Raw genomic sequence first — 486,768 nt, 5'->3', positions numbered from 1 at the left:
CTGTAAGATAATTATCATTTTCTATCCATATTTTATGGATTAATATGTATAGCAATAAAATATGGATTTTTTGAAAAATTGAAATGAATTTCTCATATTTCTGCAGATAAATGAAGTTGTTTTGGGACACGTTAAACTTCTACCATTCTTTTTCTCAACCAAAAACAATGATAAAATGATAGAAGTAGGCATTTCTGCTCCACTGATGATTATCTTGGACCTATTCATCAATAAATGTGTGAAATCTTTTACTTTCTTGTTTTTCAGGCTAAAAGAGAGACAAAAGCAAAGATCAGAATAAAGTTTAATGAAGAGTTTATTAGTTCTAGAAATTTGTAACTTATCTACATCTCTCATCACTAATTTGCACAAAATTCAGTAGAGTGATTTCATATATAAAATGAATAAATGAATGATCTCTGTATGTATTTTTTGCTTTGAAATATTTAAAATCACAGTTTTGTAGACCTGGAAGAAGAATGAAACTGCATTATCTTCCATAAGTGACCAAGATTAAAAAAAAAAAAAAGAAAAGGAAAAAGATGTAGGTTGTCAATTAAATGCTTGATCCAATGACCTTTAAAATAGAATCCTATTTTAATAAATGAAGGTCTATTAATAAATTGATTAAATTTATTAATTGAAAAGTTAATTAAAATGATTGGGGGGAATGAAATAGAAAACATTTCTTCAGACCATCTAAGGACCTGAAAAATGACAAGATGGAATGTCCCTCACTGTTCCCAAGAAATTAACCAATATACATCAAGGTTGTATCATGTGCCATTCAAGATCTTAAAGGGTTCTCTAAATAGAAGACAAAGTCCATCCACATTTAACTCATGATCTTATTAGAGCTGAGGAATACTGCACACATGATAAAAACTCAAGGAAATTTATGCCATTTTATAACTGAATCTTAAATCATAGGTTTCAATTCTAGTGTTATAATTCAGGGAAGAGAGTGGTCAGTGTAGCCCAAAGGAACCTAATCTGGAGCTGAGTCTGTTGGTTTTGGAAAAGCTGACAAAAAAGGAAATTGCAAGTCAAAGTGGTAGCATGAAATGCTTCATAGTTGCAAACTTTTGACAAAGTCCTTGGAGAACAAGGGCAATGAAAAAGCCAATGAACACAGAAGTGCTTGAGTATCTGAGAACTTCATATTATGAAAACAGCAGTTCAGTGAAAGAAGAGGTCTAAGACAAGTATCTTAAGTAAGAAAACTACCATGGTTTGACAGTGTCATTAAAAAGATGTTAAATAAATAAGAAAAACAGGAAAGATTATTGAAAGAGAAAACTTAGGACTTGAAAAAAGAATTAAACTGTATTATCACATGAAAAATGTCACAGTAAATAAATCTTGTCCCCACAGTCATCTGCAAGGGCCTTTCATTTTAGGAATTATTTAATAGCTAATTTTTCCTCAAAGTTCTGTTGCTGCTATTTATGACTTACTTTTGTGTTTCTTTTCCAAATAAAAATTTCAACATCTGAGAAACACAAACCCAACTATGTCAACAGAGCAGCCACTCACTTTACAAGCTACCCAAAGAGAGACAGAAAAAGAGCCTGAATATGTGCTGGAGTTGGGAGGGAGGGTGGGTGAGTTGGTCCCACAGCAGACTGTGGTCCCTTATGGCATCAGAGTCCTTTCATTGCCAGGAGAGGCAATTGAAAGAAAAGGTAACAAATCAGCTTCTCAATTACATTAACAAAGGTCTCAGCTTCCTATGTACAGTACTTTTGACACTTCTCTTGTTCTAGCTGTGAAGGTCAATGACCATTCCCATGAATCTTTGTGTGTTTATATCAAAAGGACAATGTGAACTTTGGCAAAGGAAGTGCCTCTGGGTTAGCTGGGCTTTTTAGGTAGTTACTGTAAATACAATTGAAAGCTAGCTAATTTTACACTATTGCTAAAGAATGAACACGTTTATTAATGGCATCCAAAGGCTCAGAAGTGATCCCAGAGAGAGCTCTGTGAAAGCAGAGCTTTGTCTTTTGCACCCACACTGCTACTGTGTCTGCCATTTCCCTTATGGCGCCTTCCACGTGTCTGCAGGGGCTTCGGAAACTCAGTCAACCCCGGGCACACGAGCCTGCCCCAGCCCAGGTATTTGCCGCACACTATACCTGTCCACACTCACTCCCTGCAAACCCACTCAGAGAACTACTTCATAGGAAGCAACTGATCAATTAGTAGTCTAAGAAGTAAATAAATTAAAAAATATATACCTTCCTATCACATCTATTTCATAAAGGAAAACATGTCCTATCCATAGGAAATAGTGTGATTTCTGTATTAGGCATAGGCCTCTTGGGGAGAGGTTTCCTGGATAGTGAGGTCTTGGAATTTAGTTTAATAAAAAGGTATTTTTGAAAGGATTACATTTTTTGGTGATGAGGGCTCCTATGGCTAGAAATAGTCCAGAGTAATGAAGGTCTAACATCTCTCCAGTTACTGCTATGAGAGAAGATGCAGATACTTTCCAATGAGATTAAAACTGTTACACAAGTGGGCCCTGATAACACTTCCGCATAAATGTGTATTTATTTCTTAGGGTCTGTTGGAGATCTTGAGAAGCAAATAAGACAATAAATGTGTTAGGGTCCACAAGTCATGTTTATCGTTGTAAGTGTCCAAACATCTTACAAATAATAGACTTTAGGGCAGGAAAGGACTGGGAAACGAAAGTGAAACCCTTTTTTTTTTTTTAATTTTGTGGGTGTTATGAGTTGGGTTTTGAAGGGAACAGTATGGTTTAGAGTGAATCAGTACCCAGCTGAGTTCCATGGGTCCAGCCAGCACCTATCATTTACTTCATCCCTTGAACTGTCAATGTGCTCTGTTTTTTGTTGTTTTGTTTTTTTCCTTCTTAAAAGGTCAAAAAGAGGTGCTTCAACTAGAAATGTGCTTTTTAAGAGTACATTAATTCAGGTAACACTTGCATTCTACAACATAAAGTTTTAGCATATATCAATTGTGCATGTAAGTAGGCAAGTTGTACCACTAAGACATAATAAATTAGATATAATTCTTAACTTTAAAACAGGTGAAGAGAAATAAGAACAATGAAATTAATGGTAACAATTTCCCATGAGTGTCCTCCTCTGCTTTGCTATTTGTCTTTTAAGTCTTTTATATCCTTTGAAGATTGAATCGAAATCTCCTTTCCTAGGATGATTTCCCTAATCTTTTCAGTAAGGAACAATGTCACCTTCCTAGGAAGACCTTTCTTAGTGTGGTGGCCACAGAAGGCCAAGAAACTGGAGAGGCTTTGCTGCGAGACAGGGGGCAAACACCGCCAGTCGGTTTTGCTTCTCAGCATCACTGGCTCTTTTGTTACAATATCCCAGGAAATACCTATTGTGCTCTATGGAAAGGTTTTAATAAACAAGAGTCTTAGTTTGTTTAAAAATTTGATAAAGAAATTTTAAAAAATTAAAATCCAAATATTTTAAGCTGTTGCCTCTTACCTCATACTATTTATTCTACTTATCTATTAATAGTATATTTCCTATAGGACTATCTTTCATTTTAAATAAGACTTGGGTATCTTTGAGATTTAAAGCACCAGGAATAAAAACAAAATAGGTATTAAATCTTTTATTGGAACATGAAAAAGAATATATATATATATATATATATATATATATATATATATATGTATCACTGAATCACTTTGCTGTAGAGTAGAAATTATAAATCAACTTTGCTTCAATAAAATTTTTAAAAAAATAAAAAACAGAACACATAATGACATAGAAGTAGTAATTCAACTTCTCCCCTTAAATAATGCCTATGGATTCTTACACAGTTCGAATTTAATTTAGCATGCCTTCTTCACTTCTTCAAGCAGCAGCTGACATATTAATAATTGCTCATATTTGGATTGACTTCTACCATTTGAAAAGCTTACATAATCACTGTCTCATATGTCGTCTGGAAAAGCATCCCTGATGGAAAGCAAGAATTTATTATCACAACATTTTTGAAGTACAGAAAATGAAACTCAGAAAGCTGTTCTGCCTCATCAAATGGTAATGAGCCGAGCATGAGAAGGAAAAGCTTTAGTCCCTCTCCCAGTCCATTCCTCTCCCCTCTTTCAGCTCCAGGTTTGCTTATGGTTAGACTAACCTCTTCTTTGTTGGAACAGGTCAGTCTGGAGAACAATCATTATTCTATTCTTAACATTCATAGAGACACTGGCTGCCAGTCAGGCTGACCGTGTGATTTAATTTTTAAATTTAAAGCATTTTCTAGAATTTTTTGAAAACCGTGTGAAAAGCTTTGAACAAGCATACCTAGTAGTGTTGTTTTCCTCCACCATTAAATGAAGGTTTTGAAAGTCTGGTATTTAAAACTATATTTATCCTATTCATCTATGTTATCCCACCCAGCAGTGGGATAGCTAGCAGTGCTAGCAACATGGGAGATTTTTATTTAGTATTTTTGATTCTCATCTGAGAATGCCTACCTCTTAAATTTGCATCTTGTAATGCATTTCTAAGACAAATCACTTGATACAACCAAGAAACCCAGCACACATTAGGCCAGTTCTGGTATCATGATTACGAGGAAAATTATCATCGGTATTGGTGGAAATTATGCTTTAACTAGGGCTAAAAGAAGCAACGCGAATGTATCTTCCCATGAGAGGCACTAGTTATGAAGAAAAAATAAAGACTTCTAGACTTATACTTTCTTGTTATTTGTTGTTATTTAGTCTCTAAGTTGTGTCTGACTCTTCTGTGACCCTTCGGATTGTAGCCCACCAGGCTCTTCTGTCCATGGAATTCTCCAGGCAAGAATAATGGAGTGAGCTGTCATTTCCCTCTCCGGGGGATCTTCCAGACACAGGGATCAAACCCAGACCTCCTGCATTGCAGGCAGATTCTTTAAGGTCTGAGCAACCAGGGAAATAACCCTAGCTTGTTATTGCAGTTTCTTAAATTCATTCCACATCTGTAAAATTTAGATAATACTTTTCTTTCTAGGATTGATATAAGAACTGATAATAATAGAAACTGTTTATTAAGGGGGTTTCCCTGGTGGCTCAGATGGTAAAGAACCCACCTGCAGTGCAGGAACCTGGGTTTGATCCCTGGATAGGGAAGATCCCCTGGAGGAGGGGCTAGCTGTCCACTCCAGTATTCTTGCCTTGAGAATTCCATGGACAGGGAAGCCTAAGGACCACTTCTTGTAGTATTAATAATCTACGGGATATTTTATTAGGGTTTCTGTGTTATAAGTTAGAATATTAGGGTTTAGAAAATCAAGATTCAAATCCAGAAAGTTGGAGTTTAACCACAAATCTCTCTGCCCTCTGTGAGGTGACTGACATAGAATAAAACCTGATTATACTGACATAGAATAAAACCATCAATACAGGTGATGCTCACAAGAGGGAAAAAAGTCAAGCAGAAGAATTCTATGAAAATGTAAAGTTCTTAACCAGAGAACAGAAAGTTCTTTTTCTTCCTTTTTTATTACTGAGCCCTTTGACTATCATTACATGAAAAAGGAAACAAGCAGCTTACAGGATTTCTTGCATGAGCCTGAAGGGTCCCAGGTCTACACGCCTGAAATGAAATGACTAAAGCAGACAGGCTAGCCTGGAGCCTGGGACAGTCAGCACGCGAGAGGTGAGGCCCTCCCTTCTCTTTTGCAGTGACCGTGCCCCACCCCATAACCGCTCCACTCTTACTCAGAAACAAGCAATTCCACGCCGTGAGGACTTTTTTTTTATTTTGAAGCGTTAATTCTAATAGAGTTAATCTATGTTTTAAGAAGAATTTGCCAAATCTCACCTCAGCATAGGTCTGTGGCGTCCCTTGCCAGAACAAAGAAGCAGCAGAGAAAACTTTCCCCCACCGTCTCTGAGCAGATGTTCCTAATGAGAAAACAGAAGACAGCGGTATGGGTTAAAATGTGGAGGCAGTGATAATTCAGTAAAGTGTGCTTCACAGTCACAAAGACTTGATGATATTGATTACAACTGGTCCTGAACCTGAGGATCTCAGACTGAAAGATGCTGGACGCTGGGTAAAAAATTCAAGTTTTGTTTTTTTTCTTCTGAGACCCCAGTAAGCCTCTTTTAGATGACCATTTAAAATGTTCATGTTCTTGACCACCTCCTGGTCACATGCAATCATCTTTATTTCACACAGAAGCCAATTTTTCCTCTGCCCATTCACTGTGCCAATGAGACAATGCAGCTTTTCCTTAGCACCTTTAGTGCTCTCCTGTTTGTCCACAGCTATCTGCATCCAACTCTGCCAACTAGACATTTTTTTTTTCCTCATGGAGCCTGTCTGTTTACTTGTAAGGCAAATGAGGAAGCTGTGTTGGCGGCAAGAGCTTCAGACATTGGTAAGAGTTTCCTCATTCAAGAAGACCTATTCTTCAACCAGAAGAAAGGAACAGAAAGGCTGAAGCCTTCCCCTAAATTTACTGAACTCAAAGACCATGAACGGTAGCCCACTAGCTGCGTTTAAGATTGTGTTGCTTGGTCCAATAAATCTTTTAACATTCTGAAATATCTGCCAACACTCTGAAAGCAAGGGATTACAGACAAATACCCAGATTTCAGCATCTCTCAAAAAATCAGAAAAGCCTACATTTTTGCATGGCTACATCCACTTATTTAATCCTCCAACACTAAGAGAGGGAAATTGAGGCACAGAAAGACCACGTAGTTTTCCCCAAGTTACAGACAGTAAACCAGAAGGCCGGGGCCTGAGTGCAGACAGCCTGGCTCTTGACCCCTGAGTTCCACATCTCTCCTGTCTCCTGCACTGACACCAGTGGGGAAACCCTGCTTCTCTCCAGCCCTACCTGTTAGGGAGGGAGGTAAAACTTCAGGGCTTTCCCAAGTGGCTCAGTGGGAAGGAATCTGCCTGCCCACTGTTTATAATTGCCAGGACATGGAAGCAACCTAGATGCCCATCAGCAGACAAATGGATAAGAAAGCTGTGGTACATATACACCATGAAATATTACTCAGACATTAAAAAGAATTCATTTGAATCAGTTCTAATGAGATGGATGAAACTGGAGCCCATTATACAGAGTGAAGTAAGCCAGAAAGATAAAGAACATTACAGGATACTGACACATATATATGGAATTTAGAAAGATGGTAATGATAACCCTATATGCAAAACAGAAAAAGAGTCACAGATGTACAGAACAGACTTTTGGACTCTGTCGGAGAAGGTGAGGGTGGGATGATCTGAGAGAATAGCATTGAAACATGTATATTATCAATTGTGAAACAGATCACCAGCCCAGGTTGGATGCATGAGATAAGTGCTCAGAGCTGGTGCACTAGGATGACCCAGAAGGATGGGATGGGGAGGGAGGTGAGGGGGGGATCGGGATGGGGAACACATGTAAATCCATGGCTGATTCATGTCAATGTATGGCAAAAACCACTACAATATTGTAAAGTAATTAGCCTGCAACTAATATTAAAAAAAAAAAAAAAAAAGGAATCTGCCTGCCAGTGCAGGAGACATAGGAGAGATGGGTCCAATCCTTGAGGCGAGAAGATCCCCTGGAGGAGGAAATGAAGCCCACTTCAGTACTCTTGCCTGAAAAATCCCATGGACAGAGGAACCTGGAGGGCTACAGTCCATGGGGTCCCAGAGAGTCAGACACGACTGAGCAGCTAAGCACGTGGAAATCAGTTAGTGGTTAATAGTTCTGTGCCTTTTAGGTACAGCATTCTCTAAGTCATGACAGCCTTACTTGGCTCACTTTGCACTTTTGTATTACCTGCCTGAAGTCTAAGTTTGGCTGTAAGATCCCTGCTAGCCCATGCTTTCTTGGCCATATCCCTGTCAGTAGATTCTGTCTTTCACCTTTTAAATTTTGCTGAGGAGTACTCTGGGAGGAGAAGTACACCAGTTTATAAAAGTTTCATAACAAACTATATGATAGATATTATCTCTATTTTTTCTGATGGAGAAACTGAAGCTAACAGAGAAGGGCTACACAGAATTAGACAACTAAGTCCATGGCTAAATGAGGATTCCAACCTGGTTTTCTGACCCCAAGCCCAGCCTCATCTCCATTTAATTGCTATTGACCATTGAAGCTTGTGTCAAGACATTTGGTGACAAGAACCAAATGACTGGAAGAATCAACACATATACTTAAATACAATTTATACTTAGAAATTAACAAGCAAACATGTTATGTGAAGCTAAGGAGGACTTCAGTCTTCCTTGACAGTGAGAGGGCTGAGGCTTTGCATAACTGCAGAGAGAAACACTGGGTTGGGAGCTGGGAAGCAGGGAAGCAGACCCCTCCAAGGCACCCACTCACCGGGTCACTTTGAGATGGGCCTGGGGTCTGGGGCCCTTTGCTGCCATGCTACGATGCTTGCACCTGAGCACACCTCTCCTTGAGCGACAACATACAAAGAAACTGTGTGGAACTATAACTGCGTGCATGCCCAGCTGGGCCAAATTTTGGAACCAAATGATACAAGGAGACCAAAACACCAAACTGCCACTTCTGAGGAACCTGGGGTCAAAAACAGGGTGTTGGGAGCAGAAGCAGGATACTGACACGCCCCCTGCACAGAACACCATCTAAGGGGTGGGCAAAAACAGGCCACCCCTCTGGCCCAACCCCTGGGCAATCCTACCTTCACTCTACTTTCACCTGCAGGAAGGGAGCACCTAGGGAACCTGGTGTTTGTTCTGGCTCCTCCCCAGAGGAGCCTCCCCTCTGGCCCCTGCCCCAACCAGCCCAGCATGAGTTTCTTGTCTGGCCTCCAACCAATTTCTGCTGGGGGAGGCCAAGAACTCTAATTGGTAACAGCATGAAAGTGAAGTGAGGTGAAGTGAAGTGAAAGTAGCTCAGTCGTGTCCGACTCCTTGTGACCGCATGAACTATCCAGACTGTGGAATTCTCCAGGCCAGAATACTGGACTGGGTAGCCTTTCCCTTCTCCAGGGGATCTTCCCAGCCCAAGGATTGAACCCAGGTCTCCACACTGCAGGCAGATTCTTTACCAGCTGTAAAGGTCTCCTGTTTGTCCCACGCCTCCGTATATACTCAGCATTTTGTAAGTCTTCAGACATAAGTGGCAGCATCCTCCGTTCAGAGACAGTCAGCTCTGTCTGTCTGCAACCCCTAAATTTTCTCTTCCTTCTCCCTTCTCCCTCTTTTCCCCCAAGTCTACCTTTTCTGACTTGAGTATTTTCCCTGGTCTTTCTGTCATAAGTCTATTTTGTCCATCTGAAATAGAGCATCTCTCTGGAAAGTACTTAGAGATGAATACAGAGAAAAGATTTATAATAGACAATGAACTGTATCTAGGTGAGAAGTGTTCCTATGGGCCCTTTGCTGTAATACATACCTTTTAAAGCAGATTTATCATACTCTTATGGAATCACAAATAAAACTCATTATTATTAACAAAATACTCATTTTAAAGATTAGTTTACAAATCTATATTATATAATTGCATTGGTGATTTCAGCATTTGAACATATAAATGGGGAGAAGCATAACACAGTGAAGGTCTGAAATGGGTACATTCATCAATCATACATATTAAGTCATATCTCACAAACATTGAGCCTTTCCTTCAAAGAAGCAGGTGAAACTAGCAATACTCAGCCACCATGTATGTTAAGTACAGCATTTTTTCATGATTGATATTCTTCAGTTCTGCAAATGGTTTAGTAGAATCACTGACCGTAGCTGAAACTCAACTGTACAGCTTAACCAAATATGAGTTTTTCCTCACAAAACAGCACAATTTGTAGTTATATTCCACAATAACATAAATAACCCAGGCTCTTTCTTGCTTTCACCTTTAGGGCCACAAAATAGGTGCTTCACCTCCAGGCTCTCATCCAATTTCCAGGCAGGAAGAATAAGAAGAGAAATCACAATGAAAAAGGGTGTAGTACTTAATAAAAAAACAAAAACTGAAACCTGCACGGAAACTTCCCATTTATAACTTTTACTTACATACTAGTGGCAGAAACTTCATCAGATAGTCTTCACATTACAAAGGAGTCCAGGGAATACAGTTCTCCAACCAGGCATATAGTCTCCTTGCTGTGCTGTGTTTAGTCACTCAGTACTGTCTGACTCTCTTGAGACCCATGGACCAGGCACCTCCGTCCATGGGATTCTCTAGGCAAGAATACTGGAGTGGGTTGCCATTCCCTCCTCCAGGGGATCTTCCCAACCCAGGGATCAAACCAAGGTTTCCCGCATTGCTGACGGATTCTTTACCCTCTTAAGCCCAAGATTACTGGAGTGGGTAGTCTATCCCTTCTCAGGGGATCTTCTCAAGCCATGAATTGAACCAGGGTCTCCTGCATTGCAGGCAGATTCTTTACCAGCTGAGCTAGCAGGGAAGCCCACTGTCTCCTTAAAGGAAATCTAAGTTCCATAAAGCATGAGGAAGATCAGATTTGGGTAGGCCACTTACACAGTGCTCCTTCCCTGGGCTCAGAGAATGCGGTTTCCTGGGACTCACAGTCTAGTGACTCACAAATAGCTACCAGAGAGATACAGCCCAGATGATGCACTCTGTGATGAAGATGTGATTCAGGTCGCTGCGTACACTTCTGAATGTGCTAAGATCCAGAGTCCATTTCCTGAATTTAGACCACATGGAAGCCACATACGGGCTTCCCAGGGGGCGTTAATGATAAAGAACCCACCTGCCAATGCAGGAGACCCAAGAGACAAGGGTTCAATCCCTGGGTCGGAAAGATCCCCAGGCGAGGGCATAGAAACACACTCCAGTATTTCTGCCTGGAGAATCCCTTGCACAGAGGACCACGGCGGGCTACAGTCTAATGGGTTGCAAAGAGTTGGACACGACTGAAGTGACTTAGCATGCATGCATGGAAGCTATATATACTCAGCTGGAGGACACGGTTTTGTTCACCTGTGAGGATTACAGGTGCTGGTGACTAACTCCCCAAGCTAAATAGCCAATCATGCCTACTTCCAGTTATTCCCTTGGCTGCCCTTTGACCTTCTGGAAAGCTACTAGGGAAGCCCCTAGGTTTATGGCCCTGTGTCCCTCTTCCTGGCATCACTGCTTCCAAGGTCTGTAGGTAAGCAGAAAATGAATGTATTTGTTTAGCATACAGATGCAGACACATGCAACAGAGGCTTCGAACGAAAGAGAAGCTTCTCTTTTGTGTAACAGGCAGGTGGTCTAGGAGGATGGCAGTTCTGCTCCATGAAGTCATGAGAGGACTCAGACTTTTATCTTGTTGCTCCAGCCACACTTCCTGGGCGGCACAAAAGCACTCATCTTTCAAGAAGCTGATGTAGGAACAGAGTGAAGAAGAGATTGTCTCCTATCTTTAAGATCCAAGAAGGAAGTGGTAATTATTTATTCTCTTATTGCTTTGTTGGAACGTAATCGCACAGCCACACATCATACCAAAGAAGGCTAGAAAATGCAATTTTCTTTTGAGGTACCATGTCACAAGCTCAAAAAAATGGGGTTCCTATTACCGTAAGAGAAAGGACGTTGAGAGTGCTGGGAACTGACAGTGTTCACCACACTCAGCTACAAAGCCGAGGAAGTCAGGATTCCCAGGGCTTTGGGCCCATAGGTATTGTTTCAATGATCTGCATGGTCCCATAATTATTGTTTCAGTGATCTATGAAAGTGAAAGTGAAGTCGCTCAGTTGTGTCCAACTCTTTGCGACCCCATGGACTGCAGCCTACGAGACTCCTCCGTCCATGGGATTTTCCAGGCAATTTTCCAAGAGTACTGGAGTGGGGTGCCATTGCCTTCTCCATATGGCCCCGTAATTATTGTTTCCAGGATCTATTGGCTACACAGACTGTGCCAAAATTTGGTGGCTTAAAAGAATTCATTACTTGTCTTGCTTTTATGTGTCAGGACTTGAACAAGCATGTTGTATTCACAGGAGTTGTCTGGGGCCACACAGAGCTGGCTCCCGGACTGGAGAACGCGACACTGCTCCTCCTCACGCCCTATTCCTGTGGCTCCAAAGAATTGCTCTTATTAGTCTCAGCTTCCTCACAGCCCAGTGAGGGGCTAGCTTCCCCGAGCTGGCCCAGAACTGGCACAGCACTTGTACCACGTTCTGCTCGCCACGGCCGCCCTACATTCAGGAGGAGCGTGGCCGGCTCCAACTCTGGAAGGGCGGAGAGGAACGCGTGTGCAGTGAAGACTGTCTGCCACTTCTGGAAGACTACTTATCGCACTCACCAAGCACAGGTTGGAATTTTGATTCTTCCTGCCTCTCCTTTCCCTCACCCCTTGCGATTTTAACAGGCAGAAGGTGGAGGCTAGTTGGTCCTTAAGCAATTACCCACTATTTCCATGAATCAAGTTTTATTATCACTAAGAAAGGCAACTCTTAAAGCATCCATTATAAGTATTGGTTTATTTAAGGTGATGTTTCTCACCTAAAAAGACCTGATAACTATATAGTTCTTTTTAACATATATTGGGGGAAAATGGTTAACATATCAAAACCAGACGTCATAAACATTGCTATGACGAAACAAAAAATAAAATGCTCTGCCACCTTTGGCAGTTTCACTCACTCTACCACCCCTGCACTTCGTGCTTCATACCACTCATGACTTCCTGGGGAGAGGGAAGACTGGTCTGCCCCAGGAGTCCCCAGACGCCCACCATCAGGGAGAGGGTGTGAAGGCCCTCTGCTCTGCCAGGACCAGAAAATTCCTTTTGGCATAAGGACCTCATGAGTTCCCAAAGCAGAAGAAAGGCCACCTCCTCCGCTTCTAGGTCGTAACTTGGCCCCAGGCAACAGGCTGGCACTGGGGTCTAAACCCCTGCAGCCGCCTCTGGCCCCCGTTAGGACCATCCCCTCCATGTGTGCTGTGGTCTCAGCATTTCCTCACCAAGCAGCTGCAGCATTTGGCTGGCATTAGCTTTCGAGCTTAGTCAACAGAGCCTCATCCCTTGGGTCAAGGTGTCCCCACTCAAACTCCACTCCCACCTTCAGGGTCAACCCTTGGTTCTGACAGACACGCTGGTCACAAATGATAGCGTCTATGTATGCAGCAGCATTTGGTATTCTTGATATTGGAGAAGGTATATCAACTGAGTGCTGAAATTTGAGAGTTTGATCATATCTGTGGACCCTCTTGCTGAGAGGAAAAACGTGCATATATTGACAATCTAGGAGCCCCCTACCCAGGAATCCTACCCTTTAAATGCCGGTTAAAGCCCCTGATTTTGTGGGCTGCACTAATCAGTCAATCTCTTAAGCATTGCCGCTAGGCAATGCCTGGAGTCAGCCCCTCAGACGGGCTCAGGCAGGTGTATCCCGTCTCTGAGCCTGTTACGCACGTCCACCACTCACGATGCCCAGGGTTTCTGGCTGTTTCTTTCTGCATTGATAGCTTTGCCCATTGCCCATCGCCGGTATTGCTGTTCCTTCCCCAATGCCCTGCAGGCATCTGAGCCACATTTGAATCCCCTAAATTACTCATTCAAACAATGGCCATGTCATGTCACTTCGACCTCTGGAATGAATCATTTCCTTGGTCTGGCCCTGTTTGTCTTTCAGGGTTGAGGTAACATTGCCTCCTCAGCTTGCAGGGCCTGAGACACACACTCGACACTCAAACACAAGCTCACCCTGCTTTCTGGTCTCGGTAAAGCTCATATGATCACATCTTTCTCCCTAAAGCCTTCCTGCTGCTCCAGATTGGCCCTTGTGAAATCAGCTCTGCTTGTTTGTACATCATCCTGTCCTCCCACCATCCCCCTTTAATCTTGAGTGGAGAAACCCCATTCCACTCTTCGTGGTGGTGGTGTTTAGTTGTTTTACAATGTTATGCTGGTTTCTGTTGTACAGCAAAGTGAACCAGCTGCACACAAACATCTCCCCCCTCTTCCTTGGATTTCCTTCCACAGAGCACCAAGCAGGATTCCCTGTGCTATAGACTCAGTGCTCATTAGTCATTTATTTTATACATTGTAGTGAACATCTGGGGCTCCCAGCTGGCTCAGGGGTATAGAATTTGCCTGCTATTGCAGAAGATGGAGGTTTGATCCCTGGGTCAAGAAGGTCTCCTGGAGAAGGAAATGGCAACCCACTCCACTGTTCTTACCTTGAAAATCCCATGGACGGAGGAGCCTGGCGGGCTGCAGTCCATGGGGTCAGAGTCGGACACGACTCGGTGACTAAGCAGCAAGACCAGTGGACATGCGCCAATCCCGATCGCCCAGCTCACCCCACCCCCCACTCACCGTGAAGTCTCTGGGTCTTTCCTCCTTTTATTCCTTGCCTGTGTTCCATTCTTGAAGGTCTACTGAGGACATTTCCTTTCATGTGTAAAAGCTTTCACAAGTGTTTCTCTATCACACTCACTTCATTTGTACCATTGTTTTTAATTCATGTCTGTCTCCCTCATTGAGCTTTGAACTTGAGAACAAAGACCTTATCTCTTTTATTTTTTCAAATGGTGAGCAAGTAGAACACCGATTGGCGCTATGCTTTGTTATTTGAAAGGATGAAGACACGGAAAAAGAGGAAGTGCAGCTCATCGCAGCCCTTCCCCACTCCCCATTCTCGTCCCTCCCTCTCCCCACCCCTCACTCTGAGCCCTTGCTCTGAGTGAGGGGAACTCCCACCTGCCTGCAGAGCCCTGCCCGCTTCCGCTTCTCGGCTGGATGACATCCAGGCACGGTCGCCCACACGTCTCTCTCTGCATACAATCTACTAGTGTATTCCTTGTCATCACCTCTCCATCTCCTGGATTCAGAAGAGCGCCCCTCCTCTGGGCTCTCACAGCACACAGTACTCCATCTTTTCAACATTTCGACATTTCATTGATTTTTATTTATCTGTTGTCCCAATAAACCACGGTCCTCTTGAAAGGAAGAATAATGTCTGATTTGCTCGGGCTCTCCAATGATTTGCATAGGTCCTGGGGCTCAGTGATTGTCTTTTGAGACTTTGTCTAAATTCTCTTTTTTCTGTTTTTCTTTATGAAGCCCTGACAAATGGTGAGTCATCCAGATGCACTTACACACCATGTGGAAAGCTGTGGTTTTAGTTCTCTCCTTGAAGTGTTAGTGATAAAACTACTTTTGAAAAAGCTTTGCATCAATTTTTGTGACTTCTTCCAAGGGGTCCTATCTTTGGCCTTTAGAATAATAAGACATAAGCTCTGTCTCTTCTCGCCCTTAGATCTCCCTGAAAGCCTCATCAAAATTTCAATAAATCAGTGCTTTTCAAGTGTGGTGTTTATACAAATGCACTTGAAATCTTATTACAATCAGATGCTGCTTCAGAAAGCCTGAGAGTCTACATCTCTAAACAGCTCTTGTATGGTTTCAAGGTTATACATGGAGTAGCAATACTTTGGTCTAAAACAATTTTCACAGAACAGGGCTTGCATCCTCTCACCATCTTCAGCTTTCTTCTGGGTAAGGTTGAGTTTGCCAAAGGCCTCTTTCAAATGCAGTGGTCTATGAGTTTTTACCATACCCACTTGGTGTAGCTCTTGGTGGTTCAGCTGTATAGAATCTCCCTGCAATGCAGGAGATACAGAGGAGACCGGATTGGACCCCTGGGTCAAGACGATCTCCTGGAAGAGGAAATGGCAACCCACTCCCAGTATTCTTGCCTGGGAAATCAAATGGACAGAGGAACCTGGCGGGCTACAGTCCATGGGGTTGTGAAAGAGTCAAACATACTTAGTGACTAAACCACACACTGATTGTAAAGACTACTGGGTTTCAAAGCAGACACATGGGCTTGAGTCCATGCTACCACCATCAACTATCTGACCTTTGGGAAGTTGGAGAAAATAGCCTTTTAGCCTCAGTTTTCTTAAAAAAAAAAAAAAAAAAAAAGACGTCCAATGTCTGTGTCTAGTAGTTGGAAGGATCAGTGGTTATGTACCATGTTTTTGGTGCCATTGTTTAATGTTTATTATTACAATTTAAGGTTCCACTGGGTCTTTTGCCATTTACATCGAAAGTTGCAAAACCGTCATACACCTAATAATAATTATTATCCAGTAGTATCTACTAGGTACAAGGCATTGGGCTAGATATTTTATATCTACTTTTCAGAAATTCTTGCACACCAGAAATAATTTTTTTCTTCCTTTTATAATAGCCAATGCTGGTGAATATTATCTTTTGCCTTCCCGTTCCATGTGTACCCATCAGGGAAGACACCCTTAATCAGAGGATATCCTTTCCAGATAAAGTTAAGACTTTTCAAAGGTCAAAGCATATAAGAAATTGTCCTCCCCACACATCTAAAAATTAGTGGATAGATCACAGCAGAGGATTCCAGGATTCCACTGAAAACACACTGAGATGGTCATCAGTTTTCTAATTAGTGATATGAGAGACTTTGACTCATTTCTAAATCTCGCTCTCAAAAGCCTCAAGGATTCTAGATGCCAGAGGCTGTGGGCCTGGATGGGGGGACACATGATGTATCCACTAGCAGCTGGGCTCACGTGTTTACATACTGGGTTCCAAGCATGAATTATTGAAGAAATATTTCTGCTTTTGTTGCTCCAAAAATGTTTGAGAGACATTTGAACGGTAGTTGCTAAGGCAACATACGACACACTCAATCTGTGAAAAATAAGCTTGTCTATAGATACGTGACTTAGTGATATCAAAATCCATGATGAGTATTGGGAAATATGTTATTATTTTCCTTTCTCTAGCCCAGGCTGACCCAGGGAATCTTCTTTAGTAGACTGGCTCCTGGTAATTTGGAAAGGTAGAAAGTTTCAGGTAACTTATTTCTATCAACCAGCAGAGCCCTGCTGAATACCATGCTTGGCTCATTGACATCAAACATTTGTAAACATTTGTAAGTATTCAATCATTATTTTGGGAACTTGTTCCCAAGGGTGTCCCATATGAAGAGGTTTCAAATGTTCTCATCTGCATTGTCTTTTTTTTTTTCTTAAATAGGAAGAACTGCTGTGTTTTGCAATTTTAAGAACTCAACTTCTCTGGCCCAAGAAATTCAATTTTAAGTTTAGCACAGCTTAATTTTCAAATTTTGGGTGTTATTTTGTATGGAATGGTTTAGAAAATTGAGCACTTCCACATCACCGCCAAATCATCCAGCTTAATTCAAATATTTACAGGTTTATCAGAAGATCAGAGACATTACTTTGCCAACAAAGATCTGTCTAGTCAAAGCTATGGTTTTTCCAGTAGTCATGTATGGATGTGAAAGTGAAAGTTGCTCAGTCATGTCCGACTCTTTGCGACCCCATGGACTGTCTAGTTCAGGGAATTCTCCAGGCCAGAATCCTGGAATGGGTAGCATGTTCCTTCTTATAAGATCAAGTCTTGTATAATCTCTATACGTAAGAACATTATAAAATGATCATGAGGAAGGGTATGTTTTCTCCATCAATATATAACTCACCCCAGTGTAGAACCATGCATTTAGGGGATGTCAAAGAATGAATCCCATTATTCCTGGGCAAGGAGACATAGACACAAAAGCAACACAAGTGGATTCTCCAAACTCTAGAAATGTTTATTAGTAGATTCATTCATTTAATGAAAGGGGCTGACCCTACTGTAGACCAAGCTGTGATCTAGTGCCTGGATTCAGTGATGAATAGGCAACATGTCCCACACACAGATCCCAATTTAGAAGGGGGATACAATTAAAAGTATTCGTCTTGAACAAAAGCAACTTAAATTCCACAAAGGAAATAAGGTACCCCCAGTTCATGTCACTATCTTGTGGCTACTTTCTGTTACTGTTTTAAATTTTTACATTATTAACTAAACTTTAGATTTTCTTTGGACATCATCAGTTTTTTCATTTATATCTTCTTTCCTTTCTAGAATGCAGTCCACGGATCTAGTCTTCCAAGTCTCCTCTGATCTGTGACTCTTTCTCTGTATTATCTTATTTTTCAAGACTTTGACAATCTTGAGACGTACTGACCTAGTATCTATCCTGTAAAATGTTCTGCATCTGGATGTGTCTGACATTTTTCTGATGATTAGACTGGAGTTACGGGTTTCAGGAAAGAAAACCACAGAGGTAATATGATCGTCTCATCACATCGTCTTACAGGTTACCAGACAACCACACAATATCCATGATGATAATTTGTATCACTTGGTTAAGATCTTGTCTGCCAGCCTTCTCCTCTGTAAAGGTACAATACTTTTTCTGAACTCTATTTTTAGAAGCCAGTCATTAAACCTAGCCCATCCTTAAGTGGGGAAGGGTTTAATTCAAATCCCTAGAGGAAAAAAATAATAAAATATCAATTGTTATTTGAAATTCTTCTGTACAGAATATTTGTCTCTTCTCTATTTTAGATTTATTTATATAAATGAAATTTATTGCCATTTCCTTGCATCAGTGTGGTTATGGACATTTTACACTTCGGGTTATAATCCAATTAGCCAATACTTATTGATTGTGACTTATTTTGATGTTTAAATCATTCCAGATTTGCCTGTTAGGATCTATATAATACCTTTTTAAAAAATTATTTCTAAAATATCAGTTATAAGGGATTCCATCTAGGCCAGTTCCTTCTAACCTAACACTCTCAAACAGTAGCTGATCCACAATGATCTCTAATACCTATCCTACAGTCCTTTCCTTCTTAATCATATGGGAATTCATTCACTTTACTATCTTTTTATTCCAACAGATCTTTGTCATGAATTTATTGCTTCTCCTCTTGACATGGAAGAAAGCTACAGTTCATTTGAATAAATCAGGTTGTATGCCCAATGACTCCGTTACTAACCCATCAGGCTTAGTTTTTGCAATGTGATTTGTTACAATCTAATCCACTTAGCACCAAAAAATAAACACATGATTCTCTTTTTTGAGGGAGAAAAGTAAAGTTTCTAGCTAGAAGTCAGAGTGACCACGTGCTCAGTAGTGTCTGGCTCTTTGCAGCCCCAAGGACTGCAGCCTGCCAGGCTTCTCGGTCCCAGGCAGGAATACCTCCTACTCCAGGGGATCGACCCAGGGATCAAACTCCTGTCTCTTGCCTCCACTGCATTAGCAGGCAGATTCTTTCCCACTAGCACTGTCTGGGAAGCTAAACAATGACCAAAAGAGTCACAAAAGTAATAAACATCTAAGAGGATTATGTGCATGCTGATATGTCTTCCTGGTGGCTCAGTGGTAAAGAATCTGCCTGCAATTCAGGAGCTGCAGGAGACACAAGTTCCATCCCTGGGTCAGATGATCCCCTGGAGAAGGGCATGACAACCCACTCCAGTACTCTTGCCTGGACAGAGGACATGGACAGAGGAGCCGGGAGGGCTGCAGTCCAGTGGGTCACAGAGAGTCAGACACGACTGAGCACGCATGCTCTTCTTTCACAGTGCACTTGTGAACTTTCATGTATTTATTTTATTTCAGGTAAGCCTACATACCTGTTTTTTGGATAATTTATGATTTATTTGCTTCTTTTTCCTGTAGACATCCGCATTATTATTCCTTTTAAAATTTTATTTGTTTTTATTTATGGTTGCATTGCATCTTTGTTGCTCTCCATGGGCTTGCTTTATCTGCAGCAAGCAGGGCTACTCTTGCTGCGGTCTGTGGGCTTCTCATGGACGTGGCTTCTCTTGTTGAAAAACACAAGCTCTCGAGCCCAGGCTGCAGCAGCTGCAGCGAGTGGGCTCCAGAGCACACAGGCTTAGCTGCTCAGTCAGCTGGAATCTTCCGGGACCAGGGACTGAACCTATGTCCTCTCTACTGGCAGACAGATTCTTATCCACTGTGTCACCAGGGAAGTCCAACACCCGCATTACTAGGAAGCACCAACATTACAGTTGCTCAGGAAAGATCCAATTATCAGGAAAAAGTTATCAGTTCTGGTATGATTTTTCCATTCAGCCATACCCAAAATGACCATTCACAGTACCTGAAACTTTGATTTTTCTCTATATGGATCCAAGACAGCTGCCCTCTAACACAGTGGGTTTTCAAATACAAAGACTAAATTAAAATGTGCTAAACATAGTTTATTTTTAAAGTAATTTAAAATACAGTGTAAACATACATTAAAGAAATTGTGGCAATTCAGATAAGGAATAACATGAAGTTATTTACATGTTTGTATATGTATGTGTGTGTGTATATATATATATACACACAAAGTGCAGATAAATACAAGACACTACAAAATAAACAAAAAATTCAATATGATAATTTACTGACAATCATCTTCATACTTATTAATTTGTTATGTTAATTAATGGCTTCAGACAAATTCCTAACACTGAAATATATCATCTAAATATTCAACTTTTATATAAACTATAGTACCTCAAATTTAACAGTATATAAATAGGATTTGAATTTAAAAAAAAAAATCATCTTCCCTGCCACACTCCCAATGTATTGTAAAGGCTTCAGCTTAGAGTTCAAAAAGGCTCTTGAAATCACAGCCCTCGATATGTGATGACTTCTCAGCTGTTAAGCATAAATCATGACCGAAGATACAGAGGCAGACATAAAATCTCCAACATTCTGCATATAAAAAACAACGCACAGCATTAATCTAAGAGACAATGGATTCAAGGCAGAGGTGGGCTCTGGAAGGGTAAAGACCATGGGAACCTTGTCGAGAGATGGTGCAAGGGCAGAAAGTGGTCATCTACCTACGGTGGGGCAGGCACCGCCTCCAGCATCGGCGGTCCTCCCGTGGCCCTGGCCGTGACTACAGAGGATGGTGAGGGTCTGCAGCACACACAGAGACCCCGTTCCTCCCTACGGCACTGAGGAAAGGACGCCCAACCTCTGAACGTGGTGTCACTCCTGTGAGTGCCACAGAGAGAGGCTGATCCGTTAGACTCCCTAAGTCACGCAATGACTTCTAAACTTTGGACCAGAACATGTAATCAGTTTTCTGCCTATGGCTTGCTGTGAGTGCTGTCAATGTACTTGAGATTTCTTGTTTAAAACAGTGAACACAACAGTTCAAATAAAGGTGAAAAATCCTATTTATTGATCTGATCCTCTAAAAGTACATGCCATCCGTAAATGTGAATTTGTCCAAGGTTACTACCACATAGATCTGAGGCAGCGAGATACTGGTGACAACAAATGGATACAGTGAATGTGGTGAAGAGATGTGAGAGTCATTGACAAGTACCTGAATTATGTCTGAGGATCAACAGGAGACAGGTAGGATACAGATTACTCAGAAGTCTACTCAACAGGCTAATAATTCTCTGGGAAAAGTGTTTTGATTTTGGAAGGTAAGCAAACAGGGTAAGAGGCAAAAGTTAACAGCAATATCTACTCAAAGTGGGAAACTTATACTAATGAAGAAAATAACTTCTGGACAGTAATTAGGTCTCTACTTTTTTCCTTTAGCAAATGACATGACTTTGGGGTCTAACTCAGTGATGTTAGGTCATAGTAACAGCTGCGAATTACAAATGCACTGTAAAACTAAAGAACAAAACCCGTTCTGAAATGAGTCCACCTCTAACTTCAGTCAACAAAGTACAAATCAAGATGGAGTTCTAACTGCTGATTAAGGCACCCCAAATATCTAACTGGGGGAGGCATACTAAAAATGGAAGGGGTTTGAAGAAAGGCTCTGAGGGACCCTTGTAAACCAGCATCCTTGTGAATGAGACCCTGCACATCAGACACGCACAGACCTGAAGAAGGCCGGGAGTGAGGAGCTAGCAGGTTTTATTTCCCAAGACTGCAGAGCAGATTCAGTTTCCTGACATCATGGTGGATTTTTAGGAGGCATGCCACAATAAGTAAAAGCTATTACCACAGAACAGAAAATCATCCCCAAATCATTAAGTCTCTTTGCCTTCTTTTCCTATTTGAGAACTTGGAAAGTTTGGAAGGAGCATTTGAAAAAACAAACCTCTACCCTTCCTGGAAGAGCCAGCACTGTTGGGATGCTGGTTATACCCATTCACGGTGCGAGGCAGAGAGCGAATACAAGGGTAAAAGCACCCCCGCCAAACAAGGAGAAATGGTACTTCCTCATGCCTCACAGACTCCAGAGCGATACAGAGATCATCTCACTGCTCAGGCATTCACACAAAACAAAAGCCTTCACTTAACCGACTGCTGCTTATGAGCCGGCAGATGTGGTACAAGAGTCACCTGTGAGGCACAGCGAGGTCTTGTACTCACGGCTATCTTCCTCTAACAGATGAGATGACTGCCTTGGACTCGTCATTCTCCCGCAGCCTTATTCTACTGCCAGCAGTGATGAGGGTGCCCACCTGGCCTGAAGTCTCCAAGGTGTGGATGTGGCAATTCTAAGGGATCCTCACTGAGCCTCTGAAAGGCTACAGTTTCATTACTGAAACACTGTTGTCATTTCAAATGTGATCTTCTTGTAGTGACTGACATGTACTTTCTGGTGTAATGAGTATTCCATGTGAACACAGCACATGCCCTAGTTTTCTCAATGTTCATAAATACTTTTATCTGTTGGAAACATTTCTAGGGAAAAGCAGCTTCATTTGAGTGGTAGCATAAGGCCATGACTTGCTTCCATGAACAATCAATGTGAAGGAAAAAGAACCATTCTCACAAATCTGTGAGATTAAAACTTCAAACAAAAGCATAACTGGGACAAGCATTTCGCAGCTTGTTTCAAAAAAGGGACCATATCAAGTACTGTCACAGTATATGACTCACCATGAAGAAGGAGAGGGGCTTCATGCCCATGACTTTTAGAGCAAAAGGTTTAATTCCTCACTGACCATCTGTAGAATTAGCTCACAGACAACTCAGAGGCAGGAACACGCTGGCCATGTTAAAGGAAAATGAAGGTTGAGATTTCTCTCTGCAGCAGCAAGTGAAGAAGGACTCTGAATCTCTTTTCAGAGTCAAGTTGGTCTTTGAAAGAAAATCAATTTGCCTTAAGAGGCTTTAATTTAGCAGGATGCCAGATGCTAGCAAGGGTGCTTAAACTGAGGGTGCTGTGGATGAAGAACCAGGTCCCCTAGAGAGACCACCTCTGTTCCAGCAGAGGGCAGTCAGGATGCCAGCGATGCAATTTCTAAGGACCACCAAGGATCTAGAGGTCAAGAAGCTCTAGCAACACATAATCATAGTATACAAAAATCAACAGTAGCAGGTAAAAAAAAAAAAAAAAAAAAAAGAAAGAGACAAATGTATCTGATTTTTTCATTATATTACTGATTTTTACAACATTAAATATTTTCCATTCCTTTATTTCCATGCTGATATTTATTTCTGGTTGTAATTCTGCCTACTGTTATTCTCTTTACCTCTAAATCCTAATCCATTATTCCATTTTTAATTTTAAAAGCATAAATGCTCCAAGGCAAAGTTGTGTATGTATATAATTTAACCTATTAACTCTAGAAACATTAACTTAAAGTAGAAGAGATGGAGATTACAAAGCAGTATCATGTAAAAAGAACTGTCTACAGTCAATACCTGAGTGTCTATACAGTGAGGACCTTTGAAGTAGCATGTACAATACCGTGGCCAAGCGGGCCAGTGCTGTGGCAATCCATGGCAGAGAACCAGCTTTTGGGAATCTTGAGAAGAAAGGCTCTTTGCCACATGCAGATATGTTAGAAATAGTACGAGGGTTATTAAATAGAAATAATAGAAGAAGTGGTCAACATATGACCAGATAATTATGGTATATATAAATGTATAGTAAATACCTATTTCTATGCTCTATAAATACAGTGAAATTTCTATCAAAGGCTGTAAATCGAAAGGCATAATGGAAAATTATATATGACTTTATTCCTGCTAAAGATGATGAAATAATTTCAAAATAATTTAAGAATCCTGTACCTTTATGTTAAGATTATGCCTCAACTAATTATAGACTTTAGAAGGCATAGTGTTCCAACCACTGTCTTAATACATCATCTTTATCATCTGGAGCCAAAAGGGTATCAATAAAATCCTTGGACACTTTACAGAATAACAAGTAGAATTTAAGCTGTATGCTTGTATACTGCACTTTTCCATCATTTTCCTATCATTGTAATTACACATTTGTGATACCACTCACTATACTGATTCTAGCAGAGGGTATGTGCATATCACTTATCAGTATTTATATGTTAATGGAGTAAAATTTCATAAAATCTCAAAGTAATACAGACAGTTTTACACATCCTCCAAACCAGGGATCAGCAAACCATGACCCATAAGTCAAATCTGGCTTGCCACCTGCTTTTGTATGGCACATCAGATATAATTTCTATTTTTAAATAGATTTTTTTAAAAGTCAAATAAGCTTAATATCTTATGGCATGACAGACTCACAATTTCAGATTTCAGCGTCATGAAAGAAAGCTGTACTGGTACACAGGCACACCCATTCACGTGGTGTCTGTGACTGCTCTCCACTACAACGGCAGTCTGAACAGGGTGACGGAGACAACAGGTCCTGCCCAAGCCCAAAGTATTTCCTATTAAGCTTCTGCAGAAGTAGTTTGCTGATCCCTGCTCTAAGCACATAGACGGCAGCTGGAATGCTGGACAGAGTGTTTACAGCAGAATCAGTGTATGACTTAACTTGGTTTCATTTACAGACACCATATACATTATTGCTTTTGAATATTATCATCTACTTGTTAAACAAATAAAAATAAACTTATGTCAAAAAAAAACACCTTATTTCCTTGAAATGTTTAGGACCAGCAAAACAATCATATATAAAAGCAGTATATTTTTAAGAAAAAATAATAAATGAACAGCTTAAATTACATTTTTTTAGCAATGATTTCAAGGTTTCTCAGAGAATACCAGACAGTAAAGGGCAGGTCTTAAAAGTCTTATAGCAGATTTCTGGTTTCCAAATTTCTGGGATGTAGTACTTAACACAGTATTTGAGATTTTTATAAATGTTATGAAAGAGACATTGTGGAGAGTTACTTATTTTAAAAAAAAAAGCAGGGGATGGGGATAAGCTATTTCAAAATAAGAAATCAGCCCAAGATAAAAAAGAATGGCAAACAACTTAAACATTTTTTCCCCTTTCCGTTAATGGAGCTACATATTCTGCTGTGGAAAACTCGCTAGAAATGGATTATTTTTCATTTTAATGGGCTGATCCTTATATCTGTGTCAGATAAAATCATAGCACTTATTACTTGTTACCATGGATACCATGTAGATACTGCCGTCCACTAAATAGCATTAGAGGAAGACAACATAATTTTCTGGGACGAGTCCTGTTTTGCCTTCATAAGTTGCCTTCAACCATCCTGGTTCCACTGATGGGTACACTGGCAAAGATAAAAATACATTAATAAATATCACTCAGTCAACATTAGCTTCAAATAATTACACACACAAATGGCTAAAAATCCACATTAGATTGTATGCATATACTCAAGCTGTGAAAACAACGTCACAGGACCTGTAGAGCTGGAAATGCCTTTTGCATTCATATAACCAATCACTCCGGTAAGGAAGATCCCCTGGAGAAGGGAATGCCTACCCACTCCAGTATTCTTGCCTGGAGAATGCCATGGATGGAGGAGCCTGGTGGGCTCCACAGTCCAAGGGGTTGAAAAGAGTCGGACACGCTGGGTAACTAACACTTTCACTTGCTCTCTCTCTGACACAGGAGAGGAAATCTGTTCCAGGGGAATCTGATGTGTTTACTGGTACGGCTACAAAAGGCAGGGCCTGGGCTGGATCCTGAGTCTCCTGGTTGTTACTTTAGACTGCTCCTGCGTCCCTCATGACGGTAACCTCAGCGCAGGGAACGGGTGGACTTACCGTTGGAGAATAGCGCCCCCTGTGGGAAGGAAAGCTCATGGCTGTGCTCTGCTTTACAGGAGTACATGGCTTTGGCTTGGCTGAAAGAGCAAGAGGCAATCTGTGAAAACCGCAACACTCAAGGATGTTTGCACTGGACACTATTCTTAAAAAATGACCCTAGCTTTCAGTTATGATTGGAGCATGATATACACAGTGTGCATACAGAAGCGTGCATGAGTGCATTTCACAAAGTGGACACGCCCGTGTAACCAGAGCACACGGACAGCACAACCAAAGCCTTTCTCGTGTTTCCAGGCACTGCTCCCAAGAGCAACCACCTGGCTTAGAGCAAGTGAAATAAGCTAGTTTTAAAGAATGCCAGGATTTGTTAGTATTCTGCTAAAGAGGCTACTTTCCAGCTCCACAGGGGTTCACAGGTACCTTAAAGCATGATGCATTTACTTGCCACTTTAATTTCAGAGTATCAGAGGTGAGCTCCACATATTAAAAGGCCTAGACGGTATGGAAAATTAAGTGGGTGTGATATAAGAAAAACAATAGGATAAGCTGATGATGAAGGGGATCCAACGACAGCCTCACTGTCAGGGGGACATGGAGACGGGTCTTTGTAAACCACAGTATACGCAGCTCTCTAAAAGGGAAGCCAGTACTCCTCTCCGACATCTGTTCCCATATGGGAGTTCAGTCTTCATGTAGGCAGATACTCTGGCTTAATTTCCAAGTTTTGTATGAGACCTCCTTAAAATGATCTGAGCTAACACTAAAAAGCCATCATCTGAGGCTGCTAACCAAGTCACCTAATCAGTGAAGTCGCCTTTACTCTGCAACATCGAATGACCTGACTACACTCCTCACCATCTCTACTTCAGCCAGAGTCCAAATCAAGATCACCTCTACCATAGCTCATGGAATGGCCCCCTAATTTCCTAAATCCTCTGGGTTTCTTTCCTCTGCTGTCCCCTTGCCATCCATTCTACACAGAGCAACCCAGAGGGCAGTTTGAAAGGTTTTGATGATCACGTGGATTTCCCTGAAAACCAGCCACCAGCTGGTTCCCAACTCTGGCCTCCACGCTGTACCCAACCAGGCGCCTGCTGGGGTCTCCTGCTTCTTCTGAACCTGCCTCTATGCACCTGCTCTACTTGCGTCACACTGGCCTGCCTTCTTCCCTTCAAACACGCCGAGCCCATTCCCTCCTCTGGGCCAGCTGAGATTCCTCCTGGTCTTCACTCAGCTCTGGCCTTCTAGTTTACCTTAAACCTCCTGAGCTTCACTGAAGGCCAGGTCTTCCCTGCAACACACTCTAAAACAGTCCCAGGCAACTTCACATTCCCCTGTTTTAAGTCTGAATTCTGTTGTCATTGTTGGACAGAAAGTTAGCTTCTCTTCCAATCAGAATGCAACTTCTGTGAACAATGCCTGATGCTAAACAGTAACTCAGTAAATACCTGCTGAATGAATGTGTATTTCAAAAAAAAAAAAACAAAGGGAAGATGCTGTGGTCCCAACCTTTTTGGCACCAGGGACTGGCTTCATGGAAGACAATTTTTCCATGGACTGGGGGTGGGGGGTGAGGAATGGTTTCAGGATGATTTAAGCACGTTCCATTTACTAGGCTGCCACTGATCTGTTGGGAGTGGTAATGAGAGCAAGGGAGAGCAGATGTAAACACAGATGGAGCTTCTCTCGGCTGTCCACGCTCACCTCCTGCTCTGCAGCCCTTCCTGACAGGCTGCCGCCTGGGACCAGTCTGTGGCCTGGAGGTTGGGGACCCCTGCTATGGACTCTTTCTACACGAGTCCTTTAAAATTTTCAAGGTACCCTGTCTTTCCTGCCTGAGGTCCCAATACTTTATCTGCAAAGAAGCATCAGCAGTATTTGCATTTGCATCCTCTCAAAGCAACAGTGTAACATGATGATTACATTTCTCTGTTGGAACAAAACTCTGGATCTTATCTCCATACTTTCAGGATGAGGCTCGGTTACCTAAACTAGTTTCCAAGTGGCTACTGAAGATCAGAAAGGTTGGAGAGGAGAACTATGGCCCTGCCCCCAGAGTCTTTTTCTTATGAGGTGGGTCTCAGGCTGTACTTTCAAGAACTTGGCTAGGAAGGTCTGCAGCAAGCACGTTTAAGAAGGACCTACCACTAGCTCACACAACCCACTTCCCAGTTAAACGTGGTTTAAAGGAAGAGCTGATGAAGTGGACACACCCCGAGAAGGACAGAGCTTCACAGTAAAGAGGAGCCACGCGCATGCGTGCTGCACGTGGGTATGCTGGCTGACATGGGCTGGGGGCAAAGGAGAGGGTGCCGCCAAGCTATGAAGACTTCTGAGGATGAGACTCGGGACCTGACGCAGAAAGAACGTTGATTGTTCATATAAATCTTCCAGTCAAGTATACTCATTTGATCTGATATAATCTGGTGTATCTTGATCTGATATTCATAAAAAGAAAACCACTCTTCACTATCACTTATATATGGAATCTTAGGGAAAAAAACAACAAATGAATATAACAAAACAGAAACAGACTCACAGATACAGAGAACAAATAGTTGTTACCAGTGGGAAGAGGAACTGGGAGACGGGTCAAACAGGGGTGGGGACTGACGGATAAAAATCACTTGTATAAAATAAATCAGCAGCAGGGATATACTTTACAGCACAGGGGCAGTCACTATTTCATAATAACTTGAAATGGAGTACAATGTACAAAACTATTATATCACTATGCTATAAACCTGAAACTTATATAATGTTGAATTTTTAAAAATGCATTTTCCAGGGACCATTCTCAGACTTATTACACTAGAATCTCAGGTGTGGAGGTGGGGGTTGGGAGCTGTTATTTAAAAAATATAACCTTAGGTGATTGTTCTTTTTTCTGAGCTTCATTGAGATATGATTGACAAATAAAACTGGATATGTTTATTAAAAAATAATTTGATCTGATATCTGATACAATTGAAGGTTGCAGAGCCATTTCTCTAAAAATACATAAAGACTTTTTTAAATGTCAAATTTTCTAGCAGCAATGATTTCCACCAATAAATACTATCTTATTACCTTGAATCATTAAAATAAATTAAGAGATACATAAGGAAACAAATTCTAGAGTTATAGAAATGATTAAGATATAGTAATTCTTGCAATGATATATCTCGTACTTCAAATGCAACCTAATTATTATAATAATATTTCAGAGTGTACTTAGAGTATTGTATGAGACTGGATGGTGAGGGAACACATGCAGAACAATATCACTAAATGAATGGATACTGTTAAATGTGTCAAAATACACCACACAAAGTAATATCTGTTACAACTTTCCAATTATCAGTGCATGTGACTTAAACAACTATAATTTTCTTCCACTGAGATCTGTAACTACAGGTCACAGCTCAGTTCAGAGCTCTGATGATTTAATGTAGAATTCTGTGACAGTGAAGTTTTCTTTCCAGGTGCTAATGCTTTTTCTTTTACTGTCTTGGTGTATTGAAGAAGATGTGAAAATAACACTGTCACCTATTGAGTCTGTTCACAAGATTGTAATATCCTTTGAAAAGGATTTTGAGGATCCTACTTTCTGTTGCATTGGAGAGTAAGGTAATGATGCTTGCTATCCTGAAAGCCCATTTCTTCCCTTATAGTTTTGAAGATGATCTGTTCACAAGCCCCATTCCTAATGCTAAACACTGTCTAATGCGAACGAGTGGACTTACACAGGTTTGATAAGGTCAGTGTGAGAAATTCACAATGCTCATCTTAATCATAAGCAAAATAAAAAATTCACCAAATCAAAACTGATACAATGTTTTCTGAATGGCCACTTACCACACACACACACACACACACACACACACATGCTGTCTCTCATATACACTTTTTGTATGCTAAGAATTTCACTTCTGAAGAGAGCGGGAATGCACTTCTGAGGGGAGAAGATATACTCAGAAGGGCAGCAAAGAAGTAACATACACAACGGCAAAGTTAAAAACAAACAGATTGCAACAATCTAAGTGTTCATCAGTACAGAATTTAATAAAATACACCAAGTTCAATGAATTAGTACGTAGTTATTATGAATAAACCTACAGAGGAACACATACAGGAGAAGTATTAGGAGGTAAAGCAAATACTTTACAGAAAAATTAGTCACCAGCAAGACCTCTCAACTGCCCAAGATAATCTGCAATAAACATTTATAAATAATGCAATAAACACACATTTGCTTCTTGGTCATTGGTTGGAGATTTTTTAAAATTAGTTGCACATCCTTTTCTTAGGTTTTTGTCAACAAAAATGAGCTGTTTCTGGCTTGGATATCTGAGTGTTGGATGCCTCAAAGCTACAAGTCTCTCATGGGAGCTTGTAGAGTTAAAGCTGCTATGTCAAAGAAAGAATATTGCAACTCTAATAAAAATGAACTGAACACACGAACAAAGTCTTTTAAGGTTAAAATGTGTATTTTATCTATTTACCCAGCAATTCTGTTGAGCGTCTACTTTGTTGGGCACCATGGTAAGTGGAACACCATGAGCACCACCTTCCTGGGTCTTTTTCTGTGCTCTCTACAGAGGAGTGGGTCTCTAAGTGCTCTCAAGGGAATCTGGAAGGAGGGGCAGGTGGGACCTGAGAGGCACTGCTCTGACAGCTAATGGAACGTGTATGAGGATCCATTTATTTCCCACTATGTCAGATATTAGGGCTTCCCTGGTGGCTCAGTTGGTAAAGAATCTGACTGCCATGCAGGAGACCCAGGTTCGATCCCTGGAGAAGGGAATGGCAACACACTCCAGTGTTCTTGCCTAAAGAATCCCATGAACAGAAGAGCCTGGAAGGCTACAGCCATGGGGTCGTGAGTCAGACACGACTGAGTGACTGACACTCTCATGGCAGATATTTAGGAGATCTGCAGAAATGTAAAATAATGCCAGTTTAGGGGATGAAATGCAAGTTTAGGGGATGAAATACAAGTTCCAGGTGATGAGCATTGTTAAGGGACAGAGGCTGATTGCAGCACGGGGGGTGCATGGGGACAGCAGAGGAGCAGACTTCTGTGTGGCTTAGCTCAGGGGAAGAGGGAAAACAACTGTTGTCTTAGAAATATGACCTTTGGAAGAGGGAAGAAATAGGAAGGTGAGACCCTATTATGACCTTAACTAGGTTTTACAGAAAACAGTGATCCCCATATACTGGGGGTCTTGTGATCATCCAGATGACTTCGGTCATATAATGAGTTTGGATTTTGAAAGGAAACTTACATATTTCTTTGGTCTAACCTCTATAATGTGGAAATGAAGGTCAAGAGAAATTAACATTATGGCAGTCAGGCTAAAACCTGCATCTCCTGATTGCTGACCTAGTGCATACCTGGTGAATCCATTTAAATGTCATCTGTAAAATCCCAAGATAACGTCACTGAGAAAATCACTTCTATTAATAACAGTTGACTGTTAATGAAGAGTGAATAATCACATCTACACAGTGCTATTGTTATATTTTAGTTATAAGAACTTATTTTTATTTTAAATAAATTCATAAACATTTAAAATTTTCTCAGTTTAAATTTCTAATACCACAAGTATTAATATATATAACTCACACAAACAAAAGCTCTTTGGAGATCTTCAGTAAGCTTTTTAATTGTGTAAATTGTTTTGAGACCCAAAACTTTTGAGAACCACTGTCAACTGATAAGACTAGATTCCTGTGCATCAAAATGCAGTTCTCTTTAGGGGATGAAATGAGTGGTGGTTTTCATTCACTGTTATTAGTGTTTTAGTATTCTCCATATTCTCTTAAAAAAAAAGAAAAACTAAGCTACTCTTAATAGCCGTGGCTTCCTTTGTCTTCCTTATGAGTGTTGAAGTGTTCTATCTCATGTGTGTCTTACATGCATCACTGTGCTCTGAACCAGTGACCTACAGCCTTTTATTTATTTATTTTAAATTGTGTATTTATTTATTCAGCTGTGCTAGGACTTAGCTGTGGCAAGTGGGTCTTCAATTTTAGTTGCGGCATCAACTTATCTAGCCAGGAATTAAACTGGGCCCCCTACGCTGGGAGCACAATCAAAGCCACTGGACCACCAGGGAAGTTCCCTCACAGCCTTTTAAACAGTCAAATTCACTAGACGACAAGACTGCGCTGAGGTTTGCTTTGTAATCATAAAAAAAAGATATTGTTTTTAGATTATTGTAACAGAAAATCTGACTGCTTATAATGAGTCAAGCACTCAATTCTTAATTAATTCTCTTATTTCTCAAGCATGTAATTCTCAATTAAATCTTCAGAAGATATTGGTATACCTTGCCTAAATTATACTACTTTAAAGTGTATTTCCCCACTGCCCAACTGTACCTGATTGAGACGGAGGTGAAAGCTTTCAGGGTCCTGTTTTCCACAGGCTTTTGTAATGCTGAGACAGAGCCTAGTTCCATTTGCCCCTTGAAAGCATTTTATAGGTTAAGAGAAACATTTAGTACTATGGCATTTTTCTCTATTCCAATGGCTCTCAAAGGTTTTGATATACATAAGGATCACTTGGGGAAGTTGTCAAAAATACATATTCTTTAGGCCTCAGTCTCAGATACTACTGTGTATAGAGTCTCAGCAAATTCAAGAATCTTCATTTTAACAAGTCTGGCATGACAAGTTCCTTTGACAGAGAAAGCGGCCCCGCCCACCCCCTGAACCCAAATTCTGAAAGGTTTCCAGTGAGGTCTTAGAGGTAAAAACCAATGCCCTCCTCTAACAATCTCCTTGACCTTCGGTTAGCATCCATCTCACTGACCTGGCTTCCTCCTCATGATCATTCCTTCACCTTTTTTGCCTGACCCTCAAATGAAACCAGTGCTCAAAGGCCATTTCCCCCACGCAGGAAGCCCCAACACTGGGTAACCCCACCTTCATCTACGCAGTGTGGCTGCTCTGCACAAGTTTCTCAAACGGCACCAAGCTTCATGCTCTCCTGGCTCCAGCTGCAGGTCTCTAACTGCCTCTCAGTGCTCCTCAGACTTCTCAGACAACGGGGCTAAAACTCTCCCTGCCCTTCTATGTACGCACACAAGCTGAACTCAGAAGCTAAATCACCATTCTTTCTTGCAGTCAGTCTTAAAAACCTAGAATCTTCTTTACCTGTCTCTCATTCCCAATATCAAAGCAATTGCTCAACTCTAGTTCTATCCATAAAATTCTCCTTACAGTTTATCATGCTTTTGTTAATGCCCTAATTAAGGTCTTTTAAGTATCACCTGTTCCATCCTAAATGGTTTCCTCCCCATCAACAACCTCCTAGAGAAGCCAGTTCAATTTATCTGATCAAGTGCATAACTGATTAGATCAGCTCTTTGCTCAATGACTCCCAGAGCCGCAGTCAATCCAGAATTGTTACTTTTCTGTTGCTCAAGACCATCCACTATAATCTCCCAACAGTGGGCTCTTTCCCATAATAGCTGGTCTCCCTACGACCCACTACTGGTTCATCCTTCTTTGAGGTCCAATTCAAGAGTACCCTAAGTTCCCTAGAAGGAAATCAAAATAGGTATTGTGGGAGGTCAGTAAGGGAAATATCCTCAACTTTTGTTGTTCAGTTGTATTTAATGGTACAAAAGGGTTTCAAGTGACTGATAAATGTCCAAATACCCAATATATATTAATTAAAGGCTTGAATACCTTAAGTAGTTTCAATGATAATAGTTATAACAATATTAGCTATTATTGCAGAGGCAGTATATGGAGAGCTGACTGTGTACTTCAAATACATTGCTTCCTCCACTGATAGTCTGTCAAAAAGGAAATAATGACCTTCACTTTATAGATTAAAAAAGTTCGACCAAGGTGACAGAGTAAGAGAATGTGGAGCTCATCTCCCTCTGTGAACACATCAAAAATACATCTACATGTGGAACAGTTCTCACTGAAAACTAACCAGAAACTGGCAGAACAACTCCTGTACAACCCAGGCTGAAACATACATACGTAATGAAGGGAAGAAAAGCATCTGAATTGGGACTCATGCCCCTGAGTGGGGACTCGTCCTAGACTCGTCCAGGAAGTGAGCCACAGCCTGGGGGCCCCAGTCCTGAGGTCTTGAGTGGGAGAGAAACCCTGGCTGGTTGGAGGGCTGGGGGAAGCCTGACTCCTCTTGGGAGGGGCAGGAAGGAGAGAGGTCAACCCTCGCCGTTGCAGGGTTTCCTGTGATCTCCTTGCTCAAGCCAAGCTAACGCTCCATCGCCACTGACTCCACATTCCAGCACAGTGCTGGATTTCTCCCGTGACTCGCGAAGAGACTCAACTGTGGGGTGCACAGGTGAGCCAGGGCCCGGCAGAGCCTGGGGGGCAGAGCGCCTACTCCAGCAGTGGTTCAGAAGCTACCCAGACCGCTGACAGGCTGTCCTACCACGGCTCCTTCCTACCCCAGCCCATGCACACAGGGTCCACGTGGGCCCTGCCGACCCTGTGAAGTCAGCTGGTGAGCAGCCGTGAGGAACAAACGGTGCTTGCGCCAGAGGTTGTGTCTGAGCAGACACACGGGCATCTGCACAAACAGCGCGTCGGGCCTCGGTCTGTAGCTGACATGGGCTGGGAGTCAGCCTGGGCCCCATCTGCGTTAGCATCTCAGGGGCAAGGGTCCTGATGCAGGGAGACAGAAAAACACACACCTCAAGGGTACAGGGCTTCCCTGGCGGCTCAAACGGTAAAGAGTCTGCCCGCGATGCTGGAGACCTGGGTTCGAGCCCTGGATCAGGAAGATCCCCTGGTGAAGGACATGGCAACCCACTCCAGTATTCTGCTTTGGGAAATCCCAGGGATGGAGGAGCCTGGCAGGCTACAGTCCCCAGGTTTGTATGGGCCCAAACAGTTGGGCATGACTGAGTGACTTCACTTTAAAGGGGAAAGAGCCAGGTCAGGCCAGACCATCAGGGCTTCTGCTCCATGAACGTGAGATCAGCCCCGGTCCCTGGCAGGGCAGTGATGGTCCCTGAGCAAAGGAGCAGCCTCACTCACACTCTGCGGAGGCTCTGGTTCCTCCAGCACCAGCCACAACCCCGAGCAAGCTGAGAGCGGCTAGCACATCCTGAGAAAAGAGGTGACTCGGGTCCACGTCAAACCCACCTCTTCCAACAAAGGCACTGGGCACACACAGTCTGTACAGAGATGCGCCACTTAAACTTCCCCCAAAGGGGGAAGGTCTAAAGAGGCAGCTATTTTACCTAAATGCATAAAGGCATACAAGGTTAAGCAAAATAAAAGGACAGGTGAAAAGTTATGACACTGTCCACAAGTACTGCGGACTAAGACTTAATCTTCAATGTATCACTGAGTGAGCTCTAAATTTATGCTGACAGCTTATTAGAAGTGGATTTAGAGTATTTGGAGTGTAAAAGTATGTTTTAAATGCATAGGATGAGTGTCGAACATGTGAGTAAACTTATTGTATAACAGCTTCATTAATTTACTATCATACTAAATTATTTCATTAATACCTTGCTGTCTTCAAGCTCTTAAAAGATTATCTCTTTGATTCCAGTACTTAATAGATTGTTTAGCATTTCCTAATAAAAGGGCTCCATCTAGTGGAGCAATTCAATCATTTTTGCAAGACAGAAGGTAGCAAGGTTAAATCCCTTATATTAAGGCCTGACAGTGATGATAGTTTCAGGGAAATGCTTGTTCTGACGTGCACAGTGCCTAGTCTTCACCTTGCCTTGATAAAAAGGCAGAAGATGGAGGTAAGGTACATGCAAGTATGCTGGGATTTACTATATAAATTCAAGGCATTAACCATCAGTAAGACACCAAAGTGGCTCTCCTCTAAAAACACTAATTTACGGGTGCGCTCGCTAAGCTTTCGAAAACAGAGTTTGAAGTTTATTGTTGTCTCTAGTAAGTAGGACAAGCCTTATATTGTGTAGGTGCTTAAGAACTGCTGGAAAGGTCCATATACTTTTACAAGGTCAATAAAAATGCTATGGCTGAATAACTTCTAAAAGAACTATATAGTAATACTTTAATCATATCTGACTCCTTTCCTTCACAGCCTCAAGTAGCTGGTTGTGGCCAGCTCAAAATTTCCTGGGTACATCCCCCCCCAAAAAAAATCTAGGTTGGTCCTTCAAATGTTCTCATTTATATTCCCTTTCAAAAAGCATTTATTAAATACTTGTGACATGCACTAGTTTCTGATGGTAAAAAAGAAATCCATTAGTTTAGACATATTCAAAATTAAAACCAAAGTCTAACAAAGATGAGAGAATCAATTTGTAGGAAGAGGAGAGGAAGCAGGAACCTTAGAAGCAAGCAAATGAATAGCAGCAAGACATAATAATTCATATCCTGCTAACAATGTAGCAGAAGGTAAAATCTGAAAACCCTGAATGGAGCGGAGCACTCAAACACCAGCGCTGCCTGGGGTAGTCAGCTCTGCAGAGCCACAGGGGCCACTAAGACTGAGCACAGTCTGGACCTAGAGACTGTCACACCGAGTGAAGTAAGTCCGCCAGAGAAGGGAAGACATGGTATGACATCCCTCAGATGTGGAATCAAAAAAGAAATCACACAAACAAACTTACCTACAAAACAGACTTAGAGAGTGAACCTATCATTGCTGGGGGCGGGGGGAGAAGGAGGGCGAAGGGACAATGAGGGAGTCTGGGATGGACATGCACACACTCATATTTAAAATGGGTCCAGCACAGGGAGCTCTGCTCAGTGTCACATGGCAGCCTGGATAGGAGGGGGTTTGGGGGAGAGCGGACACATGTATATATGGCTGAAACTATCACAGCATCGTTTGTTAACTGGCTACACTCCAGTATCATACAAAATTAAAAGTTAAAAAAAAAGAAAATGTATGCAGTCTTTGGTGCATGTTCATGAAGCTTCTTCCAGAAAAAAAAAAATGCATTAAATTTTACAAGACCAAAATATATATTTGAAAAATTTCTACAAGCTGTCATCAAAAAAGTCTTTGGTGTACAAAGAGTTATTGCAACTTGTCTATTAGAAAACCTGTTTGTTTAGAACTCTTCCTTTGTGAAGGCTTTAACAAACAAGGTACTGCAGTAACACTCTGAGATGCTAAATGCTGTGTATGTATATGGTCATGACCATTTATTCCCCTGCCAAGAGATAGCAGACGTGAATTTGACCATTTGCAGAAGTGAGGGGCAGAGCAGTCAAAGATGACCTGCCACATCAACACAAAACCATGTCACCACTATTTCTTTTTTATTTTTTTACTGGAAAGTTGAGAACGTACCGTCCAGAAGAAACTGGCTTAACTGAACCAACGTTTTCAAACAGCTGGGCCTTTGCTGCCACACTGAAAAACAATTTCAAAATGAAAGTTTCATTAAAATGCATTTCACAGCTCAAAGTGAAAATCAGAGCTAGCAGTTAACCAAACAAAAAAAATGAGTTAAAATTTGTCCCCAAAATATGAACTGAATTTTAATTGTTTTAAGTTCTAATGAAGAAGTAAGTTTTAGATCTAGTGTTTAGTTCACTGAGTACCAGATGGGAATAAACCTTCATCTACTTCCTCTGGGGATCATACTGTCTGCATTTTTTGCACCTCAGAAAACTGTGGAAGCAAAAGAAAAGGAACCTTTTATCTCCCACTCCACTCCTGGAAGTCCTGCTGTTGAGCCATGAGGGAAGAGTCACATCAACAAGATAAAACAAGAGCAGCTTTATATTCTCGTAGTCAAGACAAAACAAATTCAAAAATTGTTTCATGTATTTTTAAAATACTTGAACATACTTCCTATAAAGTGAAAAGAGAGAACTCTGAAAATATAACCAACAAGTAAATTTGTGGATTCAAGTCTTGTTTCAATGCATGACACGGGAAAGGCAACATATGAAAAGTGAGACTATAGGATAGAATGAAAAGAATTAAAACCAATGTAACCCAGCTAACTAGATAAGTTCCTATATTTACTAGAAGAGAATATAAATTTATTTGAATGATGTTTTAATGAACTGAATATTTAAAATCTACCTTATTTCTTAAATTGACAAACTTTTCTCTCAGAACTGAGTCATTTGATAATCTGCAGGATCATTTTACATCTAAAGCAGAACAAACACTCTACAATTTAAGTTCTATTTTATCAGTAAATCACAAAATAGAAGCTCTTCTCTTTCCCTCACAAAGAATAAAGTTTATATTTTCTCATCTTCCTTTACACATTTGGCTTAAAATTCATTTCCCTTAAGGGCTAGAACTATACACACCAGGGAATAGAAAACTGACACAAAATCAGCCTATATTGTGGGAGCTGGATTTCTGACCATGAGAGAGAACGTATGTGAGACTCACTCTGAAACCAAAGGTTCTTGTTAATGGGATGAATGAATGAATGTAAGATGCTGTTCCTATGGAAATAGGCTTAGTGAAATGTCTTACTGGACTTTCAGTGGATAATTAAGAGGCCAGCACCACCGCCACATTACAACTGGGCGTGGCGTAAGAGGAACAGCACAGACTCAACTGGAGAACCCCGGGTTAGAAGCCTAGCTCTGCCACTTACTAGCCGAGTGAGTGTGGACTGACTCCCTGACTTCCCATCATCTGTAAAACAAAGTTGACACTGCCTCCTGCAGGAGGACACTGTGGTCCTTAAAATAAGTAACATGTACAAGGATGCTCAGTAACAGCTCATGCCGCATCTGGAAAAGCGCAGCGAAAGTCGAAACATTAAGATGAAAAGGAGGAAGAACCCTCCTCTTTGGATTCTGATTCCGTATTTACCCCACTCCCCACTTTCTCCCATCTGCACCCTCACTGTTCTTGTCTACACACCCCACCCTCCTGGCCTTTACACTTCAGGGTCGTATCCTTCTCTTAGAAGCACACTCTCTTGCCTTTCCCACTCCCTGTTCTCCAGGAGTTGTTTAAATCAGTGAGTATTCAGGTTGGGGAGATGAATGGAGAGAAGAAGAGACCACCCGGGCTAGAGAACAGCTGTATTTCTAACGAAGAGCTAGGACTGAGGATACAGGCAGTCCCAATAGCAGAGTGGTGGGTGTTTAGTTTCCAGACTCCAAACCACTATATTATACGTGGCTTTCATGTCCTTAAGGAAAGCCTGCTTCCAAGGAAAGCGCCTGAAGTGTGTGCTAACATTCACACCACTTGCAGAAGAGGACAGGGTCCTGCAGAAGTTGGTGGTACCCACTCTACGGGTGAGCGTTTGGCTGTGGGAATCCCGAGAGTTCTTTTGCACACGTTCAAGCCCTGTGTCCCCACGGACGACACAAAAAATGCCCAGCAAGCGCCCTGTCACTTACACGGAGCCGGGGCGCTGGTAGCCGTTGCTGGAGGCGGTGTCCAGCCTTAACCTCCTGCACATTTTTGGAGGCAGATCTGGGTTTGGCGTGGCTTTGGGTGTCTCTTTGGAACCTATGGAAGTTAAACTTTGAATGGATCCGCTGTAGCTCTTGTTTCCTGAAAAGAAAGCCCAAGAAAACAGGCGAGGTGCTATTAGACAAAATAATAGCAATAACACAGTCCACGCACGTAACACAAGGAAGTCATTTTCTCTGCGTCCAAATGAGAAGGCACAGAATGTTCTCTGGGCCCAACAGCCTGTCACTCAGGGAAGGTCACAATCGGAAGTAATTGCAAAGCATCACCGCTCAGAGAGGGAAAGTCACAGCACACAGGAGGTTTCAAGCTCCCAGCCCAGGGACAAAGCAGGGAAGCACCATTTGCACTCGCTGTTCACGCCTCCCTCCTGAGTCATCACGCTCAACAAGCCGGGAGGCGACGCAGAGACTTGGCATTAGCCAAGGCTCCATCCTGGCTTACCTTCAGCCGCAGAGACGGATCTGAGGGAGGAAGCCGAGGCTCTTTTCAGTCCCGAGAGCCCATAGGGCCCCTTCTTGGCCAGGTCGACGGGTGGGGACGCGTCCCCGGGACTGGTGACGGAGGTGACGCTCTGGCAGTCTGATTCCGCGTCCGTTTTGGTTGCGTCTTCTCGAGAACTTGACTCGGGACTCGTGGTCCAGAGACCAAGGCTCTTCTGTCCGTTGCTGGGCGATGGGGCCGCAATCCATGGGATCCCGGCAGACCTCTCCCTGGGCGGGCAGGAGGCAGGCTTCGTGGCGCTGTTCTGCTCGGAGGAGTGAGAGGAGAGGGACTCGACGCTCCCCATGGGCGTGCTGTCGGGGCTGCTGCTATAGGAGTCGCCTGGGGGTCGGGCAGAGACGGGAGCGTCAAGGACAGGGGTTCGCAGTCAGACCTGCACCACCAGGCCCTTCTGTCCACAGCCTCCCCAGTGCTCTGCGGCCGCCTCGCTCCACTGCAGTGTACCGCCAGGCTCTTCTGTCCACAGCCTCCCCAGAGACGGGAGCGTCAAGAACAGGGGCTCACAGTCAGACCTGCACTGTCAGGCCCTTCTGTCCACAGCCTCCCCAGAGACAGGGGCATCAGGGACAGGGGCTCACAGTCAGACCTGCACTGTCAGGCCCTTCTGTCCACAGCCTCCCCAGAGACAGGGGCATCAGGGACAGGGGCTCGCAGTCAGACCTGCACTGTCAGGCCCTTCTGTCCACAGCCTCCCCAGAGACAGGGGCATCAGGGACAGGGGCTCGCAGTCAGACCTGCACCGCCAGGCCCTTCTGTCCACAGCCTCCCCAGCGCGCCGCGGCCACCGCGCCCCACTGCAGGGCTAGACCTGACTGACAGAACAGTCTCAGTCGTGCAGAGAGGCTTTAAAGCATTCATCTGAACTCGGTGAACCCATTTTTTCTACACCATTCAAGGGAGGCTGTCTATGTGCCCCTATGAAATCATGTTGCTTCTTGAAGCATCTGCAGGCTGACTTGAAATCAGACAAAATGTGCTGCTGAAACAGGATTCACCAGTAGGAGAAGCAAGATGCCTTGATGACATAGTAAGAAATCAATGGAAAGGGGGAATATTGAGGTATATTTCTGCCTTCTGCTCTTCTGATCCTAGGTGATTCTGAGTTACCATTTATATGAGTCCTCCTGGTACTAAAGGTGCTATTAAATGTCAGCAGCTCCACAACTCTTATTTTTATAAATTTGTTTTACAATTTTTAAAAGGAAAGCTTATGGAAGAAAATAGGAAAAGATTTCTTTCCTTTCCTTGCTAAGAGTATAGCAACATAAGAAAACTTGCTATTTAACTGGGTGCATTTTTTAATGTTTCTAAAAGTTAAGGTATAAGAAAAAACATCAGAGAAGCAGTAAGGGAGTATTCAAATACTACATCTAAACCCCGATTGTGGGGAAAACTGAGGGTGGAGGGAGAGGGCTGGGTGTACAAAATAAAACGAAAATGGCCAGTTGAACTCATGCTTTGCGCTGAAGCTACCACACACCTTATGGTAGGGCTTGGCTCAGAACAGTAAGTTAGGGATAATGTGTGGTGCAGAATCTCTTTTTATTTCCTTTCTCTTTCAGACACTTTGATACCCTAGAGATGATGCTTTAGGAACATAAGGTGAAAGACAGAAAGAGTGAAAATGACTGCCTGGGCCAGACTCTCTGGCTTTCTTCCAGACCACTTTGACAACAGGACAAAAGCTGCTACAAAGTAGCACCTGATATATTTTACTTAATCACAGCTACAGGAAAGAAGGGCACTGGGCAAAAACTATTTTTTTCCCTTTGCAGCAGGAATGAATTGGCTTGTCCAAGATCTATCCTGACGTTGAATATTTAAATGTGGTGGAGGGGGCTGGTGTTGGGAGACAGCGTCAGTAAGGACATTTTCTTTTTCTACCTAATTGCCCATAAGGTGGGATAAAGCTGAGTTAACGAAGACGGCATCTCCCTGAGGGTGGGGCACTTACTGTCAGGTTCTGCCAAACACGGAGTATACCTCCCTCTGGGCTTCCGGGAGCCTGAGGAGAGGCAGATTGCACGTGTCCTCCGGGATCCGGATCGAGACTGAGGCTGAGGAAGAGGGATGCTGGGGTCTGGGGCAGTGTGAAAAATCTACATGGAAGAAAAATGGACCGAGGTCAACAGAAGGGTGACACTGACATTTTCATCATAAAATAAACTTTGAGTGTTATTAAATGATCTTAGAACTCTATACTCCTGAATCAGTTGCCTGGCAAGAGACACTTGATACAAGAAATAAAACTTCTAGAGCAATTACAATTTTCTTTTCCATTTACACTGAATAATGTTTCTCCTCTGGGTTTTTTATTCCTCCCTATTCCCCAGCAGTGAAATTCAGATTTTCCAATATTTTTAAGAAATGTGTCAAATGGCAACGAACATCTATGTCAAGACATACTGATTCTTTTCACTGTTACAGTCACTCTTCCCCTTCATCCTGAACATAACCTGAGGGGAAGAGGACCCTGCTGTTATCATTCCCCAGCTAGCAGCCCCTTGCTTCTCAGAAGGTGTTGGCATGCTACTGGCCCTGAGCTGCGGAGAATGTGACGAGCTGCAGGCAGGCGTCTGAACACAGCTATAAGAGGCAGCTGTGGACTCCAGGGTTGTGAAAGCACTTCCAGTCTGAGCAAGGCTCCAAGACTATCCTCCTATAGGTACTAGAAAGCAACTGGGAAGGAAAGAGGCACCCCCATCCTCCCACAGGGACGGTGTCAGACATAAATAAATCACAATGTTTAGCCCCTCGATGGCTGAGTTTGCTTAACAATCAGATCATTTTGGTCTTCCCATTTTCTCACTTTCATAATTATTCTAAGATCTCACTCCTAAAGAAAGCCTGCTTAGTGACTGGATATAGAGAGGATTTCAAGACTGTTCTCTGATTTTTATCTAAAATATTAGTTCTTCTGTATAATGAGAATCTAATTCAAAAGAGATAAAAAAGTTACAATAGACTTAATCATAAAGTGATTCTAAAGTATTTTCTGAATACTGAGTAAAAACCTCATTATGTAAATACTAAAGAAGAAAATATTGACAGGCTAATGATGTAGAAAGAAGGGAAACCATCTACCTGGAGGATTTTGAGAAGTATTTAAAAACTGAATAAGAAAAAAAGAAAAGCAAAGTCCACATGAATAATTTATACAAAATTTATAAGACTGACCCCATATAGGAGCCTGAGAGCACAATGAGATCACAGATAATACAAGTGCAAAATTCCTTCTTGGAAACAAGGTAACAAACTTTATACTTCCACGTGAAAATCCAGCCTACCTTTTCATAGTGCTCTATCAGAATTTCAACCACAATATTCTGAAACTTAATATTCATCATGGCAGCCACAGTTTCTTCCTGTGCTCTCATTAGCGTTGGACCAAATATGACACCAAGGTTTGAGACTGTCATGAGATTTTGTTGACTGTGTAGGGACACTCTGCAAATAAAAGCAACAAAAATATTTTAAGTTATATGTTTAATAATTATGGAATGTTCTCATCTACCAAATAATGGTAAGATGTAAATATGATATATTTTATGTATGTATGATACATAAAGATGTAACTATGATACATAAGATGTAAATATGCCACTACAGACTAAATTTCTCAAATAGATTCAGCCACTACCAGCTGGCATTAGGGGGGTATAGTCTAAATAGATGTAAAAAGTTAACAAACATTAGCATAATAAAACATAATTACTAAGGTTAATCTCTTAAAGGAAAAAAAAAGTCTTATTTTCTTAAATCAAGTATAATTGCCCTCGGGAAACTACCAGCTATCTGGCAAATCCTACGGTAGTATATTCTTTTAGAACAAATGGTTACGAGTAGACTGGCTGTGATTATTTTTGGACTTACCAAACACATTATTAAGAAACTACTGCTAAACATTTTCACAGATAACACTGTACTTAATTCTCCAAGAAGTCAGTTTTTCCTAGTGTACAGATTTTAAAAAGAAAAGCTCCTAAAGTAAGCATGATGTACCTGAGGTCATAGCAAATTAGGGACACAGAGTTTTGTTTCAAGTTAGATCTCCTGACTACAAGGCAAGAGTCTCCCTGAGCTCCCCTTGTCAGATGACTGGTCAGGGCATGTTCCCATCCTGTCTTCCATCCACCCGTCTCCCACTTCCCCGAGGGCCTCCCAAGTGCTGAGCACTGGGTTAGGCAAACAGCAGGACAAGGAGATCTGGAAGCATTAGTCCTGGCTTGAAAATAAAGAGTCTCTGATATTACTGACCTTAGCAAAGTAACCCCAGTGAACTCTCAAAAACGACTTTGACTAGTTAACTAATTTAATTTGGAGACGGGATACATTCTTAAGAGGTAACCTTATTTTATTTAACCAATATACTAGGGTAACCACTGCCTTTTCTATCTTACTCCCACCGGGGCTGTGAGGATGAAAAATTCTAGTTAGGAGCACAACACAAGATAATGTTTATATGTGACTGAATATGCACACTAACTCCATTCTAGAAGCAAAAGTAAAATTTTATGAGGAATTCAGGATTCTGGATTATCCACCCAACATTTGATATAGGGCAGGAAGAGCTGACTGTCACATTGACCGAATTTACCCCTTGTGCCCTAGACAGCATTAGCTAAGATTCTTGGTTAGCATAAGAAGAATTTCATTCTAAGTTTCCTTTTTATACAACCAAATATTATAAATTAATTGTTTAATAAGAATTAGAGAGCCTAATAAGCCATCTGTAAAGGCAGTGAGCCTGTCTGGGTTTAAAGCTTGGGTCCTTCCAACGTGGAAGCTGGGTGCAATCAGTCTTGTTATTTAATCTCTCTCAAGGCTTCAGTTCCCTCATCTGTAAAGTATAAGAATAATAACCCTGATCACAGTGTGTTTAGAAAATTAAATAAAATAAGTCAAATTAAATAAAATATGATCTTAAAATAATATTCTTCCTTGTAATTAAATTGGCTCCAGGTATTTTTGCTGAAAAGTAAGAGTGCCTGGTAGTATAAGTAACCTAGAATAAGATTAATATGAAGCTCACTGGGAATAAATTTAGAAATCATTAAAAAAAACTGCTCTATTCTGAAAATGAAGTTGATAACCACATTCTTTGGAAGATGATATAATTTGATCACCATATTCCTCTTCACTGAATTTCCCTTATGCTGGGCTAGTCAGCTGATATAGAGTCTTATCCCACGTTTCAGCCAGTTCTGCACCCCACTCCCTCAACTTGTATATGAAACACATTCTGAACTGCACTTTTAAATACTTAAAGTTTAAGTCATAGAGGAGACCACATAAGGCCTTGTCTTAAAGACAATGAATTCTCAGAAAGAAATCAATGATTTATACCATGTCTCAGAGCTAGTTACTGGGGATTTGTAATCAGTCACTGGTCCTTTAGGCCAGGGACTAAAGGCCAGCAATCTAGGTCACTGATCTTGAATTTCCCTAAGTCAATAAGGTGGCCAGGGACCAAGATTGTTATTAGTTGCTACTAGTTTACTTAAGTTAAATACTAATGCCCGCCTGGAGGAAACACAAGTTGCAATCATGATTGCTGGGAGAAATATCAACGATCCCAGATATGCACATGACATCACTCTAACAGCAGAAAGTAAAGAGGAACTAAATGGCCTCTTGATGACGGTGAAAGAGAAAAGTGAAAAAGCTGACTTGAAACTCAATATTCAAAAAACTAAGATCATGGCATCTAGCCCCATCACTTAAATGGCAAATAGAATGGGAAAAAGTGGAAGGGATGACATATTTTCTTTTCCTGGGCTCCAAAATCCCTGTGGACAGTGACTGCAGCCACGAAATTAAAGGACACTTGCTCCTTGGAAGGTAAGTTATGACAAACCTAGACAGCATATTAAAAAGCAGAGATACTACTTTGCCCACAAAGGTCCATATAGTGAAAGCTATGGTTTTTCTAGTAGTCATGTATAGATGTGAGTTGGACCATAAAGAAGTCTGAGCACTGAAGAATTCAAACTGTGCTGTTGGAAAAGACTCGAGAGTCCTTTGGACTGCAAGGAGATCAAACCAGTCAATCCTAAAAATCAACCCTGAATATTCACTGGAAGGACTGATGCTGAAGCTGAAGCTCCAATACTCTGGCCACCTGATATGAAGAGCCAACTCACTGGAAAAGACCCTGATGCTTGGAAAAATTAAAGGCACAAGGAGAAGGAGGTAACAGAGGATGAGATGGCTAGATAACATCACTGACTCAATGGACAAGAATTTGAGCGAACTCTGAGAGACAGTGGAACACAGAGCAAAGAGTTGGACCTGACTTAGCGAATGAACAAGAAGGAGAATTAAGTAAGTCATTGGTGATATGAGCACACATTCTACTGCTGCTGCTCAGTCAGAGGAGACTGAGATTTTTAGGTTCAGCTAGGAACGGTGGTGAAGGTTGGGCAGAAGAATTTTCAGTACTCTTTAGTGGCTAGATATACTCCATTTCCTGTGTTACAGTCACAATTCAAAGTGAAGCTTGTGTTCATCTAACATTCTGGATAATTAAGGAAAAATATTTTATGTGACACTCATGAAGCTTTTAAAGTATATTTTAAAAGGCTTTGCTAAAAAATTAACTTGAATGTAGCAAGAGAATGCCCACTAAATGTTGTATGGTTGTTTCAAGAAAAGGACACACAACTCAAAAACATAATTCAAGACTATGTAATTCAGACCAAGGTAGTGAGTCCCTTTTCATTAGCTAAATGCCAACAAGGGCAATCATTAACAATGAACTTGAAATGAAATCATTCCTAGTGGATTTCCTCTTATTTCAAGGAGGGCCAACTAATATTATCTTAAACCCTGCAAGTTAATATAGAGCACAGTTTCAAATGTGCATGGCTCAAATTAGCATAAATCGGGTTACTACTTGTAGCAAACAAGGAAGGATTAATCATTTGACTATGAATTGCAGTACTCATTAAGACAAAAACTGTTCCCATTTGTAGATGAGACTATAAGAGAATTCTTAAGTAAGTTTAAAACCTGAATTTGGACTTTTGTTTCCAGCAGCATGGTAACTGAAGTGAAATCTCTGAATTAAATGTGTATGTGTGTGTGTGTGTGAATGAAGATAGATCTGTTACGGCTAGTGTTACATGCCAAGTTTGCTAGGCTGCAGTACCCCAATATTTGGTCAAACATAATTCTAGATGTTTCTGTGAAGGCATTTTTAGATGACATTAACATTTAAGTCAGTAGGCTTTGAGTAAAGCAGACTACCATCCATTACCTGGGTGGGCCTCATCTAAACACTAGTTTAGGGTCTTAAGAGAAAAAGACTGAGGTCCCCGAGGAAGAAGGTATTCTGCCTCCAGACTACCTGGCTTTGGGCCACAACATCAACTTTTCTGGGTCTCCACCCTGCCTTGAAATCAGCCTCCACAACTGTGCAGCCAATTCCTTGCAACCAATCAGTCTCTCTTACATATATATGTATGTACACATAGACACACATACAACAACATATTAGTTCTGTTCTCTGAAGAAACCTGATTAATACAATATTTATCAAAAGTTTTAAATAATAAGAGTCAAAAGATCTTCAGAAACCAACAGACACTAGGACTCTGGGGAGGGAAGCTAATATTCCAGTGGCATGTTGACCTGGTAGAACCTGGTGACCCTAGTAAAACAGAGACCCAGTCTTCAAACTTCAGGCTTACAATGCATCTAAAAGAACTGAGAAAAAACTATATACTCCTTCATACATTTTTAAGTTGACATTCCATCATAAGTATAACAGTTGCAGGGATAAAATTATTTGCATGTCATAAACACAGATACACATACACATAGATTATATCTTAAAAACAAACTGCTGCATCATTTTTCAAGCAATTCAATGGACTCTGATTATAGTAGCAAAGTTACAGCTCTATCACCCCCTTTGAAAGACATGAACATCCTTAGGCTTATCAGATGAACAAGTGAGTGAGCAGTCTGAGTCAGAGCATTACTTGACCAGGTGCTTTATTAAGATGTCCAGCATCTCTCTGTTTCTCTCCGGCAACTTGTGCACCAATGCATGTACAGCCTCCACCCGGTAGTTTTGGTCATCAGATTCTGTAACATAAAAAAAGGTTGCAAATATTCAAATTCTAATTCTATCAACATTAATAATTTAAACATCATAACCACTTCCATCCATCATGCCTTATAAGCATTGCTTCACAGGGTGAGTATTATCACTATTATTTCCTAAGGCTTAGAGTCACTGGGTAACTTGTCCATAATCTGCAATCACTAAGTAGAGAAGAACTCAGTTCTATCTAATCCTGACCTATGCTCTTAGCCTCTGAACTATATACTTCTATACAACTATAACTCATTTCCTCCTTTGGTTTTGTTACAAAAGGAGAGAATAAAACTTTTAGTAATATGAGTGATGGCAGCAGTTGTTACTAATGGTCGAATGTGCCATACACCACAGTACACTTTATCACATTGAAACCTCTGAGTGACTCTATCAGACCAGAGGAAGGAGGCATTCTTTTCTAAATTTAATAGTTTAAAAGACGGCAGAGAGTTATTTTTCTCAGGTGTCAGGATAATTATGCAACCAAAGGCCTAGTAGATTTTAAGCCCATGCTGACCATGGTACATCTGAGAAGAAAAAAAAAGAAAAATCATCTCAAGCAGATTCAGTCTGCAAGGAAAAAGCCAAGAGGCTGACGAGTTGGCTAGAGAAACTTGTAATGCTTCAGAAAAAGGAATCTATTTAACACTCTCTTACTACAACAAACAAATTCTAGGGTGACTGCCCACCCTGCCAAGCCCTTTCTCCAGAAAGTGCCCAGTGCACAGGGTTTATAAATGGGACCTTCATCTCTTCCGGGCACAGCTATCTGCACACGAGGTGAGGAAAGGGCCTGGTTTTCAATGGGCTAAACATGAAGTCTCTCCCAGGAGTTGGAATGGAGACACCAAAACTCTGATCTGTATGCTGGATTCGTGCAAAGGCAGATTATGTAAAACAAGGCAGACCATCACCAAATGTGCTCCCAAGTGAAGAAAAATCTGTCTGCAAATGAGGTAGATATGCCACAGAGAACAAAAATGAGAGACATCCAAAAAGAGCTGGGAGGGTGGATAAGAAACATCTCTTCCCAACTTTGCAGTTCCTGGATGCAGGCCACTGTAGGCAGGACCCATTCTCTGCCAAGGAGTTCTGATAGACTCCCCTTAAGTCTCTGAGTAACTTCCCCTTTCTTCCTGAGCTAAATTTCTCTTGCTCGAAGCCAAATGGTACCAATTTCTATTATCCTTGACCCAGACAGAAGATGGATTCTTATACATGAGAAATGCTTTAATTATCATGATAGTGAATAATATGATCACTATTTGCCACAAAAGTGAAGAAAAAAAATCTTGTCACCAAATGTTTGCATCGAAACAACCAGCTCATTGAGCCATTCTAGCTAACTGGATCAAACACCGTTTGTTATAAGACGAATTTCTTGTAACAAAATGTTCTAGGTTAAGAGTCAAAAATCCTGGCTTGTAGTCTTGATATTGCTATGAATTTACTAGGGTCCTTGGACAAAGTCACTTGTCCCCCTCTGGGTCCTGATTTCCTCGTTAATAAAATGAGGCTGGATTATATACTTTTAAAGGTCTTTTTCTTCTTACAAGGATGGATTTCTATAAAGAAGAAGTAGAGTGCAGAGCTGTCGGGAGAAAGCTAAGTAGTACAGATGTCATGAGATCATGCGGTCAGTCATGTATGCAGGGCTTCAAGCCAAGGTCATTCAGCTTCAATTGACAATTTTAGCAATAGATAACACCTCCTGTGAGATTACAATGTGTGGTAATAAACTAATGCAGTTGATTTCTTTCTTGGATTGTGAAAAATACTCTTATTACAGTCATATCTTATATGTCTTAACAATGAAATGCCAACTCTTAACTGTTACAACTTGAGACTGGCTCAGATGGCTACCTGACCCTTTAGCCCAAAGTTTTACACAACTCTAACTGTTCAGGTTACATGACTGCCACTGGCCCCCTCCCCTGCTCCCCATAATTTTGAATTAAACCTGCTTATTCATATAACATTAAGGCAGTCACAGATCTAAAGAAACAATATAGATATCTGATGAGTTTGTGAGATTGTATGTGCTCAGTTGTGTCTGACTCTTTGCGACCCCATGGACTGGAGCCCGCCAGGCTCCTCTGTCCATGGAATTTTCCAGGTAAGAACACAAGAGAAGGTAGCCATTCCCTACTCTAAGGGATCTTCCTGACCCAGGGATTCAAACTGCATCTCCTGCACTGGCAGGCAGGCTCATTACCACTGCACCATCTGATCATCATCAATAAATATAATAAGAGAGAAAAGGTGTTGCTGCCTTCTAAAAATAGCTGACTCTTTCTCCAGACTTAGGAACAAATCATGTGAGTACAGCGGAGGCGGGGGTATAACTGATTGTACCTCTTTGTGGTCTTGTTTATTTAACCATGAAGTCGCTCTTGTAAGAAACTGACATTCATTAATCAAGTAAAATGTAATTCGAGTAATTTCTCACAGTTCTTTCTAATCACACCATACGTGCCACCCCAATGAGCCTTACTAAGTAACAAAGTATTTTAGTTCATTCTATGACTTCTCACAACCATATTGTAATCTGTTAAGTATGAGGATGACAATTTCTTAAGCCATAGGTAGGAAAATGTTAAAACTAGCAGGTTTAAACTTACAACCTCTGATACAGCATAAAACCACATCAATTACAATGCGTCCAATGGAAATGTACTTACTAACAGCAACAATAAAATCTTTGTGTAATTTGTAAGTCATCAGTGGTTCTGCAAGGCACCTACAAGAGAGAATACAGCAGATTTCAGAACAGTTACCTTCTGATTTCCCCTGAACTTTCAGTGCTTCTGTGAGAAGTACAACAAAGTCCTACCAGAGAGTTGACAAGTAGCTCTAAAACGCAGACCTCAAAGATACCAGTGTCCTGAGCACTTCTTGCTGCCACTGTATTAAAATGGGAGAGTCTGGGAGAATTATTTTTAATACTTTGTGAGAACTATTGGACTACAGGAACAAAATCCCTCTCAGATATGGGGGCAACAGTTTCTTTCTTTTCTTTTTTTTTTTAATTTCCAATTCAACCTGTGATGTTTTATAAAAAAATATACGAAGACCTGAATTTGAATCTAATATGAAACAGAAATTATTATTTAGCGCTCATAAACTATCGCAGCCTTTTAAGTTTACTGTTTGAAACAAGCACATATAAACCCCAGAACACTGAACGTAACTGTGACCAGTCTGAGCTAATCTACCTCCAGTGAACGAGTTGTGCCAAGAAGGGAAGAGGACCCCACGGGGCTCCCTGGAGTCCACGCTGCCTGCCCACAGGGGTGACCGTGAGACCACAGCAGAGCGGCAGGAGGCAGGCCCCCCTCACCTGAGGTAGTTTTTCAGTCCACTTGTTATTGTCTTATTATCCCACAGTTCAATATCAATGTCCATGTCAGGAGGGGACTTGGGAGCTGAAAAGAATTAAAGTAAGATGTCTAAACTTTGCAATGCAATATATCACGGGCACTATTAAGAAGACGGATGCAGACAAAAGTAGGTCAAACAGAGAGGCATGCATTTCTTGGAAGGCCAGTGGAGCTAACTTTTGGACTCCTGTTTGCCTGAGTTGGTGCAAAGCACATTCTGACTCTGAACCTCAAACATTTCTTACGAAACACAGTTTCTCAAGTCAGATGTTTGCCCATTGCTAACGTCACAGCATACTTACCATGTGCTAGGCGTGCTTCTCAGTGCTTTACATGGACTAACGCATCAAATTCTTATAATCCCAATGAGCCTCCTTCTATAAACGAGGAGGTGAAGGCACAGAGGGGTGAAGCAAATCACCCAAGGTCACAGAACTTTAAACTGGCTGAGCCAAGATTCCAGTTCAGGCCATCTGAATCCCAGCACCCATAAATCTTACTGTACCTCTAGCTAATCAAAGAACACTTGAGGAAAAATTCAATATTCTAAAAAGGGCCCCTTTACAAGTTCTGATTGGTCATCTATAATAATGGACATTAAAAATGAATACAAATATTAATTTTAGATATGACCTGAAAATACTCAAAGACAAGCAATAATCTATATCTCAAAAAATCCTATGGTTTGAATTTTCTATAAGAAAGTAAGTAAGTAACGGGCTTCAGCCAAAACTTACAAAATGTGGTATTCATGAGTTTCTGCACTTTGGAATTCACTCCTCCTATTCGGTAGAGACCTAAAATGGTGATGCCTAGTGAGAAGGAAAAAAATCACAAGAAAACGGCATAAGACACAAGTTCCAAGGACAGAATGTTAAAAACTCAGATATATGCCTACAGAAAATCTGGAAGGTATGCATCCAATTTTGCAGTCTAACTTTAGCAAACCTACCCTGGAAACACTCATCAGACATATATTTCTTAGAGCAAAAATGAACAGTGATTTGAAAGTCTATGAAAGAGCTTCAAAATGGCAAAGTACAGCTGTCTATTCACCACTACCTGAATATAAAAAACCATTCAAGATGAGAAAGAATGATCAGTATTTCTCATATTCTGTTTCCTTAATCACGGAGTCCTATGTGTTGAACAGTTGGATGGAATTGCTAGCTTCACTTTAAAGCTGAGGATGGGACTGACATATATACACTTCTATATAAAAAAGAGATAACTAATAAGGACTTACTGTATAGAATAGGCAATTCTACTAAATACTCCATAATTGTCTATTTGGGTAAAGAATCTAAAATGGGGTCTATATATATGCATGTGTAAAACTGATTCACTCTGCTATATACCTGAAACTAACACAACATTGTAAATCAACTATTCCCCCCAAAAAATTAAACAGAAATAAAGGTGAGAAGACAGATTCAGAGATTTTTAAGGAAACGACTTGACTTCTCAAAACTTAAATGGCAGCACCAAACTTTGATTATAAATTTAAAGAATTCCAAAGCCCAACAGGAGGTTTTGCTTTAGACAAATTTTCCTGGAAGTAAAAGGCAACTAGAGTGGACTTCAGGACAGAGGTCATGACTAGCCTGAAGACAGGTGCTGAATTTGTGACGGTGACACAAATCACTGTGAGATAATAATGCAGGGAAGGAGGAGAGTTGAATTCAAACTCCTCAGGAATCTTACTTCCTACAGCTTGGAAAAAAATAGTAATACTGGTCCATCAAAAAGAAGTAAAGTGAGGCTATATCATGAAACTTCATGAAAAAGAAGTATGTCTGTAGTATGACTTTGGCAAACTGAAGCTCAAAGTACAGCTGTTTACATGTTTGTATAATTTATAAATCATGTGTTTCTTAAAATTAAGCTCCTGTTGATAACAAAGTACATCCTGATTTCTGAGCAGCTTCTTTGTAAGAAGGGACCATGCATCAGTAATGGTGTACCCATCAGGCAGCACTGACCTCTGGTTTCCACAGCTTGGATGCATTTTCTCACAAAGTTGAACCCTGCTTCATTTAAGTACACTGGAAATAAAAGAAAACCATATTAAGTGTTTATGATGAACTAACATTACTGCTTCAGTCGGCTCTGTTGTTCCATGGCTTGATGGCACACAGGCTGTTACTGAATTTATCAAATATTTTGATTAGCATCTGATTTTTTACTTGGGGCTAGAAGTGAAAGAGTGAGATTCATATTCACCAATGTTTTTATATCAACTTGCTTCATTAAAAACACAGCTCTTTCACAGAAAGTAATATGTAAAATTGAACCCATCCGTTTTCCCTAAAATTAGCATTATCCTTTACTACATATTTTTCTGGATGATAGAAGCAAATACAATAAAAATAAACTTTTACTGTGTGTTAACAATTATATTACAAAGCTATTCATATATTTTTCCCATGAGATTCTCCAAAGAATATTATGAGGTATAGATAAAGCACTGCAATCTTAAGGTGATTTACCAAGTTGCTGAAAACTGCTTTTTTTTGTTCTAAGGTCTAGAGCCACATTTTAACTCAGGTCTCCTGAATTCTATGTTCTATTCTATTTCATTTCATATCATATTCAAAATAGTTCAAAATATGCATAGTAAGTTCACTAAAAATCCTCTCAAAGATTCTCCATTATGAAACTGCACTTTATTTTCATTGCTTTTTAACAGATTTTCTTAAGGTTTAGAGGTTGAATCAAATTAGACTACTTGTTTAAAGAGAAAGGATTTAAAAATACCAAATAATAACCCACAGGGAAAATTCAAAAAGTTTTGATACTGTAATGCAAACACTATAATGCAAGTTTTTGATACTATATTTACCAAATGTAGTGAATATATGATATTCCTAAATAACAATTTATGACGACAAAGACAAACCATTAAAAAATTAAAACTGGTTTCCATTTAAAGATGGTGGATTAAATACATACATGCAACAACACAGATCCACAGAAAACATATATCAAAAAATTAGGCTAAAAAAAGGTACCAGGAAAGATGAAAAACTTTGAAGAAATCCTAGGCATAGAAAATCACCAAAACTGAATTGACTGAAAAGTTTGAGAAATCTAAGATGAGAAATGAGAAACTGAAAAGCTAGAGGTACCACACTGAGCTATCACACCTATCAGAATGGACACCATACACACACAAACAAAACAAATAACACATGTTGGCAAAGATGTGGGAAAAAACAGAACCCTTGTACACTGTTGGTGGGAATATAAATTGGTGCAGCCACAGTGAAAAACCATATAGAGGTTCCTCAGAAAAGTAAAAATAGAACTACCATACAACCCAGCAATTCCACCCCCAGGTATATTTAAAAAAAAAACAAACCACAAAACATTAATTCTAAAAGATATATGCTGATGTATGGCAAAACTCATCATAATATTGTAAAGTAATTGTTAAGATGTGAAAGAGTAAACTGTGTTGGCCAAAATAACCATGCATTTTTGCTTTATTGCCTTTGAACATCCTTTGCTATTGCCTGAAAGAGTAGACAGAGGTTCCGTAATAGAGGTAACACTCAGCTTTGCTTAGAGCCAGGTGAACCTGGGGTTGGATCTCAACTCAAGGCTTTGTGATGGAAGCATGCCTATGAACCTTTATTAATGCTATTCTTTCATCTAAAAATGAGGGAAATGGCACTACATGTCTTAAAGGGTTGCAGTAAGATGAAGACAAAACCACGTGAACCAATGAAGAGCACCAAACATGGAATAAATGTAATTAGATGCTGGATCCCTTCTTCATGTGCTCCTATCCACACACCACCAAGAAACAGAAGAAATGATAAAAACAAAGAAAACAGTCAGCCACTAGTGCTAAGCAGAAGAAAGAGACATAGTTACTCTCCCATTTAGTAACTGTATTACTGGGGATAGTTTTAATTCTTTATCTTATTTTCCTCTTTCATAAAATAAGGATAATAGTAATACTGTCTACATAGGGCTATTCCTAGATGAAATATGTTAACATTTGCAAGTATCCTAGAATAATATTTAGAATATAGTGCTACAGAGTGTTGGTTCTTATCATCATCATCATCATTGTTACTGACTAGAGGGGAATGTAAAATCTACATATGCAAATCACACGAACAAGGTATTCTTTGGGCAGGGTTGAAGTCCCTGGGGATTGAGGTACTATCGGCCTGGAGCATTATTCTTCAAAGAGCCATCAGTTCAGTTCACTCACTCAGTCGTGTCTGATTCTTTGCGACCCCACGGATGGCAGCACAACAGGCCTCCCTGTCCATCACCAACTCCAGGAGTTTGCTGAAACTAAAGTCCATTGAGTCGGTGATGCCATCCAACCATCTCATCCTCTGTAGTCCCTTTATCCTCCTGCCTTCAATCTTTTCCAGCATCAGGGTCTTTTCCAATGAGTCAGGTCTTTGCATCAGGTGGCCGAAGTATTGGGAGTTTCAGCTTCAGCATCAGTGCTTCCAATGAATATTCAGGACTGATCTCCTTTAGGATTGACTGGTTTGATCTCCTTGCAGTCCAAGGGACTCTCAAGTGTGTTCTTCAACACCACAGTCCAAAAGCATTAATTCTTTGGCGCTCAGCTTGCTTTATATTCCAACTCTCACATCCATACATGACTACTGGAAAAACCATAGCTTTGACTAGATGGACCTTTGTCAGTAAAGTTCCGTCTCTGCTTTTTAACATGCTGTCTAGGTTGGTCAGAGCTTTTCTTCCAAGGAGCGCGTGTCTTTTAGCTTCATGGCTGCAGTCACCATCTGCAGTGATTTTGGAGCCAAGAAAAGAAAGTCTCTCACTTGGTTCCATTGTTTTCCCATGTATTTGCCATGAAATAAGGGGATTGGATGCCATGATTTTAGCTTTTTGGAATCTTGAGTTTTAAGCCAGTTTTTTCATTCTTCTCTTTTACTTTCATCAACAGGTTCTTTAGAACCTGAAGAAAGTGGCTCTTCACTTTCTGCCATAAGAGTGGTGACATCTGGTATCTGAGGTTATTGATATTTCTCCTAGCAATCTTGATTTGGCTTGTGCTTCATCCAGCCCGGCATTTCACATGATGTACTCTGCATAGAAGTTAAATAAGCAGGATGACGATATACAGCCTTGACGTACTCCTTTCCCGATTTGGAACCAGTCTGTTTTTCCATGTTCAGTTCTAACTGTTGCTTTTTGATCTGCATACAGATGTGTTAGGAGGCAGGTAAGGTGGCCTGATATTTCCATTTCTATGAATTTTCCAGTTTGTTATGATCTACACAGTCAAAGGCTTTGGCATAATCAATAAAGCAGAGATAGATGTTTTTCTGGATTCTCTTGCTTTTTTGATGATCCAACGGATGTTGGCAATTTGATCTCTGGTTTCTCTGCCTTTTCTAAATCCAGCTTGAACATCTGGAATTTCATGGTTCATGTACTATTGAAGCCTGATTTGGAGAATTTTGAGCATTACTTTGCTAGTGTGTGAGTTGAGTGCAATTGTGTGGTAGTTTGAGCATTTTTTGAGATTGCCTTTCTTTGGGATTGGAATGAAAACTGACCTTTTCCAGACTTGTGGCCACTGTTGAGTTTTCCGAATTTGCTGGCATGTTGAGTATAGCACTTTCACAGCATCATCTTTTAGGATTTGAAATAGCTCAACTGTAATTCCATCACCTCCACTATTTTCATGGTGATGATTCCTAAGGCCCACTTTCACATTCCAGGATGTCTGGCTCTAGGTGAGCGATCACACCATCATGGTTATCTGAGTCATGAAGATCTTTCTTATATAGTTCTCCTGTGTATTCTTATCACCTCCTCTTAATATCTTCTGCTTCTCTTAGATCCACTGTTTCTGTCCTTTATTGAGCCCATCTTTGTATGAAATGTGCCCTTGGTATCTCTAGTTTTCTTGAAGAGGTCTCTAGTCTTTCCCATTTTATTGTTTTCCTCTATTTCTTTGCAGTGTTCACTGAGGAAAGCTTTCTTATCTTTCTTTCCTATTATTTGGAACTCTGCATTGAAATGGGGATATCTTTCCTTTTCTCCTTTGTCTTTAGCTTCTCTTCTTTTCTCAGCTATTTGTAAGGCCTCCTCAGACAATCATTTTGCCTTTTTGCTTTTCTTCTTCTTGGAGATGGTCTTGATCACCACCTCTTGTACAATGTCACAAACCTCTGTCCTTGGATCTTTAGGCACTCTGTTTATCAAATCTAATCCCTTGAATCTATTTGTCACTTCCACTGTATAATCGTAAGGGCTTTGATTTTTGTCATACCTGCATTGTCTAGTGGTTTTCCCAATTGTCTTCAATTTAAGTCTGAATTTGGTGATAAGGAGTTCATGATCTGAGCCACAGTCAGCTTCCGATCTTGTTTCTGCTGATTGTACAGACCTTCTCTAACTTTGGCTGCGAGGAATGTAATCAATCTGATTTCAGTATTGACCCTCTGATGATGTCCATGTGTAGAGTTGTCTAGTGTTGTTGAAGAGGTGGTTACTATAAATAACAATGAGCAGACCCATCCTCTCATTGGAACTAAACAGATCACAGCAGTTTGGGACTATCGATCACCTGCATTTGTTGCCCCTTCCTGTAGGATGGTTGTGTGTCTCAGCTCTCACTAAGACAGTTTGGTCCCATGATATGCACTAGCCAATGAAACATGAAGAGAAGTGACAGACATTGTCATCCATCAGTCAGGGAGAACTGGTATGTAGGAGCTTGACATTTTCTAGTCCCCTCTGGCACAAGATCATCAATGTTAGAGTGACAAGGTACTCCATGAGCTTGGATTTTAGAGTAAAAACTATAAATAAGAGAATCACAGCTGACCTGAATGGACCTAGAGCATAATCAAGATATGAACCTTCACTGTGGTAAGTCTCTCAACCACAGCATAACCTGGTGTTTCTGATTTAATTATATATATAACTTCAACAGTTTTCTACTCAGAAAGGACTAAATGAAAGAAAGGCAATCCCACACTCTTAGCTTTTACTTGCTTAACTGGAATGCAGCAGAGGTTTTTTGGCTACTGACTTGCCAATTCCTATAAAAAGACATCAAAAGGCAATAATGGCAGTACCCATTCATGGGTGCCTTACAAACTACTACTCTTGCCTTCACACAAGAATTCAGCAGTTTCTGCTGAGTCTGAGGGGAAAGAGATATGGCTTAAACATGCTCCAGAACCCTCTGTCTCCCGGTGACTGATGTAGGAGGAAGTCCCAAGGAGCAGTGCTTCTGAGGGAAGTAAGGGAGGAACACATTCTGTAAAGGAAACCTTTCAGTCTTCCAAAGCCATGAGGGCTATATTCCACTTAGTATGCTAGTGCTAAAGAGAATTCAACAAAAATAGGCCTCTATAGCTTATAAAAGAAAGACTGGGAACTCTTTAGTGTTCAAATGAAAAATCAGTGTAAGGGACCTCTAAAGGCTGGGAATTTATCCTAATTTCTCTTTAGTGGAGGGCAAGTATTCCTGTTGCAACAGTAGAGAGGGGAATATACCTGTCCGTATGAAACATGGACTGCTCAAAGCCTCCCAGAGCAGGCACCCAAGGAATGCTTGCTGATCAATGGCTGGCAGTTACTGGTTTGCAGCTGACTTGCTCAAGTACCTTCTCTGGCTTCTACAAGGGTTAGAGCTTATCGGCTAATAGAAGCTGCTTTGGTCAACTCTGCAGGACTCCTACCCAAGCACTGTATCTCTCTGTGAAGACCAGGGTTAGGCAGAGTACAACTACCACAAATTTCCAGGAATTGAAATCCTATAGTATTAATGATATTTGGCCTTTAGGGTTAAAGCAGAAGATAGGCTAACTTAAAGAACTTAATGTATTCAATCAAAACTTAAAGAGAAACATTATTATTTCTCCCCCGACAACTAATGAGGGCTAAAGTTTTTACTGAAATCCAAGTAAAGTTTCCAAAAGGCAGTTTAGCAACACAAAAAGCTATTAATCTCAACAGAATTCAAAAAGCCATGAGAAAAAGAATAGTCTTCCATGCAGCTAACAAAGTGAAAATCTTTGTATCTTCAATTTCCTAGTAATTAAAAGCCCAGCATGTCCTTACAGATGTAATCTACTTGGCCTTACAACACATTCTCAGGATTGACAAAACAAAGCAACACTTGACTTTAATTTTGAATTCACATTTCTAATCTACCATTTCAGATTAAAAGGCTCCTATCACATACAACTAATAGTACATGTGGCTAGAAAGAAACAGAAGAAAATGAGTGCATTTATGGGCATTCATGGTTCCCACAGGACCTTTTCTCTTCTCCCTAAAGGTGACTGCAGCCATGAAATTAAAAGACGCTTGCTTCTTGGAAGAAAAGCTATGACCAACCTAGACAGCATATTAAAGAGCAGAGACATTACTTTGCCAACAAAGGTCTGTCTAATCAAGGCTATGGTTCTTCCAGTAGTCATGTGTGGATGTGAGAGTTGGACTATAAAGAAAGCTGAATGCGAAAGAATTGATGCTTTTGAACTGTGGTGTTGGAGAAGACTCTTGAGAGTCCCTTGGACTGCAAAGAGATCAAACCAGTCAGTCCTAAATATTCATTGGAAGGACTGATGCCGAAGGTGAAACTCCAATACTTTGGCCACCTGATGTGAAGAACCGACCTCATTGGAAAAGACCCTGATGCTGGGAAAGATTGAAGGCAGGAGAAGGGGACAACAGAGGATGAGATGGTTGGATAGCATCACTGACGTGATGGACATGAGTTTGAGTAGGCTCCGGGAATTGGTGATGGACAGGGAGGCCTGGCGTGCTGCAGTTCATGCAGTCGCAGAGTCGGACACAATTGAGGGACTGAACTGAACTGCAAGGAAGAGCAGGTAACTCTTCACAGCCTTGACCCAAACTGTTTCTTTCTGTTCTGTCCATGAAGAGGACTTGACTTCTGACTCTCTTCTTTGGTCTTGGTGATGAGAACAGAACTGTACTTGATTAGGGGCCTTGGGGAGAAGGTAGTGAAGGAAAAAATGATTAAGCCAGGAATGTCTGGGAACTTCCATAACAGAACTACCTAAAGGGTAGTAGGAACTGCCCAAATGTTCATGACATTACAGCACTTGTCATGGATAAGAATGAGTTCACTTTTTCTGTTTGATTCCTGGGAGAATAAATTCCTTGAGTACACATGGGGAAAGCCACTGAAACATACAGTGGCAGAAATTTGGAGTTGTCGGGAAATTTTGAAACTGTCTTCTGGTCCAATACCTTTGTTTTTGTATAAGGAATGAGACTGTTCAAACACTTTACCACTATACAGCTAGTAGTACTTTAATTAGAAAAGTATAATTTGAAAGAACTTCCTTTTTCTTAATCACAATGATTAGAATAAACTAGTTCCACAATGGAGTATCGCTGAACTGAATTGCATGAGAGAATGAGAACTAAAAAACTTGCCTTTCACAATTTCAGTTTCTGCAGACCTGGGATAGAAGGATCAGCTGAAAAGTCATCACACGAAACATATGCATGAGTGGAAACAAGGCTCAGAGCACCAAGAAAGAATGCCAGAAAAAGCAAGCCTCCACTCCTGTTAACAACTAGGGCCAGAAAAGATGCGTCAAGACAAATATTTTGTTTCTTTGAACAATGGGCTCAAATGGCATAATTACATTTTCAATGGTACGGTCTGAAGGATAGTTGGGTTCTAATGTTAATTGAGTGATATCTGTTTAGTTACTACTCTTAAAATAAATCCACTCTCAAAGTTAAGTTCAAGAAAAGGATGCTGTGGAATATTTTACAGCCAGCAAAGAATCTGTGGATTTAATATCCTATGATGAACTGGTGCTCTAGCTTTTTAACTTGATAGTTTTTTTATAAAGATGAGTCAAGTTTTCCTTCGCTACTGAATTATGCTAGTCTGATTTATGGCATCTATACTCTTCCCTGGTGGCTCAGATGGTAAAGAATCCACCTGCAATGTGGGAGACCCAGTTCTATCCCTGGGTTGGGAAGATCTCCTGCAGGAAGGCATGGAAACACACTCCAGTATTCCTGCCTGGAGAATCCCATGGACAGAGGAGCCTGGTAGGCTACAGTCCATGGGGTCACAAGGAGTTGGACACGACTGCGCTACTAAGCACACACAGTGGCACATACTCTGAAAAATGGGAAATTAAGAGTAACCACAAAGAAGGGAGACTTTCAGGTTAGGCCTGTACAGAGTCTCATTACTGTGCATTCACAGCAGAGCTTCATTCTCCACCTCATGGCATATGTTCCCTGTATACACACAGCATGGCCCTATTTTAGAACACTAGATAGTTCTTCATTGCTTATGAGAGATAGATCATATGTCTGTCCATGAAAGCACAGACACATGATGGCTCCCAACAGCTGACATTCAAAACAAATTTTTATCTGAGTTTTGTACTTTACCATCTTTAGCTTCACTATTATCTTTCACAGTTCAAAAACACAAACACATTCCTAGCAAAAGTGAGTTTCTAAAGGATAATAGGAATAATTTAACACAAAAGGAATCCATCTGAATTGCCAAGGCTATAAAGAAGTACTTCTCGAGGTGGCAAATGAATAAGGGCTGGTACTGGTTTCAGATGCCAATTGTGAGAGATATTAGAAGACTAAAATGGACACAGTGCCATGTTGAGAGAGAGTCAAGTGTCAAAAGGGGACACAGATCTCGGAGAAACAAGATGATATATAGAAAAATGGTCAAAGGTACAAACGTAAAGAAAACATAGCTGCTGAACTCAAAACAGGATGAGCCTGCAGGATTTATTCAAGACTTAAGAAAGAGGACTGAGACTTCACAATCACTAGAATATAATTTTGAACTGAAACAAATAAAATTCTGGATGTATCACTAGGAAGGAAATATGATGCTACTCAATAGGATCAAGTGCTTGAATCTGGAATACTGTTTAGCATAAAGATGTATCTTATGAGTTGTTAAATCACTAGCAAGATAGTGATACGATACATGAGAAGGGGGTAAAATTACAGCCTAAGCAAGAGATTCAAAAGCCCATTAATAAATATTAGGCCTTGATGTAGTAGATTATTCAAAATTACATGCAAAATGATTAAATTCTGAGGAACCGGCAAAGTCCTTCATTGCAAGTTGGATTGAAAAAATGTTTAGAAAGCCTCACCCATGCAAACTGGCAATACCAAAATGTCTACCAAGAGCAAGGGGAGTTTACTTCCTCTAGAAAGTGCATTCAATCATGTGCCTCTACTACTGAGCTACTTTTACTGGTGGCATATGCCATAGTCCTGACTTTTAAACAGAGCACTGATTCTGTAAACAAATTTGAATCCCCAAGAATGTGTGAAAACAACCAAAACCAAGTGCAATTTTGGGTCACTTGGTTTTAAACCAATGTGTAGCAAGACGTTCTGAAACAGCTACACAATTTCACATGTAATTCTAGAAAGTTTAGAATACTTTAAAAGATATTAATTTATGCATTTATAAGCAAATTTACTAGACTACAAAAGTTGTCTGGTTGTTTAGCAAGATTATATTTACCAGAATCATTAATCTGTCTTATTAGGGTGTTAATCTCATCTTATTAGAGGATGAAGTTTACTGGCTTTGCAATTATAACTTGATATGTTTCTTGGTATCACACATATGACAAATATATAGATACATATGTTAGATATAGTTATATATAGATACAACATCAATAACCTTAGTATGCAGATTGGTACCACTCTAACAGCAGAAATCAAAGAGAAACTAAAGAACCTCTTGATGAGGGTGAAGTAGGAGAGTGAAAAAGCTGGTTTAAAACTAAATATTAAGAAAACTAAGATCATGGCATCCGGCCCCATTACTTCATGGCAAATAGAAGAGGTAAAGATGGAAGTAATGACAGATTTCATTTTCTTGGGCTCTAAAATCACTGTGGATGGTGACTGAAGCCATGAAATAAGACAACTGCTTCTTGGCAGGAAAGCTATGGCAAAAGTAGACAGCGTGTTGAAAAGCAGAGCCATCACTCTGCTGACAAAGGTCCTTATAGTAGAGGCTCTGGTCTTCCCAACTGACACATAAGGTTGTGAGACCTGGACCGTAAAGAAGGTAGAGTGCCAAAGAATCGATGCCTTTGAACTGTGGTGCTGGAGAACACCCCTGACAGTCCCTTCGACAGCAAGGAGATCAAACCAGTCAATCTTAAAGGAAATCAACCATGAATACTCATTGGAAGGACTGATGATGAAGCTCAAGCTCTAGTATTTTGGTTATCTGATGTGAATAGCTGACTCATTAAAAAAGCCCCTGATGCTGGGAAAGATTGAGGGGAGAAGAAGAGGGTGTCAGAGGATGAGATGGCTGGATGGCATCACTGATGCAACAGACATGAACTTGGGCAGACTTTGAGAGAAGGTGAGGGACAGGGAGGCCTGGTGTGCTGCTCTTCATGGGGTCAAGTCGGACACCCTTTGCACCTGAACAACAATGTTTATAGAAGCTTGCTTGATTAAATGTATAAGTGGGAGAGTTCTATCAGATTTATGAAAATATGAAGAGGTGAAAATGACTTACTTTTAAAATTAGTACATGTATAAATAAGAGCTGTATGATGATTAAAAATGCATTTAAAGAAAAATTATGGCTTAAGACAAAATAATAAAAATAAAATTCAAAACAGATTTAAGATTTATAATTTCAAGTACTACCTATCAATAAAGCAAAGGTAATTTAAATACCCCCTTTCATGATCAAAATCTTCCCTTGGCAATAAAAGCCTAGTGGAACTAAGTAAGAATGAAACCAAGCAGGACCCTCTGGGGCCCCTGGGCAGGAAGCTCTTCTGTGTCTTCTGTTCCTGCTTTGTAGGGAACAGACTCCAGCCTCCATGACCTCCCCTGAGTTCCCAAGGGCAGACTGAAGCAGTTGCTAATCAGGGAAGGGAGGAGGTGCAGAGACAAGGAAGGAACAGCTAGGAAACAATAGTGCAGCCTTGGGGAAGTGTCCTGGCTCTTTCTCAGGAGATACAGTATCTTTACAGTTCTTCATAGAACTAAAACCTAACAAAGGGAAGATGTCAGCATTCTCCAGGCCAGAGAAGACCACCTGAGGCTAGGTTAAGGGAACCAGAGTAGCTCACTGTGAGATTATCTTTAAAGACTTGCCGGCCCTGCACGCACTCTGAACTTCTGAGAAACCTGACCCTTGAGCTATTGCTAAAAAATGCCTCGCCAAGTCCTCCTGGGTTGGGATACACAGTTTTTCAGTTTTTTTTTTTTTTTTGGGGGGGGGGTGGGGGGCACAATTTTCAAGGTCAGTAGCTCTCTGTATCCCTCTTTGTCTGGCAAAGCAATAAAGCAATTCTTTTCTATTTCATCCAAAACACTGTCACCAAGATTCCATTCAGCACTGGGGCAAAGAGGCCAAGTTTTCAGAATCAAGAACAAGAACAAATACGCACTGAGCACACATCTCAGGGGAAGTTTGCATGGAGAACTATGGAGGAGAAATGCGATCTGTCACTAGGAGCTGAGGGAACTGGTAGAAAACTAATATACCATATCAAGAGTCAGAATGGGATAAATCATGCAAACACATGGACCCTTGGACTGCCATTTTTCTGAAAGACATATCAATTTATAATTACACCTTGTGGCAAAGAGATGCTTCAAGTGCCTAAGACTACAGGAAAGCTGATTTCCAAAAGAATAAGTCTTTACTACAAGAAGTATAATCTCCCTCATCACAGCATAAGTATATGTGATAACTTCCTCATTCAAATTACCTAAGTATGATTAAAAAAAAAAAACAAATCTAGTTCCGAGGTGCATTAAGTATCACATATATTCTGATTGACTTGATCACTTCCTATTCAAAAGCTCTATTCAGTATCATACAGATGTTCATTTGTTTTTCAGGGAGGATTGTCCTTGAGAAGGTTCATTTGAATTTGAAAGGACTATCTTTATACTGGATTTGAACAATGAAACAAGTGTTAGAAAACACATTTCAAACTCTAGTCAAATGCAAAGTACACAATAGATTACTTTTTAGGTAATTGTTTAGAATGAACATTCAGTACTTATAAACCTCTTAATGGCTGGTTAATGTTTTTGTGATTAGATATAAGTGGGCAATGAGAGATATACTAATCACTCTGATGGGCAATACACAAAGAAACACAAGAATAAAAACTGGGAATATTTTTAAAATCTTTAATATTAAAAGTATTTTAAATTATGCGTTTCTTTTGATAATTTTTGAAATTAATCACTAGGAAGCACTTCGTTCAGATAAAACGATAGGCTTTGCATATACTCAATATTTATGACTTTCAAATAAGTGCTTTCCAAGCTTTTAATCTATACTCCATGCTAACAGTTTAATAGCAATATAAAAGTCAGGGTTATTAAGGCTGTTTTAAAAATAAATTTAGACATCAAGAGAGAAAGTCAATTAAGTCAAATAAAATTTAAAAGTGCTTTAAAGGATATACAAATAACGTTAGAAATATATAAAGCTTGATTTTAAATGTCAAATAACTTGACTATTATAAATTACATATGAAAATACTCTAACGTAACCAAGGATTAAAGGTGGCAGATGATTAAAAAGGATTCAGAGTATGACGGAAAATACATAAAATGTGTTCATTCAGAATGCTTTGACACTAAGTATTCTATGATTGTATTCATGTACTAAGTATTCATTGATACTAATGAAACAGTGACAACATGTTTTCCTATATATCCCAGGTGTTTTGACCATGTCCTTAAACTTCACAATCTTGTAAACAATTTCCTAAAATTAGCAGTGTTCATGCCTTCAATCTTGTAAACTGGAGCGGAGAAAATAAAAGAAGCCTTCTATTATCATTTAAAGAAAATAAAACTAAATATTAATGGCCTCAAATCTCTTTCTGGGATAAAGTAGGGTATATACTTCTAAGTAATAAACACTAAATAAATAGGTTACTACAAAGTCCAGTAGTTAGTGGTTTTAACGTGAGAAAGTTCTTTGAGTGAAAATTTCAAATTTGCTGAATATCATCAGATCAAAGGTGTATTACTATGACTTTCCAAAGTTAACTCCTAATATTACATAATACCTCTGTGATAAAAATAACTGTGATGGAGGTTGAATCAAGATGTTGACCTGGGAAGACGCTGATTCTACCTCCTCCCACAGGCACACGAAATCTACAACTATACAATGGATTGATTTCCATTGAAAAAGACCCGAAAATGAGCTAAAAGGTTCCTCAACAAAGGATTAAAGGACACCACCAAGATGGGTAGGAGAATCAGAGGTGCAGCCTCACTCAAAATCTCACCTCTGGCCCAGCAACCTGGAGGCACAAGGGACCTCACAAACGTGGAGCTTCTCCCGGGGAGCTGGGGTTTGTGCCCTGTATCAGGCACCCCAAACCTTACAACCTGTACTGCAGAGATGAGCTCCCAATACTTTCGGCTTTGAAAACCAAGAGGGCAGGGGTTCAGAAGATGCAAAAGGCTGAAGGGGCTGAAAAGTTCCCTCATTCAGAGAAACGCACACCAGGACTCAGCACAAACCCAACAGTGTGGAAAGCTCCTAGACCATATAAGAAGGAGATACATTAGTTAAGATTGAAGGCTCTGCCCGGAGTGCAGAGGTCTGTGACAATCTCCTGAGATGGAGGAGCTGATATTTTTGGGCTCTCCTATCACACTGCTAGAGCCATAGCACTTGCCTTGCCTCCACACTCTCCCCAGTCCCCCTGAAGCCAGGGGGCTGGCCCACATGTCCCTGTGGTCCTGTGCAGCCTGTGGTCCCACCCGGCCCCGCCGTGTTCCTGGGGCCTCACTGTGGCTAGGGGCTACCATGCCCTCCTGTAGCCCAGTGCAGCCAACAATCCCACGCTAGGCTCTTCTGTGGCCCACGGAGCTGTCAGGAATGTTCATTCCAGACAGGAGACAGACCTTGACCACCTGGCCATGGTCCAGGGATGACTGGATTTCTGGGCATTACGGGTCTGAAACAATTGAAGAGACAGTTCATGGTAGTGAACCATCACCACAACATAGACAGTAGACTGAAACACAACCCCGGACTTCCTGTGAAAAGAGCTCTATTTACTTGTCCCAGAGCTCAACTGAGGGGAAGGCTTCAAGTTCACCACATATCTAGAAGCTACAGAGGAGCTCTCAGAGAATACACGCTGGGGGATGCCATCCTTACACCGTTCCCTGGCCTTGTAACAGCTCACTAGTACCTGCCAGAAAAAAGCTTATACATTCATTTGGGGCTCTGATTTTGGCAACTGTCACCAAGAGGACACCCCAGAACCAGTTGGTATTGAAGCTAGCAGGGGTTATAACAGTGGTCACATAAAACTGTGTATACACACACACACACACACACACACACACACACACACACACATATTTTTTAAAAGCTGATTCCCAAAGGTCTACATTCCAAACAGCCTAAAGCTAAGTGTTGAATTAGATCCCTCTCTTTGGAACACTGATATGTCTTGGCAGAAACTCTAGAACTATCAAGAATAAAATTAAACTACTTAGATAATTACAAATGCTCCAGAGACAATGAAGAGCTAGGGCAGGGCTGAAAAAAAAGATTCATTTCCTATAAAAAGTCACTGCAACAAAGACTAGGAGAAGTAACTGCTTTGCCTAATTCATAGAAACAGAGAGAGAAGCAAAATGAGAAAACAGAGGAATGCGTCGCAAACAAAAGAAAAGACAAAAATACAGGGAAAAAAAAACCCCAAAAACCTCACTGAAATGAAGGTAACTTACCTGATAAATAGTTTAATGAACATAAAGACACTCACTGATCTCTTGGAAGAATAGATGAATACAATGAGAACGTGCACAGAAAAAAAGAAAATACAAGTAAATACCAAAAATAGATCATGTTCCTCAAGAATACTATAACTGAAAAGAAAAACATACTAGAGGGTTTCAGAAGCAGACTAAATGAAGCAGCAGAAAGGATCTGCTGGATTTCCTGGAAGGATTTCCTGGAAGACAGGAAAGTGGAATTCATCGTAACAGATCAGAAGGAAAAAAGAACAGACACCAAGGTCGAGGAGCATGGAGCCTTCCAAATAAGATGAACCCAAAGAGATCTACATGAAGGCACTTTATAACTAAAATGTCAAACATTAAGACAAGCAGAGAATCATAAAAGCAAGAAGAGAAAAACTTGTTATATACAAAGGAAACATCATAAGATTATCAGCTGATCTCTTAGCAAAAAATTTACAAGCCACAGGGAATGGCATAATATATTTAAGTACTGAAAAGAAAAACCATTCAACCAAAAATACTCCACAGGCATGGTTATTGTCCAGAACTGAAGGAGAAATAAATAGTTATCTACAGAAGTAAAGGCTAAACATCAACACTAAATCTCCCTTACAAGAAATGTTAAGGGAACTTCAAGATGACAAAGAAGCCATTAAATAGTAACAAGAAAACATAAGAAAGTCAAAATGTCATGAGTAGAGGCAAACCTACAGTAGAGTTAGTGAATTAACCATTTATAAACCCAGAATGAAGGTTAAAAGACAAAAGCAGGCAAAATTAACAATAACTACAAATAGTTAAGGGAAAGAGAAACAAGATATAACATCAAAAATATACAATGAAGGTGGGAGTACCTAAAATGTTTTCAGTTTTCAGAATGTATCAAACCTAAGTCGCTATCGGCTTAAAATAGATTACTATACAGACATACATACATATATGTCTTTTACATATGAATTCCATAGAAATCACAAACCAAAAACCTATTGTACATACAGTAAAGATAATGAGAAGAAATACACATGTAATGTGAAAGAAAGTCATCAAATCACAAGGAAGAGAGCCAGAGAAGAAAGAAAGGAATAGAGAGAAACTATAAAAACAACCAGAAAATAAGTCACAAAATGACAGAAGTATTAATACATACTTGTTAATAACTACTTTAAATTTAAATGGATAAAACTTTCTGATTAAAAGCCAGAGCAGCTAAACATATTTTAAAAAAGACACAGTCATTTAGTGCCTACAAGAGACTCAATTTAGATCTGAAGACACAGATAGAAAGTGAAGGGGTGAAAAAAGATATTTCTTTCAAACAGAAACAGAAGAAAAGCTGGCGTAGCTATATTTACATTAGACAAAATAGATGTGAGAACACAGATTGTAATAAGAGACAAAGGGCATTACGTAAGGACAAAGGAGTCAATCCAACAAGAGGTCATAATATTTTTAACTATATATTAACTAATACAAAAGCACCTTAATATAGGAAGCAGATATTAACCGACCTAGGGGAGAAAATAACAGGTATACAATAACAGCATGGAACACTAACACCTTAATTTCATGAATGGACACAGATCATTCACACAGAAAATTAATAAGAAAACAATGGCCTTAACATATTAGATCAGTTATACTTTATAGATATGTATAGAACATTCTATCCAAAAGCAGCAGAATATACAATTTTCTCAAGTACACATGGAACATTCTCTAGGATGTATTACATTTTAAGCCACAAAACAAATTTCAATAAATTTAAGCAGAATGAAATCAATCTCAAACACTTTTTACGACCACAATGATATGAAACTAGATCTAAGAGAAAACTGAAAAAAATCACAAATATGTGGAAATTAGGTAACACACTACCGAGCAACCAATGTCAATGAAGAAATCTGAGGTGAAATCAAAAACAATTTTAACAATGAAAACAGAAATACAACATTTCAAAATTTATGAGACAAAGCAAAAGCATTTTTCTTTTAACTGTTACTTTTGGCTGCCCTGGGTCTTCACTGTGGCGAGTGGTCATCTTCAGTTGTGGCTCACAGGTCCTAGACTACAGAGGCTCCACAGTCACGGGGAGCGGGCTTAGCTGCCCTGCAGCATATGGGATCTTTGTACCCCGACGAGGGATCAAATCTGGATACCCTGCATTAGAAGGTGGATTCCTAACTACTGGACCACCAACTAAGTCCTGGTGGACTTTTACGCCTTTTAAGAGGGAAGTCAGGCCTACCTAAAGAAAAAAGACAAATCTCAAACAATCTAACTAGGGAAAAAAAAAAATGAAGTCCAAAGGTAATAGAAGGAAGAAAATCATAAAAATTAATGTGGAAATCAATAAACCAGAGGTTAAAATAATAAAAAGATCAATGAAATCAAGAGCTAGTTCATTGAAAAGATAAAAAAAGATGACAAACTTTTAGTGAGACTAACCAATAAAAGAGTGAAGGCTCAAACAAAGTGAGAAATGAAAGAGGAGAAATTGCAGTGATAAAAGAAACACAAAGAATCATGGGGGACTTCTAAGAACAATTATATGACAACAAATTGGATCAGCTCCGTTCAGTTACTCAGTTGTGTCCGACTCTTTGCGATCCCATACTGCAGCACGCCAGGGTTCTCTGTCCATCACCAACTCCTGGAGTTTACCCAAACTCATGTCCATCGAGTCAGTGATGCCATCCAACCATCTCATCTTCTGTCATTCCCTTTTCCTCCTGCCTTCAATCTTTCCCAAGGTCAGGGTCTTTTCCAAGGAGTCAACTCTTTGCATCAGGTGGCCAAAGTACTGGAGATCCAGCTTCAGCATCAGTCCTTCCAATGAACACTCAGGAATGATTTCCTTAGGATGGACAGGTTTGCGCTCCTTGGACCAAGGGACTCTCAAGAGTCTTCTCCAACACCACAGCTCAAAAGCATCATTCTTCAGCACTCAGCTGTCTTTATAATCCAATTCTCACATCCATACATAACCACTGGAAAAACCATAGCCTTGACTAGATGGACCTTTGTTGGCAAAGTAATGTCTCTGCTTTTTAATATGCTGTCTAGGTTAGTCATAGCTTTTATTCCAAGGAGCAAGTGTGTTTTAATTTCATGGCTGCAGTCACCATCTGCAGTGATTCTGGAGCTGAAAAAAATGAAGTCTCTCACTGTTTCCATTGTTTCCTCATCTATTTGCCATGAAGTGATGGGACTGGATGCCATGATCTTAGTTTTCTGACTGTTGAGTCTAAGGCAAATTTTTCACTTTCCTCTTTCACTTTCATCAAGGGACTCTTTAGTTCCTCTTTTATGCCATAAGGGTGGTGTCATCTGTGTATCTGAGATTATTGATATTTCTCCCAGCAATCTTGATTCCAGCTTGTGCTTCATCCAGCCTTGCATTTGGCATGATGTACTCTGCATATAAGTTAAATAAGCAGGGTGACAATATACAGCCTTGACGTACTCTTTTCTCGATTTGGAACCAGTTTGTTTTCCATGTCCAGTTCTAACTGTTGCTTCTTGACCTGCATACAGATTTCAGGAGGCAGGTCAGGTGGTCTGGTATTTTCATCTCTTTCAGAATTTTCCAGAGTTTATTGTGATCCACAGTCTGGCTCTGGCATAGTCAATAAAGGCTCTGGCATAGTCAATAAAGCAGAAGTAGATGTCTTTCTGGAACTCTCTTGCTTGTTCAATGATCCAGTGGATGTTGGAAATTTGCTCTCTGGTTCCTCTGCCCTTTCTAAATCCAGCTTGAACATTAGGAAGTTCATGGTTCACATACTGTTGAAGCCTGACTGGGAGGATTTTGAGCATTACTTTGCTAGCATATTAGATGAGTGTAATTGTGCAGTAGTCTGAACCTTCTTTGGCATTGCCTTTCTTTGGGACTGGAATGAAAATTGACTTTTCCAGTCCTGTGGCCACTGCTGAGTTTTCCAAATTTCCTGGCATACTGAGCGCAGCTCTTTCACAACATCCTCTTTTAGGATTTGAAATAGTTCAATGGGAATTTCATCACCTCCACTAGCCTTATTCATAGTGATGCTTCCTAAGGCCCACTTGATTTCACATTCCAGGATGTCTGGCTCTAGGTGAGTGATCACACCATCATGATTATCTGGGTCATGAAGATCTTTTTTGTATAGTTCTTCTATGTATTCTTGCCACCTCTCCTTAATATCTTCTGCTTCTGTTAGGCCCATACTGTTTCTGTCAGGTCCATACTGTTTCTGCCCTTTATTGTGCCCATCTTTGCATGAAATGTTCCCTTGGGGGGAGGAGCCAAGATGGCGGAGGAATAGGACGGGGAGACCACTTTCTCCCCTACAAATTCATCAAAAGAACAATTGAACGCTGAGCAAACTTCACAAAACAACTTCTGATCGTTAGCAGAGGACATCAGGCGCCCAGAAAAGCAGCCCATTGTCTTCGAAAGGAGGTAGGAGAAAATACAAAAGAAATGTTCCCTTGGTATCTCTACTTTTCTTGAAGAGATCTCTAATTTTTCTCATTCTGTTGTTTTCTTCTATTTCTTTGCATTGATCACTGAGGAAGGCTTTCTTATCTCTCCTTGCTATTCTTCAGAATTCTGCATTCAAATGCATATATCTTTCCTTTTCTCCTTTGCCTTTAGTTTCTCTTCTTTTCTCAGCTATTTGTAAGGCCTCCTCAGACAACCATCTCGTCTTTTTGCATTTCTTTATCTTAGGGATGGTCTTGATCCCTGCATCTTGTACAATGTTATGAACCTCCATCCATAGTTCTTCAAGCACTCTATCAGATTAATCCCTTGAATCTATTTGGCACTGTATAATGTACGGTATTTGCTTTAGGTCATGCCTGGATGGTCTAGTGGTTTTCCATACTTTCTTTAATTTAAATCTGAATTTTCAATGAGTTCACGATCTGAGCCACAGTCAGCTCCCAGTCTTGTTTCTGCTAACTGTGTAGAACTTCTCCATCTTTGGCTGCAAAGAATATAATCAATCTGATTTCGATGTTGACCATCTGGTGATGTCCATGTTTAGAGCCATCTCTTGTGTTGTTGGACGAGGGTGTTTTCTATGACCAGTGTGTTCTCCTAGCAAAACTCTTTAGCCTTTGTCCTGCTTCATTCTGTTCTCCAAGGCTGAACTGTTACTTCAGGTATCTCTTTTCTTCCTACTTTTGCATTCCAATCCCCTATAATGGAAAGGACATCTTTTCTGGGTGTTAGTTTTAGAAGGTCTTATAGATCTTCATAGAACAGTTCAACTTCAGTTTCTTCAGCATTACTTGTTGGGGCATAGGAATTGGATAACATATAAACTTCTAAGACTGAAATATAAAGAAATAGAATATCTGAATAGGCTGATTATTAGTAAAGAGATTGCCCCCCCCCAAAAAAAAATCCCAACAAACAAGAAGTACAGCATCAGATGGCTTCACCTGTGAATTTTATCAAACATAAAGACTGAATATCTATCCTCAAACTAATCCAAAAAGTGAAGAAGATGGAACACTTCCAAAGTCATTTTATGAAGGCAGCATTATCCTGATAACAAAAACAGACAAGGACACATAAAAAAGAAAATTACAGGCCAATATCTCCAATGGAATATAAAAGTCTTCAACAAAATATTTGCAAACTGAATTTGTGTATGCTGCATGCTTGGTTGCTTCATGACTGTGTGCTAGTTATGCCCAACTCTTTGCAACCCTATGGACTGCAGCCCACAAGGCTCCTCTGTCCACAGGATTCTCCAGGTAAAAATAATGGAGTGGGTTGCCATGCCCTCCTCCAGGGGATCTTCTTGACCCAGGGATCGAACCCTCCTCTCTAGTGGCTCCTGCATTGGCAGGCAGGTTCTTTATCACTAGCGTCACCTGCGAAGCCAAACTGAATTCAACCATATATGAAAAGGATGATCATGATCATCAAGTAAGACTTGTTCCAAGGATGCAAAGCTTGTTCAGCCTCCACAAATCAATAAATATGACACTCATACTTACAAAATGAAGCATAAAAAAGGTATGACTGTCTCCACAAATGCAGAGAAAGCATTTCACAAACTTCAGCATCTAATTATGATAAACACTGTCAACAAAGTGGGCAGAGAGGGTACATATTTTGACATAATAAAGGCTATATATGACAAGCCCACAGATAATATAATACTCACTGGTGAAAAGCTGACAGGTATTCCTTTAAGATTAGCAACTGTACATAAGAATACTCACTCTAAAATACTTTAATTCAACATAATATTGGAAGTCCTAGCCACAGCAGTTGGGGAAAAAAAGAAATAATAAAAATCCCAATTGGAAAAGATAAAGGAAAAATGTCACTATTTGCAGATGACATGATACTATATTAAAAAAAAAAACAAACTATAGATTCCACCAAAAAACCACAAACTCTTAGAACTAACAAATAAATTCAGTAAAGTTTCATCATACAAAAATCAATATACAGAAAACTGCTGTATTCCTATAACTAAATACAAAATATCAGAAAAAGAAATTAAGAAAACAATCACATTTACAACTGCATAAAGAAACACTCTGGAAAAAACTTAAACAAGGGGATGAAAGACACACACTGAAAAGTTTAAGACGTTGATGAAAGAAATTAAAGACGACACGAATGGAAAGGTATACCACACTTATAAATTGGAAGAAGTAATATCATTAAAATGATCATATGAACCAAGGCAATTTACAGATTCAGTGCAATCCCTATCAAACTACCAAAGGCATTTACCACAGAATTAGAACTAATAATTCAATAATTTTATGGAACCATAAAAAAAACTGATAAGGCAGATTTCAGACAAAAGAATCATCAGAAAAACAAAAGAATCATCAGAAAAACAACTCCTCGAATGAATAAATAAATAAATAAAGCTGGAGGTATCAAACTCCTTGATTTCAAGGTAAACTATAAAGTTACAGTAGTCAAAAGAGTGTGGTACTGGCATAGATACAGACAAATAAATCAATGGAAAAGAGCAGAGGGTCTAGAAATAAACCCACATTTTCATGGATAAATAATTTATGACAAAGGAGTCAAGAATATAAAATGAGAAAAGGCAGCCACTTCAATAAATGGTGCTTGGAAAATTGGACAGATACTTGCAAAGAAATGAATATAGTACTACACACAAAATCAAACTGAAATGGATTACAACTTAAACATAAGACCTAAATCCATAAAAATTCTAGAAGAAAACATAGGCAATAAGCTCCTTAGGATCAGTGTTGACATGGAATTTTTTGGATCTGACCTCAAAAGCAAAAATAAACAAGTGGGACTATATGAAACTGAACAGCTTCTGTACAGCAAAGGAAATCATCAACAAAATGCATTGGTGACCCACTGAATGAAAGGAAAATATCTGCAAATCATATATGATAAGGGGTAAATATCAATAAATACATAAAGAACTCAAACAATTGAATAGTAAAAAACAATTTATTTAAAAATGGGAAGAGGATTTATATATTTTATTCAAAACACATACAGATGGTCAACAGGCACACGAAAAGAACACCACTAATCATCAGAGAAATGCAATCAAAATGAGATATCACTCACACTTGCTAGAATGGCTATTATCCAAAGGACAAAAAAAGAAGTTTTACAGAGCATGTGGAGAGAAGAGAAACTTTGTACACTATTGGTGGGAATGTACACTGGAGCAGCAACTATGGAAAATAGTACAAAGGCATCCCAAGGTTTAAGAACAAACTACCATACCACTTCTGGGTATTCATCCAAAGAAAATGAAAAATACTAATTTGAAAAGATATATCCGTTTCTGTATTCATTGTGGCATTATTTACAATAGCTAAGATATGGACACAATCTAAATTAACACTGACAGGAGAATTGGATAAAGAAGATAAGGTATATATACAAAATGGACTACTGCTCGGCTATAAAAAAGGAATTTTTTTGTTTGCCATTTGCAATAATATGGAGAGAACTCAAAGGCATTTTGTTAAGTGAAGTAAGTCAGAGAAGGACAAATACCACATGATTTCATGTATATGTTGAATATAAAAAATAAAACAAAGAAATAGAAACCAAACTCAGATTCATGGTTATCAGAGGGAAGGGGGTTGGAGGGTGGGTGAAATGGATGAAAGGGGACAACTTTATGGTGACAGGAGGTACTAGACTTATTGCAGTAATCACTTTACAGTTTATATAGAAATTAAATTATTTTGTTGTACAGCTGAAACTAATTTGTTGTTTTTGTTGTTGTGGTTTAGTCACTAAGTCGTGTCTGACTCTTTGTGACCCCATGGACTATATCCTGCCAGGCTCCTCTATTCATGGGATCCCCCAGGCAAGAATACTGGAGTGGATTGCCATTTACATCAACTAAAAAAAAAAAAATCTACATGATAACATTTCAAATAATTATTAAAACAACTTACTTTCTTCTTTCTTGCTGATAATCGCAGGCAGGGTATAAATCTGAAAAACAAAAGAAGTCAGCCAGTCATCTGCAGTTAATGAGCCACAGCAGACAATTACCAGGGTGATACTGGTTCAATGATATACAAAGGGAGTGTCTTGATTTCAAGGTCCTACAACTATTGTGTGCACAATGCCCTCCTCCAGTCTTGCCTTCCACTCCTTTTCCTCCCTTGCTGTCCTGCCCTGGGCAAAGTTTTACCCCTTTCCCTCTGATCTAAGCATCTCATTCTATTCTCCAACATGATGCACAATCTCCCTTCTTCAGGAAGTACCTCATGATTTGCACCTGACTGTTTCTTCCTCAAATTATCTGCTTAGTGTTTAGGGTAGCATGTACCCTAACTTGTGCTTGTTAAGCTATCACACTGTCTTCTAAATTTCCTCTAGGTCAGGGCTTGCCTCTGAACTATTAGCAGTAAAGAGAAAAGTTGCTTTGGTTTTAATTTTTAATCTGTCATTGACTGGTAATTTTGTAAATTACAATAAAATGTAAATTTTAATAAACATAATCAAGAATAGACAGTCTAAAATTTTTTTATTATTAAATTTAACAGATGTAAAATGACTTCTAATTGCTACAAAATCTTCCAGATCCTTAATCATAATCTCTGTACTCACTGTAGCCTGGTAATAGTTTGTAGGATAGACTCAAAGTCTAGGGTCCACACTTTGTGTAGCTCTGTTGTTGCACAGGTACTTTTACAAGGATGTTCACAAGTTGTTTGCCATTTAAAAGATGGATTTCAAGGGACAGGCTGCGGTCTTCTACCGGCTCTAAGCACTCAGCGCCTTGTGCTTCAAAGAAGTCATCGGTGGCATATTCCCTTTTTACATAAGCCTCCCTGATCATTTTAAGTGAATTTATGTCAACAACAAATTACCTGTTAGAAAAATGGGGCTCTCAACTGAGGGAAATGTCAAGCTACAAACAGTTTTATCAAAGGACACTTCTAACACACGGTCTAGGTTACCCTGAAATTTGTTCATCATGCTGATCATAAAACCTCACACTGGCCTTGCAAAGAGAAGACACTCAAGAACTATTAACTAAAAAAAGCAATCCAACCAATGTAGCCAAATTAATGATTATAAGTAATTTTTAAAAGTAATTTTAGGGTTTTAAATTAGTCCTAGAAGTCTCCCTGAAAAGCAAATTCAAAAGTTGGTATTATGTGCCAGTGACACAACATGAGAAAACAGTAAGTCTCTACTCCTCGGATTTGCTATTTTAATATTTTCAAATATACTATATATAGGCATATAACTTTTTTTAGACATACTGTGCAATTATTAGAACAATAAAATCGAGATTATAGAATGTGTCACATTCCTACCGGTTCCTTCCCATCCATGGCTTCAAGCCAGAGTTTTCTATTAGCTTCCGAAAAGGCTTGCAATGTGATGATCCCATGCCTATTAAAAACAAGTATTTTATATATTCAATTCACTTTTTTATGCCTTTAAACATATGCTATTTATTTAAACTCTTAGTTAACTATAAAAGTAAAGTTTGAAGAAAAAGCAGGAAAGAGAAAAAAATGAAAAGAGATAAAAGAATATAGATAGAGAAAACAAATAAGAAATTAAAAAACTGAAAAGAAAATCCTAAGTGTTTTAGGTGTAAGACTATCCAAAGGAGGCTAGTCTCAAACTACTTCCCCTAAAATGACTGAAAAGGATGAAAGAGCTACATTCATCAAAGTTCAAAACCACATAAACAATCTACAATATGCGAATGATTAAGAATATGACCCAGTGTATTATCATCTAGTCACTAAAAATAATTACAATGAGTATATAGCAATATGGACTTCACTGGTGGCTCAGACGGTAAAGCGTCTGCCTACAACGTGGGAGACCTGAGTTCAATCCCTGGGTCAGGAAGATGCTCTGGAGAAGGAAATGGCAACCCACTCCAGTACTCTTGCCTGGAAAATCCCATGGATGGAAAAGCATGGTAGGCTACAGTCCCTGGGGTTGCTAAGAGTCAGACATGACTGAGCCACTTCACTTTCATATAGCAATATGAGGAGCCTTATACCATAACTAGTTAATTAGACAGAAGACAGTAAGATCAAAGTGTTTATACAATGATCACAGTATTACCATTAACACTTTAAAAAAACAACTCTCTCCCATGCACCCATTCTGAAATAGCTACTTGAGGATGTGCTTCAAGAAATAGCAAGCAAAGGGAGAGATGAAATCAATATTGAGAGAGAAAGACAGAAAATCCAGAAAAAAAAGGGAAATTAACCTAATGAATTGTGCAAGCTGTTCATAGGATAAACAGAATCTTAGAGGACTCTGGGACAAGGTACAACAAGAAGGAAATTTCATTTAAATATTGTGTAATTACAAGCCTAGAATGAGTTAAAACTGACAAAGGGATATATCTTCATGGATACAGGAAAATGGATCATTATAGTGATAAGAAATGGAGAAACTGATTATAAAGATCAAAGTAATTTTATCTTGGATAATTTAAGCCAGTTTAAAGCAGCAGTAATAACAACACTACTTGTAGGCTGTTTACTGTGTGCCAGGCACTGTTATGTCTCCTTCACTAACCTATTTACTCCTCACAACAACTCTTTGACGTGCGTAGTGATTAGCCTCGCCTTACAGATCAAACAACTGAAGCACAGGGCTTAACAGTGTGCTCCAAGGCTACATATCTAGAGAGTACTGAAAAAAAAAAAAAAAAAGAAAAATCACTAACATGTTAGTATCCATCTACACAGAAAACCAAGAAGTTCCTATCACAAAATTAATAAAACCAATGGATGTAGATTGATATATAAAAAAGTTAATAATCTTTCCACATCAGTTTCAACTATAAAACAAAAATGAGTTTTCTACTAATGACAGAATCCTATTTAAAATTTCAATGAAAAGAAGACACCCAAAAACAAAATGGGGGGAAAAAAAAGATATATAAAATCTTAGGGAGAGTTCAATTTACCATTGATTAACTAATAACAGAATTCCAGTCAAAAATCCCAAAGGAATTTTTGGAAAGAAAAGGAAACTTACTCAGCAGATCTACAAAGTATAAGAACACAGAGCCAAAACAGCTAGCACTGTTTTAAAGAAGCGTAAGGATGGGACCAAGTCCTACTAAATAATTGTCATCTATGGTATATGTAAGCTATGGTATATAACAGGGTATACAGTATGTTAGAGTGTATAGTATATATTCACGCGCAAAGCTAGAGTATTCAGAAGCATGGTGGCAGTACAGGGGAAGAATAGCTTATGGAATACAACAGAGATCAAGAAACATACTTTTCCTTACTTTGTTTCTATTCTACTTGAAACGATAAATGAGTGCAGGTAAACAATTCCACTAGATGATGAGCCTGGCTGCCCAACCTTTATGTCTCTCCCAACACCCTGTGACCAAGATTGCCCAGAACAGTGCTGTGTGCACGGAAGGCGCTGAACTTCACTGGCCAGAGGAGGCTCACGCCGAAAGCAGCAGTGTCTTTTTTATCCTTCGGCACAAGGCCACCAGGTTTCAAAACCATACAGGAAGGATGACCCAGGAGCCGTGAACAAGGCCGTCAGGCTCCTTCACTGGGATGGGGACCTTAGTCCACAATGTCTTCTTTTGACTAAAGCACTCATTTACACTGGTTTTTCAGATTCTTCGCTGCATGACATTACCCTTTGGTAGCACTCTGTGTCTAATTTATTTTTTTGAAAGCATCATGTAATCCATATTTATTGAATAAACAAGTGAAAGAATGAATTAAACATATTGTTTTTTAAAAAAGAGACTGAAAAACAAGCACTTTATGCTGTTTCATATTTAGAGCTATACACAGAAAGAAAAAAATAATTAACCTAAACAAATAATTTAGATTATTAAAAAATACAAAGTGAGAAGTTCAAACCTTTCGACCACTTCTATGTCAAAGCAGAATCGTTTATCAATTGAATCTGTCTTTCGTCGGATACAAGATTTTAATTTAAACATTTCTGGTGAGCTAGTAACAAGGCCATTCTGAAACAAGAGGTGGGACATATTTTTGACATGATGACAGAGTGAACTGAAATATATTAAATACACCATCTAAAGTTTCCATATTAAAATAACTTAGAGTACAGTTTATGTATAAAGATCATAATCATGCCCTATTTCTATAAATATTAATACAAAGATGTCTGGCTAATGTTAACTTCCCAACTGTAATACACCAAACCATTTATTAATAAATTAATCACATATATGTTTTATTCAAAGAACTCTGGGAATTCTGTGCCTATTACCCTTCAAAATAGTTACTTATGCTAAATTATACTATAATGTGTATATATTTGAATCCGAGCTGTGGAGTATTAAATGACAGCTGACAGTTGACTCCAAATCTCAAGAGAGTTACCAAAATAACAAAGCTCTAGTAGATACTTGTTATAACGCTATTACTATCATGCATACCATGTGATTCTTCTGCTGGTAACCAATTGCTAGTCTGCTTCTGAAACTAAACCTCTTTGGACAGAATCCAACATAAGCTCAATTCACAATTTTCTTCTATACCTGAAAAACCATTCAATTTTAAGGAGAATATTTACCCAATGCCTGGTTAATTATATTGTCTCTGGTTGCAAATCTTACAGATTTATTAATAGAACTCTGGCTTGGTCTCTTTATTATCTCACTACTGTCACATGAACTCACTTCTGGGCAACAGCTTTTCTTACAAAAACTTGAGTAGAAACTAAGGTGTGATTACAGCATTAAACAACTTCTCGTGATGGTAGCAATCTAAGATTTCTTTTTCTCTGGTATGTTCTCCTTTACTTTATATCTATCACTTTGAATTATTAGACTCTATTGAATGCCCAAGCACAATAAGTTTCAGTTGATATATTTGAATATGTGCCTAAATTAGGTCAACATTTACCTACAGATACCACAAATTAGCTCGGGGAGTCACTTACTTTCTACCACCTTTATCTTCTAGTCAGTTAAAAGGAGGCGAGCCTCAGTGATCTTTAGGATAACTTCCAGCTCTAGGATTCTCAGATGACGGCTCAGTCATATTTGTAGGTCTCATCGTTTGCCATATTCATATCTTAACTCACAAAAAGATTGCAAACTACATGCAATAAAGGTGTTGCACCCTTCAGCACTTCCGCATACAAAGTACACTTAGTTTGTACTGTTCACCACCCATGTGAGACTTTCAGGGACTGACTGACCTCAGGGGTAAAGCAGCACTCACTGATTTCTTCTGAGAACCTTTGTTGGCCAGCATTTCAGTAAGGAGGACTCAGTGCTTGCGGGGACTGTGGCATGCAGGAGCAAACGCGGGCTCCCACAGGAAACACCGGGAAGAAAGAGGCGGACTCCGTGAGCCTCAACCCGCCCCTGACAACCTCTGTGGGCTGCTGGCAAGCCAACACCTCAAATGACCCTGCTGCCAGGAATGTAAGATGCCATCCACCAAGGGGTCCGTGCATGTAATGTAACTGCTTATCAAGAATCACGGCCCAAGTGAAGGAGAAGTACTGGCTGTTCTTTTTAAGTCATCAAGGTCATTTAAAGTGAGAGAAAACTTTTGTGACTTTTCAATTTTTTAAAAATTGTGAACACGTTTATTAGAAAAATAAGCTCATATGATTTTTTATTTCCATTATTTAAATAACAAGTTCAGTTAAAAAACAATAGAAAAAAAAGATGACTCACCATTTTCCCACTGGATTTCATTTCTGAAACACTCATTGTAAAAGTTTTACTTCCTTTATCATATGTACAATAATGTTTAATCCATGTAAAACCAAGAGGTCCTAATGAAAGGAAACAAACAATACAGACTGTTAATATAGGAGTTGCATCTAAGTTTGTGCAGTTTTCGATGCTAAGAAGTACAACTGAGGATTTCCATAGACCACGCAAGTCACGAATGCTTACTATGAGTGAGAAAGGCCAGTCTGGAGCTAGAGTGGTATAGGGTAGAGTGTCTTGCAACCAGACAACTTGGCTTAATTTGCAGCTCTGACACAGACTTGGTAAACTCAAGAGTTACTTTAGCTCTCAGCTTTAGTTATCTCCATGGTTTACCCATGGATATGGGAAGGATGAGAAGGAACAGTCTGAGGTGCTATAACAGGTCTCCTTACATCTCCCTTTGTCGCCTATTTTCAAAACTGCCAGAAATGCCCTGCTCAAAATTTAGCCAGGTCATTTCATCCTTTTGTTCAAAACTTTCCAGTCATTTCTCACATCTCCCCAGATATAAACTGAAGGCTCCAAATGATCTGGATAGAAGGATATTATTGGTCTTACTGCCTTTTGCCTCCTACACTCGACGCTAGTTACACTGGACCCTGCTGGTCTCTGAACACGGAGAATGCATTTCTACCCCAGGGCATTTCCACTCACAGGACAACTCTTCCTGCAGATGCCTGCATGACTTGAACTGTCACTTCCTTCAGGTTTTTTCCTAAATGGCACCTTTATAATATGGCCCTTTCTGTAGAGATAGCTAATATCACAACACCTTCACCATGACATTTCACTTCTTATCTTTTTTTTTTTTTGCTTTACTTTCTTCTCAGCAGTTAACACGTATATATTAATACTTTACTAATTCATCCTATTTACTGTCTGCATCCTTCACTAGAATCTATAGCTCTATGAGAGAAGGAACAAGTGATGTTCTGTGGAATAGCATATTCTTAATCCATAGAACAGGGCCAGACACATAGTTGCTCCTCAATAAAGATTTGATGAATGAAGGAACGAATTATTCATCTTTCTCTAAGACTTTATTGACCACAGAGCTGTTCCCTTTTAACGCTAATCTGAAAAAATTAAATTCAAATCTCTCTTTAAAATGAAGTGTTTACTTGGTGTCTCAGATGGTAAAGAATCTGCCTGCAGTGCAGGAGACCCGGGTTCGATCCCTGGGTCAGGAAGATCCCCTGGAGAATGGAAAGGCAACCCACTCCAGTATTCTTGCCTGGAGAATCCCATGGACAGAAAAGCGTAGAGGGCTTACAGACCATGGGGTCAATGGTGCTAATGGTAAAGAACCCACCAGACAATGCAGGAGCCGTAAGAGATGTGCATTTGACCCCTGGGTTGGGAAGATCCCCTGGAGGAGGGCATGGCAACCCACTCCAGTATTCTTGCCTGAAGAATCCCATGGACAGAGGAGCCTGGTGGGCTACAGTCCATGGAGTCAAACACAACTGAAGCAACTTAGCATTCATGCATGTATAATGTTCACTTTCTTTTTCTCCATAAATATAACCTCACTGGGGTATGCAACCCTTTCCCACTGCATACCACTCTGTCATCCAGTGTTCTCCTTAGAAACTGGTCAATGCTGCTTCCCCAGGGCAAACGGATGCATCACCAGTTCAATGATTTCATGACCTCGGCAGAAGACTGCACCTTTCCCACAGGGAAGCCAATTATCTTGCACCCAAGTGCCCCAGTGGGCTGCTTGGGTTGGAAGTGGAGCTTGTTTCCTAAAGCTTCTCCACACAGGATCTCTCTAGCAACAATTGCACACAATGTTTTTGCTGGCTGGGTTTTATAGCAATGTATTCAAAACCAAGAAACCAAATTGTAAAAATGCACCTCTTGAGAAAAGTGTTTCATGAGCCATTTGAATTTTTTTTTGTAATAATAGTTCCCTTGGTGTCATATGTAGCTTTAATACTTAAACCACTCCAGACTTTAAAATTATGGGGTGCAGCTATATACTTGGTAATCACAAAGGATTACTGCAATTAACTTCAATTCTGTTTTGGGTCTATTTCATACTGTAATACTTAATAATACTTGTTGATAACTCTGTTACATGTGGTGTAAAATACTTAGAGGCTTACAATTGATTAGTGGAAAGTGGCTGGATAGAAATCCTTATAGTGACTTTACTACTTAGGAAGCAATTTATGAAGCAATATTAGCTATAATTTTTAAATAAAACTGCTGCAACACTCTGATGACCTATTAGACCCAAGATGTTTCATTCTGCCTCTGTTTTAACTTCAGAACCCCATGTATTTGGTCTTCAAATGTGCTGCACACACAGGCTGCTTTCTTTAAAGTTGCTTGGCACCAGGCCAAGGGCAGATGTTCTTAGGCAAGTGATTCTGAAGTCCCTAAAAAAATGTCTGGGAAAATAAAATTTATTACAGCTCTGAAGCTGCAAACCAAAACAAGTTTAATTATCTTATCCAGTGTTCACCTGAGGTTGCTGAGACGATGTCTGTGGATTGGGAGGGAATTAACATTCACTGGATACCTAGTGTCAGCGTTTTATCTAGGAACTTCCAGAGTCAGACATTATAAACAGCGTTTTACATAAAAGAAAATAAAGCTTAAGAGTGGCAGATGGTGCAGCTTTCTTCATTAACAGGGCGTGTGGTTGGAGCTGTTCTTTTTAGACGAACGCTACTTCTCAGGAGTTGTTTGAAGAATGAAATGACACAAATACAAATTGCACAGAATAGTAAGGGCTCCTGGAAGGACAGTGGTCTTACTGTGTGCTACTACGGATAACAGAGACATTCTGTATACATTATCTCTAATTCTTACAATGTTATTATGAGTAGATATAAATATCCCTCTTTTATAAATGAGGAGATGGAGCTCAGAAAGTTGCCTACCCAGAATCACCCAGATAACAGGTGGCATAACATTCCAATATAGTTCCATCTGACTCTGGACCCCATGCTCTTCCTGCTTAACTGGAATCTACCAGAAAGCAGTTTACTATATACCTGGAGGTGGGTGACATACAAACCACACACCCAGATGAAGTGGAGTGCTGTGTCTAAATAGCAGTCATCTGCCACCATCCCACTACATCCATCTCCATTTATCAACCAGTTTACAGCTCTGATATTTACTATTGATCACTGGTTGCTAATTGTGTAAGTCTATCCGTCTTGTACCTCCTACAACTGAATGAACATCTTGGAGCCATATTCTTCATCTCCTTATCTCCTTTTCTGTTCTCCACAAGACTTACTCAGGGATAGCAAGAGCACAATCAATGTGTCTTAGTGAAATGGCCAGATTTTCTTAATATAAATGCTCTCAAAGATTCCAAGAAGAAAGGGGTTTTGAGTACTTTTTCCTCATAGAAAACTAATTCCAAAGCATATAATCCCATTCATTTTCCTTTTAAAATCCCTAGGCAAAAGGAAGAAGTGAGGATGGTAAGTGGGAATGAAAGGAGTGAGGGATTACAGTGAGGCAAAATAACACTTTTGAGAGTGATGAATACATGGGTTATGTTGGCTGTGGTGATAGCTTCATAGGTGGATACATGTGGCAAAATTGATCAAACTGTACATTTAAAATATGTGCAATTTATTGCATGCCAAGTGTGCCTCACTAAAGCTATAAAAACAGCAGAGGCAGATATAGAGTAAAATGGAGATGGGTGCTGTCCTGGGAACAGGAAGAATGTCATAAGAGAGGATGCTACAAGTAGAGGGGAGCCTTGAATGCCATGCGTGACCACGGCCATCACAGGAGAGGCACAACCAAGCAAGCACTGCAGAGGAAGCTGCTGGAAGCGCTCTGAGAACGGACTGAGGTTGACAAGCCTGGAGGCGAAAAAGAACAGTGAGGAGACCAGTGCAAGACTATGGAGATAGAGAGAAGGTATGGGTTCACAGGTTATTAAGGAGACAGACAGATTTGGTCCCAGGCTACAGAGACACTGGAATTGAAGATTTACCTGAGTTCTGTAGCCTAAAAGCAGATGTTAGTGGGATAGGAACTCTCAGAGAAAAGGTCAGTGCCACAAAGGGCTTTATGATCATTTCAGAGTGACCCAGAGAAGAAGTCAGGTATCTGAGAATAAAAGATATCAACATCAGACAGGTGGACAGGATGCATTCTGTCCATGCATCCAGACCCCAATTATTAAAGGGCTTATGCTTTCAGTATGATCCAAATGTCCAACAACTGGGGAATAGGTAAGAAAACCTTGGCACCATCCAGTGGATGGGCTACCAAGTAGTGACTGAACAGAACATATGTCAAGCCTATGTATATAGGAATTTTGCGAGGTAATCCAAAGCTTTTTTGATTAGAACATGATTACCCACAATGATTTTAGCAACTGTGTTAACAACAGGGGTGAGGGGGGACCTCAAGAAATAAAGTATTGCTGAGCTGCAATGAATAAAAAATCTTTGGGCAACAGGACCACACCTCCTCTACCAGATGCAGATTTGACAAGCCTCACTATCCACATATTCCCCCAATAGGCACAGCGTAAGCTCCTCTCCATGTACCCTCACACTGAGGCTCTCAAATATGGAAAAACCATTCAGTATGCAGAATCTTTCTTAGGGACCTGAGTAGATCCATGTACTCTGCATATATGATCAATGAACTGGTCTTTTCTCATGAAATTTTGGAAAAACCTATTTATTATATTTTAATTATAGATTATAAAGGCAGGACATTAGATTTATCATTTTAACATCTGAAAACAGTAGACTGGTCAAGGTAGATAGCTATGAGAGGGAAAATCCTGAAACCAGATCCCCTGAGCTAGCAGCCCACTATAACCAATGTAGTAATAAATGTTTGCTGAGACTACTGGACCAAACTGCTATCTGCTTGTGTACTGTTAAGGAACAAACGACAATCATCTGATCATGTCAAATATAAACTACCTTGGCACATTAATGATCATTTTGCATTATGCCCCCAAAACTTTCACAGTCAACATCTACAGCTTCCACATCTCAAACCCTTTAACTATAATGTCTTCAAGACAACTACCCTGATCTATTGTCTAGAGATGGGGAGACTTAGGGCAATGCTACTCCATGTCGTCTTCAAGTCCACACATGTGAGAAGAACTACAGAAAGTGAGAATAGGCATTTCACAACTTTTAGAGCAATCTGAGATTACTGCACAATCCAGGCACGTGATTCTGTGTTTTATGAAGACCCTGACCCGTGATGCACTGGAGATGCAAACAACTGCTGTTCCTTCAACACAAAGAGTAAGAGAGTGTTTTAGGGCACTCTGGTTTGAAACAGAGTTAATTTAATCACTGGTTCCACTTAATGACAAAAAAGGACCCTAGTTATGCAAGTTTGAATGGCTTTTATTAACTACTGTGAGAAAAACTTCTCAGTATGAGACAATTATAATAGCGCTCTATTGGATCTGAAGCTTATTTCCGAACACCAGGAAGTAAACAGTCCCAGTTTGATATTACATAATTGCCAGTTTTACTCCTAAAAATTGTCAGAGCACAGAATTAAACGAAATAATGCTGCCGAAGGGGAAAACCACTACCAAAGTCACCAAGATGATCTATCTGATAAAGGCTTTGGGTTTTAATTCTCCATGAAACTTTGCATTGAGATCAGACACCATAATTAAATTCTAAAACTGAACTCATGTTACGGTATCATCATGAAGATTCTAAGTTCCAAGTTCAACAACATACCAGCTTAGAGAATCCAATGGTGAAAAGTGGAAAAACTTCCACATTCAGTGATAGTCACTGGCCAAGCAGATCACATAGGATAAAGCTGTAAGGAATTTCAGTCTTCCTTCTTAAAGGAAAAGTAAGTAACCAACTCACATCTCATGGAAAACAGAATGCTAATCTTAAGAGACATTAATCTACGTCTTTGCAACTCACGTTTCTCCTGGACATACAAGTAGCCTTCCATTGTCCACTGGCTGGGTGGCCGGTAATCTTGATTGGCAGATTTCATCCTCTGCATCAATCGCTCTACCTCTTGTCGAGTACTTTCAAAATTATTCCTCGTCTTTAGTAAATAGAAACAACAATTTCATTCAGTGTTTTCTACCAGTTTTGAGGAACACCCAGCCTAAGGTTTCAAGACTACAAATGGTGCTAAGGATAACTTTGACTCTTTAAGGACCATTCACCATATCCACCACCATCTACATTGAATCCTATGCTCTAATTTTGAATTGCTTTAGTGAAACTTTTCTGAATGACCTTCTGCATGTTTCTCTTTGAATCTGTGTATGTGTGTGTATTATCCACTTTTGCACTGAACATTATCTAGGGAACAACTTATAGCTTTACAAAAACAAGATATTAATTAAAATAGCATTTTGTATCCCATAATACCTAAGATTAAAAAAAAGCAGATACACAGTAACTTAATTTGTTTTGAAGGTTAAAATAAATTCACATAGTTTTGATATATGAGGCACTTACCAAGAAAAAGCTTCATCATTTTTATTCCAAGCACCTCTTTGAAGACATATCATTTACCTTGTTTCTCCAAAATCCTAACATAGTTATCAGGAGGTCAATGCATAAATTAACACATAAAAATGAATAGGTCTCCAAGTTCTAACATCTTCTATTGTAGGAGATAATTTACTTACACCATAGCAAGTTTACTTAAGGGAAGAAATAGAAAGTATATGGCTTTTCTCTATGAAAATCAATTTTGCATTCAGGTCACATTATTTCAACAATATGCACTTGGAAACATAAGAATAATTACTAACCTGTGAGGCAGTGATGATTACCACTTTGTTATGGCCCCTAATAAAAGATCTGAATCTCAAAGTAAAGTTAGGAAAGTTTTCTTAATTGCCACTTTTGCTGCTTTTCCCATTAAAACATAAGGATCTGAATTTTTTCCAATATTTTACCTGTCTCTTGTTCTCATATCCCAGGAATCTTACTGCAATTGCATTTAATATGGAAATAATAAAAATACTTCAGGTTTATAATTTTCCCTTTTAATATTTATTGAGAAAGCCCAAATGCATTCCATATTGAAAAACAATGGAATGAATTGCATGTGAAATTGATTCTGTGAGAAAATCTAGGTTAAATGAAAAGCTAAATGCAAAACACAAGTAGAATAAATGCAACTACTTATTTCTCATGGTACGCTCCAACTCCATATTTCTATTTGCTGAACATCTTTACAACGGCAAAAATCAGGTAAGGAGTGAAAGGCATGCTTTTTATAGGAAATTAAGTGAAACCTTCACAAATTATTTTAGCTACAGAGTACCAGACACGGTTTCAGAAATAACTCTTGATTTACACAAAATCCTCAGCAATTAAGATTTTGTTATTGGCATCATCGACTCAATGGACATGAGTGTGAGCAAACCCCGGGAGATGGTGATGGACAGGGAGGCCTGGTGTGCTGCAGTCCAGGAGGCTGCAGAGTCCAGAGGTGACTTAGCAACGGAATGACATATTTGATAATACAGAATGGACTGGCTAGCTTTTCAAAGTGTAACTGGTATCCAGTACATGTAAATCAGAATTCATACAACTGCAATCATATATTAAAAGGATTTACTGGACAACTTTACAAAACAAACTCTCCCAGAAATAGATAGTATCTTTTAAAATAATTCTTCCCGAAGCTTTAAAGCAGCTTTTATGGATGCTTGAAAGCCACATTTAAATTTATTTTTAGAAAACAGTAAATATCAGCTATAAAATAAACAGCTTCAGGGAGGAAAGGGAAAGAGCATGTCCATTGTGAAAATTCCTTTCACAAATATAGAAATACTGCCCTCTCAGGAAATACGACATGCCTAGGGTCACTCAGTGAAATAATGAAAACACTAGATAAAGGCAACAGTTTCCAAGGTTTCTGCACTCAGATATTTTCATTTTCATGAAATTTGCCAGTTATATTTTTCTAACATAAGATTAGCTATTATTTTAAAAAATTAATAAATTTATTAAGTGGTTTTTCTAAATGAGTGAGGCTTTACTGTACTCAGATAAGTTTTTGAAAGCCTCCGAAGTTCAGCTTGGCTATAACTCAGTTGCCCTGGGATCATCTGATTAACTAAGGAGAGGCGGTGAGAACAGGTATAGTCTTACATTCTGCAAGTTGAACTGCAGCTGTTGTTTATATGGTGCAAATTCCTGGGCGAGTTCATATCCCTCGTGGTAGAAAGTAAATAAACCCTGAAGGAACGATAAAAGCTGCAAAAAAAAAAAAAAGAGAGAGAGATAAAAAGTAAACCATAAAAATGTGTTTTCTTAAAAGGATGATCATCAAATAAAATAAATGAGAGAAACTATGTTTCATTCTAATTCCTCAAGCTAGTAAGTTTTGAATATCCTTAGCAAAGTAGGCACTAGAATTACAGATATGAAACAGAAGCCATGGAAGCTAATTTTTACTTCCTTTTTGGCAGATGTGATTTAACTTTTAGGTCTTATCATGGACAGTTGTCATGTTAACTACTCTTCAAGTGCACTTACAAAATATCCAGGAGAGAATTAATGGGGATAAAGATGAAAATAACACAGTTCAGTTCACTACAGTCACTCAGTCATGTCCAACTCATTGCGACCCTACGATCAAGAGTCTTCTCCAACACCACAGTTCCAAAGCATCAATTTTTCAGTGCTCAGCTTTCTTTATAGTCCAACTCTCACATCCATACATGACTACTGGAAAAACCCTAGCTTTCACTAGACAGACCTTTGTTGGCAAAGTAATATCTCTGCTTTTTAATATGCTGTCTAAGTTGGTCATAACTTTTCTTTGAAGGAGCAGGTGTCATTTAATTTCATGGCAGCAGTCACCATCTGCAGTGATTTTGGAGCTCCCCAAAATAAAGTTTCTTACTGTTTCCATTGTTTCCCCATCTTTTTTCTATGAAGTGATGGGACCAGATGTCATGGTCTTTTCCCGAATGGTGAGTTTTAAGCCAACTTTTTCACTCTCCTCTTTTACTTTCATCAAGAGGCTCTTTAACTCTTCTTCACTTTCTGCCATAAGGGTGGTGTCATCTGTATATCTGAGGTGACTGATATTGCTTCTGGCAATCTTGATTCCAGCTTGTGCTTCCTCCAGGCCAGCATTTCTCATGACGTACTCTGCATAGAAGTTTAATAAGCAGGGTGACAATATACTCCTTTCCCAATTTGGAATCAGTCTGTTGTTCCATGTCCAGTTCTAACTATTGCTTCTTCACCTGCATATAGACTTCTCGGGAGGCAGGTCAGGTGGTCTGGTATTCCCATCTCTTTAAAAATTTTCCACAGTTTGTTGTGAGTCACACAGTCAAAGGCTTTGGTGTAGTCAATAAAGCAGAAGTAGATGTTTTTCTGGAATTCTGTCACTTTTTTGATGATCCAACAGATGTTGGAAATTGATCTCTGATTCCTCTGCCTTTTCTAAATCCAGCTTGAACATCTGGAAGTTCACAGTTCACATACTGTGGAAGCCTGGCTTGGAGAAATTTTAGCATTACTTTGATAGCGTGTGAGATCAGTGCAATTGTGTGGTAGTTTGAGCATTCTTTGGCATTGCCTTTCTTTGGGATTGGAATGAAAACTGACCTTTTCCAGTCCTGTGGCCATTGCTGAGTTTTCCAAATCTACTGGCATATTGAGTGCAGCACTTTCACAGCATCAGGAATTAGGATTTGAAATAGCTCAACTGGAATTCCATCACCTCCACTAGCTTTGTTCATGGTGATGCTTCCTAATACCCACTTGACATTGCATTCCAGGATGTCTGGCTCTAGGTGAGTGATCACACCATCATGGTTATCTGGGTCATGAAGATCTTTCTTGTATAGTTCTTCTGTGTATTCTTGCCAGTTCTTTTTAATATCTCCTGCTTCTGTTAGGTCCAAAGGGTAACAGGCTTCCCTGGTGACTCCAACTGTAAAGAATCTCCCTGAAATGTAGGAGACCCTGGTTTGATTCTTGGATCAGGAAGATTCCCTGGAGAAGGGAATGGCTACCCACTCCAGGATTCCTGCCTGGAGAATCCCATGGACAGAAGAGTCTGTGGGGCTATACAGTCCGTGGGGTCAGATAGAGTCAGACAGGACAGAGCGACTAACAGCAACAAACTAACCCTAGAAGAGATTCTAACCAGAAGTCAGAGATCAAAAGCATGCAGATGTGAGGAATACTAAACCAGCAAGCCAGAAATAAGAAGTGCCCAAAGACAAGGAGGAAGGATGGGCAGGTGAAATTCAGGAAAGGAGCACACGGTGGCAGTACTGGCTCATGTAACACTGAGAACAGTTTAGCAAGCGGCAGGAAGAACTCAAAAAAGAAGTCAGAGCTGAGCAAAAACATGGAGCCAGATACAGATCTTTTCAGGTAAGAGTTAGAATAAAATTTTCTTTGCAAAAGCACAATTTCCATGACCCCAGCTTTCTAATCCCACATTCATATGCACTTATTTATGATGTTTTTTATCTGTAAAGTAAGAGCAGCTATCCATGGAGTTATAGGACACGGTCATTTATATGAAATATTATAACTGAAAAATAATTTATTTAAATTTTTCATTTAATTTCCTGGGATTTTATTCCATATACATGTCTACCAGTTCAATCTCTTCCACAACTTCTTCCTACAATAAAGTTAGAAAACACATTTGAGAAGATGCTAAAGTTTTTCTAATTCAAACAGCATAGCATGTCTGTAAACTATTATTTTATATGAGGAAAGAAACACAATTTGAAGCCATCTTCGTATGTGAATAACATCCTGTCATTTCCTCTGTCTGGGGAAGAAGGAGGATTCAGTCAAGCATCAGTTGGTATGTGTGTTATGATTTCCAACAGTTAAATACTGGTTTTGCAATGACCTAATGCTTCTCTTCCTAAACAAGTTAACTTCTTACAAAATCATACACATTTTGGAAAGCATATACTTTCAAATTGGTGTTAAGTTGTTACATTTTAAGGAATTTCCTTTATTTGTTCAACAGTTCCTGATGATGTGTCAAAATATATTGTCTGTAATTTTAGAATTATTTTATGCTGTCAATTTTATATCAACAAATAATTATTAGGGAAACTAAACATTTAATAAATTACTCTTTATTAAAAGGATGCTACATACATTTGTTAAATTATTCAATAATTTAAGATATATAGTCTGCACATATTATGACCCTATTTAAAAGAACTGTATCTTAAAATAGGATTAAAAAACCTTTAATTAACCATGGCATAGATATGTAAATTTAGAGATTTTCAGAGACAAAATAAGAAAATACTTTTGAAGTATATACTTAGGCAACAGTAGCCTTCTAAATACTTGCATAGTAGTTATGAATTTGTTGCAAGTAATATTGTTTCATTTCTTAATGTCTATACTGTCTTACTAAGAACTGGATATCATAAAAGAAAGATACTATTGTAATATTATGCAAAGTATAGAGAATTCAACTTACAAAGGAGATACTTTAAGAACATCTGCAATGAATATTCCTATAAAACACCCAATTCCCTGAGATCCATTTCCTACTGGCAACTTCTAATAAAATTCAGATTTGCTTAGCAGTAAACAACTATGTTTTAATCTCACAGTGCATGCTGAGCACCCACTAGGAAAAGGACAATTCTTTAGGAGGTAGAGAAAAATTATATACAAAGACTTATCTACCTTTTACTTTTGTTCCACATCTACTCTGGAAGTAGCATTTGAGAAAGTTTAATAAAGGCAGTATGTATGACATAGTTGCCTCTAGGTGGTGGCAAAGTTAAATGTTTAGTTAATTTCATCCTGAACAAATTCCATGATGCTAAATCACAGGAACTTAACAGGACAGCCTGACAGTCTTTAGGAACTGCATTTCCCCGTGTCACTTTCTTTCTGTGTGCCTGGGTGGGTGCAGTGGCAGGGAAAAGACTATTGCCTCAGCTTACCTTAAAGTAAATCTGACTTTTAAAATGACAATATAAACATTATTATACAGTAAGCCAGTAGGTAGACTAGGTTTTAATATTAAGAAAGGCACTTTTACCATCAGGAAAAACTCATATAGCACTTTATCATTCCTAAGGGTTTTAGGATCAATTTATCTCGCCACCAGAACAAACTGACCAAATGTAAAAACTGATACTGCAGTTATAGATGAATAATCATTTAGCAAAACCCATAGCAAGTCAACAAAGGAATAGCTTAATCACAATTTCTCAGCTGATTAATCACCAGGTCACAGCTCAGTTGGTAAAGAATTCACCTGCAATGCAGGAGACCCCAGTTCGATTCCTGGGTTGGGAAGATGCACTGGAGAAGGGATAGGCTACTGACTCCAGTGTTCTTGAGCTTCCCTTGTGGCTCAGGTGGCAAAGAATTTGCCTGCAATGCGGGAGACCTGGGTTCAATCCCTGGGTAGGGAAGATCTCCTGGAGAAGGGAAAGGCTACCCACTCCAGTATTGTGGCCTGGAGAATTCCATGGACTCTATAGTCCATGGTGTCACAGAGTTGGACATGACTGAGCAACTTTCACTTCAAGCCTTAAGGGCCCACAGTTACCAGTAAAACTGGGAATAGCAGAGAAAAGTGAGAAAAGGGGTTGGGACTAGCATGGGTGTGAGGGGCACACCTCTGAAGCAATTCGGAGTGATTCCTATAGTTTCCGATGACCGATGACCAAACTGGGCAAAACTGGAATAATGAACACAGTGTGACACTGGAACAAGGACAGACACACGCATCAACAGAAGAGAACTGAGAGTCTAGAAATAAACCCAGATAGCTACAAACAACTTATTTTCAACAAGGGTGCCGAGATCATACAATGTGTGCTAAGTCACTTCAGTCGTGTCCGACTCTGTGCCACCCCATAGACGACAGCCCATCAGGCTCCCCTGTCCCTGGGATTCTCCAGGCAAGAACACTGGAGTGGGTTGCCATTTCCTTCTCCAATGCATGAAAGTGAAAAGTGAAAGTGAAGTCGCTCAGTCATGTCCGACTCTTAGCGACTCCATGGACTGGAGCCTATCAGGCTCCTCCGTCCATGGGATTTTCCAGGCAAGAGTACTGGAGTGGGTTGCCATTGCCTTCTCCAATACAATGTGTAAAGAATAGTCTTTACAACAAAGAACTCTTAGACCACTGACGAGCCACATGGAAAAGAATGGAGTTGGACACCTACCTCAGGGCACAGACAAAAACTAATTAAAATTGGGTGAACTGAAGAGCATGTGTATTACATCCCAATAATGTTTTTAAAAAATACAAACACTTCTCATAAACAGAGCATCATAATGTAATAAAGGAGATCAAAGCCTTATACAGACGTCTACATCTGGCCACTGAAATCTCCAAGAAGACTGGAAAACTAGAGTACAGGCAAGGCATTTTCATTCTGTACTTGTGTCTGGCCTATGAGATAATCCTGCGGTCTCTGCTCTTCTTTACTTGGAGGAGGACAGAGAGAAAAATCACAAGGGATAGCTTCTGAATGACCACAGAGTGCTTTAAGTCTAATGTATGGATTGAGTGGGAATGAAAAAGTATCACCCTCTAATGCAATGAATGAGAAAATGAAAGAAAAAAGAGTCATGGATGGAAAGTGGTCAGTCAGTGTGGCATAGGGGGACAACTTGTCAAAGAGGGTAATAATCAGAGAAGCTATGTTGTTGCAAAGTTGCTAAGTCCTATCTGACTCTGCAACCTAAGAAGAGCAGCACACCAGGCTTCCCTGTCCTTCACCATCTGCTGGAGTTTCCACAAATTCATGTCCACTGAGTCAGTGATGCCATATAACCATCTCATCCTCTGCTGCCCCCTTCTCTTGCCCTCAATCTTTCCCAGCCTGCAGTCTTTTCCAATGAGTCGGCTCTTCACATCAGGTGGCCAAAGTATTGGAGCTTCAGCTTCAGTCCTTTCAATACATATTCAGAGTTGATTTCCTTTAGGAATGACTGGTTTGATCTCTCTGCTGTCCAAGGGACTCTCAGGAGTCTTCTCCAACGCCATAATTCAATAGCATCAATTCTTTGGTGCTCAGCCTTCTTTATGGTCCAAATCTCACATCCATTCATGACTACTGGAAAAACCATAGCTTTGACTATAAGGACCTTAGTCAGCAAAGTTACATCTCTGCTTTTTAATACGCTGTCTAGGTTTGTCATAGCCTTTCTTCCAAGGAGCAAGTGTTTTTTAATTTCATGACTGCAGTCAACTGCCCATAGTGATTCTGAAATCCAAAAAAAATAAAAAATAAAAAAAAGAAAGAAAGAGAGTCAAGTTGCTCAGTCGTGTCCAACTCTTTGAGACCCCATGGACTGTAGCCCACCAAGCTCCTCGGTCCATGGGATTTTCCAGGCATGAATACTGAAGTGGGTTGCCATTTCCTTCTCCAGGAGATCTTCCCGATCCAGGGATTGAACCCGGGTCTTCCACATTGTAGGCAGACACTTTATCATCTGAGCTACTAGGAAAGCCATTAAAAAAAAAAAAAAAATCTGTCACTGTTTCCACGTTCTCCCCATCCATTTGTCATGAAGTGTCATGGGACTGGGTGGCATGATCTACATTTTTTGAATGTTGGGTTTTAATCCAGCTTTTTCACTCTCTTCTTTCACCTTCATCAATAGGCTATTTAGTTTCTCTTCACTTTATGCCACTGGAGTGTTAGCAACTGCACATCTGAAGTTGATACTTTCCCCAGCAGTCTTGATTCCAGCTTATGCTTCATCTAGCCCAGCATTTCTCATGATGTACTCTGCATAGAAGTTAAATAGGCAGGGTGACAATATACAGCCTTGACATACTCCTTTCCCAATTTGGAACCAGTGTGTGGTTCCATTTCAGTTCCAACTGTTGCTTCTTGACCTGCATACAGATTTCTCAGGAGGCAGGTCAGGTGGTCTGGTATTCCCATCTCTTGAAGAATTTTCCACAGTTTATTGTGATCCACACAGTCAAAGGTTTTAGCATAGTCAATGAAGCAAAAGTAGGTGTTTCTCTGGAATTCTCTTGCTTTTTCTATGATCCAGTGGATGTAGGCAATTTGATCTCTGGTTCCTCTGCCTCTTCTAAATCCAGCTTCAACATCTGGAAGTTCTTGGTTCACCTACTGCTGAAGCCTGGCGTGGATAATTTTGAGCATTTTTTGCTAGCGTGTGAGATGAGTGCAATTGTGCAGTAGTTTGAACATTCTTTGGCACTGCCTTTCTTTGGGATTGGAATGAAAACTGACCTTTTCCAGTCTTGTGGCCACTGCTGAGTTTTCCAAATTTGCTGGCATATTGAGTGTAGCAATTTCACAGCACTGTCTTTTCGGATTTGAAATAGCTCAGCTGGAATTCCATCACCTCCACTAGCTTTGCTTGTAGTAATGCTTCCTGAGGCCCACTTGACTTCACACTCCATGACGTCTGGCTCTAGGTGAGTGATCATACCATTGTGGTTATCTGGTCATTACATCCTTTTATGTATAGTTCTTCTGACACTTATATTCTTGCCATCTCTTCTTAATCTGCTTCTGTTAGATCCTTGCCTTTTCTGTCCTTTGTTGTGCTCATTTTTACACAAAATGTTCCCTTGGTATCTCCAATTTTCTTGAAGAGATCTCTAGTCTTTCCCACTCTAGTACTGTTTCAGTGTGCAGGATTCTCACTGTGGAGGCTGTGCAGGGCACCAGCTCTAGACTCACGGGCTCAGTAGTTCTGGTGCACGGGCTTAGTTGCCCCATGGCCCATGGAATCTCCCAGAGCAGAGACTGAACCCATGTCCCATACATTGGCAGGTGTGTTCTTAGCCACTGCACCACCAGGGAGGTCAATGAAAAAAATATGGAAAAACAAATGAATGAATGAATGAATGAAGAGATATGAACACAGATTCAATTTATTTAAAAAGTCAAAACTTTCTGAAGTCATGGCTCTATACTGCCTCAGCAGTGAAGACTCACTGGAGTTCCTAAGGATGAATTTCCAATATTTCAAGGGGATGGAATTCAGATGAAATAGACAGAACTTAAACTTCTTTGGTAAAGAAACAAGGCAATAAAGACTAGTCAGCTTATCTTTTCAACTAAATGGGAATGAAGAAGGTAACGTGGCCATCCATGTGATAAAATCCCGCAGAAGCTATGTTTAGACCAGGCCTTTACATGATGGATTTCTAAAATGAAGTATAAGAGATAAGTCAGTTAAATAGATAGAATGCATTTTTCTGACTTCTCCAAAATTCTTCACAGTCTAACAGTCACTGCAAACTTCAAACTTTCAGTAACAGTACCTAGAACTAAATCCAAAGACCAACAAGCTTTTATTTAAATGTATACAATCTGAGGAGAACTTTATTTAGTTTCATTTTTATAGAATGACGGCACTTAGATTTTTCAGCAGAATAGAAATCTAACTTTTAGTCCTACAATGTCTTTTTTTAAAAATGATACTGTCTTATTTTCTCACTTTAATCTACTCTAAATTTTCTATACTAAGGTTAACCAATTATATTAAAAATGAACACAAACTCTTTTGCTTTCAGGACCTGAAGGTCTACATACTATCTGATAGACCTTTTTAACTTAGCAAGCAGTTGTTCAGTTTCAAAATTATTCACGTCTATTAGAAAACCTAAAAAGCATTTTATAAGCATACTTCATGATATAATAAGCTATAGAGCTAAAGCATGTTAATCAAATTACCTTGGATTTTCTTCAGAAAATGATTTAAAATTAAATTTAGCAGTCTAAGGGATGAGTATTAAAAGCAGCATGCTTTAGTTTATATTAAATTGCTTATTTTCACTTTTTCACATGACGTTTAAATATAATACAAAAAGTCTGAAGTCTAAAAAAATAAAGTGAAAATGTTCTTATAGAATTTAGATGCATATTTTAAAGCATGTTAAAATTTAAAATGTGGTTTTGAAAAAGCTTTATCTGGCTTTGAAGCACACTGACAAATGACTCATCAATACTGTTTTCATATATAGTGATAACAGTTTATGTGCAAGCTCATACTAGCTTACTGACGCTTATGACAAACCAGGTACTTTCTGCATTACCTGCATCAGATGAGACAATTCTGGGAACTACACACAAAGCTTATCCCCGACTGACAGATAAAAACCTGAGGATCATAGAATTGGAAAAGCATTCCAAATTCACAGAGCTGTAAGATTGAAGCCAAATTTCAACTTATGGTCACTCAGCCATTATACTTTGTCTCTACATGAAAAGTGGCCAGTCACCTGTGGCCTCGGGAGACAACTTAAAACAGAATAATGAAAGAAGGATGGAAGAACAAGTGAATGAATGAACAGATATGTGCATGGACTCAATCATCTTTACCAAAGTGAAGATAAATCTCTTATTTTCTTCTTCTAATTTTTAAGGAATTAAAATAGTTTTACAGTCCAGTTTTCTAGGGTCATCCATTTTATTTGGTCAGAGCAATAAAAGAACTAATTTTTGTAATGAAATAGTCCTTAAGGCTGTTGGTGGTATGAAATAGTTAACTTTGGACTTGGAATCTGGCTTCCTGGTTCTCCCTCTCTTTAGGTTTGTGACCTCAGGCAACTAATAGTCTTTCTGTGACTTAAGTTCCTCATCTTGAAGGATAAAAACTACCAATAATAAAGCCATGGTGGGGTTCATATGGGAGAAGGCAGAAAACAGGACACAGAGTAGATGCTCACAGAACACTAGTCCCAACTAAGTACACTTGCAGGATACAATCAAAAGGTAAACCAACTGCAGCTGAATGAATAAGGGAGTTAAGTTACAAAAAGATTACTTTGGTTTTCTGAGTCACAGACTTCATGTTTCACAACAGACTTTCAAGACACTGCGTTCAACTCTCTTTTGTAGGCTGTTCATGTTCAGCTACTTTTCAAGGTTTTTCTCCTAATCCCTCAAAATTCTCACAAAATCTGGGCAACTCTGAGAATCAGGAGGATCTTACAATCAGGAATCAGGAAATCATATTTCTCCCTCTCTGATCTCTTTTCCCCCATTACAGACTTGAACTGACATATCTTGTTGGGAAATCTGAAAGGATACAGTCTAGCACTGCTAGACAGAAATATAACACAAACCACAAATGCAAACTAATGTGAAAATTTTGATTTTCTAGTAGTCACAAGAAACTTAAGCAAGTGAAATTTAATATTTTATATGGTGTATTCAAAAGATTATCATTTCATCAACATGTAATCAATATAAAAGAGGATTCAATGATATTTCTTTAAAAAGAAAGGCTTTCTTTTTTGTACTAAGCCTTTGCAATCTAGTACGTGTTTCAGGTTTGGAGCATATCTTAATCTACACTAGTCTCATTTCATGGGTTTGACAGTCATACATAAGTAGTTGCTACCACACTGAGTAGTGTGAGTCTAGAGATTATGAATTAGCTACCATCACATTCCAAATAAAACATGACAAACAGGGGGGAAAGGTCATTAAAATCATATAGCTAATGGAGAACTGAGTTTAAAAAGCTGGCTTTCTGTATACTTCAAAAACAGTGATTTATAAAAAATATATAAATGCCCCTCTTTTTCCATATTTTAGACTCAGATTCTCCTAAGAATAATGAAGCTGTAGGAACATCTTTTCCTGGTACCACCTGAGCATTCTATAGACATTTTATCATAAGTACAAGTTGACTCTTAAACAATGTGGGAATTAAGGATGCTATATGCTCATGTGCGTGTGTGTGCACACAACACACACACATCCTTTGGAACTCTGTGTATAACTTTACAGACCAGTCGTGGCATCTGATGCTCTGCATCTGCAGACCCAACCAATCCGCAGATTGTGTAGTACTGTGGTATTTATAGAAAAACATCCGCATATAAGTGAGATCCAAATGGTTCAAAGTCGTATTGTTCAAAGGTCAACTATAGGAGGATCTTGACATTAACTGAAATCAAGGAAAATTAGTCTCAAATGATCATCATAAAGTAAGAATATTATTTAATGGGAATCAACAGGACTATTTATGTCTTCTACTTGCTATCACAGAATCTGTTTAAGTCACATCCCTAAAGTATTTTGCTTTACTCTAATGCTTATTTGTTAAACAAATCTCAGCTAAACTAGCATAGATTGCTTCATTTCTTCAATATAAAGCTTTATACAACAGGAATTGGATTTCTGCAGGAAATAACCTTCAAAGATATTAAAGTATCCTCATGTGTTTTTATCTTTATAGCTCCTGGGGGCTTTGTTTTTGAAATCTTAAAAGCTTTTTTCCTCTAAATTAATTTGTAAATGTAGAATGGAGCATGCCCATGTTCTAGTGCTCCTGTTTCTATTCTTCTCAGTACGGGGGTGGAAATTAAGTAAAATCCCATGGATGAGACTTTGTGGCTGGAAATAAAGGAGACTAAACTGACAGTACTATTTGGTTTGGCCAGACATTCTAACAAGAAAAATCCAGCAGCCAGGAAAATGTTTTGGAAGAAGGACAAATTTAACATCGACCTTGACTGTGGTGTCACCAGAAAGGCATGCATTTCAGAAGACTTATCAGACCATCCCAGTATGGGATACCACAGAGGGAAGGAAGAAAACACATCTCAGTTGAAGGACAGTTTCCACTTCTCTACCTGTACTGTCATACGAATTCACAAATTCTTAGCATTCCTTCTGTGACCTGTGAGCAAACGATTTTACAGCCTTTTCCTATATACCTGATGTCATCTTACAGAATGGTCTGGTTCACTGTTCCCAGACAGGATGGGCTATAAAAGAGTCTTGGATGGGGAAACAGGTTACACGCATGCCTCTTCAGAGGAGAGAGTTACTGCAGCTGTGAAAGGATCATTCCAGGTGCGAGGAAGACCCCCGCACAGCAGAGGAGCACAGTATCTGCAGGGAATGGGAATGCCTACAGGAGGGGGAAGGGAAAGCATCGGAACTAATGAGGGCACTCTAACAAAGAGCTGAAATTCAGAAATCCCAAGAGGCAGGCCGGGGCGGGGGAAGCGTGCCAACAAAAACCATGATATGACTCAGAGGCAGGACCTACTCCATCAGAAGAGGAGGAGGAATTTTAAGAATCAGTCATCTTCCTTGATGAGGGCTTGTCAGGCTGACCATATGTCCATGAACCCCAGATGAGTTTCAGAGAGCCCCGTAGATGTTTATCAGACCCCAAAGCAACTGCTAAAAGAGGCTATCAATTCAAACAAGGGGGTTTAGAGGACTTACTATTTGGCAAACAGGACTTGCAGTCAAGGCTGTCATCACAGTGAAAGTGCTCAGTCGTGCCCGATTCTTTGTGACCCCATGGACTATAGAGCCTATGGAATTCTCCAGGCCAGAATACTGCAGTGGGTAGCCTGTCCCTTCTCCAGGGAATCTTCCCAACCCAGGGATCAAACCCAGGTCTCCTGCATTGTAGGCAGATTCTTTACCAACTGAGCTATATAAAGTTAAATTCTTGAGCCTGTGGTGTGGTCTCCAGTCCCTTAAAGCCTTCGAGGTGAAAGGATGGTCTTGGAAACGTGCGAAGCGGCCAGCAGAAAGGCAGCTGGCTCTAGCTGAAGGGACAGGAGTGAAGCAGGGATACAGAGCCAGGCAGGGGCTAAGACCCTTCCTGGACTCTGCTCTGTCCCAGCTTCCCATCACCTTTAGGTAATCACTGATGGGTTTCATCAGGAAATAAAATTTCCAAATATATTTAGAAATGTACCTTCCCTTCTCCCTATCATCCACTAAATTAGGAATAGGGTATTTTATTGCTCATAATAAGTAGTTTTTTTTTTTTAAATAAACTGACATATAGGAAGAAAGGAGGGGTTAAATTATATTTGATTTCCTATATATTTTATGATCAATACTCTATCATCTTGACTATAGAACTTACCTCTATTCATCACAGATGATACCTCATGAAAATGCCTATTCAGGCAATATTGTAATATATTAAGGCATTACTAGGGGAAAAATGCCAAGAAAACGAAGTAACTTTATAAAGACCAGCCACCTGTTCTTTTCTGCAATGCAGTTTACATTAGGGAATCCATTACTTTTTATACCGACTTAGGAAAATAAATGACTTCACTGGAAAGTCAGGCAGGTCTCCGCCTTGTAAGGAAGCAGAGTGGAACAAAGGAAGAAATACAGCCTTACCTTCTCTCCCTTCAACTAAAGGTTTGGTAAATGGGTCACTTTAGTGTTGAGGTGTTTTCCCTTAGGTATAAGTAATATACATGTTTTAATGTTAAATTTTAGGCTTTTTAAATCAACAGGCTATTTCAGAGCAGTGTTAGATTTACAGAAAAACTGAACAGAAATTAGAGTTCACACACACCCCCTTGGCCCTTATTCACACAGGTTCCCATTATTAACACCTTGCATCAGTGTGGTACATCAGTTACAAAATGATTGATACATTATTATGAAAGTTTACAGTTTACATTACAGTTCACTCTTGGTATTGGATCTGCTGTGGGTTTTGACAAATGTATAATGAATAACACGTATGCACCATTACAGCGTCCTATAGATTAGGACATTTCAGTGCCCTAAAGTGCTCCATGCTCCACCTACATACCCTCCCACGCTCTCTCCTTTTATTTTTAAAAACCATAATTGTCAACAGAAAAAAACTGCAAATTTTGCTTAGAAGATGTATTAACAGCTACTATTTTATACAAAAAATAGATCTTACCGGTTCGACAAATTCAAACTTCTTTTTTTCCTGAACCTCTTGAATTTTAAAGACATATTCTAGTGATGCCTCATAGAAGTTCTGATGTTCTCGGTCAATCTGTGTATCTGCCTAAAAAGCATAAAAAGGCAAATCATGACATAGGGAGTGATTATTGAAGGTTTGTGTTAGAGAGGAAATCAAATATTATTCTATTCTGAAACCTTTTTCAAAAATTGTCCTACAAAAAGTTTGAATATAGCAATTGTATCTTGGGAATACAAAGAATATGAAAACACAGTCCTTGTCCAAGAGAGCTTATAGTGTATGGAATGGGACGAAAACATACACACACAAACAGAGCAAACATCCAACACTCATTAAATTAAAAATGATTATAAAAGGGTATGTAAATCCATATGAAAATCTAAGCAATCACAAAAGAGAGTCTAAATTCTGGGGGAAAAAATGGTGGTGTTCTGAGTTGAATCTTAACATGAATAACTGGCCATGAGTAGTCAAAGATAAAAAAAGGGGTCACTCCCATGAAAACGTAAAGAGGGATGAAGAAGTCTGACAGAGTCTGCCTTCAGAGTAAGTGGAGGGAAGGAGGCAGAGGCAAGGCTGGAATAACACTACAAAAGATCCTGAAAACTGCATGTGCTGGTTTAGTCACTAAGTCGTGTCCGACTCTTGCAACCCCATGGACTGTAGCCTGCCAGGCTCCTCTGTCCATGGGATTCTCCAGGCAAGAGTACTGGAGTGGGTTGCCATTTCCTTCTCCAGGGGATCTTCCCGACCCAGGGATTGAACCCGGGTTTCTTGCATTGCAGGCAGATTCTTAGGTACCTGATCAACAAGGGAAGCCCTGAAAACTGCATAATGTCTCGATTTAATTGAGGAAGAATCATCTGAGAATATTCAAGAGCAGGCTTTCCTGATGGTTTGGAAAGTAAAGAATCCGCCTGCAATGTAGCAGACCTGGGTTCAACCTCTGGGTTGGGAACATTCCCTGGAGGAGGACCTGGCAACCCACTCCAGTATTCTTGCCTGGAAAATCCCCATGGGCAAAGAAGCCTGGCAGGATGCAGTCTACGGGGCTGCAAAGAGTCGGACACGACCGAGCGACTAAGCACACACATTATCGAGATAATATTGGTAACAGGGTTCCCAAAGCAGAGGTTCTGAGCAATGACTCACGCTGCAACAACGCTGTGCACATTCTCTCCCCTCTTCTATGCTCATCATTGTCCTCGAATGCTATCTTTAGAACTGACTGGTTCAGTAAAAAGGCATGCTTTTACCTTACTTTCACTGCCCAGCTACACTACTCCTCACCGCCAGCTGAGATTACTAAAGGCAGATGAGTAAAATGGCCTCTCCAGAATACTAAGTATCTGCCAGCAACAATTTGGGAATAGGACATTGCTTTGGAGCCTTTACATTGATAATTTAACAACAACAAAAAAAGCTTAAAGAAAGATAAAACTAGGTTTTCTGGCTTTGACAGCATAGCATCTTAAAACTTCATTTGAAAGGACTTTTAAAAATACTTACATAATTAAAAATAACCCAATAAGTAGTTCACTAGCGATGGTTAACCTTGAGAATTCCAAGTTTATAGTCTAATATATCAGAAAGTGAAAGTATCAGTCATGCAGTTGTGTCCAACTCTTTTCAGACCCCATGGACTGTAGCCCACCAGGCTCCTCTGTCCATGGGATTTCACAGGCAAGAGTACTAGAGTGGGCTGCCATTGCCTTCTCCAGGGGATCCTCCTGACCCAGGGATCCAACCCGGGTCGTCCTCATTGCAGGCAGATTCTTACCATCTGAGCCACAGAAGAAAGCCACAATACATCAGAAGAATATATAAATCAAGTGGGAAATTTGGACCAGTAGCTTTTCAGGACCCTAAGTCAGTATTTCACACAAATTATATACATTTTCATATTACCACTTAGAGGAACACACTATTTATAGAATAAATGGTAAGGGGATATAGGTGGTGGTATGCTAATAAAGTTTAACAATTGGTTCCCGTCGGGGTGGGGGGAGATCTCTATTGACACCATTTGCTGGTCTTTGTGGTATAAATATTTCCAAAATAACCAGTTCCAAAGCTCAAATACAACATCACTGAACCAACAACGAGAAAGAGATGAGAAAACTGGCCCTCCAAGAGAAAGCTCCAGTACACCACGGGGTGTAAAAGATGCAAAAATATTTTCGGTCTCAGAGATAACAGTCTATCCGACAAGTTATTTCTGAAGCTTCTGTTTAAAAGATGAACTTTGCAGTCAGCTCGCACACAGGAACAAACCTGAATGCCTGAAACGCTGTTAGAGCCTAAAATGCTTATTTCTGGTTAACAAAGCTGTGCCTAAGAGTTCGCAGAGCAGGCATGCTAGCCATTGAAAGGCCTACTTCGATTAAAGAGCTAACACTGGTAGCAGAGTTCCCCAAGGCAAAGGCTCTAAGCAATGAGTCGTGCTCCGACACTAGGGGAACGTGGATTTTAGGAGGGTTCCCAGCTGAAAGGAAGGCGTGAATGAGCAAGGGGGCGTGGTCAGCTCTCCCCCAGGTCCTCTCACTTCACCCCAGGCTTTGTAAATCACGACTGTGTAACAGCTGAGAGTCTTAGAGCACAAGCGCGTGCCCGTCACAAGGAACTCTTGTGGCCACGGGCTACCTGTGTTCCGGAACCATCTGTGAGCTCCACCTGAAAAAGCCCCTGGGGCCACCTTGCGGTGGGGAGGCTGAGTCACGCTGCCGCCGGGGTCAACACCGAGGCGGGAAGACGGCGTGTCTGCTGCTCGGGCGGCTGCGCCAGTGGGGAGAGAAGAAACGTGTTCGCGGCTCCTGCGTCTCCCCCAGTCTTCCCGTTCCCCTGCTCGCGCCTTGCCTACCATGGGTTCCACGAACAGTGTGCAACAGTGAACAGCGAGACACCACCCGCCTAACGGATGAAACTAGTTCACTAACGCTAAAACCGTGCAGGCGATACGGGCTGTTTTGAACCCCTGCTTTGTATCTGGGAGCCTGGAATTTGCGTACATGACAAGCAGAAGGTGTCTACATGACCAGCCTCCAGTAAAAACCATTGGCTCTCAGTCTACGAGATTCTATGTGAAGTCACTCAGTCGTGTCCGACTCTTTGCGACCCCATGGACTGTAGCCCACCAGGCTCCTCGGTCCGTGGGATTCTCCAGGCAAGAGTACTGGAGTGGGTTGCCATTTCCTTCTCCAGGGGATCTTCCCTACCCAGGGATTGAACCCGGGTCTCCCACATTGTAGACAGACTTTTTACCGTCTGAGCCACCAGGGAAGTCCCTTAGGAGATTTTAGTAGATACCATTTCACGAGTGTTGTCATGATTCCTTGCTGAGGGAATTAGGTCCTGTGTGAATTAAATCCTCTGGGAGAGGATTCTTAGAAGCTTGTGCCTGGTTTCCCTTAGAGGTCAACAACTAAATTTACTATACAAATCTTCTGTGAAAGGTCATCTAGAATGCACGGTACTAAAAGAATACAATAACTTAATTCTCTTTTTTTTTCAGTAGCAGATTTAGAAAGACATTCTTTTACCTCAGATGAATTCCTTTAGTCCTTGAGCTCATAGCGTGTATCAGTTGCTATATACTCATTAACAACTGTGGTCAAGTATTTTGTACAGGAGAAATAAGATAACTATGTAATTCATAGTCCAAACTTTTAAAACTGAAAGGGAATAATAATTACTCCAGAAGAACAGATTGCTTAAGTAGCTGTTGTTTCCGTAGCAAAGTCATCCCAATAAGAAACCAAGTTAGGTACATAAGAAAACCACACAGTTCAGCAGACCGCAGACACCTAAACCTCCTCACACACTCTAAGCTGTCTCAATTCAAACTAGAGGAAAAAGGGATAGTGAAAAAAACTATCACTCAGGTGACAGCTGTTGATTTATTCCCAGAGGAAAAAGGATTTAAGCTGGATGCTGAGGAATGGAGAGGTTCAGAGAAGGTGGAGATAAAAGAAGTGTTTTAGTGAGGGACTAAAGTCAAGAGAGGTTATGCTCTGGTAGATGGTGCAAAGGGGTTTATCTGAAACCGTCAGAGGCGAGAGCTGAGCCAGCATAGAGAGAATGAGTACACACCGCATCTGGTAAACCAGGCAAGGACTGGAGGAAGGTGTGGTCAGGATCAGAGCTGGACTTCAGGAAGGTCAGAAGATTAGCGTGAGCGCAGTGTAGAATGCACTGATTCAACGGAGAAGCTGGGTGCACCTGAACAGAAGGGGACCTCTTACTTGATACGGGTAAAGGTGTTTGGTATATCCTAATAAGACAAGCTTGAGGACGTGGGTGTGAGAAGCAAAGGGGGAAAGTCGAAGATAATTTTGACACAAGAAATAACACCAAGCATTAACAGAATTAAAGACGTGAGAAGCAGGGTCAAATTGGAGAAAACGGGTGAGATTTCACACATGTCACTATGGGGTCGTAGTAACACGTCAGTGGATAGTGCAGAGGTGGTCAGGATGGGAAGCACGGTGGTAAACACTCACTGAGATGTCACAGACAATATGAAAGGAGCAGAGCCTCTGGGGATGCAGAGAAGGATAAAAACAGCGGTAAGTAGGACCTGAGGGGTTACCTTCACTCAGGAGGTGGGCAAGGGGGACCTGCTGAAAGCATCTTTACTTATAGATACTAATAGAAACCCAAACTCTTGGCTCCTAAAAGGAACCCCTATACTCTTCTAACTATAAAACTGATACATACTTATTACTATATTCATTGTTCATTACTATAACAGGGAAATGTAAAGATAATAAATTAGCTGCAGCCTCACTATAAATAGTTTGATGTACAACATGCACACAAAAAATTACTTTAAAAGACATGAATAATAGTATATATTCTGGTTTAAATCCTGTTATTCCACACTTAGGCTAACAAATATTCCCAAATGTCTTTAAATGTTTTTTCAAATAAAAGTTTCACAGTCATATCAATTCTGTTTTTGGCCACGCTCTATTTGTGTATTTATCCCAATCATTCTTTTGTGCTATCTTGGATGTTTCTAAAATTTTTATTGTGAATAACTCTTGGATCAACATATTCACACAATTTATTTTTATACTCATTTCTAATCATTTCTTCCAATCAAATTCCTATGAACAGAAATCATTTCAACTCTCTTGCACATATAAGGTTGATTGAAATATGGTCAAATATACCTCAAAAGTTTTTGAATGATTTCATATTCCCACCAGAAAAGCCAAAGTCTGCTCAGTTTCCCATACCTTCACTAACAATGGATATTATCTTTTAATAAATTAACATGCTGCTACTATTATTAAATTATACTTTTAAAATGTATGATATAAAAACATAATATTTATTATGGTTTATATTTCTTCTTTGATGAAATGCCCTTTCATATTCTTATTCCATTTTTTTCCACTAAAACCTTTATCTCTTCCACACTGATTTCCAAAAACATCTTGTATGTAGGAGATGGTTTTCCTGTGTCATATAAGTCCCCTAATACTTCATCTTTTAATTTGATTTAAGGTCTTTTGAAAGAGACAGATTACTTTTATGCATTTTGGTCTTCCTACATTTCCTTCATGATCTCTTCCTCTTGGTTTATGCTTAGAAAGAAATTATCTATTCACATTTCAAATATTACTTCTTTTAGTCTACTGTAAAGTCCCATAATTTTGACAAGTCTGTTTCCAATTCTGTGTACTCCAATGGTGCATCTAATAGATGGCCTTGGAGCTTCACCAACACAAGTTGACCCCTAATTCAGTCCTGGTAATGGGTAGTCACTTGGGTTTCCACGAGCTAAACGAGCAAAGACTCAGCTGTGTCCTTGAGAAGGCACAGAAGGGTCTTTCTGAGAACAACTTCATAGGCTTGGTGCCGACAGAAGGACCAGAGCTGCTCTGCAAGGGAACAAATGAATCTAATGCCATGTTACTGAGTTAAACATGTGTGTAGCAGCATCTCCCTGTAACAGGTTTGACTCCTGGAAAGACCGAGGAAAAAACAGAAAACAACCTACATTTTTCCTTTTCTATACTATATGCTCAGAAGAGTTGCTTTACACAGTATTTGTGTTGTATTTGTATTTGTATTGTATTCTATCATGGGCTGTGCCTCCTGGAAAAAAAATTGTGTGTGTGTATGTGTGTATGTGTTTGTGTGGTGGGGCAAATGGAGGATGCTACTAACCATGTTACAGGTTTTTCTCCTAGCATCCAACTAAATATCAAGCCAGAATGAATATTCTATTCCATCATATCCCAACGGATTAGGAGTCACTAACAAGTATTAAAGATTGAGCTACACTGTCAGGGAAAATTAAAGCATAACCTCTAGAGGACTTTAAAATTATGACAGAGTTAGGAAGTCAAACCAAGCAATCCTAAAGGAAATCAGTCCTGAATACTCACTGAAGGACTGATGCTGAGGCTGAAGCTCCAATATTTTGGTCACCTGGTGACGAGGGCCGACTCACTAGAAAAGTTTCTGATGCTGGGGAAGATTGAGAGGAAAAGGAGAAGGGAGTGGCAGAGGATGAGATGTTTAGACAGCACCGCTGACTCAATGGACATGAATCTGAGCAAACTCTGGGAGATGGTGAAGGACAGGGGAGACTGGTGTGCTGCAGTCCACAGGGGTGCAAAGAGTCAGCCAGCTAAGGGCAGCGTCTCATAGTCACCAAGAATCTGGTAACTCTTCAGAGACTCTATGAATTACCCTTGATCTGGAGGCAGTCAATTTTTAGAATGTGCCTGGGCCTTGTCTTTGGTACATGATGGTGACAACCGGGGGAGCCTTTTCTACAGATGACTTTGTCTACATATTGCATTCTCTCTCAGGTTTATTCTAAGGGAATGTTTAAAAGTTTAAACAGACATGCATTTAAGAAGTTTAGAATATGTGAACACAATATTAAAGAACAACATAGTACACTATAAGATTAAAAATGTTCATGAAAATTAAAAATATAATTTCTCTTAATAATCTTAATAACAGATTTTTCTCCACTTCACATTAGCCCCAAAATCTTTCCAGAGGCACCCATCTATTAAATTATCCTATTTTAATAGCAGGTATTAATAACAAGTTATTCATTACAGTGAAATACAAATCTTTCCAACGTTCAACATTTTAAGTGAGGAAATTCAATTCCCTCTAGGGGAACATAAAAATACAGTAAAAAGGAATCAGAAGTAACTCTTCCATGCCTTTTGACTGCAGTTCCACTGCACTTGAACTCATTAAGCATGCCTCATGGCTGAACACGAAGGTCAGAGAAGTAAGGATAGGAGTAAGTAGGGCAGAGGACCAAGCTGAACTTGAACAACAGTTCAGGAAGGAAGGTGACTTTGCTAGGGAATCCGAATGAGACATTTAAAAGAGTTCAGTGATGCAATCCCTAGAAATACAGAGACGAGATGGAGATGAGACTGAAGGAGGCTCAGGACCCTGCACCATTCCCTGGGGCGGGCTGGGGGCAGTGACAGCTGCAGGGGACCCAGCTCAACTCCCGGTTCAGCTTTGAGACTCACCACTGTGCGCTGGGGGGAGTGTGGATGGTGAAAGACCATAGAGCCATTTAGAAAAACAAATAAAACATATGCTATCACTAGAGTGAAACTGCATCACTCCTCAGTAAAAGAATTTTCTAGCTGGCTAACTATAGTTAAAACACTACCAGTGAGAAGAGCAAATATTCAGGAAAAAAGGAAGAAATGCATCCCTTGTATGAGAACACTGTGTACATTAGTAAAATATTTCTGTTGACTTGTTTAAATTGACAAAAAATAATGAAGATATCAAAACATGTAACTGTATATCTTTTCTCCCTTAATGCTGATGTAGCGATTGAAGAACAGATACTTTTAACTTAATATAAATGTTACACCATGAATTTGGTAGGTCTTGCTATTTAGAATGGCTTCCTAGGTGGCTCAGTGATAAAGGATCTCCCTGGCAAGCAGGAGACGCAGGTTCAATCCCTGGGTTGGGAAGACCCCCCAGAGAAGGAAATGACAACCCACAGCAAGATTCTTGCCTGGGAAATCCATGGACAGAGGAGCCTGGCGGGCTACAGTCCATGGGGTCACACAGGAGTAGGGCATTAAAATATGCCCAACAGGAAGAAAAAGAAATAGCCTTGTTTTACTCTTTTTCATTATTGAAGGAAAGAGTAATCTTTCTCTTGGGACTGTTAATTTTAAATGTCACAAAGCATGTAAAATGCTCAGCACCCTGCTTGTCTATCTATAGTAAATGCTCAATTAGCTTAATTTTTTTTACTTTTTTATTTTTTAATTTATTTTTATTAGTTGGAGGCTAACTACTTTACAATTAGCTTAAATATTCTTATTATCATTAATTTATTAAACAGGAGCAGATTCTGAGATAATGTCTACTTTTGGAAATCTGGACTTCACATGACAATGCTAATGCTCTTTTCACATTTCAACTGGAAAAACTTACCTCTTGCAAATGAGATTCCTTTTTCTTTGCAGACAAATTTAAATGTTTGTCAAGAATGGAATAGTATTTTTCACTCTCTTTGTCAAATTTCTTCTTTCCATCCTAGGAGATCACAAAACAACAAAACATTCACATCAGAGAATCAAGATAACCTTGATTTCCATCATTCCCATCAAGGGTCCAATAAAATTATTTAATAAAGATTCAGTGAGCCTCAACTATGTGGAAAACTTGATGAAGTGGGAAGAAGGATATGAGGCAAAATCATCTGAGTATGTATTCTGCTCTCAAAGAAGTTCATAGAACTACAGTATGGAGGGGGCAGGCTGCTTATAGTAGCATTCCGTTGAGCACTCTATAACTGATTCTCAGGAAATTCTGACCTAGAAGTCTGGGACATAGCCAAGAGAAAAATGTCTCTTTTAGGCTTTTTTGGTGAGTCAGATGAGTTAACATACAGTTTATAGAGACCACTCACAAACTCTTTGCAAGGAATCATAATATTTCCCAAGTCACAAAAAAAGATGCCTGATTATTCAAACAAGTCATTGTCTTTTTTTTTTTTTTAAGTAGAAGAAATTTTTATGGGCTTTCCAGGTGGCTCAGTGGTGAAGAATCCACCTGTCAATGCAGGAGACACAGGTCTGACAATCCCTGGGTTGGGAAGATCCCCCGGAGAAGGAGATGGCAACCCACTCTAATATTCTTGCCTGGGGAATTGCATGGACAGAGGAGCCTGGTGGGCTACAGTCCATGTGTTTGCAAAAGAGGCGCACACAACTTAGTGACTAAACAACAACACGAGAAGGGGAGATAGGGAGGGGCTATTTTAAACAAAAAGTCCACTGGAGGAAATCGGGAGTTTGAAGTATAGTGGCTTTTCACTGGCTTAGTTTGACAGTTTCACATTGGCTGAGCTGTTCAAACAGCACATTCTTGATAAAAAGGAAAATACATCTTCACCAACTGGTGGTGTGAAATAATTAGATCAGTTCAAAGTCAAATCAAAAGGATTAGAATCATCTGCATCATCCACTCGACATAACTTAATAGCTGACCTTTGCACTGCTAAAATGACATTGTTTTATGGGTTCAACTGTAACCAGGCTAGCCCTTTGTTGGAAGAGAATACTTCACCTTTCCCCTAAGGCTTACTTCTATAGAAATGCAAACAGAATACAGTTCTAAAGAGAACAGGGCATGCCTAGACATATGATCTTCCTCAACTATAAATATGTTATCCACCAGGTATGTTTTTTCCATTTATGAGTCCATATGAAATAAATACTACATGACCACACTCATAAATTTCACTGGCCAAAGAAGTACTACTCCTTCCTTTTATCTCAATGTTTCTTGATGTGCAATGTCTGGACCACATTAATCAGAGTTAAGTATTTTAAAGGCTACTCAAAACATAGATTCCTATTACCCTTAAACAGAGATTCAGACAGCTCTTTTTAAAAAGCTCTGTGATTATTATGGATAAAACTTTTCATTTATTTGAATCAGTAAATATTTGGAGGAAATTAATTAAAAATAACAGTGAATGGATGGATGAGGAGAGGAGAGGAGACTCTGGGGGGAAGTGGGGAAGAGAGGAGAAGACAAGCAGGCCTCTGGTCGGTCCGTCTCACAACTCAGGTTGTCAGCTCCAGACTAACAGATGAAGGTATTCTATTCTGATCCAGTAGCACTCTAAACTTTTATCCACTCAATTATATTTCCAGAAACCCATCATGATCCAGTTGCATGGATGGAATGTTAGAAACTTAACTGGTAAAGTTGCATTGAATGAAAAAAGCAAGTAGGGTTCTGCTGTAAATGTTCTAGACCTTTGAAGAAGTGCAGGGATGTGTGTGCATTGCTGTATTATGCCTGGAAATAAGGCAGGGAGTCACATCTTCAAAGGATTTTTATCATTTAAGGAGAAAATGTCTACCAGGCGAGACACCATTGGAAAACACCAAGTGGCATCCCCACCCAGAAAAGGCCCCTGGGGGGACGCGCACAGCAAAGTGTGGAGGAGACGCCGGAAGGAGGCAGGCAGGTCCAGGCTCAGCACGGGAGGCGCGCGTCCCTCCACTGTGAAACACACCGGAGTGAGCATTCCATTGTCCGCTCCTGAACCTTGCATCTTGTGCCCACAGCTGACCTGCTCAAGCAATCTTCCCAAAAGCCTCTCTCGTTAGCCATCCTGAGCGCCTGTTCTTTGCACCTACAGACTATATATATAAATGCTTATTTCTTCTAACACAGCTTCAAGTTAGAGCTACTCTTAGCATCCAGCTTAAACAGACCTCATTCACAAGTCCACTTCACCAGTTTCCTCTGCTTGTAACTGTTCATCTAATTTTATATATGGGTCTCTTACGGTGTTCAAGCCCTACACTGCAGCAGGGAAATGCATATCCTAAATTTACATCCTGTATATATATAAATATGTAATATACAATTAATATAACAATATATTAATATTGATATATATTAATTAATATAAATATTTATATTTAAATAAACAAATAAATTATATATATATATATCCTATACTTCTTAAAATTAAAATTTTGAGAGAGTGCTCAATAAATATTTAATGAACATGCAAAATTATTCCTCTCGTAACAGTGGGCATTACAGTCCCTCACAAACATTCCATTTGATCAAAAACCGACATCCATGACACAGGGGGCGATTCTGCGCAAATGGCCTCAATTCGATCCCTGTGATGCATGAGCACGGTAGGGGTGGGGGCCACCAGCTGCCTGAGAGACTAGGACAGGAAGCTGACTCACGTTCATCTTCCAACAGGGGGCTTAAAATGTCTCAGTGTGCGCAGAAGGGACCAGGTGGGGGAGAGGGGAGCGCAGCTGTGGTAACTACACTTGCATCTTTGTTTTTCAGTGTTTGCTGGCATTATCAGGAATGTTAACTCAGTGCCAGCATACCAGCATTCCTGGCAATACAAAAATCATTCCCAGAAGAACTTCCTGGACTCCTAATCAAACCCTGGCACTTCATACCACCAGGCCAACAAGAGATCTACTCAAAGGTTCCAGTGATGCAGATAACACAGACACACTCAGTTCCAGTATAAAATTAAAGAGCTGAACCGAAAGAGGAGGGCATATGAAGGACAACTATAATCTAGGGAACCATATTCTTGAAAACAGAGAGCACTTCTTGTGACTCACATTTCCCCCCAAAAGCCATGATTTTGTCTCATGGAAGTCAGGTCCTATTTGGTTTTAGTAACTTAATACCACACAGCTATCGATTGTCTATTGTGTTACTTGTGGATATCAAGCTAAGAATTTTCTCCGAAACCAGTGCTGCAGAAGGAAGGGAAAATAATGCACAAATCTTTACGCTAAATGCTGTATGTGATTACTGACTTCTCATCGTCATAACATGATTCAAATAAATGGAAACTATGTTATAATGGTATGACGTTTTCTACAGATCCACAAAAAGTGCATCTGAACCATGTAATCATGTACAATGAAGTCATATATATGTGTGATATGTTTATATGTGTATATTATAAAATCTTTGGCAAGTTAATCCCCAAACCCAATTATAATGGCAAATGTGTAAGATAAGTTCAAGGTCTGTAATTAATGTGTGTTCCAAGCTATCCTGCATTTACTCTGAGCACATGATCACATTATTATTTAGCATCTAAGATTAGCAACTGAGGTTGTGCTGCACTTTCATCATATCCCCTGAGCTAAGGAATGGCAAGAAAACTCCCAGTCTTAAAGTTGTGATATATAACAAACAAATAGGCAAAAAATAAGTCAAATACTCATATAGGTCAATCACAAGTTATATACAAATGTTAAATACAAGGTCAAATCAACACCTCCTATTGACCACAAGAGGATACCAAAGGTGAACAGACTCTACCACAACACCTAGAAAGTCACAAACAGAAATATTTCAAACTTTATCCAATTGTTTTTTCTCTATAACAGACAACTGCAAAGCTTTGTTTAAACAACTATTTTAGCAACCTTAATCTTAACAATATCATGATCAATTGTTTTTAAGTAGAGGCAGTGAAAAAAATATTTTCTCTTTTTCTTTTAAAGAAGCACACATTTAGAATTCATACATCAAATTTTTAAGACAATTTCAAGGTTATAATTGCCACACAGGATATTGCAAAATTTTCCATGCAACTATTTATGTTACCATGTTAGTACAGCCATTAGCTAAATAAGCACTAAACATGTATTTTTAAAATCCTTTTAAGTGAGTGCACAGTAGCAGAAATAGTCATGTAAAGAGTAATAATAAATACCAATAGATAAATTTCTATTTCACAAATGCATAATTCTTATTTACTGGCACTGTGCTAGGCATTGAGAGGACAAGATAGAACCCTGACTACCAATCTTGGCTAGACTTCCTCCTTCTCTGATAGTGGGATTTCCTCACTACTCAGAAGAGTGACCTAGGGTGACATCATTTCTAAGTCTTGAATGAACAGCTGCTTGGATATTCCTTAGACCCAAGGGATTCCTGGTATCCAGAAACTCAGGTTGTTGAGACCCTTAATACAGCTTTCACAACCATGTTCCAACTGCGGTGACTGTACCCAGCCATTCCCCACCATGTCCCTCCTCCTCAATCTGCTGAAATACAGACATTTCAAAAAGGGCTTCTTTCTGCATAGCTGCACCAGTATAATTCACCATATCTTCCCCATTCCTATTATCTTACACTACCACCACTAGGTGGTCAGATTCATAAGAGCCAAAGGTTTCATATTTGCCTATATGAGCAACTCCTACAAAATGAAAAGACAGAAAAACAAATAGATAAAAATATAGATGAAGGATGTCAAGGGATAACAGAAGAGGGAAGTCAAAAGGGTAATAAGCATATAAAGAGTTTTTCAAAGTCATCAATAGTTAAGAAAAACACAAATTAAAATATTGAGATGTCCCATTATATGTATCAGATATTGTTTGGCAAGAGTTATAAAGGTGAATAACACTACATGTTGAATGCATGTAGAAACACAGGAACTCATAAAGGCGTACAGCCTTTCTGAAGAGAAATGTTGCATTCAACATTTCTAATTGGTATAAATGTGTGACCTAAAAACTAGCTTCTGGATGGTGCGCATCCCAGAAATATCCTCACAGAAAAGTCCATAAGGAAACATGAAAGAGGATCCGTCTGGGACAGGAAGATAGCCGGCTATTTACTGGTGAATATAAATGCATTAGAAGCACACCACAAAGTCGCAGGCATGAAGTAAATACTACAAATAGATGGATCTTAAAACATAATTCTGAGTGAAAACCACAAAACACAAAATAGGGAAATAACACAAAATCATTTATGTAAATTGAAGACATGAATAGAAAAATAATATTAATTTTTAAGACAAATATATACACATTAAACTTATGAGAATGGCTGCTGCATAAGAAAGAAAATGTGAATGAGATATGAGTGAAAGAATAAAACAAAAGAGCTGTGAACTGAAAAAGAAAAGAGATGAGAACAGAGAAGAGAATTAGGAGATGAATCAGGAAACCCAACATCTGACTAACAGAAGTACTGAAAGAAAAATGAAGGGAGCAATTACCAAAAAAAAAAAAAAAAAAATTCATGAAAATTTCCAGAACTAAAAAAAAAAAAAAGTATCCATATTAAAATGACACAATATATACAAAGCACAATCAATGAGAAAATATCTGCAAGATACATCATACACTATTACAAAACCATGATTAAAAATGAAAAATCTAAAAACAGAGTTCTATTAAACATCATCAGAAACCAATGAGTTCACAACACAGGAAGTTATAAAACAAAGTGCAGCGCCTTTAAAATTCTGAGGAATAATGAATTCCAATTCTGATTTCTATATCCAAATTGTCAATCTAGCTTCATGGTAGTACAAAAATATTTACAAACATACAGGGTCTCATAATTGCTGCTGCTGCTGCTAAGTCACTTCAGTCGTGTCCAACTCTGTGCGACCCCATAGATGGCAGCCCACCAGGCTCTGCCGTCACTGGGATTCTCCAAGCAAGAACACTGGAGTGGGTTGCCATTTCCTACTCCAAAGCATGAAAATGAAAATTGAAAGAGAAGTTGCTCAGTTGTGTCCGACTCTTAGTGACCCCATGGACTGCAGCCTACCAGGCTCCTCTGTCCATGGGATTTTCCAGGCAAGAGTACTGGAGTGGGGTGCCATTGCCTTCTCTGGGTCTCAAAATTATTAATATTTAAAATTTTGTACCATTTTCCATAAAGATACTAAAGGATGTGCTCAACTAAAATGAAGGAACAAACCAAAAAAAAAAAAAAAAAAAAATCAAGACATAAGATCTAGGAAAACAACAGTTCAAAGAGGCAAAGAAAATTCCCAAGAAAATGGTAATATGACCTTCCATGAAAACAGATGGACAAATAAGCCTATGAACTTTAAAGCAGCAGTTAAGATTAGAGTCCCAGGAGGGATGTGTCTTTAAAAAATCTGGAGAAGATATACAATGTATACAAATGTACCAAGATGCATTTTGCAATTACATAAATGCATTTGGGAGCAGACTTTTATACAAAATTTAAAGGTAACTATTAACTCTTTTATGTATATATGTGCGCATATATAAGTGAAATAAATGACAGCAATGGTACAAGGACAAGAGAAATTTTGTTATTCTCAAGTATTTGCACTACCCGTGAAACAGTGCAACATTATCTAAAGAGAATTTGGATTAGTTGTAAATGTACAATTCAAATGTACAAATTTGTAAATATACAAATGGATGAAATAGGGGAAAAGAGAAAAAAAAAAGATGAGAAACAAAAAGAGTGGGAAGCAGAGGAACTTATAATGCCACTTTACGGCAACCATTAATGTTTTCAAATGTTTTTAAAAACTATAGTTGATATGGTAAGCAAGCAGAGAAAATGAAATCATATAAAGTACACAATTAAGATCACAAAAGGCAGAAAAACAGTGGAAGAAAAAAATAGAAACAAAGAACAAGGGCAAAAAGTAGAAAACAACAGAAAATACGGTAGACATTAATCCAACTATATCAATCATCACTTTGAGGGTGAATGGTCAAAACCCACTGATGAAAACGCAGACATGGTCGTAGTGAATCCAAAAAACCAAGACTCAACTATATGTTTTCTATAAGAAACCAACTTGAAATGTAAAGGCACATATATGTTAAGAGCAAAGACATAGAGAAAGATAAACTTTGTTAACACTAAAGAAGAGATAGCAGGAGTAGCTATATTAATGTCAGATCAGATTTCAAAACAACAAAAGTTATAAAAGAGAGAGGATTACATAATGCTTAACAGGTCAGTTCTTCAAAGACAATGCTGCTACTGCAGCTAAGTCACTTCAGTCGTGTCCGACTCTGTGCAACCCCACAGACGGCAGCCCACCAGGCTCCCCCGTCCCTGGGATTCTCCAGGCAAGGACACTGGAGTGGGCTGCCATTTCCTCCTCCAATGCATGAAAGTGAGAAGTGAAAGGGAAGTTGCTCAGTCATGTCCAACTCTTAGTGACCCCATGGACTGTGGCCTACCAGGCTCCTCTGTCCATGGGACTTTCCAGGCAAGAGTACTGGAGTGGGTTGCCATTGCCTTCTCCATCAAAGACAATAATAATTCTTATTATGTATGTAGAGCATACACATACATTAATGTGTATGCAGAGCATAAGAGCAGAGCATCAAAATATGGGAGGCAAAGACTGATAGAACTTCAAGGAGAAAGAGATAAATCCACTGTCATAGATGAAGACTTTAACACTCACGTGCTAGAAATGAACAGATCCAACAGGTAGAAAATCAGTAAGACCACAGCTGAACTCAACAGCACCATCAACCAACTGGATATAATGGTGTTCATTCAAGAACAGCCCATTATATACTCTTCTCAAGCTCACATCAAACATTTACCAACACAGACTATACACTGTGGGCCATAAAATACATCTTGGCAAATTTGAAAGAATAGAAATCATTCTCAGAGCACAATGAAATAAAATGGAAATCAATGATAGAAAGATAACTGGAAAATCACAGAATACTTGGAGATTAAACAAGCTTGTAAATGACACATGGGTTAAAGGAGAAATCTGAAAAGATTTTTAAAAAGCAGTTTGAATTTATTGAAAATTAAACATTAAAATGTGTAGGGTGTAGCAAAATCAATGCTTATAAGGAAAATTACTGCACTGAAAAACATTAAAGAGAACAAATGGATCAAACAGGAAAAAACAGAAAACAAGATGACAAACAGAAAGAGTGGGAAGCAGAGGAGGAACTTATGATGCCACTTTAGACCGTGGGAGAGACAGAGAATGCTACTCAAAGTTTCTGATGACGTTTGATTGTTAACTGTCTCTTGGGCAGTGTGAGGACAGAGAGGACTGGGATTGGGTGGGTGGAGAATACTTGGAGTCGCTATAATCTTATGGGCTCTAGAATGACAGCATGGATAAAACTAATTTACACAACTGAGCAAACTCCAAGCAGGGTGTGTGGAACACACTCCAGACAAAATGTTTGGAAAATTACCCTGAGTGAATATAGTGATTTCCTAATTAAAAGTAACACAAAGCTTTGCTTTATACCCACATTCAAATTTCTGTTATTCTTGCTTGACAGAGACCTTGGAAAATGAAACTAAATACTCAGTTAAAAAATCAAAAAGCACTGATAACATGTGAGGAACTAACCTGAGGACAAAAGGCTGACACCGTGAAAGAGCGTGCTCACGAGAAGTCTGCCTCTGATCGACACACAGACAGGTGTCTTTCCTTAACTCCCAGGGCGAAAGTCACAGCAAGTGGAATTTAATTTTACATATTATGCTAATATTATACTTTTAGTGCAAAATTCCTAGAAAACAGAGCCAGAGGCAAAGCTTGCCTGCTACAGCTGGCACGCAATCCATGGGGAGCAGGAGTAGAGAAAAAGGGAATAGAGACGGGAAAGGAGGAAGGAAAACAAGCATTTATTACTGAACTAACGGCAGAAACAGGAGGAGAAACAGCCAGCTGCTCATGCAATAAGGCACACCTCCATTCAGGTTTCACAAAACCAACACACCTCTGGACATTTCAGTTGGGTGAGCAAGGAGGAAGCAAGGATTTACCTGCCACTTTCTAATTGGTCAACATCTGCCCCATGGACAAGAACTCTCCTGAGTTTTTTGGACTCTCATCTGCTTGCTCAACAGCTGTAGGAGAGGCCAGAGCCTAGGGCCCCCCGGCACTCCATAAAGGGTCCAGACATGATGGGGAAGAGCCAGCAGGATCATGAGTCTGTGTATCACTTGTGAGAATACGAAGTGACAATCCTCGGCCAGAGTTACCTTCTGAGCAAACCCTAAAGGTCTGGGAAGAGGATAAACTGTGCCCAACACCAATAGACACATTCCTAAGATGCAGATATAAGATTTTATTGAGGGTACTATATTTGCAGTTTTAGATAATGAAAGTATAACATTTTCAAGGGATTTGCAGACTCATTCACAACCTTGTTCTTTTGAGCCTGTTTTGTATATTTAGCTATCAGAGGATTTTCAAGGAGATCATGTTTATAAATAGGAAAGAAAGAGTGTGCTATCATGACTCCTATGTTATACATTGGAAAAAAGGGATTCATGGAAATTAACCATAGGCTACTCAAACAGCAGATGGGTGGAGTTCAGACTAAACTACAAGATCTTTCTCAACATGAGCATAACTAACACAACTGCTCAGTTTTAACATTTTAAAGGAAAATGACCCCCATCCTCCATGGGATTGAAGTGCGCTGGTCAAGGTCAAAGAATTAGTCACATGAGTCCAAGCTTGGAACAGCCCTCCCCTGTGTGCAGAATTCATGGAATTCTAAATTTCTACTGCTTTTATGAAAAGCCCTTTTTGGCTGCGTGCCATCCTTTTTCACAGTAACAGAACCCCTGAACTGTAGCAGGGCACACAGCTGCCACAAATAAAGAATACACTTCCCAATCTCCTAGCAAAGAGATGTGTCCATGTGAGTAAGTTTTGTTTGAAGAATAGGAGCAGAAGCATTGCAGTGGGGGTGACCTCCAGAAGCCTCCCAGAAATGCCTGGTGCTCCTCGCTCAACCTTTGCTTGCACAAGGGAAGAAAAGGCTTTGATCGGCACTGCAGAAAATGTCCTTTCTGCTCACTGCCTCTTCTCTGCCTTCCTCGACTTCCAACATTAGGTTCATCTCTTAAAAAGAATTGTACTTTCATGAGAACAATTCCACGAAAAAGTTATTACTGCAGGTATTTCTGTCTAAAGTTCTAATTTCAACTGCCAGACTGAAGGACTTCCCTAGGATACAGATGAGTGGAAAGACAAGGAGACAGAATCAAAGAGAGAGAGAGAAAGAGAGAGAGAGAGACTGATTGATTCACCCAAACATGTTAATAGCGTGGAGGCTGAGAAATCCTTCACTAGTCTATAAGCTAATACGGTATTTCCCAATAAAGAAGCCTCAAAGTGTAACTGCTGAGTGAATGAATTATAACCAGCCCATTCTGTAACCACTGTCACATAGTCATGGCCATCCTCTAGAACTGTTCACCAATCGTATTACCTGGAACACTGAATAACTCTAGGGCCTTGGCCATCTTATCTGTCGCCTAACAGTTGACTCAACGACTTCAGCTTAAACATTCTGGAGGCAAGTAGCATATAAAGAAGTGCTCGATTACTGAAAACACAAACATGATTATTTTTCCGGCACTGCTCTACATAAAGCTTTTTCTAGGTATACCCACCAAAAGAACCACCTTGGAGGGATGGCCATTGATGGCGTGGGCCTGCCAGCTGGCAAACAATCCCCGGTACAAAAAAGACCAATATCAGCAGTCGGTAAGGTAGGGATTAGTAAAAAATAGCTACCCATTCACTTTCAGCTAGTATAATCTTACTTGCTCCTTAGTCTTATTGAGCTTGGGGTTTTATACTCCAAAGATAAAATCCAATCCTCAAAATGTCACACTAATTGTCAAGAACATGAAGAGCTTAAAGGAAGGGGAGAAAGCACCACAGGTTGCCAGCGTTGGAAACCGTCCACTCGGCAGTTAAATGTGGAGGCCGGGAGGTATTGCTGCCACTTGGCTACTTTCAAGCCATGTGACTTAAGCCACAAACTTCAGAATAAATCCCAGTATTCATTCACAAAAATATACTCTTCACTGTGTGGGTTGAGCATTCAGTGCTGTTTGTGCCTGAAGTTTAAACAGCTACAAATCACTTCTGCTTTATAAATAAGAAGTCTCTCTGTTTCATCCTATAAACACGATGAGAACATTTGTGAGATGTAGTCTTGTGTAATCTAGAGTCATCATTGCCTCTTACAACATTACCAAAGTTACCATTCCTACAGCTCCCTGAAGTTTAGACCATGTTTCTAACGATGCCAACTAGGGGAGGGCTGGTCAAACCTGGTGCTATTTAACCAAAACACCCTGAAGGACTATTTGGCAGAATACATTAGACACTTCTTCAGATCATAGAAGTAGAAGAGTGGATAACTGAGAAATCTCTTTTATTTTTAATGGAATACAATTGTGCTAAAATTTAAAAACATCACTCACAAACAATGTTTAACTCTTTCTTGTTTATCAAATAACATAGAATAACTAAAAGACTTTGGTTAGCAAAATGTGAGGTTAATTCCCAGGTGTGGAGCAATGCACTATTTCTCAAGAAATAATTAACAAATATTTTAAATGACAATCTCAGTCTAGATTTGAGCCTTAAAACAACCAAGATGTTAAAGTGAACAATGAAGAAAGCTAAATTAATTTTTTCCACCAAGTGTACATAGAGAGTGACTTATGAAATAGAATTATTCTTTATCAGGGAGCTTACCAAATAGAATTAGGAAAAGTAATTCCTAGAAGTTTAGTTTTGCAGCTGCAAAAACTCCAAAATTGATTAATATGATTTTATATTATTATTTCTTCCAACTATTAACATGCCAATCAACAGAAATATTTAGGTATTATAATTTTCATAGATTTAATATCCAAAAATACTTACTTCTCAAAGCAAGTTTAAATTTTATACCAAAGGATATAATTTTCTTTCAGTAAGTTAAATGAAAAGAGTAGCCATCTGTGCTCTCTGTCAATTACTTTTGATTCTAAGTTTTCTCTTCCCTTAAGTCTTATTTGATGGTCTTTGGGTCATTCACTGTGGTCATTTCAAATAAGTGAAAAGGAATGTTTTAGCCCAACCAAATCTACTCTGTATATTATTCACAATACACTTAGAGTTTATTAAAAAGTTCATTTTAGTGCAAAGGCTAAGAATAGGAGTTATCTATTTGTTCCCTCTCAGAGTCCAAGTAGGACGAGGGAACAACAGAGAAAAAGATGGTTGGATGGCATCACCAACTCGATGGACATAAGTTTGAGCAAACTCCGGGAGATGGTGACGGACAGGGAGGCCTGGCGTGCTGCAGTCCATGGGGTCACAAAGAGTCAGGCACGACTGAGCGATTGGACAACAACAAGATTCCAAATATCCTCTCTCTTTACCAGAAGTCTAACCTTAAGTTCGATAAATTTAAGTTGAATAAAATAAATCTAGAACAGCTTAAAGGTACAATTTAAAAACCTGAGACTGAAAAAGCTCTAATTTAATCCCATAGAGAAACACATACACACACACTATGCTACATGTTCTCTAAAGAGTGGCATTGGCTGAAAAGGGATTCTATCATTTCTTATAAAACGATCCCTCAACCTGAAACCACGTTATTCAAGCGCTTCTGGCATCCTGGAGGGATGAGCACAGGAGGGAAACCCAAGGTGAAGGAAATAATTCACAAGTTCTTCCAGCTGCTTGTAAAATCTGAGTATTTCACATGGTGACCACCTGCTCTCCAACTCCAGTTGAGGAAACAGAAGGAGGAAATGGACTAAACCAGACTTATTTAGGTTAGTCATAGGGAAGAATTTTTAAAGTACTTAGGATATCTGACGATGCTGGTAGACATGAAGTAGTAACAACAATAAATATGACCGAGTGAGCCAGGAATTTTCTTTCTGAGAGCTCAGTTACGGGGTTTACACAGAAAGCCAGAAATAAAAAAGTGCTTCTGTTTTACGGGCAGAGAAAATCAATAGCTAACTTGACAGTACAAGGGAATTATGGTGACTGACTAGAACCCTGGCATTTTAAGACTTGTCTAGAAGCAATTACAAGTCCTTTTTTGTGAATATTATTTTCTTCTTCATTTGGTTCTAGACAGATGTCATACATAATCAGTTCCACTTACATTTATAAAAATGACTTCTTTTTATCATACTTTCTAAACAAAGGACTCAGACACCAGATTTGACAGTGTCAATCAGGGATAAGCCTACAGCATCACTTTTTTTTTTAATTTAATTTTTTTTCATTTATTTTTATTAGTTGGAGGCTAATCACTTTACAATACCACAGTGGGTCTTGTCATACATTGACATGAATCAGCCATGGATTTACATGTATTCCCCATCCCGATCCCCCCTCCCACCTCCCGCTCTACCCGATCCCTCTGGGTCTTCCCAGTGCACCAGGCCTGAGCACTTGTCTCATGCATCCAACCTGGGCTGGTGATCTGTTTCACTATAGATAATATACATGTTTTGATTCTGTTCTCTGGAAACATCCCACCCTCGCCTTCACCCAGAGTCCAAAAGTCTGTTCTGTACATCTGTGTTTCTTTTTCTGTTTTGCATATAGGGTTATCATTACCATCTTTCTAAATTCCATATATATGTGTTAGTATGCTGTAATGTTCTTTATCTTTCTGACTTACTTCACTCTGTATAATGGGCTCCAGTTTCATCCATCTCATTAGAACTGATTCAAATGTATTCTTTTTAATGGCTGAGTAATATTCCATTGTGTATATGTACCACAGCTTCCCTATCCATTCATCTGCTGATGGGCATCTAGGTTGCTTCCATGTCCTGGCTATTATAAACAGTGCTGCGATGAACATTGGGGTGCACGTGGCTCTTTCAGATCTGGTTTCCTCGGTGTGTATGCCCAGAAGTGGTATTGCTGGGTCATATGGCAGCTCTATTTCCAGTTTTTTAAGAAATCTCCACACTATTCTCCATAGTGGCTGTACTAGTTTGCATTTCCACCAATAGTGTAAGAGGGTTCTCTTTTCTCCACACCCTCCCCAGCATTTATTGCTTATAGACTTTTGGATAGCAGCCATCCTGACTGGCATGTAATGGTACCTCATTGTGGTTTTAATTTGCATTTCTCTGATGATGAGTGATGTTGAGCATCTTTTCATGTGTTTGTTAGCCATCTGTATGTCTTCTTTGGAGAAATGTCTGTTTAGTTCTTTGGCCCATTTTTTGATTGGGTCATTTATTTTTCTGGAATTGAGCTGCAGGAGTTGCTTGTATATTTTTTGAGATTAATCCTTTGTCTGCTTTTTTAAATAGCTTGAATCAATCAATACAAAACAACTTACCAACTAGTAAGCAGAATATTCAAGAAACTGACTGCTGTTGGTTATAATCTGATGCAGATCAGGAGTCACAAAGTATCTGTTTTCAGATCAACAGATTACTCCCTGGATACAGCTAGCTTGTCCCACCATGCTAGTTCAAAAATACAAACAATAAAAAGCGTATCTTTCAGGTACTTCCATTGCTGCCACTTGTTCAGCCTCTGCTGACATTACACAGGGCTTTTGATTCAGGGCATTTTATTATATACATTTTTTTTCTTTAGTGCTTTTCTCTAGGAATGATCTAGGGAAGGCTACTCTTCTTCCCTTCCAAACACTCTGATTTATTCATTCAATGAATACTGAGTAATCAGGTCTCTAGGGGACAAACATGAGCAAGACATACTGTGTATGTTTAAGGCCCAGATAGTTTAGTGGGGTAAAGGGACAAAGCAAAGCAAAAATAAAATGCACTAGTCAGACAAAAGGGACCAGCGCACAATCAATGTAAATCAAGACATGGGTCAGGACCAAAAATTATTTGACTACTTCAAACTGCAAAGAGGCTATTTGGGAGTTAAATCATGGTTGCCAAAGAATAAGATTTTTGCACATGCTGAAAAGTTTTAGACCCTAAAAACTATGCTTTATATCATTTGTAGATATTTATTTGGAGGGAGGTTTCTTGGGCTCCAAAATCACTGCTGATGGTGACTGCAGCCCTGAAATTAAAAGATGCTTGTTCCTAGGAAGGAAAGCTATGACAAACCTAGACAGCATATTAAAAAGCAGAGACATTACTTTGCCAAAAAAGGCTCATCTAGTCAAAGCTATGATTTTTCCAGTAGTCATGTATGGATATGACAGTTGGACCATAAAGAAAGCTGAGTGCTGAAGAATTGATGCTTTTGAACTGTGGTGATGGAGAAGACACTTGAGAGTCCCTTGGACTGCAAGGAGATCCAACAAGTTCATCCTAAAGGCAATGAGTCCTGAATTTTCATTGGAAGGACTCATGCTGATGCTGAAACTCCAATATTTTGGCCACCTTATGCAAAGAACTGACTCTTTAGAAAAGACCCTGATGCTGGAAAAGATTGAAGTAAAGAGAAGGGGACAACAGAGGATGAGATGGCATCACCAACTCGATGGACATGAGTTTGAAGAAGCTACGGGAGCTGGTGATGGACAGGGAGGCCTGGCGTGCTGCAGTCCATGGGGTCGCAAAGAGTTGGATATGACTGAGTGGCTGAACTGAACTTAGGGACAGAGAAAGATCAGGTTTATTTTAAGTGACATTTCTCTGGCAGCAAAATGAAGGAACCATTTGAGAGTGGAAGTAGAGCCAAGAGATAACTGGGGCCTGAATTAAAAAAAAAAAAAAATACAGGAATAAGCACAAAGGTACCAATTCAGGAAATCACTCATGACTTGGTGACTGTATGGATATGAGGGGGTGTCAGCATGTGTGAACGAACACAAAGCTGGGGGCGGGGTGGGGGGAACAGCTTTGTCTAAGAACTAAGACAGGAAAACTGCCATTCTTTCAGATTGCTCCCTTTCCCTAAACATCCACATCCATGCATCCTACCTATGATTTTTGCCTTCAAAGTATATTTCAAAACTTCCCCTTCTAGATTTCAAATTCATTGTAATAATTTAGGGCCTTCAGGTCTCCCAGCTAAATTTCCAACTAATTAGCACGGACCTGGTCTTCCTGCAGATGGTATTTGTGTCTCTACTGGTTATCCATATTTCAGTTAGAATAATTAATCTAAAACACAATTCTTACTATCACATTTCCCTAGGTAAATTTTCCAAAAACTACAGAAAAAAAGTCCACTCTTAGCACAGCAAATAAGATCTTTGGTAAAGCAGCACTGACACAGTGCTCTGATTTCATCTCCGATACTTCCCACTTTGTATTTTATGTTCTGGTGACACCAGCAAACCTCAAGTTCTGCCCACAAATTATCCCCATCTCTTATCTGCTTTGCTACGCTCTGTTCCGCCCAAAAGGCCCTTCTTCCCCAGCAAACTTGCACTCATCTTTCGACTCACCTCAGGCATTGCCTTTTCAGAGACTAGACTTCCAAGTCAGATCACGTGCCTTTTGTGTCCACAAAGCATCATGTACCTACATACACCTCTGTTGTTGTTCAGTCACGCAGCCACGTCCAGCTTTTTGTGACCCCATGGACTGCAGCACACCAGGCCATCCTGTCCCTCACCATCTCCTGGAGTTTGTCCAAGTTCACGCTCATTGCATGATGCCGCCCAGCCATCTCATTCTCTGATGCCCTCTTCTCCTTCTGCCCTTGATCTTTCCCAGCATCAGGGACGTTTCCAATGAGTTGTCTGTGTACATCAGATAACCAAAATACTGCAGCTTCAGCTTCAGCATCAGTCCTTCCATACACATATACCTCTAACCCAGCATTTCTCATGACATGGTGCATTTAGAACCCACCTGGAATGCAGGAGAGTCCGATGATGCTGTTTCAACCCCTGGGTCAGGAAGATCCCCTGGAGGAGGGCATGGCAACCCACTCAGTATCCTGGCCTGCAGAATTCCATGGACAGAGGAGCCTGGTGGGCTACAGTCCCTGGGGTCACAAAGAGTCGGACACGGCTGAAGCGACTGGGCATGCATGCATGTACACATATGTACAGTCTCTATTTCACCCATCAGTAGTCACTGACTTTGAGTTATTTCCTACAATATACTCATCTTTGTACTTTCAAGTCTAAGAAAAATATCTACCTGCCATGTAGAAGGTCAGTAAATGTTTTTAGACCAAAGTGTCTGAGAAATATATATAAATTCAGTCAATTGGGGGATTGGGTTCGGAAGAGATAAGGACAGGCAAAGAAAAGGAATTTGCTACAGGCTATAAAGATTTTTGGTCCTAATTCTTCTGTTGGTAACAGTCTCATGAAATATCTGCTTGGAACTAAAATAAAGTCATATTTTAGTAAATACTTTCCTTTTGGGGGGAGGGGCTAAGAGTTAAGATATGATGATTTATAATAAGAAATATATAGTCTTCATTCCCATTTCTGGCACAGGCCATCCAAAAATGCTTGGCATTTCCCAAGTGATAAAAATGAATAAATATATCTTGATATTCATAATACATCTCTTTCATTAACACTTGAGTTTAAGTTAATAAGGTGACTTCTGAAAAGCCCCAAAGGATGGAAGTTGGTTGTTCAATGGAACCAATTATGTGATTAGAGGGTTGGAACTTTCAATTCCACCACCTTTCCCCCACCCTGCACCTCCGGGAAAGGGAAAGGGCCTGGAGATTCAGTTCAATCATCAGTAGCCAATGATGCAATTGATTATGCCTAAGTAATGAAGTCTCCATAAACCTCATAATGACAGGGTTTGGAAAGCTTCAGGGTTGGTGAACTTGTAGAGGTTCTAGAAGAGAATGGAAGCTCTGCATCCATTCCCATGTGACTTGTCCTACCCCTCTTTCATCTGGTTGTTCCCGAATTGTTTCTTTTATAATAAATGAGTCATATAGTAAGTACAATGCTTCTTTGAGTTCTGTAAACTGTTCTAGACAACTATTCAATTTCAAGGAGAAGACTGTGGGAACCTCCCACCTACAGTGAGTCAGTCAGAAGCAGAGGTGACAATTTGAACCTGCCATTGGTGTCTGGGGATCAGGGTGGGGGTGGACACTACACATTTGTAGAACTGAACCCTTAACCTGTGGGATCTGACACTATTCTGCAGGTAGTGTAAGAATGAGTTGCTTGGTGTTATAGGAAAACTATACACATCAGAAGAGTACTATTCCTTCTCATCGGTCTCATATGTCTCAGAAGAATCAGATTCATCCAGAAAATAATCTCAAAGCCAGGAAGTGGTTGTGGATAAGGGAGAGATGCCACCATTCATTTACCTTGTCTTCTCTGAGATGCTAAGAGCCCTCTCATTATCAACCACAACATCTGTCTTGGAGAGAACCACGGTGATGTGATGACACAGCTGTGAAGCAGGTGCAACCCTCAAAGACTTGGAGCTCTTTCTTGAAAAACACACTGCCATATACCCACCCCCCCTCCCCAGAAGACTTCTAGATACTAGATCATTTTATTTAGTATCCTTGATAATATGGTATCCCATTGCTCAGCAATGGAGTTTATGAAAGAGTAAAATTGATCTAAAATTAATAAAAATGCACAGAGGCACAGAACACATGGATAGTTCAGGTAGCATTTAATCAAAATTTTTACTTCAAAACCATTAAAATCTGTCTTATTGATTAAAAAATAATATTATGTAAAAATAATATATTATATCTATACCATATAATATAATATGTTATGAGCACAGTCTTTAGTGATAAGTCATACAGTCTGCTTCCAAATCCTGATTCTACTACTTAATATCTATGGAAGCCTTAATAGGTGATTTTACTTCTAAATTTTCCTCATCTGTATAATAGAAATAAAAATAGTGCTACCTATGAAGTCCTTCAGCTTCCCAGTGGCTCAGATGGTAAAGAATCTACTTGTAAGGCAGGAGATGTGGGTTCGGTTTCTGGGTTGTGAATATTACCCAGAGATGGGAATGGCAACCTACTCCAGTATTCTTGCCTGGAGAATTCCATGGACAGAGGAGCCTGGTGGGCTGGTTGCAAACAGTTGACCATGACTGAGAGACTAACAATTTCTCTTTTACTTTCAAGAAGTCCTTAAAAGAAGTAACTGAAGCAATCTCTTGTAAATTATTTAGTAATGGGTTGGCCAAAAAGTTCTTTTGGGTTTTTCTGTGACATCATAGGGAAAAACCAGAATGAACTTTTTGGACAAACCAATATAGTTCATAGCATATAATGAATACTTATGGAACTTATAGGATAATATACAGAGTCATCAAAAACCAATTAGACCTTTAAACCATGAAAAGACATAAATATAAAAGAAGTTTCAAAAGATCACTGGCCTGAAACTTGGGGGAAATGAAACACTAAGGATCAGGTGCTGGCTGTAGAGCTGCTTTAGATCATGAAGGGCCATCAGTGGAGGCAAAAACACAGACCTTCAGAAGAAACAGCGGCAAGTGGCGGGGTCAGAATGGCAGAGTGAGAGCAGCCCTGACCTACTTTCTACCACTGTCTGTGAGAATGACTTGAAGACCAGCAGAAGAGGTGTTCCCCAACCAAAGATGCAGCAGACGAAGTCACAATGAGACAGGCAGGAGGGAGACAGATGTGGTCTGGTCAGGAAACACATTTCCAGATCAGTGAACCACAAATGGCAGAGCGAGAGCAGCCCTGACCTACCATCTACCACTCTCTGTGAGAATGACCTGAAGACCAGCGGAAGAGGTGCTCCCCAACCAAAGATGCAGCAGACAAAGTCACAGTGAGACAGGCAGGAGGGAGACAGATGTGGTCTAGTCAGGACACACATTCCCAGATCAGTGAACCACAAATGACATAGCAAGAGCAGCCCTGACCTGCCTTCTACCACCGTCTGTGAGAATGACCTGAAGACCAGCAGAAGAGGTGCTCCCCAACCAAAGACACAGCAGACGAAGTCAAAGTGAGACAGACAGGAGGGAGACAGATGTGGTCTAGTCAGGACACACATTTCCAGATCAGTGAACCACAAATGGCAGAGTGAGAGCAGCCCTGACCTACCGTCTACCACTCTCTGTGAGAATGACCTGAAGACCAGCAGAAGAGGTGCTCCCCAACCAAAGATGGAGCAGACGAAGTCACAGTGAGACAGGCAGGAGGGAGACAGATGTGGTCTAGTCAGGAAACACATTTCCAGATCAGTGAACCACAAATGGCAGAGCGAGAGCAGCCCTGACCTACTGTCTACCACTCTCTGTGAGAATGACCTGAAGACCAGCAGAAGAGGTGCTCCCCAACCAAAGACGCAGCAGACGAAGTCACAGTGAGACAGACAGGAGGGAGACAGATGTGGTCTAGTCAGGACACACATTTCCAGATCAGTGAACCACAAATGGCAGAGTGAGAGCAGCCCTGACCTACCGTCTACCACTCTCTGTGAGAATGACCTGAAGACCAGCAGAAGAGGTGCTCCCCAACCAAAGACGCAGCAGACGAAGTCACAGTGAGACAGACAGGAGGGAGACAGATGTGGTCTAGTCAGGACACACATTTCCAGATCAGTGAACCACAAATGGCAGACCGAGAGCAGCCCTGACCTACCGTCTACCACTGTCTGTGAGAATGACCTGAAGACCAGCAGAAGACGTGCTCCCCAACCAAAGATGCAGCAGACGAAGTCACAGTGAGACAGACAGGAGGGAGACAGATGTCGTTTAGTCAGGACACACATTCCCAGGTCAGTGACCCACAAATGGGTGAGCACAACAGCAGAGATCCTACCCAATGGGTGAGGGACCTTAAATGACACGTTAGACTAGATCAACTTAATAGATATCTATAGAACATTCTGTTCAATAGCCTCCAACTAATAAAAATAAATGGGGGGAAAAAAATAAATAAATAATAACAGCACAAAAGCAAATTACGTAAAGTAAAATTTTATTAATAAAAATAAACTGATAAGTTAAAAAATAATAATAATAATACTTCATCCAGAGTGACATTCAAGTGCCCATGGGACATTCTCCAGGATGAATCACATGCTAGGCCACAAAACAAGTCTAAGTAAATTTAAGAGTGCATTCATGATAAGCATTCTTTTTTACCACGATGGTATGAGACATGAAATGAACTACAGGGGAAAAAGCACAAACACGTGGAGTCTAAAGGATATGCTACTAAACTAAATGGGTTACTGAAGAAATCAAGAGAAAATTTTAAATTATCTCGAAAGGAAAAAAAAAAAAAACTTGAGATAAATGAAAATTAAACAGAAACACAATGTTCCAAAATCTATAGGATACAGAAAATGCAGTTCTAAGAAGGATGTTTATAGTGACACAGGTCTAGCTCAGGAAACAAACAAAAAAAACTAAAATAAAGTAACCTTACACCTAAAAGAACTAAGAAAAGAAGAACATGAAAGACCAAATACGACAAGCCCACAATGAGCATCATACTTTACCACAAAATGCTTTAAAAGCATTAAAGCATTAAAGATCAGAAACAAGATAAGAGTGACCAGTCTCACCACTTTTATTCAGTATAGCATGCAATTCCTAACCATAGCAACCAGAGAACCCTGGGAAAGCTAGTCAGACACATATAAAAGAGTTACACATAAAAGAATGATTTTAAATAAATTCAAATGGATTAAAGACTTAAACATAAGGCCTGAAATCATGAAACTTCTAGAAGAAAACAGGCAGCACCCTCTTTCACATTGGTCGTAGCAATATAGTTTTTAATCTGCCTCCAAACGGGACTAGATAAAACTATTAAATAGCTTTTTCACAGTGAAGGAAACTATCAATAAAACAAAAAGGCAGCCAACTGAAAGGGACAACATATTTGCAAATAATATACATGATTGGGGTCAATATTCAAAATATATAAAGAATTCACACAACTAAATATTAAAAAGAAATCTGACTTTTAAAAGGGCAGATCTAAATAGACATTTCCCCAAGGGAGACACAGAAATGGCCAACAGACACACAAAAAGATGCTCAACATCACTAATTATCAGAGAAATGCATATCAAAGACTCAATGACATATTATCTCAAACCTCTTAGGATGACTTATCATCAAAGAGACAACAAATAACAAGTATTGGTGAGAATGTGGAGAAAAGGAAACCCTGGGGCATTGTTGTTGGTAATAACAAATAGATGCAGCCCCCAATATAAAATAGTATGAGGTTTCCTCAAAAAATTCAAAATAGAACTACCATATGATCAAGCAATTTCACATCTGGGTATTCACCTGAAGAAAACAAAAATACTAATTTAAAAAGATATATGCACAATGTTTACTGCTGCATTACTTATAATAGCCAAGGTGTGGAAGAACGCTTAGTGTCCATTGAAACACGAATAAAGAAGATTAGTGTGGGTGTATGTAGGTATGTATGTGTATCTGTGTGTGTATATGCATGTGTGCTCGGTTGTGTCTGGCTCTTTGCAATTCCATGGACTGTAGCCCACTAGACTCCTCTGTCCATGGAATTTTCCAGACAAGAATACTGGAGTGGGTTGCCATTTCCTACTCCAGGGGATCTTCCTGATCCAGGGATTGAACCCAGATCTCCTGCCTCTGCTGCACTGGCAGGTAGATTCTTTACCACTGTACCACCTGGGAAGTATATATATGTATGTGTGTATGTATGTATGTATATGTATATATATATGTCATATAAATATATAATAGAATATTACTTAGCCATACAAAATGAAATCTTGCCATTTGCAAGAACATGGGAAGATATAGAGGGTTCCATACTAAAATGTGAAATCTATAAAACAAAACAAACAAAATTTAAAAAGACTCACAGATACAAAGAACAAAATGGGAGGTGTCATAGGGAAGGTGGTAGGGGGTTGGGCAAACAATTGAAGAGGACTAAGAGGTACAAACTTCCAGTCATGAAATAATTAAGTCACAGAAATATAATGTAACAGCATAAGGAATAAGTCCAATAATACTGTAGTAACTTTATACAGAAACAGATGATTAGTAGACTTCTCTTGATCATTTCATAATGTATTTAGATGTTGGAATCACTGTGTTATGCATCTAAAGCTAATATAATACAGTACATCTACTATATTTCAAGCAAAAAATTAAAGATGTGACCGCATGAGGAAAATCTGTCTCTGGATTCCTCAGAACTGCCTTCATCAGGGTGCTGCCTTTATTGCTTAGTTCTCCAAGTCTCCCCATCCTTTGGATTTTGTGTCTTATTTCTTCAAATTTGTTTCTTACCCATCCTATTCCTTTCCTGACTTGACTTCAGCCAGAAAACGTCAAGTTTTTAAGCCCTCTGACTATGGTTAAGTCCTAAAAGCTGGCCTTGACTATCTGTCACTAGACACAGATCTGAGAAATTGAACTCTGAAGAATGGCCAGAACATGGAAAGACGGACAAGGAAGGATAACAATTAAGTCAAGGAAAAGGGGAAAGTGTGTGCATACATGAACTAATAAAATGTACTCCTAGAGGTGAGAAAAGACAGACGAGAACATACAGACTTTGTCAGGACTAGTCTGATTTTCACCTTCCAGAAAAAACAAAAAACTTTAATTATCTATAGGGTAATAATAAAAGAGAACTGGATTAAATCCGAAAACTAGAGTGTAGACCAGATCACTTATTGAATGTACTAACAAAGGGAAAGTTTCTTAACCTCTCTGACCTTTACTTTTCCTATACTGCCTCAGTGATTCATTAAATATTCACTAAACACTTATGGCCTCTAACTATATTATTTAAGACACAGCTTTATTTCAAAGATCTTATTTTCAAGTAGAGGAGAGAATTAAGTATGTATATTTTCACAAAGCACAACAGAAATTCCTATAGCAAATACCATAATAGAAATTTTGATAAAGTGCCTTGGAACCCAGAGGATAAAAGACTGGCTTCTAAAGTGAAAATACCACACCCAATAGATTTTCACACATTATAAAAATACGATGATAGCAGAACTATACTACCACCACCAGTGTGACCATCACCACTGAATAGACCATCTGCTGCTGCTGCTGCTAAGTCACTTCCGTCGTGTCCGACTCTGTGAGACCCCATAGACGGCAGCCCACCAGGCTTCGTGTCCTTGGGATGCTCCAGGCAAGAACACTGGAGTGGGCTGTCGTTTCCTTCTCCAATGCATAAAAGTGAAAAGTGAAAGTCAAGCCGCTCAGTCGTGTCCGACTCTTAGTGATCCCATGGACTGCAGCCTACGAGGCTCCTCTGTCCATGGGATTTTCCAGGCAAGAGTACTGGAGTGGGGTGCCATTGCCTTCTCCGGAATATACCAACCAGCACCCTTCTTCATATCAGGAAGAACATACTCTTGCTTCTTCTACAATGTTACATATTTTTCTTTCTTTCTTTCTTTCTTTGATTTATTTATTTTTTTAATTTATTTTTATTAGTTGGAGGCTAATTACTTTGCAATATTGTAGTGGTTTTTGCCATACATTGACATGAATCAGCCATGGATTTACATGTGTTCCCCATCCTGATCCCCCCTCCCACCTCCCTCCATATTTTTCAAGAAGCCTACTAAATCCTTTTTACTCTGTTAAGAATTAGAGTCAACTATTTTTATAATTCTAAAAGGTAAACTATTTGGAATGTTACTTTAAGCCTTTTTATGATAAAACAAAAAATTGGTTCCATTTAGTCAACAGAATCCTTTTAAAAGCATGAAACTAGTGGTAATTTGCATTTTCCACAGGCACTTACAATATACTTTAATAAGTGACCAAAAAATGCCAGCGTTAGACGGAAAAGTAATACGTACAATTACAACAAAACCTGCACACATTCCCACACACATTCACAGCACCCTCCATTTTGTTTTAGGTTAACTATTCTATTCTTCTCTATGCAATGCTTCATAAAATCCCAGTATTCGCTATAATATGTCTAAATTGTCATTTTGAGGGCACTTTTACAAAGATTGAAATAATCATTATGGACAAAAAGTTTGGTGCAGCCTGCGGACATATGTCAAGCTAAATTATGGAAAAGCATTGAAAAGGGAAAGGCTGTTTTTCATGGTGGTCAAAGACAGTGAAGCCCTAAATGATGGGTGTGGCATTAAACTTAATAGTGAAGCATTCCTTCTTATTTAAAATGCTTCCATGTCTCTCTGTCTTAATCCTTTTCACCCTGAGGAAGGTTCTATAAGTCTTAAAACAGCTTTCAAAGAAAAAACAAAAAGAAAGAAAGAAATGAAAAGGCATTGTTAAATAAAACATGGGACTTGAGAGGGTAACAGAGAGCATTTTTATAAAGCACACTGCGTCAGATGGGTTCCATCCAAGACTGGATAGAGATGGGAACTGTGATGCGAGACACAGGCCAAGGCTCACAAGGTGTGAGCCTCTGGAGCTAGACTCATCGGTTCCAGCTGTCCTGGAGCGGGCTCTCCACACCTTTTCAGCCCTGCTTCTATCATCCACTGCATGTGGGCTGCCTGAATGTGTCCTTAACCAAGAGAGACCTGCGAGCTGGGAAGAATCTGACAGCCGTGGGTGTCTGCTCGCCATGGAACTCCAACAGCAGGAAGAGCAAGTCCCCCCGAAGGGGGATCTGGGTGGTGCGTCTCCGCATCTATCACTTGACTTCACTCAGTTATATTGTACCACAGCCCACCCCTTAGACAAAGGCTTGAAATGAAAATGCTAAAATTACCATGTAAGAAAGGCAGGGCTTTTTGAGCTAAAAAAGGCCCAGGGAAATCATCTAACCTCATTTCAAAAGGTGGAAAACAGACAGAAGGGTTCAAGGGGTTTGAATGAAGGTGAGGAGAGAGGTCTCATCTCTGATGGGATAAATATCCGGTGGGATATTGTGGAGAACAGGATTAGATTCCATCAGCTCTACATGAGCCTGGAGAAGGGAAGCTATGGAGATCCAAAGGTGAACTTTCTAAGAACCTGGACTTCACAGTTGAAGTCAATGTGTGGCCAGTATTCAGAACGAGACTAGGTCCATAACAACTGAAATTTTCAATAAAGAACTTCCACACGAAGCTGTGGACAGCCGAAATGAATGCCTCCGAGGAGTTTCTCCCCCTCTGGCCTGAGTAGAAGACAGGGTGAGTACTAACGGAGGGGACTGGAAAGGGTGTGACAGACAAGTAGTTGGACTACATGGTAAGACCCCATTTGGGAGCTGCCATGAGGCCAAGTCTCCTAATTCCTAATTAGTGCTTTTCTTTTAAACTACCCAATTTAACGAGATGCTGAAAGAAATCTTCATTTTAAATCAAGGACAATCTACATAAAGTATAAACCTGAGTGTTCTGCCCACTATAATTTATTTCTTCTCAAAAAAGTTAAATCATTACTGCAATCTTGCAAATACCTACAATCTTATTGTTAATCGGACTTTAGGTGGATCAGCTAGTAAAAAATATACTCTGATTAATTTCTTATGATTTCTAATGATTAACTTCTTATAATTTATAATATAATTTCTTATAATTTATAACTTTCAATACAATGCATAATGTGTCAATCATTGAAATAATATGTAACCCCCAAACAGGGATATGGGCTTCATTTTGCTTTGTAAAATTAGCCCAGATACAAAAGCAAATTCTTTGTGACCATCATTAAAAAATTAGAAGGAATAAAGAGTTACTCCCAAAAGTCATGGGATAATTTCTAAACCAAGGAACAGCAAAAGGGAGTATCTTTCTAAAAATTTACAAAATTAAGCAATCAGAGAACCCTAGAGTTTGAAGAAACTAAGAGGTCATTTAGTTCACTCTATAAAGAAAAGTATTATTCCATATTCCCTACAGATGATTAGTCAGCCTCTGCAGGAACTTCTTGCCTCACTATTTTTCAAGAAAGTCAGTTCCCTGTAGGATAGCTATGCTTTTTAGATTAAAATAAATCACAAGAAAAAAAATGCTTGTTTTGAAAAAGGACAAGCTGGAAATAGGTTCATTATAATGGAAAAGAATAATAGCTAACAGTTGAATAATACTTCAGATTTCACAAAACATTTCACATTAGAAAATTCATCTGGTTCTTTCAAAACACAAAGAGATGGCTATGAGAGGTATTTTTTGATACTAACTTTCCCAAAGTTATCCAACTTTAAAGCCTTAAAACAAAAAAGAATGCAGCCATCAGAACTTTTAATGACCTGGGTACATGCAAAAGATGTTACCCATTGAAAGAGGTTAAGTAAAAGCTCAACTTGTCCTCTTGGCTTTAAACTTACTCCGTTGAGGACTGTTTAAATCACAGTGCTGTTCGAGAGAAACAATGCACTTATTTTCCCAAAGTACTTAATTAGTCTTTTTTGTAGAAGTTTGAAAAGGATTTATATTCAGTAATTTGAACTATGTCTGCATAAATTTATACATACATTTGATTCTAGTCATCTTATCTGATTTAAAATATGCTATTAATTCTTGCAGTTGCATTTATTCCTGGGCAAAAAAAAAAATTATAAAAATCCAATCTGAAGTTTTAGACAATGCACTTTTTGTTCTATTTATTATAATTAAGCCCAAGTACTTACATGTGATAAGTCAACAACAAAATGTGTTAAAGAAGTTAACTGAAATGTAGTTTTGCAAAGAAACTCATTATGAATTGGATTTCATAAAGCCAATTTTGAATAAATATACTCGAGCTCAGACACAAAGGTTTTTGCTTTTTTTGTTCTTTAACTGGAAGTTAGGATAAAAGCATTTGATATTCCAGTGAAAATAACGGGAATAATTTATTCTGATTCAATGAGAAATGGAATTTGATGCTTGCTCTGCATAAGCTTTAAGGCAGAAGGGCAAGTGATATATAAATAATCAAAGCCAATGGTTGACATGAAACGTTCTGTAAGATTCTATAGGGAATCAACTTGGGATAACATAACAAACATACTTAGCTCCCTACACTTTCTGGCACCAATACAGATGGTGAAATCATAGGACCCAATCACTGAATTAACTTAACTTGCCCCAATGCCCTGTCTGACATAAGGAAAACAGCTGCTGCTAAATTTTCTTAGGCTTATATGACAGGGCACAGCAGAAGAACCAGAGTTTTCAAGTCTATCGGAATCTACATCCCAACTCCACTATCTAGTAAGTTCTGCCTCATCTTTCTATGACCAAACCAGGCCATCTTTGGGTGCCGCTGGATCTAAGCTGGCAACTGTTGAATGTGCCACATACTCAATGAGGAAGGAAAAATACTCTGCAGTGAGAAAGTAACTCCTACACTGACGCTCAGGCTCACTGCCAGGGAGAAGCAGGCAGGGGGAACTGGCTCCATTTGAATCTGCGATGACACCCAAATGACACACAACCCCAAAATTTTGTATTGTCTCCTTTATATGACCACCCAGGCTCTGTCTTCTTGGGCATTTTTAAGATTCGCTGCTTTTAGCATTCTTTCTGGGGCGGGGCCTTGCAGCAGAATTCAGATCACTTTGTACCATAATAAAACTGTTTTTCTCAAATCCAGAAATTGCTCTATCTGATTGTTAGTTCTTGAGAGGTAAGTGCCCAGAAAGGATTTGGAGATCCTCTGAAATATGAACAATAAATGTCACTAAAACCATAATGCAAAAGAAACTTGAGAGAGGTAGGAGCGGGGGACAGAACTCATGTGAGACGGCAAATGAAGTGCTATAAATCTATTTTGTTTCATCAATGACATTTTCATTTTTGTGACTTTGTCATCTAATGATTCCATTTTGGCTTCTATTTAACATTTCTGTATCAATTTGCTAGCTAGCATTAAATGATTACTTTCAACATCCTTTGAGTTTATTAGGTATATAGAATTGTTTATGAAGTTGAATTTCTAACTTTGAAATGTTAGCCCCCTAAAAATAAATACAACAGAGTGAGAGAAAGAAGTCTGCATCAAAGATTTGGGTTGGATTTGGGAACATTCACAGTCCAAGGATGTATGCGGCATATTGTTTTTTAACATGGACCAGTTTTAAAGTCTTTACTGAAATTGTTACAACATTGCTTCTATTCTATGTTTTGGTTTCTCAGCTGTGAGGAATGTGGGATCTTAGCGCCCTGACCAGGGATCAAACCCACGCCCCCAGCATTGGAAGACAAAGTCTTCGCCACTGGATGGTGGGGAGGTCCCTGTGTGGCAAATTTTAAACCACTACCACCACCAACAGAAAGCTTACTGCTCTTAAGACAAGTTTTAACTTTTAATTACTACGGTGGTTATAAATTTTGCTGAAACAATAACTTGAGCAATTTATAGTAACCAGAGAAAACCAACTGGTACCAATCCCAGGTTGGTAGGTTTTATGCTACAATCAAGGAACTAAGCAACTACACATTATATCCTATAATGAGGACACAGTGGTAAGACCACACATAAAGGCACGACTAAACGGTACAAAGTGAATAAAATGAAAGGGTCGGTGCAAGAGTGGAAACAGCCACAGAGTTCTCATTCTAATTATGCCTAAAGTAGTATTAAGGATGAGTTTTAAGGGTGACAACTGTGCACAAACTGTTGTCATAAATGTAAAATTACTAGCGTCAAAATGTTCAGTATTGTACAGACAGGATAAACTGCCCTGGATATTATCTTCTAAAAACATTCTGCACTCAGAGAGCCACACTCACCTCCAAGGCTATGCAGTTACCTCACAAAGAATCACAGAGAGTCCTACCTTCCCTCCTGCTGACCCCAAGGATTAAGCCTATCCCTTGTTCTTATCTAAGTATTTTTTATCAGCAATCATCATCTCCCAAATCAAACATCCAGCTCCTCAGTCTTCAGAATTTTGCTATTAGTGAGCCAACAGACATGCTATATCAACACTAACACTTATACTGTCTTGCTCTGTGTCAAGCTCTGGAGCTATCAAACTGAATAAATAATCTGTCTTCCAGGAGCTCAGTCGAGAGACGAAGGTGGGCATGTAGGAAGATAAACTACAGCCTGGCTAAGAGGCTGCGTGCTGAGCAGGAGAGTTCAGTGACTACTAAAGCCCACTGACTCCAGACTAAGAGGCGATCTTAAAATTTGAGCCCAAAAGATTTTAGTTTTAGATTTTAACCCTTTTGCCAGATGATTTTCTCACCTGAAAATCATACTGAAGACGGGGGGGGGGGGGGATGGCAAAGAAGAGGAAGGAGACCCAAAACAAGCTAGAAGAGAAGAGAAGAGAAAGGGGGTGATTATCAACAGTTAAGAGAAGCAGTACCTTGGGAGAGCAAGAAGATCAAACCAGTCCATCCTAAAGGAAGTCAACACTGAATATTCATTGGAAGGACTGATGCTGAAGCTCCAATACTTTGGCCACCTGATGTGAAGAGCCAACTCATTAGAAAAGATCCTGATGCTGGGAAAGATTGAGGGCAGGAGAAGGGGACGACAGAGGATGAGATGGTTTGATGGCATCACCGACTCAATGCACATGAGTTTGAGCAATGTCCCGGGACTGGTGATAGACAGGGAAGCCTGGTGTGCTGCGGTTCATGGGGTCGCAGAGTCGGCCACGACTGAGTGACTGAACAACAAGAAAGGCAGGGAGAAAAAAACTCCAGTAACACAGCCAGGGGAGGAGGAGAGAAATCAAAACTCACCAAACATCATGAGCTCAGAGTATGCATGAAAGTAAGTGACAAAGCAGAGGATGTAAATTGGGGGACTGAGGGTGGAAGATGAGAATCAGACCAAAAGGAATGGTGATACCACAGTCTGCAATCTTCTGCCCCAAGAAGAAACCCCCAGCAACACTGGTGAGCACTTATTATCTTCACACACGCATGGACACACACACACTCACACACAGCCCTTCTCTGAAGGAGCTGACAACTACAACCCAGCCAGAGATGACTGTGGTACAAGCAGACAAGTTCACATACATGCGGAATTAATTAAGCACACAAGCTGGGAAAAATAATTTTCACTTATCTCCTAAGTCATCTCTCTGAAGCCAATTAATTACTGCAAAACCCGGCGATAATCCCTAACATAGAGAGGACCTCATCAGAGCTGGAGATCCCCAGGAAGTGATGCAGAGCAGTGATTTTTAAACTCTATCATGCATTTGAATTAACTAGAGGTCTTGTTACAATGAAGATACTAATTCAACAAGTGTGGAGTGGGGCCAAAGATTCTAGATTTCTAGTAAGCTCTGAGCTGATGCTGCTGGGCAGTAGTTTTAATGAGAAGAATATGGAGAACCCTTTCTCTCCTGCTACAAAATAGAAAATTGATGACAGGAGCAGAGAGGATCAGCCAGATTATATGAATACAATCTAAAAGGAGGCAGTTTAAAGTGAGGCCAAGGAAAAGCTGGAATTAGTCCACTACTGGAACAGAATGAATGGGAATTGACATTTATTAAGCATCACTTTTGTACCTGGCACGTTCACACACATTCAGTCTCACAAATCCTGGGAAGAAAGGGATTCCTCTTTTATTGTCATGAATGTTTAAGAACTGTCCTAAAGCTAATAAGTTCATATCAAACCAAGGTCTATCTGACTCGAAAGCCTGTGCTTTTTCGACTAAAACAACTGACTCTGAAAAGTCAAACTCAGGATACAGCCAATCCTGAGGCAGGAATTTTAAGGAGAAACCATGTAAAGCTGCAGTCTCTCTTTCCTAAACATGAAAACCTAAAGGGTAACTAAAGGGAATGCAATTAAAGATTCCATCACAAAATTCTAACATACAGAGTAAACTTACATGAGCATATACAGTAAATACTGTAGAACCAAAAAGTAAACACAAATTTGCTTCCCAAAGGAGACTTGTTCTTCAAGGTAAACATTAAAAGCAAAGTTGCCCAAAGCCTAAATAAGGTAAGCAGCACAGTAGACCAGAAAATACATAAAGAAAATTTACAAAGTGTCAATGTATCTGAGTTTTAATTTTCAAAATAGAATACTATCCTTTCAGATTTGATGTAGTTCACAGCACATCAAGAAACACTACCAAAATACCATTTTACACTCTAATTCTAATGGATTAAAAAAAAAAACACAAGAATTTAGCTTAAAGAGACAGTACATCTCACAATGAGCTCACCAGCATTACCAGTTGGGGCCAGTTAACCACATTTACCAAATAAGGCAAGTTTTTTCAGTGCTTAAAATCTTTCTACAGTGAGCTCACTTCACTTCTCACTGGGTTTCTAAAGTAATTGTAGAGGTCATCTCTCCACCTCAGAGCCAGTAAATCACCAGGCTCTCCATGCAAATGAAGGCACATAGTCCCTGGAGAGTATTCCGTTTGGCTTTATTACTGACTGTATACAGAAGAAAAAGACACAAAATCTACTCTAAAGGCAGAACAGCAGGAAGCTGTATGAAGCAAAATCTATTCATAAAATCAGTAAGAGCTGCTTACTACTGTGAATAAAAATGGCAGACCTTACTTTATTTTAATATATTTGTCCAGTTGCTGAACATGCTTCTTGTTATCTGGGACTGAGTCTATACAAACATATCCACAAATTTTAATAATTTTGGTTAACAAATGAATCATCTTATCTGCAGGATCCCCCCTCCACTTTTCCCACTTAATTGACTGTTTTTGTATAGTGAACTGTGCACAAGGACGACAGAAAGATAAATCTCTGATGAGGTTTATCACATTCTTACTTAAAATGACACTCTCAGGTTCGGGAAGGGGTGTCCACCCTCTTCAGCAGTTCATAGTTAGATTTGAAACCTAAACAAAAGCCTGCAATTTTAAGTGGTTTTGACTTGGCCTTGTCTAAGTATTTAAATACATTCTCCTTCAGATATAATAAGGATTTTTCACCTTCTTCTTATAAATGGCCTGTGTGCCAGACCATAAACTGAGCATATGTACTTGGCTTCAGAGGTAAAATACTCACAAAAAGATAAATATAGTTCATATAAAAACTCTGCTGTTTGCGTTACAAACATGACTTTCAGTCACTTGTCCATAGGGTCACGAAGAGTCAGACTCGACGGAAGTGACTGGGCACAAGCACACACCTGCTGAAGGTCACACCCAATTTGATCTTTTTAAAAATTCTGTAGTTTTCCAACATAGGAAGCTTAATTATGATACTCATGCTAACTCTGTGATATCAGAGAAGGTCCTGCTTTTTTGGGTTTTGTCTGTTTTTATTGAAGTATACTTGATTTACAATGTCAGGCTAGTTTCAGAGGTACAGCACAGTTACTCAGCTATACACAAATGTTTATTCTTTCTCAGGTCCTTTTCCCTTATAGGTTATCACAAAATATTGAGTATAGTTCCCTGAGCTATACAGTAGGTCCTGGTTGTTATCTATTGGGTATCTATATTTTATATATGTATATATATATAAATGTTATCTATTTTATATATAGTAGTATATATATGTTCGGAGAAGGCAATGGCACCCTACTCCAGTACTCTTGTCTGGAAAATCCTGTGGACGGAGGAGCCTGGTAGGCTGCAGTCCATGGGGTCGCGAAGAGTCAGACTCGACTGAGCGACTTCACTTTCACTTTTCATCTTTATGCATTGGAGAAGGAAATGGCAACCCACTCCAGTGTTCTTGCCTGGAGAATCCCAGGGATCGGGTCGCAGAGTTAAACACGACTGAAGTGACTTAGCAGTAGCAGCAGTAGCAGTGTATACATGTTAACGTTAATCCCAAACTCCTAATCCCTCCCCACGCTCTCACTTTTAGTAACCATAAATTTGTTTTTTATGTCTGTGGGTCTATTTCTGTTTTGTATGTAAGTCCATTTGTATAATTTTTTTTAGATTCCACATATAAGTGATATGGTATTTGTCTTTCTCTATCTGCTTTACTTCACTTAGTATGATAATCTCTAGGTCCATCCATGTTGCTACAAATGGCATCATTTCTTTTCTTTTTATGGCTGAGTAATATTCCATTGTGTGTATATTATACATATTGTCTTATATGTCATACCTTCTCTCATCATTCATCTGTTGGTGGACATTTAGGGTGTTTACATGCCTTGGTTATTGTAAATGGTGCTGCTATGAATATTGGAATACGTGTATCTTTTCGAATTATGGTTTCCTCCAGAAGGTTCCATTTGAATGAAGACTTAAGAGACTGCAGAGGTAAGAAATGAAATTTGTCTCAGGCTGTAGACCAAGGATTACAAACTGCTTTCTGCAATGGAACACTGTATGCTTCGTGGGCCATGTGGTCTCTGCCATGACTACCCAACTGTGCAGCTGTAAGGTGAGAGCACGTAAAAAACCACAAATGGGCAATGCGGTGTTCTAATAAAATTTTCTTTATAGGCACTGAAATCTGAATGCCACATAATTTTCACTTATCACAAAATATTATCCTTAATTTTTCAAAAGCCATTTAAAAATATAAAATCACTTGCAGTTTGCAGGCCATACAAAAAAGACAGGGCCAGATTTGACTCAGTTTGCAAATCCTTAAACATAAAGAATAAAAAGTATATTCTCAGCTCAAGAAAGGAAACAAAGAACACCCTTAAACTCTTCAGGGTGGAAAGCATGGTAAGGTAGAATGGAAGCACCTGGGTCTCCATTGCGACACTTGCTCTGAGCTGGCGCTGGTGCAGAAAAGTTGGCAAAACCCCTCACAGGTGGGTAGGCTCACGTCTTCCTGTGCCTCCCTTCCTTGGGGAACTTGGTAACAGCAGAATTCACAGACAGAGAGATAAGTTTCTCATGCCCAAAGGGAAGGACAGAAGTAAATTTAAAAAGGAAACATGTTGCAGACTGGAGAACTACACTGACTGAAAAGCATTACAATGGCAAGAGCTATTGAATCAAAGCAAAATGAGAAAAGCAGTGCCAGAAAGAAACTGGAGGGTTAACAAAGAGGCTCCTCTGTGAACCCCATGGAAAAGATCAGGACTTCAGCAGTTTGTAATGTGCTGAAGGGTAATCAGTGGGGGCTTACAGTCAAAGACCTTTGCGATCGGACACAGGCTTGAGGTTGTCTTCTCTGGTACCCTCCTGCTGGGGAGATTCTCTATTCCAAGCCTTGTATGGCTGGCGGTACACAGGCATGATTCGATGCCCTGATGATTTAACAAAATTTATTCTGAATATTCTACTGAAGATGTTGATGAATTATTGACTGGGAGTCTGGCCTCTCTGACTCCGCCTCTCACAATGCTCATAAACTATCTTCTCAAAATACAGATTCAAGGTCCAACTGGCCTCATGAGTACAGGGTCACGATCAGGGACATGTGCCTTATAGCCCAACTGCCTGGGTTCAAACCCTGCTTTGTTGCACACTAGATACCAAATCGGGAAAGGAGTACATCAAGGCTGTGTATTGACACCTGGCTTATTTAACTTACATGCAAAGTACATCACGAGAAACGCCAGGCTGGATGAAGCACAAGCTGGAATCAGGGCTGCTGGGAGAAATATCAAAAACCTCAGATACACAGATGACACCACCCTTATGGCAGAAAGTGAAGAATTAAAGAGCCTCTTGATGAAAGTGAAAGAGGAGAGTCAAAAAGTTGGCTTAAAACTCAACATTCAGAAAACTAAGTTCATGGTGTCTCGTTCCCATCACTTCATGGCAAATAGATGGGGAAACAGTGGAAACAGTGGCTGACTTTATTTTTCTGGGCTCTCAAATCACTGCAGATGATGATTGCAGCCATGAAATTAAAAGATGCTTACTCCTTGGAAGAAAAGTAATGACTAGCCTAGACAGCATATTAAAAAGCAGAGATATTTGCTTTTTGCCAACAAAGGTCCATCTAGTCAAAGCTATGGTTTTTCCAGTAGTCATGTGCGGATGTGAGAGTTGGACTATAAAGAAAACTGAGTGCCAAAGAATCAATGTTTTTGAACTGTGGTGTTGGAGAAGACTCTTGAGAGTCCCTTGGACTGCAAGGAGATCCAACCAGTCCATCCTAAAGGAGATCAGTCCTGGGTGTTCATTGGAAGGACTGATGTTGAAGCTGAAACTCCAATACTTTGGCCACCTGATGTGAACTGACTCCTTAGAAAAGACCCTGATGCTGGGAAAGATTGAAGGCAGGAGGAGAAGGGGATGACAGAGGATGAAATGGTTGGATAGCATCACTGACTTGATGGACATGAGTTTGAGTAAACTCTGGGAGTTGGTGATGGACAGGGAGGTCTGGAGTGCTGCATTTCATGGGGTCGCAAAGAGTCGGACACGACTGAGCGACTGAACTGAACTAAGCTACCTTATCCTAGGCAAATTAGATTACCCCTCTCTGTGGCCCAATTTACGTTTTGGAAAGAGGGTGACAACAATAGCCCCTAACTTATAGGGTTGTTGTAAAGATTAAACAAAAGAATATAAGAGCTCCCTAGAAAACTGTCTGACATAAATGATCATTATCTAGCCTATCCTAATCATCATAATTATCATCAACCAAACAACTCCTTGATGCAGCACAAAACTCCCCACTATTATGCCTCAGCTGAGTATTTTTCACTGATTTGCTCTTGAGTGAAATTTTCACTTAGTATTTTTCACTAATTTCACTGCACATTTTTCATTAATTTACCCATGTTTTCCATCTTCATACACAGGCTAAGCTCAGATGCAATATTTATTCATACTATGGGTTACAGCATACTAAAAAATACCAGATTACATCACGTGTATAGAAGCATATCAGCACATATAATCATTGCTTGTGTTTTGGTTTTATTTTCTATTGGAGTAAAGTTACTTTACAACCTTGTGTTAGTTTCTGCTGGAGAACAAAGTGAATCAGCAAAACACACGTTCATATCCCCTCTTCTCCAGATTTCCTTCCCATGCAGGTCCCCACAGACCACTGAGTAGAGTTCCCTATGCTATACAGTGGGTTTTCACTCCTTATTGGTTTTACGTATAGTAGTATATATATGTCAACCCCAATCTCCCAGTTTGTCCCACCCCCTCTACCCCCTTGTTCTCTACATCAATGACTCTATTTCTGCTTTGCAAATATGTTCATCTGTATCATTTGTCTAGATTCCACTTACAAGTGGTATTACACAATATGTGTTTTCTCTTTCTAACTTACTTCGTCTGTATGACAATCTCTAGGTCCATCCACATCTCTGCAAATGGCACTGTTTTGTTCCTTTTTAAGGCTGATTAATATTTCATTGTACACATGTAACACATCTTCTATACCCATTCCTCTGTCAATGGACATTTAGGTTACTTCCATGTACTGTACACTACATAGTGCTGCAATGTACATCACAGTGCAGGCATCCTTTCAAATTGTGGTTTTCTCTCGATGTATGTCTAGGAGTGGGATTACTGGGTCACAGCGTCTGTTTTCAGTCTTTCAAGGAACCTCTATACTGTTCTCTGCTTTCCTGGTGGTTCAGATGGTAAAGAAGCCACCTGCAATGTGGGACCCTGGGTTTGGTCCCTGGGTTGGGGAGATCCCCTGGAGAAGGGAAAGGCTACCCACTCCAGTATTCTGGCCTGGAAAATTCCATGGACTGTATAGTCCATGGGGTCCCAAAGAGTCAGACACGACTGAGAGCTTTCACTTCATTTCATACTGTTCTCTGCTCCCCTGGTGGTTCAGACGGTAAAAAATCGGCTTGCATTGTGGGAGACCTGGGTTTGATCCCTGGGCTGGGAAGATCCCCTGCAGGAGGGCATAGCAACCCACTCCAGTATTTTTGCCTGGAAAATCCCCATGGACAGAGGAGCCTGGTGGGGTCCAGTCCATGGGTTTGCAAACACTTGGACACAACTGAGCGGCTAAGCACGACCGTACTGTTCTCTTTAGTTGCTGTACCAAAGTGTAGAAGAGTTCATGTGTCTCCTTACCTTGTAAATTTTTTTGATGATGGCCATTTTGCCCAGTGTGAGGTGATATCTCGTTGTAGTTTTGATTTGCATTTCTCTAATAATTAATGCTGCTGAGGATCTTTTCACATGTTTGTTGGCCATCTATCTGTATGTATTCTTTGGTGAAATCTCCATTTAGGTCTTCTGCCCATTTTTTCATTGGTTGTTTTGTTTTTTGATATACTTTGGGGAATAATCCCTTGCCAGCTGCTTCATTTGAAAATATCTTCTCTTACTCTGAGGGTTGTCTTTTCATTTCACTAATGGTTTCCTTTGATCTACAAAAGTTTTTAAGTTTCAATTAGGTCCCATTTGTTTATTTTTGTTTTTATTCTTATTACTCTAGGCCATGGACTGAAAAAGATCTTTCTTTGATTTATGTCAAAGAGTATTCTTGCCTATATTTTCATCGAACAGTTTTATAGTTAGACCTTACATTTAGGTCTTTAATCCATTTTGACTTTATTTTTGTGGATGGTGTTAGAGTGTTCTAATTTCTTTCTTTCACATGTAGCTGCTTAGTTTTCCCAGCATCACTTATTGAAGCAACTATTCAATATTATTTTTTCCATAGTATATTCTTGACTCCTTTATTAAGGTGCATAGGTTTATCTTTGAACTTTCTAGTATAGTCTGAAGTCAGGGAGCCTGATTCTTCCAGTTCTGTTCTGTCTCAAAATTGCTTTCACTATTTGTAGTCTTTTGTGTTTCCATATAATATGTAAAAAGTTTTGTTCTAGTTTTTTGAAAAATGCCATTTGTAATTTGATAGAAATCGCACTGAATCTGTAGATGACTTTGGTAGTAGAGTCATTTTCACTATATTGATTCTTCTATTACAAGAGTGTGTTATCTTTCTCCATCTCTTTGTGTTTTTTTTTATTTCTTTCATCAGTATCTTACAGTTCTCTGAGTAAGGTCTTTTGCCTCCTTAGGTAGACTTATCCCTAGGTATTTTACTCTTTTTGATGCAATGGTAAATGAGATTGTTTCCTTAATCCCTCTTTCTGATCTTTTGCTGTTAGCATATAGGAACAGAAGAGAAAAAAAAAAAAAAACATGCAAGAGATCTCTGTGCCTTAATTTTGTATGTTGCAACTTTTCCAAATTCATTGATGAGCTCTAGCAGTTTTCTGCTAGCATATTTACAATTTTCTATATAAAGTATAATGTCATCTGCAAACAATAACAGTTTTACTTCTTTGCCAATTTGGATTCCTTTTCTTTCTTTCCTTTAGCACTTATTGTAAGGCTGATTTGGTGGTGCTGAATTCTCTTAGCTTTTGCTTGTCTGTAAAGCTTTTGGTTTCTCATTGACTCTGAATGAGATCCTTGCTGGGTAGAGTAATCTTGGTTGCAGGCCTTTTCCTTTCATCACTTTAAATATATCATGCCACTCCCTTCTGGCTTGCAGAGTTTCTGCTGAAAGATCAGCTGAAAACCTTATGGGGATTCCCTTGCACGTTATTTGTTACTTTTCCTTTGCTGCATTTAATACTTTTTCTCTGCATTCAGTTTTTGTTAATTGTATTAATATGGGTCTTGGCATGTTGCTCCCTGCATTTGTCCTGTATGGGACTCTGCACTTCCTGGACTTGGGTGGCTATTTCTTCTCCCAAGCTAGGAAAGTTTTTGACTGTAGTCTCGTCAAATATTTTTCCCATACCCTATCTCTTTCTCCTCTTCTTCTTCTGGGATCCCGATAATTTGAGTATTGGTGCATTTAATACTGTCCCAGAAGTCTCTAAGACTGTCCTCATTTTTTTTTCATTCCACAGCAGCTATTGCTATCATTCTACCTTCCAGTTCACTTGTCCTTTCTTCTGCCTCAGTTAGTCTGTGCACATATACTCAATGAATTGTGATATTAAGTGTACTTCTTAATACAGTTCATGGTTTTTTGTTGTTGTCAAAAAAAAAATGCTAAAAGCAACAGCTCTAATCACACTAAAATATATCAAGCTTTTAAGCCACACTGGAAACTTTTATGTCACTATCACTTTTCTTTTGTCAAGGATGCTATTTGCCAGCCTTTAAATTGCACCTGTGGAATATCAAAATTTCACAAAAGGCTATGCCAGACTCCCTTCCCCTGTTAGGAAGAATAAATTGTTTCTTCCACTGTGCATATATAAGACTGCAGGTATATTTCAGATATACCACTAATCCCATTCCATCTTAATTATCTGTGTTCCTGGGGCTTCCTCTGCTATTCTGTTAGCTGCATGAAGGTAAGCACCATGTTTTGTTTTTGAGTCCACAAACTGAACACCATGATTAGTTAGTATAAAGCAGATCAATACTGCAGTTCAATGCTTTTGTGTCAATAACTTCAGGCAAGATGACTGATGGCATGCTCATCAGATTTCTAATGACTCAGAGTTTGGAAAGGAGAATGAGGTAGTAGAGAACCTGTCAATATGTTAGATGATAAACTCTAGATGCCAAAAAACTCATGACTTTGGAACGAAGTAACTGAAACATAAGTTTCATCACCAAATCCTAAAGTCTACCAGGCAAGCATGGACTCAAAGAGCTCTAATTAAAGAGACACTGAGACTTAATTTTGGCTGTAAGAAACAATGTGACATGAACAGTGAAAAGGTAAATCATTTTACCAGTCAGTATTGATACTTTTAAAATGAGGTAATCAGGGGCTTCATGTTTAATTTCCACTGCTAATGTTTTTAACAAGAATGCAGACAAACTGAAGCTGTTTATAGAAAACAAGAGTTGGTAAGTTAAACCAACATGATTCATGTCAAGGTATGACAAAATCCACTACAATATTGTAATTAGCCTCCAACTAATAAAAATAAAGAAAAAAAAAAAAAAAAAAAAAAACTAAAAAAATAAATAAATAAAAAAAGAAGAACCAAAACTTAACAGGGATGTTGAACAAACTCAGATGCCTCCTGGCAGTTTTCACATTTGGTAGTCAGTGACTTTTATTTATTTATTTTTTTTTACTGAACTAAACATGAAAATGTTCTGTATTTCCAATGTAGCAAAAGGTTTTAATTAATTTTTTAGAGGAAGTAGCCTGTGATTCTTTTTAAATCTGTATAAGTTTTCTAAATATTTAACACACTGATTCATAGTCTTTGTTGTTGTTTAGTTGCTAAGTCATGTCAGATTCTTTTGTGACCCCAGGAACTGTGGCCCACCAGGCTCCTCTGTCCATGGGATTCCTCGGGCAAGAATACTGGACTGGGTGGCCATTTCCTTCTCTAGGGGATCTTCCAGATTCATGGATCAAACCTGTGTCTCCTGAATTGGCAGGCAGATCCTTTACCACTGAGCCACCAGGAAAGCCCTTCATAGTCTTTAGAAGGTTTCTAAATACTTCAATGTATATCATAAAGTTTTAATTCTAATTTGATACACATAAAATATAGATGATGTCGACAGGAACAGACCAATACAGAACCATTAAAATTGAAACACTGGCATAACTCATTTGCAAAACCCCCAAAGAATAGGTTATAATGTGTAATGTATAAAAATTAGTATTCTATAAAATGATTTAGAAAATCCTTCATCTTTCATTTTCTTTCTTAACTCACCTGGGTAATAAACTCTGATATTTCTATTTTTTCCCCCCAACAAACAAGCAACAATTACATTATAAAGTAAAATACAGGATAGCTTAGGTCACTGATGATAGTCATTTTATCAGAGATCCATAGTTAACATCAGATGGTGCTTACTAGACACCAACCTATTCCTGATGCTTGAAACAGACTTCTGTTTGTATCTACAATTGCTTTGAATTCAAAAATGCAAACATAATATAAAACGCTTCCAGTTTTACTGTCTTCTTCTTTGAGTTTTTAGTATCCAATTCCCTAAATATTTCATAGCATTTCCAACCACTTAAATGTGAAAAAAAAAATAAAAAAGTAAATCCCAGATAGCTTTCCAAGCATCTCAAGGACCACTGGGAAGGCAGTGACCTGAACAAATAAGGTAGAAGTAAAAATAGCAACATGCACAGTAATGCTGAACCAACACATGTATGCTGAAATGAATTTGAGGAATAAACTCTCATGTATGAAACTCTTCTGCAGCAGAGTAGCCAGTACAAAGGGTACAGGAAAGAATGCATCTACAAATAAAAACACCAAGTCTCAGAACCACCCTGTTATCTAGAGAAGGTACAAAGTTGACTAGGGCAATTTGCTCTGTGGAGATGGAACTTCTGAACTACTTACAGATGTCCTATGTAGAAGCAAGAGACCTTGAAAATTTTCATTATTTCGAGTTTCTCCCTCCATCAGGTTAACCCTAAGTAACTGGATTTGCTATGGAGATTTCATTATAAGGAAATAGGTTTGATTCTCACTGAAGAAGACTGACCATTGAAGAATGAAAAGAATCTGAACTGTACAGCAGATTTCACTCTCCAGATCTCTGGGCACTGATTTTAACAATGATGCTCCTTAGCGAGGTTCCACTGTATCTTATCAGTTCTTATTTATGTATGGTATTTGCGAACTGTGTGAAAATTTTTAAAAATTATACATTTGACCTAAAAATTTAGCATAAGGATCTTTTGTAAAAATATATATTGTAGGGAATCTTAAAATATTTCTTAAGTATCAGTCTTCAGCATCAACATAAGAATAATTAGGAGGGAAAATGGTGATAATCTCAACTACAACTTATTATCATTAAATTACAAGAGCATATCCTCTTCTCTGAGCAAACAGCAGCCACTTAGTGAAGTTTACCATAATCTATATATTTATGTAAACACACACAGACATTCAATACATAATGTTCCAGTATATGTGTGGCTCAGTTGTGTCCAACTCTTTGTGACTCCATGGACTGCAGCCCACCAGGCTCCTATGTCCAAGGAATTTTCCAGGTAAGAATACTGGAGTGGGTTGCCATGTCCTCCTCCAGGGGATCTTCCCAGCCCAAGGATCAAACCCATGTGTCTTGGGTCTACTGCATTGGCAGGAGTACTCTTTACCTCTAGCGCCGCTTGGGAAGCTCCTAATACATAAAGATGTAATATATGTAAATTTGACTTGTTCAACAAAAAATGGTTTTTGGGTTACATTCCTACCCAGAATTCTATGTGAATTCTATGTGAAGAATTCCAGAATTCTATGTGAAGCTCAGCTTTCCTAATGACTGTCAGATTCTGAAATATACATAAAAACACGATACAATTAGAATTTTCAAAGTACACAGACACCGAATAGTACCACCTGTGCAAAAATGACTACTGATTCATTGTCTCCAAGGAATGTGGTCTGGTTTGTTTCCCTAGTGGTGGAAATGGAGTCAATCAGGGCTGATAGTCACCTTACAAAACGCTGTAAAGGATGGTGAAAATATACAATAAATTATATATTAAAAAAAAAGAAAAAGAGGTTTACATTCCCATGATGGAGGCAGGTGTCAAACCCCCGAGTCAGGGAACAGAAGCCCAGGATCTGAGCCCCAGGCAGAGCACACATGCACCTTGGGGTTACTGGTGACACCACTCGATCCTTCTGCGTCTCAGCCATCTGAAGAATGATGATAGTTCCAACTCTGTAAGACTGTTATCAGTGATAAGCAACAGTGCTTCAGAGGTTGTACAGTGCTATTAATTACAAGTAATGTACATCTAAGAGCCTCTTGCTTGGTAGCCCTATGAATCACTCTATGTAAATATTTAGCAATGAACTTGCATTTGTCTCTGTCCATAAAACAAAGTAAGACAAATTAACCTACATGAACAGTATTTTTACTGTGATACTTTGATTAGTGCCAACAGAAAGTATTACTACTAATTATAAAATATGAACAATTAACATTGTACTATTTTTCTGAGGTTGAAACCAAGGCTTTAGAAAGTAATTATCCAAGTTCACATTTCCTTTAAGTATTAAATGCCAGGGTTTGATCTCAAATATGTATGATTCTACATAACTGGCTATTAAACAATTAAAAAGATAGTAATCTTGCTCTCTAAATAAGCTAACCAGACAATGTTTCCTTTTCCCAGTATAGAGAAAAGGAATTTGTATCTCTTGAGCATCAAACATGTGGTGGTGCTACTGAAGTACTCTGCAGGCTTGATCTCATCTCCGGCTAAAATCTAACTCTACGCCTTTTGCGTACGCCTCTGTCCATTTGCTTAACCTCTCAGCACCTCATTTTCTTTATCTATGAGTTTTAGCAGTTTTCTTATCTGTTGGTTGTGAGGATTAAATTGAGTTTCACCTGGTGGCTCAGCGGTAAACAATCTGCCAGCAATGCAGAAGACTGCCTGTAATGTAGGGAACGTGCGTTTGATTCCCAGTTGGGGAAGATCCGCTAGAGAATTAAATGGCAACCCAGTCCAGTATTCTTGCCCAGGAAATGCCACTGACAGAGAAGCCTGGCAGGCTACAGTCCACTGGGTCACAAGAGTTGGGCCCAACTTAACGACGAAAGCACCAGCACTACCACCACCGCTACATGCAACATGCTCAGGGCAGGCAGTACTTGGTTAACTATGACAAAGAGTAGCTATTATTGCTTAAAAACATGACCAAATAACAAAATCAGTAATTCTGTAACTCTATATAACATAATAGAATCCACTGATAGAAGGTACAGTAAAGGGAATTGCAAGTAATTTCAAATCAACTATCAAATGGTTCCTAGTTTGCCCAGAAACTCAGTCCCCAATACAGTCACTGCCAGAGAGTATCTGTCTAAGAGAGGGACTCAGCTCAGTGGCCAATAGCAAACATGCAAATCCTGACCATTCTCTCTAGGACCTGTTCAAAACAGGAGGAAAGTAAGGTGATCTAAGTCCATTGAGCACAAGCTCAGTTACTTCAGAAGTGTCTGACTTTTTGTGACCCCATGGACTGCAGCACTTCAGGTTTTCCTGTCCTTCACCATCTCCTGGAGCTTGCTCAAACTCATGTCCATTCAGTCGGTGATGCCATGCAACCATCTCATCCTCTGTCATCCCCTTTTCTTCCTGTCTTCAATCTTTCCCAGCATCAGGGTCTTTTCCAATGAGTTGGCTCCTTGCATCAGGTGGTCAAAGTACTGGAGCTTCAGCTTCAGCATCAGTCCTTCCAATAAATATTCAGGACTGATTTCCTTTAAGATTGATTGGTTTGATCTTGCAATGCAAGGGACTCTCAAGTCTTCTCCAACACCACAGTTTAAAAGCATCAATTCTTCAGTATTCAGTCATCTTTATGGTCCAAGTCTCACATCTATACATGACTACAGGAAAAACCATAGATTTGACTAGATGTATGTATGTCGGCAAAGTAATGTCTCTGCTTTTTAATATGCTGTCTAGGTTGGTCATAGTTTTTCTTCCAAGCAGCAAGCATCTTAATTTCATGGTGTTTAATTTCATGGCTGCAGTCACCATCCGCAGTGATTTTGGAGACCAAGATAATAAAGTCTCTCACTGTTTCCATTGTTTCCCCATCTATTTGCCGTGAAGTGATGGGACCAGATGCCATGATCTTAGTTTTTAGAATGCTCCAATCTTTATTGGAGCATAGTTGGTTTACAATTTGTGTTAGTTTCTGTTGTACAGAAAAGTGATTCACTATATATCCATTCTTTTTAGGCTTCTTTTCCCACATAGGTCATTACAGAGTACTGAATAGTTTCCTATACTATACAGTAGGTTCTTATTAGTTACCTGTTCTACACATGTACTATGCTTAGTCACAGAGTCATGTCAGACTCTGTGCGACCCCAATGGACTGCAGTCCGCCAGGCTCCTCTGTCCATGGAATTCTCCAGGCAATATACTGGAGTGGGTTGCCATGCCCTCCTCCAGGGGATCTTCCCAACCCAAGGATGGAAACCAAGCCTCCAGCATTGCAAGTGGATTCTTTACCATCTGCGCCATCAGAGGAGTAATGTGCATGTGTCAATCCCAATCTCCCAATCGGCCCACCGCCCCTCCGGCTTTCCCCTTTGGTAACCATAAGTTCATCACCTAGTTGAGTTATTCATCTAATCTAATACTTGGATTCATAATGAGAACAATCCAAAAGAGAATTCCATGGAAGTCCAGTGCCCCCTGCAGTAGGAAAGCAGAGTCATAACCACTGGACCACTAGGGGATTTGCTTTTGGATTGTTCTCAACATGAGTTCAAGTATTTATTACGCTTTAAATTGGATGAATAACTCAGTTTAGTGACAAATTCTTTTAAATTTGAAAGCATCTGTGATTCTTCTAGATTCCCTAAACCATTTGCATATTTGAGACATGAAATTAGGATGCAATCATTTTTCACATGAAGGAAATCTTAAAGTTGTATAGGAATTAACTGTGACAGTTATCCACAGATATATTTTAGGCACCATATGCTAAAATTATTATTAACATGCCTTGTCATGTAATTAACAAATGTACAGAGGCAGAACCAAATTCCTCTATGGACAAAACAAAGGGACAAGTATTATCCAGTTCTACTACAATTTTCAATATGAAATTAATGTAAAGAAAATCAAGTTCTGTTTTTCCATGACTAACATTATATCATTTATTTTTGTTTTAAAACCATGGAAGAATGTTCACATGATTTCCAGTAAAGTCTAAGTGAAAATGAAAACCAGTTTTAAAAACATTCCCCATAAAATGAAAATGTACCTTTTAACTTTAACGGGTAGTATTTCTCATGTCTCTCTTATCTAATAAAACCAGCCCATGTTAACTGCCTACTGTATGCTGGGGAATTTTTAAATCAAGGAAGATACATTAGTTAGGCTTGCTTCAAAGCAGTCATGTTTGGACTTATTTGCAACATTTTTATCATTAAAATGTTTCACACTGAAACATTTATTTGCTAATGGTAGACAAAAAAGAAAAATTCACAAAACAGTATTCTAAAGAGCAGCACAGAGGAATCAAAAGATTGATGGTCTGAGGAACTGAGTTCTGATCCTTACTCTGCCCCCAACTAACTGCTCAGTCTGTTTATACGTGGAAAATGAGTCAGACAGAGATTTCTCTCTAGTACATGTGTCTTTAATTAGAAACTCAGGTATGAAGTTCTACCAATATTCTGGAGTCAGTTTATGCAGGAACATGTGTGCAGATATGACTTACAATTCATTCTCTCCAGGGGCAAGGAGAACACTTCCAATGCAATGAAATATATCTGTCAATGTATACAAAAAATGTGACAAAAAAGTTATATCTCATCATGTTCTACAATAATGCTGCCCTAGGTACATTCATATCGTGTCAATTCTAGCTGGCATTAATCATTCTGAATACCTACTCTCCACTCAGTTCTAGAATTTAAGTCAGCAGTATATCAGACGGCACGTTAAAGGAACCAAACATTCACCGCTATACTTCGACATGTGTAACAGGTCAGCCCTGCAGTACAATTCCATTCTGCGTACACCCTCAGAATAAGAACCTTTAAAATAAATACACACCTGGCAGGTGTTTCCAGATAATTCTAGTCTTTAGCTGCTCACAAAGCAGGCCCCATCTCCCCTGTGCTTCAGTTAACACTCTCACCATTAATCCCTTCTAATGTCTCTCACAGATGCAGCGGTTTGTTTTTTCCCCACAACTGTAAGTCACTCAGGGCCTCACTTTCCACAGCAAAGGATCAGGTGTCTCAAAGCTCCATAAAAACACACTTCACGAAGGGAATGTTTGTGGTCCATGGACTCTATCCACTTCATCTGAACAGGACCATCTGCCTGTGAGGAAGGGCCACGTGGACGCAGTGTCTTCCACCAGCACCAAGCTGAGTGTGTCCTGCTGTAACGGAACTCTCCTCTAGCTCCCTCATACGCCTGCACTCACTTGTGCAAAACCTCTACTGCAAAGACTGTGAGAATGACTGAGTGTCATTTGTAGAATTCACTTTATTTACCAAGTAAGAAAATAACTAAGTAGAACAGGAAGTAAAGCGATAGATAGAAATCAACATCTTCAAGATTTTTATTCCTACCAAGATGCTTCTGTAATACCAGAAAAAAAGACAATGACATAAACAAATATTGCAGAAGAGAATTCCTGCTTTCTATTCACTTTACTAAACAAGGATTACTTAGAAGCTGAGAAACAATATAGTACTAAGAGCTATCAGGCAAATAAAATACACAGAATCAACACCACCAGGAGGCCCACTGCAATCACATTTTTGCTCAAGATTTCATCTGAATTTATTCAATCGTAAGGTTAACCTCCCAATGAGTAGACAAGATTGTAGAATGCTATTGTGTGTTCCCAGCTGATCTGTTCAGCAACTGAGATACTTCAAAATAAAAATAAAATAAGTGTATTCGCTCATGCTACTACCCCTGTAGCAAATGTAAACAAATAAGAATTTATACAAATGTGAAATTTACTATTTTATATGAGCTCCAAACGTGGAATATTCTGTGCTAGAAAAAGAATTCTTCACAAAGCTTTTTAATATTATAAAAACATCACTGATGAAATGAAAGTGAAGTCACTCAGTCATGTCTGACTCTTTGTGACCACATTGACTGTAGCCCACCAGGCTCCTCCATCCATGGAATTTTCCAGACAAGAATACTGGAGTGGGTTGCCATTTCCTTCTCTAGGGGATCTTCCCAACCCAGGGATCGAACCCAGGTCTCCCGCATTGCAGGAAGACGCTTTGCCGTCTGAGCCACCAGGGAAGCCCACTGATGAAGTGAAATATTGTAAACCAAGACCCTGAAGGAAAATGGCTTGATTTCATACACAGAGTCTGACTTCTCAGCTCTGGGGTCTGGCACATGCAGGTGACTTCACCGTTTTCCTCACTGTAAAGCAGACGTAACTAACACCTGTATTCCCCTCCCAGGTTGCCTGTGAGGATTTAATCAGGTCACAGATTTAATAACTCAGTGAAAACCCCTGCAGTCTGGATCTCAAGGGAGATCAGCTATTTTACTCTTGAAAAGACTCTTGCTTGCTCTAAGCCACCACATTCTCGTATTTTCTTCCTCCTATCTTCTTCCTTCTCAGCTCCCTATCTGTCTTTGTTTCTTTCCAAACATCAAATGTTGAGAGTTCTCAGATCATCAAGAATTTAGGTGCTCTTCTCACTCTCTTCTTTCCCTAAGGGCTCTAACCTACTCCCATGATTTAAATTACCATCTGGAGGACAAATCTCAAACACATTTCTAATTCAGATCCGAACGCACAACTGCTAAGTCACTGTCCACTTGGATGGCGTGGTGAAACCCTGAGTTCAGTCACTGACTCAAGGCCAAACTCACCATTTCTGCCATTCAAATGTAAATGCTGCCTAAGCCAGTAAGCCTCTGGAAAAAACACGGAACCCTGGGAGTTATCCCTGAAAAGCCCTATTGCTCCGTTTTCAGTCTGTAGCCCATTTCCTACTCTTTTTGTTTTATGTCTGAAATATACTCTGTTGTCTCCATGGCGCCATCCCCTTCTGAACCCACAGCCACTAACAATTAACTCCCAAACTGGTTTCACTCAAACAGTCCCCCGTTCTCCAGTTCCACTAGAGTGACATTTTAAAGTGCAAGTATAATCGCTCCTCTACCTACATTTCTTTATATGATCAGTGAATAAGTAAAACAGAATAAGGAGTAAACACTGTGAACCACTAATAAAGGTGTGCACATGTCCTCCATCCCCACGGTCCTCTATGTTCCAAACGCATTAAAATGTTTTACTCTAAAATGCCACTCTCTTCTTCAAGGCCTTCATTCACATCCACCCTGTTCCCTCTTCGGGAATGTGACAAAGGGCCCTCCCTTCCCCTGCCTGTATCCCCATTCCCAGCTGTTTCTTTCCTATCATTCAGTTCTCAGTTTAACCAATACTTCCTCCAGAAGGCATTGCGTGGTTCTCTGGACAAGGTCAGTTCCATTAATTATGTTCTCACAAAGCACCATGCACTTCTGCTCCACAATTCTCAGTGCATTTGTAAACACACAGAAGATAATAACTGACACCAGAACAGGGAGCTCCTCTGTCCCGTTTACAGTTGCACCCCTTAATCTCATCAAACGCCCTAAGCGGGCCACAGAGATACTGACAGACGTTTGCTGAATTAATGAACACACAATGGTTCTGGTTTCGTTCTTCACTTGATAACGGCTCATAATTGGTGGGTAAGTGCACATAAAACTCTAATTCAAGGCAGACTGTGATAGCTTTTCACAGGAAATAAACATAGAGATTACTTGATCCTCTAAGAAAAAAATCAATTCTGGAAGGGAACAGACGTATAAGGAAAGACCCATGTAAAGGAAGGCTTCTTTCTGGTGCAGAGATATGAAACAAGCCATGGAGAGCTAGCAAGACTTCAACCAGTAGGAAATATTTCAAGGAGGGGAAAAATTTCAGACAGAAGGGAGAAGGATAGAAGGAGAAATATTTCTGCAGGAGAATGAAAACACTGCTCAAAGGAGAAAAGGGTTTGTCATTGATTGGAAAACCAAAACAGAGAAAGGATGGGGGGAGTATGACAGGTGATGAATTCTGTTTTAGAAACTCAAATTTTAAGTCCTTACATGATGTTGAGAATGTAGTTAAACATGGAACTAGGAAAGAAGTTGCCAGTAAATTTCAGAAATTACTAGGCTCATAGAAATTTTAATTGATCCATAAGGAATTAAACATTAATGCAGAGGCATGACAAAGATATCTAAAGTTATCCACAAACACATATTTTTATGAAGAATAAAAAATACAAAAAAATAAAAGCAATTTTATAATTACTGCCTCAATTTTCAACATACATACCTAATTTTTATTTTATATAGGTATTAGGGATACTTACCATATTTTTGCAATGATTTTACCCTCTTTAAAACTACTAATGTCCTACCATTGTTGGGATGGAAGAAACTCACTTATACTGACTTTTTGTCTATTCAGTAGGAGAATAATATCTTTCTTCTGTTTAAAAGAATTCCAGTCTTTGTAATAGGCTCTGTGCAAAAATTTTAAATGACGTACAGAATTTTTAAAAGGTCACTCTAATTTCAAAAATGTTAACATCTGAAATTACATCCATTATCTTTAATTATCAAGAGAATATATGAAGAATAATAAAATGTAATACTTACTTTTGCTGCACCTATTTGTTCTTTGCGAAATTTCTCAAGTGGTGCAATTAATACATCATTAGCATTTTGAATCTGAAATTAAAAATACAAATACATTAAATTCTGTATAATTTATGCAAACAATGTTGAAAAAAGATATGTCCCTTATTCCACTTACTTAAATAAATGGTTTTTTGTTCCCTTTTGCTTCTATAAATGAAATAAAAAATACTTCACGCATGTCATATAGTCTTTTTCTCCTTTATAATTAAATTTTCCCAAATTACTTCACTTGTGAATAATGTGAAAACAAGTACACATGGCGAGATCTTAAATATTTAAACTTCATATTCTAAAATTTAACTACACATCAGACATTAAATTTTAAGATATCTTTAATTATACTGATTTAATGTAGTCAGTTCAAGCATCATTTGAAAATTGAGCCATATAAAAGCTTTCCATCTTGCCGCTAGAATATTGTAATTTTACAGCTGCAAGATAAAATCAGGCTTAGTTTTTCCCTATTTAATTAGATTCCTTACACTTGGGCATTGCCTGCATGTTCTCATAATATTTCCATCCACACTAAAACAGTAACTGATTTTATTTCAATGAACAATGGTTTAGTCCAAAACTCCAAACTGGTTTCACTTAAACTTTCAAACGAATACTGTGAGGGGTTTCAAGCTGGGTCAGGGGCAGTGACTGGATACAGAAGATATATTTCTAAGGGAAGAAACATGCTGGAAGGAAATCTTGATTTTTTAAAAAATCACTTTAAAAAGCATTAACATTAAACACAGGATCTTAAATGTTTTCATGACAAAAAGAAATAATAATGTGGCAAGATGGAGATATTAGCTAATGTCATGATATTAATCATTTTGCAATACATAAATGAATCAAACCAACATATTATACAATTGAAACTTCCATAATGAGAATTATATACCAATAAAGTTGGGGGGGGGGGGAAGGTAGGCCCAGTTAACAAAATTATCATTCATTCTACCACTGTGATAATCCTATGACCTATTACATAGTTAGCAAATGCTAACATGAAGAGAAAAATCTATTTTTCAAATAAGTCACTATTTTAAAATAGGTTAAAGCATATATAGGAGCTCCTTATATTCTTACAATTTAAAATAAGTTTGACATTATATCACAATTTTAAAATTTCAATAAATGGGTTTTACTTTCAATTATCTTCACTAAGGTGAAGGCAATGGCAACCCACTCCAGTGTTCTTGCCTGGAGAATCCCAGGGACAGGGGAGCCTGGTGGGCTGCTGTCTATGGGGTCACACAGAGTCAGAAACAACTGAAGCGACTTAGCAGCAGCAGCAGCAGCATTTTTACTAAACTGGTTATTTTCTAGTCAAGCTTTACTTCTTAAATTCCATAATCTAACACACAAAGACCGTACTCACAAAAATAAAAACTAAATAATGCTTCCCATGATTCTGTCATTTTCCAATTTGTAGGAAAATGAGATGACCTCTTGAAAAAAGTACCTAATCCTCCATTGTGAAAACATACAAAGTAGATCAATACTCAAAATCCTTCCCAAGATGTTGAGAGCCACCACAGATACCTCTGACACCCATCACCTACCTCCTATCTGTGAGCTTGGACAGGCATTCATCCAGATACACTGAGCAGGCATTTAACTACAGAGAGATGGCTGTAAACAGTAGCAAAGTAGCTCACTTTTAATTCTCACTCTCTAAATCCTCTTTGTCCTGGTGAAACTCCAAATACATTGAAACACACACATATATATTTCTCCAGATCTTACGGAGATAATAAATAACGGATTCTGCCTTTAAAGTTCACACAAGGAAAGACAGTGTCATGAACACTTGAGTGTAACTTGGAAAAACAGCAACAATAAAGGCCAACAGTTACCAAATGTCTGCTTTATGCTGGGAACCAGCATGACCTCATATATTTAAAGGTAATGATCTTAAACAAAGAGATATTTCTCAAGTGGTGAAAACACAACAATGAGGTTGAATAAGAAGATATACAGCACAACTCTTAAGTACATGTATTTAAAATCAAGAATGGCTGACTTTCAACCCAATTCCATAGCTTATAAACTGCTTTTTAAACATTCTGATCACCAGCTGTAACACCTAACAACTTGATTTTAAGGATGAAGATAATGAATGTAAAACACTTAGTTCAGTGTTTTACATCCAGAAAGTACACAAAACTTAGTTTTTAATATCTCCAAATAAACATATTAACATATATCTGTCTCTAATGCTATACCTGATACACTTCTATACCCAAATCTTCTACACTACCCTTTTGGTTGAAATACCTCTATGTGCACATTCTGAGAAGGTATTTTCCTATGAAAGTCACAAAAGACAGATGGCCTAGACATTCCCACATTCAACCACCAGGTGCTTACATATATGCCAAGCACACTACTGAGGTATGTGGGGAAGGGAAAAAATTAAGGCACGGGCTATATCTTCTAGAAAGCTGATGCCTACTTGTGAAAAGGGGAAAAAAATAATCATTCAACAAGTACTTAATGTCATTAAGTCCTGCTAAAATTTTCGGAATATTTGAGACAAAACTGATCACAGTACGTTGAGAATAGTTACACGATTAACTATGCAGAATTTATCACAAACACATCAGAATTTTGACAACAGAAAAGACCCATGAGAACTAAATAAGTCAAGGTAGTATTTGGATAGTGGAGGTGAACAGGAAGTAGATATGAACTGTATACACCAAAGAGAAAAAATACCCTAGGAACAGGCATCACCATAAAAAAGGCAAGACATAGAATTACGCAAATGGCATGTGGGAAGGGGGCAGGTGGTGCAGCGCAGGGAAAAATAGAAGCATTTACTACACGTTCATTAACAGTCCACCCCAATTGTGAGTGCACCAACCAAGTTACAGGCCTTCAGTTACCTTTATAAAAATGGAAATGGCACAGTGAATATAAAGTATGTTGAAAAGTTTTTTTTGGCACACAGCAGCTTCCATGTGTTATTAGCTAATAAAATCATCTAACTGGATGGAGAAAAGTGTGTAATTACTATTAGAAAATTTAACTGCAATAAGGAAAGGATACCCATAATCTAAGCAAAGTAACCTGAACATGGAAACCACTGCTGGTTCCTAAAAAAGGATTAATGTAAAACCTTGTTCTAGGAAGTAATATGCAGGATACTCTGAGAATGAGGAGATAAGGACAAGACATGCCAGTTGAATGGCTGGGAGAAGAACACAGGTTTGAAGAGACCAGGTCAGAGGCCTGCGGTGTTGAGAGACGGGTAGCAGGAACTGCAGAGGCAGAGGAATCAAAGGCGACACTAACTTTCAGCCTCAGGCACTGGGACTCCAGCATAACTTTAAGAACTGGGGTAAACGAGGTAGGGAGTGGATCTGGTAGAGAAAGAATAATGACAATGAATTTCACTTTGCACCTATTACTTTTGATGCCATGAAAGATTCACAGAAATCTCGTAGCAGAGTATCCCACTTCAAAACATGGAACTAGTCAATACGAATGAAATGTTTTTTTATTGGGAAAGACAAGAAAAGAGAGTGGATGGCAGATCCACGTACTAAGATGCTAGCACTCACATTCATATCCAATAGTTTAAATCTCTGCCACAACTATTCTCTGGCTGTTACGTAAATATGGCCTGGGAATAAAACAAAATGTGAGAATATAAACTTGAGCCAAATGTGATAATTAACAACCACTCAGTGGGGCAAGTATTACTACTTCCTGTCTCTAGTTCTTCCATATTTCTTCATCTCTTTCTTTTGTTTTTGGACTTGCTCGATTTTTTTCTTTCTTCCCCCTGCTTTCATTCTATTAATGTGAAACTGAAGGAATAAAAACATAAGTTCCAGAGGTACGAAACAAAAAAAAAAAAGAAGGGGAAGAAAAACATCCAACAGAGTGATAGAGATAACAAGAGATATGATTTGTTGAGTGTTTAATGCGTGCCAAGTACTATGCTAAGCCCTTCACAATATCTAGATTAAAGTTGATTTCATATGAGTAATGAAGTTCAAAATATAACAATCATCTGGAATATATTAAGAATGTGAATGCTGAAGTTAGACCCTATTCCATTTCGAATCTCAGCACCTAAACTGCTAAGACTCAATGCCTTCATCTCGGTATCTCTTAAGAATTTCATAAAAATCAAAGGAAAAATACACATATTTTAAAAAATCGCAAGCATAGATTCGGCATATGGCAGGCTTTCAATAAATGTTTGTTTCATCACAGAATTTACAATGTCAACTATTGAGTTCAGAGTCACCTCAGCGGTCTGAGAATTTCCAAGATGATTTAAAAGGTAGTTATTCAAAAGGGAGAAATTGAAATCCAAATAAATTTAACAGAAACATTTTCAGAGTACCCATCTGCAGTGGTAGATAACAGGAACCTACATTTTCCCATAAACTATAATGACATATGTGTGGCTTTACATCTGACATATGATGCTTTTCTTGTATGCAGTCAATGGGCTGCTGTTCACAATATGTGGATCCAAATTCAAGAGACCAAAATGGAAACACCAACACTCAAAGGGTGCAAAGTGGATTTACAACCCAACTGTCTGCTCCTGACTCTCGGCTCTGAACACCCTTCACGGGACGAATGCCTTTTATCCCAACACACTGGTCAATCACACAGATGAAATTCTCCAATTCTGACGTAATCCAAGTGTGAAGTAAAGAAGGTATTTAAAATTTAGGTAGGCTTAAGAGGGTTACTGTTACAACTGAATGGAAAATAACATACAGAATGCTAAGAAACCATAATTAAAAATTATTATTTAAAAATTAAAAATCTGAATCCGGGCTACAACACTGGTAACTAGAGAAATGCAATTCTGGCTCACATGGAACTCTTTCTCCTCAAATTTATGCAGGGGGGTTGATAAAACTCCTTACAAAAGGTAATACTAGAGGATGGGGTGTGGGGTAGGCAAGGAACCAAGTCACAGAGTTCAGGACATTCAAACTTCCATAATATTTCTGGAATGTGTTACTTTGTATGACCTCACTAAGAGGCTTTAGGAAAAATACAAATGCAATTTTAATGTTCTCCCTAGATATTGATAAGATAAATTTTTGAAAAGGTCATATTTCAGTAATTAAGGGTTAATTATTTTATAGTTTTTAACCATTATCTACACCTTGGTTTTAAAAAACTTATTTTTGTAAGTACTGGTCCATTTTTAAATTAAAAAATAATCACAGCTATTTCACTTGTTTTCCGCATCAGAGAAGCAAATCTAATACTGGGTAATAAGCCTTTACAATACTGCATTTACTGGGTAGACACACTTTGACTGTGGGTGTATTACATTAAACCAGGCAATTCAGCTTCCTGTTGCTTTTTTTTTTTTTTTTTGCTATTTTAAGTGATTCTAATAAACAGCCACAAGGGAGTGCTCATAAATCGCTCAAAACTAATGGCTAGAAAATGTTTTTATGTGGTTAGAAGAATCATTATCCAAACATGTTTGGGTTTTTTTCTCTCCAAGTACACATGAATTATAATTTTCTACAGACCATGAATTTTCAAAAGCTATCCTACAGGAATTTTCAATGCTTGTTTTCCACTGTAGAGACCCTTACCATAACTTGTCTGTCCAAGGAAGTGAGTAGTGATGGAATAAAACAACTCTGAAAAGTAATTCCTCTTACACTTATACTTTCTCTTTCCCTTCGAGGTCTTGGTTAAACTTGACTGTTGTTGGTACCGGTCAGAGCTCATCACAAATCAATGATTACAGTATCCCACCAAGATGTAAGATAATTCTCTACCTCTAAAAGCTCTGAAAGACTCCAGGTTTTGAAGAGATTGGGGCTTCTCTGGTGGCTCAGATGACGAAGAATCTGCCTGCCATGCAGAAGACCTGGGTTCAGTCCCTGGGTTGGGAAGATCCCCTGGAGAAGGAAATGGCAACCCACTCCAGTATTCTTACCTAGAGAATTCCATGGACAGAGGAGCCTGGCAGGCTATGGTCCATGGAGTCGCAAAGAATGGAACGCGACTGCACAACTAATACTTTTGAAGAGATTTAATGATTTTCTGCAGTGCTATAAAAGCAACTGTTTCAGAAGGCTACAAAGAACAAGCTATTTATAGAAATAAAACATGGATGATGTAGCTCACTGCAAAAACAATTTCCTGTTGAGATGGCTATTATAATCAATCCACACAAAGTGAAAATATCACAAAGGTATGTATACTGAGTAGACTGAACACAATCACTGTGGAAGACACCTATTTACAGGCTGAGGTAAGACTGGCTCATGGTCTCACTGGTATTTATAACTGGGGAAGTCAGAGCAGAGTCCTTGGGATTACAAGCAAGTGTCTCTTCGCTGCCTGTTCCAACCCCCTGTCCTATTCCCGCCCCCCCTTTGGATAAAGCTACTGCATGTGGTCTTGGGATAGCCTGAGTTTCACTCCTAGATACTGGTTAAGTTAGCTCTCCACAACCTCACAAGAGGCATTCCTCTAAGTCAGTAAACTCACAGTTTTTCTAGTTGTCACGTGCATGCATGTTCAGTCACGCTTTGCGACCCCATGGACTGCAGCCCACCAGGCTCCTCTGTCCATGGGATTTTCTGAGCAAGCATACTGGAGCGGGTTGCCATTTCTTCTCCAGGGGATATTCCAGACCTAGGGATCGAACCCACGTCTCCTGCATCTCCTGCATTGGCAGACAGGTTCTTTACCACTGCACCACCTGGGAAGCCTTGAGCGTTTCTAAACTAGAACTTAAAACCCAAATCTCACAGAAAGTGTGGAGGACAGACATATTAACAAGACCTTCATATAATAAGTAATACGAAGTAAAAACTAAATGTATTTTACTTTCTATCCTTTAATGTGAATAGCAACGTACTCTGAAAAACCATGCCTCCATCTTTTGAAAACACGTAAGGTTATCTGGCTACCGCAATAATCCATTAAACTTCTACTTGAATGTCACTTATTACTTCAATATTGGATGTTTTGATTCTACATATTAAGTCAGTGTTCTATGATGAATCCTACTTCATTGGATTTCATCTATTTAGATCCAACTCACTTATATTTAATATTAGTTTCACCTTTACTTCTACCAGTAATAATACTTATAGGAATATATTTAGAAAAAGAAATTTAAGTTTTTGGAGAATGATGCTATAGTAATCCCATTTTTTATTTCAGAAGATAAGTAGATGTATACTCTCTAGGGAAGTATATGGGTTTGTGTTTAATTCTTGAATTATCCCATGAAAACTGTGTAATTTTGGTCAAATTATTCAAACACTCCATGTCTGTTTCCTTTCTGTAAAGATGAAAATATGCCTTTATCTCATAGCCTGTTCACAAAAATTTTTACATTTTATATATAATGATCATAAGAGTCTATTAATACAAAGCTGTACTTGCTTCTTAACTAAATTCATCCTTTTTGAGTAGGTTAACTGTAAAACAATAATATTTTTTTAAATGACTTAGGAATTTGCTACTGGAGTTTCCTATATTATTAAAAGAGTGAAATCTTACCAGCAGGTATTGGATGCCAAGACTTCATAAATGGAACATGGTGGCTGGTAGGCTAAATGGCAACCTCTCTGCTTCTACAGCTTATGACTGTCCTGAATATAACTCAAAGTAAAGTTAGCTATTTTTTAATAAAAAACCATCTATACTCATAAGACAAGGGAGCAGAAAAGCATTCATCCAAGAAGAAATTGACCATGTTCATAGCATAGCTGAGAAAGTGGAAGAGAGGGGTAAATTGCAAAATTTCATACAATCCACTGTGATCTAATAGTGTCATAACTCTAGGTTGTACCAAATGAAATTCTCTGAATATTGATTTATCTGGACTAGAAAGGTAAGTTATTTTTCTTAGATTTTTTTGTTGCTCTTAAACTACTTTTGCTTTATTCTTTCTTATCCAGCAATCTCTAACGGCAGATTAAACCAAAGATACTTTTAAAGTTTTCAAGCATTGTATAAAACATCTGTAAACAACAGGTCTAACCATAACATATGCCTCCTCACAAACTTGTGTCTACTTATTGTCATCCTAATCACCACATTTATAACTATCATGTGAAAGTCACTCAGTTGTGTCTGACTCTTTGCAACTCCATGGACTATACACTCCATGGGATTCTCCAGGCCAGAATACTGGAGTGGGTTAGCCTTTCCCTTCTTCAGGGGATCTTCCTGACCCAGGAATTAAACTGTTGTCTCCTGCATTGCAGGCAGATTCTTTACCAACTGAGCTCTCAGGGAAGCCCATAATGGAGGCTTAAAAAAACAGCAGAAAAGGTCAAACTATATTTCAACTTTAAATAACAGATATATGAAGGATACAATTAAAACTGGCATCTTAAAAATTACTTAAAACAATTACTCCAAACATCTTGCACATATGTTCATTGTAACAAATACTTTCCTTTTGATTTTGACCAAAAAGTATGCACTTAGGAAAACACTCCTATAGAATATATGACCACCTTACCTCAAAGGTCATACAAGGAAACTGTTGAGGCTAAACCTACCTTTAGAACACAGTCTCCAAATAATGCAAGAAATACTGCCACTTCAGTTGTTACAAGGTATTAAATAACTGCTCTGCACTCCCCACTAGGTGAAAACATTATGCACAGACACTGGTGGAGTTACTTCTGCAGTCCTCTACCTTTGGACATTCTCAGGAAACCCCATCATCCCCACAATTTGTGTACCTCCAGTGGCATTGGTATTAAATTCCTATGATGCCCTCATGTTTCTCAAGCCTATAAGAGATGACCAAAGATATTCCTGTAACACAGTTTTCCCGTGTATATCAGTGTCCTGCTGATGGAGACATACCTCTCCCCCCGCCACCTACTTTAAAAATCAGTAACCCTGTATATCCCGAGCTGCACCAATTATAGCCACAAGGAAGTCTTTTTTTCCAGGTTTTATCCCAGAGTTTAGAGGAGTCAAAGTGGCTTCAAGTGAGGGGTCGGGGGAAGGAGCCTCAACAAATTGATAATTTATGTAACTCCATGTTTATCACCTCCCCCTCTTTAAATGTTACTTCTTCGTGCTAATTTTCCTCTACCCTTCTAAGTAGTCACTATGAAAAACATCTTTCGAGAGAGAAATTAGAATCATGTGTTTTTTTTAAAGGCGTGTTTGTGAATTCAAGGAAAATTCCAATAGAAGTTTATAAAAATTTATAAAAGAAATGAAAATTCATTAAACAAAGTCAGTTAATTTATGAGTTATATTTTATTAGCTGGATCTTAATGTATTTTAATCATAATTGCTCCATATTTATGTAATGGCAGACTGTCAGAGCCTTAAGAAAGATTTAAGATATCCCAATGTATATGCAATTCCTTAAGTTTCTTATTGCAGCTTTTGCAATCACAGGAGGGTTGGAAGAGAAGAGAAGGCCAGGACAGAGGACAGAGGGAGGAAGGAGTTTTTCTCTGGACAGAGACTCATCTAAACAAAGCTGAGACTGACCTAACCAAAATAAGCAGCCACTGAGCAAGCTCAGGAAGGTGGGCGGCGGGTGGGTGCTGTGCTGGGCGGGGGTGCTGGGAAGGCTCACAGTGGCTCCCGGGGCCACTATGAGGCATCTCTTCCCAGCCTACATTCAGCAACTTGGGCCAAATTCAGCTGAGGTAAAGATTTCTACACCTCGGAAATAGGCCAGCATTACACACCAGGGTTTATACACACACACACACAGAGCACTCCCCAAGAGCTGGCAGTTTACTTTTTAACCACACCTCACTGCTTCAGAGCTAACCGTGTATCGGGAAGGCACTAATACTAAACCATAGACAACGCTAAAGAACGCTAACTATACAAGAGTCCTTTCATCTAGTTATTAAAGCATCTCTTTAAAACATGTATCTGTGGGCTTAAAACAGTACCAACTTAGTATCTTTCTCAGCACCTAAAAGTTTGAACTCTGTACTTCCCTACACTTAAACTCACTTTTACACAAAACAAGGATTTTGTATTTCCTGGCTTCCATAGTGACAGGAAGCTTCTGTGGTGCTGATTTAATCGATTTTGAAGCTAAACCTGGACACTGCAGGCTGATCACAAGATGTTGGCTCTAAACATCTCTTGCCAGGAAGAAGGACAGCACTCATGCTGCAGGTTATTCATACATCTACCTTCCGGCCCTGTAAAGGTAGAGATAATGTCTTATTGATTCTTGAATAGTCATTGCCTAGCAAAGTGCTTTTGCCATAGTGGAAATTGAACACACTACTGCTAAATTAGTAAAGTTATTTACAGTAGCCATAATTGGTACCTGCATGAATTACTGTAACAAACACTGTTCCTCATAATATTACTGTGAATGACAACCTACCTGTAGGGAACTAAGTATTTCTGAAAATAAGAAAAGTACTTTATAAAATATACTTTTGATATATGCTATATAACATAGGTAGCAATCTATAATGATACAGGTAGCAATCTGAAACTAAGCTAATCAATATTATCTTTAGAAAAAATTCAGTCATACAAAAAAAACAAATAACCATTAATTTACAATGACTTCTACTATATTCACACAAAGGTCTTCACTTATAAATCAGTTTTGCAAAAAAATAAAGCAATATTATGCTTCGAGTCAAAATGCCACAGAGGGAAGATTATTATCATACAAACTGCCATAGTGGGTTAAAATGGAAAGAGCAGTAACTCCCTGAAATAAGATATGCACACCACCATCCAAATTCTTTCTGCTCCTCCATCCTTAAGGCTGGCTACACTGTTGTGATGAACTGAAAACTTGAGAAGGAAAATCACATGGCTCTGTAAGATTTTAGCTGGAAACCAGAACAGGGCTTTGAGCAGGGGAGTTACATACGGAACACAGGCTGAAAGCATGGAGGAGGAAAGCAAGCAGGTTAGAGCCATCAGACAAAGGCTGGGGAAATGCATCCTACAGTACACAGGTACAGTAGTTCAGTAACAGAGCCATCGGACAAAGGCTGGGAAAATGCATTCTGCAGTATACACGTACAGTAGTTCAGTAACAGAAGCATCGGACAAAGGCTGGGGAAATGCATCCTACAGTACACAGGTACAGTAGTTCAGTGACAGAGCCATCGGACAAAGGCTGGGGAAATGCATCCTACAGTACACACGTACAGTAGTTCAGTAACAGAGCCATCGGACAAAGGCTGGGAAAATGCATTCTGCAGTATACACGTACAGTAGTTCAGTAACAGAAGCATCGGACAAAGGCTGGGGAAATGCATCCTACAGTACACAGGTACAGTAGTTCAGTGACAGAGCCATCGGACAAAGGCTGGGGAAATGCATCCTACAGTACACACGTACAGTAGTTCAGTAACAGAGCCATCGGACAAAGGCTGGGAAAATGCATTCTGCAGTATACACGTACAGTAGTTCAGTAACAGAAGCATCAGACAAAGGCTGGGGAAATGCATTCTACAGCACACACGTACAGTAGTTCAGTAACAGAGCCATCGGACAAAGGCTGGGGAAATGCATCCTACAGTACACAGGTACAGTAGTTCAGTGACAGAGCCATCGGACAAAGGCTGGGAAAATGCATTCTACACTACACACGTACAGTAGTTCAGTAACAGAGCCATCAGACAAAGGCTGGGAAAATGCATTCTACACTACACACGTACAGTAGTTCAGTAACAGAGCCATCAGACAAAGGCTGGGGAAATGCATCCTACAGTACACAGGTACAGTAGTTCAGTAACAGAGCCATCGGACAAAGGCTGGGAAAATGCATTCTACACTACACACGTACAGTAGTTCAGTAACAGAGCCATCAGACAAAGGCTGGGAAAATGCATTCTACAGCACACACGGACAGTAGTTCAGTAACAGAGCCATCGGACAAAGGCTGGGAAAATGCATTCTACACTACACACGTACAGTAGTTCAGTAACAGAGCCATCGGACAAAGGCTGGGAAAATACATTATACAGTACACAGGTACAGTAGTTCAGTAACAGAGCCATTGGACAAAGGCTGGGAAAATGCATTTTACACTACACACGTACAGTAGTTCAGTAACAGAGCCATCAGACAAAGGCTGGGAAAATGCATTCTACAGCACACACGGACAGTAGTTCAGTGACAGAGCCATCGGACAAAGGCTGGGGAAATGCATTCTACAGCACACACGGACAGTAGTTCAGTGACAGAGCCATCGGACAAAGGCTGGGGAAATGCATTCTACAGCACACAAGTACAGTAGTTCAGTAACAGAACCATCGGACAAAGGCTGGGGAAATGCATTCTACACTACACACGTACAGTAGTTCCATAGCAGAACCTTCAGACAAAGGCTGGGAAAATGCATTCTACAGTACACACATACAGTAGTTCCGTAGCAGAACCTTCAGACAAAGGCTGGGAAAATGCATTCTACACTACACACGTACAGTAGTTCCATAGCAGAACCTTCAGACAAAGGCTGGGAAAATGCATTCTACAGTACACACATACAGTAGTTCCGTAGCAGAACCTTCAGACAAAGGCTGGGAAAATGCATTCTACAGTACACACGTACAGTAGTTCAGTAACAGAGCCATCGGACAAAGGCTGGGGAAATGCATTCTACAGCACACAAGTACAGTAGTTCAGTAACAGAACCATCGGACAAAGGCTGGGGAAATGCATTCTACACTACACACGTACAGTAGTTCCATAGCAGAACCTTCAGACAAAGGCTGGGAAAATGCATTCTACAGTACACACATACAGTAGTTCCGTAGCAGAACCTTCAGACAAAGGCTGGGAAAATGCATTCTACACTACACACGTACAGTAGTTCCATAGCAGAACCTTCAGACAAAGGCTGGGAAAATGCATTCTACAGTACACACATACAGTAGTTCCGTAGCAGAACCTTCAGACAAAGGCTGGGAAAATGCATTCTACAGTACACACGTACAGTAGTTCAGTAACAGAACCTTCAGACAAAAGCTGGGAAAATGCGTTCTACAGTACACATGTACGTAGTTCAGTAACACTGACTTGTGGGCCCAGGGGATTCTCCTTCAGTCCTCATGATAGCTTCCTAAGGAAAGTACTATTATTATTCCCATTTTGTAGTTAAGGAAACTGAGATCCACAGAGACTAAATAACTCAAGTAAAGTCACAAATAGCTGGTATGTGCCAGGACTACACCATGAACCCAAATAGTCTAACTATATATACCACATTGCACACTCTCAGAAAATAAGAATACACTGCATGACCAAAAATAAGTCTTGCCCCCAAACAAAGTCATATGAAATATGAGAAGGCTATCACTAAACAAAGGAAAACCTGAAAAAAGGACTATAGTATTACAGTGATAAGATGATTATTTTCCTGTTTACTAATTTATAAATGCTGAAATGTACATACATTATTTTCTCTATTCCATATCTTTTTTGGAAAATGAAACATGCTTTCTATTGCATCCCCAAATAATTTCATTGTTGCGCTGATGTCATATTTAACTGTGTGTGATAAAAGGTCAAGTTAAGTTGAATAACAAAGATTTTCTTGGCTCTTGAAATGCTGTTATAATAATGTAATGGTGAGATAAGAATCAGCATAGACACAGGGAAGATTAGGAAGAGATTATTGCAATTTTTAAATTAAAATAGGAGCATTTCTCCCACATAATTCTAACAAAACTAAAGTTTAGGAAATTAGAAAAAAGGAGTATTCATTCAGAAACATAACCACAATAGTACTGCCTCTTCCTAGTTCACTTTCCCTGGTACAACACTTACTTGGGATGTTTATGTCACATACTATCTTGATATAAATAAATACAGGAAACATTGTAACTGGGACTTGTACAGTTCAGAAAAAAAAACAGCACCAGAAGCTCATACACACCCAGAGTATCTTTCCTATGAACTACCACTGTAGCAACTGCTTGTATGTGAATATTTTAAGGATCTCTGGGGGCTAGGGGAAGAAAAGATAATATTTTGAAATAAATAATTCCTTAATTGAATAAACCAACAAACTGAATCACAGTGTTGTTAAAAATAAAACCGGAAAAAAAAATGGATTAAAAGAGAAAACTTCAGAGCTTTAATATAGAATTACAGAAGTCCATGAGTACCCAAAAGTTATCTAGGTCCTACAATTTAGCAAGCAAGAGATATGATTTATTTTGCAAACATTTTCTTTTAAACTTTCCCAGGCATCTGAGCACAGGCTCTTAGTCATAGCTAAGAATTACTTCTCAAATAAGTTCCATATGTTATAACTCTCGTTCCTGGTCTTTTCCAAAGCCAGATCTGGTCATAAACTATGAGCTAGTTTACCACACTGTACAGCTGTCAAAAACTTTTCTTACCCAATGAAGCAAAGAACCTCACTCAGCCTTTTCTGTGAGGTCTTATATCATGTGAAATATGAGGGATACGTCAATACTAGAGAAATTCTTCTTTACAACACAGGACAAACATAAAAAAAAAATACGTTTTTCCTTATCTGTGAAAAGGAAGTCCCAATAGAAAACACAATCATTTAATAAATCATTAACATCTGACCTCTTTGGGGTTTACCCTCAGGCTATGGCCTGAATTACATTCAGTTCATATAACTGGGTAAAAGGATGTTAAGATTCTTTTCCAGAAAATCAAGCTTGTAATTACTTTCCTTACTGACAGCAGGAGACGGCCTGAGACCTGCAGATTCTAGAGCATTCAAGATGTCACATAGAACCTGATACAACACAAAGCAGTAACACTGTTAGGAGACACCTGAAAAGACAAGGGAAAAAAATCTCTTGCTTCTCTCGTCTTCTGCTCCCTCTTAAAAAAATTAAGAGATAGTATATTTAGTGGAGAACAAAAGTTTGCACCCACCCCAGATGCCTAGCTTTGACAAACAAGAAGACAGATGCTGCTGGTAAAACCTGACTTATCTCAATATAGCCCACGTCTCCAAACCAGAGCCTTATGAAACAAGCTCCATGACTGTGACCGCAGACAGTTGCATCCTGTTTGTAACTTTCTAGTTTTAGTAATTCCTAACACAGTCCAGTGTATGACTAGAGTCAAGGCATACTTTAATGATTCTAAAAATTAATGAACCTGAAAGTGCTGGATGAGAAAATGCATTGTCAGATAATTTAGGAATATGATAAAGCTGAATGTTACAACCATCAGGAGAAAAATAGCTTTGCATATACCAATGTAAAGACACAAAGCTAATGAACTCAGTACCTGAAAATTCTACCCCACCCCAGGTAAGCCTACCATCATGAGATCATCTTGGTATATCTTCAGGTCATCTTCAAAGGCCTTTTCACCTCATCAGCTTTCAAGAATGCCCTTGCAGAGTAAAAGGAGCAGACAGACTCAACTAACTTACCTTTACTCACATTGCAAGATAAAACTACATCCTATCCATGGATGACCTAGTGTAGTTTCACGCCTCAAACATTATAATAAGTAAGAAAGTGAAAGTGAAGTCCCTCAGTCGTGTATGACTCTCTGCGACCCCATGAACTGCAGCCTACCAGGCTCCTCCATCCATGGGATTTTCCAGGCAAGAGTACTGGAGTGGGTTTCCATTTCCTTCTCCAGGGGATCCTCCCAACCCAGAGAACCTGGGTCTCCTGCATTGCAGGCAGACACTTTACCATCTGAGCCACCTGGGAAGCCCATGACTTATAAATCTTTTCTGCAGCTCAGACATTTCTGCTAAATGCCCTCTCTGTAAACCAAGTGTCTGCCCCATTCCCATAGGCACCTCAAAACACACCCTCAAGACAGGGTCCAGTCTACGCTACTCTCCATTTGTCTCCTCTCAGAGAAGGGCACCAAATTCACCCTGCTGCCCCATGACCCCAGCCTGCAGCCTCCTCACCTTCCACATCCAACCCACGGTTTCCACGGCCTCAGCAAGCATCCCATCACCTCTTTCCAAGATGACAGCAACATCTACCTTACACATCTCTCAGCCCCAGTACTGAAATCCTCTCATATTTAATTTTCCACACAACTATCAGAATGGTCTCTACAAATTAAAAGACGAGTATGTTAACTTCCAGCTTGTACCATTTCTCCACAGCCTTCAATATGAAAGATCTTTCTTTAGCATACCATCCCAAGTTCCTTAGGGAAGGGGCCCCTCCCAAGCTGCTAATGACCTTGTCTGCTGCGACTGCCCCACAGGAAGTCTCCTCTTTACCACACAGCGTGACTTCCAAGCCCTAGATCACGCTGTGACCTCTTCCAAACTTATCTTTCCCCAGTTTACCCTTTCCATTCTCTATCATGTCTCTCATGTATCCTTTAAACCTCAGCCCAAGTGCCACCTCCTAGGTAAGCTTTCCCTAATATTCCCAAGTGTAAGGTGTCTTGTTTAGTTTTATTGAAGTATAGCTGATTTATAATGTTGTGGTGGTTTCAAATGTACAGCACAGTGATTCAATTATACCCACACATACACATACAGACACACACATTCTTTTTCACATTCTTTCCCCTTACAGGTTATTACAAAACATTGAGTTAGTTCCCTATGCTATACAGGAGATCCTTGTTGGTTATCTATTTTATATGTATCAGTGTGTATGTGTTAATCCCAAGCTCCTAATTTACCCCACCTTTTCCATTTTGGTAACCACAAGTTTGTTTTCTAAGTCTGTGGGTCTATTTCTGTTTTGTAATAAGTTTGTTTGGATTATTGTTTAGATTCCGCATATAAGTAATATTATATGGGATTAGTCTGTGTCTGGCTTACTTCACTTGGTGTGATAATCTCTAGGTCCATCCATGTTGCAGCAAATGGTATTATTTCATTCCTTTTTAGGGCTGAATAACATTCCACTGTGGACTTTAAGGACCTTCTTCCAACTCCTGGAGGACTGTGATCCTACACTGTCTCATCAGATCACAGAACACTGCAGGCCACCCTGGGCCAGTCTGTCTTCTCCGCCAAATTATGAGTATTTCTGAGAAAACGCCTGTGCCTCCAGCTTTCACTTGTGTATCCTCCACATCCTAGAGTAGCATCTGAGGCATACTGTCACAGGCCAAAAAACATTTCCTGGTACAAGCTCATTGGCTGCACGCAGGGATGGGGGTGCAGGTGGGGAAAGGGAGTGGAAGTTAGCAAATAAAAAATGTCAAGATCAAACTTAAGTAAGATGAACAACCCTGGACTTCGTGTTCACACAAACTGTTATTTTCCTATTTATAGACTAGTTTTGATCTGAAATAATAATTTATGCACTCTTATACTAGTTGAGTGTGAACTAGTGACACTAATGAAGCAGATAATGGAAGTAAATGGAAATCAGTATTAAAGATCCCCCACCCTTGTCTCTTTTGAGAGAAGGAGGATTTTAACAGATATGAAGGTAGCCCATCTTCTACTTGGACTGCAAGGAGATCAAACCAGTCAATCCTAAAAGGAAATCAATTCTGAATATTCATTGGAAGACTGATGCTGAGGTTGAAGCTCCAATACTTTGGCCACCTGATGGGACAAGCCAACTCATTGGAAAAGACTCTGATGCTGGGAAGCGCTTCCCTTGTGGCTCAGATAGTAAAGAATCCACCTGCAATGTGGGTGACCTGGGTTAGAATCCTAGGTTGGGAAGATCCCCTGGAGATGGGAAAGGCTACCCTCTCCAGTATTCTGGCCTGGAGAATTCCATGGACTGTACAGAGTCGGCCATGACTGAATGACTTTCACTTTACTGATGCTCAGAAAGATTGAAGGCAGGAGGAGAAGGGGATGACAGAAGATGAGATGGTTGGATGGCATCACCAAGTCAATGGACATGAGTTTGAGTAAACTCCGGGAGATGGAGAAGGACAGGGAAGCCTGGAGTGCTGCAGTCCATAGCATCACAAAGAGTCGGACATGACTGAGTGATTGAACAAAAACGATTTTCTACTTGGGCACACCAGGTTATAGATTTTCACTATATATACAAACAAAAGTTAATTACAATGATAAATTTTCATTTCTACTTTTAAAGGTGAATGGATAAAATTAACTTCTGTAATTTATCCTGATTCTTTATTTACTCTAGTTACCATCTGGAAAGAAATCTTGAATAAGATTTCTGGGGATATGGGCGGGAGAGCAGGCAAGTTGAATGCTCTTTGGCAAACCAAGCTCTCCTTAAATGTTTATTAGGGATGAATAAGCAATGCCTTCTGTCTTATCGTTGGAAGATTCCTTGCTACTCTGTGCCAAAACTTCAATTAGGCTTATAAACACCCTTGAAAGAATGAGGAATGAAACACAGAGGTCCTTGTGGGCTTTGAACTTACCAGCCAGGGAGCATACTATCTACATTAAGAAGGCACTAAATTACATTACTGTGTTACAGTTAGAGCATTTACTGAGGACAAAAGGTAAAAAATAAGAGCAAGCTTACGTCAAGTTGTGAAGTGGGTAAAACTTGTTTTTAGAAACTTGTACCTCTTCAGTTGCCACCACAGAGTCTTTATTTGGCCTTTATTCCAGCGTGTTTATTCAGACCACGCACCACCATCCCCTATTCTCTCACTGGAGCCCCTCACCAAAGATTACACCTCCCAGGGAACCTAAGTTCTAAATATTTCCAACCATTACCACACTCATTGGCCCATCAATAAAGTCTTATTACTTCTCTGGCTTCTTTCATTAAGACTTTTCTCCATGCTTCCTAACAACCAGTAAATCTTGCTCACTGACAAGTGCTAATCTTCGTGTGTCTGAAAGCCATCGGCCCTTGGGAAATATCAGGCAGTATGACAACCCAGGGGTGGGGATCAGTGCCACGCACGGTCCACGGAGAACTGGACTTAGGAAAAAACAGTTGCCTGCTACATCTACATGTGTGGCAAAATGTGAATAGCTTCTTGTCTGAAATAACGGCAACTTAACTGCAGGCTAGGCTCATTTCAAGATAGCATGGTAACAATGCGTTTCCTTCTTGGCTTAGATATATATAGATGATAGTGAATACAGGATTAATAGGCCATTTCAATGATGTTTATTGTCCACCTAAAAGCAACGCATAAATTATTCTTCATAACATTGCAAGTGAGAACTTAAAATTAACCACAAATGAACTGCTTGTAAACCAAACCTAGAAGTTTCTGATAATTTAGTTTAAAATACAATCACTACTTCCCTGGTGGTCCATTGTTAACAATCTGCCTCCCAATGTAGGGGACGTGGGTTTGATCCCTAGTGAAGGAACTAAGACCCCACAGGCCACAGAGCAGGGAGTCCACACACCCCAAGTAGAGAGCCCATGAGCCACAACGAGGGAGAAGCCTGTGCACTGCAGCAAAGATCCCACGTGCTACAGCTGAGGCTTGAGGCAGCCAGAGATACTAAACAATATAAACTAATAAACAAATAAAATACTTCAATCACTAGGCTGTAATTCATGACTTAATTCTTGAGTTCAAATGGTTTTCAGGCAAATATTTACTATGGAATACAAAGGCCCTGCTCTCATGACACTATTATAATTCAGAAAGACAGGCAAATTAAACAAAAATAAATAAATAAGATAATATCAGATAATGATAGCCATTGTGAAGAAAATGCAAAAGTTGATGTGACAAAAAATTATGGCAGCAGAGATATGAACTTGAGTGGTAAGCAAAATGCTCAGTGAAGAGGTACCTCGGGGACTAAGGCATGAGTTATAATAACTCCTCACTCTCTATAATTTCCACTCAAAGATGTGGAGGAAGACTCCAGGCAGGGAGAACAGCAAGGGCAAGCATCCAAAGACAGAAGTATGCTGGACATGTTGATGGAAGGAGAGGACCAGCACAATTAAAGCAAGGGGAAGGCAACAGAGAATGGCCTAAGATGAAAGCAGAGTCCAGAACATGCACGGCCTTGAAAATCACAGTATGAAATTTTTATCACATCCCAGAGGATGAGATGGCTGGATGGCATCACTGGCTCAATGGACATGAGTTTGAGTAAACTCTGCGAGTTGGTGATGGACAGGGAGGCCTGGCGTGCTGCAGTCCATAGGGTTGCAAAGATTTGGACATGACTGAGTCACTGAACTGAACTGAACTGATACTAGCTATCATAGAAATACAGATTGGGATTAAAATGACAAAGGAATGCAAATTATCTTCAAAATAGAATTCCCATTTGTGCTATTACATGCATTACTATTGATGAAAGTATTGAACCTGAGGTTTTTAAAGCTACTGTCCCTGCAAAGAAGAGTGATCTCCACTGAGAGTTGAAGGGAAGTTCTGCCCCTAAGTTGAACTCAACTCCTCTACAAACCAAAAAGCAAAAACAACAAAAAGAGCTATGGAAAAACCCTTTGGTATTAACTGCCAAGAACTTCCCATCAGATAAACCCAAATACTCTTAGCTTTTCTCTATGGCTACACAGATAAGGTTAAAACAACTGCTTCCTAGGGTGAAAGAAAGGGAGTTTTTGTATCTGAATTAACCTGAGTGGTGACCTCCATTTATCACATTCAATGTCATCTAATTATAAAGTACGTGTCTACATACACAAAAGTGTATAGCCTTGATTTGCCAAGAGACTATATTTCATGGTATATCTACAAGTTGAATCTACTTTCCATATGTCAGGGTTAAAGTAAACTGAAAACAATCTAGAGCTAAGGGACAGCCCTGAGATGATCACATCCCCTATAGTCCCATTCAACAGGAGATTTAAGCCCAAAGAGGTTAAAACTGTACCCATGTTGAATAGCACATTCAAGACCAACATTGTGCCTTTTACCCACTGAACTCGAGCGAACTCGTGTCTGTCCTCACTCGGTCATCACTTACTAACATTTTAATACAAACTTAAGGACAACTTTAAACACTCTTCCACACTATCAAAAAGCCATTAGGTACCTCATCAGAGAAAGACAGCTTTACATAAAAATACAAGAATCCTAAAACATGAATGCTTACGCTATCTCTCCTTTCTTCTTTTTTTTATTAAACCATTCCAGCTGGTAGCATATAAGCAAGAGAAAGAGAAAAAAGAGGGAGAAAGAGAGAGAGAAAGAAAGAGAAGCAAAGAGAAAGTGAGGTTATATCTTCTCTTTTTGACATGTTCTAAAACCAACATATTTAGTCAAAAAAGTTTTAAGAAATCAGCATTAAATAATAAATGCTTAGTATTGTTATTAGCACTATAAAGATAGATAATTCCAATGTACATAGCTTATTTATTGAATATCAAAGGCCTTTAGTTATTTGTGTTCAAAAGTGGGAAGTCATGAGCAGTTTCTTGAGCCACTCATGGGAGGAAATGCTCAAGGGATGGAGGAACATTTTCAAAGTCAGTCTCTTCTTTGAAAATGACTGCCCTAGAAAGACACTGTTAATGACAGAAGTGTGACAGGGGCCTCCGATGAGCTGATACAAAGAACAAAGAGCAAGTGCTGTGTGACCTAACTATTTTAAGAGATTGTGGACTGTATGTTTTAAGCACACATTCAATATATGCTTTTAGAAGTTCTTTCCTCCTTTCTAATATTATTACTTCATAACAATGTAAAATTTAAAGGCTAGTTCATAGTTTTTACTTCTGATTTAACCTACAATCCACAAAGTAAAAACCAAGGGTCATGTCGCACACCTAGAGTTGACAGGATGCTCCGACATTATATTGTCTTTTTAGGCAAGATCTGAGCAATCATTCCAGCCCCTAGTTTGCTTCTTACATCTTAAGAATCATCAATTATTTGACATAAAACTGAACACACTGCCTGATTATCAATTAGTTTCTATGGCAGTGGTTCACATGATATCAATTCTGTCCTTGGGGGACGGTACTGCTGCTCTGTGCCATCTCAGGACTTTATTCCAAATATTCTCAAGCTACTCCTTTCCATTTTCTTTATAGTAAATCCTGTTAAGAGTATTTCTGGTTAGCGGAGCAGTGGAAGTTATAGTATAATATATTTATCCCAATTAACCAGGGAATGACAACTTTAAAACTGCCATGTTCAAACTCACTCACATTCATCTTTTTGACTACAGAGAAAGTTCAGGTTTTAAGAAAAAGGAGCATTGTCTCCAATTAATGATTTATCTGAATAATCATAAAATATCAATGAAATAAATTTAGGATTTTCAGATACTGTCACATCTCAGGAACACAAGTGTTGTAAGTAATAATAATGGCTCCATAAGAACTGAACACATACTTGCTTGCCACACCTCGCTAGACGCTAAGAGATTATCATGATGCTAAGATTATCATGATATAGTTGTTTTCTATAGATGATATGTAGGCTGTATGCTAGAGCTTATACTACATGGAAGTAGTATGTAATACATGTCCTAAACAGGTTATAATTTCACTGAGACACTAGACAGATTGTTTCAAACAATGAATATTGGCTCAAGACTAAACAAATAAAAGTGGAATCAGGATGGTTCCCAAGGAAGTGAGCTGGGCTATTACTGAAAACACTCTACTTCTTTTCTTGTCGATCCTCAAAGACTGAAGAGTTATGTACTCTATAAACAGGCTAAATATGTCTCTTTTTTTCCCCTTTAAACTATCATGTTCTGATGCTTTTGAGTTGTGGTGCTGGAGAAGACTCTAGAGAGTCCCTTGGACTGCAAGAAGATCAAACCAGTCAATCCTAAAGGCAATCAATCCTGAATATTCATTGGAAGGACTGATGCTGAAGCTGAAGCTCCAATATTTTGGCCACCTGATGTGAAGAGTCAATTCATTAGAAGAGATCTCAATGCTGGGAAAACCTGAAGGCAGGAGGAGAAGGGGACAACAGAGGACGAGATGGTTGGATGGCATCACCGACTGAATGGACATGAGTTTGAGCAAGCTCCAGGAGATGGTGAAGGACAGGGAAGCCTGGAGTGCTGCAGTCCATGGGTTGCAAAGAGTCAGACATGACTGAGAGACTGAACAACAAAATACTACCATGTTCTAAAACAGAATCTCCAAATGTCTTTCAAAGATGCTACACATGGCAAGAGAAAATAATTTTAAAACAGGGTCAAAAATAAAACAAAAGGAGAACAAGCATGGGAAGAAAAAATGGTGATGTGAAATGAACACACAGAATGTGTGCCCAAGGTCTTATAAGAGAACTCAAGAAGGTTTAAACATTATAGCTGTCCATAAGCAGAAGAGTGACATGAGCTAATGGTTAGTGCTTACCACCTTTGTATTAGGGACTTCCCAGGTGGCGCCAGTGGCAAAGAACAGGCCTGCCAATGTAGGAGACATAAGAAATGTGAGTTCATCCCTGGGTCAAGAAGATCCCCTGAGGAAGGAAATGGCAACCCACTCCAGTATTCTTGCCTAGAGTAGAGGCTCTTGGGGAGCCTGGTGGGCTATAGTCCACGGGGTCGCAAAGAGTCAGACACGACTGAAACGACTTAGCATGCACGTGCCTTTGTATTACCAAAAAGATAACATGACAGCCATGAAATGTGTCTTCTGTGGAGTACTATTTATTTGTATGTCCTTTGGTAAACTGACTGAAAGGCATGAAAAATACTTTTTGTTAGAATTATTAAGAGATATTCAACTTGTGGGTGAAAATTTGATGAGAAACAGGATGTCTACACACAGTCTTCTCTTACAAAGTGAAGTGCAGTCGTTCAGTCGTATCCAACTCTTTGCAACCCCATGGACTGTAGCCTACCAGGATCCTCAGTCCATGAGATTTTCCAGGCAAGAATACTGGAGTGGGTTGCTAATTCCTTCAAGAGACTTGCTAATTCCAAAGAGGAAAAAGGGAACGTTATAGTGAGAAACAAGTCAGATGCCATGTTAATCAAGAGAACAAAGTTTACAACAACTGTAAAAAGACAGAGTAACTTAATTCTTGCCAAAACTTTACAATTTGAATTTATTTATATGAAAACAGCAGACACAAAACCAAATTGAGGTACATGCTACAAAGAAGCTAGCACAAACCTTTCAAAAATGCCAGTGTCATGAAAAACAAACAAATGAAAAGAAGATGGAGGAATCATTCCAGATGTTCATGGTCAAGGTCAAGAAGAAATTTCTATAAAAGGAGTAATTATGACAGCAACATTTCAAAAAATCTATGGTAACAGTAATCTCTCAATGTAAACTTCCTAATAAGAATAACTACAATATAGTAATGTAAGTGAATGTCTCTGTCTTAGGGAATATACACTTATTAATGGATTTTTAAAAAAAGCACAGTGGTGGCAATTTACAAGAGAAAGAAAGAATACTAAAGCAAATTTGGCAAAGTGTTAATAACTGGTGAATCTTGGTGGTAGGTTCATGGAAGACTTTCATGCTATTCTTCAATAAAATTTAAATTATACCAAAATGAAAAGCTAAACATTTTTAATAACTAAGAATGAAAATGTGAGAAATGTAAAATTTTGAATACTCTTCTCATATATTTCTATATTTCTACAAACCAAAAATATTTTCCTATAAATTATTTAGTCATGATATAGCTACATCCACAGAACAGAAAACAGAAAGTAATCCATAACATTCAAACTGTACAATAGAGACAGACTGAAAATAACAGCAAAGTGTTTTTAAGATGTGTATTTAATGGGATCTTAAACATATTTTTGTATATTTTTTATGTAATTTGAGGTCTTTCATTTAGTTTAGCTAAAAACAATACCCCCCCAAAAAAATCACACCTTACTTGTCTCAAATTAGATTTATTATTTTTTTTTCCAGATTTAAAAGAGAATACTCATCACTCTACAACATAGAAAGCCTAAATACACATGAAAAGTTTTACAAAGTCAAATGAATGTCACCATTCATGACAAAATTTATCTATAAATTTAAATCATTAGGAAAAGCAGAGAGAACATTGAAACATAAATTCCTGCTCATTTAAACTTGACATTTTCCAACTATACTTCACGTTTCTTTAACTCAGTGTTCTCCTGACTGACCTCATAAATATTGCATACTCAATTTCAGACCTAAACTCTAAACACTGGCATTTAACTTTAGCAAAAGGGCTGATTGTCCATGATGGAAGGCTTGTTTTCTACCTTTAAAAGGTCTATATAATGCAAAATTCTAACCTTCCTTCAGGAATCACTAACATATCCACTGCTTTACACAACCTACAGAATTCCATTAGCATAGGAAAGTAAAAGTTGACCTGTGAACAATTAGGGAAAATATCTGGAACTATGAAACTAGAAGATTAAACTCTAATAACTAACTCTAATAACTAACTGAATGATCTTGGGCAAATAACTAGAACTTTCTGAGGCTCAGTATCTTCATCTATTAAAGAATGAGATTTAAAACTAACTTACTTCTCATCAGTCATTTTCAAAGCTTTAGTGACTTGTCGGTCAGTCAGTTCAGTTGCTCAGCCGCGTCCAACTCTTTGTGACCCCATGGATTACATCACCCCAGGCCTCCCTGTCCATCACCAACTCCCAGAGTTTACTCAAACTCATGTCCATCGAGTTGGTGATGCCAACCAGCCATCTCAACTTCTGTCATCCCATTCTTCCCCTGCCTTCTATCTTTCCCAGCATCAGGGTCTTTGCCAATGAGTCAGTTCTACGCATCAGGTGGACAAAATATTGGAGCTTCAGCTTCAGCATCAGTTCTTCCAAAGCATCAATTCTTCAGCGCTCAGCATTTTTTATTGTCCAGCTCTCATACACGACTACTGGAAAAACCATAGCTTTGACTATATGGACATTTGTAGGCAAAGTAATGTCTCTGCTTTTTAATATGCTGTGTAGGTTTCTCATTGCTTTTCTTCCAAGGAGCAAGTGTCTTTTAATTTCATGGCTGCAGTCACCAACTGCAATGATTTTGGAGCCCAAAAAATTAAGTCTCTCACTGTTTCCATTGTTTCCCCATCCATTTGCCATCAAGTGATGGGACCAGATGCCATGATCTTAGGTTTTTGATGTTGAGTTTTAAACCAGCTTTTTCACTCTCCTCTTTCACTTTCATCAAGAGGCTCTTTAGTTCTTCTTCACTTTCTGCCATAAGGGTGGTGTCATCTGCATATTTGAGGTGACTTGTCACTCTTTCTTAAATATGCTCTTATCTGCTATTTCTGTCTTGGTTCTGATGAATGACCAAAAACTCACAAGAATTCCTCATTCGGCAGCCATTATAATCACAGTAACATTCAGAAAACTAAGATCATGGCATCTGGTCCCATCACTTCATGGGAAATAGATGGGGAAACAGTGGAAATAGTGTCAGACTTTATTTTGGGGGGCTCCAAAATCACTGCAGATGGTGACTGCAGCCATGAAATCAAAAGACGATTACTCCTTGGAAGGAAAGTTATGACCAACCTAGACAGCATATTAAAAAGCAGAGACATGGAAGCAACCTAAATGCCCATCAGCAGACAAATGGATAAGAAAGCTATGGTACATATACACGGTGGAATATTACTCAGCCATTAAAAAGAATACATTTGAATCAGTTCTAACGAGATGGATAAAACTAGAGCCCATTATACAGAGTGAAGTAAGCCAGAAAGAAAAACACCAATACAGTATACTAACACATATATATGGAATTTAGAAAGATGGTAACAATAACCCTATATGCAAGACAGAAAAAGAGACACAGATGTATAGAACAGACTTTTAGACTCTATGGGAGAAGGGGAGGGTGGGATGATCTGAGAGAATAACATTGAAACATGTATATTATCAAGTGTGAAACAGATTGCCAGTCCAGGTTAGATGCATGAGACAAGTGCTTGGGGCTGGTGCACTGGGATGACCCAGAGGGATGGGATGGGGAGGGAGGTGGGATGGGGGTTCAGGATGGGGAACACATGTAAATCCATGGCTGATTCATGTCAATGTATGGCAGAAACCACTACAATATTGTAGAGTAATTAGCCTCCAGCTAATAAAAATAAATGAAAAAAAAATAAAAAGGATAGACATTACTTTGCCAACAAAGGTCCATCTAGTCAAGGCTATGGTTTTTCCATTAGTTATGTATGGATGTGAGAGTTGGACTGTGAGGAAAGTTGAGTGCGAAGAATTGATGCTTTTGAACTGTGGTGTTGGAGAAGACTCTTGAGAGTCCCTTCGACTGCAAGGAGATCCAACCAGTCCATCCTAAAGGAGATCAGTCCTGGGTGTTCATTGGGAGGACTGATGCTGAAGCTGAAACTCCAATACTTTGGCCACCTCATGTGAAGCGTTGACTCACTGGAAAAGACCCTGATGCTGGGAGGGATTGGGGGCAGGAGGAGAAGGGGACGACAGAGGATGAGATGACTGCATGGCATAACCAACTCAATGGACATGAGTCTGAGTAAACTCTGGGAGTTGGTGATGGACAGGGAGGCCTGGTGTGCTGCGATTCACGGTGTCGCAAAGAGTCAGACACTACTGAGCGACTGAACTGAACTGAACTGAACTGAACTAGATAATTACAGGTGTAGTGTAAGCTTGGAACTCCATGATTAACCATATAATGAAAAGCATTCAAACACACTAGTGAAATTCAGATATATTCCTGGAAAATACTGCCTTAAACCAAGAAGGAAAGAGAAATTAGCTCTTGCTACCAATTAGAAATCTAATAAAATATATATAAATATATAATATACAAACAAACCATGTTTGTTATAATGAGTGAAAGCTAAATATTTAATTGAGATAAAAATATAGACATATGCAGATAATTAAGATGAAGATGATCTAAATCACACACCTTCTGGAATATTTTCAGCTATGTATAACATGTACTATGGTTGCGATAGGTACTGTTACTATGAGTTTCCCAGTCTCAGTATCTGAGAATCTTATGTTATTCAACTCAAATCTTCTATGAAATGCGTCTGGCCAAAAGAAAAAAACTGCTTTTAAGGAAAGTTACAATGAAAAGCAGTATTTAAGAATAAAAAAAGCATCACCATCACAAAATTCACATAAGAACATGATGAGGCACCAAGTCAAGATCACCATGAGTCTTTTTAAGGTGTTATAATCAAGAATCTTCAGGATCAAATTATAAGATTATAAAAGATTATAGTGTCCATGTATATCTGTGAATAAACGGAATGTATATACAGACTACAAAATGATGCAAACTCATGTAATTCCTTTGAAACTCAATAATACACGCAAAGCTGGACGTCTCTTGTAGGATATTAAGCAGGAAAAACAAACTACAGAGGAAGAGGGATTTCAAGATTGATTTCCTCAATATTTTATTCAAACCCCTTGGGGAAGGACTTTCCACTTAAACAGTATAAAATATATAGATGTAAGGACGAACCTCTATGCTAGTTGACTCATTTCAGACTTTTCATGAAAGTACACAATTTAATGTTAAATATTATTTCACTCAGATGAGGTATTTATGAAATTGGGTGGATGAAGTTATCCCAAAATTAGTTTATAAGTCTGTAGAAAGTTTGAAACCAAGGTTTCTGGGAAGGAAGGCCCACTCAAAATTCAAGAATAATCAGTGTACTGGATCAAGGACTCAAATATCAAAAGCTCCCCGTCTGAAGTAGGGGGATGGCCCAGCAAACACACTGCCTCCTTCCCCTACTCTCTCCTCTTTCTCCCCCATCACTTTGTTTAAATCTTGGTCACAGCACTTCTCATCCTCTATTTTGGTTCATTTGCTACAGTTTGTCTGGATCTCTGCCCATTTCCTTTTTGCTACTAATGATGCCTTCAGCATTAATGGATGTCTCTTCATGATGTGAGTTTGAACTTTGGATCCTCAGTATTGTCTTCGCCTTCACTATTTGAATCCTCTTATGTCTTTCCAGTCTGCTGTTCAAATTCTTTGGCTTGGCTTCAGTACCTAATGACAACTCATCCCAGGTCTGATTTCTATAGTTGTCTCAATCTACAAACTGAAGCCACATTTCAACTGAGACATCACAGAAGTTGGCCTGGACTTGGCCTCAATAGCCCAGTATACACTATATGGATCAAAACAAGATAGGCAGACTAAGTTTGGTTCCATATAAAGAAAACTTTCTACTAATCATAGAAGACACTCCCCCTCCCCAAAAACAAGGAATGCTCTGGGTCTAGAGAGTATATAGCAAACAGGCTATGAGAGCTGATTCTGGAATAGATAGACCTGGGCTCAAATCCAATTCCTCTGCTGCCTACCTACCTTAACCTCACTAAGCCTAAATTTTGCCAGCTATAGAATGAGAATAATAATCACCTTAATAAAACTTTATGTCATATATAGCTGTAAATGATGAAATGAGTTATAAATGAGATTAAATATAAAGTGATAGAACAATGCCCACCACATAGAGCACCAACTTGGTCCACTAGAAATTGGACATATTTATTTTTCCAAACCTAAGCTTTTACTATGAGCCCTTAAAACAATATCATATTCAAGAAAATATCACAACTTCCTAATGATACTTAATATCATTCATTCAACATCTACCTCTCTCATTAAAAAAAAAAATGTCTTCAAATTGATTAACATTCCTCCCATCAAAAGGTGAAACCCACAGCTACATGCAAAAGAATGAAATTGTTAAACCATACACAAAAAAATCAATCAAGATAAATAACAGAGTTAAACATAAGACGTGAAACCATAAAAATCCCAGAAAAAAAGCTGGGGTGAGCTCCTTGACATCTGTCTCACCAATGAGTTTTTTGGATTTCACACTAAAAGCAAAGGCAACACAAGCAAAACAGATGGGAATTGAATGAAACTAAAAACCTTCTTCATGGCAAGGAGACCATTAGCAAAACGAAAAGGAAACCTACCAAATGGGAGAAAATACTGGCAAATCATACATATCTGATAAGGTTTTAATATCCAATATATATAAAAGGCTTGTACAGCGCAACAGCAAAAAAAAGTCTAATTAACAAATGGGCACAAGATCTGAATAGATACTGTTTCAAGGAAAAAACTTACAGATGGCCAACAGGTGCATGAAAAAGTGTTCAACATTATTACTCATTAGGGAAATACTAATAAAAACTACAATGAGATACCCCTTGTATTTGTATGTATTTGATAACATGCTATCAAAAACCATGAACTAACAAGTGCTGGTGAGTATATTGACAAACGGGAACCCTTACGAATTGTTGATGGAAATATAAATTAGTACTACCATTACAGAAAAAAGTATGGATGTTCCCCCAAAATTAGAACAGAGCTACTATTAGGGGCTTCCCTGGCAGCTCAGACAGTAAAGAATCTGTCTGCATCATGGGAGACCCAGGTTCAATCCCTGGGTCAGGAAGATCCCCTGAAGGAGCAACTGGCAACCCCCTGCAGTGTTCTTGCCTGGAGAACCCACTGATATAGGAGCCTGGCGGACTACAGTCCATGGGGTCACAAAGAGTCAGACACGACTGAGCAACTAACACATAAACACAATATATATAATGTGAAAAAACTTGTGTCCATGGATGGATGAATGGATTTTTTAAAAAATGTGATACATACACACATACACATACAGGAATATCATTCAGTCACGTAAAAGAAAGAAATCTTGCAGGTATGATTAGCCCTGAGAACATTAAATTATTAAAATAAGTCAGGCAGAGAACGATAAATACTGTACCATGTGCTCTTACTCATATATGGAATCTTAAAGAAACAAAACAGTGAAAACAGAGAATAAACTGGTCACTGCCAGGGGCAGAGGGTGAGAGGGGGGCAAAATAGGTAAAAGGGGTAAAAAGGTACAAACTTCCAGTTATAAAATAAGTCAGTCCTAGTGATGTAAGGTCAGAGAAGGCACTGGTGACCCACTCCAGTACTCTTGCCTGGAAAATCCCATGAACAGAGGAGCCTGAGAGGCTGCAGTCCATGGGGTCGCTAAGAGTTGGACACGACTGAGCAACTTCACTTTCTCTTTTCACTTTCATGCATTGGAGAAGGAAATGGCAACCCAGTCCAATGTTCTTGCCTGGAGAATCCCAGGAACGGGGGAGCCTGGTGGGCTGCCGTCTATGGGGCTGCACAGAGTCAGACACGACTGAAGCGACTTAGCAGCAGCAGTGATGTAATGTACAGAATGGTGACTATAGTTAATAATACTGAATTACATATTTGAAAGTTGCTAATGGAGTAGATCTTAAAAGTTCTCATCACAGTAAAAAAACAAAACAAAACAAACTGTAACCATGTAAAGTGATGGTTGCTAACTAGACTTACTGTGGTGATCATTTTACAATATACACAAATATTGGACCATTATGTGGTGCATGTGTGTGTGCTAAGTCACTTCAGCCATGCCCAACTCTTTGTGACCCTATGGACCGTAGCCCACCAGGCTCCTCCGTCCACGGGATTTTCCAGACTAGAACACTGGAGTGGGTGACCATGCCCTCCTCAGGTGATCCGCCGGACCTAGGGATTGAACCCACGTGTTTTTTGTCTCCTGCAGGCAGGCTCCTTACCATTAGTGCCACCTGGGAAGTCCTATCATGTGGTACACCCAAGCTGATATAATGCTGTCAGTTCACTAAAAAAATGACAACATCAACAACAACAATAAAAACTAAACAGTGGTTCCTCGAATGATTGAGGACAAAGCTGTCTTTCCCTCCACTGTGTTTTCTCTACTTTTCCTGTTTCACCTTTCTTGGGAAAGCAGCCACACTCCCTCAACTGTTGCCTGAAAATGCCAAGAAATATATCTGCCCACAAACTAAGTTCATTCACAAATCTGCTCTCATTCAACCCAGAGAACAGACTTCAAAACACCTTAAAAAGATTTATTCCAACAGGAACCTTCATAAATTACTGACAGAAATGTAGATGGTGCAGCCACTTTGAAAAACAGGCATTTCCTTAAAAAGTTAAACATACATTTATCATACACCTCAGCAGTCTCACACCTAGGTGTATAGCAAAGGGAAATAAAGATATTTGTCTACATAAAAACTTGTAACAAGTGTTCACAGCAGCATTATTCATAACAGCCAAAAAGCAGAAAACAATTCAAATGTCCATCAACTGCTGAATGGTTAAGAAATATATATGGTATGTCCATACAACAGAATACTATTCAGCAATAAAAAGGAGCGAAGAACTCACTGATGTTATAACATGGAAGAACCTCAAAAACGTTATGCTAAGTGAAAAAAGCCAAAAACAAGTGACATACAATATACGATCCCATTTACATGAAATATCCCAATAAAGGAAATTTGGAAAGACAGAAAGCAGATTAAGTGATTGCCTAGGACTATGGATTAACTGTAAATGGACATAAGGAATTTTACTGTGGTAATGAAATATTCTAAAACTGGACTGTGATAATGCCTGTGACAACTGTATAAATTCACTAAAAATAAAACACTGAATTATTAAGTTCAAATGAACTGTGCAAATTTATTTAAAAACATTGAATTATGAGTTAAAATGAGTGAATTTTATGGTATATAAATAAAACTGTAAGGAAAAAAGTATGCCATGTATAGACTATCTAAAAATAAGGTTATTCCACTCCTACTGCATTTAACTGCTCAAGTGCTGTGACACAGTTCCTATACTCAACAAACTTTAAATACAACGTTAACATTTAAAATAAAAAATCATGGAATTTCTCCAGTGGCCCAGTGGTTGAAAATTTGTTTTCCAGTGCAACAGACACAGGTTTGATCCCTGGTTGGGGAACTAAAATCCTGAGTGCTGGAGGGCAACTCAGCCCATGCAAGCAACGACTGAGCAGCAAACCCCCATGAGACGCCCCCTTGCTGCATAACAAAGGCCCAGTGCAGCCAAAGCAAAGCAAGCAGGGCAATACAGCCTCTTCCTGGCTCTCTTCTCACTTGGGACGTGAACTCTGGAAGTCTTGATTGTACATGTAAGAAGTCTACTCCCTAAAGGACCACGCTGAAGAGACAGCATAGAGAAAGAAATGCCCAAAGAACCCGAGGCCAGTTTCAGCATCAACCAGGAGACGTGAGTGAGCCTTCAGATGACTGCAGCTCCCCTCTGCCTTCAAAATCACCCTAGGGGACACTGAGTAAAACAGTGAGGAGCAGTCCCACCGCACCCTGCCCAAATTGCAGATTCATGAATAAAATGAATAGTGCAGTTTCAAGGCACTAATATTTGAGTTGGTTTGTTACATGGCACTGTAAAATCAGAACACTAGCTTATCCACATCTTAAAATATTGGACAGCAGTTATAAGACAGAGTGGAAAAAAGGAATGATCTCTAAGAATATATTCAAACTCCCTAAAGCTGAGAACTTTCAGCAACAGGCTGATCCTCTCCTTTCCAATAAAAATGGAAAAATTTCTATTCCCATCCTGGATAATGACTTTATTCTCAATGTTGAGTCTTAGAGCAGAGATAAAGCATTAAGAGTGAAAACAACCTCTGGGGCAGGGGAAAAGAGTAGCTATTCAGACAACTTAGGATATAGAAGTAAGCAAAATCAGAGTTAAGGTTTTTGTCAGCAGCCTGTATCACAGGATATAAAGCCCACACCCTAGTTAGCTGTGATGCCAAGCACCACACTTGCCTCCTGTCAAACTGAAAAGGACCCCAGTTGTCTGCTCGGCTTACCCAGCAGAAGCCCTCCACCTCACATGTCACGATCAACTGCGCCAATTCAGACCCAGTCTTTTTTTTAGCAAAAGGAATTTATTACCAGCAGGCTTGCTTCCTTCCAGTCCACACCCTGCGCCCTGCACTGCCCAGGAGGGCAACACATCTGGTTGAGCTAAATTCTCAAGAGAGCAAGGGAGAGGAGAGAGAGAAAATCCTACCAGTGAGAGGATATAATCAATAACCTATGAGAAATCAAACAAGAGTTCACTGCAACAGTGGACAAAGGCTTATCAGATACTCTAGCAAACCAGACTCTTACCCAAACTCTCCAACCCTAAGAGAATTCATGACTCATGGATTACAAGATCCTAAAAGATTCTGCCCACATGTTGTGTTAGAAGCACTTTATTCTAATTCTTAAATCAGTCACAAGGTTTTGAAAACAAGAGATGGAAAACCCAGTTCAAAGTGGTTTAAATGACATAAACACATCAGTCCATAAAACAGGAGACATAGGAGTAAAAGAAGCTTTGGTATTGGTTAATCCAGAAAGTGAAGGCCATCATCAAAGGCTCAGGGTTTTCCAGTCTCTCCACCTCTCTGCCCAGAATGTCAGCTTTACCCACAGCTCCCCATAGGAGAGCCATCAAGAGACTAAAAACCTTCCTTGTTCAGGTCGAGCAGAGTAAAGAGAATACCTCTGCCCATAAAGTCAAACCCAAATCCCAGTCATTTGCATAACCAGGCCACCGGAGGCCTTTGGCTAACAGGGGAATGTTGATGCTGAATGGCCTGGCTGCGGGCCCACAGAGCCCTCTGGACAAGAGCGCCAGGACCACAGTGGGCTTAGAGCTGCTGCGACCCTCGGGGAAACGGGCCTACTGAAAGCAACAGACCAACTTCCACGTCCACTAGATTCCAAACCATCATTTAAATAGTCTCGTGATCGATTAGAAAGAGAGATTCTTTAGTTTCCAAGTGCATTTTGTTCTAAAAGTCCACCCCATGCCAATTTTGATCTTGAAGTATGATTAGGGCATAGAATGCATTTTCCCACTGAAGTAATATATTTCCCCTGTGCTAAATTGGTTCCCAGTGCATTTAAACCATTTATAGTTGAAATATTTAAGCTGGGAATGCCTCTTTCCTTCTTTTCCCAGTGATTCAGGAAAAAAAATAGACTCACCACCTATAAGCTATCATGCCCTGGGACCAACGGTGTGAAAACAAGGAACTCTCCACAAGCAACCATCAATAGGAGCACAGAGACCTCCAGGAGGAACCCGTATTCCAGAGTAGCAGCAGCTCAGAGGGCAGGTGGGCGAGTTTCCCAAAGGGCATCTGTGCTTACAGAATACCCATCAGTCACTGACATAAAAATGTTTTATCTTGAATTAAAAATAACAAAACCTATTAACTACTTTTTTCTAGTACAATGCTAAAACACCCTAATAATGTGGATGCGTATGTGTGTGTGAGTCACTCAGTCAGTGTCTAACTCTTTGCGACCCCATGAACTGCAGCCCACCAGGCTCCTCCATCCATGGAATTCTCCAAGCAAGAATACTGGAGTGGGTTGCCATTTCCTTCTCCAAGGGATCTTCCTGACTCAGGGATCAAACTTGGGTCTCCTGCATTGCAGGTGGCTGCTTTACTGTCTGAGCTACTAAGGAAGCCAATAATGTGAATGATTTCTTTTAAATTAAGTCAGTTCTGTGTTTTTTAATATTTTTTTATGTGTGTTCCTTGTAGGAACTCAGAAATCCATCATGGGATGAAAGCCTTGTTTAATGGCCTAATGAGGATTTTCATGAGAACACTGGTGACAGTAAACAGAGCTGTGCCTTAGGCAGTACGTCCTGCGATTTAATCCTCATAACAGCCTGGCAAGGTCGTTGTTCAGTCGCTCAGCCATGTCCCACTCTTTGCGACCCCATGAAAGAAACACGCCAGACATGCCTGTCCTTCAACATCTCTTGGAGCTTGCTCAAACTCATGTCGGTGATGCCATCCAACCATCTTATCCTCTGTCATCCCCTTCTCCTTCTCCCTTCAATCTTTCCCAGCAGCAGGGTCTTTTCCAAGGAGTCAGCTCTTCACATTAAGTGGCCAAAGTATTGGAGTTTCAGCTTCAGTATCAGTTCTTCCAATGAATATTCAGGGTTGATTTCCTTTAGGATTGAGTGATTTGATCTTGTTTCAGTCCAAGGGAATCTCAAGAGTCTTCTCCAACACCACACTTCAAAAGCATTAACTCTTTGGTGCTCAGCTTTCTTTATAGTCCAACTCTCACATTCATACATGACTACTGGAAAAACCATAGCCTTGACTATATGGACATTTGTAGGCAAAGTAACGTCTCTGCTTTTTAATATGCTGTCTAGGTTGGTCATTGCTTTTCTTCCAAGGAGCAAGTGTCTTTTAATTTCAGGGCTGCAGTCACCACCTGCAGTGACTTTGGAGCCCAAGGAAATAAAGTCTCTCACTCTTTCCATTGTTTCCCCATCTATTTGCCATGAAGTGATGGAACCAGAAGCCATGATTTTTGTTTTTTAATGTTTTAATATTTTGAATGCTTTTTGAGTTTTAAGCCAGCTATTTCACTGTCCTCTTCCACCTTCACCAATAGGCTCTTTAGTTCCTCTTCGCTTTCTGTCATAAGAGTGATGTCATCTGCATATCTGAGGTTATTGATATTTCTCCTGGCAATCTTGATTCTGGCTTGTGCTTTATCTAGCCCAGAATTTTGCATGATGTACTCTCAAATTAAATAAACAGGGTGACAATACACAGCCTTGACATACTCCTTTCCCAATTTGGAACCAGTCTGTTGTTCTATGTCCAGTTCTAACTATTGCTTCTTGACCAGCATACAAGTTTCTCAGGAGACAAACAAGGTGGTCTTGTATTCCCATCTCTTTAAAAATTTTGCACAGTTTGTTGTAAGCTACACAGTCAAAGGCTTTAGTGTAGTCAATGAGGCAGAAGTAGATGTTTTTCTGGAATTCTCTAGCTTTTTCTATTATCTAATGGATGTTGGCTATTTGATCTCTGGTTCCTCTGCCTTTTCCATATCCAGCTTGAACATCTGGAAGTTCTTGGTTCATGTACTATATTGAAGCCTAGCTTGAAGGATTTTGAGCATCACTTTGTTAGCAAGTGAAATGAGTGCAATCATGCAGTGGTTTGAACATTCTTTGGCACGGCCCTTCTTTGGAATTGGAATGAAAACTGACCTCTAAGGTAGATGTTACTGATCCGAGGTCACACACATAGAAACTCAGGCTAGGGGCACTGTGGTAATGTGCCCGAATTCACATGATTAGAATGTGGTGGGGAAAGGATCCCACTGTAACAGATTTGATTCTGAAATGCAGGCACAGACAATTCCAACTAATAAATTTGCAAGTACTTTATGAAATCTGGTCAAATAATCCTAAAAATAAAATTTAAAGTATTTACCTGTTTCCCATATTTTCAGCACCCTATACATTGCTCATGATATTTTGAGAAGGGGGAAAAAAATATGTTCCAAGAATGTTTCACACCGCATTTTCCCTTTGGTTCTGAAATAGTAACCTGTGGTGCCCACTGGCATTGCTCTAAGCAGGATGTTGGCCTTGCCAGAGTTGACAACCATTCCCCAGCAATGCCAAATAATGGGTCACTGTATGACGTGATTGTTATAGCCGGCACTAAGCCAAGTCTAGATAACGGGTTCGCTCTCTGCTCACGAAAAGTTGAAATTCTACCCAAGTAACAATTTGACAAGAATGCTGCTATCAAAGATGATCTGAGATGTGATTCTCTAGATCAGATCTTCTCAGACTTTAAGATGTACAAGTAACACCTGGAGATCTTGTTAAAATGCTGGTTCTCAGTCAATAGGTCTGGGGCACGCCTGAGATCCTTCACTTCTAACACGCCATAGGTTGGTTCTGACACTGCTGCACCATAGCTCACCCTCTCAGGAGTGATCATTCAGTTCATGGCAGAAAAAGAGAAGCATGGATTCTTCAAATTACAGTTTCAGCTCGCCAACATAAATCTTAAATGGCATGGTCCATGCATGCGTGCTAAGTTGCTTCAGTCATGTCCAACTCTTTGCAACCCTATGGACTGTAGCCTGCCATGCTCCTCTGTCCAAGGGATTCCCCAGGCAAGAATACTGGAGAGGGTATCCATGCCTTCCTTTGGGGGATTTTTCTGGCCCAGAGATTGAAGTTCCCCGTCTCTTTATGTCTCCTGCATTGGCAGGCAGGTTCTTTACCACAAGCACCACCTGGGAAGCCCCAAATGGCATGGTATCCTTTTCTATACTGCCATATCAAATTGGTATTTTTACTTAGCACATTCCTGAATGTGTTGCCACCTCGTGGTCAGCACTTTCCAAAGAGTACTCAGTATGATGCTGGTCAAGTTTGGGCAGAGTTATATGCTACACACTCTTCTTAGTGGGACACTGTGCGCATGCATGTTTAAAACTGAGATGTGCTCTGGTACAAAAATAAAAGCTTGTACTAGATTTCTGAGTACAGCCTGTATGACAGCAATTTCTCAAACGTGTCCCTGGCTCAGCTTGAAGGGTCTGAAATAAAAATAACTGTAAGTAAAAGCCTCAAAGTCTTCCACCGAACTTTGCAAAGCACTGAGGAAATAAAACATAACTTCTCCTCCTCTTAGAGGGTGTAATGCAAAAGGAGAAAAGTCTTATCTACATTTTTGTCACTGATTATAAATCAGTATTGGTCAAGTGAGAAATCTGAATTGATTATGTCAAAAAAACCACTGGGATCCTAAGCATGAATGTCCTGCTAAAATCCAGTTGACTTTTCCTCCATTGTCCTAAATCTGCTCAGAGGAAACAGTCCTTCACGAGCTCTCAGGATAAGACTCTGGACAGTCCCCAGGACTTTTCTGGACATTCAGGAAGATGGAAGTCTCTAAATTCCCTACACTCCCATCCCACACTGTTGCAGGGGTAAACCTATGTTCTGTAAGGTGTAAACCCTAGCCGACTTCTTTTCTTTTCCACAAACCTAATTTCCCATTTACTTCTTTCTGTTAATAACCATTTTTCAGGACTACTGGGGGTTACTGGGGAGGAAAGTTCCCACTTGATACTTAATAACAAAAGATTCTTGTTCTCTGGCCAGGGAAGTGGCTAAGGCCAACTCTCTCTTGCGGGTATTTATATAGGTTCTTTAGAAACTCACTCCCCTGAAGTCCCTCTACCTGCAGCTTCCCCAAAGTCTCTCCTTTGCTAGCCACTCCTCACCCTTCTCAGCTTCTATCCCTGGAATATACCCCGCAGTGTCTTACTGATGGGTTCCCTACCCTCTGGCCTGATCCCCTTTTTAAATGATCACAGGTAAACATTTCTATCCTAGGTTCCCCAACACATCCTTAGCATTCACACATTTTTAAGATGCCACCAATTAGAAATACAGTCACCCCCTTAGGGGATCAGCTGTCTGTTTTATGAGTCACAGTCTACATCAATTTCCTAAAGGATGAGTTCACCAGACCACTGTGCCCCCTATTAATTACAGGAAACTCATGTCAAGATCCACTGGTTCCACTGACAGTTTCCCATCACTCTACTGAAAGATATAAGACTCACAGCAAAGCTCTCCCAAGGAATCCTTCTCACCAAATCCTCTCTCCAGAGCCACTCTCCTTCATCCATGTAGAATATGAAAATTGGGAAATCGGTTTCTGTGATCTTTCTTTGAAAATCTGTATCTTGGTCTTTATCTCACCTCTGGATAGGGCATCAACAGCAAAATATTTTTCTCAGCTGAGCATCAGAAAGAAGTGCATGCCCCAGAAAGGCAATGGTAACAGCAGCAGGAGCCATTTCTCTGGAAATGCATGAGACAGTCCCTAGGATTTCTAAAAAATCAGTAGGTAAGAAAAGAACTTTGGGGGTCTGGAAATCATGTAATTTGAGGACTGGAGCAGCAAGCCAGTAAAACACGAGCTACTACTCTTAACACAATTTTATTAATGCTCAAAACCTGATAAGAGCTATACTAATTCAGCTTACTGAAATATTAATATAAGATGATAAATTCTTATGCACATCAATGAAGCCCATAAATTGTATCCAAATTTATCTTTATTTGGTCTTGAACATTACACGATTCAGTGTGATTATCAATTCCTTTCTAATGATACTGTCCCTTGGATAATAGCAAGGTTAATTTGGATACCCAGGATATACACCTCAGAGTCGAGAGGGATAAGTACAAAGGGAGTAAATACATTCAGAAGCATCCTGAGTTAACAGGGGTGGTCAGTTTAGAACTTCAAAACCAAACTACAAAAAGGCCACAAAACGGATAACATACATATTCAATAACCATCTGATTCATGTGTTTCCCCAACAGGAAATTACAGGATGTGTTCTACACCAAGCCACAAAAATATTTTCTTAAAATACTTTGCACCGAATCATGAAAACTCTGACATAAACGTTAGATGGATCCCTTCAATGCAATGCTCTCAAAAATACATTGAAAGAGAGAGAGGGAGTTTGAAAGAAACAACCTTTCACCAGTTATAATAAACATAATTCATCCATCACTTGGACTCATTAATCCTGGATATAAGCTTCTAATGTAGAGATCAAAGACTAGTGAAGTGAAACATTTGACAATAACAGAATCTCAGTCACTGCATGGTTTTCCTCATCCTATTAGGTCCTGAGCTCTCTAGCAATCTTGAGCAATTTGAAACAAATAAATAAATGAACAAACACAAAAGACTGTTTTCCAAACTGGCTGCCTAAATTGAAGCCACAAAACACAGGCACACTGAATGTGGGTACATGCCCACACAAGCTGGACTTGTAAAGACCACAACGAAAGAATGCAAAACAGAAGAGATCTGGGATTTAAGAGATTTAAGGGAGCCTGCTGTGTAACAGATACAAGGCATCCTCACTTCAATCATGCACAAAAGGACTGCACATGTAGCCAGCACAGCCTGAGAGGAGAGGAAGCACCATCTGTATGAGCTCTGTCCCAAGATCACATAGTCAGATGCCAGGATCCAACCGTTTTCTACAAATAAACTGGGAATTAAGGGAACGGTGAAAGTGTGCACTGAAGAACTGATGCTTTCGGATTATGGTGCTAGAGAAGACTCTTGAGAGTCCCTTGGATTGCACGGAGATCAAACCAGTCAATCCTAAACAAAATCAATCCTGAATATTCACTGGAAGAACTGATGCTGAAGCTGCAGCTCTAATACTCTGACCACCTGATATGAAGAGCCAACTCACTGGAAAAGACTGATGCGGGGAAAGACTGAGGGCAAGAGGAGAAGGGGGCGACAGAGATGAGATGGTTGCATGCCATCACTGACTCAAAGGACATGAGTTTGAGCAAACTCTGGGAGACAGTGGAGGACAGGGAAGCCTGGCGTGCTGCAGTCCATGGGGTCACAGAATCAGACATGACTTAGCAACTGAACAACAACAAAAGTATTTATATTTGGACAGCTGATGTAAACAAAACATTTTAATGTCATTACATTAATGGCTTTAGAGTTAGCATTCTCCAAATATTAAATGGGAAATTTAAATTACAGTTGTGTTAACCCTTTATATGATTAGATGGGTATGGCCTCTTCTCATAAACTTACCAGAATTAACATCTAACTGGCTAAGAAACAAGGTATCACATGAGAAATAAACACAGAACATAATATGAACCAAAATTATCATGTGAAATCTGAGTTTACACTACTCAATAATTATTAAATGAGTAGTTAGTCCACACTAGTTGAGTAATTATGAAGTAATTCAATTTTTCAGGAGAATTCTCCAAAATTCTTAACTATATAAAAAACAAGGCACTTCCATTACTATTATTTTCATAGTTACATCATTTCTTGTGATTAATGTGAAATATCCCCCAATCTTATTAACTGTTTTCCTTTGTTTTGCTATTAGTTTATACAAATATTCATTCATCAAAATGATTGAGCCCAGCTGTGCTATGTGCTAAGGATTCTGAAACACACAAGAGTTACAAGGAGCCTACTGCTTAGAACAGGAAACAGAAAAAATAAGCAATGACAGAAAAACAAAGCAAAATGTACAACTGAGGTGCACATTATACAAAACTCCTCAGATTTCAAACTGTTTTTCATAGACAGTAAGTTTCTATATAACTCATGAATTAGGGAGGGAAATTATTTAAAATCTCAACATTAAAGAGCATGGACTCCAAAATTAAATCTATCATTCACTAATCAGATAGCTGATTAGAGGCAGAATCTCAGTTAAAATAATGGAAGCCAAGACTCACATTATAAATTCTTTCCTCACAGTTCATGAAGGTCTGACAAAAAGTCATCATCATACCCACAACTCGTTACTGAATTCATATGCTTCCTAAATCTGCATCCATACTGAAAAGCAGAGCAGCTAGTGCAATGGTCTCTATGCTCCGATCCTCTGAAATTTTAATGACACTCTATTCTTTATTCTCATTTCTAACCTGTCTCTCTTCCCCTTTCCTGTCTTCCCCTTTCAGTGAAAATGACCTGAGTTGTTAGTAGGCTGTGAATGAAAAACAATAAGGGCAACCCTCAGGTAAGTACCTCTAAACATTAACTTGGAAAAAGAGGGCCAAGGGCAGACCACACAATGTATATAAGCATATACAGAAGCTGTGTGGCCATTGACCAGCTGAATAGCAACTTCATGTTACCCAGGATTTCTCACACACAGGCATTCCTCAAGCTCTACTCCCAAAGGCTACACTGCTCCCCTGGCCCCACTGGCTTCAGACACGTGCACTGTCCTAAAGCACAGACAGCCCGTCTCAACCACAACAAACTAATAAACTAGTGGTTAACTTCTGGCCAAATCATGCCTGAAAATTTTTTCAGCAATGCTTAACTTGAAAAACCTTTGTTTTAATATTTTGCTTCTGAAATTGCCACCAAATTGCACATTCTTTTCAAATACCCTCAGAGATGACATTTATAGACTTTAAATGCAGGTGTGGTTTTTGGGGGGAAAAGAATGACTGTTATTAGAGGCAATTCTTTGTTTTGACCAATGACCTCATCATAGGACCAACTGGAGAGCTTCTCAAAGGAGGACAGAATTTATGAGGGCAATTAAATAATGGTATATATCTTATAAACTAATCATTGCAGTGTTTTAAATTGACAATCTGCCAGATTCATGACAGAAGGGTTAAGAGAGGCTTTTTCCGGTTAGAAAAATATCTCAGACTTCACTGGCTGTTGCTTACTTCAAGGGCTTGCAAAGCACTCCAAATAAAATATTCCCTCTAGAAATACTTGGATTAAAATGGTGACTTGGGTGTTATGGACAATGAAGACATTAGGGGATTGCAAGCCTCAACCAGAAACAGCCACTACAATATAAAGCTGAACCATATGTATGTTAGTTTCTCAACCAAATAAATGTGGTGGAGAGATGCCAACTAAAAAAGAAAGTCTACTGTCCCCCTGTCTGCACTAGTTACTAAGCCAGCTCTGAAATACCCTTTTCCCGAGGAGCCCTTGAGCCAGAAGCAGTGCTTCTCGCCCAACTCAGAGAAGCCTGGGGAAAGGGCAGAACAGAAGAGACAGCCCTCCAAGCTCTCCCTCACGGCAAGATCGCACAGATGCTTTCTAGGAAAACAAACCAATCTAAATGAAGCAAACTATGCTCCTCGACCAAAAGCAAGTAAGTTGGTTTCTAATTCTTTCTTCATCTGAAAGATTTTCGTGTGACCCTACCCACTGTCTGGACTTCCAAGCTTAATGTTCATGTTTATTTTGCTTAATATCTATACTTATTTATAGATTTTACTTATCTATGTTTTATAGTTTATAATTTCTGGGAAGAAAAATAAGAGCTTTGAGACAGTGTAGTACAGTGGGAAGGCAACCAGACTCAAAGAGCTGGAAAACTGATGACTCTAGTCACTGCTATAATCCCCATCCCATTAATAAACCCTTAGTTATAGACAACAGTGAAGGTCACAAACTGTGCAAATTTCCATCTATTTGGTCTTGAGTATTCTATAACTCCCACCAGTGGTGTGACTGTCAACTTTTTTGGGTGCCAGGCTCCTCTATTAAATGGGACCACTAGTGGGCTCTCCACTTTGAAAAGCTCCCTTAACCCTCGTTCACTTTTGGCTAACAAAGGCATCGCTTTTGTATCACAGGCTGTTATGCACAGATGAATGTGTTAATTCATTCTTTGAAGGGTAGCTTTCTGTTGCTACTAAATTACCTAAAGGCTTCTCACCCTTTGGTCACAAGTAATTACATCTGTCAAGTGCAAAACTTCCTGATCTGTTGGGGGAAAAACTGCACACACTGTGGAATGAGACCACACAGTCCACATGGGTACAGAGCTAATAAGCATTTTATAATGATGGATGATTGCTCTCCTCAAAGCATCTGGGAGTCTTTCAGATTAAATCACTACAGTCTACAAATCGTGTGAAAATAATTCAATCACTTCCACCATGGCTGAGGAAATTGAGGGATAAAAAGTTTTCAAAAACCGATTTGGAAGTAACATCCAACTATTCAAAAAAACAACAAGAAAACCAATGGAATTATGGAAAATGACAGTGAAATAAATAGTAATCAGTTTTATTACTATTATAAGACTTGATGCACTTATTCATGACTGATCTCTATCGGCTATCAGTGATTCAACAGAAATTTATCTGGGCAAAGATGATAGAAAAATAAATGAGAAAATACATTGAAAAATACTCATAAGAAAATTCTGAAGTTTTTCTGAAGATACATCCTAAAATTTATAAATGACTTAAGGTTTTGCTTTGAGGTAACTCTAATTTTTTATTCCAGGGCCAAATTACTGAAAATATTTTCTTTCTGGACAAATAATAAATTGTGCAGCCAATTTATCAAACACCACAGTATCAAACACCACACTCTAGTTAGAGTTCATGACATCTAAGTCTTACGGAAAGATTGTCTTATAGGCTATTGGTAAAACAATTTTACATAACTAAATGTTTTACTCAAACATTTCTCTGTACTTTCAAGGACAATCACTGGGTATTCAGCATCAGCAACAGTATCTATGTAGATGAAAAATATAGGAGAAAAATACAATTTAGTAGAAATGGAAATGATTTAAATCTAGAGTCAGTAGGAATAAGCCCATCATCAGTAGCCACCAGAGCATGTGGTTTGGATTAAGGTAAAATAAGAACGCATACACATATACACATACTGCTCAAGCTACTTCAGTTGTCATAACAGACTGTTTCTTCAAACTGTGTTGCAAAGAAAAGAAGTGTAATATATAGGAAGAATTAATAGAAAAAATAAGATAGTCAAAAGGATAACTAAGCTGAGTTTTAAAAAGAAAATAAAAGGGAGAGATGTCTGCTGCTGCTTTGATTTTCTTTTACATTTTACGCCTTTGGCGGGGTGGGGCGGCAAGAGGGAAAGAGGAAAGTAACTTTCTCAGGAACATAAGCACAAGTTTACAGCCAGGTTTCACTCCTCTGATACAACATGGGGCAGTTCTTTCACAGTTTTCAACATTCTGTCCAAAATCATGCTCCATCTGCCTCCCTGCAACGGCTTCTCAGCACTCAAAACTTGATGATCTGGAAACTGGGAGATGGTATTTCCAAACTCCTGCCGATTAAACCCTGTCACTTGCCATCTGCCTCTTCAAGGATGGAGTCATTAGCCACTGCATCCTCTGACCTTCAACACCCTCTGAGAGGAGCTCAGGGTGGAGATCAGGAATGAGGCACTCTGGGCTCTGAGAAAAAACTGGCAGAACAGGCCTTCAGATAGATCTTTTCAGGAGAAGATTTTATGAGCCCAATTTCTTGCATCTTCTTACGTCTAGAAAAGCACTAAAATCATTAATGGAGACATCATCTGCTCCTCGTAACCAGCAGCAACCTTTCTGGGAAACTTCTGTCAAAATGAGGACTTGACCTCCACCCTTACCTCTCTGGAGTGGCTCTGCAGGGCTATTTGAGAGGCTCTTCCCTGGGCTACAGTCCTCATTTTGCCCCACATAAAACTTAACTCACAACTCTCACTTTGTGCAGTTTTTGTTTTTTTCAGTCAACAGTACATAACAAAGAAGTTCTTGCCCAAGCCACACATTCTCATTTCCTTCCCTCCCCTCCACTCTAGGAGGGAAATCTCTTCGCCATATCCTCTCAAGGTTCTGCTCCTCGCAGCTGTGACTCCCCCCACCTGAAGGAGTCTAGAATCTACCTGGTCTTTCCAAACCAAAATCATATCAGTCCTGGTCACCATTAGATTTGTTGACTTCACTCCATTCCAATTCTCTGTGTTTTCTAAATGTTGCATGTTTATGTTTTCCTCTGTAGTGAAAAGTGAAAGTCACTCAGTTGTGTCCAACTCTTTGCGAGGCCATGAACTGTACAATCCATGGAATTCTCCAGGCCAGAACACTGGAGAAGGTAGCCTTTCCCTTCTCTAGGGGATCTTCCACACCCAGGGATCGAACCCAGGTCTCCCGCATTGCAGGTGGATTCTTTACCAGCTGAGCCACAAGGGAAGCCCAAGAATACTGGAGTGGGTACCCTATCCCTTCTCCAGGGGATCTTCCTGACCCAGGAATCGAACCGGGGTCTCCTGCATTGCAGGCAGATTCTTTACCAACTGAGCTATCAAGGAAACCCTTTTCTCTGTAAGTGAAACTAAATCTCACGTCAAAGTTAAGTCAAATCCTTTTCTCACATTTCCTCTAAGAGACAGAAAGGGAAGTACTTAATGTAAAAAAAAAAATGGTTTAAAATAAAAATTTTAAAAACCTGATAGCTGGGAATTAATCAAAAAGAACTCTCTTCCAAAACATAGACAGCCTGTGTACTGATTATAAACTTATTCCAGGAAATCATAAACTGAAACTTTACTGCACCCTTGAAATACCCTGAGGACATCACACTATGACTCTGGCCTTCACCTGTTTCTGGCTTATTCTATTGTAACTCTCCCCACTTCAATGACCCAGGAACTGCAGAAGGAGTGAATTGTCTTTACAAATTAAGAAATATCTTCAAAATTAAGGAAAAGAAGTTATAAACACCCTCCTTTGGTAATTAACGGGTGCTGTCTAGAGACCACCGCTGTGAACATGAAACTCAATACTTTACTATCGCTTTAGTAATAATATTTTATCATATCTACTTCCAACGAGAATTATGGTGTACTAGCAGATACTGCACCAAACATATGTCCCCAATATATGCGGATGTGCTCAGTTTGTGGCTGACTCTGTGCGACCCCATGGACTGTAGCCTGCCAGGTTCCTCTGTCCATGGAATTTTCCAGGCAAGAATACTGGAGTGGATTGCCATTTCCTTCTCCAGGATGCACCAAATATATGCACCAAATATTATCAATGAAAAAATCCAACTGTTCATATTCAAAAAGAAAGGGGAAATGCCAAGGATGGAAAAATACTTCTGTGCTACTAAACTCAAAAGTAATGTTCTTTAGTCAAAAATCCTTGAGTATCAGGGAGAAAAAGTAGCCCACTAGCTTAAAAATCAAGTCATTCACGTTCTATCCTTTAATCCCCTTCATTAGTCTGTATTTAGATACAGATTTGAAGAACTCCCTAGTAATTGGATTTTACTGAACAAATAAGGATATAGCCTTAATGCAGTAGGCACTGTTCTAAGACCTTCACAAACATTTATCCTACAATGGTAGGATTCTTATCCTATTACTGACTGGGAAACTGACTATAGAAATACATGTGCCTGAGGTCACACACAGTTAATTTTACAGGGCAGATCCAGGGGCTGTCCATTTCAAACTCTGTGCTCCTAGCTATTACATTATGCTGGTTCCCCTAAAACACCCCAGGCTAAACTCAACACCCTCCTCGCCCTTCCCAATCCAGCATTCCCTAGAGGTGCAATGACATCCTCAATCTCTATGTAAACTGCTACCATATCACATCCATATTGTCCATCTCTACCTTCCTATATCACTAGACCCCTCCACAGTCACTTGTCCCTTAACTTCTGTTCCCACACACCACTTGCTTCCGTCCCCTCCTCTCCACCTCCACTTGTAGAGTTATCATTTTGCTGTTCAGTCTCTAAGTCATGTCTGACTCTTTGTGACCCCATGGACTGCAGCATGCCAGGCTTCCCTGTCCTTCACCGTCTCCCAGAATTTGCTAAAACTCATGTTCATTGGGTCAGTGATGTTATCTAACCATCTCACCCTCTCATCCCCTACTGCCATCTTTCTCCTTTTGCCTTCAATCTTTCCCAGGGTCAAGGTCTTTCCCAGTGAGTTGGCTCTTCACGTCAGGTGGCCAAAGTATTGGAGTTTCAGCATCAGTCCTTCCAATGAATATTCAGGGTTGAACTCCATGCAGTCCAAGGGACTCTCAAGAGTCATGTAGGACCTAATTCCTCTTGGCATTAATACAACAGCCTTATAACTAATTTGGCCTGCCTCTGATCTTCTATGATCTTTTCTAAATACGACCAATAAAACTAACTCAGTATGCATTTGTCAAACCAGGTCCCTTGCTAAGTGCTGTGAAATTAAAAAAGAATCAAAGCCCTGATGCAGAGGCAGGGAACAACACAGGTGTTTCAACTCTGATAAGGTAATCTGAAAATACTCACCGAAGCTCTACTGTTGGCTGAACTGTGTCCAAACTCCTTACCTGTCTTCCAGGTTTTCCACAACACTAAGTTTTTTCCCACTCTTTCACACAACCCCAGTCTTCCCCATTATATCCACCCATACTTAGACATCCCCTCTGTCTGTGTTCTCTTTCCTATCAAAACACTGTCTCTGCCACCTCCACGCAGTCTAGCTGAAGTCCCACTCAACTACCACCACACAGCTTCCTCAATATTCCCAGCTATTCAACAGCTTCCCACAGACCAAGAACCTTAGCACCTTGAACCACATAGACATACCCATCTGTCTTGTGTTCCCCTATTTGCAAACAAGCTCTGATTTACAAAACCACATTTAAGTTTCTCCTTTGAGACGAATACATTCTCTGATACTTAACTTCAAGAAAAGCTGGCTCAGCTGAACAGTCCCTTCTTCCTGTATTTCATACTACTTGGCATCCTCTTCCCTTCTCTCCGCTTCTCCTCCATTTGTTGTGGCTGGTGTATCTCGCTTAAGACCTGTCACAAATGCAGTCTCCTCCATGAAGCCTCTCCAAGTCCTCCAGTTAGACCCAACCACTTCCTCTTCTGAGTTGTCATAACATTGTTCCTGTGCATCTCTCCTAGCATTCACCAGTTGGTACATTATTGACACTATTTCCATACACCTCCACCAGTAACTCAGCAGCCCAAAAGTGGACACTTGCCTTACTCATTTCCAGTTACTTATTATTTGCTGAGTTCTGGGCTATGATAGTGAGAATGGATGAGTAACAGGTAATGGGTGATTGCATTTCCATGTTGGTCCTGGTCAAGAAGCTAACATCATTAAAGAAAGTGAGCCAGATAACTCCAAAAGAGGCAGGATGGCGGGCCATATACTTCCCTTCTCCTGTGGTCTCCAACCAGTCCTTAGTCTACTGGCGCCAACAGGAATGCTTGTAACTTATGAAATTATGTTTTCACAAAAGCAATACCTAGGAAGAAATGAAAGTTCTTGACATGCTAGACTGGAACTCTGATGACACTCCTACAGACAGATGGCTACTATATTGGGTTGGTTCTATGTAGTCACTCACTGAAGACCTCACACAAGGACCTGAGAACCGTTTGGCTGCAGAAACAGTCGTGAGTGCAGTTTAGAGCTGCACTTCTGGATATAGGTTAAATTTTCAGTTCTGCCACTTATAAACATCAACAATACATAGGCCTCAATTTTTCCACGTATAAAAATCCAGATAAGGACTTCCTAGTGGTGCAGTGGATATGCATCCGCCTGCTTATGCAGGGGACATGGGTTCAATCCCTGGCCTGGGAAGACTGCACATGCTGTGGGGCAACCAAGCCCAAGTGCCACAACCACAGAGGTCCATGTGCCCAGAGCCAGGGCTCCACAGCAAGAGAGGACCCCGTGATGAGACTCACCACCACTAGAGAAGCCCCCACGCAGCAGCGGAGACCCGGCACAACCAAAAGTAAGTAAACTACTGAATTTTAAAAAATGGAGATAATACTAGAACTTAGCTTCACACAGTGAAGGTGAGGATTAAACAAGTACATGCAAGCAAAGTGCTTAACAGTGGTCTGGCATGTAAGAAGGGGTTAAGCAACATTAGTTATTGTATAAATACACAAAACAGTTTATTTGACTTTAAGAAATTTATAATCAAGTTGGAGAAAATAACATTTGCTGAAATACTTCTGAAATCAATTCGGCAACCATTTCCTGAACTTCTACTTATTAGACAATATACAACGTTAGGCACTAAAGAGAATAAAGGTAAGAAACCGAGAATTTTTAAGTCTAGGAGACAAGGCCAGTAAGCATTCCCAATTAACTGTAGTAAGTCAAATCATGTTAAGGAGTACCTACTAGATACACTGGGGCTGCCCAGGCAGTGCCAGTGGTAAAGAACTCACCTGCCCATGCAGGAGACATAAGAGATGCAGGCTCGATCCCTGGGTCAGGAAGACCCCCTGGAGGAGGGCACAGCGACCCACTCCAGTATTCTTGCCTGGAGAACACCTTGGACAGAGAAAGCCTGGCAGGCTACAGTCCCTAGGGTCACAAAGAGTTAGACAAAACTGAGGTGACTGAGCACACATGTACACACACACTAGATACACGACAATGGCGCCCTAGTAAATACCTAGTCCACTGGTTCTCAACTGGGGACATCTGGCAATGTCTGGAGACATCTTGGCTTGTCCAGCTGGGGGCGCTGAGGCAGATGTGAGCTACTGGCATTTAGCAGAGGAGAGAGGCGCTGCTGATCATCCTACAATGCTCAAGTCGGTCCTCAACACTAAGGAATCATTCTGCCCAATGTCAACAGTGCCAGGTCAAGAATCACTGCTCTCTTCCAACTGTAAACAACTTTGGTCTGAAGATCCAGTCCCCACATCTCTACCAACTGCCTGGATTCACTTCTGATGAAACAGGTATTGGCAGTGTGACACTCTGTCAGTCTTGTGTAATAGTTGTTTCTCTTGCAGACTTATACCCTTTGTTCAAGGCCTACCCTTCCACACGTCAACACATGCCCAACCATGCCACAATCAGATCTATGAAGCTGCCAAAGCTCCCAGTTTTATCTTCCCCCATTATGGCATCTCAGCCCTGCTCAAGCTCCAGTTACAACAACAGATGGTCTGCATGAAAATATCAAACTATCTTAATTTTTACAGCTTGCTTCTTGAAGCTGGCAGTAAAACCTTTTAAATCTTTGACCGAAAAGAATAAAAAGGTAAAGTAAATTACTGTTACCTAACTGTTGCCAATTAAAATAATGAAGCTTCAAGTGACTGAATTATCCATTGAATAAATACACTTTAGACTTTTGTTTCCACAATGATCACCATTCTTAATGATTCAATAAAATAAAATGCAGACTAAAAATATTTTTTTTATGTTTTGACACTGTCTACCCTATCACAAAGCATACTCTTCATCAGTGTCTTCTGAAACACAGCATTTCCTATTGCTTTAAAACATTCACTACCTGTTAACCTTGTAAATTCATGGATATAAAGCATATATCCTTGCCCACCCAACCATACCTGGAAGCAAACTTAAAACACTAAAGTTGTCACACCAAATGAGATGAAAAGTCAAAGTGTTAGTCACTCGTGTCCGACTCTGTGTGACCCCATGGACTGTAGGCCACCAGGCTCCTCTGTCCATGGGATTCTCCATGCAGGAATACTGGAGTGGGTTGCCATGCCCTCCTCCAGGGGTTCGTCCCAACCCAGGGATCGAATCCAGGTCTCTGACACTGCAGGTGGATTCCTTCCCATCTGAGTCATCAGGGGAGCCCACCAAATAAGATGGCTACTATCAATAAAAACAAAAACAAAAAAAACAGCAAATGTTAACGGTAAATATTAGCCAAGATACAGAGAAACAGGAAACCTTATGCACTGATGGTGGGAATGTAATGTAAAGGATTGTAAGCAAACTCTCAAAGAGAAATTTACACTCTATATTTATAGCAGCATTATTCACAATAGTCAAAAGGTGCAAGCAACCCAAGTTTCCATCAACAGATGGAAGCTATCTGTTCTTCCATCAACACACAGAAACTATAAACAGATAGTTTAACAAACAAAATGTCGTATATACATACAATGGAATATTATTTAGTCTTACAAAGGAAGAAACTGTGATACATGTTAGAACATGGACAAACATTGAGGATATTATGCTAAGTGAAAAAAGCCATTATGTGTTCAGTTCAGTTCAGTTCAGTCACTCAGTTATGTCCGACTCTTTGCAACACCATGGACTGCAACACACCAGGCTTCCTTGTCCATCACCAACACCTGGAATTTACTCAAGCTCATGTCCATTGAGTCAGTGATGCCATCCAACCATCTCATCCTCTGTCATCCCCTTCTCCTCCTGCCTTCAGTCTTTCTCAGCATCAGGGTCTTTTCAAATGAGTCAGTTCTTAGCATCAGGTGGCCAAAGTATTGGAGCTTTAGCTTCAGCATCAGTCCTTCCAAAGAACACACAGGACTGATCTCCTTTAGGATGGACTGGTTGGATCTCCTTGAAGTCCAAGGGACTCTCAAGAGTCTTCAACACCACAGTTCAAATGCATCAATTCTCTGGTGCTCAGCTTTCTTTATAATTCTCTCACATCCATACATCACTACTGGAAAACCACAGCTTTGACTAGATGGACCTTTGTTGGCAAAGTAATGCCCCTGCTTTGTAATATGCTGTCTAGCTTGGTCACAACTTTTCTTCCAAGGAGCAAGTGTCTTTTAGTTTCACGGCTGCAGTCACCGTCTGCAATGATTTTGGAGCCCAGAAAAATAAAGTCTGTCACTGTTTCCCCATCTATCTGCCATGAAGTGATAGGACCAGATGCAATGATCTTAGTTTTCTGAATGTTGAGTTTTAAGCCAGGTTTTTCCACTCTCCTCTTTCACTTTCCTCAAGAGACTCTTTAGTTCTTCTTTACTTTCTGCCATAAGGGTGGTGTCATCTGCTATCTGAGGTTATTGATATTGCTCCCAGCAATCTTGATTCCAGCTTGTGCCTCTTCCAGCCCAGCATTTCTCATGATGTACTCTGCATAAAAGTTAAATAAGCACAGTGACCATATACAGCCTTGATGTACTCCTTTCCCTATTTGGAACCAGTCTGTTGTTTCTGTCCAGTTCTAACTGCTGCTTCCTGACCTGCATACAAATTTTTCAAGAGACAGGTCAGGTGGTCTGGTATTATCATCTCTTTAAGAAATTTACACAGTTTGTTGTGATCCACACATTCATAGACTTTGGCATAGTCAATAAAGCAGAAATAGATGTTTTCCTGGAACTCTCTTGCTTTTTCGATGATCCAGTGGAGGTTGGCAATTTGTTCTCTGGTTCCTCTGCCTTTTCTAAATCAAGCTTGAACATCTCAAAGTTCTCTGTTGAAGCCTGGCTTGGAGAATTCTGAGCATTACTTTACTAGCACATGAGATGAGTACAACTATGCGGTAGTTTGAGCATTCTTTGGCATTGCCTTTCTTTGGGATTGAAATGAAAACTGACCTTTTCCAGTCCTGTGGCCACTGATGAGTTTTCCAAATTTGCTGGCATATTGAGTTCAGTACTTTCACAGCATCATCTTTTAGGATTTGAAATAGCTCAAATGGAATTCCATCACCTCCACTAGCTGTGTTCATAGTGATGCTTCCTAAGGCCCACTTGACTTCACATTCCAGAATATCTGGTTCTTGGTGAGTGATCACACCATCGTGATTATCTGGGTCATAAAGATGTTTTTTATATAGTTCTTCTGTGTATTCTTGGCACCTCTTCTAAATATCTTCTGCTTCTGTTAGGTCCATAACATCTCTGTCGTTTACTGTGCCCATCTTTGCATGAAATGCTCCCTTGGTACCTCTAATTTTCTTGAAGAAATCTCTCCACAATTAAAACTTTGTCTTGTTAATATTCAATGTGGCACTTCCAGGAATCTTTAACTCAAAATTCTCTACATATTTATAATTCTGTCAATTATGCATGTTTAGTTACTTCAGTCGTATCCGACTCTTTGCGACCCTATGGACTGTAGCCCGCCAGGCTCCTCTGTCCATGGGATTCTCCAGGCAAGAACACTGTAATGGGTTACCATGCCCTCCTCCAGGGGTTTGAAGACTCAGGGGTTGAACCCTCGTCTCCCACAACTCCTGCACTGCAGGCGGATTCGCCTGGTGAGCCATGGGTAGAGCCCTGGGGGTCTGCTAGAGGGCAGGCATTCTTTGTTTCTTTCCTGCATCCCCTCAGGGCTCAGTGAGTGGCTCAGCATCCGCAGCAGCTGAGGACTCTGACATCTGTTGTTCACTGATATGGCAGGAAGTACTCCATTTCTCAACCCCATCAGGCCGAAAACTGGCGATTTTCTATAGCTGAACTTCATCTCCCAGGGTATACAATGTCTGAAAGGCATTCTTCACTCTCATAAATTGGAAGGGAAGGAAAGGGGCACATCAGTCCAGGGCACAGAGGCCAGGGATCTCACTAAACATCCTTCAGTGCACCAGGAAGACTTCCATAACAAAAACTTATCTGGCCCAAAATGTCAGAAGTGTTGAAGTGAGGAAGCTCTGTCTGTGAAGCAGAGTTGCCTTTTTTCTCTCAATCTGTACATGATCAAGCAGCAAGCCCTGTTAGTATCACATACAAAATAAGCCTAGAATCTGATGGCTTCCACCGCTTTCATCCTGGTGCAAAAAACCATGGTCTCCAACCTACTGGAATAACTAAAACAGCCTCCTGACTGGTATTCATAGTTAGGAGATAACCACCCAGCTGTGTCCTCCACACTATATAACCGTCGGGTAATCACTTAAAATTCTAGATCGGTTCACGTCCTCTGTTGACCCTTCCACAGAGCGACAGAAGCCCTACACACTCCTCACATCCCACTGCCCCTCTGCCCACTTTCCTGTCCGCTCCTGTGGTTCGACCACACTGGCCGGGGTGCCGTTCCCCAAACCCCAGCCACTCTCCAGCCTCAAGGTCTCTGCACTTGCTGAGCCGTCTGCACTACCACCAGAGACCTGCAGGAGAAACCGCTCTTTCTTTGGTCTGGCTGCTGCTTAAACGACACCTAATCTTGAGCCGTCCTCTGACCACCCTAGGTTAAAACACACCTGCATCCTCCCTACTCTCAGTCCTCTTTCACATTCCTTTGTCCAGGGCATCTATTACCATATGACACTGTCTGCTCCTGCCAACTGCAAGACAGGTAAGTCTTTTTGCCCAGAATCTGACTGCTTCCACCGCTTTTGTCCTGGTGCAAATTACCATAGTTTCCAACCCAATGAAATAACCAAAATAGCCTCTTGACTGGTATTTATAGTTAGGAGATAACCACTCAGCTGTGTCTTAGCTCCTGGAGAAGAAAATCAGCATCTGGTGAATAAATAACTGCTATCTTTCCCAACTACTTCAGTGTAAAAAATTACAGAAGCTTTGTTTTGTAAATAAAAAGAAGCCACGCTATGCACACTGGTCTAAAACACCTGCTTTGTTTATAAAGGTACCCAAATTTTACTACTGACAGCTTCAATTTTTTTCTGTAAGATACAAGCAGAATCTGGCTTAACCAATCACTAATGTGTTTACTATATGAAGGCTTATTCTTTCATAAGAAACTGAAATCAGATAGCTTTGGGCATAGTTCTTTTTTTTTTTCAATATGAGCTCTGTAAATGAGGTGGTGAACTTGGAAGGTAGTTATTGGCTATGTCTAGCAGGGTATTCAGTCAGAGGAGACAACCAAAGTCCAGAACATTTATAGCACATATATCACCTATTCCATGGATTCCAAAATTTCAGTCACTCATATACTAGTTCCACAGTTTTGGCCATACCCATGTCCTACATTTTTACTTATAAATTGATCCACTTCTTTTACTATGCTTACTGCGAAGCAATAATTTCCATTAAACCCAGAGTTGTTCTTTATTCAATATACATTAAAATAAGTATGGAACTACTAAAATGTAAATTTTTCATTCATATAATGCTTAATTATATTGCTGGTGGTTTCCATTTTACACTCTGGGAAACACAGAATATTCTTCATTTATAAAAAAGAAAACATAATTCTAAGAAGCTTAGTGCTTTACTTGATGTCAACAACTGGAATCAAGATTTTCCCAACTCTGTGTTCTGGTTTCATGCTGAGTAGGAAAAATAGATTTTATTTGCATCGCTTTAACAGAATTCTGTTATGTGTGGCAAATAGAAATTATACTGTGAATGAAATATAATGTGAACAGAATTAAAAGTTTCAGATCAATGGGGATATTTTACTATGAGAGGCTTGAAATAGAAATATAATAATAACTATGTAAAGCACTGTTCCACCACCAACTTGGTTAGATATGGTTACACAAATGAAGAGCACCTCAGTGTTTCAAACAACAGTGTTTCTGTTGCTGAAAGTATCTTAGATCCAAAGGTTTGGCAGAAGTTTAGAAATATGATTAAAGTAAGGTTTCCTACTTGACCACATTTTCCAAATGAAAGAAGGAAATACACTATCTTTAGGAATAGCCTGTGGTTTACCACTACGCTAGTAAAAAGTTGATCAGATTGGCTAAGTTGGATTGTCACAGTAAAACTCTCTTGTCTGGTACAGCTGAGGGGAAAGGCATGCTGGTGGAAATCGTTCTTTTTAACTGGCTCACTGTACTGCGTTCTGTTTAGTTATCCTTCAGTTCCTTAAAACAAAGGATTGGAATTTTACACATAACAGTCCTGTATGTCCTTTGCTGAGTTATTTTTAAATATCTTATTCTTTTGTTACAATTTTGAGATGGTGTACAGAAATATAATTCATACATATGTATTTTATCCACCTGGCTAGGCTCATATTTCTAATAAATTCTCTGTAGATTATTGAGGATGTTCTATGTGGGAAAATCACATCCATAAATTATAGAATGAAGGAAACAAAATTAAGTCTTAGATCTTCCATGCCTCGGCTTTTATTTTACTCCATAGATTAGGTCCCCTCCAAAACAATAATGAATTTAAGTAGCATTAATAGTAGTGTATAAGGACCCTCATGGATCAGATGGTAAAGAATCTGCCTGCAATGCAGGAGACCTGGGTTCTGTCCCTGGGTCACGAAGATCCCGTGGAGAAGGGAATGGTAACCCATTCCAGTATTCCTGTCTGGAGAATTCCATGAACAGAGGAGCCTGGAGGGCTACAGTTCATCGGGTCGTGAAGAGTTGGACATGACTGAGCAACTAACACAATCCCTGCATGACTCCTGTGAATGTTTCCAATGTTTGGATGGTGAGTATTATGTTTCTAAGTCCTGTAAAATATCAGACGTATATACAGTTCAGACACAATTCACTATCATAATATTCTGCTCAAATGACAACACTAACTGGAAATGTCCTAAGGCCATGACCATACTATAATAGACAAGAGTTGGATAATTATCTAAATTATAGTAATTTCTTCATTTCTGAAAGTAATACTCATATTTAGAGGAACACATAAAACATGCTCAGTCCCCTGGGCTTTGGGTGACTCGTCAAGAGTCTTTAAGTGATCTTGACAGGGCCAATCAGAGTCTTTAAAAAATTTTTTTATTAATAGTTTACTAATGAAATTTGTAATAGTTACCAATGGAGTTTGTAATTTTTTTTTACTAATAGTTTACCAATGAAAACACCACCCCTGGTGGCTCAGAGGGTAAAGAATCTGCCTGCAATGCAGGAGATCCCTGGGTCAGGAGGATCCCCTGGAGAAGGTTATGGCAACCCACTGCAGTATTCTTGCCTGGAGAATCCCACGGACAGAGAAGTCTGGCGGGCTACAGGCCATGGTATCACAAGAGTCGGACACGACTGAGCAACTACACACACACACACCCCAATGGAAACTAGACAGGCCTCCTCCAGAAACAATGTCTGTGAGGTATGGAAGCAATGTTTATGAATCTCCAAGTGGAAGAACACTGAAGGAATGAAAACACATGAAAGAGGCAAAAAAGCCCTCTCTTTTGAAAGAGCTGATGAAGCTAGCTGTTCCTGGATCCCACACGCAACCCAGCCCTTCCCACAGATGACTGAGCCATCCCACTGTCTTCCCTGCCAGTGTGCTGTCTGCCTTGCAAATGAGTGTCCTGAATGACACACAGATGACAGACTCCATCCTGAAGGGACACTGAGCATGTTGGTAAGAAGCCGCTAAGAGTCAGACTGCGTCTGGAGACAATGAGTCCTGATTCTAGGACAAACGGCAACTTTATGAGTTTGCTGCTATTTTAAGTTAGTATTACAATTTAAAGTAAAATGTAATGAGCTATTATATACTTACAAAATGTCACCATTGAAACAGGTTAAAAAATACATAGGATTTCTCTGTGTTGTTCCTCACAGTTGTACATGAATTTATCATCATCTCAAAAAAAATTTTTACACATTTTTAAAGTGTAATTTAAAAAGCTTTCATTCTCTTTTATCTTGATGGTAATTAAACATGCAATTTCTTCTGTGAAGCTGAAACAACATGACTCTGTGGTTTAATCATGAAAACGAAAACCTTCTGGGATACTGAAGAGTATCCCAGCCTCTTAATTCTGAGTATCTGTTTGGTCTGTCTACTGATATCTCCAAACCATCAACTGCTTTGTCATAACTTGCAAAACTTCCCCTCATGCTTATCTTTTACCTCTGGTTTTCTAGTCTAACTCATATCTACTTAAGTTTATTTTCTTTGCCTTTTAAAATAAAATCCCCATCCAGATCTTAAGACTTTGGGGTATGCTGCCAAAATGACTATACATTTACTATTTATGGTATCAAAGTATCTTTGTGCTTCTTAACTATGAAAAAAGAAGTCAAAACATATGGATGTATATAAACATAGTAAAGACTAACACATACCCACCTGTATCAGTGAAATATGATGACCAATCCCACAGAATAAATGTATTTTTGAAAATATGATATACACAATTGCAAGAATTCAAAGTATAGCGTATACGCCTGGGGTCAATGGCAAAGGCAGGAAGACGGGAGGACCAGAGATGGGAGGGAAGACACGGGGAGCACAGGTGCTAGGAGCAGACTGCCAGGAGCAGACTCTTGGAGCCAAACAACAAAACCTAACCCCAAAGGTGCATGCCAAAGCAGCAAAACTAAAAGGGATATATTCAACACAGCTTATGTCTTGAGAGGAAAAAAAAAATGAAAGTCTGTTATTCGTGTATCCTATTTTAAATTGATGGCTTTTAAAATAGCACTATCTGGAGGAAAAGTTCCCCTAAATCCTTCCAGACGGTCAAGGTTAATCTTAAAAAAATAAAAGAGGTCTTGGGAAATAGGAAAATATAAAGACTGGATGCTTACTGTCACGTATCCATTTACAAATCTTTAAATCTAGCTATTTGATAGACACCCATGACATACCAGCTGTGAGAATGGTGTCAAGCAAATGAAAGAAAAAAAAAGTATGCACAAATGTTAATGAAAGTGGTATACGTAAATGTAAATACGGTTCAAAATCAGGGCTACCTCAGTTCCCTCTGCTGACTGCTAGCCAGGAACCTACACAGCATACAAACCTTAATTTAACTACAGACGGAACAAGCTGCTCTTCTTCTGCGAGAGCAAGTACAGAGCATGACAGTCAAGTCTCAGCTTCCTGTCCTTTATCCCCCTTCCTACACCGTGGGCAGAAGCGTGAACAGCAGGGAATGGCTCGAAGGCAGCCTGCCAGGACAGCCTCCCTGCCTGACACCTACACTACAACTATTTGAAGATATTTTCAGAATTTTGACAGACATTTCTAATCATTAAGCATGCTAAGTCTTTTTCAGTTATAGAAGCCAAAGACATAATTCACAAATATGAACACTTTGAGGCATTTTCTGAAACCCTAGCAATTATTCTATTCAAGGCCTTCACACAAAATTAACAAAATTTACTCAAAGAAAGTTTATTGCCCTTTTAACCATAATGAAATAAGCTAAACAACCTGAGAAATGGTAAATGAGAAACTGCAATAACTTTCAAAGACACCTTTTCTTTTTCTGTAAAGGAGTAAATTTTTGGACAACCAAGGTAGTTTTCAGAATACCTGATATATAAAAGAAAAAGAATACAAAGCAGATCGAGCCTCTGTCCTCAAAGTGTTTAAAATTTAAGTAAAAACGAACACACAGGATGCAACAGAACAGTGGGCTGAAGTCTAAAGGCCTGAAGTTGCGTCCTATGTCTTAGACTCTGTCACTCACTAGCGGCATGCATCACGTTCAGTGCCTCACTCACAGACTGAACTCAGTTTCAGATTCTCAGAGGATAAGTAAAAATATACTTGAAAGCACTTTGCACACGCTAAAAATTATAAATCAATACTGGGACTATCAGCAATACAAAATAAAAGCCACTGTCATTGCAGTCATGAAATCCTACCTTTTACTATTTCACCAAATAACTGAAAATCAGGGAAATCATGGGAAGCCTCTACAATCCAATAAAGTGAAAAATTAGAACTCTGTACATGGAGAACACTGAGTTTTGGTTTGTTTTTTTTTTAATTTCAGGTGAAATCATTATATAAAAATGTTGGCATGTAGGTGAGCATATTTAGCTTGTTTTTAATAAACGTTAACCTAGGACATACCAGAAACATAATCCATACTCATATATGTGGAATGTTGGCATTTATTTACCTGAGATAATGACAGGAATTGGGTTACTTCACAGACAATCGGACTTAAGCATATAACAGCATCAATGCCAGAAATTCAGAGACTAATCATTATCATCTACGGACAGCATATGTGCAATGCAAAACTTTATACCAAATTTTCCATTTAACAAAGGAAAATCTTGCGTTGAGAGAAATAAGGATATGCAATTTCCTCAACATTTAAAATATTCCTCAATTTCATGAATTTTTGGTTCACAGGAGTGGGGAAAGACTTAGGCTCTCACATGTCAAAATGTAATGAGAAAACTGTCAATGGATTAATGAATTAATTGCCTGTTTAAATAAGAAGAAACTGAAAATCTAATTTCAAAATTTGTAACACCTGTGTTCTTCCCTAATTTTCATAAGATACTCAACTAATACACCTACAGCACCTAATAGAGCATTTCACATACTATATTATAACATATGTTTGCTATTGTTATGCAGTTTTTAGTTTAAAAAGTCTTAGTTTGTACCCATATGGATTATGTGAAGGCTGTAAAGCCCAAAAGCCTGGGGTTGAACACTTGTGTACCACTTATCATATGTGACTTTGACTTTTCTCCTCTTTAAAATGGATCTATAAATAACATACACCTGAGAGGGTTGCTTGCAGATTAAATTTGTGCCTGTCCTCAGTCATGTCTGTCTCTTTGCAACCCCATGGACGGTAGCCCACCAGGCTCCTCTGTCCATGGAATTTCTCAGGCAAGAATACTGGAATGGATTGTCATTTTCTTCTTTCAGGGTAACTTCCCCACTGAGATTAGACCTGTGTTTCCTGCATTAGCAGGAAGATTCTTTACCACTGAGCCACCAGGGAAGTCCTCTAAAAACTCATATAAGAGACCAAAATCTTACATCAAGTAATTTATATTTGACACAATTTTCCCTTTTTTAGTGCCAATCTAAAACTATTTTCATTTCTTTTATAGGACTGATTATAGGGTTCCCCTGATGGCTCAGTGGTAAAGAATCCATCTACCAGTGCAGGAGACACGGGTTCAGTCCCTGGGTCAGGCCAATCCCTTGGAGAAGGAAATTGCAACCAACTCCAATAATGTTGCCTGGGAAATCCCAGTGGCTAAATAGCCTGGTGGGCTACAGTCCATGGGATCACAAGAGTTGAACACAACTTAGAGACCAAATAACAACAACAACAGGACTGACTATGCTTTTTTTAAAAAAGTGTAACAACAAAACCAACAATGGGACAAGTTTCAATACTCTTACAAAAGGAAATGATTATTAAAGTTATACATTTTCCCTTCTAGTATCTCATCTTTTTGCTATTGTTGTTCCAAAAGATTGCCTAGACACCTAGCCCATTTCAGTAAAGTACTTTCACTGCCTTAGAATGAAAAATGATTAACATAGGCACTGAAGAGAAAGAATATAAATCCCAAGAAACCTGTCCACCACAGCTTGGCACTGGCCATGAGTGTTTGCCATCACGTCTACAAGGATTAAATCACGCGCTGCAGCAGCTGCTGATCTCCAACAGCCCGGAAGGGGTTCCAGGTGCAAAGCAGGACGAGGCACTCTGTGCTCCCAGAAAGCACAGGGCAGGACGGGTCTTCAGACAGTTAGATATTCTCAGGAGCTGGTTTTCTAAGCCTGGTTCTTGTATCTCCTCATCTCTAGAAAAACCCTAAAATCCTTCATGATGACAACTTTCTCGTGACTAGCAGCAGCTTCACGAGACCAGCAGAAACTTCCTAAAAGATACACGTGCTTGACTGCATGTTCTCCCCCTTTAGAGAAATCACATATACACTGACCTTCCTCCTTCCTTGTTGGAACAGTCTCCCAGAGCTATCTGAGGGGCTGTCTCCCAGGCTGCAGTCCTCATATAGCCCCCGATAAAACTTAACTCACAACAGTCACGTTGTGTATTATTTTTTAAGTCGACAAACCTAGAGCAAAATTTATAACTTACACAAGTCCAAAGTAAATGTTAAATGTTGTGGGTAGTCAAAATAAGAGGTTTCTTACATTAATCAAAATGAAAACTATAAGAAACAAATTCACCTGCATAAATTGTTCATGATAAACACAAGCTACAATATTCCAAAGCTGCGGCTTCCTTAACTGGAGACAAAGATGGCTTTGTTTCCTTAATTGGAGACAAAATCTACAATGCTTTGCATACATATCCACACCCAAAACAACCAAACAACACATGTACACACCAAAAATTTTCTTTGTCAAGGTGAGGGACTGAGAATACCCAGAAAGTGAGGCCCCAGAGGCAAGGGTGGAGGAACAGCATAGGGTGAACCAGATGATGTGGAGCCTCTATCCTGAAAGAAGGTGGAAGCCACTGGTTCACAGCGTGGGAGTTGTTATTTATTGTCACTTGACATCTCCACTAAAGCCAGGAGAATAAATGGGACTTTGAAGAAGCTGTCTAAACAGCTTTCTCCTGATTCTGCTACGGATCCACACCTCCTTTCCTCAGATTCTACTCCATCTGAACAAAACCTGGATTCTACGCTTCAGGGCTTGACCCTCCCACCTCATCTCTTCTGTCTACACGCTCACAGACTGGGTGAGCTCATACATTCCCTCAGCTTTAAACACTCTCAACATGTTGACAATGTCTAAATTTATATCTCCAGTTCCACCTGCTCCCCTGAACTCCAGACTCATATATCCATATGCTCCCTTGACAAGGCTACTTGGATATCCAGTAGGCATCTAAACAGATCCAACATTTAACCATTTCTTCCTCATCTCCCTCGTCCCCATAAATGGCAACATATCCTACCAGCTACATTGGTTTTATTTCTAGCATTTATCTCCCTCAGATTTAATTTGTTGACATGTCTGTTTCTTCCCAGCAGAATGCAAACTGCATGAATGCAGCTATTTCTATTGTAATACTCAGGAACCAAAGGAGACTAGTTTAAACTGCATGGAAAATGTGGGCCCCCACGAGGCACAGGAGGTGAAGTCTGGAGGAGAAAATGGAGGCTCTCATGAGAGGATATGGATCAGGATACTCAAGGCAGAAGAAATGATGGATGCAAAGGTCTAAATTCAAACGAAGCTTGTAGAGACACACACACACTAGGAGCAGAAAGAAAACCCAGCGGGATGGAGAACAGGAAAGCAGAGGAAAAGTACAGAGAAGGGAGGGATGGCAGGAGGGGGGTGAAGGAGAGTTTCAGAGCTTCTGGGAGAGGGATGTCAGGACCAAAGGCCGACAGGAGAAAGGGTCAAATTCAGCGCTTCTATAGAAATGACAAAGAGGAGGCTACCAAGGTCTCTTCTGGAGGGCTTCAACTGAGCATTTCATTCTTCCCCAGAGGGGTCTCTGGATATGTTAATATTTGTTCATATTAATTTTGAACAGCCTGGGCAAAATGGTATCATTTTCACAGCCCAGTCAGCTGTGATCTGAAGTAAAATAGAGCAGTTCCTATGGAAGTATGGAAATGGAAGAGATCTTACTAGGAAATTTACATGACTGAGAATTCCCTCTCTGCATTGGGGATTGTCTCAAAATATTTCCACCAGGACATCCGATCTATGACATCTCTAATCAAAAGCATGGAAGTGCTGCACTCTGTAGGGGAAGATCTTAACATTTCCAATAAAAATGCACTTCAAAAAAAAAAAGTCTATGTCATTAATCAATACCATATCCTGACTGCAAGTATAAGAATTTTACTAAAGTCATTACAAAAGGCTATTAAATTATTTCTTACACTTGTGCTGTTAAAAGGCTGTTCTCTCATAGCCACTTGATGGCAAGTGTCAAAGGACATCTTGGGGAATGTCAAATCATGGAAGATGGATTTTTGAGTGAGAAGTATTGAGACAGGATAAACTATACCCACACAAGTTCTGAAACAGGGATTTTCAAACTTACTGTCCCTTTTTTGTTGCATTAAAATCATGCATTTAAAAAAAATTTTTTTTATGTGAACCCCATTTTCTAAAGTCTTTACTGACTTTCTTACAGTACTGCTTCTGTTTTGTTTTGGTGTGTTGACTGTGAGACACGTGGGATCTCAGCTCTCCGACCAGGGATCAAACCTGCACCCCCTGCCCTGGAAGGTGACGTCTTAACCACTGGACCGCCAGGGAAGTCCCACAACTATGCACTTTAGGTTGACTTTAGCAAAATATGCTTTTTAAAAATTCAATACTTGAAGTTAATAAAGAGTTAAGACGAAGTTCCATGTCTAAAAACCAATGCTTCTTTAGCTCTTTCTCTGCAAATAGACTTTAGGTCAGCCGGATGATGTAGCCAGTGCCATAAGTCATCAGAAGCAACAGAATTTGTTTAAACTGTTAAATGTCCTTTTCATCTTCTTGAGATTTTATTTTTGCTTAGTCACTGTTAAGACATGTGTAGGTTTTGGTTAAATTCAATTTAATATACAAGTGATGATTTATCACCAAAAAAAGAATGATTAATTGAATTTATAATCAATTACAGAACTGCTTTACACTTTCATAGTTCACTTAAAATATTCTACTTCCTAAATGAAGCTCTACTTTTTAAAATACAAATTCTTTGTGCAAAATCTGCTACCAGCTCTATCTTCAGTTAGTTACACCAAATGTTTGGAAGTGTTGAGTAAATAATCCAATATTTAGATTTGTGTATTTAAAGGCTTACTTTTATAGAATCTTTGTACAAATACAATTTATTAGGTTTTCATTTATAGAGACTTTTCTTCATTATTTTGCCTTTTTTATCTCAGACCTTCTCTGAAACAACAAGTAAAGCAATCAAAACCAATAATGGGACTTTACTCATGAATACAGAATTCCCTTCTTGCCCCAATATGAGAGACACTGCTGAAGGCAGGAATAAAGATCCTTGAAACACCATGAGCTACAGGCCAATCTCCATCTCCACTGCTTATGAAATATAGTACCATATTCTTCAGCCCCTGTTTCTTGGTTTTTCCTTTCATTCTGTCATCATATTAAATCTCAACATCCTGCTCATAAAACATCCGAATGCCAGAGCTCAGCCTTCTTAATTTCTAAGGACTTTCTCTTTACTCAGCTACACCTTAACTTTATCACTATGCAAACCAGCGCCATGACCAAGTTCACTGTTTCAACTCCCCCTCTTGATCACAGCTTCCTTATCTCTCCTGTGATCCTAGTGTAGCCTTCAATACAATTAAGCCATCACGCTTGCCCTCTCTGCTTCCTAAGGCTGTCCGTACCCTCCTGCCTCAATCATCGCTGTACTCATATCATTATGTACACAAACCCACAGCCCTGTAATCCAACACCATGTCTTCTGTGCCAACCACCCCCTGAATCCCTGACTTCCCAACTATTTTTACCGCTCACAACCCAGGGCTCTGGATATTGTTAGAAACATATGTGAAAACATGATCATTAATCTTTCCTGGACATATTCAAAATGTCTAGCTTCAACGTCTCTTTATCCCTAGGCAGGAGTCCCTTTCCTCTTGTAGAAACTGCTCCTGGCTGTTCTAAACTGTTTCTCCTAACTCCTCTCTCAGCAGATGACCATTTCTTCCTAACAGTATTACCCATCTGTCCAACCAACCAACTTCCTGTGCACAGTTCTGTGTTTTAGTCAATCCTCCTTTTTGTCCCAGCACAGGAGAGCTTCTCCCCTGATCCTTCCAGGCCTCCCCTCAGTGCGATGAGACATTCTCTTGGCTCATTTTCCTCTTGCAAGCCACAACACACTTTCACATATTCTTTATACATTTTCTAAAATTATAGCCCATGCTAGTTGACTTGAGGCAGGAGACAGATGGGCCTCCAAGCTAAGAAGCTGGAGTCTGTCCCCTGTGGACAGACACTCCAAATAAGCAGGAGCTCAAGAGGAGCTGAGTCCTGCCTAGATAAGAGATAAAGACCACATATTCTTCATTCTCGAAGTCAAGAAGACTTTACTGACCACGTACGCACAGAAAGGCTCCTTGGAGGTCAAAGAGAGGGGGCATCGCCTCATAGTAAGTGATGTTGACCTAGCCTTACGCAGCCTCGAAAGACTCCATCCTGGCTGAGAGAAGTGAGCACACATGGGAAGATCTGATGTATACTAAATGTGGACTCAGGACCAAGCAGAACAGAGACCCGGAAGAAATGCCCCATCAAAGTGATCCCAACTACCACGAGGGCGTGGCCCTCTCTCTGCGTCCACCAGTGTATCTAACCATACATACTCTTTTTCTAATAAACACTTTGCTCACTACTTTCCATCTCTGTGTGGAAATTCCTTTCTACACAGCTGACAGGCCAGGGCCTTGTCACTGGTGCCTGGTGGTCTAGTGGCTAGGATTCAGCTCTCACGTCTGTGACCCAACCTCAATCTCCACTGGTAACCAAAGTCCTGCTTCAAGCTGCTGCAGGCTGAGGCCCCCCAGGATCAAACTCATAACTCTCCTCAACTATTTGCATAAGATTTGACTTGCTCAACGCAGAACCCCAACTAACACAGGAGTTAGGGGCACTGTGGAATATCCACATGTAACTGATAGTTGGCCCTCCGCATCCATGGATTCAGTCAACAGTGAATCATATAGAACTGCAGCATTTAATACTGAAAAAAATCTTCACATACCTGGACCCATGCAGTTCCATCCCATGCTGTCCAAGGGCCAACTATATTTTCCTGGCTCCCATGTAATTTCCAACTTTTTTTTTTTCACCTCTCCTTAACCATTCTTTCCCACTTCTATCATCAGCTTATGATCTGAGCCATAAGTGCACATACTACCCATATCTCTCCATGGTACTTGAACTTCTATTGTGAAGCTCATAAAATTAGAGTGAAGATTATACTTAAAGCACTTGAAAGTCAAGTCACCTTCACAGACTGAGTCAGAGAGGATCAGTCTCTCACAATGACTGATCTCTACCTAGATTATACTGCATGGCTGTCTCTCTAATGGGACTAGACCTAAGGTAGGCTGATGTTTCCTGCGAAAATATGGTCAGCCCTTCTCCACAACATTCCTTCCTCGATAGTATCTCCCCCACATAGCCACCAAATTAATCTCTTCTAAATCCCACATTGATCCTCTTGTTCTATCAAAACCTCTCTTCTAAATCCCACATTGATCCTCTTGTTCTATCAAAACCTCTGGCAATTTTCCCACAGACTATAAACAAACAACTCAAACACTCAAAGGCAGGTCAGGCTCAGTCTCTGTGGGGTTTCTGGGTGCTGGTGTGCACAAGGTTTTGTTTGAGCCCTCCAAGCATCTCTGGTGGGTATGGGGTTTGATTCTAAATGTGATTTCGTCCCTCCTACCACCTTGATGGATGAAGCAAAAGCTAGAAGCCAGCAAGACTGTTGAAGCTTGGCTGGATGAAGCATAAGTTGGAATCAAGATTGCAAGGAGAAATATCAATAAACTCAAATATGCAGATGATACCACCCTTATGGCAGAAAGTAAAGAACTAAAGAGCCTCTTGAAGAGAGTGAAAGAGGAGAGTGAAAAAGCTGGCTTAAAACTCAACATTCAGAAAACTAAGATCATGGCATCTGGTCCCATCATCTCATGGCAAATAGATGGAGAACAAGTGGAAACAGTGACAGTTTTTCTTTTTTTGGGCTCCGAAATCACTGCAGATGGTGACTGCAGACATGAAATTAAAAAAATGCTTATTCCTTGGAAGAAAAGCTATGACTAATCTAGACAGCATATTAGAAAGCAGAGACATTACTTTGCCAACAAAGGTCTGTCTAGTCAAAGCTATGGTTTTTCCAGTAGTCATGTATGGATGTGAGAGCTAGACCAGAAAGAAACCTAAGCACCAAAGAACTGATGTTTTTGAACTGTGGTGTTGGAGAAGACTCTTGAGAGTCCCTTGGACTGCAAGGAGATCCAACCAGTGAATCCTAAAGGAAATCAATCCTGAATATTCATTGGAAGGACTGAAGCTGAAGCTAAAGTTCCAGTACTTTGGACACATGATGGCAAGAACTGACTCACTGGAAAAGACCTTGATGCTGGGAAAGATTTAAGGCAGGAGGAGAAGAGAATGACAGAGGATGAGAAGGTTGGATGGCATCACCGACTCAATGGACATGAGCGTGAGCAGGCTCTGGGAGGTGGTGATGGACAGAGAAGCCTGGCGTGTTGCAGTCCATGGGGTCGCAAAGAGTCGGACATGACTGAGTGACTGAACTGGTAACAAACAACAGAATTTCTTAGCCCAGCTCTTAAATCCTACATATGCTGCAAACTACCCAACCATTCTTCTACTAATGCCTTCTAAGAACCTTCTGCCTTATTCTACAAATGTACACAGCACTTTCTCACCCTGTGGCCCCTGCTCAGGGTCACTCACATAAACCATGCCCTCATTGTGTGATCTCCCTCAACTCAGACAACACTCACCAGAAGTCAAGACCACCTTAAGGACACCCTTCTCAAACTGCACTTCCTCATCCGTGGGTGAAATGACAGCAAAAGTGTGCTATTTCCCAGCACATTTAATTCACAATCTGACCATTTTATGTATGTGAATCTCAACAAGGTGGTGAGGCCAGCGATATCGAATATGATGTTTTAAATAAGTCTGTAACCCTCACTGTAACTGACAACCAACAGCTTTATCACCATCAACATTTATTCATTATGTGCCAGGTGCTTCAATAAAGCTTTACAGTGATCCTGTGGAGTATATATTACTATTTTTCTCATACACAAATGGGCAGCATGGTTCATAGACAGGGGCCTACCAGAACCTTGAACACAATGGGTACAAAATTATATCTGTGATTTGTATTCTTAATACATTTATATTAGTGATAAATGTATTACAAATAACTATGCTCTGATACTGTTCATTAGTTAATCTGCCAAAGTAGAAAGTTTTCCCATTCTTCCCAGTCAAGCACAATCTTCTGAGCCTTCAAGACCCAATTCAAATGTCACCTCTTCAGAAAGTCTCCTGATAACACCCTGGCAAAGTTAGTTGCTCCTTCTGAGAACTACCTTTAATCCCTGTAATGTGTCTTCAACACGACGCTAAGGTTATTGAGCAGACTGCTTGGTTAGAATGGGTTTCTTAATGGCAGTTTGTTCAATACTTTTAATTTTCAGAACAATTAAATGGAAAGTAAAATGAATGAAATTTATATCTGCTGGCCAAATAAAACAAAAAGAAATGGTATTATCTTATTAGCAACATTTGATCATCATACTCACAAATCTTTTCTGTAACATTCAGTACATGTATCATATTATAAAATGAGTTATGGCGGAGTGTAATTCAGAAGGTCTATTCTTCTTTTCAGTATGTCCAAACAAAGCTTTATTCTTAAGATATGGGGAAGAGACTTACCAGTCTTCTCCTTTCTTCTTCTACTGCGATAAGTAGTCTTGCGAATTCTTTTAGTGACTGAGCTATTTAAAAGATAAATTTTTTTAAAAAGGGCATTAGCCTCTTTACATTGCCAGTATCTAATTGCACAAGAATAAACAATATAATAAAGAACTCATATATTTGTATATATTCTGTGGTTTTATGTTCTTATAAGCACAAAACAGTATATACAATGGATTTCAACGACTAAAAGCTATAGATAAGAAATGGCTACAAACTGAAGCTTAGTACATATCAAGTACAATATTTTTTCTTCATAGGCACTAGGGGACTATGGTTTATAAATTTAATAAATAAAATTTACACATTAATAAACAAAAGTATACTACTGGAATCACTTCTAAATAAAATTTTTACAAATAATAAATTCATTAAATCTGAATGCACCATCTATAAGAAGCAATAAATTCAGTTCTATTTAGATGTATTATACTTAGTGAAAGTGAGTGAAAGCCACTCGGTCGTATCTGACTCTTTGCGACTCCATGGACTATACAGTCCATGGAATTCTCCAGGCCAGAATACTGGAGTGGGTAGCCTTTCCCTTCTCCAGGGGATCTTCCCAACCCATGGATCAAACCCAGGTCTCCTGCATTGCAGGCGGATTCTTTACCAGCTGAGCCATAAGAAAAGCCCAAGAATACTAGCCTATCCCTTCTCTAGTGGATCTTCCCAACCCAGGAATCGAACCAGGATCTCCCGCATTGCAGGCGGATTCTTTATCAACGGAGCTTTCAGGGAAGCTCACTATACTTAGTAGCAGCCAGTAATGCAGTCTCCCACTGACTTCTTTCTAGAAGCTCAACACTTATAGATACTTAGAAATGGATTCTGTATTCTGTCTTGCTGTATTACTCTCATATCCAAAGTACTTTAGAACTTTGCTAGTCGGAGTGGTCAGAGGATGACCAGCATCAGTATTTTGGGAGCTTGTTAGAGATAAAGATGCTAAGACCTCATCCCAGAATCTGAATTTTAAAAGGATCCCCAGGTGATCCCTTTATACATTAAAGTTGAGAAGCATTACTTTAGAAAACTGAAAGTGTATTGCTGTGGTTTGCAAAGTATTCAGAAACTCTGGAAGGACAAATGAAGAAATAAAAAAAGTGACAGCAGCTTATTCTTTAAAAATGCACAGTGCTGTGAAAGATGAACTCATCCACATTAATTTCTGTACTTTATACTTAATATGAATTATTAAGTAAAGTCAGAATGTTGGGAGTACAAAACTAACAAAAGAAATAGTGAATGCAAATTTTGTTTTGATTTAAGCTAGACTCTTCCCATCTATGCCTTTATTCTTTAGGTTCACACCTCTTTCTTCATCCACACTGATAGTAAAAATACCGTGAGATCAGAAATTTAGTAATTCTGGCATAAAGTTTACAATAAAGGAAGGTTAGTAGTGATAATAAATCAAGAGTCTCATCAACAAAATTTATCGAATGCTTATAAGAATGCTTTCTATTCAAGAATTTAAAATTACAAACTTGGATTTTTTTCTTTCTCTTTTATCAGAATTACTAGGCTTACATTAACTAAACTGGTTTGAAATGCTACCCCTATGATAACTTCACACTGTATTTTATTCAGTTACCAGGACAGATTAATTTGATAAACATATGAATGGCCTTAGAGTTAAGTGTAACTTTTTAAAGTGTTTAGAAAATGTGATTTTAATTTCTGCAAAAATACCTTTAAATACTATAATACAATACAACCCAGTTTTGACAACAATAAGCTGAAGAGAAAAACATTTTATTAATACAAATAGATGATTTTAACTGGAGTGTGCAATAACATATTATATTTTGTAACTTCAGTAAAAAACAAACAAACAAAAAGTATCCAAACACCATCTGGCAACTATCTACTGCCAAATGAAGATCTGTCGAAGAATCTGGAAAAACAAGCCCAATAAAAGATTGGATGGTGAAAGGTAATGTCATCATGCCTACAGAGAAAGAAGCCAAGAGACACTGGAGGCAGCAGATACTCCTGAGTGAGAGGACAAGAGGAGATATAAAGAGTAGCTCAGAGTCTGAAAAGAAGCACTTTTCACCCCAAATTTTTAACTCAGTGTCTCCCAAACTTTTTAATAAGTATCAGAAACATACAAAAACAAAGAACCTTACCCTCATATGCTTCTTTTTATGAGAAGTTATTGGGTTAACACACTCTACTGAAACATGGGAACAAAACAAGAGCAAAGGACAGGAATTCTAGCAAATCAAAGAAGCAAGTAAATTCTCAGGACAGTACAAAGCCATTCCAGAACAGCAGTTGTGCCAAACTTCCAGAGGCTCTTGTCTACACTGGAGCAACAGGTTAGAAGCTCCAGGAAAGATCTCCAGAGAAAGAAAACAAAGAACTGTTTATCAATATCCTGACACATCTAAATGCAATGAGAAGAAATTTACATTCTTTTTTTTTTTTTTAAAGAAAACTCAAAGGCAATTATAGTCAATGATCAAAAATATTGAGGGGGGAATCATTCCGAAAAGTTCCAAAGCTTGAATTTGCTACATGCTAGCAAATATTTACATAGCATTTACACTGTATTAGGCAGTATAAGGAACACAGAGATGATTTAATATAGTGTGGGATGGTATGCACAGGTTATATGCAAATACTACAGGATTTTACATAAAGGACTGGAGCAGTCAAGGAGTCTGGAATCCGGGGGTACCGGAACCAATCCTCTCCAAATACCAAGGAACAACTGTATTGACTCCCGGGAAAGCAAAGTGATACAGCTAACATGATCAAAATAGCTGAAATAACAGAGTTGTGAGTAATATGTACAAAGTCACTGAAATATAAACACTGACAGAGTCATTAAGAACAGGATACAACAAAAACTGGTTAAAACCAACTAACTCCAAGATGGTGGAAGATTTAGCTTTCAGGGGACCCTGAGCCTCATTATATCCTCATTGTAATGAATTAGCATGCTAGGTGACACACCCACAGGTACCATGACAGTTCTGAAGCCAAAAAGCAAGCAGCGGCCCAATTCCTGGAAATCTCCACGCCCTCCCCAAAATAGTTAGAATAATCCTGCCCCTTGTTAGCCTACAAAATTACCCAACCTCATAAAACTAACCACTCCACATTTTGGGGAAATCTTGCCTTCTGAAATAGACCACATTCCGCCTGTGGGGTGTATATCTCTCAAAGTAAGTGTGCTTTCACTTAACTAAGGCTTGCCCTTGAAATTTTTCCTGATGGAAGCCAAGGACCCTCACTGGGCAGCCCGTCTCAGGGACCTGCCCGAGACCTGGGCATGACCATCTTCTAGCACCCCACTCTCCTGCAATAGACCTTCTGCGGAATTAGTGGCAGGGACTGGTAGAAACGGAGATTGCTTGTTTTCGTTAAGCTGAAAATAAATCTGTAACTTCTCAAACAAAATTGCAGATAAAAATGCTTTACTTCCCTACTAGCCAACACCACAGGAGGGCACAGATCATGTATTATTAATTTTCTCAAAGGGTTAAATAAATATCTAGCACACCAAAGCCTGATAAGCAGGTATTTTTGAAACACATGAGACAATAACTTAATGTTAGACTGGCAGGGGAACACGTGTGTGTATTAGTCACTCAGTCGTGCCCAACTCTATGAACCCCATAGGCTGTAGCCACCAGGCTTCTCTGTCCATAGGATTCCCCAGCAAGGAAACTGGAGTGGATTGCCATGCCGTCCTCCAGGAGATTTTCCCAACCCGGGTACGGAATCCAAGGCTCCTGCATCGCAGGCAGACTCTTCACCATCTGAGCCACCAGGGATACACCAGAAACTCCCAATTGGTCAACCCAGAAAACATTCACCACCCCATGTAGCATGCCCTAGTAGTCCCGGGGTGTATTTCAGAATGATGAACTCAGAAGCCCAAAGACTTCCCCAAGGTAACTATTACTCAAAAATTGTGGAGTTGTCTTAAATCAGATTTTGCTTACAAGAATCTGCCCTCAGTGCAGAAGATCTGGATTCGATTCTTGCCTGGAGAATTCCATGGAGAGAGGAGCCTGGCGAGCTCTAGTCCATGGGGTCACACACACACACACACACACACACACACACACACACGGAAACTCAAGTTCTCAGTTTGTTGTATTTCCACCTCGAAACTTAATGATGCCGTTCTATACTTTACTTGAACGGTTTTCTGGTCTGCTTCCCTTATAAATACTATTTATAGACTCAGTACAATAACAGTAGATTATAACGAGATAGTCGGAAGAGAAATCTTAACTTGTGAAAGCAGCTGCATGTTTGGCTCCTCACAACAAAAACTACTCGACTTCCAGCAGTTTTCTGGGTCTGCCCCAGTTAGACAATAACTTTTGTTCCCTCTTTTTCTTCAGTTGATTTTTTTCAGGGAAATGATTTCATAAAAATTAAACTAAGATGGTTTTCTTTAAAGATTATAGTCCTAGTTCTATAAAATCAAACAGTTTCTTGGTCTAAATGAAGCTTTCAGGTTCATCTTTTGTTCTATAAGACAATGAACAGCCCAGGAATACTAAATACTAGTAATGTATTTCAGGAATTAGGGGCAGTGGCCAGCTAATCTGTAAACCTATAGCTAATGTTTTCCCTAAATCTTTAGATTTATGATGTCGAAGTATCACATTAGCAGTTTACTAAGTACAATATACCACAGAATGAAAACAAGAATTAACAATCTTATAAGGCAAGAATAAAACAACTCAGAGTATTATCACGTAAACTGGGTTGTAGGAGAAGGGGCTAATGGCTAGCCAGTCACTTGCCTGCCCCACTCTCAAAGTCTAACCGGTACCTCTGACACAAATCAGGCAGATCCAAGCTGCCCAGTGTACTCCAGCAAGAATCTTGAGATTAGAAGCCAGTTATTAGAATCTCCAATGCATGGGACCCACAAATGCCTTAAGCAACCACGAAAACAAACCTTCTCCACCAGACCCTGGGCACAATACATATACAAAATGACTCTTCCAACACTCATCACAGGGTCTTATACAAAATGGCTACTGATTTTGTGACTGCTTGAGCCACTGTTTTCTAAGATTTTGCTTAAGCAAACTCTGAAAATATTTTTTATTACATGCAAATTTCTGATACCCAAATATTTCTCTTATAATAAATTATTTGCGATGCCCCATATTTTATTAATTTAATATCCACATAAATAAAAAATGCTGCATTATCTGATTTAGGAGGTTCAAACTAACACTGAATATAACAGCTGGTTCTGTGACACAGTGGTAAAGAATCTGCCAATGCAGGAGACTCAAAGACTTGGGTTCAATCCCTGGGTTGGGAAGATCCTCTGAAGGAAATGCAACCCACTCTAGTATTCTTGCCTGGGAAATCCCATGAGGAGAGGAGCCTGGCAGGCTACGCTCCATGGGGTACCAAAGAGTCAGACGTGACTGAGCTACTGAGAACACACACACCTGCAATTATAGATTCTGACCATAGCTAGGCGGTATGATAGGAGTTTGATTTAGTGAGAGCAATATTCCAAAAACAATACTTAATACACAGTGGGCTTTCGATAGATGGATTTAAGGAAATATTCCCACCAGCTATTTTCTCTATAAGGAGAAACATACCAACTTATTCTAGGCTTCATAAAATATTATGAAAAGAATAGGCCACAGGCTGGAAAATTATGTTAGCTATTCACATTCTTGCCACCTGCATGAAGCTTTCCTGGGTGTATTCACCAGTAATAATCTTTCCCCTCCCTGACCATCTGCACTATGAGATTACTGGAAAGCAATCAAAATATAGCTTTATATATAAAATTTAACTTTCAAAAAATTACTGAGGTCAAGAACACTGCTATAGGTTTCCTTTTTATCTCTACAATGTGATATTGGAAAAACACTTTTGGAACAAAAGAAATCTATTACTCAGATGCATTTATGACAGTCCCAAGAGCATAAACATTCACAAAGATAACAGCTGAATTATACCTAGATGGTGAAGAAGTGTGATAATGGCTTCTATATTTACTAATACCATAAATTCTGAAACATTTATAAACTATCTAAAATATCTATTTCCTAACATTCTTTTCAAGAAGCTTAAATTCATCCTCCTATTTTAAACTGTGGAAAACCTGTTCAGAGTCTGGGAGTAAGAATGAGTGAGAATAAAGAAAATTAGTCCTTGTTCATTGTTGATATAAACTCCACTACCTTAAAAACTAAGCATTATATTCTATTAAATATTTCAACAACTTAACAGCTTGGGCTTTACAGACTTCACAGCTAGGAGAAATGAAAAAGCATGTCTCTCCTGCATCTAATCAACATTTATATTATAGTCAGACAATGATGTGCTAAGTATTTCTTCTAGGAGTCTTTCCTCAAACCTAAACAACATAAACACATACTCAAAAACAAAAACACCAAGGAATTGATCACAAATTCAGTGACATACAGAATTATGTCCACAACACATTTTTCTCACTTTATTAGACTGAGCAAATCACTTATGAAGTTCAGATATGCTGATGAATAGAGGGAACTGGGTTAGCAGTAGGATTTAGACTTGGATAAACCAAAAGGAAAACATGAAAGCCTGTAGAAGTCTATAAAAGTCAGACTGAACCAAAGCAATCACATTTTGTAAGTCCAGATGACGTCCCAATAGTCACTTGACTTTTCTATTTGGGTGTGAGTGGGTTCTGTCAAGCTTTTTCTCTGGGACCGACTTTTCATGAAAAATAGTAGCAAGGCATCAGTACTGAGCTGAGGCTGTGAGCCAAAGCAGGTGAATCCATCACATCCTTCTGGGCCACATGGAGAAAAATTAGAGCAGAATCAACCTACACAGCCAAGGGACACCCAGCACTACACAAGCATGCAAAGATCTAACAGGCTATCACATCAGCAGTTCACGGCTGGAACTCCCACTGAGGGAGTTTTAATTGTTTGAACACTAAAAAGATCAAAGGTAGAATACTGGCTGAAGTATTCAATGGAAAGTTTTGTTGGTTCAGGAACTATTTAACCCATAACCAGAGCAGGCAGCATGGGCAGTCTGTGGTATGTCTGAATAATAAATACTGTGTCTGCAAAACAGACAGAGTGATATAAAAAATGACACCGATTCTCCCACCGGATAGTGTAACAATTAATATCCCTACTGATGGGCTGTCCGCTCTGTCTGCAATACTGGCATTATTTGCAACCACAAATTCTAGCTATTCTTTTCTGAAAGCCACACATCAAATAAGATTTTTCCACTCCATTTGTGGCTTCAAGCTCCAAGGATGCCTAGTTGCAAAGCCAATAAATTGCTTCCTAAACCAACAGAAAAAAAAGTCACAGGCCCACTATGGAATTCTGGCAGGTCACTATAATATGCCCCAGTATTCAGAGCAACTGATCTTTTTTCTAGAGCTTCACAGGCCTGTGGAATCCAAGGTCTCATGGAAACACAAGCATACTAGTTCTCTTTGAGGTAACTGAACTAGGTTCTCCACAATGTCCTCCAGGAGGTTAGTGTTTTCTTTAATTGCCAAACACATCAAAAAAACAAGATTAACCTTGAAAACAAGCCCCTCTAAATTAATTTAAACATGCATTTAAATTCTTTTATCAATACACCCTACCAATGCATCCTTGTGTAGCATCGTATTCAAGTGAATTAGGCTTCAGTAAATATGAGATGTATCAAGTTAGAAAAGCATAGTAGATATTATTTTAGTAATAAGAAATTACTATCACTGTGTAGTTTTCTAATTAAGTATTAAAGAACAGGAAGAAGTGCAGAGCCTGCAAATGAAGACATAAAATTAAACTTCTATCTGTTTGACCAGGACTCTGCACAGTTAGGAACCACCTTGTCTCTGCTTCTCCACTTGCTCCATTCCACCATCAGTTGAGCTATCACCCACCTGGGGAGCACTCGGATGCCGATGCAGATGCCGAACAGGCTCAAGGGCAGAATCCTCACTTTGGAATCCACTGGCTCAATATCAAGTGATTGCTTTCTGCTTTCTCTTGTTTCTGTTGATTCTCTACCAGAGTACCCAGATTTTTGCAGGGGCTATAACCAGTAATACAGTCTCTTTTTAAATTCCGGACTCCTGATCCTAGTGCCTCCCTCCTTACTTGGGTTCAGACATTCCTCGGGACCCCAGGCACTAACCTCTGGTAGACTTTGATCAATATGGGTCCCAACATGAACTGTCACTGCACCTTTGGGCTGAGATTCAAAACTTGTGGCCAAACTGTTAATCTTTCACTCTTTTCTGGTCTAACCAGATACTCAGTCTGGCTTCTCTTTTCCCCACTGGTTTAACAACTAAACTGAAAAGAAGAACAGTACCTCCTGTAAGCCAGGGGCTTCACCCACAAATGAAAGCTACTGCTGCTACTACTGTTATAGATTGTTAAGATAACGACTAAAATACAGGAGAATTATGATGCCAAGATGAAAGTCACAATGGATGCACAGAAATAATTCTAGACTATACATAGTCTAGACATAGTCTAGTCCTTCATACAGTCTCTCTGAATAGGAATAAGACTTTTTAGTAAGATCTGCTTTACAACTGTCAAACTACCAGGAGTTTGAGAATTCTAATATTTTCTCTCTATACAGACAGATGATGTAGATATATAGATAGGGTTTGTTATTTCATATAACAAGATATAAAGTAAGTAACATTTAGATATAAAGCAAATAATAATTAGATATAAAGTAAATAATAATTCACATAAGTCCAAGTTTTGGCAAATAAATACATACAAATACAGAAAGGCAGTCTTTCACTTGCACAGTTCCAAAATTTGATTCCAGCTGCTTTCTCTCACGACTTCATCATGCCACTCATTACTTCATCTGATTCCTAGTTAAGATTTTTTTTTTTTAACTAGAGATTTTGTGTTGATACAATAAACATTGTTGTGCCTAACATAGTCTAAAAGTCACATATATTCATTTAGTTTTCTTTCCAGGCACGCATGTTAGTTAAAAAATGAAGAACTGCGCAATTCTGATGTTACTTTGTTTTAGCTCTTGTTTTGTGGTGTTTGACCTGTTTCCCAAAGCCAAAATAAATTCTGATTCAGAAAGCATTTTCCTAAGATGTAGACCACTCCCAACTTTGGAGCGCTTCTGTTAAGAGGCAGAGATGCTACATAAACTGTGTCATTGAATGGAGCTCATGACGGGCAGAGCTGAACTCAATGATATGAGGTACGGAAGCAAGCGTTATCTTCATTTTGCACACGAGGAAAGGGGCAATCAGCTGGCGTAGTTTGCCCGATGATATGACAGTTAGTAAGTGGAGAAGCAAGCATTCAGTTCTGACTGTTTGATTCCAAAGTCTGTTCTCCTCCAGCAAATCATTATTGCCAAAGGAGGTGAGTGGATAAAAGGTAGTGCCAGCCTACTACCCAGCTACATTACAGGAAATAACCGGCTTATCATCTCTAAAGGCAAACAGAGCCAGAGCTATTTGTGCTCAGAGAATAATCAGGCGCCAAGTATCCTGGCTTAAAGGGAACTTTAAGTCAGTAACTTGCTGCTGACAAACAAGCACTTACACCAAATGCCCCCCTCCAATCCTTCCTGCTGTCAGGAACTGACCTCCCAACACGACTTCACATTCCACAAAGCCTGGAGCACACCCGCCATCCTCCTCCTCTGCACCCAAACCTCCCGCCACCACCTACTGAAGCTTCGGACATCTGCGTCCTCATCCACCATGCAACCTCTCTCCTCCAAAGCCTCTTAACTCTTAACCCCCAATGACCTTCTTGCTTCTGTCATTTACACACCCACAAGAACACGAAGAGGTCAAGCGATCTAACCCCTCTGCTTCCTGGCAGTCTTCTTCTTCAACTCTAGTTTACTCCTAATCTTATTTCCCACAGTGGCTATCTAAGAAGAATGTTCTCCTTTCTCAAGAGCCCAGCCCCAAACTTCCCTCGCTCACACCAGATGGCCTGGCCTCCTGCTTCTCTGATCAACACTGTCTCCATTCATTCTCCTCAATGCGCCTATCTCAGAGGAGGGGCCCTCTTCCTCTCAAAAAGTTTACAGCTCTCCATCAAGCCTCTGGTCTCACCATTTTCCATCTTCAGCTATACTTTTCTGTCTCCCTATCTCTGATTTCCCCACCATCACCCTTCTCTCCTCACAAGCTATTTTTCCTTCTTCTAGTCCCCAAACTGACTCCAGTTGAAGCCCATCCTCACGAAGGAGAAGGAGCTGGAAGCCAGGGCTGGGGAAACAGGAGACTGTGTATCCACACCAGCATGGTGCACAGCTATTTAATCCTCAGAACACCCTAGGAGGCATTCACAACTAAAACTCCCAGATCTTCTACAACCATTCTCCTATTTTTCAAATAATTAAACTGACATATCCAGGTTAAATAGTATGCAAGGTCATGGAGCTAGTGACCTGCAGAGCTGAACTTTAAATTCAAATTAGCTCACCTGAAACTTACACAATGTCCCTCTACTAGAGACAGAGTCCCACACCACCACCTCACTGTTCTAAATTTAACAAATCCAATTATACATCCTCGGAATTTCCATTAGGAATTTTGTCTGAATCTCAAAACTTAACTTGTACTGAAACTTAACTCATAATTCTGCTCCACCCCCAGGAACCTTGGCCACATATAAACATATAAATGGACGCAACTCTTCTGTAATTCAAGTGATGGGTTACCCTCAGTCCTTCCTGCCACACATTCCGTCACCAAAGGCTGGTGCTCTCTCCTCTATGCGTCCCCAAGCCCATGTAAGGGTAACACTTCATCTCTGCAATGCTATCACAACAGCCTGGTTACTGGTTTTCCAGCTCCTTCAGCTCTAACTCACCATATGCACTAACGGTCAAAATAAAATTCCTAAAGGGCACCTCTGATTATGTAATTATCCAACTCAAAAACCGAATGAGTGAATCAAGTCCAAAGTGTTGAGGCTTCAAATGATTTGAGGCTTCCATGACACGGCCATAATAAGTACCTTTCCAATTATGTTACCTGAGATGTTACTACTTCTAATCTCTAACTTAGGACTTTGAAACTTTGAAAATTCCTATAGTATCCCACTTCCATGTCTTTCCTTTAATACACATTTCCCAAGCTGTCCCTTACCTAGACATTAGGACCCAGTTCAAATAACAGCTTCTTTCCGAGCATCTTCTGACATCCCTTCTTTCAGCTTTGGTGATCTCACAGCATTTCTGTTACTATTATACCTAAAGCACTCAGCACATTCTCTTGAGTATTATAGTGATTGTATCATAAAGCTATTTTTTTGACCTCCTTCTATTTTCTAAGCTTAATAAGGCTATAGGAAGATCCTATTCATGTTTGTATGTATCAGAGAAGGTTCTTTACATTCAGAAAATATTGTTAGTAGGGAATTTTAAAGAATCCAATATCTATATGAACACAAACTAACCCACATCTTCTATGTGATTTTAATGTGAAAAGCTGATTGTGTTTTTCATCCCCGGGAAATCTGCACAGCATCTACACTAGCCCATGAACACTGTCTCTCATTCTAAGATAGACAGGCAGTTAGGTAGATAATTTGTCTGCATAAACCAAAACTCTTTTTAGGTTGTGCAGGAAAACGGAGCAACAGATGACCAGGTTTCCCCACAAACACATGGCTTCTACGGCCTCAGTGGCTCCAGGGGCAGAATGCTGGGCATTAAGGGTCTGGGGACCCACAGAGCACACCTCTGGAACAGACTTCTTCCCAGTTTTAGCACCTTCCCCAGCTGTGCCTCCCTCCCTCGGTATAAAGCACACGTACATTGTGTAGAGTAGTGGTTTCCACAGGCTACGTAAGACACTAAGTATCTCCATAAAATGAAAGGCTCCTAAACTCTCAACCCAGGGGATTCTACCCTAGTTCACATCTGGGGGTGGAGCTCAAGAATCAACATTCTAGACTCCCCATAGGTGACTCTGATGGTAGGCAGCTGACAATTGTTGACTTTGGTGGGTTGGGGAGGAATGCATGCTTTGGATGAGGAATTAAGGGTTTAAGATATATTTAAATAGAAAGCAGTATACACATATGTATATGTGTGTGTAATTTTTTAAACTAAGATGTGTAAAGCTGTCCTTGAAAGCAGATCTGTACTTTCAATGGCAGAAGTAGACTCGCAGCCTTCACTGTTCCGGAGAAAATACACACTGTGTCTGCGTCCTAAGACTCAGGACGGCCCCAAACTTCTCTCTCTACAGCCCTCCAAACCACGACTAGGCACCCATCCTGAAGCCTCCCAGTGACTGGGCGATCACTCTGGATTAGCTCTGGTCCCAGCCACATATTCCTTGGCAGCTATCCAGGGCAAGCTTTTCTTTGCTTTATAGGCTGTTATTTAACTGCTTTCTTGCTCTCTTCCTCCCTTAGTCCAAATCTCTGTCCATCGCTCTGTGTTGGCCCTGTCTTCTGTCAGTGAGTTTTCCGTTCGCCTCTGAGTGCCCATACCGTGCCTTCTAACTCACTTATTTCTGACAGTCTTCAGAACCGTTGCCTTTCTGCCTTTCCAAGCCTTTCATGTCAGAACTGACCTGTAACTTTTACGATTTCATTCACATTTAGAAAGGTTCTCTCTTGGTCTATTTAAAAATGCTGATGAAGGCAATCTCTGACTCAGCTCTGAACTGGCCAAGACTTCCGTGCTATAATTTATCACATATACTCAATCCAGAATAAACCTCTCATAAGGGCAGCTTCAATCAAGCCTGAAGTGTCTCCTGAGGACATGCAAACTAAACTTGAGACTATGTGGCTAACACAGTCTCTGTGATAGTCTCTGGAAATCAATCCTTGTACTCCAGTTAGGAAGGCACCTTTATGCCTTTTGCACCAATTGGTTCAAATCTAGAAACAGGTCAATGCTCACATGGTCATGTAAATTTTATTGATCATGCAGGGAATAGAGGGTAAAATGAGGTTCATTTTACAGGCAGTTTATAGTAAAATCATTATCTTAAAATTAGGTATCTGTATATTAAAAATACTGAAGAAAACTTTTAAGCAATCTCCTTTCTTTCTGTATTGCTACAGCATTTGTGGCTGAATTTAATATATAATAAAGTTACATATTTTACCATCTAACTCCTCTGACAAATGGCAAACCCATTAGGGTGGGGATTTTTTATTTTTCTGTTTGGCACATTGATGTGTCTCCAGCACCCAAACAGTGTCTAACAAAGCACACGTGCATTACTGAGTGAATGGACAAGTAAATTCAGAGTCAAACTGCATTACCTAGGAGCCAGGCGATCAAGGTTCTAATACTTGTGTGACTTAATAAAATCATTTCACCTAAATCAACATGAAATTTAGCTCTCATATTCTCCAAGGTCTCTCTCTACTCTAAGATACTAAGCTTGGGATTCTAAGAAACCAGACTGTCATTTGTCAGAAGTAGGGTTTTCTGAAAATTAAAAAAAAAAAAAAGTACTAAAAATAGCTTGTCCAATTTCCCACTCTCACATGGACATAAAGAAGGAACAAGAATTATCCTAGAACTAAAGAAATCCAGCTCCCAAATAGAAAGATATAAACTATTCTACACCAAGAAGATAACTGTGACACAATATTGTTTTCAAAAGCTGTTTTCAAAGTGGATGCAGAATTTACACAGTGGATAAACTGTATTAAGCAAAGCAGAAATTTAACCAATAGAAGTGCAAACTATGCACCCACCACACACATGGGCCACGGCTTACCTTTCTGATACCTGATATTTACCAACATGCAATAAAACATATTTCTGTTATTATGCAAAAAATTATGATGAAAATGTCATCAAGAGTATGCCTTCCTTCAGACTTAAAATTATAAATGAAGCATATGGTTCCAAGGTCATTTTACCAAGGCCATTCTATTCATACTTAAAATATAAGAAATATACTCCAATGCTGGTTCTGTGGCTCAGTGCAAGTGCTTAAAACAAACCAACCAAGTATTCACATTGTTAAGCTCTAAAGGCAAGTTTCCCATGCCCATAACAAAGAGTTATCGAGTCCACAGTAGCTCTGCTTGCTGCAAGACAGGCCCATAAGTTGGAAATGAGGCAGTGGAGCAAGGAATGACTTTATTTAGAAAGCCAGCAGACCGACAAGAAGGTACACTGGGATCTCAAGGTAACCATCTTATCTGGGTCTGGATGCCAGGTTCTTTTACAGAGAAGAGAGGGAAGGAGGTAAGGAAGAAAAGTTAAAGGGGCATTAATTGTGCAAATATCTCCTGGAATGGGCAGACTTGGAATAGGGATGTGTTAAGCTCTTCTTTCTCACAGCCCTGCAGCAGTCGACAGGGTCAGGCTAGTTCCCTGAACAAAGGTACTTTGGTTCACCATTCAGGCACAGGGGCATGGTTCCCCGAGGCTGAACATTACGTATAGACACCATAACAAAAGCAACAGGAAGCAACACGGAGTCACATTTTCTTCTTCCCTGTAACATTTTCTATTGCGTGTAAATCCAGAGAAATGGCCAAGTACAACATTGTAAGAAAGTTCATCTGGGGCAGCCTTATGGCAGTCAGAGTTCTTTTTAAATACAAATACAATGTCATTTCTCTGATTAATGCCAAGCAATGGCCTTCTAGGTCTTGTCTACCTGCCCATAACATTCAAAAGGCGTAACCTTTTTTCCCCCTTGGCTGTCTCCTTTCCTTCCCTAGACCTTTATTCATCCCTTCCCTAGATTCAAAGTGTTTGTCCTATTCCCCTTCAGCTACTTTAAGACTGAATTAAAAATCACTTTCCTAGAATGGTTTTCCTTCATCTTCCTACTCACCTAACCAGACTTCAGTTCAGTTCAGTCGCTCAGTCATGTCTGACTCTACGACCCAATGGACTGCAGCACGAAAGGCTTCCCTGTCCATCACCAACTCTTAGAGCTTGCTCAAACTCAAGTCCATTGAGACAGTGATGCCATCCAAACATCTCATCCTCTGTCGTCCCCTTCTCCACCAGCCTTCAATCTTTCCCAGCATTGGGGTCTTTTCAAATAAGTAAGCTCTTTGCATCAGGTGGCCAAAGTATTGGAGTTTCAGCTTCAACATCAATCCTTCCAATGAACACCCAGGACTGATCTCCTTTAGGATGGACTGGTTAGATCTGCTTGCAGGCCAAGGGACTCTCAAGAGTCTTCTCCAACACCACAGTTCAAAAGCTTCAATTTGTCGGTGCTCAGATCCACACATGACTACTGGAAAAACCATAGCCTTGACTAGACGGACCTTTGTTGGCAAAGTAATGTCTCTGCTTTTTAATACGCTGCCTAGGTGTGTCGTAGCTTTTCTTCCAAGTAGCAAGCGTCTTTTAATTTCATGGCTGCAGTCATCATCTGCAGTGATTTTGGAGCCCAAGAAAACAAAGTCTCTCACTGTTTCCACTGTTTCCCCATCTATTCCGGTGCCATGAAGTGATGGCACCGGATGTCATGATCTTAGTTTTTGAATGTTGAGTTTCAAGGCAGCTTTTTCACTCTCCTCTTTCACTTTCAGCCCTGGTCTATCTTAAATATGTTCTCCTAGCATAGTGCATTTTGCAGTTATAGCATTTGACATAATTGCGGCTGAACTGTAACTGGTATTTAATGTTTGTCACCCAAAGAAAGGGCTTCCCAGATGGCTCGCCAAAGCAGGTGACTTAAAAGACATGAGGTTGATCCCTGGGTTGGGAAGATCCCCTGGAGAAGGAAATGGCAACCCACTCCAGTATTCTCACCTCGAGAATCACATGGACAGAGGAGCCTGACAGACTACAGCCCACAGGATAGCAGAGAGTCAGACTCAATGTAAGCAACTTAGTATGCAGACCTGCACCCAAGGAGAACAAATATAAATTACTTAACCCATAGATGGTCATGTAGATGTGGTTAGCACTTGAATATCTAGAGAATAAATAAGTTTCACCAATAGGAAATAGAAGCATAAACAGGTCAAAAAGAATGGAAGAAAGCTACGAAATCAAGTTTCGTACTCTAATCTCTGGTTCTTTGGCTGGTTAAAATAACCAGGTTAGGCCAAAAATGGGGTCACCTGTACAAAACTCCACAAAGCCAAAGCAAAAACAAGCATGGGGTGAATGTGACTGGTGATGGAAATAGAATCTGATGCTGTAAAGAACAATACTGCATAGGAACCTGGAATGTTAGGTCCATGAATCAAGGTGAATTGGAAGTGGTCAAACTGGAAATGACAAGAGGGAACATCAACATTTTAGGAGTCAATGAACTAAAATAGACTGGAATGTGCAAATTTAACTCAGATGACCATTATATCTACTACTGTGGGCAAGAATCCCTTAAAGAAATGGAGTAGCCATCACGGTCAACAAGAGAGTCTGAAATGCAATATTTGGGTGCAATCTCAAAAATGAAGGAATGATCTGTTAGTTTCTAAGACAAACCATTCAATATCAAGGTAATCCAAGTCTATGTCCCAACCAGTAATGCTGAAGAAGCTGAAATTAAATGGTTTTATGAAGACCTACAAGACTTTCTAGAACTAACACCTAAAAAAGATGTCCTTTTCATTATAGGGGACTGGAATGCAAAAGTAGGAAGTCAAGAGATACCTAGAGTAACAGGCAAATTTGACCTTGGAGTACAAAATGAAGCAGGGCAAAGGCTAACAGATTTGCCAAGAGAATGCACTCTCTTCCATCAACACAAGAGAAGACGTTTGGACATCAACACATGGTCAACACCAAAATCAGATTGATTATATTCTTTGCAGTCAAACATGGAGAAGCTCTATACAGTCAGCAAAAACAAGACCAGGAGCTGACTGTGGCTCAGATCATGAACTTATTATTGCCAAATTCAGACTTAAATTGACAAAAGTAGGGAAAACCACTAGACCATTCAGGTATGACCTAAATCATATCCCTTATGATTAGACAGTGGAAGTGAAAAATAGATTCAAGGGATTAGATCTGACAGAGTGCCTGAAGAATAATGGACAGAAGTTCGTGACACTGTACAGGAGGCAGCGATCAAGACCACCCCCAAGGAAAAAAAATGCAAAAAGCAAAATGGTTGTCTGAGGAGGGCTTACAAATAGCTGAAAAGGAAGAAAGGAAAAAGGCAAAGAAGAAAAGGAAAGAGATAACCATCTGAATGTAGACTTCTAAAGAATAGCAAGGCTTATTAGAAAGCACTCCTAAGTGATCAACACAAAGAAATAGTGATCAACGCAAACAACACAATGAGAAAGACTAGAGCTCTTTTCAAGAAAATTAGATACCAAGGGAACGTTTCATGCAAAGACGGGCATAATAAAGGACAGAAATGGTATGGACCTAACAGAAGCAGGTGGCAAGACCTAATTAAGAGGTGGCAAGAATACACAGAAGAACTATACAGAAAAAGTCTTAATGACCCAGATAACCACAATGGTGTAATCATTCACCTAGAACCAGACATCCTAGAGTGCGAAGTCAAGTGGCCCTTAGGAAGCATCACTACGCACAAAGCCATTGGAGGTGATGAGTTCCAGTTGAGCTATTTCAAATCCTAAAAGATGATGCTGTGAAAGTGCTGCACTCAATATGCCAACAAATTTGGAAAACTCAGCAGTGGCCACGGGACTGGAAAAAGTCAGCTTTCATTCCAATCCCAAAGAAATGCTATGCCAAAGAATGTTCAAACTACCACACAATTTCACTCATCTCATGTGCAAGCCAAGTAATGCTCAAAATTCTCCAATCCACGCTTCAACAGTGCATGAACCATGAATTTCCAGATGTTCAAGCTGGATTTAGAAAAGGCAGAGGAACCAGAGATCAAATTGCCAACATCTGCTGGATCATAGAGAAACCAACAGATTTCCAAAATAAATCTATGTCTGCTTTATTGACTACATGAAAGCCTTTTTCTGTGTAGATCACAGCAAACTGAAAAATTCTTCAAGAGATGGGAATACCAGACAACCTGACCTGCTTCCTGAGAAATCTGTATGCAGGTCAAGAAGCAACATGTAGAACCAGACCTAGAACAACAGACTGGTTCCAAATTTGGAAAGAAGTACATGAAGGCTGTATATTGTCACCCTGCTTATTTAACTTCTATACAGAGTACATCATGCAAAATTCCAGGTTGGATGAAGCACAAGCTGGAATATAGACTGCCAGGAGAAATATCAATAATGCCAGGTATGCAGATGACACCACCCATATGGCAGAAAGTGAAGAGGAACTGAACAGTCTCTAGATGAAAGTGAAAGAGGAGAGAGAAAAAGTTGGCTTACAACTTAACATTCAGAAAACTAAGATCATGGCATCCAGTCCCATCACTTCATGGTAAATAGATGGAGAAACAATGGAAAGAGTGAGAAACTTTATTTTGGGGGGCTCCAAAATCACTGCAGATGGTGACTGCAGCCATGAAATTAATAGACGCTTGCACCTTGTAAGAAAAGCTATGACACCTAGACACCATACTAAAAAGCAGAGACATCATTTTGTCAACAAATGTCTGTCTAGTCAAAGCTATGGTTTTTCCAGTAGTCATGTATGGATGTGAGAGTTGGACTATAAAGAAAGTTGAGTGCCGATCACTTGATGCTTTTGAACTGTGGTGTTGGAGAAGACTCTTGAGAGTCCCTTGGACAGCAAGGAGATCCAACCAGTCCATCCTAAAGGAGACCAGTCCTGAATACTCATTGGAAGGACTGAGGGTGAAACTGAAACTCCAGTACTTTGGCCACCTGATGCGAAGAACTGACTCACTGGAAAAGACCCTGATACTGGGAAAGTTTGAAGGTGGGAGGAGAAGGGGATGACTGAGGATGAGATGGTTGGATGGCATCACCAATGCAATGGACATGACTTTGAGCAAGCTTCTGGAGAAGGAAATGGCTACCCACTCCAGTATTCTTGCCTGGAAAATCCCATGGACAGAAGAACCTGGTAGGCTACAGTCCATGGGATCGCAAAGAGTCAGAGATGACTGAGTGACTTCACTTTCTTTCTTTCTTTCTTTCGGGAGTTGGTGATGGACAGGGAAGCCTATTGTCCTGCAGTCCATGGGTCGCAAAGAGTCAGACATGACTGAGAGACTGAACCATGCTAAATGTGCAAAACTCCACATCAGCAAGCCAAAACTTAAGTTTCCATGCTGGCTCTCGGGAAAATAAGGCCTAGGTGAACCAATCACCTCTGGTTTGCTTAGCACAAGTGACTTACCAATTTCTAAAATTTCCCTTTGCTCCATATAAGGAAGCTTGTGTGTGTGCATGCTAAGTCATGTTCAACTTATTGCAGTCCCATAGACAGTAGCCCACAAGGCTCCTCTGTTTATGGAATTTTCCAGGTAAGAATATTGGAATGGGGTGCCACTTCCTCCTCCAGAGGATCTTCCTGAACCAGGGATGCATCTCTTGTGTCTCTTGCATTGGCAGTTGGATTCTTTACCACAGCGCCACCTGGGAATCCCCCTACATAAAGTAATCAGCAAACCTTTGCTGCTGGTAAGTCACTTCAGTCTTGTCCAACTCTGTGTGACCCCATGGACCGCAGTCTATCAGGCTCCTCCATCCATGGGATTTTCCAGGCAAGAGTACTGGAGTGGGGTGCCATGGCCTTCTCCGAGCAAACCTCTAATCACCCTGAAATAAGCCTTTTTTAAGTCATGTTATCCTAAAGAAAAGATATTGCTCCCAGTTTATCCTTTAGTCTGTACACTCCATGAGGAAAAAGTTTTGACTACTCTTTCACCAGCAGGTCACTGGGGATGGCCACAGAGCTGATCACCTCAGAGGTAGTCAGCAAACATTGAATAAACTAAAGAATATTAAAATGTTTAGCTCTGGTCTAGATATTTACAAATATTAAGATATTTGTTCCAAATCATTCTCATAAATGTACAAAAGTTGCATATATGTCTGTGCTATATTTGTGAATAAATACAGTTGACTCTGTATCCACGGGTTCAGCATCCTCAATCAGCTTCAACCAACTGTGAACTGAAAGTACTTGAAGAAAAAAAAATTCCAAAATGTTTCAACCAGCAAAACCTGAATTTGCCACTTGCTGGCAACTATCTATATAGCACTTACATCAAAATTACAACGACTTACATAGTGTTTATATTGTGTTAGGTATTATAACTAAACTAGAGATAACAAAGTATATACGCAAGAGGACTGTAAGTTACATGCAAACACTACTACCACTTTACATAAGGGGCTTGAGCATCTAAGAATTTTGGTATCCATGAGAGCTCCTGAAACCAACCCTCTGTGAATACTGAGGGATGGCTATATATGAACTATTTTCCCTCTCAAAATTTAGTTTATTACCATGCTGAAAAGAATCATCTAGATATATGCAAATATATACATATTTTATTTTTTAACATATGATCCTAAAATTTTATTTATGTACCTTAAAGTGATTTGTTTCTATAAACACTTACTAGATTTTCCAGGTGGATTTTTATGCGACAAATATTTACTAAGCTTCTGCTACAAATAAGGTGCTAAAGAATGTTGCAGGAATCTAAATGTGAGAAAACTTTCTGACCTCAGAGAGCATATAATTTGCCGGAGAAGATAAGAGACTTGAGTTTTCTGTGAAAAATCCAACCATCTTTTGTTTAGTAGAATAAATCACAGAAGACAGAAAGGGGTTCTAATGTATATCAATAAATAAATTTGTCTTTGAGACAAAGACAAATTTTTTTCTTTGAGACATGACTTTTAACATGATAAGCTTCTTTTTTTAACTTCAGATTCTGGAAAAACAATCTAAGACTTTGAATTTCAAATTAAATCAAATTTAAGTTCTTTATTTTTTTTTTAATTAAATCAAATAAAGTTCTTTAAAATACAGAGATAACATGATGTAAACATCTCCCTCAAATGGCATGTTTTTTTAAAGACAGGAACTCCACCTGAAATGTGCAACTTTCCCAGCTGTTTCAATCCTTAATTGTGGGTGGTTTCTGTGTGGGTGCAAAAATAAGGGTGGTAAAAGAAAATGCAAAACAATAATTCAATTGTCCAACTGAGAGCCATAAAAAGTCAAATATGCTTTCTCTACAGAGTTCAAAAGAAAATGTTATTTATATAAACAATTTAGGCATTTGGAAATGTTCCACTTTAATAGAGGACTTCCTGATTTATATAACCACATTTAAGTGGGTTGTAATGAAGGTCTGTAATAACTGATGGATTTTCTTTTGACTCAGCAAATGAGAAGGTAATTCGTTTCCTAGAATTTAATAAAATCGCAGGTCATTTTTTTTTTTTTAAGAGTTCAGCTATGGTTGGTAATGGCATTGTCTCTGGTTCGCTAACTTTTTCCTAAGAGATGCCCAAGAACAGCTTCAGGCCATGCTCTACCTTATGCATCCTGCCATCATCAGACCAACGATAGTAGTGATCTCTATGGATGAGGATTTGTAGCTCATAACTAAACCCTGAGGAAAATCTTTACAGAAGCATTTTCAGTTTAGTAGCTTAATAACTGAAATTTATTAGTTTAACTTGAAGAAAATAGCTGTGTTTTTTGCTTAGCTAAAATCATTTATGATTTTATTTATGTTTTATTAAGCTAATTTCCTGAGATTTATAAATATACTAATCCTTTCTAACCTGAAATATAGGTTACTATTTCTCAAAGTGTTTCTATTCTTTAAAGGAATCCTCTCAAAACACACAAAGAAAACTGTTTGCCATACCTCCCACATTAGACCATCTTCTTGTTTATCACTTGGAAAACTGAATCAAACACTACCTTTCCATGAGACCTAACAGATGCATTCTCAAAGGCAATGGATGCATTTGATAAAAGATTTATGTATTTTCCCCCAGCCTGCAATGCAGGAGACCTGCTTTCAATCCCTGGGTCTGGAAGATCCCCTGGAGAAGGGAATGGCTACTCACTCCAGGGTTCACGCCTGAAGAATTCCATGGACAGAGGAGCCTGGCAGGCTACAATCTATGGGTTGCAAAAAATCCGACATGACTGAGCAACTAAGCACAACTCCTCGAACAAGGAAAATGAAAATAATTTTCAAATACTCTCCTGAAAAATGTCTTCTACTTCACACCCTCCGAGAAGGCATTAATGATCAGTTTCAGGCTTCTGTTCACATTCATGGGTGATTTCACTCAATCACTGTTACACTGGTGCACACTTAGCTTCAGAAAGGTAATCTAACAACAAATATTTGCACCTGGGTAAAGCACTGTTTGCTCAGGAAGACACAATAAAGTCCCTGTGACGGAAAATGTCAGCGTTTTAAATCCGTCTCCTAGAGTCTTACCTTTCAGAGCAGTCTCCTGAAGTCAGAAAAGAACTCAAAACATAAGGCACAGTCCAGCCAATTCAGTATAGAAAACTCAAGGGTTCAAGTTACCATCTGTCAATATGTACACATATGATTTACATGTAGACTTCCATGTAAAAGGGCTTTAATAAATATATTATGCTCTTCATTCTAAGAACTATTAAGCACTCACCACTGTTATGACTATGTCTGCATATCTGCATTCAAAACAGAGACCTGAACACAGACACATGAGTTATGTCAGACCTATCTGGACAATTATTATGAAATATATTTTGATCTGAATCACCTACTTATGGCCTCATTTCTCCACTCAGAGTTAAGAGCAACAACCTTAGTTGACAAGCGGTTGGATGTTGCCTGTCTGTACCACAGGAATTTTCTCTTTAGGTGTGTCTAAAGGAGTTAAGCCCCACCTAAAATATTTACTAGCAAACTGACTCTCCTTCTTGGTAAATGTTTAATCTCTTGAGTGCAAAGGTCATATGGGCCAGGACTTTCCTGAGCACTGCAATAGGCCATCACAGAACATCACTAATCAAGCTGTTTTTGACAAACCACAACCGGACTTTCCAATAGTTTCCAAGATTACATAGAATGAATGAGCTTTGCCTCATATTAATGACTAATATTTTTACTGGCACTGGTTCAGCATGACTAACAATATTTGATTTTGTTTTTAATAGAGACTTCTTTTAAGACTTGGTTAAAAGTGTTTTCAAACTACAGACACTGAGTATGCAGGGAAAAAAATATAGTCACTTGCAAGCCCCACACTTGGTGTGGGCATAAATTCTGAAGTGATACACTAAGATTTACAGACCTTTATTATCTCATAGTCTAAAGTGCTAAATTAACCAAGGGAAAACCACCACCTCAGACAGGTTCACAGTATTATCTTGGAGCTTCTACTTGCTCGAATGAACCACTATTGAGTTTTCAAAAGAATAGTGTTTTTATGTTCTGTACAGAGTATTTTATTAACTACTAGTAAGGTTTTAGGGATGGACACACAACATCATCAGTTTCCATGTATGTGCCAGGATTAGTGCAGCAGGTATTATCTTCTGTATAATTATGGTTATGCAATGATACGTTTTGTATCCGGTCTGCCCCAGTGGTAAAGAATCTGCTTGCCAATGCAGGACACGCAGGTTCAAATCCTGGTCAAGGAAAATGCCTTGGAGAAGGAAATGGCAACCCGCTCTAGCATTCTTGCCTGGGAAATCCCATGGAGAGAGGAGCCTGGGGTCACAAAGAGAGACTAAGCAACATCTAACCATATAAATACGTTATTTGAGGGGCATTGACTCTTACGCCAGTTTGTGATCACTCTTCTCCCCTCCATCATCAGTTTCTAAGTCCCAAGTGTCCAGCTAATCAATTCCTAACCTATTCCTAACTCAGCGTCTTTCCTCAGTCCAGAAAAACAAAGCAGCATAAAAAGTGGGCAATGAGAACAGCTGTGGGAAGTTAAGCTGGATGGCCTCCCATTGGGCCAGTGCCATGGTGGGCAGATAAAAGGAAGCAGTCAAATGCTCAGAGACAGCTCAACCATTCTCAGAGGAGAACTGGCTTCCTGCTGCTCTAGGATGAGAAAGAGGTGCTCCAGGTAGAGCGCAGGACGCTCTGCTGCGTGGGACTTTAGCTATGGAAACAACTGACCTGCTCTACGAGCCACAGAATTCCCCACTGGGTCCCAGACGACTAGTCCCATTTGGCTTCCTTCCATGCCAGCAATGTCTCACTGGCACCAAGAAAACAAACCAACATACCGGCAAGCACACGGCCAGAAGGGTGGGCGCAGACGGGGACAGCTGAAGAGTGGGTCTGACTTGCGGAACAGACACAGGCCCACGCGTCTCACAAACTCCCGGAACAGCTTGCACAGGTTCACTCGTGACCCTGATACAGTAACAGCACTCTTTTCCTTACTTTGCTCAAAATCTGTTTTTCACCTCATTCTACTATAAGCACGCTGAAAGCAGACATCTTACTCATCTTCCACCCACTCTCACCACCATAACTTGTACACAGAAAAGTTCACAAATGTCTTTATAAGTTATTTTGCAGAGACACTGCTTGCTTATAAAAGATGAGCTTTTTTTGAAAGTCACTGTTTGCAGTGGTTACATCATTGGTAGGTTTCAAGGCTGCTCTGGCTGAGGATATTGTGACTATTACTCAGTGTGAACCTTCACAGCTGTCCTCACTTCATTCCTCTTTCATTAAGTCAGAAGAATAAAGAAGAACCTGAAACTGGGGTTTCAGGGAGCTGTTTTAAAGACAGCTGAAACTTTGCATCTTCCCATGTGGAACTGGAGCTGATGAAGCTAAGGGTAGTTCTCGCAACTCCACCCACACCAGCCTTACCCATTATCCTCAGGGATACATTCCCAGATCACTGTCCTTGGTACAACAGCTTGTGTTAGCCTCAAAGTCTTTTAGTTTTTATTATATACTAGTTATTTTTAACAATTTACAGTGCATTTGGTGGTGCACTAAAAGGATAAAAAGTGCTGGTGAGGATATGGGAATATATCTGTATTTTTACAATAGTTGTTTCAGAGATAATTTTTGTTTATAAATCTCTGTGCTCTAAATTAGGTTTTCCTATGAAAGCATTGGTGTTTAAATCAGATGTCCCAGTAGGAGCTAAATAAGTCTCTTGATTTAAAAATAGCAAGCAATAACATCTTTCCCCTATATAGTATTCACCTTCCACTTGCCCAGCTGGGATCTAATTCCAAAAAGCCCTGAAAGCACTGGAACTTAGTATTCATTGCCTATCACAGTCTTCGCTTCCCTGGTGGTTCAGGGGTAAAGAATCCTCCTGCCAGTGCAGGAGATGCAAGTTCGATTCCAGGAAGATCACCTGGAGGGGCACATGGCAACCTACTCCAGTCTTCTCTCCTGGAGAATTCCATGGACAGAGGAGCCTGGCAGGCTACAGTCAATGGGGTCACAAACAGTCGAACACAACTTAGTGACTGAACAACAACCATAAGCCTTCGCATACTGATCAATTTACACCTTTCCAATCTAAACTGCAAGAGCCAAAATAATAATATCCATTCAGTCAAAGTGGAAAGAGACAGAGAACAGTTGAGATATCAAGTTCACCACAACCGGGGAAAACTGCCTACCATCGACCTGCCTGCACGGTTGAAGAACACAGTGATTAAAGTCCCCTACCTCTGCTGTTACACCACGTGACTTCAAGAAAGTTTTTTAAGTAAGAAACTTAATGGAAATTATGAAGAAATGTATTTATTGTACTGTTAAAAAGTAAAAGACCAACTAGAAGCAACCTGAGTGTACCAAAGAGAGTATTTCATAAATTCATGTATAAAAACCTATGTAATATTTTAAAATCATAAAATGAAAAAGTATAATACCTATAAAAAATCCAGAAGTATTTGCCATAAATCTCTTTATAAAGAAGAAACAAATTGTATATAATATATAGCTATATGCAGTATAACTATATATAATTATATTAGAAAAAAATACACATAAATAAAAAAAAAGCTTATAAGTGAAATTATGTCATTTATTCAACAATTTAACCAAGAATTTACCAAGAGTCAGACCCTGGATCAGGTGCTAAAGTGAAATGACTGAAAGAAAAAAAAAAAAACAAAGAAAAAGATCTGGCCTCTGTCCTCTTGCACTTTACAGTCTCATTCAGTTCAGTCGCTCAGTCGTGTCCGAATCTTTGCGGCCCCACGGACTGCAGCATGCCAGGCCTCCCTGTCCATCACCAACTCTCAGAGCTTACTCAAACTCATGTCCATCGAGTAGGTGATGCCATCCAACCATCTCATCCTCTGCCGTGCCCTTCTCCTTCCATCTTCAGTCTTTCCCAGCATCAGGGTCATTCCCAATGAGTCAGTTCTTCGCATCAGGTGGCCAAAGTATTGAAGTTTCAGCTTCAGCATCAGTCCTTCCAAAGAATATTCAGGACTGATAGCCTTTAGGATGGACTGGTTGGATCTCTGGACTGGTTGAGAGTCCAAGGGACTCTCAAGAGTCTTCTCCAACATCACAGTTCAAATGCATCAATTCTTCGGTGCTCAGTTTTCTTTATGGTCCGACCCTCACATCCATACATGACTACTGGAAAAACCACAGCTTTGACTAGATGGACCTTTGTTGGCAAAATAATGTCTCTGCTTTTTACAGTCTCATTACTAAGTGGAATTAACTGCCATTATATGAGTATGTGGGTGTTCTTTCTTTTTTCTAAATAATAATGCTACTATATTAACAGTAATACAATCTAGGCTTTTGTCTGGTGAGGCGTGTGTTACAAAACCTACATCGGGGGCTAGACACTTATGATATAGACGTCATGAAGCGACACACAGGACGACGCCATCGTTCCAGCTATGAGTGTCACGTGACCCCTGGCATGCCCTGCCCCAGTCGGCCTGTAAATAGGAAGAAGTCAGGTGGCCGGGGATCCACATGACAGCCCTCTCCTCCTTCTGAGAGGCACCCTACCTACACCTCCGCCAAGTCAGGCTCAGCCACCCTCCTCCACAAACCTGAGGACGGAGGGAGCCCCTGGCGATCCTAACACCAGCCACCTCCATTTGGTACACCCCGAGTACCAAATGTTCCCAAAGGGGAGGGCAAACCATGGACTGCCTGGCAGGGGCCTCTGCGAGAGCCTGGCCTGGCCACACGGGGTCCATTCGAGGTGAACCACACAGCAGGAGCAGCGAGTCTGGGACCGGGCAGCTGCCTTCTCCAGGAGGGACCTTCCTGACTGTCACAGCTAAAGCCGCCCGAGGAATCAGAAACTCTTCCGCCTCTTCTTCTCCTTGAGAGCCCTTTCCTTTCACAGCGGGGTTTGGACTTGATACTTTAGGTTTTCGAAAACAATAAAAATATTGAGAAATACGTATACACCTGACAAAACTATAAAAGAAAAAGAAAATTCAGAGGAAGGAGAGAAATAAGATTGTGGAGAAGAGTGTCAGGGATTTCAAAGTCCTGCTACTCAAAGAAAAGTCCGTGGACCAGCCTTCAGGTGTGTAAGAGACGCAGAAACCACACTCCACCTGAGACCTTCGGAATCACAGTCGGCATTTAATGAGATCGCCAGATGTATCATATACACATTGCAGTTCAGGAGTCTATTGTAAATCCTTATAATATTCTTTTTTTATCTGGAATGTGAGCACCCTTGATGTATTATTCTCTAAAATGTATACACATATTTTATACAGTCTCCTGACTGCCTGGAGAATCTCATGGACAGAGGACCCTGGTGGGCTGCAGTCCGTGTGGTCACAAAGAGTCGGACATGACTGAGCAACTTGGCACAGCTGACTGCCTGACTAACCCAGCACACAGACTGACCCCATGTCTGCAAACTGACAAGTAGGGATTGTTAAAATGTGGGGGAAAGAATGCTACATGAATCAGACCTTCAACCAGTAAAAACTCAGCTACAGATAAAACTTGAGATCACGAAATCCAACCTTTTCACTAATGGGAACTGAAACCACCCGATTCAGGAAGGGGCATGCTTTCAGCAGGGTTCGATTGCTAAATATGAGGGAAAATCAGATTAAGGCTCAAGTCTCCTGATCCCAGTAATGTTCTCTGTCCTACACTAATACTGGCTAATACGTCATGACTGATACTTTTTTCTTTATAAAGAAATACTGAAGTTAAAAGGAAAATCAGTAGTAAGTTTAAAAAATGTGAGATAATTCTTAAACTAATACCTTGTATATTTAATAGTGGATAACCAATATGTATTTGTTTGAATGAATGATTCACTTTTGTTTTCCGTTTTCTTCTTTTTTTTTTTTTTGCCACAACCCCCTGCCGTGGGATCTTAGTTCCTAGACCAGATATTGAACCCAGGCCCGTGGCAATGAGAATGAGGAGTCTTAACCACTAGACCGCCCAGGAATTCCCTGAATGATTCACTTTTAGGCAAAGAAAAAAGGGTGTTATCCACATCTTCTCAAAGGGCTTAGCTGAATTATAGAATGATTAATTTCCTTATGGAAAAAACCACAGACCTCAATTTTAAAACAATTTATAACATTCTTCCACAGCAACCAAAAATCATCCTTACACTTCTATCAAAGTCGGAATATTTGACATACTTAGTATTTGGGTGTGTGTTATCTGTTTGATTTCAATGAAGTTATTATCTGAAGTAAGACTTTTAAGATTATTACTTAGGATATTGAAAAACAGCAGTACTTACCGATACTAATTTCATCATCTGTTTCAGCATCACCGATACATTCAAACTGGAAATCCTGCAGCGACTGCGAAAATTTCTGTACTGCCATAGACAGATCTATAATTAAAAGTTTAAAAAATTTAGTTTTAAAAAAATCCTAAGGTGAACATACCATGAAATACTCAAGATTTCCACATGCATTTATATAACTTTGCTGCTAATGCTATATTAACCAGAACCTTTTTCAATACCAACTTGAAAAACTTAAAATTTAAAGAGACTACAAAAGAAATGTTTTAGGGATTAGATCTGTTCTGCTTCCAAAGGAGATCTGCCCCTTTAAGAAAGTTTTGGTGCTAGCTGTGCATTATCTGGAACTCAATTTCCCAAAGTCTTTATCAAAGAATTACCATTCACTACAAATGGACCATTTATGTGAAAAAAAAAAAAAAAAAGAAGGAAAGAATTCTACTGGGGTTACTAGTTGCAGGGTGGGGGGAAGCATCGAATCTTTGATTAGAAACTGTCACTGATGTTGTTCTACACAGACTGTGGAGGAAATAGGTAATGTGCTTTTGTCAGTAAACACATTCTCCTTATAAGTTGAAAGTACACCTGAAAAGTTGTTTACGAATAACCTTGTGATTTATAGGAGACCTCATGTTAAACACACTCCTCAGTCCTGACTTTTGTCTGAACAAAGTCCAGAGAATAACTAAATCCAAAAGAAGAATTCTTTATTCATGGAGAGAGTAAAGAAAAGCCCAGAATAATGAGAAGTGAATCCCTGGGAGGCAAAAGCCTAGGATGCAACCTAACAGAGACTAAGAATGCAGACGCTGGAGTCAGGCAGCCTGGGTTGAAATCCAAGTCCTGCCATTTACTCATTATGTGACCTTGGGCTAATTTTTTAAACTCTGGGCCTCTGTTTCCTCATCTATAAAGAGTGAACAACAGTGGCATAACCACTTTATAGGGTTCTTTTGAGGATTAATTAACATAACACTTGCAAAGCACTTAGAACAGAGTCTGACAATAAGCACTATTTATGTTTGTTAAATAAAATTTAAAACAGTCTGACAGTGCAGCATCAGGGCAGCTTTAAAGGTCCCTCCTCTCAGGGCTACTGTGATCATCCATGCTAATCCTTCACAGAAGTCTGTGCCAATAGGAAAACTCACTTTTCTAGAAGTCACTCTGGTGGTAGTGGTTTAGTTGCTAAGTCATGTCTGACTCTCTGACCCCGTGGACTGTAGTCCGCCAGGCTCCTCTGTCCATGGAATTTCCCAGGCAAGAATACTGGAGTGAGTTGCCATTTCTTTCTCCAGGGGATCTTCTTGACCCAGGGATGGAACCCATGTCTCCTGCATTGCAGGCAGATTCTTTACAGCTGAGCCACTGGGGAAGCCCACTGAGTACAGCTATTATACATCAAATGATACGAGATACAGAAAGGTGAATAGATGGGAACACATCACATATGTGTGACTTTTGCCTATTAGAAACTTAAGAGGAACATATATCCATATTAGTCACAAAGTCGATTTTCTATACAAAGGCATCTCATACGTGTTGAGGTAATTTGTGAAGTTTTATTCTGATTTCAAAAGAAGACTTCACAGTGGAAACGGCCGTCACTCTACACTTCATTTAATGTTATCTCCCAGGGGTTCATATCTGCCACCTTGAATGCTTAACACTGAACTCAAGCAGTCACACCTGACGAAGATCCTCTCCTTGACCATCTTCAGTCAGGCTCCCCGGAGCCTCCTTCTTGTCCAGGCCTCTACCGGGCCCCCTGTCCTCACTGTGCCTACCTATCCTAGTTTTAGCACAAATTCTGCCAAGTCAGTGCAGACAGATTTCCGACTGGATATCTGACCAAGTTTCTCACCCCCCACCTCTGATGCTGACGTCCTCGACCTGCCTCCACCAAGAACCCTCCAAGCCTTTGTCTTCTCTTGGTGATTTTCCATCCACTGACAGGGCCCACCACCCAGTGGGTCCTTGGCTGCATAAATCCTCATTTGTTCTTGTTGCATTCAGAGTTGAACCTGAACCCTCTCCCTTACTCTAACACTCTTGACATCTACAGCAAGTCCTGAGTAAAGTCCTCCTTACCACTGTAACTAGTGTTGGAATCTTTTTTTTTTTTCTTTAAAAGAATTGTGGCCTAGTGTCTAGGCCTCACACCAGGACTTACTGTGAAAACCTAGACTCAGAAACCTCAAGCCCACTTACCGATCACAGAAAGGACCCACAGAAAACTAGGTCTCCAAACACGAAGGTCACTTAATACCCCATGTGAACCCAGAAATTACCAACACCCTCACCATGACAGTTTTGAAGACCATAGGCCTTGAGCCTCAGAGAGGCTTTTAACACACACAAACACGCATGCACAAGAAAGACTGAGATTTTTTTTAAAATCTTGTTTGAAGAAATAAATCATGCTCTGGAAAGAGGGTATTATACTCACAGACTAACACTTGTCCCCAAAAGAGGGAGAGGATTTTGGAGTCAGCTGCACATTCTACCTGAATAAATTCTATTCTGAATTTAATGGAACGGAAAGGTCTGTCTACCAGCTTAAGAATGGTCCTGCTTTGGGTTCTCAGGAAGAAAACTGGAAAGAGCCTCCCTTGTGGATTGTTAGTCAATGAGGATAACAAAGGCTTCATCAGAACTAGACCTCCCCGGCTGCCTGTGGGACCTTGGGCAATCACTCACCCTTCCTAAGGCCTGTTTTTCTTACCTGTGCAACAGAGGTGCTGTGTGCATCAGGGGTTGTTATAAACATGAAGTGAGGTCTGGGCTTGCTACATACTAGGCAACTTAATAAATGTCATCAATTGTTATCATTCAAGCTCAGCTCAAAAGGTGAGAGAGCCAAGTGGTTTTTCGGCCAGAAAGAGGCTTCCCTAGTGGCTCAGCAGTTAAGAATCCACTTTACAATGCAGGAGATACAAGAGACTTAGGTTCAATCCCTGGGTCGGGAAGATCCCCTGGAGAGGGCATGGATGGACAAAGGAGGCCACAGGGTTGCAAAGAGTGGGACACAACTGAAGCAACTGAGCATGCACACACCTGACAGAAGGGACCCGTGTGTGCAAAGGTGTGCAGTTACGTGACATTGCATAGCTCTGGCTAAGGGTAAAGAAATCAGAACACCTATATCAAATGTTCTCAGAAGACACACACACATAACAAATCACACTCCTAGGACAATTTTTCAGCCAAACTGTGTGCAGGCACTCTCCCTGAGACTTTGGGAGAGTATTCCATGTAGTACGTATTTATTTTTCTACCCCTAATGTATAATAGGCCTTATGCTAAACTGGACTTGAAGTCACAGATGGAATTCCTATAGCAGAGAAGGGGTAGTGGGTAATACGGGTGCATCAGGAAGCTTAGGAATCTTGGAACAAATAGCCTTCCTTCTCTCCCCTCATCACAAATTCCTGTGTGTTTCTCCACAAACTCAAGGAGCTACCTGGAAGCTCTGTCCTAGGAAACTCCTGACACAAATCCTCACAACAGAACACATCTTCCAAGACCATTCTTTGCTTCCCGTGGCCTTGCTTCTCTACTGAGAAAGGCAAGCTGCTTCATCTTTTCACTGAGATCTCAGTGAGGACACTGTACAGACCCCGTCTGGAAGAAGAACACAGGAGCCCAACATCAATCCAGAGTAGGGGCTCCAGCAGCAGATGATGTGGGCTGGCTTCCCACCTCTGCCAGGCAGTATGGCATGGCCGTGGGCCGCCTTTATAGCCACTCTGGACCTCATCTGTTAAGTGGAACAGAGCATACCTCCCAGGGTCACTGTGAGGACTAAATGAGTTAATACAGACGAAGCACTCAGAACAGTGTTTGACACATAGCGAAAGCATTTAAAAAGTGTTGGCCATTTCCATGCTGAGCGTCTCAGAAAAAAAAGGAAAAGTTTAATTTTCAGAAATGGAGCTGGCAGCTAGTAGGCCTCAGATAACCTTGGCAAGTGCTCAATAAAGTAGTCTGTTGACTGCTGTTTCAAATTCTCTCTTGATGCACTGCAATCAAGCCGTAACACAGACTACCTGATTATTCAGTATTTCTGCATGAGGGGCGGGCATCTATTTCAATGCTGGATAGAATCAAGAATGCGTGAATGATCCTTTTTGAAGTGTAATGAGACAGGACTGTACAGGAAAAGATGGTTCTCAACTAGTTCAGATTAATTCCAAAAATACAGCTGAAGTTCAAAAAATGACTTATTTTCAACTTCAAGTGCCTGGGATCTTCATTTTCCTTTTATTTGTTCTCACTTTCCAAAAACCAAAGTAATAATGAGGTAAAAAATATGATGATATTATCTTATGATATTTTCTGGCAATCATATGGATCAATCTGAAAAATGAGGAATCCAGGTCATACTTTTAATCTTGACTCCTTCCCCCACTGAGTGAAATTCTGAACTAGAAAGAACAACACCTTTCACATGACATCACTCCACAGAACACATTCTTCCCTAACTGTCTAAAGTTTCTAAACAAAGTCAGATACACAAAACAAAAGTACCAGTCCTACATGGACCTTGAATTTAAAACTTAATTCAGTTCTTATAGCTTATTGTTGAATTTCAAAGTCTCAAATTGTGTAATGATAGGAGTTACGTTTCTCTTAAACACAAAAAGAAAGATCGAGTGTCTAAAATATGACAAGCAGAGACTCTAGTATAGTCAACAGTGTCTCTTTCTCCGTATTTCTTCCCAAATGTTAGAACTTGAGGACAAACAAGGAAAAATCCCAGCCAGAGCCATCCTGGCTACATTCAAGGTGAAGGGGGAGGAATACCATTTACTAGGGGTTAAAGTTGTACACAGTAAAGATGCTATAAACATCACTCATACCACAGCCTTTTCCATACCTAACCTGCAGTTAAGCATAGGGTGTCTTCACATGTATTCACTTTATAACTTTGAAGAAATTACAGTAGGCTCTAATTAGCCAGCAATGTTTTTGTATCAAGGAGTTAACCTGAAGCACCCATGATTAGATGATGCTAATGAAACATTAAAGCTTCATTTCATTACAAATACAACCTCGTTAGAGAAATACAAAACACTTGGCAAATATTTAATTACATTTCCTTACACACACACTTAAGAGCTGCAGTTACTGGTTACTTTGGAAGTATCAATGGAATGACTTTCACAATGTTAGCTATATTTATCTTAGAACAAGTTCAACCAGCCGGTCCACTGATCTAAGGCAGCTTTTCTTGAAATCTGGTTGCTCTGGGATTAGATTTAAGTAAGACTCACAGGAGCAGGCATATGTGTCATAGAATGATTATCTTCATACTACTGTACAGAAGGCAGACTATGAAGAGTATACAAAGGTAAAAACAGGATATGTCTTTTTCTCAAAAGTACACAGCCCCGTAGGGACATGCGGTATGTAAATGAATCATATCAGAGGACAATGGGTAAAACCTCCAACAGAGGCTAATAACAACAACATCACTGAAGACAGAACTTACTATGTGCCTGAAACTCATCCTAGAACTTAACGTAAATTAAACCATTAATTGTCACCACAGCCTCTTGAAGTAGGTATCATCACTCCCATTTTACAGATGAAGGAACTGAGGCACAGAGAGGTTAAGTGATGTCCCCAAGGTTGCTCAAGCTAGTAAAGAACACAGCAAGAATTTCGATTCAGGGAGAATGGCTCCAGTCTCCACTTAACCACAATTGCTCTGCATATAGAAGTAGCAAATAAGGGCACAATCCAGCTTGAGTGCAGGGTGCAAGGCTTCTCAGAAGAATCAGTGAAAACAGGGACCTGAAAGGTGTGACAACACAACAGGCAAGGCCAAATTAACAAGATGCCCAGAAGCTTTCAAAAGGCAGCTTGCACCTACACATCCGAAAACGGTGAATAAGACTCACATCAAGCTGAGGACCGGTCACCACCAGAAACAGACTGCTCAGTCCCTGTACTTACTTTTATAGCAGCATTCCACCTTGTAAGGACAGTCTTCTCTCAAGTTCTGATTCAAGATCTCTATCTCTTTCTCTCTCTCTCGCTCAAGTCCCTATTGCCTCCAAAAAGTTCTTCCTGATCCCTTCCACCCTGGCGTTATCTCCTCCTTTATACCTCCCACTACATGCTGTGACACTCTTGCTGTAATTTCTCTATTTTACCTTCTATCAAGTTATCCATGAACCTAGGTTATTCACCTTATTTTAAAGTGTTTTAAAGGCAGAAAACTTTACCATCAATGAACATATTCCAAGTATGTATTATCGTATCATCTATACAAGAACTCATGCTGAAACCTTTAATCTTTGCAAGATGGATAAATGCTCCAACCTTCCACATGTAAAATATAAGTTATCTACTTATCCATCTTCCAAGGTAGGAAGAAGATGTTTTACCATTTACAAGAAGCTTTCACATACGTTTACAATAATGATAACAATAGTGTCAGTAAGACATTTTACTCGCTCCAAGTTCTCACATATTTTCCTTAATTATCACACAAAGCCATGAGGGCTGAAGTTCTGAAAAGCTAGGTAATAACTTATGTTGCCCAGGGTCTAAGATGTCAACTCCAACCTGGACAGATCGTCTATTTCCAAAATTGGATGCTCTTTCTACTATATGCCATAGCCAATTCCCAAAGAAATTAAAACAAGGAAGTGTGCCACCTTTACATGACATCTAGTTAATCCCTTACCTGCTATATAAAATCTAGAATAGTAAGACTTTGTGTATTGAACATGAGAGTGACCTAGGCGTACTTATTAGCCTGGAATAAGCTATCAGCAAAATGTATTAATTAGATAGTCTAAACGTCAAAAGAAATGCACATTCTTTCTTTTATTTTCTAGTGCCACAAGATAGAAGTAGGAAATGGCAACCCACTCCTGGAGAATCCCAGGGACGGAGGAGCCTGGTGGGCTGCCGCCTATGGGGTTGCACAGAGTCGCACACAACTGAAGCGACTTAGCAGGAGCAGCAGCACCCACAAAATAACTGGATAGTGTTAGATGTGTTCAGTTTCTTCTTCTTGTTCAGTTAGTAAGTCATATCTGATTCTTTGTAACCACATGAACTGCAGCACGCAAAGCTGTGCTCAAATTCATATCTACTGATTTGGTGACGCTATCCAACCATCTCATCTTCTGCCGCCCCCTTCTCCTTTTGCCTTCAATGTTTCCCAGCATCAGGGTCTTTTCCAATGAGTCGGCTCTAGGAGCTTCAGCTTCAGCATCAGTCCTTCCAAGAAATATTCAGGGATGATTTCTTTTAGGATTGATTGGTTTGATCTCCTTGCAGTCCAATGGACTCTCAAGATTCTTCTCCAGCACCACAATCGGAAACCAGGAATTCTTCAGCACTCAGCCTTCTTAACAGTTCAACTCTCACATCCATACATGACTAGTGAAAAAACAATAATAAACCATAGCTTTGACTATACGGACCTTTGCCAGCTAACGGATGTCTCTGCTTTTTAATGCACTGTCTAGATTTGTCACAGTTTTCCTTCCAAGGAGCAAGCATCTTTTAGTTTCATGGCTGCAGTCACCATCCACAGTGATTTGGGAGCCCAAGCAAAGAAAATCTGTCACTGTTTCCACTTTTTCTTCATCTATTTTCCATGAAGTGATGGGGCCAGGTGCCATGATCTCAGTTTTCATAATAAGCTTTAAGTCCGCTTTTTCACTCTCCTTTTTTTACCCTCATCAAGAGTCTCTTTAGTTCATCTTCACTTTCTGCCATTAGAGTGGTATCATCTGCCTATTTGAGGTTGTTGGTATTTCTCCTGGCAATCTTGATTCCAGCTTGTGATTCACCCAACCTGGCATTTTGAATGACATACTCTGCATATAAGTTAAATAAACAGGGTGACAGTTACAGTCTTGTACTCCTTTCCCAATTTTGAACCAGTCTGTTGTCTCATGTCCAGTTCTAACTATTACTTCTTGGCTTCATATACATTTCTCAGGAGGCAGGTAAAGTGGTCTGGTATTCCCATCTCTTGAGGAATTTTCCAGTTTGTTGTGATTCACATGGTCAAAGGCTTTAGCGAGCGTAGTCAATGAAGCAGATGTTTTTCCTGGAATTCTGTTGCTTTCTCTATGATCCAACGAATGTTGGCAATTTGATCTCCAGTTCATCTGCCTTTTCTAAACTCAGCTCGTACATCTGGAACTTCTCAGTTCCTGTACTGCTGAAGCCTGGCTTGAAGAATTTTTAGCATAACCTTGCCAGCATGTGAGATGAGTACAATTGTGTGGTAGCTTGAAATTATTTGGCACTGATGTTCTTTGTGATTGGAATGAAAATTGACCTTTTCAAGTGCTGTGGCCACTGCCAAGTTTTCCAAATTTGCTGGCATATTGAGTGCAGCACTTTAACAGCATCATCTTTTGGTATTTGAAATAGCTCAGCTGGAATTCCATCACCTCCACTAGCTTTGTTTGCAGTGATGCTTCTTAAGGAAGGCCCACTTGACTTCACACTTCAAGAAGTCTGGCTCTAGGTGAGTGGCCACACCATCATGGTTATCTGGGTCATTAAGACTTTTTTTGTATAGTTCTTTTGTATATTCTTGCCACCTCTTCTTGATCTCTTCTGCTTCTATTAGGTCCCTACCATTTCTGTCCTTTATCATGCCCATCTTGCATGTAATGTTCCCTTGGGATCTCTAGTTTTCTTGAAGAGATCTCTAGTCTTTCCCATCCTATTGTTTTCCTCTATTTCTTTGCATTGATCACTGCAGAAGGCTTTCTGAGCTCTCCTTACCGTTCTCTGAAACTCTGCATTCAGGTGAGTCCATCTTTACCTTTCTCCTTTGCCTCTCGCTTCTCTTTTCTCAAGCTATTTATAAAGCCTGCTCAGACAACCACTTTGCCTTCTTGCACTTACTTTTCTCTCTAAGCTGCTTAAAGGTAGGTATATATTGTTCCTCTCTCTTCACAATTAGTGCCCAAAGCAAAACAGACACAGAGAACAGAGGGACCCAAAGGGAAAAAGGGTACACCAACTACCCTTCATGACATAAGAATCCACCTGAGATAAATTACTGAAAAGCTTATGGTACTGGGAACATGAATGAGGAGGCCTTCACTTAATAAAAAACAGACCATGTATTACACAGGAGAATATGTCAAGGAATTACCAAACAACACTTGGCTTTCAATATCTGCAGTCATGCTTTTAATATTCTTTCACAGAACTTCAAGTGTTAGATTGTAAGATGGAGAAAAGTAAGAGGAAGACAACACCAGGTATGTGACTAAAAGTGTAAGAAAAAACATCATGAGACCCTCTTGTCAATAAGAATCATTCCCATGGCTCTTATTTGAACTAAGTTTGAAAATGCCCACTTTGGTACCAAATGTACAATCATGGTTATGTGAGGGATGTGCTCAGATATGAGAAAAAATCCTTCCTTCAAAGCAATCATTCTTTCTTGTATGACTAAGTGTGCACAAGACTCAGACATGGACACTGATCCAGGGACCACCGCTTACTGCAATATTCTTAGAACAAGCACTTAGCTTTCCTGAATCTCGGGTTCCTCCTATACAAAGGGAAGATACTAATCCCTTACAAGAATGTCATGACCATTACATGAAATGAACTTAACACAGTGTCTGGTACAGAATAGAAACTTGAAGTTCTAGTCCTCAACAAATGTTAACTATTAAACCACTGTTTGTTATGATGGCAAGTGCAGAATATGAAATATTTTCATTGTAGGCATAACATTTAATCTGTGTATTAAATTACTATCTTCACAAGAGCTTCAGAGAAAATAAACAGTGGCGCTGGCCTCTAATGAAGACCAAACAGTTTGTAATCCTATAAATGATATGTGTCTGGGAAGCAGTTCCAAAAGATTCCAGTTGAAAAACAATAAACAGGAACCAACACTTGGCCAGATTTTATCCAGTTTCTATAAAGCTACAAATTCCATAAAAATTAAAAATGAAAAACCACAAAGACTTCACTATTGCTACAACCCAAGTTAAAAATAGAAATTTCAAAGGAAGAAATAAACCAGCCATCTTCCTACCCTGGGGATAAATCTCAGGGGTGGGGGGTGGCAGGGTGCACGGAAACGACACACTGCAGTTTCTCTGGATTCTCTTCCCAACTCTAAGCTTTCCTCTCCTGCCTCCTTTGAGATTAATCTTCCTTATGAGGAAGAGTATCTCTTCAGGACAGATAAACCAGTCTCTAGCTACCTTGTTTTAGCTCAATATATGTTTTGTTTAAAAAGTACTACCTCTGTGTCTATATGCATGCAACTCCTGAGTGGCCACTTAAGTTTGGATACTGGAACTGCAAGCAAAAATGTATGAACTATCTCCCTTGCCTTTTTTTGACTTAACTAAAAAATAATGAGCTACCCAGCATGGAAAACCAGCTTTCCTAAGCATATCAACAATTAGGTATGGCCTGGCATGCTTTCCTGAACTTCCTGGTCTACCTTCCTACACATGACCTCTTCCTTAGGCTAATCCTTGTTTGCTGGGCATCTACAACGTTTGCCCTTAGTGTTCCAGCCCTCTTTTCTCTCATCTACCTGAAGTATCTATGCAAGATGATGACTCTGGAAGAGCACTTGGTGTTACCTTTTTTTCATGTCACCCATCAGCCTGTCTCCAACTCTTCAAACAGCTCCCTTTTCCATCAGCTCCTTCCTAATATCATATGACAAACACATTTGTAATAAAATCATGATCTAACTAGTTTAATCTCCTTTTTAAAGTACCACACTAAATTTTTCAGTTCAGTCGCTCAGTCACTTCCGACTCTTTGTGACCCCATGGACTGCAGCGTGCCAGGCTTCCCTGTCCATCACCTGGAGTTTACTCAAACTCACGTCCATCAAGTCAGTGATGCCATCCAACTATCTCATCCTCTGTCGTCCCCTTCTCCTCTCGCCTTCAATCTCTCCCAGCATCAGAGTCTAAATTGTTACCTAGTAACTAATTACAGCATATCATCTATCCTTTATGTTTCTAAGGCCATCTTCTTTCTCAAACTGGTCTTTGCACCTTCAATGTTTTAGCCAAACCAAAGAATCTAAACTTCTGCTGTCTCAACATCCACAAAGCCATTCTTCAAGTTGGAAGCACCCATTTGTCTCTATTGTGACCTTCGAATGCCTTCAAATAAATCAGTACTCACAGTTCCACTGTGAAGCTGGATTGTACTTTATAAGAGCAGCTGACTATCTTTGCAGACAGTCCATGGAGCTTCCTTTAACCTTTTTCAGCACCTATTAAGACCGGCTTCTTTCTAGATTAATTAGAAAGTCGCACCCTACATAAGAGCTTCCCTAGTGGCTCAGATGGTAAAGCATTGGTCTGCAATGCAGGAGACCCAGGTTCGATCCCTGGGTTGGGAAGATTCCCTGGAGAAGGAAATGGCAGCCCATTCCAGTATTCTTACCTGGAAAATCCCATGGACCGCAGAGCCTGGCAGGCTACCGTCCATGGGGTTGCAAAGAGTCGGACACAACTGAGTGTCTTCACTTCACCCTAAATAATCCCACCAGGCCCGCACATCTGCTGATACTTATAAACACCAGATACTGGCATGCCGTATGGCACACAGGGTAGTGTGCTGGGAGCAGGAGTACGGAAGCCATGGACACCTGCAGAGTATTTTCCTGGTACCACAACTTTTATTAGTAAACTAAAGAGAAGGAAGCAAAGCAGTTTTATCCTGTTTTACATTTTTTAAAAATGTACCATATCACCAGTATCGCAGAATTTATATGAATTAACTTGACTCTTGTCACTTCCATTGAGGCAGCCAGTTTGGGTCATGTTTCCAGACTACTGAGAGTGTGTTTTTCCCCTACTCTGATAGAATACTCTGAGAAGTATGGTACTACCATAATCTAGCACCTTTTTGCATGACTACTGAAATACCCTATAATTATATTATATATTTAATAATATTTGTGTCTAAGTCCCACTACCCTCACCAAACATTAAGCCCATGGTTGACAGAGAACTTCTCCAGTCTTTACTGCCTCAGGCATAGGGCTTTAAAAAATAAGAGGTTGCAAGAATTTAGACTATTTAGAAAAGGTAAAACTAAGGTCTTTCCAGGACTGGCAAAAAGCAATTAGAGATAAGAAGCCAGGTGGTTAGACTCAGCCCCATCTCTAGCTATAAAAGGTGTAATGGGAACAGAGGAGCCCCAGCAAACAAACAGACCTAAGAATCAAGTCAAGTAAATGAGATCAGAGGGCCAGAGGGAATGGCTATAAGTTTCTTTCATTTAGGATCTGTTGACAAGCTTTACAAAAGGCTAAGCAGTGGAAGCTGACAGAAGCAGACCAGATATTTTAGGTGGTGACCTAAAATTTCAGTATTGCTTTAGAAAAAAATCCACCTCTAAAAATGATTCTGATAATCTAATCAAGCTTGATGGAGAGAGCATCCAGTTAAAAAAAACAACAATAACAAACAAAAAACAACTAAAAGTTCCACAAACTTTAATCACTATAGAGAAAGCTAATCCAGGTTATTTCCTTGTATCATTTTCTAATACAAAGAAGTTTCATTTTAAAAAATGATAAGACCAATGGTTTTGGTGTCAAACAGACTACCAGTTTTGCTATATAGGAAAGTTACTTAAGCTCTTCAAGTTTCAATATATCTATTTATAAAAGGAGTATAATATTAATATACCTACTTTGTAAGACTGTTGCAATGACCAGATGAAATCATGCATGTCAATACATAATAAGAGCCTGACAAACTATCATAATCATAACCGCTATTATTTTTAAGGAAGAAATCATTGGCTAGAAAGATAGGTTACTGTTGGTTCCTGGTTACTACTCATATGTTATGCTTACGTCTAAGGACCTAAAAAGACAATTACCATTTTAGGATGGCACCAAACTGAATGCAGCCAAAGTACCTTCCAACCAAGGAAACAGTCAAGGGACATCAAACATCATAACAGTCAACTGTCTCTATTCCAAAAGGTAAATTTATCATTTGCTCGACATTTCCCATCATTAGTCTAGATCAGGCACCATTAGTGAGACTCACACTGCTGCTGATGAAACTTCAAAGTATCATCTCAGTAGTTAACAGATTATTCACATTCCAGCATCCCCTAAAAAAACATTTTGTTGTTGCTATTTAGTCACTAGGTCTTGTGGGACTCTTTTGTGAACCCATGGAGCCTGCCAGTCTCCTCTGTCCATTGGATTTTTCACTCAAGAACCCTGGAACAGTTTAAACTTCTTTCTCCATGGGATCTTCCTGACCCAGGGGTCGAACCCATGTCTCCGGTGTCTCCTGCATCAGCAGAGACTTTACCACTGAGCCACTGAAATCTACTTAACCAAGCAAAGAAACAATCTAACATATGTGAACCTCCGAAAACGTTCTAAATTCAATTTAATGGAGTGGTGAGCTTAAAATGTGGGTCTAGCATTCTAATGTGGCTGGCTGTGTTTATTGTGAGCACATATTTGGGTTTTCACTATTCTATTTTTATTTACTTATTTTCTTTGGACAAACAAAAGTGCATTATAGTGTGTAATATCATGACTACACATGAGCAGTATAGTATGGCAAAATAATTTTTTCACATAGCAACAAGGCTAACATCCTCTTAAAGACTGGAAACATTTTATAATGAATAGTAATTGAAAGCCGAATACATAAGCCTCTGTCTTGGATAAGATGTGGAAGTATGCTGGCATCTTGCCTTGTTCTTCCAAAAAGAACAGAAAAGAATAACACTGCAAAACACAGTTGAGCCTGGGCTGCCAGGGAAGTAAGGGCACAAAGATCATCATTCTCCATTTACACAATGTTTTTTGTAAGTTGTTTTCAATAAACTTGCTATCCCACATGTTTACAGACTTCATTTTTCTGCTGTCCTACCCCATTTTGAAATATTAAAGCAATGTCTCAGAATATTTCAGGAAAAGTTGTGTTTTAACAGTGTAGCTTTCATTTTGCACCTTTGAGCCCATCCCATCTTTAAGGTAGCACAATGGAGAAAATTTTTTGGGATACATTGTTTTATTACTTTTTTGTTCTACTTTAAGTTTCAAATATTCTGCTTTTGATTAACTGGCTTATTATAGTCATCTCACTATCTTAAAGTTGAAAAAAAAAAAAAAAAACCTTTTTTCTAACCAGATCATTTGCAGTTTTCTTATCATTTTCTCACTTGAAAAAACAATTTCTTATTCTTATGGATCTTACTGCATCTCCATTATGTAGCAATTTTAACTGTTGGTGTATCATATATTTACATGGCATGGTCATTATAAAAATGCTTTAAGTGGCTTTGAAGAAGATACTTTAAATATATGATGTACACTGTTTTAAGGGTGACTGATTATACTCATCAAAAAACCTGAAAATAAATGTCAATCTTTTATTCCAAAAACTTAAACTCATTCACCTAAATATCATGCTATATGAGTTTCCAACATGCATGCACAACGATCGGTACACAGTCAGCAATTGCCTGCTGTGACTCTGAATAGCTAAGACTTTTATTTAGCAATCACAACTGAGGAATTCCAACTGTGTCAACTTGTGCAACTCTGTCTGGCTTCAGAGCTTCCCACACCCTGGGAGACACTTTGTCTCTAATTATTTTATTGCTGCAAATAAAGAGACTTTTTATAGAAACGATACACATAATTTATGCCAAGTTCTTATCAGACAGCACACAGTCAACCCATGATGAGGCCATCATTCAACTTAAAACTTAAAAACGTGTATGTGTGACCCCATGGCTGATTCATGTCAATGTATGGCAAAAACCACTACAATACCGTAAAGTAATTAGCCTCCAATTAAAATAAATTAATGAATTAAAAAAATAAATAAAGTGAGTTCCAATAATTTAAATAAAGAAAAAAAAATCATGTATGTTGCTTTCAAGTCTTCTAACCTGGTATGTTTTATCTACTTCAAAATTTATTAGTTTCTCAGCTACTAAATTTGAAAGTGCTATAATTTTTACTTACTGTAGTTTATACATTCTAAAATGCTAAACTGTAGGCTCCCTACCCAATTTTAGAGATAAATAAAAACTACAACTTTGGCTCCCTGAGTCCCAGTGTATCTTTATATTTTATAGTTCACCCAGTAACCCTGAACAAGACACCTTCTGCAGCATTTGACACTGTCAAAAAAAGCATCACCCCCAACTTCAAGGAGTTAACCCTCTACAGAAACAGCCAGCACGCACTGCACTGACACCAGGGCCTTTTTCTAACTCTGAATGCTACAAAAACCTACCACCAGGAAAAGCCTGTGTCAGAAATATTGGATCTCAGTTGTCCCTCCCCATTATGAGAGTGGGAAATAAGAAATCAGCTCTCTCTAGTTTAGCTGTTCATTTCTGTGACATATAAAAGGCCTGAAGCCTTGAAGCCACCCTGTCTCTTGGGCTTGTTTCTGGGCTCCACGCCTAAAATAAGAGCCGAAGGGAGCTTCCAGCAGCTGTGTGCTCGTGGAAGCCACCTGAGACCACCAGAAATACTGTAACCGTGGGACTGTGGGCACTATTTCAACATGGGCTATGCAGATAATGAACAAGACAGTGATGCACCGGAGGCTCCCTCTGTATTTTCAGGAAGAAAACTCATGAAAGAGAGAAAAACCAAGAAATGAAACTGTGTATACTGTTTCTGTTTGCTCCACATGCTCCTGACTCAACTTTTTCAGTGTAAAAAATTCTGTATATTCTAAGACTCACATTCAGTTCCAATGCAGTGCAGTTTAGGAGGCAACACATTGTGATTCAGGGTCTCTGACAGTCATGAAGTCAAGTTTGTGCATTAGTCTTTTTAAGGCTAGGGCACAGCTAAGTATGGTCTTTAGCTGACTAATTTAGTAACTTGAGCTACATCAGAACAGTGAAAGGTATAACCTAAACTTCTCTCTGAGAATCCCTAGAAATTATGCCTTTTAGTGACTAGTATCTGCTAGTATAGTAACACTGCAAAGTTACACTGAGTATCAGACTAACTACATATCTAACTTACTAGCTCATCTCAGTGAAATTAAATGGTGGATTTCTTCAATCACAACGACTCAAACCAAGAGAGTAAAGAAGTATTGACCAAGCAGAAATTTACCTTTACTAAATTTGAAACCTGATAAATAATCAGGTTTCATTAATTCATAAAAACATCAATTAAACCTAAATGGTAGTTTCCAAAGGGCTTGAGAGATTTTCCAACTAAATCCTTTCACAGTTTTCCCACAAACAAATCTTTGTGCACCTTAGAGAAACTGTCTGCTTAAGCAAAGGTAAAATTTAACCCTGCATTAGTTGCAATGGCAATGAATCCTCAGTTAAAAACAAGTTAATGAGTTTCTTATTGAAAATGTTATGATGCAATAGATGAAAAAAATATCAAAGTGGTTCTTTTCATCAAAACTTTCCCACATAAGCTCATTCAGTCAATCCAAAGGTATGTATTAACATCCTTATCTGTGAAACTTCTAAGGCACTTGTTCTACAAAGATCTAACTTCCTATCACCCAGATCCACTAGTAAGAAAAAACTGAAGTGATCTGGAATGTCAAAACTGCTCCATGACTACTAGAGGTAGGTGGACAACAAGCTTGGCAGGATTACAGACATTGAAGAAACTATTTTCATCAACCCCAAACAATTAGCTGTGAGAGGAGTTTGTCAACTAAATTGAGAATCACCTTCAAATTCTAAAGGCAGTGAGAGATGAATAATAACTGTATACCAGCTAGCTAGAAATCACTAAAATGAGAATCGCTGAGAGCCGCTCAGTCGTGTCCGACTCTTTGCGACCCCACGGACTGTTATGGTCCATGGAATTATCCAGGCCAGAATACTGTAGTGGATAGCCTTTCCCTTCTCCACGGGATCTTCCCAACCCAGGTGTCAAACCCAGGTCTCCTGCATTGCAGGCAGATTCTTTACCAGCTGAGCCACCAGGGAAGCCTCAAATGAGAATTTCAGTCATTTCAATTTGGTCACTCAGTCATGTCCGACTCTTTGTGACCCAATGGAATGCAGTACACCAGGGCTCCCTGTCCATCACCAACTCCCAGAGTTTACTCAAACTCATGTTCATTGAGTTGGTGATGCCATCCAACCATCTCATCCTCTGTCATCCCCTTCTCCTCATACCCTCAATCTTTCCCAGCATCAGGGTCTTTTCAAGGAGTCAGTTCTTCCCACCAGGTGGCAAAAGTATTGGACATTCAGCTTCAGCATCAGTCTTTCCAGTGAATATCAAGACTGATTTCCTTTAGGATGGCCTGGTTGGATCTCCTTGCAGTCCAAGAGACTCACAAGAGTCTTCTCCAACACCACAGTTCAAAAGCATCAATTCTTCAGTGCTCAGCTTTCTTTATAGTCCAACTCTCACATCCATACATGACCACTGGAAAAAGCATAGCTTTGACTAGACAGGCATTTGTCGACAAAGTAATGTCTCTGCTTTTTAATATGCTGTCTAGGTTGGTCATAGCTTTTCTTCCAAGGAGTAAATGTCCTTCAATTTTATGGCTGCAGTCACCATCTACAGTGTTCTTGGAGCCCAAGAAAATAAAGTCTGTCACTGTTTCCATTGTTTCCTCATCTATTTGCCATGAAGTGATAGAATCGGATGCCATGATCTTAGTTTTCTGAACGTTGAGTTTTAAGCCAGATTTGTCACTCTTTCAATTACTGTGGGATTCTTGCCACACTGGTAGATAAAATGGTCATCTGAGTTAAATTCGCCCATCCCAGTTGATTTTAGATCACTGATTCATAAACTGTCAATGTTCACTCTTGCCATCTCCTGTTTGACCACTTCTAACTTGCCTTGATTCGTGGAGCTAACATTCCAGGTTCCTATGCAATATTGCTCTTTACAGCATCAGACTTGACTTCCATCACCAGATATATCTACAACTGTGCAATGTTTTCACTTTGGCTCCATCTCTTCATCCTTTCTGAAGGTATTTCTCCACTCTTCTCCAGTAGCATATTGGGGACCTACCGACTTGGGAAGTTGATCTTTCAGTGTCATATCTTTTGCCTTTTCATAATATTCATGGGGTACTCAAGGCAGAAATACTGAAGTGGTTTGCCATTCCCTTCTCCAGTGGACCATGTTTTGTCAGAACTCTCCACCATGACCCATCTGTTTTGGATTGGGTCATATGAGCATGCTCATAATTTGATTGAGTTAGACAAGGCTGTGGTCCATGTGACCAGTTTGATTAGTTTTCTGTAATTTTGCTTTTCATTCTGTCTGCCCTCTGATGGACAAGGATAAGAGGGTTATGAAAGCTTCCTGATGGGAGAGACTGACTGTGGGGGAAGCCAGGTCTTGCTCCAGTGGGTGGGCCATGCTCAGTAAATCTTTAATCCAATTTTCTGTTAATGGGCGGGGCTGTGTTCCCTCCCTGTTGTCTGACCTGAGACCAAACCATGGTGGAGGTAATGAAGATGATGGTGCCCTCCTTCAGAAGGTCCCATTCATGCACTGCTGCACTAAGTGTCCCCGACCCTGCAGCAGGCCACCGCTGACCCATGCCTCTGCCAAAGACTCCTGGACACTCACGGGCAACTCTGGGTCAGTCTCTTGTGGGGCCACTGCTCCTTTCTCCTCGGTCCAGGTGTGCACAAGGTTTTGTTTGTGCCCTCCCAGAGTCTGTTTCCCCAGTCCTGTGTAAGTTCTGTAATCAAATCCCACTGGCCTCTAAAGTCAAATTCCCTGGGGCTTCTCAGTTCCTTTGTCAGATCCCCAGGTTGGGAAATCTGTTGTGGGTCCTAGAACTTTCTTAACAGTGTGAGAATTTCTTTGGTATAATTGTTCTGCAGTTTGCTTGGTGGCTCTATGGTGGGGTTAATAGCGACCTCCTCCAACAGGGCTTATGCCACAGACTATGTGACCCAGGTCTGCTGCACCCAGAGCCCCTGCCCCTGGGGCAGGTCACTGCTGACCCGAACCTTCACCTTAAATGTTTTTCTCTCAAGTCAAGAATAATTGGTTCTTGAATTGTCTAAACAAAGCCTCCCTCCCTCCCTCCCCATCTTCAAATATCACCTTCTCAGTAAGGCCTTCCCCTGTAATGATCCATACCTATAGATACCCAAACAGAATGCCAACAGGACCATGTGCACATGCACACATACACACACCTATAATAACCTCGCCAACTGACTTTTCCAGTAGCATTTTCACCATCTGATCTGTGACATATTTCTTTGGTTTTACAATTTTTTTAACTGAGATAGCATTGGTTTAAAACACTGGCTTCCTGTATACATTTAAACTTCTGTATACATTACACTGTGCTCACCAAGCACAACTTAGCTCCCATCCATCACCATACAACTGACCTCTTCTACACATTTCAACCTCCCACCCCCACCTCCAGCTCCTTCTGGTTGTGGTTGCTGTTTAGTTGCTAAGTCATCTCTGACTTTTCACAAACCCATGAATTGTAGCCCACCAGCCTCCTCCATCCATGGGATTCCCCCAGGCAAAATAATGGAGTGGGTTGCCATTTCCTTCTCCAGGGGATCTTACCCACAATAAAAAAGGCAGTGTGCCAAAGAACTGATGCCTTTGAACTGTGGTGTTGCAGAAGACTCTTGAGAGTTCCTTGGACTGCAAGGAGATCCAACCAGTCCATCCTAAAGGAAATCAGTTTTGAATATTCATTGGAAGCACTGATGCTGAAGTTGAAGCTCCAATACTTTGGCCACCTGATGCAAAGAGCCAACACATTGGAGAAGACCCTGATGCTGGGAAAGATTGAAGGCAGGAGAAGAAGGGGACGACAGAGGATGAGATTATCAGATGGCATCATTGACTCGATGGACATGAGTTTGAGCAGTCTCCGGGAGATGGTGATGGACAGGGAAGCCTGGTGAGCTGCAGTCCATGGGATCGAAAAGAGTCAGACACTACTGAGAGACTGAACAACAACAACAACCCAGCTGCATCTGGCTGTTCTTGAGAATTGTCACTTTCCACCCTCTGGTGCCTCTGCCAGAGTTGTCACCCAGTGCCCCTGTGCCACTGTTTGCACCCCCAGAGTCACTGGAGCCTTTGCTGCTGCCAGTGTTGCCAGTGTCACTAGCATTAATGCCGGGGCAACAAAATGGACCGGCACCTCCACCATGTCCAGGGTTGCCTGGGTCACAGGTTCTGCTGCCATGGGGAAGGGCAGCCAGTGTTGTGGCAGTCTCTGCTGCACACAAGGTTTGGGGATTCAAAGGAACTGGTGCTGTAGGCAGAGGAACTGAATTAGTAGGTACCCCCATGGCTGGAAAAGGTCAGTTTTCATTCCAATCCCAAAGAAAGGCAATGACAAAGAATGTTCAAACTATGGTACAATTGTACTTATCCACACGCTAGCAAAGGAATGCTCAAAATTCTCCAAGCCAGTCTTCAACAGTACATGAACCATGAACTTCCAGATGTTCAAGCTGGATTTTGAAAATGCAGAAGAACCAGAGATCAAATTGCCAACATCTGTTGGATAATCGAAAAAGCAAGAGAGTTCCAGAAAAACATCTACTTCTGCTTTATTGACTATACCAAAGACTTTGATTGTGTGGATCACAACAAATTGTGGAAATTTCTTAAAGAGATGGGCATACCAGACCACCTGACCTGCCTCTTGAGAAATGTGTATGGAGGTCAAGAAGCAACAATTAGAATCAGACATGGAACTACAGACTGGTTCCAAATCGGGAAAGGAGTACATCAAGGCTGCATATTGTCACCCTGCTTATTTAACTTCAGAGTTAAATGCAGAGTACATCATGCAAAATGTCAGGCTAGATGAAGCACAAGCTGGAATCAAGACTGCCAGGAGAAATATCAGTAACCTCAATATGCAGATGACACCACCCTTATGGCAGAAAGGGAAGAAGAACTAAAGAGTCTCTTGATAAAAGTGAAAGAGGAGAGTGAAAAACCTGGCTTAAAACTCAACATTCAGAAAACTAAGATCATGTCATCCGGTCCAATCACTTCATGGCAATAGATAGGGAAACAGTGGAAACAGTGACAGACTTTATTTTGGGGGGGCTCCAAAATCACTGCAGATGGTGACTGAAGCCATGAAATTAAAACACATTTGCTCCTTGAAAGAAAAGCTATGGCTAACCTAGACAGCATATTAAAAAGGAGAGACATTACTTTGTCAACAAAGCTCTGTCTAGTCAAAGCTAAGGTTTTTCCAGTAGGCATGTGTGGATGTGAGAGTTGGACCATAAAGAAAGCTGGGCACCAAAGAGTTGATACTTTTGAACTGTGGTGTTGGAGAAGACTCTTGAGAGTCTCTTGGACTGCAAGGAGATCCAACCAGTCCATCCTGAAGGAGATCAGTTCTGGGTGTTCATTGTAAGGACTGATGCTGAAGCTAAGGTCCAATACTTTGGCCACCTGATGTGAAGAGGCAACTCATTAGAAAAGACCCTGATACTGGGAAAGACTGAAGGCAGGAGGAGAAGGGGATGACAGAGGATGAGATGGTTGTATGGTATCACCAACTCAATGGACATGAGTTTGAGTAAACTCCAGGAGTTGGTGATGAACAGGGAGGTCTGGTGTGCTGCAGTCCATGGGGTCACAAAGAGTCACACAACTGAGGGACTGAACTGAACTGATTGCTACAGGGGTGGGATCACAGATCAACATGCCACCTGGTTCCCTGTGATCATGTGTATCCCTGCAGCCAGCAACCTAGAGCTGTCCACACCACCTCGCAGCTGCTGCCAGTGAAGTTCTCTGCAGTTCTGGGCTCAGCCAGCCTGGCTGGGCTCTTAGGTACCACCTCCTCTGGTCTTCCAGTATACCCACATTTACTTGGGTGGTACATTGGACAGAGGAACCTTTTTTGATTTATAGATGTTTTATTGTTTATAGACCGAAGATAAGAGACAGTGAAAGTATCCCACATTGCCATGATGCTGACCTGATCAATACATTTTATTCATTAATTTCCCTCCCCTAGTTAAAATATAATTTCTATGAAAGTACAAATGTTTGCCTTTTTTGTTCACTGTTCAACAAACAGATCTGGGCCTGATATATGAAAGATATCTAGTTTTGCATAAAGAGTTGAAAGAATAAAAAAGCATGTAGTAAAAACTTCTAATAGTGCCCATTTTAAAATAGGATATGTGTATCATGTAGTGGAGTAATACAGGATAAGTGTAACACTTCATTAGGGAAAAAAAAGTATTATAAAAGAAAGCTATTAAAAAAAAAAAACACTCAAAAGAAGGTGTGGCTTGTGATAGACGGAATGGAGCTATTTAGTGATCAGTCAGGTAGGGAAGAGTAGTAGGTATTCAGTATGGTTTGTTTCCTCTTAGAAGTGATATTGTAGGAACATATGGGAAGTAACATTGTGGAACTAAAACTTAGCCAATAGAAACAATTACACTTTTTAACACACTTGAAAAGAAATAAGTGTTTCCCAGTTACATATCCCACTATTAAGGAATCTTTAAAGCTACTGTGAATCAAGTATTTAAAGACTAAAATTTTCAGTTTCTTTCCTACAAGTATGGAATAGAACTTAGCCATGAATAAAGGAGATAGTGAGGAATTGACAAAAAAATGGACATGGTCTGAACTCAAATTTCCTTAAGTTACCAAGTGGTTTCTGAGATGAAACAGGTCCTCCTCAATCAATTGTGCCTTTTTTTACATCATAAACTTAGCACTTGTTACATGAAAAATCTTTTATTTAGTCTTTCTCCCCCCCAGTAAAGATTTTAAACATGTCTGATGTCTAGGTCAGTGCTCAAAGTTTTAATTCCAATTCTTTAATGCTATTCCACAATCTACTAGTACCCTTGTTCACAATGACTGGTAAGTATCTGTATTTATCTAAATAAACTACTATGTTTAAGTGCCTTACCAATTTGATGGTAAGTGCCTTACCAATTTGATGAAAATGATTTTTTTTTAATCCCCCAAATCAGCTAGCTTAAATTTCATTTACATTCGTTTTATCATGTGGTTATACATAGTTCTAAAGGGAATTAACTCGTTAAAGATTTAGAATTAAAATGCTCATCTAATATAATAAACATTTGTACCTCATGAAACTTAAAAATATGTAGACTTTGGGTTATTACTCACACATAACTGGACAGAGTGTCAGAAGTCAAGGGTTGCAGTCCCAGTTCCACTGGTATTTACCACGTGGCCATGAATGACAAGCTACTATGCAGTTATTTCTCCAGGCCTGAGGGAGAACCTCAGTTTGGCATGAAGTAAGTGCTCACTAATTCAACAAAGAAGGCTTTCTAATTGCTAGGATCTGTTGTTTCAAATTATTAAGCACTTTTCTTCCAAAGGAATCTCAAAGCACTTCAAATATATTAGCATCACCAACCACAGGTTACATGCCTGAAACCTCGGCTAGTCACAGCACTGAAAAGTTGAGCCCCTATTATCTTGAACTCCATCCAGGCTCCTGAATCACGTTCCTATAGGATAGTGAACTGCAAACTACAGTCACTGCAAGAGATGTCATGGTCATTTCAGTCCAGAGGCCAGCTTCCTGGCAAGCTTTCAAAAGAAATGAAGGAAGACACTGGTTCTGGTTCAATAATGATAATCGGTTAACATGAGAAACACAAAGGCCTACCTATTATACAAAAGATAAGACCCTCTCTCTCATCCAGAGTAAACAGAGTGGTAAAGACTAAACAGAGTGGTTTCATTTCTAGGATCCGTGTGATGACAGAATTTCACTCACGGTGAGACAGAAGCACAAAGAGAGGGTTTGATGCATGAGTATGAGCTTGCTTGGGGGGAAAAGGGCGGTGTGGGGGGTCAGGAGACTAGCTATCATTTGTTTAGAAGAGCTGCCGTTCACTTTCTGTTTACTGAGAAGATCACTAAGATTTTCTCTAAAGTTTTTTTTTTTAATCCCCCTCAAAAAACCAAAAACTCTCAGAATAGAGCAGACCACCTGCTGAATTTCCTTCTCAAGCCCAGACACGCCAGAACTACACGTGGCCCATCACTAGCACAAATACAAAGTAATTCACACTCTCAACTTGGTTAAGGAAAATAACCACATTTTCAGGTTAAGAGAAGTACTTCTCATACTAAGTCATTTTTACCAAAAATCATCTCTACTTTCACAATGGAACACCACAGAGGAAAAAGTCTTCTATAACGGAAACCTGCTTTCCAGGCAGCATTTCAGGGACAAGTGTCCTCTAACCCTTTCATTCAGACGCAGAGTAGTTAACCGACGTGGCCATCTTCCAGCCTCACAGTAAAAGAACAAGGAAGCTCAACTTCCGGGGTTCCTCAGTTTCCGCCAGGGCCGCAGAGAGCAGCCACGGCTGGTAGGAGGTCAGTGACACAGCTGACAGGCTGGAACAGGAAACGCTCCACTGCGGAGCTTCCTGGGTCCCACACTCCTTCCTCACACATGCTCAACCCTCACACTCTGCAGCAGCTTCTAAGGAAGCGTCACATCTCACTAAGTCCAAGAGTAAGGCTCCCTCTTTCTTCTCTTACAACCTGTACTCCAAACAGCGGCCTGGAGCTGTTGCTGCTCAGTTGCTCAGTTATGGCCGACTCTTCCGCAGCTCCCACCATGCACTGCGGCCCGGAAGGCTCTTCTGTCCGTGGGATTTCCCAGGCGAGCACCCTGTCGGTTGCCATTCAAACCCACGGACTGAACCCGATTCTCCTGCCTTAGCAGGAGGATTCCTTACCCGCGGAGACCCCAGGGAAGCCCCAAGTGGCCTGTAGTCCATCAAATAAACCTGCCTGCTTTTCCACCGGAGCCCAGTGAGGTGAACCCGGGGCTCACATCCTTGCTCTAGGAATAACTCACTTCATACAGAAGCCTGACATCTCCTGTCTCCTTAGGAGAGATGAAATGAAGTATCATCATGAGTAGCCCCTTTATGTGTATGTCTCTTAAACAATAAACTCCCAAAACTGGATTAGGGTTAGGGTCAGGGTTAGCCTCAAAGTCAGGATCAGGGCTGGAGGACTCTCTCCTGGGGCAGCAAAGTCTGACACTGGACCACAGGACCGAGTTCCTACAGGACCGGACCTAGTTCCACGATTGACTAGCTTTTTGTTACCTTAGGCAAAATACTTAAGTTTTCCTTTGCAGTCTCAACTTTCTGTATATAATAAAACAAGGCTATTGCTTACTTCAGAGTGTTAGTGGGAAGTTTAGACATACTCAGTTTTTCAAACAAACATGTTTCTCTCCCCTCTACAACAAAAGAAAAAACGTAGTACATCATATGAGAACTGAGGTGGAGGGCGGAATGGATTGTGACCAGCATAACCGGGTCATTTAGAAAACTCTTATGTTCATGATAAATGACACAGAACAAGGGAATCTAAAGTATGTTTTAGCAACTAGATTTCACTGTCAGCAGCAAAATTTCCAGAAATAATACAAAAAGGATGTACAGGCACACACATACATACTAGCTTCAGTGAGTCCAAAATTAGAAAAAATACACACTAGTCAACCTGTAGTTTCCAGGATCACACCAAGTAACTTTTTTTTTTTTTTAATTTTCTATATACACGCACACAAAATGCCTTCAGATATTTACTACTCTAGGTAAAAGCCTTCCCCACTAGTGCTGTAAAGAAGCTGCAGCTGGACTCTGGGTCAGATGGCACAGCAGCTTTGTGTGTGTTGGGGGTGGGGTATGTCAGGAATGAATGTGGTTATCAAGGCATTTCTAAGTACGGAACCCTTGGAACAACATTAGAGCGAGGGTCATGGGAAAAGAAGCTTTGCTCACCCTACTTCCTGGCAGCATTTTCAGTGCGCAAGCCATAAGCAACTCATGTTTACAAGATGGAACAGGAAAAGAGGGGCTTATTAGATGAAGGGGTGCAGGGAGAATCAATGCATACGTGCACACAGATTATAAATTATGTACACTTTTAAAATTTTTATTTTAAAACTCCATAAAGTTTAAAAGTCTTCTATATCATGCTTCATTGTGCAAACTATCCTCACCTCTTTAATAAACTGAACAAAGTTAGAATATTTTTATTATTGTCAATCACACAAATGAAACTCAATCAGGAAGAAAACAATCATGATATATCTATTTCACATTTCTGAAGAAAAAAATGTAATTTGGAATTATTTTTAGGAGTTGAATTAGTAGTTTTAGAAGTTGAATAAAATTAAGAGCATTTTATTTGCCAAGGGTCAACAGTGCCTTACTTTTTAATCAACTTGCAAAAATTCATAGACAAAGGATAGCCAGTTAACAAATCTCAGATTATTCAACTGAGACTAGCTACCTCTTTTTTAAAAAGAAGGGTCTAAGACAATTCAACCTAAGGTGTGGGGGAGTCACAGCCAAATCTATATATTTCTAATTTGTGTTTCCTGGTTTTAATCCTGGAAATCTGGAGAATTATAAGCACTTTTCAAAAATATGTCTAACTAGGTCTAGGCACAACAAGCAACTTTTTTCTTAAATTCCGAAGTACATGCTTTCTTTATAGCTATGGATTTACCAAGGAGAGTGTGCTCCTGATTGCTGTTATGCTTGAGTGTTATTAAACTAAACAGACAAAATATGAAGAACCGACCTTGGCATGGAATGCAACAGTCATAGTTTTATCTCCCCCTCTGCTTAAAAAGAAAACAAATATCCAAACTTGAAATGTAAAAATACAGATTTCCACATGTTTGCTTTACTTGTAACACAGCATTTCCACTCTTTGGTAGTAGTAGCAGCAGCAGTAATTGTATAACATACTTTATCATTTTATGTAGAAGAATATATTGTTTACCAGCTTCACACATATTACTCTCACGGATGAAAATCAAACTTTTTCCTTACATACTAAAAAGGGAAGATGCTCACATGCAATGTTCTGATCAAACTGCAAAATGAGAAGAAAAGAAAATCCATTACAATTATTGAACTACACTTGTTTTATATCTTTAAGCTAAAATGTCAGATCCTTTACATGGCTAGTTAGTATTTGAAACCTGAAACAAAGCCAGCAGCACTTAGCTGTTCAATTCAGACTTCAGGATCCCAACAGTGCTGTGAGGTTCTGAACATACAGCATCTCTGAATTATAGGCATCTAATATATCCTTGTTATTCCAGTGGCTTTCAGTCTTTCTACACGTGAATGCCAGTTTACATTAAAGAAATCTCTTTCCCACTCACCCCCAATTATTAATATTCAAGGTGCCGAGAGAAAACATAGGAAAATAATTGCCTCTGAAGAGCTACGATTACAACCAAATCAATATTTGACAGCTGTCAATTACAGACTACAACAATATCTCTACAACTAAACAGTTTCTCTAAGCACTTAAAATCACTTCTTATAGCACATATTCTCCTAACACCCCATTAATATATCCAAGAACAATTCCAGCACAAAACATAGTCTTCTTTGACATCTAGCATCTGCCTACTCCGTGCAAGAAACTACAGAAAGGAGTCTAATATGATTTCTTCCCCACCTTATAAAGAGTTTATAATCTAATTAGAATTAGTTTATAATCTAATTATAATCTAATTAGAATGGCCACAGGAGCACTTTCTGAGGAAGAAGGGACCTGAATGGGCAAAAAGTGAATGAATGAAACACTAATGTGAGGGTCCAGACACCAGTGTCCACTACAGTGCTAGAGTATGCATGCGTGCGTGCTCAGTTGCTTGAGTCATGTCTGACTCTTTGTGACCCCGTGGACTGCAGCCCTCCAGGCTCCTCTGTCCATGGGATTTTCCCAGCAAGAATCCGGGAGCGGGTTGCCATGCCCTCCTCCAGGGATCTTCCTGACCCAGCGATCGAACTGGAGTCTCCTGCATTCCAAGTGGATTCTCCACCTGCTGAGCCATCCAGGAAGCCCCTTTTATATCCTCACCCAGCAAGTTGGTCAATATAGGTCCAGGATCATTTAGTACCAATAATAAGCGTCTCAATAAAGATTAATTTGTCTTAAGTTTTACAGAAAATAGAGTTTATTTATTCAACAAAATATTAAGCATCTAATCAAAGCAAGTCACTGGCCCTGATATAAAACTTAGTGATGAGGGTAAACAGTGAACGAAGCCACGATGCGCCAAGATGTCTAAGACTTGTGGAACAGGTGCTGAAGGTGAGGACACAAACACGTTCACCAACAGGGAAGTGCACAGACATTTTAAAGAACAAGCTCACGTCAGAATTAAAATGACACTTGAAACTCACTTAGTGACAATAATAACGAAAGCAGTAACAGCAACAAAATATAAGAATCCCGGACCAGACTGCTGGGACCCTCATTCTATGTTCACATCAACCCTACGAAAGCCTCCATGATAATCATCTTCATTTCGCAGACGCAGAAGCTGACCCTGAGAGAAGTTAAAGGACTTGTCTCACTTGTGCCATGTGGATGGGGAGACGGAGCGTGCTCTTACGTGATCGTAAGGCTACTCTCATTTGTAACAAAATGAATGATTCTTTAATATCATCAAAAGCTACTCCACATTTAAATTTCTCCAATTACCTCTAAGATTTGTTTTCTTACTTGCTTACAAATAAGGATCCTGGCAAAATCTACTCATTGCATTCACTTACATCTCTTAAACTTCTCAAATCCCTTTTAATATAGAATAGTTGCCTGTTTCTTTTTCCTTCTTGTCCCAAGCCACTGACTCTTGACTAAACTGACTCAGTCATTGTGTAGGATGTCCCAGTTTCTGGATTTCGCTGAGTGCTTCCTCTAAGTGTTATTGATCTTGCTCCTCAATCTCTGGTGTTTCCTGGAGTCAGGAAGCTATGTGTAAAGGCTTGATCAAAAGTAGAAAGAAAACCAGAACAAGGGTGCTTCTCCTGCCCCTTTCTCTTTTTTAACAGAAAAAAAAAAAAAGTTTATGTATGCCAAGCTGACGTGACATTTTTATTGAAAAAAGAAAAACTGTTTAGATAATAACAAAAAAAAAAATCAAGATTCTTTTAGAGAAATTAATTTGTACTCTAATGATATTGTTGTTGTTCAGTCACTAAGTTGTCACTAAGTCGCTAACACAACTCTTTGCAACCCCATTTTCTGCAGCACGCCAAGCTTCCCTGTCTGTCACTATCTCCCAGAGCTTGCTCAAATTCGTGTCCATTGAGTCAGTGATGCCATCCAACCATCTCATCCTCTGTCATCCCCTTCTCCTCCCACCTTCAATCTTTCCCAGCATTAGGGTCTTTTCCAATGAGCTGGTTCTTTGCATCAGGTGGCCAAAGTATTTAAAATCAGTTTCCTAAAAAAGGTGCTACAAGACTTTCTGCTGTTTGTTTTTTTGTTTGTTTTAAATATTAACAGTTCAGTTCAGTTGCTCAGTCATGTCCAACTCTGTGACCCCATGGACTGCAGCACACCAGGCCTCCCTGTCCATCACCAACTCCCGGAGTTTACACAAACCCATGTCCATCGAGTCAGAGATGCCATTCAACAATCTCATCCTCTGTCGTCCCCTTCTCCTCCCATCTTCAAGCTTTCCCAGCATCAGGGTCTTTTCTAATGAGTCGCCTCCTCATATCAGGTGGCCAAAGTATTGGAGTTTCAGCTACAGTATCAGTCCTTCCAATGAACACTCAGGACTGATCTCCTTTAGGATGGACTGGTTGGATCTCCTTGCAGTCCAAGAGACTCTCAAGAGTCTTCTCCAACACCACAGTTTAAAAGCATCAGTTCTTCGGTGCTCAGCTTTCTTTATAGTCCAACTCTCACGTCCATACCTGTCTACTGGAAAAACCACAGCTTTGACTAGACGGACCTTTGTTGGCAAAGTAATGTCTCTGCTTTTGAATATGCTGTCTAGGTTGGTCATAACTTTCCTTCCAAGAAGTAAGCATCTTTTAACAGAGAGGGAAAAAAAAGAGTTGTTAGAAAAAGCACACACTCAAATCTCTCTTCTTGGGTGTGACTCTGTCTCTACAGCCCAATCCCAGGCTGTCACATTTGATAGCAACTCCACAGTTTGTCTACCAGTCTTTATCTATGTGCCCAGAGATCCATGATTTCTCAACCCACATTTATTCCAGGAAGGCAGCTCAGGGGATTTCCACCAAGTTTTCCCTCTCACCAGAGCCATCCTCAAGTGATAATCGGGAAGCCCTCGGTGCGGGACCACAGAGGTGACTGTGGAAAATGAAGAAGAAGAATGAAAAAAGTTCACAAAGCTCCACAAGTCGAAAGTTCTCTAACCCTATTCCTTGCTCAAATCCAATGAGGCCTCAGCTTTCAAAAAAACTTAAAAAATCAAACTTTGGGTTCAATACAATACATCCTCTCCCATCACCTTTTCTAGAAGAGTCCCAGGAGAGGTAGTTGGCCATGACTTTAAAGAAAAACATGTCCCAACTCTGAAAACTAACTTTCCCTTTCTACTGCTTTCCTTTACTTTTTAATTTCTGAGCACTGTATGAATGGTCTTTCCAAATTACCTATGTAATCAAAGACTCAGTAGCATATGAAACAGCACTTAAATGGCATCAGTGAGATACTGTCCTATCACAGACCTCTCTTCACCCATTTCCGTCCTAAGTTCTTCTTATTTCTAACTCATAAGAGCCCCTAAAAGACCGGATTCCATACAGATTTCTCCCTGAATAAACAATGACACAGAAAATGACGTCAAGTGACTGCATTAGAGTCATTTTCAGCATTTCCTCTTCCAGAGTTTAGCAAGCCTTTTACAAAGCCAGAGACAAAAATGGGGGATTCCACTCCCTGAGAGAAACCAAACTAAGAGAAGGGGCAGGAATTCATTTGATCTGGCACTGGCTTAGCATTAAACCCTGAACACATAAAATTGAAAGGAATCATTAAAACAAAAATGTATTTACAAGAGAAAATCAAAGCAAGATGGGAAATTAGAGCTTGTTTTGGCAGGCCTAACTCTTCACCTCACAGTGAGGAGTCCAAAGGGTTGGGAAGAAAATTTCATATCCGGTGGGGTTTTTTTTTTTTTTGCTATTTTTTTTTAAGCTATTTCACACTGTCTTTAATGTGTATTTGTATCCCACTTCCCTCTCTTCCATCACTCTGAGCCAACTACCTCTTTATACTGAGAAACTGAACATGTTCAAGTTTTTGTTTTCATTGCACACTGAACACCTCCAAAAACTAGAAAATGGAAAACTTCAGTCTATTCTGCTATAATGTCTTTCTGTAATGTGAATTAAGCCATTCACGGTTAAGAGATAAGGCATGACATGAAAGTCACATTGGTTCAAATGTGATTTTCTTTTTCCCCCAACACATTGACATTTTAAAGACATCAGGGATAGGCCTTTTCACAACTAAAAAGTTTTACCCATACATAAAGACTTAAAGAGGAAAGCCAGAAATCCTGCAGAAGAAATTTCCTTCAGTGTAAGAAGTGGAGGATTTGGTTGATTCAGTATCTACTACATTTTCACAGCATTAAGTTATTTGGTAAAGCTGTACATGCAAACTCTGCATGTTTATATTAAAAACAAAAATTAAGGAACTCAACGTTATGGAGCAGATTTTCTGAAGAAAGCAAGAGAGCCAGAGCTTAAGGCTGTGTGGGATCTACTGGTGCTGGGTACAAATGCCAGTCTAATTCTGCTGGTATTTTTATCAGAACTGTTTGCTTTTCTTGATGCTCTAGTTAAAGTTGCAGACCATTTTAATTATGTGCCCTTAACCCTATTTATTCCCAGTAAGTCCTGATACCTGCAGAGGTATGTGTGTGGGGGTATGTACAGTATCTCAATAGGATAAGACAAATGTATTTTCAAAACTACACCGTCTCACTATGGCAGAAACACCTGTACGTGAGAAAAAGCAAACTCATAAAATATTCAGGTTTCACAAATCCATCAAATCATGTAAAAGCAAACTACCCTTTTGAACCACACACTTGCTTGAGAATTGTTCAGTATGCTCTCTCTATATACAGTCTAAGCACTTCTCAAAATTTTCTGAGCATTTGTATCCATTGTCAAACAGAGATCCTGATTCTGTAGTTCTCGCACAGGCCCTGAGGAGTTCAGGAGGGTTGCTGGGGATGCTGCTGGCCCATGAACCACTGTTTGACCAGCAAGTGTCTAGGAAACACAGTTGTTCACGGGGATCTTCCCGCCCCAGCTGGTGCAATGGTAAAGAATCCTCCTGCCGATGAAGGAGACTCAGGAGACTCAGGTCTGACCCCTGGATCTGCAAGATCCCCTGGAGTAGAAAATGGCAACCCATGCTAGTATTCTCGCCTGGGAAATCCCATGGAGAGAGGAGCCTGGCGGGCTACAGTCCATGGGATCTGAGCTGGACACAAATAAGCATACACACATCAGCAGTTTTTTTTTTTTTTTTTGAAGAATTTAGGGCTAAGCACTTTCTGAACATTTCTTCTAACACACATTACTAGAGAGACAGGGATAGAGGGAGAGATAATTAAAATGAAAGTACATTTTATCCACTGATCCACTTCTGGCAGCATATAAAAAAAGAATTTGTTGAATCAATGAAACCCCTTTCAGCAGACAATTTTGAGTCTTCATTATTAGGAAATCCTTTATCCTCTATGAATAAGCTATGTACAATTTAACAAATACTTTTCTGAAATTTAAGCTTTTTTGTTTATAGTATAATAAAAAATTTTATAGGATACTTCAACCATGGTCACAACTGAATGGGATATAATATTTACCGCTATGTTTTTAAAATTAGAACTTACTTGAGAACAATGCCAGGTGCTTAAGATAAATCCACAGGCTCCACTATACTCCACAGTTTCATGTTTATGAAATTGGCCTTAGTGTTGATTTTAAATACTGAGAGTTAGGGTATCATCTTGCAATCTCTTTACCATGCAAGCATTACCCTGTTGAGCAAAAGTTGCAGTGCATAATACATCTAATATCTATACAGTAGTTGTTACACTTATATGACAATATAAAAAAATTCACGGAATTTGATACGTTCTAAAGTAAATGCTTTCTTGATCAAGTGTATGTGAGATAACTAGAGAAGACAGAAGGTGAGGGAAGGGACAAAGAAGAATGAGGGAGGCAGAGACAGAGGCGATGGAAACTATATCCACATATTTTAGGACCCTCAAATGTATTCAGGCCTGATCCTTCAAAACCAGAAATTCAGCCCTGTGTTTTCCTATTCCACCTCCCTCTTAGTCTCAACAGAGGTTAAAAATTAAATAGCTAGATAAAGCACTCCATATTGCATTACACCCTTTGGCTTAATAACAAAGATCATTTAAAGAAAGAACAATCCTGAAACCTTGGCTTTTGCTGGAACAGTTTCTTTACTACTTAAGCGGTTTTCTAGAAACCACTGTGTACATCTAAACTGTACAAGTAAAGTTCATCTTAAAAATATAAGGAGAGCTTGATAACTTAATGATGTCTGCTCTTAATCTGTCTATGGCATCCCACTCATCAAACCATTCATAACCAAAGTATGTGCTTAGAATGTGGTTTTACAAGTCTGTTTCCTTTCTTAACTCTACAGTGCTATAGACACAAAAGATCTTCGACACATGAATATATTTAAGCTAACATTTGCTGAGCACTTACTATGTGATAAGCACTTTGCCAGGGGCTTTATAAGAAATCTTACATACTCGTGACAACTCTGTAAGTTAAGTGCTTTCACTCCATGTCATAGATATGGAAACTGAGGCTTAGATATATTAAGTCTGAACCTAAATCTGAATCCAGCAGTCAAACTACAGAATCAGGGCTTTTAACCACTATGCTATTTTCATACTTGGTTTGCAAAAACTGCTGCTGCTGCTGCTTCTAAGTCACTTCAGTCGTGTCCGACTCTGTGCAACCCCATAGATGGCAATCCACCAGGCTCCCTCATCCCTGGGATTCTCCAGGCAAGAACACTGGAGTAGGCTGCCATTTCCTTCTCCAGTGCATGAAAGTGAAAGTGAAGTCATTCAGTCGTGTCCCACTCTTAGCGACCCCATGGACTGCAGCCTACCAGGCTCCTCCGTCCATGGGATTTTCCAGGCAAGAGTACTGGAATGGGTTGTCATTGCCTTCTCCCTGCATAAACTGAGTACATGACAAATTTCAAGCTTTACATGTGTATGTGATATACTGGATTGCATTGAAATTAATTATTTTACTATGAGTAAAATAAAATATGTGAATAAGTTAATCTGAAAACATCTTGGGGTGAGCTAATAATAATAAGTGTTCAAAGTGAATCTATATCTCGATGTTAGATAATTCACATATAAAGTCTCTCTCAAGATTTTAAGGCTGGCATAAAAAGAATTAAGAGATAATTTTTCCATTGGTAACACTGCTGCTTCAGGTAAGGGATTTGCAGAGGAGTAAAAGCCCCTAGTCTTTGATATTTTTTTAATTTATTTGGCTGTGCAGGGACTTAGGTCTTATTTGTGGCATGCGGGATCTAGTTCTCTGACCAGGGATGCACACCAGGCTCTCAGGACTGAGACTGCGGAGTCTTAGCCACTGGACCAGCAGTGAAATTCCTCCTCTTCTTTAAATGAATAAGAATAAAACACTCACGAAGCCACAGGCCCAGCTCTGCAATCTACAGCTTCTTGAACTGGCTCCACATCAAAGATCCTGGCCGCTTAAGCTGATCAGAGGACTTACCAATCTTGTCCCAAGAGTGTCCCAGCATTTGCTTTAGAGAAAAACTCTCAGGTAAGGTGTTGTTCATCATAATTGAGGGACCTATATGAGGAATTCCCACAGCCAAACATGGCTGCTTCTTGCTGTTTAGCTGCTAAGTCACATCTGACTCTTTTGCAACCCTGAACTATAACCTACCAGGCTCCTCTGTACACAGGCTATCTCAGGCAAGAATACTAGAGTGGTTGCCAATTCCTTCTCCGGGGCATCTTCCCAACCTATGGATGGGATCCACGTCTCCTGCAATGGCAGGTGGGTTCTTTATCACTGAGCCACCTGGGAAGCTATGACTGCTCCTACTTACAATTAAAAGCCCACAGTTTTGGCTAAACTTGGTCTGAAGCAATATACCTACTTCTATGAGTTTGCATACCAGATTGATTATATTCTCTGTGGCCAAAGATGGAGAAGCTCAATACCAAAAACAAGACCGGGAGTTGACTGTGGTTCAGATCAGGATCTCCTTACTGGAAAATTCAGACCTAAATTGAAGAAAGTAGGGAAAACTACAAGGCTATTCAGGTATGATCTAAATCAAATCCCTTACGATTATACAGTAGAAGTGACAAACAGATTCAAATGACTAGATCTGATAGACAGAGAGCCTGATGAACTATGGACAGAGGTTTGTGACCTTGTACAGGAGACAGGGAGCAAGACCATCCCCAAGGAAAAGAAATGCAAAGAGACAGAATGGTTGCCTGAGGCGGCCTTAAAAATAGTTGAGAAAAGAAGAGAAGCTAAAGGCAAAGGAGAAAAGGAAAGATATACCCATGTGAATTCAGAGTTCCAAAGATAGCAAGGAGAGATAAGAAAGCCTTCCTCAGTGATCAGTGCAAAGGAGAGGAAAGCAATAGAATGGGAAAGACTAGAGACTGCGTCAAGAAAATTAGAGATACCAAGGGAACATTTCATAAGAAGATGGGCACAATAAAGGACAGAAACAGTAAAGACCTAATAGAAGCAGAAGTTATTAAGAAGAGGTGGCAAGAATACACAGAAGAACTGTACAGAAAAGGTCTTAATGATCCAGATAACCATGATGGTGTGATCACTCATCAGAAGCAGACATCTTGGAATGCCAAGTCAAGTGGGCCTTAGGAAGCACCACTATAAACAAAGTTAGTGGAGATGATCAAATTCCAGTTGAGCTATTTCAAAATCCTAAAAGATGATGCTGTGAAAGTGCTGCACTCAATATGCCAGCAAATTTGGAAAACTCAGCAGTGGCCACAGAACTGGAAAGGTCACTTTTCATTCCAATCCCAAAGAAAGGCAATGCCAAAGAATGCTCAAACTACTGCACAGTTGCACTCATCTCACATGCTAGCAAAGAAATGCTCAAAATTCTCCAAGCTAGGCTTCAACAGTATGTGAACTGAGAACTTCCAGATGTTCAAGCTGGATTTAGAAAAGGCAGAGGAACCAGAGATCAAATTGCCAACATTCACTGGATGATACAAAAGACAAAAGAATTCCAAGAAAAAACATCTACTTCTGCTTCACTGACTATGCTAAAGCCTTTGACTGGGTGGATCACAACAAACTGTGGAAAATTCTTAGAGATGGGAATACCAAACCACCTGACCTGTCTCCTGAGAAATCTGTGTGCAGGTCAAGAAGCAACAGTTAGAATTGGCCATTGAACAAGAGACTGGTTCCAAATAGGGAAAGGAGTACGTCAAGGGTGTAGCTTATCACCCTGCTTACTTAACTTATATACCGAGTACATCATGCAAAATGTTTGGATGAAGCATAAGCTGGAATCAAGATTGCCAGGAGAAATTATCAATAACTTCAGACATGCAGATGACACCACGCTCATGTCAGAAAACAGAGAAGAACTAAAGAGCCTCTTGATGAAAGAGGAGAGTGAAAAAGCTGGCTTAAAACTCAACAGTCAAAAAACGAAGATCATGGCATCTGGGCCCATCACTTCATGGCAAATAGATGGGGTAACAATGGAAACAGTGACAGACTTGATTTCTTGGGCTCCAAAATCACTGCAGATGGTGACTGTAGCCATGAAATTAAAAGATGCTTGCTCCTTGGAAGAAAAGCTATGACAAACTTAGACAGCATGTTAAAAAGCAGAGACATTACTGTGCCGATGAAGATCTGTCTAGTCAAACTTATGGTTTTTCCGGTAGTCATGTATCAACGTGCAAGTTGGGCCATAAAGAAAACTGAGCACTGAAGAATTGATGCTTTTGAACTGTGGTGTTGGAGAAGACTGTTGAGAGTCCCTTGGACTTCAAGGAGACCCAACCAGTCCATTCTAAAGGAAATCAGTCCTGAATATTCACTGGAAGGACTGATACTGAAGCTGAAACTCCAATACTTTGGCCACCCGTTGGGAAGACCTGACTCACTCAGGTAAAAGACTCTAATGCTGAGAAAGATTGAAGGTAGGAGGAGAAGGGGACGACAGAGAATGAGATGTTTGGATGACATCACCAACTCGATAGACATAAGTTTGAGTAAGCTCTGGGAGTTGGTGATGGACAGGGAAGCCTGGCGTGCTGCAGTCCATGGGGTCACAGAGTTGGACACGACTGAGTGACTGAACTGAACTGAACAAATTTGCAAGAGTGGAGATTATTGACTCTATATGTTTCTAACTAGTGACATCAATGTAATCATCAATCATCATTCATTAAACATTTATTCAGCACTGTTTAGGTACTGAAATTCAGCAGTAAACAAAAGATAAAAACCCCTGCCCTCAAGGAACTTACCTTCTAGTGGAAAGAGAAATGCATAGTGTGTTAGCTGGTGATTAAGTGCTATCTGGGAGGGGTAGGAAGGTGGCTGATGAGAGAAAGTTACTCAGCTATAAGATGGTAAGTGAAGGTCTCTCTGAGAAAGCAACTTCTGAACAAAGATCTGATAAAATACAATATTCACCAAACAGAAGCATGCATTCATATAACTGCTAACTGCATTGGGCTACTGGCTACTCAAAGATTCTTTTCTTGCCAGCAGTTTATTTAGAGACTCAGCATAAGTCAGCCCTACGCACTCAGCTTCCTCAAAAGACAACTCCCACCATACCTGCTCCCGGGGCCCTGAGACTGGCCCCCCAAAGAGCCTGTCCCCCCAAGTTCAAGAACCCATTTCTCAGAAATAGCACCTTCCCAAAGACCAGAGCTTGATATCCAGCAAAACGAAGAGATCTGCCCAGTTATTTAGAGTCACTAAAATACAGTTCTTTAGTCTTGACTTCAAATCTTTAAAAGTACACAAAGATGTAAATACAGGCTATATGGTAAGGCAAAGCATCACTCCTTATTTTAAAGGGTATTCAAAATGCCTTTATATTGAAAGGTGAAAAAAATACTGAAAGACAGCACAAAATGATACAGAAAAAAAGTAAAAACCAAGTATCATTTAAGCAACACTTTTGAAGGGAAAAAATTGCAATTCAAACTCATTTATTTGATATGGCCTTTGTCAGCATTTGCATAAAGTTTAATCAAAGACATATGCCATTCTGATAGTCCTTGAGAGGAAAGGAATTCAAGCTTTGACATGCATCTTCAGTGTTTCTTAAAAATCTCCTTGTGAGAAAGCAGGATCGGCTTTCCAGCTGTAAATAAATTCCAGCCTAAAGAGGCCATTCTTGGTCAGAGGACGTCTCTGCACTCACCCACACACTCAGCAGCATTAATACACAAGCTTTAATAGTCACAAGTACCTCTGAGGTCAAATGCAAGACAGCTGATGGTCACCTAAAGAGAATTCAGCGGCAGCTGCTTAGCAGTGAACAAGAAGATGTGCTGCAGAGAGCAAACCCGTGACACGGTTTTTGAGTCTGTCTCCCTGCTGTGCAGTTGATGAAGGAAATCATTACACCCAGGTGGAAAATGCAGCTACACAATCCACCATATATCAAACCTTCCCACAGTAGAAAGCTGCCACCTCATGTATTTGGTCACACTCATCTTGAAATGTACATGACAAACTTACTAGTCAGGGGTTTTATTGACTTTGTAAACCCTGAGTCTTGACATTTAACAACTGTTACTAATAATTAATAAATACATTTTTTATAAAAGTAAAAGCTACCCCCACGGTATAGTGAGAGGTAGGGGAAAGTAAACCTCCATGAGATGCTCTGTTTACTCTCTAAGATATCTCTTTAGCTGTGGAGTGTTAGTCAATAAAAACTGAAAACTGAACTTTTTTCCTGTCCAGCCCAAGGCAACCCAATGCAAAATAGATGACTCCAGACATAAATAAAAGGGAAGAGTAAACTGGGCTCAGAAGCGGGAGGCCAAGAGTCCCCGTTGCTTTCTGAGACCTCTGCTACGCATCACCGGTGTCACGGGGCGGGGGCTCAGGCGCTCCTATGGTGCTGGTGGTTTAGTCGCTAAGTCGTGTCCAACTCTTGCGACTGTAGCCTGAGGCTGTAGGCTACCCCATGGACTGTAGCCCACCAGGCTCCTCTGTCCATGGGATTCTCTAGGCAAGAATACTAGAGTGGGTTGCCATTTCCTTCTCCAGGGGATATTCCCAACCCAGGGATTCAACTCAGGTCTCCTGCCTCGAAGTCAGATTCTTTACCAACTGAGCCACAGGCGAAGCCCAATGCACACCTTGGCATCAAAACCAAAGATTTTATCTATTCATAGACTTTGCGTTAGCTAACATGAGCACAAGTACATCATTTCAGAAAGGTTTAAACTGTGACTTTTTGAAAGTTAGCTTCATTTATCTATAACATGTAGGTACACAGACACCATTTCCTCTTGATGAGGACTAAACTCACAAGAGGCATGGCTGGAGGATGATGAGCAAGCAGTGCAGACTCTCTTCATAGGCCTGAAACGTAACTTCATCTGGCATATTCTCCAAAACCAAGCCAAATCCAGGACAGTGGCAAAATCTCTTTAGCTGGTAATAGCTATGGTTTTCTTATGCTTTAATTTTTAACTTCTTGATGCCCAGTTTTTCTTTTGCCTCTTGAAATGTGAATATACCTACTAACATCTGCTGAATGTCAAGATTCATGGTTTACCCCTACTCAGTAAGTTTGTCATCTTAATGTCACCAAACATCCTTTGGCCAATATATTAATGAAGTAAACACAGGTCTATTTTTTGCTACAGTTACCAGACAATTTAATGTTTGGGCTGAGAGAGGGCTTCCCAGGTGGTGCTAGTGGCGAAGAACCGGCTACCAAGACAGATGTTAGAAACATGGGTTTGATCCCTGGGTTGGGAAGACCCCCTGGAGGAGGACACTGCAACCCACTCCAGTGCTCTGACCTGGAGAATCCCATGGACAGAGGAGCCTGGCGGGCTGCAGCCCATGGGGTCGCAAGAGTCAGATACGACTGAAACGACTTGGTGGTTTAGTCACTAAGTCAGGTCCAACTCTTGCAACCCCATTGACTGTAGTCTGCCAGGCTCCTCTGTCCATGGGATTCTCCAGGCCAGAATGCTGGAGTGGGTGGCCTTTCCCATCTCCAGGGGATCTTCCCAACCCAGGGATCGAACCCAGGTCTCCAAAATTGCAGGCAGATGCTTTACACGCTGAGCCACCAGGGAAGCCCAAGAACACTGGAGTGGGTAGCCTATCCCTTCTCCAGCGGATGTTCCCAACCCAGGAATCGAACTGGGGTCTCCCGCATTACAGGCAGATTCTTTATCAACTGAGCTATCAGGGAAGCCCCGAAGTAACTTAGCATGCATGCAACTGAGAGAAACCCTTAACACTTTATCTTCTGACTTTATTATTGGAGGTAGAAAAAATACATATACAAAGAAAGTTGCTCACATAATTTCATTTACTCAAAATTTATTTAGACCTACTATGTACGAAGCACATAGTTGTCTACTTCCATGGAGCTTACAGTGAGGACAACAGAGAATTGCAATTGTAATGCATGGTGTAAGTGCTACAACTGACAACTACTCCCACACAGGGAAAAGGGAGAAGATGCAACTCCATATTCTTCAGGATTACTGTTTCTCGCCTAAGTCATTCGTACTCTCTCAACAAAAATGCTTCCAGCCCCTGAATCAATGATTGAATAGGAGAGCTCTGGAACTCCTACCCATGAATCTCCACCTTCTCTGCCAAATCACCACCCAATATAGTTATTCCACCCCTACTTCTCCTGCAGGTGGAAACCCAGGTGTAGCCTTTTCATCAACTGATTGCATGATTAAGGAGCTTCAATCTTAGCAGGCTCAGTGACAGAGGTATCAATACATGTAGTCTTCTCAGACAGGAACAAAATTTATTAACCAAGCCCATGTATAGTTTTAGCAATCACTAGCATATATCATTGCATGCTAGGCTTCAGCATTACGCGAACCAGGAAGTTCCAGACATCCAAGCTGGGTTTAGAAAAGGCAGAGGAAGCAGAGATCAAACTGCCAACAGTCACTGGATCTAGAGAAAGCAAGGGAATTCCAGAAAAAACATCTACCTCTGTTTCATCAAGTACACTAAAGGAGTTGAGTGTGTGGATCATAACAAACTGTGGAAAGCTCTTAAAGAGATGGGAATACCAGATCATCTTACCTGTCTCCTGAGAAAACTATATGCGGGTCAATAAGCAACAGTTAGAACCCTGTATTGAATAACTGATCGGTTCACAATTGAGCAAGGAGTACGACAGGCCTGTCTGCTCTCACCCTGTTTATTTAACCTATATGCTAAGCACATCATGAGAAATGCCGGGCTGGATGAGTCTCAAGCTGGAATCAAGACAGGCAGGAAAAACATCAACAACCTCACATATGCTGATGAAACCACTCCAATGGCAGAAAGTGAAGAGGAACTCAAGAGTCTTGATGGCGAAGGAGGAGGAGGAGAGTGAAAGAGTCAGCTTAAAACTAAGATCATGTTAGTGTATAGGAATGCAAGGGATTTCTGTGTGTTAATTTTATATCCTGCAACTTTACTATATTCATTAACTACCTCTAGTAATTTTCTGGTAGAGTCTTTAGGGTTTTCTATGTAGAGGATCATGTCATCTGCAAACAGCGAGAGTTTCACTTCTTCTTTTCCTATCTGGATTCCTTTTATGTCTTTTTCTGCTCTGATTGCTGTGGCCAAAACGTCCAACACTATGTTGAATAGTAGTGGTGAGAGTGGGCATCCTTGTCTTGTTCCTGATTTCAGAGGAAATGCTTTCAATTTTTCATCATTGAGGGTGATGCTTGCTGTGGGTTTGTCATATATAGCTTTTATTATGTTGAGGTATGTTCCTTCTATTCCTGCTTTCTGGAGAGTTTTAATCATAAATGAGTGTTGAATTTTGTCAAAGGCTTTCTCTGCATCTATTGAGATAATCATATGGTTTTTATCTTTCAATTTGTTAATGTGGTGTATTACGTTGATCGATTTGAGGATATTAAAGAATCCTTGCATTCCTGGGATAAAGCCCACTTGGTCATGGTGTATGATTTTTTTAATATGTTGTTGGATTCTGTTTGCTAGAATTTTGTTAAGGATTTTTGCATCTATGTTCATCAGTGATATTGGCCTGTAGTTTTCTTTTTTTGTGGCATCTTTGTCTGGTTTTGGAATTAGCGTGATGGTGGCCTCATAGAATGAGTTTGGAAGTTTACCTTCTTCTGCAATTTTCTGGAAGAGTTTGAGTAAGATAGGTGTTAGCTCTTCTCTAAATTTTTGGTAGAATTCAGCTGTGAAGCCATCTGGTCCTGGGCTTTTGTTTGCAATGAAAAAACAGAAAGAGAAATTAAGGAAACAATATCATTCACCATTGCAACAAAAAGAATAAAATACTTAGGAGTATATCTACCTAAAGAAACAAAAGACCTATACATAGAAAACTATAAAACACTGATGAAAGAAATCAAAGAGGACACAAACAGTTGGAGAAACATACCGTGTTCATGGATTGGAAGAATCAATATTGTCAAAATGGCTATTCTACCCAAAGCAATCTATAGATTCAATGCAATCCCTATCAAGCTACCAACGGTATTTTTCACAGAACTAGAACAAATAATTTCACAATTTGTATGGAAATACAAAAAACCTCGAATAGCCAAAGTAATCTTGAGAAAGAAGAATGGAACTGGAGGAATCAACCTGCCTGACTTCAGACTCTACTACAAAGCCACAGTCATCAAGACAGTATGGTACTGGCACAAAGACAGAAATATAGATCAGTGGAACAGAATAGAAAGCCCAGAGATAAATCCACGAACCTATGGGCAGCTTATCTTTGACAAAGGAGGCAAGGATATACAATGGAAAAAAGACAATCTCTTTAACAAGTGGTGCTGGGAAAACTGGTCAACCACTTGTAAAAGAATGAAACTAGAACACTTTCTAACACCATACACAAAAATAAACTCAAAATGGATTAAAGATCTAAATGTAAGACCAGAAACTATAAAACTCCTAGAGGAGAACATAGGCAAAACACTCTCCGACATAAATCACAGCAAGATCTTCTATGACCCACCTCCCAGAATATTGGAAATAAAAGCAAAAATAAACAAATGGGACCTAATGAAAATTAAAAGCTTTTGCACAACAAAGGAAACTATAAGTAAGGTGAAAAGACAGCCCTCAGATTGGGAGAAAATAATAACAGATGAGGAAACAGACAAAGGATTAATCTCAAAAATATACAAGCAACTCCTGAAACTCAATTCCAGAAAAATAAACGACCCAATCAAAAAATGGGCCAAAGAACTAAACAGACATTTCTCCAAAGAAGACATACAGATGGCTAACAAACACATGAAAAGATGCTCAACATCACTCATCATCAGAGAAATGCAAATCAAAACCACAATGAGGTACCATTACACGCCAGTCAGGATGGCTGCTATCCAAAAGTCTACAAGCAATAAATGCTGGAGAGGGTGTGGAGAAAAGGGAACCCTCTTACACGGTTGGTGGGAATGCAAACTAGTACAGCCACTATGGAAAACAGCGTGGAGATTTCTTAAAAACCTGGAAATAGAACTGCCATATGACCCAGCAATACCACTTCTGGGCATACACACTGAGGAATCCAGATCTGAAAGAGACACGTGCACCCCAATGTTCATCGCAGCACTGTTTATAATAGCCAGGACATGGAAGCAACCTAGATGCCCATCAGCAGATGAATGGATAAGGAAGCTGTGGTACATATACACCATGGAATATTACTCAGCTGTTAAAAAGAATTCATTTGAATCAGTTCTAATGAGATGGATGAAACTGGAGCCCATTATACAGAGTGAAGTAAGCCAGAAAGATAAAGAACATTACAGTATACTAACACATATATATGGAATTTAGATAGATGGTGGCGATAACACTATAATGCAAAACAGAAAAAGAGACACAGAAGTACAGAACAGACTTTTGAACTCTGGGGGAGAACGTGAGGGTGGGATGTTTTGAAAGAACAGCATGTATATTATCTATGGTGAAACGGACCAACAGCCCAGGTGGGATGCATGAGTCAGGTGCTTGGGCCTGGTGCCCTGGGAGGACCCTGAGGAGTCGGGTGAGGAGGGAGGTGGGAGGGGGGATCGGGATGGGGAATACATGTAACTATATGGCTGATTCATGTCAATGTATGACAAAACCCATTGAAATGTTGTAAAGTGATTGGCCTCCAACTAATAAAATAATATTAAAAAAAAAAAAAAAAAACTAAGATCATGGCATCCGGCCCCATCACTTCATGGCAAATAGAAGGGGAAAAAGTCAAAGTAGTGACTGGGCTTCCCAGGTGGCGCTAGTGGTAAAGAACCCATCTGTCAATGCAGGAGATATAAGAGACACAGGTTTGATCCCTCGAGTTGGGATGATCCCCTCGAGGAGAGCAGAGCATCCCACTCCAGTATTCCTGCCTGGAGAATCCCATGGACAGAGGAGCCTCGTGGGCTACGGTCCACAGCATCACAAAGAGTCAGACACGACTAAAGTGACATAGCACAGCACAGTGACCAGTTTCTTCTTCTTGGTCTCTAAAATCAGTGCAGATGGTGACCGCAGCCATGGAATCAGAAAACGACTGCTTCCTGGCAGGAAAGCGATGACAAACCTAGACAGTGTGTTGAAAAGAAAAGACATTACTCTACTGACAAAGGTCCATATAGTCATGGCTCTGGTCTTCCCAGTGGTCAAGTACCACTGAGAGAGCTGGGCTGTAAAGAAGGCAGAGTACCAAAGAACTGATGCCTTTGAATTGTGATGATAGAGGACAGAAGCTCAAACCAGTCAATCTTACGGGAAGTCAACCCTGAATACTCACTGGAAGGACTGATGCTGAAGCTGAAGCTACAGTATGTTGGTCACCAGATGTGAACAGCCAACTCATTGAAAAAGTCCCTGATGCTGAGAAAGATTGAGGGCAGAAGGAGAAGAGGGTGTCAGAGGATGAGATGGTTGAATGGCATGACAGATGCAACGGACCATCAACTTGGGCAAACTTTGAGATGGTGAGGGACAGGGAGGACTGGCATGCTACAGTCCACGGGGTAACAAAAAGTTGGACACGACTGGGAGACCAAACAACAATATTGATATCAATATCAACCCATGCAATAAATGGTAGTGATTTTCCAGGTATGTTGCACAAAACTGTTTCAAATCAAACTGTTTGTTAAAAAAACAGAAAGGAACGCTTTTCAGAATAAAACAATAATAATTTTCTCTTAGTCTTCCTTTCTTTCACCTGTAGCTCTTCAAACACATGGCAGCAGGCAGGTACTCTTTTTCACTGATCCCTGTTGAGGGGCAGAGGAATTAAAATCAACCTGCACTGAAATCATGCCCTTAAGTTGACAATTCTGCAGCATTCCGCAACTTTCCATCCCTCCTGGATCACCTCACCTCCTCCTTGCAAAGATGATTTCAAACTGGGCAACCTCAGATGAACGCCGAGTAAAGACCAGCTGGCACAGAAACAATCCTACACAAAAGTACCATGAGGTGGTCACCCAGCTGAGCTCAGCCACTTCAGAGAATGCAACTCCAATCATTTCCACAACAACCGAGACAGCAGAGCTCTGAAGGAGCTGAAATATGCAGGGCTTTCCTGGCAAGGTTCTATAATGACTCTCTGGTAGAGTTCCATGTAAATTACAGATATAGAAATACAGCTCCCCAAATAATAATGCTTTCTTTTGAAATAAACTCCATTTTCCTTAGAAGTAAAAAAAGTTTTGGTCCTTTTTTCATCTGCATGACACAGTATTTCTAAACAAAACAGTAGCTGCCATTTAACTCATTAGCTTACATTCACCAAAAATGCACAAAAAAGATATCTTTTACCCAAAACAATTATGTGGCACACACGAGTTTAGGTTTTATTACTGTTGTTGAATAGCAGTGATCACTTACTGAGTATCTGCCAGGTGACAAACTGACTTAATTACCTTACCTCCATTTAATCACTGTAACCCATCGGTACCATCAATACTTTGACATTTAACAGAGAATGAACAGAGCCAGAGACTTAAAGGGACTGTATTTCATCACCATCTTTCTAAATTCCATATATATGTGTTAGTATACTGTAATAGTCTTTATCTTTCTGGCTTACTTCACTCTGTATAATGGGCTCCAGTTTCATCCATCTCATTAGAACTGATTCAAATCAATTCTTTTTAATGGCTGAGTAATATTCCATGGTGTATATGTACCACAGCTTCCTTATCCATTCGTCTGCTGATGGATGGGGGGGGGCGGGGTGGGGATCGGGATGGGGAATACATGTAAATCCATGGCTGATTCATGTCAATGTATAACAAAAACCACTACAATATTGTAAAGTAATTAGCCTCCAACTAATACAAATAAATGAAAAAAAAAAAAAAAAAAGGACTGTATTTCAATCCTCTTGCCTTAACTGTCCAGACTTGGGAGATTCTTTCTCAAGTGGACAGAAACAGAGACTTTGTTCACTACTCTAAGATCTTCAGAATACATTTCTTTAATCTGTAAGGTAAGAACCTTTAATTTCTACTCCTGAGTTCAGGCTGCAGTTAATTCTCCATTCTACTAAATTCTAAATAATAAATCAATCATTTGGTCAACAACTAGGACAGGCTGTTCAGAAAACGTGGAGAAAGACACTTGGGAGAAGGAAGTGAACCAGTTGTTAGCACTTTGGACTCTAACTTCAGCATCTGATACTGTGGTGAGTGCCCTGACTTAGGGCCGCTCAAACCCATCCATGGGGACCAGCTCTGCTGCCAAAGTGATCTGTCCACCCGCTCAACTCACAGCTCCCACTACTTCCATAACCCAGGCATTAACCCTGGACAGTGACACACCTTGTTTTTCTATTTATGCTTATCAGCTTGTATGTTGTGCCTTAACTTTTCACTTTACTTCAATTTCACATCAAATATTTGATCTGATGCCTCCTACTCATTTATATACAATGATTCTGCTTACATTTTATAATGGAAGACTCACTGGTATGCTTTTACACTGTTTCTGAAAATAAAACCTGCATATAATAAAGAGAATTATTAAAATCTGTAAATCCAGTAGGAATACATATTAAATAAGCAATAGATATACATTTACATAGAATGCAGTCAGAAGTGAAACACTACTAAGAAATGTTAAAATAGTAAACACTTGGGCATATTGGAACAACAGACTGGTTCCAAATAGGAAAAGGAATTCGTCAAGATTGTATGTTGTCACCCTGCTTATTTAACTTATATGCAGAGTACATCATGAGAAACGCTGGGCTGGAAGAAGCACAAGCTGGAATCAAGATTGCCGGGAGAAATATCAATAACCTTAGATATGCAGATGACACCACCCTTATGGCAGAAAGTGAAGAGGAACTAAAAAGCCTCTTGATGAAAGTGAAAGAGGAGAGTGAAAAAGTTGACTTAAAGCTCAACATTCAGAAAACTAAGATCATGGCATCTGATCCCATCACCTCATGGGAAATAGATGGGAGACAGTGGAAACAGTGTCAAACTTTATTTTGGGGGGCTTCAATATCACTGCAGATGGTGATTGCAGCCATGAAATTAAAAGACTCTTACTCCTTGGAAGGAAAGTTATGAACAACCTAAATAGCATGTTAAAAACCAGAGACATTACTTTGCCAACAAAGGTCCGTCTAGTCAAGGCTATGGTTTTTCCAGTGGTCATGTATGGATGTGAGGGTTAGACTGTGAAGAAAGCTGAGCGCCGAAAAATTGATGCTTTTGAACTATGGTGTTGCAAAAGACTCTTGAGAGTCCCTTGGACTGCAAGGAGATCCAACCAGTCTATCCTAAAGGAGACCAGTCCTGGGTGTTCATTGGAAGGACTGATGCTGAAGCTGAAACTCCAATACTTTGGCCACCTCATGGGAAGAGCTGACTCATGAAAAAGACTCTGATGCTGGGAGGGATTGGGGGCAGGAGGAGAAGGGGACGACAGAGGATGAGATGGCTGAATGGCTGAATGGCATCACCGACTGGATGGGCATGAGTTTGAGTAAACTCCGGGAGTTGGTGATAGACAGGGAGGCCTGGCGTGCTGCGATTCATGGGGTCACAAAGAGTCAGACACAACTGAGAGACTGAACTGAACTGGGCATATTGGAAGCTACGATTTCATCACGTGGTCCCCTCTCAATAACACTAAGGTTAAGTGAATGAATGGGGTCTGTTGATGAAGGTGAAAGAGGAGGGTGAAAAAGCTTGGCTTAAATCAAAAAACTGAAAATCATGGCAGCTGGTCCTATCACTTCATGGCCAACAGATGGAAAAGTGGAAACAGCATTAGATTTCATTTTCTTGGGCTCCAAAATCAATGCAGATGGTGACTGCAGAAACGAAATTAAAAGATGCTTGCTCCTTGGGAGATTAGCTATGACAAAAGTGAAGTGAAAGTGAAAGTTGCTCAGTCATATCCGACTCTTTGTGACCCCATGGATTATACAGCCCATGGAATTCTCCAGGCCAGAATACTGGAGTGGGTAGCCTTTCCCATCTCCAGGGGATCTTCCCAACCCAGAAATCAAACCCAGATTTCCCATATTGCAGGTGGATTCTTTACCAGCTGAGCCACAAGGGAAGCTATGACAAAACTAGACAGCATATTAAAAAGCAGAGGCATCACTTTGCTGACAAAGGTCCATCTAGTCAAAGCTATGGTTTTTCCAGTAGTCATTATATGGATGTGAGAGTCGGGCTATAAAGAAGGCTGAATGCCAAAGAATTGATGCTCTCAAACTCCAGTGCTAGAGAAGATTCTTGAGACTCCCTTGGACTGCAAGGAGACCAAGTCAGTCTATCCTAAAGGAAATCAGTCCCAAATATTCACTGGAAGGACTGATGCTGAAGCTGAAGCTTCAATACTTTGGCCATCTGATGCAAAGAGCTGACTCACTGGAAAAGACCCTGATGCTGGGAAAGATTGAAGGAAAGAGGAGAAGGGGATGACAGAGGATGAGATGATTGGATGGCATCACTGACTCAATAGACTTGAGTTTGAGCAAACTCAGGGAGATAGTGAAGGACAGGGAAGTCTGGAGTGCTGTAGTTCATGGGGTTGCAAAGAGTCAGACATAACTCAGCGACTGAACAACAACAATTTTACTTTCAATATTTGATATTAATAGAAAAAGGCTACTAACCTAAAATTCTGAATCCAATGAAATTATCCCTCAACAGTGAAACAGAAATAAAGACTTTCTTAAACAAAAAGTGAGGGATTGTGTCATCAGTTGACCTGTCTTGCAAGAAATGTTAGTTCTTTAGGTCTACATTAAAAAAAAAAAAAAAAAGAAAGAAAAAACAGAAGAAAAAAACAAAATAAAAATTTTGTTTTCTTTAAAGAAGGAGAAATTGGGAATACTCATATATAAGGTAATTGCCTGGAGAATCCCATTGACAGAGGAGCCTGGCAGGCTACAGTCCCATGGACAGAGAAGCCTGGTGGGCTACAGTTCATGGGATCGGAAAGAGTCAACTGAAATGACTTAGCATGTACTACAAATGATGCAGGATAATGTTATTTGAAAGTGGATTTGCACTAGTTGTATACTGTAGATTCAGGGGCAAACATTTTAAAAATAATTTTAAAAAATATAATGGCATGCAATAGAGGAGAGAAAATGGAATCATATAAAATCCCCGAATATTTGTGGAGATTAATCAACACACTTCTAAACAGCACATGAGTCACAGAAGTCACAAGAGGAATTTTTAAATATTTCCCATTAAATGAAAATAAACAATGTAATAAAAAAAATTATGGAAAGCAGTGCTCTGAGGAAAATTTATAGCACTGAATGCAAATATTAGAGAAGAAAAAGATCTGAAATAAATAAGCTGACATCTTTGGAAACTAGAGAAAGAAGAGCACTATAAGCCTAAAGCAAGCAAAAAATACAAAATAATAAATATTATACAGAAACCAATAAAATTAGAAACAGAAAATCAATAGAGAAAAAAAAAAGTCAAAAGCTGAACAAATATAAAATTAGAGAATTTACTGTTAATGATACAGACATTAAAAGGACAATAAAGGAACAGTATGAACAACTCTATGCCTACAAATTTGGTAATTTAGATAAGATTCACCATTTCCTTGAAAGACACTAACTACCAAATTGCATACAAGGAGAAACATTATCTCAACAGACCTATAAATACTAAAGAAAGGAAATCAATAATTTAAAATCTATGCCTCCCAAAGAGAAAAACACATCATGCCTAGGTCGTTTCACTGGTGAATTCTATCAAATATCTAAGAAAGAAATAGTAACAATTGTCTAAAAGTTTTGCCAGAAAATAGAAGCTGAAAGAATACTTCCCAAGTCATTCCATGAGGCCAGCACTACCATAAAACCAAACCAGACAAAGATAAGATCAAATTACTTCTCTCATGGTTGTGTTCAGTCACTCAATCGTGTCCAACTCTTTGCAACCCCATAAACTGTAGCACACCAAGCTTCCCTGTCCTTCACCATCTCCCAGAGTTTGCCGAAACTCACGTCCATTGCGGTCAGTGACTCCATCCAACCATCTCATCCTCGGTCGTCCCCTTTCCTGCCTTCAATCTTTCCCAGCAACAGGCTCTTTGCTAATGAGTCACCTCTTCGCATCAGGTGGCCAAAATACTGGAGTTACAGCTTCAGCATCAGTCCATCCAATGAACACCCAGGACTGATCTCCTTTAGGATGGACTGGTTGGATCTCCTTGCAGTCCAAGGGACTCTCAAGAGTCTCCTCCAACACCACAGTTCAAAAGCATCAATTCTTCCGTGCTCAGCCTTCTTTACAGTCCAACTCTCACATCCATACATGACTACTGGAAAAACCATAGCTTTGACTATATGGACCTTTGTTGGCAAAGTAATATCTCTAGGTTTTTTAATACACTGTCTAGGTTTGTTATAGCTTTTCTTCCAAGGAGCAAGTATCTTTCAATTTTATGGCTGCAGTCATCATCTGCAGTGAGGCTGGAGCTCAAGAAAATAAAGTCTGTTACTGTTTCCATTGTTTCCCCATCTATTTGCTATGAAGTGATGGGACCAGATGCCATGATCTTCATTTTTTGAATGGATATAGATATAAAAACTTTCAACAAATTATTAGAAAATTGAATCCAAGAATTATAAAATAACAAGATTTATCCTAAGTATATAATACTTATTCAATATTTGAAAATCAAATTAATGTAATCCATTACACCAATACTCTGAAGGAAAAATGAATCATATGATCACATCAATAGTTGTAGAAAAAGCATGTGACTAAGTCCAACACACATTTATAATAAAAACCCAATAAGCTAGGAATGGAGGGGAACTCCCACAACTTGGTTTAAATACATCTAAAAGACATCTATTGCTAAAACCATACTTAATGGTGAGAAACTTAAAGACTTTCCCTCCAAGTCTGGAAACAAGACAAGGATGTTCCTTCTCACTATCCTTCAATATAATGCTAGAAATCCTAGCTCATGCAATAAGACAAGGAAAGAAAATGAAAGGTATACAATTTGAAAAGAAAGAAAACTGACTTTGTTTACAGATAACATGATTATTTACATAGAATGCTCCAAATAATCAACAAAGACACTCTTAGAACTAGTAAGAAACTAGGGCAAGGTTGTAGGATACAAGGATAATATATAACAATCAACTGCTTTTTCATATATCAGAAAAGAACAATTGGAATTTGAAATTAAAAAACATATCCACTAATGCCAAAAAGTAAAATATTAAGCATTAAGTCTAAAAAAATAATAAATGTACACATTCTAAATGAAGAGCATGTATGTACCACACATTCCTTCATTTAGAAATGAAGAAAACCACAAAACTCTAATGAAAGACATCAAAGAAGATCTTCATAAATGGAGATATATCCCATGTTCATGGATAGGAAGACAATATTGTCAAAATGTCAGTTCTTCTCAATTTGATCTATAAATTCAATACAATAATAATCAAAAGGCTCAGCAAGTAACTTTGCCTAACTGATTCTAAAATTTATATAGAAAGGCAACACAACCAGAATAACAACAAAATGTTCAAAGAGAAGAACAAAGCCAGAGTACTGAAACTAGCCAACTTCAAGATTTAGTATAAAGCTACAGTAGTTGAGACAGTGTAACATTAACAAAAGATAAACTGATCAACCAAACAGAACAGATAGCCCTGAATAGACCCCCAAAAGTAAACTCAAATGATATTTGACAAAGTAGCAAAAGAAATTCAATGGAATATGAACAGCCTTTTCAATAAATGATGCTCAAGCAATTGGATATCCATGTGACAAAAAAAGAAAAAGAAAAAACTTTTTTAAGGAGTCTAGACATAGATCTTACATGCTTTGCAAGAATTAACTCAAAATGCATCCTAGATCTAAACATAAAACTCTTAGAAAATAACATACGAGAAAAAGTAGATGACTTTGGCTTTGGCAATGATGTTTTAGATCCAACACCAAAAGCACAATCCATTAAAAAAAAAAAAATTGCTCTGTGGAAGACACTGTGAGAAGACATAAAAGGCCAGAGACTGGGAGAAAATATTCATAAAACATATATGTGACAAAGGACTCATACCTAAAATACACAAAAGCTGTTAAATATCAACAAGCAAACAAACAACCCAGTTTTTAAAAAATGGGCCAAAGAGCTTCACACCTCACCAAAGAAGATCTCCGGGTGGCAAACAAACACTTAAAAGGAAAGAAAAAAGACAGATCCACATCACATCATAGCGAAACATAAGATACAACAAGATGCCACTACTTACATTTCAGAATGACCAAAATCCAAAACACCGACAGCATCACATGCTGGCGAGAATGTGAAGCCACTGAAACACTCACTCATCCATTCCTGGTGGGAATGCAGAGTGGTCCAGCCATGCTGGAAGATAGTTTGGCAGGGTCTTACATAACTAAACGCACTCTTACCATACAATCCAGCAATTACACTCCTTAATATTTACCCAAAGGAGGTGAAAACTATGTCCACACAAAAGTCTGCACACACATGTTTATAGCAGTTTTATTATAATTGTCAAAACTTGGAAGCAACCAAGATGTCCACAGGTAGGTGAATGGATAAAAAAACTGTAGTAAATTCATACAATGGTCTATTTTTCAGCAATAAGAAAGGAGTTATCAAGCCACAGGAAAGCATGGAAGGACCTAAAAGCATGTTGGTAAGTGAAGAAAGCCGATCCGAAAAGGCTATGTGTAACATTCCTGAAAAGGTGAAACTATAGAGGTAATAAAAAGATCAGTGCTTACGAGGGGTTTGGGAGAAAAGGAGAAACAAATGGTTTTATTAAGGGATGCACAGGATATATATCAGCCTTGTGAAACTACTCTGCCTGATACTATAATGATGAATAAATGACTTTATGCATTTGTCAAAATCCTTAGAACCATACCATATAAACAGTGAATGGAAAGGTAAACTATGGACTTTAGTTAATAATAGTATCAATACTAATTCATTCATTCAAATAAAAGTACCACACTAAAGAAAGATGTTAATAATACAGGTACCTGCATGTGTGTGTGGATGTGGGAAAGGGGTGAATAATATGGGAATTCTATATTATGTGCTCAATTTTTGTAAATAGTTTTTTTTAATGTGCATAAAAACTGAATGATAATTACACAGTTGTTGATTATAACAGCCTCTCTAATAGAGTGTGCTTGAATGTTAGATTAAAAGTACTAAAAATGTTTAATAAAGCAAAATCCTAGTTAGAAGATCATTCACATTTACATTTTAAATTGTTAAAAGCAGTATGTGCTCAATAATATTAGATAGTCAGAAAAGAAACAGTGTTACCTCAAACGATAGTCAGATAAAATTAACCTTAAAAAGTCAACATGTTAAGTTTCTTGGGTTTTTTGTTGTTTTTTAGAAAGATTTTTCAAGATCAAGAATCTAAGCATGTTACTTTTGTATTAATAAATGTGTACTTTTCATCTTAGGCTTTTTCCCCCTACAAGAAAAAAAACCAGTTCTGTTATTATTAAGAACTATTACTACTATTAAATAAGCAATATGAAACATGAAAGAAAAATGGGAAAAAACAAAAGTAAACTATATTCTCATCATCAGAACAGTTACTTGTATGATTATCTGCCAATTTTTTCCCAACATTGTTAACAACTGTTACACATTAATAATTTAAATAAGGAAACCCTGAAAGTCAACTTAAACTTCCCATTCACTTTAGCTCTTAAGCAAAATAATCCATTTAATTAATCAGGTCATTCCGGTTTCTGGGTACTCAGTAACAGACTGGAACTGAATCAAGGGAATTTGTTTCGATTTCCCAGCCTCACATACACCAGGTCATCTTCCCATACAGCCAGCAACCATGGTGTGTCCAATTTAGGAAAAGCACGGTATAGGTTCATCACAACCAAAGCAAGGAGGCCACTTCCCCCAGAGAGACAGATAAAGAATGGTGATCTTGCTCTAAAGCAAGGATTCCAAGGCTATAAATGTTGACTGCAACACCAAGCCAGCTGAGGCACAATGACTCATCCCATAGCAGACACTGCACCAGCCAAATTCATCACAAGAGGCAAGGCTGGGAGTGAAACTATGGCTTGGAATAGAGCCTGGGATGCAGAAGTAATAAATAACTTTGCTTATAGGCTTTTTCGGCTTCTTTTTCTTTTCAAGCACCTGTCTCTATGAGTGTAAAAGATGGCTTCATTTTTCTTCTTTGTAAAATAACAGACTTAGGACGTGCAATATCTGAACGACAGACAGAGTTGGTATGAGCCAAGCGTCCCTTTGCTGCCAACTTCACCGTCTGTTAGTCTGAGCTTGCCCACACACACACACGTGGGCAGTACACACACAAAGAGGAGGGCAGAGAGGGAAGCAGAGGCATGGGTGAGGCTGCCTGTGAGCAAATGCCAGAACCTGCAGTGAAAGGATGTTTGCAGCACAGATCTACCCTCCAGCCTGCTGCAGTGTTCAGGCAGATGCACGTAAGCTACAGAAAATGCTGACAGGATGCCCAGAGAAGGCCAGATCCTGACTCCTGGACAGGACCACTTATGCTCCCCTGAAACAATTTATTTGCCTGCCTAGACGTTTCCTCTTTGTTGCCATGCAGACTGACATTAAATAAATATCATGGCCAAAACTGCCAACTGAGGTCAAAGTGACCAAATCCTATCGTCATAGCCTTCATCTGCAATTTAATATCTGTCTAATCTGAAACTATCATTGAACATTCAATTGTTTTCTGATAATATGCAACATGGCTGGTATTTCAGCAAAAAGAAAAGGACACTATCCAGTGGAAGCAAGAAATCTGAGTTCATTTAGCTGTGTTCTGACATTTAAGTTCATCCAGCACTAAGTACTTATTTTTAGTTTTTCAATTAATTCAAAGGTCTTTCCAATACTTTTCCAGTAATACCAGTTTTTTCAGGGCTTCCCTGATAGCCCAGCTGGTAAAGAATCTGCCTGCAATGCAGGAGACTCTGATTTGATTCCTGGGTCAGGAAGACTCCCTGGAGAAGGGACAGGCTACCCACTCCAGTATTCCTGGACTTCCCTGGTGGCTCAACTGGGAAAGAATCCACCTGCAATGCCAGAGACCTGGATTTGATCCCTGGGTTGGGAAGATCCTCTGGAGAAGGGAAAGGCTACCCACTCCAGTATTCTTACCTGGAGAATTCCATGGACTATACGTGGGATCACAAAGAGTCAGACATGACTAAGCGACTTTCATTTTCACTTTCACAGTCCTTTCAATCTAGTATGGAATCACTCTATTCAATAAGTCACATGAATAAAAATGCGCAATGAATCATCACAACTTCCCCTAATTTCCTCCATCACAAGCACCATCCTAAAGCTTGAATCAGGTACCACAGGATCTATCAAATGCAATGAATGTTTAAGTAAGTTATGCTAAAAAAATACTGAACCATTATTTGCACAAGAAACAAATTTACATAATAGTTTACTCACATAAGATTCAATTTAATTCATATTTTTTGCCAATATGTACACTCAATATATAAACATATCCCTAAGTGAGAAATTACTATGCACCACATAGTAGATGATTTCAGTTTTATCAAATTTTTATTCTTCAAAGACACTTTTATTTTCCTCTTTGAAAGCCATTTTTAAATATCCTACCTATATGTAACTTTAATTTTTTTGCTCAGTGTATTCAAATTGTGTCTAATTTACTTATTATCCTTTGCTAACCTTGTAAGGTCACCTTGCTCATTGCTTCTGACTCACTCACTTACAAATCTTCCTTCTAACAAGCAAGCTATGCTCCTCCACAACTGTGAAATATTCTCAACAGAACAATACAAAAAGACATGGCTTCTTTTAGAAGTATAGGCATTCACACAAAAAATACCTGCTTTCAAGAACTAAATATATTCTCTTTCTTGACCTTGTGACTACCCTCAAGAGCTATTTGCACTGGAGTTGACCAGGATCTACTTTGAAGAGCCTCCCAGGACCCACGCGATGTGCCACTTGCCAAGATCTCTGTGACCTCAAAACACCTGAGGGCAACAGAGAATATCTCTTCCCCATGCACCTGACCGTTCACCCGCCTAAAGAAATCTTAGTCAGGCTTCACCATGTACATCTTACACAGACGCACCTTAACTCATGAGATAGCATACTCATTTTTTTACAACTCTTGAAAAAACACTGTGATTTTTTTTTACATTTGTGTCCATGACTCACAGTAAGAAACACATTTTAGAATCCAAAATTATCTACTGATTCACATGTACTTATAAAACAGAAACAAGTTTCATTAAACATTTTCCCTTAATACATTCAATACACTGTGATGTCTTATTTGTTCTATTTTTTCCCTAATACTAGTTCAACTTACCAAATCTATTTCAAGAACCCTCTAGGATCACAACTCACGGTCTGAAAACCAAAGGAAAATCTGAATATATAATATTTTACGTGAGTGAACTTCAGTGCCAGCATTAACAATCAGGGCAGCTCTGTGAAGAGTAAATACTAAACTCACAATAAGCTCAAATTATTTTTCCATCACTACTTGCAAGAAGCAAAGCCAGGACTGCTTCTCCATGGTTTCCTTTTATCAACACGTCCTCTAAATAACCTAGAATCATCCTGAGATGATAAATGTTCAGTGATATTTGTTATTCAACACATGTCTGAGCTGCTGGAATCCCCCATGAATACTTAATTCTGTAGCTTGAAGTACTTAAGAGCTCATCCTGGAATTTTCTTTCCTGACTCTCTCCTTCACTTCAGGGGCTCTGTGCTGATACCCACTGTGTTTCTCTCTTTGCTCATTTAACATTTCTTGTTGCTCTCCACTCAATATATTCATTCTCAAAATAACCTTGAGACAGTTATCTTCCCCCAGTGAAACACGCTTTAACCCCAGAGGATATAAAATCATAAAAACACAGTTCTATTTCATGTCACAGACATGTTGTTGTTGTTTAGCCATTCAGACCTGTTCGACCCTTTGCAAGCCCACTAACTATAGCCCACCAGGCTCCTCTGTCTGTGGGATTTTCCGGGCAGGAATACTGAAGTGCCAGTGCCTTCTCCGGGGGATTTTCCCGACCCAGGGACCAAACCCATGTCTCCGCGTCTCCTCCACTACAGGCAAATTCCTTACTGCTGAGCCACCAGGGAAGACCCGATAAACCTGTAAGTCAGGAGAAAGAGCTGATGCTTCAGCAATCAACAGTAAACTCACTCACTGGAAAACTTCTACTGGTTTATTTCTTGACTTAGGTACTCAATTTTATTTTCTTCATTAACTATAGCATTGCTTTGCAGGATCCACCAACTTTTTTCACATATATATATATTAATAATTAAATTTCGGTGCCCTCATTATCTAAGCCTAAAAATATCCCTTCCAACACACCACAAACGAGTTTCAACTAAAATGCACACACTGATCCACGGCACATTGCTGGTCTGGGCGTGTTCAACATCTGACTCCACACCGCCCGAGGACCCAGCCCAGGTCACAGGACGGAAACTGCAGTGAATCAAGATACAGAGCAAGCGAAGCTGCCATGGAGCTCACATCTAGTGGGATCCCTTGGTCAGGGTCCTTCTCAAAGACATTCACAGCATACGGCTCCCCAGTTCTCTTCCCTTGCTCATTTGTTACCTGCTTCCGTTAATATAGGGGCTTCCCTGGTGGCTCAGATGGTAAAGCGTCTGCCCGAAATGCGGGAGACCTGGGTTCGACCCCTGGGTCGGGAAGATCCCCTGGAGAAGGAAATGGCAACCCTCTCCAGTATCCTTGCCTGGAGAATTCCATGGATGGAGGAGCCTGGCGGGCTACAGTCCATGGGGTCGCAAAGAGTTGGACATGACTGAGCGACTTCACTTTCACTTTTCAGTTAATATAAGAAATTAATCTGCCAGCCCTCCTCTCCACTTCAGTGCTATTACCCGTGCTATCCTACACAACCAGCCTCTCTCCTCACACTTGTCCAACCTGAACACGGCACCCTCTCCGAGACATGCTGACTGCAATCCCTCTAGTGACCTCTCACCTTCCAAAGTGAATCCACTTTGTTGTCACATCTCTGCTCTGCTTAGGTTACAAGCTTTTCAGGAACAGAAGTCACCGCTTCTTAATGCTTATAAAGCCCCTAACAACTGGTATAGTTGTAGTTTCCCTGGTAAATAGCAGGTGAATCCTCTTGACATTTAGCTTTCCTTGTGTTGATATTTAGCTTTCCTGTTCAATTATAGTTTTAATTTTTTTTTTTTTAAAAAAGAAAACTTTTTAGTAGGGCCTGGAGTAGTGAAAAAGAAGCAATAATCTCATAAATCAGAACAAACGTATACCTAAAGCCATAAGGACCTGCACTGTTTATTCTTCTTACCATCTTCAGATAAACATGTTCCCAAGCAGCAAGTTAAGTAGAAGAGGAAGTGGAATAGAGGCGGGGAGTCCCCTCACAAGCAGATCATTGCTTCCGCCAAGTTTTAAGTCTTGTCCCAGCCCAGGGCATTTAAGGACAAAAAGAGGAAAGTTAGGTCCCCCTATTCTTAAACCAGAGACAAGAGTTTAACAAGACTGCACAAGGGTAAGATTACCTTGGGATCCAAAGTCAAAATTAAATAAGAATTAGGTTAGATCTGTCTCCTGGAATTCGGTCTAAACAAGAAAAAAAAAAAAGAATCTGAGAAGCCTAGAAGGTATCTCCTGTATTCTCTGACTGATGTTTGCTATCTCTTCATCAGGCCCAAGAATCATCTCTAGATGAAAGGGTTGACAGTCACATTTGCTCCAAAAAATTCTCAAGTTGGAACTCTGAATTCCCATTCCCACCGGAGGTGGAAGAAAGCTACCTCAGCAACATTGGAATTAGGGGGTCAGTGAGAATGGTTGCTTCAGATGGCAGTAAATGATCTCAAATATCACACAAGTGAAAACACATACAGTAATTTGTAACTTTTACATATAAATTGACATAAAATTCAGTTCTGTGTTCATCCTTTGAAATGTTTTTATAAACTTTAGCAAATTTGGGAAAATGAAATGCCATTCATTAACTAAAACCTTTTCACAATGCAGCATTTAAGAACTGACTTTACAGGTAAATACATTTTAAATCTCTTTAAGCAAATCATTTCATAGTGTTTCTAGATCATTTAAAACCTCTGCTAAAAAGATTCTGCTTATTTCCACAAAAACAGGATTTCAGAAATCTTTGCATCATTCTGCCCACTACAGTTACTCATGATTTAAATAACAGAAAGCACAGGATACTGATACCATATTACAAAACCATACCTGGCCAGAGTGGCCAGACAGAGCCCATCAGCCAAAATTCTTGCCTTAGATTTTTTTTTTTTTTTTTCATTAAAAATAAAAGAATAGAAAAGACAACTGTGGCATAACTTTGTTAGGAAGAATGACTAATAAATACAATGAAATTCAAATCACATTAAAAATAAAAGAGTCACAGACTACCAAAGTTAACAGAATGCAACAAATTTGCTTAAATTTAAGCTTTGCACAGAAAGGCAATGAACACATCAGACCACTTACAGTAATACTTCCAAAGGAACAAATTTTTGCAGATTCCCTAAAGAAATCCCCAAAGTATAGTCAAAAAATAGTTGATGTTTTATTATTCCAAATTCTTCTCAACTAAATGCTTTAAAATTTCCAAGAATTTTTTAGCAGAAACTAAAGAGAACCAAGCTATCATTTTACTGTTTTTCTATAAACGTGATAATCTGAATTTAATTTAAAATACTATGTTCCTAGCACAATACCTGATCTACAGTGGATCAGTTATCTGATAAATGAATGGATTTAATTATTAAGCTTTCTCCTTTTAACTCTGACCCATCTGCTCTGATATTTGTTACCTCAGAGATTAATAAAGTCACATTTTCCTCTACAGGATTTTCACAGGAACTAGATTTGCTTCTTATAGTTTATAAAATGTTACAAAAGAAATCAAACTCAGCCTAGGTTCTGATGCTTAAACCTTGACCAAAAATATACTCTCAACATCATTAAAAGCTAAATCTATTTTCAGGAGAACCCTTACTGCTAGTAAAACTAGTTATATTTTAACAGAACACTAGGCATAATTAATTTGTCCATAAAAACAGTGTGTTTATCTCCACCGAACAAAACAGCCCAGGCCTGTTTATGTGTATTTTAGCTGTGCTGTACTCAGTCACCTCTGACTCTGCGACCCCGTGGACTGTAGCCTGCCAGGTTCCTCTGTCCATGGGAATTCCCAGGCAAGAACACTGGAGTGGGTTGCTATTTCCTCCTCCAGGGTATCTTCCCAACCCAGGGATCGAACGCGCGTCTCTGGAATCTCCTGCATGGGCAGGTGGATTCTCCCCCACTTCAATATGTGGGAAGCCTATGTGTATTTTAGGATAGCCTCAATATGCTATTTTTAAAGGAATAAAAAGAGAAGCTGCCCAAAGACAAATGGATAAATGAAGAGAAAGCAAATGAAATAGCCAGAAACTGGAGGGTGGGAAAGGAAAGAATGTGAGGACTATAAATGAATGAAGTCACCAGCCAATTATTCACAGGGAACTGTTAATGGATTGGGAAGAAATGCATGCAGTTCAAGAGTAAAAACAGCATTTATCTCCGCTACCTCATCAGCTCCCGGTAACTGGCTGGAGCTTGAGAGCCAGAGGCCTCTGCCTCGAGCTCCGCCCCGCTGGAAAACAGCGAGGACACCTGCAACCGCAGCTGCAAAGCCCTCAGGAAGGGGCGGTGAGCTCGGCCAGGACTCCCTCTCATCACCACCCTCGAAAGTGTCCGTGCAGGTATTTCCTTCTTGTACTATCACAAGCATCTTTTTCTCTCATACAATGATGAAAACAGTACACATTTCTGTACCTTGTTTTTCATTAACTTAGATTTATAGCCTCAGGGTTCGGTTGAATTGGCTATTTAAGAAATGACTGTCAAAGTTTACAAAATTAGTTAACTCAATGGTAATTATTTTCTAAGTGAATTTTAATTACTGACACAGGTTGTGATCAGGATTCCCCAACTGCATGCAGTACCACCACAACCTCAGGGGGGCGCTGTTAGTGACCGAAACCTGAGAGAAACAGAGGGGGCGTCCCTTAAGTCAGAATGGTCAGAAATGGGTTATGGGCAAGGGCAGATGGGTTCCTCAACAAACCAGGATTTACCCCTGACTGGGGGAGAGGGTTGCGTTCCAGAATAAACCCAACAGATAAAGAGTTCTTACAGAAAGAAACCGCAGACACTGGGTGGGAAATCAACATTACCCACTATAGGAAAAGAACCAAAACTGGGATCACTGTAGCAGTGTACTCACTAAATCCTTCAAGAGTCTTAAAGCATATTACTAACTTACAATGCTATCAGCAGCATAATGAAAGTAAATGTCTTCAGTTCAGTTCAGTTCAGTCGCTCAGTCATGTCCGACTCTTTGCGACCCCATGAATCGCAGCACGCCAGGCCTCCCTGTCTATCACCAACTTCCGGAAATTACTCAAACTCATGCCCATCGAGTCGGCGATGCCATCCAGCCATCTCATCCTCTGTCGTCCCCTTCTCCTCCTGCCCCCAATCCCTCCCAGCATCAGGGTCTTTTCCAATGAGTCAACCCTTCGCATGAGGTGGCCAAAGTAATGGAGTTTCAGCTTCAGCATCAGTCCTTCCAGTGAACACCCAGGACTGATCTCCTTTAGGATGGACTGGTTGGATCTCCTTGCAGTCCAAGGGACTCTCAAGAGTCTTCTCCAACAATGTAGTTCAAACGGATCAATTTTTCAGTGCTCAGCTTTCTTCACAGTCCAATTCTCACATCCATACATGACCACTGGAAAAACCATAGCCTTGACTAGACGGACCTTTGTTGGCAAAGTACTGTCTCTGGTTTTTAACATGCTATCTAGGTTGGTCATAACTTTCCTTCCAAGGAGTAAACATCTTTTAATTTCATGGCTGCAATCACCATCTGCAGTGATTTTGGAGTCCAAAAAAATGAAGTCTGACACTGTTTCCACTGTCTCCCATCTATTTCCCATGACGTGATGCCATGACCTTAGTTTTCTGAATGTTGAGCTTTAAGCCAACTTTTTCACTCTCCTCTTTCACTTTCATCAAGAGATTTTTTAGTTCCTCTTCACTTTCTGCCATAAGGGTGGTGTCATCTGCATATCTGAGGTTATTGATATTTCTCCCGGCAATCTTGATTCCAGTTTGTGCTTCTTCCAACCAGCGTTTCTCATGATGTACTCTGCATGTAAATTAAATAAGCAGGGTGACAATATACAGCCTTGATATACTCCTTTTCCTATTTGGAACCAGTCTGTTGTTCTATGTCCAGTTCTAATTGTTGCTTCCTGACCTGCATACAGGTTTCTCAAGAGGCAGGTCAGGTGGTCTGTTATTCCCATCTCCTTCAGAATAGTACACCCTAATTAAAACAAGGTATTTTAAAAAATATTCTGGCTAATAGAATATGGATACTTTACTTATATTCATTTGTAATTCTCTGACTCCTTCTGATAAAGGTTAACAACTGTATTTATCCTTCAGCTAATCAACTGTCCTGAGTTCTAGTGCTCAATTATCTACAAGCCTCCTAACCTTCTCCCTACTTTTATCTTACAAATACAAACCATTTGGTTTTGGATATATATTCATCACAAGTTTATACCTATTGAGAAAAAGTTCTCTTTGTACAATATGAATACCTACATTCAAGAGGAAGGAAGAGGTAAGGGAACTCTGAAAGACTAAGCAGAAAAAGTTGGAAAACTGAAGATTCTAAGAGAATATGGCTCTGCAGAAGTCAAGGGAGAAGCAGCTCAGGAAGCAAACAGTGACTGGCAGGGTTAAATATACCACAATCCAGGACAATGACAACCACAGCATCCTTTACACTTAACAAGTGGTCACTAGAGTTCTAAGCTTTAGAATGTATCAGTGTTAAATTTCCACAGGCTTAACATAACTGTGTATTCATTCAACAGTTACTTGGCCATAAATATGTACCTGGCAGAGTACTAGACACAAAGAGACATAGACCCTAGTTTAGAGGTTCTTAGATAGAAATGTTGTACACATGTGCAATTTGGTGGGGCGGGGGGGCGGGCGGGGGGCGCTGGAGCAGCAGGGGAAAATTTAACAAGTGGTCAGAAAGACTATGTAAAGCCAAAAAATACCCAAGAGAATAAGTTTCTCCTAATTAGGATGTTAACTCCTTTAAAAAGTAGTGTTTATAACATATAAAAGATAAAGTAATTTATCATTCAAATAAACTAATAATTTAGGAACTGAAAAGAAACATACAAGAACTAAGTTGTCCACATTAAGAAAAATAAGCAATCTAAATGTTTGAAGATTTAAAAATAGTAATTTTTGATTTCTAGTTAAGTTCAGGAGATGCCACAGTTATAGTCCAAAGACAGAGTACATTGGGGCTCCCCAAATTCATGTTTCAAGGTATATATCATAGGTTTCATTTCAGAACAATAGATGAATGCAGATTCTGGACAGGAAAAATTCTTTAAAACATGAAAGTCTTATTCTATCACATAGCTGATGCATGATCCAATTTCCTTTTGGTAAAGTGCAGTATATTGCAGATGTTTCTTTATACAAAATGGAATCCACTCTGGTTTTACTTACATTTTGAATTCAGACTGCTCTAAATTACTTACACATAAGCATCACCTTCAACCTAAGGACTTTTGGCCATAAATATGCTAATAATAAAAATATGCAGAGGCAAGGAAAGTATCTGACATTATGGTATTAATTTATATATAAATGGTATGTACATTACTATTGTATGTTTTTAAGTATATTCATGTGGACATGGAAGGCAAAATGAAAAAGTTTATTGTCCTAGAAAGGCACTGAAAACGTGTTCCATTTTAAACATCCTTTATATCACGATTACTTCATTTTTTTCTGCTAAAAGACATCATATGATTACTATACCAACCACTTGCTGACTTCCATGTGCCAGGCATAATGGTATATCTAACAAGAGTCTCAATCCTAACAAAAAACAAAAGCAGGGATTATTACTACTGATATTAATCCCATTATTAAAATGAGGAAACCAGGGCTTAAGAAGGAGAGTGACTTACTAGGGTCAGTCAACATACAGGCGTGCGTGTGCTTGCAGGCGTGTGTGCACGGACACACACACACACTCAATATCTGATACAGTATCAAGTGCCTGAAGTGTGGTAGGTGATCCCGAAGTTTCCTGAATAGATCCGAATGAATGAAGAATGGACATCCCTAGTCTCACATGAGATCCCTATGCTGCAATGACTGCTATAACTGTTCAGTTCAGTTCAGTCGCTCAGTCGTGTCCCACTCTTTGTGACCCCATGGACTGCAGCACGCCAGGGCTCCCTGTCCATCACCAACTCCCAAAGCTTGCTCAAACTCATGTCCATTGAGTCGGTGATGTTATCCAATTGTCTCATCCTCTGTCATCCCCTTCTCCTCCTGCCTTCAATCTCTCCTTTCCAAACAGTCAGTTCTTCGCATCAGGTGGCCAAAGTATTGGAGTTTCAGCTTCAACATCAGTCCTTCCAATGAATATTCAGGGCTGATTTGCTTTAGGATGGACGGGTTGGATCTCCTTGCAGTCCAAGGGATTCTCAAGAGTCTTCTCCAACACCACAGTTCAAAAGCATCAATTCTTCAGCGTTCAGCTTTCTTTATAGTCCAACCCTCACATCCATACATGACCACTGGAAAACCACTCTGTGAAACAGAAACGGTGTCTAGAGGCAACAAAGTGTACGCACGGCACCACTGAGGACAAGCAGGAGCGAGCCGCACACGGCATCAGCGGTACGCCCCCAGCAGTGTGAACCCAGAAGAGCTGGGCCTCAGACTTGCCTGGACTTCCAGGGCCTGGAACAGCATGAGGTACAGCAAGTGCCAAATAAACATGCTGAATGAATATGTGAGTGAAACTCCATTTCCTCTTTTTCTCCACACCGCCTCTGGCTTATCACACTGTGACCTTTACATCTTCTCCTTGTTTTCTCCCCTCTGCTCCTCTCGTCACTCTCTGCATATATTTTGTAAAAAGTATTATTATTCCGTATTTACATTATGAAATTTTTAAATATTTATTCACCTATAATGAAAAATAAAAGCACAAGAGAACATTTCCTCTTTAAATATCCACCAAATGATTCTGCTTTCTCCAACAAAACATAAAAGCCATCACTGAATTTGTTATGGGAAGTTATACCTTTGCTTTAAATATACATTTAGATCTCACACTGCTTTCTATCATAAGAATGTAACATAAATGCTTATAAAGCTATTAAATTTCTATTTATAGTGGTGAATTTCAACACAGAGTTAGCATATGACCCAGCAATTCCACTCCAAGGGATATATCCAAGAGAATAAAAACATATGTCCACACTATGGACAGAGGAGCTAGGGCAGGCTGCAGTCCATGGGATCGCAAAGAGTCAGACACAACTGTGAGACTAACTTTCTTTCACACAAAAACAGGTACAGGAATGTTTATAGCATTATTCATAATGGCAAAAAATAATAATAAAGGAAACAGTCAAAATGTCCATCAACTCATGGATGGATAGACAAAATGTGGTGGTACATTCACACAACTGAATATTTGGCAATGAAAAGAACAAAGTACCAATACATGTCAAAATATAGGAGAACCCTGGAAACATCCTAAGTGAAAGAAGTCATTCACAAAAGGTCACAAACTGTATAATTCTATTTACATGAAAAGTCCAGAGCAGGCAAATCTGTAGAAACAGAGGGAAGACAGAGAATAAGGAGGGACAGCTAATGTGTGTGAGATTTCTTTGAGGGTGATGAAACTATACTAAAATTAGGCAGTAGTTCCAAAATATACACTAAGGAGAAAAACAAAAAACTCATGCAACTCAATAGCACACATAAAAAATCAAAATTTGACAAAAATAAGCAGAGAACCTGAACAGACATCTTTCCAAAGAAGACATACAAATGCCCAAGAGGTACATGTAAATGTGCTCAACATCATTAATCACTGGGGAAATGCAAATCAAAACCACTTCACACCTGTTAAGTATATTTATCACCAAAAAGAGAGAGAGGCCAAGCATTGGCTAGATATGGAGAAAAGGGACGCCCCGGGCATTTTTGGTAGAAATGTAAACTGGTTCAGCCACTATGGAGAACCCTACAGAAGTCCCTCAAAATATCAAAAATAGAAATACCATTGTTGTACAGTTGCTAAGTCGTGTCCGACTCTTTGCGATGCCATGGACTACATACAGCATGCCAGACTTCCCTCTCCTTTACTATCTCTGGCAGTTTGCTCAAACTCATGTTCATTGAGTAGTAATGGCATCCAAACATTTCATCTTCTGTCACTCCCTTCTCCTCCTGCCCTCAATCTTTCCCAGCATCAAGTCTTTCCCAATGAGTCAGCTCTCCACATCAGGTGGCCAAAGTATCAGAGTTTCAGCTTCAGCATCAGTCCTTCCGATGGATATTCAGTGTTGATTTCCTTTAGGGTGGACTCGTTTGATGTCTGTGCAGTCTAAGGGACTCTCAAGAGTCTTCTCCAACACCACAGTTCAAAAGCATCAATTCTTTGGTGCTCAGCCTTCTTTATGGTCCAACTCTCATATCCATACATGACTACTGGACACACAATAGCTTTGACTAGATGGACCTTTGTTGGCAAAGTGATGTCTCTTCTTTTCAATATGCTATCTAGGTTTGTCATAACTTTCCTTCCAAGGAGCAAGCATCTTTTAATTTCACGGCTGCAGTCCGTGATTTGGGAGCCGAGGGAAAGAAAATCTGTCACGGTTTCCACTTTTTCCCTTTCTATTTGCCATGAAGTGATGGGACTGAATGCAATGATCTTAGTCTTCTTAATGTTGAGTTTTAAGCCAGCTTTTTCACTCTTCTCTTTCACCCTCATCAAGAGATTCTTTAGTGCATCTTCACTTTCTGCCATTAGAGTGGTATCATCTGCATATCTGAGGTTATTAATATTTCTCCTGCCAATCTTGATTTAAGCTTGTGCTTCATCCAGCCCCACATTTTGCGTGATGTACTCTGCATAGAGGTTAAATAGGCAGGGTGACAATATACAGCCCTGATGTACTCATTTTGCGATTCTGAACCACTGATCTGTGTCCAGTTTTAACTGTTGCTTCTTGACCTGTATATAGGTTTCTCAGGAGGCAGATAAGGTGGTCCGGTATTCCCATCTCTTAAAGAATTTGCCAGTTTGTTGTGATACACATAGTCAGTGGCTTTAGCGGAGTCAATGAAGAAGAAGTAGATGTTTTTCTGTAACTCTCTTGCTTTTCCTATGATCCAACATGGCAATTTGTTCTCGGGTTGCTCTGCCTTTTCTAAATCCAGCTTGAACATCTGGAAGTTCTCAGTTCACGTACTGTTGAAGCCTGGCTTGAAGGATTTTGAGCATTACCTTGTTAGCATGTGAAATGAGCACAACTGCATGGTAGCTTGAACGTTCTTTGGCATTGCCTATCGTTGGAACTGGAATGAAAACTGACCTTTCTCTAGTCCTATGACCACTGTTGAGTTTTCCAAATTTGGCATATTGAATGCAACACTTTAAAGAGAAAAGAAAAGATATACCCAACTGAATGCAGAACTACCATATGATCCAGCAAACCTACCTCTGGGAACATATTCAAAGGAAATGAAAACAAGTTATCAAAGAGGTATTTGCACTCCCATTTCCACTGCAGCAATATTTATAGTAACCAAGATATGAAAAAAGATATAGTAACCAAGATATGAAAAAACCTAGTTGTCTGTCAATGGATGAGTGGATAAAGAGGATGCATATGCACAGTGAAATATTACCCAGACATGAGAAAGAAGGAAAGTCTGCCATTTGTAACAACACAGATGAACACAGAAGGCAGTATGTTAAGTGGAATAAGCCAAAGAGAGAAAGAGAAATACTGCATGTCATCACTCATGTTAAAAAAAAAAAAAATCAAACTCATAGAAACAGAAAGCAAATTGGTGACTGCCAGGAACTAGGGGAGTAGGAGAAATATGGAGAGGCTGGTGAAAGGATACAAACTTTAAGTTATCAGATGAATCAAGTATACGAATATAACATAAAATACAGTTGGTAACACTACTGGAAAACTGAAATTTGCTAAAAGAGCTGAACTTAGATGGTCTCACAAAAAATGAAAAACAAGTATGCAAGATGACGGACGAGTTAACTAGCAAGCAGGGATCCATTGAAATTTTTCACAGTGCATACACATATTAAATCACAACTATATATACACCTTGTCAACTGTACCTCAATAAAGATGAAAAACTGTAATAAAATTAGACAGTGGTGATAGTTGCACATTTCTGTAAACTTAAGAAAAACCACTAGATTGTATTCTTTTAAAAAGTATGGATTTTACAGCAGTGAACTATACTTCAATAATACTATTTAAAAACCAAATGACATTTTTAAAAGAAGGCATTTCCACACAATTAGAATCAACACTTGGAAATGGCATCCTGAAAACAACACATGCAATACTTTGTTACAAATAGGAGACAACATAAATCATTTGTGCAATTACACTTTCTCAGCAGCATCTTCTGTATTCGAGGCACTAACATATTAATGTCACTGCTGAAGAGAGAATTCAATCTTTAATACAAGTATCAATTCCTTGAATATGCCTGTTCGAAATCACTCTCATTCTGATAAATCTACATCCTATGCAACTCACTTGAATTTTCACTAAGACTTAGTTTCATATAGAAAGTTTTGGAATTGGTTTCAATATTAAATGGAGTGACAACCTGTGGACTTCTCCATCTCCAAATATTAGTTTGATACCACTTGTTGTAAGTTCAATCATGTAACAGGCACTGACAAATAATGAATCATGTGTTCAGCTCCAGAGTCCCAAAGACCTGCTACCAATTCTTACACAGCTGATTTCCTATAGAGAAAAACAAGCAAATAATCAGATGAGTAAACTAAAGCATGGTGGATACCACGTTTTCTACGAAAGCACAACATCTCTGATATGGAAAAGATATCTTAAAAAGATAACTACATCATTCCATGGAAGCAATGACTTACTCCTCACTGCAAGCCACATGAATGATACCAAGTCATGAAACATTTCCACGTCCACAGCTCTCCCATCCACATTAAAAACAGTGCTCTCTCAACATATCCTGTACATCTCCCCGGTATGGTAGAGATTTTGCTTAGAAAAGCCACCTCACATTATGTTTTGAATAAAATATAATGGCAGTTGTTATTTATAATTTGGTCTCAACAATATAATGGCAGTTGTTATTCATAACTTGGTCTCAACATGAGCTAGAAATGAGACAGATGAGAAAATTAATTTTAATATCAAGTATCATACACGGTTCTAGACACTTTATGTGTGTTATCTTAGTTAATCCTGCAAATATGCATATGAACCAAATATTCCTTCCACGATATAGACAAGGAAAACTACAGAAGAAGCCAAATGACTCGCTCACAGCCATGTAGCTAATAAACGACGGCACTGGGACTGAAAAGCATCGCTCTGATTCTAAAGCCCAGGCTCCTTCTATTAAAACTACACCAGGCTGACTGCTATTAACGGTAAATCTTCAATGAACCTACTTAACATTAAATTGTTCTGATTAAAGATTAAACATTTTTAGCACGGCACATGTATGAACGATAATGCTAAACTTAGCTGAAGAGCAAGCCCTCTGTTTCTTTAAGTAGGAGTTAATATTCAGGTTTAATATTATTATTTGGTTATTTGGGGATTACCTTAAATCAATATCTGTTCTGCTGCTACTGCTGCTAAGTCAGTTCAGTCGTGTCCGACTCTGTGCGACCCCATCCCTGGGATTCTCCAGGCAAGAACACTGGAGTGGGTTGCCATTTCCTTCTCCAATGCATAAAAGTGAAAAGTGAAAGTGAAGTCTCTCAGTCATGTCTGACTCTTCGCAACCCCACGAACTGCAGCCTACCAGGCTCCTCCGTCCATGGGATTTTCCAGGCAAGAGTACTGGAGTGGGGTGCCATTGCCTTCTCTGAATACCTGTTCTGACAGAAGTGCAAAACGCAATCTCAAACAAGAAACAAGTGGGCCTAAGCTGTAACCTAAGGACTCAGAGTGGGATGAGTACCTAGAGACCGCCATCTGCTTCTCCCGCTCCTCCCCTCTTCGGTGGGCATCACAAAACCTCAAGCTCAGCCAGTCACAGGGACCCACTGGATCCTCACTCCATAAGGGCAGTCTGAGAAGCCAAGGCAACACTGACAGAAAAAAAATGCAACCAGCAGGGTTTAAACCTGACAAGTCTGAAAGTTCTCACTCACTTGCTACAACTATTCCTCATTCAGGATTATTCAGGATCTTTATTTTCTTTATCCCCTGAGACTGGCTTTTTTCAGCCCTTGCTTTCCTTTCCAAACTGTCCCCAAAGTCCAGACTTCCTGCTGCAGCCCCAGGGTAGAGCTTCTCTTAAGCTCACAGATTCCTTAAGGAAAACACACACACACACACACACACATACACACTTTAAATAATCTATTTTGTCTTTATGTGCCGAGCTAAGTCAGTTCAGTCATGTCCGACTCTTTGCAACTCTGTGGACTGTAGCCCACCAGGCTCCTCTGTCCACAGGATTCTCCAAGCAAGAATCCTAGAGTGGGTTACCATGCCCTCCTCCAGGGGATCTTCTGAACCCAGGGATCGAACCCACAGCTCTTATATGTCTTCTGCACTGGCAGGCGGATTCTTTACCACTGTGAAACCTGGAAAACCTCGTCTTATCTTCAGGGTACCATCTAAATAGCCTCTTCCAGCGATTCTGACACCTATTCAATCACACCATTTTTTCCTGGATCAACTGGCTTACAAGTTCAATTTAATTTTCTCACTGAGCCAACTGAATCTTCCTCTTCAATTCCTAATTCAACGTTCATTCTCTTTTCCCATAATTGCCTGCTCCTAGACCCTCCAGCAACACCCTGCCAATCTCATCATTCTTTTTGTACCAATAACCACTAGAATGATATCACCACAAACATAATTACATTTACAAAACATCTGTGTAGCGTAAGAAACACCTCAGAAAGCACTTTTCTAAGCCACTGTCTGCCTGCAATGCATGAATCAATGTGGAAAAAAAAACTCCCTTCTTCATTATGACCTGTTATATTACGTGAAATGACCCAAGTATTTATTTCACTTCTGACAACATCACTTTTAACAACTTTTACAGACCAATGACCTAAGCCAACAGCATCAAGGCACCAGCAGACACATCAATAAAGTCTTAAAATCTACACTGCCAATTCACGGGTATCCCTAAATGCCAACCCAGTGTGTCCTTGTTCTTTGGTTCCCAGATCATAGTAGATAATTATTTGTGTAAAATTAAAAAGCTAAATCAAAACCAGGCCACATCTCATGATCACTTCCTACCAAAAAGATTTAATTTGGGGACAAACGAACTCATGCTTTACCATTCCATGAAAGCATTTCTATCTCAATCATCTTCCCTATGGAGGATGATAATAACACTGACAGGAACCTACTAAAGTCAAGCCTTGAAAAAGGCTGAAGTTATCTGGATTACAAAGATTCTGCCCAAAGCAAGTGAAAATAATACTACATTTTAAAATCATGTTGTTGGGCATTTTGTTCACTGGCCACATAAAAATCCTACAAGGAATATATGGCAAATATATTCCCATTTTTTTCTGAAAATAGGGTCTGGGACAAATGGCTTCTCCCATGGCACTACTCATTGGCAGCGGCAGGAGTAGAATGAAGCCCCAAATCCAGATGCCCTCTGCCGCCCTCTGGGTTACCCAACCCTAACAGTCAGTAGGACCCTGACAGGAGAAATGTCCAAGAGCAAACTTGCAGTCCCCATTTCCTGGCTCATTTGCTCCACAGATAATCAAAATCCTTCTCCGTATCGTGTTCTTAGTAAAATGTAACCTGATTCATGTTCACCATTACTGACTATTCACAGTCAAATTAGAATACAGATATCCAAGCCCCCTCGAAGTTTATATTCAAAAGGCAGAGTAAAATTTAATAAACAAAGATACACAGTGAATACTCTCTGTGCGACTGCAAAGGCAGAAACTGGAGTAATACAGCTACAAGGCGAAGGATGTCTTGGACTGCTGACACCACCACGAGACAGAAGTAGCGAAAGACATCCTCCCTTAGAGCCTTTCGGCTTGCCTGGTGGCTCAGTTGGTAAAGAATCCGCCTGCAACGCGGGAGACCTGGGTTCGATCCCTGGGTCGGGAAGATTCCCCTGGAGAAGGGAAAGGCTACCCAGATTAGTATTCTGGCCTGGAGAATTCCATCAACTGTATAGTCCTTGGGGTCACAGAGTCTGGACACGACTGAGCAACTTTCACTTAGAGCATGCTCTGCTGACACCTCGACTTCGGATTTTGGCCTCCAGAGCTGTGAGAGGAAGCTAACATTTTATGCTAAGGAAAAAATTATTTCGTATCTACATACACACATACACAGAGACACACACACACTTAAGGACTGTTGGTGCAGGCAGAGAACATCACGTTTAAGATACTGTAAGCACACAAAACTGCAGGACCAACCAAATGCTGGAATCTGGGTGGAAATGAAAAAAAAAAAAAAAAAAAAAAAAAAAACGCTTGCTTAAAGCTGGAGTTTACAAATCAGAGGAGAAGGAGAGCAGAAGCATTAGAAAGACTCGCGGTTTCTCTCTAAGACGACCAGGTGGATGAGCGAATAACTGACCAAACACGCATATAAAGAACAAGCTGCAGGACCAGAACTCCGGCTGGACACGTGGCGTGTGAAAGGCCGGCAGCACGCCTGGGTGGGGACAGGGAGCAGGCTGCTGCAAATCAGACCCGGAGCTCGGGAGAAGGAGGTCAGAGCTGGAGTCACACAAGGAAAGCAAGCAGCAGAAGGACCCCTTGCACACTGCCAACACAGAAGAGAAGGCTGGATGCAACAAGGAAGAGGGATTCTGCAACAGTGCACACTGCAAAAAAAAGAGGCCACGAAGCAGCTGGGACCCAGAGGCTGAAATAACATTTTCAAAAGGGTCACCTGAGGAAAACCAGGACTGCCAAGCAGTCAGTACAAGCCTGCAGACGTCCCTTCTTAACATCTATGCGGACATGTTTTCAGGAGTACACAACTTTCTCAAATCTTCCCCAAATGGTGTACCCCTGAAAAATTTACAGCAACTATGTCTTCTTTGACAATTTTTACACTGGCCCTCAAACTTTATGCAACCAACCTTTAAAACAATTGTAACCTTTTACTCCTTTGATCGTCCAGTGTCACATAAGAACTTGCTCACAGAAGGCACAAAGAAGTCTGATACAAGTTCCAAAACCACACTATTTAAATTGTTTTCACAACTCACTTTAATCTGCTTCTCCTTGCTAATCCCTCCGGCCACTACCACCACTCCTTTCGTATTTGTTATGTTTAAGGCCATATCTTTCAAACATGTTAGGGAATAAGAAAATTAAATAAATGAAAAAGAAAAAAGTCTCACCGCAGCGAAGTAATCAATTTACATAGCTTCCATTCGAAAGGAGATACACTATACAATATACTCATTTCACATATTACAAACATGCATCAGTTTGCTAAATTAAATCATCACTTTTCCTGTGTACTAAAGAGACAACTGAAGCTGGGGCTTTCATCTGGATAAACTACAGTATGTGTTTACACATGAGGGAATACTTTTGGCATGTCTTTCATAAACTAGCAAGCAGTATGGCTTTTTAGATTCGTGCAAGGAAATACAGAAATTACACTACTGAGAAATGTGTCTGACTTTCAAACGAAAGGGGTCATTTTGTGTCTATCCACTTTTTCCCAGAATAAAGCCAAAGTTCAAGAGAGTACTATTCATGTAACAAATGTGTGTAAATTGTGCATTTCTTCCCAATATTTTCATACCACCCAACGCTGAGAATCACCCCAGAACAGTTCCCCATCCTTCACAAAATATATTGCACCTGATAATCACCCAAATCAGATAAAACAACAATTTATAAAATGTCATGTTTGGGCATGTTAAAAATACCATTTGGAGAACTTTCTTGATGCTCCACAGCTAAGACTCTGCTCTCCCAATGCAGGGAGCCTGGGTTCAATCCCTGGTCAGGGAACGAGATTCCCACATGCCACAACTAAGAGTTCACAGGCCACGACCTAAGATCTGCATGCCACAACTGAGACCTGGCCCAGCCAAATAAACAAATACATATTTAGAAATACCATTAGGCATGGAGATTTTTACCATAAAATCTAAAAGCTGGAAATCAAAAATCTATAATAATTAATATAAAATAGTATACAAAGTGTTAACTATTAGTCTTATCCTAACCTTTTTTCCCACCATATTCCATGTAAAAATCACAAGTAGGTAAATTACTTTCACGGAGAAGGCAATGGCACCCCACTCCAGTACTCTTGCCTGGAAAATCCCGTGGACGGAGGAGCCTGGTGGGCTACCGTCTAAGGGGGGGCATAGAGTTGGACATGACTGAAGGGACTTAGCAGCAGCAGCAGCAAATTACTTTCAAAGGAAAAATTTTTAATCCTAGAAAAGTAGGGCTTATTTTTTTCTTCTATGCATACACTCTTCTGCAACAAAAGGTTGGAAAAACTAACAGATTATCAGCCAGCTACTGTACATTACGCTGTATATGTGCTTAGTCGCTCAGCTGTGTCCAAGTCTTTGCAACATCACAGACCACAGCCCACCAGGCTCCAGTGTCCAGGTCTCTCGAGTTGCAGGCAGATTCCTGAGCCACCACGGATGCCCATATGGCACCTAGCTGCTGCTGCTAAGTCGCTTCAGTCGTGTCCGACTCTGTGCGACCCCATAGACGGTAGCCCCCCAGGCTCTATTCTGCAATTCATTCTTTCTGAAACAAATCACTTCCATTACAGACTATTATGCATGTAGGTTTTGCTGCAACATTTTCTTCAGCATTATACCTAGATTCTTGATTATAAAATCAGAAAACTGCAGATATGAACAATGGCACATTCTGATGAACCAAACATTCCAGTTAGCTGGAATCCTAGAGAGGAGGTTCCACCATAACGGAAATATCCAAGCCAGTGTTTAAATGTGCCTGGCCAAAAACAAATCTGTTAAAATAGCTACATTTCCATTATCTATCCTATTATCATACCCCAAGGACCATTAAAATTAACAAATTCAAGGAAGTCACTACACTTATATGAAACCCAGCCATTAAAAGTCAGAATACTGGCAGCTGCAAAAGCTGATGCACAGATTCCTTGAACTGGACAGCCAGGAGCTCAGCAACTGGTTTTCATTTTCATGATGAAAGTCAGCAAGAAGCAGGTAGCAAGTCCTCGGCTGATAAGGCCAGAGCTGCTGGGGATACACTCCAAGGATGCTGAGATGCTGGGCAGAGGTTCAGGAGGCTGGAGGGAAAGGCAAGGCTGGCAGGGCTGCCAACTGAACCGGGTGGGCGGCAGGTGGGCCAACGGGGAGTCTGGCACCTGCCAAGAGGCTGGAATGAGTGGAAATTACCATCCAGACAAGACAACAGGGATGGCTGGGGCCAGAACAGGTGGCAACCACAGCTCTGGCAAGAAATAATACTCCGGAAGAAGATCCAAGTTTAAATAACCCCTTTTTCTTCACCCTTCCTCATCTGTCCACAATAAACATTTCATTGATGCGTAACATTTACTGAATGTGGCTTAACAGCCTGAACACTTTAGTATTTCTCTTTATAAACCTAGGGAAGAGTTTTGCCACTCCATGCATACATTACTTGAATATGCTTGGCACCAAAGCAATGCTGAATATAAGCTTCATTATTTTTTCTTATAAAATCTGAGAAATGCTTCTTCAGCATCATCATGAACATGATTAACACTGGGCTCTAAGAAATGTTAGTAACTGAAAACATGTCTGTTGAAGCAGCTTTTCAGTGATTTCAAAGTTCTGTGGTTACCTGAGTTTTCTGCATGCTCAGAATACCCTGATCATAACTGTCACGGGAGGCAATGTAAGAGGTGGTTACTGCCACGCCATCCTCTTCCAGTAGACAGGAAACAGGTTCTGTTCTCCCAGAAACCCACTACTTTCTAACAAGGCAGCTCCTCCATTACTACCTGCAGAAAAAGGAAATCCAGGACTTCCCTGGTGGTACAGTGGATAAGAATCTGCCTCCTAATGCAGGGAAGAAGGGTTTCATCCCTGGTCTGGGAAGATTCCACATGCCATGGAGCAACTAAGCCCATGCCCCACAAATACTGAGCCGACACTCTAGAACTGGGAGTCAAAACTACTGAAGCCCAGGCGCCTACAGCCTGTGTTCTGCAAGGAGAAGGCACCGCAAGGAGAAGCCAGTGAACGCGATGAACAGTAGCTTGGCTCAGGACAGCTAGAGAAAGGCCAAGTGCAGCAATCAAGACCCAGCACAACCACAAATAAGGTGTCATTTTAAAAAGAGAAAGACAGTCAACAGAGATAAAGATACTGTTAGAGGACACCCGTCAAGCCCATGTAGACAGTCAGAAGAGAGGCAGACGGAAGTTCTCAGCCAGCTGAATTTAATTCCACTTTAATGAACGCCCAGGCTCCCGTTTAAATGAACACAAATCGAACTGCTCTTACTTTGGATGGGGCTCTGAAGCAGAGCCTTAGAGCACTTCATTCTTAATCTTCTCATTCCTAAATTAATTACAGTTCATCTGAAAGATACAATTATTTCTGCTCATTTAACTCAGATTCTAATGAATGACTATAAGAACCAGACAAAGGGTGGAAGCAATTACACATCCACATCTCTGACAAGGCTGCCCAGCTCAACAAGCAAAGTAACGTCAGTGGACTAAGCAAGAGTGAAGGAGCTCTTGCAGGGCAAGTGGGAATCTGCGCTGAGTCGTGGTAAACCAAACAAAATCTAGGTGCAAATTTAAATACCAAAAATAGCCTGCAACAATAGCAGTTCTCACTAAACGCTCAAGGATGACCAAGTAAACAGTGCAGTAACTACAGAAAGTCTTTCGAACTCCTTAAACTTATCCCTTTTATTTAACTCCTTCCCTGGGCCACCCAACACTGGTGGCAAAGTGGACCCTGAACACACACAGAACAGAGACTGGCTTAAAGTGAAAAGCCAGTGAAACTCAGCAAATGGAAGGCGGGAGTCTCTCAGCCTCACCCTCCCCAAGATCTCTGAATGCAGCCTGTGCACCCAGGGTTGCTTTCACACTAAGCATCTACTTGATCCCCAGACCACAAGTGCACAGCAGCAGTGTGCTTCCAACTGAGGCTGTGGATACTGCAGGCAGACATCTCTGAGAAACTGCGTGTTTCCCAAATGAACTCACCTACAAAACAGACTCACAGACACAGAGAACACAGTTGTGGTTGTCAAGCGGAAGGAGAGGCTGGGGGAGGGATGCAACAAGAGTTTGGGGTTAGCAGATGCAAACTACTACACAGAGAAGGATGAACAACAAGCTTCCACTGTACAGAACAGGGAACTATTCAGCATCTTGTGATAAACCATAGCAGAAAAGAACGTGAGAAAGAATGCGCATGAATGCATAACCGAGTCACTTTGCTACAGCAGAAAGTAACACACCACTGTTAACCAATGATACTTGACTAAATCTGAAACAAACAAAAAAAAAGAGACTGTGCTTCCTCTTGCTAATGTCTTAATTAACTGCATATTCTGTATCAATTTATGAGCAACCAACTCCTACCATTCTACCACGCTCCTGTTTGTGCCATGGATCACTAGTGCCAGAACAACCACTTTAAGAACAGACGAATAAGGTTTATGAGTCAGAGAAGGCCATCAAAAAGACAAGCAGATTTTGAAAACCTGCACTTTGAATCAGGAAAAGCGATAAGAAAACGAATCATCAATAATACATAAGATATTATCCGAAGTCTTTACAGAAGAGAAAATGTCATTTTGGCAAAATAACGTCGTCCATTAGGTTGATTAAACGTAGTTTTGTAAGTTTTGTATTGGATTCACAATATTATTTATATTTAATTTGTAAGCTGATCTGCCTTTAAGATGGCATTAATATGCATAAGAATTAGTTTCATGAATATATTTAACTATGATAAAAAATAAACTATATTAGAGTCCACTAACTTTTTGTTTTCTTTAAAAGAAGCCCAGCCACACAAGGTTGAGAAACACTCTCCTCAAGGTAGAGGAAAAAACTGACCAATTCCACTTTAAGGTGATGAGAGAAGCGTTACAATAGATAGGGATAAGAAGGGTGGGATGGCCAAGATGCTGCAGGGTAGATGGGAGGAAAGAATGTTGATAAGCTCTCCACACGATCAATTCTACTTAATGAGTACAATTCCATTTCAGCCTTTCCCCCTCTTTTCCTCTTCTTTTCTTGGAGGGAGGGTCTGCCTATTGTTGGAAAGACTTCGTCCTACTTAAAGATGGTTCTTTGAACTTAAAAGGTTTTATACAAAGTTTTGAATTCAAAAATTTTACATGAAGGGGAGATTATATTTTATATGAAGTAAAGGGGGAATTATATGAGAAAGACACTTTGAAATGTTTCTTTGGATATGAAATGTTTCTTTGGATATCATCCATAAAAGGAGAAAATTATTAAGCAAAACGAGCCTATGACTTCACAACCCAAAATTTAAAACTGGCACCTGTTAAAGGAACAAAGTTCACAGACTAACATTTGATAAGAAGAGTAGAGACTGTGAGTCATATAGCATGAACTAAAACCCAATTCACCAGTATCATATATTCTCAAACCACTCACCAAATGACTATATGGCATGTAACAAAATGAACAAACAGTCCTAGTGCTAAAATCTTTATAGCTGTTCCCTCCCCATAAGGAAAGGTAGGACGCAGAGGTTAAGTTACTTGTGAAGCATCACACAGCATTTGACAGCATCAGAACGTAAACTCAGGTCTACATTAATCCCTGTATTAACTTGCTTACTGTCATCCATTTTCTCAGAGTGGATGTGAGAGTTCAGTTCAGTTGCTCAGTCATGTCCGACTCTTTGCGACCCCATGGATGGCAGCACGCCAGGCCTCCCTGTCCATCACCAACTCCCGGAGTCTGCTCAAACTCATGTCCATAGAGTCGGTGATGCCATCCAACTATCTCATCCTCTGTTGTCCCCTTCTCCTCCCGCCTTCAATCTTTCCAAGCACCAGAGCTTTTTCTAGTGAGTCAGTTCTTCACATCAGGTGGCCAAAGTATTGGAGTTTCAGCTTCAGATCAGTCCTTTCAATGAATACTCAGGACTAATTTCCTTTAGAATTGACTGGTCTGATCTCCCTGCAGTCCAAGGGACTCTCAAGAGTCTTCTCCAACACCACAGTTCAAAAGCATCAATTCTTCGGTGTTCAGCTTTCTTTGTGGTCCAACTCTCACATCCATCTTAAAAATATGTTAAATACCTTATACATTTAAAATTCAAATCATCGAGTCAAGGTCCTCGTTTATAATGATCATTCGAAATTCGCTCCTAAAAAAATGCACACCCTGAACCCAAGCTGAAGGAGCACATGTGACTCTCACTGGAACATTAAAGCATGTGTTACCTAAGAGAACATGCCAAGACTTTCAGCAGAAAACTTATTAACTAGGTTGGAAATAATATAAGATGCTTAGAAATGCATGGATGATTGTCAGCTCAGGGAAGTTTTATTAAGAAACCATTCATTATAAATGACGGCAGAGTGCTACATAAAAATCTGAAGTGGATAACGGATATACTTACTGAAACAACAGGTATGGAGAATAGAAAGGCATAGTTTAAGGCTGGGGAAAACCAAAGGCTTCCTAAGGCAGAAAGGAAAAACTGAAGGGGCAAAACTGAAGAAAGGAGGGCTCCTTGGTGGATGTGGGATAGAATTAAGGCAGCTTCAAGTCTTTAGACACACTCCTGTCCTCCTGTGGGACCAGCTTCAGAGAGCAGGCATTTAGCAGCTGCAGCCGAACCACAGAGCATCCTCCCCAAGGGACAGAGGTCGCCTGCTGGGAAAAAAAGAAGTGCCCTCACATGACTTCAAGGGTTTCTCGGCTCCAGATCTTTCCTGTTTGGCAGCTAATGTTGGAACTTCTTTTAATAAATGCTTTCTTTCCACTACAAGAAAAGTAATAACCAAATGTTAATGTAATGCACTCTCCTCACAAATCCTGGAAAGACAGATTGTGCATGTTAAGTGTAGAAGGTCAAGTTCATGAGGCAGCATCACTTAACACTCTGGAGATATCCTCACTTATAAATGTAAGAAAAAACCTACAAAGAAAGCACCTGATAGTTGCAAGGCTAGATTCAATCATAATACAGTTGATAAGATTACTAGTAAAATGATGTACATTTCAGAGGATTTATCACAGCTATGGAAGTGTTTTCCACTTCTGAAGCACTGGAATTGATCTCCGGTAGAGCAAGGAGAAAATGTCACTTGTAGACCATCTGGCAGCTCAAGCAAGAATCAGTGCTCTGAGAGAGGGAAACTCTTTTTAAAGAGGCATCATCTGCTCCAAGATGCAAAGAGTCTAGTCCAGAGGCCTCAAGTGGGCTTTGTAAATCAGATGGAAGCAGAGTTCACCTTTGTGTATACACAAGATGGACAGAACAGCAGATAAACGTGTATATTTTTCACAAATCAGTAAATACTATTATTATCAGTAATAGCATCAAATTCAGAAATTAAGTGAATGTAGATACAGAACATATTTTCTTCACCCTGGCTAAGTTAACAAAAGTAATAAGTAAATGTTTTAGCAATTAGGATGGTTAAAATAGAAAGGATTTGGGAGCACACTAATTTCAAGACATTTTGCTAAGGTTCATCTTTACCATGAATACATGTTTCTAAATAGACATAAGATGCTAATGTTGTCTTAGCTTCAGGCACACACACACCTCCATAATGTTGTTAATGACATACACAGTAATGTTTCCCCTACCTATATCCTCGGGTTGCCAGGTCACCCAACGGCCTCCCTTAACAAAAATACCTCACTCGTCTAAGAGAGACCGGGATTTCCAGGGCTGCATTTCAGAGGCTTTCTATTAAAGAGCAAATAGGTCCTGAGAAACGTAACCTATAAAGCCTTATCCTTTAGTCAGTCAATTCTCTATGAGAAGCTCTAGTGTCTCTTTTACTAAGACTCTCTGGGACCCCATGGAGGTAGCCTGCCTGTAATCCTGCAGTTCTCTGTCCATGGGAATTTCCAGGCAAGAATACTGGAGTAGGTGGCCATTTCCTTCTCCAGGGGATCTTCCAGACCCAGGGACCGAATCAGAGTCTCCTGCATTGGAAGGCGATTCCTTTACCACAGAGCTGCCTGGGAAGCCCAAGACTCTCTTTTGTGCTAGTAACTGAAAGTGAGGATTCAGAGAATGCAAGAAGCACAGAAAATCTGAACGGGAGGTGTGTGGGAAAGGAGGTGGGAAAAGTTTCGAAACTGAGGCAGTCTTGACTTTCTATAGATCATCAGAAGTTCTGATTGGTCTTTAGCCACTAGGGACTCACCAACACCAGAGTTACAACGCAAACCGAAAATTAAGAGGCACAAAAACCCTGGAAAGAGATAAAATCCACTGGTGCCACGCTCTCTCTCTTCTTACTAAATCGCAAAGCTACAAATTTATAAAGTGCCAATGCAATGACTTATTTCAATGATGAGGCACTGATGTATCTAAGAACTTAATCATCTTTTTAATATCACTACATAAGCTAGCTTCATTTTTATCCTTCAGATAAACTCTTGAATCCTTCCTCAAGGGCTTTTTTCTTTTTTTAAGCGTTTAAACTAGGCAGAATAAAGTTACAAAATGACCAACAGTCCCCAATACTGTTCCAGGGGCGTTATACAAAAAGATGCCTTTGAACAACGTTCCTCAGGATACACTCCGGGGTCCGGTAGAGACCGTTCCCTTCTCTGCAGCCTTGGAAGTAAATAAGTGAAGAACACCTCCGAACAAACTTTGTTGGCCACCAGCAGGGGAGCTCTTCAGCTTTTGTCCCCAAACCCATTCAAACAAAAGAAGCTCCGCTTCCTCCAACCCAGCCCTGAGACCCCCACCCCGCGGGGCTCCCGGGTCCCCGCGCCCTGTCCGCCCGCGTCCGCCGGCCGCACTCACTCCTCAGAGCCCCGATGAGCAGGGAGCCGTCCTTAATGAGCTCCTTGATGAACTTGTTGGTTCGCTCCAGCTCAATCTCGTGACACTGCAGGCGCTCCCTGAAATCCGGGCTGTCCAAGTAGGAGTCGCTGAACTCCAGGGTCGGCAGCCCCATGGCAGCGGCACGGCCGGCGGCCGCCGAGGACGCGTCGGGGCCGGCGGTCAGGGCGGTCACAGCCGGCGAGCGCCGCCGGCCGCCGGGGCGCGCGATCGCGGGAAGCGAGGCGGGCCGCGCGGGCGAGCGCAGGGGGAGCGGGTCCCGCGCCTCCCGCGCCGGGCTCGGGGCTCAGGCTTCCTCGCCGGCGGGGAAGCGCGCGCACGCACGGGCTGCGGGTCCGCTCAGCTCGCCGTCCTCCGGGGGCATCGTCGCCGCGAGCGCGGAGGCGGCGGGGTCCCGGGCCGGGGGCGGCGCAGGGAGGCTCTCGGCCGGCGAGAAACGCGCTCGGGCAGTGCAGGAACGCTCGGGCGGCGCAGGAACGCTCCCGCGGCGCGCAGACGCTCCCGGCAGCTCCGCCCGCCGGCCCCCTCGACAGCGCTCTGCGCCGGGAGCCGCCAGCGCCCAGCCGCCGCTCCGGCCGGGCTGCCTAAACCCGCCCCCGCGCCGGACGCAGGCTCAGCGCGCCGGCCGCCGGGCCGGGACCCGAGACCCTCCTCCCGCCGCCGCGCCCCCGGCCCCGCCGCCCCGCCCCCCGCCCGCCCCACCCGCTCTGCGCTCCCGGCTCCGCGCGCCGCCTGCTCCCGGGCGTCACTCGGGCTGCAGGGGGCTCCGGGCTCCCGCTGGCCCCGCGGTAACACTCCGGGGTCCTCCCGTCCACAAACGATCGCCCACTCCCGACACGCCTCCCTGCCCGTCCTTCACCACCCGCTCCTTCGAATTGAACCAGCGGTAACCTTCCCTAAAGTTTAAAGCCAGGTTTGAAAAGATGCTACTTTGGAGCGTTCGTTTAGATTTTACTTCGCGAGTCTGCACTGCAATGCATGTATATTCCAGGTTGAAAAGTTTTCCTCTCTTTCCCACCGTTCACTACCTTGATCGTAAAGAGTCAAGTTTTTTCTTTTCTTTTTTTCTTTTAAATATTCTAAACGAAAAGCTACGGAGGCCCAAAGGCTCTTTTGTGGTTGTTGTTTTTCCTAGTTGCTGTGAAGGTGGGAGGATTTTAGGTCGTTTTTGTTCCCCAAACAAGCACCACGACTTTCGCTGTTCCTCCTCTAGAAGAGGAACTATTAGCATCACAATACTGTATCTTTTATGGTCGCCTCACCTGGAGGGAACTGCCCTACAAGCATGGGGAATTTCAAACTGTCGAAGTTGGCTGAAGTTCCAAATGAATAGTTAATTCGTACCAAGAGGCAGTTACCTCTCCTGTGGTACAGGCTCACCTCATAAATTTCTGTTCTCTGAAAACCTTGACAGCGAAAGAAACTACTGCTTTACGTCTAGTCATGCCATCATCTATAGGATTTCTGAGAGCTCAGTTATTTTTCTTAAGGATCTGCTTTTAATTTTTGTGTTTTCATTGCTTTGTCCATTTGAACCATCTGTTAAAAAAAAAATCTACAGATCATGGGAAAAATTCCGTTAAAGTGCTTTACATTTTTCCCAATTAAGTTTCAGAATCTGTCAGGACTTTTAGTTTCATTTTTTTTAAGTACACATGAACTTTAAAAATAGAATGGAAACTAAACCAAGACTGATAAGATGATGTAAACAGTGTATTTGATGGCTTTGATTTTAATTCTTCTGAGCCAAGGAAGTTGGACTTTAACTTTCCATGCATGTTTGCATCATTAGACGTCAAAATATTGGCAGAATGGCCAATCACGATTAGAGTCATTTTAACGTTTAGTAGCTGACCTGTCAGTTGATTACTTCTCTTCTGGGAAGATGGGGTGGGGTGAAGGGCAACAGTGTAATTTGTCAGTTAATGATGTGATACAAGCTGCAGTGGGGCTGGCTTTCTCCTGAGGTGATTTTACATCTATTCATCGCACAGCCTGAAAGAAAAAATTAGTCAGGCCAAACAAATAGTTCCTTTTCAACTTTTGCCATGTTGCTGTTACAAGCAACTAAATCCAAGGCCAACTGCTGAGATATGAAACAGGATAAAATATAATAATCTTCCTGTTTATCATTAAGTGAAATGAATTAATTATTTATGATTAATTCTTTAAAAATGCATCAACAGTCCTTGATAAGTAACATTTCATAAGTTGGACGTCAATTTTCACCTTTTCTTTAAAACTTTTATATGTCAAGACAGATTTAATCTAGATTCTAAGATATACATTACCCATTCATGTATGTAATCTCATGCTTTATGCCTACTGTATACATTATTAGGATCTGGGCAGAGAAGTGATTTATAAAAGACACAGCAAACCCTGGTGCCTGACCTCAAGCAGTTCTCAGAATAGAAAACATGAGTACCTATATATCACCAGGCAGAATATGCTGTTATGGAGCCTTACACAGACATTGGACCAATGATGCACTGATGCCATTGTTAACATGTTTTCACTCAAGCCATCATCAGTTCATTTATGTAGAGCTTGGATTTTTCCTCCTACCCTCCATCATTTAACATCTAAAGTTTACTGTGTTATAATGGACTTTTCCCCTGTAGGTATTTTCAGCGTTACTCATGACTTATTCCTGTGATTCATACTTTAATTATACCTGCTAGTCAGGCTTTCTCATATGCCACATTAACCCAGACACTTGAGAGACACCAGAAATGGTTTTGCTTTAAGGTGAATTTACAGTCAGTTTTGAACTGACTGTAGTTGTTTTCATGTTTTATTTTCCCTACCATAATGATAAAAACAGATTCTTTCTTAACTTAAAAAAAAAAAAAAAAAGTGTCCATATCAGCAAGCTCTTTTTCATAGGAAATTTTAATGGACTGAAATATAGCTTCTCCTAAACTTTCTACTTCATGGTATGTGGCCCTGTCAACTGCATGGTGAGTTTCACAGACCCTACTGGCTGACATACACGTTGGCATGGTTACTGGCTCAGAGAAATGTCTGTTTGCTTAATTCTGAAATGGGGTGTGTGGGCTTTGCTTGTCTGTTTATTTTAAAGAGCAAAATAATGAGGTGAGGATAGTAAACTGATATATATTTGTAAATCTACCTAAAACATTTGTCTTGACCTGTATTATGTCAGGCACTTAAGCCTGGTGCTTAATTTGTACTCAGTAAGTGAAACTGTTGGGTTATTATTAATTGTAATTAGTTTTGTAGACATAGACCTCCTAGACTAAGATATTCTGAGGCTAAATTCATGGTTTAGTAAGAGAGGATGAAATAGAAGGTGAATGCACCCAAGGAGACTAAATGCACCCTTCAGCCCTTTCCATGGCGAGAATGCCATGCCATGTCCCTGTTTGCATTCACATCTGGGTGTTATCTTTTCTCAAAGCATACTCCTTGAAAACAGGCTTATATCATGCTAGTTCAACTTTATATCAGGTCTAGGAAAACAACATTCACTCCAAATGCACAAAATGCATGATTCAATTTTTAACATTTTCTGTTGTGGTTTTATATATCTAAACACACACACATGTATATATACACATATATATAAACATAAAATTTACCATTTTATTTACTTTAAGTGTACATTTCTGTGGCATTAAGTACATTCACATTGTTGTGCAACCATCACCAGCATCCAACTCCTAAACATTTTCATCTACAGCTGAAATCTGTTATTCAACAACTTTGCATGCCCCACTTTCCCCAGCCCTTGGTCAACACCATTTTACTTTCTGTCTGTATGAATTTGACTTATAAGTACCTTATATAAGCAAAAATCACACAATATTTGTCTTCTGTGTCTGGCTTATTTCACTTAGATAATTTCACTATTAAATAGAGAAGCAAGGAAGACAAGACTCAGTTAGTGGGGCCGTGGAAGCAACAAGTCAAGACCACCAACAAAGGAAGCAGGAATAACTGCAGATGGTAGAATTTGTCCCGTGTAATAGTATGACTTCTAAAATTCCCTTCTAGAATTAAGATTTTATGATGATGACAGATTTTTGAAGAACAGGCTGAAGGAAAAGAACAGAATTCTAATATGAATTAACTGTTATCATGAGCCAACTACATTTACAAGGGAGAAGATACAGGGCGAGAGACAGAAAGAGAGACATGGGAGTAGGGGGAGAAATTGATTACTTTAGGGAAATTTTTTGGTTTGGGTTCTTTGTTTATTTGTGTTTTGGGGGTCTTTTCCTATAGATTTCAATTTCCATTGAATATTGCCCCCTTGTGGCAAACCATGATGTTTGCTGACAAAAATTGACAAAATCATAAAAAGATTTTTTGCAAAAGGGGACAAAAATGTCCTGTGCACCTCCGTGTGTTGAGTTTGATAAGAATGAATTTATATATTGCAGAGTGCTTACATGTGTCACCTGTTTAAACTTCTCCAGGAGCCTCTGAGATAGGTATTGTCTAAGGACTGTTAACCTCACTTTTGCCCTCCACTCTTCGAGGAAGAGGAACCAGAGATCAAATTGCCAACATCTACTGGATCACAGAAAAAGCAAGAGAATTCCAGAAAAACATCTACTTCTGCTTCATTGACTATGCTAAAGTCTTTGACTGTGTGGATCACAACAAACTGTGGAAAATTCTTCAAGAGATGGGAATACCAAACCACCTTACCTGCATCGTGAGAAATCTGTATGCAGGTCAAGAAGAAACAGTTAGAACAGCACATGAAGCAACAGACTGGTTCAATATTGGGAAAGTAGTTCATCAACATGGTATATCGTCACCCTGCTTATTTAACTTCTATGCAGATTACATCATGCAAAATGCCAGGCTGGATGAAGCACAAACTAGAATCAAGATTGCTGGGAGAAATATCAATAATCTCAGATATGCAGATGATACCACCCTTATGGCAGAAAGCAAAGAGGAACTAAAGAGCCTCTTGATGAAGGTGAAAGAGGAGAGTGAAAAAGCTGGCTTAAAACTCAGCATTCAAAAATATAAGATCATCTGGTCCCATCACTTTATGTCTAATAGATGGGGGAAAAAATGGAAACAGTGACAGGCTTGATTTCTTGGTCTCCAAAATCACTACAGATGGTGACTGCAGCCATGAACTTAAAAGACACTTGTTCCTTGGAAGAAAAGTTATGACCAACCTAGACAGCATATTAAAAAGTGGAGACATTACTTTGCCAACGAAGGTTCATCTAGTAAAAGCTGTGTTTTTTTCAGTAGTCATGTATGGATTTGAGAGTTGAACCGTAAAGAAGGTTGAGTGCTAAAGAATTGATATTTTCAAACTTTGGTGTTGAAGAAGACTGTTGAGAGTCCCTTGGACTGCAAGGAGATCCAATCAGTCCATCCTAAAGGAAATCAATCCTGAATATTCATTGTAAAGACTGATGCTAAAGCTGAAGCTCCAATACTTGGGCCACCTGATGCGAAGAACTGACTCATTGGAAAAGACCCTGATGCTGGGAGAGATTGAAGGTAGGAGGAGAAGGGGATGACAGAAGATGAGAGGGTTGGATGGCATTACCAGTTCAATGGACATAAATTTGAGCAAGCTCTGGGAGATGGTTAAGGACAGGGAAGCCTACCATGTTACAGTCCATGGGGGCGCAAAGAATCGGACACAACTGAGCAACTTAACAACTTCCCCAGTAGCATAGTGGACACCTTCTGATCTGGGGGGCTCAGTTTTCTATATCATATCTTTTTGCCTTTTCATATTGTTCATGGGATTCTTGTGGCAAGAATAATGAAGTGGGTTGCCATTTCCTCCCCCAGTGGACTAGGTTTTGTCAGAACTCTTCACTATTACCCTTCCATCCTGGGTGGCCCTGCATGGCATGGCTCATAGCTTCATTGAGCTATGTAAGCCCCTTTGACCTGATAAGGCTTGATCCATGAAGTGTCAAAATTGGCAAAGGAGTATGACAAGGCTGTATAGTGTCACCCTGCTTGATTAACTTATATACAGAAATGCTGGGCTGGCTGAATCACAAGCTGGAATCAAGATTGCCAGGAGAAATATCAACAACCTCAGATATGCAGATGATGCACTCTAATGACAGAAAGTGAAAAGGAAGTAAAGAGCCTCTTGATTAGGGTGAAAGAGGAGAGTGAAAAGTTTGACTTAAAACTCAACATTCAAAAAATGAAGATCATGGCAACAAGTCCCATCACTTCATGGCAAGTGTGTGTGTGTGTGTGTGTGTGTGTGTGTGTGTGTGTGTGTGTGTCGCACAGTTGTGTCTGACTCTTTGTGATCCCATGGCCTGTAGCCCATCAGACTCCTCTGTTCATGGGATTCTCCAGGAAAGAATACTAGAGTGGGTAGCTCATAGAAAATATAAAGGGAAAAAGTGGACGCAGTGACAGATTTTATTTTTTGGTCTCCAAAATCACTGCAGATGATGACTGCAGCCATGCTCCGGGAAGAAAACTGTGACAAACTTAGACGGTGTTTTAAACAGCACAGACATCACTCTGTTGACAAAGGTCCATATAGTCAAAGCTATAGTTTTGTCAGCAGTTATGTGTGGATATCTTAAGAAGAGCTGAAGAATTGATGTGATGCTTTCAAATTGTGGTGCTGGAGTAGACTCTTGAGAGTCTTTTGGACTGCAAGGAGATCAAACCAGTCAATCCTGAAGGAAATCAACCCTGAATATTCATTGGAAGAACTGATGCCAAAGTTCCAATAGTTTGGCCACCTGATTTGAAGAGGTGACTCACTGGAAAAGACTCTGATGCTGGGAGAGATTGAAGACAAAATGAAAAGGAGGCAGCAGAGGGTGAGCTGGTTGGATGACATCACTGACTCAATGGACAGGAATCTGAGCAAACTCCAGGAGATAGTGGAGGACAGAGAAGCCTGGCATGCTGCAAGCCACAGGATTGAAGGGAGTCGGACACAACTTAGCAACTGAACAATAACAACAGCAAGTTTCATTTTTAATAGGTGGAGAAATCATGACTGAAAGTGGTAAAATAGCTAGAAGGTACTGGAATTGGGATTTCAACCCAAGGGCTATGCTTTAAAGAACCAAATGGCCTCAACAGAAAGTTTTGGTATCAATTATATGCCTGTCCTGTCATAGATGCTGAGAATACAAGGGTAAGCATAAACTCACCTCACACCTGCTCTGGTGAATTATAGTAGAGACGTTAGTCACCTGGTTGCATAAAGGCCATTTGTTAGCAATGTTACTTAGGCAAATTTACCTGTTAGGGTTTCTGTGTCCCGTAAATATAAAATCAGGAGTGATAGGGATTATTTTGAGCACTTGCAACAGGCTAGTCACCCTCCTAACCTCTTTGCATTCACTGTTTCACTTAGATTCCTTTGCATCCACTGCTTGAGCTAAGTCCCTTTGGCCCTGTACCGGAGACATCACTGTGCCTCAGAGTTAAGATGGGAAATCTCCTCCACGCTTTCAAAAAGAATAGACTATGAGCAGAGTATTCTGACACTTCACCCATGTGTCCTGAGAGACTTACTGCTGTTTGGGGAGATATTTCCTTTGCTCTCACTGAAACCCCTCCAGAGGGGTCCCTCTGGCTTCCACAGCAACCTGCAGACCCAGAGGAAGGCAGACAGCAAGCCTCCCCCGAGCAGCTGCAGCAGTCCTGACCCACTCAGCCCACCACTCTCCACTCCACCTCTGGAGGTAAGAATTTGATCATGAAGATGAGGGCACTCAGAAAACCCACAAACAAGCCAACCCTCTGGGATAAGCAGCTCTTTGACTCGAAGACCACACAACTGTGAACGTCTCTGTTGGGATGCTTACGATACACGTTTGGATATGTAAATTGTATGTAGCTTTTTCCACACTGACATCCTCTGTTTTTGACTCTAAAGTCCATGTCTTCTCGCTTGTATCTCTTGCACCTCACGCACGAGCAGCCCGCAGAGAACGCCTAACTCATGTTGTGAATGCCGTACCATCTTCTAACACTAGTGTCTTGACTTTTCGGGTAGAGGTGCCTGAGCAGATCTGTAGGGACATAGATGAAGGGTCCTCCCATTTGGCTCGGAGGTCTGCCTGGTCGTGGAAGGCAGCTGGAGCCCATCGTCCACGCTCCCGGGTCCCGCGTGTCCGCTCTCCCACCGCCGGGCCCAGCCAGCTCTTAACAGGCCCGGGCGAACGCGGTGAAAAATGCGATGAAGAAAACAAGCGCGGAAGGAGCTTAAGGAAACTAACTCAGATAATGAGTCCACACCCGCAGGGAGAAGTCATAACTCAACCAGAGTGAAGCATATTACCCAATGTGATAAGAAGGATAATTGAAAAAGAACAGACCCACCCGCTCCATAGTTCGAGCATTTCAGATGGAAAAAAAGACCAAATCTGCAAGAGAATCTGCAACCTGTGGTCCCAGTGGCAATGAAGTTTATAAGAAAGTGTATGCTATTATTCCTGAAAATGTACAATTCACTTACATTCTATCAGAGTGAACTGTATCTGATAATGGAATTAGAAAATTTTACAAAATCATACATGCAATAATGCAAAGTTATTTTCAGAAGGGGTGAGTTCTTATTTTTACACTTCTTAACGAATTCTTTTTTCCCCCTCCAGCTGCCAGTTTATAAATTTTTGTTGAGACAGACATGACTTACAGAGATTAGACTTTAGTTTACTAGATAAATAAAAGTCGTCTAACTGGTCTGGATTTCACTTACTGCGGCAGTACATTTTGCCTTTCTAATCCTTTGCTCTGTGATCTTTTGCAGAGTGCTGCAAAGATTTGTGAGGGTCTCTGAACTGTGTTACATTATGGTGTCAAGTACATCAACATTTACCATGTACTGAAAATCTCTTTGGTATGAGAGACAAATATTTGATGAATTTTTTAACTCTTCTAAACATGCTTTTATACTCAAATTTGTATTATAAAAATTTTCAAACATACAGAAGAGTTGGAAAAATAATACTATATTTATATACATATATAGTTCTGTTGAAGTGCTCAAACTGTCTATCTATCTATCTATCTATCTATCTATATAAAATTAGGAGAGAGAAACAAATATGGCAAAATGTGAACATTTTTTGAATACAGGTAGAGAGCATGTAGATATCTATTATACATACAGCTATAATATATATAATCTATCTATTATATCTATATATAAAACATTTTACTCACTGTATATAACAGAAAGTAAAAAGTTATACTTCTTCATAATATATAGATAAATATATAAATAAATAGATAAATATATAGGTAAATAGATTATATATATTGTAACTATATGTCTAATAGATATCTTTTATGCTCTCTACCTATATTCAAAGAATGTTCACATTTTGCCATATTTGTTTCTCTCTCCTAATTTTACATATATATACATAGTTTGAGCACTTCAACCAACTATATATATAAATATATAGTGTTATTTTCTCAACTTTTCTGTATGTTTGAAAATTTTTATAATACAAATAAAATAGATATCTATATATAAATAGATATAACAATATAATGTATACATATATTTTTCTAAAAGATTTAAAGTAAATATTAGATATCTTGACACATACATCACCAAAGAGAAAACATTCTCCAAATGACTAAAACTTAAATAAAATTAATATATTATTAAAAAATCATCAAATATCCCATTGTTCCATAAATATTCTCTATGACTTAAAAAAAAAAAAAAATAGGATCTAACCAGTGTTCCAAACTGAGTTATAATCAACAGCCCATATAGCCAAAAAATACTATTTTGTAGGACAGAAAACAAGCTCATCAATTATCATTCCACTAATTCACAATTTGAAATAACTGAGCCTAGATTATCTGAGGTTTCCCTTCTCACTGTCCAGAAGAAACTGTTTGCTAATCACTGGCTAATCAAATTAGTGGAATAAGACTGTGTTGAAGAGAACCATGCCAAAAAATCCCTAAGCCCCTGAATTTGTCACTGGGGGTTTCTGGGAGAGGACTGCCCCAGGGAAAGAGAATGCTACACAAAATATACTGTCTGTCATAGAGTGTGTGATCAGTAAATATTTTTTGACTAAATTAATAAATGAAATACTGTGGCGGACAGAAGACAAACTGAATCAAAATTGCATGAGAACTGGTTAGAAATACAGAATTTTCACCTCTGTCTATGAAATCAGAAACTCCTGGTGAGACCTAGCATCTGTATTTTAACAAAATCTCCAGGTAATATTGATGCTGGCTAGAATTTGAGCATCAATATTACCTGGAGGATTGATGCTGGCTAAAGCTTGAGAGGGAACCCAGGTGATGCCCTGGTAAAGAATCTGCCTGCTGACGCAGGAGACATAGGAGATGCAGGTTCAATCCCTGGGTCAGGAAGGCTCCCTGGAGAATGAAATGGCAACCCACTCTAGTATTCCTGCCTGGGAAACTCCATGGATAGGGAAGCTTGGTGAGCTGCAGTCCATGGGGCCACAAAGAGTCAGACATGACTGAACACACACACACAGAAATTCGAGAACAGCCGATCTGGGACTATTCCTGGTAGGCATAAGATGGAAGAGGAGTCTTAGAAAACAGAGGAGAGGATGTAGCCTTAGGAGAAAAGATAAATGAAATGACAAGCAGATGTTTAAAGATGCACTCAGGGCCTTTACTGGCAGCTGACCATACAGAAGCCAAGTCTCAGTGACATTGTTTCTGTCTAAAGATCTTGCTTTCACTCTCACTGTTGATGTGAGGTTTTGGTACACTTGCAGGTAGTTTTTATCTGCAGAAAAGTTGATCAGAGTGTGTTACTTCTTAATTTTAATAACTGACACTATTAAAATGATACGGATACCTTGTTTTACTGCATTTATTACTTCTGGCAGATAACCCATTTTTTACAATTTGAAGGTTTGTGGCAACCCTGAACTGAGCAAGGCTATCAGCGCCATTGTTGTGATAGCATCTGCTCCCTCAGTGTCTCTATGTCACATTTTGATAATTCTCACAATAGGTCAAGCCCTCCACGAGCAAAAGGATTACAACTCTCTGAAGGCTCAGATGATGGCTAACGTTTTTAGCAATACAGTAATTTTTATTTAAAGTATATACATTGTTTTTTGCCACAATGCTATTGCACACTTAATAGACTGTAGTATAGTATAAATATAGTTTTTATATGCACTGAGAAACAAAAAATTTGTGTGACTTTCTTTTTTGTGATATTCACTTTATTGCAATGGTCTGAAATTGAACCTACAATATCTTCAAGGTGTGCTTGTACGATTTATTTTTAAAAAATGGTTTTGTCATAGGCTTCTGAGTTCAAATTACAAATGGCATTATTCTACTTGTAAATATAGCAAATATTGGCAATCATTCTTAAGGAAACTTTGAATAATGTTTGATTTCATTTACAAATGTAAACATCCTTCTAATTAACATCAGTTTAATGGACCAACATTTAAACATTTAATATTCATTTTTCCCTGTTTAGATCTTCAGTCTTTTGCCTAAACAAAATCTTTCTGAATCTGAACAGTTGTATAAATTTAGTACCATAAACTTAAAAATGGCCGATCACAAGTTCTCTTAAATATCCTAGTATTTTCATAAAATTTTTAAAATTTCAGTGCAACTTAATTAAACTTTCTAAAATGAAGTTATTTTTAAAAACCAAATTCTCATAAACATTACAAGTATATAAAATATCAAACTACATTTACCTGAAAATTTAATACTACAGTTTTCATTCTTTTAAATCTTTCTCAGTGTACCAAATTTTAAATTGCCTTGGGGATAAAATATGGCAACCCACTCCAGTATTCTTGCCTGGAAAATTCCACAGAGAGAGGAGCCTGGAGAGATACAGTCCCTCTGCCAACTCACAGAGCCGGACACGACTGAGCAACTAAGCGCGCGAGCACACACACAGACACACACACACACACACACACACACACACACACACACACACATGCAGACACACACACGCAGACACACACACAGACACACAGACACACACACACACACACACACACATGCAGACACACACAGACACACACACACACACACACATGCAGACACACACACACACGCAGACACACACAGACACACACACACGCAGACACAGACACACAGACACACACACACACACACACACACACTCTGAGGAGAAGCATGGAGACACCATGAGGAAGTGCTCTGGATGAGGGATAGATGCAGCATTGTGAGCCAAGGGAACACTGCAGGTGTTTTAAGTTATTCCAAATAAGATGGACAGGGCCCCCCTCCAGGTGCTCACAGACTACTGTGTGAAGAAGACGCCTCCCTATGAACCACTGAGCACTGATACATCTGCCATACCATCCAGCTGGGTTCCACTTGTTCTGGAGGAGAGGCCGAAAAGGCACAGAAAAGAATGGGACTAGGCAGGAAAGACAGCTGTAGTTGGCTGACAGGATGAGCCTCTTTTCCTGGTCCAGTCCCTTCCCTTGGGAGAAAATTTAGGTAAGACCGGGAAGGGACAACCTTCGTTTCCACAGTGACTCGCTGGATTAGGTGTAAGGGCGGTATCAGCATGAAACAAGCATGTTGGCGTCTTCTCTCATAGGTGCTTTACTCAAAAAGTAGACAGATGGCTCAAGACCTGAATGACCTGACTTTTCTTTCATGCTAGAGATGAAGTCAGTGGAAGAGGGAACAAAAATATTGAAAGAGTGCATTTGGCAAGGGTGGGAGAACGAAAAGGAGGAGCTTCCAAGGTATCTTTGCCCCTCAGGTGGACTCCAGGTGACTGAGAGTGACGGAAGAGGAAAAGCGAAGAATGGTTGTGCATCTTTCTTAAAAGCCATGTGCACCTGTTGGTGATATTTTGTTTCTTATAATAGCTTCTTTCTGCCTTTCTAGAGACTTTGTAGTGACTGACGTGAAGATAGCTAATGATGAACCTTCTCTAAAGCAGGGAAAAGTATTGCCTAACATTATTTTTTTTTCTCTCAAATAAGATAAGAACTCACAGCTCTCTTCTAAGCCATTTCAGGACACTTTCAAAAATGTGAAAAACAACTGGTAGCTAAATCCTTTCTTTAAAAATGCATTTACTCTTGTTAATGTAGGAGTCAAGACCCTTAACTGTGACAATATGGAAAGAATCACAATTCTGTCCAAGAGTGTAGAACTAAAGTAGATTTTTCATAAACACTGAGAGTCCACTTCAATATGCAGATTATGTGACAGCAAGGCAATACTTTAAAATTCCACATGTTCTCCGTAAGTTTTTCCCTGATAATTCTGCTTGCAATTGCTTCACCCCTCCCAAACCTACATGTCCAGGCAGACTCTTTGTCACAGCTGTTCATGGGACATCACTGCAGTGGATATTCCAAAGTTTCCTTGAACCCAGTATGTACACTCTGCTATGTTTAATCCTTTTTCCTAAACCTGCCCTTGGAATTGCTTTTCCTGCCTTAGTGACTGAGAAAGCATTTTGACCTGCTATCAGTCACCAAGTCGCCTCCTTACTATCTCTGGGGCCACCCCTCTCCCCCGCTTCAGCCCCAGCTTCTGTGCTAGGTCAGCCCTCGTTGCCGGGGCATTTAAAGTAAGCCCTTAGCTTGTCTCCATGGCTCCAGCCAGCCGTCCTCTAATCCATGATTGCAGCCCGAGTAATCTTTTGAAAAAAGCAAATCTCATCATTCTCTCCAGGGCTTAAAATCCTTCAGTGGCTGCTCATTGATTAACGGATAGAGTCCAAACTCCTTAATTTGCCACACCAGGCCAACCTTATTTACTGCCATATCTTTTAACCCTGTAAACACATTTCAGTCAAGCTGGATTTTGTTGCTTTTTAAATTTTATTTTTATTTTTGGCCGCACTAGGTCTACATTGCTGCACACAGGCTTCCTCTTGTTGTGGGCGAGCAGGGGCTACCCTTCCTTGCAGGAGTGTCTGTGTTGTAGAGTACAGGCTCAGTAGCTGGGTGCACACGTTTAGTTGCTCTGTGAATTTGGAATGTTCCTGAACCGAGGATTGAACCTGTGTCCCCTGCATTGGCAGGAGGATTTCTTAACTAACGGACCACCAGGAGAGTCCCGTGAATTTCTTGAAATTCCACTCATGGACTAACAAGAGAGACCCTCAGGAGGTCAAGAGGTCCCTATGAGAAGATTTCTATTTCATGTTTTAATTCTGATCATTATCTTCAAAAACAATGTAAGCACATTTTGAATCATCTAGAGTAGTGCTTTTCAAATTTTAATATGTCCAGGAATCACCTGGAGGTCTCATAAAGGGGCTGACTTTGATTCAGTAAGTCCTGTGTGGCCCGAGGCAGTTCTAATAAGCTCCCAGGTGATGCCAATGTTGCTACACTGCAGACCATATTTTGAGTAATAAGGGTCTAGAATGATCACTTTCTAATTGACTGTGACCACAAAATTGCCTTGTTGTTATTGATTAATGAATAAAGAAGAAAAGTAGATTTAATATTTTTAATGACATATTCGTTACAAATGAAGACCAAGTGATGTCACAACTTGTATGAATAAAGATCTAGCAATGACTCTAGTTAAAAAAAAAAAGATGGAAGAACTGAATCATCATTTTATACAGAATAGTGTATAGGCATGTCAATCTCGAAAGAGTCACAGCAATTAAGACAACTCTGTCACAGTAAAAAGTATTACTTCTACCATTTGATTGATATTTGGAATGATATTACTTTTGTATTTTTCTTTATAATCATATAATATCTATAAACATTAGAGTTTATACTTAGTCTTATGTCTAAACTTAAGAAAAAAACAATTTGACTTTAGGATACAATAGGAATTTTATGAGTTCTACATATTACTCAAGTTTGAGAAACACTGGACTAAACCAGGTCATGCCTCTTTGCTTTTGTTCTCGCTGTCACCTCTGCCTGGAATCCCTCCTTAATCCCTTGCCAACCTTGCCACCCTTCCATGTCCATTTAGCAATCAGCTACTTTTCCTTATGGCTCTTTTTCAGAAACCTGTGGTCAGTGTCATATTACAGCTGTGCCTTATTTTCATCTCTTTCACAAGCTCTCTAACATGCTGCTGCACATTTGGTTGCAAGTATTTGCTTATTTTGTTGACTGTCTCTTCTATCCCAGGAAAAGGGGGATATTTTGTCTTCTTCATATTTGTTCAATTCTTGGGATGTAACGCTTGCTCAGTAAATGTTTTTGAACGCATGAATAGATACAAAACTTGACTTGCTTCTGCTTGGAGGGAAAGAAAGAGTAATCAACATGCCATGTGTTCACATTTGTGGGTGAAAAAATTAAAAGTATAAAATAATTATAATATTCTTTTACATGCAATTTGCTTTCCGTGTGGTAATTCAAAGGCCTTGTTTCCTAGAGTGTCTGCTGATGAGTCTGTATTTTTACTAACATTTCAGAGATCTGCTTGTTGAGGTTAAAGCCTAGAGAGTTTTAAAATAATGCTAAAAGAAACACTGATTACATTTTGGTGATGTATCATCAGAACTAAAAATAGAATGGAAAGACTGAAAAATCTTCACTCAAACATCCAGCCAAAGAACAGTTAAACATTCATGGGTGAGCTGGAGCTGTGGCTGACTTTCAGCTTCCAGTTATGCAGGACAAATTTGGCAGCCCATAAAGACTCCTGACCCCAGCTTCCTCATGTTGTGGTTTTGCCATTCAGCTTTGGTTACCACCTTCACTGGAGTTGGAAGAGGGAATGAAGTCCCTTTAGGAACAGGACAAAGCCTGACTTAGTTATTTATTTGATAGTGAAATCGATTTTCTGGCCTATATGCAAGAGGCCTACTTCCCAATAAGACCTTCTCTAAATTAACCAGGATGATGTACAGTGTGGGATTGGGCTTAGGGTTGGGGTTGGAACGAAGAGCTAAAAACCACAAAATGAGTTCCAACAGTTTCTGTTCTTAATGTAAAAAGAAAAATATGGGGCTTCTCTGTGGCTCAGATGGTAAAGAATCTGCCTTCAATGTGGGAGACCAGGTTTGATTCCTGGGTTGGGAAGATCCCCTGGAGAAGGGAATGGCTATCCACTCAAGTATTCTGGCCTGGAAAATTCCATGCACAGAGGAGCCCAGTGGGCTACAGTCCATGGGGTTGCAAAGAGCTGGACACTACTGAGCGACTAACAGTTTCACTTTCAGTAGCGCTATGCAAACACTGTTTGAGAGAATGGCTCTGATGGAACAAATTTGGGCTGGTACAGCTCAGAGCTAGGTTTTCACCCCTAGTGCATAACCATTGCCATGTCATTATCAGAAAAACATTCTTTTGATCCCAGAGCTGTGGAAACTTGTACAACTCAATGGTTTAGGAGTATAATTAATTCATTTATGGCTTCAATTGGACATTTCTCTGCTTAGAATAAACAGTCTCAGGGATTTCTCTTCTGACTCTTTCTGAGTTATTATTTTACTCTCTAGTAGTATCACAGTGTACTCCAAGCTCATCAGAATTTCTTACCTCTTCCTGGAGTGTCCGTCCCCATCTGTGGTGGCTAATATTGTGTCAACTTAACTTGGTTAACTGATGCTCAGATAGCTGGTAAAACATCACAGACAGGTGTGTTTATGAGGGCACTTCCAAAAGAGATGAGTATTTGAACTGGTGAACAAAGATAAGCAGATGCCCCTTGCCAATGTGAGTGGACATCACCCAACCCATTGAGGGCCCTAAGGAAAAAGAAAAACCTCTTGGGGAAGGATGAATTGCTCTCTCCATTTGAGCTGGGGCATTCATCTCCTGTCCTTGGACTTTGGTACTCCTGGCCCTTACGTCTTCAGGCTCCATTGAAACTTACACCATTGGTCCTCTTTCCCTTCTCCTTCCTCTTCTCAGGGCTTTAGCCTCAGATTGAATTATACTACAGACTCTCCTGATTTTCCAGCTTGCAGATGGCAGATTCTGGGACATCTCAGTTTCTTAATCACTTCTTATGATAAATCTCTATGTATATCTTATTGGTTTCCCTGAAGAGAACTAAAATATTGTCCAAGGAAAAATCTTTTTTTCAAAACCCTATCCAGGGTTTTTCCTTCAGAAAACTTCCCAACCATTCCCAGGGGGAATTACTCAACTTCTCCTCTGGACTAGTTTCACATCTTTTATGAGGTTACTTAATATACAACATTCTATTAGTTGACTTGATCTAAACAGGGAAGGAATAGACAAATGTAGGCATGTGGAAAAGAGCACTTGATTAGGAGTCAAAAGAAGTGGTATCAAGCCCTCCTCCTCCGTATGGCCAAGTAGAGAAATTTATCATCCTTGCATCTTATATGTTGAGTTTCCACAGTTGATTTTTCTTTTTGGAGGGAGAATATTAATCAGTTTGCAGGCCTACTCTCTCACCCCATTCCTGTCATATAGTGTGTGTTCAAATATTTATTAAATTGAGCTAAATTAGACTTGGCATTCTAGTTATTGCACCAACACTGTCATCTGTGTTTTACACACAGGAACTTGGTACAAAATCACGGGCCCTTTTCCATTAGGTAAAGAGGAAAATTCTCAGAACAAAAACAGATTTGTCCCATTTATTTTGTGATGTGTCAGAAAATTGTTCAACCCACATGTCAGAACAGAAGGGCTATTTAACATCACTGTGCATTTTACTGTCTAGCATTATACTTATAACGGAACTGATTGAGTCTTCTAGACTTTATTTTGCTTGATGTCTTTGCTTTACCTGTACACTGCGTTCATTTCCAAACAGACTCCTATTCTGGGAATCCCATTTTTGAGACAGATATCTAAGCCACAATCTGCATTCTGAACATCTTAAGTGCCTACGCACTAACCACAACTGTTTGTTTATCCCCTATTACAACAGGGACAAATATAGTCACTAATTTTTGCCTTTTAAGGTAACAACCCAATTTAATACTTGGGAGAAGGAAGAGAGCCATCACAGTCATAGAAGAAGCAAAAACACAAAATATCATAGCAATCTGTGTTCTTTGAACATTCACATTGAAGACTAAAACAATATTTGCATAATATTACTTAAGGGAACAGGAGCAATTCTGTGATAGTCTATCTAAGTGATTGCTTTTGGTGGGCAGGTTTTGAAACTTACATCATGTGGTAAGGTTCATCAGACCTCAGCCTGAATTTTCTTTATCCATATGCTATCACCAGAAATTCAGAGTGGTCTCCAGAAGGGAAAGTCCCCACCCCCTTTCCTGCTTATTTTTGGTTATGGGATATGATTGTAGACCATGTAATGAGGATGTTCATATTTACCAAGTGATCCCCACATGTTACAGTCCTGACTATACTTCTCTGACACCAGTTTCTAGTCATGATAATTTGGGGGGCTGTCATCCTTGAACAGTAATGTCTGCACACATCTTTATACTTTGTATACTTTATCTCAGTTAATCCTTTATATCAGTCTCAACTCCTTCAGTTACAAGGGATAAGAACCATTTTGAACCAGTAAGGGATTAAAGGGAGATTTTTTTGGAGAGCAAGGACTCACCTGAAAACCTCAGGGGTTAGTTCTGACTTTAAACCTGGCAGGACTAAGATGTCTAACTCAGGTAAGGTTTTCTCTCTGCTAACTCAAAGTCACCTAACTGTAGCTTCACATATTTGTGTTTGTTACCCCAGAGGATAGATTCTCTTTGTACCTTCCTAGAGCAAATCTCAAAGAAGGACTCCAACTGGCCCTTCGTAGGTCATGTGCCCTGCTCTGGGACCAATCACAGTGGAGAGAAGGTTGAGCTATTCTGACTGGCCAGATTGTTGTCACTTGCTAAACTTATGATCTGGAGATTGGTGGGACTCTGGGAATTAACAACTATATGGGGTAGAGAGTTTCAGTTCCCTGAGGGAAAAAGGGTTGCTGGGAATTTGAGGATAGATATCAACTCTGTTATCATGAATAATATGAGAGGTATTGTTTTTTTCTATTTTAGAACCTCAGAGAGATTGATTTCCTAAAATTCATGCAGCTGGTAAGTAGCTAAAGTAAATCTTCTAATCTATCACATTCCTTTTCAGTTCAGTTCAGTTCAGTCACTCAGTCGTGCCTGACTCTTTGAGACCCCATGGACTGCAGCACACCAGGCTTCCTTGTCAATCATCAACTTCCAAAACTTGCTCAAACTCATGTCAATAGAGTTGGTGATGCCATTCAACCATCTTATCCTCTGTTGTCCCCTTCTCCTCCTGTCTTCAATCTTCCTCAGCATCAGGGTCTTTTCCAAGGAGCCAGTTCTTTGCATCAGGTGGCCAAAGTATTGGAGTTTCAGCTTCAGTATCAATTCTTCCAATGAATATTCAGAACTGATTTCCTTAAGGATTGACTGGTTTGATCTCCTTGCAATCCACAGGACTCTTAAGAGTTTTCTCCAACACCACAGTTCAAAAGTATCAAATCTTCAGTTCAGTTCAGTTCAGTCACTCAGTTGTGTCCGAATATTTGTGACCCCATGAAATGCAGCATGCCAGGCCTCCCTGTCCATCACCAACACCTGGAGCTTGCTCAAACTCATGTCCGTTGAGTCGGTGATGCCAGCCAGCCATCTCATCCTCTGTCATCCCCTTCTCCTCCTGCCCCCAATCCCTCCCAGCATCAGGGTATTTTCAAATGAGTCAGCTCTTCCCATCAGGTGGCCAAAGTATTGGAGTTTCAGCTTCAGCATCAGTCCTTCCAATGAACACCCAGGACTGATCTCCTTCAGGATGGACTGGTTGGATCTCCTTGCAGTCCAAGGGACTCTCAAGAGTCTTCTTCAACACCACAGTTCAAAAGCATCAATTTTTCGGCCCTCAGCTTTCTTTATAGTCCAACTCTCACATCCACACATGACCACTGGAAAAACCATAGCCTTGACTAGACGAACTTTTGTTGGCAAAGTAATGTCTCTTCTTTTTAATATGCTATCTAGGTTGGTCATAACTTTCCTTCCAAGGAGTAAGCATCTTTTAATTTCATGGCTGCAATCACCATCTGCAGTGATTTTGGAGCCCAGAAAAATAAAGTAAGCCACTGTTTCCACTGTTTCCCCATCTATTTCCCATGAAGTGATGGGACCAGATTCCATGGTCTTAGTTTTCTGAATGTTGAGGTTTAAGCCAACTTTTTCACTCTCCTCTTTCACTTTCATCAAGAGGCTGTTTAGTTCCTCTTCCCTTTCTGCCATAAGGGTGGTGTCATCTGCATATCTGAGGTTATTGATATTTCTCCCAGCAATCTTGATTCCAGCTTGTGCTTCATCCAGCCCAGCGTTTCTCATGATATACTCTGCATATAAGTTAAATAAGCAGGGTGACAATATACAGCCTTGACATACTCCTTTTTCTATTTGGAACCAGTATGTTGTTCCATGTCCAGTTCTAACTGTTGCTTCCTGACCTGCATACAGGTTTCTCAAGAGGCAGGTCAGGTGGTCTGGTATGCCTATCTCTTTCAGAGACTTCAGTATTCATCAAGTCTTCAGCATTCAGCTTTCTTTACAGTCCACCTCTCAAATCCATACATGTCTTCTGGAAAAACCATAGATTTGGCCAGACAGACCTTTGTCGGCAGAGTAATGTCTCTGCTTTTTAATATGCTGTCTAGGTTGGTCATAGCTTTTCTTCCAAGGAGCAAAGATATTTTAACTTCATGGCTGCAGTCACCATCTGTAGTGATTTTGGAGCCCAAGAAATCAAGTGTGCCACTGTTTCCATTGTTTCCCCATCTATTTTCCATGAAGTGATGGGACTAGGTGCCATGATCTTTGTTTTTTGAATGTTGAGTTTTAAGCCAGCTTTTTCACTTTCCTTTTTTACTTTCATCAAGAGGCTCTTTAGTTCTTCTTTGCTTTCTGCCATAAGGGTGGTATCATCTGCATATCAGATGTTAGTTATATTTCTCTCATCAATCTTGATTACAACTTGTGCTTCATCCAGCCCAGCATTTCACATGATGTACTCTGCACATAAGTTAAATAAGCAAGGTGGTGATATGCAACCTTGACATACTTCTTTCTCAATTTGGAACCAGTCTGGTGTTCCATGTCCAGTTCTAACTGTTGCTTCTTGACCTGCATACAGATTTCTCAGGAGGCAGATAAGGTGGTCTGGTATTCCCATCTCCTGAAGAATTTTCTACAGTTTATTTTGATCCACATAGTCAAAGGCTTTGGCATAGTCAATAAAGCAGAAGCAGATGTTTTTCTGGAGCTCTCTTGCTTTTATGATGATACAACGGATGTTGGCAATTTGATCTCTGGTTCCTCTGCCTTTTCTTAATCCAGCTTGAAGATCCCCTGGAGAAGGAAATGGCAACCCACTCCAGAATTCTTGTCTGGAGAATCCCATGGATGGAGGAGCCTGGTAGGCTACAGTCCACAGGGTCACAAAGAGTCAGACACGACTGAGTGACTTCATTTCACTCACTTCTTCTGCCTTTTCTAAATCCAGCTTGAACGTCAGGAATTTCTCGGTTCACACACTGTTAAAACCTAGCCTGGAGAATTTTGAGCATACTTTGCTAGCGTGTGAGATGAACGCAATTGTGCGGTAGTTTGAACATTCTTTGGCATTGCCTTTCTTTGGGATTTGAATGAAAACTGACCTTTTCCAGTCCTGTGGCCACTGCTAAGTATTCCAAATTTGTTGGCATGTTGAGTGCAGCACTTTCACAGCATCACCTTTTAGGATTTGAAATAGCTCAACTGAAATTCTATCACCTCCACTAGCTTTGTTTGTAGTGATGCTTCCTAATGCTCATGTGACTTTGCATTCCAGGATGTCTGACTCTAGGTGAGTGATCACACCATGGTAGTTATCTGGGTCATGAAGATTTTTTTTGTAAAGTTCTGAATATTCTTGCCACTTCGTCTTAATATCTTCTGCTTCTGGTAAGCGTTGTAAAATCAAAATACAAAAATGTACAAACTTTTGCTATAACTCTTTTTTCCTCATTGGAAGTAACAATCTGACAAATAATCATAATTTAAAGTTTTACTGTCAGTATCATTTCAAAATAAATTTGAAAAACACCACTACCAGGAAAAAAAAAAAAAAAAAAACCTTTAAAATTCAGTACAATGTGCTTTTATTTATTTATTTATTTATTTATTTATCGTGTGTGTGTGTGTGTGTGTGTGTGTGTGTGTGTGTGAGTGTCTGTGCTTGCCTCTGTTATAACAGTGAGTGTTTAAAAAATAAATGCTAACTATGTCGCATGTTAAATACTTAAACAATAATGATGTCATTAGCTTCATGTAGCTTTGGAAATAGTTTTGGGGATGTAAAATTATTGCAAGACAATTTCCACCAAAATTGAGACCCCCAGGGTGGGGGCTTCCAGTGCTAAAAGAGGTGAAGTGCCAGGCAAAGCTGGTGAGCTGGTCACTCTAGTGTCACCTTTCCTTAGTTATACTGAGTAAGTTTCTTTCTTTCTTTTTTTTTTTTTTTTTTTTTCTTTTTCAGCGGGTTTTGTCATACATTGATATGAATCAGCCATAGAGTTACACGTATTCCCCATCCCGATCCCCCCTCCCACCTCCCTCTCCAGCCGATTCCTCTGGGTCTTCCCAGTGCACCAGGCCCAAGCACTTGACTCATGCATCCAGCCTGGGCTGGTGATCTGTTTCACCATAGATAATATACATGCTGTTCTTTCGAAACATCCCACCCTCACCTTCTCCCACAGAGTTCAAAAGTCTGTTCTGTACATCTGTGTCTCTTTTTCTGTTTTGCATATAGGGTTATCATTACCATCTTTCTAAATTCCATATATATGTGTTAGTATGCTGTAATGTTCTTTATCTTTCTGACTTACTTCAGTTCAAAAGCATCAATTTTTCAGCGTTCAGCTTTCTTTATAGTCCAACTCTCACATCCATACATGACCACTGGAAAAATCATAGCCTTGACTAGATGGACCTTTGTTGGCAAAGTAATGTCTCTGCTTTTCAATATGCTGTCTAGTTTGGTGATAACTTTATATCCAAGGAGTAAGTATCTTTTAATTTCATGGCTGCAGTCACGAGCTGCAGTGATTTTGGAGTCCCCAAAAATAAAGTCAGCCACTGTTTCCCTGTCTATTTGCCATGAAATGATGGAACTGGATGCCATGATCTTAGTTTTCTGAATGTTGAGTTATAAGCCAACTTTTTCACTCTCCTCTTTCACGTTCATCAAGAGGCTCTTTAGTTCTTCACTTTCTGCCATAAGGGTGGTGTCATCTGCATATCTGAGATTATTGATATTTCTCCCGGCAATCTTGATTCCAGCTTGTGTTTCCTCCAGTCCAGTGTTTCTCATGATGTACTCTGCATATAAGTTAAATAAGTAGGGTGACAATACACAGCTTTGACGTACACAATTTTTCCTATTTGGAACCAGTCTGTTGTTCCATGTCCAGTTCTAACTGTTGCTTCCTGACCTGCATACAGGTTTCTCAAGAGGCAGGCCAGGTGGTCTGGTATTCCCATCTCCTTCAGGATTTTCCACAGTTTATTGTGATCCACACAGTCAAAGGCTTTGGCATAGTCAATAAAGCAGAAATAGATTTTTTTTTCATTTATTTTTATTAGTTGGAGGCTAATTACTTTACAGTATTGTAGTGGTTTTTGCCATACATTGACATGAATCAGCCATGGATTTACATGTGTTCCCCATCCTGATCCCCCCTCCCACCTCCCTCCCCATCCCATCCCTCTGGGTCTTCCCAGTGCACTAGCCCTGAGCACTTGTCTCATGCATCCAACCTGGGCTGGTGATCTGTTTCACCCTTGTTTCAATGCTATTCTCTCAGAACATCCCACCCTCGCCTTCTCCCATAGAGTCTAAAAGCCTGTTCTGTATATCTGTCTCTTTTTCTGTTTTTGCATATAGGGTTATCATTACCATATTTTTAAATTCCATATATATGCATTAGTATACTGTATAGGTGTTTATCTTTCCGGCTTACTTCACTCTGTATAATGGGCTCCAGTTTCATCCATCTCATTAGAACTGATTCAAATGAATTCTTTTTAATGGCTGAGTAATATTCCATGGTGTATATGTACCACAGCTTCCTTACCCATTCATATGCTGATGGGCATCTAGGTTGCTTCCATGTCCTGGCTGTTATAAACAGTGCTGCGATGAACATTGGGGTGCACGTGTCTCTTTCAGATTTGGATTCTTCAGTGTGTATGCCCAGAAGTGGTATTGCTGGGTCATATGGCAGTTCTATTTCTAGTTTTTTAAGAAATCTCCACACTGTTCTCCATATTGGCTGTACTAGTTTGCATTCCCACCAACAGTGTAAGAGGGTTCCATTTTCTCCGCACCCTCTCCAGCATTTATTGCTTGTAGACTTTTGGATAGCAGCCATCCTGACTGGCACGTAATGGTACCTCATTGTGGTTTTTGATTTGCATTTCTCTAATAATGAGTGATGTTGAGCATCTTTTCATGTGTTTGTTAGCCATGTGTATGTCTTCTTTGGAGAAATGTCTGTTTAGTTCTTTGGCCCATTTTTTGATTGGGTCATTTATTTTTCTGGAATTGAGCTGCAGTACAAAGTGCTTTTAAAAATGCATTTATCCCATTTTCCCATATATATTCTTATGGGATATCTAGGTCATATGGCAGAAACAGTTGAGTCAAAATTACACAGGGGAAAGGGTAGAACCAGGTAAAGAAAGCAACCTTTCTGTTAAGGGGTAGCTTCATACAAGTCTGATGACAAAGGAAACCCAGGTTCAGGAGAACAAAGGCAGTAATAGAGGCCATAGTAATAGGACTTCCCTGGTGGTTCAGATGGTAAAGAATCTGCCTGCAATGTGGGAGATGTGGGTTCCATCCCTTGGTTGGGAAGATCCCCTGGAGAAGGGAACAGCAGCCCACACCAGTATTCTTGCCTAGAGAATTCCATGGACAGAGGAGCCTGGCCAGCTACAGTTCATGAGGTCGCAGAGAGTCAGACACAACTGAACAACACACACACACACACACACACACACACAATAGAGATCAAGCTGTCTGGTCAAAAAGCTAAGTGTATACACCTGACATATTTTGTCTGCTCATGGAGACGAAAAAGGAACCCAGTGGATTGTTCTCCCTTAAATCCTAGAATTTCTAAATCCTAATTATGAAGACACATTTTCAAATTTAGCAATTGATTACTATATAATTTCATCATAAGTGCTCTTGCTTTATAGAGTTTCCTAACAAGTAACAGATGCCATGATCTTAGTTTTCTGAATGTTGAGCTTTAAGCCAACTTTTTCACTCTCCTCTTTCACTTTCATCAAGAGGCTTTTTACTTCCTCTTCACTTTCTGTCATAAGTGTGGTGTCATCTGCATATCTGAGGTTATTGACATTTTCCCCAGCAATATTGACTCCAGCTTGTGCTTCTTCTAGCCCATCTGGTCCCATGGCATCTGGCATCTGGTCCCATCACTTCATGGCAAATAGATGGGGAAACAGTGGAAGCAGTGGCTGACTTTATTTTTGGGGGCTCCAAAATCACTGCAGATGGTGATTGCAGGCATGAAATTAAAAGACGTTTACTCCTTGGAAGGAAAGTTATGGCCAACCTAGATAGCATATTAAAAAGAAGAGACATTAGTTTGCCAACAAAGATCCTTCTAGTCAAGGCTATGGTTTTTCCAGTAGTCATGTATGTATGTGAAAGTTGGACTGTGAAGAAAGCTGAATGCCGAATAATTGATGCTTTTGAACTGTGGTGTTGGAAAAGACTCTTGATAGTCCCTTGGACTGCAAGGAGATCCAACCAGTCCATCCTAAAAGAGACCAGTCCTGGATGTTCATTGGAAGGACTGATGCTGAAGCTGAAACTCCAATACTTTGGCCACCTGATGGGAAGAACTGACTAATTTGAAAAGACTCTGATGCCGGGAGGGATTGGGGGTAGGAGGAGAAGGGGATGAAAGAGGATGAGATGGCTGACTGGCATCACCGACTCAATGGACATGAGTTTGAGCAAGCTCCAGGAGTTGGTGATGGACAGGGAGGCCTGGCATGCTGCGATTCATGGGGTCACAAAGAGTCAGACACGACTGAGCAACTGAACTGAACTGAACTGAACAAGTAACAGAAGCATCAACATAGCCCCTCAAGAAATTAGGAAGTTAAAAATAAAAACTACAAAATCATTGATAGAAGTTTTGTGAAGAAAATAATTGACAAGAACACTAGTATTATATTGGACTGAGGAGGAAGAAAAGTACAACTTTCTGCTGTGGGCTTACAATGTTGATTGTAAAGAAAAATATGTTAGATTTTATGTGAAACCTTATTAAATAAGATAACCAAGATAAATTTTAAGTATATGGTTTTACAGAAGCAAATTCCTGTATTATATATCTTGAGGTCTGACCAAGAAAAAAATGACCATAACTTAGAAATATTCTGTAAGCAATAAAAAATTTTAACCACATAATTAAGAGGCTTCTCAAAAATAGCCTAGTACTTAAAATAGCCTTGTGGATTTTTACTGAGAAGATGGGACAATATTTTTGGTGTTTAAAAAAAAAAAAAACAGGCACTGGAGAATTAAAAAATGCTACACGTGTTTAAAATAAGCACTGTTTTCAAAATCATTTGGTGGGGGGTACACTGACCCCATGTTGTCTGTGGAAAATGGATAATATCTGCAAATTTATATGTAACAACAAATAACAGATGTGTTAGTTATAATATTTTTAAATATTTCCAGAATCTCCATGAATATAACTTATCTTTAAATAAGGGGTGGACATTTGATACTAATCTCGGTTATTTCATCTTTTATTTATCAGTTTTTCAAAATTATTTCTGAAATGCTGTACATTTTAGTAGCTAGAGGCAGTCTACACCAACTCTTCTTGTGGAAATCAGATGAGTTTTTGTTTTCAAGAGCAGCAGGAGAGAAAAAACACAGTGACAGAGGTTTTTCAAAAGAGTTGATCCTCCCACTCTCATCCTTGGATTCTTATCTGCTCTCTGGTACAGCCAGAAAGTTCTTTGATGCTGCCCATTCAGGCAACTGCGTAGTGGCTGACCGATGTACCCAGCAAGTGGCTCAGCTGGAAGGGCCCAAGGGAAAAGCATTGACAAGAGGATTAATATGTTCACCTATTGCTCAATGCTTCCTTCTCTGATGAACTTTCACCTCACCAATTTTCAGGTAGGAACAGATTCCCGATCCCTCATGGAACACGGTGTTGGCTATTATTTGTTTAAACCTCTATGGATTAACAAAAACTAAACTCTCATATGCTTCTTGGTATTTCATCTGTTTGAAAATAGTGGAGTTTCTCTATTTCCTAAGTGATGCAGGGACAAAAACTTACGTGTGATGAAGATTCTTTTGAGGGACTAGGAATTAGTGTGGCAGGTATACCCTCGCTATTCAATCTATAAACCGTCTTAGAGCTACACTGAGACAATTGCATTTGGTTTAACAAAACTGGAAAAACTTTCAAGCTTCAGCTCATAAACAAACCTGATGACACTGTCATTTGTTTCCAACTTGGAAACTCAGATGACTTAAACTAAAACTTGGAGTGACTCTGACTCTAGCAGTAGAAGTAGCTATTTTAAGAACAAGATCCTACTAGTTTTTTCTTTATTACTATTGCAGCATAACTGCTTTACAATGTTGTGTTTGTGTCTGCTCTACAAGGAAGTGAATCATCTGCAGGTATACACATATCCCTTCCTCTCGGACCTCCCTGCATCCCACTCACCTAGGTTATTGCTGAATACTGAGCTGAGCTCCCTGTGCTATATGGAAGGTTCCCAGTAACTATCTACTTTACACAAGGGGCAGGAGGGACGAATTGGGAGCCTACTAGTTTTTGTCTAGAAAACATATACTTTTGACTATCAACTAGATCCTACAACAGTTTCAAATTCATTTCCTCATTGTCTTGTTTGGTAAGTAGGTCTTGCCTCAATTATGATTCTGTAGCCTTTGTCCTAGATTCACTTAAAGATTCAGTCAGTCAGTTCAGTCGCTCAGTTGTGTCCAACTCTCTGGGACCCCATCGACTGCAGCACACCAGGTTTCCCTGTCCAAAACCAACTCCCAAATCTTGCTCGAATTCATGTCCATAGAGTTGGTGATGCAGTCCAACCATCTCATCCTCTGTTGTCCCCTTCTCCACCTGTCTTCAATTGTTCCCAGCATGAACTCTTTTCCAATGAGTCACGTCTTTGCATAAGGTGGCCAAAGTATTAGAGTTTCAGCTTCAGCATCAGTCTCTCCAATTCAGAACTGATTTCCTTTAGGATTGACTGGTTTGATCTCCTTGCAGTCCAAGGGACTCTCAAGAGTCTTCTTCAACACCACAGTTCAAACGCATAAATTCTTTGACATTCAACTTTCTTTACAGTCTAACTCTCACATCCATACATGACTACTGGAAAAACCATAACTTTGACTAGATGGACCTTTGTTGGCAAAGTAATGTCTCTGCTTTTTAATATGCTGTCTAGGTTAGTCATAGCTTTTCTTCCAATGAGCAAGCATCTTTTAATTTCATGTCTGCAGTCATGACCATCTGGAGTGATTTTGGAGCCTAAGATACTAAAGTTTGTCACTGTTTCCCTAACTATTTGCCATGAAGTGATGGGACCATATGCCATGATCTTAGCTTTGTGAATATTGAGGTTTTTTTTTGTTTTCTTAATTTATCTTTTTATTGAAGGATAATTGCTTTACAGAATTTTGTTGTTTTCTGTCAAACCTCAATATGAATCAGCCACAGGTATACATACATCCCCTCCCTTTTGAACTCCCTCCCATCTCCCTCCCATCCCACCCCTCTAGGTTGATACAGAGCCCCTGTTTTAGTTTCCTGAGCCAGACAGAAAGTTTCCAGTGGTGATCTACTTTACATATGGTAATGTAAGTTTCCATGTTACTCTTTCCATACATCTCATCCTCTCCTCCCTTCTCCCCATGTCCATGTCCTTCAAGTCTATTCTCTATGTCTCTTTTTCCATTGCTGCCCTGTAAATAAGTTCTTTAGTACCATTCTTCTAGATTCTGTATATATGCATTAGAATATGATATTTATCGTTCTCTTTCTGACTCACTTCACTCTCTTTAATAGGCTCTAGGTTCATCCACCTCATCAAAACTGACTCAAATGTGTTCCTTTTTATGACTGAGTAATATTCCATTGTGGATATGTACAAAAACTTCTTTATCCATTCATCTGTCGATGGACATCAAGTTGCTTCCATGTTCTAGCTATTGTAAGTAGTGCTGCAATGGACATTGGGATACATGTGTATTTTTCGATTTTGATTTCCTCAGGGTATATGCCTAGAAGTGGGATTGCTGGGTCAAATGGCGGCTTTATTCCTAGTTTTTTAAGGAATCTCCATACCATCTTCCATAGTGGCTGTATCAATTTACATTCCCACTAAAAATACAAGAGCTTTCCCTTTTCTCCACACCCTCTCTAGCATTTATTGTTTGTAGATATTTTGATGATTGCCATCCTGACCAGTGTGAGGTGATATCTCCGTGTAGTTTTGATTTGCATTTCTCTAATAATGAGCAGTGTTGAGCATCTTTTCATGTGTTTGTTAGCCATCTGTAGATCTTCTTTAGAGAAAAGTTTGTTTAGTTCTTTTTTGCACTTTCTGATTCTGTTTTTTGCTTTTCCGGCATTGAGTTATATGAGCTGCTTGTATATTTTGGAAATTAATCCTTTGTCAGTTGTTTCATTTGCTATTATTTTCTGGCATTCTGAGGGTTGTCTTTTCACCTTGCTTGTAGTTTCTTTTGCTGTGCAAAAGCTTTTAAGTTTAATCATGTCCCGCTTGTTTACTTTTGTTTTTATTTCTGTTATTCTAAGAGCTGGGTCATAGAGAATCTTGCTTCGATTCATGTCATTGAGTGTTCTGCCTATGTATTCCTCTAAGAGTTTTATAGTTTCTCATCTTACATCTAGGTGTTTAATCCATTTTGAGTTTATCTTTATGTATGGTGTTAGGAATTGTACTAATTACATTCTTTTACATGTAGCTATCCAGTTTTCTCAGCACAATTTATTGAAGAGGCTATCTTTGTCCCATTGTATATTCTTGCCTCCTTTGTCAAAAATAAGGTACACATACATGCATGGGTTTATTTCTCGGCTTTCTCTCTTGCTCCATTTGTCTATATTTCTGTTTTTGTGCCAGTACCATACTGTCTTGATGACTATAGCTTTGTAGTATAATCTGAAGTCAGGAAGGCTGATTCCTCCAGCTTCATTCTTCTTTCTCAAAGACTGCTTTGGCTATTCAGGGTCGTTTGTACTTCCATATGAGTTGTGAAATTTTTTGTTCTAGTTCTGTGAAAAATGTCATTAGTAATTTGATAGGGTTTGCATTGAATCTGTAGATGCATTTGGTAGTATAGTCACTTTCACAATATTGATTCTTCCTATCCGGGAACATGGAATATCTCTCCATCTGTTTATGTTGTCTTTGATTTCTTTCATCAGTGTCATATAATTTTCTGTGTACAGTTCTTTTATCTCCTTAGGTAAGTTTATTATTAGATATTTAATTCTTTTTGTTGCAATGGCGAATGGAATTGATTCCTTAATTTCTTTTTCTGATTTTTCAGTGTTAGTATATAGAAATGCAAGTGGTTTCTGTGTATTGGTTTTGTATCCTGCAACTTTGTTAAATTCACTGATTAGCTCTAGTAATTTTCTGATACTATCTTTAGGGTTTTCTATTTACAGTATCATGTCATCTACAAACAGTGAGAGCTTTACTTCTTCTTTTTCAACCTGGATTCCTTTTATTTATTTTTCTTCTCTGATTGCTATAGCTAGGACTTCCAGAACTATGTTGAATAATAGTGGTTAAAGTGGACGCCCTATCTTGTTCCTGATCTTAGAGGAACACTTTCAGTTTTTCACCATTGAGAATAATGTTTGCTATAGACTTATCATATATGGCATTTACTATGTTGAGGTAGGTTCCTTCTATGCTCACTTTTGGAAGAGTTTGAATCATAAATACATGCTGAATTTTGTCAAAGGTTCTTTCTGCATCTATTGAGATTATTGTATGGTATTTATTTTTCAATTTGTTAATATGGTGTATCACATTGATTGATTTGTGTATATTGAAGACTCCTTGAATCCCTGGAGCAAGCCCAACTTGATCATGGTGTATGAGCTTTTTGATGTGTTGCTGAAAATTTTGTTGAGGAATTTTGCATCTATGTTCATCAGTGATATTGGACTGTAGTTTTCTTTTTTTCTGTTGTCTTTGTCTGGTTTTGGTATCAGGGTGATGGTGGCCTCGTTGAATGAGTTTGTAAGTATTCCTTCCTCTCCCATTCTTTAAAGAGTTTTAGAAGAATAGGTATTAGCTCTTCTCTAGATGTTTGATAGAATTCTCCTGTTGAAGCCATCTGGTCTTGGGTTTTTGTTTTTTGAGAGATTTTTTATCACAGCTTCAATTTCAGTGCTTGTAATTGAGTTGTTCATAACTTCTATTTCTTCCTGGTTCAGTCTTGGAGGATTGAACTTTTCTAAGAATCTGTCCATTTTGTGCAGGCTATCCATTTTATTGCCATACAGTTGTTCATAATAGTCTCCTATAATCCTTTGTATTTCTGCATTGTCTGTTGTAACCTCTCCTTTTTCATTTCTAATTTTGTTGATTTGATTCTTCTCTCTTCTTTTCTTGATGTGTCTGGCTAAAGACTTGTCAATTTTGTTTATCTTCTTAAAGAATCAGCTTTCAGTTTTATTAATCTTTACTCTTGTTTCCTTCATTTCTTTTTCATTTATTTCTGCTCAGATATTTATGACTTCTTTCCTTCTACTCATTTTGGGGTATTTTTGTTCTGCTTTTTCCAGTTGTTTTAGGTGTAAAGTTAGGTTGTCTATTCGATGCTTTTCTTGTTTCTTGAGGTAGGATTGTATTGCTATAAACTTCCCTCTTAAAACTGTTTTTGCTGCATCCCATAGGTTTTGAGTTGTGTTTTCATTGTCCTTTTTTTTTAGAAATTTTTTGATTTCCCTTTTGATTTCTTCAGTAAGTTGTTGGTCATTTAGAAGCATGTTGTTTAATCTCCATGTGTTTGTGTTTCTTAGTTTTTTCTTTTAATTGATATCTAGCCTCATAGTGTTGTGCAGAGATGATGCTTGATATGATTTCAGTTTTCTTAAATTTACTGAGGCTTGATTTATGACCCAAGATGTGGTATATCCTGGAGAATGTTCCATGTGCATTTCAGAAAAAGGTGTATTCTTCTGCATTTGAATGGAATGTCCAGAATATATCCATGAGATCCATCTCCTCTAGTGTTTCCTGATTAATTTGTTGTTTCAATTATCTGTCCGTTGGTGTGAGTGGGGCGTTAAAGTCTCATACTATTATTGTGCTACTGTGAACTTCTCCTTTTATGTCTGTTAGTGTTTGTCTTATGTATTGAGTTGCTACTATGTTGGGTGCATAGATATTTACAATTGTTATGTCTTCCTCTTGGATTGATCCCTTGATCATTGTGTAGTGTCCTTCCTTAACTCTTATAATCTTCTTTATTTAAAGGTATATTTTGTCTGATATGAGGATTGCTACTCCAGCTTTCTTTTGTTTCCCATTTGCATGGAATATATTTTTCCATCCTCTCAATTTCAGTCTATGTGTGTCTTTAGGTTTGAAGTGGGTTTCTTACAGGCAGCATATGGGTCTTGTTTTTGTATCCATTCAGCCAGTCTGTGTTTTTTGGTTGGAACATTTAATCCATATACATTTAAAGTAATTATCAGTATATATGTTCTTATTGCCAGTTTCTTAATTGTTTGGAGTTGATTTTGTAGATCTTTTTCTTCTCTTGTGCTTCTTGACTACATAAGTCCCTTTAATATTTGTTGTAAAGGTGCTTTGGTGGTACTGAATTCTCTCAACTTTTGCTTGTCTGAAAATCTTTTTATTTCTCCATCAATTTTGAATGAAATCCTTGCTGAGTACAGTAATCTTGGTTGCAGATTTTTCCCTTTCAGTACTTTAGGTATATCCTGCCATTCTCTTCTGGCCTGCAGAGTTTCTGCTGAAAGATCAGCTATTCAACATATGGGGCTTCCCTTGGCTGTTACTTGTTGCTTCTCCCTTGCTGCTTTTAATATTATTTCTCTGTGTTTAGTCTTTGTTAGTCTGATTAGTATGTGTCTTGTTGTGTTTCTCCTTGGGTTTATCCTGTATGGGACTCTTTGTGCCTTTTGGACTTGATTAGCTATTTCCTTTTCCATGTTGGGGAAATTTTCAATTATAATCTCTTCAAAAATTTTCTCATACCCTTTCTTTTTCTCTCATTCTTCTGGGACCCCTATAATTCAAATGTTGGTGCATTTGATACTGTCCCAGAGGTCTCTGAGACTGCCCTCAGTTCTTTTCATTCTTTTTACTTTTTTCTGCTCTTCAGAACTTATTTCCACATTTTATCTTCAAGCTCACTGATTCAGTCTTCTGCTTCAGATATTCTGCTATTGATTCCTTCTAGAGTATTTCTTTTTACTTTTTTTTCATTTATTTTTATTAGTTGGAGGCTAATTACTTTACAATATTGTAGTGGTTTTTGCCATACATTGACATGAATCAGCCATGGATTTACATGTGTTCCCCATCCTGATCCCCCCTCCCACCTCCCTCCCCATCCCACCCCTCTGGGTCTTCCCAGTGCACCAGCCCTGAGCACTTGTCTCATGCATTCAACCTGGGCTGGCGATCTGTCTCACACTTGATAATATACATGCTTCAATGCTATTCTCTCAGATCATTCCACCCTCGCCTTCTCCCACAGAGTCCAAAAGTCTGTTCTATACATCTGTGGTTCTTTTTCTGTCCTGCATATAGGGTTATCATTACCATCTTTTAAAATTCCATATATATGCATTAGTATACTGTGCTGGTGTTTATCTTTCTGGCTTACTTCACTCTGTATAATGGGCTCCAGTTTCATCCATCTCATTAGAACTGATTCATATGACCCAGCAATCCCACTCCTGGGCATACACACTGAGGGAACCAGACCTGAAAGAGACACGTGTACCCCAATGTTCATCGCAGCACTGTTAATAATAGCCAGGACATGGAAGCAACCTAGATGTCCATCAGCAGATGGATGGATAAGAAAGCTATGGTACATATACACAATGGAATATTGCTCAGCCATTAAATAGAGTATTTTTAATTTCAGTAAGTGTGTTGTTTGTCTCTGTATGTTTATTCTTTAATTCTTCTAGGTCTTTGTTAACTGATTCTTGCATTTTCTCCATTTTGTTTTCAAGCTTTTTGATCATCTTTACTCATTATTCTGAATTCTTTTTCAGGTAGTTTGCCTATTTCCTCTTCATCTATTTGGACGTCTGTGTTTCTAGTTTGTTCCTTCATTTTTGTAGTATTTCTCTGCCTTTTCATTATTTTTCTTTAACTCATTTTGTTTGAGGTCTCCTTTCCCCAGGTTTCAAGGTTGAATTCTTTCTTCTCTTTGGGTTCTGCCCTTCTAAGTTTGGTCCAGTAGTTTGTGCAAGCTTCCTATAGGGTGAGATTTGTACCGAGTTTTTGTTTGTTTGTTTGTTTTTCCTCTGATGGGCAAGACTGAGTGAGGTGGTAATCCTATCTCCTGATGATTGGCTTTGTATTTTTGTTTTGTTTGTTGTTTAGATGAGGCATCCTGCTCAACTGGTGGTTGGGTGATATTGGGTCTTGTATTCAAGTGGTTTCCTTTGTGTGAGTTCTAATTATCTGATACTCCCTAGGGTTAGTTCTCTGGTAGTCTAGGGTCTTGGAGTCAGTTCTCCCACTGCAAAGGCTCAGGGCTTGATCTCTAACCAAGAAAGCATGTAGTCCAACATCAAAAAGCATATATGATTATCAGGGAGGTAGGTAATGGCATCTCTATTTTCGGTGAAGGAACTACAGTTCAGAGGCTATGTAACTGGTACAAAAGTCATAGCTGGGAGAGGATCAAATACTCTCCTCTTTCACTTTCATCTAGAGACTCTTTAGTTCCTCTTCACTTTCTGCCATTAGGGTGGTGTCATCTGCATATCTGACGTTATTGATATTTCTCCTGGCAATCTTGATTCTAGCTTGTGCTTCATCCAGCCCTGCATTTTGCATGATGCACTCTGCATAGTAGTTTAAAAAGCAGGGTGACAATATACAACTCTGCCATACTCCTTTCCCAATTTGAAACCGGTCTGTTGTTCCATGTCCAGCTCTAACTGTTGCTTCCTAACCTGCATACAGATTTCTCAGGAGGCAGGTAAGGTGGTCTGGTATTCCCATCTCTTGCAGAATTTTCCACCGTTTATTGTGATCCACATAGTCAAAGGCTTTGGCCTAGTCAATAAAGCAGAAGTAGATGTTTTTCTGGAGCTCTCATGCTTTTTCAATAATCCAGTGGTTGTTGGCAATTTGATCTCTGCTTCCTCTGCCTTTTCTAAATCCAGCTTGAACATCTGGAAGTTCATGGCTCATGCACTGTTGAAGCCTAGCTTGGAGAATTCTATTACTTTGCCTGTGTGTGAGATCAGTGCAATTGTGTGGTAGCTAAAGACTGATATCAGGGAAAATACTTTTCTTTTTTATTGGGGTATAGTTGCTTTACAATGTTGTGTTGATTTCTGCTGTACAGCAAAGTGAATTAGCGACATGTTTACGTATATCCCCTCCCTCCTGAACCTCCCACTGCTTCCCCCATCCCACTCATCTAGGTCATCACAGAGCTCTGACTTGAGTTCTCTGCTTGCTCTGCTCTATATTTCTGGGCTTCTATTTCACCATCCACAAAAACATTTCAGGATTTCATCACAAGTAATCACTTTCAAACGTCTTCCAGGGCTCAGACTAAAGAAGCTTTACACATTTAAATATTATTTTTATAGGCTTTGACATTTGACTGTTTTTTTCATTTTAGCAATTTTCATGAGAGTTGAAATATAATAATACTTAATTATTATTATCTACTATTTATCCAATGATCTCATGATAGCTTATAAACACTAATTAATTGAGATTTACAAAACTCTGTGAAGTTCCAAGTACAATGACCAGGTTATATTTAACCACTTATTTCTCAATGCTGCTTTGAAGCCTTTGAATGTCTAACTAGTGATTATAACTCTTGTTGCTCTCTGGGAAACTTGAAGTAGACTCATTTTTATCTTGTTCCCATGGGTTTCAAATTAAGTTTTTATTCATGATTTCTGGAAAGAAAGAAAACTTGAGGAAGTAATTTTGAGTTAGAGTTGAAACTGTATCTTTAAGTATTTTCAGATTCGTGAGAGAGCTATGCTAACATCCTCAGTCTGCTACAGCTCTTGTGGTGACAAAATGCATTATTTCCTACTGTGCCTGTTCCACAGCAGCCTCTAAGGCTTCGGACTCTGGCCCGCGGAGCACGCTGATCTCACAAAGATTTTGTCATGAACCTAGCTCCTCCTTTCAAGCCTCCTTTCTTGGCTTCTTTCTTTTGAACTCTGACCCAAATTAAAAGTATGGAATACAGCTATGACCTGAGTGAACAAAGGCCAGTAGTCCTCTAAGTAGTAAACAAAAGACTAATTTCACCTGTTTAACATTGTTTTTTAATAACAAATGCAGGCAAAATAATACCTACCCTGTTTATCAACATCGTGGTCATCACAAAGTGAGATTATATATAAACATGGTTATTCTTCTTTGGACTCCCTGTGTGTTTTATTTTCACTCAACAAATATTTATTCAATGTCTCTTATGTGCCATGCTTTATTCAAAGGACTGAGTTTTTAGTTGTTAGTTGTTAGTGAACAAGCTAACAAATTAAAAATTAAATTAATCATTGTTCTCATGCAACATATATTCTAGTGGGCAGGGAGAGATAAATAAAACATATAATGTTATATATGATAGTAAATATTACAGAGAATCCTGAGTCAATACAAGTTCTACTACTTATGAAATTTGTGACCTTAAGAAAGTTAGCACACCTCTCTATACCTCAGTTTTCTAATCTGTAAAATGGAGAAAAGAATACTACTTACATTTTAAGGTTGTTTTGAGAATTTACACCCATCTTATTACAAATTGTCCAGTTTGATATTCAAGTAAGATTTAATAAATTCCAATACATCTTACAGTCATGATAACAAGAAAGCAAAGAGAGTTTCTATGATAAACAGATTGTATTTCTTATACATGAAATTTGAATGCAGGTGGTCTTATTTAAGATTTGTGTGTTTAATACCAGTCTATATTACCTCCACCAATAATAATAGCTAAGAGCTTCACATGTGTAACCTTATTTAATCCACACAAAAACCCTAGAAAACAATAAACATAATGTTCTCACTTCACAGTCCCCTCCTTCAAGCTGAAGAGTTACAATCACAGCTGGGTAGAATTCTCTGTGACAGATGAGAAGACAATAAAGGAAAGAAACAGAATGGACCTAAAAGAAGCAGAAGATATTAAGAAGAGGTGTCAGCAAATGTACAGAACAGACTTTTGGACTCTGTGGGAGAAGGCGAGGGTGGGATGTTTCAAGAGAACAGCATTGAAACATGTATATTGTCTAGGGTGAAACAGATCACCAGCCCAGGTTGGATGCATGAGACAGGTGCTCGGGCCTGGTGCACTGGGAAGACCCCGAGGGAGTGGGCGGGGAGGGAGGTGGGAGGGGGGATCGGGATGAGGAATACATGTAAATCCATGGCTAATTCAGGTTGATATATGACAAAAACCACTACAATATTGTAAAGTAATTAGCCTCCAACTAATAAAAAAAAAAATTACCTTAACCCTTGAGAAGGAAAAAGAAAAAAAAAAAGAAGAGGTGTCAGGAATACATAGAAGAACTGTACAAAAAAGCTCTTAGTGACCCAGATAACCCATCTAGAACCAGACATCCTGGAATGTGAAGTCAAGTGGGCCTTAGGGAGCATCACTATGAACAAAGCTAGTGGAGGTGATGGAATTCCAGTTAAGCTATTTCAAATCCTAAAAGATGATGTGAAAGTACTGCATTCAATATGCCAGGAAATTTGGAAAACTCAGCAGTGACCACAGGATTGGAAAAGGTCTCCCACATTGCAGGTGGATTCTTTACTAATATATATCATATATTTATCTTTTCTCATTGTGGATGTGTTAGATAAGTATTTCTTTGGATTAAATCATTAAAGAACAATGGCTAATAGTGTTGAGAGGTTTTATTCTGGCAGGGAAATTATGGATGATTTTTATTATCTCCTTTATAATATTCTACATTTCTTTTTTTTGTTTCAATAAGAATATTTTTATTTTTGTAATGTAAAAAATGAAGTTATCTGCTGTCCCCTGATTAATGCCATTAATTTTGCCACTATCACAGGATGAATTTTACTTTGCTGTGATTTAGTGAAATAGCAACTTTCAGCTGTATAATAATCAAAATAAGTCATTAAGTCAGCTGAACTATTGCTATGGTTCATTTGTTTGATCAATTCTTTCTCCTCAAGGGTAAAAGTAACTTTCAGTAACTCAGAAAGTCATAGCATCTCTAGGTTGTAAAGGACTTTAAAACGTCATAAAGAAGACTTCAATTTTAGCATTAAAATATATAAATTCTATAACTTAATAAGTAGTTAAATATTTAATATGTTAAATATTAGGAAATCCTCAAGGCTTTCTGGTCTTCTTGCTCTGCTCTTTTCCTTGAAAAACTCATTCAAAACAAAAGTTTCTTCAGTTACTGACTGTAATCATTCAAATTATCATCTGTGGCCTATAAATTCTCTGATCTCCACATGAGGTGAAGTAAAGTCACTCCATCGTGTCCGACCCTTTGTGACCCCATGGACTCTAACCTGCCAGGCTTCTCTGTCCATGGGGAGTCTCCAGGCAAGAATACTGGAGTGGGTAGCCATGCACTTGTCCAGGCATCTTCCCAACCCAGGAACTGAAGCTGGGTCTCTCCCATTGCAAGCAGTTTCTTTACTGTCTGAGCCACAGGGAAGTATGTTTCTAGGAAAATTAAGAATAAAGATCTGCATTGGAGGAAATAGGATAAAGATTGTATACGTAATAAAACTGGATCAAGAACAGAGGCAGATATCTAGCCTCTGCAGGTAGAAAAGAATACCTACGTTGGGAATAGAATGGAGGAGGAGAATAGGATGTGACCTCTGGCAAAGACCAGGCAGATAGATCTGATTTAGTCCATTTATGATTTGGTGAGTGGTGGGTCATCAGATGGAGAACTCAAGATCAGGGATGTCACATAACTCACTGATGCACAGCACAGGTAAGGCACCTGAAAGTCAAATCAAAGCATCTGTTCAGTTCAGGGCACCCATGGACTGCAGCATGCCAGACTTCCCTGTCTATCACCAACTCCAAGTTTGAGCTTGCTCAAACTCATATTCATCAAGTCAGTGATGCCATCCAACCATCTCATCCTCTGTCATCCTCTTCTCCTCCTGCCTTCAATCATTCCCAGAATCAGGGTCTTTTCCATTGAGTCAGTTCTCAACATTAGTTGGCCAAAGTATTGAAGTTTCAGCATCAGTCCTTCCAATGAACATTCAGGACTCTTTTCCTTTAGCATTGACTGGATTGATCTCCTTGCAGTCCAAGAGTCTTCTCCAACGCCAAAGTTCAAAAGCATCAATTCTTCAGCACTCAGTTTGCTTTATGGTCCAACTCTCATATCCATACATGACTACTGGAAAAGCCATAGCTTTGACTAGACAGAATTTTGTTGGCAAAGTAATGTCTCTGCTTTTTAATATGCTGTATATGTTGGTCATAGATTTTCTTCCAAGGAGCAAGTGACTTTTAATTTTATGGCTACAGTCACCATCTGCAGTGATTCTGGAGTCCAAAAAAATAAAGTCTGTCACTGTTTCCATTGTTTCCTCATCTATTTGCAATGAAGTGCTGACACCAGATGCCATGATCTTCGTTTGTTGAGTGTTGCATTTTAAGCCAGTTTTTTTTTTTTTTTTTTTGCTTTCTTCTTTCACTTTTATCAAGAGGCTCTTCAGTTCCTCTTAACTTTCTGCCATAAAGGTGGTGTCATCTGCATATCTGAGGTTATTGTATTTCTCCCAGAAATCTTGATTCCAGCTTGTGATTCATCCAGCCTGGCATTTCTCATGATGCACTCTGCATAGAAGTTAAAAAAGCAGGGTGACGATATACACCCCTTACTCCTTTCCAAAATTGGAACAAGTCTGTTTTCCCATGTCCAGTTCTAAGTGTTTCTTCTTGACATGAATACAGATTTCTCAGGAGGCAGGTCAGGTGGTCTGGTCTTCCCATCTCTTTAAAAATGTCCCACAGTTTGTTCTTCGAAGAAGTTATATTTTCAAATCATTTGCTTCTTTTAAAATTGAATTACCTGGCTTTATGCTGTCAAGCTGTAAGAGTTCCTTATATATAGTTCTGAATAATAACTCGTACCGGGTATATGATTTGCAATTAATCTCTCCCATTTTATAGGCTGACCTTTCACTCTATTGATTCTTTCACATTAATGTGCAGATTTCACTCTGTTGATTCTTTCCTCTAATTTGCAGGAGATTTTAAAAAATTTTACTTGAAGGATAATCGCTTTACAGATTTTTGTGGTTTTCTGTCATACATCAGAAAGAATCAGCCATATAGATACACCCATGTCCCCTCTCTCCTGAACTTCCCTCCCACCTCCTTCCTCATACCACCCTTGAGCCTGTCACAGAGCCCCTGTTTGAATTCCCCGGGTCATACAGCAAATTCTCATTGGCTGTCTGTTTTCCACATGATAATGTAAGTTTCCATGCTGTCCTCTCTGTACACCTCACCCTCTTGTCCCCTCCCCCATGTCTATAAGTCTGTTCTCTATGTCTGTTTCTCCATTGCTGCCCTGAAATATAAATTCATCAGTGGCATCTTTTTATAGTCCATATATGTGTGTCATTATGTGATATTTGTATTTCTCTTTCTGATTTATTTCATTCTGTATAATAGGCTCTAGGTTCATCCACCTCATTAGAACTGACTCAAATGTGTTCCTTTTTGTGGCTGAGTAGTATTCCTTGTATATATGTACCACAGCTTCTTTATCCATTCATCTGTTGATGGACATCTAGGTTCCTTCCATGCTCAAGCTATTGTAAATAGTGCTGAATGAACATTGGGTTACATGTATCTCTTTCAATTTTGGTTTCCACAAGGTATATGGCTAGGAGTGTGATTGCTGGGTCCTATGGTGGTTTTATTCCTAGTTTTTTAAGGAATCTCCATATCATCTTCCATAGTGGCTGTTTCAGTTTACATTTCCACCAGCAGTGCAAGAGTGTTCCCTTTTCTCCACACCCTCTCCAGCATTTATTATTTGTAGACTTTTTGATAATAGCCATTCTGATGGTGTTAGGTGGAATCTCATTGTAGCTTTGATTTGCATTTCTCTAATAATTAGTGATGTTGAGCATCTTTTATGTACTTTCAGCCATCTGTATGTCTTCTTTGGAGAAATGTCTGTTTAGGTCTCTTTCCCACTGTTTGATTGTGTTGTTTGTTTTCCTGGTATTGAGTTGTATGAGCTGCTTGTATATTTTGGAAATTAATTCTTTGTTAGTTGTTTCCTTTGCTATTATTTTCTCCCATTCTGAGCATTGTCTTTTCACCTTGTTTGTAGTTTCCTTTGTTGTGCAAAAGCATTTAAGTTTAATTAGGTCCCACTTGTTTATTTTTGTTTTTATTTCCATTACTCTAGGAGGTGGGTCATAGACGTTGCTGCAATCTATGTCAAACAATGTTCTGCCTGTGCTTTCCTTTAAGAGTTATAGATTCTGGTCTTACAGAATCTTTATGTTTTTAATCCATTTTGAGTTTATCATTGTGTATGGTGTTAGGAAGTGTTCCAATTTGATTGTTGTGCACATAGCTGTCTAGTTTTTCCAGAACCACTTATTGATGAAGCTGTCTTTGCCCCATTGTATATTCTTGTCTCCTTTGTCAAAAATAAGGTACCTATAGGTGTGTGGGTTTATCTCTGGGTTCTCTGTCTTGTTCCATTTGTCTATATTTCTGTTTCTGTGCTAGTACTGTACTGTCTTGATTACTGTAGCTTTGTAGTATAATCTGAAGTCAGGAAGGCTGATTCCTTCAGCTCCATTCTTCTTTCTCAAGACTGCATTAGTTATTTGGGTTCTTTTCTTTTTCCATATGAATTGTGAATTTTTTTTGTTCTAGTTCTGTGAAAAATGTCATTAGTAATTTGATAAGGATTGCATTGAATCTGTAGACTGCATTTGGTAGTATAGCCATTTTCACAATATTGATTCTTTCTACTCAGTAACATAGAATATCTCTCCATCTGTTTATGTTGTCTTTGATTTCTTTCATCAGTCTTATAATTTTCCATATACAGTTCTTTCGTCTCCTTAGGTAGGTTTATTCCTAGATATTTTATTCTTTTTGTTGCAATGGTGAATGGGATTGATTCCTTAATTTCTCTTTCTGATTTTTCATTGTTAGTTATAGGAATGCAAGTGAATTCTGTGTATTGACCTTGTATTCACTGATTAGTTCTAGTAATTTTCTGATAGTTTCTTTTGAGTTTTCTATGTATAGTATCATGTCATCTGCAAGCAGTGAGAGTTTTACTTCTTTTCTGACCTGGATTCCTTATATTTCTTTCTCTTCTCTAATTGCCATTGCTAGGACTTCCAAAACTATGTTGAATAATAGTGGTGGAAGTGGACACCCTTGTCTTGTTCTTGATCTTAGAGGGAATGCTTTCAGTTTTTCACCATTGAGAATAATGTTTGCTGTGGGCTTTTCATATATGGATTTATCTATGTTCAGGTAAATTCTTTCTATGGCAATTTTTTTGAAGAGTTTTAATTATAAATGGGTGATGAATCTTCCCAAAGGCTTTTTCTGCATCTATTATCATATGATTTTTATCTCTCAGTTTGTTCTTATGGTGTATCACATTGATTGACTTTTGTATATTGAAGAATCCTTGCATCCCTGGAATAAATCTGACTTGATCATTATGTATGAACTTTTAAATGTGTTGTTGAATTCTCTTTGATAGAACTTTGTTAGGGATTTTTGCATATATGTTCACCAGTGATATTGGTCTGTAATTTTTCTCTGTCTGTGTGTGTTGTCTTTGCCTGATTTTAGTATCAGGGTGATCGTGGCCTCATAGAATGCGTTTGGAAGTGTTCCTTCCTCTGCAATTTTTTGGAAGAGTTTTAGAAGGATATAGGCGTTAGCTCTTCTCTATTTGTTTGACAGAATTCCCCTGTGAAGCCATCTGGCCCTGGGCTTTTTTTTTTTGCAGGGGGTGGGGGGCCCTGATCACTGTTTTGATTTCACTGTTTGTAATTCGGTTGTTCATACTTTCTATTTCTGCCTGGTAGCCTTGGGAGGTTGGGCTTTTCTAAGAATCTGTCCATTTCTTCTAGGCTGTCCATTCTATTAGCATACAGTTGCTCATAATATTATCTTATGATCCTTTGTATTTCTGTGTTGCCTGTTGTAACCTCTCCTTCCTCATTTCTAATATTGTGGATTTGATTTTTCTCCCTTTTCTTCTTGATGAGTCTGGTTAGTTGTTTCTCAGTTTTGTTTATATTCTTAAAGAACCAGCTTTTAGCTTTATTAATCTTTGCTATTATTTCCTTTTCTTTTTCACTTATTTCTGCTCTGATCTTTATGATTTCTTTCCTTCTGCTCACTTTGGGTTTTTTTTTTCCTCCTATTTTCCAGCAACTTTAAATGAATAGTTAGATCGTCTATTCAATGCTTTTCCTATTTCTTGAGGTATGATTGTATTGCTTTGAACTTCTCTCTTAGAACAGCTTTTGCTGAATCCCATGCTTTGGGTTGTTTTGTTTTCATTGTCATTTGTTTCTAGGACTTTTTTGATTTCCTTTCTTATTTCTTCAGTAACCTCTTTGTTTTTTAGTAATCTCCATGAGTTTATTTTTTGCAGTTTTTTTTTTTTTTTTTTTTTTTTTTCCCTCCTGTAGTTGGTATCTAGTCTCATAGAGTTATGGTCAGAGAAGATACTTGAAGCAATTTCAGTTTGTTTTTAAATTTACTGAGGTTTGATTTGTGGCCCAAGATATGGTCTACTCTGGAGAATGCTCCATGTGCACTTGAAAAGAAAGTGTATCATTCTGCATTTGGATGGAAAATCTTGAAGATATCAATTAGGTCCATTTGGTATAATGTTTAATTTAAGGTTTGCGCTTCTTTATTGATTCTCTGCTTTGCTAATCTGTCCATTGGTGCAAGTGGGATGTTGAAGTCCCCTACTATTATTGTGTTACTGTCTATTTCCCCTCTTCTGCCTGTTAGTGTTTCTTATGTATTGAGGTGCTCCTATGTTGGCTGTGTTAATATTTGCAATTGTTATGTCTTCTTCTTGATTGATCCCTTGATTATTATGTAGTGTCCTTCTTTATCTCTTATAATATTCTTTATTTTAAAGTCTATTTTTTTTGAAATAAGGATTGCCATTCTGGCTTTCTTTTGGTTTCCATTTACACAAAATATCATTTTCCATCCTTTTACTTTCAGTCTGTCTGTGTCTCTAAGCCTGAATGGGTCTCATATAGGCTGCATATATAAAGGTCTTAATTTTGTATCCATTCAGTCAGTCTGCATCTTATGGTGCATGCATTTATTCCATGTACATTTAAGGTAATTATTGATACATATGTTAGTATTGGCATTTTCTTGATTGTTTTGTGTTTGTTTTTGTAGGTCTTTCCTTTCTCTTGTGTTTACTGGCTATGTAAGTCCCTTTAGTACTTGTTTTAAGGCTGGTTTGGTGGTGCTGAATTCTCTTAACTTCTGCTTGCCTGTAAAGCTTTTGATTTCTTCATCAATTTTGAATGAGATCTTTGCCAGGTATAAGGTTGGTTATAGATTTTTCTCTTTCATTACCTTAAATATATCCTTCATTCCCTTCTGGCCTGCATAGTTTCTGCTGAAATATCTGCTGTTAATTATATGGGTTTTCCCTTGTATATTACTTGCTACTTTCCCCTTGCTGCTTTTAATATACTTTCTTTGTGCTTATCTCTGTTAGCTTGATTAATGTGTGTCTTGATATGTTTCGCCTTGGGTTTATCCTATAAGGGACTCTGTGCGTCTTGGACTTGACTATTTCCTTTCCCATGTTGGGGAAGTTTTCAACTATAATTTCTTCAAAAATTTTCTGTGTCTTTTTTTTTTTTCTCCTTCCTCTGGGACCTCTATAACTCTAATGTTGGTGCATTTAAAATTGTTCCAAAGGTCTCTGAGGTTATCCTCAATTCTTTTCATTCTTTTCCCTTTATTCTGCTCTTCAGTAGTTATTTCCACCATTCTGTTTTCTAGCTCACTTATCCATCGCTCTGCCTCAGTTATTCTGATAATGGTTCCTCCTAGAATATTTTTAATTTCAGTAATTGTGTTATTCATCTCTGTTTGCTCATTCTTTATTACTTCTATGTCCTTGGTGATTGTATTAACTGTGTTAAATGCTTCTTGCATTTTCTCCATTCTATATTCAAGTCTTTGGAGCACCTTTACTATCACTCTTCTGAATTCTTTTAAGGGTAGATTGCTGATTTCTTCTTCGTTTATTTGGTCTTGTGAGTTTCTACCTTGCTCTTTCATTTGTACTGTATTTCTATTTAACTTGCTCTGCTTGGTGTCTCCTTTCCCCAGGCTTTAGGGTTGTATTCCTTCTTTCTTTTGGTTTTTGCCCTTGTAGGGAAATGTTTGTGTGGTGGTTTCTGTTGATTTCTTGTTAGGCGTGACTTCTGCCTGTTTTCCAGTGGGAGGAGATCAAGCAGATCAAACAGGTAATTACAGAAATAATGGGACATATACACACATTTCCACACACACAGTTATAACCAGTGTTCTAAAGAAAAGAGTACAGGAGATTGACTTGGCTAACAAGGACAATCAAAAGTTTTCCAGTTAAAAGCAGAGCTGGCTAATGCTGAATCTGGAAATCTGAACATGAGCAGAGGGCCAACTGGGGAATACAGCAAAGAGAGCTCAAAAATGTAACTTACTTGGTGAAGAGAGAAAGAGTGAAGGGAAAAAAGGAGAATAAAAAAGTAAGAGAGGAAAAAAAAAAAGAGGAGAAGGGAGAGAAAAGAGAAAAGGATGAGGTGGAAAAAAGGGTAAAAAAGAGAGAGAAAAGAAAATATAGAAAAGCAAAGATGAATAGATGTATGTGGAAAAGATTTATATATATTCAGGAAAAGCTACGGCTGGTAAAGAACTAGAGAAGAAAGTACAGGAGACTGACTTGGTTAATGAGGAAAACCAAAAGTAATAGCAACCAATTTAGCCAATTGATACTGATATCAACCAGTCAAAAACAAAATAAAAAAAGGGTGTAAAATGAGAAAAAAGAAAAAAAAAACTTAAAATGAATTATTTTTTGACAAGAAACACAAAGAGCTCCACAGAAGCCTCCACAGCACTGCAAAAGGCTCAAGTGGAGGTGAAAATGTTTAGGGGGAATATACAGTGTCATTTACAAGAAAGAAAAAAAAGGTTTTCAAGGTCATAGTTCTTCATGGTGGTGGAGTCTGCCCCTGTGAATGGAGTTGGGTCAGGGTTCTGTGATAGGCTTTCCTTGTTAGGGGAGCTTTCGCCTTTGTTCTGGTTGATGGATCTGGATCTCATCTCTCTGAAGGGCAGGGCAGTGTCCAGTAGTAGGTCTATGGGCTCAGTATGCCTTTGGGCAGTCCTTCTGGCTTTGGCAGAGTTAGACAGGTCCATTTCTGCAGCCGCTTCAAAGTGGCCCTCTCAGCGTATCTGCAGTGCTGCCCGCCGCCTACTTGTCCCTGGGGTCATCGTCGGTGCTTCTGTCCCCATGTCCCGCCCTGCACTGCTGGCTGAAGCTGGCTGGGAAGGGGCTTGTGTGGATCTTTTCTTGTGCCCTCTGCATCGCAGAGACTTGTGTGGGCTTCCCTCACCCCCTGAGCTTACCCCCTGCCTTGTGGGGCTTCTGTGCCCTCCTCTCGGCTCCCCGGGCCTGCCTTCTGCAGCACGGGCTTGTGCGCCCTCGTCTCAGTTCCCGAGGCCCGCCCTCTGCGTCGCGGGGCGTGTGTGCCTTGTTTCACCTCCCTGGCCTGCCCACTTTTTCACAGGGCCAAGCATTCTTCTTTCTGCTCCCCAGACCCGCCCTCTGGGCCACGTGGGTTGCGTGCACTGCCCGAGTTTGTATGCCTCCCCTCTCAGGGCACCCGGGCCCGCCCTTTGGGCTGCAAGGGTTGTGTGTGCTCCGGGGGTTTGGATGCCAGGCCACACTCGGCTCCCCGGGCCCGCCCTCTGCGCCACATGGGTTGTGTGCAGTAGAGAGGGTTGTGTGCTCCTCGGTTCTCGGTTCCCCGAGCCTGTCATCTGGTTGGGGCCACAGTTCATGAGCTGTTAACCGGCTGACCAGTGCAGTTTTCTCTGTTTTCTGCCCTCAAGTTCCTGCTTTTCCCCTCCCAAGACTCTGCAGCTCCCCGGTGGGCCCGCCTGCCAGCTAGCTTCCCTGGGCCCAGATCTCCTCCGCCTCCTCCTGCTGTGCCTGGCTCAGGGCACAGTTCCTGCCCAGACGTTCTCTGTCTTTTTCCTTTTTATGTCTCCATCCTCTCTCCTACCTCATTCCAGGGAGCCTAGCCTGTCCCCCTGAAGGCCTGGAGTCTTCTGCTGTTGTCCAGAGGTTGCTTTGGAGGAGTTGTTCCATAACCTTGATGAGTTTTTGGTGTATTTGTGGGGAGGCAGGCAAACTCCCCATCTTGCTCCTCCAGCATCTTCTTCTGCCTCTAATGTGCAGAAGCTTTTCAGTTTGATCTAAGTCTCGTTTGTTGATTTTGTTCTTTTGCTTTGTGATTTTTGTTGTGCTTTTCGTGTCACATCCAAGAATTTGTTTCCAAACCTAATTTCTTGAAACGTTTTCTGTTTTCTTCTAGGAGTTTTATAATTTTAGATCTTATGTTTAGATCTTTGATCCATTTTGAGTCATTTTTGATACATGATACATAGTTTAGTATTCAAATTCTTTCTTTTGTATATGGATATCCAGTTTTTCAAATGCTGCTGCATAAGAATTTCACAGACACAATAATGGGTTCTTCTCAGTCAATTAGTTCATTTCTGAGGATAAACTTCAATCATTTGGACAAGGTGATGTTTGCAAGGTTTTAGGAGTCATCACTTGACAATTGTTTCCTTTCTTCCTCTATGTTCAATTCATGACTTCCTCGTGTGGATTTTACTATTTAAATATTTACTGAATCCATCTATTTTTCTTCTGTGTTTCTGATCCAGTCCCACTGAGCTTCACTGCCTCAAATATGCTTTTATTTTCTCTAGGAGTCCCACCTTGGTTCTTTTTACACCATCTTGATCCTTTGTTTTATTTGTTTTGGTCTTTGTTCTGATCTCATCTTAAACACCACTACTTCTGGAAGGCCTCCCCTGAGGCCTGACCTTCCTGATAAGAATAGCTCAGGTCTTTTATTTTACATTCTCAAAGCACTGTATGCCTCTTCGTCATAGGAATGTAGTAAGTTTAGATTTGTTTGTGTAATTCTGGATAAACATTTATCTCCTTGATAAATGGTAAATTCATGTCAGCAGAATTTGTTGCTTGCCTTTTGACAGCTCAAAATGTTTGGTTCATAGCATTTGTAAATAATAATCTAGTAATAGTCACAATAATAATAGCATCAATGCTGAGCAACTTTCAAACTGTGATGCTGGGGAAGACTCTTGAGAGTCCCTTGGACAACAAGGAGATCAAACCAGTCAATCCTAAAAGAAATCAACCCTGAATACTCACCAGAAGGACTGATGCTGAAATTCCAATACTTTGGCCACCTGATGTGAAGAACTGATTCTCTGGAAAAGATTGAAGGCAGGAGGAGAAGGGGATGGCAGAGGATGAGATGATTAGATGGCATGACTCACTCAGTGGACATGAATTTGAGCAAACTCTGGGAGATAGTGAAGGACAGGGAAGGCTTTCATGCTGCAGTCCAGCGGCACATGTTGCAGAGAGCTGTTCATGACTTAGTGACTGAACAGCAGCAATGACTCTAAGTTTTCACCATCTCTGTGTTACCTTAGAAAAGCAAATGTGATTAAAATATAGCTCATGAAAACAATTTCTTTGAATGTTTATGAATTTTCACTTATGTAATCTTGAATAAATTTTATAATTGTGTATCTGCTTTGGGTAACTTATTAGATAGGTAAAACTTATTACAAACTGCAATAAGGGGTCTACAAAAAATGAAATCATATCTGTAATTTCACAGAGAAAACTATAAATAGCAACCAGTATTTCTTTAAAATTATTTTTCTGTTGAGACACATACTTTTCTCCTGCATTTGTAATCTTACAAAACTCAAACTGCATGAAGAATTCTTTTTAAACAATGACTTTTTAAATTCTTTTTAAACAATAATTTTTCATTACTGGTGCCATTAGCAGAGTAAACAAAGAATGAGAATGTTATAAATTCATAGTGGAAAGTAAACTAGGCTTTGTATTTTTAAATGAATGAAATTAGAAAATTAAAGAAATCATTCCCCAAATAATCATACTATGACTTAAATGTCATTTTTATTTTTCAGAAATTACCTGCAAGTATTTATTGGTCATATCTTCTTTTGAAGTCTTTGACTTTTATCACCAATGACATTCTCTGGCTTTAACTGTTGTGCCCGTGGTTTTATCTACTAATGGTCAACTGGAGAACATTTGCTTTGGACAACCTTTGAAAGGATGAACAGGCCAGATTAACTTTATCAGTCTTTTAATTACAAATTGTGTGCATGCAATTTTGAGATCTTCAAGAGCATCCACAGGGCCCCGTGGAAGAGGAAGTGGTTGTTTGCTTCTTTAGAATTTGTTTGCAGTAGTTATCATTAACTTGAATTTGATTAATGGTGTGTGTTGCTTGGGTTGAAAGAATAAAGAGTGAATCTTTTGGAACATATTGTACTAAAGATGCTCAGTGAAAATTTGCACATATATCTATAATTTATTTTAAAAAAGATATGCCTGGAGTACAAATATCAAAGTAATCGATAAGATCGGCTGATTGAGTGAATTTTTCATTACTGGAAAAAAATAGGCATTCCACATTTTTTTATAGATACAGAGAGTGGTCTTGTTATCTACATAAACTAAGAGGCACCTGAATTTGCTTTATTTTGGAATCTGGTTTAACCTCCACGTTCTTTTAAAGAGACTGAAAAAGCTTTGGCAATGTCAGGGCACAGGACTGGATTCTGGGGTCCAGTGTTCCCTTTAAGATGGGTGTACAAATTATTTTATGGAATAAGGGGAGAAATCTACTTTTATTTATGAATCTGACAGAATAATATCTTATCATCAGCCAGAATATGAAGGAGAGATTGCAGTGCAGCCAGTTGATTCAAATAGAAATGATGTTGTAGCTCAATTTCTTAGGGCAATAAACTAAGAAACTTCTTTATGGTGTACAAAATAAATGTTTTTAAAAAAAGAAGCATTATGTGCTGTATATCTGAGTACAGAGTAACAAAAAGTTGGATTTTTTTGTTATCATATAAGTAGGAAACATGGAGGCAAAAAGTAAAAACATACATGTATATCATGTCTTTAACCCACACATCTACAATTTTTTATAGAAAAAAATGGGAACCAACTGTTCATTTGTCACTCAGCTGTATATCACTGATCTCTTTCTGCAATTTAAAATATTCATCTGTAAGGTTGTTTTAAAATTAACTTTTAAAACAGCATAACCCTTTTATCTATTATGTAGTCAATTTTACTTTACATTTTGAAAAAAACATAATTGATCTGATTTAATTAGAAGAGGGATTGTAATCCACAAGATGACAACCCCACAGCTCCAGGGCAAGTTCCTACTGCACAGTCCCCAGCATCATTTCAAATGCTGCGCAGTATCCATGATATTGTCACGTCATGATTTACCAAACATTTTCACTATTGTTGAGCATCATGTTGCTCCAAGTATTTCCTAATCAAGTACAGAGCTGTAAACAATACCCTTGAGACTGATTTACATGCACATCCATGATTATTTCTCTGGAGTGATTTATTGAAAGTGAGATTCCAGGGTGAAAAGTTAAATATTTTTAAAATATATTTTTAAATATAGATAGCTAAATTGCTCCCCAGAAAGGACTTTTAAAATATCAATCTATTTCCCCAACAATAATGTTGGGAGAGTTTAATCACCAAAACATTGAATGAAGTATTGATTCAAGCAAGCACATGCTTGAAACTTGAAAACATTACACTTAATGAAAGCAATCATAAAAGACCCCATGTTGTATAATTCCATTTATGTAAAATGTCCAAAATAGGCAAATTGTTGGAAACAGAAAGTAGATTAATGATTGCCTGGAGCTGGGGGGAACGAGGAACAGAGAGTGACTGCTAATGGATGTGTGGTTTCTTTCGGGAACAATCAAAATGCACTAAAATTAGTGGTGATAGTTGCACAACTCTGTGAATGTACCGAAACCACTGTATTGTAAACTGCAGTTACTTTTATCTCAGTAAGGCTATTTTTTTAAAAATTAGAAAATTGAACCAATGAAGGGAAAAAGAGTAGCTCTGCGATTTGGCTTTCCATTAATGGTGATATTGCACTCCCCCCTCCCCCTCCACCAACATGTATTGTTCCTTTTTATTTCTTTGGTGAGTTATTTGTTGTGTCTCTCATTCTTTTCCTTTAAAAAGTATTCAAACTTTTCTTAATAATTTGTGTATTTCTTTTATGAAGGAGGATAATAATGTCTGTCTTTTAATATGTAACTTTCTAAATACAAAAGAAAATACCTTTAATATACTATTTTTAAATTTAATATTCTGGGCACAGTGATACCTATTTTACATCAGCAAGAGGCTGAAGCAGGGTTTTAATACCTTAATTTAATTCTAGAATCCCTGTAATTTTGATAATTCTTTGGGAAGTAAAAAGCAAAAGCTATTGATTCCATCTAAATTAGTTTCAGTGTTACAGGTAGTCACAGCCTGCAGCAGCTGGCATTTGCTCAACTCCTAAATTAAATGTCAAATGTAACTAGAGAAGGAGCACAACCTGGCAAGTGCCTTAACAACATATATCAGCTCAGAACATGCTTTGGAAAGTTAGAAGATGCAGAAAACAATTGACGGTGCTAAATGCAAGATGTGTCCCTGGTTATTTTATGATAAGGTAACGTTTAATTCCATACTGCAGGGTAAATTCAGAGAAGGCAATGGCACCCCACTCCAGTACCCTTGCCTGAAAATCCCACGGATGGAGGAGCCTGGTAGGCTGCAGTCCACCAGGTTGCTAAGAGTTGGACACAACTGAGCGACTTCACTTTCACTTTTCACTTTCATGAATTGGAGAGGGAAATGGCAACCCACTCCAGTGTTCTTGCCTGGAGAATCCCAGGGATGGGGAAACCTGGTGGGCTGCCGTCTGTGGGGTCGCACAGAGTCGGACACGACTGAAGTGACTTAGCAGCAGCAGCAGCAGCAGGGTAAATTAATCAAGGACTAAAAATTTATTCTCTTACTGCTGAGAAAAAAATTCATTGGATAGAATAAAAAACAAAAAAAGCAACATTCTTTCAAAAATGCTAGTTTGAAACACTGAAATCTAAATTTTACCATGTATTTGTAAGAAACAACACTAATACTTGAGGGGAAAAATCAACACGACTGTGTTAAATGTATGCATCAATTATAATTGTGTTAAATGTATGCATCAGTTGGGCTTCCCTTGTAGCTCAGTTGTTAAGAATCTGCCTGCAATGCGGGAGATCTGGGTTCAATTCCTAGGTCAAGAAGATCCCCTGGAGAAGAAAATGGCAACCCACTCCAGTATTTTTGCTGGGAGAATCCCATGGACAGAGGAGCCTGGCGGGCTGCAGTCCATGGTGTTGGAAGAGTTCGACATGGCTTAGCAACTAAATCACCACCACCATCATCAATTATAAAATTCATCACAGGACTTCCTTGGTGGTCCAGTGGTTAAGAATCTGCTTGCCAACGCAGGAGAGGCGGGTTGGATCCCTGGTCCAAATGCCTTGGGGAATGATTCCACATGCCTCAGGACAACTAAGCTACTGAGTCTGAGCACCCTAGAGCACTGCTCCACAAGAGAAACCACTACAGTGAGAAGACTGCCCATTGCAACTAGAGAGTTCCCTAGCTCCTTGCAACTAGAGAAAGCCCGTGTGCAACAAAGAAGACCTGCTGCAGCCAAAAATAAATAAGTTGAAAAACCCCCGCTATTTTAGAAAAGCTGCGTCATGAAAGATATGTCTTAGTATTGTGAATATGAGGTATCGGATGCCTTTTGATGTTAAAGAAATGGTGAACATTGAACTGGTAGGAGATTTTCTCTCCCTAAGGAACACTGGGGCCTCCCCTGGTGGCTCAGACAGTAAAGAATCTGTCTGCAGTGCAGGAGACACAAGTTGGATCGCTGGGTAGGGAAGATCCCCTGGAGAAGAAAATAGCCACCCACTCCAGTACTCTGCCCTGGAGAATTCCACAGACAGAGGAAGCTGGACCGGGCTATGACTGAACAACAACAACAGTGAACATTAAATCCTTTTGTCCCTTAGTGTAAAAAGCTCATTTTCAACAATGGAGCCCAGAAAATGGTGCATTACATGCAGATGATGATTTTAACTAAGGAAGGAGTAGAACTACAGAGGCCAGATTATAATCTATACTGTTATGTTTATTGTGAATTTGTTATCTGGCCAAACAAAGGCCTTCAAATGCAATCCAAGAGCTAATTAACCATAAGTTACTGCTTGCTAGTCACTGTACAAAGAGCTGGGATGCAAAGCTGAATAAGTCCTTGTTCACTGTTGCTGCCCTCGGGGAGATTTATACAATTGTTTTCTTCTGTTTGTTTGGGGGAGAGACTGGGGAGATAAGTACAAAATTTTAATTTGCTCCTTTTAAAAGGTGAAAAGAGGGATCGTTTCTCTAAGATTAAAGTAGGGTGAAGCAGAGACAGGAGTGGTAGAGAAGTCTGGGCCTAAAGAAAGAGCACCGGGAGAAATCAAAGAATAGGTAAGAGCAAACCCTCTTTGAAGGAGATGTTGGGGAGGGAAGACTTCTGGGTCAGGGGTAGTTCAACAGGCTCTGAGTCATGGGGAGAGCAGAGGTATGCTTTGCAGTGGGAAAATTGATGATACATCACAGCACAAACAAACAACCTTCTCAAAGAGTGGGTCACATGACGAGAATGCTGAGAACAAGAGCAGGCAGGCTCCCTAGGAAGCCCTGTGGGGATGAAGGGAACTGATCTGGGGAGAGCAGTCAGAACACCATAGGAAGTTTGCAAGTAAACACATTTTTCAGACTCAGTTGAAAACATGTCTATTTAACACTTCTTATATAAGGACCTAGGAATGCTTTACCGACATTTACATTCATAGCTCCCTTGTATTCCCAGCGACAGAAACAGAATTGGAATGATTTGGGGAGCTGTCTCTTGTCCTGCAGTTTGATGGAATTTATTTCCTTTAAAAGAGAGACAATATAGAATCAGGGTCATGTTAACAATAGGGTGGTAACAATAGAGAAAATAGAATTTTAGATGATTTTAATCCCAAATTACATAAAATGGGAGGCCATGAACAAGTTTGGTGACTTAGCTTCATAACACACTTCTGACGTGGAGAGACCAGCGCTTTCATAGGGGACTCTATGGGGTTTTGATGAAGGGTAATGAGATTATATGTGTGCTTTGCACTTCTTGGAAGTGGTACAGAGCATTCACACATAAGTACTACACAGTTTTAGGTTTTTGCAAAACTATAATGAATATAGAATAAAGTGAGGCTTGAGTTTCTAAGGCTAAAATTTCATCCATTTTGGAGGGAAACGATTTTATCCAAGATTTGGTGTATTTCATCTGCTAGTTTGTTTGGCTTTTCAACTGTTCTTGTAACTTCTCAGAAGGCACCCTGCTCACAATTAAAATAGGAGTTTTAACAAATTTCTCAGGAATTGGGATTTGGAAACAAAAGACCACATATATGAGTCTGCAAAGATACATGTAAAAATGTTTGCTTATGTATTTTTTTTCTAACTTTGCTACAATAAATATGTATATTTGTGCCTAATACCATAACCACTACAAAGAGGAAAAATCCAGGTTGAAGGATAAAAAATGACCACGATGGAAGACTACATTTGTAATTCTTTTTGTTGAAGTGTATCTTTCTACAGAGAGAAACTTTCCATGTGAAAACTCATTCTTGAGCTTTCAGGGCATATGAAAACAACAGATGCTGCCAGAACAGTGGGAGACAGCAGATGGGAGCCAGAGGAGGGAGAGGAGGGGTAAGAGAGCACAAACATGGGGAACTCGGCGGGCAGCGGGCAAGCGGAGATCCAAGTGCAAGCCCGTAGGAGGCAATGGGACATGCAACTTGTTGGGATTTTAGAGGCTGTTGAATTCCAACCCTTATCCTTTCATAAAACACTGCAGGCAGAGGGTTGAGATTTGCCAACGGTCCCAGAGCCTGCTCTGTGTCAGCACTAAACTCTCCGTCAATTATTTTCCTATACCCTGTGGGTCTCTGGCTGGACTCAATTTGTGACAGGAATCCTTTCCCCATGCAAGTGTGACATAACAATCTGGAATTGTGCGCTTTTCTGTTTCTAAGATAGCTGAAAAGAATCACAAGGAAAACTCTGAGAAATCTATAAATGACAAAAATCCCAAAGATGGAAAACAACTCTGTAAATCCTCAACTCTCTCCTCTATGCCTCTTGTGCTTGGCGCTCCAGCTCCTTAGCAAGGCCTCTCATTTTTCACATCATCTTGTTTTTCAGTAGGAGGAAGATTTGCATCATGATTCAGCGTAGTCTCATCTCCTGGGTCTGAATCCTAGACTCTAGAAATGAGCTATAATGTTGAGCCAGGTACAAAATGTTTTGTGCCTCAATTTTCCCATTGGTAACTTAAAGATTATAAAATAATCCTTACTTCCCATGGTGGTTGAGAGAAGTCAGTGATTTGCTTAAAAGAGTGAAAATGGAATGCTTAGAACAGGGCAGACACTTAAAGTGTCCAGAACCTATTAACAGCTATTATTATTTCAATCTCTACTCCTTTGAGTGTTTTCGCCTCTGCTACAAATGGCCAATTCACCTTTTACATCTCAGTTCCTCTAGAAGCATTTCCAGACTTTCACAGACTGCCTTTGGTAACTTCTTTTTGCGTCTTTGAGCTTGTGCATACATCTATTAGAGCAATTATACCGAGTGGTGTAACAGGAAAAAATACCGGTCTCATAGTTTAAACCGAAAATGATTTGTAGCTACTTTTGTTTAAGGTCCCCCACTGAATTTAGCAAATCTGAATGGGAAAATAAATATCCATGCTACTCTTTTGCCTTGTAAGGAAACTTGGGGCAGAAATTTCTTAAGACCACTGACAGATTCTCAGGGCTGCTAAAGAATGGAGAACTGTTAATTGGCAAGGCTCTTAATTAAAAAGAGGTCCCTGGATTTGCAAGGTAGCATGAGGTGAGAAGCTTGTCTCCAGAGTTCACGGTAAGTGGGATATCAGAGGCCTCTGAAGACAGTAATGTCTGAGCAGCATGATGATGTAAGATACAATTGAGTGACATCACCTATTTATACAAATGCCATGGAATGGTAATGTGTGCATGTGAATGATGGGAAGAGTCTCAGTTCTATGGCTGGGTCAGTGCAGTCAAATTCTGGGTTCCCAAATATCACTAACAATCTGTGATAAGACAAAACTGAGAGTATCACTTACCACAGTGAGGAAGCACCTCATCTCAACAGAGCTTTGGCACTGCCTTGGATCGGGAAAAGCAAGGTCAGAACTTATAGAGAAGTGGACGTTTGGTGCAGTGTGAAAGTGTGCACAGGACAGTGAATAGGTCTAATTCAACTCAAGTAGGTGCTCAGAGCTAAATTTTACTAGGCAACATGTAAGCTACCCCTAGAATTCCTGAAAGACTAGAAGAAACCCAGGGTTGAAAATATGAAATGAACTTTGGGCAGTTTAGTCAACAGTCTTCAGCAGTATGCCTTCCATTTCACCCCTGGTCAAGGTTGACAGTGACTCTGCAATTACCAGACCCAACACTCTTTTCAGGAGTCGCCTGATTGTTACGCATCTTGCTGTTGCTCTAGCGGTAGCAGGAAACCTTCCATCTCTGCTCTAAACCCCTGCTGCCGTCTCCTCTTTCATCAGACATTCCGTAACTTGCAGGCAAAGACTTCTGAGGCTCCTCTGCACTTTCTAGGAAAATACTGAGTATCAACTTGGAGTAGAAGCTGGTTCATTGTGGACCCTTGGTACTTACCTACCTCTCCAACCTCCTGACTTGGTGAGCTTTATTCTTTGACCTCGTTTTCAATTGCCCAGAACACTGCCAACCCCTCTGCGCTGTGTGGTCTTTCCCCCTTCTAGCTAATGACACTTGTCTTTTAACACACTAATTCATGTTCCTTCTCTGATAGTTCTTTCTTGATAACACACTGGCTACATCAGTAGTATTTAAGGTACTGAACTTGGGAGTTTCCTGGTGGTCCAGTGGTTAGGATTTTCGGCTTTCACTTTCATGGTCCCAGTTCAATCCCTGGTCAGGGAACTGAGATCCCACAGTCGCATGGCATGGGAAGAAAAGAACAACAACAACAAAAAGAGTGAAGTAATGAGTTTAACAGATAGTGCATTTGAGCTCCAGCCAGTCAGCGCAGACGCGGGGCAGAAACAACAGTATAAAGTGCGGCTGTCCTGAGTGGATCTGCCCATTCTTGTGTGATGTGTTCCCTGACTCAGTGGACATATTCTGTACTTGTCTGTTCCCAAGGCCATCTTACCCTGAGACCGTAAGCCTCATGAGAGCATGGACCACAGTTATTAATTTCTTTACTTCTAGAACCTAGTTGTAATAAAGGCACATAGAGATTCCTAACGTTTACTGACACTAAAAATGAGAAATATCAGAGAGGACTGAATGCAACCTTGGCCAAAAAAAAAAAAAGTATTCCAATATTTACCCGATGAAGAAAGTATGACAGAAGTTAAGTAAATTTGCTTGTATTCCCACAGGTACTATGTAGATTCAAAACCGAAATAGCCGATCTCAAGCTCAAGTCCCTGGTTTGCTCTGGGTGGAGTTAAGGGACTGGGGCTGGAAGCAACATAGGTCATCATTCCCTCTTCTCTCCAACACACTGTGGCATGCAAGCTCACTGTGGAGTCTTTCACTTTCAGGTTCACTTGCAGTTTCATTCATTTCTTCCTGTGTCCTTCCATTGCTTTGTTCCTTAGTCTCTGCTCTCCTCCATGATTATTCTTTGAGAAAGAAAATATTTTTTTGTCTGCACTGTGTCTTTGTTGCTGTGCAAAAGCTTCTCTTCTTCTATGTGTGGGCTTATTCCCCTCAGCACGTGGGATCTTAGTTCCCGACCAAGGATTGTGCCCACATTCCCTGCATGAACGCAGATTCTTAACCACTGGACCACCAAGGAAGTCCCTGAGAAGTATTTTAAATGAACTGACACTTGGACATATGATTTAAAAAGGCAGGAACTTAAATAGATATTTGTACACCAGTATATTAGCCAAAAGGTAGAAGCATCCCAAATGTCCTTCAAGAAATAAATACAGTATAGATAATAGACGGGGAAACAATGGAAACAGTGAGAAACTTTATTTTTGGGTGCTCCAAAATCACTGCAGATGGTAACTGCAGACTTGAAATTAAAGGATGCTTGCTCCTTGGAAGAAAAGCTATGACCAGCCTAGACAGTATATTAAAAAGCAGAGACATTACTTTACCAACAAAGGTCTGTCTAGTCAAAGCTATGGTTTTTCCAGTAGTCATGTAGGAATGTAAGAGTTGGACTATAAAGAAAGCTGAGTGCTGAGGAAATGATGCTTTTGAACTGTGGTATTGGTGAAGACTCTTGAGAGTCTGTTGGACTGCAAGGAGATCAAAGCAGTCAACCCTAAAGGACCGTACTCCTGAATATTCATTGGAAGGACTGATGCTGAAGCTGAAACTCCAATACTTTGGCCACCTGATGCAAAGAACTGACGCATTGGAAAAGACCTTAATGCTGGGAAAGATTGAAGGCAGGAGGAGAAGTGGAAGACAGAGGATGAGATGGTTGGATGGCATCACTGAGTCAACGGATAAGAGTTTGAATAAACTCTGGGAATTGGTGATGGGCAGGGAAGCCTGGCATGCTTCAGTCCATGGGATTGCAAAGAGTTGGATGTGACTGAGTGACTGAACTGACTGAACTGAGATAATACTACAATAGAATATTATTTAGCCTTTTGTAAAAAGAATGAATTTAAGATGTATTCTGCAACAAGATGAGCTTTAAAAATAAAGTGAAATAACTTAGACATAAAGGAACAAATACTGTATGATTCTACTGATATGAGATACCTAGAATAGGTAAATTCAGAGAGACAAAGAGTGGACTAGAGGTTAAAAGATGTGTGTGTGTGTGTGTGTGTGTGTGTGCGCGCGCTCAGTCGTGTCTGATTCTTTGGGAACCCATGGACTGTAGCCTGCTGTGCTCCTCTGTCCATGGAATTTTCCAGGCAAGAATACTAGAGCAGGTTGCCATTTTCTATTCCAGGGGAGCTTCTTGCCCCAGGGATCAAACCTGTATCTTTTGTGTTGCCTGCATTAGCAGACAGATTCTTTACCACCACACCACCTGGGAAGTCCCTAAAAGGGACTGGTTAGTGATTACTTAATGTGTACAGAACTTCTGTTTGTGATGATGAAAAAGTTTTGTAAATGAATAGTAGTAATGACTATACTAATGCCACTGAATTATACATTCAAAATCATAAACTTTATGTTTTAATATTTTACTGCAATTAAAAATAGTACTGTAAGGCATGCAATAAAAGCTATTAATAGTTGCCTCCCCCTATGTAGCTTCCCATTTTCCAGTTTCAATCCTTAGAGTTAACCACTTGTTACTAATTTTCTTAAGTTATTCACCTCTGTATTTCTAAGTATTTATATTTCTGAAGTTCTTGATTTGTTACTTCTTGACAATGCCCGATTATGTCTTATGGCAAATGAGGATTTGGCTGTCATATGCTTCCTTTTCTAGAGATACAGGGGATGAAACTGGGAACTTGGGCTACAATTGGAGAGGAACAATTTGTACATTCACAAGAGAACACAGTACCATAAAGGTGGTGCTCCTGGAAGAAGCAGATGATTAGTATCAGGCAGAAATAAGCAACACCAAGATGAGAAAATAGGTGTAAGTTCTCCATTTGAGTACTTGAACTTCACGTTTTTCTTCTGTAATAATAATATGTATCATACCTTCTTCACAGGGTTACTATAAAGATTGAGTTAAATGATACATATGAATGTATTATTCAGTTCAGTACAGTCGCTCAGTCGTGTCTGACTTTTTGCAACACCATGGACCACAGAGGCCAAGCTCCCCTGTCCATCACCAACTCCCAGTGTTTGCTCAAACTCATGTCCACCAAGTTGGTGATGCTATCCAACTATCTTATCCTCTGTCATCCCCTTCTCCTCCTATGTTCAATCTTACCCAGCATCAGAGCCTTTTCCAATGAGTCAGTTCTTTGCATCAGGTGGCTAAAGTGTTGGAATTTCAGCTTTAGCATCAGTCCTTCCAATGAATATTCAGGACTGATTTCCTTTAGAATAGACTGGTTTGATCTCCTGGCAGCCCACAAGACTTTCAAGAGTCATCTCTAACACCTTAGTTCAAAATCATCAATTCTTCGGCGCTCAGCTGTCTTTATAGCCCAACTCTCACATCCATACATGACTACTGGAAAAATCATAGCTTTGACTAGATGGGCCTTTGTTGGTAAAGTAATGTCTCTGCTTTTTAATATGCAGTCTAGGTTGATGATAGTTTTTCTTCCAAGGAGCAAGCATCTTTTAATTTCATGGCTGCAGTCACCACCTGCAGTGATTTTGGAGCCAAAAAAAAAAAAAAAGAAAGAAAAGAAATGTCTCTGCTTCCATTTTGAGTTTTCCAAATTTGCTGGTATATTGAGTGCAGCATTTTTATAGCATCATCTTTTAGGATTTGAAATAGCTCAACTGGAATTCTGTCACCTCCACTAGCTTTGTTCGTAGTGATGCTTCCTAAGGCCCACTTGACTTCGCACTCCAAGGTGTCTGGCTCTAGGTGAGTGATCACACCATTGTGGTTATCTGGCTCATGAAGATCTTTTTTGTGTATTTCTTCTGTGTATTCTTGCCACCTCTTCTTAATCTCTTATGCTTCTTTAGATTCATACCATTTCTGTCCTTTATTGTGCCCATCTTTGCATGAAATGTTCCCTTGGTATCTCTAATTTTCTTGAAGAGATCTCTAGTCTCTCCCATTGTATTGTTTTCCTCCATTTCTTTACATTGATGGCTGAGGAAAACTTTTTTTTATCTCTGTTGCTATTCTTTGGAACTCTGCATTCAAATGGGTATATCTTTCCTTTTCTCCTTTGCCCTTCGGTTCTCTTATTTTCTCAGCTATTTGTAAGGCCTCCTCAGACAACCATTTTGCCTGTGGATTTCTTTTTCTTGGGGATGATCTTCATTATTGCCTCCTGTACAGTGTCATGAAACTCCATCCATAGTTCTTCAGGCACTCTATCAGATCTAATCCCTTGAATCTATTTGTCACTTCCATTGTATAATCATAAGGGATTTGGTTTAGATCATACCTGGATGGTCGAATGGTTTTCCCTACTTTCGCCAATTTAAGTTGAATTTTGCAATAAGGAGTTCATGATCTGAGCCACAGCCAGCTCCTGGTCTTGTTTTTGCTGACTGTATAGAGCTTCTCCATCTTTGACTGCAAAGAATATAATCAATCTGATTTCAGTATTGACCATCTGGTGATGTCCACGTGTAGAGTCTTCTCTTGTGTTGTTGGAAGAGGGTGTTTGCTATGACCTGGGCGTTCTCTTGGCCAAACTCTGTTAGCCTTTGTCCTGCCTTGTTTTGTACTACAAGGTCAAATTTGCCTGTTACTCCAAGTATCTCTTGACTCCCTACTTTTGCATTCCAGTCCCCTATGATGAAAAGGACATCTTTTTTAGATGTTAGTTCTAGAAGGTCTTGTAGGCCTTCATAGAACCATTCAGCTTCAACTTTTTCAGCATTACTAGTTGGGTCATGGACTTGGATTTCTGTGATATTGAATGACTTGCCTTGGAAATGAACATAGCAGGTGTCATAGCAGGTATGAATCACAGTCCCAAATGTCCAGGGGCAAGAAATTTATTTTTTCATTGCAAGTTCAATTCCCTCTAATAATAGAAACTTCATTTTGGTCAGTTTGGGGTTTTCACATCTCCTTTCCTTTGCTTGCAGCTGAGTTCCTTGGATTCAATTTGGCTTATTTAGTCAATATCTGAAGACTCACCACATGCAAAACACTCAAGAAAAAAAAAAGTTTGTTTTCTTTCACAAAGAAGCATGAAGTCCTGTACTTTCCTCCTTTTTAAAACTTTGCCTTGAATCCATTGTGATTCATGAAGATACCCAACTTTCTCTTGCATAAAATGTCCCATGACTTTGCTGCATGGTGTGACTTTCTAAGTCTACCACATAGAATGTGATGTGAATAGGATTGCAAACTTGTGCGGTGCCTCTGCATGAAACACAGTTTATTTTTTGATGTTCATTTTATTTGTTTTGCATTCCAACAGGGATGTACTCATATATATAAGAGAATTTCACAAATATGATTTTGATTTATGAAGCTTGCCACTGCAGAGAAAGGAACCATGCATTAAAAATAAAGTTATTCAGGAGTACTGTTTCTAGGCATTACACTGTTTAGTTATTCCCATGTCTAGCTAGTTGTTTATGTTCTGTAAATGACTTCCAATATTCAGTAAATGTACTCTGAATGCATGAATGAATAAAAGAATAAAGATAAAAAGAAAGTGATATGAAATAACATTTAACTTTGTTCTTTGGTGGTTTAATGGCAATTGCCTGGCCTCCCCACCCGCCACCTCCACCTCCACCACTAATGAAAAGTTGACTCTCTTTCAGAGTATCTGCTCAAAGTTGATTGTCTGAGATGCAGAATTCTCCTCTCCCTCTTCTGATGTGTTTTCCAGGCTGGACCACCTGCTTGGAACACCTTCCTGGCTTCAGTTCTCCAGACTGCGTTTCCCATTCTTCAGAGAGCTCTTGAAACTGTGCAGCTCCAGATGAAATCACAGGAGGTGGCTTTCCAGAAAGGGAAGTGTGCTGGAGGATGGCCAGGAATGATTAATTTAAAGCCTGAGGTGAATAGAGAGAGGCACCCTAGAGATTTGAGGGTATTGGAGACTGTAGGGAGCAGATCAGTGAAGGTCTTAAAGCAGAACAAAAGGCTCTATAACTTAGCTGAAAGGTGACTTGGAATTTCCTGCATACTTCCTGAAAGCAATGTGGGTTATTGTCTGCTTCTGTTGTCAGGTATGAGAAATAGCAGCCTGGCTGGAGTTGCTCTCTCTCTTGTTCTTGATCTTTATTATCCCACTGACCTTATAATTTACATATATATTTACATATATTACATAAATAACATATATTTATTTTATATAATTATATGTTATATATTAATTATATAATATATTATAAATAAAATATAAATATATAAAATTATATATATATTAGGTCTGAATAAAAGCATTTCTAGTAGCCCTTCTTTCCATTCTTTTCCAACACAGGGAAGCCTGGCATGCTGCAGTCCATGGGGTTATGTTCACGGCTAAATTGTATCTGTTCATTCCTAACCCATGCATCTTTATCTTCCTACAGGAATAAATGTGTGCTACAATTTCCAAAATCGTTTGGTCTCCAGGCAGAACCTCACCTCCTTGTCACTGTTTCACTCACTGAAGATGTCACTGTTTCACCCGCTGATGATGTCACTGTTTCATCTACTCTTTTCATTCTCCAGTTGCTAAATTTTTCCCTCCCTTAAAAGTTCCTCTCAAGTCTTACCTACTCCCCACATCTGTTGTGGGGATCAGTTGTCTAGGCTTGGAATACCTTCAAACCAAGTAAATTTGCACCTAATGTGCTTAATTACATAAGTCCTGACTTATATTGTATAGATTCCAAATATTTGAGTAAAGTCTTTTTTTGTATAAGAGTATCACATATTTATTTTAGAAAAGTGAGAAAATGAAAAAAAAATTAAAAGAAGAAAATTGTGATCAACTTTAATGTTATCATTTTATAAAGCTGCTGCTTCTTACATAAAAACATTTTATGGATTCTCTACAAAATATTTTCACTTTCAATATTTTGATTGAACAAGTATATGATGAATAAAAAGTCACTGTGATATCAGCAATGCTTTTAAATAAATCAATAATTTCTTTTCAGAACAACACTACCCATATTTTTTTGAAAACTAGTAGTTCATGTATGACAGAGAATTTTGCCTAGGTTACACTTTGAGTTTGGTAACCCCTATTTTCAAGGTCTTTTGTGTATTCTAGATTGATAAGCTTCCTTTTTAAAAAAAATGCAATATTATGTCATTGAGCTAGAGATTTGTAAATGCTAAGGAACTAGGCAAACATTTAAACACATATACCTCTGTAACACTTGTACAGTCATGCAGGTATTTATTTACATGTTTTTAAAGTTATATATAATGTATATTATGTCATGCTTATGTAATCTGTATAAAAATCACATGGTTGAAATATTTATACCATTGGAAGTCAGTGTTTTCCAGGTGGACAGATTCAGTTCAGTTCAGTCACTCAGTTGTGTCCAACTCTTTGTGACCCCATGAACCACAGCACACCAGGCCTCCCTGTCTATCACCCCCAGACTCCACCCAAACCCATGTCCATTGAGTCTATGATGCCATCCAACCATCTCGTCCTCTGTCATCCCCTTCTCCTCCTGCCCTCAGTCTTTCCCAACATCAGGGTCTTTTCCAATGAGTCAGCTCTTCGCATCAGGTGGCCAAAGTATTGGAGTTTCAGCTTCATCATCAGTCCTTCCAATGAATATTCAGGACTGATTTCCTTTAGGATGGACTGGTTGGATCTCCTTGCAGTCCAAGGGACTCTCAAGAGTCTTCTCCAACACCACAGTTCAAAAGCATCAATTCTTCTGCACTCAGCTTTCTTTATAGTCCAAAGTCTTTATATTTATAGTCCATAAATATATTTATAGTCTTTATACTCTCACACCCATACATGACCACTGGAAAAACCATAGTCTTGACTAGATGGACCTTTGTTGACAAAGTAATGTCTCTGCTTTTCAATATGCTGTCTAGGTTGGTCATAACTTTCCTTCCAAGGAGCAAGCGTTTTTTAATTTCATGGCTGCAATCACCATCTGCTGTGATTTTGGAGCCCAGAAAAATAAAGTAAGCCACTGTTACCACTGTTTCCCCATCTATTTACCATGAAATGATGGGACCAGATGCCATGATCTTAGTTTTTTGAATGTCTAGCTTTAAGCCAACTTTTCCACTCTCTTCTTTCACTTTCATCAAGAGGCTCTTTAGTTCCTCTTCACTTTCTGCCGTAAGGGTGGTGTCATCTGGGTATCTGAGGTTATTGATATTTCTCCCGGCAATCTTGATTCCAGCTTGTGCTTCATCCAGCCCAGCATTTCTCATGATGTACTCTGCATATAAGTTAAATAAGCAGGGTGACAATATAGCCTTGACATACTCCTTTTTCTATTTGGAACCAGTATGTTGTTCCATGTCCAGTTCCAACTGTTGCTTCCTGACCTGCATACAGGTTTCTCAAGAGGCAGGTCAGGTGGTCTGGTATTCCCATCTCTTTCAGAATTTTCCAGTTTATTGTGATCCACACAGTCAAAGGCTTTGGCATAGTCAATAAAGCAGAAATAGATGTTGTTCTGGAACTCTCTTGCTTTTCTGATGATTCACCAGATGTTGGCAATTTGATCTCTCGTTCCTTTTCTAAAACCAGCTTGAACATCTGGAGGTTCACAGTTCATGTATTGCTGAAGCCTGGTTTGGAGAATTTTGAGCATTACTTTACTATTGTGTGAGATGAGTGCAATTGTGTGGTAGTTTGAGTATTCTTTGGGATTGCCTTTCTTTGGGATTTGAATGAAAACTGACCTTTTACAGTCCTGTGGCCACTGCTGAGTTTTCCAAATTTGCTGGCATATTGAGTTGCGGCACTTTCACAGTGTCATCTTTTAGGATTTGAAATAGCTCAACTGGAATTCCATCACCTCTGCTAGCTTTGTTCATAAGGCCTACTTGACTTCCTAAGGCCTACTTGACATAACATTTCAGGATGTCTGGCTCTAGGTGAGTGATCACACCATCACGATTATCTGGGTCATGAAGATCTTTTTTGTACAGTTCTGTGTATTCTTGCCACCTCTTCTTAATATCTTCTGCTTCTGTTAGGTCCCTACCATTTCTTTTGCATTTAGAATTACAAAATTATCGATGCTCTGTTGATGTTTTTGAAAGCCTAGCAATAGAGTAGCAGAGGCAGTTTAAAAAAAAATTAGTATTTTTTTTCAAGGGTTGCCTTGCATGCTAAACTGGTTTCTGTTTGTCCCCAGAAAACTGTGTAACCCTGTCTAAAATGTCCCTTTTTTGGTGATCCTGGGCTTATAGCCAGCGTAATCTCTCCATGGTGACCTGCTGGGAACAAGGTGGGTCAGAGGCATCTGTACCATGTGTCAGGTCAATCTGAGATACAGGGCAGAGCTGAGGTTAGAAGGAAATAAGTGCTGTGGCTTGGATGCTTCTCTCAGACGCTTCTCATTGGAGAGCAGGGGAGACCTAATGCAATAGCAAAGTTGAGATTTCAGTAAAAGTTCAACTCTGACTTCAGCTTTGAAAATATCATGACCACACTACCCAACCACTGAATCTAGGCTTCTCTGGGCTTGCCCATGTTTGATCACTTAATGGGAATATATACACTAATGTAAATACCAGCAGGAGAATGGAATAGTTCTTGCTACTGAAACAAAAATCTGCCATAATAGCAAGTAACACCTCCCCTTATAGAACCTCTGAGGTTGTAGACATCAGAAAGAAGAAGCAAGTAAGAAAGTTAAAGAAGATAAATGCGAAACAGTGATCCTGGCTCCAGGAAAGTAATCCATAAAGCAGATAATTGAGAGTTTCATATAATCTTTTCCTAAGCTGCTTTCTTTCAGATTTTATTGCTGCATAAATTGCTCAACAGAATTAAACTAAGCACCTTTAAAGTTCCACTAACATACTCAGTCTGTGGAGTTACCATTAATGCTTTAAGGGATAACTTACTGAATTGTTAAGACTTCAGGGAGAGAGGAGTCTGGTGGGCTGCCACCTATGGGGTCTCACAGAGTTGGACATGACTGAAGTGACTGAGCAGCAGCAGCATGGCAGAAAAAAAAATGTGAAGCTACTACAATGACTTAAGATTATAACAAGTAGCACACATATATATACTTGGAGTATTTCTTCTTAATCGATATCAGCTGACCTTCTCTAATAGAAATAATCTGCATTTTAAGAAAGAGGAGACAAATGGAAACTACCAACAACAAGTGATTCTTTGCCTCTAGAAAATTCTCCTGTCTTCTCTCTCTGGATACTATGCTACTGTGGTTCTCTGAACCACAGTTCAGTTCTCTGAACTGAAAGGAGATCAAACCAGTCCATCCTAAAGACACTGAGTAACTCAGTGTCTCCAAAAATTTATTCCATACAAAATTTATTCCACAAGATGATATTTTTAAAAGTTTCCTTAACTAGATAGATTTGAGAAATGCTGTATACTATATCACTGTCTTGGAAATTAACAATGCATACTAGTATATTAACCATCTTAAAATTTTGCATATTAAAGAAATCTTTTTAACTTTGTTTAGTAGCTCATTTCCAAAAATTGTATAGTGAAGCAATATTAAAAAATATTTACAGATATTTTTCCATATCTGAAAATATTGCTGCTCTAAGGTTCCCACCTTCTGAGGCAATGAGTTTTGGAGTTTCAGGTACAGGGTGGGTTGAACTAGAATGATAAAGGCATTATTCAATTCTGGCTGTCAAATAGTATTTGCTTTTGGCACCTAGGAAGGAAATAGTCTTGAGCAACAGGCTTTGTTAAAAGTTAAGATCCATATATGCCACAGGTAGAGAGCTCTAAAGAGATGGTATAAGGTAGTTCTTGACTTAGGGAAGAAAGCCTGAGTCTTCTAAATGGAGGTATATGGGATGAATAGAGTCAAAGGTAAGAAGAACAAATGTGGTCAATGGTTTAACCTTTATACTAAGACCTTGTGGCAGAGGATTGATAGGTATATCTGCCATGAGGAAAAGTCACAGTGGAGGGTTTTGTGCAGCATTTATGGGCCAGACCTCTGGGAAAACATCACTATACCAACTGTACCAGCTGGAATAAAAATGTGGTGTGGCAAATTCCTACAGACACTGAGCCTAAGTTAGCGACTCTGGACCTCTTTCAGATCCCAAATGGCGTAGAAAAATCCCAGGAGTTTCAATAAGACCTATGGACTGGTTCCAGGTTGGGAAATCAGTATGTCAAGGTTGTATGTTGTCACCCTGTTTATTTAACTTCTATGCAGAGTACATCATGTGAAATGACTGGCTGGATGAAGCACAAGCTGGAATCAAGATTGCTGGGAGAAATACCAATAACTTCAGATATGCAGATGATAGCACCCTAATGGCAGAAAGTGAAGAACTAAAGGGCCTCTTGATGAAAGTGAAAAAGGAGAGTGAAAAATCTGGCTTAAAATCAACATTCAGAAAACTAAGATCATGGCATCTGGTCCCATCACTTCATGGCAAATAGGAGGGTAAACAGTGGAAATAGAGATTTTTATCCTTTTTTTTGGCCCCAAAATCACTGCAGATGGTGACTGCAGCCATGAAATTAAAAGACACTTGCTCCGTGGAAGAAAAGCTATGACCAACCTAGACAGCATATTAAAAAGCAGGCATTACTTTGCTGACAAAGGTCCATCTAGTCAAAGTTATGCTTTTTCCAGTATGGATGTGAGAGTTGGACCATAAGGAAGGTTGAGTGCCGAAAAACTGATGCTTTTGAACTGTGATGTTGCAGAAGACTCTTAAGAGTCCCTTGAACTGAAAGGAGATCAAACCAGTCCATCCTAAAGGAAATCAGCTCTGAATATTCATTGGAAGGACTGATGCTGAAGCTGAAACTCCAATATTTTGGCTACCTGATGCGAAGAACTGACTCATTTGAAAAGACCCTGACGCTGGGAAAGATTGAAGGCTGGAGGAGAAAGGGACGACAGAGGATGAGATGATTGGATGGCGTCACCGAGTCGATGGACGAGTTTGGGTAAGCTCCAGGGGTTGGTGATGGACAGAGAAGCCTATTGAGCTGCAGTCCATGGGGTTGCAAAGAGTTGGACACAACTGAGTGACTGAACTGTACTGAACATATATGCATCTAATACAGGAGCATATAAATATATAAAGCAAATATTAACAGACATAAAGGGAGAAATTGACAGTAATATGATAATAGCAGGGGACTTTAACTCCCCACTTAAATTAATGAACGAATCACCAGGACAGAATATTAATAATGAAAGTCTGATCTTAAGTGACACATTAGACCAGTTGGACTTAACAGATATCTATAGGACTTTCCATCCCCAAACAGCACAATACACATTCTTTTTCAATACACATGCAATACTCTCCAGGGCAGATCACATTTTAGGCCAAAAAAAAGTCTCAACACATTTAAGACAATAGATTTTTTTTTCATTTATTTTTATTAGTTGGAGGCTAATTACTTCACAAGAACGATAGATTTTACATCAAGTATCTTTTCCAGCCAAGTGGTATGAAACTATAAATCAATTATAGAAACAAAAGTGTAAAAGTATCAACACACTGGAGACTAAAAACATGATACTAAAAAAAAATAATGAATTGCAACGAAATCAAAGAGGAAATCAGAAAATGCCTACATATAAGTGAAAATAAATACAGAACTTTCCAAACACTGTGGGATGTTGCAAAAGTAGTTCTAAGATGGAATTTTAGAGTAATATAGGCCTACCTCAAGAAACAAGAAAAATCTCAAATAAACAACCTAACTTTTCATCTAAATGAATTAGAAAAAGAAGAATAAGCAAAGTCCGAAGTCAGCAAAAGAAGGATACATGCTTGGTCATTCATTCATGTCTGACTCTCTGTGGCCCCATATAAGATAGCTCTCTAAGCTTCTACTCTGTCCATGGAATTTTCCAGGCGAGGATACTTCAGAGGGTTGCCAACTCCTACTCCAGGGGATCCTCCCGACCCAGGGATCAAATCCACATCTCTTGTGTTTCCTGCACTGGCAGGCAGATTCTTTATCACTAGCATCACCTGGAAAGTCTGAAGAAGGATATACTAGAGTGGAAATATGTAGAGACAAAAAGAAAAGAAAGAAGAAGAGATCAGTGAAAGCAACAGCACGTTTTTTGAGAAGACAAACAAAGTTGATAAACCTGTAGTCAGGTTCATCAAGAAAAAAGAGCACAAGTAAACAAAGTAATAAATAAAACAGGAGAACTAACAGTAGATATCACAGATATACAAAATATCATAAGAGAATGTGATTTAGATGGTAAAGAATCTGCCTGCAATACAGGAGACCTGGGTTCAATCTTTGGGTTGGGAAATCCCCTAGAGAAGGGAATGGCTACCCATTCCAGTATTCTTGCCTGGAGAATTTCATGAACAGAGGGGTCTGGTGGGCTACAGTCCATGGAGTTACAAAGACAAAGAGTTGGACATGCCTGAGAAACTAAGCAAGGAATGAACAGTTATGTGCCAGTAAATTTAACAATGTAGAAGAAATTGAGAAATTTCTAGGAGTATCAAACCTTCCAAGACTGAATCAGGAAGAAACAGACAACCTAAACAAAAAAGAACTCTCAGCAAATAAAAATCCAAGAGTGGACATCTTCATAGGGGAATTCTACCAAACATTTAAGGAAAGTTAATAACTATCCTTTTCAAAGTATTCTGAGAAATTAGAGATGAAGTAACACCCAAATTCATTCTATGAGGTCACCATTACCTTGTTATGAAAACCAGATAAAGAACTATGAAAAAAGAAAATTAAAGACCAATATCTCTGATGAATATAAATGCAAAATTTCTCAACAAGGTATTAGTAAACTGAATCCAACAAGATATATATATATATATAAAATCATACACCACCATCAAGTGGAAATTATTTCAGGGATGTAAAGAATGGTTCAGCACTCAGAAATCAATCAATGTAATACATCACACTAGGAAAAGTAAGGATAAAATTACATAACATCTCATTTGAGAAAATTCAACATCCACTCCTGGTAATCAAAACATCCACTCCTGTCATCAAAGTTGGTTTGTGGGATATATTTCAATATAGGAAAGGAAATTTATGACAAATCCACAGCTAACATCATACTCAATGGCACAAAGCTGAAAGTCTTTGCTCTAAAATCAGGAACACAGCAAGCATGTCCACTCTCATCACTTTTATCTAACATAGTATTGAAAGTATTAGCCATAACAATCAGATAAGAAAAAAATGTAAAACCTCCAAATTGGAACTGAAGAAGTGAAACTGTCACTATTTGTGGATGACATGACACCATGTATGGAAATCCCTAAAGCCTCCACCAAAAACTGTTCAAACTAAGAAATGAATTCAGTGACATTTCAGGATGCAGCATTTCTATGTACTAATAATGAACTATCAGAAAGAGAAAGTAAGAAAAAAAATCCCATTTAAAATCACATCAAAATAAATAAATTAATTACCTAGGAATAAACTTAACCAAAGACCTGTACTCTAAAACTATGAAACATTGATGAAGGAAATTGAAGGTGATACAAATAAGTGGAAAGAGCTTTGCTTTCATAGATTAGGAGAATTAACATTGTGAAAATGTATATCCTACTAAAAACAATCTACATATCTAGTGCTATCCTTATCAAAGTATGAGTGACATTTTTCAGAGGCTTAGAACAAATATACTTAAAATTTATATGGAGCCTCAAAAGACTCAAATAGCTAAAGCAATCTTGAGAAAAGGAACAAAGGCGGATGCATGCCATTCCCCATCTTTAGACTATACAGCAAATTGCTGCTGCTGTTTAGTCACTAAATCACATCTGACTTTGTCAACCCCACAGACTGTCACCCACCAGGCTCCTCTGTACTCAGGATTTCCCAGGCATGAATATTGGAGTGGGTTGCCATTTCCTTCTCCAGGACATTGACCCAGAAATCAAACTTGTGGCTCCTGCTTGGCAGATGGATTCTTTACCACTAAGACACTTGGGAAGTCCATATAGCAAATTACAGTAATAAAAAAAAAATGTGTGTATACACATACACACATTGGAATATTAGTCACAAAAATGAAATTCTATGTGCAAAAATTGGACAGGTATAGAGGTTATTATGCTTAGGGAATGACTCAGAAGACAAATAATCTATGTTATCAGTTACATGTGGATTCTATAAAATATGACAAATGAATGAATATAATAAAACTGAAACAGACTCAAACGACATAAAGAAAAGTTAGTGGTTACCCATGGGGGAGAGAAGGGGGGATAAGATCAGGTAGGGGATTAAAAGGTAAAAGCTACTGTGTATAAAATAAATAAGTACAAGGATATATTGCACAGCAAAAATAAAAAAAAAATAGAATATATTTGACTTAGGCCCAGAGGTTGGTTTCATGGCTCAGGTTTTCTTTCTTCTTGGATCTCTACTATCAGTTGTCACTCAGTCATGTCTAATTCTGCGACCTAATGGACTGCAGCACGCCAAGTCTCCCTGTCCATCACCAACTCCCAGAGTTTACTCAAACGCACGTCCATTGAGTCAGTGACGCCATCCAACCATCTCATCCTCTGTCATCCCCTTCTCCTCCTGCCTTCAATCTTTCCCAACATCAGGGTCTTTTCAAATGAGTCAGTTCTTCGCATCAGGTGGCCAAAGCATTGGAGTTTCAGCTTCAGCATCAGTCCTTCCAATGAATTTTCAGTACTGATTTACTTTAGGATGGACTGGTTGGATCTCCCTGCAGTCTAAGGGACTCTCAAGAATCTTCTCCAACACCACAGTTCAAAAGCATCAGTTCAAAGGCATCAGTTCTTCGGTGCTCAGCTTTCTTTCTCATCCAACTCTCACATCCATACATGACTACTGGAAAAACCATAGCTTTGACTAGAAGGACCTTTGTCGGCAAAGTAATGTCTTTGCTTTTTAATCTGCCGTCTAGGTTGGTTATAGCTTTTCTTTCAAGGAGCAAGCGTCATTTAATTTCATGGCTGCAGTCACCATCTGCAGTGATTTTGGGGCCAAAAAACTCTTTCACTGTTTCCATTGTTTCGCATTTATTTGCCATGAAGTAATGGGACTGGCTTTTGAACTGTGGTGTTGGAGAAGACTCTTGAGAGTCCCTTGGACTGCAAGCAGATCCAACCAGTTCATCCTAAAGGAGATCAGTCCTGGGTATTCATTGGAAGGACTGCTGCTGAGCCTGAAACTCCACTACTTTGGCCACCTCATGCAAAGAGTTGACTCATGGAGAAGACCCTGATGCTGGGAGGGATTGGGGGCAGGAGGAGAAGGGTGCGACAGAGGATGAGATGGCTGGATGGCATCACCAACTCGATGGACATGAATTTGAGTAAACTCCAGGAGTTGGTGATGGACAGGGAGGCCTGGCGTGATGCGATTCTTGGGGTTGCAAAGAGTTGGACATGAGTGAGTGACTGATCTGACCTGAACTGAATGGGACCGGATGCCATGATCTTAGTTTTCTGGATGTTGAGTTTTAATCCAGTTTTTTCACTCTCCTCTTACACTTTCATCAAGAGGCTCTTTAGTTCTTTGCTTTCTGCCATAAGAGTATTTATATATACATACATAAAGGTGTTTATATAACGTTAGGTGTTTATATATACATGTTTATGGACTTTCCAGGTGGCACTAGTGGTAAAGAACCCACTTGCCAATGCAGGAGACTTAAGAGATGTGGGTTCAATCCTTGGATTGGGAAAATCCCTGGGAGGAGGGCATGGCAACCCACTTCAGTATTCTTGCCTGGGGAATCCCCACGGGCAGAGGAGCCTGGAGAGCTACAGTCCATAGTGTTGCCAGGAGCTGGACATGACTACAGTGACAGAGCACCCATTTGTTGTTGTTGTTCTTTGGTAAGTTGTGTTTGACTCTTTGCGACCTCATGGACTGCAGCATGCCAGGCTGCCCTGTCTCTTTCACAATCTCCCAGAGTTTGCTCAAACTCATGTCCATTGAGTTGGTGATTCCATCCAACCACCTCATCCTCTGTCTTCCCCTTCTCCTCCCACCTTCAATCTTTCCCAGGATCAGGGTCTTTTCCAATGAGTCAGTTCTTCGCATCAGGTGGCCAAAGTATTGTAGCTTTAGCTCCAGCATCAGTCCTTCCAATGAATATTCATCGTTGATTTCCTTTAGGATTGACTGTTTGATCTCCTTGCTATCCAAGGGAGTGGCAAGAGTCTTCTCCAGAAACACAGTGCAAAAGCAACAATTCTTCAGTGCTCAGCCTTCTTTATGGTTCAATTCTCACACCCACAATTGACTACTGGAAAAATCATAGCTTTGACTATACAGACTTTTGTCAGCAAAGATACCTCTGGTTCTTAATACGCTGTTAACTTTTGTCGTAGTTTTTTCTTCCAAGGAGCAAACATCTTTTAATTTCATGGCTGCAGTAAAATATATAAATATTTAAAACTATATACATATGTTACATATGTAAATTTGTGAGTCTCTATCTTCAGTGTGACACCACCTCTAAAGCTCAAGAATATAAAAATCATTTTCTTCTTGGTTCTCTGTCATTTTATCTAGTCAATATATCCATAACCAAAGCTAATGCTTTCACCACTCTCAAGTCAATTTCTACTTTCCTTACTCCTACTATTCTTGGAATCAATCATTCTTCTTCCTTCTGTTCACACTCACTTGTAAGTAATGTTTATTTTACTTTTTACCTTATTTTTCACTCTCCTTGCCACAGCCTGAGTTCAAACATTCATGATTTCCCATCTAATTAATCTGAATAGTCACTGCGTATAATGACTTTTGTTTTATTTTAAATACCTATCTTTTGTAAATAATTAAAATGGTTTATCATAAAATTTGAAAGTATAGTTAAACAAAAATAAATAAACAAGCTAAAAATAACCCTTAAATTCTATTGCTCTATTTGCTAAATAGGATTTGTTTAATCTAATTTAGCTAACACAACTTGCTAGACCTTTTGATCAGTCTTTTTCCAAGTTATAAATATGTATATATGTGCATGTGTAGGAGAGAGTGAGAGAGAGAGGCACTGTGCTAGGCAGTTTACATATATCATCTTCTCAGATATTCACAAACTTCCATGAGGCAAATATGATTATTCTCATTTTACAGATGAATAAATTGGGACTCGGAGAGTCTTACAACATTATGTAGCTAGTTAAGTGGAGGAACAAAAGAAGTCTGATAAAACCCAAGGTTTGTGCCTTCATCACTATATTATAACACAACCATGAGAGCACATTGTGCACACAATAAATGTAACTACTTTTATGCTTGCTATTGTTGTTTAGTCGCTGCGTCGTGTCCAACTCTTGTGATCCCAGGGACTGTAGCTGTCCGTGGGATTTTCCAGGCAAGAATACTGGAGTAGATGGCGTTTCCTTCTCCAGGTGGATCTTCCTGACCCAGGGATCGAAACTGCAGCTCCTGCCATGTCTTCTGCATTAGCAGGCGGACTTTTTACCCCTGAGCTACAGGGGAAGCCCAGATTAAATGTTCATTTTGCAAACATGGATTCATAGTGTGCATATTATATCTAACCAGATATTAGGAATTCCCTGCTGGACCCACAGTTAAGAATCCACCTTTCAGTGAGGGGGAGGTGGGTTCAGTCCCTGGTGAGGGGTCTAAGATCCCACATGCCATGGGACGACTAAGCTCGTGCCCTCTGGAACCCTTGCACCACTGTCCATGCACCACAAAGAAGATCCTATGTGCTGCAGCTAAGACTCAACACAGCCAAGTAAATACATTTTTTAAAATGTAATTTCAATTTTTTTGGTATCAAACATATATTTAAAATTTTAATAAGATTCCATTGAATGGTTGCTTTTATCTGACTCTCTATTGATAGGTATTTTGTTATTTTCAGTTTTGCCTTATAAGAAAAAAATGTCAGTAAATATTTGTGTATATATATCTGTATGGATGGAGGGATTGCAAGTATTTTTTATGCTTATGTGAAATTCTCAACATTTAACACACACGCACATATAGTGCGTGTATGCAGCACACACACACACACACACACACACACACACACACACACAGAGGCTGTGGACTGGCAGCAAATGGGGCAAGAGAATGAAGGGCAGTCATTGTCAGGGGCCCAGGCCAGCTGCTGCTGTGTTCTCAGACCACAGACGAGCATGAGATTTCTAAACTCAAACCTGACCTTTTAGGCCCCCATGTTGTTATAGTTTTAAAGTTTTAAGAAAGAAGAAGAAAGGAGACAACCCTAGCTTAATGGTTGCCTAATCTATGCTTGAATAATTGCAGAAGCAAGGAGCTTGCTATTTTTCCCAAATCCCAATTGAGTTAAGATTCTGGGGACCCAGAGCAAGAAGCCCACATATTATGAACCTAAATATTTAAAAGAAACATTTCAGACAAAAAAAGAAACTTTGCTTTTTCCCCTCCTCTTGGCTCCATCTGATACTATGAGGTACCTGGCCTGTCTGTGTGTGGACACCTTGCCCGCAAATCTGAGGTCTGCATATTGGAGTCCCCAGGCTTTGATGCATACACAGGTTTGGATGCATACATTAGAAAGGAAACTCTTAGAAAAGGCTTGTGAATATGCATAAGGATGAGATTATTTCCAACTGGTGGAATGCGTTCATGCAAGTAGGGCATTTAAGCTATGAACTCCCAGCAATGGAATGGTAGAGAAGGGAGGGACTGTGTATGAGGTGTGGACAGAAGCGAAGGAAGAGTGAATGCTGGTGTGAGTGAGAGAACAGTGTGGTGAGGAAGCTGGTGGGGATTTTGTGAGACAAGGGCCTATGGTTGATTAGGAGGACCTAAACCGATGCAAGGAGGTAGAACTTTATCCTGTAGGTAGTGGCAAGTTGTTGAATTTGTGAGCATGGAAATGACACAATCTGTATTTTAGGTCACCAACTTCAGTAGCAAAATTGAAGGTGAATTTAGTTAGTTATTGACCAGTAGAGAAGCTGAATAGTTTTTCAAGTTTCCTGCCTCTGAAACTTTTCTTCCCAATTCCCTCATGTGCATGCTAAGTCACTTTAGTCATATCTGAGTCTTTGTGACCCTATGGGCCGTAGCCTGTCAGACTCCTCTGTCCATGGGGATTCTCTAGGCAAGAACACTGGAGTGGGTTGCTATTTCCTCCTCCAGGGGATCTTCCCAACCCAGGGATCGAACCAGCATCCCTTAGGTCTTCTGCATTGGCATGTAGATTCTTTACCACTAGCACCACGTGGAAAGCCCCAATTCTTTCACAGTAGTAGAATAAAAATTATTAGTTGGAAAGTAGACTGTCATGTGTAGAAAGACAAATGAAGACAAACGGTGAGTTTAATGTTGGCCCCTAGGTCTACCATTATACAACATACATATATAACAGAGGAATAGCAGCAGTATCTCAGCAGACCCTTGCCTTTAGAAAGATGTCCAGGCCTGTTAATGCAGAACCCATATGATGTCATAAAAGATGTTTTGGTTTTTGGAGTTTTGGCAGTAGATTTTCTGGGGTGTGTGTGTGTGAGAGAGAGATATTGAATACACAGATGCTGAAAATCTGAACCCCGCTTGCTACCTACAGTGTTTGGAGAGGGGCAGAGAGCAACAGTTTTCAGCATGACTCTGTCCTGAAGGAGCTGATAAAAAGCAGAGAGAGGGAGAGAGAGATAAAGACAGCTACCTTTGGAGTCTAATTTGGGAACCTGGAGAACATTGCAAAACAAAATCTGTGTACACATGGGGGAAGTAAAATATCTAGCAATTGTATTGTGTTACTCTAGGCATAATTGTGGACTTTAAAAAGGCACATATTATTTATAAGGAACACTATAATTATACCCATTCCATGAAATACATTATTTCCTGGACTATCTGTAATAACTCCTTTGAGGCTGTCTGTGGAAGGTCAAATTATTGTTCTAATTTTGGTCTGTTGACCACGACACAGAGCTGGGGGTTGGTGGCAGTCTTCACTGCCTGTCAAATAGACATGATCACATGCCATGAGGAAATGTCAGGATATTTTTAGGGTGAAGTCCAGATATTGCATATAAAGCTTCTCAATTTTAAAAAAGGCATGTGGTTTGGGTTTGTTGTCTTATCTATTTACTTTGTGAAACTGAGTGCAGAGCTATAGGAGATTTCCGTGTTGCCCTCCCTCAATTTCTATTCTGACTGATGATGTCAGTGACATTTCCTTTTTTCTTTGCTCTGGTTATCCAGTCCTTCGCTCTGCCTCACAGCTTTTCCTGCTGACCCCTTCTCCATCTTCTGTGCTTGTCATGTTTCCTGCCTGCTCACAAATGAAGATCAATGAAGCAAAAGCTGACCATCAAGAAACTTGGATTTTTATAATCTCAGCTCAGTCATTGACTAACTGCATTAACACTGGGCAAGCCCTATTACCTTCCTTACTCTAAATTTCTTTCATCAATACAAAGTGGAGTACGAAATAGGTGACCTCCAAGGTACCCTTCGACTCTGACATTTGTGACCCTACCAAACCTGGGATGTAATTATTATAACAGTTGTAAGAAGTATAATTAAAGGAAAACTGCTCAGAAATATTAAGTGCTTTTGTGCTAATACTACAGAGACATCATGAATGCTGTAGAACACTCCATGTGAATTAATTTTCTTATATTTTTATGAAGGTCTTTTCTCCCCCTACCCCCCAAACTATTTGTCAATGGAGAAATTTACTCTATTTTTTCTTTTAATCATCATATGTTACTGTATTCAAAATTTAAGGTCACTCTGGCCACTAATAATACATGCTAACATTTCTCATGGAAGAATATTCAGAGTTAGTTGGTACTGCAGTTATTAAATCCCATGGATAACTGATTGGCTGTATAACAGACTCTGTTCTGCATCAAATAATAAATGAAGAGCAGTTATCCAGAAATTAAACATTTTGCAGAGCATTGATTACTACAAATAAGTTGAGATTTGGAAGGCAAGACCTGAGTTTCAGTTCTGGATTCAACAATTCTTAGTTTTTACCTAAATCGGAGTTGGGTCCAACTGACTCAGAATCATAGCATTATATTTACTCATTAAGGAAAATATTCTTGAAAGAAAGCATGATGTAATTTCTAGCCAGAAAATAGAGCAATAGCAGTATTCATGAAAAACAAGACATTTTAGTAAAGTTATTAAGCAGAAATCAATAGGACCAATTGGATTTGTGATCAAGGGAGTTATATTTGACTAATACAACTCCTGGTTAATAAGATTCAGGCCAGAATGATTGTGGCAGAAATAAAGTCAGAAGTCATTTGAGGATGGGAAAGGTGGAGTAATGAGCATGGTGTTAGAATAGATGACTTTGAGGTGGCAGAAAAGTTATTTGTGGACATGTCTGACAGAAATTGAAAGCAAAGCCTGGCAGTATATGTTGAGGTGCTTTTGTGCAGAAGCCTTTTCAGTAGATCTCTGAGAATATAGAGTACAGATTTTCAGACTTTAGTGGGAATGAGAATGTTTTGGAGTTGGTGGTTCTGACCTCAGAGGTTCTAATTCAGTAGATTTAGAAATCCATATGGGACAAAGACATTCATATATTCTACTAGCTCCCCTAGGATTTTTATGCAGAAAGTCTGTGTGCTACAGTTTAGGGCAGCAGTTTTTAAGCTTTAACATGCATCAGAATTAACTGACGGGCTTGTTAAACTACAGATTGCTGAGCCTCACTTCTACGGCTTCTGATGCAGCAGACCATGGGGCCAGACAAATTACTACTCTAACAAGGCAAATCCTGATGTTGCTGGTCAGGGGACCATGTTTTGAAAATGCCTGCCTTATGGTGCATTGATTTCACTGACATAGACTTTAATAGAGATTCAGGAGCAGAATTCTGGAAAGCAATTACATGCAGTGGCAGCACCAAGAAGGGGTGCATGTTTATGAGCCCAGAGGAAAGCACCACAGGAGGAAGGTGGCTGGAAGATGCGAGTGAGTGAGGGACTAGGAAAGGGAGCAGTGGTCTGGAACAGTCTAAAAGGATGCGGGCAAGTCGTAGGAAGAGCGAGTCTTTAAAATGAAGGTCGTATCACTTGACAGCATCAAATCTACAGCTACACATAGAGCAACTCTCACTGAGAGGGACCTGAAGACAAGCAGACTGGCTCCTCTACAACTGAGGTCATAAAGAAAGAACCACGCTGGGCTTGATAGGAGGGAAGTGATCTAGCTGGAATCTGAACTCCTGGTGGGTGACAAAGAACATGGGAGTATCATAGGCTCAGAGAGTCTCCCCAGGGACTGAGGGGTTCAAGGCACATCCTAGGCACAGCAGTCAAGGGATCTGACATCTGGAAGACAAGCCCCTTAGTTGGTTTGAATACCAGAGAGGTTTACAAGAGGGTTGTAAGAAACCCAGAATCTGTTCTCAGAGAGCAGGCACAGTCTTCCTTCCTCCTGGGAACACTGTGGAGCCTGTATTGAAAATTCCCTCCTGCTCTGGCCAGCTTGCCAGGACCACCTGGGCATGACTTCCAGCACCTTTGGGCTCCTGCTCCAGCATGTCCTGCTTCCCTGCTGAGGAAGGCAGCCATTGCCAGGAAAAGTGTGCATATTTGAAAGGAATGGAATTGACTTGGGCTCTGACCCTGCCTCTGACCAGAGAGGAGGCAGATAGTGTCAGAGGAGGGGTCTGTGTAGCTTTGGGAGGGAGTGGAATCAGCTCCGGGGTGGCCTCCATCACTGCAGGTGTGCGCATCCATGTGCAGACTTGGGAACATGTGGAGACAGCTCGGTAGTGTGGCTCCATCCCCTTCAGTCCTGACCTGGTGTCTAACCACGATGGTGCCCCTGGGAAATAGTAAAACGGGTGCAAAAGTGCAGCCCCAGGACCTCAGGCCCCAGCTGTAGCCTCAATCATCATGGAGAGGGCTAGCACATCTGGGAGAAATCCAACACCCTCCACGCTCCTGCTCCAGCTCCTTGGGCCCTGGCCCCACCCCTGATAGGGCAGTGGTTGCCCTCGAGCCTTGGAGAAGCCCTGGCCCATACCTGGCTCTGACTCTAGTCCTTCTGAATCCAGCCCAACCTCCCAGCAAGGTGGTGGTTGCCAGATCACCAGGAGGGAAGATTCAGTCTGAGATCATTTCAGATTCAGCTCTCCTGCCAAAGTTGCTGGGCATACATATGCTGCAAAGGGACACTCCCACACAAGGATATGCCTTTAAGACTGGGGTAGATAACTGTTTCACCTAATTTCACAGAGACAGAGAAAGTTAAACAAAATGAGAAGACATAAGCATATGTTTCAAATGAAAGAGCAAGAAAAAAAAACCAACCCTGAAAAACTTTAATGAAAGAGAGATAAATAATTTACTTGATAAAAAGTTGAAAGAAATAGCAATAAGAATGCTAAGTGACTTGGGAAAGCAGTAGAGGTGCAAGTGAGAATTTTAACAAAGAAATAGAAAATATAAAAAAGAACCAAAGAGAACTGAAGAATACAGTGAAAGTGAAAGTGTTAGTTGCTTAATCATGTCTGACTCTTTGTGATCCCATGGATGGTAGCCTGCCAGGCTCCTCTGTCCATGGAATTATCCAGCAAGAATACTGGAGTGGGTAGTCATTCCCTTCTCCAGGGGATCTTCTCAACTCAGAGATTGAATCCAGGTCTCCTGCATTGCAGGCACATTCTTTACTGTCTGAGTCACCAGGGAAGCCTTATAACTGAAATGAAAAAATATGATAAAACAAAGTAATGGCAGATTAGGTGACACAGAACCCATAAGCAATCTAGAAGATAGAATAGTGAAAATCACCCAATAAGAGCAGCAAAAAGAAAAACAAATTTAAAAAAGTGAGGATAGTTTAAGGGACCTCTGCACCAGCATCAAACATATTAGTATTTGCATTAAAGGGATTGCAGAAGAAGAGAAAAAATGTGCATGAATTGTATTTGGTGAAATTGTGATTGAAAACTTCCTAAACCTGAAAAAAGGAAGTAGATATCCATGTACAGGAAGCAAAGAGAACCCCAAAGATGAACCCCCCCAAAAACCATAGCAAGACATATAATTAAGTGGAAAAAATGAAAGATAAACAATTTTAAAGGCAGCAAGAGAAAAACAGAGAGCCACATACAAGGTAACCCCCCATAAGAATATCAACTGACTTTTCAACAGAAACTTTGCAAGCCAGAAGGGAATAGCATGATATACTTGAAGTGCTGAAAGGGAAAAACCTTCAACCTAGGCTATCTTACCCAGCAAGGTTATCATTCAGATTGAAGGAGACCTAAAGAGCTTCTCAGACAAGCAAAAACTAAAAGAGTTCATCAACACTAAACCTACCTTGAGTCTTCTCAAAGTGGAAAAGAAGAGGCTACAACAAGAAATAAGAAATTATAGAGAGGGAAAAAATCCCAAGGGTATTGGCAATTATATGGTAAAGGAAGTTGTTCAGTCACTTAAGCTAGTATGAAAGTTCAAAGACAAAAATTATGACATCAACCATAACTACAATAGACAGTTAAGGGATATGCATGAAGATGTAAAATATGACATCAAAGAGACAAAGTGTTGGGAGGGGAGTATAAAATGTAGATCTTTTAAAACGTATTTAAACTTAAATGACTACCAGTTTAAAACAAGTAGATATAGGTTAGCACATATGAACCCCATGGTAAATACAAATCAAAAACCTACAATAGACACACAGATACTAGAGAGAAAGGAACACAAGCTTACCAAAACCAGTAAAGCATTCAATGAAAGCATCGCTAAAATCATCAATTCACAGATATGAACAGAAGAAGGGGAAGAGGATTAAGAGATACAAACTACTATACATACATATATATATAAAATAAGATACAAGGATATAATGTACAGCACAGGGAATATAGCCTGTATTTTATACTAACTTTAAATGAAGTATAGTCTATAAAAATTTCCAACAATTATGTTACACACCTGAAATTAATATAAACTTGTAAATCAACTGTATTTAACAATTTAAAAAGTTGAAAAAAGGTGCTCAACATCATTAATTATTAGGAAAATGTTAATCAAATCAAAAATAAGATAACTGCAACATACCTAAAGTAGATCTAAAATTTAAAAAACTGAAAAATTGTTTCAGTATTCACATGGATGTGGATCATTTGGAACTCTCATATACTGCTGGTGACAATGTAAGACAGTATAACCATTTTAGAAAGCAGTATGGCAGATCCTTATAAAGTTAAACATGAAAAGCAGGGAATAGGTGCTGATTCTAAAGTTGCCATGACAATTGAGACACTGGTGAATGAGAGTATAATTGTTTCTCCTCTATTTAATGTAAAAAAAAATCTGTGATATATTATATTTAAAGAGTTCCATTTAATATGAGTATTTTACCATAATCTTTCCATCCACATTCACAGCATGGAGGATTTGGGAAGCCAAATCCTACCTACCTACCTACCTATGTACCTATGTACCTACCATATGTACCTACCTATGTACCTATGTACCTACCACATGATCCAAACAAAAACCTATATATAAATATTTACAGCAGATTTTCTTGTAATAGTAAAAAGTGGAAACAAATAGATATCATTCAACAGGTGACTAGAAAAGTAAAACAGGTATATCCATACAATGGAACACTGTAAAGCAATAAGAAAAATAAACTACAAATGCATGTGTAAACATGGATGAATCTAAAATGCATTTTGCTAAATGAAAGAACTCAGATCTGAATGACTACATGGTATATTACAATTATATGACATTCTGCAAAAGGAAAAACTATAGGAAGGAAATCAAGTCCAAACAAATGATGTCTGGAAGCACTGGATGGGCAGAAGTGTTGTTCTTAAAGGTGTAGCACATGGGAATTTGGAGGCAGGGGGCTGGGTGTAGGGTGGGGAACAGAACTCTTCTCTATGGATCCATGGTGGTAAATACATGACACCACACATTTATAAATCCTTCAGATATATACATCACAAAAATAAATAACCATTATTGCACATTACCAGAAATTCAACAAGTAAGAGAATAAAGATGGAACACAGGCTATACAAAAAGGAAAAAAAATGAAGGCCATCATTAACTAATTTGATGTCAGAAGAAAAGATGTAAAAATCAGAGGTTTTTTGAAATAAAGAGAGGGGAGAAATCTTCAACCACTTGTTCCACTGAGAAATCTTTGCTTTCTTTCTTTTCTCTGGTGCATTTGTTGTAAAATTTCCATTACATGTTTGGTCAGCTCCTAATATGGCTAATGAGTACCTCAAAGTAACTAAAACCTTCTCAGAATAAAAGTATCAACACCATATGGGGTTTCCAGTTGGCACTACTGGTAAAGAATCTTCCTGCCAGTGCAGGGGACATATCCAGGGTTAATCCCAGGTCAGGAAGATCCCCTGGAGAAGAGAATGGCATCCAACTCCAGTATTCTTGCCTGGAAAATCCCAGGAACAGAGGAACACAGTGGGCCCAGCCCATGGGGTCGTAAAGAATTGGACATGACTGAGCACCTGAGCATAACCCCATGTGTTTTCCTATGGTTTCCCACTTAAGCTCTCTTTCACATTTTTCATGTTCCCAAGTCCATCTTTGAAATTGCCTAGCATATCCATCATATCTCTCCAAGACTCTCAGTGGATAATTGGACAGCCTCTTTCAATATCTTGAATCTTGACCCTTTTGTTTTATTTGCCAGTGTACAGAATAGAATAACTGATTCTCTATCATCTTCCAAAAGTGAGCAATGAGGTTGTTTTTAGTATGATCAAGAACTTAGGGATTTGAAATTATTTTATCATGCTTTTATCAATTAAATTATTGCTTTCTTGATATTCAAATTGTCACAGTTTTTCTTTTTAAAAATTTATCTATTTGATTGGAGGATACTTCTTTTACAATATTGTGACGGTTTTTGCTCTACATCAACATGAATTGGCCAGAAGCATACAGGGGTCCCCTGCCTTCGGAAGCCCTTCCCACCGTCCTCCCCACCCCACCCCTCCAGGCTGTCACAGAGCACCAGCTTTGGCTTTGGGTTCCCTGTGTATACATCAGACTCCCACTGACTGTCTAATTTACATATGGTAACGTATATGTTTCAATACTGTTCTTTAAATTATTACATTTTTGTCCAGCAGGAAATACTTCAAATTGGACCTGTCCTGCTGGTTTTTGTTGTTGTTCAGTCACCAAGTCATGTCTGACTCTTTGCGATCCCATGGACTGCAGCATGCCATACCTCCCTATCCTTCACCATCTCTCGTGTTTGCCCATGTTCATGTTCATAGAGTCATGCTCAGTGGAGTTAGTTGAGTATATTGGTGATGCTATCCAATGATTTCATCTTCTTCTTCTGCCTTCAGTCTCTCCCAGCAACAGGGTCTTTACCAGTGATTCAATTCTTTGCATTAAGTGGCCAAAGTATTGGAGCTTCACCTTCAGCATCAGCCTTCAAATGAATATTCCATGTTGGTTTCCTTTAGGATTGACTGTTTTGATCTCCTTGCTATCCAAGGGACTCTCAAGAGACTTTTCCAGCACCACAGTTCAAAAACATCAATTCTTTAGTGCCTAGCATTCTTTATGGTCCAACTCTCACATCCATACATGACTACTGGAAAAATCATAGTTTTGACTGTACAGACTTATGTCAGCAAAGTGATGTCCTTGCTTTTAATTCACTGTCTAGGTTGGTCATACCTTTTCTTCCAAGGAACAAGCATTTTTTAATTTCATGGCTGCAGTTACCATCCACAGTGATTTGGGAACCCAAGAAAATAACATCTGTCACTGTTTCCATTGTTTCCCCATCTATTTGCCATGAAATGATGGGTTGGTTGCCATGATCTTAGCTTTTTGAATGTTGAGTTTTAAGCCAGTTTCTTCTCTCTCCTCTTTCACCTTCATCAACGAGCTCTTTAGTTCCTCTCTGCTTTTTGCTATTAGGGTGGTGTCATCTGCATATTGGAGGTTATTGATATTTCTCCCTGCATCTTAATTCCAGCTTGTGATTCACCCAAACTGGTATTTTGTGTAATGTATTCTGCATATAATTTAAAGAAGCAAAATGGCAATATATACCCTGACATACTCCTTTCCCAGTTTTGAACCAGTCCATTGTTCCATGTCTGGTTCTAACTGTTGCTTTTCAACCAGCATACATGTTTCTCAGAAAGCAGGTAAGGTGGTTACAAAGTTTAAAAAGTTATAAGCTGGAAATTATAGGGCGTTCAGAATTACAGGAAGTTTTCTATTCTCCTTTTGAAGCACCCTCTTATTGTTTCCAATACATGATTTTTCTTTAACTCATCTGGATGTTTCTTCTCAGTCTTCCTAAATGCTGATTTTCCACACAATCTCAATATATACATGCTCACTGGGTAGTCATATCCATTCCTCTAAACTACACCCATATGACCATATATTTCAACATAAGCTACCAGCAAAGGTCTCTTTTATAAACTCTCTATTCCTTATCACATTTATTCATTCTTTTTTGTTTTTAAAACTTTTCTTCCCTTACATCTTGTATCTCTCTCCATTCTTTGCATCTCTGTAACCCTGTTCCACCACCATCCATGCAGATTTAAGCCAAAAATCTGGGATTCCTTGTGGAAGCCACCTCTTTTTCTCACTCCTAATTTGCAGCTCTTTGCTGAGTCCTGTCAATATAAATCGCTTCCAGGAGGACTACAACACTAACCTCAGAGGTCTTTAACACTCCTCATGGGCATACTGCCTTGACTCCTGGACCCTCTTTAATCTGCTGTCATAGAGCAACTGGCAGAATTTTTAGAAATGCTCAAACATGTTGCTGATTTCAGCCTAAAACCCAAGGCTTGTCATCACATTTAGAATAGAACCCAACCCTTTCTCATGGTCTTCCAGGCCTCTGTTGACTTCTCAGCCCCGATCTGCCCCGGTCTCCCCTTGTTTACACTCTTCTAGCCAAATGGCTGAATCCACTCAGACACATGGCCTTCCCAGGTGGTGCTAGTGGTAAAGAACTCGCCTGCCAAAGCTGGAGTCATGGGTTTGATCCCTGGGTCAGGACGATCACCTGGAGTGGAAATGGCAACCCATTTCACTGTCCTTGCCTGGAGAATCCCATGGATGGAGGAGCCTGGCAGGCTACGGTTCATAGGGTCACAAAGAGCTGGATTTGACTGAAGCGACTCAGCATGCGGGCCTGCACTCCTTAGACACACCAGGTTCATTCTTCATGTTGGGTCTTTGCTCTCTGCAGAGGCTGTCTTTGGAAGGTGTGTGTGTGTATGTGTTAGTCACTCAGTCATGTCCGATTCTTTGCAATCCCATGGACTGTAGCCCGCCAGGCTCCTTTGTCCGTGGGATTCTCCAGGCAAGAATACTGGAGTGGGTTGCCAGTTCCTTCTCCAAAAAGGCTGATGAAAGTATGTAAAAATCAAGATAATAACTGCATTACCATAAGGGCATAGACTTGGAGTACTGTGATATTGAATGGTTTCCCTTCGAAATGAACAGAGATCATTCTGTTGTTTTTGAGACTGCATCCAAATATTGCATTTTGGACTCTTTTGTTGACTATGAGGGCTACTCCATTTCTTCTACGGGATTCCTACCCACAGTAGTAGATATAATGGTCATCTGAGTTAAATTCACCCATTCCAGTCCATTTTAGTTCACTGATTCCTACAATGTCTGTGTTCACTCTTGCCATCTCCTGCTTGACCACTTCCAATTTATCTTGATTCATGGTTCCTATGCAATATTGTTCTTTACAGTATCAGACTTTACTTCCATCACCAGTCACATCCACAGTCGGGTGTTGTTTTTGCTTTGGCTCCATCCCTTCATTCTTTCTGGAGTTATTTCTCCACCAATCTCTAGTAACATATTGGGCACCTACCAACTTGGGGAGTTCCTCTTTCAGTGTCCTATCTTTTTGCCTTCTCATACTGTTCATGGTGTTCTCAAGGCAAGAGTACTGACGTGATTTGTCATTCCCTCCAGTGGACCACGTTTCATCAGAACTGTCCATAAGGACTCGTCCATCTTGGGTGGCCCTACCTGGCATGGCTCATAGTTTCATTGAGTTAGGCAAAGCTCTGGTCCATGTGATCAGTTTGATTAGTTTTCTGTGATTTTGGTTCTTTATTTGTGAGTTTTTTCCTACTGCCTTATTGAAACAGAGCAGGACCATATGGTCCTTGCCCCACCTCCCCCCCGCCTTGTCCTGTCGGCCTTTTACCTGTGGAAAACTTTAGTCAAAGAATAGGTTTAACCAAAGGAGTGTGAAATGCTGGAACAAAGGAAAACAGATAAAGGAGATCAAATAAAAACAATGCAGTCATTAAGCATAGTCAAGCACCTTTAGCTCTTTCTCAATGGCTAAAGATAACATTCTGAGTCATGTCCTGTGAGCTGTCTTACAGACACCAAAACAAATGACCAGACTGTATCCAGGATATGAGCTGCCATAGTTCTGAGAACTGACCACAAAGCAATGGGAACAAATGCACCTTCGAACTGCAGAGTAACTGTATCTGAACCAATCAAGATGATGCTGGTCAGACCACTGATGACCAATTTGGAGCTCACTTTCGGAGATGACTATGCTGTTTCTGCATGGAACACCTCCCCCACTCTGTCTATAAAAGCTCTGACCCCTGGCTTGTCAGGGGAGGGGAACTGGCCTTTGGATAGATGTCTGCAACCCCCCACCCCCACCCCCCCCCCCGACCCCGACCAGTGCTTGCATCTGAAATAAAGCAAACTTTCCCTTCCACCAACTTGGCCTGTTTATTGTCAGTGAGCATCCAGACCCACAAATCCTTTTAGTAACAATTTTTCCTCTGTTGTTTCTGATGAGAAATTATAGACATTCAAATTGTTGTCCCCTATATATAATCTATAATTTTTTCGCTAGATGCTTTCATGGAATTTTTGCTTCTGATTAAAAAAATTGTTTCTTTTTTAGCAGTGGGACTGTGATGTCCCTAAGCATATGGTTTTCTTTGCACTAACTCTACTTGGAGCATACTGGGCTTTTGAATCCATATATGTTTACAAAACTTGAGAATTTTAAATTTATTATTTCTTCAAACATTTTTTTCTATTGTATTATCTCCTCTCCTTCTGGAACTTCAATTTTCCATGTTAGCTACTTTGCTTTCTTTCTATAGACCCTGATCATTTGGTTTCATTCTTTTCTTCTGTTACTCAGATTGGATAATTTGAATGATCTGTCTTTCAGTTTGCTGAGTCCTTTCCACTTTGTATCCTTTCTGCTTTCAGCCTGTCCAGTATATTTTTCAGTTTTCATGTTTTTTCATTTTAGAATTTACATTTGGTTTAATTTTATAGTTTCTATTCCTTTGCTAATATTTTCTGTCTTCTTATTCATCACAAGCATATTTTCCTTTACATCACCGAGCAGAGTTGTAACAGCAGGTATGAAATCTTTGTCTACTAATTCTCACACATAGGTTATCTTGGAATTAGTTTCTGTTGATTTTTTTTTTTTTTTTTACTCTTGAGAACTGTTGATATGTTCTTGATTCTTCATTTGTAAAGTGATTTGGCATTATATTTAATTATAATATGCATTTTGCATATTATGTGTGGTGGCTCCAAATTCTGTTACTTGCTTATGAGAAATGTTGTTTTTTGCTTGTTTGATGTTTATTTTTTTCAATGTGTCTTTGTTTAAGCAAACAATTAACTTGTTTGGACTCAAATGGAAAACTCTTTCTCTTTGGTGGAAGCTCCAGTTTCAAGCATATTCCCTTATTATTAGCTGGGTGAATATTTTGGTTGCATGGTTCAAGGATTACCAGAGTTTTGAGCACAGTTATAGAGAAAAGTTGCAGCTCAGTTGGTAAAGACTCTGCCTGCAAGGCAGGAGACCCAGGTTTGATTCCTGGGTCAGGAAGATCCCCTGGAGAAGGAAATGGCAACCTACTCCAGTACTCTTGCCCGGGAAGTCCCACAGATGGAGGAGCCTGGTGGGCTAGAGTCCATGGGGTCGTAAGAGTTGGACACAACTTAGCGACTAAAGAGAGAGAGAGAGAAGCTGAGGGTCCTCTCTATCTTATCTCTATTTTTCAAAATTCCCCCTTTACTATCCAGTTGCTGTAGTTTCCTAAATTCTTCCTTAAATTTCTTCAGTCTACAAGGACTATCTGTAGGTTTTCAATAAATAGTTTTAGTAAATCCATTAGATACTGAGCACCTTGACCCTCAGGTTAAAAGTCAAAAGAAGAGGAAAAACTGTCTACAGTAGTATCCTTTCCCTTTGTCCAAGTGCTGATTTCCTTCTTCTGTTTGACCACTCTACAGTAACTTCAGGTACATTATTTTCTGTCTGTTTATTTGTTTTATTTTGTTTTGTTTTTGCACAGAGTTTATAGTTGGTATCTGCAGGAGACTCAATATAATAGAGGTGTATTTAGCTATCCTGGAAGTGGAGTTTTAAGGGATATTCTTTTAGAAATAAAGTTTATGTAAAATTTTAATTTCCTTGATATCAAAGTGTAAGATGTATTCTAATAACAGACAATAGTTATTGTTTATTATTATCCAAGACCAATTTTTTTTCAAGACTTTACTTAGACTTTTAGAATTAAAAGAGTATAGAATAGTTTCATAGTTTATCCTTTTACACAACTTATTAAGTACTATTTTCATTGTTTGGTTTTATCTAGTGACAGTTATGTGAGGGCATAGTTTATGTCTGTGGATATGTGTTAAAGGGCAAATTAGAATATTTGCCCTCAAGAAGCTCTATTAATAGAGCAGACCAATACATCAATGAATATTGTAACAGAGGCTATTAACTGTTATATCATAGATAGGTCCAAAATGCTTTGGGAACACATGGAAATGTAAAACTAGCTTCATCCTGTAGAGTAGGTGTGGAGGGATCAAGGAAGACACCATAGGAAGGATAATACTTATAAACAAAGTCTTGAGAGTGTATAAGCATGCATAGGAATTTTAAAAAGCTATAAACACACACACACATACACACACACAGTGGACGTAAAACAAAATAGTTTGGACTTACCTTTTGATTACTCTGTGCATACTGTGTAGCTATAAAGTCAATTCATTTAATACCACAATTAATATTTAAGAAGAGAATGTGACTTCTTTTAGAGAAGGCAATGATTTTTAATTCATTCAAAAAAAACTCTTCATTTTGAAATATAGATTTACAGGGAGTTGCAAAGATAATATAAAGAGTTTCTGTATATTCTTCACCCATCTTCTCCCAATGGTCACATCTCACATAATTATAGTACAATATAAAACCCAGAAATTTAATATTGGTATAATGTGTGTGAGTGTAGGGCTCTATGCCATTTTCACACACATATAGATTTCTGAGGCCACTACAGCATCAAGATGACAGGACTATCCCATCACCACAAAGACCTCCCTCATGCAACCCCTTTATATCACACACATCCACCCCCACCAACCAGCCCTAACCTCTGAAATCCACTAATCTCTTTTCCATCTCTATAATTTTTTCTTCTTGAGAATGTTATATAAATGGAATCACTGTATGTGACCTTATGAGACTGGCTTTTTTCACTCAACACAATGCCCTTGAGATCCAACCAAGTTGTTGCATGTATCTATATTTATTACTATATGGGTTTCTCTCAAGATTACCTTAGCTGCGTTCCTAAATGTTAATAAATTGTATTCTCATTTTCATTAAATTCAATATGTATTTTTATTTCCATTTAGACTTCTTTTCAAGCCCATGGATTATTTCAAAGTGTATTATTTAGATTTTGAGTGTTTGTAGATTTTCCTGTAACCTGTTACTGATACTGATTTAATTCCATTGTGCTCAGAGAACATACTCTGTGTGGTTCAACTCTTTTAAAATTTGTTGAGGTGTGTTTCATGAGTTCTCTTAGCTCCTGTTAGGTAATATTTTTGTTTAATTCTTCTTTAGTCTTGTTGACAGAGGATGAGATGGTTGTATGGTACACAGACTCAATGGACATGGGTTTGGGTAAACGCCAGGAGCTGGTGATGGACAGGGAGGCCTGGCGTGTTGCAGTTCATGGGGTTGCAAAGAGTCAGACATGACTGAGCGACTGAACTGAACTGAACTGAGTCTTGTTGCTTTCTAATTATTTCACCAATTAGAGAGGAAGGGGGTTTGAAGCCTCTGTAACTGTGACTTTTTCTCCTCCCACATCTATCAGGTTTTTAAATTCAGGCATAAGTGAGTTACACTGTTGTGTTAGTCTCAGGAGTACAGTAGAGTCTTTCTTTTTCAGATTCTTTTCCTTTATGAGTTATTACAAGATATTGACTGTAATTCTCTGTGCTATGCAATAAATCCTTGCTTTTGTCTATTTGATAAGCAATAGGTGTACCTCTTAATCCAAAACTCCGAATTTACCCTTTACTCCCCATCCCCTTTCCCTTTTGGAAACCACAGCTTTGTTTTCTGTGTCTGTGAGTCTGTTTGTGTTCTGCAAATCAGCTCTTTGTATCATTTTTTTAGATTCTACATGTAAATGATGTCATGATTTTTGTCCAATTCTGTTGCCTCACTTTGCTTGGTATGAGAATCTCCATGTCTATCTATGTTGCTGTTAATGAGATTATAGCATTCTTTTTAAACTGAGTAATAGTTCAATATACCATAAGGAGGTGGGGAGCTGAAGAATTGATGCCTTCAAACTATGCGGCTGGACAAGACTCCTGAGAGTCCCTTGGACAGTAAGGATATCAAACCAGTCAATCTTAAGGGAAACCAACCCTTAATACTCATTAGAAGGACTAATGCTGAAGTTGAAATTTCAATATTTTGGTCATCTGATATGGAAAGCTGACTCATTGGAAAAGCCCCTAATGCTTGGAAAGGCTGAGGGCAGAAGGAGAAGAGGGTGTCAGAAGATGAGGTGGCTGAGTGGCATCACCAATGCTATGGACACGAACTTGGGCAAACTTCTAGAGATAGTGAGGACAGAGAGGCCTGGTGTGTTGCAGTCCATGGGGTCACAAAGAGTGGGACACGACTGGGTGACTGAGCAACAGCAATAGTCCATTGTGTAGATCTCTATCTCCTTCTATTTATATGTTGCTATGTATATATACACACACACACATATATATCTTTATCTATCTCTCTCTCTATATATGTACATATATCTTTATCCATTCATCTTTCAAAGGATACTTAGGTTGCTTTCATATCCTTCAGTAAATAGTGCTGTTATCAACATTGGTCATCTACCCTCTCTTCATCCTTTGTCCAACCTTTAAAGGAATAAGTCTGCAAAAATGGTCTTGAGACTAGAAAGTGGCATTTTCTAAACCAGTTTTGACTCTGGGCATCAAATGTGGGTGGAACCAGAAGGAAGGTCCAAAGCTAGGTTTATAAAATCAGGAGGCAAGACCTCTTGATGTTTACTATCTTCACAACTGCTGCAATTCTTGCTGGATCAACTTTGTTTCCTTTTCCCTGGAGGCTGAGATTTGCAGGGGGCAGGGGACACGTTAAAAGTATGAAATGTCAGGGTTTCTTGTGCAAAAACAGTGGGCTAGGAGTGGGGGTGGAGTGAAGGGGTGAGAGGCATGGGGGATGGCTAAGCCTCCACACATTCTGGGGAAGGTCAACCCAGGAGAAAGATGGATGGGCCAGGACTATTTGGAAGTACCAGCTATGGCCCTGGGACTCTGACCTTTGCTAGGGTGTGGGCCTCGAAAATCAGTTTTACTTTTCAGTTGACAGTACCGTGTTCTAGACTCTGGGCTCGACCAGTGAAGTCCGGAGGGAGATGCTAGTCAGGCGCAGGGTGGAGGGGAGGAGAGGAGAGAGGCAGGCCTGCCTGGAATGCTTTGGCCCCACCCACCCCTCTGCTCTAGTTTAGAAGCAGCAGAGGAAGGAACTGCTGCCATGAGCAAAGAGAAGACCCATGTCAATATCACTGTTATTAGCCATGTGGACTCTGGCAAGTCTGCCACCACCACAGGGCATCTCTTTTCAAGTGTGGGGGAACAGCAAGAGGACCATCAAGAAGTTGAGAAGGAGGCAGCTAGGCACCTATGGTGTTAGTGTCTAGGGGTGGTGGGACTATATGCACAATGGTCATCCCCACAGCTGTCCGGGTTCAAGAGCCAGAATGTTGAGTGAAAGGAGGGAAATGCCACTGGGGAGACTCCGCTGGAAGCTCTGGACTCTAAGCTCCCACTCACTTGCCTGTCAACAAGCCCCTGCGGCTGCATCTGTAAGACTGGAGGTGAGGTGACCGGACTTCTTGAGGAACAGAGTTGAAGGAGCTCCAGTGTCTGACTAGCCAGGGTTCAGATCCTGACTTGCTATCTGGGATAAAGTGTCAAAGCCTCCAGCATTTCCAGTTTATCTGATACACCATAAATTACCAGTCATTGGATTCAACACTTCCCACCGGTCCTGCCCAGGTGGCGCTAGTGGTAAAGAACCCACCTACCAATGCAAGAGACACAAAAGACGAGGGTTCGGTCCCTGGGTCAGGAAGATCCCCTGGAGGAGGGCATGGTAACCCACTCCAGTATTATTGCCTGGAAAATCCCTTGAACGAAGAAGCCTGGGTACAGTTCATGGGGTTGCAAAAAAGTTGGACACGACTGAGCACGCGTGCCCCAGTCCTGCAGGTGACCTTGGTCCTCGATCCTCAGTACCAAGGAAGCCAGTTCTCACTGGGTGGCTCTGGAGTTGTTCTGACTGCCTGCCCTTTTCCTACCGCACAAGCACTGGCAATGTGCCTGTGGGCTCCGTGGAGACCAACTTCCTGAGACCTGGTGTGGTTGTCACTTGCCTCCATCAATGGCACCATGGAGGTCAAGTCTGTGGAGATGCACTGCGAGGCTCTGCCTGGGGGTTTCAGTGTGAAGAATGTCTGTGAAGGATATTCATCTTGGCTTTGTGGCCAAGATAACCGGAAGGAGTATGACTGGAAGGAGGATGACGGCAAGAATGACCGGAAGGAGGTAGGAAGGAGGCCGGAAGCTTTGTGGCGCCGGTAAGCTCCCTGGAGGTCAGGGGTGTCGGTGGGCGGAGGTGGTAGAAGCAGGTGTAAGTAATTAACCATAATTTCGAGGGCGGCCCCAGGTTGGTCCAGATTTGGTGCCAGATCACAGGTGCCATCAGACCCCTTCTAATTATTTTCCTCCCCACTTCCCCACCAGGTGATCATCTTGAATCACGCAGATCCACACCAGCTATTCCCCAGTGCTGACTGCCACGCGTCTCATGCAAGTGTGCCGAATTGAGGGAAAAAATCGACTGGTGCTCTGGTAACAAGCTGGAGGACGGACCTAACAGGGCCCTGATGTCGGGCAGTGGCCATTGTGCAGATGGTCCCCGGCAAGGCCGTGCGTGTGGAGACCTTCTCTGAATACCCAGCTCTAGGTGAGCCAGGGACTGATGATGGCTGCTGAGCCCTGGGAAGGAAAGGACCTCTGACTGAGGACAAGGAGTCTTCCCTTCTGTGCCTCATTCTTCCTTCCTCTTCAGGCCATTTTGTTGTGCAGGACATGAGGCAAATGACGCCACTGGAGTCATCAATGGATAAGAAGACATCCATTGAGGGCAAGGTCACCAAGTTGGCAGTGAAGGACAGCAAGAAGTGAAGCATGATTTTCCTCCTGGCTGTTTCCTTGGCAATCTCTACTATATAAGACACTTTTGTGTATTTACTGAGTAAAATTAATAGCAGTGCTTAAACTTGTTATCTATGTTGGTTCCTTCCAATGAGGAAAGCACAGAGGTCAGTGAGGAACCTCTGGGTTGATGAACAACTAATTCAAGACCCATGGGCTTCAAAGTGTTTTCCCACCCAGAGGTTGATGCCATCCCTTTCCTGTTTCCCTCACACTTAAAAGTATTTTACAACGGCATAATGCCAATAGGCTAATCCAACACTACCGTTCACGTCCCTCTTACCCACCCTCTCTTTAATATGTAATTTTTTTTTACTAGTTGATTTACAATGTTGTGTTAGTTTCAGGTGTACAGCAGAGTGATTCAGTTCTTTCTCTATGTCTCTAACTGTGTCTATACTTTTTCAGATTCGTTTTCATTACAGGTTATGACAAGATATTACCTCTAGTTCCCTGTGCTATACAGTAGGGTCTTGTTGTTTATCTATTTTATATACAGTAGTGTGTATCTGTTAACCCCAAACACCTAAAAGACCCTTCTTACCACCTCTGCTTCCCCCTTTGGTTAACCATAAGTTTGTTTTCTAAGTGTTTCTGTTCTGTAAAAAAGGTTTCTTTGTACAATTATTTTTAGATTGCACATATAAGTAATGTCATATGATATTTGTTTGTTTCTATTTGATTTCCTTTACCTTAGTATGAAAAGCTCTACATCCATTCATATCCTCTCCTCCCCTCTATTCTGTTCCTGCCCCACATGCCCCTCCCTATAAATATATATATATATAAATAATGTATAAATATATAATAATATAAATATATAATATATAAATATATAATAATATAAATATATAATATATAATAATATATATAAATAATATATAAATATATATATATTTGAATCACTTTGTGGTACACCTGAAACTAACACAACTCTGTAACTCAGTTATACTTCAATTTAAAAAACTGATAGATGTGAAAGGAGATATAGCCAAGTCAGGTATAGAGACTTTTAAACCCCCTTTCTCTGTAATTGGTGAAATAATTAGACAGAAATCTACAAGATTAGAGAAGAACTCAACAAAGATATAAGCTAACAGGAGCTAAGAGACCTTAACTGAACACTGTACCCAACACACACACTTTTCTTTTTTTTCCTTTACGTTTTATTTATTTATTTTTCATTTGTTTTTATTAGTTGGAGGCTATTTACTTTACAATATTGTAGTGGTTTTTGCCATACATTGACATGAGTCAGCCATGGATTTACATATGTTCCCCATCCTGATCCCCCCTCCCACCTCCCTCCCCATCCCATTCCTCTGGGTCTTCCCAGTGCACCAGCCCTGAACACTTGTCTCATGCATCCAACCTGGGCTGGTGATCTGTTTCACCCTTGATAGCATTGTTTCAATGCTATTCTCTCAGAACATCCCACCTTCGCTTTCTCCCACAGAGTCCCAAAGTCTATTCTGTACATCTGTGTCTCTTTTTCTGTTTTGTGTGTTGGGTTATCATTACCATCTTTTTAAATTCCATATATATGCATTAGTATGCTGTATTGGTCTTTATCCTTCTGGCTTACTTCACTCTGTATAATGGGCTCCAGTTTCATCCATCTCATTAGAACTGATTCAAATGAATTCTTTTTAATGGCTGAGTAATATTCCATGGTGTATATGTGCACAGCTTCCTTATCCATTCGTCTGCTGACGGGCATCTAGGTTGCTTCCATGTCCTGGCTATTATAAATAGTGCTGCGATGAACATTGGGGTGCATGTGTCTCTTTCAATTCTGGTTTCCTCAGTATGTATGCCCAGCAGTGGGATTGCTGGATCATACGGCAGTTCCACTTCCAGTTTTTTAAGGAATCTCCACACTGTTCTCCATAGTGGCTGTACTAGTTTGCATTCCCACCAACAGAGAACACACACACTTTTCAAGCACCAATGGAATATACACCAAAACAGGCCCTATTCTGAGTCATGAAACACACCTCAACAAATTTTATAAGAATTGAACCCTACGAAGTATGTCCTCTGAGCACAATGGAATTAAATAATTATCAGTAACAATTAGGTTACAGGAAAATCTACAAACACTTGGAATCTAAACTTTGAAATAATCCATGGGTTTAGAAAGAAGTCTAAAGGGAAATAAAAATATGTATTGGATTTAACGAAAATGAGAACACAACTTATTAACATTTAGGAACACAGCTAAAGTAATCTTGAGATAAACCCATTTAGCAATAAATATAGATACATGCAACAACTTGGTTGGATCTCAAGGGCATTGTACTGAGTGAAAAAAGCCAGTCTCATAAGGTCACATATGGTGATTCCACTTTTATAACATCTCAAGAAGAAAAAATTATAGAGATGGAAAAAAGAGATTAGTGGATTTCAGTGGTTAGGGCTGGTTGGTGGGGATGAGTGTGTATGATATAAAGGGGTTGCATGAGGGAGATCTTTGTGGTGATGGGATAGTCCTGTCATCTTGATGCTGTAGTGGCCACAGAAATCTATACATGTGTGAAAATGGCATAGAGCCATACACTCACACACATTATACCAATATTAAATTTCTGGGTTTTATATTGTACTATAATTATGTGAGATGTGACCATTGGGAGAAGATGGGTGAAGAATACATAGAAACTCTTTATATTATCTTTGCAACTCCCTGTAAATCTATACTTCAAAAGGAAAGGTGTTTTTTGAATGAATTAAAAATCATTGCCTTCCCTAAAGAAGTCACATTCTCTTCTTAAATATTAATTGCAGTATTAAATGAATTGACTTTATAGCTACACAGTATGCACAGAGTATTAAAAGGTAAGTCCAAACTATTTACAGTTTTTACCCTCAGTGTGAATACATGTAATATATTTAATATATGTGATATATATTATATATATATATATAATACCACTTTTTGAAATACCCTTGAAAACTTATAAACTTATAAGACTTCCAAGACTCATAAGTTTATACACTTTCAAGACTTGGTTTATAAGTATTATCTTTTCTATGGTGTCTTCCTTGATCCCTCTACATCTACTATACAAGCTGAAGTTAATTTTACCTTTCCTTGTGTTCCCAAGGCACTTTGGACTTATCTGTGATACATTTCACATGGGAGCAAGGTAATGCTCAAAATCCTTCAAGCTAGGGTTCAACAGTACATGAACCAAGAACTTCCAGATGTACAAGCTGGATATAGAACACACAGATGAACCAGAGATTAAATTGCCAACATCTGTTGAATCATAGAAAAAGCAAGGGAATTCCAGAAAAAAATCTACTTTAGCTTCATTGACTACACTAAAGCCTTAGACCGTGTGGATCACAACAAACTGGAAAATTTCTAAAGAGATGGGAATACCAGACCACCTTACCTGCCTCCCGAGAAACCTATATGCAGTTCAAGAAGCAACAGTTAGAACCAGACATGGAATTACAGACTGGTTCCAAATCGGGAAAGGAGTACGTCAAGGCTGTATATTGTCACCTTGCTTATTTAACTTCTATGCAGAAGGCATGTATTGTGCTAAGTCGCTTTAGTTATGTTTGACTCTTTGCAACCCCAAAGACTGTAGCCCACCAGGCTTCTCTATGGGATTCCCCAGGTAAGAATGCTGGAATGGATTGCCATGCCCTTCTTCAGGGGATCTTCCCTAAATGGGGATCGAAGCCATGTGTTTTGAATCTCCTGAATTGGCAGGCAGGTTCTTTACCACTAGTGCCACCTGAGAAGCCCTCTATACAGAGTATATCATGCAAAATGCTGGGCTAGATTGATCTCAGCTGGAATCAAGGTTGCTGGGAGAAATATCAATAACCTCAGATGTGCAGATGATACCACCCAAATGGCAGAAAGCAAAGAGGATCTAAAGATCTTCCTGATGAAAGTGAAAGAGGGGAGTGAAAAAGCTGGCTTAAAACTCAACATTAAAACAACTGAGATCATGGCATCTGGTTCCATCACTTCATGGCAAGTAGATGGGGAAACAATGGAAACAGTGAGAGACTTCATTTTCTTGGGTTCCAAAATCACTGTGGATGGTGACTGCAGCCATGAAATTAAAAGATGCTTGTTCCTTGGAAGAAAAACTATGACAAACCTAGACAGCATTTTAACAAGAAGAGATACCACTTTGCTGACCAAGGTCTGTACAGTCAAAACTATGATTTTCCAATAGTCATGAATGAGTTGGACCATAAAGAAGGGTGAGTACCAAAGAATTGATGCTTTTGAACTGTGGTGCTGGGGAATACTCTTGAGAATTCTTTGGACAAGGAGGTCCAAATGAGGTGAAACCAGTCAATCCTAAAGGAAATCAATCCAGAATATTCATTGGCAAAACTGATACTGAAGTTGAAGCTTCAGTACTTTAACCAACTGATGCAAAGAGCCAACCCATTGGAAAAGATCCTGATTCTGGGAGAGATTGAAGGCAAGAGGAGAAGGAGAAGACAGAGGATGAAATGGTTGGATGGCATCCCTGACTCACTGGACATGACTTTGAGTAAACTCTAGGAGATGGTGAAGGACAGGGAAGCCTAATGTGCTGCAGTCCATGGGGGTCACAGAGTCAGACATGACTTAGTGACTGAACAACAATGAAAATGATATAACAGTTAATAACCTCTGATACCACATTTGTGGGAGTCTTCTCTGTTAAATACTTGTCTCCTCTCTTGTTAAATAGAGCTTCTTGAAGGTAGATATTCTAATTTACCCTTCAATGTATCCACAGGCAAAAACTATGCTGTCTCCTACTAGCCACTAAATAAGACCAAGTAATGAAATTATTATTTAATAAGCTATAGAAAAGGATAAATTATGAAACTATTGTATAATTTTTAATTCTATAAGGCCAAACAAAGTCTTGAGGGGGAAAAAGACTTTGATTTTGGGTAATAATAGGTATTAACTATTGTCTCTCATTAAAATATATTTTTAGTACTTTAATGTCAAGGAAATTAAAATTTTAAGTAAACTTTATTCCTCAAAGAATATTCCTTAAAACTCCACTTCCAGGATAGCTAATTCACCCCATCATAGTGACTCTCCTGCAGATACCAACTATAAACTCAGTGGAAAAAACAAAACAAAATAAAACAAATAAACAGAAAAAAAAGTACCTGAAGGTACTGGAGAGTGATTAAAAGGAATAGGGAAATCGACACTTGAACAAAGGGAAAAGAAACTACTATAGAGAGTTTCTGCTGTTCTTACGACTTTTAACCCAAGGCTGCAGGCAGTCAGTGCCTAGTCGGTTACTAAAACTGTTTATTGAAAACCCGTAGATGGTCCTTATAGCCTGAAGAATTAGAAGAAAGAATTTAGGAAACCACAGCAACTGGATAGTGAAGGGGGGCTTCTGGAAAAGAGAGCTAAATCACAAAAACTGCAATAGACAAGGCAGTCTTCAGAAAGATGAATAAAATTGGAAGCATCACCCTTCCTGATTTCAAAGTATATTACAAATCTATAGTTATCAAAACAGTCTGGTACTGGCATAAAAACAGACGCTTAGGTTAGTGGAATAGAATAGACAGCTCAGAAATAATCCAAGACCCATGGATGAATTGGATGAGTTCAAGACTTTGGTTAAGGCATTAACTTCAGATTACGGTGGAAATAGTAAGAAAACTAGAATTAGAAGTGGAGTCTGAAGATATGATTGTATTCCTTCAGCATAATGTTGCAATTTCAACAAATGCAGAGTTGCTTGATAAAGATGATCAAAGAAAGTGGTTTCTTGACAAGGAATCTGCTGCTGGTGAGATGCTATGATGATTGTTGAAATTACTACGAAAATGTAGAATATTAAAAAAAAAAAGTAGAATATTACATAAGCTTAAGTTGAAGAAGCAGTGGTTTGAGAGGATGGACTCCAATTCTGAAAATAGTTCCACTGCGGGAAAAATGCTATCAAGCACCATTCTATGCTCTAGAGATATGTTTCTTGAAAAGATCAGTCACGCAGCAAACCTTATTGTTGTCTTACTTGAAAAAATTACCACAGCCACCCCAGGGCTTCAGCAACTACCATCATGGTCACTCAACATCAAGGAAGCACCCTTCTCCAGCAGAAAGATGACAACTCAGTGATAGCATTTTTTAGCACTAATTTTTTTAAAAAATTGAGGTATGTACAGTATTTTTCAGACAAAGCATTTTGCATAAAATAGACTATAGTGTAGTGTGATTATGACTTTTATATTCACTGGATGAAAGATTAATGTGACTCACTCTATTGCAATATTCAGTTTATTGTGGTCTGGAACCAAACCTGTAATATCGCCAAGGTATGCATGCATTTTGCATATATTGACAGTTTTCAGTTGCACTTAGTGAAAAGAACAGAAAAATGTACCTTTGCTCCGTTTTTGTGGAAACTGAAGTCTGAGAATTTTCTAATTTACTATTTTTTTTTTAGAACATGTAGTGAGTTAACATGATACAAAACCAACAAAATACAACAACTTACATAGGAAAAAGTCACTTTTTCTTGTTCATCTTCTGCCCTATATCTACTCTGACTTCACCTACAGTTTCTCTTTTATCCCTTCAGAGTTTCTTTAGAAGGGAAGAAATGTGAAAAAGTGATAAAGTTTTTACCCCTTCTGTTTTATATAAAAAGTGGCCATATATATATTGTATAAGATGAAAGGAAGAGTCCATCCTGCAGCAAACTTCATTGTTGTCTTATGTGTGTGTGTATCTATATCTTTATCTATATCTATATAAATACACTGTACTGATCTTCCCCCTCCATTTAGCTATATATTTTAGAGATCCTTTTATATTAAGTATATAAAGAGCTTTCTTGTTCTTTTTTATAGTCCCATAGGTTCTACTCTATTAGTAGAAAACAGTGTTTTAGTGGTTGTTTCCAAATTGTGTTGATAAATTGTGACTTTCCTCGGAAGTCACAATTCCCCCACAATTTTTATAATACATAGTCTATCAGTGTTTATTCTTAAACACTGTCACATGTTTGGGAAAGTTGGAGCCAGTTGGTATGATTTTCCTTCTAGAATTGTTTACATGTAATATGTTTATTTTGAAGATAAAGAACATTTGTCATATTCTTTTTTATATACTGTATTTTCCAGATGATCTCAGGGATTCCATGATCCTGACATCTTAAAAGAAAAAGATAAATGCCAAGTCTAATTATGGGAGTTACAGAGTGTTTAGTGTTTTTAATTATAAGAAATCTATGCATCCATATTTGGATGTTCTCTTTCTACTTTCAGAAGAAAGCCAGTAAACATAGACTTTCCCTAGACTCTCTTCCCTGTTCCAAAGGCATGTCTCATGAAGCCTGCACTCAAGTGGTGTCCATCTAAACTAATGTCATAACTTGTTTGAGATTTTTGGCAAAATAATGTTTTACAAGATTGGCCAGATCACATGAATTAGTCCACCTAACCACTAAGAAATGAAAAGCTTTTAATTGGAACATAAGAAAATCAGTTCACTTGCCACAAGGAAACTTCAAAGAAGGAAACCAAAAGAGGTTTCAAGAGTTTTTCTTCAGAGAAGAGTTCTTTTTCTAGGTTTCTTGGCATCCTTCTCATAGGTTCTACTGTGATTGTTGTCCGTGAGGCTTACCTGCTGACAGGAGAAAGAATTGAGAGTGTAACTTTTCCTCCTATTTCTACAATCACCATAATGAGTTAATGGTGATAACTGGAGGCAGATGAATCAGAATATAAGAATTTAGTTCATTTTAATGCAGTCATATTGGTAGGTTAAATGGCTGGTTGAAAGTAGCTATCAATAAACATTACTAAATAAACAATGTCAAGGAAATTAAGCTGCTTTGAAAGTATCAACTTGTTAGGTCTTAATTGGCTCATGACACTTGTAGCTGACATAACTTCTTTTTCCTCTTTTTGCTTTTATTAGTGAAATAAAGATTTTTGCTGAGGGAAGGTGATCCTAGTCCCAACTCAGCGATAAATTCTAATTAGCCCAAGCCAGTCCCTTGCCAATGTTTGTCCTAGCATGTGATATAACTTTGGCCAGTGAAATATAAAAGGGAGTATTATTGGTTTTGTTTTGTTGTTGCTTTCTCTCTTTTTGCAAGAGGTTTCTTCACATGAAAAGAAACCCTTAGGAAGAAACAGGCTTTCTTATTCCTAGCTGTTTCGTCTGATCTTAACTGAAGACAAAGCTGGTTCTCTGAGGATGACAGTTGCAGATGGGAAGAATTCAAGACCCTGATGTTATCACAAGTCTAGACTATACCAATGCTGGAGCCTTGTTGTATATAATTTATGGAGCATAATGAATTCTCTATGTTTCTTAACTTATTATAATTTGAGTTTTCTTTTATTTACAGCCAAAAGCATCTTAATTGATAAAATATCTTAATGTACTACATTCGAACAAAAGAGCAGTGATAACTCATTTGGGAAAGTACATATATTCAAATTGGTCGTGTAGATTTGAACACATGGCAGATGGAAATGAAGTCTCCTTTTGATAATTCCATTTCTCCTCTGAAGAAATGGATTTTGAATTAATGTAGAATTATTTGATAACTATAATGTTACAATTTCAGAAGTTACTTACAGATTTTGAAGAATAAAAGGCACATTATTACATTATTTTGCAATCCTTTGGATATTTCTGAATTACTATATGTCTTTCCAAACAGTATAACTTACTTTCAAGAAAATTTGAAAGAATTGAAGGAGATCTCTGCTCATCAAAGAGAAATAGTTTTGATACATTTTCAGATCAAGTTTACAAATCCTTAGGTTACACTGGAATTTCTAACTATGTGATAAACCCTGAGACATGTTTGAACCAATTTGCTCCCTGAAGGTATATTTTCTTAGGAATGTACAGAACTCAAAATTGAGTGCTATTTTGCATTTACAGGGGAGCCTGGCGTGCTGTTGTCCATGGGGGCTCAGAGTCAGACTCCACTTAGCAACTGCAGAACACCAGTTTGGTTGTGCTAGGTCTTAGCTGTGACGTGCAGGGACTTAGCAGGGATGTGCAGACTCCTAGTGGCAGCAAGTGGGGTCCAATTCCCTGACCAGGGATTAAACTCAGGCCCTCTTCTTTGCGAGCTTGGAGCCTTAGCCACCGGACCACAAGAGAAGTCCCAGTGCTATTTTGTCTGATGTAAATCTAAAGCCAGAATTGAATTTTGACCCATGAACACTTCTGCAGTTCCCCAGAAGAATTCAGTTTAGTCTGTTAAATATCACCTTTCTTATTGGTTAACCACGGTCGATCAATGGTTGACACCAGGATTTTAAGGGTGGCAACAATCCATTCTAAGATGTCTACCTTATTGAAACTACAGCATATTGCTTTTAAGTCAGTATACCAATTCAATAGCCTTTAAAATTTCACAGTTATTATAATCAAAGCATGATTTAATTCTGTAGGGAATTATTTTTAAAAAGTTGAAATTGATGAAACAGCAATCAAGGTGGCCATCATAATAGAAAAGAAATAAACATTTGCACAGAGAGTCAGAGATAGGGAAAATGCCTCTTGTCATATTGTTCTTTTCAAAAAGCAAGAAATTATAAGCATTTATTGACATTTATTGACATAGAGGAGAAGTTTATAAAATTTCTTGTTAAAAATGAAATGTTAAATAATAATTAACTTAGATATTTCCATTGTTAGCCATTGATTATATAAAATAGTGTCATGTTTTTTATTCAGTGTGCTGTCTATGTTAATTTATTTGAATAAATGTTATCATATTTATATGTTTATAATCACTTTAACAAAATCAGTTGTGATCTCTGTTTCACCAGAACTGTTTTCCATCATTTTTGTCTTCTTCAAAGTGGAGGTTTTCAGGAATCTAACTTTTCCAATTCAGAAATATCTGCTGTATATTGATCTTTTTGAAGGTTCAATTCTCATATTACTGCTAAAAAAATCCATCTTTTTGAATAGATATAAAAATAATAATTTTCATGGAGAATATATGTATGTACATATGTAAGAACATATGTACCACTGGACTGCAAGGAGATCAAACCAGTCAACTCTAAAGGAAATCAATCCTGAATATCCACTGGAAGGACTGCTGCTGAAGCTTCAGTACTTTGGCCACCTGATGCGAAGAACTGACTCTTTGGCAAAGACCCTGATGCTGGGAAAGTTTGAAGGTGGGAGGAGAAGGGGATGACAGAGGATGAGATGGTTGGATGGCATCACTGACTCGATGGATATAAGTTTGAGTAAGCTCTGGGAGTTGGTGATGGACAGGGAGGCCTGGTGTGCTGCGGTTCATGGGGTCCCAAAGGATTTGCCACGACTGAGTGACTGAACTGAACTATTGAAAAATAAAAATTGAACTCTGCATAAAATCATTTAGCAAATGCCACTTGTGATATTGTGATATACTATACACATTTGATGTCTGTCCCTAGTTCCTGGCACAGAACTCCTAAATTTCTTGATATTCCTGAATAATAGAGGTTAGACGAGTATGTTTGCTATTTCATAATAAGTCCCTTTTAACTATACCTTGGGTTTGCCAGGTGGCACAGTGGGAAAGAATCTGCCTGCCAATAAAGGAGATGCAAGAGATGTGTGTTCAATCCCTGGGTCAGAAAGATCGCCTGGAGGAGGACATGGCAACCCACTCCAGTGTTCTTGCCTGGAGAATCCCCATGGACAGAGGAGCCTCGTGGGCTACAGTCCATGGGGTCCCAAAGAATTGGACACAATTTAGCAATTCAGTACACACACACACATATCTGAGTTTATGCTAGTGAGGTGATGAAGATTGAAGGTTTGTTTTTCCAGAAGAATCAACTGTGTGACTGGAAGATTAGAACTTTCACCCCATCCCCCTGACTTAATCATCAACAACCAGTGATTTAATCAACACTACCTGCATAATAGAAGCTCCATAAAAACTCCAAACAAAGGAGAGCTCCCGTATGCTCTCCTTTGGAAAGGAAAGTGGTGCACCCCAAAATCCATGGGGACAGAACTTCCTGTACTAAGGACCCTTCTGAACCTTAGTTTATATAATTTCTCACATGACTGTTTATTTGCATCCTTCATAATAAACCAGTAATAGTAAATACATAATAAATAAACTAGTAATAAGCAATGCATTTCCCTGAGTTCTTGAGCCATTACGGTGAACTGTTGAACCTGGTGAGGAGGTTGTCAGGACCCCCAAATAGTAGACAAGTTAGAAGTGTGGTTAACCTGGAGAACCCAATACTTGCAACTGGTGTTTGAACTGGGGGACAGTCTTATGAAACTTGAGATTCCCTGGTAGCTCAGTTGGTAAAGAATTCACCTGCAATGTAGGAGACCCCGGTTTGATTCCTGAGTTGGGACGATCTGCTGGAGAAGGGATAGGCTATCCACTCACTCCAGTATTCTGCTGAAATAAAAAGCACTAACATTAACTTATCTAGTAAGTAGTCACTGTGTGCAGAGATATAACATCATTTCTATTTGGTGGTGCTTATGAATTAGATGACTAATTTATCAGAGTAAGCTGTTACAATATCTCAGCACTTTGAAAATAGGCTCAAAGTATAACAAGAAATCACAGATCAAAAAAACCCACATAGGATGACCCATTATTACACGAAGCATGTACTCATTTCACAGAGTCTAGATGTTAGGTTAGGACACTTCTTTGCTCCACTCAAGAAGACAGTCATGAGTATGGGTATATTATCTCTCCCCTGGCTCTGCCACTTTCCCCCCAAAACTTAGATTGGATGGATAGGAAGCCTTAATTTTTGCACCCAGTATCTGTTATGGACCATTATTTCAAACCTATCTCTCACCAAATCTCTTTTCAAGTGAATTTTTATGTGTGCATGCTAAGTCGCTTCAGACTCTTTGTGACCCCATGGATGGTCACGGGAGGCTCCTCTGACCATGGGATTCGCCAGGTAAGAATACTGGAGTGGATCGCCATGCCCTCCTCCAGGGAATGTTCCTGACCCAGGGATCAAACCCGCGTCACTTATGTCTCCCGTATTGGCAGGTGGGGCCGCTAGCGAACCTGGGAAGCCCGTTCTTACAAATTAAGTATGGCTTTAACTACCGGCCTTTACAGATGATCAAGATTTCGGAGAGATGGTTGCTCGCAGAAAGGTAACCAGTGAGACTCCTGGGATTACAGAGGACAGCTGCCGCCGCTGCTGGTTAGTCACTAGGTCGTGTTTGACGCCTTGCAGCTCCGCGGACGGCAGCCCACCAGGCAGGAATACTGGAGTCGGTTGCCATTTCCTTCTTCAGGGCATCTTCCCGACCCAGGGATTGAACCCGCATCTCGGGCGTTGGCAGGTAGATTCTTTACCACTGAGCCAGCAGGGAAGTCCTTACGTAGGACTGGTTCCTTCCTTTTGAGGCTCTGGGACGGAGTGGAGTGGGGATCAAATTAGATATTGTGGAGGAGATAACATCTAGATTGACTCTTACAAAACAAGAGTGAATGACTCAGTTGAAAGAGATCAGAAAGAGCAGTTAAGGCAGAGAGTGCAGAACGTGTAAAGGCCTGCATATGTGAGTGAGCATGGAACTTTCAGAGAACTGTAAGTTAAGCTATGGAGTATGGAACACGAAGTGAGGGAGGGGAGTGTAAGTGAGGCTACACTGACCTAGGCCAGAATGTGAAGGTCCTGACGTGCCCTGTTTAAGAGTTCATGAAGGCCATCGGCCATCTGTAAATGATTTAACCAAGGGGTATGACATGATCTTATCTATTTATATATCTGCAGTGGACTTTAAAATAAAGTGTTGTTAGAGGCCAAGGCAAGAAGAGGAGAGTGCAAGAGTGCAATTATTAACAGGAGGCAGCTACAATAATCCAAGAGAGAAGACAGTCAGTTCAGTTCAGTTCGGTTCAGTCACTCAGTCATGTCCAACTCTTTGCGACCCCATGAATCGCACCATGCCAGGCCTCCCTGTCCATCACCAACTCCCAGAGTTTACTCAAACTCATGCCCATCGAGTCAGTGATGCCATCCAGCCATCTCATCCTCTGTCATCCCCTTCTCCTCCTGCCCACAATCCCTCCCAGCATCACAGTCTTTTCCAATGAGTCAGTTCTTCCAATGAGGTGGCCAAATTATTGGAGTTTCAGCTTCAGCATCAGTCCTTCCAATGAACACCCAGGACTGATCTCCTTTAGGATGGACTGGTTTGATCTCCTTGCAGTCCAAGGGACTCTCAAGAGTCTTCTCCAACACAACAGTTCAAAAGCATCAATTTCTTGGTGCTCAGCTTTCTTCACAGTCCAACTCTAACATCCATACATGACCACTGGAAAAACATCCATACATGACCACCTTGACCAGACGGACCTTTGTTGGTGCAGTAATGTCTCTGCTTTTTAATATGCTGTCTAGGTTGGTCATGACTTTCCTTCCAAGGAGTAAGCGTCTTTTAATTTCATGGCTGCAATCACCATCTGCAGTGATTTTGGAGCCCAAAAAAAATGAAGTCTGACACTGTTTCTACTGTCTCCCCATCTATTTCCCATGAAGTGATGGGACCAGATGCCATGATCTTAGTTTTCTGAATGTTAAGCGTTAAGCCAACTTTTTCACTCTCCTCTTTCACTTTCATTAAGAGGCTTTTCAGTTCCTCTTCACTCTCTGCCATAAGGGTGGTGTCATCTGCATATCTGAGGTTATTGACATTTCTCCCAGCAATCTTGATTCCAGCTTGTGCTTCTTCCAGCGCAGCGTTTCTCATGATGTACTCTGCATAGAAGTTAAATAAGCAGGGTGACAATATACAGCTTTGACACACTCCTTTTCCTATTTGGAACCAGTCTGCTGTTCCATGTCCAGTTCTAATTGTTGCTTCCTGACCTGCATACAGGTTTCTCAAAAGGCAGGTCAGGTGGTCTGGTATTCCCATCTCTTTCAGAATTTTCCACAGTTTACTCTGGTCCACACAGTTGAAGGCTTTGGCATAGTCAATAAAGCAGAAATAGATGTTTTCCTGGAACTCTCTTGCTTTTTCGATGTTCCAGCGGATATTGGCAATTTGATCTCTGGTTCCTCTGCCTTTTCTAAAACCAGCTTGAGCATCTGGAAGTTCATGGTTCACATATTGTTGAAGCCTGGCCGGAGAATTTTGAGCATTACTTTACTAGCGTGTGAGATGAGTGCAATTGTGCAGTAGTTTGAGCATTCTTTGGGATTTCCTTTCTTAGGGATTGGAATGAAAACTGACATTTTCCAGTCCTGTGGCCACTGCTGAGTTTTCCAAATTTGCTGGCATATTGAGTGCAGCACTTTCACAGCATCATCTTTCAGGATTTGAAATAGCTCAACTGGAATTCCATCACATCCACTAGCTTTGTTCATAGTGATGCTTTCTAAGGCCCACTTGACTTCAGATTCCAGGATGTCTGGCTCTAGGTGACTGATCACACCATTGTGATTATCTGGCTCATGAAGATCTTTTTTGTACAGTTCTTCTGTGTTTTCTTGCCACCTCTTCTTAATATTTTCTGCTTCTGTTAGGTCCATACCGTTTCTGTCCTTTATTGAACCCATCTTTGTCTGAAATGTTCCCTTGATAGCTCTAATTTTCTTGAAGAGATCTCTAGTCTTTTCCATTCTGTTGTTTTCCTCTATTTTTTTGCATTGATCACTGAGGAAGGCTTTCTCATCTCTCCTGGCTATTCTTTGGAACTCTGCATTAAAATGGGGATATCTTTCCTTTTCTCCTTTGCTTTTTGCTTCTCTTCTTTTCACAGCTATTTGTAAGGCCTCCTCAGACAACCATTTTGCCTTTTTGCATTTCTTTTCCATGGGGATGGTCTTGATCCCTGTCTCCTGTACAATGTCACTAACCTCCATCCATAGTTCATCAGGCTCTCTGTCTATCAGATCTAGTCCCTTAAATATATTTCTCACTTCCACTGTATAGTCATAAGGGATTTGATTTAGGTCATACCTGAATGGTCTAGTGGTTTTCCCTACGTTCTTCAGTTTAAGTCTGAATTTGGCAATAAGGAGTTTGTGATCTGAGCCACAGTCAGCTCCTGGTCTTGTATTTGCTGACTGTATACAGCTTCTCCATCTTTGGCTGCAAAGAATAAAATCAGTCTGATTTTGGTGTTGACCATCTGGTGATGTCCATGTGCAGAGACTTCTCTAGTGTTGTTGGAAGAGAGTGTTTGCTATGACCAGTGTGTTCTCTTGAGAAAACTCTATTATCCATTGCCCTGCTTCATTCTGTATTCCAAGGCCAAATTTGCCTGTTACTCCAGGTGTTCCTTGACTTCCTACTTTTGAATTCCAGTCCCCTATAATGAAAAGAACATCTTTTTTGGGTGTTAGTTCTAAAAGTTCTTGTAGGTCTTCATAGAACCGTTCAACTTCAGCTTCTTCAGCGTTACTAGTTGGGGCATAGGTTGGGATTACCGTGATATTGAATGGTTTGCCTTGGAAACGAACAGAGATCATTCTGTAGTTTTTGAGATTGCATCCAAGTACTGCATTTCGGACTCTTTTGTTGACTATCATGGCTACTCCATTTCTTCTAAGGGATTCCTGCCCACAGTAGTAGATACAGTGATCATCTGAGTTAAATTCACCCATTCTAGTCCATTTTAGTTCGCTGATTCCTAGAATGTTGACATTCATTCTTGCCATCTCCTGTTTGATCACTTCCAATTTGCCTTAATTCATGGACCTAACATTCCAAGTTCCTATGCAATATTGCTCTTTACAGCATCGGACCTTGCCTCTATCACCAGTCCCATCCACAACTGGGTATTGTTTCTGCTCTGACTCCATCCCTTCTTTCTTTGTGGAGTTATTTCTCCATTGATCTCCAGTAGTGTATTGGGCACCTACCGACCTGGGGAGTTCCTCTTTCAATATCCTATCATTTTGCCTTCTCATACTGTTCATGGGGTTCTCAAGGCAAGAATACTGAAGTGGTTTGCCATTCCCTTCTCCAGTGGACCACATTCTGTCAAGCAAGAAGACAAGAGTATTAAATTACTGCAGCGTTACTGAGAATGGAGGATTCAAGATGGTGGTGGTTCTAGGAGCCCGGCAAATGACAGGTACTTGGTTTCTACCTTAGGCAACTGAAAAAATAGAGCTGTAACTTAGGATATGAATGGCTGAAGAAAGGACCCTTCTTGATTTAGCATGACCAGTTTCAAGGGGCAGTGAAGGAAACTGATGAGGTCAGGCCCCCGGGTTTGATGGCCACTAGAGAATTTCGAGGGAGTGAGCTAAATGACGTGAGGGGTACTGTAAACCAAGTTACAAAGGCTTCAAGGAGTGAGCCGGGGTGAGAAAGTGGAAAAATCTGGTTTATACCAGATTTTATTTTTTTTTAGACTTTTGGCAGAGAGATGAAGGTGAAACATGAAACATAATGATTGATGGAAGGAATTATAGGGTAAATGGAGGTTTTGTAATTAATTTTAAAAATTATAAATGAGATCTATGCATGCTTTTAGACTAAGAGGGAGTGGGGAGAGACTGAAGAACAAAGAATTAGGACAATTAAAGAAAGAAAGGCTCAGGAGAGCTAGAAAAAGATGGAGACAGTAAAACAAACAAACAAAAAACGATGCTGGGTTTGGGTTTGGGAAAAACGACCGTGAATGAATCCTTTTCTCAAAGTCAGGAGGAAAGAAAAATGTTGATGTGAGAAAGGTAAAAGAGTTTTATACGGAAAGACTAGTGGGAGTATGGAAGAGTTTAGAGGCAGAGCAGCAAGAAGTCCCAGCAACTCATGTGAACAGTGTCCATCTCCTGGGGACACTGATGCTCATGCAAGCAGTTTGGTTTAGCGGTTTGGGGGATACGACTGGGAGTCAGTGAGTAATGGCTGATAGCAATGCAAGCATATATTTGGAATCAGTTAGCATGAATTCATAGGAGATGTCTCAGCATTTTTATTTCAAAAAGCTTTTTCAGGGTTTAGTTGACTGTTGGGGAAAGAAAGACTAAGGGAAGACCAAGACAGTGATCTGGACAGCTGCCACCTCACACCTCATTTCTCGTGTGCTGCGTCCACTTTACATAATGTATATTTCTCAACTCATTCATGCTCTCCACGTTTATCAGCGGCTATGTCTCACAGTTGGTAGCAGTGCTTACCAGTAGAAAGCATTCATGACAGAAATGGAGAAACAGGTAGGCAAGTCTGATAGTGCTGGACAAGGAATCTTCTACATTCCAGGCACATCAATGGACTTACTCTTTTCTTGGATGGAAAATTTCTTCTATTTCTTGCCTCTGGACCATGTTTTTGCCTCTCTCCCAGAGTTTCCTTCTTTTTATCTGAATATCATTAAGATCTATCTCAAATGCTCCCTTGGAAGACTTCTCTTGTCACTTCACTGAGAATAGATCTCTCATTTATGAATGTTTCTGATATTATGCACAACTTTTATGGGCTTCAACATGTTTTATATTATTTTGTGGATTGTTTGCATGTCTACCATCCTCATGTAGTTTGTGTGACCCTTGGGCAGAGCAACCATATTTTAAATCCTTTAGATCTTAGACTAGAGACTATCATATAATAATTGTTCAATAATGTTTACTTAAAAAAAAACATACAAATAAACAAAGGAGAACTGCTAATTGGTAACTCTGAGATGTAATGGCATACTGAAAAGACCATAAGTTTAAGGGCAGCTTTGAATTTGAACACTGCTGGTAATCAGATTACTAATGCTGTGATCTCAGATTAGCTGCTTAACCTCTCTGAACTTCCATTTCCTTCTCTACAAAGTAAGGGTAATTATTGTTTTACAGATTTCTTAGGGAAATTAGACATGAGGTATTCATCAAGCACAAAACTGATAGGTAGTGTGTGCTCAGTAAAAAGGGCTCAGTTCAGTCACTCACTCATGTCTGACTTTTTGTGACCTTATGGACTGCAGCATGCCAGTTTTCCCTGTCAATCACAAACTCCTGGAGCTTGCTCAAACTCATGTCCATCGCGTCAGTGATGCCATCCAACCATCTCATCCTCTGTCGTCCTCTTCTCCCTCCACCTTCAATCTTGTCGTCCTCTTCTCCCTCCACCTTCAATCTTTCCTAGCATGAGAGCCTTTTCCAATGAGTCAGTTCTTTGTATCAGGTGACCAAAGTATTGGAGTTTAAGCTTCAGCATCAGTCCTTCCAATGAATTTCAGGGCTGATTTCTATTAGGAGGGACTGGTTGGATCTCCTTGCAGTCCAAGAGAATCTCAAGAGTCTTCTCCAACAATGCAGTTCAAAAGCATCAGTTCTTCAGGGCTCAGCTTTCTTTATAGTCCAACTCTCACAACCATACATGATTACTGGAAAAACCATAGCTTTGACTAGATGAAATTTTTTCAGCAAAGTAATGTTTCTGCCTTTTAATATGCTGTCTAGGTTAGTCACAGCTTTTTTTCCAAGGAGGAAGCAGCTTTTAATTTCATGACTGCAGTCACCATCTGCAGTGATTTTGGAGCCCCCCAAAATGAAGTCTCTCACTGTTTCCATTGTTTCCATGAAGTGATTTATTTGCCATGAAGTGATGGGACCGGATGCCATGATCTTGGTTTTCTGAATGTTGAGTTTTAAACCAACTTTTTCTCTCTGCTCTTTCAGTTTCATCAAGAGGCTCTTTAGTTCTTCTTCACTTTCTGCCACAAGGGTGGTGTCATTTGCATATCTGGGGTTATTGATATTTCTCCCAGCAATCTTGATTCCAGCTTAGGCTTCTTCCAGCCCAGCGTTTCTCATGATGTACTCCACGTGTTAAATAAGCAGGGTGACAATATACAACCTAGATATACTCCTTTTCCTATTTGGAACCAGTCTGTTGTTCCATGTCCAGTTCTAACTGTTGCTTCTTGACCTGAATACAGATTTCTCAGAAGCAAGGTAAAGTGGTCTGGATTCCCATCTCCTTAAGAATTTCCCACAGTTTGTTGTGATCCACACAGTCAAACCTTTTGGTGTAGTTAATAAAGCAGAAGTTTCTCTGGAACTCTCTTGCTTTTTTGATGATCCAATGGATGTTGGCAATTTGATCTCTGGTTCCTCTGCTTTTTCTAAATCCAGCTTGAACATCTGAAAGTTCAAGGTATATGTACTGTTGAAGCCTGGCTTGGAGAGTTTTGAGCACTATTTTGCTAGCATGTAAGATGAGTGCAATTGTGCTGTAGTTTGAAAATTCTTGGCATTGTCTTTCTTTGGGATTGATATGACAACTGAACTTTTCCAGTCCTGTGGCCACTGCTGAGTTTTCCAAATTTGCTGGCATATTGAGTGCAGCACTTTCACAGCATCATCTTTCAGGATTTGAAATAGCTCAGCTGGAATTCCATCACCTGCACTAGCTTTGCTCATGGTGATGCTTCCTAAGGCCCACTTGACTTCACATTCCAGGATGTCTGGCTGTGGGTGAGTGATCACACCATCGTGATTATCTGGGTCATGAAGATCTTTTTTGTACAGTTCTTCTGTGTTTTCTTGCCACCTCTTCTTAATATCTTCTGCTTCTGTTAGGTCCATACCATTTTTGTCCTTTATTGTGCCCATCTTTGTGTGAAATGTTCCCTAGGTATCTCTAACTTTCTTGAAGAGATCTCTAGTCTTTCTAATTCTACTGTTTTCCTCTATTTCTTTGCATTGATCACCGAGGAAGGCGTTCTTGTCTCTCTGTTGCTATTCTTTGGAACTCTGCATTAAAATGGGTATGTCTTTCCTTTTCCCTGTTGCCTTTCTCTTCTCTTCTTCTGTCAGCTATTTGTAAGGCCTCCCCAGACAGCCATTTTGCCTTTTTGCATTTCTTTTTCTCGGAGAAAGTCTTGAATATTGCCTCCTGTACAATGTCACAAACTTCTGTCCATAGTTCTTCGGGCACCCTGCCTATCAGATCTAATCCTTTGAATCTGTTTGTCACTTCCACTGTATAATCATAAGGGATTTGATTTAGGTCAGACCTGAATGTTCTAGTGGTTTTCCCCACTTTTTTCAGTTTAAGTCTGAATTTGGCAATGAGCAGTTCATATCTGAGTCACAGTCAGCCCCGGTCTTGTTTTTGCTGACTGTATAGAGTTTCTCCATTTTGGCTGCAAAGAAGATAAGCAATCTGATTTCAGTACTGATCATCTGGTGATGTCCATGTGTAGAGTCTTCTCTTGTGTTGCTGGAAGAGGGTGTTTGCTATGACTAGTGCATTCTCTTGGCAAAAGTCTGTCAGCCTTTGCTCTGCTTCATTGTGTACTCCAAGGCTAGATTTGCCTGTTACTCCAGGTATCTCTTGCCTTCCTACTTTTGCATTCCAGTCCCCTATAGTGAAAAGGACATCTTTTTTGCAAATCAGTTCTTGATGGTCTTGTAAGTCTTCATAGAGCTGTTCAGCTTCAGCTTCTTCATCAATACTGGTTGGGACATAGACTTGGATTAGTGTGATATTGAATGGGTTGCCTTGGAAACAAACAGACTTCATTCTTTTGTTTTTAAGATTGCACTGGAGAAGGAAATGGCAACCCACTCCAGTATTTTTGCCTGGAAAATCTCATGGATGGAGAACCTAGTAGGCTACAGTCCATTGGGTTTCAAAGAGTTGGATATGACTGAGTACTTTCACTTTCACTGTATTTCGGACTCTTTTGTTGATGGAGATTTTCTTTTAAGGGATTTTTGCCCACAGTAGTAGATATAATGGTCATCTGAGTTAAATTCACCCATTCCAGTCCATTTGAGTTCACTGATTCCGAAAATATTTATGTTCACTCTTGCCATCTCCTGTTTGACCACTTCTGATTTGCCTTGCCTCATGGACCTAACATTCCAGGTTCCTGTGCAATATTGCTCTTTACAGATTGGACTTTGCTTCCATCACCAGTCACATACTCAACAGGGCGTTTTCTTCACTTTGGCTCCATCTCTTCATTCTTTCTGGAGTTATTTCTCCACTGATCTCCAGTAGCATATTGGGCATCTACTGACCTGGGAAGTTCATATTTCAGTGTCCTATCTTTTTGCCTTTTCATACTGTTCATGGGGTTCTCAAGGCAAGAATACTGATGTGGTTTACCATTCCCTTCTCCAGTGGACCACGTTTTGTCAGAACTCTGCACCACGATCTGTCCGTCCTGGATGGCCCTGCCTGGTATGGCTGATAGTTTCATTGAACTGACAAGGCTGTGGTCCATGTGATCAGTTTGATTAGTTTTCTGTGATGGTGTTTTTCATTCTTTCTGCCCTCTGAGGGATAAGGATAAGAGGCTTATGGAAGCTTCCTGATGGGAGAGACTGACTGAGGGGGAAACTGGGTCTTGTTCTGCTGGTCGGGGACATGCTCAGTAAATCTTCAATCCAACTTTTTGTTGATGTCTGTTGGGGCTGTGTTCCCTCTGTGTTGTTTGACCTGAGAGCAAACTATGGTAGAGGTAATGAAGAAAATGGCGACCTCCTTCAAAAGATCCAGTGCATGCCACACTGCCCCCGACCCTGCAGCTGGCCACCGTCACCCATGCCTCTGCCAGGGACTGCTGAACTCACAGGCAAGTCTGGTTAAGTCTCTTATGGGGTCTTTTATTGTGCCCTCCAAGAGTCTGTCTCCCCAGTCCTGTGTAAGTTCTGGCAGTCCTATGGTGGGGTTAATGACGACCTCCTCCAAGAGGGCTTATGCCACACCCAGATCCACTGCACCCAGAGCGCCTGCCCCCAGGGCAGGCCACTGCTGGCCCGTACCTCTGCAGGAGACCCTCAAACACGCAAAGGCAGGGCTGGCTCAGTCCCTGCAGGGTCTCCTGGTGTGCACAAGGTTTTGTCTGAGCCTTCAGAGCATGTCTGGCAGGTATGGGGTTTGATTCTAAGTGTGATTTTGCCCTTACTACCGTCTTGTTGGGGCTTCTCCTTTGCCCTTGGATGTGGGGTATCTTTTTTTTTTTTTTGATGGGATCCAGCATTCTCCTGTCAATGCTTGTTCAGCAGTGAATTGTAAATTTGGAGTTCTCACAAAAGATGAGCACATGTCCCTCTACTCTGCCATCTTGTAGGGAAAAAGAAAGAGGTAGTTATTTCTATTATTATTTGCTTTATGATTTGTCCTTTTATTCTTAGAGCTTATGTAATAGAGTTGCAAAGACCCACAGAGACACCCCATAGCTTAAATAGTAACAAGAGAAAGCCAGAAATGAACTATTGACAATAAACTGAGCTGGAAGAAACCCAGGACATTGTGTTTATACTCTGGTCTTGGATCCAGTGAGGAACTGATCGCATCTGTTGGATGGATGCTCCACAAGGACATCAGGTGCTCTCAACCTTGCTGCTCAGTGAAAGTGCTTATCCAGGGGTTACTAGCCCCTCAGAACATGGCTTCATGCACAGATGGTCTGGGCCTTACTTCCTTTAGTTTGTGTAGTTGACCACAGCCAATCTGTCACAGGGAACAATCCTACCCTCACCAGATGGAGGGATCAATTCACCAAGTATTGTCTCCTTCTCATTCTCACAACTGTACAAACACGAAGCAATCTTTCTATCCGGAGAACATCTTTTACACTAACAATAAAGCTCACAGTTAATCTGGAGGAATTCTTTGCTCAGGGGTTCTGGAATTAGCACATGTGTTGTTGGGTGAGCAGAGGGGAACTGAGGTCTGCCACCCAAAGTGAAAACAGGCCACAGTGCAAGAGAAACACCGGTTTAATTGGACGCATGTATTTAGGGAACCATGAGGTTGCCAAGGAGAAATGCACTGTGAGGGGCTGTTTAGAATAGAGCAAGTATTTTAGGAAGAGAAAAAATATCCAGTTCTATTTTGCGAGACATCATTTGTAAATATCTTTCCTTCCAGGGATGAAAGATTATATGCAAACAAGCACACCAATAACTCTTTTCAACAAACACTTGTCTAAACTTGGCTAAGAAACTTAACATTGTCAAGGAAGTTGTTGCAAATGATGTGCTTCTCATTGCTAATATCAAACAGTCCTGAGCCGGCTAAACCATACTCTCCTCAGAGTCGCCTTCTTCGAAGATGTGTAGGTGGAGACGTGGCTGGAGCAAGCTCTGTGACTAGATTACTGGAGGCGGCACTAATAATCTGGGTGATACCGGAGTTGCAGGCGTGATTAGTGCTTTAGGAATTTATAAAAGGTCATCCTCTGGGCTTCCTCCTCCCCAGGATCGTGTCCTGAGATTCTGTCGCATATTCTCTGCTTCAGTTATTCTCAGCTACTCGCAGTATCTCCAGCAGCTGTCTCCTGCTTTCCCCTCCTCTCTGTATGCTGTATGCTGTTTCATCTGTCTGGACACACCTGCGATGCTTTTCTTCTCACATAATTCTGAGTTTTCCCCCAGGTCTCAGAAATGCCCTGTGATAGGATGTGAAATCCCTCCCTTTAGAAAACTTCCCCTGAATACCTCCTAAGATGCCTCTCCTCTGTTCTCCTCTGCCGCTTGGTATTTCCCCGAACATAACGCATGTCATGTGATACATGATGACTATGCTTATTTGCCTGTATCCCCGTTAGTCTGAAACTCCCTAGAGACAATACTGGATCTCATTCGTAGTTAAATTTTCAGTGTCCAGCAAGTTACTTGGGACATAATGGGTGATCAGTAATTGTTTATTTAACAAACAAATGAATGAAAAAATAAGTGTACTCCCCAACAGCCTAAGAATACCAAAAGTTGACATGATGCATTGGCATGATGCTAAAGAAATCAGTCATAAAAGAGGAGGAAATGTTTTACTTTTAAAAAGTAGTTCATTTTAAAAGAATCTTAATTACAGAAATGTTTCAAGGACAACATAAAGAACTTTTATGTGTTGAGTCACTGAGAGTAAATTGTTGGTTGGATGCTCCATCATCTCCAAATACTGTCTTGTGTATCTTTTTAAAGGGCATTGTCCTCTAGAATCCTACTTTGGTCATATTTCACAAGTAGCAACAAAAAGAACAATAAAAATGCTGCTTTATTTATTTAAAAAAATAGACAAGTCATGGTTGATTATTTAAAATAAAATTACATGTTTAAAATGATATGTTCTCCTTTAAATTTCAATATACGTTTGTCTTGAAATTTAGAGAGTACTTAAGAAACTTAACGAAATGGGCTAAGATGAAAAACATGTTAATAACAGATTGTTAAAAAAGGGCACTTTTCAACATAACATAATACAGAGAATCAAAAACTTAACTTGATTAGTAAGTTACCAGGATATATTGTACAGTGCAGGGACTATAGCCAGTATTTTGTAATGACTTTAAATGGTGTAATGGTGTATAATCTATAAAAATTTTAATCACTATATTATACACCTGAAACTAATATAATATTGAAAACCAACTATACTTCAAATAAAAAAATAAAATAGAAAACTAAGTTGGGTTGCTATCTAATCCTCAGGTCCGTTCAAGTATGGGTAAATTTTCCCAACATCAGCCTAGTCCAGAATCACAGGTTACATTTAGTTCTGATGACTTCTTAGTCTCCTTCAGTCTGGAGCAGCCCTTCAGTCTTTCCTTAACTTCCATGACCTTGACATCTCCAAAGACTTACAGGTCATTTAAAAAATCAAGTTAAATTTATTTTAAAAATAGTATATTCCATTCTGCATAGGTCAGATATTTTTCATGATTAAGATTAGAGTGGCAAGAATATCACAGAAATGATACAGAATTAATATTACCTTTGTGTTTTATCCGATGGCACAGGATCTTGATTTGTCCCTTTATTGGTAATGTTAATTACTTGAGCAAGGAGGTGTCTATCAGTCTTCTCTACTGTAAAGTTACTCCCCTGCCCCACCTTGGCCCCTTAGATTCCTGTAACTTGTAAGAGTTTTTTGGAGAGGTACTTTGAAACAATGTAATATCTTGTTTCTCAACAACTTTTCTCTGTCTGTCTGTCTTTCAGTATAGTTTTCTGTCTTCCTTTACAGACTAAAATTCATTACTATCACTTATTTGGATGCACGAAGTGGTCCATATTTGGCCAGCAGGAGCACTTTAAAGCTGACTTTTCTGTACATTTGATGTCCACATCACTTGAGCATTTCTTTATTTTCTGGCATAAGAAGATACCCAAGTTCATCTTACACTTCCTTTGCTGCAGCCCAGGAATCAATAATTTCTCCATGGAGATCTGTTTCATTTTAATGGTGGATTGTGTTTATGATATGATGGTCTTTATTCTAGGGGGTTCAATTATGCTAGGTGTGCCATAGGGTCCTGCTGCTCCTAACCTCCCTCAGTGCATGGATATAAGAAATGTGTAAAAACTGCAGTTATGCCTACATTTATTTATATATTTGTATTATTGAAAACCATGAGTTCACAGTGATATCTCAGATTTCAATCTAACACTACAGCCTTCTATCTCATTCTCTTATTTTCCATATTTGTAACTTGCTTTCACAACGCTAGGAATCCTGGCTCCCATTCTTCTAAGTAAGTTCCCTGAATGGATCCATATCTCCTATATCTACTGACCTCCCATCTCTAACGCCACATTCCCTTGAACGGACACCTTCTTTATTCTTTTTGAGCTCTGATATCCTCAAGTCATCACTGTTGTTAGCTCCTCCCACGTTGCGTCAGGATCGGTCAGTGTAACCAATAGAATACGTGACAAGTAACACTATGTCACTTCCTAGGTTAGATCATAACCCCCCCCCCCCAAAAAAAAAAACAAACACCCAATTTCACGGCTTCTGTCTCTCTCTCGGATCATTTGCCCTGGGGAGAGGCCCAGGCAGGGAGGAACAGAGCCCTTCAGCCACAGTCACAGCAGTGAGCCATCTTCAGAGTAAATCCTTCACCTTCAGATGACTGCAGTATTGGTCCTCAACTTGACAATAATATCATGAGAAACCTGGATCCAGAATCACCCAGGAAAGCTGCTCCTGAAATTCTAACCCTCAGAAAAGAAAGTGGAGTCACTCAGTCATGTTTGACTCTTTGTGACTCCATGGAGCCCGCCAGGCTCCTCCATCCATGGAATTTTCCAGGCAAGAATACTGGAGTGGGTTGCCATTTCCTTCTCCAGGGGATCTTCCCAACCCAAGCATCGAACCTAGGTCTCCCACAGTGCAGGCAGAGTCTTGACCATCTGAGTCACCAGTAAACGGACAAATAAGAAAGAAAGTGAAAGTGTTAGTTGCTCAGTCATGTCCAACTCTTTGCGATCCCATGGACTGTAGCCCCAGGCTCCTCTGTCCGTTGAATTCTCCAAGCAAGAACAGTGGAGTGGGTAGCCATTCCCTTCTCCAGGGGATCTTCCTGATCTAGGGATCGAACATGGGTCTCTTGCATTGTTTTAACTCACTAAATTTGGGGATAATTTATTATGCAGCAGTTGGTAACAAATACAACATATTAGTAGTGTGACTAAATAATCCTGCTCTGCCTTTAATGTTGCTGGACTTAGCACTGAAAGTCCCAGGCTTGGGAAACCCTCTGTCTTGGGCAAACCAGGACAGTTGATTATTCTACCTGTTAGTCACAATATAAAGTGCATTCACATCATAAAAATTTGTCCTAACACACAATCATGAGTTAATGAGCATGGCAGATAGCAGCAGTTTAATCACCAGGGTAGTTAATATCATCTTTAAAATGAAATAATTAAAGCAGATGTATCCTAAATTCCTTCCCAGTCCCAAATTAATTCTGTGATTTAAGTTTTTGGGTGGTGGCTGCAAAAATGATTCAATAACCCATAAGCTGAGACTAGTCAGTAAACGTTACTACTAAAGCTGCATCAGTGCAATAAGAGGAATGTCTTGTATCAATTCATGGCCCACAAAAGGGAATTTTAGTCTAAATCTTGCTTTCCTGAAAAAAATTTAGGTCTTTTTTTTTTCCTCTGTAGTCTATATGGGATTTTCCAAAAACAAAAAAAATAACTGTTCTAACCACTTATCACTTAAACAACAGAAAAAGATTTATTATTTTGTCCAAAGAACTAATTGTTCCCAGCCCAGCAGAAGGTTCATATGAAACTGCCCTTGTGAGCCTTTACACGTGTGTGTGTGTGTGTTTGTGGGTGTGCGTGTGACTCCTTTGTCATTGTTGTTTAGTTGCTCAGTCGTGTCTGACTCTCTGCGACCCCATGGACTGCAGCCCACCAGGCTCCTCTGTCCATGGGATTCTCCAGGCAAGAAACCTGGAGCGGGTTGCCATTTCCTTCTCCAGAGGATCTTCCCAACCCGGGGATCGAACCCAGGTCTACTGCATTGGCAGGTGAATTCTTTGCCACTGAGCCACCAGGGAAGTCCCGTGTATGACTCCTTACACACTTTAATATTGAAAAGGAATCTTATTTTCCCCTAGATATCCCAGGAACTTCAAAAAATAGTAGCAGAAGCTTCCATCGCGGGGCAGAGGGCACTTCCGCAATCTGAAGAATCTGAGCATGCGCAGAGTGGGCCTTCCTGGAGAAGCACTGGATAAGGGACAAGGAGGATGAGGAAGCTTAGGAGAAGCCCACCGGGTCGTTGTTAACGCTGAGAGAAGCAGTGTAGCCATCACTTTCTCTGAAGACGGCCCTGTGGAGACCTGGGGCCGTGAGATGGTGCTGGGCATGGCGCAGTGGAGCAGGTCGAACATTCAGCAGAGGTTCTACAAAGCTTTAGGGGGCAGACATAACCATTATGTTATCAGGGAGATGGCAGGGTTTTTCCCAGCTTGTACTAGACCATTCCTGGGCTTCTTGCTTGTACGTTGTCATTTGGGGGGTACTATGTGGTACAGAAGACAGGGGCAGGCATAAAAGGATAAAAATGGATCTTCTGAGGTGGCGGTTTTAAAATATGCTGATAAATTATCCAACACTACTCCACACCAAATGCAGAATCCAATTCCCCTCACCTTGGACGTGGGCTGTCCTTAGGATTTATTTCTTATGAAGAGAGTATGGTGGAAGTGAAGATGTGTGATTTTTGAGACTGCAGTAGGCATCGTGGCCTTGTCCTTGGTCTCTCTCAGATCACTAATGCTTTGAGTCATGAGGACACTCAAGCAGCCTTACAGAGAAGTCCATGTGGCAAGGAATTGAGTCTCCTTGTCAAGAATCAGCAAGGACCTAGACTGAGCATGCTGCCAACGGCCATGTGAATGAGTCACTTTGAAGCAAATCCTTCAGCCACCAGATGACTACCGCTCTCACCAGCAACTTGACTGCAACCTCATGAGAGGCTGTGAGGCAGAATCACAGCTAAGCAACTCTCAGCTTCCTGGTTCAGAGAAACTGTGAAATAGTACATGTTCAGAGATCTTAAAAATCAATTTAGTTTAATTAAAAAAAAAATTTGACCAGGCCAGGCAGCATGTGGGATCTTAGTTCCCTACCAGGCATTGAATACATGCCTCCTGTATTGGAAGCATGAAGCTTTAACCACTGAACCACCAGGGAAGCCCCCTACCTTAATTTTAAAGAAACTTGTTATGTAGCAATAGGTAACTAATATATGTGTTAATCCAGACATGGACTCGGGCTTGTTTTAATAACATTTGGTGAAATGAAGGAATATAATTCTGCTTACTTGCTGAATAGTATATCATGTGGACCTAGTACAACAGGGATATTAAACAAAATATGAGATGATAATATAGACCCCAGTTAATGGGTCCTGTAGGTGACCAGGACCTTTCTAAGGTCCTTTCTAAGAGGACCTTACCTCTTCTGTCTTGCTCTGTGGTTGATGGGAGCCTTGCCTCTCAGTTCAGTTCAGTGGCTCAGTCACGTCTGACTCTTCGTGACCCCATGAACTGCAGCACACCAGGCCTCCCTGTCCATCACCAACTCCCGGAGTCCACTCAAACCCATGTCCATCAAGTCGGTGATGCCATCCAACCATCTTATCCTCTGTCATCCCCTTCTCCTCCTGCCCTCAATCTTTCCCAGCATCAGGGTCTTTTCAAATGAGTCAACTCTTCACATCAGGTGGCTTCCGGAGACTGGTATTTGATGGTGTAAACCATGGAATCATCATGCCATTTCAGGACTTAACGCCTGTATTCAGTTATGACAAACCAGCATATAAAAGCTAGTCTGTGGAGACAAGCAGGAAAAATGGAGCTGAGATTATCTGCCCCTTCAGAGAGAAGGGAAGACCTTAATTTTCAGAAGGACACATTGTATTTTCTGCATTTAGACTCTATTAGATTCTGCTGTACCCTTCTAATTGCTCTATTTATATTGAGATAGTTGGAATAGTTTCATCTGCCTTGCAACCAAATGATTTCTGTAAAACAGTGTCTGAGGGGCTTGTTGAGATGCCTTGTTTCTTCTCTATAACAGCATCCAGGGAACAGAAGCTATTGCCCCTGGGATCATATTTTCAGTAAGGCTAGATCTTACAACATGAGATTGCACAGCATACATGGAACTATTATTATAGAAAGAACTATTTTTATAGCAAGCTAACCCTTAACAAGCAAGCCATTCTTGGAGGGCTTCAGGGTATAAGACTAAGGTGAAGAAGTTTCGTTTCAGAGCTGAGTTTAAAGAAAATAAAAGTATGTTCTTTTCTTGAGTAAAATGTTTTCTAAGCAATCTTAAATTGTGCTCTAAATGAAAGATTTCAAGCAAAAATGATTTTAAAACTATACAAGATATTTCTGAATAATCAAAATGTCTCTGGGATTTCTCATCTAAATTTCAACAAATATTTGAGACGTGATAGTATGAAGTATTCATAACGATTTCAGGGACCCACTACAATTAAAAATATATAAAATGCAAGAAAACAAAAAAGAATATCAACTGCCTCAACCCCAGAATAAAAAGCCTGTGAATAGTTTCCCTGGGAACTGAAAAGTGTCTGAGCTGTGCCACATTGATTCTTCATTGTTTGGTGAGCAAATGTCATTTTGCAAACACAAAGTGCATTAGACAGACACTTACTGTCAATCTTCCAGAAAGAAGCATCCCTTAGGTGGAAATTCAACATAGCTAAGATTACCGTTCAAAAATAGAGACATTTGCAGGGTGAAAAGATTTGCCTGAACCACCCACATTCCGATACTTGCTTTTGATTTCTCCAAAGGCTTTGTTTACTGGTTCAATTATGACCTGATTCAGGTCACTGGGAATTCCCCACTGGCAGCGTCAACTGCAAAATTTGTTTTAGTTTAAAGATGATTTGAATAAAAAGTTGATTGTTCAGGCTGTCAGTACTATGAACATACAGAAAGAGAAACACATACACACACAGTTCCAATAGGAAGATATTGCTGTGCTTCTAATTAAGTTTTGTTCTTGTTGTTCAGTCACTAAGTTGTGTCCAACTCTTTGCGACCACATGGACTAGAGCACACCAGACTTCTCTGTGCATCACTATCTCCCTGAGTTTGCTCAAACTCAACGTCCATTGAATCAGTGATGTCATCCAACCACCTCATCCCCTGTCGTCCCCTTCTCCTCCTGCCCTCAATCTTCCCCAGCATCGTGGTCTTTTCCAATGAGTCAGTTCTTCCCATCAGGTGGCCAAAGTATTGGAGCTTCAGCTTCAGCATCAGTCCTTCCAATGAATATTCAGGACTGATCTCCTTTAGGACGGACTGGCTTGATCTCCTTGCAGTCCAAAGGACTCTCAAGAGTCTTCTCCAGCACCATAGTTCGAAAGCATCAATTCTTTGGTGCTCAGTCTTTTTCATGGTCCAACTCTCACACCCATACATGACTACTGGAAAAACCACAGCTTTGACTATAGAGACCTTTGTCAGCAAGGTGATGTCTCTGCTTTTTAAAACAATGTCTAGGTTTGACATAGCTATTCTTCCAAGGAGCAAGTGTCTTTTAATTTTGAGGCTGTAGTCATCAATAAAGTTTAGTTAAAAATAACTTTTCTGTTCTAAGTTCTTTTTGCTAAAGGCTCAAAAATAATTTCATAGCACGCTTACTGGACAATTTTTAAAAAAATCTTAGATGGATATTTTAGAGATCAGAGCATGGATAGGAAGCAGAAGATCATTCAGTCAAATGATTTCTTTCTAAAAGTGTTAAGCAGTTTTGTTTCTTACCAAGTTGCCCGTGCTCATTTAGAATGCTGAGTAGATGTATTAGCTTTGCACTTTTGGAGATCTGGGTGGGATGGAAGAACACAGTGGCATTTGGGGTTTGGCAAAACTTCTCAAATTATTTTTCAAACACTTTAGGTTTGGCAAAGGCAGACTGGATTTTGCCAAATGCCTTTTTCCTTACTTTGGAACTCAAGTGTACTTCAAGGAAAATTTAATCCATATGCTTCTGATTTATTTATTCTTCAGTCATCAAATTATCGTCTTGAAACAATGGACTAACGCTGAAGAAAACCTTTTGAATAATTTCATGAAATTGTTGTAAATCCTCCGTGCACCACATTCCAATCCCTTTGCCCCGAACGTTAGTGCATGTGATACCAGTATTAAATCAAACCACAATTCTGGAAAAGTTACATTCGTTTCCTAGTTAGAACCCTGTGAGTATAAGGTGTGTTGACCTAAACTTAGAACATTACCAGTTATTTCTTTAAATGAAAATGGGTTTCTTTGGAATCAGCCAAGAATTGCAATTTGGGGTCCCCAACCATGTCAAGTCATGTGCAAGCCCCTGTAGGTAGAGGAAGGAGAATGCTGTTACAGAGCGGAGAAGGAAGCTGGGAGGGCTAGAGTAGACAGAAAGCGCATGGCTTTTCATTGGCTGAGTCCTTGCTAGCAAAGAGAAGTCTTTCTTCTTGTTATTGGACTTTGGGAGAGCACGCTCTGCTGGTCTCCCAACTGCTTCTAATTGAGGCTTCTTTTTGTTTATTTTTTACAGGTGGTTCTAAGATTAGCCAAAAATATAGCCTGTTGTTACTGGATAGGGCTTCCCAAGCAGTGCTAGTGATACAAAGAACCCTCCTGCAATGCAGGAGACATAAGAGATAAGGTTTGATCCCTGGGTGGGAAGATCCCCTGGAGGAGGGCATGGCAACTCACTCCAGTATTCTTGTCTGGAGAATCCCATGAACAGAGGAGCCTGGTGGGCTGGAGTCCACAGGGTTGCAAAGAGAGAGATGCAACTGAAGCGACTTAGCATGCACGTTACTGGATAACATGATTACAGGATTATACAATTTTTGAGCTCAGTCTTTCCTCTGAAAAATTCCTTTTTCCATCCTTCTGAGCAGATGCTCACCCGCCCTCCATAGTTGCATACAGCAGGAAATAATCTCTTTCTGTATCAGGTAACTCTAAATTCAAACTTTTTTTCTTAATTTATGATTCAAGTTCACAGTAGGTGAAGTGGTTATTATCCAGGGAGGTTATGCCATGGTGATGGGAAATATCAGCTGTGTTTGGAGTCACTTCTCTAAACTTAGGCTATACTCTTTGCTTCTGTGGGAGTTCTAAAATCACAGCAAGTCCCAGATGTTGTGAACTGATCTAATTTCTACCGCCAAACCTACTCTCCCCCCCGTCTTTCCTAACCTACTTTTCCCCTGTCTTTCCTAACTTACTTTCCCCCTGTCTTTCCTAGCTCAAAGAATGGCTCCAGACTCCTCTGAGCCTTCTTCAGGTGACACCTACCCTCCCCCTGGTCTAGCAAAGGGACTCAATCAACAAGCACTGTACTGAGCTTGGCTTTGGTTAGCGAATGAAAAGGGCTAAAGCCAAAAAGAAAGTGCCAGTCAAACGGATATTGAATGCACACCCCAAATTCTGTTCTGTTCTGAGTTTAAATGGCAAAGTGAGATTGGCCAGAGCTCTGAGGTAGGCGTGCCTTCTGATAACATCTGGCCAAGCAGAGGCAGGGGATTGCCACAGTTTGAAGCCATTTGATAAAATCAGTATTGAGACCCTGATGACTGCCTGTCCTCAACTGACCCAGAGGTATCTAGGGAGCTTGCTTTCATTCAACTTTTATTTTTATGGGTCTTAAATTCTGTGACAGATTTTTGGTCAAGTTGTCGCCACTAAAAATAGTACTGATTTAAAAAGCTAATAACTTAAAACTGCCACACACAAAACAAATGGTCCACAAAGCATTCTCCTTTCCTTCAGAAGGTTTTACGATGCATTGTTATAATTAACCAGTCTTTAACTATTAAACTGAAATGGCCAATTGAGACAAACAGTTCTGAGATCATTCTTCCACCATTGATTAAGACTGGGGTGGCAGATATTTGGGGATAATATTCATTTAGTTTTCTGAGATTTCTCGGCAGACTCGATGACTTTGCCAGCCTTCCTGTCCACTGCTTTGATGACACCCATAGTCACCATCTGCCTCATGTTACAAAGAGCATAAACTCCTTGGGCTATCTGATAATGACCTTACTCATAGGAAAGTGACTTTGGTGAAGGAGAAGAACAAAAAATAGTAGAGGGATTGCCTTGCATGGGGACAATGGCCTAACTTGGAGCCTGGCAAAAGGTGGGGATGAATGGACTATTTTGATGAAGAGCTACAGGCCAAGAGGCTTGTTCCTCTCCTGGCATTGCAGGATCTTGCAATGAGCACACAGCACGCAGTTCTCAAGTAAACCTGTCCCCATGCTTGTAGTCAAGAGATTTCTGTCATTCTCTGTAGCACTCAGGAGTCTGGGCTGATCACTATGCTCTGGGTTCTTGGTGCTAAGAACTACATACTAGGTGTATAAATCTTTATCATTTCTTTTAGAACATTCGAGAAAGCAAATGCTATAACAGTAAGTCTTGTGATAGGACAGAGTATAATGGGTGACTCTAGCAGAGACAACTGAGGTTACAATGATGAGGAAACATTTCCCAGAGGAGGTAGCAGATGATTTGAGTCTGGAGAGAAGCTAGGAGTCATTCCTTAAGGAAATGAATAGGAACACATAGAAAGGTATTCCTGGCAGAGGTGTCACCCTGGACCAGGGCAGGGAAATAAGATAGCCAGGCTTGCCCAAGAAACCACAAATAGGGAACTTCTCTGGTGGTCCAGTGGTTAAGAATTCATCTTGCAAAGCAGGGGACGAGGGTTCAGGTCATGGTCAGGGAACTAAGATTCCACATGCTGCAGGGAAGCCAAGCTTGCATGCTGAAACTACTGGGCCTGCTCTCTGGAGCCAGCAAGCTGTAGCTATGACCTGATGCAACCAAATTAAAAAAAAAAAAAAAAAGAAACCACAGATAGTTCATTGTGGACTATGAGAAAGGAATGGTGAAAAATGAGGGAGGAGAGATGATTTAAGGCCCAGTGTAGAGTGGGCTTTGTATTTCACGCTAAGGGATTTGGTATTTATCACAGAAGCAATGGGAGAATCATTAAAGATTCTAAACTGGAGACTTACCCCATCAGATTTGTATATTAGGAAGATTGCCATGGTAACTCTCTTGAGGGGCAGATTAGAGTCAATAGCATAAGCTTGGAGGCTATTTCTGTGATCTGGTAGAGGCATTCTGAGACCCTGAAGAGCAGGGAGTATAAATTTGAGAGCAAACTGACAACCTGACTGATCAGATAGAGGTGGAAAAGGACAGGGACAGGCCAAAAGCAGCTCTTGAGTTTCTGTAGCTGAGGCATTGATGGTGCCATTTACTGCAAAGAGGGATTTAGTAAATGTAGGTTTCAGGATAGTAAGTCCAACTGTAGACATTCTAGGTCTGTGGGACATCCAAATGGAAGCATCCAGATTTAGGTCTATGGTTCAGAAGACAGACATAGAGGTCAGGGAATTGTCACCATATGAATGGCTTTTGCAGTCATAGAAACAAATTCCTCTTTCTAGAAAGGTATATATGGTGGAAAGAGGGCTAAAATAGAGTTCAGTGGCAGCGTTTTTTCTTCTGGTGTAATTTTCTATGAGATATTGATCTCTTCAAATGTAGGAAAGCTGAATGGGATTAACAGTTTCCAGACTCCTTGGGCAGATCGCCTCCAGGTGTGGCAGCCATTTCCAGGGACTCTCGATGGGATGTTTGACATAGCATCCCAGTCCTGTGGGTTGTGGTCTTGAGGTTGCCTAGCATGATGAGAGTCTTCTGTTCCTTCCAAAGCTGCAAAACCCAGAATACAGTCAAGCATATAATCTACCGCCCCAGTATCTATCCTAGAGTGGAGGCAGCCAATTCTAGCATTTCTGGAGGAGCTGACCCCCAAACTTTGAGAGTGAGGTTGGGAGGGTGGCAGGAAGGCCAGACATAATGGCAGGTGCAGCTCCAGGTGGGGGCTCCAAATCTCTGATTCACAAACAGTGGGTAGGCCTGCTGGTTTGTGGCTAGGGTGGTACCCAAATGGTCTGTGATACCGCAAGTTCTTTAGATGAAGGCATCAGCATTTTGAAATCCTTGGTGTGAAAAAGTTCAGTCAATCAGATTATAAATTCACTCATGTTCACAAGAAATTTTAACATTACATTTTTCAAGGAAAGAAAAGAAAGAGCTCTTAGATTATGGAAACATGATAGCTGTTGTAAATATTCAAATGGTTGTCAAAATTAAGAAAATATTTTTATCACCTACTTGTGTGAACAAAATTGCTTATTGATGCTGACTTCTCAAAAATATAAAGAAATTGCCACTATAAAGCCTTGACAAGAAATTGTGAGTAGCCATTTCAAGAATAAAAAATTTAAAAATTTCAGAATTGCAAAAAAAATAGTATTTAATATCTTTCTTAACTCTTTTTTCTCCTTGTAAATTATACAATATAAAGAGAAGGTGATTACTTTTTTCACCAATACCATAGATACTTCCAAAGAGTGTCCAATTTATCCTGCATTGTTACAAATAGTTTCATTATCCTTGTACATTATGAGGTAATAAAGTTGGACTGACCTGGGAACACCAACATTTAAGGGATGAGTCAAAAAAAAAAAGTAGTCTATGGAAATGAAGTTGAAAAAAAATTGGCCTAAGAGTGGGTATCAGATAAGGAGAGTGAGATATCAAGGAGGCTAAGGAGGAAGAGAGTGTGGTTCATGGTGTCACAGGGTTAGAGAGGCTGCATGAGGTGAGGGAACACATCTCCACTGATATCATTGGGAGATAACTGATGATCTCAACTAGGACAGTGTCAGTGTGGTTCCTGGGGCAGGATGTGGTTTGTAACAAATTAAGGAGTGACAGGAAGTAAGAATGTAGAGGTGGTGAAATAAATACTCACCACTCTTTCAGGAAACTCTGCTTGGAAGGAAGGGAAAGGATGGCAGCTAGGGAGAGAACCATATAGAACCAACAAGAATTGTGAGGTTTTCCTCACAACACTGGAAAGGATGATACATACGTTCATGAGTTGACATAAAAGACACATGAAAGAAAATGGCTCTATTAAAGCTATAGGAAGCAAGTGGGATGGGGATGAGTACTGGAATTGTCTCTGAAGAGTAGGAGGAGAGAAGAACAGAGTACAGGAGAGGATTCGCCCCAAACACAAGGGACATGTCTTTCTTGGACCTTACAGGAGTGGAGCTTGCATTGTGGCTGCAAATATTTGAATGCATATGAACCATAATTCTGATTTTTCTCAGTGCATTAGGAAGTTAAATTAAAATAGGAGAAGGGAGCTTGAGAAGAGTGCCTAAGTTTGAAGAAACTGTGGCTGGAGATTTGTTTTCATAATGGTGCTAATCGGAAGAGCTGGATGATTTTCTCCAGCCTTATTCAAAGTGTAAAGAGCAGAGAAGACTAATGGCTGGGCTCATCCAAGACTGAGAGTCTACAGAGTTTCCACAGTGGAAAAGTTAAGTGAATGGGCTGATGAATGTGCTGGAAGGATGGTTGAAATGACAAACCACCGGCTTTGGGCAACAGAGGCAGGAAGAGAACCAATTTGATATCTCCAAGGTAGTAGTGGGGCTAGATGTAAAGCAGGCTTCAGAATATTCCAAGAAGGATGAGGGAAAGACAATAGATTGTGCACTGTTTGAGGGGTCTTAGAGGACTTTATTTCCAATGAAGCTAAAATTCTGCAAACACTGGGGAATGGTTTTGGGGAGGGATGAATGGCAATGGAAAGAAAAAAACCAAAAGTGGTGAAGTATAAGGCAGTAAGAGGATAGAGAGGACCTTGGAGGTTTGCATTCAGGTGGAGTTTTAGGAGATGTAGGATCTTAGGCATGAGAGGGATCCTTGGATCCTCAGGTCTTGATGTCCAGGTGGAGAGAAGGTTGAACTGCAGGTGAAGGGGCCCCAGAAAGCTGCTGTGGCCTCTCTGTGGGGCCCTAAGCAAAGTATGGAAAGGAAAGCTGTCATCCCCCAGAGATGGCAAAGGAGATGGGAATTCAGCCCCAGAAGCCACCTGCTCGGGGGGGGGGGGGGGGTCACTCGTCCTTCCAGCCTCAGCTCAAAGCTCAGATCCTCCAGGGCGCTCTCTCTCCATCAGGTAGTAAGCAATATATATATATATATATATATATATATATATAGATCAGGAAGGATGCCAGGCAAAGAAACTGGCTGAAGCAATGCAGTGGAGCAGGAAGCCGTTCTACCTTGGTGTTGTTTTAGTTTCACCTTCCAGGAAGTGTTCTGGGCCGAAGGATCCTGAGTCATGGTCAGTAGGTCCAGCTGGACTGCCACATGACCCTGGGACCAGCGCCATGTGCAAACCCAGAGACACTCCCAGAGTCCAGCCTCTAGCCTCCAGGCTGGTCCAACTAAAACACAGCTTTGACTCAAAAGAAAAAGTCATGTTACCGTCCAACTTTGCCACTTGAAATGAAACTAGAAAAACATCTTCAGAATAGAGGTAGGATGGTTGTTCTTGATTCACGCCTTTTTTCCCTGAAGGAGTTAGGGTTTTAATTATTACTGTATTATTTCTGTTCTAGATCTGATCCAATGCTGTATATAGCATTCATTTTGCCATAATTGTGTGAGGTGATTTGATGAAGAGGAAGCGCCCATTTTGGGGGAAGTGCTATTTGAAACATCTTTTTCAGAAACAGGATAACCCATAAGGAATTATGAAACTTATTTTTAAAAGCTGCCAGACATGAAGTATAACACATGTTTTTAATTATAGGCTTTTAAAGTATTTTTATATAAAAATGGAATTTTCTTTTCATCAAATGTTTTGCTTAATTTTTTAAACAGTTGGCAGTACTAATATGATGGGGAGAGGAAGAGGGAGGAAGTAGATTACCTGTCGGTAGTTTGATATTATGTATTTAAATAATAGCTGCTATACATTTCATTCTATCTCTTGACCCTGTCCAGTCTCCTGCTCATCAATATTCTGCTTCCCTTCCTTACCCTTCAGAGGGCAAAGGACATATCTGGTATTTCATGGTAACCTCTTTCATACACTACGAAAGATGTAGGCCCTTTGCCCAGAAAAATGCTTACAGGGTTCATGGGCACATACATATGCACACACATAATTTCAGAAGATACATGCTTTCTGCCTTCACTCTACCTCCTCAAATCCCATCTCAAGCTCCCAAATTAAGTCCCTCTAGGGAGTTGGTGATGGACAGGGAGGCCTGGCATGCTATGATTCATGGGGTCACAGAGTCAGACACGACTGAACGACTGAACTGAACTGAACTGAGAGGCTTCCCAGGTGGTGCTAATGGTAAATAACCTGCCTGCCAATCCAGGAGATATAAGGAGAAGTGGGTTTGATTCCCACCCCAACATGGGTTAGGAAGATCCCCTGGAGGAAGAAATGGCAACCCACTACAGTGTTCTTGCCTGGAGAACCCCGTGGACAGAGGAGCCTGGAGGGCTACAGTCTGTAGGATCACAAAGAGTCAGACACGACTGAGCATATGAGAACATTGAAAATTAGATAGGCATTATATAATATCTATGTAATCTTTATAATAACTATAGATATTATATGGGGCTGCCCAGGTGGTGTTAGTGGTAAAGAATCTGCCTGCCAATGCAGGAGATGCAGGATACTCAAGTTCGATCCTTGGGTCTGGAAGATCCCCTAGAGGAGGAAATGCAACCCACTGCAATGTTCATGCCTGGAGAATCCCACGGACAGAGGGGCCTGGAGAGCTACAGTCCTTAGGGTCGCAGAGTCTGCAAGGACTGAAGTGACTTAGCACACACAAGAACGCTCTCTTAAAAGGACATTCAGAAATAAAAAAATTAAAAAATTAAAAAAAAAAAAAAGGACATTCAGTACAGAGCGTCAGCCAACATCAGGGGCTGCCTTTCTTACCTCTGTGTCTGGTGCCTAATGCCTTCCCTGGCATGGAGAAGACATTCAATCACGTTGACGAGCTACTACATGAAAGTTGTGCTATCTTGTAAGGGTGTGTAGGAAAAGAGGCAGGAGTCTTGAGCCTTGGGTTGTTAGGTGACCTCTGAGTGTGGGGAGGGTTCTCAGGGCAGAGCTGGGTGGCTATGCAGCAAGTTCCCAGCATATGAACGAGTTCTATTCCAAAAGCACATTTGTAAGTCAAACAAAGGTAGCCTCGGTGCCCAACTAACACAACTGGACTTAGAGTACTGTATAGCAATAGGTTTATAATACTTTGAACACAAAGAGTACATAAAAAACAAACAAATGTACAAAATAAAACATTTTAAATCTTATCATACAGTACCTCAAAAGGTACAGTAGTGCCAGCTACATCACCACTGTTTTTACACTTGCTTCTGGTTACCCTGGGCTTGAAATAAAGATACTGTACTACTGGACTCTATACAGTACTGAAAAGTAAGATATGCAAAAGCACAACCACTTGGAGAGGATGCCTGCCTATGACAGGATACGCCAGACGTGTGAACTTATTTACAGGATTGAACATGCAAACGCACGCTCACATCTTTGAAAGTCCACAACTTGAAGGTTCATACATAGGGGACTTACTGTGTATTGAAATGTAGCCCTTGTTTTCTCTTAGATCTCAGCCAGCCGATGACACAGACCAAGAAAGAAGCATTCTTTGGTTAAAGGAAAGAGTCTTAAATTTCTGAAGCTGGGCTATGTTGATCATAGGAAAAAGTCAGCTAATCTCAGAAATGAGATGAGCTTCTAAAGAATGATGTGGATCAAAGAAATATCTAAAGGAGTGTTGAGACAAAGAGTAAACCACAGAGGGCCCAGCGGGAAGCCTACTACCACCAACATTTTCCAGGTGAAGCTTAACCCCCCCTTGCCTTTAAGGATCAAGTCAAGCTTCCCGAAGCCGTGGGCTCAGGACAGACTCACTGCCTGTGTTGCTCTCTCCCAGCCAGTGGAACCAGGTAGCTCATTCCTCGGGCCTCTCCTGTGTCACCTGGACGAATAGGAATCATGCAGCATGCGTGTGGCATTTCCACCCAGTGTGATTCCACTTAATCACTGTCACAGTCAGAGAAAGCTCTGGCTTGCCTTCTCTGCAGCCTGTCTCAACTGGAGATCCCAGCTCTTGCCAGAAACAAATTCCTGATGTAGAGGACTAAAATAAAACTGCCTGTGAAAAGCTAGTTTATGCATCGAGACAGAGACATAGCTCTAACTGCAATTGTATTTACAGGGGAAAAAATAAACAACAGGATAGATCATCAAATAACACTCTCTTCTTCTTTATTCCCATCCCAGCTTTCCTTCTTTATTGTGCTCAACCCAGGATCTCTTTGTGGGTAGTTTATTTTATCAAAGAAGCTGTTTGATCAACTTGGAATATGTCAGCTGAAAACAAATCTATTTGATCTGGAGTGTCAAGAAAGCTTTGTGTTTAATCTGAAAAAAAAAAGCATGCTGAGATGATAGTTGTCATGGGGACAGAAGAAAGGCATCATAATTTTGATGTCTTCCATCACATTTCACTTGGATTCCATTTAAAACAAGGTCAGCCCCTCATCCACATACCAGCTGGAGGTCAAAAATCACTCTAGAATTTTTTTTTTGCTGCTTCCCAAATAAAGCCCTGATCTGCCAGTTTAGGACAAAAGAAGGTGAGACCTTCCAGTAGGTTCTCTCCCCCAGGAGATTCTGGAGGAGGAATCTGTTTTGTCATTCTCTTGGTAGGCAGGGTACACATGATTCTGATCTGCTAAAGCAGACAATTTTATAGCTGGGAGGAAAAGAGTTATAAACTCTCCACCTCAGTTTGCTGGATTATTTCATCCTCTGTCATGATACAAATATCTATGCTGTTAGAGAAGTTTGGTATGAGATATTATACTCTTATCAAAATACGTGCTTGTTATTGTTGAATCACAGATTGATTAAATATGATCTAAATAGTTGTTAGTAATCAGGATTTGGTTTTCCTTTGGCTTAGTTTTTCCCATCTGGTTTTGGTTTTGTGGTTGCCTTTCCAGCTCTGAGCAAATGTAATAAAAAGGAAGATTAAGAAAATAAAAACACAATATGATTTGTGAATCTCATCCAGTTCAACCCTCTAAATAAATATATTTTTAGGAAATCAGGGCTGAGTATGATAATATCCTTGAAACTCATGTAGTAAATACCCCAACCAATATACAGACAAAATGGACATATTTCATTCTTGAATGCCATGTTTAAGAGAGAAAAATGATTATTCCACTCCACTGTGATACTCTTAACAACGACAATAACAGAAAGAAAGAAAAAACCAAGAAGGAAAAGAAGAAGAAAAGAAAGGAAGGAAGACAGACGGACAGAAAGAAACTCGGTAAGGAGGAGAAAGGCACGAAAATGTATTGGTTAGAGTTGCAAGCGGTGGAAGCTCCATTCTTGTGCGTACAGATCCGTCCTCCTCTTGATGCAGAGGGTGCTGGTATTCCCCTCCACCAGATCTCATCTGTCACGACACAGTGAAAGCAAATGCTCTCTGCGTCACCCTGGTCGCCTCCAACTTGGGACTATGGAGTCTACGTCTATCGGCCGTAACGTGAAAGTAAAAATAGTAATGACAGTTCTCAACAATTGTGTGCCAGTTGTTGTATCAGACACACCACAGATGTTATCTTTGGTCCTCCCAGCAATCCTCTGTGGGATCCTCTGTGTCAGAGTTATTACTGCTTCATTTAGGGAGAATCAGAGCTTGGAGAGGCTGAAAGGCTTGCCTCGGGTCATAGGGTTAGTGAGAGGATGGAAAAGGATTTGAAGCCACACCTGCCTGTCAGCCCTTGTCTTCATCCGAGGTCTCTGTGGTGTGGGACAGGCACCAACCAGGAAAAGGAAACCGCCTGGAAGGGCTGGAGCTCCCCCTGCGTGTTCTGATCGCCAGGTCGTGCTGTATGCTCCACCAGCACGCTGGTGATCACAGCCCATCTGCTTGTCTACCTTGTCCCCAAGAAGAGCTCCTGGCCAGTGAACCCGGAACACTGACAGTGACCCACAGTGGGGACTGAAGACATTGCTGGATGAAATACGCCAGAAGTGATTATCTACCGGAAACTTGTGATAATGATTGAGACCAGTTTTACCTAGCTAATTCTGTATTCATTTCTAGATATTTAATTGTTTGTAATTGTGTACCAACTTTTAAAATGTAGGCAGGTGTAGTTGAAAATGCCATTTGATGCATTATTGCCATTTTTATACTTGGCACTTGCAAATTTAATTCTAATTACAGAATTAACTGTTGCATTGTATTGAAAAGAAAAGGAAGTGTTTTAAATAAACATTTTAGTAGGAAATGCATGCATATTTACTAACTTTATTATAAAACTGTCATCAAACAATTTTTTAATATCTACGCTGCAAAACAAGAATGAGTTTTTTTGATGGAAGATGCAGTCTTATTTTTGGCTTGTTTTAACTCACAGTATTACGTTGTACTTAGCTCAGTTTTCAGATGCCCTCTAGTGGTGATAAAAGTAAGTAGATAATAAAGGAGGTGAAAATAAAATGAGTTTATCTGGTAGTGGCCCTTTTACAATCAGTAACTATATCTCTTCTGACTTATTATATAGATTAAATATAATAAAAAGATAGAATATTTGCTTTGTCTTCCCAGGTTAAGGTAATAACTTCTCATAGTATTAAAAAATACTAGTAATACTAGTATCCACACATAATGGATAAATAAGAGAGTAAGGGAAAAAATGTGTGTGTATCTAGGACCTGGTTCAAGAGAGAGAAAAGAAAAACATTCAGTATTTGATTTAAAAGACCACTGTCTTTCCATGATGTCATACTACAGTCAGCCCTCTGTAACTGCAGTTTCCCCATCTGTGGATTTTGATCTGCAGTTGGCTGAACTTGCAGGTATGGACAGCCAACTGGTCTTTGTCATTTTATATAAGGACTTGAGTATCTGTGGATTTTGGTATCCATGGGGGAAGGGGTGTGTGTGTGTGTTTGTGTGAGTGTGTGCCCTGGAATCAATCCTTCTTAGTTACGTAGGGTCAACTGTATTTACCAAGAAGCAAGACAAGAAAACCCATGCCCATGTGAATAAAATCAACCCTCAACCTCATTAACAAACATTCTCTAGCCAGCTGATAAAAGCAATAGGTTTTAGTAAGGGAAAAAAAGGAGCAAGTTTTCATAATGCCTTGTACGTAGTGAGCACTCAATAAATAATTAGTAACAATCTTGTGCTAATATGTCTTGATTTTTTGAATCCTTTAAAAGATATCCTGGGGAAATAAGAATTCTATCATGGAGAAAATTTAATACTCTATGCTTTTACATTAAATTATTTTGAATCATTCCCAGAGGAAATTTTCATTTACATTCTGAAAACAGAAACAAGATAACTTTTTAAATGTCTACAGATATAAAACTCATGCAGCATTTCTTTCAGTATCATGTCTCACAACTCAATCAGTTTAGGCTACTTATGATTCAGAGAGAGTTTATTATTTTTCAGTGTATCAGAAATAGGTATGAAACGCTGTTATCTTAAATTTGTAGAGGACCAAACTATATTTCTATGATCAAGTGGAGTCTGATGACAATTTCCACTTCATAAAAAGACAAAGTAGTTTTGCAACATTCAGAAACACACAGTGGCAACTCAGCAGGCTTTTCCCACAAGATGTCACTATGGTACCTATGAAATATAATCACAGATTATTTATCAGTCTGTTAACTTTGTATTTAAAAAACAATCAGAAAAGATCTATGCACACACCTATGACCCTAAAATTAAGCATGCACAGGAAATAACTGAATTCATAGATATCCAATATCTACCGTATGTGTATATATGACAGCAAACATACTTGTTTGGATACATATTGAAACATTAACTATATGCATCGAAAGAGAAGTATAAAACTGATAATATAAAAAAAAGATTGTATGCAAGATTATCCATTCTTCGACAAATATTCTAAAAGTACCTGACATGTCACTCACACTGTAACTCTTCACCAAATATGTGATACAGGCGTGGCTGCTTACAGACTGAGTTCACACTTCACTCCGTGTGTGTGGTAGTTACAGGCTGAATACCAGGTGATTTCTGAGTGATGAACAGCTGGTGAATTCACGTCTGTCCTTTGTTTCTGCTTTAAATAAGCTAGAGGTTAAGAGCCAAGAAGTCAGAGCAGAGTTCAAAATGGAGCTCAACCAACCATACAACCTCTGCCCAGTTAATTAACCTCCCGAGTCTGCTTTCTTATTTATAAAATGGGCATAGCATTATCTATCCCATTGCTGTTGCCGTGAGAGTAAATGGAGACAATGAGTGTAAAGCACCTGGCACAGAAGGGATTACTTAATAAGTAATAGTAGTAATTATTAATTTCAAGAGGAAGTGTTAATGAGAACCACATTTTATGCTTTGATCACAGGCCTTAGCATATGAAAGCCCTGAGTTTTAGTCACAGATGTGGAATGCTTATGTAATAAAATTCAAGCAGATCTATAAAAACTTAAACACTGGCAATAGCCGATATTCCATAACGGGCTCTAATCAAAGCTTTGTTTGCTAAACCCAGCCATTTGTTTGGACAGGAAACAGAGGTCCTGCCTGGCTTTCTTGGGATGACTCTCCTCTGCTGGAGACAGTAATTGAAATTTGCCTTAGCTCTGGCACCTGCACATAGTTAAACATCATTTGGTCAGTGGTTAATGTGAATTGCAGGGTTCTTATCCTCTTGAGCCAGTCCCCCTGCATGGCCTTGTGCTATTCTCTGTTTAAGCCTCCTGGCCTCCCAAAGGCTCTGAGGCAGGCCTCCACTGTGTGTCCCATTAGCTGCATTAGCTTCAGATGTCCCCGCCCAGACATGCTCACCAGCAGCTCAGCAGTCAGACTTTACAGATGAGGAATCTGGGTGCTCGGAGGCTGAAATGACCAGCGGAAGGAATGCTGCTCCCAAATGTCCGAGCTTAGACTGGAAGCTAAATGTCTCAGTGGTACCATATCTGGCTGCAGAGGACTCCTAATGCCATGAGAGTGAGAATTTCTTCTTCCACCTAAGTGCTGTTAAAGACCCAGTCCAGGCTGGGATGGCAGGGTACTTGTTTTTGCAAAGCAGTCAACTTTTACTGAGCTGTCTTATAAGATGTTTCAAGAGCCATAAAAATGCATCTTTTTGTTTGATATCTCTTATTTATTTATTTATTTTTTTCTCTTATTTATTTTTATTTTATTTTTCTCTAAATTAAAAGTTTTAAGTAAAATAATATCGCTGACCATTTCTGCCTGTGGGCCGCACTGAGGTCCAGTTCCAAGTGGGGACTCAGCTGCATTAGAAGTATTTATATACTCCCCTACAGCAGTTAGGAGTACTGACAGCAGACCTTTGCTACTCAAAAGCATGGTCTGCTGGTCAGCAGCAGCCATATCCCTTGGGAGCTTGTTGGAAATGCAGAATCACAGGCCCAGCCCAGATCTTTAGAACTGGAATCTGCATTTTGACCAGGTTCCCAAGTAACTGGTGCAGATAATCGGGTTTGAGAAGCATAGTCTTTAGCACTATATGACAGAGCCTCATGGAAACAGGGTTCTGTTTAGAGTCCTTCCTGCTGCTCTGACTTGGTTGCCCAAGAGAAAAGCTTGTGATGTCCTTGGCATAGTTATTGACACTCCTTTGAAACTCCACAAATGATACTCTTCTTCTCCTTTCTTAGAACTTTATTCACTCTAGCTTGTCTGGCAAAGAGTTAGTTTTTAAAAAAAATAGACGAAATATTTGGCTTCCTCTCTTGTCAGAGAAACTTTTTTTTTTTTCTTTAGAGGATATCTGGATGACATGTGGAAATTAGAAAATTATCTACTCTTAACCATTTTGGTATAATGCCTTTCATAAATATAGGCATGTATATATGCGCACAATATATGTATGTATATGTGTACATATGTATATTGTGTATATATGTATGTATATGCACACAATATATGTATATGTATGTGCACACATATATACATATATATGTGTGTGTATACACATATATGTACACATATGATGTTTTGAATAAGTAATACAGTCATAATGTTAAAAAATTAAGAAAAGATATATGATAAATTATTTTTCCCATTTGTGCACGATATCTGCTCAGTTCTACGCCTAATCCCAATAGATAACCAC

The 486,768-nt window shown here is 39.8% G+C and overlaps 1 protein-coding gene and 1 long non-coding RNA gene across 3 annotated transcripts; one reads left to right on the top strand and one right to left on the bottom strand.

Moving 5' to 3' along the window:
* Positions 1-23,196: 23,196 nt before the first annotated feature.
* On the bottom strand, positions 23,197-344,549 carry ARHGAP42 (Rho GTPase activating protein 42). 2 transcript variants are annotated; one of them, XM_065946301.1, is made up of 24 exons: positions 344,390-344,549; positions 261,526-261,621; positions 232,943-233,004; positions 163,215-163,286; positions 112,253-112,354; positions 103,772-103,882; positions 90,239-90,343; positions 88,037-88,166; positions 82,083-82,183; positions 80,284-80,393; positions 77,719-77,797; positions 76,342-76,381; positions 53,112-53,174; positions 51,867-51,941; positions 51,090-51,174; positions 50,431-50,489; positions 47,631-47,736; positions 42,933-43,092; positions 41,600-41,744; positions 39,586-39,966; positions 39,066-39,222; positions 37,030-37,092; positions 25,758-25,837; positions 23,197-25,258 (listed from the first exon to the last, which is right to left on the bottom strand). In XM_065946301.1, exons 1-24 carry the CDS (start codon positions 344,541-344,543, stop codon positions 25,170-25,172), a joined length of 2,625 nt encoding a protein of 874 aa, XP_065802373.1. In that variant the 5' UTR covers positions 344,544-344,549; the 3' UTR covers positions 23,197-25,169. The 2 variants fall into 2 exon arrangements, with proteins under 2 accessions (XP_065802373.1, XP_065802374.1); XM_065946302.1 differs by lacking the exon at positions 112,253-112,354.
* A 63,036-nt stretch (positions 344,550-407,585) lies between these two features.
* LOC136175269 (uncharacterized) lies at positions 407,586-408,577 on the top strand. Its single transcript, XR_010664445.1, has 2 exons — positions 407,586-407,732; positions 408,250-408,577. It is a non-coding gene; the product is annotated as an uncharacterized lncRNA (long non-coding RNA).
* The last annotated feature ends 78,191 nt before the right edge of the window (positions 408,578-486,768 follow it).

This window comes from Muntiacus reevesi, chromosome 9, assembly GCF_963930625.1.
Source record: "Muntiacus reevesi chromosome 9, mMunRee1.1, whole genome shotgun sequence".
NCBI classification, from domain to species: Eukaryota; Metazoa; Chordata; class Mammalia; order Artiodactyla; family Cervidae; genus Muntiacus; species Muntiacus reevesi.
This window is presented reverse-complemented; position numbering and strand designations above follow the sequence as displayed.

Excerpts from the sequence above, each read along its gene's own strand:
- ARHGAP42 (XM_065946301.1), bottom strand. The coding sequence starts at position 344,543 with ATGGGGCTGCCGACCCTGGAGTTCAGCGACTCCTACTTGGACAGCCCG. Across the intron at positions 51,942-53,111 it reads CCAAGCTGTGGAAACCAGAG|GCATCACCATTTTAGGTCTC; the intron begins GTCAGTGCTGCC and ends CCTTCTCACTAG. Across the intron at positions 50,490-51,089 it reads GGACTGAAAAACTACCTCAG|GTGCCTTGCAGAACCACTGA; the intron begins GTGAGGGGGGCC and ends TCTCTCTTGTAG.